General features: G+C 46.8%; 6 protein-coding genes and 1 long non-coding RNA gene across 12 annotated transcripts; 4 read left to right on the top strand and 3 right to left on the bottom strand.

Moving 5' to 3' along the window:
• The first annotated feature begins 7,650 nt into the window (after positions 1–7,650).
• ube2z (ubiquitin-conjugating enzyme E2Z) lies at positions 7,651–29,231 on the top strand. The gene is made up of 6 exons (XM_072487516.1): positions 7,651–7,749; positions 10,057–10,244; positions 10,802–10,913; positions 13,777–13,889; positions 16,520–16,610; positions 20,618–29,231. Exons 1-6 carry the CDS (start codon positions 7,684–7,686, stop codon positions 20,786–20,788), a joined length of 741 nt encoding a protein of 246 aa, XP_072343617.1. The 5' UTR covers positions 7,651–7,683; the 3' UTR covers positions 20,789–29,231.
• A 2,578-nt stretch (positions 29,232–31,809) lies between these two features.
• Positions 31,810–52,841, bottom strand: snf8 (SNF8 subunit of ESCRT-II). The gene is made up of 8 exons (XM_072487515.1): positions 52,584–52,841; positions 40,170–40,220; positions 39,884–40,022; positions 38,986–39,090; positions 37,920–37,992; positions 36,754–36,895; positions 33,379–33,453; positions 31,810–31,972 (listed from the first exon to the last, which is right to left on the bottom strand). Exons 1-8 carry the CDS (start codon positions 52,635–52,637, stop codon positions 31,835–31,837), a joined length of 777 nt encoding a protein of 258 aa, XP_072343616.1. The 5' UTR covers positions 52,638–52,841; the 3' UTR covers positions 31,810–31,834.
• An 82,225-nt stretch (positions 52,842–135,066) lies between these two features.
• LOC140398627 (transformer-2 protein homolog alpha-like) lies at positions 135,067–164,327 on the top strand. Of its 5 annotated transcripts, none has more exons than XM_072487511.1 (9): positions 135,067–135,294; positions 145,261–145,478; positions 145,813–145,958; positions 150,698–150,860; positions 151,925–152,113; positions 159,164–159,279; positions 159,383–159,451; positions 161,841–161,902; positions 162,003–164,327. In XM_072487511.1, exons 2-9 carry the CDS (start codon positions 145,461–145,463, stop codon positions 162,011–162,013), a joined length of 774 nt encoding a protein of 257 aa, XP_072343612.1. In that variant the 5' UTR covers positions 135,067–135,294; positions 145,261–145,460; the 3' UTR covers positions 162,014–164,327. The 5 variants fall into 5 exon arrangements, with proteins under 5 accessions (XP_072343612.1, XP_072343611.1, XP_072343614.1 ...); XM_072487510.1 differs by having other exon boundaries at positions 145,261–145,493; XM_072487513.1 differs by lacking the exon at positions 145,261–145,478 and having other exon boundaries at positions 159,419–159,451.
• A 19,393-nt stretch (positions 164,328–183,720) lies between these two features.
• igf2bp1 (insulin-like growth factor 2 mRNA binding protein 1) lies at positions 183,721–407,686 on the top strand. Its single transcript, XM_072487508.1, has 15 exons — positions 183,721–184,232; positions 185,364–185,424; positions 347,987–348,035; positions 353,387–353,438; positions 358,736–358,799; positions 363,671–363,937; positions 366,661–366,795; positions 372,452–372,574; positions 374,379–374,514; positions 381,127–381,249; positions 382,086–382,205; positions 384,501–384,575; positions 385,613–385,744; positions 391,357–391,470; positions 399,994–407,686. Exons 1-15 carry the CDS (start codon positions 184,058–184,060, stop codon positions 400,087–400,089), a joined length of 1,722 nt encoding a protein of 573 aa, XP_072343609.1. The 5' UTR covers positions 183,721–184,057; the 3' UTR covers positions 400,090–407,686.
• A 4,033-nt stretch (positions 407,687–411,719) lies between these two features.
• On the bottom strand, positions 411,720–428,589 carry LOC140398625 (uncharacterized). Of its 2 annotated transcripts, none has more exons than XM_072487506.1 (10): positions 428,513–428,589; positions 424,751–424,841; positions 423,451–423,571; positions 420,966–421,129; positions 419,924–419,971; positions 419,264–419,412; positions 417,956–418,151; positions 415,404–415,531; positions 413,169–413,343; positions 411,720–411,900 (listed from the first exon to the last, which is right to left on the bottom strand). In XM_072487506.1, the coding sequence occupies exons 1-10, from the start codon at positions 428,530–428,532 to the stop codon at positions 411,829–411,831; spliced, it is 1,164 nt and encodes a 387-aa protein (XP_072343607.1). In that variant the 5' UTR covers positions 428,533–428,589; the 3' UTR covers positions 411,720–411,828. The 2 variants fall into 2 exon arrangements, with proteins under 2 accessions (XP_072343607.1, XP_072343608.1); XM_072487507.1 differs by lacking the exon at positions 428,513–428,589 and adding an exon at positions 426,701–428,319.
• Positions 428,590–433,017: 4,428 nt separating this feature from the next.
• On the bottom strand, positions 433,018–497,020 carry kpnb1 (karyopherin (importin) beta 1). Its single transcript, XM_072487505.1, has 22 exons — positions 496,699–497,020; positions 496,554–496,612; positions 486,241–486,423; positions 483,351–483,551; positions 477,116–477,268; positions 475,412–475,471; positions 475,231–475,320; positions 473,837–473,947; positions 472,963–473,064; positions 470,714–470,938; positions 459,051–459,242; positions 451,753–451,883; positions 451,222–451,369; positions 447,308–447,379; positions 446,735–446,879; positions 441,873–441,955; positions 439,980–440,087; positions 439,573–439,716; positions 438,657–438,762; positions 438,456–438,570; positions 437,997–438,158; positions 433,018–434,965 (listed from the first exon to the last, which is right to left on the bottom strand). Coding segments are annotated over exons 1-22 (2,646 nt in total). The 5' UTR covers positions 496,754–497,020; the 3' UTR covers positions 433,018–434,964.
• Positions 497,021–497,393: 373 nt separating this feature from the next.
• On the top strand, positions 497,394–502,430 carry LOC140398623 (uncharacterized). Its single transcript, XR_011937519.1, has 2 exons — positions 497,394–497,926; positions 501,645–502,430. It is a non-coding gene; the product is annotated as an uncharacterized lncRNA (long non-coding RNA).
• The last annotated feature ends 22,597 nt before the right edge of the window (positions 502,431–525,027 follow it).

Raw genomic sequence — 525,027 nt, 5'->3', positions numbered from 1 at the left:
GGGTGAGAAGGGGGGGTGAGAGGGGGGGGTGAGAGTGGGGAGGAGGGGGAGAGAGGGGAGGGGGGGGTGAGAGAGGGGAGGGGGGGGTGAGAGAGGGGGGGGGGTGAGAGAGGGGGGGGGTGAGAGAGAGGGTAGAGGGGGGGTGAGAGAGGGGGGGGTGAGAGAGAGGGTAGAGGGGGGGGTGAGAGAGAGGGGAGAGTGGAGAGAGGGGAGGGGGGGTGAGAGAGGGGAGAGGGGGGGGTGAGAGAGAGGGGGGGGTGAGAGAGAGGGGGGGGGAGAGGGGAGGGGGGGGGTGAGAGAGGGGAGGGGTGAGAGAGGGGGGGTGAGAGAGAGGGGGAGGGGGGGTGAGAGAGGGGAGAGTGAGAGAGGGGGGGTGAGAGGGGGGGGTGGGAGAGGGGGTGGGAGGGGGTGGAGAGGGGTGGGTGAGAGGGGGGGGTGGGGGGGTGGGAGAGGGGTGGGAGGGGGGGTGAGAGGGGGGGGGGTGAGAGAGGGGAGAGGGGGGGTGAGAGAGGGGAGAGGGGGGGTGAGAGGGGAGAGGAGGGGGTGAGAGAGGGGAGAGGGGTGAGAGAGGGGAGGGGTGAGAGAGGGGAGGGGTGAGAGAGGGGAGGGGTGAGAGAGGGGAAGGGGGGTGAGAGAGGGGGGGGGTGAGAGAGAGGGTAGAGGGGGTGGTGAGAGAGAGGGGAGAGTGAGAGAGGGGAGGGGGGTGAGAGAGGGGAGAGGGGGGGTGAGAGAGGGGAGAGGGGGGGTGAGAGAGGGGGGGTGGGAGAGGGTGGGTGGGAGGAGGGGGGTGAGAGAGGGTGGGGGGGGTGGGAGAGGGGGGGGTGGGGGTGGGGGGGTGGGAGGTGGGGTGAGGGGAGGGGGGTGAGAGAGGGGAGAGGGGTGAGAGGGGGGGTGAGAGAGGGGGGGTGAGAGAGGGGAGAGGGGGGGTGAGAGAGGGGGGTGAGAGAGGGGGGGGGTGAGAGGGGGGTGGAGGAGAGGGGGGGTGAGAGAGGGGAGAGGGGGGTGTGGGGGGGAGGGGGGGTGTGGGGGGGAGGGGGGTGTGGGGGGAGGGGGGGTGTTGGGGTGGGGGGAGGGGGGTGTTGGGGAGGGGGAGGGGGGTGTTGGGGAGGGGGAGGGGGGTGTTGGGGAGGGGGAGGGGGGTGTTGGGGAGGGGAGGGGGGTGTTGGGGAGGGGGAGGGGGGTGTTGGGGAGGGGGAGGGGGGTGTTGGGGAGGGGGAGGGGGGTGTTGGGGAGGGGGAGGGGGTGTTGGGGGAGGGGGAGGGGGGGTGTTGGGGAGGGGGAGGGGGGTGTTGGGGAGGGGGAGGGGGGTGTTGGGGAGGGGGAGGGGGGTGTTGGGGAGGGGGGGAGGGGGGGGTGTTGGGGGGGCGGGAAGAAGGTAAAAGTGGAGAGCACAAAGAGGTATTGACCATTTAACTCTGAGGCAGGTATCTCGTCCCTGAGTTTCACAGTTGCTCCGGTGTAGTCTCAACAAATCCCTGTGCATGAAGCCTTTTTTATTCCAATTATAAAGGTTAATTGAGGATGGGGGTAGGCGGGCGAGAGCGATGATTGTGGAGGAAGGTAAATGGATAAGGGGTGGATAACGTGGCAGAGCCCTGAGGTGGCGGCATGGGATGGTCAGTCGTCCATTCGGCTCCGCCAATAACCACATTTGCACCCCTTTCAAATCCAACTCCCCCCATTAACATTACTCTTTCATTTTCTGCTCCCCACCCATTTCAAAAATATCCAGTTAACATTTTTTGAATTCTCTCAGCCCAGTAACTATGTAACCACTTGCCGCCTCCCATTCCCATTTTGGGGGTAATGGGTTGCCCGCATCTCTGACCTTTGCTTCCTTATTCGTTGACGGTGAGAGGCTTCTGTTTTCAGGTATTGCTTCCCTGTGGGTTTGGGATCTTTTCCATTCCTTCACTGTCTATTTCCCGTTTGTGTCGCGTGCTGACCAAGATAATGTCAACAATTCAAGGGTGTGCAGATATTCCACTTAATTTTAAGCATCATTTATGTTCTCTGCTTTTAAATGTCTTGAATGGTCAACTTTTTGCAAGCAAGCATCAAACTTTCTGGAATAAGAGCATGTGGAGGCTGGGTAGCTGCTTCCATCTCAAAACCAGTATCAACATGAGAGCCTCAAGAAGTCTGCATTTTTCTAGCACCTTTCATTCCCTCCGAACATCCGTAAGCACCTTACAGCCAAACTACTTCTGAAGTTCAGCCGCCTTAACATCAGAAACACAGTAGCCGATTGCTTTATCTTCGTAATCAAATGCCCTTTAAATAATAGAATGTGAACAAAAGTTCTGTTTTAGAATTTGTTCACGGTTGACTTTTAACTGTCAATGGTGCTGTTCTGATGCTGGTGATCAGATCTGCTGTGTTCATAAGTTCATAAGGTATGGGAGCAGAATTAGGCCATTCGGCCCATCGAGTCTGCTCTGCCATTCGATCATGGCTGATCTCATCCTGGCCTTAACTCCACCGTCCTGCCCATTCTCCATAACCCATCAACCCATTACCAGTTAAAAATCTGTCAATTCCTCCTTCAATTTGCTCACTGTCCCAGCATCCACCACACTCTGGGGTAGCAAATTCCACAGATTCACAACCCTTTGGGAGAAGAAGTTTCTCCTCAAATCTGTTTAGGATTTGCCACCTCTTGTTCTAAGACTGTGACCCCCTAATTCTAGAATGTCCCACTTTATCCATACTTTTTATCATCTTTGTGTACCTCAATTTGATCTGTCATTCTTCTAAACTTGAGAGTATAGCCTAAAGTGTTCAATCTCTCTTAATTCGACAAACCCCTCATCTCTGGAACCAATCTACAACCTCCTCTGAACTGCCTCCAGTGCCACTACATCTCTCCTCAAATAAGGGGACCAAAACTGTGCACAATACTCCAGGGGCAGTCTCACCAATGCTTTGTATAGTTTGTTGGACAAAGAATTCTGTTCTACCAGCCACTGGAGAAGAGCACCCATGTTGATAGCACAATGAAGTTCTGACTGAAGAATACTATTTGAATTAAGGAAATAAGTTCAAAGAGCATCAATTTAAATGTGTAAAGGATGTTCAAAACGTATTGGGAATAACCATTTCTGTTCTGCAAAAGGAGTTTACAACCTTAGTGTAGTAAAATGTCCCAAGACCATTCACAGGAGCACTATCAAATCAGTCTTGACAACAAACCACCAAGGGCAGGTGACCAAACGCTTGGTCAAAGAAGTAGATTTTAAGGAGCACCTTATAGGAGGCAGAGAGGGACAGAAAATATTTGCTGGGAATTCCATAGCTTCAATCTTTTATAGCTGTCCAGCTGCATAGCTGAATGGGCAGCAAATGGTGGAGTGAAGCAAATCCCCCAGAAGTTAAGGCACGCAGAAATCTTTCATGCATCTAAATCTGGAGGAGGTTACTGAGATAGGGAAGAGATTTGAATACCAGAATGAGAATTTTCAAATAGAGGCACGACGATGATTGGACATTCTGTGGGATTGCTGTTGTTAGTCCCAAAATTACACAGAGTTTACACAAGTAACAAACAAATCACAAACCATAAGGAAATGCAGTTTTTGGTTAGGTGTCGAATAAAGCATCCTCTGTGGTTCATGGGATAGCTGAAGCAACTTGCTGAGCTCTGACATTAGTAGACAGTCTGACAGTGAATACTGTCCATATGTTCTATCCGGCACAGCGCTTGGGTCATTGTTTGTGCTGACTCTGCACGTTCCCTCCCTGTCTGTGTGGGTCTCCTCCGGGTGCTCCGGTTTCCTCCCACAAAGTCCCGAAAGACGTGCCTGTTAGGTGAATTGGACATTCTGAATTCTCCCTTTGTGTACCCGAACAGGCGCTGTAGTGTGGAGACTAGGGGCTTTTCACAGTAGCTTCATTGCAGTGTTAATGTAAGCCTACTTGTGACACTAATAAAGATTATTATTATCCAACCAGTCCCCAGGACAGGTTAAATGTTGGACTTTTGTATTTGATTTGATTTTTTGTCACGTGTACTGAGGTACAATGAAATGTATTCTGCATACAGTCCAGATAGATGAAATGAAATGAAAATCGCTTATTGTCACAAGTAGGCTTCAAATGAAGTTACTGGGAAAAGCCCCTAGTCGCCACATTCCGGCGCCTGTTCGGGGAGGCTGTTACGGGAATTGAACTGTGCTGCTGGCCTGCCTGGGTCTGCTTTCAAAGCCAGCGATTTAGCCCTGTGCTAAACAGCCCCTTTTGTTCCATACGTGAAAAAACACAGGACATGCATGAATACACAATGTAAATGCATAGACACAGGCATCGGGTGAAGCATGCAGAGTGTAGTACTACTCAGTAGAGAAGATATAGATATCTATACATATGTCAAGAATAAACGAATGACTAGGGTAAGAGTAGGGCCAGTCAAGGACAGTAGTAGGAAGTTGTGCGTGGAGTCCAAGGAGATCGGAGAGGTGCTAAATGAATATTTTTCGTCAGTAGTCACACAGGAAAAAGACAATGTTGTCGAGGAGAATACTGAGATTAGCTACTAGACTAGAAGGGCTTGAGGTTCATAAGGAGGAGTTGTTAGCAATTCTGGAAAGTGTGAAAATAGACAAGTCTCAGGACGGCAGTGTGCCGTGCGGAAGTGTCTGGATCTCAGCTATCTACAATATATAAATAGTGACTTAGATGAGAGGACCCAGTGTGATAAATATAGGGAAACAAACAAATGTATCCAAGTTTGTTGATTTTTTTTTTAAAAAGCTGACATTTATATAGCACCTTTGACAACCCCAAGACGTCCTAAAAGTGCTTTACAGCCAAGTAAGTCGTTTTTGAAGTGTGCTCACTGCTATAATAGCAGCCAACCTATAAACACAGCAAACTCACCAACAGCAATGTGGCAATGACCAGATAATCTGATTTCATGTATTCTGGACAACTGATGTTGTCCAGAATACTGGATATAACTCCCCATCTCTACTTCAGAATAATGCCAATCCACCTACTCTGCATATTCTTTGGGTTGTGGGTGTGAGACCCATGCAGACATGGGAGAATGTGCAAACTCAACACAGAGTGACCCGGGGCCGGGTCCTCGGCACCGTGAGGCAGCAGTGCTAACCACTGTGCCACCGCGCTGCCCTGGGGTGAGAGGCAGCACTGCTAAGCACCGCGTCACCCATTCCTGGACATGCAAACCCCAGGTTTGGTGTTAGACTGCCATTGTTGTGCCTTGTGAGCTGCAATGAATGAATAGGTTACTTGTCTCACAGCCAACCTGATTCATAGATTATCATAGAATTTACAGTGCAGAAGGAGGCCATTTGGCCCATCGAGTCTGCACCGGCTCTTGCACCACTGATAAATGCTTTATGATGAAGTAAGCTAAGTCACTTAAATCAGGAATTACTTTCTCAGTAGAAGAAGCACATAATTTATAGCTCCATGAGGCTCAATGGTTTTCATTTCTTTGAGAAATGGAATGTATCATGGAATCTTATTCTATCAACGGGCGGCATGGTGGCACAGCGGTTAGCACTGCTGCAACACGGTGCTGAGGACCCGGGTTCGATCCCGGCCCCAGATCACTGTGTGGCGTTTGCACATTCTCCCCTTGTCTGCGTAGGTTTCACCCCCACAACACAGATGTGCAGGGGAGGTGGATTGGCCATGCCAAAATTGCCCCTTAATTGGAAAAAAAAATTGGGTCCTGTAAATTTATTTTTTTTAAAAATGGATTTTATTCTATCATGCTGACAAAAGTCGCTGAATCCCAAGCAAGAAAAAATGGAATTTAACATGATCCTACCTTGAGAAGGTAGTCCTAAACTGCACTGCCAATCTCTGGTTTCCTCACCTTGAACAGCAACGACTGTGATGTTTGCTGAGTTATTAGTCTCTGAGTGATGAGTGAGAGAACCTCCAAAATAACGCAAACCATTGTTTAACTTCCCTTTGATTAGCTTGTGGCAAAAGCAGCACCATTTGGACTGGCGCCACCTGCAATGGTCCTCTGTCAAAGCAGCGACTTTCCCATTCCTGGTTGTAATCCTCGATGTAGGTGGCCTTTACATTGCAAATTCAAAACACAAAGCCTAGTTTTCATCTGCATCTACCTGTAGAGTTTCCTGCATTCAACGGTATACAGTTCCTCCTTTCACCCCAGCCCAATTCTACCTTTCAAGGTGTAGCTTTGTCTCTGGGCAGGGAGGTTAACTGGGATGGACATTCAGAATTTTCATTGTGTTGATTTAATTACAAGTGAAACAGTGATTATTGTCAAATGATGTGATGACACAGTTCCAGGACTGGCCCACTTTGTCAATAGTTTGGTGAATGGTTATGGATTGCCATGCCTTTTTAACCTGTAACTGCCAAGTGTGCATCTGCACGCTCGGGCTCACTTGAAGGGATTGCTAAACCTGACACGGCAAGACTGCGGAATTAACAACTTTATTAACACGCCTTTTTGAGGTGTAAACAGAGAAAGAAATATAAAGCCAAATGGATAATTGTGACAGCTCGGATCTTGGCTTGGCTTCAAGAGAATTGGGGGAGGAGAGCTCCAGAGAATGGTGCTCGGACTACTAAAAGCCTATGGAGGGAATAAAGGGTGCTGAAGGTAAATACGGTTGGAGGAGGTGGAGAGATTTGAAGATGGTGAGAATGGGGATTTTAAATTCATTGCATTGGTGATAGGAAACCACTTCTGGCCAACTCGGGCAGGCAGCCTTTTTTGAGCAGTAATTAGTGAGTCAGATGGGTGGCTTAATTTGACATGGTTTGGAGCTTAGAAATTTTGGAGGATTGGAAACTGGGAGAAGAATGTTGGGGAAATTAATTGCAGAACTGGGAGAAACATGGACACAGCTTTATCGACTGCAACACAGGAGCTGATGGTGTGAATGTGGAGTCGAACAATTCTGCTGAATGATAGCTGCAGAACGTATAAGACTGCGAGCTAATCAGTCTGAGAGCCCAACTAGGTGTCAGTTGCAAGGAAGAGTTCACAATGGCGCTGAAGACATTGCCATTAAATACTCATCTTTCAAGTGAATGTCAGCTCACCTTGTATTGTCAGGTTAAGTAATTCATCTCCTTTCTCGAACGGGCTACGGGAACAGAGCTGAGTGGGATTAATTGCATTATACAGAGCTGGCAAGCGCACAATAGGGCAAATATCTCTGGCTCGGTAAAATTTTGTTTGATAATGGTCCTTTGTTATTCTGTTAACGGTGCTATATAATACAGAAGAATGGTCGCAAGGATACCGCACAGGAGGTCTGCAGTGGCTGCAGAATCGGACGTCAGTGTCAATGGAGTTGAGGCCTTCATGAGACCGTAAATGGGGTCAGAAAATTGCTTAATATGATCCCCAACAAGTGGAAACTTTGGGCAATGTTTTTTTCCCCAAAGTGTTGGCTTGGCATAAAGCGGTGTGTAGCTGCACTCTTCATAAACACTTTGGGGGGGGACAAGTGCTGGATCATAGAATGCCTGCAGTACAGAAGGAGGCAATTAGGCCCATCGAGTCTGCACCGACCCTCCAAAAGAGCACCCCACTCCCGGCCTGGTCCCTGGTGCTAACCAGTGTGCCACCCTCCTTTGGATGTATTGTTCCAAGTTGTCATTTTTTTGCAGGTTAATGTTGAATGTGTTCTAATATTTTGCTTTATTTTGTGCTACAGGGATATCATGTCTATTTACAAAGAACCACCACCGGGGATGTTTGTTGTCCCAGACCCACAAGATATGACTAAGGTGAGATGGAGACGTGTTACCTGGCACACACACCAGTATTAAATGTAGCATCCCAATAGCTAGCACATTAAAGGATTAATAACTGCGGATGCTGGAAATCTGAATTCTCAACAGAAAATGCTGGAAGTCTCTGCCTGGCAGCAACTGTGAAGAGAAACAAAGTTGATGTTTCAGTTCTGCAATCTGATATCAGAAATTGAAATATGAACAAATGCTGAGTGTTTCAGGCAATTTCTGAACAATATTAAAGCATTGGAATCGTTACTCCAATATATATTTATTTTAAATCAGTTGGCAAAAACCAGAGACAAAATTACACCATTTTATGTAGCGAGTTGTTATGATCCCGAATGCCTTGCCTCAAAGGGCAGTGGAAACAAATTCAGTAAGAATCTTCCTGATGGGAATTTGATGAAGAGCTTTTTTTATTTTATTTTTAAAAAAATTTAGAGTACTCAATTCATTTTTTCCAATTAAGCGGCAATTTAGCGTGGCCAATTCACCTCCCCTGCACATCTTTGGGTTGTGGGGGTGAAACCCACGCAAACACGGGGAGAATGTGCAAACTCCACACGGACAGTGACCCAGAGTCGGGATCGAACCTGGGACCTCGGCGCCGTGAGGCCTCAGTGCTAACCCACTGTGCCACCGTGCTGCCCCTATTTGATGAGTTGAAAGTAAAGCATTTGCAAGACTTTGGGAAAGGGCAGGCAAATGGGACTACTTTTCAAAAAGCTGTCACAGGCATGATAGGCTGTATGGCCACCTCCTGTGCTGTTTCGTTCTGTAATTCCATATCTATTGATAAAATTTGAACTGCACAATGTTCTCTGGTGTTGCATGCACTGAATTGAGGCATAGTGTGGTCTTCAAATGAAGCAAAGTTAGTGGAGACGGACCATTGGCCTCGGGTGCAGACGTATTTCACTCCACATTTGAAAGTTACGGTTAGGGCGGCACGGTGGCGCAATGGTTAACACTGCTGCCTCATGGTGCCGAGGACCTGGTGGGGAGGGGGAAGGCGGGGGGGGGGAGGGTGCAGGCGGGGTGGGGAGGGAGGGGGAAGGCGGGGTGGGGAGGGAGGGGGAAGGCGGGGTGGGGAGGGAGGGGGAAGGCGGGGTGGGGAGGGAGGGGGAAGGCGGGGTGGGGAGGGAGGGGGAAGGCGGGGTGGGGAGGGAGGGGGAAGGCGGGGTGGGGAGGGAGGGGGAAGGCGGGTGGGGAGGGAGGGGGATGGCGGGTGTAGGGAGAGAGGGGGAAGGTGGGGTGGGGAGGGAGGGGGAAGGGCGGGGTGGGGAGGGAGGTGGAAGGAGGGTGGGGGATGGAGGGTGTAGGGAGAGAGGGAGAAGGTGGAGCGGGGAGGGAGGGGGAAGGCGGGGTGAGGAAGGAGGGGAACGCGGGGAGGGAGGGGGAAGGTGGGGTGGGGAGGGAGGGGGAAGGGCGGGGTAGGGAGGGAGGGGGATGGCGGGTGGGGAGGGAGGGAGGGGGAAGGCGGGTATGGGGATGGAGGGGGAAGGCGGGTGTGGGGAGGGAGGGGGTTGGGTGTAGGGAGAGATAGGGATGGTGGGGTGGGGAGGGAGGGGGAAGGCGGGTGTTGGGAGAGAGGGGGAAGGTGGGGAGGGAGGGGGAAGGCGGGTATGGGGAGGGAGGGGGTTGGCGGGTGTAGGGAGAGATAGGGATGGTGGGGTGGGGAGGGAGGGGAAAGGCAGGGTGGGGAGGGAGGGGAAAGGCAGGGTGGGGAGGGAGGGGGATGGCGGGTGGGGAGGGAGGGGGATGGCGGGTGGGAGAGAGGGGGGTGGCGGGTCTAGGGAGCGAGGGGGATGGCGGGTGTAGGGGGAAGGTGGGGCGGGGAGTGAGGGGGATGGCGGGTGTAGGGAGAGAGGGGCGGGGAGAGGGGGAAGGCGGGGCGGGGAGAGGGGGAAGGCGGGGCGGGGGGGACTGTGGTGCTGGGAGGGGGGCGGGGGGAGAGGGAGATGGAGATGGAGGGAGGGGAAGGTGGGGAGAGGGAGGGGGGGAGGTGAAGAGGAGGATGGAGGGAGGGGTGGGGAGGGTGGTGAAGGCGGGGCGGGGAGGGTGGTGAAGGCGGGGCGGGGAGCGAGGGCAAGGTGGGGTGGGGTGTGAAGGTGGGGAGGGAGGTGGGGAGGGAGGGAGGGGAAGGTGGGGAGGGAGGGGAAGGCGGGGAGGGAGGGCAAGGTGGGGTGGGGAGGGGGGGAAGGCGGGGTGGGGAGAGAGGGTGATGGGTGGGAGAGAAGAGGGGGGGAAGTGGGCAGTGGAGTTTTCTGATCAGAGCTGCTGTTTTTGCCATTACAGATTCACGCACTAATTACCGGACCCTTCGATACACCTTATGAAGGAGGCTTTTTTCTTTTTCTCTTTCGCTGCCCTCCGGACTATCCCATCCACCCACCAAGAGTCAAGCTCATGACAACTGGAAACAACACTGTGCGATTTAACCCAAACTTTTACCGGAATGGCAAAGTGTGCCTCAGCATACTCGGGTATGCATTTTTAAAATCACATCTCAGAGTGGATCATGCTTTAAAATAATGGGTTGTAGGTAAATGACAGGCTCGGCCTGTAACCTGGTTAAATCCAAAGACCAAAATCAGTTATGGGATTCATGTTTCCCCTGCTACCCCCACCTTCTTCCCCTTATTTTGTCTTGTATTAGCAAATAACGTCTTGGCATTTCTAAGAAATGTGTCAGAGTCATATGAAGAGACCCTGCTGTTGACGAAGCTGTACAATTTCACAAGCACAAAGCAACAATTGGGTCTTCACACCAGTGGAGGTAAACATTTGTGCACTTTAATGAGTACAATTTAGTCCTCTTCAGGAACATCATGATGTGTGTATACAGGCGATGAAGTCTAGGCTAAATCTGCCTGGAACATCCATTCAAACTTGTGCTGGTGATCATGTGAAAGAGAATAACTACTTTAAGTAGCCCTATGTTTTGCACATACAAAGGGAATTAGGGTGATTGTTCATGTTGCGATGGTTTTGAGTCATCTGCTGAAATTTCTGCTGTATTTTAAGACTTTTTTTTTTAAAGCACCTGGACAGGGCCCGCCTGGAGTCCGGCCCAAAGCATCTCTTCTGTACTCATATCCATTCAGTCCCTTATGACTGAGAACCCATATCACAATGAGCCAGGTTTTGAACAGGTAAGCTGGAGTACCTTTTAATATGGGTAAATTCCTGAGATTTGCTTTTACATTTGTAACTTCGCCTTCAAAATTATTTTTAAATCCTAGTTGGAGAAGGGAATCGAAGGATCTGTTGATGAGGTTAGATGAAGTAAGGCGGGAGGATGTTTCTGTGGAGCATAAATCCGTTGGGCTGAATGGCCTTTTCCTGTTCTGTATGGAACCCTGATATCTTCACCGATTCTTCGTGATTTGCAAAGAGCTGGGATACGTAAAATGTGCTGCGATCAGGGCTATATACCTGGCAAACGGTTAAAATGTCCTGTCAATCCAACCTTCAGTATTAATCTGCAGTTTTGAAAAGTCCGGTGCTTCCCCTTGTGTCTGAGTCCATCCAGTGTGATACTGAACCAATTAGGACACAACAGGCCCTGGTTCCAGTCAGAACCTGTGCCAAATGCTTTCCCCTGACTCCCCCTTCAAGGAGTGTGCATGACCTTTGTGTGGCCAGGATTGAACTTGCTATGATGGTCATATCGTCTGTCAGCACTCACTGACCAGAAGATTGGTTGTGAGGCGGAGTGCAGAGAGGTTGCCATACCATTGGAACTCGACCCTTGGCATCAGCACCTTAACATCGGGGCAAATTATCAAGATATCAAAAAACAGGGGGCAGCACGTTGGCGCAGTGGCTAGCACTGCTGCCTCACGGCGCAGAGGTCCCAGGTTCGATCCCGGCTCTGGGTCACTGTCCGTGTGGAGTTTGCACATTCTCCCCGTGTTTGCGTGGGTTCCGCCCCCACAACCCAAAGATGTGCAGGTTAGGTGGATTGGCCACGCTAAATTGCCCCTGAATTGGAAAAAATGAATTGGGTACTTTAAATTTAAAAAAAAAGAAAAAAAAATATATCAAGAAACGGTTGACAGAATTGGATACTGCAAAGACTATGGACCCTGACAATATTCTGGCAGTAATACTGAAGAATTGTGCTCCAGAGCTTGCCGCACCCCTAGCCAAGCTGTTCCATACAGCTACAACACTGGCATCTACCCAGCAATGTGGAAAATTGCCCAGGTGTGTCCTGTACACACGAAACAGGAGAAATGCAACCCAGCATTACCACCCTATTGGTCTACTCTCCATCATCCGCAAAGTGATGGAAGGAGTCATCAACAGTGCTATCATGTGGCACTTACTCAGCATTAACCTGCTGACAGATGTTCAATTTGGGTTCTGCCAGGGTCAGTCAGCTCCTGACCTCATTACAGCCTTGGTTCAAACATGAACAAAACAGTTGAATGCCAGAAGTGAGGTAGCACAGTTGCTTCACAGCTCCAGGATCCCAGATTCGATTCCCAGCTTGGGTCACTGTGCGGAGTCTGCACGTTCTCCCTGTGTCTGCATGGGTTTCCTCCCACAGTACAAAGATGTGCTGGTTAGGTGGATTGGCCATTTTAAATTGCCCTCAGTGTCCAAAAAGGTTAGGTGGGGTTATTGGGTTACGGGGATAAAGGTGATAGGGTGGGGCTTAAGTGGAGTGCTCTTTCTAAGGGCCGGTACAGACTCGATGGGCCGAATGGCCTCCTGCACTGTAAAGTCTATGATTCCATGAGAGTAATTGCCCTTAACGTGAAGGCAGCATGTGACCGAGTGCGGCATCCAAGGAGCCCTAGCTGAACTGGAGTCAATGGGAATCTGGGGGAAAACTCCCCGCTGGTTGGAGTCATACCTGGCACCAAGGAAGATTGTTGTGGTGGTTTGAGGTCAATCATTTCAGCTCCAGGACATCACTACAGGAGTTCCTTGGGGTAATGTCCTAGGCCCAACCATCTTCAACTGTTTCATCAATGACCTCCTTTCCATCATAAGGTCAGAAGTGGGGATGTTTGCAGATGACTGCACAATGTTCAGCACCATTCGCAACAACTCAGATAGTGAAGCTTCATGTCCAAATGCACCAAGACCTGTATAATATCCAGGCTTGGGATGATAAGTGGCAAATACATTTGCACCGCACAAGTGCCAGGCAATGACCATCTCCTACAAGAGAGGATTTAACCACCGCCCCTTGACATTCAATGGCATTACCATCGTTGAATCCCCCACAATCAACATCCTGGAGGTTACCATTGATCAGAAACTGAACTGGACTAGCCATATTAATACTGTGGCTACCATGGCAGGACAAAGGCCAGGGGTCCTACGGCGAATAACTCACTCCCTGATCCCCCAAGGCCTGTTCACCATCTACAAGGCACAAGTCAGGAGTGTGATGGAATACTTGCCACTTGCCTGGATGAGTGCAGCTCCAACGACACTCAAGAAGCTCAACACCATCCAGGACAAAGCAGCCGCTTGATTGTTCCCCCTTCCACAAACATTCAAACCCTCCACCACTGACGAACAGAGGCAGCCGTGTGTACCATCTACAAGATGCACTGCAGCAACTCACGAAGGTTCCTGAGACAGCACCTTCCAAACCCATGACAACTACCATGGTCAAAGACGAGAGCAGTAGATACCTGGGAACCTCACCACCTGGAAGTTCCCCTCCAAGTCACTCACCACCTGACTTGGAAATATATCGGCCGCTCCTTCACTGCCGCTGGGGAAAAAGTCCTGTAACTCCCTCCCTAACAGCACTGTGGGTGTGTCTACTCCTCGGGGACTGCAATGGTTCAAGAAGGCAAGTCAAACCCCCCCCCCCCCCAACCTTCTGAAGGGCAACTAGGGATGGGCAATAAAGGCTGGCCCAACCAGTGATGCACACATCCTGTAAATTATTTTGTTTTAATTGGAGGGAAAGGGGATGCGCTGCGTGATACATACTTGCACGCCGTTTGTAAATTGCAAAATAAAACTTACTTATTTACTGTTTAGGAAAGGCATCCTGGAGACGGTAAAAACTACAATGAATGCATACGGCATGAATCTCTCAGAGTAGCTGTTTGTGACATGCTAGATGGCAAGTGTCTGTGTCCAGATGCTCTAAGGTAAATCACATATTGCTTAAGGGATGTAATTAGTAACTTTCCATCCACTGTTATATTGGATCTAGATTTGTCATGCATGTTCAACTCTGTGTAAAATGGGGCAGCACGGTGGCGCAGTGGTTAGCACTGCAGTCTCACGGCGCCGAGGTCCCAGGTCCGATCCCGGCTCTGGGTCACTGTCCGTGTGGAGTTTGCACATTCTCCCCGTGTTTGCGTGGGTTTCGCCCCCACGACCCAAAGGTGTGCAAGGTAGGTGGATTGGCCGCGCTAAATTGTCCCTTAATTGGGAAAAAATAATTGGGGGGGCAGTATGGTGGCGCAGTGGGTTGGTCCTGCTGCCTCACGGCGCCGAGGTCCCAGGTCCGATCCCGGCTCTGGGTCACTGTCCGTGTGGAGTTTGCACATTCTCCCCGTGTTTGCGTGGGTTTCGCCCACCAAGGTAGGTGGACTGGCCATGCTAAATTGCCTCTTAATTGGAAAAAAATGAATTGGGTACTCTAAAACATTTTTAAAAAAAGAAATAAATAATTGGGTACTCTAAATTTTTTTTAAAAACTGTGTAAAATGGAATTGGCCTGATAATCGATGTCCAAAATTGAGGCTTTTGATCAGACTCGGTAGGGAGAAGCCGTTTCCATTAGCAGAAGTCAGTAACAGAACACTGATTTAAGATAATTCGCATAAGCAAGAGGGGAATGCGAATTCTTTGTGCAACAAGTGGTTGTGATCTGGAATGCACTGCCTGAAAGGATTGTGGAAGCAGATTCAATGGTGTTTTTTCAAAGGGAGGTCCGGGGAGGGAGACTAATCGTTCAAAGAGGTAGCACTGGCACAATGGGCTGAATTGCCTTTTCTGTGCTGTATCATTCTATTATTTCAAATTACTAGCTCACTGTTGTGATATATTGACATTTTTCCACTGAAGCCTTTCAATTCTCTTATTACTTTCCAAAGAAATTGTTTACAGATTGTTATTTTGTGGGTGCAGGTGAAGGAGGGAGTACAGAATAATTGATTCAACACAGACACTTTTCCAGTGAATGTTGTGCAGATTGTCAGATGGACTTAAACCAGATACAGATGTAGCAGATATTCAGTTAATATGTGAAAATTATCAAAAAACAAAGCGATGCTTTGAAACTGATCTTTAACTAGCATTATAGTTTTTGATAGATAATAGAACAACTTGTAAAAAAAGGAGAACTTTGGCCTTGGCTTTCACTGCCACCAACTTCTCCCAGCTCTACATCACTCCACTCTTCCCGGGTGGCATGGTGGTTAGCATTGAGGAGCCGGGTTCGATCCCAGCCCCGGTCACTGTCTGGAGTTTGCACGTTCTCCCCGTGTCTGCATAGGTCTCGCCCCCTAAACCCAAAGATGTGCAGGGTAGGTGGATTGGCCATGCTAAACTTCCCCTTCATTGGAAAATTTAAAAAAAAATATTTTTAAAAAATCACTCCCCTCTTCCAACTTAAAATGAACTGCAAATTCTCCACCACCCCTTCCGATCAACCATTGAGCTTCCGCATTATGCAATCCCTTCCCTCCACCTTGCTACATAGGTTTCTTTGAAAGAATGACTTTTCAACAGTGTCTTGGTGACCTTCATGATCCTTCCCCCTCCTGTCGCTCAGTTCTGAAACCCAATTGTGAAGCACTTTGGTGGGTTAAAGGCATTTGATACATGTAATTAGATCTTTAGTTGTGTTTCCCACCCAGGCATCTGCCGAATCACATCTAAGTAAGCAAAGCCATATATCAAGAGTTCAGCCATCACAACTTTAGAGTTCCTACAATACAGAAGGAGGCCAATCGGCCCATAGAGTCTGCAGCGGCCCTCTGAAAGAGCACCCTGCCCAGGCCCAGTCCCCTGCTCCATGCCCCGTAACCCCACTGTATCTGGGATATTTGAGGTCCATGCTGAATAATGAAAGTTGATGGGTAACTCAGATTCTTGACTCTTACATGTGGAACAGCATTTGACATGGGAATGATGTCAAAAGTACTTTGAATTTTCTTAGATTTTGAGTTACTGGGCAGGAGGAAGCTGGTATTAGCCAGAGCAAAGAAGAAATGGAACATTCAAGCTTCTGGCTGCTAACTAGAAAAAGAAAGGGCAGCACGGTGGCACAGTGGGTTAGCCCTGCAGCCTCACGGCGCAGAGGTCCCAGGTTCGATCCCTGCTCTGGTCCACTGTTCTTGTGGAGTTTGAACATTCTCCCTGTGTTTGAGTGGGTTTCGCTCCCACAACCCAAAGGTGTGCAAGGTAGGTGGATTGGCCGCGCTAAATTGCCCCTTAATTGTAAAAAATGAATTGGGTACTCTAAATTTATTTTTTGTAAAATATAATATTGGAGATTTCAAGTCCATGATCAAAACTGTTAAAATTCTGCCTTGATTATTCAAAAGATTTGATACAAAGTCATTAGTCAATTACTGAAAATTTCTGTTAATAGTTTCTTTTTTTCATAGGGGTAGATTTGCAAATTAGCTAGAAGTCTGTAAATAAACAACCTGAAAGACACATTTTACTTCAGTAAAATATATTTTATTTCAATATGGATGCACCAACCTGAAATATTCATTAGTTAAACTACTGAATGATAATTATGTGATTTCCGTTCTCTCAGAAGTGTGATGGAGAAATCTTTCATGGAGTTCTATGATTTCTATGAACTGTCTTGTAAGGACCGGCTTCATCTGCAGGGACAGACCATGCAGGTACCATCATCATATTCTCCTTCTCCACTCGCTCTTGCTTACCACAAGTTGTCCCTAATCAGGTGTATCCCCTCTAACCCTTTCCAACTTAGCTCATTACCACTTCTGTCCTCTGCTGAATGATCCCTGACTTTGTAAATAGCTTTCATTCCACATACGCCATTCCTGCTGCCTTACATCAACCCTTAACTTTTATAACAGCCAAACTTTTACCATCCCTAATTCTTTTCCCCCTTCTAAGATTAATGGTTAATGGGTATATTTACTTAAGATTTACTCCTCAAAACAATGGGGTTATGTTAGATGTTCACATGTTTATTAAGCAAATAATAATAGTGGACAATTGAACTGGCACTTAATTTCAGCACTTAGACAAACCTTCCACCCATTCCGGTTCTGGACTCTCTCTACTTGCTTGGTCAGTCCTTCAAATTCTTGAATATGTTCTAACCCCCAGTTTTTTTTTTTTGTGTGATGAAACCACACGTTTCTGCAATACTTAATGCAATTTAGCATCTTGTCCCTTATTGGTAGCTTGGAGAGGAAATCCCGAACCAGCAGCATGCCCACAAAACCACTCTCTGCAAGTTCTGGCCTATTTACATTCTGGGTGCAGATTGACTTTAATAGTCACCTGAGGTGTACTCACCCTACTAAACTCCCCAGATGATTTTAATCTGGTTTTCTTTGCCTCGTATGAACAAGACAAGATAAAGAGAATGAGTTTTAACAAACTCTTTTTCCATAGTTCGGAACAATTCCCCTGCTTCTTTACACTAAACTTCTCATCCTTCGGCCTCTAAAGATGAAAATCGCTTATTGTCACAAGTAGGCTTCAAATGAAGTTACTCTGAAAAGCCTCTAGTCGCCATATTCTCGGCGCCTGTTCGGGGAGGCTGGTATGGGAATTGAAGCGTGCTGCTGGCCTGCCTTGGTCTGATTTAAAAGCCAGCTATTTAGCCCTGTGCTAAACTAGCCCCATATCTCATCTGATATTTCGGCCTTTCTAACAAAGGAGCCTTTTCTGCCTCTTCTGTGTTCTCCTGCTTTTGAAAAGGTTGATGTCATCTCTTCAACAGAAATTCTCAACTACTTATTGGAATGTCTTTGAATTTATAGTTCAAAACTGACCATTGCTTCTAGGTCAGAATTCATCAGTTCAGCAGTCACAGCATCTAAATTAACTCGTATTTCCTCAGATGGTAATATCACTACAGCGTACTCTGATCAATAGCAATATAACATTAGCAGACTTTAAGGCAACTGGCTTCACCGTTTCCTTACAAGATGTTGAAATGTATCATCACTCAGCTCTGTGCATGTCTCACATCGTTGCCTGTTCGTCAGTCTGAATTCTTGTCCTACTTATGGCACAAAACTCGCTACAAAACGACTTTACATTGCACTTATTGAGAATATTGGATGTCTCAAAGCACTTTAGTTAATCAAGTACATTTTGAAGTGTAGCCATTGTTGTAATGCAGTAAATGTGGCAACCAGTTTGTACACAAATCCACAAACCGCAATGTTATAATGACTAGATTACCTATTTTTGTGATGTTGTTAGAGGAATAAATATTTTCCAGTACACCGGGGAATAGATCCACTGCTCTCTTTTGAAATAGTGCTATGGGATCTTTTACATTCACCTGAACAGACAGGTGGGGCCTCGGTTTAACATCTCATCCAAAAGATGGCAGCTCAGTCAATGCAGTGTCGTCGGCCTTGATGTTTCTGCTCCAGCTCTGGAGTGCGACTTGAACTTGGAACTTTGTGACACAGATGCGAGTGCTGTCAACGTCAACGCTGCTTCCTTTTGTCAGGGAGACTGCAATGCATTATCCTCCTAGACTTCTCTGTGACTTTGGACATGATTAACTACTCCATCTTCAAACACCACCATCTTACCTAACCTAAGGTGTCTCTTGCAATCCAAATGACTGCTGCTTTTAGAGTACCCCAACGTTCCTTCTATTCCACATTTGCATGTTGTTCCTTTGCCATCTTATTCAAAAGCAGAGGGCCAGCTTCTGTCTGTCCACTGACAACACCAGATGCATTTCCCTGATACCGACATCTATTATTCTGCTGTCTGATTGCTTGTTCATCTTCAAATTTTGGATGAGGTGCTACCTTGATAGGGGCTCGTTTAGCACAGTGGGCGAAACAGCTGGCTTGTAATACAGAACAAGGCCAGCAGCGCGGGTTCAATTCCTGTACCGGCCTCCCCAAACAGGCGCCGGAATGTGGCGATTTGGGGCTTTTCACAGTAACTTCATTGAAGCCTACTTGTGACAATAAGCGATTATTATTATTATTACCTGCTGCTTAACATTAACAAGGTTAATGAAATTTGAGTAATGTATTTGAGTTCTGCTGGAAACTTTTCGCTATCTCCAATTCCATTCCTGTTTCTGATTGCTGATTGACTCTGAATCCAACATATTCTCCATGTCCTGTTTAACCTAAGCTTCAGATGCTCATATCTGATCCATTCTAAGACTACCATTTTCTTCCACAACTGGTAACACCACCCACCTCCATCCGTGCCCCTTCATTATCTTCAGTCTCAGATTTGCTAATGTTCACCTCACTGGCTCTGAAGAGCCTACAAATCATTTAAAATGCCAATGTCCACAGCTGTTCCTATGCCACAGCAAAAACATAAAATGCTGGAAATATCAGGAGGTTGGACATCACTTATGAGGGGCTGGTTTAGCTCACTGGGCTAAATCGTTGGCTTTTAAAGCAGACCAAGGCAGGCCAGCAGCACGGTTCAATTCCTGTACCAGCCTCCCGAACAGGCGCCTGAATGTGGCGACTAGGGGCTTTTCACAGTAACTTCATTGAAGCCTACTCGTGACAATAAGCGATTCATTATGGAGGCAGCCCCCTACAAAAAGAGATGACCTGAGTGATTCCAGCCTTTCCTCTTTTAGTTCTAGCAGTCCAGCAGACTTTTGCTTTCATCATCTGTCCACCATTTACAGGAGCGCGTTGGAATACTCGCCACTTGCCTGGATGAGTGCAGCTCCAACAACACAAGAAGCGTGACACCATCCAGGGCAAAGCCCACTTGATTGGCACCCCACCCATAAACATTCACCCCCTCCACCACCAATGCACAACAGCAACAGTGTACCATCTACAAAATGCACTGCAGCAACTCACCAAAGCCTCTTCGACAACATCTTCCAAGCCCAAGACCTCAACCATATAGAATAACAAGGGCAACAGACATATGGGAACACCACAAGACCCCCTCCCAAGCTACTCACCATCCTGACTTGGAACTATATCATTATTCCTTCACTATTGTTTGGTCAAAACCCTGGAACTATCTCCCTAACAGCAGCTTGGGTGTACCTACACCACATGGACTGGAGTAGATCAAGAAGGAAGTTTACTGCCACTGTCTCAAAGGACGATAAATGCTGACCTAACCAATGATGCCCATATTACATGAAAGAATTTGTAAAAAAACTTAAATCCTGCTTAGCAGCCACCTCTGTCCTATTTTTTGAAATTACATCCCTCCAAAACATTCAAATCCTTCCCTTCATTTGCAAATCCTTAAGGCCTTTTCTTCCCACCTGTCTAGCTTTCATCTCCTCTTGTCCTGTGTCCCAGCTCTCTCTCACTGTTCTGTCCATTCTGACTTGTATTCTATAAAATGTTAACAGCAGTGGTTAATTATGTATGTGTGTAATTATATAGTGATTATCATTTGAATAGCGCCTTTAAAATGCAGCAATAAAATGGAAACACTTGTGTTTATACAAATTAGATGCATAAAATTAAAGCTAAAGCTACTCATTCTGTTTTGGTAGAATAGAATTTTATCTGGTGATCACATTTGGGTGTGGTTTGAAATTGAGATCTACATTGTTAGAAGGGGAAAGAAAATCCAGGGATACTTTTTATTCAATGTATTAGATGGTGTAAGGAAAGTTAGTTTGAAAGAAATCGCTCTAAAATGCATGAGCATGTTGTTCTTCCTTTTACAGGATCCTTTTGGGGAGAGACGAGGTCATTTTGATTACCAGACCTTACTGAATCGCCTGCAGGCCATAAGACAGAGATTGAAAAAGAAAAATGAAGAGGAAGCAATAGAGCCAGACTCTGACAGCAGCTCTTCAGGAACCGAGCAAGACAGTCAAGGCACCTCCCACCCCTAGAATACGAACACTGGGACAGGCCATGTCTGTGATGGTGAGGATCCAAGGGAAGCTGGGCTGAAGCTCTTGCGTCCAGGAGCGAGACACCTCATGGTTTTGTACATAGACCAAAGATCTGGCATCTTTGTGGGCAGCCTGTTTTACTCAGCTTTTGCTTTGTAATGGTAGAAAGGAGAGAATTGGCTTGGGTAAGAGTCACATGATTATAATTTTTAAAACCATTTTAGCTCTCCAATCCACACACTCTTTTGCAGGGCATTGGTTTCACTGTAAAGTGTTGCTCTGTAATGCCCAGTATACCCCACAAGGTTTAGCCTTGTGACTCATCTACATCAGTATAACCACCTGTAGGAGACAGTGTGGACTTTTGAGTTTTTTTATACTGAGATACTCGTGAGAAGACCTCTGGAGACTATCTCTGGTGTAATGAGAATGTCCCAAGTATTCAAAGGTTGAGGAGTTGCAAGTTCAGTCATCTTGCACCAGCACCATGTTAGAGGGGAGCTCTGAGGCTGGTGTCTGTCAACTGTGTTTAAATGTTAACCTCAAAAACTACAGAATTAATTTACTCCACTTAAAGAAAACCTTTCTTGAGTATGTTGTCAGATCTGTTGCAAATGAATACATGCACCTGTTTTAAAAGGCCCTCTGATCTTGCTAACACAGACCAACACTCCTTTGTTAAATGCACAGCAAGTGATGCAACTTGAAAGAAAAACTGTTTACTAAAGGGTTGCTTTTTATAAGCGCCACATTAATGACATTTGATTGTAAAAGTTTAAATGTTCCCTAATAGACAAAAGGTCCTCTAATTTAACTCACTCAGATAAAACCTGCATTATTCATGTTTCTCATTAATGGAGAATTTCTGTAAAACTCACGAAGCACCCTGCAGTATCTATGGTACTGTATAGTTTTGTGTTTATGGTTAGTTCTCCTCGAGGATTACAAATTTTAAAAGAAAAAAATACTGTCTTATTATAACGTGTTTTATCGTGCTTCCCAACAATGCATAATGTTTAAAGGGCGATGTCTACTGTGGTATAGAACCGATCACCCACTTGGCATTTAGTGCAATTTGACATCTTTATTCCACACATTGGCAAATGTAGATGAATTTATCAGCGTGTTATAATCTCACGGGTTGTCTAATATTGGTTAACTGTACCAGGTAGCTGCAAATTATATGGGCCGGTAGCTTGTTCTGTGATCTGTTATTCATATTTGATAGTATGGGGAGAAGGGGCTATGGAGATTAAACTGGGAACCACGATAAAAATTCAACAAGAAATTTTGGTTACTGTTTTTTAAAAAATCTTGTCTCAAAGCCTTGCATGGCATGTCTTTAGGGTAGATGATCTCCTTTCACATCTCCCTAGGTCAGATTTGGAGGATGATTTGTGGTCAAACAAATGGTTCAGCAATATTTTTTTAAGTGACTTAAATCCTGAGGTGAATATGAATCTTTTTTCATAGTTTGGCCTACATGGTATATACCAATGAGATTTCACCACACCCCAACCCAACCAATGCCATTTTAGTTTTCCAGTGAGTTAGTTCCTAGTGTTACCCCCTCTCACTCAAATGCAGGTTCAAATAAAGTTCAAGAAATGGGACTGAAAATCTATCATTTTATTGCATCAGTAAAAGATCTCCATCAAATCCAGTCAGTGTTTTTCCATCCTGTTTGGCTCACTGTTGTCCATTCCAAATTTACTGGTTCGGTGAAATATGTAAACTTATATCTGCAAACACAGGAAAACTTTTAAAATAAGTTTCCAGTTTCTGTTGGGACAAATCCTGACATCACCATAAATAATTGTCTCCCCCAATTGAATAATTCTTAGAACTGTTCATAAAAATGTAATTCCTGTACTTCCTTCCTTTACAAAGCAGGGTGTTTTTTTTGTTAATTTGTCTCTCTTTCTTAACTTCTGTGCGTCTCCTATTTGTGATTCCTGGGAGAATCCTGATTTTGCTTTTGAGTGTCCAACTAAAAGGTGAAAGGCTCAACCATTCAGAGTTGCCCAACCTTTTTTGGCAAAATGTCAGCTGGTGGTGAAACAATTTGTTGGAATATCAGATGAGAAAGATGCTGGCCCCCTCAATTTGGGACATTATTGCTTTACTATGAAATCTGTCACAATATTTCCACTCATTCCCAATAAAGTTGTCCTTTGATTTTGCTTCTTTGCCCAAGATTTAGGGAAGGGAATAGCTATTTCTTTTTTTTAATGAATTTAGAGTACCAAATTATTTTTCTCCAACTAAGGGACAATGTAGTGTGGCCAATCCACCTACCCTGCACATCTTTGGGTTGTGGGGGTGAGACCCATGCAGACACGGGGAGAATGTGCAAACTCCACACTGAGAGTGACCCAGAGCCGGGACCAAACCCGGGTCCTCGCAGGCGTGAGACAGCAATGCTAACCACTGTACCACTGTGTCACCCTGGAAGGGAATAGCTTTTGCCACACCAGAACAGATACATTAATGAGTTTATTAAATTCATGTGAAAGTTCAGAAATTGATGAGGTCACCGACGACAATTAAATATGTGCCCACCCTCTTTTGTTAGTGATGTGAGTTCTTGTGTCCTCTCCATTGCAATGATAGTCTCCCAAACCTCATTCCAGTTCCTCTGATCTTGGTTCTGTGAGCTAATCGCTAGAAATGTAGGTTACCTGATGCCCCAGTACTATGATGCCGCACTTTATATTACTCCTGAGACACATCAACTATTGCTGTATTCCAAAGTCACAATGTTTATGCAGCAATTGATGCCGAGGTTTAACATGTGCAAAGGGACAAGCTCCAGGGAATTTTTTTGAAAAAAAAAATTTTTATTAAAGGTTTTCATAAAATATCAATAACAAAATGAGAAAGAAAAATAGAACCCACCAGGGTTAAGTACAAAACACAATCTAAAAAAGCAACCCCTCAAACCTCTTCTCTCTCCCCCCCCCCCCCCCCCCACCCCACCACCCCCATACATAAATAATAAATTAACATTAACACCCCGACTTAACAAAACAGGTGTATACACCCCCTCAGACCCTCCAGTGTAAATAACATAAACAAAAATACAGTAAACCCCCCCCCCCCCCATTGACCAATGTCTATCGTTCTGCCAGAAAGTCTAAGAACGGTTGCCACCGCCTAAAGAACCCTTGTACCGACCCTCTCAAGGCGAATTTCACCCTCTCCAATTTAATGAACCCTGCCATATCGCTGATCCAGGATTCCACGCTTGGGGGCCTCGCATCTTTCCACTGAAGGAGAATCCTTCGCCGGGCTACCAGGGACGCAAAGGCCAGAATTCCGGCCTCTTTCGCCTCCTGCACTTCCGGCTCCTCTGCCACCCCAAATATTGCGAGCCCCCAGCCCGGTTAGCTCCAGGGTACTTAAATAAGTATTCAACTGGACTACGATATGATAGGAGTCTCTTGGAGGCCAGAGTCTTCCCCATCAAACACTGTCATACAGCCACACTGCAGGTCAAGAGTTTGGGAAGCTTGTGTACCAAGTGGCTGCATCATGTCAAAAGAGGTACAGACGAGACGTGTTCATCCCATCACCTTATTTCTATTGATCCAATTTACAGTGAGTCCCGGCACCGTTCACTTCAGCTGATGCCATCCCTTCCATGTTACTGAACCTACACCTTCCATCTGAAATACTTATTTGAGCTTCAGGAAAAATATTTTTGTTTTCTTAACTGCTCAGAATATGTCCGGAGTAAAGCAGCTCCTAATTCAAACTGATAATGTAATGCCCTCTAATACCCTCTCAGTCAAGTAATCTTAAAAAAAAATGTTCAAATAATTCAGCCCATACCATTGACTAAGGAGGAATTTAAGATTAAGATTTCAAGTTATTTTATGTTTTAAATAACTATTACTCCTATTTCTGGAACCTTATTTTTGTCATTAACTAAAAAGATCTAACCCGTTGTACATAAGTTAGGGCAATGGGATTGTTACCCATCTCTAAATAATTTGCTGCTTAGTAATGCCAGATTCTATTAATGATGATTAACCCATTTGTTGCCATGTAGAAGTGATCCCATCGTTCACACACAAACCATGTGAAGACAGGAACGATTGTGCAATTCTGTACACTTAATTGTAAAGAGACAAGCCATAAATGTTTCCTTGTGTGCAAATAATCTAATCATCTGATTCACTGTCATGGAATCAAATAAACATTTAGTTTCAATATTTTGCATAATTAACCGCAAAGAAACCTCAAGTCATGGGGCAGAGTGGAGGTATGACTAAGTGTTCGGTGTTTAGCTCCTGGTCTGTGTGTTGATGTTATGAGCCATCTCTAGATATCTTGGGACCACACTGCAAAAGTGACCAATAGAGCTTCTTTAAAGTTAAATCTCAGCACAATATATTATTGGGAACAATTTGTGATAGTATTGCTGGGAGCTTATTGCAAAATTACACTTGCAAGTGTTTGCAACTTACAGTCCACTGCACAGTACTGAGAGGGTCCCTGGCCAGTGTGAATTGAACTGATCTCCATGCTGCAGTTGGTCTCAACACCCTGCCTGGGGCAGTGATTCTGATCCAGGATCAGTGTCCATTGACTCCTTCAGAGCATGTGTGATGTGAGCACATAGATTGGTTGCAGCCACAGTGTCCCAGACAAATGAAAGAAGATTTAACTGGGAATGGCACCTGGGAAATGTGCAAGAGCAAAGTGGAAATGTTCCCAGCAATATTTGATGTCCTACGGTTTTGGTTAAAATTTGCAATGACTTCTTATTCCTAAAGTATTGGCCAGAGTGCAATCACTGTAAATCTTTATGTTATTGTAGTGTACTAAACTATTGCTATTTGTTCTGTGAATGGAATGGTTAGGATACCATGGACTGGTTAGTGAGGGGCTGTTGAACTGTTTGGGAGTCAGTGGTTTTCTAAGATTTGTCATCTTTGATACTGATTGTGTGGACAGGTGGTGCAGGATGAGTGGGCCTTGGGGCATTGTGACTGTATGCACAGGAGCCAGCCCTGTTTCCAGTAGAAGAATATCGCCATACAGATTGGGCTTGTCGTTGGTCACAACCACAATTACCATTTTGGGTGGTAAAAAGAGAGGATGGTTAGCACTAAGATCACTCAGTCAAAATGGATGTGATGCGAGTCCTTTTAAGAGGTTACTCGAGGCAACATTACACTGATCTGCAACTCTTGACAGTCATCCCTAAACTTTTTTCTCAAAACAGTGCAAAGTATTTTTATGTTCTACGGGCCTCCAGAAACCCAGAAATGTAAACGTCTTTAGGTAATGAACAAAAAGAATCCTGGTTTGTCTAAAGTTTGGGGCAAGTGACTTGAAACTTGACATCAAGACTTAACATCACAATTATTTTTCACTTCAGCTGATATCTCTAATTAACCTAAAATGGTTTGATGAGCTGTCCTGTTCAGTTGAGTTGGTAAAAATGCCTGCCATTGTGAAACTAAGCCATATAGATCAGAGTTCCCCTAGGTCCAATTGGATTGTAGCAAGTTCGCTGATTCCAGTGCAACATTTGGGCTGCTATTGTTCTCCTCTGCATCCATGGGTGAAGTGTAGGAGAAATAATCCAACCACTCTTTGTTCCTGATCAGTATTCAGAAACCCTGCTAGAATAAGTGCACACTCGAGGGCAGGATGGTGGCGCAGTGGTTTGCACTGCTGCCTCACGGCGCTAAGGACCCGGGTTGGATTCCGGCCCCGGGTCACTGTCCATGTGGAGTTTGCACATTCTCCCCGTGTCTGTGTGGGCCTCACCCCCACAACCCAAAAAGATGTGCAGGGTAGGTAGATTGGCTACGCTAAATTGCCCCTTTTTGGGAAAAAATAATTGGGTACTCTAAATTAATAGAGCCTCAGCTACTTGACAAACATGCCTAGCAAGAATTTGGTGCTTTCAGGAAAGTTGGGAAATGGGGGAATAAGGTAAAGTTGGATAGGGGATTGTTTTGTGGAAATACCATGTCTGGTAAAGTATTTCTAAATTCCCTAAAATCGGAGATTATATCCGTTGTGCTTCTCGATTAATGTTAAATAGTACACTCCAATGGCAAAGACTCGTGTGAGGATTTGTGATAAATCTGATATACATTGAACAATGAATCACTTTCTGGTTGAGCGTTCTGATCCACACAGGTTAATGTTCCAAGACCAATTCCTCCATGATGAATTTCACCTCGTTTCCCAAGTGTTTGAGCTGGTGTCAGAACGCTTAGCCTCATGTGATATCTGTTAGGATGATGGCCAGAAATGCTGCAAAATGACTATCACAAAGAGACCTAAAGACTTGCATCATAACTTGTGTGTTTTATGATATATATAACATAGTTGCCATTCAGGCTCCTACCTCTACGCAGTAAAGATGGTCCAATAAAGGAAGGCAGGCATGTGATACCACTTTCAGTTCATAGTCTAGTTTATGCTGCACATATTCAAAAATTTGTTACAAAAAGCAGAATCTCTTTCACAGTTGGATCTCATTTGCAATGGAAATATTTCACTGAATCCAGAACAGTTCACCGATCAATGCAACTGCTCACTTAAAATCCAGAATTGGTGCTGGATTTTTTTCCCTATGTATTAAAGCAAGTGTTCTCTTGATTCAATCCTGTCACTTCAATGGAACAAATATATTTTAATATGATTGGTCACTTATAAGATTAATGTAGCATTTGACTCTGCCCATGGAATTCTGGTCATTTGCGGATTATTGCATTGCCATGAAAGGATGAGCTCCAATTTTCACTGATTTGTGATTAGTTTGAGGGTTGACCAATCATTTTTAGCAGTACTTTGTTGAACTGGAATATTATTGTACAATAACTATTGAACGGAGTAAGTAGGTCTGTTAACAAGTCGCATCCAGGGTACTGGTCAGTTGTATTTGTAACCAAAAGGCAAGAAGAGTATTGTCTGCTGCAGAAATGTAACATTTCCAAACAAGTTAATCAACATTGCATGAATTTGCTTAACCTTTGAAGCATGATCGCCAATCAAATGTGATGGAGTGGAAGAGAAAGTTTAAAAAATTCAACGGCAAAGCATTGGCCTATGGTATATTCATCAGGATAATGTTGAAACATACTGTTTGGAAGTTAATCAAGTGTTTATAGCATTCTGTGCCTCTTTCCAAAACAAGTGTTGAATTGCCGCAATTCAAGGAGCCACATCCTGTATTTCAGTCATCTCTGCTTTGCTTGTTCTGTTCATTTGAACTATGCATTTAATATAGATACTGGTGACAGACGTTTGTTTTATTTTTGAGTCTCACCTTAAACTGGCACACAACAGTTTCCAATTCCCACACCAGCCAAGACACCAAATAGTCAACACCTGTGATACCTACAAGGGGGAAGTTCCCAAGGCTGAAGAGACATCCAAAATAAAGCTGCTATGGAGCGACAAGGTATAGTCAACATCTTGTTTAAAAGGTTTAGTGAGCAGAGTTCCTGGGGAATTCCCCCCTTCTCTGCACCCCCACCACCAACACCCCTCCCCTCCACCCCAGGATAATTTTCATAGTCTTCCATTGGTATACTTTGATTTACCCCATTCTTTCCCTCTGATGTGGTCTTTCTGTTAAAACTCAGTTGCAGTGACTGAATATTGTCCAACATTTGTTATCTGGATAATCTCATGGCTAAATATGGGGTGATACTGGACCATCCAGAGCAGAATGTTCTTGATTCATTCCCTGGTTTAAGTGGAGCTGCTGGCAATTGGCCGTAGTACTCAGCTAGCCTTCCCATCACCGGTCATGCTCTAGTGCCACCTGTTGGCAAATTGCTTATCAGACAAAAAGAGGCAGTCTGGCACCAGTGACTCGCTCCGCCCTTGGCCAAACACACTGCCAACAGTTATTCCAAGAAGCTTAGGCAGCGAGCAATGACTATTTGCAGGAGATTCTGGGTAGGCCACTTGTGTTGGTGAAATTTATTGCCATAGTTTCTCATGTTGCCTTATAAAATAACCCACCTGGGCCAGATGGGCACTGGAGCATGTCTGGGTGTTTTGAGTACCAGATGTATTGCTGTGCTAGTTCTCATCTCCACTTGTCTCCTCTCCTGATAATGAACTCCCATACTTGATAATTCATTCACCAGCTTGTCATAGCATCCCTGAAGTGGCTACTGGATGTAATTTTCCTATTGGATTACTCACCGTAGGTTGCATACACATCTGTTATGAGCTCGTACTTCATGGAAGGTAAAGCACCAATGAATTACCAATGCCGTAATATTGGATAGACTGGGCTATGACACTGATTTAACAGATGCAACTGATTAAACACTGTCTAATTGGTTAACAACTAATATGCAAACTAGGAAAAAGCACTGATGTTTATATTGTTTCATATTGTATATAAGTGACAATTCAAATTTTTGGTGCAATAAAACTTGCTGATGACAGAAAATTTACTAAATTGCATGATTCTCACATTGCTTCACCAAGGAGTGGCCAGTGGGTTTGTTGTGATTTTTGCAGCACAGAAGGAAGCCATTTGGCCCATTACACCCGTGCCCGCTCTTTAAATGATGATCTTTATTAGTGTCACAAGTAGGCTTACATTAGCACTGCAGTGAAATTACTGTGAAAATCCCCATGTCGCCACATTCCGGCGCCTGTTCGGGTACACTGAGGGAGAATTCAGAATGTCCAATTCACTTAACAGCACGTCTTTCGGGACTTGTGGGAGGAAACCGGAGCACCCGGAGGAAACCCACGCAGACACGGGGTGAACATGCTGACTTTGCACAGACAGTGACCCAAGCTGGGAATCAAACCTGGGTCCCTGGCGTAGTGAAACAACTGTGCTACCATGCTGCCCAGAAGAGCTATCCCCCATTCCCATTTGCTCATAGCTCTGTAAACTTTTCATTTCAAGTATTTATCCAAATTTCCTTCTAAAAGTTACTATTGAATCTTTTTCTCTTGCCCTTTCAATGTAAATAAACTTCTCATCACCCCACCAATTATTTCACCATTATCTAAATCTGTATCCTCTGATTATTAAACCACCTGGCCAAGGAAAGTTCACCCCAATGTACTTTATCAAAACCCTTGTGCATTTCTATTACATCTCCACTGAACTCATCTCCTGGTTCAGAGATGATATTTGCTCTGATATCCCCTCAATTGGTATCTGCAAATGGCATTGAAGACTGGATGGCATATGTCACTCTTTTATAGATGCACCATAGAAAGCATCCCATCTGGCTGGGCAACTGCTCGGCCCAGGACCGCAAGAAACTTCAGAGAGTCGAGAACACTGTCCAGTCCATCACACGAACCTGCCTCCCATCCATTGACTCCATCTACACCTCCCACTGCCTGGGGAAAGCAGGCTGCATAATCAAAGGCCCCCTCCCACCCAGCTTACTCACTCTTCCAACTTCTTCCATCGGGCAGGAGATACAGAAGTCTGAGAACACGCTAACCGACTCAAAAACAGCTTCTTCCCCACAGTTACCAGACTCCTAAATGACCCTCTAATGGACTGACCTCATTAACACTACACCCTGTATGCTTCATCCGATGCCGGTGCTTATGTAGTTGCATTGTATACCTTGTGTTGCCCTATTATGTATTTTCTTTTATTCCCTTTTCTTCCCATGTACTTAATGATCTGTTGAGCTGCTCGCAGAAAAATACTTTTCACTGTACCTCGGTACACGTGACAATAACAAATCCAATCCACTCACGACTATTCACACGAGAGGAATGTCCTGTCTTCATTTGACACAAATACAGGTTCAGCATGAGTCAAGGACTGACACCTTGCAGAAAGAATTCGGACTGATTTTAATTTCTCCTCCCCCAGTAAAGCCCACAGAAATCGAGAGGGAACAAGACTATGGAGCAATTTGAAAGTTTAGGCAAGCAATTACTAGCTGCCTGTTTCCTCCCCTGACAGTAACATGGAAGCAAAGCTTAGTATCTAACAGCTGTTGGTTTCCAGTTTGCACAATGAACCACTACACTGGGTAGACTGTGATGACAGCGGAGTAACTGAGTCAAGTCAGGAACTGCCCTGGAGGCAGGAAGGAGATATTCAGCGGGTGACCGAACTCAGTCAGTTCAACTGCTTAGAATGACACTTTGAGTGATCAAAAGCCAGTTATGTGATTGCCAACTGCCTCAGGCCACAGGGCCATCTGATTAGCAGAGGGAAAGGAAAAACTTGATCCTCACTCACTATTGATCTGCATTTGGATTCAATCAGGACAAGAGCTGGCTTTCAGCAAGCTGCTGTTAATGAATCACAGGGAAATGTGTGCGCTGTGGGAAATGTGTGCGCTGTTGGAAACATTTTATTACTTTTTAAACACAGTGCAAAAAAAAAGAGATCTGCTTCATTACCCAGTTTGGTTTTCACAAAATTTAATTGAAGGATTGGAATTACAAAGCCCAGCTGCTGGTGACAGGGTTCTTTCACCTCAGGTGGTGACTCTCCATCCTCAGCCGGGGGGGGGGGCAAGAGGGAGAGAGTAGGAAGCATTTATTCCCAATGCTTTAGCCATTGAGTGTGGGGCAGACGCGACAAACGCAGCACATCTTTTCCTGCCCATTTTGTCTTGTACATTTGTCTTGCCAACAAAATTCTAAGTTTTAGGAGGTTCAGTTGACTTATCCAAATGTTCCTGTAGGTCAAACTGCACGCTCCTGATTCTACTTCAGCAATATCACCCTGCCTTCAGTACTCTGAAATATGCTTTTTAGTCACAACTGTGTCAAATTAAATCTCGCTCCTACTCTCTCAAAATCCAAACCCTGTCACCAGCACTTCAAAGTACAATCACAGTACAATCACCAACTCAAAGAGCCGAGATGGAGAAAGGTCCACCGTTTAACTGTGCGAGCATCGGATGCAGCAATACTGGAAGTTGACACCTACAATCAGACCCTTAATCCAAGAATTTGAAGATCCACAGTTTTACACTAATCTTTCATGTTTGTACCACAACTGTAAAGTTCAAGATTTTCTTTTACTCCTCAGTTTGAAGTTTTTCTTTTTCCTCACTGTAAGCTTTCATCAGCTTCCTCTGGAGTGACATCTTGGGAATACAGGTCAGAGAAGAGGGCAGGCAACCAGTACTGAGGCTCTTCCGGAGCTTGTTTGTCTACCCACGCCAAGCCTTCCTTCAACAAATGTTCCTGAAAGAGGTTAAAAGAGGTTAGGACCCCAGGGTTTTGCGTATAGTTTTCATCTAAGTTGTTGACTAGTTTATGGGAACTAGTTAATTTCCCATCCTCCCAAGCTGCAATTAAAACTTGAGAGCGGCGAGAATATGGAACTCAATACCAAACGGAGTGTTTGTGACTTGCCTGGGAAACTAGGTAAATATGAGGGAGAAAGGATATGTTGATAGGGTGAGATAAAGTAAGATGGGAGCATAAACTCTGATATAGAGCTGTTACTGAGATTTAAATATTATAACCCTAGGTAACTTACAAAGAGGGCAAAGTCATACAGAATCTAAAATGTTGAAGTGTCAAACACTAACATCAACATTTAACAAGGAACTAAAGAAACATGTACTAAAGCTTTTCTACAGATCCAAGTTTTCACAAAATATGACTGCTTTTTTTGATCTTCCTATTAAAAAGGAACTTTTTTATGACTTATTTACCGTACACGAGTCTAAGATGGGCACGATCACAAGGGAAGGTTTCACAACCTGTTCATGTTTTGATTTGTGGTATCCCAATTGACCCCAAGTAAGGTCTAGCAGTTTACCATTGCCAACAGGCGCCATGAGACATCCAGGGCGGGATTCTCTCAGCGCCGGGCCGGAGAATCGCCACGAATCGCGCCACGCCACCCTGACGCTGGGACGCGATTCCCCACAGAGTTGAGAATAGGCACCATTGGCGCCGGCATGGTCAGCGCAGCGCCGGTCGGGGGCCGCTCTATGCGGCCCACCTGCCGATTCTCAGCCCGGGATGGGCCGAGCGGCCGTAAAAAAAATCCCGAGTCCCGCTGGCGCCATTCTAACCTGCTCCTAGTCGGTGGGGCCTCAGCGTGGAAAGGTCCCGGGGCACGCTGGCCCCTTTAGCCCTACGCCATGTTGTGTCAGGGCCGGCGTGGAGAAGGGAGCTACTGCGCATGCGCGGACCCCGCGGCGCCCAGTTGACGCCGGGATCAACAACTGGTGCGACGTGGGTCGCTCCAGTGCCGTGCTGGCCCCCTGTAGGGGCCAGAATTGCTGATCCTTAGGGCATGTTGATGCCGTTGAGAAAGGCGACGGCGTCAACACTTAGCCTCAGGATCAGAGAATCCCGCCCCCAATGTTTAATACACGGGAATTTTCAAATTTATTGGCCGGCACTAGGAGTTTAGATGGGCGACTTATTTTCATTTAGCAACATCTCTTATTTGTGGAAAGGAGGTTTGCTTTTAAAAGCAGGTCCATGTTTGACTCAATCCAGTGATACCATTCCCCTCATTCTGTCAGAGTCATGGAAGGCGAAATGCAGTTAGCATCAGCAGACAGCCCAACCCTAACCGTAACAGGAAAGTATGAGAGGGAGAGAGAGAATACTGCAGCAAGTATACATACCAACACCTGGTTAGTGCGTTCAGTATCCCACTTCAGGCTGGATTTGATTTCGCTGACTGTCACATATCCATTCTTCTGTAAGACAAAGTGGATGACTTTGATTTCTCTCCCGTATCATAAAAAAAATGTTGTGAAACGAGACGAGGATAGTTTTATCCCCAGTTTCTCGTTCATGCCGTTTTTGTTTTGTTCCCTCTTTTCTAGTATAGTTTGATGGGCTCAGTAGGTAACACCTCCCCTGAGTCAGAGGGTCACGTGGTGGGATCTTCCCGTTCCTGCCAACGTAAAGAGATTTCAATGGCTCAGCAACTCTGCTGGGGGTAATTCCGGTCATTGCCCCTTGTGGGAGCTTGCTGGGTACAAATTGGCTGCCACATTACCCACATTACAATGTAGCTACAATCTAAAGGTACTTCATTGGATCTAAAAGCTACAAGAGGTCAGACGCTGGGGGCCGGTGGCAAGTAACTCATCTCTCGACTCCACAAAGCCTGTGCACCATCTATAAGACAGAAATGTGATGGAATATGGTCCACTTGCCTGGATAAGTGCAGCTCTAACAAGGTTCAAGAAGCTGGATACCATCCAGGACAAAGCAGCCCACTTCAACATGCACTCCCACCACTGATACACAATATGGAATTCCTCTCTAAAGCACTGTGGGTGTACTGACACCACATGGACTACAAGTGTGGATCCTTGTTGAAGACGACAGAGTGGGAGCTTCATTTGGGAGGGAATCATAAGGAAAATCCACAGTCTCTGCTTCAGTGACATCTATGTCCAACACAATTCACCTATTAGGTTACATGTACTGTATACTCATCGTGAATATTGGAGTATAAAATATATCATGTAAATTGTTATCTTTATGAATTTATATGCATCTATGAAGATATTAGTTGGGGGTGAAGAAAGAGTGTGATTTGATTAATTTACTGATGTTTGTACTGAAATCTTTAATAAATGTTTTATTCTTTTGTTAAAGTTCATCAGACTCCTGTGAATCTGTTCAGTATCTGCCCTGCACAGTTTCTAAAAAGAAAAGAAAAGTTGGGCAGCACGGTGGCGCAGTGGGTTAGCCCTGCAGCCTCACGGCGCCGAGGTCCCAGGTTCAATCCCAGCTCTGGCTCACTCTGTGTGTGGAGTTTGCACATTCTCCCCGTGTTTGCATGGGTTTCGCCCCCACAACCCAAAGATGTGCAGGATAGGTGGATTGGCCACGCTAAATTGCCCCTTAATTGGAAAAAATGAATTGGGTACTCTAAATTTATTTTTAAAAAAGAAAAGAAAAGTTAGGACCTATCAAGCTGGGTTCCACTCTGATATCTGGCTTGTCCAGTAGTATCAGCTGGGATCATAACATCTTCGCCGCTACCTTCTCAAGGACAATAAAATGCTGGCCTAACCAGCGACCTCCACATCCTGTGACAGAACTTTTAAAAAGTGCTTTGGAATGTCCCACAGTCATGAAAGGAACTGTATAAATCCAAATCATAGTATCATAGAATTTACAGTGCAGAAGGAGGCCATTCGGCCCATCGAGTCTGCACCGGCTCTTGGATAGAGCACCCTACCCAAGCTCACACTTCCATCCTATCCCAATAACCCAGTAACCCCACCCAACACTAAGGGCAATTTTGGACACTAAGGGCAATTTAGCATAGCCAATCCACCTAACCTGCACATCTTTGGACTGTGGGAAGAAACCGGAGCACCCGGAGAAAACCCACGCACACATGGGGAGAACGTGCAGACTCCGCACAGACAGTGACCCAAGCCGGGAATCGAACCTGGGACTCTGGAGCTGTGAAGCAATTGTGCTAACCACTATGCTACCGTGCTGCGGTAAAATCTTCCTTTACAATTCAGGCCTTGTGGAGAAACATACCTGCCCTTACACCTTTTAAAATGCTTTTTCTTGGCTTCATTATCCAAGCAAGAACAATGAGGGTGGGAACCTACGCACAAAATTGATCTGAAATGTGTGAACGATGAGAAGGCAAAGAAAAACAGAGTTGCATGGACAATTCTGTCACTTTATAGGCCACCTTGCAAAATCTGAACACAGGTAATTTCCCTCCCACACACATCGCCGACTTTAGTCACTCTACCATGGGTGCCCATACCTTCAACTGCTGAGGCTCTAAGCTGCAAAATTCAGCTCCCTCCACCTCTGACTCTTTTCCTCCTTCTCTGCCTTTCAGACACTCTAACTTCTGTTATTGTTCGAGACAAGACCCCAATTTATATTAACAAACCAGACGAGAAACCCCAACAATTTTTCAATTTGTAAACTGCGAGGAAAGGATACTTCGCTCCAGACGTAATTCCACTGACAAATAGGGATCTTTTATATTAAAACAAACTTTATTATTAACACAGGAATAACCACATTATCACAGGAAATAGCTTTTCAATTGACAATTAAACAATTCTTTAAATTAAATACAAACGCTTTACTAACTTACACCTTCTTCATCTCCAATTAAGCAAAGCCACAGGTCAAAAGCCACGGGCAAATAAAGTTACCAAACACGGATTCTTGCCATACTATGTAGAGATTTTCTTTCAGAAAAGTAGAGAGAGACTTTTCTCAGGGACAATCTGTAAATATTTCTGTCTTTGTCAAACTCTTGCTCAACCTGACAGCATTTGGCAAAACTACTGCTCAACTTTAAAACTCCTAAAAAAGTGGAGGCAGACAGGGTGGGGGGTATGGTAGGGAGGGCTGGCTACAGTTGTTGGTTACTCATTGAGTTAAGATAAGTTTATTATCTGTTGGTTATCTTTTTGATCTTGGTTGTATTTGATGTTTATTTATACATGCCTTAATAAAAATATTTTTTTTAAACTCCTAACACTGTCAAACCTATATCAAACAGCAAACTACAGGCAGCCCTGGCTCCTCCCATTAATTACATCATCTTTATCGCACTCAAGCACCATGACCTGATTACTTAAGTCTAAATACAATGTAACAAATTATCTACTCTCCAAGTACACAGTTGGAATGAATGATTCTCTCACTTTTATGACATCTTAATTGCAGCCTTAGCAGATACATCACCGGTCTATGTTAAACCAGGATTTTAAAAATATTACTGCAATATATTAAGGTATAATATATATATACCTTAACCAAGGTTTTTAAGAACATTACTGCAATAGATAAATCTATATAACACTTTCCTACATTCATCACACTTCATAGACCAAACTTTAGATCACCTATATGTGGCTCAATGTCAAATTTTGTCTGATAATTGCTCCTTTGAAGTGTCTTGGGACATTTTACTACACAAAAAAGAAGGTTCAGATTGCGATTGATCCCTTTGTCCAACAGCAGCCTCCTAAACAAATGAGGGCACTTACCTCAGCAATCTGCAGCACCACGGTGTGGTCCATGTTAAGTTCTGCAGGGACAGACTGCACCAGGTATCTGCCTCCTACTGGGATTATACTGAAGCCATTACCCAGGGATTTCAGTTTCTTTATGGCCCGAATGAGATCATCCCTGGATAGGGAAGGCAAGAGGGGAAGAAGTTGGGTGTCAAGTAACAAGAAATCAAAGGCCAAGGTCATTGGTCAAGAGGTAGGTGGGCATCAAAATTTATAAAATCAGTCATGGTGAACATCAGAACAGGAGGAGGCCATTCAGCTTGTGAGCCTGTTTGTTCTACCATACAATCAGATCATGGCTGATGTGTATCTTAACTCCATCAATCCCCTGGTTCCATCAACCCTCAATATTCTTCTCTAACAAAAATATATCAAACTCACTTTTTACATTTGAAATGAAATGAAAATCGCTTATTGTCACAAGTAGGCTTCAAATGAAGTTACTGTGAAAAGCCCCTAGTGTCCACATTCCGGCGCCTGTTCGGGGAGGCTGTTACGGGAATCAAACCGTGCTGCTGGCCTGCTTTCAAAGCCAGCAATTTAGCCCTGTGCTAAACAGCCCAATTTTCAATTGATCCTCAGCCTCAACATCTTTGTTGGGCGAGAGAGTTTCAGATTTCCACTACCCTTTGTATGATGATGTACTTCCTGGCATCACCCCTGAATGGCCCAGATCTTTATGTCCCCTTGATCTGCGTACCACCACCCACAAAAGGAAATACTTTTTCCAAGGGAACAGGAGGCGGCCATTTAGCCCTTCAAACCTGTTCCTCCATTCCATGAGATCATGGTTGATATCCAGCCCAAGTCTGTCTACTCACCTTTGTCCAATATCCCCAACTACTTTTGGTGGTTAACAAAAGTGGATCAATCTCAGATTTAAAATGATCAGTTGATCAAGAATCAATTGCTGTTTGTGGAGTTCCAAACCTCTATCATTCTCAGCATGGCACTCATTCAAAGGCCAACACAAGTACAATGGGCCGAATGGTCTCCACCTCTACATGCTCTGTTCTGATTCTATGAAATGCAATCTCGGCTGATTTTGGTTATTGAATGAAAACAGCTAGTCCCATGGTAATAAAGACATGAACATATTTAATCAATCCACTTAATTCAGGATTCCCTGTTGTACTCACTGACTGACGTCTTGGGCAAACTTGCCTCTACCTTTGAGCACACGCTGGTGCAGCTCGTCCAGTGTGATCAGACCTGGCAATGGTAAGGATTGAGTATGAGAAGCATTTCCCAGTCATTGTCGCACCAACTCCCGTTCACCCATCACCTGCATGTTGACCGAGCTCCACAAGCTTCAGTTTTAAAAGTCTCAACATTGCATTTAAATCCCACCATGGTCTCTCCCCTTCCCTGTCTCTGTAACATTCAACCCATCAGCCTGCAAAATCTACATCGTGCATATTCCCAATTTTCCTTTTTAAAATAAATTTAGAGTATACAGTTTTTTTTTTCCCAATTAAGGGCAATTTAGCATGGCCAATTCACCTACCCTGCACATCTGTGAGTGTGAGACCCAAGCAGACAGGGGGAGAATGTGCAAACTCCACACAGACAGTGACCCAGGGTCAGGGTCAAACCTGGGAGCTCGGCACCGTGAGGCAGCAGCGCTAACCACTGCGCCACCGTGCTGTCCGTATTCCCAATTCTCATTGCTCCGCCACTGGCAGCCACATCTTGATATGCCTGGGCCCCAACCTCTGGAATTCCCTCCCTAAACCTCTCCATATCTCTAGCTCTCTCCTTCTGCAAGTCGCTCCTTGAAATATAGCTCGTGGACCAAGTTTTCAGTCATCTGCCCCAATATCCACTTATGTGGCTTGGTGTCAGGTTTAGAAAAGCATCTTTGATACAATTGCAACACTAACAGCGCTATATAAATGCAAGTTGTAGTTGTAATCGGGGCTAAGGGGTGACTGCATCGTACAGAAGACTTCCATACACTTTAAACAAAACGTCTGCATTTTAGAATCCTGCAACCACTGACATTCAGAAAACAAAAGTGTAACCTGACTTAAAATACAATTAAATATCCACTCATGACCATATCCTCAAACAAATCATCTTGCCTGTTTCTGTAGTGTAGTGGTTATCAAGTCTGCTTTACACGCAGAAGGTTCTGTGTTTGAAACCATGCAGAAACATTATCAAACAAATCATCTCCCCGACAACTGGTAATGAGAGATTCACCTCCATTTCTGTGTTTCAGAGCCAGACACACTTCAATAATCTGCACTCCAAGTTCATAGTAAAAGTCTCCAACACCCAGCATCTCTGACCAGAATCCTTTGCCAGCTGTATATGGGAAATTAAAAAGTAAAACATTATGTTTAGATGATTTATTTTGTTATTACTGCAGGAAAACAGAATTCTAATCAACTTCTCCCACATTGCATCACCATGAAACACATCCAGGGCAGGTACAGCACAGGGTTAGATACAGAGTAAAGCTCCCTCTACACTGTCCCCATCAAACACTCCCAGGACAGGTACAGCACGGGGTTAGATACAGAGTAAAGCTCCCTCTACACTGTCCCCATCAAACACTCCCAGGACAGATACAGCACAGGGATAGATATGGAGTAAAGCTCCCTCTACACTGTCCCCTTCAAACACTCCCAGGGCAGGTACAGCACGAGGTTAGATACAGAGTAAAGCTCCCTCTACACTGTCCCCATCAAACACTCCCAGGACAGGTACAGCACGGGGTTAGATACAGAGTAAAGCTCCCTCTACACTGTCCCCATCAAACACTCCCAGGACAGGTACAGCACAGGGTTAGATACAGAGTAAAGCTCCCTCTACACTGTCCCCATCAAACACTCCCAGGACAGGTACAGCATGGGGCTAGATACAGTGTAAAGCTCCCTCTACACTGTCCCCATCAAACACTCCCAGGACAGGTACAGCACGAGGTTAGATACAGAGTAAAGCTCCCTCCACAATGTCCCATCAAACATCCCCAGAGCAGGTACAGCACGGGGTTAAATACAGAACAATGCTCCCTCTACACTGTCCCCATCACACACTCCCAGGACATGTACAGCACAGGGTTAGAAATTGGATAGATATGAATTAGCAAGATTACAGGCAAGGGGGTCCACTCCGATTGTAGCACACATGTCCTGAAACTGAACACGAAACTGTGAGCTTTTCCGAATCTCCTGCTTGTGCTTGCTGGCAAATTCCTCCAGATGTGTCTTGAACATTTCCAGCTGCTTTGACATCTGTGTACAATGAGAAAAATTCAGTCTGGTTTGGGTAACAAGGACCACTGGTCCCTCTGTATAAGAAGGTGCTGAAAGAAAAGTGCCAGCATCAGACAGTAAAAAGGGCAATGAATCGGTTTTGTGCTTACGAATACATCCACTCACCTGAGCCAGCTGATCCTCGGCCATCACTGTTCCTCGCTCTTTATATTTGGCCTAAGGCAAATCCAATTACAAAATGTTAGGCAACAAAATAACATTAAGAAAAAAAGTACGGATAGACATGCATTTCTGTAGCACCTTTCGTATCCTAAGGACGCCCCAAAGCTCTTCACAGCCAAAGAACAACTTTTGAAATGAAGCCACTGTTGTATTGTTTGAAACACAAAAACCATTCAGCAGGCATCGCTAAATTGTGAACAGATCAAAGACGCTGGCTAATTTACTCCCAGGTCACTGAAACCATCCCAACTACTACTGAACAAGAGATCGGCTAACAGTGCATGAAGATGGGGATGTCCCTGGTCTCTGTTGAGTCAAAAACATTTTCCTCAAGACAGGCAGGAACAGGAGTAAAGTAATTTAACCTCTCGATCCTGCTCCACCATTCAATAGGATCATGGTGGATGAAGAGTGGTCTCAGCTCCACTTTCCAGTCTGCCCTTCAGAACCCTCGGCTCCTTTAACATAAATCTGTCTAACCTGGACTTCCGGTGGCAGCTATGTGACGAGCACGCGCGGCGACTCTCATCAGGGTACTTTCATTTTGACCCTTTTTGCCCCGTCTGTGGGTGATGGGGGGAAATTTGATTATATTGATGAGATAAGGTCCCCATATAGAAGTAATGCCCAACAAATATAATTCAAGACAGAGGTTGGGCAAAGAATCAGCTTCGGACTCAGAAGCCTCGAGTCTCGTTGGTGGAGAGAATGGAGGAGGCTCCTGCTGTGACCTTGGCCTCTCCCTGAACGGCTGGCGAGATTCTTGGTGGACTAATTCAAGAAACATCGGCAGGTGGTCGCCGAGGACCTTGATAAGGCAATGGAAGGACATCCAGCCCCCATCTGTACGCCCTTGGAGAAGACGGACCGGCAGGCAAAGGAGCAAGGCGCAGTAATACAAAAGGTGGAGGTGGCACGCTCGGATCAGAGTGACCAGACTGTCTCCCTGGTGATGGAGAGGGCGTTTCTGGCTGAAGAGCACAAAGTGTTGAAGGCCAAGGTAGACGATCTGGAGCACTGTTCCAGACGGAAAAATGTAAGAATCGTTGGGCTGCCAGAGGGTCTTGAGAGATTAAATCCTACAGACTATACGTCCAAGATATTTGAGAAGATGGTGGGAGAGGAGGAATTGCCATCCCCTCCTGTGTTGGACCAGGCCCATCGGTCGCTGAGGCAGAAGCCCTGATCTGGGGAACCAGCACTGGAAATCGTCAGGTTTCACAGGTAACAAGGCAAGGAACAGGCCCCGAGGTGGGCAAAAGGCCATCCAGCCTATAGATGGGGAGGGCCATGCCGTCAGGATATATCAGATTGTGGGAGCAGAGCTGGCGAGAAGGCCTGCGGTGCTCAACAAGACCAAGGCCACGTTGTCCAAGAGTAATGTGCGATTTGGTGTGGTGTACCCAGCTCGTCTGCGAGTGACTTTTAAAGAGAGAGAATATCACTTTGATGTGCCAGAGGATGCAAATGAGTTTGTTAAGAAACATGGACTGGGGACAAACTAAATAATTGTTCGTTGTTAGGTACATTTGTATCTATATTTATTGCGGGATTTTTGTATTGTGGGTGATCCGTCCTAAAATCTGGTGCCCAGAACGGCTCACAGTGACTCCATTTGGGGTCTAACCAGGGTTTTGTATAACTACAGCATAACTTCTGAGTATTTATACTCCAATCCTCTAGACATAAAGGCTAGCATTCCATTCGCCTTTTTGATTATTTTATGCACTTGTTGGTGTCATTTTAAGGATCTATGCACCTGAGCCCCCAAGTCTCTTTGGACATCCTCTGCATCTAACCTCTTTCTATTTCGAAAGTTCCCTGTTCTATCCTATTTTGGTCCAAAATGGATAACCTCACACTTGCTTACATTAAATTCTATCTGCCACAATTTTGGCCATTCGCCTCGTCTGCCAATATTTCCTTGCAATTTCATGCTATCATCTAGGCTATGCCACCCAACTTTGTATCATTCACAAATTTGGATATATGATTTTCTATGTCATCATCCAAGTCATTAATGAATAGTGTCAATAATTGAGGCCCCAGCATAAATCCCTGTGGCATGCCACTAGTCACCTCCTGCCAATTAGAGTAATTACCCATTATCCCCACTCTCTGTTGCCTGCCACTCAACCAGTTTCCTAACCATGTCAATAATGTGCCCTTAAACTCTGTGGGCTTCCACCTTAGTTAACAGTCACTGTGAGAGACTTTATCAAATGCCTTTTGGAAGTCCATATAAATGACATCCATCGACAATCCCCTGTCCACTACCTTAGTCACCTCCTCAGAAATTCAATAAGATTAGTCAGGCATGACCATCCCTTCACAAATCCATGCTGGCTCTCCCTGATCGACCAAAGTTTTTCAAAGTGTTGAGTTACTCCATCCCCGATCATAGACTCCAGCAATTTCCCCATCATAGGCGGCACGGTAGCACAGTAGTTAGCACTGTTGCTTAACGGCTCCAGGGTTCAATTCCCTGCTTGGGTCACTGTCTGTACGGAGTCTGCATGTTCTCCCCGTGTCTGCGTGAGTTTCCTCCCACAAGTCCTGAAAGACATGCTTGTTAGGTGAATTGGACATTTTGAATTCTCCCTCAGTGTACCCAAAGAGATGCCAGAGTGTGGCGACTAGGGGCTTTTCACAGTAACCTCATTGCAGTGTTAATGTAAGCCGACTTGTGACACTAATAAAGATTATTATTATATTAAAGGCTCATCCTCCCCCTTCACCTCTTGATTTAAAAAGAATAAATTTAGAGTACCCAATTCATTTTTTCCAATTAAGGGGCAATTTAGCGTGGCCAATCCACCTAGCCTGCACATCTTTGGGTTGTGGGGGCGAAACCCACGCAAACACGGGGAGAATGTGTAAACTCCACACAGGCAGTGACCCAGAGCCAGGATTGAACCTGGGACCCGACGCCATGAGACAGCAGTGCTAACCCACTGCGCCACCGTGCTGCCCCTTCACCTCTTGATTTTCAAGAATCTCACTAAGTTTTCCAAGTCCTCTACCATGAGGACAGACACAAAATAACTGTTCATGGGGTGGCACGGTGGTTAGCACTGCTACCTCACAGCACTGAGGACCCGCGTTAGATCCCAGCCCACTGTCCGTGTGGAGTTTGCACATTCTCCCCGTGTTTGTGTGGGTCTCAACCCAAAGATGTGCAGGGTAGGTGATTGGCCACGCTAAATTGCCCTAATTGGGAAAAAAAGATGTGGTACTTAAAAAAAATATGTTTTCTTTTTTAAAGTAACTTTTTTTTTTTAATAGCTTTTTAAAAAAAAAATGTTTTATTAAAGTTTTACCACTGAGCGTTTTTACATAATAAAAATAGAAATACAGATAATAATAAAAAATAACAATCATATCCCAAAGCTTACAGTGAAACTACTTACACAACAGACATTTTTTAAATAAAACAGAACAAGGTGGGTTTTGTCTCCATGCCCAACTCACATTGTATCAACAGTACCCCCCCCAAGATGCTGCTGCTGCTGACGCTTACTGCTCCCCTAGAAAGTCAAGGAAAGGTTGCCACTGCCGGGAGAACCCCATCAAGGATCCTCTCAAGGCGAACTTTATTCGCTCCAGGCTGAGGAACCCCGTCATATCACTAACCCAGGTCTCCACGCTCGGGGATTTCGAGTCCATCCACATTAGCAAGATCCGTCTCCGGGCTGCCAGGGAGGCAAAGGCCAGTACCTCGGCCTCTTTCGCTTCCTGCACTCCCGGATCCTCCGACACCCCAAATATCGCTACTGTTGGACTCGCCTTCACCCGAGTGTCCAAAATCCTAGACATCACCCTCGCAAACCCCTGCCAGAATTCTTTAAGCGCCGGGCATGCCCAAAACATATGGGCATGGTTCACCGGACTCCCTTCACATCTCGGGCACCTGTCCTCCACCCCAAAAAACTTACTCATCCTTGCCGCCGTTATATGCGCCGATGCACCACCTTAAACTGAATTAAGCTGAGCCTGGCACATGGTGAGGAGGAGTTCACCCTGCCCAGGGCATCAGCCCACAAGCCCTCATCCAGCTCCTCCCCCGCCACCCCCCCCGCCACCCCCCTCCTCCCCCCCGCCACCCCCCGCTCCTCCCCCCGCCACCCCCCTCCTCCCCCCGCCACCCCCCGCTCCTCCCCCCCGCCACCCCCCGCTCCTCCCCCCCGCCACCCCCCGCTCCTCCCCCCCGCTCCTCCCCCCCTCCTCCCACCCTACCCCCCTCCTCCTCCCCCCCGCCACCCCCCCGCCTCCCCCTCCTCCCCCCCCGCCACCCCCCTCCTCCCCGCCTCCCCCCCCTCCCGCCACCCCCCTCCTCCCCCCGCAACCCCCACCTCCTCCCCCCTCCCCGCCACCCCCCCTCCTCCCCCCCACTGCCACCCCCCCTCCTCCCCCCGCCACCCCCCCCCCACCGCCACCCCCCCCCCACGCCACCCCCCTCCTCCCCCCCCGCCACCCCCCCTCCCCCCCCGCCACCGCCCCCCCCCCCCGCCACCCGCCCCCCCCCCCCCCCCCCGCCATTGAATATGCAGAAACAGTTTATCGTGGAGTCTGTCCAATCTCTCTTCAGTAGTCACATGGAATCGAAACATTAACTCCGCTTCAAGGCAGCACGGTGGCACAGTGGTTAGCACTGCTGCCTCACGGCACTGAGGACCCGGGTTCGATCCTGACCCTGGGTCCCTGTCTGTGTGGAGTTTGCACATTCTCCCCGGGTCTGCGTGGGTCTCACCTCCACAACCCAAAGATGTGCAGGGTAGGTCGATTGGCCCTGCTAAATTGCCCCTTAATTGGGACAAAAAAAATTGGGTACTCTAAATTTATTTTTTAAAACTCTGGTTCTCTCCACAAATACCGCCAGACCTGCTGGGTTTACCCAGCATTTTCTGTTTTTATTTCAGATTTGAACAGTATTACTTTCAATTTGATAGTATGCTTAACTTCCTTATTGAGCCACAGATGACGCCTTTCTTTCTTACTGGGATAAATCTTCATTGAGCGTTATTAAATATCTACCTTTTAACCTGGTTTCCCAGTTCACTTTCGCCACCATATTCTCATAGTTACATTTGCTCAGGTTTAAACCACTAGTCACAGATGCATCCTTCTCCATTTCAACTGGACACGAGCAAACAAGCCAGGCCAACATTGCCAATGTCGTACTGTGGGAGTGCTGTCTTTCAGATGATACATTAAACTGAAACCCTGCCTGTCCTCTCAGGCGGGCATAAAAGATCTCATGTCACTATACTGTTGAACAGAAGGGGAGCGTTATCCCGTGACAGGCAAATAATTATCTAACAGCCTACTCCTGTTCCTATTTGTTATGGTCATAGCCAACATCACAAAAACAGATTATTTGGTCCCGATTTGTGGAGCTTGCTCTGCACCAAATCGGCTGCCACGTTTCCTACATTACACAACAGTAGGCCGGTTTAGCTCACTTGGCTAGACAGCTGGTTCGTGATGCAGAGCAATGCCTGCAGTGCCGGTTCTATTCCTGTATCGGCTGAGGCGACTCATGGTGGTGGAGGCGACTCATGGTGGTGGTTAAATCACCACCAGTCAGCTCGCCCCCTCAAAGGGCCATCTGGGACTATGGCGACTTTACCTTACCCATTATAAAACAGTGACTACTCTTCAAAAATACATCATTGGCTGGAAAATGCTTTGAGGCAACCGGCTATCATGAAAGGCACTATAAAAACGCAAATACGGAGGAAAGTTCTAAATTTAAAGAATGGAAGTCAGAAGTTATATTTTACACCGGATTTGTTTTTCATAGCCGTACTGCAATGGAATGTGAACCTAGACTGTTTTCAAATCACTGGACGGGATTTGAACCTACCACCTTCTGACTTGGAGGTGAGAATGCTACCTATGGAGGCAGCTTGAGCAGCATTGAATTTATTTTATTTTCTACAGATGCACGTCCAATCAATCACAATTTATAGTACATACCCCTTTTCCCCTGTAGTATAAACTATAATCCCTTGAAATTTGGTCATTCTTGCATTTGTTCTGATGATTGCAAGGGGAAAAGCTTTGGCAATATGTCCCTCTTCAACAATATTCATGATAAAAACAGTATGTAATACTGTGCAATATACCCCAGTGTGCGCAATATACAATTCGGTACATTTCTGTCATTCGAATTGGAAGTCCCCTCATAAAAGACTACAATTTATACCATTCCTTTCACAACCTTAGAATGTCACAAGGGCACAACACTGGTGGGAAAGGGGCAACAGGTTGAAACTGGTGAGGAACAGATTGTAACTGGACATAAAGGGCAGTAGATTGTAACTGGGAGTAAAGGGAATAGATTGTAACTGGGAGTAAAGGGAATAGATTGTAACTGGGAGTAAAGGGAATAGATTCTAACTGGGAGTAAGGGGAATAGATTCTAACTGGGAGTAAAGGGAATAGATTCTAACTGGGAGTAAAGGGAATAGATTCTAACTGGGAGTAAGGGGAATAGATTCTAACTGGGAGTAAAGGGAATAGATTGTAACTGGGAGTAAGGGGAATAGATTGTAACTGGGAGTAAGGGGAATAGATTGTAACTGGGAGTAAAGGGAATAGATTCTAACTGGGAGTAAAGGGAATAGATTGTAACTGGGAGTAAGGGGAATAGATTCTAACTGGGAGTAAAGGGAATAGATTCTAACTGGGAGTAAAGGGAATAGATTGTAACTGGGAGTAAGGGGAATAGATTGTAACTGGGAGTAAAGGGAATAGATTCTAACTGGGAGTAAGGGGAATAGATTGTAACTGGGAGTAAAGGGAATAGATTGTAACTGGGAGTAAGGGGAATAGATTGTAACTGGGAGTAAAGGGAATAGATTCTAACTGGGAGTAAGGGGAATAGATTGTAACTGGGAGTAAAGGGAATAGATTGTAACTGGGAGTAAAGTGAATAGATTCTAACTGGGAGTAAGGGGAATAGATTGTAACTGGGAGTAAGGGGAATAGATTGTAACTGGGAGTAAAGGGAATAGATTCTAACTGGGAGTAAGGGGAATAGATTGTAACTGGGAGTAAGGGGAATAGATTCTAACTGGGAGTAAAGGGAATAGATTCTAACTGGGAGTAAGGGGAATAGATTCTAACTGGGAGTAAAGGGAATAGATTCCAACTGGGAGTAAAGGGAATAGATTGTAACTGGGAGTAAGGGGAATAGATTGTAACTGGGAGTAAAGGGAATAGATTCTAACTGGGAGTAAGGGGAATAGATTGTAACTGGGAGTAAAGGGAATAGATTGTAACTGGGAGTAAGGGGAATAGATTGTAACTGGGAGTAAAGGGAATAGATTCTAACTGGGAGTAAGGGGAATAGATTGTAACTGGGAGTAAAGGGAATAGATTGTAACTGGGAGTAAAGTGAATAGATTCTAACTGGGAGTAAGGGGAATAGATTGTAACTGGGAGTAAAGGGAATAGATTGTAACTGGGAGTAAAGTGAATAGATTCTAACTGGGAGTAAGGGGAATAGATTGTAACTGGGAGTAAGGGGAATAGATTGTAACTGGGAGTAAAGGGAATAGATTCTAACTGGGAGTAAGGGGAATAGATTGTAACTGGGAGTAAGGGGAATAGATTCTAACTGGGAGTAAAGGGAATAGATTCTAACTGGGAGTAAGGGGAATAGATTCTAACTGGGAGTAAAGGGAATAGATTCCAACTGGGAGTAAAGGGAATAGATTGTAACTGGGAGTAAGGGGAATAGATTGTAACTGGGAGTAAAGGGAATAGATTCTAACTGGGAGTAAGGGGAATAGATTGTAACTGGGAGTAAAGGGAATAGATTGTAACTGGGAGTAAGGGGAATAGATTGTAACTGGGAGTAAAGGGAATAGATTCTAACTGGGAGTAAGGGGAATAGATTGTAACTGGGAGTAAGGGGAATAGATTGTAACTGGGAGTAAAGGGAATAGATTCTAACTGGGAGTAAGGGGAATAGATTGTAACTGGGAGTAAGGGGAATAGATTCTAACTGGGAGTAAAGGGAATAGATTCTAACTGGGAGTAAGGGGAATAGATTCTAACTGGGAGTAAAGGGAATAGATTCCAACTGGGAGTAAAGGGAATAGATTGTAACTGGGAGTAAGGGGAATAGATTGTAACTGGGAGTAAAGGGAATAGATTCTAACTGGGAGTAAGGGGAATAGATTGTAACTGGGAGTAAAGGGAATAGATTGTAACTGGGAGTAAGGGGAATAGATTGTAACTGGGAGTAAAGGGAATAGATTCTAACTGGGAGTAAGGGGAATAGATTGTAACTGGGAGTAAAGGGAATAGATTGTAACTGGGAGTAAAGTGAATAGATTCTAACTGGGAGTAAGGGGAATAGATTGTAACTGGGAGTAAGGGGAATAGATTGTAACTGGGAGTAAAGGGAATAGATTCTAACTGGGAGTAAGGGGAATAGATTGTAACTGGGAGTAAGGGGAATAGATTCTAACTGGGAGTAAAGGGAATAGATTCTAACTGGGAGTAAGGGGAATAGATTCTAACTGGGAGTAAGGGGAATAGATTCTAACTGGGAGTAAGGGGAATAGATTGTAACTGGGAGTAAAGGGAATAGATTCTAACTGGGAGTAAAGGGAATAGATTGTAACTGGGAGTAAGGGGAATAGATTCTAACTGGGAGTAAAGGGAATAGATTCTAACTGGGAGTAAAGGGAATAGATTGTAACTGGGAGTAAGGGGAATAGATTGTAACTGGGAGTAAAGGGAATAGATTCTAACTGGGAGTAAGGGGAATAGATTGTAACTGGGAGTAAAGGGAATAGATTGTAACTGGGAGTAAGGGGAATAGATTGTAACTGGGAGTAAAGGGAATAGATTCTAACTGGGAGTAAGGGGAATAGATTGTAACTGGGAGTAAAGGGAATAGATTGTAACTGGGAGTAAAGTGAATAGATTCTAACTGGGAGTAAGGGGAATAGATTGTAACTGGGAGTAAGGGGAATAGATTGTAACTGGGAGTAAAGGGAATAGATTCTAACTGGGAGTAAGGGGAATAGATTGTAACTGGGAGTAAGGGGAATAGATTCTAACTGGGAGTAAAGGGAATAGATTCTAACTGGGAGTAAGGGGAATAGATTCTAACTGGGAGTAAAGGGAATAGATTCCAACTGGGAGTAAAGGGAATAGATTGTAACTGGGAGTAAGGGGAATAGATTGTAACTGGGAGTAAAGGGAATAGATTCTAACTGGGAGTAAGGGGAATAGATTGTAACTGGGAGTAAAGGGAATAGATTGTAACTGGGAGTAAGGGGAATAGATTGTAACTGGGAGTAAAGGGAATAGATTCTAACTGGGAGTAAGGGGAATAGATTGTAACTGGGAGTAAAGGGAATAGATTGTAACTGGGAGTAAAGTGAATAGATTCTAACTGGGAGTAAGGGGAATAGATTGTAACTGGGAGTAAAGGGAATAGATTGTAACTGGGAGTAAAGTGAATAGATTCTAACTGGGAGTAAGGGGAATAGATTGTAACTGGGAGTAAGGGGAATAGATTGTAACTGGGAGTAAAGGGAATAGATTCTAACTGGGAGTAAGGGGAATAGATTGTAACTGGGAGTAAGGGGAATAGATTCTAACTGGGAGTAAAGGGAATAGATTCTAACTGGGAGTAAGGGGAATAGATTCTAACTGGGAGTAAAGGGAATAGATTCCAACTGGGAGTAAAGGGAATAGATTGTAACTGGGAGTAAGGGGAATAGATTGTAACTGGGAGTAAAGGGAATAGATTCTAACTGGGAGTAAGGGGAATAGATTGTAACTGGGAGTAAAGGGAATAGATTGTAACTGGGAGTAAGGGGAATAGATTGTAACTGGGAGTAAAGGGAATAGATTCTAACTGGGAGTAAGGGGAATAGATTGTAACTGGGAGTAAGGGGAATAGATTGTAACTGGGAGTAAAGGGAATAGATTCTAACTGGGAGTAAGGGGAATAGATTGTAACTGGGAGTAAGGGGAATAGATTCTAACTGGGAGTAAAGGGAATAGATTCTAACTGGGAGTAAGGGGAATAGATTCTAACTGGGAGTAAAGGGAATAGATTCCAACTGGGAGTAAAGGGAATAGATTGTAACTGGGAGTAAGGGGAATAGATTGTAACTGGGAGTAAAGGGAATAGATTCTAACTGGGAGTAAGGGGAATAGATTGTAACTGGGAGTAAAGGGAATAGATTGTAACTGGGAGTAAGGGGAATAGATTGTAACTGGGAGTAAAGGGAATAGATTCTAACTGGGAGTAAGGGGAATAGATTGTAACTGGGAGTAAAGGGAATAGATTGTAACTGGGAGTAAAGTGAATAGATTCTAACTGGGAGTAAGGGGAATAGATTGTAACTGGGAGTAAGGGGAATAGATTGTAACTGGGAGTAAAGGGAATAGATTCTAACTGGGAGTAAGGGGAATAGATTGTAACTGGGAGTAAGGGGAATAGATTCTAACTGGGAGTAAAGGGAATAGATTCTAACTGGGAGTAAGGGGAATAGATTCTAACTGGGAGTAAGGGGAATAGATTCTAACTGGGAGTAAGGGGAATAGATTGTAACTGGGAGTAAAGGGAATAGATTCCAACTGGGAGTAAAGGGAATAGATTGTAACTGGGAGTAAGGGGAATAGATTGTAACTGGGAGTAAAGGGAATAGATTCTAACTGGGAGTAAGGGGAATAGATTGTAACTGGGAGTAAAGGGAATAGATTGTAACTGGGAGTAAGGGGAATAGATTGTAACTGGGAGTAAAGGGAATAGATTCTAACTGGGAGTAAGGGGAATAGATTGTAACTGGGAGTAAAGGGAATAGATTGTAACTGGGAGTAAAGTGAATAGATTCTAACTGGGAGTAAGGGGAATAGATTGTAACTGGGAGTAAGGGGAATAGATTGTAACTGGGAGTAAAGGGAATAGATTCTAACTGGGAGTAAGGGGAATAGATTGTAACTGGGAGTAAGGGGAATAGATTCTAACTGGGAGTAAAGGGAATAGATTCTAACTGGGAGTAAGGGGAATAGATTCTAACTGGGAGTAAGGGGAATAGATTCTAACTGGGAGTAAGGGGAATAGATTGTAACTGGGAGTAAGGGGAATAGATTCTAACTGGGAGTAAGGGGAATAGATTCTAACTGGGAGTAAGGGGAATAGATTCTAACTGGGAGTAAAGGGAATAGATTCTAACTGGGAGTAAGGGGAATAGATTCTAACTGGGAGTAAAGGGAATAGATTGTAACTGGGAGTAAAGGGAATAGATTCTAACTGGGAGTAAGGGGAATAGATTGTAACTGGGAGTAAGGGGAATAGATTCTAACTGGGAGTAAGGGGAATAGATTGTAACTGGGAGTAAAGGGAATAGATTGTAACTGGGAGTAAAGGGAATAGATTGTAACTGGGAGTAAGGGGAATAGATTGTAACTGGGAGTAAGGGGAATAGATTGTAACTGGGAGTAAGGGGAATAGATTCTAACTGGGAGTAAGGGGAATAGATTGTAACTGGGAGTAAGGGGAATAGATTGTAACTGGGAGTAAGGGGAATAGATTGTAACTGGGAGTAAGGGGAATAGATTCTAACTGGGAGTAAGGGGAATAGATTGTAACTGGGAGTAAGGGGAATAGATTGTAACTGGGAGTAAGGGGAATAGATTCTAACTGGGAGTAAGGGGAATAGATTGTAACTGGGAGTAAGGGGAATAGATTCTAACTGGGAGTAAGGGGAATAGATTGTAACTGGGAGTAAGGGGAATAGATTCTAACTGGGAGTAAGGGGAATAGATTCTAACTGGGAGTAAGGGGAATAGATTCTAACTGGGAGTAAAGGGAATAGATTCTAACTGGGAGTAAGGGGAATAGATTCTAACTGGGAGTAAAGGGAATAGATTGTAACTGGGAGTAAAGGGAATAGATTCTAACTGGGAGTAAGGGGAATAGATTGTAACTGGGAGTAAGGGGAATAGATTCTAACTGGGAGTAAGGGGAATAGATTGTAACTGGGAGTAAAGGGAATAGATTGTAACTGGGAGTAAAGGGAATAGATTGTAACTGGGAGTAAGGGGAATAGATTGTAACTGGGAGTAAGGGGAATAGATTGTAACTGGGAGTAAGGGGAATAGATTCTAACTGGGAGTAAGGGGAATAGATTGTAACTGGGAGTAAGGGGAATAGATTCTAACTGGGAGTAAGGGGAATAGATTGTAACTGGGAGTAAGGGGAATAGATTCTAACTGGGAGTAAGGGGAATAGATTGTAACTGGGAGTAAGGGGAATAGATTCTAACTGGGAGTAAGGGGAATACCCGGTGTGGAAAAGCAGGATAAATTGGAATTTACCTCTGCCAGTTTCCTCTTGGCAATGGCTCCGGCTCCAACTCCCCTTCGGTGCATCTTTGCAGAACTTCGGCTCTGGTTTGTTTTGTGCCGGAAGAATCAGGAAGCGGGTTGTCGGCCCTGCCCCGCTTCCCGGTCTCCGGCTCCGCCTTCTTCCCGGCCCCGCGCTGACTCCATCCGCCTGCGCCACGGAGGCGGCGGCCAGGCCCGCGGCCTAGGCCAGCGCCCTGCTCCTCGCTGTGACTTTGTAAAGACACTTTCCAAGCCCCTCACATCCCGCTTCTCTGGATCTTTGATCCGGTGTCTGAATCAGCGCCATTTCCGCTGTTTATGAAACTACATTTCCCATCCTGCTTCCAACCTTCTCTCATCCTCTCTCCACAACAACCCTCAGTGTGTTTATACATGGAAACTATTATTATAATAATCTGTATTGTCACAAGTAGGCTTACATTAACACTGCAATGAAGTTACAGTGAAAAGCCCCTAGTCACCACACTCCGGCACCTGTTCGGGTTCAGTGATGCTCCATTCCAACCTCCTCCAGCCTACTTCATCCAAGCCCATCAACACGGCACGGTGGTTAGCACTGCTGCCTCACAGCGGCACGGACCCAGGCGGCATGGCGGCACAGGGGTTAGCACTGCTGCCTCACAGCGCCAGGGACCCTGGTTCGATTCCGACATTGGATGACTGGAGTTTGCACGTTCCCTTTGTGTCTAAAGATGGCCAAGTTAGTTGAGGTTACGGGGCATGGGCCCCTTTCAGAGGGACGGTGCAGACAGGATGGGCCGAATTTGACCTCCTGAACTGTACGGATTCTATTCTATTTCTTTCCCCCACACGTGTTTATTTAGCCTCTGAATAGATGGATTAAAGGTGCTGCAGCAGTTGTGTGTTTTTGCTATTTGGACTTAGTCAAGGCTTAGGAGGGGAACTTGCTGTATTATTCTTTGTGTCTGAATAAAGCTCGTAGTCTTACAGTTGAAGTAGATGCTTTTTTTCTATGAGTTTGTTCTCTTCAGCGCTTAAGGCTGTGTTACATCTGAGCTGCCTGTCTGTGTCCTGCTCACCAGCTGCTATTCCTGTGGAGAGAGACTGACTTCCTGTTGTCTATGTATTTATACATTCCTTTGCTCCCTCCAGTGGTTACTTAGTTGAAGTGTATTTAGCTTAACTCCTTGTGTATATACAGTGATGCATATCACTACATTCCCCTTTTTTCTTGTTACATATTTTCTGTACTTTGTTTTAGAAAATTGTACAACACAGGTAGATAAATGATGATGTGTACAAGTTGTGATGATATTGATGATTATACAAAGCCAATTAATGTTTATGAGTCCAATCTTAATTTAAAAAATGTATGAGTCCAAACTTTATGAATTTGTTCGGTTGAGTTGCTTTCTTCTTCTGTTGTTGAAGTAGTGATGTTGATGTTGTCATTTCTTTGTGAACGTTGTCAGTGTTCTTGTGTTTGAGTAACCAAGAAGTCATCATGAGGTGTTCGAATGGTCGAATCACTTTGTTGTCTGATTTAGACTTTTTTTTTCTCTGCTTGTTGTAGCGATTCTGTGTTACACCTTTGTTGTCTGACCTGGACTTTTTTCTGTGCTTGCGGTATTAATTCTGTATGTCATCTTTGTTGTCTGACCTGGACTTTTTTCTGTGTTTGCGGTATTGATTCTGTGTGTCATCTTTGTTGTCTGACCTGGACTTTTTTCTGTGTTTGCGGTATTGATGCTGTATGTCAGCTGCCTTGAAAGCTGGTTTGCTTGTTTGTAGTGGAGCAAATATGAATTTGTGAGATTCGTTGTCATGCCATGGTATGTTTGTACCCTTGCCATTGTTTTGAGCTGTGCTATTACATAGTGCTTCATGTGCAGAGTTGTACTATGTCATACAAGTTGTTGTTTCATTGTTGTTGTTTTTGTAATTTCTGTCTTTGTTGGTTCCGTTGTTGTTCTTGTTGTTTTTGTCGTGCTTGTTGTTGTTGTTGCCTTTGTTATGCTTCTTGGTGTTGTTTTTGTTGTTGTTCTTGTAGTTTTTGTTGTCGGGCTTGTAGTTGTGTTGTTGTTCTTGTTGCGCTTCTTGTTGGTTTTGTTGTTGCTGTTGTTCCTGTTTCTGTTGTGCTTCTTGTGGTTTTTGTTCTTGTTGCGCTCAATGACTGTTCCGTGTGGATAATTTGAGTCATTCTCAAAGTTATTTGTGTCAGTGTCCTTTGTGGTATCTGATGTTTCATTGAGCGTTTCTTCTTGAGGATTGTGAGAATGACCTGATGGTGCATTGATCTTGGTGACATCACTCCTTTGTGGTTGATGTGATTCCTCTTTGATTCCTTGGTGCTCCTCTTCTGGAGTCATTTCTGGTTCACTTGAATCATCATTGATTTCTTGGTGCTCCTCTTTTGGAGTAATTTCAGGTTCATTTGAATCATCTTTAGTTTCTTGGTGCTCCTCTTCTGGAGTCAAAATCTTCAAGATTTCATTTTCTTGTGGGTAGTTAAGAGTAGATGAGGTTTTAATTGACGTGGTCTCACTGGACTCAAGTGTAATTTCTCTTTGATTGTTGAGTGCTTCTGTACAAATGAGCTGAGATCTGTCAGTCTCGCTGTGATCTTGCTCATCTTGTATGGGAATTGTGATTTCTTCATCACTTGTCTCACATACAATGGGTAGACATTCAGTGTCTTCTTGTTAGTTAAATGAGCTGGATAGACTTTCATAGTCTTCTTCTGGTGGCTCAAATAAGCTGGGTAGACTTTCATAGTCTTTTTGTTGTTCACGTGAGCTTGGTAGACTTTCATAGTCTGCTGCTGGTTGCTCAGATAAGGTTGATAGACCTTCATGGTCTTGTTCATGCATGGACTTCGCTATGGAGTCTTGAGTTGCTTCCATTGTGGAGTCTGTCAATGAGCTCTCTGTGGAGGCTTGTATCACTCTCTCTGTGGAGTCTTTCATCGCTCTCTGTGTGGAGTCGTGCAGTGGTCTCTCTGTGGAGTTGATCTGTGCTCTCTCAACAGAGTCGTTCAGTACTCGCTGTGTGGCATCGTTTTCTTCTTGGGTATTTTACAGGTTGCTGTCATCCAATGTATCGACGATCTGCCATTGCATCATGGTATTAGATTCATCTACCATGAGTAGAGTCGTGTTGAGCTTTTCAACAGTGGCACTGATGCTTTTATGCTCATCATATCCGAATAACTCAGCCATGTCTGAGGAGTATTCTTCGATAAACAAATCATCTTTTGTTTCGGATTTGTCATCGTGCTCTTCATGTTCAATGAACAAATCATCTTCTTTGGTTTTGGATTTGTCATTGTGCTCTTCACTTCAGGTGGTGCAAACTGCTTGTTCCAGGGTGCTGCAAAGGTTATTTTCAACTGCTGGTAGAAGTTCAGGCATTGGTCTGTCTTTTGAGGTGAAAAAATAGTGTTTTGTAGCTTTAAAACTCTTTTTTTCAATTTTCGGACATTTCCCCTTTAAGTGAGCATGGTCCGGGGCCTCTGACATCATGATGTTCGTGATGTAAAGTGTAGGAATGGATTGCGCATGCGCAAATCACTTTTCCTTTACTGTGCGCTTTTTTGTAAACTGCGCCGGTGCGGCTTGCGCATGCGCAGAACGAATAGCGCCCAAAACGTCTTTTTTCAATAGCGCATGCGCGGTTGCCGTTTCCTGCGCATGCGCAGACCCAGATTTGCGTCTTTTGTTCCCCAGGGAGTTTAAAATGTGCTCAGACGCCATTTTAACTTCTTCAGACCCATGGAAAAGAACTTTATTGCCGTTTTTTCTTTTTAAAAACTTAAAAGTTATTTTTTTCTTGCGATCTGCACTCGTCAATCGCGATTTCCAGTATTAAACCTTTCTGTTCTTATGATTGTTGAGTTTCGCATCACTCATCCCCTGTGCAATTTGGTCTTTGAGCATTGAATGTCTTAAAGCAACATTGTTACTGGTGTTGCAGTAATCTTCGAATTTTTTAAGTATTACTTCTAATTTAGTGTTGTCTTCACCTTTCAAGTAATTAAAGCAGTTATAGATTTCTCCAGCTTCATGTCCTGCTAGGAGAAGTGCTATTTTCATTTCTTCTGAGGCGACACTCAACTCATGAAATGAAATGAAATGAAAATCGCTTATTGTCACAAGTAGGCTTCAAATGAAGTTACTGTGAAAAGCCCCTAGTTGCCACATTCCGGCGCCTGTTCGGGGAGGCTGTTACGGGAATCGAACTGTGCTGCTGGCCTGCCTTGGTCTGCTTTCAAAGTGCGAACGTTTGTTTAAAGATTTTCCACCTATGACTTAAATTACCGGTTGTTTTCAGCTGCGGTGGAGTTCTAACGAGTTGCATCGACTCAGCAAAATCTCCCCACGAGTTTTCTTCTGTTTTCAATCGTGCTTTGTCTGCATCTTGTGTAACTTTACTAGTAAGCGTTCAGAAGTCACCCCTTCCTGGTATCATGTATTATTCCTTGTGTCTGAATAAAGCTTGTAGTCTTACAGTTGAAGTAGATGCTTTATTTCTATGAGTTTGTTCTCTCTCCAGCACTTAGACGATGTTACATCTGAGCTGCCTGTCTGTGTCCTGCTCACCAGCTGCCTTTCCTGTGAAGAGAGAGAGACTGACTTCCTGTTTGTCTATGTATTTATACATCTCTGGTGCTCCCTCTAGTGGTTACTTAGTTGGAGTGTATTTACCTTAACCCCTTGTGTATATACAGTGATGCATATGACTACACATGCAGGTGGTGGTGTTCCCATATGCCTGTGTCCTTTGAGGTGTAGAGCTTGCACGCCAGATGGGAGGTGCATTTCATCGAAAGAACTCACTGAATCTACAGTGCACCATTGGCAGAGGGGAGTGAATGTTTAGGATGGTGAATGGGTTACTTAGAGATTCATAAGAGACTTCCGGTGGCGGCATGTAATGAATAGTCGCACACACAGTGGCTCCCGCCAGGGCAGGACTCTGTTCGCCCAGTTAATGGGGGGTTGTTTGGGGTGAAACTTCATTCATTCAATGGGCTATGGTTCCCACGCAAAAGTAATGGTCAAAAAATACAAGACAAGGCAGCAGCGAAGCAAAGAATCGTTGTCGGACTTGTAAGCCCCTCGAAATTCATCTGTTAATAAAATAGCAGAGGCTCCTGCCGTGACTCTGGCAACTCCGTTAATGGCCAAGATGCTTGCAAGCTGCAGCAGGTTATTTCCAAGGACTTCTGCAAAGCAATGGAAGGGACCCTAGCCTCCATTCGTGCGGCCTTAGAGAAGACAGATCAGACGGTAAAGGTGCAAGGTGCAGTGATACAGGGTGGGGAGGTGGCTCTCATGGCAGAATGACCAGATTGCCTCCTTAGAAGCAGAGATGGCACTGCTGGCCAGTGTTAACAAAGCACAGAGGGCCAAATGGACAATCTGCAGAACCACTCCAGAAGACAACATTTGCGACTCGGGCTGCCAGAGGGTTTAAAGGGCCCAAATCCTACAGGCTAAGATATTTGAGAAGGTGGTGGGAGAGGGGGGATTGAAACCCCCTTCCGAGTTGGATCGGGCTCACCGGTCACTCAGGCAGAAGCCCCGTTTCGGTGAACCACCACGGGTGATCATCATAAGGTTCCACAGCTATCAGGAGAGGAATTTAGTCCTGAACTAGGCGAAGGATCATCGGGGCTATAAATGGGAGGGCCACACCATCAGGCTATATCAAAATGTGGGAGCAAAACCGACTTGAAGGCCCGCAGTGTTCAAGAAGGCCAAGGCTGTGCTGTACAGAAGAGGTGTTTGATTTGGGATGGTATACACCCCACGCCGAGGGACTTACGATGGGAAAGACTATTATTTTGTGGCATCGGAGGACGCAGACGAGTTTGTGAAGAAGCATGTGTGGGGGCGAGTAAATTTTATTATGTGTTTTCTGCGTTATGGGGAAGGGCATGTGATTCTAGGGATTTGCTGGGAGGGGGGGGGGGGTTCTGCGCAAGCTAGGAGTTTGTATTTTCTTGTTCATTTTTGGGATGGCTATTTTTTTCTCCCTTTGATTATTATTTTTTAAAATAAATTTAGAGTACCCAATTCATTTTTTCCAATTAAGGGGCAATTTAGTGTGGCCAATCCACCTAGCCGGCACATCTTTGGGTTGTGGGGGCGAAACCCACGCAAACACGGGAGAATGTGCAAACTCCACACTGACAGTGACCCAGAGCCAAGATCGAACCTGGGACCTCGCGCCGTGAGGCAGCAGTGCTAACCCACTGCGTCACCGTGCTGCTTTGATTATTAAAGTTTGACTGGGGATGGGGAGTGCTAGAGGTTGTTATGGGTGTTTTTTTTGTCCTTATTCTGAGTGGGAGCCGCCCTGCTAGCTGTAGCATTAGCTAACGGGAGCGGAGTGGTCGGGGTAACTGCAACTCATTATTTTAGGGTAGTTTTAAATAATGAGCTTCGGATTTTTGTTCTTGTTTTATTTGGGGTTTGGGGTTGAGGGTACAGGCTAGGGGCCTTTGTTTGCCTTTTGATCGTCTGTTCATTTGGATGTATTATTGTTGAGAGGTGGGGTGGTAGGGGGAGGGGGCAGGGTTAGTTTTCTGACAGTAACTACAACTTTTCTTTGTTCTGTTCTGATGGGGGGGGGGGGTTGCCAGCCTTCTGGGAATGAAAAAAATGAATTGGATTCTCCAAATTCATGGAAGAAAAAGGAGTGGTAGAAGCATTATTGGCATTTATGGAACAGATGGGAGTGGGGGCAGACCCATGGCAGTTTCTGCATCTGAGGAATAAGGAGCTGGATTCTCCGTTTGGGAGACTAAATCCCCACGCCGCCGTGAAAACGGTGGTGTTTTACCCCAGGAAAACTGGTGCAAATGGCCACTGATTTCCCCGTTTTGCTGGGGGCTGGCAGGGAGGTGCTCTCAACGGGCAAGGTGGTGAACCAATTGCGACGCTGGAGGGAGACATTTGATGAATATTGGGAGAAGGCCAGTCATCTGATAGCGCACCAGCTGAGACGGCATGCTGCCTCCCAGGAGATAGTACAGGGAGGGGACTCAGGTGACGGATTGGTTTCCATCCCAGCGAAGGTTAATGCTGCATTTGAAGTCTTTTATCGAAGCCTCTATAAATCAGGGCCCGCAGAGGAGAGATTGCCCATGATGCAGTTTTCGGATGGGTTGTCCTTCCCAGTTGGTGAAGCAGGGGAGAAGGGAGGAGTTCGAGGCAATTGATAGGGCCGGAGGAGGTCATGACATGTATCGGTTTAATGTGTGTTGGTAAAGCACCAGGTCCGGATGGGTTCTCTATAGAATTCTATAAGAAATTTGCGGGTCAATTGATTCCAATGTTGTTGGATCTGTTCAATAATTCTTTGCCTCGAGGGGTATTGTCGGTCACACTGGTGCAGGCATTGATTTACCTGATTTTGAAGAAGAATAATGATCTTACAGAGTGTGGGTCGGACCGGCCCATTTCATTGTTGAATGCCGATGCTAAACTTTTGCCAAAAGTGTTGACAATGTATTTGGAGCCCTGCCTTCCAGGGGTCATTTCGGAGGAACAGACTGGTTTTGTCAAGGGTTGGCAATTGTCAGCCAACATAGGTTGGTTATTGAACACTGTCCGGTCCCCCTCTCAATGCCTGAGCCAGAGGTGATTATGTCAATGGATGCTGAAAAAGCATTTGATCGGGTGGAATGGTGATTCTTGGAAGGTTTGGCTTTGGGCCAAAGTTTATATCGTGGATCCGTCTTATATACAGGATCCCCACTGCGTGTGCATACAAATGCCCAGAACTCAATTTACTTTGAGTTGAATAGGGGTACGAGGCAAGGTTATCCATTGTTTTTGCTTTTGTTTGTCTTGGCAACAATCAAAGATCCCTCCCACCCGGCTTACTCACTCTTCCAACTTCTTCCATCGGGCAGGAGATACAGAAGTCTGAGAACACGCACGAACAGACTCAAAAACAGCTTCTTCCCCACTGTCACCAGACTCCGAAATGACCCTCTTATGGACTGACCTCATTAACACTACACCCTGTATGCTTCATCCGATGCCAGTGCTTATGTAGTTACATTGTATATGTTGTGTTGCCCTATTATGTATTTTCTTTTATTCCCGTTTCTTCCCATGTATTTAATGATCTGTTGAGCTGCTCGCAGAAAAATATTTTTCACTGTACCTCGGTCCACGTGGCAATAAACAAATCCAATCCAATCCAATCCAATTGAGCCTCTGCCCATAGCGTTGAGGTTGTCCACTGAGTGGAGTGGGGTAGAAAGGGAAGGGAGAAGCATAGGGTGTCCCTTAATGCAGATGATCTGCTACTTTATATTACAGATTCGCTCTTCAACATGGAGGAGATAATGAAGGCGACTGAAGAGTTTGGGCTCCTTCTCAAAAAGTATAAATCGAATCTGGACAAAAGCGAATACTTTCCAGTGAATCCCCTGGGGAGGGAGTAGATCTGGGGATGTTGTTTTCTACCTGGCCAAGTCTAGCTTCCGTTATCTGGGAATCTGGGTGGCACATGATTGGGCCTCACTCCATAAACTAAACTTTGTTAGTCTGGTGAATGGGGTTAAGTATGACTTGAAGAAGGGATAACCTCCCTTCTGTCCTTGGTGGGCAGGGTTCAGACTGTTAAAATGGATGTCCTCCTGAGGTTTTTATTTATTTTCCAGTGTCTCCCTATTTTTCTTCCCAAATTGTTCTTTCTCAAGGTGAATCAAATGATATCTTCCTTTATTTGGATGGGCAAGACCCCACAGACTCGTAGGATGTTTCTGCAAAGAGAGAGGCAGTTGGGGAGCTTAGCACTACCAAATTTGTTATTTTATTGTTGGGCTGCGAATACTGCCCTTCTTCTGTGTCCCCCCCCCCCCAAATTAACTTTGAGCCCAGTGGTGGTGGCCACTGGATTTGGAGATAGTTCAGGCAACGTTTTAAGCTGGGTGCCATGTCGATGTTAACCCCGAGTTGCTGGAATCATCTCTTTGTGCTGGCAGGTCTGGACTTGTCATTCGGCGCATGGGGGTAGGAGGGGCTGGAGAGGTTTGGGGACATGTTTATCGAGGGGACGTTCGCCGGGAAGGAGGAGCGGTTGGATAAATTCCAACTCCCGAAGAGGAATGTATTCCGGTATCTGCAGGTCCGTGACTTTTTGCGCAAAGAGATTCCTTCATTCCCCTGATCCCTTGGACTGGGTTCTGTCTCTGGCTGAGTTGGGTGAGGGGAGGATTTTGGACATTTATGGCTAGATCCTATCGGTGGAGCAGGCTCCATTGAGGGAAGTGAAGAGAAAGTGGGAAGGGGAACTGGGCCCGGTTTCCGATGGGCGTGTGAAGTGAGGCTCATCACAGGGTCAGTTCCATCTCCTCATGTGCTAGGCTCAGCTTGATCTAGTTCAAGGTGGTGCCCAGGGCACATTTGTTTTTTTACCTCAGGGATGGAGGATATGTACGAGCATTGCCAGCGAATCACACACGTATGTTCTGGTCAGGCCCTAAATTTAAGCTTCTGCATCGTGTCAGGGATTCTGGATATTAAGCTGGAGCCTTGCCTGATGGTAGCCATTTTTAGGGGCTCGCCGGTGCTGCAGATGGGGGTGAAGGTGGATGTCCTCACCTTCACCTTGTTGATGGCCTGGAGATGAGTTCTGCTTGGGTGGAGGTCTCCTGCTCCGGCCAGTGCCTTGGCCTGGCTGAGTGATCTAATGGAATCTTTGTATCTAGAGAAGGTCAAATAAACCACGAGGGGTCTGGGAGAAGAGTTCTACTCAAGATGGCAGACATTCATTTCCTTTTTCAAAGAGTTAGTCACTCAGTTGTTAGATGGGGCTGTTGGTTTTTGTGAAGTTTTATTTATCTTTTTTGGGGGGGCTAGGGTCAGGAGGGGTGATTTAGCAATGATGGTGTTATTCTGAAGTTGTAGTTGGTGTATGTTATGGGTTTTTTTTCTAATTTACCTCGTTTTAATGAAAGAAATATTTTTAAAAATAAATTTAGAGTACCCGATTAATTTTTTTCCAATTAGGGGGCACTTTAGCGTGGCCGATCCACCTAGCCTACACATCTTTGGGTTGTGGAGGTGAAATCCACGCAGACACGGGGAGAATGTGCAAACTCCACACGGACAGTGACCCAGAGCCTGAATCGAACCTGGGACCTCGGCGCCGTGAGGCAGCAGTGCTAACCACACTGCACCACTGTGCTGCCCTGAAAGAAATATTCTTAATAAAAATATTTCTATAAAAGGACTCGAGTGAAGAAAAGTGAAAGAGGAGGAGTGATTTGCTGCGAGTAGATCTTTATTGTTTCACTATAATCACATTTACATTTTTCCAAATGATTACAGGTTTGCGAAGAAAAAGATTAACTTGTATCCTTGAAGCTATTCTTGTGATTGGTGAGTTTCAAACTGGTGATCACTCTGCTCCCTGGATCGGAAAAGAAACACACATGGGTAAGAGGAGGGACCAATAATATTGTCTATTCAACAAGTAATGCAGGGCTTCACATGGGAGTCAATGAGCAGAAGCCACTAATAAAGGCCTTTCGGATTATTAAAGGTTTTGGTCGAGTTGACATGTGAAGATACAAATTAGGAGCAGGTGTAGTCCATTCAGCCCTCGAGCCTGCGCTGCTGTTCAATAAGTTCATGGCTGATATGACACTTGTGGATAAGAGCAAAGCAAGGCCACCACTAAGATAGTCACCAGTAATTCAGATCAGATATTCAATAGAATCTTGTTTACCCAGAGAGTGGCGAGAATGTGGAACTCACAGCCACTGGAGTAGGTGCAGCTGGATCAGCAAATGAGGGAGAAGGGAATAGTTATGTTGACATCATTCCGGAAGGACGGATGGGAGGAGACTCAAGTGGAGCAGCACGTTGGCACAGTGGTTAAAGGGGCAGCACACTGGTTAGGGGCCAGCACAGTGGCACAGTGGTTAGGGGGCAACACGGTGGCACAGTGGTTAGGGGGCAGCACAGTGGCACAGTGGTTAGGGGGCAACACGGTGGCACAGTGGTTAGGGGGCAGCACACTGGTTAGGGGGCAGCACAGTGGCACAGTGGTTAGGGGGCAGCATGGTGGCACAGTGGTTGGGGACAGCATAGTGGCATAGTGGTGAGGGGGCGGCACGACGGCACAGTGGTTAGGGGGCAGCACACTGGTTAGGGGGCAGCACAGTGGCACAGTGGTTAGGGGGCAGCACACTGGTTAGGGGGCAGCACAGTGGCACAGTGGTTAGGGGCAGCATGGTGGCACATTGGTTAGGGGGCAGCACACTGGTTAGGGGGCAGCACAGTGGCACAATGGTTAGGGGGTGGCAATGTGGTTGGGGGTAGCACGGTGGCAGTGGTTAGGGATGGCACAGTGGTTAGGGGGCAGCACGGTGGTTAGGGGTTGGCACGGTGGTTAAGGTGGTTCGCACTGCTCCCGCACAGCGCCAGGAACCCATGTTCAATTCCGGCCTCGCGTGGTTGTGTGGAGTTTGCTCTTTCTCTCCGAATCTGTGTGGGTTTCCTCCAGGTGCTCCGGTTTCCTACCACAGGCCAAAGATATGCAGGTTCGGTGAATTGTCCAATTTAAAAAAAATAAATTTAGGGTGCCCAATTCTTTTTTTTCCAATTAAGGGGAATTTAGCCTGGCCAATCCACCTACCTGCACATCTTTGGGTTCGATATTCTAAATTGCCCCTTAATGTCCAGGTTAGGTGGGGTTACGGAGATTGGCTGGGAGAGTGGGCCTAGGTAAGCTGCTCTTTGAGAGGGTCAATGCAGACATTTTTTTATTTTTTTCAATTTAGAGTACCCAATTATTTTTATTTCCAATGAAGGGGCAATTTAGTGTGGCCAACCCACCTAACCTGCACATCTTTGGGTTGTGGGGGTGAAACCCACGCAGACGCAGGGAGAATGTGTAAACTCCACACGGACAGTGACCCAGAGCCGGGATCGAACCGGGATCCCGCTACAGTCCCAGTGCAAACCACTGCGCCACGTGCCGTGCCTGGGAAAGACTTGAATGAGGATCATCTGGTTGACCCTGTGGAGCTCCTCACAGCTGTTTTCAGAACAGTTGCAGCTCGGGTCTCTGAAATGGTTTCCTGGTTGCTCAGCTGGCCTGGATCAGAAGGTTGTGAGTTCAAGCCCCACAACAGATACTTGTGAACAACAACAAAGCTGACAACAAGCAAGTTCACAATTTATTTGTAGTTTTTTATTTTTCCAATTAAGGGGCAATTTAGCGTGGCCAATCCACCTACCCTGCACATCTTTGGGTTGTGGGGGTGAGACCCACGCAGACACGGGGAGAATGTGCAAACTTCAGGTGGACAGTGACCCGGGGCCGGGATCGATCCCTGGTCCTCAGCACCGTGAGGCAGCAGTGCTAACCACTGCGCCCCCGTGCCTCCCTCAGTTAACCCTTCATAACTCACCAGTTAGACTCCAGAAAGAGGCTGGAGTGCAATTCTGGGCGGATTCTGTGTCCCATCGCACCTGTTTTCTGGTGCAGCCCCCCCCCCCCCCCCCCCCCACCCCCCCCCCCCCCCCCCCCCCACACCAATGGGAAATCGGCAGCATGACTGCGCTGCCAGCGAAGCGGAGGATTCCGCCGTCGGAGACTCTAGCCCAATAAGAGAAATGTTAAGGCCTCAGAGAGGGTGCAAGGGAGATTTACTTGAATGATACTAGGGATAAGGGACTTCAGCCATATGGAGAATAGAGAAGGTTATGGGGTAATTTGATAGAGGCATTTAAAATCATGAAGGGTTTTAATGTAGAAAGAGAAACTGTTTCTGAGGCAGAAGGGCCAGTAACAAGAAGACACAGATTTAAGGTAATTGGCAATAGAGGACAGGATGACCTTTTTTTAAAACACATTGGGCGGGATTCTCCCTTCTGGGGACTAAGTCCCCACGCCCGCCGGAAAACGGGCAGAAATCACTCCGGACTTTTTCCCAGAAAGTCCGGGGTGATACTCTGTCTTCAAGGGGGCTAGCAGGGCACTGGCGTGTGTCCTGCAGCTCTGGCAGCCGGCGGCGCCCTGCAGTTACGCCTGCGCAGGTCGCCGGAGAATCGCGTGCCGGTGTGGGAGCCATTTTTGAGTAATTCTCCGCCCCCGCGCCGAGCGCGATTTCAGCGCGGAGGACCGGAGAATCCCACCCATTGAGTTGTTGCTGACCTGAAATGAACGACCCAAAATGGTGATGGAAACACATTCAATAATATATTTCAAAAGGGAATTGGATAAAAATACTTCAAAAACTGAAGGGCTGTGGGGGAAGGGGAATGGGACTAAATAGATAACTCTTTCAAAGAGCACATAGAGGCATAATCATACAATCATAGAATTTACAGTGCAGAAGGAGGCCATTCGGCCCATTGAGTTGCACCCTACAAGCCTACACCCTCACCCCATCCCCACAACCCCGCAACCCCACTTAAGCTTTTTAACACTCAGGGGCAATTTAGCATGGACAATCCACCTAACCTGCACATCTTTGAACTGTGGGAGGAAACCGGAGCACCCGGAGGAAACCCACGCAGACACGGGGAGAAAGTGCAGACTCCGCACAGTCAGTCACCCGAGGCCGGAATTGAACCCGGGACCCTGGAGCTGTGAGGCAGCCGTGCTACCCACTATGCCACCGTGGCCTCATTCTGTGCTTTTTTAAATACTTACACGGAATATGACTGTCACAGGCAAGGCCAACAAGTATTGCCCATCCTTAATTGCCCTTGAGAAGATGGTGGTGAGTTACCATCTTCAACTGCTGCAGCCCATGTGGTGTAGGTACACCCACTGTGTAATTTGGAAGGGAGTTCCAGGATTTCAGCCCAGTGACAGTGAAGAAATTACGATAGATGATTCTATGGCGCTCCCAGTGCAGTACTGAAGGAAACCTCAGACTGAGTTACTGCTTTGTGAAACACCCCTGTTCATTCCACAAGCAGGAACCCAACCTTCCTGTCGTTTGCCATTTCAATTCACCGCCTTGCTCACATTTCTGGTCTTGGGCCTGCTACGATGTTCCAGTGAAGCCTAATGCAAGCTGGAGTGATAGTGCCAGAGTCATAGAGATTTTATAGCATGAAAAGAGGACCTTCGGCCCATCGTGTCTGAGCCAGCCATCAAGCACCTCTCTACTCCAATCTCATTTTCCTCCACTCGGTCCGTATGACATTTCAAGTGCTCATCTAAATACTTCTGAAATGTTGAGAGTTCCTGCCTCTACCTTTCAGGCAGCGAGTTCCAGATTCCAACTATTCTCTGCATTAAAAAACGTTTTGTTACATCCTCTGGAAACCTCCTGCCCCTTACCTTATATCTATACCCCCTGGTTATTGATCCCCCTGCAAAGGGGAAAGGTCCCTTCCTATCCACCCTATCTATGCCCCTTATAATTTTATACACCTCAATCAGGTGTCTCCTCAGCCTTCTCTGCTCCAAGGAAAACACCCCTCCCTGGATCTACCAGCCTCCCCACCGAGGGCACCTTTCAGTGCTGGTCTACACAAACATGGACCAGACAGAACGTCACCTGGAATGTCTCCCAAGTCATCGGAGGCCCCTGGGTTGTCCGAGAGAGTGCAGGGTGGCTCCCAGGCCCTCCCCCTAGAACACGGGCACTTTGGCACTGCCACAGCCAAGATGCCTGGGTGCCTGGACCTAAGGGGGGACATGGACCATCGCAGGGTGTCCTCACTTGGGGGGGAGGGGGGGGTAATGCCCATGTATGGAGGGGGGGGGGGTGACATTGTCCATGGGAGGGGGATGAACCCACAAGCTCACTTAGAGATAGGGGTACCCTTTCACAATGGTGACCTGACTCTGAGTTCAGCTCGCCAGGGCAGGGTGGTACCCTGGCACTGCTCGTGCCACCCATGCACCTAGCTGTCAGGGGCACTGCCAGGGTGCAAGATTAGCACTGCCAATCCTCCTCCACGATAATCCTCAATACTGGGGCCCCGCAAGGCTGCGTACTTAGCCCCCTAGTATACTCCCTATACACACACAAATGTGTGACAAAATTCGGCTGCAGCACCATCTACAAGTTTTTAAAAATAAATTTAGAGTATCCAATTCTTCTTTATTCCCAATTAAGGGGCAATTTAGCGTGGCCAATTCACCTACCCTGCACATCTTTTAGGGTTGTGAGGGTGAGACCCACGCTGACACGGGGAGAATGTGCAAGCTCCACACTGAGTCAGAGTACAGGAGAGAGATAGAGAGTTTATTGGCATGGTGCAAAGACAACAATCCCTCCCTCAACGTCAGCAAAACGAAGGAGCTGGTCATCGACTTCAGGAAGCGAAGTTCTGTACATACCCCTGTCTGCATCAATGGTGCCGAGGTGGAGATAGTTGACAGCTTCAAATGCCTAGTGTGCACATCACCAACAATCTGTCCTGGTCCACCCATGTCGACGCTAAACCAAGAAAGCACAACAGCCCCTATACTTCCTCAGGAAATATGATATGTCCACATTGACTCCAGGATGGTATGTTGCCTCCCTGGTGCAAGGGTCAAGGATGCCTCGGAGCAGCTGCAGGACATTCTGGAGGGGGAGGGTGAACAGCCAGCTGTCGTGGTGCATATAGGCAAAAAGTGTGATGAGGTCCTACAAGCTGAATTTCGGGAGTTAGGAGTTAAACTAAAAAGTAGGACCTCAAAGTAGTAATCTCTGGATTGCTACCAGTACCACATGCTGTTCCGGGGTACAGATGCTATGGGAAAGATATAACAGGAGGTAAGAGAGGAGGGGGAGTTGCATTTTTGATTGCAGTACTGAAAGGGGATATATCCAAGGGTTTGCCCACTGAGTCTATATGGGTAGAACTGAAAATTAAGAAGGGAGAGATCACTTTGATAGGATTGTACTACAGGTCCCCAAATAGTCAGCGGGAAATTGAGGAGAAAAAAGGAAAGGAGATTACAGATAGTGCAAGAAATATAGGGTGGTAATAGTTGGGGACTTTAACTTTCCCAACATTGATTGGGACAGCCATAGCATTCAGGTTAGCACAGGGCTAAATCGCTGGCTTTGAAAGCAGACCAAGGCAGGCCAGCAGCACGGTTCGATTCCCGTAACAGCCTCCCCGAACAGGCGCCGGAATGTGGCGACTAGGGGCTTTTCACAGTAACTTCATTTGAAGCCTACTTGTGACAATAAGCGATTTTCATTTCATTTAGAGGCTTGGATGGAGAGAAATTTGTTGAGAGTATTCAAGAGGAATTTCTCATTCAGTATGTGGATGGCCCGACTACAGAAGGGGCAAAGCTTGGATTGGTGACAGAAGTGTTAGTGAGGGATCACTTTGGGACCAGTTTTTACAGATCCACCAAAGAAAGTATCCTATCTGACTGCATCACAGCCTGGTATGGCAACTGCTCAGCCCAAGACTGTAAGAAAGTACAGAGAGTCGTGAACACAGCCCAGTCCATCTCGTGAACCCGCCTCCCATCCATTGACTCTGCCTGCATCTCCCGCTGCCTTGGAAAAGTAGGCAGCGTAACCAAAGACCCCTCCCACCCGGGTTATTCTCTCTTCCATCAGGCAGGAGATACAAAAGTCGGAGAACACGCACTAACAGATTCAAGAACAGCTTCTTTCCCACTGTTTGGTTTCAGACACCTGAATGACCCCCTTATGGACTGAACTGATCTCTTCACATTTTCTCTACTGTTGTACTCTCTGTATGCTTTAATTTTTAATAATCTTTATTGTCACAAGTAGGCTTACATTAACACTGCAATGAAGATCTCCCCGTGTTTGCGTGGGTTTCACCCCCACAACCCAAAGATGAGCAGGGTAGGTGGATTGGCAACAATAAATTGCCCCTTAATTGGAAAAAATGAATTGGGTACTCTAAATTTTTTTTTTAAAACAAAAAAAACCACTGCAACGAAGTTCCTGTGAAAATCCCCTCGTCGCCACATTCCGGCGCCTGTTCAGTGACAGAGGGAGAATTCAGAACATCCAATTCACCTAACTGCACGTCTTTCGGAACTTGTGGGAGGAAACCGGAGCACTCTGAGGAAATCCACGCAGACACGAGGAGAACGTGCAGACTGCACAAACAGTGCCCCAAGCCAGGGATTGAACCTGGGACCCTGGCGCTGTGAAGCAACAGTGCTAACCACTGTGCTATGGCCTGATGTTTATGTATTTACATTGTGTATTTATCACATATCCGATCGTTTTTCACGCAGGGAACAATCTGCCTGGACTGTACGCAGAGCAATACTTTTCACTGTACCTCGGTACATGTGACAATAAATCTAAATCTAATCTAATCCAAGGTACAAAGCTGGCATTTTGTGCGCCATAATGATCAGGCCATGGGTGCCCTACGTGGGTGTTGGGGGGGGGTTATGGGTACGATGGGGCTTGGGGATCGCCTTGGGCTTTCCAGAGATCAAAACGCTATTTAAAAATGGCAGCCCGATCACTCGCTACACTGAGGCATTCCGACGAGCGGAATGTCTCAGTGCACAAAACAGGCCACACGTTCCCCACTGAGACCCCCTATCTAATGCAAGTGCCGTTTCATAGCGTTGTGCTTCTTGGTCCTGCGAGGGCCAGGAAACCCGCGGCTAAATGCGCTCGCTATGGGACTTTGTTCCCATTTAGTTAAATCACATCCTAGTGTGGGCTAAACCGGAGTGAAACTCCCCAGGGCCCAAAAAAGTGACAAAGTGTCGTTTGATAGCAGTGAGGAACTCACTGGCCAGAAATTCCCTGCAAAACCCGCCACAAGTTAAGTTAGAAATTTTCCTGTTAAATTCCGCCCCTGGTTCCCAACCAGTAAGTGACACATGACCCCTGGTGTTGAAATATAGTGGTGCACTTACTCAGAAATTCAGTCCCACTTTGCCTCCACTCAAGAATGTGGGGCTGGATTCTCCGATTTTGAGGCTATGTCCCCACGCCGGCATGGGAACGGTGGTGATATACGACAGAAGCAATGGTGTAAAACGGCCACCGAACCTCTGTTTGGCCGGGAGCTAGCATGCCGGCAGCGTGGAGTACCCTGCTCTAGCTGCTGATATGGCCCGGAGAATTGCCTGGTCCTTGGCCGCGCATGCACACGGCGGTGGCGTGCAGCGGCCGCACCGTGCTACATGGCGGTGGCAGCTCCCGGACCCGGCCCGCAAAATAGTCCCCCCCTTTAGCCGGCTCGTGCGCCCCGGACCACACCTCCACAGTGCCCCCAACCTCTGATAATGTCCCCCCCTACCCGCGGATCGGCTCTACCCTGATTGTGGCGGCGCTGGACTGAGTCCGCAGCCGCCACGCCGAGTTCCAGACGGATGAGACCACACATGACCGTCGCTGTCGGGAACACGGCCGGTTGGGGGCGGAGCATCGGAGGGCGGGCCTCAGGCAATGTCTTGAGGCCGTCGATACGCTGCTTTGGAGGGGGCGGAGCATCACGAAAGCGCCGCTGCCCCCAATCTGGTCGGGAACTGAGATTCTGCGGCCAATCGCCGAACGCGATTTTGCCGTCAGCGACCGGAGAATCCAGCCAGTGATGTTTTCCTTATTTTCTTCCTGCCTTGAAAAGATTTTCTATAATTTTGTTGTTTTTTAAAAAAATCCTAACTTTCTACAAAATTTCCAATTTCTGAATTTTAGATCATTCTCTTTTTAAAAAATTTAGAGTACTTAATTATTTTTTTCCAATTAAGAGGCAATTTAGCGTGGCCAATGGGGGAGAGGTTCACGTAGACATGGGGAGAATGTGCAAACTCCACACGGACAGTGACCCGGGGCCGGGATCAAACCCGGGTCCTCGGTGCCGTGAGACAACAGTGCTAACCACTGCGCCACAGTGCCACCCCAATTTTACATCGTTCTCATAGGCGAATCCTAACTCCACAATGCCTTTAAGATTGTCTATGCTTTCCATGGTTGCCAACAAGAGTTGGACTCATTTCTGGAGTTCATCACGTGAGCTCTAACTACCCTACCCTGGGAAAAAAACTTTCTTTCCCATCTCCAATATTTTTATAACTAATAAACAAGAGGGCTTAAAGAAAATGAATAAAACATGCATCTTTTATGATTTTTCTCTTAAGAGTTCTACTGTAAGTAGAGCCCAGGTGATTAACAATAAGAACTTAGACTTTTGCCTTTATATAATAAAACATCTTAAGACATTTCACAAGAACGTTATAACCAATATTATCCTCAATTCCTGAAGACTCCAGGAAATTTCTGAAGGATTAGAAACCTCTAGCATGACCATTGTTATCTAAATATGCTTTAGGTAACGTCCTGCAGAATACAAACAGGTCGACCTGTCCGTTCCTTGCTCTTGCATGTGTCAGCCTTGGCTCACTCTTACCTCAAGTCAGAAAGTTGTGTGAGTTCAAGTCCCACTCCAGTGACTGGAGTACATAATCCAGGTCAACACTGCCAATGCAGTACTGAGGACTGCTGCACTGTTAGAGGCATCGTCTTTTGGATCAAACGTTAAATCCAGACCTCACCTGCACTCTAAAGGAGATATAACATTTCCCACGACACTATCTGAAGAAGAACAGGACTATTCTCCTTGGTGTCTTGAACAATATATTTTTTATTTTTTTATGAATTTAGAGTACCCAATTAATTTTTTCCAATTAAGGGGCAATTTAGCGTGGCCAATCCACCTACCCTGCACAGCTTTGGGTTGTGGGGACGAAACCCATGTAAACACAGGGAGAATGTGCACGGGCAGGGACCCAGGGCCGGGATCGAACCTGGGACCTCGGTGCCATGAGGCAGCAGTGCTAACCACTGCGCCACCGTGCTGCCCCTTGAACAATATATTAAAGGTAAAGCTAAAATTGGTCTCGGTCCCAGTTGACCCTTTGAGGGGGAGAGCTGACTGGTGGGGATTTAACCTGAGGATCACCACACCTCAGACAAGGGGCAAGTTTGAGAAGGCAGGGCCTTTATGGATAACCTCAGTCGGTATAGAACATTACAGCGCAGTACATGCCCTTCGGGCCTCAATGTTGCACCGACCTGTGAAACCACTCTAAAGCCCATCTACACTATTCCCTTTTCGTCCATATGTCTATCCAATGACCATTTGAATAGGAATTGAACCCGTGCTGTTGGCCTTGCTCTGCATCGCAAACCAGCTGCCTAGCCACGTGAGCTAACTAACTCCTTTTATACAAATAGTCTGAATATTATAGCCCTGCTGTTTGTACGATATTGCGATGTGTGAATTGGCTGTCATTTTTCCCACCTTACAACAGTGATTATACTTAGTTCTTTGGTACATTTGAGATCTTGAAGGTGCTATAAAAATGCAGACCTTTCTTTCATAAAAAGAGAAAACAAGCTCATGTCAGAGTTATTAATTATTGCCAGACCATTGGGTTTATTCTTTGTTATTTGTCCACTTCCTTCATTTTAAACAATCCTGGAAACAATGGACCGGATTTCCCGACCACCGTGCCGCGTGTTTTCCAGCGGCAGAGCTGGCCCGCCAGCGGCATCTACCAGTACCACCATTGATGACAGCACCCCTGGACGCCGGGAAAGCTGTGTGCCGGCCTGGGACCGGGCTTTCCCGCTGGCATAAACAGCCGGTAAATCCCGTCCTATAACTCACCTTGTTTCAAGCTTTTAGGTGACCGTAGAACGAATGGGGAGGGTGCACTGAAAAGAAAACAAACCCAAGAACAGAAAGTTAAATACAAGCAGAATTAATAGATGATGGTTTTGGGCAGGTATCCTTATTATCTCAGCAATTGCTTTCTGCTAGACAATTAAGGTGTGAATAACCCCTACAGGGTCTTCATTGACCATAGGTCTCATCAGCAGCTTCCACACTGATCTTTTTTGGTTCCACCCCAACCCCATTTACTGTTAACACTCTTGGCCTCAACATCCCCTTGCATCCCAAATGGGAGCCACACATCACTGAAGCTGCTGAAGGAGCCGGGTCTCTCATTCTATGTTAAAAACTGTTCCCCCTTTTAAAGAATCTTAACACTCCAAATCAGCCAACATGAATATCAATTTTGTATCTGGGGACCTCTGAAAAGTAAACAAACGCAAGAATAGTAAGTTAAATACAGGTTTTGGGCAGGTATCCTTGTTATCTCCGCTGTAAAATCTCAGGCCGAATCCCAATGGCTCAAAGGGCAAGTGACTGACCTGAGGATTTCAACTACAGATGGGACAATCGTAGGGTCAATTTCTAGCTAACTAAGCTTAACTGAGGCCCCATTGAAGACACTATAACTACCTTCATTAGGCAGGTTAAGAGACAAGAATTTGGATATATTTCCTACTCCTAATTGTTACACAGTGACCCCTTGCTTGGAAAGTGCAACTTCATGAACACCTGTTAGGGACAGCATCATGGGTTGTTGTGATGTCACTGCCGATGGCATCCCTTTACCACAACATGTGTCGCTATTCTTTAGAAGAGAGAAGACTTGTCTGTTTTGTATCTTCACACACACACTTTTTGCTTTGAGGAGTAGTGAAGAATTGTCGGCAGGCTAATTCCCGTGTGTTTGAACCACATCAGGAACTCTTTGTGGCCAACAAGTCTGAGAGTTGGACATTAACCCAGAACTTCTGGTTCAGTGGCAGGGGCACTAACTACTGAGCTACTGGACTTCTGCAAGTGTAGACTCAGAGGAGACCTGAAGAGGTCTTTAAACTATTGATGTTTTGGATGGGGTAGATATGGAGAGAATGATTCTACTTGTGGGAGAATCCAAAAGCAGGGGCCAAGAATACAAGCTAGTTCATGCAGCCTCAGTTCAGCTAAGCTGACTAGGGATTGAACCTGGGATCCTCCTCTTCTGCATAGGTGTAGATGAAGGGAGGTGATGGAAGAGCTACCAAGATATAAGACTGATGTATTCAAGTGTTGGATTGATTTGGAGAATGAGAATCTTTGAGAGGAGAACAAGTTTTGGCACAGAGCAGCGTAATTACTAACCAATCCAACAGGGAAATTAAAACATTTGTTTTGCTCAAGGAATGGTTAGAAGGTGGAACTCGCTACCACAGGATGAGGCAAATAGCTTGACGTTTTTCAAAAGAAAACAGAATGAGCACATGGGAGAAAAGGGAATAGAAAGATATGTTGAAAGGTCGGTGGAATGGAAGTAACTTGTGTGGAGTATCAACAACAGAGCAGAACAGTTGGCTCAAATAGAATATAGAGTCGGATCCCGACACTGGGTAACTGTCCGTGTGGAGTTTGCAAATTCTTCCCGTGTCTACGTGGATTTCACCCCCACAACCCAAAATGTGCAGGTTAGGTGGATTGGTCACACTAAATTGCCCCTTAATTGGAAAAAAAATAATTGGGAACTCTAAATTTATAAAAGAAAACAAAAATAGAATATACAGGACAGAAACAGGCTTTGTAATTCTATACATCTTCTCGTTTTCATTTAGCCCTTTACCTGCCAATATATTACTTCATTTCAATGCTACCATCACAGGAAACAGTAACAATTCCATGTCTGAAGTGTTACCAAGTCCTTAATTGATCCTAAAGCCACTGTATTTTTGACTAACAAAGTTAGGAGGTGCAAAGTATCCCAGTTCTGCATGAGCCATCGGTGCAGCGAAGACAAGTAGAGATACACAAGGGCACTGCAAATGTTGGTGGAATATTTTATTATATTATATTGTTTGTCAATCCTGACCCTGGGTCACTGTCTGTGTGGAGTTTGCACATTCTCCCCGTGTCTATGTGGGTCTCACCCCCACAACCCAAAGGTGTGCAGGGTAGGTGGATTGGCCACGCTAAATTCCCCCTTAATTGGAAAAAAAAATCTTTTAAAAGTTTATGACTAAATTCTCAAGCTTTATATTGTCAAAGATGAAGGGACTCTTATTAAGTGTGAATATTTTAGTGAAGCTGCTTACCCATTCGCTGAAATCAACATATCGACAAATTTCTTGCGCAATAAAGCCATCGCAACTTCACTGAAGTCACTGGCTATCATACCCTCTGCGAATCGTTTTTCCATAGGCTCACCTTGAATTGAAGGGCTGCAGTTCAACAGGAAAACATGAACAATTTTATTTTGGTTATCCATAGGATTTTATTTTCTTCCCATTAATTTTCCCCTCTGCTAAAGTTGATGACACTTTTCTAGGATACAGTCATCTCTCTGTCAGTATTCATTATCCAAGTGGTCATTCCTCATATGTGGGCCTTAACACTGAGTATCTCCAGTCTATTTGGCTGTGGTGGCATCACAACCAAGCCCAAACTCTCTTTACTCAAAAAATACAAACTTCCAAAAGAAGCCATTGTGATCAGGAGTAGGAACCCTGGCTAAATTTTCACTCCCCTAATCGGTGTCACAATTGATCAATGGTGCAGTGTTAACAGATGCCAAATTTCAACAAAGTATTAATCCCTCCTAATGGTGTAAAGATCCCATGGCGCTATTTTGAGGGAGTCCTCCCTGTGTTCTGGTCAGTATTTATCCTTCAACCAATATCACTATAACAGGCTATCTGGTTATTTGTCTCATTGTGGTCTGTGGAACCTTGCTTTTTTTTTCTTATACATTGGATATGGCCATCCCTGGCTTGGCAGCATTTATTGTCCATTGCCCTTGAACTGAGTAGCTTACTAGGAAATTTCAGAAGGCTTCTAGGAGTCAACCACGTTGCTGTGGATCTGGAGTCACAAGTAGGCCAGATTGAGTAAAGACGACAGATTTATTTTTCCGAGGACATTAGAGAACCAGGTGGTTTCATGGTTACCTTTAGATTTTTAATTCCAGATTTGCAATGGTGGGATTCATACCCCGGGTCCCCAGAGCCGTACCCTGGGTCTCTGGAATACTAGTCTAGTGATATTACCACTACACCACTGCCTCCTCTGCGTGCAAATTGGCTGCTGTATTTCTGATATTACAACTGTAAATGCAGTAAGAAAGGGTTGTATTTATATAGTGCTTTTCTTGATCAGCCACCACCTCAAAGCACTGTACAGCTAATTCTATACATTTGTTTGAATTGTAGTCACTGTTTTAATGTCGGAAACACTTTGCAAAACATCACTGGCTACAAAGTGCTTTGAGGTGTTCTGAGTTCCTGAAAGAGGCTATATAAATGCAAGTTTTTTCTTTCTCTGAAAGCAATTGTAATGCACCCAAAGCATTGAACTGAGCTCAAACAGGGCGGCATGGTGGCACAGTGGTTAGCACTGCTGCCTCACAGCGATGAGGACCCGGGTTCGATCTCTAACTTTAAAACAAAACTGAGCTCAAACCAAGGATGGTACCAGAGCACTCTAAGCCTCAGCTACACATTAAGTAAACCAACCGGGCCTAAACATGTAAACTGCTTCTTTTTTTAAAAAAAATTTAGAGTATCCAAATATTTATTTCCAATTAAAGGGCAATATATGTGGCCAATCCACCTACCCTGCACGTTTTTGGGTTGTGGGGGCAAAACCCACGCAGACAGGGGGAGAATGTGTAAACTCCTCACGGACAGTGACCCAAGGCCGGGATCAAACCTGGGACCTCGGCGCCGTGAGGCAGCAGTGCTAACCACTGCATCACCATGCCGCCCCCTAAACTGCTTTTTATATGTATAAAATGTTGTCGCTCCATGGCAGCTCAGTGTTCTGCTTACGTGCTTTCATCTTCATTTGCCCATATTGATCCCATGACGTAGAACAGAAGTATAAGGAACTTTGGAGTGAGCATCTTCACCGCTTCCTGGGAAAAAACAAAAGCAAGAATTTCAACCCCCCGCAGTCACTCATTCTTACCTCTTGTCACCCTCCAATAAACTGTATAACTCTCCCACACCCACTTCATGCTCCTCAAATTAGTGCGAAAAGAGTCAAGGAATCTCCAACAACATTAAAAGGATTAAAATTGGTAAGCACTGTTGCTTCACAGCGCCAGGGACCCGGGTTCGAGTCCCGACTTGGTTCACTGTCTGTGCGGAGTCTGCACGTTCTCCCTATGTCATCGTGGGTTTCCTCCGGGTGCTCCGGTTTCCCCCCACAGTTCCCCAAAGACTGCTTATTAAAAAATATTAAATTAGGTGCATTGGACATTCTGAATTCTCCCTCTGTGTACCCGAACAGGCGCCAGAATGTGGCGACTAGGGGCTTTTCACAGTAACTTAATTGCAGTGTTAATGTAAGCCGACTTGTGACAATAAAGATTATTATTATTATCTGAAATTGTAAAATTACACTGAATTGTAAACATGTTGTGTTAATTTGGAGGAACTTCAATTAAACATCAATGATCTGTGTTTTACAACAAAAGGAAACCATGTTTATAGTCAATATCAGCTGTTTAGTTATGTCTTTCTCACTCCCAATTATATGCCTTCCCCGGAATTATTGTGGTTTATGTTACCACATGGTGGCAGTCATTTGGTGGTACCTTTTCTATGCGATATTACAGGCTACTCAAGCATGGGGGTCATACGCAATCAATCGCAATACTGTCAGTACACATGGGTCAGTTGAGAGCCATTAGTTGCAGGAACCCTCACTGACTTATTTTTGCCGACCTAACCCAAACAGTGAGACAAATTGTAATACCCTTCTCAAACCCCTAACTAACTTGGTACAGCCAACATATTAAATCTGACCACTCTTTAATATCGCATAATAAGGTGACTTCATATCAGTGCATTTTGGAACTCCTGTGATTCCGTCTATCTTGTAAGCTGTCCTCAAATTATCAAATAAAATTTTACAATTCCAATATTGGTGCATTTGTTGACACCTGATTGATCATGTCCACGAATGAAATGCTATAGTTAACATTCCAGTGAAAATTAATGAACAAAAGCCAAAAGGACCCAAACAAAATCTGATGCAATTGTTATTCTCCACTAGAGGACACTAGCACACCTATTTTAAATTGTGCTGTGCATAATTTTACACAAAAGTGCTGAAGGTGAAATGTTATTAAAAATATATTTATTTCTTGACACAAACACTGGATTCCTGAAATGTTGGACTAATACATTCAGAATCTTATATTTAATATCACCAATATGTATAAGACATATTAGGCGCGGTTTATCCAAAACATTTCTTTGTTTTTGTAAATTTAGAGTACTCAATTAATTTTTTCCAATTAAGGGCCAATTTATTGCGGCCAATCCACCTATCCTGCACATATTTGGGTTGTGGGGGCGAAACCCACACAAACACGGGGAGAATGTGCAAACTCCACACGGTCAGTGACCCAGAGCCGGGATCGAACCTGGGACCTCGGCGCCGTAAGTGCTAACCACTGCGCCGCTGTGCTGCCCTCAACCAAAACATTTCTAAGTGTCGTTTTGGCTGAGTTTAGCGGTGTATTTTCCACCAGCTTTATGAGTGAGATCCACCTATTCACCCACATTTAGAGCATGATCTAATGGCTGTGGCGCGCCCGACTCAGGACACAATGTGGCCGGTAAATCTTAAGAGAGGTCTTTTGTGAGATTTACCCAGCTTGTTACGCTTCGCAAGATTTAACGGGATCTCGCGAGACGTCGCAATCTGGATTATGTCCACAATGGGTGGGGCCCACATTAGCACATTCAAGTGAGCAGTTAAGCTCACTTAAATATGCCTATGCCAGATCTACCCAGCGCTGGAGTCCAAACGCCCTTGGCTTGGGGTCCATGGCTGGGCACCGTTTAGAAATGATCTCCACAAACGTGGACCAGGTGTACCAGCAATAGGGGGGAGGGGGTCTCTCCCAGGCAATTGGGGGCCTTGGTCGGGCTCTGCGCAGGGCATGCCGATGTCACTTGGGCATTGTGGTACTGACAGCCTGGCACCCTGACAGTGCCACCTGGGCACCCTGGCATTACCACCCTCACATTGCCCAGGTGGCATTTTGCCTATGCTGGGGATTGGATCTGCGGGTGCCCTGCCCTTATGAGGTGGGGTGCGGGGATCTCCAGGACCCCGTTGTTGGGCGGGATCCGGAGGCCATGGTGGGGAGTCCAGAGAATGGTGCCCGATCTCTTCCTGCACTGGTGTGTGGAGCTCATTAATGCAGGAAATGGGACTAAGTGCGGCCTCAGTGGGGCCTTCCTCACCGAGGCCCAGCAATATAGCAGAGTCCCATTCAGTAGCGGGGTCATTCTCGATGCTGCTAGCACCCAGCTAGGGAAACACCCAGCTAAATGCACCCGACATGGAACTCTGTTTCATTTCCGTTAAATCACACCCTTTGTCATTTTTTGTGTCTTGGGAAGTTTCTCCTTGGTCTAGCCCACACTTTGAAATGTTTTCATCACTGGGGAACTGAACCCCCCGGCCAGACCGGCTCCTAAGAGATCGGGCCGCCATTTTGAAAGGGTGCCATGATCTCCAAGTGAACTTGGCCCCCCAAACCACCCACCCATGGATAATGTCACGCTCCGTACACATGAACATTAACCTCCCCGCCTCCCATTTTCAGGCATCCCCACTACCCCTTTTGGACCCCCCTTTCAAGACCCCCTCTTTCATCTCCCCCAAACTTTATGAAGCCCCTTCATACCCGTCCTTCAACCCCACCCCCCACCCTTCACTCATGCATTTTAAATTTAAGTTGAAATTGAGCTACCTGCTCTCTTACAGCCAGCCATCAGGGGCACAAGGAATCACACAATAATACAGTGCAGAAGCGGCCCTTCAGCCCAGCGAGTCTGCACCAATGGATGAAAGATGCCTGACCTGCCCACCTAATCCCACTTGCCAGTACTTGGCCTTGAATGTGAAGACATGCCAAGTGCTCATCCAGGTACTTTTTAAAGGATGTGAGGCAGTCCGCCTCTACCACTCTCCCAGGCAGTGTGTTCCAGACCCTCACCACCCTCTGAATTTTCCTCAATTCCCCTCTAAACCTCTTGCCCCTCACCTTGAACTAGTGTCCCCCCGTAACTGACCTTCAACTAAGGGTAACAGCTGCTCCCTATCCACCCTGTCCATGCCCCTCATAATCTTGTTCACCTCGATCAGGTCGACCCTCAGTCTTCTCTGCTCCAGCAAAAACAACCCAAACCTATCCAACCTCTCTTCACAACATAAATGACCCACCCCAGGCAACAATGTGGTGAATCACCTCTGCAGCCCCTCCAATGCAATCATATCCTTCCTATAATGTGGTGGCCGGAATCGAACCAGGGGCCTCAGCACCGTGAGGCAGCAGTGCTAACCACTCTGCCACCGTGCTGCCTCATACAACTCCAACATAACCTCCCTGCTTTTGTAATCTATGCCTCAATTGATAAAGACAAGTGTCCCATATGCCTTTTTTACCACCCTATTAACCTGCCCTTCTGCCTTCAGACAGACCTATGGACAAACACGCCAAGGTCCCTTTGTTCCTCAGAACTTCCCAGGGTTTTTTTTTAATTTAGAGTACCCAATTCATAGAATTTCATAGGATTTACAGTGCAGAAGGAGGCTATTCGGCCCATCGAATCTGCACCGGCCCCTGGAAAGAGCAACCTACCCAATCCCACACCTCCACCCTATCCCCATAACCCAGTAACCCCAATTTTATTTTTCATTTGTTTTTTTTTTAAATTGAGTGTACCCGATTCACTTTTTCCAATTAAGGGGCAATTTAGCCTGGCCCATCCACCTAACCTGCACATCTTCATGTTGGAGCGAAAACCACGCAAACACTGGGAGAATGTGCAAACTCCACACGGACAGTGACCCAGAACCGGGATCGAACCTGGGACCTCAGCGCCGTGAGGCAACCGTGCTAACCACTGCACCACCGTGCTGCCCAGTAACCCCAATTTTGGACACTAAGGGCAATTTACCATGTCCAATCCACCTAACCAGCACATCTTTGGACTGTGGGAGGAAATCGGAGCACCCGGAGGAAACCCACGCACACATGCTAACACATGCTAACCACTGCTGCCTCATTTTAATTTTTCCAATTAAGCGGCAATTTAGCATGGCCAATCCACCTAACTGCACATCTTTGGGTTGTGGGGCGAAACCCACGCAAACATGGGGAGAATGTGCAAACTCCACACGGACAGTGACCCAGAGCCGGGATAGAAGCTGGGACCCTGACACTGTGAGGCAGCAGTGCTAACCACCGTGCCACCGTGCTGCCTCTAATAGACTTATTATTGACTAGCTTATGGCTACGGCCTCTATTTATGAGCTCCTTACCCGTGAAGCCATCTTCTCCATGACAGTCATGTCACACTCCTTCACAACATGAAAGATGCCCAGTAGGTCACCCCTCAGATGGAAGAAATATTATCTCGAGATACATATAGAGGCTGCAAAATGAAAATTCATCATTACCTTTGCCAATTCTTCACTTGTCTCCCACCAATGCTTTGGACTGAATCCTGCCCTTGTCACTGCTTTGCGAGACAGTCAGCTCCCTTTATATAGTCACGGTGCGCAACTGATCCTCCCTTACAAGGAAGTAATTCAAGTTCCTAAAAAACATTTACAGATAAGCAAATGTGTAATTTAAGCACATTAGTTTCAGCATTCACCTAATGAGCACAATGAACTCGTAAACTTGCTTCATGTATTAGCAATTAACATCCACATTTCTGCATTAAATGTGATAATTAATGGTCCACTCACTCTTGCGATATTTACAGCAGCTGCCTTTAATTGTTATCCAGGTATTAGCTGTGCTTCAAATTAATTTTCATGTGTTCCGTATCAAAAGAGTACATTATATGATCATAAAGTAATTTCAAGCCATTTGGGGCGAAGATAGGAAATAGAATCCATATAGGTAGGGATAAAAGATAATGGGCAGGGGGCGAGATTCTCCGACCCCCCGCCAGGTCGGAGAATCGCCGGGGGCTGGCGTGAATCCCGCCCCCGCCGGTTGCCGTAGTCTCCGGCACCGGATATTCGGCGGGAGCGGGAATCGCGCCGTGCCGGTTGGCGGGCCCCCCCCCCGCCGATTCTCCGGGCCGGATGGGCCGAAGTCCCACCGCTAAAATGCCTGTCCCGCCGGCGTAAATTAAACCACCTACCATACCGGCGGGACAAGGCGGCGCGGGCGGGCTCCGGGGTCCTGGGGGGGGCCCGGGGCGATCTGGCCCCGGGGGGGTGCCCCCACGGTGGCCTGGCCCGCGATCGGGGCCCACCGATCCGCGGGCGGGCCTGTGCCGTGGGGGCACTCTTTCCCTTCCGCCTCCGCCACGGTCTCCACCATGGCGGAGGCGGAAGAGACTCCCTCCACTGCGCATGAGTGGGAAGCTGTCAGCGGTCGCTGACGCTCCCGCGCATGCGCCGCCCAGAGATGTCATTTCCGCGCCAGCTGGCGGGGCAACAAAGGCCTTTTCCGCCAGCTGGCGGGGCGGAAATTCGTCCGGCGCCGACCTAGCCCCTCAAGGTTGGGGCTCGGCCCCCAAAGATGCGGAGCATTCCGCACCTTTGGGGCGGCGCGATGCCCGTCTGATTTGCGCATTTTGGGCGCCAGTCGGCGGACATCACGCCGTTTCCGGAGAATTTCACCCAGGATTCTCAGTTTCTGAGACTAAGTGCGGGATTCTCCATCCCGGCGCACCAGAAATCCATTGTGGGCAGCCCCACGCTGTCGGGAAATCCCCGGGCTGCCAGCGCAATGGAGAATCCCGACAGCAGAGAATCCAGCACTAAGTGTTGATGCCAGCCAGAATTTGTCGAGTTCCACTACATCAAAACTGGCACCGCACCTGGACCGATTCTGTTACTGTTGAGGGGCTAACACCAGGGCCACATTGAACACAATCGGTTCCAATGAGAATCGGTGGAGTATTCGCGGGTTTGGCGATTGACACTCAGGAAGCTGACAAGCTGCAGCCGCAGATACATTCTTGACTCCCCACACACACACCTTCCCAGCCAACAAGATGGCAGTAAGACGCAAAACGCGCGGCCCCATGCTTCACGGATGCTGAGCTGGAGACCCTCCTGGACGCGGTGGAGGAGAGGCAGAAGATCCTGTACCCCGGCCCGGGAAGGAGGCTGCCAGCCGCCACCATTCGCCGTGCCTGGGTGCAGGTGGCAGAGTCGGTCAGCGCCATCAGCAACACTGTCCGGACTGGCCAGCAGTGCCGGAATAAACTACACAACCTCCTCAGGGCATCCACGGTGAGTAGGCAACACTGTGCCCCTGGCACTAACCCGCGTCCCACACACCCGTAACCCTACCCCCCCACTCCACCCCCCACCCCAACCCAGAGGGCGGCGGAACCCCCAAACTGCACTACATGCCGGCACCCATACTGGTCGCTGTGGCAGGGTGCCCTGAGGTCACTCGGTACTCACCCTCAGGGCTGCATGCATCGGTCTGTCTAACACAGACGTTTTCTGTTGGCCCCCCCACCTTCCCCAGGAGGAGGCCGCCCATAACGCCCGGGAGTGGGAGAAGACGATGGGGAACCGCTGGACCTGCGGCCCCTGACAATGTCAGAGCAGAGGGTCCTGGACAGGGTCGGCGGCATGGAGGAAAGGGTGGGCCGAGAGTGAGAAAGTGAGACCTCCTTGAGTTGTGGTTCACAACACAACCCTCACCCCCACACCACCTCACACCCACACCACCTCACCCCCACACCACCTCACCCCCACACCACCATCACCCCACACCACCCTCACCCCCACACCACCTCACCCCACACCACCTCACCCCCACACCACCCTCACTCCCACACCACCGTCACCCCCACACTACCCTCACCCCCACACCACCCTCACTCCCACACCACCTCACCCCCACAGCACCTCACCCCACCACCTCACCCCCACACCACCTCACCCCCACACCACCCTCACTCCCACGCCACCTCATCCCCACACCACCCTCACTCCCACACCACCCTCACCCCCACACCACCTCACCCCCACACCCCCACACTACCCTCACCCTCACACCACCTCACCCCCACACCACCTCACCCCCACACCACCGTCACCCTCACACACTACCCTCACCCCCACACACTACCCTCACCCCCACACCACCCTCACTCCCACACCACCCTCACCCCCACACCACCTCACCCCCACACCACCATCACCCCCACACCACCCTCACCCCCACACCACCTCACCCCACACCACCTCACCCCCACACCACCCTCACTCCCACACCACCGTCACCCCCACACTACCCTCACCCCCACACCACCCTCACTCCCACACCACCTCACCCCCACAGCACCTCACCCCACCACCTCACCCCCACACCACTTCACCCCCACACCACCCTCACTCCCACGCCACCTCATCCCCACACCACCCTCACTCCCACACCACCTCACCCCCACACCACCGTCACCCCCACACCACCTCATCCCCACACCACCCTCACCCCCACACCACCTCACCCCCACACCCCCACACTACCCTCACCCTCACACCACCTCACCCCCACACCACCTCACCCCCACACCACCGTCACCCTCACACACAACCCTCACCCCCACACACTACCCTCACCCCCACACCACCCTCACTCCCACACCACCCTCACCCCCACACCACCGTCACCCCCACACTACCCTCACCCCCACACCACCCTCACTCCCACACCACCTCACCCCCACACCACCTCACCCTCACACCACCCTCACCCCCACACCACCCTCACCCCCACACCACCTCACCCCCACACCACCCTCACCCCCACACCACCCTCACCCCACACCACCCTCACTCCCACACCACAATCACCCCCACACTACTCTCACCCCCATACCACCCTCACCCTCACCCCCACACCACCCTCACCCCCACACCACCTCACCCCCACACTACCCTCACCACCCTCACCCCACACCACCCTCACCCCCACACCACCCTCACTCCCACACCACCTCACCCCCACACCACCTCACCCCCACACTACCCTCACCCCCACACCACCCTCACCCCCACACCACCCTCACCACCACACCCCTCACCCCCACACCACCCTCACCCCTCACCCCCACACCATCCTCACCCCACACCACCCGCACCACCACACCACCCTCACACCACCCTCATCCCCACACCCTCACCCGCACACCACCCTCACCCCCACACAACCCTAACCCCCACACCACCCTCATCCCCACACCCTCACCCCCACACCACCCTCACTCCCACACCACCCTCACCCCCACACCACCCTCACCGCACACACCACCCTCACCCCCACACCACCCTCACCGCACACAACCCTCACCGCACACACCACCCTCACCCCACACCACCTCACCACCACACCACCCTCACCCCACCACCCTCACCCCCACACCACCCTCACCCCCACACCACCCTCATCGCACACAACCCTGACCCCCACACCACCCTGACCCCCACACCACCCTCACCCCACACACCACCCTCATCCCCAACCTCACCGCATCCAACTCTCACCCCCACACAACCCTCACCCCCGCACAACCCTCACACCCACACCACCCTCACTGCACACCACCCTCACCCCACACACCACCCTAATCCCCACCCTCATCGCACACAACCCTCACCCCCGCACAACCCTCACACCCACACCAACATCACTGCACACACCACCCTCACTCCCCCACACCACCCTCACCCCCACAGAGTCAGTGATTCAGTGATTGTAATGCCATTGAATGTCAAGGAGAGATGGTTAGATTTTCTCTTTTTGGAGATGGTCATTGCGTGACACTTGTGTGGCGTGAATGTTACTTTCCACTTATCAGCCCAAGCCTGAATGTTGTCCAGGCCTTCCGCATATGGACATGGACAGCTTCAGTGTCTGAGGAGTTGCGAATGGTGCTGAACATTGTGCAGTCATCAGTGAACACCCCCACTTCTGACCTTAGGATGGCAGAATGGTCATTGATGAAGCAGCTGAAGGTGGTTGGGTCTAGGACACTACCCCGAGGAACTCTTGCAGTGATGTCCTGGGAGGGAGATGATTAACCTCCAACCACCACAGTCAAGTTCCTTTGTGCTAGATATGAGTCAAAGATTCTTTAAGGATCAATGCTGTAAACATTGCTACATTTTTAATGTTGTGTAATTCTGGGGTGAATGGAGCAATGTTAAAAATTTGGACATCTGAATAAAAAACAGTTTCTAAAATTGCAGGTGAAGTCCAATTCGCGGGAAAAGCTAATACTCTGGAATACTGCATCAAATTACAGGATGTTAATGACTTGCAGAATGAGAAAATAGTTAGCAAATGAAGCTCAAAACAAATGAATGCCAAGTAGTACATTTTGCCAGGAAGAAAAGAAAAAAATCAAAGAGAAAAGAGAAGAGAGGAGAGGTTAGGATAGGATCAGATATAACTTGGAAGGTCTGCGCCGAGGTGGAGCAGAGGAACGCTGGGACCTTGAAGCATAAATGCACCAAAAACTAAAGATTCTGTCACAGGTTCACTAGGCCACAATAAAAAAAATAGAACCAAGTACCAAGGCTTAACTTCTCGAGGGATAATATTGAAAAGTAGTGAAGTTATGCTAAACAAATATTGAACTTTGGTTAGACCTCACTTAAGTACAGCTCTACTTTCCATATTATAGAAAGGATATAGAGACACTGGAGAATATGGAGAGATTTACAAGGATGATCCAAGAAATATAAGGGAATACATGTCAGGAAAGAATGTACAGGTTGGGCCTTCAACTAAGAAGGCTGAGGGATAATCTAATGGGATATTTTGGTACCTCTTTAGACCTTTAAATAGACTTTTCAAATGATGAAAGGTTTTGATGGAGTGGAAACAGAGAAAGTTTCCTCTTTTGGGGAAAGGAATAAGATAGTCACCCAGAAGTCCAACAAAGAATTCAAAAGAAACTTCTTTACCCAACGCATAGTGAGCTTGTGGAACTCATTACCACAGGGAGTGGTTCAAGCGATTAGTATGGATACGTTTAAGGGAAAGCTAGATACGCAAATGAAGGAGAAGGGAATAGAATGTTACGCCGATCAGTTTGGATGAGGAAAAAAATGAAGAGGCTCGAGTGGAATATAAACACAGCATGGACTGACTGGGCTGAATGGCCTGTTTCTGTGCTGTATATTCTATTTAAAAGTGGAGATGTGTGCAGGAACCTTTCAGTTATTATCATCTATAGTTTAGTCTGGTGCTTCCTCAGGGTTTAGTCTGGGGCACAGCCAGGGTACATGCAGAATCTGAGGCTCTCTCTTCATATTGTGACCAAGCTCACTGGCTTATATTGGCTCCCTGTCCACTGATGGTTTAATGGAAAATTCTAACTCCCATGTTCAGTTCCTTTCATTGCCATGCCTCCCCCTATCTCCGTAACCTACTCCAGCCCTACGACCCTTATCTCTGTAATCCTCCAAGTCAGACCTCTTGCACAGTTATCACCATAGCATTAATCGCTATGTCTTCAACCCTTAGCTCTGGAGTCTCCACCCTAACCCTCTCAGCCTTTCTGTTTCTCTCTCCTCCATTAAGATACTTCTCAAAATGTACCTGCCTGAAGCCAAGCTTTGGGTCAACATGTCCCTTTTGGTTCCATCTCAATTTTGTAGCATTGTGCTCCTGTGAAATACTTTATTCTGTTATAGCCATTTGGTCTAATATCAGATCATTTAATCCAGATTGTGAATTGAACCTGGCATTTTCCTGTTGTATATTTTTAATTGTGACATGTAAAAGCATAAAACAAATTTAATAAATGTCAATTGCCTTTATATGACTTAAATGACATAATTAAACTATATTTACAACACCAGTTGCTTAGTAAGAACTAGCAGGAGCTTGTTCTTGGATGATGATTGTCCTACATTTCCTGTGACTGACCAAGTCATACTTCCCTCCGGGGCTGTTGCTTAATATCCCTTTCTGGGGACTTCCGGTTGCGGCGATGCGGAGCTACATCGCACATTCGGCGGCTCCCGCAAAAACGGACTTTTGGGCTCTTTTCAGGGCCCCCAACGGCACTTTTTCGACGTTTCCGGTGTGGGAAGGAGAGTACAACAGTTCCCCAACAGTATATGGCTTTTACCAGGAGCGGGGAGACTAAAAAGGTGCAGGTGGACCCGAAGAGGGTGCGAGGGAAGAAGAACAAAATGGCGGTGGGCGGAGACCAGGCAGCGTGGATGCAGTGGGCGGAGGAGCAACAGGAGGGTATCCAGCGCTGCTTCAGAGAGATTAAAGCGGACCTGCTTGAGCTGATGAAGGCTTCTATTGATAAGCTGCTGGAGACACAGATGGCCCAGGGGGTGGCGATCCGCGAGGCCCGACAAAAGATCTCTGACAATGAGGACGAGATCTTAGGCCTGGCGGTAAAGGTGGAGGCGCACGAGGCGCTCCACAAGAAATGGCAGGAGCGGTTCGAGGAGATGGAGAATCGATCGAGGCGGAAGAATCTGCGGATTCTGGGCCTCCCGGAGGGGCTGGAGGGGCCGGACGTGGGGGCCTATGTGGTCACCATGTTGAACTCGCTGATGAGAGCGGGGTCCTTCCAGGGGCCCCTGGAGCTGGAAGGGGCCCATAGAGTGCTGGCGAGGAGGCCCAAGGCTAACGAGCCTCCGCGGGCGGTGCTGGTGCGGTTCCATCGGTTCGCCGATCGGGAGTGTGTGCTCAGGTGGGCCAAGAAGGAGAGGAGCAGCAGGTGGGAGAACGCGGAGGTTCGGATATATCAGGACTGGAGTGCGGAGGTGGCGAAGAGGAGGGCCGGGTACAACCGGGCGAAGGCGGTGCTGCACAGGAAGGGGGTGAAGTTTGGCATGTTGCAGCCGGCGCAACTGCGGGTCACCTACAAAAACCGGCACCATTATTTTGAGTCTCCAGAGGAGGCGGGGCCTTTGTTCAGGCCGAGAAGTTGGACACAGATTGAGGGTCGGGATGGGCGTTTGGGGATTGCGGGCAATATGTTACGTTTTGAGGGGGGGGGGGGGGGGGGCCTTTGCTCTTGGTTTCTTTTTTCTTTGTGTTTTTCTCTTTCGGGTCGGTGAGGGTGGTTAGGGCGGGATGGGCACTGTTTTGGTTGGGTTGGTCGGGGGGGGACTCTTGGAGGGGGGTAAGCAAATGGAACAGGGGTGGATGGCCGGCAGTGTGATGGGGCCCCACGGGGAGGGGGTGGCCTGAGTCGGGGGTGAGGGGACTGGGCCTGTAAAAGGAGCTGCGCCAGAGGTGGCGGGGCCGGGTAGGTGGAAAGTGCGGGCTTTTTCCCGCGCTGGAGACTGGAGGGGGCGGGGCCGGGGTGGGGAAGCGAGGGTCGTTTCCCGCACTTAGGATGGAAGGGGGAGAGCCTGCGGATGGGGAACGGAAGAGGAGGGTGTGTCACACAATGGGAGGAGTCGAAGGAGAGGCGGGAGTGGCTGGGGTCAGCAGGAGTCAGCTGACTTGCGGAAGTGCAATCGGGGGAGTAAAACAGCTGGGATGGGACCGAGCCGGGGGGGGAATCGAGTTGCTGCTGCTATGGTCAAGGGGGAGTTGGAGCGAGTGGGGGGGGGTCTACCACCGTGGGGAACGGGCCGGGCGTGGGGTGCGGGCACGTGGCTGGCCGAGGAGGGGTTATGGCTGGTAGGCGGGGGAGGGGGGCGGGTAGCCCCCTGATCCGGCTGATAACCTGGAATGTAAGGGGACTGAATGGGTCGGTCAAGCGGGCCCGGGTGTTCGCGCACCTGAAGGGGCTGAAGGCGGATGTGGTTATGCTCCAAGAGACACACCAGGTAAGATTGAGGAAAGGGTGGGTTGGTCAGGTGTTTCATTCGGGGCTGGATGCCAAAAATCGAGGGGTGGTGTTCTTGGTGGGAAAGAAGGTGTCATTCGAGGCGTCGAGCATTGTGGCAGATAATGGCGGTTGGTAAATAATGGTAAGTGGTAAGTTGCAGGGAGGGAGGGTGGTACTGGTCAATGTGTATGCTCCGAACCGGGACGATGCGGGTTTTATGCGGCACATGTTGGGTCGGATCCCAGACTTGGAAGTGGGGGGCCTGATAATGGGGGGAGACTTTAACACGGTGTTGGATCTGGCACTGGATCGCTCCAGGTCTAGGACGGGTAGGAAGCCGGCGGCGGCTAGAGTGTTGAGGGGGTTTATGGACCAAATGGGAGGGGTGGACCCTTGGAGATTTGCCAGTCCGGGGGCCAGGGAATTTTAATTCTTCTCACATGTCCATAAGGCTTATTCCCGAATCAACTTTTTTGTTTTGAGCAGGGCGCTGATAGCGAGAGTAGAGTAATCGCCGATAGCCATTTCGGACCACGCCCCGCATTGGGTGGACTTAGAGCTGGGGGAGGAGAGGGACCAGCGCTCGTTGTGCCGCTTGGAGGTGGGGCTGTTGGCGGACGAGGAGGTGAGAGAGCGGGTCCGAGGAAGTATAGAAAGGTACCTGGGGGCCAACGATAACGGGGAGGTCCTTGTGGGGATGGTATGGGAGGCGCTGAAGGCGGTGGTTAGGGGAGAGCTGATCTCCATTAGGGCCCACAAGGAGAGGAGGGAGCGGGGGGAGAGGGAGAGGCTGGTGGGGGAGATGGTGAGGGTAGACAGGAGGTATACGGAGGTGCCCGAGGAAGGATTGTTGAGGAAGAGGCGCAGCCTCCAGGCCGAATTCGACCTGGTGACCACCAGGAAGGCGGAGGTGCAGTGGAGGAAGACCCAGGGGGCGATTTACGAGTATGGGGAAAATGCAAGTCGGATGCTGACGCATCAGCTTCGGAAGCGGGACGCAGCTAGGGGGATCGGGGAAGCTAAGGACAGGGGAGGGAGTGTGGTGCGGAGTGGGGTTGGCATCAATGGGGTCTTCAGGGACTTTTATGAGGAATTGTACCGGTCCGAGCCCCGACTGGAGGAGGGAGGGATGGGCCGCTTCCTGGACCAATTGAGGTTTCCGAAGGTGGAGGAGGGACTGGTGACGGGATTGAGGGCCCCGATCGGGCTGGAGGAGCTGACCAAAGGGATAGGGAGCATGCAGGCGGGGAAGGCGCCGGGGCCGGACGGTTTCCCAGACGAATTCTATAAAACATACATATACCTGTTGGGCCCGCTGTTAGTTAGGACCTTCAATGAAGCAAGGCTTTGCCCCCGACAATGTCCCGGGCACTGATCTCCTTGATCCTGAAGCGGAACAAGGAACCCCTGCAGTGTGGCTCTTACAGGCCGATTTCATTGCAAAACGTAGATGCCAAGGTGCTGACGAAGGTCTTAGCCACGAGGATTGGGTGCCGCAGATCATCCACGAAGACCAGACGGGGTTCGTGAAGTGGGGGCAGTTGAACGCGAATGTGCGGAGGCTTTTGAATGTTATCATGATGCCGGCGAGGGAGGGGGAGGCGGAGATAGTGGCTGAGAAAGCCTTCGATAGGGTAGAGTGGGGGTACCTGTGGGAGGTGCTGAAGAGGTTTGGGTTTGGGGAGGGGTTTGTCAGGTGGGTTAGGCTGTTGTATGAGGTCCCGATGGTAAGTGTGGCCACAAACAGGAGGTCCGAGTACTTTCGGTTGCACCGAGGGACGAGGCAGGGGTGTCCCCTGTCCCCCCTGCTCTTCGCACTGGCGATTGAACCCCTGGCTATGGAACTGAGGGAGTCGAGGAACTGGAGGGGGTTGGTGCGGGGCGGGGAGGAGCATAGGGTGTCGCTCTATGCGGATGACCTGCTGCTGTATGTGGCGGACCCGGTGGTGCGAATGCCAGAGGCAATGAAGATCCTTAGGGAATTCGGGGATTTTTCGGGGTACAAACTCAACATGGGGAAGAGTGAGCTGTTCGTGGTTCACCCAGGGGACCAGGAGAGGGGGATTGGCGAACTCCCACTAAAAAGGGCAGAGAGGAGCTTCAGATATTTGGGGGTCCAGGTGGCCAGGAGCTGGGGGACCCTGCATAGGCTTAATTTCACAAGGCTGGTGGAGCAAATGGAGGAGGAGTTCAAGCGGTGGGCCGCTGTCCCTGGCGGGTAGGGTGCAGTCAGTCAAAATGACGGTGCTCCCAAGGTTTTTGTTCCTGTTCCAGTGCCTCCCCGTGTTTATCCCGAAGGCCTTTTTTAGGCGGGTCAACAGGAGTATAATGGGGTTTGTGTGGGCGCGAGGGACTCCGAGGATGAGAAGGGTGTTCCTGGAGCGGAGTAGAGATAGGGGCGGGGGCTAGCGCTGCCCAACCTCTGTGGGTACTACTGGGCTGCCAATGCGACAATGGTGCGCAAGTGGGTGATGGAGGGGGCGGGGGCTGCATGGAAGAGGCTGGAGGCGGTGTCCTGTGTGGGTACGAGTCTGGGGCGCTGGCAACGGCGCCGCTGCCCTTCCCTCCAATGAGGTATACCACGAGCCCGGTGGTGGCGGCTGCCCTCAAAATCTGGGGGCAGTGGAGGCGGCATAGGGGGGAATCTGGGGCCTCGGTGTGGACCCCAATACGGGGGAACCACCGGTTCGTCCCAGGGAGAACAAATGGAGGGTTTTCGGTGTGGCACAGGGCAGGGATACGAAGGATGGGGGACCTGTTTGTGGACGGGAAGTTCGCAAGCCTGGGTGAGCTGGAGGAGAAGTATGGGCTCCTCCCGGGGAACACTTTCAGGTACTTACAGATAAGGGCGTTTGCCAGATGGCAGGTGGTGGAATTCCCGCGGCTGCTGCCACACACAGTACAGTAACTTACCAGGTGATGCAGGAGAAGGAGGCCTCGGTGGTGGAGGTGAAAGGTAAGTGGGAGGAGGAGTTGGGAGAGGAGATTGAGGAAGGGACGTGGGCAGATGCCCTAGGGAGGGTGAACTCTCCTCATCGTGCACTAGGGCACACATGACCGGGACAAGGATGAGCCGGTTCTTTGGGGGTGAGGACAGGTGTGTTAGGTGCTCAGGGAGCCCAGCAAATCACACCCATATGTTCTGGGCGTGCTCAGCGCTGGAGGAATTTTCGAAGGGCGTAGCGAGGACGGTGTCGAGGGTGGTAGGATCTAGGGTCAAACCGGGCTGGGGGCTTGCAATATTTGGTGTGGCAGAGGAGCCGGGAGTGCAGGGGGTGAAAGAGGCCAGAATTCTGGCCTTTGCGTCCCTGGTAGCCCGGCGAAGGATTCTTCTTCAGTGGAAGGATGCAACGCCCCCAAGCGTGGATCCTGGATCAGCGATATGGCGGGGTTTATTAAGTTGGAGAGGGTGAAATTCGCCTTGAGAGGTTCGGTACAAGGGTTGTTTAGGCAGTGGCAACCGTTCTTAGACTTCCTGGCAGAACGGTAGACATTGGTCAATGGCAGCAGCAACTCAAGGGGGGGGGGGTTACTTTATTTTTGGTTTTGTTATTTACACTGGAGGGTCTGAGGGGGTGAATATACCAGTTGTGTTAAGTCGGGGTGTTAATGTTAATTTATTATTTGTGTACAGCGGGGAGGGGGGTATGGAGGGTTGGTTATCTAGACTGTGTTTTGTACTTAATCCTGTTGGGTTCCTTTTTCATTTTGTTATTGATATTTTATGAAAACCTTAATAAAAATTATTTAAAAAAAAAGAAAATCCGTTTCTGACCCTGATCCCTTGACATGAAAGGTAAGACCTCAAATTAGCCCCCAAATGGGTTTCAATGCATTATCAATCATCATAGGACAGGAACTGGAGAATGTGGATTGGGAGCGGCTATTTGAAGATAAATCCACATCTGACATGTGGGAGGCTTTTAAAGGCCAGTTAATTGAAGTGCAAGACAGGCATGTCACCGCAAAAATGGAGGATAGAAATGGCAGGATTTGGGAACCTGGATGATAAGGGAAATTGTAAGCTTAGTCAGAAGGAAAAAGGAAGCAAACAATAGGTTTAGGCATCTAAAAACTAACAAAGCCCTTGAAGAGTACAGTGAAAGTAGGAAGGAACTTAAACGTGGAATTAGGAGGGCTAAAAGGGGGTCATGGAATGTCTTTAGCAAACATGGTGAAGAAGAATCCCAAGGCTTTTTATGCATAGGAGCAAGAGGGTAGCAAGAGAAAGTAGGCCCACTCAAGGCCAATGGAGGGAAGTTACGCGTGAAACCACAGGAAGTGGGTGAAATCCTTAATGTATACTTTGTATCGATATTCACCAGGGAGAAGGACATGACGGATGTTGAGGTCGGGGATAGGTGTGTGAACGATCTTGAGAATGTCAATATATCAAAGGAGGAAGTGTTGAGTATCCTAAATTGAATTAAGATAGACAATTCCCCGGGGCCGGATGGGATCTATCCCGGGTTATTGCGGAAGGCAAGGGAGAAAAAGCTGGGGCCTCACCATATATCTACACATACTCTTTGACCACATGCAAGGTTCCAGAGGACTGGACAATAGCCAGTGTTGTTCTCTTGTTTAAGAAAGGAAGCTGGCTGATGTGGCACAAACCCAGAAGGTGGTGGCACAGTCGCAACGTGATGTGGTGCAGTCCCAGATGGAGATGGCCTATTCCCTGTGCTCCATGGCCGCGAGCATGCAGACCCTGGTCGAAACCAGAACGGGCCTCCAGGACTGGCAGTGACAGGTGGCGGGGGAGCCTCAGGGAATAGCTCCCCTTGCACCCCCATCCCATGGAGTAGCTCGGGGGCCATCAGGCACCCGAAGGAGGAGGAGGTGACATGGCCCATGCCGGTGACACCCGCAGGGGAGGTGCCGGATCACCGCAGAACCTTGGACTCCCGCCCCTCCAGTCCCTGGTGCATCTGGTGGGCAGAACGGGGCAGCCCCGCGCCACCCAAGACACCCGAGCAGCAGCCGGGCCCATCCAGGCCTGGTCATCTCTGATGATGCCCGCCAATGGAGACCCAGGTGACAGGGCAAGAATCACAGCAGGCTGCCTCCACTCCTGCTGTACTGTCTGGGGACCCACCTCGGTGTAGGGTTAGGGCCCGTAAGGCCAGAACGTTAGACACTAGTTGAGTTGGCACGGGTGCAGGGCACAGTTTAGTTATAAGGGCTAGGGCACAGATTTGTTTCACATTAAATATCTGTTACCACTGTTACATCTTGTCTCAGTGCTCTGTTTGATGGGTGTGCAGGGTGGGCTGGCCCGGGGCGGGGGGGGGGGGATGGGTGGACATTGTGGGTGGCCTGGGCTCCACACCTCCCCCCCAACAGTCCACCATCGCCACCCCAGGATTTTGATGGGCCTGCTCGCATGCAGAGATCACCCAGGTGGACGGAGGAAAGTGCAACCATGTGCAGGAGTCAGACGTTGCTAAAGAATGTGGGGCACCAGAGCAGGCCACCACGATGCGGGCGACCCTCTCAGCATTTTGCTTGAGGGCCCCTCCTGAGTGGTCCAGGCGCCTGAACCGCATCTTCAGAAGGCTGACGCACTGCTCGATCACGCTCCTGGTCGCTGCATGGGCTTCGTTGTAGCGGGTCTCTGCGCAGTTTGTGCCCTCCGGATAGTCTACGACCACAGCAGATAGCCCCTGTCACCCAGGAACCAATCCTCCAGCCAGGGGGGGCGACTCAAACATGTCAGGAATCATCGAGTATGCCAGGATGAAGGCATTGTATACACTGCCCGTGTATCGGGAGCGGATGTGTAAGATGCACAGCTGACGGTCACAAATCAGCTGCACGTTCATCAAGTAGAACCCCTTTCAGTTTGTGTAGAGCGGTCTGTCATTTGCAGGTGCTCATGGGGCAACATGCATCCTGTTAATTATCCCATGGACCTCGGGCATCCCGGCAATGGTGGCGAACTCCACTGCCCGGGCATCCTGGCCGGCTCGGTCCACATCGGCGCCTGGTATGACCCGGTGACGTAAAATTTGACGGCAACCATCACCTTGACGGCCACCGGGAATGAGTGTCCTCCCCCATACCCCCGCGATGCCAGATGTGCCATCAGCTGGCAGATATGTTGCACTGTCTCTCTGCTCAGCTGGAGTCTTCGATGGCATACCCAGTCCAGCAGCTCCTCGAAAGACAGATGTGATGATATGCATAAAGCAAGTTTGTATGTTTGTACATGGTTATGCATGACCTTCAACCACAAGGTGGCAGTGCAAACCCACCACGTGACCCTGTGGCAGGGGAGCTGGGAGTAGGACGTGTTGGAGGATAGATGTATTTTGCAGTGGCTCTACAATAGTTAATTAGTGTTAGTAGTTTAATATTTTATTTATCCCAGTTATCTTATCATGCAGTTAGAACAAAGAACAAAGAAAATGACAGCACAGGAACAGGCCCACCAGCCCTCCCAGCCTGCGCCGATCCAGATCCTTTATCTAAACTTGTCACCTACTTTCCAAGGATCTACTTCCCTCTGTTCCCCGCCCGTTCATATATCTGTCTAGATGCATCTTTAATGATGCTATCATGCCCGCCTCTACCACCTCCGCTGGCAAAGCATTCCAGGCACCCACCACCCTCTGCGTAAAAAGCTTTCCACGCACATCTCCCTTAAACTTTCCCCCTCTCACCTTGAAATCGTGACCCCTTGTAATTGACACCCCAACTCTTGGAAAAAGCTTGTTGCTATCCACCCTGTCCATACCTCTCATAATTTTGTAGACCTCAATCAGGTCCCCCCTCAACCTCCATCTTTCCAACGAAAACAATCCTAATCTACTCAACCTTTCTTCATAGCTAGTACCCTCCATACCAGGCAACATCCTGGTGAACCTCCTCTGCACCCTCTCTAAAGCATCCACATCCTTCTGGTAATGTGGCGACCAGAACTGCACGCAGTATTCCAAATGTGGCCTAACCAAAGTAATATACAACTGTATAATGACTTGCCGACTCTTGTACTCAATACCCCGTCCGATGAAGGCAAGCATGCTGTATGCCTTCTTAACCACTCTATCGACCTGCGTTGCCACCTTCAGGGTACAATGGACCTGAACTCCCAGATCTCTCTGTCCATGAATTTTCCCCAGGACTCTTCCATTGACCGTATAGTGAGCTCTTGAATTAGATCTTCCAAAATGCATTACCTCACATTTGCCTGGATTGAACTCCATCTGCCATTTCTCTGCCCAACTCTCCAATCTATTTATATTTTGCCGCATTCTCTGACAGTCCTCCTCGCTATCTGCAACTCCACCAATCTGGGGCTGGTTTAGCAAGGGACTGGTTTAGCACACTGGGCTAAATCGCTGGCTTTGAAAGCAGACCAAGGCAGGCCAGCAGCACTGTTCAATTCCCGTACCAGCCTCCCCGAACAGGCACCGGAATGTGGCGACTAGGGGCTTGTCACAGTAACTTCATTTGAAGCCTACTTGTGACAATAAGCGATTTTCATTTCATTTCATTTTCATTTCATTTCATTAGTATCATCTGCAAATTTGCTAATCAAACCACCTATACCTTCGTCCAGATCATTTATGTATATCACAAACAACAGTGGTCCGAGCACGGATCCCTGTGGAACACCACTAGTCACCTTTCTCCATTTTGAGACACTCCCTTCCACCACTACTCTCTGTCTCCTGTTGCCCAGCCAGTTCTTTATCCATCTAGCTAGTACACCCTGAACCCCATACGACTTCACTTTTTCCATCAACCTGCCATGGGAAACTTTATCAAACGCCTTACTGAAGTCCATGTATATGACATCTACAGCCCTTCCATCATCAATTAACGTTGTCACTTCCTCAAATAATTCTATTAGGTTTGTAAGACATGACCTTCCCTGCACAAAACCATGCTGCCTATCACTGATAAGTCTATTTTCTTCCAAATGTGAATAGATCCTATCCCTCAGTATCTATAATTCCATGGATTATCCCTGCTACCCTTCTTAAACAAAGGGACAACATTAGCAATTCTCCAGTCCTTCGGGACCTCACCCGTGCTCAAGGATGCAGCAAAGATATCTGTTAAGGCCCCAGCTATTTCTTCCATCGCTTCCCTCAGTAACCTGAGATAGATCCCATCCGGACCTGGGGACTTGTCCACCTTAATGCCTTTTAGAATACCCAAAACTTCCCCCTTCCTTATGCCGACTTGACCCAGAGTATTTAAACATCCATCCTTAACCTCAACATTCGTCATGTCCCTCTCCTTGGTGAATACCGATGCAAAGTACTCATTAAGAATCTCCCCCATTTCCTCTGACTCCACGCATAAATTCCCTCTTTTGTCTTTGAGTGAGCCAATCCTTTCTCTAGTTACCCTCTTGCTCCTTATATATGAATAAAAGGCTTTGGGATTTTCCTTAACCCTGTTAGCCAAAGATATTTCATGACCCCTTTTAGCCCTCTTTATTGCGCGTTTGAGATTTGTCCTACTTTTCCGATATTCCTCCTTCATCAGATTGAAGTCGTCTAGATCTTATTTATGCTTCCTTTTTCAGCTTAGCAAGTCTCACAATTCCACCTGTCATCCATGGTTCCCTAATCTTGCCATTTCTATCCCTCATTTTCACAGGGATATGTCTGTCCTGCACTCTTAATCAACCTTTCCTTAAAAGTCTCCCACATTTCAAATGTGGATTTACCCTTAAAGAGCTGCTCCCAATCCACATTCCCTAGCTCCTGCTGAATTTTGTTATACTTGGCCTTTCCCCAATTTAGCACTCTTGCTTTAGGACCACTCTCGTCTTTGTCCATGAGTATTCTGAAACTTACGGAATTGTGATCGCTATTCCCAAAGTAATCACCGACTGAAACTTTAACCACCTGGCCGGGATCATTCCCCAATACCAGGTCCAGTATGGCTCCTTCCCGAGTTGGACTATTTACATACTGCTCTCAAAAAACTCTCCTGGATGCTCCTTACAAATTCTGCTCCATTTACACCTCCAACACTACATGAGTCCCAATCAATGTTGGGGAAGTTAAATCTCCCATCACGACCACCCTATTGCTCCTACATTTTTCTATAATCTGTCTACATATTTGTACCTCTACTTCACGCTCACTTTTGGGAGATCTGTAGTAAAGTCCCAACAATGTTACTGCACCCTTCCTATTTCTTAGCTCTACCCATATTGCCTCAGTGCTCAAATCCTCCATCATGCCCTCCTTAATCATAGCTGTGATATAATCTCTGACCAGTAATGCAACTCCTCCACCCCTTTTACCTCCCTCTCTAACCCTCCTGAAGCATCTATACCCTGGGATATTTAGTTGCCAGTCTTGCCCTTCCCTCAACCAAGTCTCGCACTTCTCGCATTGAAACAAATGCACCTCAGACCACCTGTCCCTTTGCGTTCATCATCTCTTCCCTGTCTACTCTTCCCCTTAGTCACATTGAGTTTATTATCTAGTACCTTACTGGCTTTAGTTGCTGCCTCTTTACTGACCTCTAACTTCCTAATCAGGGGCGGGAGTCTCCGACCCCACGCCGGGTCGGAGAATCGCCGGGGGCTGGCATGAATCCCGCTCCGCCGTGTCCCGAAGTCTCCATCACCAGAGATTCGGCGGGGGCGGGAATCGCGCCACGCCGGTCAGCGGGCCCACCCCCGGCGATTCTCCGGCGCACGATGGGCCGAAGTCCCGCTGCTGGAATGCCTGTCCCGCCAGCGTGGATTAAACCACCTTTTGAACGGCGGAACAAGGCGGCGCAGGCAGGCTCCGGGGTCCTGGGGGGGGGGCGCGGGGCGATCTGGCCCCGGGGGGTGCCCCCACGGTGGCCTGGCCCGCGATCGGGGCCCACTGATCCGCGGGCGGGCCTGTGCCGTGGGGCACTCTTTTTCTTCCGCCTTCGCCATGGTCTTCACTGTGGCAGAGGCGGAAGAGACCCCCTCCCCTGCACATGCGCGGGGATGATGTCAGCAGCCGCTGACGCTCCCGCGCATGCATCGCCCGGCGAAGACCTTTCGGCCCCGGCTGGTGTGGCGCCAAAGGCCTTTCCTGCCAGCCGGCAGAGCGCAAACCACTCCGGCGCGGGCCTCGCCCCTCAAGGTGAGGGCTTGGCTCCTAAAGGTGCGGAGACTTCCGCACCTTTGGGGCGGCCCGACGCCAGAGTGGTTCCCGCCACTCCTTTACTCTGGAACCCCCGCACCGCCGGGTAGGGGAGAATCCCGCCCTTGGTTCCCATCTCACTGCCACTTTAGTTTAAAACCTCCCCAACAGTGTTAGAAAAAGCACCCCCTAGGACATTGGTTCCAGTCCTGCCCAGGTGTAGACCATCCGATTTATAATGGTCCCACCGCCCCCAGAACCGGTTCCAATGTCCCAAAAATCTGAACCTGTCCCTCCTGCACCATCTCTCAAGCCACGTATTCATTCTGACTATTCTTGAATTTCTATTCTGACTGTCTCGTGGCACTGGTAGTAATCCTGAGATTACTACCTTTGAGGTCCTACTTTTTAACTTATCTCCTAACTCCCTAAATTCTGATTGTAGGACCTCATCCTGTTTTTTCCCTATATCGTTGGTGCCTATATGCACCACGACAACTGGCTGTTCACCCTCCCCCTTCCGTATGTCCTGCAGCCGATCTGAGACATCCCTGACCCGTGCACCTGGGAGGCAACATACCATTCGGGAGTCTAATTTTTGACCACAGAAACGCCTGTCTACTCCCCTTACGATTGAATCCCCTATGACTATAGCCCTGCCAGCCTTTTTCCCGCCCTTCTGTGCAGCAGCGCCAGCCACGGTGCCATGAGCCTGGCTACTACTGCCTTCCCCTGGTGAGTCATCTCCCCCAACAGTATCCAAAATGGTATAACTGTTTTGGAGGGAGATGACTGCAGGGGACACCTGCACTGACTTCCTGCTCTTTCTTTGCCTTTTGGTCACCCATTCCTTGACTCCCTCACCAACCCTAATCTGCAGTGTGACCAACTCACTGAACATGCTATCCACGACCTCCTCAGCATCGCGGATGCTCCAAAGTGAGTCCATCAGCAGCTCCAGAGTCGTCATGCGGTCTAACAGGAGCTGCAGCTGGACACACGTCCTGCACATGAAGGAGTCAGGGGCATCGGCCGGGTCCCTGAACTCCCACACTGAACACAAGGAGCATAACACGGGTCTGGGATCTCCTGCCATTTTTACACTTTACCTTAACTGATTACAAATATATCAAATAATGAATAAGTGAAAGGAATAAGGATTTTACTTACCAATCACAATACTTACCAACCCACGAAGAGTTAAATTTCTCCCAGCTACTTACCTTCCCGACAGACCCCTGGCCACTGCTCCCGCCGAAAATCTGAAGCTATAACTTGCGGATAAAAGAAAAAGAAAAGAGAGAGCTTACCTGATATTCACTCACCCCCTTAGGTTAGAGGAGGTGGAAGGTAGGGAGACACTACAAGTGTAGTGTCTTGGGTTTAGCAACCGCCCAACTTAAATAGAGGTAAAAATCAAACACTTAAGCACCTACCTGATTCCCAAGCTGCACTCCGGCTCCCTCTCTCTCTCCTGCTCCCGGAAATGAAGGCCGCTGGAACCTGGGGGCAAGTTTAAACACCTACCTGAATCCCAAGCTGCACTCGCTGTGCCATAATAAATTATTTAAACTAGATGTTCTGTAGTTCATCATTCACTTCGGCCAGTCTATAGAACATGACACCAGGCGGTGCCGGTACACACAGGGCTTCATGTGGCGCCTCCTTGGCACCTCCTCCTCGGCCTGTTGGGCGGCTGGCTCTCTAACCTGGGCTGCTGCCACCTGTTCCTCTGCGCCATGCTCCATTGCTGCATGCTCCACTGCTGCCTGAACTGTTGCTGCAGCTTCCTCTCCTGAAGCAGTGCACACTCGTACAGCCACAGGGCATCCCCCAGGGCTGCGGTGACTAGCAGGAGGGCCACTATTGCTGGTTGAATTCCAATATCAATTGTCTGCAGGGGGCAAAAGTCCGACAAGTTAGCAATATGCGTACCCCCGTGCCCAACCAGGTCCACCGGGCTACAGGGTGGCCCCGGTTGGCATTGCAGGCTCTGCCCCCGCATGTCCCTCCTCCCCCCCCATCCCGCACCCCTGGCCCCGTCAATGACCAGCACCACAAGAGCCTCTGGCCCTGGCACCCATCCCTAGTGCCAGGGGTACCGTTGGCTGGCACTGCAGCCCCCGTAGGGACTAATGAGCGTATTGCCCTGGGTGGGCCGCTGGTGGGTGGGTGTGGTGGAGAGGGGTGTGGCAGAGGGTGGGGTCCAGAGGTGGGGGATTGGGAGCACCCATTCAGCTGGTGTCACTCAAGGAGGCTCCGGAGAATACCTGCCTCCATAGAATGCTGCTGTTGAGGTGGAGAATCCTCAAATTAGCGATTTTGCATCGGAACCTATTCTACGCCCAATCGTGTTTCGCGATATCGGCATCGGCAAACGGAGAATCACGCCAGTTAGCCTCTCTCTAATGTGCAGATTCCTGAGGTACCTGTAGCTTTGGGATTCACCCCGTCTTGGAGACTTTGGACGAGCGCCGTTCAGCACTGGTCCCCACAAATGGGAACCAGACGGAACACCACTCATGGGATCAGAGGCCCCCAGCTGTATGCCCTTGGGGCAGGGTAGTGCCCTCGCACTGGTGTGCCACCTGGACACCCTGGCTGTGCCAACCTGGCACACTGGCAGTGCCACCTGTATATCAGCCTTGTGCCATTTTCTGCATGTGATGTGGCAGGGGGTGCCCTGTGTTGCGTGGCAGGGGGGGGGGGTGAGATACACACCACTATTTTACCACACTTAGGGCGCAATTTAATGAAAAATGAAAGAGTCCATGTTGGGCTGGATTGGAGTAGTCAATCCCGGCACTTGTAGCGTCTGGAACAACCCTGCTATCCAACGGCACTCTGTTTTATTTTCAGGCCCCAATGGGGAACACCCCATGAGGCTGCACCCGCTCACATTTCCTGCACAATGGAGCTCTGACGAGCCCCCAACGTGATCCCTGGAGCCTCCCCCCAATGTCCCAACTCACCTGTTGGAGGGTCCTCAAGCCCCCCAGTCCACATGTCATACCGGCAGAGCACCCCCGGGCCTGATCCCCGGCATGGGCAAAATTCCACATGGGCAGCTTGGCACTACCAGCCTGGCATCATGGCAGTGCCACTGTCAGCTTTTAGTTCTAATAATTTTCTGAGCACCCTTTCCCTGGTAATTGTAATTGTTTGAAGTTCCTCCCTCTTACTGTCTGTTTTTATATTTCTAGCTAGCTTTCGCTCATACTCTTATATTCTCCCTCCGTATTAATCTTTTAATCATTCTTTGTTGTTTTTTATACTCTGTCCAATATTCTGACCTGTCACTTACCTCTTACGGAATTATATGCGATTTCTTTCAATTTGATACTATCTTTAACTCTTTAGTTCGCAACAGATGGTGAGTCCAAACCTTGGAGTCTTCCTTTCTCACTGGAATGTATTTTACTGTGCATTCTGAAACATATCCTTAAATGTGCAGGATAGGTGGATTGGCCATGCTAAATTGCCCCCTTTAAAAAAAATGTATTTTGTTCCAAACGTATCTGAAAAGTTATACAACATATAAACATTTTGGGAAACACACTTCCCAACACACAAGGAATTAAGGGCTATGGAGAGAGAGCGGGTAAATGGAGTTGAAATCAGCCATGATTGAATGGTGGAGTGGACTCGATGGGCCGAATGACCTTACTTCCGCTCCTATGTCTTATGGTCTTAAGTATACAGTGTGTTAAATTTTTTCCCCTTTTTGGCCCTCCCCCTTTCCCCCTCACTCACCTGCGATGAACAACTTCTCAAACACGGTCACATATATCCCCCACCTCGCCTCGAAGCCCTCCGCTAAATCCCTTAACTGGTATTTGGTCTTTTCCTGCCGAAGAAAGTCAGATAATTCCCCCAGCCAGGCGGCTACCCCCGGTGGCGTTGCTGACTGCCACTCCAATAAAATTCATCGCCGAACAATCAGAGAGGTGAATCGTCTTCCCCTCCAACAGCTCCAGCTTCTCCGATATCCCAAATATCGTCACCTAAAGGTCCGGCTCCAGCTCCTCCCCCACTCCCCTTGCTAGCGCTGCGAACACTGCCGCCCAGAATCTCCAACTTCTCACAGCCCCAGAACATATGTACATGATTCGCTGATCCCCGCAGACACTCACACTCGGCTGCCATCACCTGAAAGAACCCACTCGCTCACGTCATATGTACCCTGGGTACAACCTTGAATTGTATCAGGTTCATCATGGCGCACGAGGAGGTCGCATTTACCCTTTGTAGCGCCACGCTCCACACTCCCCAGCTTATCTCCCCTCCCAGCTCTCTCTCCCACTTCTTAATCTTCACCACCCGTTCACCTCCCTGTTCTCCCAGCCGCCTGGATATGTCTCCGATCCTGCCCTCCCCTTCCACATCCGGAAGCAGCAGTTGCTTCAGCAGGGTGTACCTCGGCAACCTGGGGATCTCTTTCCAAACCTTCCACGTGAAGTCCCTTACCTGCAGGTACCTGAACTCACCTTCAGGACGCGCAACAACGCAGAATCGCCGAGCAGAAGCTTATAGCCAAGTTCCGCACACATGAGTGCGGCCTCAACCGGGACCTGGGATTCATGTCGCATTACATTCATCCCCCACCATCTGGCCTGCGAAATCCTACCAACTGTCCTGGCTTTACACAATTCACTCCTCTTTAACCTGGGGTTACCCCATCTCTGGATCTGTAAAGATTTAATCACCTGCTAATGCTCGCATTCCAAGCATTGTCTGGGTCTCTGAATTTGTCTATATATATGTTTCTGGAACATACCTCTTCATTCACCTGAGAAAGGAGCAGTGCTCCGAAAGCTAGTGACATCGAAACAAACCTGTTGGACTTTAACCTGGTGTTGTAAAACTTCTTACTGTGCTCACTTTCTCTCAGAAGCTTTACCCTCTCCTTCAATCCATTTATACTGGCAAACCCTTCTGCCAGATACAAATCTTTGTCAGTCACACCATGGCTACGCAAGACAACTTGTATATTGTCATTTCCTGATCACGGCAAGGGGTCTCTCCAGGTACATAGCAGCAATCTGCATCTTGATAAGGCACAAAGGAACCAATTTACGCATATCCAAACAGGCCTGCTGAGTTTATCCAGCATTTTCTATTTTGATTCCAGAGAAGCCATTGTCTAAGAGTGCTGTTGCAGACAGAGTGTCTTGGTGGATTAGTCTGGCCACCACCATAGCGACATGCCCTGACATGTCTGCGTGTGTTCCTGTTCAGTTACACTATCTTTATTTTTTTTAAAAACCAACTTGACCAACGATGAAATCTTCAGTCAGAATTCTTCTCCTTTAGGGCACAGGTGCAGTGGTTGACACTGCTGCCTCACGCGCTGAGGACCCGGGTTCAATCCCGGCCTCGGGTCACTGTCCGTGTGGAGTTTGCACATTCTTCTTTTTTTAAATATAAATTTAGAGTACCCAATTATTTTTTCTTCAATTAAGGGGCAATTTAGCGTGGCCAATCCACCTAACCTGCACATCTTTGGGTTGTGGGGGCGAAACCCACGCATTCATGGGGAGAATGTGCAAACTCCACACGGACAGTGACCCAGGGCCGGGATTCAAACCCGGGTCTCAGCGCCGCAGTCCCAGTGCTAACCACTGTGCCACATGCCGCCTAGAGTTTGCACATTCTCCCTGTGTTTACATGGGTTTCCCTCCCACAACTCAAAGATGTGCCGAATAGGTGGATTGGCCATGCTAAATTGACCCTTAATTGGAAAAAAATAATTGGATGCTCTAAATTTATAAAACAAAAGAACTCTTCTCATTTTGACCAAATGTTCTCCTCCATATTCTTACCACCCGGTGAGCTTGACATGCTGGTCCCACGTGTACCATAACTTGACTTCATTTGACTTACAAATGGAAATTCAAGAGATCATGAAAATGCCTTCCAACATAACAGAAATACAAGACATGTCAAAATACTTTACAATACTATCCTCAACTACCATTAGGAGGTTGAGGGGCGACCTGATCGAGGTCTACAAAATTATGAGGGGCATAGACAGAGTGGATAGTCAGAGACTTTTTCCCAGGGTAGAGGGGTCAATTACTAGGGGGCATAGGTTTAAGATGCGAGGGGCAAGATTTAGAGGAGATGTACGAGGTAAGTGTTTTTTACACAGAGGGTAGTGGGTGCCCAGAACTCGCTGCCGGAGGAGGTGGTGGAAGCAGGGACAATAGTGACGTTTAAGGGGCATCTTGACAAATACATGAATAGGATGGGAATAGAGGGATACGGACCGGAAGTCTAGAAGATTTTAGTTTAGACGGGCAGCATGGTCAGCACAGGCTTGGAGGGCCGAAGGGCCTGTTCCTGTGCTGTACTTTTCTTTGTTCTTTGTTTCTTTATTACATCCCTATTAATTCCACCCATTTAAATGGCTTCCTCTATAACGGTGAGTTTGCTCATTCACATTGCAGCCACCATATTCATCCATACAGCTGCAAGAACCTTAAACCTGTTGGATAATTGAAAAAGCTGAGGCTCCTCCACCTCTACTATCTGGATCCCCATACCTGCCTCACTCACCGTCATGCCCTCCTGTCCCTGCCCAGATCAGAAGTTCCTATCTGACAGAGTGTAACCGCCTCCTGCTACAAAGTGTCCAGGTAACTTTCCCCCTCCCTGTTCCATCGCAATATCTGCAGTTCAGCTTCCAGCTAAATGACTCTAAGTCACAACTCCTAAAGTTTCTGGCATGTTTGTTCAGGATCACCCTGATACATAAGAACATAAAAACTGGGAGCAGGAGTAGGTAATTCAGCCACTTGAGCCCGCTCCGCCATTCAATATAATCATAGCTGATCTCCTCTCGGCCTCAACTCCACTTTCCTGCCCATTCTCCATAATTCTTCAACCCATTACTAATTAACAATCTGTCCATCTCCTCAGATTTACTCAATGTCCAGCACCAACTGAACTCTGGGTGGTGAATTCCATAGATTCATGACCCTGTGAGAAAAGTAGGGCTGGATTCTCTGATTTTGAGGCTACGTCCGCAGGAAATTGATGTGTTGGGTGCTCTGGATCCGTGGAACACATACAGGCCACCAACACTTAAAATAGTACAACACTATTTTATTAAGTTAGAAACTGTTGAACATACTTTCACTGTGGGTTAACACGATGTTAGATTAAACTAAAGACCTATGCCTGTCCGAACCAGTCTATGCACTCAGCACATGGTGAAGATCTGTGCTGTACGCTGTAAGCTGTGTCCTTCTAGGAGGCTGCATCCCGAATGAGCGGGAACTCTGGTGCCCTCTGTCTATATAGTGAGTGTGCTCTAACTGGTGATTGGCTGCGGTGTTGTGTGTGTTGATTGGTCTTGCTGTGTGTCCATCAGTGTGTGTGTCTGCACCATGATATACTGGTGTATATTATGACATCCCCCCTTTTATAAAAAACTGTGTGTGGCAATAAATAATGTACGGTGAGAATGTTCCTAACTACGTGTGGGGTGCGAAGACATATTTACAGGACTACGTACATGAGAACTAAACTATTTACATGGGAAGGTGCCTGGTGCAGAGAAGAAGTATGCAACAAGAGTAACAAAATCAGCACTATATACAAACCAGGGAAACGATCAAACAAAGCAACGAAACAATTCAGAGAGTCCATAAATTTGAATAGTTCATAAATTTAGTCTCGACAAATTCTGGTTGACCTCCTCAAGGGTGGGTCGAGAGCCGCCAGTTCAGGAGCGGGCTGGACTGCGTCAAAGTCAGGGCGAAGCAGAGTGACAGGGAGCTCTGCATAGTGCGTGGCAGGGTCAGCAGGAGGGCGAGGCTACACTGGAGGATCATGTGGCGAGCGTGGAACGAGACGAAGGGCGCGTCGATTGCGGCGCAGAATAGAGCCATCCAGTAGACGAACCAGGAACGAGCGGGGGGCCACCTGCCGAAGGACAACAGCGGTTGCAGACCAGCCACCATCCGGAAGATGGACGCCGACATTGTCATCTGGAGCCAGAGCAGGGAGATGAGCTGCACGGGAGTCATGAGCCGCCTTGTGCTGTGCACGAGGCAGCTGCATCCGGCGAAGGACCAGAACGTGGTCGAGGTCTGGGACATGGATGGACGGCACTATCGTCCTCAGGGTGCGACTCATGAGTAATTGGGCTGGTGACAGGCCAGTGGACAGTGGGGCGGAATGATAGGCCAGCAAGGCAAGGTAGAAATCAGACCCAGCATCGGCAGCCTTGCATAGGAGCCGTTTGACGATATGTACTCCCTTCTCTGCTTTGCCGTTGGATTGGGGGTACAGGGGACTGGACGTCACATGGGCAAAATTGTACCGCCTGGCAAAGTTGGATCATTCTTGGCTTGCGAAGCAGGGGCCATTGTCTGACATAACCGTGAGCGGGATGCTGTGTCGAGCAAAGGTTTCTTTACATGCACGAATGACTGCAGACGAGGTGAGGTCGTGCAACCGTATCACCTCCGGGTAATTCAAAAAGTAGTCCACGATCAGGACATAGTCTCTACCCAACGGGTGGAACAGGTCGATGCACACCTTGGTCCATGGTGACATGACCAACTCATGGGGCTGCAGGGTCTCACGTGGTTGGGCTGGCTGGAAGCGCTGACAAGTGGGGTAGTTGAGCGCTGTGTTGAATATGTCCTCATTAATGCCGGGCCAGTACACTGCCTCTCGGGCCCGTCGGTGGCACTTTTCCACGCCAAGGTGGCCCTCGTGTAGTTGTTCCAGGACAAGCTGGCGCATGCTATGCGGGATGACAATGCAGTCCAGTTTTAGAAGAACCCCTTCTACTACCGCCAGATCATCTCTGACATTATAGAATTGAGGGCATTGGCCCTTGAGCCACCCGTCCGTTAGGTGGCGCATGACATGCTGTAGCAAGGGGTCAGCCGCCATCTAGCGGCGAATTTGGACGAGGCGTTCATCCGAGGCAGGTAGATTGGAGGCCGCGAATGCCACATGGGCGTCAACCTGGCAGACAAATCCCGCTGGGTCACATGGAGTGTTGACTGCCCTGGAGAGAGCGTCAGCAATGATGAGGTCCTTGCTTGGGGTGTATACCAGCTGGAAGTCGTATCGCCGGAGCTTGAGAAGAATACGCTGGAGGCGAGACGTCATGTCGTTCAAGTCTTTCTGTATTATATTGACCAGCGGGCAATGGTCGGTCTCAACGGTGAATTGAGGAAGTCCGTAGACATAATCGTGAAACTTAACAACACAGGTCAGAAGGCCCAGGCACTCCTTTTCTATCTGCGCGTAGCGCTGATCCGTGTGGGTCATCGCACGTGATGCATATGCAACGGGGGCCCATGATGAGGCCTCATCACGTTGAAGGAGCAGCATGGTCGGGATTTGGCAGGATATTGCCGCTCTAAGTAGGCGGAGCCACAGTTGCCACACATTGTAGCGTCAGTACGTTCGCTGCGCCACTGCGCATGCGCGGTGCGGTCGTACGTGGTGCATGCCTGCGCAGTACGTTCATCAACGTCGCTGTCCCCTCGTTCGGTGCGCACATGCGCGGGTGTCCGCGAAAAGCGCACAAAATGTCCGCCCTCATCCAGGCTGAGGCCCTGGAGTTGCTCGATTGCTTGGACCCGTTCTGCCTCGTGGGGACCTTGCCGTGCTGTTTCAGCCGCTTGGATATGGGAATACCGACTCGTGGCATGTTCATGTAGCACGCAGGTCTCGATGGCAATCGCTAGGGTGAGCTGCTTTACCTTGAGGAGCTGCTGGCGTAGGGGGTCCGACTGAATACCGAAAACGATCTGGTTGCGTATCATGGAGTCGGAGGTGGGCCCGTAATTACAGGACTGCGCAAGGATGCGGAGGTGGGTGAGAAAGGACTGGAAAGGTTCATCCTTACCTTGTAAACTTTGTTGGAATACATAGCGCTCAAAACATTCGTTCACCTCGATGTCGCAGTGACTGTGAAACTTAAGGAGGACCGTCTTGAATTTTGATTTATTTTCACCATCAGCAAAGGTGAGAGAATTGAAAATGTGGATGGCATGTTCCCCGGCCGTGGATAGGAAGAGAGCGATCTTCCTGGTGTCTGAGGCAGCTTCCCGGTCTGTGGCTTCAAGGTAGAGCTGGAAGCGTTGTTTGAATATCTTCCAGTTGGCCCCTAGGTTACCGGTGATGCGGAGCGGCGGCGGCGGGCGGACGCTGTCCATTTTGCAGGGTGGCTGTATGCTGGTGGAAGGCAGATCACTTGCAGGTAGGTCTAAGAAGTTCTAACATCCCTCAACTCCTGGTACCATGATGTGTTGGGTGCTCGGGATCCGTGGAACACATACAGGCTACCAACACTTAAAATAGTACAACACTATTTTATTAAGTTAGAAACTGTTGAACATACTTTAACTGTGGGTTAACATAATGTTAGATTAAACTAAAGACCTATGCCTGTCATAACCAGTCTATGCACTCAGCACATGGTGAAGAACTGTGCTGTACACTGTAAGCTCTGTCCTTCTGAGAGGCTGCATCCCGAATGAGCGGGAACTCTGATACCCTCTGGTGCCCTCTGTCTATATAGTGAGTGTGCTCTAACTGGTGATTGGCTGCGGTGTTGTGTGTGTTGATTGGTCTTGCTGTGTGTTCATCAGTGTGTGTATCTGCACCATGATATACTGGTGTATATTATGACAGAAATGTCTGGTTTTACGACGGAAAATCGGCTGCGCCCCCGCACCGATGCTCCGACTGATGAGGGACTGGCAGCCGCGCCACGTAAAATGCATGACCTTCCAGATATAAACGCCTGGAGAATTGCCGGGGCCGTGGGTGCGCAAGAGTTAAATCAACGCTCTTTTATTATATACAGCAATTAATACTTAGACAATAATCCTAACTTCTAGACTAATACCTACAACTAACAGGCCAATACTTAACTTTGGAAATGGCCCACCAGGTCAGGGAAACAAATGGTCTTTCGAATTGGTCCTGAGCCTGCGGGATTCAAAGGCTGATACAGGTCGATGGTTGGGAATGTCTATCTGGTAGCGATCGCTGGAGTCAAACTTACAGTTTTCTTTGTCGAAGATTCTTGCGAAGGTTGCGAGCAGGAAGAGAAGGGTCGAGTTGAACTTGGCCCCTATTCTTATAGTCCCCAGGAGCTTCCCGCCTCTCGGGGCGGACCTTGACCCTGGTTCCAAGTGATTGGACTTGGTCCCAATCACTTGGTTCGATATGCTCCAATAATGGGACGATTCCTTGATCGGGGGGTGGTCGTTTACCTTTCTTTGTCTCAGCCCCTGCTGGCGCCGAAAGGTCTGGATCGGCTGTGTGTTGCTAATCTGTAGCAATTGTTCCCGGGGATGGCTGCTTAATATGCAGAGGGCTGGGTTGTTGTGATGTTGATGGCTGCAGGTATCGGTCTGGGCCGATTTCCCCAGAGGCGAATACACTGTTTTACCTGCAGCTGTCCGTTTGAGTCCTGTTGGCTGATTTTCCCATCAGCCTCTTCCGTTCGCCATTTTAGATCGGGGTTTGACCATTCTAATCGGGAATCAGCCATTTTACGTGGCTACAGTGGTCACCATGCTGAATTCGCTGATGGGAGCTGGGGCCTTTCAGGGGCCCTTGGAGCTGGAGGGGGCCCACCAAGTGCTGGCGAGGAGGCCCAAGCCCAGCGAGCTGCCGCGGGCGGTGCTGATGCGGTTCCACCGGTTTCCTGATTGAGAGTGTGTGTTAAGGTGGGCCAAGAAGGAGCGGAGCAGCAGGTGGGAGAACACTGGAATGGCCAAGGGGGAGCTGGAGTTGGTAGAGGAGGTCGGGGCGGGGGTCTGCTGCTGTGGGAACGGGTCGTGCGGGGGGCACGGGCACGTGGCTGGCCTAGGAAGGGCTATGGCTAGTCGGCGGGGGAGAGGGGTGAGTAGCCCCTTGATCCGGCTGATAACCTGGAATGTAAGGGAACTGAATGGGCCGGTCAAGCGGGCCCGGGTGTTCGCGCACCTGAAGTGGCTGAAGGCGGATGTGGCCATGCTTCAGGAGATGCACCTGAGAGTGGCGAATCAGGTAAGGTTGAGAAAAGGGTCGGTAGGGCAGGTGTATCATTTGGGTTTTGATGCAAATAATCGGGGGGTGGTGATCTTGGTGGGGAAAAGAGTGTCGTTCGAGGTGTCGAGCATTGTGGCAGACAATGGCGGTAGGTATGTGATGGTAAGTGGCAAGCTGCAGGGGGAGCGGGTGGTGTTGGTCAATGTATATGCCCCGAATTGGGACGATGCGGGTTTCATGCGGCTTTTGCTGGGCCGGATTCCGGACCTGGAGACAGGAGGCCTGATAATAAAGAACAAAGAAAATTACAGTACAGGAACAGGCCCTTCGGCCCTCCCAGCCTGCGCCGATCCAGATCCTTTATCTTAACCTATCACCTATTTTCCAAGGATCTACTTACCTCTGTTCCCCGCCCATTCATATATCTGTCTAGATGCATCTTAAATGATGCTATTGTGCCCGCCTCTACCACCTCCGCTGGCAAAGCGTTCCAGGCACCCACCACCCTCTGCGTAAAAAACTTTCCACGTACATCTCCCTTAAACTTTCCCCCTCTCACCTTGAAATCGTGACCCCTTGTAATTGACACCCCCACTCTTGGAAAAAGCTTGTTGCTATCCACCCTGTCCATACCTCTCATAATTCTGTAGACCTCAATCAGGTCCCCCTCAACCTCCGTCTTTCCAACGAAAACAATCCTAATCTACTCAGCCTTTCTTCATAGCTAGCACCCTCCATACCAGGCAACATCCTGGTGAACCTCCTCTGCACCCTCTCTAAAGCATCCACAGCCTTCTGGTAATGTGGCGACCAGAACTGCACGCAGTATTCCAAATGTGGCCTAACCAAAGTCCTATACAACTGTAACATGACCTGCCAACTCTTGTACTCAATACCCTGTCCGATGAAGGCAAGCATGCTGTATGCCTTCTTGACCACTCTATCGACCTGCGTTGCCACCTTCAGGATACAATGGACCTGAACGCCCAGATCTCTCTGTACATCAATTTTCCCCAGGACTCTTCCATTGACCGTATAGTCAGCTCTTGAATTAGATCTTCCAAAATGCATTACCTCACATTTGCCTGGATTGAACTCCATCTGCCATTTCTCTGCCCAACTCTCCAATCTATTTATATTTTGCCGCATTCTCTGACAGTCCTCCTCGCTATCTGCAACTCCACCAATCTTAGTATCATCTGCAAATTTGCTAATCAAACCACCTATACCTTCGTCCAGAGCATTTATGTATATCACAAACAACAGTGGTCCGAGCACGGATCCCTGTGGAACACCACTAGTCACCTTTCTCCATTTTGAGACACTCCCTTCCACCACTACTCTCTGTCTCCTGTTGCCCAGCCAGTTCTTTATCCATCTAGCTAGTACACCCTGAACCCCATACGACTTCACTTTTTCCATCAACCTGCCACGGGAAACTTTATCAAACGCCTTACTGAAGTCCATGTATATGACATCTACAGCTCTTCCATCATCAATTAATGTTGTCACTTCCTCAAAGAATTCTATTAGGTTTGTAAGACATGACCTTCCCTGCACAAAACCATGCTGCCTATCACTGATAAGTCTATTTTCTTCCAAATGTGAATAGATCCTATCCCTCAGTATCTTCTCCAACAGTTTGCCTACCACTGACGTCAAGCCCGCAGGTCTATAATTCCCTGGATAATCCCTGCTACCCTTCTTAAACAGAGGGACAACATTGGCAATTCTCCAGTCCTCTGGGACCTCACCTGTGCTCAAGGATGCTGCAAAGATATCTGTTAAGGCCCCAGCTATTTCTTCCCTCACTTCCCTCAGTAACCTGGGATAGATCCCATCCGGACCTGGGGACTTGTCCATCTTAATGCTTTTTAGAATACCCAAAACTTCCCCCTTCCTTTTGCCGACTTGACCTAGAGTATTTAAACATCCATCCGTAGCCTCAACATCCGTCATGTCCCTCTCCTTGGGGAATACCGATGCAAAGTACTCATTAAGAATCTCACTCATTTCCTCTGACTCCACGCATAAATTCCCTCTCTTGTCTTTGAGTGGGCCAATCCTTTCTCTAGTTACCCTCTTGCTCCTTATATACGAATAAAAGGCTTTGGGATTTTCCTTAACCCTGTTAACCAAAGATATTTCATGACCCCTTTTAGCCCTCTTTATTGCGCGTTTGAGATTTGTCCTACTTTCCCGATATTCCTCCAAAGCTTCATCAGATTTAAGTTGTCTAGATCTTATTTATGCTTCCTTTTTCAACTTAGCTAGTCTCACAATTCCACCCGTCATCCATGCTTCCCTAATCTTGCCATTTCTATCCCTCATTTTCACAGGGACATGTCTGTCCTGCACTCTAATCAACCTTTCCTTAAAAGACTCCCACATTTCAAATGTGGATTTACCCTTAAAGAGCTGCTCCCAATCCACATTCCCTAGCTCCTGCCGAATTTTGTTATACTTGGCCTTTCCCCAGTTTAGCACTCTTTCTTTAGGACCACTCTCGTCTTTGTCCAGGAGTATTCTAAAACTTACGGAATTGTGATTGCTATTCCCAAAGTAATCACCGACTGAAACTTTAACCACCTGGCCGGGATCATTCCCCAATACCAGGTCCAGTATGGCCCCTTCCCGAGTTGGACTATTTACATACTGCTCTCAAAAAACTCTCCTGAATGCTCCTTACAAATTCTGCTCCATCTATGCCTCCAACACTACATGAGTCCCATTCAATGTTGGGGAAGTTAAAATCTCCCATCACAACCACCCTATTGCTCCTACATTTTTCTATAATCTGTCTACATATTTGTATCTCTACTTCACGCTCGCTTTTGGGAGGCCTGTAGTAAAGTCCCAACAATGTTAGTGCACCCTTCCTATTTCTTAGCTCTACCCATATTGCCTCAGTGCTCAAATCCTCTATCGTGCCCTCCTTAATCATAGCTGTGATATCATCTCTGACCAGTAATGCAACATCTCCACCCCTTTTACCTCCCTCTCTATCCCTCCTGAAGCATCTATACCCTGGGATATTTAGTTGCCAGTCTTGCCCTTCCCTCAACCAAGTCTCCGTAATACCAATAACATCATATTCCCAGGTACTAATCCAAGCCCTAAGTTCATCTGCCTTACCTGCTACACTTCTCGCATTGAAACATATGCACCTTAGACCACCTGTCCCTTTACGTTCTTCATCTCTTCCCTGTCTACTCTTCCCCTTAGTCACATTGAGTTTATTATCTAGTACCTTACTGGCTTTAGTTGCTGCCTCTTTACTGACCTCTAACTTCCTAATCTGGTTCCCATCCCCCTGCCACATTAGTTTAAAACCTCCCCAACAGTGTTAGCAAAAGCACCCCCAAGGTCATTGGTTCCAGTCCTGCCCAGGTGTAGACTATCCGATTTGTAATGGTCCCACCGCCCCCAGAACCGGTTCCAATGTCCCAAAAATCTGAACCCCTCCCTCCTGCACCATCTCTCAAGCCACATATTCATTCTGACTATTCTTGAATTTCTACTCTGACTGTCTCGTGGCACTGGTAGCAATCCTGAGATTACTACCTTTGAGGTCCTACTTTTTAACTTATCTCCTAACTCCCTAAATTCTGATTGTAGGATCTCATCCTGTTTTTTCCCTATATCGTTGGTGCCTATATGCACCACGACAACTGGCTGTTCACCCTCCCCCTTCCGTATGTCCTGCAGCCGATCTGAGACATCCCTGACCCGTGCACCCGGGAGGCAACATACCATTCGGGAGTCTCGTTTTCGACCACAGAAACGCCTGTCTACTCCCCTTACGATTGAATCCCCTATGACTATAGCCCTGCCAGTCTTTTTCCCGCCCTTCTGTGCAGCAGAGCCAGCCACGGTGCCTGGCTACTACTGCCTTCCCCTGGTGAGTCATCTCCCCCAACAGTATCCAAAACGGTATACCTGTTTTGGAGGGAGATGACCGCCGGGGACACCTGCACTGCCTTCCTGCTCTTTCTCTGCCTTTTGGTCACCCATGTCTCCCTCACAAATCCTAATCTGCGGTGTGACCAACTCACTGAATGTGCTATCCACGACCTCCTCAGCATCGCGGATGCTCCAAAGTGAGTCCATCCGCAGCTCCAGAGCCATCATGCGGTCTAACAGGAGCTGCAGCTGGACACACTTCCCGCACATGAAGGAGTCAGGGGCATCGGCCGCGTCCCTGAACTCCCACATTGAACACGGGAGTGCGATCTCCTGCCATTTTTACACTTTACCGTAACTGATTACAAATATAATATCAAATAATGAATAAGTGAAAGGAATAAGGATTTTACTTATCAATCACAATACTTACCAACCCACGAAGAGTTAAATTTCTCCCAGCTACTTACCTTCCCGACAGACCCCTGGCCATTGCTCCTGCCGAAAATCTGAATGCCGCTTCTCCTGCAAGGTAAGTTTTTAAAGGGTAAACTTACCTTCCCGACAGACCCCTGGCCACTGCACCCGCTGAAAATCTGAAGCTATAACTTGCGGATAAAAGAAAAAGAAGAAGAAAAGAGAGAGCTTACCTGATATTCACTCACCCAATTTAGGTTAGAGGAGGTGTAAGGGTGGGAGACACTACAAGTGTAATGTCTCGGGTTTAGCAACCGCCCAACTTAAATAGAGGTAAAAATCAAACATTTAAGCACCTACCTGATTCCCAAGCTGCACTCCGGCTCCCTCTCTCTCTCCCGCTCCCGGAAATGAAGGCCGCAGGAACCAGGGGGCAAGTTTAAACACCTACCTGAATCCCAAGCTGCACTCGCTGCGCTCCGGCTCGTTCTCTCTCTCCTGCTCCTGGAAATGAAGGGCGCTGGAACCTGGGGGCGAGTTTAAACACCTACCTGAATCCCAAGCTGCACTCGCTGCGCACCGGCTCTCTCTCCTGCTCCCGAAAATGAATGCCGCTGGAACCTGGGGGCAAGTTTAAACACCTACCTGAATCTCAAGCTGCACTCGCTGCGCTCCGGCTCTCTCTCTCTCTCCCGCTCCCAGAAATAAAGGCCACTGGAACCTGGGGGCAAGTTTAAACACCTACTTGAATCCCAAGCTGCACTCGCTGTGCTCCGGCTCTCTCTCTCTCCCGCTCCCGGAAATGAAGGCCGCTGGAACCTGGGGGCAAGTTTAAACACTTATCTGAATCCCAAGCTGCACTCGCTGTGCTCCGGCTCTCTCTCTCCTGCTCCCGAAAATGAAGGCCGCTGGAACCCGGGAGCGAGTTTAAACACCTACCTGAATCCCAAGCTGCACTCCGGCTCCCTCTCTCTCTCCTGCTCCCGGAAATGAAGGCCGCTGGAACCAGGGGGCAAGTTTAAACACCTACCTGAATCCCAAGCTGCACTCGCTGCGCTCCGGCTCGCTCTCTCTCTCCCGCTCCTGGAAATGAAGGCCGCTGGAACCTGGGGGCGAGTTTAAACACCTACCTGAATCCCAAGCTGCACTCACTGCGCTCCGGCTCTCTCTCTCTCTCACGCTCCCAGAAATGAAGGCCACTGGAACCTGGGGGCAAGTTTAAACACCTACCTGAATCCCAAGCTGCACTCGCTGCGCTCCGGCTCTCTCTCTCTCTCCCGCTCCCGGAAATGAAGGCCGCTGGAACCTGGGGGCAAGTTTAAACACTTATCTGAATCCCAAGCTGCACTCGCTGTGCTCCGGCTCTCTCTCTCTCTCTCTCCCGCTCCCGGAAATGAAGGCCGCTGGAACCTGGGGGCAAGTTTAAACACTTATCTGAATCCCAAGCTGCACTCGCTGTGCTCCGGCTCTCTCTCTCCTGCTCCCGAAAATGAAGGCCGCTGGAACCTGGGGGCAAGTTTAAACACCTACCTGAATCCCAAGCTGCACTCGCTGCGCTCCGGCTCTCTCTCCCGCTCCCGCTCCCGGAAATGAAGGCCGCTGGAACCTGGGGGCAAGTTTAAACACTTATCTGAATCCCAAGCTGCACTCGCTGTGCTCCGGCTCTCTCTCTCCCGCTCCCGGAAATGAAGCCCGCTGGAACCTGGGGGCAAGTTTAAACACTTATCTGAATCCCAAGCTGCACTCGCTGTGCTCCGGCTCTCTCTCTCCTGCTCCCGAAAATGAAGGCCGCTGGAACCTGGGGGCAAGTTTAAACACCTACCTGAATCCCAAGCTGCACTCGCTGCGCTCCGGCTCTCTCTCCCGCTCCCGTAAATGAAGGCCGCTGGAACCCGGGGGCGAGTTTAAACACCTACCTGAATCCCAAGCTGCACTCCGGCTCCCTCTCTCTCTCCCGCTCCCGGAAATGAAGGCCGCTGGAACCTGGGGGCGAGTTTAAACACCTACCTGAATCCCAAGCTGCACTCCGGCTCCCTCTCTCTCTCTCCTGCTCCCGGAAATGAAGGCCGCTGGAACCAGGGGGCAAGTTTAAACACCTACCTGAATCCCAAGCTGCACTCGCTGCGCTCCGGCTCCCTCTCTATCTCCCGCTCCCGGAAATGAAGGCCGCTGGAACCTAGGGGCAAGTTTAAACACTTTTGTAAGGGCCACGAAGAATCCAGCACGAGTTTTAAGGATACAAAATAATAACGTTTATTTACTATAACAATATATACATAACAGTAGCAGTAACTTCCCTTGCTACCTTCTCCTTCCTGCTGGTTCCTGAACTGGCCAGCTTATTTATACTAGGAGTTTCTCCGCCCCCCTCATTGGGGAAGTTCATACTCCCATAGGATTGTGGGATAATCATTAGTCCCCAGCCAATCGTAAGTAGGCAGGTTATAACATCCCTCCCCCCCAAAGTCCAAGGAATCCACCGAAGACCCTGACGAAGGAAGGCGTCGAACTCGTTTGGCCGCAGGCCGGACGCCATTTGCACGCGGCGCTGGATCAGGCGGCGTATAACGAGACGGAGACCGGCACTTCCGTGATGAACGGCGCGGTTGTACATCCACGGCCTGTGGACCCGAGGATTCACCCTCTGATTCATCCTGTGTCTCCATCTCGGAGTCAGAGTCTGCTGCCTCCGTCATGTCAGCGTCTCTATCTCCATTCGGTCCCGTAACGACCTGCGCAGGCTTCGAGTGAGGCACCAGTGGAAGATTTTGAGGACTACCTTCCCTTGTCTCTAGTCTTTGCGGCTGTTGAACTGAGTTCCGGGGGCGGGGAATCTTTTCAGGGGATGATCTTCTGGACCGGACGTGGTCTCCATGTTTTCGCTGGAGACGACCCTGGGCTTGCACTTGGTAAGATATAGGGCCCGTTTGACGAAAGATTACACCAGGAACCCATTGGGCACCACCAGCAAAATCCCGCACGAATACTGGGTCACAGGGCGCAAACTGCCGAATCGGACGATGCCGAGACAATCCCTGTCCCTGCCGTTCTTGTGTGCGGCGTACTTTTGCGCCAATGTCCGGGAAGACCATACTAAGGCGGGTGCGAAGTCTTTGGCCCATTAGGAGTTCTGCGGGAGCTACCCCAATCACTGCATGGGGGGTGGTCCTGTACGTAAACAAAAAGCGAGCCAGTCTCGTGTCCATTGATCCGGAAGACTGCTTCTTTAGGCCTCTTTTGAATGTTTGCACTGCACGCTCTGCCAACCCATTTGAAGCCGGGTGGTAAGGGGCAGTGCGGATATGGCGGATGCCGTTCATCTTTGTAAACCTAGCAAACTCCTCACTCATGAATGGAGTGCCATTATCCGTGACCAGCACCTCGGGGAGGCCATGCGTACTAAATGATAAACGCATCTTTTCACTTGTTGCGCAGGACGTTGTCCCCTGCATCTTATGCACCTCCAGCCATTTGGACTGGGCATCAATTAGTAGAAGGAACATGGATCCCTGAAAAGGGCCTGCGAAATCTGCATGTAAGCGTGCCCAAGGCCGCCCTGGCCATTCCCAGTGATGTAGGGGCGCGGCCGGCGGAAGCTTCTGATGCTCCTGGCAAATGGAGCAGTTTTGGGCCACCTTCTCAATGTCGGTGTCAAGGCCTGGCCACCAGACATAACTCCGGGCCAACATTTTCATCTTGGTCACGCCCGGATGCCCATTGTGCAAGTCTGATAATATCAGCTCCTGGCCTTTTTCCGGGACAATCACACGCGTCCCCCACAAGAGGATGCCGTCTTCCACGCTGAACTCTGACAGCTTGGAGGAAAATGCCCGCAACTCGCCTGGGAGCTGTCTATGCTGCCCACCATACAGGACTATGTGCCGAACCTTTGACAAGACTGGCTCCGTCTGGGTCCACTCACGGATCTGTGATGCTGTGACAAGCAAGGTGTCCATAAAATTTAGGGTTGCAACCACCTCACCGGTCGTGGGGGTCGACATGGGGCCGGTCAATAAAGGCAATCGGCTCAGTGCATCGGCATTTGCTATCTGCGTACCTGGTTTGTGCTCCAGAGAATACTCATATGCAGCAAGCAACAAAGCCCAGCGCTGGATCCGTGCAGAAGCAATGGGCGGTATTGGCTTATCCTCTCTGAAGAGTCCCAGCAGGGGCTTATGATCAGTCACGATAGTGAAATGGCGGCCGTACACATACTGGTGGAAGCGTTTCACCGCGAAAACCACTGCCAGGCCCTCCTTCTCGATCTGCGCGTACTTTTTCTCCGCTGCAGTCAATGTGCGGGAAGCGAAAGCTATCGGTCGCTCGGCCCCGTTCTCCATCTTGTGGGACAGGACAGCCCCAATACCATACGGGGATGCATCACATGTGACGAGCAAAGGCTTTCCCGGATCATAGTGGGTTAGTAACCCAGACGACGACAATTGTTGCTTTACCCGCCGGAAAGCGGTTTCTTGCGGCTGACCCCAAACCCAGGTGTGATTTTTCTTTAGCAGCAGGTGCAAGGGGGCCAGCGTAGTTGCCAGATTGGGGAGGAACTTCCCGTAATAGTTTACGAGACCGAGAAAAGAACGAAGATGCGAAGTGTCAGTCGGGGTGGGGGCATGTTGAATTGCACGCACCTTCTCTGCGACGGGGTGCAGACCCTCGCGGTCCACCTGATAACCTAGGTAGACTACTTCTTTTGCCTGAAATACGCACTTTGTGCGACGTAAACGGACTCCAGCCTCCGAAAGGCGTCTAAGGACAGCCTCCAGATTTTCCAAATGCTCTTGCTCCGACGTCCCTGTAATCAACACGTCATCTAGGTAGACAGCCACACTTGGTAAACCTCTCAAAATGCCCTCCATAACACGTTGAAAAATTGCGCAGGCAGAGGATACTCCAAAGGGCAACCGTGTATATTCATACAGGCCCCGGTGTGTGTTAATTGTTACATATGGTCGGGAGGCAGGGTCCAGCTCCAACTGCAGGTAGGCGTGACTCATATCTAATTTTGTGAATGAGAGTCCACCTGCAAGTTTCGCGTAGAGATCCTCTATGCGAGGCATTGGGTATCGGTCGAGTCGGGAAACTGTATTCACTGTAAGTTTATAGTCGCCACACAAGCGAACTGTGGCATCTGGCTTCATTACTGGTACAATTGGTGCTGCCCAGTCAGCAAAACGGACGGGCCTGATAATACCCAAACTCTCCAAACGAGTGAGCTCCCCTTCTACCTTCTCGAGCAAAGCGTAAGGCACTGGGCGCGCCCGGAAATAGCGCGGCGTGGCTCCTGGTTCAACTTGGATACGGGCTACGGCCCCTTTTATTTTCCCCAAACCAGGCTGGAATACCTCTGGGTATCGTCCTAGCACCTCAGTCAACCCTCCAGAAACTGTTTGGAGGATGTGCTGCCATTGCAACCACAAATGGCGCAACCAGTCCCGACCCAACAGGCTGGGCCCATGGCCACGCACTACGATAAGTGGGAAACGCCCCTCCTGGCGTCCATAGACAACAGGGGTCATTGTAGTTCCTGCAATGTCCAGTGGTTCCCCTGTGTAGGTGGCCAACCTGGCCTGTGAGTCAGTTAATGTAAGGGTCTGTATACCCTGCTTGATGCGGTCGAATGTCCTCTGGGCGATCACGGAGACCGCTGCGCCAGTATCCAACTCCATCTCCAACGGGTGGCTATTGACCCGTACTGTCACCTTAATGGGGGCCACGCGGGGAGCTGCCACACAATGCAGCTGCAGGCAGTCGTCCTCCGTCTCCACGTCCTCAGGAGTGGTCGCCGCAGGTTCATCCACATGGAAGGTACGGCCTCTGGGCTGGTCCCAGTTACGGCCCCTGGGCTGGTCCCAGTTCCGGTCGGAACGACGGCGCCTCTGGCGTCCCCAGGACCGCCGTCCGCAACGGGGTCGGCGCCTACAAGTCTGACACGGACATGGCTCCTCATCCATTGGCTCTGGAGAAGGCTCCCTTCGGGGAGGAATGTCCGATGGCCACTGGCGTCGGTCCGGTCGTTGCCTTGCCCAAGGTACCGCAGGAGTGCGGGGGGACGTTTTTGGGCGGAAAGGGTTGCGCCCCAAGGCATGCACTTCCATTCCCTGTAGCTCCTGTACTCCTCGCTCTGCGCTCTCTCGGGACAAGACTATTTGTATTGCCTGTTGAAAAGTCAATGTTGGCTCCGCTAACAACTTTCTCTGGGTTGCTGCATTGTTAATACCGCAAACCAAACGGTCGCGTAACATTTCTGACAGGGTCTCACCATAGTCACAGTATTCCGCAATCCCGCGTAGCCTGGATAAAAAATCGGCAAGGGATTCTCCAGGGGTCCTCTCAGCGGTATTAAACCGGTAACGCTGGACTATCGTGGACGGGGTTGGGTTAAAGTGTTGCCCCACTATATTCACAAGTTCGTCAAACGTTTTGGTGTCCGGCGCAGCTGGGTACGTAAGGCTCCTAATCACCCCAAACGTATGCGGCCCGCAGGCGGTGAGCCTGGCGCTCGTTTTCAGTGATATTGTTTGCCCGGAAATAGTAACGCATCCGTTGTGTGTACTGGTTCCAGCTTTCCAGCGCAGCATCAAAAACATCCAAACGTCCGTACAGAGGCATGGTATAATAGAAAACAACTTGCAACCTGTATCCAACAAAAATCCAGGGAGCTGGCTTCAGCAGTGTAGACAGCGATTCACTTTTACCTTCGTCGCCAGTTTTGTAAGGGCCACGAAGAATCCAGCACGAGTTTTAAGGATACAAAATAATAACGTTTATTTACTATAACAATATATACATAACAGTAGCAGTAACTTCCCTTGCTACAAAGAACAAAGAAATGTACAGCACAGGAACAGGCCCTTCGGCCCTCCAAGCCCGTGCCGACCATGCTGCCCGACTAAACTACAATCTTCTACACTTCCTGGGACCGTATCCCTCTATTCCCATCCTATTCATGTATTTGTCAAGATGCCCCTTAAATGTCACTATCGTCCCTGCTTCCACCACCTCCTCCGGTAGTGAGTTCCAGGCACCCACTACCCTCTGCGTAAAAAACCTGCCACGTACATCCACTCTAAACCTTGCCCCTCTCACCTTAAACCTATGCCCCCTAGTAATTGACCCCTCTACCCTGGGGAAAAGCCTCTGACTATCCACTCTGTCTATGCCCCTCATAATTTTGTATACCTCTATCAGGTCTCCCCTCAACCTCCTTCGTTCCAGTGAGAACAAACCGAGTTTATTCAACCGCTCCTCATAGCTAATGCCCTCCATACCAGGCAACATTCTGGTAAATCTCTTCTGCACCCTCTCTAAAGCCTCCACATCCTTCTGGTAGTGGTCTCGACTCCCTCAACGCCATGGCCAGGGGTTCAATCGCCAGTGCAAAGAGCAGGGGGGACAGGGGACACTCCTGCCTCGTCCCCCGGTGTAGCCGGAAATACTCTGACCTCCTTCAGTTCGTGGCCACACTCGCCACCGGGGCCTCGTACAGCAGCCTCACCCACCTGACGAACCCCTCCCCGAACCCAAACCTTTTCAACACCTCCCACAGGTACCCCCACTCCCCACTCCACCCTATCAAAGGCCTTCTCCTCATCCATCGCCACCACTATCTCCGCCTCCCCTTCCATCGTCGGCATCATTATAACATTCAAGAGCCTCCGTACATTGGTATTCAACTGCCTCCCTTTCACAAACCCCGTCTGATCCTCGTGTATGACCTGCGGCACACAGTCCTCTATCCTCATGGCCAATGGATGCGGAGAAGGCCTTTGATAGGGTGGAGTGGGGAGTGGGGGTACCTGTAGGAGGTGTTGAAAAGGTTTGGGTTCGGGGAGGGGTTCATCAGGTGGGTGAGGCTGCTGTACGAGGCCCCGGTGGCGAGTGTGGCCATGAACAGAAGGAGGTCAGAGTATTTCCGGCTACACCGGGGGACGAGGCAGGAGTGTCCCCTGTCCCCCCTGCTATTTGCACTGGCGATTGAACCCCTGGCCATGGCGTTGAGGGAGTCAAGGAACTGGAGGGGGCTGGTGCGGGGTGGGGAGGAGCATCGGGTGTCGCTCTATGCGGATGATTTGCTGCTATATGTGGCGGACCCGGTGGGGGGAATGCTGGGGGTGATGAGGATCCTTAGGGAGCTTGGAGATTTCTCCGGGTACAAGCTTAATATGGGGAAGAGCAAGTCGTTCGTAGTGCACCCGGGGGACCAGGAGAGGGGGATTAGTGAGCTCCCGCTAAAAAGGGCGGAGAGGGGTTTCAGGTACCTGGGGGTCCAGGTGGCTAGGAGCTAGGGGGCCCTACATAAGCTTAACTTCACGAGGCTCGTGGAGCAGATGGAGGAGGAGTTTAAGAGGTGGGACGTGCTGCCACTCTCCCATGGCGGGTAGAGTGCAGTCAGTTAAAATGACGGTGCTCCCGAGGTTTTTGTTCCTGTTCCAAGGCCTCCCCATCCTGATCCCAAGGGCCTTCTTCAGGCGGGTTAACAGGAGCATTATGGGATTTGTGTGGGCGCAGAAGACCCCGAGGGTGAGAAGGGTGTTCCTGGAGCGGTGCAGGGATGGGGAGTGGGGGGGGTTGGCGCTGCCTAACCTCTGTGGGTATTATTGGGCCGCCAACGTGGCAATGGTGCGTAAGTGGGTGATGGAGGGGGATGAGGCGGCATGGAAGAGGCTGGAGATGGCGTCCTGTGTGGGCACGAGCCTGGAGGCGCTGGTGACGGCGCTGCTGCCGCTTCCTCCAATGAGGTACACCACGAGCCCGGTGGTGGCGGCTACCCTCAAAATTTGGGGGCAATGGAGACGTCACGGGGGGAGGTGGGGGCATCGGTGTGGTCCCCGATTCGGGGGAACCACCGGTTTGTCCCGGGGAGGATGGACGGAGGGGTTCTGAGCTGGCACAGGGTAGGTATTAGAAGGATGGGAGACCTGTTTGTGGACGGGAAGTTTGCGAGCCTGGGTGCGCTGGAGGATAAGTTTGGGCTCCCCCCGGCGAACACCTTCAGATATATGCAGGTAAGGCCGTTTGTTCGGCGGCAGGTGGTGGAGTTCCCACTACTGCCGCCACGCGGGGTCCAGGACAGGGTCCTGTCAGAGAGGTGGGTTGGAGAGGGAAGGATCTCGACAACGTATCAGGTGATGCAGGAGGAGGACTCGGCCTCGGTGGAGGAGCTAAAGGGTAAGTGGGAGGAGGAGTTGGGTGAGGAGATTGATGAGGGGATGTGGTGGATGCCCTGGGGAGGGTGAACTCTTCCTCCTCTTGCACGAGGCTCAGCCTCATACAATTTAAGGTGTTGCATAGGGCTCCCAAGACCGGGGCAGGGATAAGTCGGTTCTTTGGGTGCGGGGACAGGTATGTTAGGTGCTCAGGGAGCCCAGCAAATCACACCCACATATTCTGGGCCTGCCCAGCGCTGGAGGACTTTTGGAAGGGTGTAGCGAGGACGGTGTCGCGGGTGGTAGGTTCCAGGGTCAAGCCGGGCTGGGGGCTCGCAATATTTGGGGTGGCAGAGGAGCCGGGAGTGCAGGAGGCGAAAGAGGCTGGTATTCTGGCCTTTGCGTCCCTGGTAGCCCGGCGAAGGATTCTTCTTCAGTGGAAGCATGCTAGGCCCCCAAGCGTGGAATCCTGGATCAGCGATATGGCGGGGTTTATTAAATTGGAGAGGGTGAAATTTGCCTTAAGGGGATCGGTACAAGGGTTCTTTAGGCGGTGGCAACCGTTCCTAGACTTCCTGGCAGAACGTTAGAAGATGGTCAGCAGCGGCAGCAACCTGGGGTGGGGGTTGGTTCGTTTTTCTTGAGTGGACTTGTATTTTTGCCTTTGTGTTGATGAAGGTTGTTAATTTATTATTTATGTATATGGGGGGGGGGTTGTTCTTTTCTTTCTGTATTTTGTTGTTGATATTTTGTGAAAATTTGAATAACATTTTTTTTTTTTTAAAAAGCTCCTCCTGGTGCTTGGATGTGGCGACCCTGGCGACCTACTGCTCCCCGGACCTGGAATACCTGACCGTGAAGTGCCGCCTACATTATCTTCCACGTGAGTTCACTTGAGCCATTATCACAGCGGTCTACATCCCACCCCAGGCAGAAGTGAGGAAGGCCCTGGACGAACTGTACAAAGTTATAAACAACTGCGAAACAGAACATCCGGAGGTCTTGTTCATCGTGGCCGGAGACTTCAACAAGCCCAACCTCAAGAGTGTACTGCCAAAATTCCACCAGCACATCTCTGTCCCACCAGGGGCGACAACACTCTTGACCACTGCTACTCAAAAATCAAGGACGCCTACCGTTCCATCCCCCAACCGCACTTTGGGAAATCAGACCATAAGACGGTGCTCCTTCTCCCGGCACACAAGCAGAAACACAAACGGGAGAATCCAGCTAAGAAGGTTGTGAGGTGCTGGTCTGAGGAGACAGAAGAGCTCTTACGTGACTGCTTAGAGACAGTGGACTGGTCCATATTTAAGAACTCAGCGACCAACTTAAATGAGTATGCCACCACCGTCACAGACTTCATCAGCAAATGTGTGGACGACTGCATGCCAAAGAAAGCAGTACGTACATTCCCCAACTGAAAACCATGGCTCAATCAGGAGATTGACTCCCTACTGAAGGACAGTTCTGAGGCGTTCAAGGCAGACGACCCTAACCTATACAAGAAATCCAGGTACGACCTCCGCAAAGCCATCCGAGGTGCTAAGAGTGAATATCAAACCAAGCTAGAGTCACAGAGAGACTCTCGGCGATTGTGGCAAGCACTAAACAACATAACGGGCTACAAAGCGAAACTGAGCAGTATCTCCGGCAGCAGCGCACCCCTCCCAATGCACTCAATGCATTCTATGCTCAGTTTGAGCATGTAACCAACAATCCGCTGTTGAGTGCCCCAGTAGTCCGTAACTCACCCATACCCACCATCACAGCTTCTGAAATCAGATCGGCCTTCCTGAAAGTGAACCCTCGGAAGGCGACGGGCCCGGACGGGATTCCTGGTCATGCACTCAGAGCCTGCGCGGATCAACTGGCAGATGTATTCGCGGACATCTTGATGCACCATCAATGACCACTAAAGCGAGGTTGTAGTCCAACTGAAGGCTTTAATAAGCTAGATGTTTCCCCCAGCAGCTCAGGTACAGAATGAAGGCTGCTGGGGCGGCACGGGCTCTTATACCCCGCCTTGCAGGGCGGAGCTACCATACAGCTTGACCAGCAGGAAACATACAATATCTTCCAATGGTGTTCCAGCATTACCAGGTACCGTAATACCTCTACACAGACTACCACACATCATTAACCTGTCCTTACTCCACTCCGAGGTCCCCACCTGCTTCAAGAAGACCACCATTATACCGGTGCCAAAGAAGAACCAGGCAACGTGCCTCAATGACTACCGTCCGGTGGCCCTGACTTCAGTCGTAATGACGTGCTTCGAGAGGTTGATGATGAAGCGCATCACCTCCATACTCCCAGAACACCTTGATCCACTGCAATTCGCATACCGTTGCAACCGGTCCACAGCAGACGCCATTTCCCTGGCCCTACACTCATCCCTAGAGCATCTCGAAAACAAGGACCCCTACATCAGACTCCTATTTACTGACTATAGCTCCGCCTTCAACACCATAATCCCAGTCAAGCTCACATCAAAGCTCCAAAACCTAGGACTTGGCTCCCCACTCTGCAACTGGATCCTCGATTTTCTGACCAACAGACCACAATCAGTAAGAATGAACAACACCTCCTCCACAATAGTCCTCAATACCAGGGCCCCGCAAGGCTGCGTACTTAGCCCCCTACTCTACTCCCTATGCACACACGGCTGCATAGCAAAATTTGGTTCCAACTCCATCTACAAGTTTGCTGACGATACGACCTTAGTGGGCCGGATCTCGGATAACGACGAGTCAGAATACAGGAGGGAGATAGAGAACCTAGTGGAGTGGTGCAGCGACAACAATCTCTCCCTCAATGCCAGCAAAACTAAAGAGCTGGTCATTGACTTCAGGAAGCAAAGTACTGTACACCCCTGTCAGCATCACCAGGGCCGAGGTGGAGACGGTCAGCAGTTTCAAATTCCTTGGGGTGCACATCTCCAAAAATCTGTCCTGGTCCACCCATGTCGACGCTACCACCAAGAAAGCACAACAGTGCCTATACTTCCTCAGGAAACTAAGGAAATTCGGCATGTCCACATTAATCCTTACCAACTTTTACAGATGCACCATAGACAGCATCCTATCGGGCTGCATCACAGCCTGGTATGGCAACTGCTCGGCCCAGGACCGCAAGAAACTTCAGAGAGTCCTGAACACCGCCCAGTCCATCACACGAACCTGCCTCCCATCCATTGACTCCATTTACACCTCCCACTGCCTGGGGAAAGCGGGCAGCATAATCAAAGACCCCTACCACCCGGCTTACACACTCTTCCAACTTCTTCCATCGGGAAGGAGATACAGAAGTCTGAGAACACGCACAAACAGACTCAAAAACAGCTTCTTCCCCATTGTTACCAGACTCCTAAATGACCCTCTTATGGACTGACCTCATTAACACTACACCCTGTATGCTTCATCCGATGCCGGTGCTTATGTAGTTACATTGTATACCTTGTGTTGCCCTATTATGTATTTTCTTTTATTTCCTTTTCTTCCCATGTACTTAATGATCTGTTGAGCTGTTCGCAGAAAAATACTTTTCACTGTACCTCGGTACACGTGACAATAAACAAATCCAATCCAATAACAGTAACTAGAAATATGCAGCAAATACAACAGGTTACCTATCAGCTAATTCGTAACCCCTCCCCGCCACTTAAACTCACCCCACCCTCTACACACGCACACAAGACAGATAAACACAGAGGGTACAAAATAAAAAGATAAGAGTCTTTGTTTCAGATAGTTGTTTCTAACACACCTTTCTTCAATTCAGACTTTCAGTTCGAGATTTCTGTTTTCAGTCTGTAATGATTTTTATTGTAGATACTCTCAGGCCTCTGCAGTTTCAGTAATACAGCAGCTAAACAATTTTTCTGGAGAAAACACACGGGAGAGAGGGAGCAGGTCCTTTCCTCTGAGTGTCCAGGAGTCCATCATACTTCCCAGACCCTCTGAAAATCATCCCACTCAGGCAGGTCCCAATCACCACCTGTTACCGGGCAGAATACAGTCTTTTGGCCAATTCATTGGCCACCAACCAACAATTGAAGTGAGTCCCACTGATGCCTTGGGTGCCGGAAAGTCTGAGTTCTGCTGTTCAAAGCTAACACAGTGTTCTCTATTGTAATGCTTGGAGTCCTTTCTTCCCCTGCTCGATTTAAAGGTATTAAGCATCCATGGGTCAAAATGATAACAGCCAAAGTAAAGAAAGGGGAAATAAGGAAATCAACAGGAAGGGCCCTTGCACTGTATACTAGTTTCCTGTGATTCATTCACGAGGACACCCAAATCCTTCTGCGCCAAAGCTATCTGACATTTCTCACCATTTAGATAATAAGTTGCTTTTCTATTTTTCTGACCAAAATGGAGAGCCTCACACCTATCGAAGTTAAACTCTGTCTTCCAAAATTTAGCCCACTCACTTAACCTATCCATAGCCATATGTACATTTCTTATTTACTTATTGTAACTCACAATCCCACATTTAGCATCATCTGCAAATTTGGTTATAGTATCTACTATCCCTGCAACCCGGTCACCAAACTAGATTGTAAACAGTTGGGGCCCAAGAACCAAAACATGTGGCACCTCACTTGCTTGTTACATCTTGCCAACCAGAAAAAGGCCCATTTATTCAAACTCTCTGCTTTCTGTTGGTTAGCAGTTGTTGCTGCCCTCTGCTAGCATCAACTGATGACACAGATAAATTGGTACCCCCTGCCAGTTTAATTTACTTTTAAATACAACTTTATTTAACTCACTTCAGGCTTCAGTTATGTGCGCACAAAAACAGTTATATAAGTTTCAAGACTCACAACGTGAACCAAAATATACTTCTCGGGAGAGAGAACTGGGCCAAACTCACTCTGGAGTGTGTGCGCTGTGAGCTGTCAAACTCAGGGTCTTGTCTTCTGAATGTTGATCCCAGGGTTATCACCGATGAAATCTTGGAAGCTATAATAATAATCTTTTTTATAGTCACACGTAGGCTTATATTAACACTTCAATGAGGTTACTGTGAAAAGCCCCTAGTCGCCACATTCCGGCACCTGTTCGGGTACACAGAGGGAGAATTCAGAATGTCCAATTCACTTAACAGGCACGTCTTTTGGGACTTGTGGGAAGAAACCGAAACACCTGGAGGAAACCCATGCAGACACAGGGAGAAAGTGCAGACCCCGCATACACAGTGACCCAAGGCAGGAATCGAATCCGGGTCCCTGGCACTGTGACGCCACAGTGCTAACCACTGTGCTACTGTGCTGCCCTAAAAACTGCTGCGTTTTATAAGGTTTTAGTTCTTAGTTTATATTTCATTCATATAAACAATCCTGTGGCACACAGGCCTCATTCATCCTTGAGCGATCCTTGCCCCAAAACAAAGTATTATCAGCAGAATGTCCAGCTGCAAGCCATCATTCTGCTTGTTCCCATGATATTCATTCTGCTGAGAGCTGCAGTTTCTCACACTACGATCATACCATCATACCTCATGGCACAATGTTAACCATCTTTCCCATCATTTCCCCTTTGATCCATTGAATTAAGTGAAGAGGATCATAAAAAACCTTAACCAGTTCTTCCCATCAGGCAGACATTCAAGTCCAAGCTACATTACAACTAATCATAACTACCTAAAGTAATTACATTAATGTATACAGATATATATAATATTTATATATATAAAACAGTGGTTCGCATTGTTGTTTCACAGCGCCAGGGTTCGATTCCCGGCTTGGGTCTGTGCGGAGTCTGCACGTTCTCCCCGTGTCTTTTTTAAAATAAATTTAGAGTACCCAATTTTTATTTTGCTCCAATAAAGGGGCAGTTTAGTGCCCAGATCAAGGGATTATACAATAGACAGACTAAAATATTGTTAGGCCAAGAAGTAGGGAATGCTGGGAAAAGGAGTTGGAGAAAGAGGGGTGTGGTAAATGATGCAGCAACCCTGCACAGTACAGGAATAACTTGTTTTTAAACAAATTTCCCGTAACAGTGGTGGCGCAGTGGGATAGCCCTGCTGCCTCACAGCGCAGAGGTCCCAGGTTCGATCCCGGCTCTGGGTCACTGTCCGTGTGGAGTTTGCATATTCTCCCCGTGTTTGCGTGGGTTCCGCCCCCACAACCCAAAGATGTGCAGTGTAGGTGGATTGGCCATGCTAAATTGCCCCTGAATTGGAAAAAATGAATTGGGTACTTTAAATTCAAAAAAAAGAAGAAAAAAAAAATATCAAGAAACGGTTGACGGAATTGGATACTGCAAAGACTATGGGCCCTGACAATATTCTGGCAGTAATACTGAAGAATTGTGCTCCAGAGCTTGCCGCACCCCTAGCCAAGCTGTTCCATACAGCTACAACACTGGCATCTACCCAGCAATGTGGAAAATTGCCCAGGTGTGTCCTGTACATACGAAACAGGAGAAATGCAACCCAGCATTACCACCCTATTGGTCTACTCTCCATCATCCGCAAAGTGATGGAAGGAGTCATCAACAGTGCTATAATGTGGCACTTACTCAGCATTAACCTGCTGACAGATGTTCAATTTGGGTTCTGCCAGGGTCACTCAGCTCCTGACCTCATTACAGCCTTGGTTCAATCATGAACAAAAGAGTTGAATGCCAGAAGTGAGGTGAGAGCCCGGTAGCACAGTGGTTAGCACAGTTGGTTCACAGCTCCAGGATCCCAGGTTCGATTCCCAGCTTGGGTCACTGTCTGTGCATAGTCTGCACGTTCTCCCCGTGTCTGCATGGGTTTCCTCCCACAGTCCAAAGATATGCTGGTTAGGTGGATTGGCCATTTTAAATTGCCCTCGGTGTCCAAAAAGGTTAGGTGGGGTTACTGGGATAAAGGTAATAGGGTGGGGCTTAAGTGGGGTGCTCTTTCCAAGGGCCGGTAGACTCGATGGGCCGAACGGCCTCCTGCACTGTAAAGTCTACGATATGAAACGTAGAATCCTGCCCCTTATCCCTTAATTTCCTTAGTACCCAAAAATCTAGCAACATATATCTTGAATACTCAATGACTGAGCATCCACAATCTTGTGGGTTAAGAGTTCCAAAGAGTCGCAACTTTTTGACTGAAGAAATATTTCCTCATCTCAATCCTAAATGCCCAACCTCTTACTCTGAAAATGTGACCTTGGATCTAGAATATGTAGCCAAAGGAAACATTTTGTCAGCATTTGCCCTATCATGTCCCTTAAGAACTTTATTTTTCCAATGAGATCACCACCCATTTTTCCACACGCCAAGGAATATAGCTGTAGTCTACTCATTCCAAATCCAATCAATTTGGTCCATCAAGAGGCCCCCCCTTCTTCATCTCACCTGAATATGGAGTATAATTTGGGAAAATGTGATGTTTTCCACTTTGGCTGGCAGAATCACAGTATCATATTGCAGAAGAGGCCCTTCAGCCCATCGAATCTGTACCAACATGTGAAAAGCCACATGACCTATCTACCTAATCCCATTTGCCAGCACTTGGTCCGAAGCCTTGAATGTTATGATGCACCAAGTGCTCATCCTGGTACTTTTTAAAGGATGTGAGGCAACCGGCTCTCCCACCCTCCCAGGTAGTGCATTCCAGACCGTCACCACTCTCTGCGTGAAAAGCTTTTTCTTACACCCCCTCTAAATCTCCTGCCTCACATTGAACTTGTGAAATAGGGGGGGTCTCTGATTATGGGGGAATCTCTGATATTTGGGCTTTCTGATATGAGGGTCTCTGACATGAGGGTCTGATGGGGGCTTCTGATGGAGGTCTGGTAGGGGGTTGGTAGAGGGGGTTAGGGCACCTTCATGCATGCGTGCTATGAGGGGGGGGGGGTGACCCAGCAATTCCCGTGGTGGTGAGGGGTAGGGGGAGAGGCAAAATATGAGCCATAATACAATTTAAATGGAAAGAGCCTGCAGATTGCTGCAGTGCCAAGGGATTGTAGGTGCCCTCAGACATGAATAAAAAAATGTTAGCTGGCAGGAACGGCAAGTAATTAGGAGGACAAATGGAATGTTGGTCTTTATTGCAACAAGTGTGGAGTAGAAAAGTAGGGAAACGTTGCTACATAGGGGCTAGTTTAGCACAGGGCTAAATAGCTGGCTTTTAAAGCAGACAAAGGCAGGCCAGCAGCACGGTTCAATTCCCGTACCAGCCTCCCCGAACAGGGGCCGGAATGTGGCGAGTAGGGGCTTTTCACAGTAACTTCATTTTGAAGCCTACTTGTGACAATAAGTGATTTTCATTTCATTTTTTACTACTGTGTAGGAAATTGGTGAGATCACACCTACAGTATTGTGTACAGTTTTGGTCTCATTACTTACAGAGGGATATATTGGCAGATCAGAGAAGGTTCACTAGATTGATAGGGCTGCACAGTGGTTAGTACAGTTGCTTCACAGCTCCAGGGTCGCAGGTTCGATTCCCGGCTTGGGTCACTGTCTGTGCGGAGTCTGCACGTTCTCCCCGTGTCTGCGTGGGTTTCCTCCAGGTGCTCCGGTTTCCTCCTGCAGTCCAAAGATGTGCGGGTTAGGTGGATTGGCCACCATAAATTGCCTTTAGTGTCCAAAAAGGTTAGGTGGGGTTACTGGGATAAATTGGAAGTCTGGGCTTAAATGGGGTGCTCTTTCCAAGGGCCTGTGCAGACTCGATGGGCTGAATGGCCTCCTTCTGCACTGTAGATTGTATGATTACTGAGATGAAGGGGTTGCCTTATCAGGAACAGCTGAGCATTTAGATGAGATTTGATTTTTTGAAAAGATTCTGAGGACACTTGACAGGACATGCTGGGTAGGAGGCTGGGAAGTGGAATTAGGGCGCGACCACATTGGCCAAGATTTCACCGAATGGCAGAGCAGGCTTGAGCCAAATGGCCTACCTACTGTTGCTGTTTGTCAATTCCTTATCCAAAGTCACTCCATTTGGGAGGTCACCCCGAGAAGAATAATTTTCTTCCCCCCCCCCCCTTCTGTGTTTATGTAGCATTTCCCCAATAACGCACACTGAGACATCCCATTATTATTCCAGTTGCCTTCCTCGGCCTCCAATCCCACTTCAAACCAACTGCTCAGTGACACTGGAACATTCTGGCATCTCTCCGGCTCTCCCTAACGTGACTGTCCGCTAGGCCCCGCCTCCCTTGCCCAAAGGGGGCGGGGAAGCTGTCAGATGCTTGAACGCCTATTGGCCAGCGGGCACGTCCATCAGTGTCAGTGGCGCGGTCACATCCGCTAGCAGGGTTGGCGGAGGCGCGGTATAAATATGAGCCCGGTTGTCAGGGCGCCATTTTGTCAGCTGTCGGTTATTGGTTGCGTTGGGGCTGGCGCTGAAAGTTTGTCTTTAATCCGGTCGGGCTGTTTAAACAAGATTTTTTTTAAAAAAACATTGTTTTTCTTTCTTTGGTGGCTGCGTGTTTTGTGTGTGTGCTTCCTTTGTTTGCTTTTGTTGACATGAGTGACACTGAAGACTTGACTGATGAGGAAAGGGTGAGTAGAAATGGTGCAATGGGGAGTCTGTGGGGCCTCGAAGGGGTTGACATCCCGGGGTTTATACATCCTCAAATGTGTAAATTATTCCTATTCGACCCCCAGCAGCACCCTGATGAGCAGTAGATTTATTGTCATTTTATTGCCTCAGTTGCAATGACCGAGACGGCATCTGTACATGGAAAGTTCCTACCTGTTCCCTTCATTTTGTAAAACAAAAATTAACTTCTATTTTCTAAATATCAAGCATAAACTCCGCTCTCCCGCCCTTGCCCCCGTTCCAATGTTCTGCATCGAGCCTCCGATGAAAGCAGGTTTGTTTATTATGGCCAGCCATTGTCTGAGATGTTTTTCCGGAATCCGACCTTTGCTCGATTCGTTGGGCAGAAGTTTTTTTTTTTCAAACCCATTCTTGGGCATGAAACGGGAGTTTTGAATTGCAAACCGCTGCTTTGCAAGTCAGTGGAATGCAGCGTTAGCAGGTCAAAGCAGGATTCGTATCAAATCTATACTGTACAGCCAAGGTGAAAAAGTAAAAGTCGCCAGAGTCCCCGAGGAGCATCGACTGCGCTCTTTTTTTGAGAGAACTGACTGGTGCTGATTTAACCTGAGGGTCACCACACCTCAGGCGAGGGGCAGGGTTTGAGAGGACAGTGCCTTCATGGATAACCTCAGCATTGCTTCACAGCGCCAAGGACCCAGGTTCGATTCCAGGCTGTGTGGAGTCTGCACGTTCTCCCGGTGTCTGCATGGGTTTCCTCCCACAAGTCCCGAAAGACATGCTTGTTAGGTGAATTGGACATTCTGAATTCTCTCTGTGTAGCCGAACAGACACCGTAGTGTGGCTACTAGGGGATTTTCACAGTAACCATTGCATTTTTAATGTAAGCCTAGTTGTGGCACTAATAAAGATTATTATTATTATTGAACTCGTGCTGGGTTTTGGCATCGGTCTGCATCATAATCAACTAAGCAGCCACCTGACTCCCATTTTTACATTGTATAGTAGATGCAAATATGAATGTTTGTACAGGACAGATCAACTCAAAATTGCAATTGTTTTCATGTAGTGTCCCTTTTAGGAGCAAAATATATGTTGCGCAAAGTTGATAATAAACAAGTAGACTTGTTTATATCAGGGCAACAAAAATTGCATCAAATTTAGATACTTCCCTCTTTTTTTTTGGGGGGGGGGGGAGGGCTGAGCTTAATGACTGACATTATTGCCTTCCTGGTGGCTAGCTAAACTGGCACTGGTCCAGACCAGAAGGTCCAGACTTTGATTACAGGTTGACATTGAGTTAGGTTATCTCAGTTTGGCATTGTATTGCCAAAATTGGCTTCTGTATTTAAGCAGGATCATGCTTGGTTGGACGGACCTCTAGATAAAGTAGGTTTTGACACAGCCAGTGGGTGAGATACTGGAGGATTGTTGGTGTTTGGGGACATTTGTGTCTCTAAAAAGAGAAAATACAGTCGGATCTGGAAGCTGCAAGCTCTGCATGTAGCTGACATTTTCACAATGCACATTTTATCATGTATAGTAGTGTTGTTTACTGCTTCCTTTAATTACGTTATATTTCAATTGTATGTCTATGCTGTAGAGCGAATTGAACCTCCAGTTCATAGAAAAGCGAAATCCTTGTTTAATTGTTTGCAAGGTCAACCTGAAAAGTATGTTGTATTTTTGAGATCTATTGTAACAAAAGTCAGTTAACTTTTGTATATTTTTTGGTTTGACTCTGAATTGTTTTGGAAAATGATTTGGAAAATGTACGGAGTATGATATTGAGATGGAACCAAATCATCAGCCATTTGTCCAGTTTATTGAAAGTTGTTAGCATCATTCTCTCTCCCCCAATTAGACCTGACATAGTGGGTGCGATAAAGTAGCCAGAGGGGACACTCATATGATTTATTTTCATAGTGAGATGTCAGTAATGAGCTGTGTCTGGAATTGTGTAGTTAACCATGTGTCCTAACATTTGTAACATAAGTAGTTGGAGCTTTGCCCTGCTCTTTAAAAGTATATTATATTTGGAACTTTTAATATGTATGGTCACAGTATTAATTCATAAAAATAATATAGTTTCTTCGTGTTGCACATACAACCATGTTTGGAACAGTTACTGATAGATTTTTCATTTGACACCCATGTTCGCTGCTTTAAGAAATTAAGGCAAATCTGCTTGGTGTGATACTGAACTATACAGACCTGAAATGTCCTAAGCTCAGTTCTGCTGAGTTAGATGATCTTAGCTGGGTAGCAGTGGGGTAACTATAATTTGTCTGATAGCTTTTTGGGTTGAGGAAAAAGGCAACTCCTGCTCCTGACTGTCACCCAGTGATTGCTGCTGGAAATTGCATGCATCCACTGAATGTGAGACTTCCTTGTTAGAGAAAGCCACTTCACAGTGACATTTAAGGTAATCTCCGAGTTGTGTTTTTAAATTTATTCTTTCATTGGATGTGGACGTCTCAGGCCAGCATTTGTTGCCCATTCCTAATTGTTCTTTTGAAGAAGTAAATCTTTCAAAACAATTCAGGATCAAACCAGAAAGTATACTCTCCTTGAATGTTGTGTCTATTACTTCTACATGCAGTAGAATAATTATATCTTTAAAAATGCTTGGAGAGAAACTACCATTTGGGATCCCTAACTAGGAGCTAATTGTAGCATTAAATGTGAAGTGCTAGCACAGCACAGATGAGCCTGTTGTTCTCTTGGCCTTTATTGCTTGGGTTCTAACTGACTCAATTTGGTGAAAAACTGGAAAAGTTGTAGTTAAAACATTTACAATCAAACCATAAATTAGCAAAGGAAACGAGAGAAACTTTATGATTGTGAAACAAATTTGAAAAATTAGTTCAATCATATACCTTTACATAATGTTCTTGTGCTTGAAGACATTCTGTAGGGCAAGATCTACTGTTATTCTTCGTTGGCATGAGTTAGCACTTTCAAGAATTAAGTTTAGTTCCTACTTTCTTGTCTGTTCCTACTTTCTTTCTTGTGACATTGAGCTATTAAGGAACATCACATCTGATTCCTAGCCTGGGTTCTGATGAAAATTTATTGATGTGAAATGTTAACTACTTCCCTATCTGCTGATGCTGCCAAAGCATTTCCTGTTTCCATTCCTATCTTCTCTTGTATGGCACCCATACATTTGCACTTTACAGAAATGTTCAGTTGGTAGCAATTGAGTGAAAGGCCTAGTTAGTTTATCTCTTTTCTAGCCTTTGGGCACTGAAGTTAATTAGAGCAGCAACAGTAAGCTTTGTGCCTGGACCTTTCATGGTCTGTTTGGCTTGGTACCACCCAGCCAGTGTTTCCAACCACTGAGTCATGAAGGGTACTGTTGTATCAAAAATCCATTTAAAGTTGTTATAACTTTATTGCTTTTTAAGCATGCTGCATGCACGTATGTGGTACAGTAAGTGTGGTTTGTACCATCTAGGATCTTTAGTGTTTAGTACACAAACTGGCAGCAAGGTATCTGTTGATTTTTTATGAAGGAGCTATTGCAACCTAAGTGCACAGAAGTAGATATGTTTGGGCAGCACGGTGGCGCAGTGGGTAGCACTGCTGTCTCACGGCGCCAAGGTCTCAGGTTTGATCCCAGCTCTGGGTCACTGTCCGTGTGGAGTATGCACATTCTCCCTGTGTTTGTGTGGGTTCTGCCCCCACAACCCAAAGATGTACAGGGTAGGTGGATTGGTCAGGCTAAATTGCCCCTTAATTAGAAAAAAATGAATTGGGTACTCTAAATTTAAAAGAAAAAAAAAATTAGCTCTTTGCATGTGAGTAAACCTAAATCCTAGATTACCTGTTACCTTTGTTCTTAGGTGGTAGATCGGAGTAGAAGATGCTGTCGAAGGAACCTTTGTGAATTGCTGCAGTGCATCTTGTAGATGGTGTACATTGCAGCTATGGTATTACAGTAATGGATAGAGTAAATTGTTTAAGGTAGTGGATAGAGTGCTCATCAAAATTACCTTTTTTATCGAGAAATTAAATTTTTACATCCATCATAGAATCCATTCCATGGAGGAAAGCTTTGCCCATCTTGAGACACTGGTCTTTTTGAAAACTGATAAAACACATCCCAGCTCTGTGGTTTGAGTAATGTGATACTTAGTCAAATTTTGTCATTTAAATCAACTGACATTAAGCGACACTTTATTTTAAGATTGCATTTCCTGGAGTACATTTTTACTTGATAATTGAAATTCTAGAATCTGAGATTACCTTTAATGTCATAACAGCTGGATACATCTGCTGAATCATTTTGATTATATTTCAAGAAAGTATTTAGCTTGACATGTATATTTTAGGCTTTTCCTTGAATTTGATTTAAAATGTAATTACCACAATTACTCAAATTAACAAGATGCACATATTGTGCACACTACTTAAAGGTAATGGTCACATTCAAAAATTCCAGCATAAACAAAGGAAAATGGTTAATGTGAAAGTTTTGCCTCAGCTTTACAAAGCCCTGAGTACACTATCTGGACTACACACACCATGCCTTAGGATATATTGGCTTGGAAGGAGTACTGTGCAGATTCACCAGGATGTTACCAGGGCTCCGACGGTTAAATTATGAGGGGAGATTACATAAATTGGACTTGTATTCTTTGAAATATAGACGGTTACAGGGTCATAGGGGTAGATAACGAGAAACATTTACTGTTTTGTGGTTGGGGAGGGGAGAAAGAGAGAGGAGAGAGTCTAAGGTAAGTGAATATAACCTTAAAATCAAAGCCAGACTATTGGAGAGAACTTGATATATACGTCAAGCAAAAAGTGGCAGAAGTGTGGAATGTTTTCTCACAAAACAACAGTAGATGTAAATCAGAGATGGATACATTTTTGCTAGTCAAGGCTGTTAAGGAATATAGAGTCAAAGCACTTAAGATACATTCTTAAATAGCCGAACAGACCTGATGGAATGAATGGTCTGCTTCAGTCACATCTGTCATAGTTTTTGATGTCTTGAATATTGGGATGGAAAGGAAAGATCTGGGACTGAGGTAGAAATGGAAATTGGTGGTGAAAAATGTAAATTCCTACTGAAGTGCAGATCCTTTTGTGAAATTATAAAAAATTAAACCAGCTGAAATATATCATTATCATGTCAGATAATCCGATTGGTATAGTTTCATATCCATGAATGTCTTCTATGTATATTAACTCTCTCGCATTGTTTTAGGTTTTACTTCTGGACTGTACTATTGAAAGAATGTAAAAAATTATGTTCCGAAGATAACCTAGCCTATCAATAGCATCATTACCAATCTTCAGAAGCCCACATTGGTATTCAGATTTTCTAATGTGTGAGAATGCTGGGATTGATACATTGACGAAAATATTCATCAGGACCACTAGACAAATCCTTAACCTTTACCCTAATTTCTTGTCAAGGGGCAGTCTGGAATTTGCCATTCAGTTGATGCTTGGGAGTTAACCTACCAAATTTTGCCTTAAAGGAACCAGTTCATATTATTTGAATTTATACAACTAAAATCTCCCACCAAGAGCCTCGCTAGCAACTGAAATCAGAGTAAACTCATGAACTAACAATTGGTTATTCAACTTAAAATAATAGTTTGTACTTAAACATTGCGTATGTAAATATGTAGTAGGTAGGTTTAATTGAAATAAGTAAGAGGTTGCATAGACTGTTTGATTATATCACAGTAAAGCAAAATTATCTGTTTTATGATTATAAAGTTGAGATCAGTGCCCAAGATTGATAGAAATTGGAGGAATACATTTAGGATTAGGCTTATTGATTAGCTGGCAAGGTAATACCATTAAATAGCCTGTCTAGTGAATAGATTAAAGTCGTTATGTTGTGGTTAGCAATGTTTGCTGAAATCCGTGTGGAGTTTGCACGTTCTCCCCGTGTCTACGTGGGTCTCACCCCCACAACCCAAAGATGTGTAGGGTAGGTGGATTGGCCACGCTAAATTGCCCCTTAATTGGAAAGAAATGAATTGGGTACTTTAAATTAAAAAAGCAATGTTTTCTGAAATGATAGTATCTCATTGAGCTAATGTGGTTGGACATGGCCTCCCTTTCCTCTGGGAAGATAGTGTTAGCCTTTTTGACATATCAAGTCATGAACTCTGACGGCAGCACGATGGCGCAGTGAGTTAGCCCTGAGCCTCACGGTGCCGATGTCCCAATGTTTTCTGAAATCCGTGTGGAGTTTGCATGTTCTCCCCGTGTTGCGTGGGTTTCGCCCCCACAACCCAAAGATGTGCAGGCTAGGTGGATTGGCCACACTAAATTGCCCCTAAATTGGAAAAAATGAATTGAGTACTCTAAATTAAAAAAAAAAGTGCTGAACTCTGTGGAGCTACTATTTGTTCATTGTGGATATTCTGCTCCTGGAGAAATTCATCAGTGGACTAGTCGGTTTAAATCTCCCCTTGATTTTGAAAACCCTGATATCTTTAGTGAAACATTGAGATGTGCTTGTATCTGGCTGACATAACCTAAAACCACACCTTTAGTAATCTCTGTTAATGTTGGTGATGCAGTTTCTGATTTCACAGATATCATACTATGTACACCTTCCACAATGAACACTATCTTCCATATCCTTAACTTTTTCTGAAGGGATTTCCATTTTATTGATCAATCTGAGTGTTTTTGTTCAACCTTTCTGATGTCAATCATATGACAGCCTTTTTGGCCTCCAAACATCACCTAGATGCACCAGATTGCTTATTTGCTCCCTAACGTCTCGGGTCTTTCCTCTTAATGGGATCGAATAAACGTTCAGAAAAGGCGCATTTATGCCCTCTGAGTGACTGTTGGCTTGCTAGCTTTTTTTTCTATCTGGTAAGGATGTTTCATTAGTATTCACCAGCTTTTCTAGCATTGCGATATCAACTCAATTTTGAGGACTCATTAAGGCGATTCTCCTGTGATCAATTGAGAGCTGCTGTTGTATTCCTAGTAAGAAGTCTTGCTACACCAGGTTGAAGTCCAACAGGTTTGTTTAGAATCACTAGCTTTCGGAGCACTGCTCCTTCCTCGGGTGAATGAAGAGGTGGGTTCCAGAAACATATGTATGTATATATATATATATATATATATATATATATAGTCAAAGATGCAAGATGATACTTTGAATGCGAGTCTTTGCAGGTGATTAAGTCTTTACAGGTCCAGACGGACCAACTAGAGAGAGGCATAATCACAGGTTAAAGAGGTTTGAATTGTCCCAAGCCAGAACAATTGGTAGGATTGGCAAGCCCAGGCCAGATGGTGGGGGGTGAATGTAATGCAACATGAATCCAAGGTCCCGGTTGAGGCCATACTCATGTGTGCAGAACTTGGCTATAAGTTTCCGCTCGGCGATTCTGCGTTGCTGTGCGTCCTGAAGGCCGCCTTGGAGAACACTTACCCGAAGATCAGAGGCTGAATGCACTCGACTGCTGAAGTACGAACGGGATATTGCGCTCACTCATCGATTGACAGTTCCAACGCGCCACAGCAAAAAACCGCACCGACCTCCTCAGAAGACAAACACGGGACACAACCGACAGAATACCCTTCGTCATCCAGTTCTTCCCCGGAGCGGAGAAACTACGACATCTCGCAGCCTTCAACACGCGTCATCGATGATGACGAACATCTTGCCACGGTCATCCCCACACCCCCACTACTTGCCTTCAAACCTCAAACAAACCATTGTTTGCAGCAAACTACCCAGCCTTCAGAACAGCGACCACGACACCACACAACCCTGCCATGGCAATCTCTGCAAGATGTGCCAGATCATCGACATGGGTACCACCATTACACGTGAGAACACCACCCACCAGATTGCGGTACATACTCGTGTGACTCGACCAACGTTGTCTACCTCATACGCTGCAAGAAAGAATGTCCCGAAGTGTGGTACATTGGCGACACCATGCAGATGCTGCGACAACGGATGGACGGACATCGCGTGACAATCGGCAGGCAGGAATTTTCCCTTCCAGTCAGGGAACATTTCAGCAGTCGAGGGCATTCGGCCTCTGATCTTCGGGTAAACGTTCTCCAAGGCGGCCTTCAGGAAGCAAGACAACGCAGAATCACCGAGCAGAAACTTATAGCCAAGTTCCGCACACCTGAGTACAGACTCAACCGGGACCGTGGATTCATGTTGCCTTCATACCCCCCCATCATCTGGCCTGAGCTTGTGAAATCCTACCAATTGTCCTTGCTTGAGACAATTCACACCTCTTTAACCTGTGATTATCCCTCTCTCCAGTTGCTCCTTCTGAACCTGTAAAGACTTAATTACCTGCAAAGACTCTCTCATTCAAAGTATCGTCTTGCATCTTTGACTTTGTCTAAGTATATATATGTTTCTGGAACCCACCTCTTCATTCACCTGAGGAAGGAGCAGTGCTCCGAAAGCTAGTGATTCAAAACAAACCTGTTGGACTTTAACCTGGTGTTGTAAGACTTCTTAACTGTGCTCACCCCAGTCCAACGCTGGCATCTCCACATCGTTGTATTCCTAGACGTCTGAGCAATTGCTGTAGGAATACTAAGAATTATGTTGTTGTAATAAAAACATGAACATCCCAGAAGAGTCATTGAGACCTGCAATTCTGATGTTGTAGTAAATGAGTGCTGATCGCTATTTAGTCCCTTGCCCCTTGTTCTCCTCTTCTCCCCAATCCCCCCAATTTGCTTACATAATGGGAGGTAAAAGCTGATTCATTTCATTGTATTTTGTTCTTTGTGATTTTCTTTTTATGTTCATTAGGATCAGGGCAGTCATGATGGTACAGAGAAATTATACACTTTTCTCATTGTAGTCACTTAGAGCTTTTACTTTACAAGGCTTACCGAGGGCAGCACGGTAGCCTTGTGGATAGCACAATTGCTTCACAGCTCCAGGGTCCCAGGTTCGATTCCGGCTTGGGTCACTGTGCGGAGTCTGCACATCCTCCCCGTGTGTGCGTGGGTTTCCTCCGGGTGCTCCGGTTTCATCCCACAGTCCAAAGATGTGCAGGTTAGGTGGATTGGCCATGATAAATTGCCCTTAGTGTCCAAAATTGCCCTTAGTGTTGGGTGGGGTTACTGGGTTATGGGGATAGGGTGGAGGTGTTGACCTTGGGTAGGGTGCTCTTTCCAAGAGCCGGTGCAGACTCGATAGGCCGAATGGCCTCCTTCTGCACTGTAAATTCTATGATAAGTTGTATTTTGCTTTGCACTGACACTGAAATTGTAATATACACAGGAGTCACGGTCAAATTTGACTCAAGTCAAACAGCGCTACAGTTGTCGTGTAGATGGGCAGCACGGTAGCATTGTGGATAGCACAATTGCTTCACAGCTCCATGCCGGTGCAGACTCAAAGTGCCGAATGGCCTCCTTCTGCACTGTAAATTCAATGATAATCTATGATTAATCGAGGACAAAGGTTCGGCACAACATCGTGGGCCGAAGGGCCTGTTCTATGCTGTATTTTCTATGTAATGTGATCTTGGCCTCAGTAGGAATTATTTGGGACTGTTGAAACTAATTTTATGAAGAGCCCTGAAAGCAAGGGAGAGGGGAGGAGCCTGTTAACACATCAGCAGAATGCCGAATTTAATCCTATGCCAAGTGGAAGGACAGAGTGATTGCCATCATCTCTTTCCTCCACTAATACATTGGGTTATGTGGAAATAAAACTGGTGATCAATAGGGTTTCTTGAATTTTTACTTGAAGCACTATGTAAACTGCAATTTAACTTTGCTTGATTTTGTCAACTTTGACTCAATTTTTAAAAAAATTAAAAGGAATTCCAAAAGTTGCTTTGCATATCCCTGGCCCAATAGATAGTTCCAAAAACCAAAATCCCCAAATAGGTAGAGAAACTATCATGGGAAATTAAGATTTACAAGTTTTAATCTGAACCCATATACCTCATCATGCTGAATATTCTTTTTCCATTAAGGTTAATGTACATGAAGAAGGTGGAATAAAGGAAGATAATCAAGATAATGACTATACACACAAGTATTGCAGATCAGTCAAATAAATTTGAAGCTGAAGTGAGAGCGAAGAATGGTCAGATAGAAGAGCATGCATGGTGTAAGGCATTAAGTGGTTTGGAAGGTGAAGAATACTCGGTGTGAGAAAACTGAAAAATGAAGAATGAAGAAAAGAAAAAAAGTAAAAGCAAATGAAGTAAATTTAAAAGAAGGTGTCTGGAGAAAGGATACCTAGGCCAAGTAATGTATATAGTCTATTTGTGTCTGTATGCTGCAGTTGTAGTATAAATTGCATGCTAAAATTTATAATCCGATCAATTTATAGAAAAAAGAATTGGAACAAATATTATTTTAGGGAAAATTTAACATTCTAGTTAGGTTAATTGGGGTTTGCTTTATTAGGGAGGTTGTTGAGGAGAAATTAAGTGCTCAGTTTAGAATAAGATGTTTGTCTGATTTGGCTATATTTGGAATTTTACCTGTTCTTCTGTTAATGAAATGTCCTGATGCTCTAGAACGGGAGATCAAGATCACGGAGTGAGAGTACAGCTGAACCAGCCAAGTCCAGAAGTCAATCTGAATCTCGTTCTGTGTCAAGAACATCAAATCTGTCACGATCTCGGACATCATTCTCTAGATCTAGATCAAAGTCTAGGTCACGGTGAGTTAAAATACTATAGAAGAACTTGGATATTCAGCTTGGATAATGAGTACTTCTCCCTGAAAATTATCTTGCTGTGAAGTTTACAATCTTCTCGGAACTCGCATGTCATTTAATTCTGTCTTCCAAAAATCCAGATATAATGTTGAACCTATTTTTTTTATTACTAACCACATAATATATTTGGATTTCCAACAGGCTTTTGGCATGGTACAGCTTCATAGGCTTGTGACTAAGTTCAGAACATGTGGTTAGAGTACAAGTGGCAGAATAAATAACAAGCTGACAACAAAACATAAAACCGAGTAGAAGTTAAAGTAGTTGCTGAGATTGGCAAACAGTCAACAGTGCTGTTACAAGGATTAGTGCTGGGGCAACTGTTCACCATTTATATAAACTATTTAGACTCTGGAATTGAAGTACAATTTCAAAATTTGTGGGTGACAAAATAGAGTGTAATTAATGCAGAGAACTATGATGAAATACAGGAAGACATTCAATTATCAAATGAAGTTCAATATAATTAAGTACTACCCAACGTTTTTTTCCTCGTAAAAAGATATCTCTGCCACAAAATAATTTTTGTGTTTGTAGATGGTTAGGGAAGGAAGTTGGAGGAGTAGGCCACGTGGCCTCTTGAGCCTGCTCTGCTGATCTTCTATCCCAACTTTAGCCCACACGTTTCCTGTATTCCTCGATTTCCTTAGTGTAGAAAAATGTTGATCTCCAATTGAATTAAGCATCCTTTGTAGAGAATTTCAAAAACTCTCAACTGGGTGAAAATATTTCTCATCTACATCCGAAATGGCTGAACTCTTATTGTGAGATTGTACCTCTAGTTCTAGACTCACCCAGGGGAACCATCCTGCCAGCATCTACCCTATCAAGCCCTTTAAGAATTTTGTATATTTCAATCAGATTCATCTACCTAAAGCTAAAGCTGGAGTTCAAACTTGGGTTAAAGTTGCCACTTCTAGTGCCACAGATTTCCTCTGCGCATATCTATTTTTCATTAAAGGGGGTTGTTTATTTTGAATCTTGAAAGTAATCATTCACGTTCATTTATTCTTGATTTCACATTCATGGGAGATTTTAAATGCTTACAAATTTATGAACATATGATTTAGGAGCAAGGGGAGGCCACTTGGCTCCTTGAGCCTGCGCTGCCATTCAATAAAATTATGGCTGACATGATTGTAACCTCCACTCCACATTCCCACCAACCCCCCCCCCCCCCCCAATAATCTTTCACCCACTGTTTATCAAGAATCTTCCCAGCTCTGCCTTAAAATTATTCAGAGACTCTGCTTCCACTGTCTTTTGAGGAAGAGTTCCAAAGACGTTCAACTCTGAGAGAAGAAAATAATTCTCATCTGCCTTGAATGGATGACCCCTTATTTTTAACCCTTATTTCTAGATTCTCCCAAGAGGAATCACAAGAGGAAACATTCTTTCAACATCCACCCTGTAAACTCCTTCTGAACTCCAGCGGATATAAGCCTAGCCTGCCCCATCTTTTCTCGCACGCTAACTCCCATTCCAGATATTACGTTATATTACAATATTATAGATATTGGTGCTAAGGGTAAAGTAGTAGCATGGATAGAGAATTGGTTAATTAATAGAAAGCAAAGAGTGGGGATTAATGGGTGTTTCTCTGGTTGGCAATCAGGAGCTAGTGGTGTCTCTCCGGGATCAGTGTTGGGCCCACAATTGTTCACAATTTACTTAGATGATTTGGAGTTGGGGACCAAGTGCAATGTGTCCAAGTTTGCCAACGACACTAAGATGAGTGGTAAAGCAAAAAGTGCAGAGGATACTGGAAGTCTGCAGAGAGATTTAGATAGTTTAAGTGAATGGGCTAGGGTCTGGCAGATGGAATACAATGTTGACAAATGTGAGGTTATCCATTTTGGTAGGAATAACAGCAAAAGGGATTATTATTGAAATGCTATAATATTAATACATGCTGCTGTGCAGAGGGACCTGGGTGTCCTAGTGCATGAGTCGCAAAAAATTGGTTTACAGATGCAACAGGTGATTAAGAAGGCGAATGGAGTTTTGTCCTTCATTGCTAGAGGGATGGAGTTTAAGTCTAGTGAGGTTATGCTGCAACTGTATACTGTGTTAGTGAGGCCACACCTGGAGTATTGTGTCCAGTTTTGGTCTCCTTAACTGAGAAAGGACGTACTGGCGCTGGAGGGTGTGCAGAGGAGATTCACTAGGTTAATCCCAGAGTTGAGGGGGTTGGATTACGAGGAGAGGTTGAGTAGACTGGGACTACTCGTTGGAATTTAGAAGGATGCGGGGAGATCTTATAGAAACATATAAAATTATGACGGGAATAGATAGGATAGATGCGGGGAGGTTGTTTCCACTGGCGGGTGAAAGCAGAACTAGGGGGCATAGCCTCAAAATAAGGGGAAGTAGATTTAGGACTGAGTTTAGGAGGAACTTCTTCACCCAAAGGGTTGTGAATCTATGGAATTCCCTGCCCAGTGAAGCAGTTGAGGCTCCTTCATAAAATGTTTTCAAGATAAAGATAGATAGTTAGTTTTTTGAAGAATAAAGGGTTATGGTGTTCGGGCGGGAAAGTGGAGCTGAGTCCACAAAAGATCAGTCATGATATCATTGAATGGTAGAGCAGGCTCGAAGGGCCTGATGGCCTGCTCCTAGTTCTTATGCTCTTTTTAGTCTCATAAACCTTTTCTGAACTGCTTCCAACTTATTTACAACCTCCCTTAAATAAGGTGACGAATACTGTACACAGTACTCCAGATGTGGTCACCCTAATGCCCTGTATAACTGATACTTGCCTCCCCCTCGCAATAATAACATTCTATTAGCTTTCTTAATTGCTTGTTGTACCTCCATACTAACCTTTTGCGATTCATGCACAAGGACACCCAGCTCCCTCTGCATCTCAGCTCTGCAATCGCTCACCGTTTATATTCTTCCTGCCAAAATGGACAATTTCACATTTTCCTACTCGCTTGTCTTATCTATTTCCCTTTATAACCTCGTGTGCTCTTCACAACTGACTTTCCTACCCATCTACGTGTAATCAGCAAATTTTGCAACCATGCATTTGGTCTTTATCCAAGTCATATAAATTGCAAAAGGTTGAGGCCGCAGCACTGATCCCTTTGGCACACCACTCGTTGTATCACACCAACCAGAAAATGATCCATTTAAGTCTAATCTCTTTCCTGTCAGCTAGGCATTCTTCCATACATGTGAATATGTTACCCCCCTACACCATGAGCTTTTATTTTCCTTTATACCTTTAATTTGACACCGTATCAAGAGCATCAGGAAATTTAAGTACAGTACACCCACCTGTTTCCCTTCATCCACAGCACATGCTGCTACTTCAAATAACTCAACATATTGCTAAACATTACCCATTCACAAAACCATACTTCAGACATCAATTAGTTTTTTTCCCCCACACCACTTGTTTGTAGGCATTGATTCCATATTGGTTTGAGTGTGCAAAGGTGCCTGTATCCTTCCAATATCCTCTTCAAATAACCAATGTTTATGTGCGAACCTTGGATCAGAGTCCCATAGAAGAATATGCTATGCCTGATGTTGTCGTCCAGTGACAGACACAATTCTGGGTGTTCAGGAGTAGGAGCCTGATTTTCTGCTCCTTAAGCAGAGACCGGGAACACAATTGTGGCAGTCCTACCACAGATCCATCTCAGGTCAGCCAACTTAGTGCAGAGAATCAAAACTGGAACTTTGCTGGCATATCTGACTCAGTTGCTCAGTTAGAGGAAATCTGTTCTTGATCAGTTTAAACAAAAACCTAACCTGGTCAGATACTGTAGATAGTTCCTCTCCAGCCTTTCATTTAGTAACTTTAAAAAAAAATTTAGAGTACCCAATTTATTTTTTCCAATTACAGGGCAATTAAGCATGGCCAATCCACCTACCCTGCACATCTTTGGGTTGTGGGGGCGAAACCCACACTAACACGGGGGGAAATGTGAAAAGTCCACACAGTGACCCAGAGCCAGGATTGAACCTGGGACTTCAATGCCATGAGGCAGCAGTGCTAACCACTGTGCCACCGTACTGCCCTTTTCATTTAGTAACTTGTTCAACAAAAGCAGCTTCCACTTCTAACTAGTTTTTAAAATTGTATAAAATTTCCACGCCAACATCTCTTCAACCTTTAATATGACTGTATGCCAAAGAATGTGCTTGAATCATCATGCCTAACTCCACACCACTGCTTCACAGCACTGTCACTTGGTCAGGACAGAAGCAGACCCAACCAGCCCATGCCAGAATTGCGTTTGAACCTCCACGTCTTTTGTCATCTGTCAACATAACCCTCTGTTCCCTTCTAGCTTCCCCTTGAGTGCATCTGTACTATTTGTCTCAACTGTTCTTTGTTAGCAAGTTCCACATTCTCTTTAAACCTACCATATTCCTTGCTCAATGCTACGTTATTTGCAGCTTTATGCAATAAGCTTTGGGGGAAAATTTCATCCTTCTTGCTCTGATTTTGCTGTTTAACAAGAGTTATTAATAATCATAATCACTGGCTGCCTAAAATGTTTAATTTGTGCCCTCCTCTTTGCATTTATTGAAAGCAGTTTACTGTTAATTATGTGTAGTCACTGTAGTAATGTAGGAAAATGATGTACTTATTGGTCTTTTTGAAACAATTGGCTCCCACTGTCCAGAATATTTATAATCACCTTTACTTTGGTTCTGTTTAACAGATCAGGCTCTCGGCGGCGCTCTGAGTACTATTCACGATCCAGATCTCACACTCGGTCATACAGACGAAGACACCGGAGCCGATCTTACTCGCCTGTGTATAGGCGTCGGAGAAGCAACAGCCGCTCTCCTGTATCGCGAAGACGGCGTCATATTGGAAACCGGGTCAGTGTACATTGTCACCCATTGTTTTTTACAATTCATCTATCTAAAGTTTAAATTGCAAGAAAGTTTGTTCTTTAGGAATTCACCTTTTCACTAATAAACATGGATCTTTCATCCAATACTTCTGCATCAGTTCCTCTCAGCAACACTAATCTGTAAAGGCACATTTTTGGGTTGTAGGGGCGAAACTCACGCAAACACTGGGAGAATGTGCAAACTCCACATGGACAGTGACCCAGAACCGGGATCGAACCTGGGACCTCAGTGCCGTGAGGCCGCAGTGCTAACCCACTGCACCACTGTGCTGCCTTGCAACAAAATATATTAAAGTAGGTCAGCCATTAAACATCTCACTCCAACTGTGATCCTGACTATCTCTTCCTAAAGCAGGATTACTGGATCTAATTTTAGTACCCTTATCTTAAGGTAGCAGATGAACATCAGTGATTGCTGGTAGCAAATGCAATTCTATCAGGAATGGAAAACATGGCAGAAAACTGAGGTAGAGGGAATTTCCTGCATTTCCTCCAGTGCAACCTCTGATTGTACCAATAAGCTGACTGACATTCAACAGGGTTTAATCAGATGCATTCCCATGCTGGTTTTGATTAGTTTTATTAATGAAAAATTAATAATTTTCTTATTGTAATTTAAAGTAAGTTGCAAAATGAGCTTCCTGAAAGAAAGCATAATTGGAAGGGCACTTTGGAATAACGGAAAACATCAACTTCTGTCCAAGTGCAAAGTATTTTAATCTATTAATTTTATTACAAGCCAGCACTACTGACTTTAGTTTGGCTCAGGCATCATATTGGTATCCAACGCCAACCTGGATACCGACCTGCAGGATTGCAGATGTAACCAAGGGTAGTGAGGCTATTGCTCACAAGAGTGGCTTGTAGCTGAAAATTAACTTTCATATCTGCAATCCAGATTTACAGTTCTACAATAGCTACGCATGGAGGGAGGGGAGCATTGTATATTTTCATGTTAATGTCCATATTGTTCCCATTCTAAAATGAAATTTGAAGGCTGTTATTCAACTATGTTTTGGTTTCCTCTAGAGCAACCCAAATCCTAATAATTGTCTCGGAGTGTTTGGACTGAGCTTGTACACCACTGAACCGGAGCTACGCGAAATATTTTCACGATACGGACCACTTGCTGGAATCAATGTTGTCCACGATCAACGGACAGGAAGATCAAGAGGATTTGCTTTCGTCTACTTTGAAAATGTTGAAGACTCTAAAGAAGTATGTTTAAACAGCAGTCTGAATACCCATTGGGAGCTGGCTAAGTGTTCTTCTGTTACCACAGTTCATGTTCAGAAGTAACTAAAAGCCTTGCTTTGTTGCTGTTAATCCATCTGAGTTGCAAAGGTTGTAATTTCTGCCTAAGTGAAGCTACATCAAAAGGTTTAAATGTTGCTTTTTCCTAGCTTTTGCTATGAATAGGGTGGTTAAGTTTCTAGTACACTATTTGATAACCTTGCAAAAATCATAAATATAAAATCTTGCTACAATTTATTCACAGCCTTGAGGTAAACCAACTTGTATACTTAATTGCTAGTAAAAATGTCCATTTCCTGTTCTACTGTTCTACTTTAAGATTCTGGTTTTGCAAACAAAAAACTTAGAGTAGGATAGCCTCGAGTAGCTAGCCCTCCAGTACTTGCTGTGTAGGAGATTCCTTGGCAGCAAAACGGTTTGAGAACTGTTTACAGTATTATCCCACTTTATTTTTCATTCTTTCCTCAAGACACTGATTGTTGCTTGAGGTACAGTCCCACAGTCAACTACGGTTCTTGGCTATTTTGCCCAAGTAACGTTTCTTTTCACATGTTAAACCAAGAAAGACTAGGTTACAGAGTGCGTCACAGTCAAACCTTATTCCATATCCCTAATGGAACTCTACTGGCTTGCCATCAGTATTTGAAAACTGGGACTCGAAGCAATGCTCCCTGTGTGTGTGCTCCGTTAGCACTGTGAAATCCCTGTCATATTCGTGCACAGCTGCATATACACAAATCTTAAAGGGAAAACAATCTATTTGTTGCACTGAGCAGTACGTTCAGATTGCTGTGTGACTGCGCACCCATAAGCTTACAGATGTTGACTGTAAGGCTAACTTTTGTGGCTCTGCCTGTCTGATAGAATGATGTGCAGATGCCGGCTTTGGACTGGGGTGAGCACATTAAGAAGCCTTACAACACCAGGTTAAAGTCCCAACAGGTTTGTTTCGAATCACTAGCTTTCGGAGCACTGCTCCTTCCTCAGGGGACTGAAGAGGTAAGTTCCAGATACATATAGTCAAAGTCAAAAATGCAAGACGATCCTTTGAATGCGAGTCTTTGCAGATGATTAAGTATACATGTTCAGACGGAGCCCCTGGAGAGAGGGAATAATCACAGGTTAAAGAGGAGTGAATTGTCTCAAGCCAGGGCAGATGTAGGATTTCACAAGCCCAGGCCAGATGGTGGGGAGTGAATGTAATGCGACATGAATCCAAGGTCTCGGTTGAGGCGGTACTCATGTGTGCGGAACTTGGCTATAAGTTTCTGCTTGGCGATTCTGCGTCGTTGCGCGTCCTGAAGGCCGCCTTGTAGGACGCTTACCCAAAGATCAGAGGCTGAATGCCCTTGACTGCTGAAGTGTTCCCCGAAAGTGTTCTCATTCACCTGAGGAAGGAGCAGTGCTCCAAAAGCTAGTGATTCGAAACCAACCTGTTGGACTTTAACCTGGTGTTGTAAGACTTCTTACTGTGCTCACCCCAGTCCAACGCCGGCATCTCCACATCATGGCTACCATTGACACCGCATCTGCCGGCTCAAAGTGGAGAGGGTCTGCAAGAAGATTGCACATATAGACATTGACATTAAGTTTCTACAAAGCTGCAAGAAAGCAGACAAGATCCCAAAAGGGCTACAGATCACAAACCCACTTGAGTCGACCTACCACGCAGACTGCACAGACAGACTCTGCCGTCGCACTTCTCTCACACTCCTCAACCACCTCGTACACCAGCTCTACAGCAGACGCCGCAATCTGAAAACCAAGATAGAATCCATATTCTCAACTTGGGCTCAGGACGCAGCAGACCAGCTGCGGAACACCGTCAAACAGATGAGACAAAAATACTAGGCCACCTATATGCACACCAAGAACAGGATGCTTGAGAAGCTCGGCATCACCACCAGCAGCAACCATGCCTCCCCCGGTACCACTGTAGAAAACAATACAGGGAAATCTATTGTCAACTTGTCGGATTACACTCTTCATTCAACCAGACTAAATCGAAGTCCTCTGCAGAGGGCTCAATTTCTGCACCACCACCAAAATGGACCCCATCAATCTTATGGCAGACACCGAGGAATTCATCAGGCGAATGAGGCTCCGGGAGTTCTTCCACAGACCCCAAGAGGCCGACAGTGAATCTGATGAGACAACCAATGAAACGAAGCAGCGGACCGAGAGATCTGCGGTGCGGCAACCTAAGAGGAAAGAGTTGAATTGGACCCCTCCAGAAGGCCGCAGCCCTAGACTCGACATGTATGCTCAAGCATACTATGCTACAGATCCAGAGTAATCACAATCCTGCAGATTTAATCACCTGCTAATGCTCGCATTCCTAGCATTGTTTGGCATCTTTGAATTTGTCTATATATGTGTTTCTGGAACAGACCTCTTCATTCACCTGAGGAAGGAGCAGCGCTCCGAAAGCTAGTGACATCGAAACAAACCTGTTGGACTTTAACCTGGTGTTGTAAGACTTTGTGCTGTAAAAAAACAGTGCCATAGTCTGCAGCTCTTGTCAATTCTTCTTTAATTTTGCCAGGGTGCACCTGAAACAGAAAAATCATATCATAAAATGATGGCAATCTAGTTGTTCAGTGGCTAAATAAGGTTAGCACTGTGGCCTCACAGCGTCGAGGTCCCAGGTTCGACCCCGGCTCTGGTTCACTGTCCGTGTGGAGTTTGCACATTCTCCCCGTGTTTGCGTGGGTCTCGCCCCCACAACCCAAAAATGTGCAGGCTGGGTGGATTGGCTATGCTAAATTGCCCCTTAATTGGAAAAATTAATTGGGTACTCTAAATTTTTTTATTTAAAAATTTAAAATAGTGGTTATGTTACTGGAATGGTATTCCGAGGCATTGACTACTTCCAGAGAATTAGAGCTTGAATCCCACCGGAATAGTTCAAAACCTTTAATTTCGTTAATATTTGGAAATAAATTGCCAGTATCAATAAAAGTGACCATGAATCTATGAATTACTGTACATGTCCATTTCGGTCTAGATTATATGTGACTTCACGGTGCTGAGGATCCAGGTTCAATCCTGACGCCGGATCACTGTCCGTGTAGAGTTTGCACATTCTCCCCGTGTTTGCGTGGGTTTCACCCCCACAACCCAACGATGTGCAGGGTAGGTGGATTGGCCAAGCTAAATTGCCCTTTGGCCAAGCTAAATTGCTCCTTAATTGTAAAAAAATTAATTGGGTGCTCTAATTTTTTTTTAAAAAAGGAACTGAACTGGACTGCAAGAGCAGGTCTGAGGCTAGGAATCCTGTGGTGAGTAACTCACCGTCTCACTCTCCAAAGCCTGTCCACCATCTTATGTACAAGACACCTGTCAGGATTGTGATTGAATATTCTCTCCAATCATTTGGATGAGTGCAGCTCCAGCAGGACCGATGAACAGTGCCAGGAGTGTGTACCATCTACAAATTGCACTGTAGGAACTTACCGAGGCTCCTAAGGCAGCACCTGCCAAAGCCATGACTGCTACCACCTAGAAAGATAGGGGTAGCAAATACCTGGGAACACCACCACCTGGTGATTTCCCTCCAAGTTACTCACCATCCTGCCATGGAAATATATCGCTGTTCCTTCATTGTCACAGGCTCAAAATCCTGGAACTCCATTCCTAGCAACACTGTTGATGTACCTGCACCACTGGGATTGCAGTGGTTCAAGAAGGCAGTTCATTCTCAAGGGCAACTAGGGATGGGCAATAAATGCTGCCCTAGCCAACAATGTCCACATCCCATAAAGCATCCTAAGAAGTTTTAAAAACAAATTCCGTCTAGGTCATGGGTCAAATGGAATCTTGTTGGCATATATAACTCTGCCTTGTGTGATTCAATTAATCCGTTCCGTGAACTTCTGGTTAACACTAGGTGAGCACTTGCAACGTCATAGCATACAAGGCTACAGACAAGTCCTGGAAAATGGGAATAGAATAGACAAGTGCTTGATAGCCAGGGCAGGCACGATGAGCTGAAGGGCCCCTCTTTGTGCTGTGGTTATGTCTGTTGACACAGTCAGTCCCTCGTAGGATGGTGGCACTGGCTAACACTGCTGCCTAAGCTCCAGGGACCTGTGTTCGACTCTAGCCGTGGGTGACGGTCTGTGTGGAGTTTGCACCTTCTCCACGTGTGCGTGGGTTTCATCCAGGTCCTCCGGTTTCCTACCACAGTCCAAAGATGTGCAGGCTAGGTGGGGTTATGGGGTTACAGGGATAGGGTGGGGTGAGGACCTAGATTGGGTCCTCTTTCGGAACGCCGGTGCAAACCCGATGGGCTGAATGGCCTCCTTCTGCACTGTAGGGATTCTATGGATTCTCACACTAAGTCATTGAGATATTCGTTATAAAAACAGCTCACTTAAAAGAATGCTAACTTTGCAGCACCACACTAGTTAAAATAGGCATTGTTTTAATCTTGGGTTTAGTACGACAAATTGTGTTAAAATGCAGGTACAATTAAAACAACTTGGTGACATAGCAAGTTGCGTAGGATAAGCAAGCATGATATGTGCCCAATCTTATTGAAACACTTGAATATGGATTTTTAAAAAAAATACGAGTCCCAATTCTTTTTTTTTTCCAATTAGGTGGCAATTTTGCCAAATTTACTGACCCTGCACATGTTTGGGTTGTGTGGGTGAGACCCCCACAGACTGGGGAGAGTGTGCAAACGGCAGTCGGATAGTGACCCGGGATCGAACCAGTGTCCTTGATGCCGTGAGGCAGCAGTGCTAACCACTGCGCCTCAGTGTCTCCCTCTGAACACTGATTAATAAAAGCAAAATATTGCGGATGCTGGAAACCTGAAATAAAAACAGGAACTGTTGGGAATACTCATCCGGTCTGGCAGCATCTTTGGAAGAGAAACAAGTTCATATGACGTTTCAAGTCCCTATAACTTCAGAGCTGGAGAGGTAGAAATGTGATGGATTTTAGGAAGAGAAGTGGTACTGAATAAGCACAAAACCTCTTGGATTGGGGGGGGGGAGGAGGTGGAGGTTTCTCAGTTTGTTGCAAAGTGGAGCTTCCTAGGGGGGCAGATTAGGACAGTGGTTAGCACTGCTGCCTCACGGCGCTGAGGACCCGGGTTCAATCCTGGCCCTGGAGTCACTGTCCTTTTGGAGTTTGCACATTCTCCCTGTGTCTTTGGGTCTCACCTCCAGGCTAGGTAAATTGGCCACACTAAATTGCCCCTTAATTGGAGCAATTAAAAAAGGTGGAGCTTCCTGATTGGATATCATGGCTGAATATTTTTTTAATGCCGACGTTTATCTCTTAACCATTCAACATTGCAGGAGAGCCCTGGGCTGGGAGGACATGGCTCGCCCTCTAGAGAGGATAAACAGCAACACTCTAGCTGAGCCTCACAGTGAAGTAAGATATCTGCACATGTTGAGTGCCAATAATTAGGGTTTACTACACTGCTTGCTTTCCCCTCGTGCCCTCGTATTTTAACCTTCACATTAGGACAGCAGTTAGTTCCAGGTCTCCTTCCAAAAATACATTTTTTTTAAATATAGATTACAGTTGGAGTTGACTGACTAGGTGGGGGAAAAGCGTCAAAATGGTAACCTTTAACTGTTGCAATATTTTGCTGTATGCTATCTGATTTGCTGACATGAGCAGCTTGTATTTTATCTGTGGGGGAGAAAGATGTGCAGAAACCAAGTCACGGATGAGGAGCGAAGCTGAAGTGGAACCAAGAAACAAGTAACAGGCCCTGTTGTGTTTTGTTAGAGAGAAATAATCTCACAGGCTAATTTTGCTCTTTTCATGAGGATTTGAACAGGACCCAGAGTTAATAAATTTATGTATTTGGTCAGCCTACTTTGTTATAATTGTCCCCCATCAGGTGTTTTAGGATTTTAGTAGATTTAAGTATTTTTAAAATGTCATAACCTTCATGGAAAATTAGGTAGTGAACAGCTAATGTCAGAAGATGGAAAGGCTTAGTTGTTCACTCAGTTGTAAGAAAAGAAGAAGCGGTTCTGTGGTTTATTTTTGTAGTGTCTGCAGTTTGTGAACATTTGTGTTGTAGTTGGCAACATTTTCAGCATTTCCGTATTTTTATAAAATTAGTGTAGACAGACTGCTAAACTGTTTCAATTGACTTGTGGAATTCCAGGCTTCCATATTTAATCAGGAGAAGTAGATCTCTAGATTATTAGATGTTTTCTTACTAATGTGTGCTCAACATAAATTGTTTCATCCATATTAATACATCCTTCCAATGCAATAGATAAATTGCGAAATCCCTGTCTGCCGTATTATAGTTTATTTAATCTAATTTTAAATCACGCCAGTGTATGTTTTTGGGGTAGGAGGTAGACGACTGTGATGACCTTCTAACAAGATACACTAGGTGGTATTTGAAACTGCAGTCTCTTGAGAATCGATTTCTAAAGGAGAAACTTTTTTTTAAAAATGTTCTAAATGGCCTTATTTTTAAATTTCCAATTTTGTGCAACCTTGTAATTCAACAAATGTTATGCTTTTCAACTGCACTAAAAGTAAAACTCGGAGGTTGTGTACTTTTGGGGAGAGAAATAATATAAAGAACCCTGCAGCTCATAGTTTTGACAGCATGCGATGACAGAATGTTAACCTAACTTTTCTCTCTACCTGAGTGTTTCCAAAACCTTGTTTATTGTTAATGATTGTTAATTGGTATTGAGTAATTAGCTGCAGGATCAATTCCAGCCACAGTGGTACCCTTTATCTCAGCTGCAGCTGACTGATGATGAGAGAGTTTGTTCAGAAAATGCAGTAGTTAAATTTGAATTATTGGAATAAATTTTGAGTGAGTTATCTGAATGTAGAGACTCCACACACTAATAAATATTAAATCAAAACCTGGTAAATTTGCAAAATAACCAACCAGCCTAAGTGGGATTTACAAGTTTTTAAAAAAGTTAATCGGCAAGCTCAAAACCTTTGTTGCAAATCAAGACGTGGTGAAAAACAGCATCAAAATAATGCTTAATTTATTTTCCACAGGCAAAGGAACGTGCTAATGGGATGGAACTTGATGGCCGACGCATTAGGGTAGATTATTCCATTACGAAACGACCCCACACTCCAACTCCAGGAATCTACATGGGCAGACCAACAACGTGAGCTCGCTCTTTTTTCATTTAAAGCCTATTTTTTGCACAGTACTTCCTTTTGTAGTAGTTACTGAATTGTGCACATGTCCCCATTTGTTGACATTTACAGAAGTGTTGGTTCTTCTCCTTACAATGACTCTTACAGTGATCGATATGATGACCGGGATGACAGCTCCAGGTAATATTTAATTCAAATGAGATACAGCCTATTCATGAACATTATTTCCACTAGTTTGTACATTGCAGCACTAGCCTTCCATTAATCTGACTCTGGCTGTGACCCTTACATTACTCCACGCTTGTATTCCCTTCCTAAGTGTGTTTGCCTTGCTGATTTTCTTGCCACCTTCAAAACCATTCCGAAATCTGTTTCCTTATTAACACCTTTGGTAACCTCCCTCAACCCTTCTCCTAATTCTATCCCTGAGCCCGACTACCCCTCCACTTTAGTAGAGCTCCATGTTGAAGGTGCTTTATATATGCCTGTTGTTCCAAATAAATTTTTATTTGAAGGAACTAAGATAATTAATTGGATCATTAGATTTGGTAGGACTTCATCAACTGTTGTCTATCCTTTGTCAATGTCTAAACTTAAATTCCAGTGCTATCTTGGCCAGTTTGCTATTCAGTAACTCTCATCTTATATCAAACTCTGCTGCCCTGCATTGTTAGTCATGTCCTTGCTCTCTTCACCATTTTTCTTCAAAACACCAATTAACCTTAAACTATTTTACCAAGTGTTAGGTTATTTATCCTATTACCACCTTCTGTGGCTTGAACAATTTTGGTTAATGTTCCTATAAAGTACTTGTATCACATTATGGGTGTAAGTTGGTGCAGACTTTTTTTAAAAATAAAAAAATTTAGAGTACCCAATTATTTTTTCCAATTAAGGGGCAATTTAGTGTGGCCAATCCACCTACCCTGCACAGCTTTGGGTTGTGGGGTGAAACCCATGCAGACACGGGGAGAACGTGCAAACTCCACACAGACAAGGCAGTGACCCGGGGCCGCGATCAAACCCGAATTCTCAGTACTGTAGGCAGTGGTGCTAACCACTGTGCCGCCATGCCACTAAGTTGTTGCAGACCTACATTATTTTATTTTTAAAAAAATCTAGAGTACCCAATTCATTTTTCCAATTAAGGGACAATTTAGCGTGGCCAATCCACCTAGCCTGCACATCTTTAGGTTGTGGGGGCAAAACCCACGCAGACTCGAGGAGAATGTGCAAACTCCACACAGACAGTGACCCAGAGCTGGGATTGAACCAGGGACCTTGGTGCCATGAGGCAGCAGTGCTAACCACTGCACCACCATGCTGCCCCTGCATTATTTCTTGATCTACAATTAAAAATTTTCATCCTTATGTTTATAGAACGTCATGGCCATGTATTTTAAAAATAAATTTAGAGTACCCAATTATTTTTTTTTTCCCAAGTAAGAGACAATTTAGCATGGCCAATCCACCAACCTTGCACATCTTTGGGTTGTGGGGGTGAGACCCTTGCAAGCATGGGGAGAATGTGCAAACTCCACACAGACCGTGACACGGAGCCAGGCTAAGCCATGATTATATACTTTCATGACCTAAGCCATCTTTTCCAAGGGCTCACAGTTCTGGAACACTCAATTTCTCCAGCTTTGGCCGTTTATGCTCCCTTACTTTGTCCCACTATTAGCAGCTATGCCTTCAGCCATCGGTCACCACAGTCCGGCATTCCCTTCCTAACCCTGTCTGCAATATACACTTCCCTTTTCCTTTAAGACTTAACTTGTGGCAGAACGGTGGCACAGTGGGTTCGCCTTATTGCCTCATGGCGCCGAGATCCCAGGTTCGAATCCTGGCTCTGGGTCACTGTCCGTGTGGAGTTTGCACATTCTCCCCGTGTTTGCGTGGGTTTCGCCCCCACAACCCAAAGATGTGCAGGCTAGGTGGATTGGCCATGCTAAATTGCCCCCTAATTGGAAAAAGTGAATTGGGTACTCTAAATTTATAAAAAGAAAAAAAAAGACTTAACTTGTTGTTTAATCAGCATTCTTAAATCAATTTCTTGTTTACCCTTTCTCATTTCCCTTTGGTTCAGTCATGCCTTGAGCATTATGTTGAAATTAATCATAATGACACATTCTATCAAAAGTGTATAATACAATATGATAGCGTATGGGTTAATTTTCACTTCATAACAGTTAGGTGAAGCACTGGCTACATGTCAGAGCTACTCCGTTCAACCTTCATACTGGCTTTCAATATTAAATATTGGAAATTAAATGCATTTTCACCTTCAATCAAACCTGGGCTGCGAGTATTCTTTGTAAATGCTGAATTAAGGAAAAATTATGAAACAGTAACATTATACATTAAAGTTCATTTTAGTACAATTTCTATTGTAACAATACAGTAACTAGTGAATATCGTTAAATTTCTAACAAATGGATGTGGGCAGTTCCTTTTCAGCTTTGTTCTCGTTTTTGTGTTTGATGCAGTGAGGTTGAGTGTTGATGGTAATCAAAATCCTCGCTGTATTCTGGATTTCTTTTAACTGAATTGTTTGTGTTCTTCCTAGAAAACATTCACCGTCACCCTATCACAGAAGATACAGATCTCGGTCTCGTTCTTACACCCCGCGTAAGTGTTGAAGCCTGTAATTTCCCTCCTGACTTGCAAAACCTTTTTTCAAATCGCCACATTTTGTTTAAAATGATGTGTTGTTATTTTCTCTCTGCAGGTCGATACTGATGAAACCAAGTAATTCCTACCAGTTTAAAATGGATGTTTAAAATGGATGGGAACTTTTTCAAACCTACAGGGATTTTTTAATAAACTAAAATGAGAATTCTTGGGCATTGTAGTGCTTTTTTAAAAAAGTTTTTTTATTTTAAGCAAAGCCCTATAATCACAAGTAGTCTCTCATTTTAAGAAATTGTAGTTTTCTGGTGCCTCACTAAGTCATATCCCTTTTATGATGAGAGCGAATCTTTTTAATGGGAGATCTACAATCCAGTATTGTGTTACATTAAATCTCAATTATTGCAGTCAAATGATTTCTGGAACATACGTACTCATTACTTTGAAATATTAAGCAAGGTGTCTTGACTTTTTGTGCAAAATGTTTGATTATGCATACTTTATAAAGAAAGATTCAGTTGTAAAGCTGCTTTGTGGAAAGTGATGACATGCAATAAATGTCTCAGACACGGAATGTATGACCTGTTTCCTTATGCTGAATAGGCAGCTGCAGCTTGTTGAAAGTACCGGTACAGCACTTTAAGAACCTATAATGTGACCTTTGTACATATGCCATTCACTGTTTAAGTTTGTAGAAGGTGCATAGAGTGGGGAGGAGGAGGAGCCTGTTTTTATTTGGCTGAAATATTTTATGCAAATTTTAAAATGCTAATCCAGAAATTTGGGCTCCAGCTCTCCAATCCCCCCCACCATAACTCAATATTGGTTTACTGAGAGTAGCTGAGTGCCTCAACTCGGCAAACACCTGGAGTCGATTTGTTAATCTATATTGGGTTAATAGACTACTACAGGGTGAAAGTGTAAACATCCCTCTAACACCAGGAGAAGGTTGGTGGGGTAGCAGTGTGAGAAATTGCCACGTTTTCCTCCACTGTGGGTGTGTGTGTGGGGTGTGTATGATTTTAAATGTAGCAAGCAATTTTTTGAGGCAAATAGTTATATGTTTGTATTCTGTCCCTAAGATTTGAGGCTGTAACTTGGCTTGCTTGAAAACCCATTTAAAATACTGTAAAGGTTCTATAGGCCAATTGGGATGATCCAAAACTAGAGGTCTTGCTAATAAATCTAAAGAAGGAATTCAGAAGAAACTTAGTGTGGATAGAATGTGGAATTGGCCACCATAGAAAGTAGATAAGGTTATTAACACAATATATTTAAGGGGAAGCTCGATATATATCTGATGGAGAAAGGGCTATAGGGGAGTATGCTTGTAGCTGTGTGAAATAGGGTGGAAAAAGTCATGTGAAGCACAAGTGAATGCATAAATAGATCAAATAGACTTTCTATTTTGTAAATTGTGTTTTTTTAAGTGTAATTTGCCACTAGCATATGTTGATATAATATAGGAATTTGCATTGAGAAACTTGGGTTTGGCATTGCAACGTCCAATATTTATCATGTTCAACACCTAACTATCCGCATCACTGAGTGTGTCTGAACTTATTATTTTTCAAATTTTACATTCTGATGAACAGACCAAGCTCAAGAAAAATTACTACAATCATAATCTAATGTCCTTCCCCCAGTTAACTGTGGAGCCTTTTTTAAAAGATGAAAAATTTCACCTTTTCCAAGTCAAGATGGTGAGTGACTTGCAAGGGGACTTCCAGATGGTGGTGTTCCCATGTGTCTTCTTCCCTTGTCCTTCTGGTGGTTGTGGGTTTGGAAGATGCTTCCTGAGGAGCCTTGGTGAGTTCCTGCAGTGCATCTTGTGGATGGTACACACTGCTGCCACTGGTGTGCCTGTGGTGGAGTGAGTGAATGTTTGCGGATGGATGCTTTGTCCTCGATGGTGTGGAGCTTTGAGTGTTGGTGGAGCTCCACTAATCCAGGACAGCGGCGAGTACTCCATGACACTCCTTACCTTGTAGATTGTAGGCAGGCTTTGGGGAGTCTAGAGGCGAATTACTCACCGCAAGATTCCTAGCCTCGGACCTGCTCTTGTAGCCACAGTATTTATATGGCTAGTGCAGTTGGGTTTCTGGTCAATGGTAACCCCCAGGATGTTGATAGTGGGTGATTCAGCCATGCTAATGCCATTGAATGTATAACAATTCACCTGAATCAAGTACCCCTGAAAATGATGGTGCTGGAGTGTCAGGCCCATACCCAGCCATTGCTGGCAATGGAGAACCCGCGGGGTCTAGGCCATGATGACTGCGGAGGCTGCTGATGTGAGCACGGAAGTGCAGGGAGTGAGCCTGGGTAGTATCAAATATTTAAACTTGGCAAAGAGTTTTGATCTTCCATGATGTGAGCTGATGTGTTGTGACGAAAAATCAATAAAGCATTGATATGGCTAAAATGTTTGACTGTTTCAATCAAATAGAAAGTCACATGACATTTTTTACAGGGAGATGGTGGTATAGTAGTGATGTTATTGGACTAGTAATCCAAAGGTCGAGGCTAATGTTCTGGGGAGAGGGCTTCAAATCCCACCACAGCAGCTGGTTATGATATGGTGACCATGAAGCAATCATAGATTGTCTTAAATACCCATCTCGTTCAATTATATCCTTTAGGGAAGAAAATCTGTTGTCCCAACCTGGTCTGACCTACATGTGACTGCAAATCCTAGTAAACCACTCAGTTCAAGGGCAATTAGATGGGAAAAAATACTGCCCTTGCCAGCAACATCCATCCCATAACCAAATAAAAAATGTATCAACCAGCAGTAGAAAATTGATTCGGTAGACAAAATCAGCTAAGTTGTGGTTTGGGGGATGTGAGGTTGGAATCCTACAAATGATTGTAATCCGGAGACTCGAGGAAGCACAGAGTCTTGAAATGGAGAGAGGCTGCAAGAATAATGTGGAAATGTCTGGAGTTAATGCCTCTGGTTTTAACATTGTGAAATTCCAGACATTGTGGTGAAAACCATATTCATGCAGTTTTTAACTGATGTTTCATGTATCACGTTTTAAAACTTTAGATGAAAATTTTTGATTGGAATGTAACCAACTGACTGATCTAATCCGTTTAAGCAGTGAACTATTAATATATTTAAAAGACTATATCAATTTTTCACCTCCACTATCCATGGTGTACAAACCCATTCTAATTCATTTGTGAGGAAACTCTTGATTCACTTGTAACTTTTCTATGTTTGGACCATTTCTGTTTCTCCTTGTGAAGCTTACAATGTTAAATTACTAATTGGCAGCTTTCATGACCTCTGGAAGTCCCAAAGCACCACACAATTAACAAGTACTTTTCAAATAAGTCTTGGTTACAATATAAGAAACGTGGCAGGCAATTTGCATACTTAAGTCCCCAAAACGACAATGAGTTAAATAACCAATTCTGTTTCCAGAAAATAAATTGAGATATAAATTGTAACCAAGAAACTGGAAGAATGCTAACCTAAAAGGTCAGACAGGGCTGCATTTTGATATCTCATACACTTGAGGGTGCCGCTGACAGTGTTAACACTTTTCAGTACTGCACTGTCAGCCAAAATGATACGCTGATGTTTCTGGATTGAGGTTTTAAGAGTGCTAACAGTCGGACTTCTGTTGGTGACCATGGAGTGAAAGGTCACACATTTAGCAGCTCTCACCTTTAGTTTTTTTTAAATGGTTTTTAAGCCAGATTTTTCAGGAAATTTCTCAACACGAGTTGATCGAAGCGACAGGAAAAGGAGGTGACCCTCAATTTATGGAATTGTGTTCAAATAAGAGTCGAAAAAGAAGAATCCAAAAGGTGAGTGAAAGCAAGGCTCGGAGGCCATCGAGCACAATGGTAATGAGACAAAGCGTGCCTATGCCAGCTCACTGGTCGATGGAGCAATGGGTCGAGTACCTGGACGAAAAGTTCACCTGGCATTGTAAGGAGTGTGCAGAAGACATGACCCAAGCGATAGCCTCGATTAAGGAGGCGGTTGACCGGGTGGAGGAGAAAATGACGACCCAGGGACAGGAGATTCAAAAGTTGCAGCAGCAAGCAACTGAACGAGAGGAGGAGTCCACTGCAATGGCTTTGGAAATTAGCATACTACAGGACAGCCAGAAACGACTGCTGGATAAGGTAGAAGGCTTGGAGAACCGGTCTCGCAGGCAAAGTATCCGAATCGCCGGCTGCCAGAGGGAAAGGAGGGATCGGATGCGGGTACGTATGTGGGAAGATGTTGCAGGAGATGGTCGGGGCCGATATGTTTGACAAGCCGCTGGAGGTGGACCGGGCACATAGGGTGCTCGTACGTAAGCCTCGGGGTCGTGAGCCCCCGAGGGCCATGGTGGTGAGGCTATATTGATTTCTCGACGAGCGTATCATGAAGTGGACCAGGCAGACGAAACGGTACATGTGGGAAGAATCAGAGATCCGGGTGTACCAAGATTGGGGACCAGAACTCGCAGAGGAGAGCAGAGCAAGTTTCAACAAAGTTTAGGCGGCCCTGTTTACGAAAGACATTAAATTTGGACTGCTATACCCGGCTTGTCTTTGGGTAACCTATGAGAACCGGGAGCTGTACTTCACCTCTCTGGAAGAGGTGGCTACTTTTATGAAGGACTATAATCTGGCTTAAGAACTTGTAAATTCAAACTGGTGGACTGAGTTTGGGGGAAGGGATAAGGGGAGGGTGGGGGTGGGGGTGGGGGGGGGAGAGAAAAATAATTCTGTGTTTTGCTTTGTCTTGTTTAAAATTTCAGTCTTTCTAATTCTGAGTTAAGTCGCGATGTTTGGGAAGAAAAGTTTTTTTTTTTTTTCTTTCTTGTGTAATTTGATTTTGATTTATTGCTTTATGTACTGGATTACAAAGGAAAAACCTTTTAAATTACGACGGGGGGCAATCAGAGAGGCAAAGGCCAAGACATCGGCCTTCCTCCTCTCCATGAGCTCCGGCTTCTCTGAAACCCCAAATATCGCCACCAAAGGGTCCGGGTCCACCTCCTCCTCCACTATCCTGGCTACGACCGCGAACACTCCCGCCCAGAATCATCCCAATTTTTCACAACCCCAAAACATGTGCGCATGATTCACTGGCCCTGCCCACACTTCTCACACTCATCTGCTACCCCCTGAAAGAACCCACCATTCTCGCTCGAGACATATGCACCCTGTGCACCACCTTAAACTGTATCAGGCTCATCCTTGCACAAGAGGAGGTCCAGTTTACCCTTCACAGTGTCTCACTCCATACTCCCAATTGATCTCCATTCCCAACTCCGCTTCCCATTTCTCCTTGATCTTCACCAGCCGCTCGCTTCCCTGCTCCCCCACCCACTTACATATATCCCCAATTCTTCCCTTCCACATCCGGAAGCAGCAGTCGCTCCAGCAGGGTGTATCCCGGCAATCTAGGGAACCCCTTCCAGACTTTTCGTGCAAAGTCCCTAACCTGTGGATATCTGAACTCACTACCCGTCAGCAGCTCTACCCTCTCCCTTAGCTCCTCCAGACTGGCGAACGCTTCCTCCAAATACAAATACCTCCCTAACCAGCCCCACTTCCCTCCACCTCCTGTATACAGTATCCACCCCCCCCCCCCCCCCCCCCCCCGGGCTCAAACCCATGATTCTCGCACTGCGGCGTTAGCACCGGCATCCCATCCACCCTAAAATGCCTCCTCAGCTGATTCCATATCTTCACTGTGGACTGCACCACTGGGCTCCCCGAATACCTACTCTGAGCCATACCTATGCCGTCACCATAGCCCTCAAACTAGACCCCTTACAAGATTCCTCCTCAATCCTAACCCGCTATAGCCCTTCCCACCACCGCCGCCCAATAATAATGAAGCCAGTTTGGCAACGCCATCCCCCACCCCCCTGCTGCCTCTGCCTCTGTAGCAGGGTCCTCCCCACCCTCGCCACCTTCCCCGCCCATACAAAGTCCGAGATGATTGTGTCCACTTTCCGAATAAAGGCCTATGGTATAAAGATCAGGAGAGCCTGAAAGCTAAACGAGAACCTCGGCAGAATATTCATTTTCACCACTTGGACCCTCCCCGCCAACATTATGTGCAGTGTATCCCACCTCTTAAGATCCTCCCTGGCCTCCTCCACTAGCTTTAAGTTCCATTTATGGAGCCCCGTCCATTCCCTCGCTACCTGAATCCCCAAGTACCTAAACCGATCCCTCGCTACCATAAATGGCATCCCTCCTAAATTAGCCCGCTGTGCCAGCTCATTCACCGGGAAAACCTTGCTTTTCCCTACATTCAGCTTGTATCCCGAGAACCCTCCAAACCTCCCAAACAGGCCCATAATCCTTCCCAAAGTCTCAAACGGATCCGAAACATACAGCAAGAGGTCATCAGCATAGAACAATACCTGATGCTCCCTCTGTCCCCTCATTATCCCCTGCCATTCTGCTGATGCCCCGAGAGCCATCGCCAATGGCTCTATAGCCAGCACAAATAGCAGTGGCGACAGCGGGCACCCCTGCCTCGTACCCCTGTGTAAGTCAAAGCTTTGTGAGCTCTTATCATTTGTCCTCACCCTCGCTCTTGGCGCCACATACAGCAACCGCACCCATGCCACAAATCTCGACCCAAACCCAAACCTTCCCAAAACTTCGAACAAAAGTACTGCCACTCCACCCAATCAAATGCTTTCTCCGTGTCCATGGACACCACCACCTCCGGTACCAGAGCTCTTGACGGATTCATCACCACATTCAACAGCCGTCTTATATTACTCACGAGCTGCCTGCCCTTCACGAAGCCTGTTTGATCTTCTGCAACCACCCCCGGGAAACAATCCTCCCCGCCAAAAACTTAGCCAATACTTTCACATGCATGTTCAATAATGATATGGGTCTATACGACCCACATTTCACCGGATCCTTCCCTTTTTTTTTGATTAGTGTGATTACTGCCTGATGGTCTCCGGCAACTCCCCCTTCTCCAGTGCTTAATTAAACGCCCCTAACAGATGTGGTGCAGGTCCGCCACAAATTCCTTATAAAATTCTGCCGGGTACCCAACCGGCCCAGGGGCCTTTCCCGACTTCATACCCCTGATACTATCCAGCACCTCCCTCAGCCCCAGGGGCTCCTCCAACGCCTGCCTCTTTGCTTCCTCCACCTGGGGAAATTCCAGCTCGTCCAGAAACCACCCCATGTCCCCCTCCTCTCCTCCTGGGTCTGCCTCAAAGTCCCTGGTAATACTCTCTAAATGCCTCATTTATCTTCCCTGGCTCTGACACCACATCCCCAGTCTGGATCTTCAATATTTACCTGGACGCAGCCTGCCTCCGCTTTCTGTAAGAAAGATGGTTGATTCTTGCATGCATAATTTTGCTTAAGCTGCTTGAAGCTTCTATTGTGTTTGATTCTGTTTGAAGGTGATGGGACTGATAAGAATCGATTAAAGGGGGAGGAGTTGGCCCTGTTGCCTGCGCTCTGGGGGTTGGTGTTACTGTGTTGAATGCTTGTGCTATGTTTAGGGGGGATAGAATCTGGCAGATGGCAGGTCTTTTGACGGTAGAGGGTGAGAGCTGATGGGCTAGCTGGATAGTTGGTTCATGGGAGCAAAGTGGGGGGGGGGGGGAAGAGCTGAGGAAAGATGAAGTGGGGGGTACTGCTGACGGGTAAGGGACAGCTAGGAGACGAGATGGAGATCAGATGGCGGTTGCCGCTAAAGGACGGATCAAGTGAGGTGTGGAACACTGGCTAGGAGCTGGCCTAGGAAAGGCCTTGGCTGATCGACAAGTGGGGGGGGGGGGGGGGGCAAGGGCCCCCCCTGACCACACTGGTTAAGTGGAATGTTTGTGAACTGAACGGGCCGGTTAAGAGCACCCGTGTGTTCGCACACCTGAGACAGTAAAAAGCAGATGTGGCCATGTTACAGGAGACGCACCTGAAGCTGGGAGACCAAATTAGATTAATGAAGAGATGGGTCGGGCAAGTGTTTCATTCAGGACTGGACTTTAAAATAAGGGGGGATGGCTATCCTGATTAACAAAAGGACGACATTTGAGGTGGGGACGATAGAGGCAGACCCAGGAGGCAGATTTGTTATGGTTAGCGGGAAGCTAGAGGAAATGGTCGTGGTGCTGATGAATATATATGCCCCAAACTAGGATGATGTCGCGTTTATCAGGAAGGTGCTGGGAAAGATCCCAGACTTGCACCGATTGATCATGAGTGGTGACTTTAATACGGTCCTGGACCCGAGATTGGATCGGTCGAGTGCTAAGTCGGGGAAACTATCAGCAATGGCAAAGGAACTGCGGGGGTTCATGGAGCGCATGGGAGGGGTAGATCCGTGGAGATTTGAGAGACCAAGGAGCAAGGAATATTCATTCTACTCCCAAGTACATATGGCGTACTCCAGGATAGATTTCTTCATGTAGATAAAACAGTTAGCAGGGGTTGAGGACACTGAGTACTCAGCAATTGTGGTTTCAGATCACGCACCACACTGGATAGACCTACGGGCAGGCACGGGAATGCCCCAACGCCCACAGTGGAGACTAGATACAGGGCTGTTCGCAGATGAGATCGGCGAGTGAGAGAAGCCATTTGGGGGTACATAAAGATCAATGTCACAGGAGAGATTGCGGCTGGAGTGGTCTGGGAGGCACTGAAAGCGTTTATTAGCGGGGAATGTATTTTGATTTGAGCCCACAGGGATAAAACTGAGCTGTCGGAGCTGGACAGATTGGTTGGAGAAATCTTACAGGTGGACACGAGATATTCGGAGTCTCCAAATGAGGAGCTCCTGAAGGAGCGTCAGAGACTTCAAATGGAGTTTGGGCTCCTTTCCACAGGTAAGGCGGAGGGTCAGCTGAGGAGGGTAAAAGGGGCAATTTATGAGCATAGGGAGAAAGCTAGCAGGATGCTGGCGCATCAGTTGAAACGGGAGGCAGCGAGAGAAATAGGGAAAATAAAGGATATGAGAGGGAAGATGGTGACGGACCCGGGGGCGGTGAATGAAGTGTTCTGGGAATTTTATAGCCAGCTATACGAGTCTGAACCCCCGGTTGGGGAGGAGGGCATGAATCGATTCCCGGAGAGGCTAGAGTTCCCGAAAGTAAATGAGCTGGTGGAGGTCCTGGGGGGCCCGATTGTACTTGGGGAGGTGATAGATGGACTGGGGGCGATGCAATCGCATAAAGCCCCGGGACCTGACGGATTCCCAGTGGAATTTTATAAGATGTTCTCTGGGTTACTGGGGCTGCTCCTGGTTAAGGTTTTTAAACGAGTCCAAGGAGCTGGGAGTACTTCCCCCCAACGTTATCACAGGCATCAATTTCTCTCATCCTGAAGCAAGACAAGGATCCGGAGAGCTGTGGATCGTACAGGCCAATTTCCATCTTGAATGTAGGTGCCAAATTATTGACAAAGATCCTGGCCACTCGAATAGAGGATAGTGTCCCGGAGATAATTGGGGAGGATTTGTAAAGGGCAGGCATCTGATATCCAACATTAGACGGCTTCTTAATGTAATTATGATGCCAGCGGAGGGGTGCGAGGCTGAGGTGGTAGTCGCCATGGACGCGGAGAAGACTTTCGACCGGGTGGAGTGGAAATATCAATGGGATATTTTAGGCAGGTTTGGGTTTGGGAGGGATTTGTGGAGTGGGTCCGGTTATTGTACCGGGTCCCGGTGGCAAACGTAGGAACTAACCGAGTTCGGTCAGAATACTTTATGTTGGTGGACGAGGCCGGGATGCCCTCTCTCCCCATTATTGTTTGCCCTGGCCATAGAACACTTAGCAATGTCCCGGAGGGCAGCGAATGCCTGGCGGGGTATAGTGAGGGGGGGGGGGGTGAAGTGGAACACCGGGTCTCTATGCGGACGATTTACTGCTTTATGTCACGGACCCGGTGGGGGTATTAGGAGAATTTGGGTGATTTTCAGGCTATAAGTTAAATATGAGAAAGAGCGAAATGTTCATGATCCAGGCATGGGGTCAGGAAAGGAGACTGAAGGAGCTACCTTTTAAAGTGGTTGGGAGGAGTTTTAGGTATCTGGGAATTCAAGTGGGCCAAGGATTGGGGGCAGCTTCACAAGTTACAATTGGGTAAAGCAGTGGATCAAATGAGAAGGGATTTCCGTAGATGGGACATGCTCCCACTGACGCTGGTGGGGAGGGTTCAGACGGTGAAGATGACGGTCCTTGCGAGACTGCTTTTCTTTTTTCAATGTCTCCCGATTTTTGTCCCAGTCTTTTTTCAGAAGTAGGAATACGGTGACATCAAGGTTTATATGGGCGTGTAAAACCCCGAGAGTAAGGAGGGCACTCCTGGAACGGATCTGCGGAGGAGGGGACTTGGCTCTCCCGAGCTTTATTAATTATTACTGGGCTGCCAACATATCGATGGTCAGGAAGTGGGTTGTGGGGGAGGTGTCGGTTTGGGAGTGAATGGAGGCAGCATCCTGCAAAGGTACAAGTTTGGAGGCTTTACTGATGGCGCCGGCTGGGTACTCGGGTGTGGGGGCAATGGAGGCAGCATATGAGATTGGAGGGGGCATCCGTGTGGTCACTGATCTGTGACAATCACCGGTTTGCCCCGGGGGGGGGGGGGGGAGCTCGATGGGGGCTTTAAGGTATGGCAGCGGGCAGGGATTGAGAAGTTTGGGGATCTATTCATCCAGGAGGGCTTTCTGACCTTGGAGACATTAGAGGAGGAGTTTGATTTGCCTGGTGGGAACGGGTTTTGGTACCTTTGTTCTGAGGCAGGTCCCAAGCTTTCCTCGCCTCCAAGACTACAGGATAAAATGCTGTCAAAAACGGGTTTGAGGTAGAAGGTTTCGGAGATATACAGGGAATTGTTAAGAGTGGGAAGGGGCCCCTATCAAAGAGGTGAAGAGGAGCTAGGAGGGGAGCTGGAAACTGAACTGTGGGGAAAAAGCCTTGAAAAGGGTAAATGCATCCTCATCTTGTGCTAGACCTAGCTTGATTCAGTTCAAGATAGTCCATTTCGCCCACATAACGGTAGCCCGGATGAGTAGGTTCTTCGATGAGGTGGAGGACCGATGTGGACGGTGTGGGGGCAGCCCAGCTAACCATGTTCATATCTTTTGGGCATGTCTGAAACTGAGGGAATTCTGGCAGAGGTTTACAGATGTTATGTCAGAAGTGTTTGGGGTGTTGGAGAATCTGGGGGCAAAGGGGATTGGGGGGGAGGAGGGAGGGAGGCCGATATCCTGGCCGCCTCCTCCCTGGTGGCCCGGGGAAGGATCTTGCTGAGGTGGAGGGACTTGGAGCCCCCGAAGTCAGGAGTGGGGTCAGCGATATGGTAGGGTTTCTCAGTCTGGAGAAAATCAAGTTTGCTCTGAGAGGATCAATACAGGGATTCGCCCGGAGTTGGCAGCCATTCATCGATTTCTTGAACAAAAATTGAACGTCAGCAGACTGGGAAATGGGGGGGGGGGGGGGAGGGAAACAGGAGGTATGTTAAATAAGGACAGGGAACTTACTATACGGGTAATTGGGGACAGGGTGGGGGATGTGGTTTATTGTTTGTTCTTTTAGGGGGTATTTTGTGCGTCAACCCGCGCGGTTTTAGAAATGTCAACATGTTAAATTGTGAAAATTACAAATGTTTCAATAAAATATTTTCTAAAACAAAAAGTGCGAACAGTCACTGCTTAAAAGGCACGAGTAAACACATTGTAAAATACACTAAATAAAAATGAATTGTCTTGCATAATATAGTTCTGATTTATCCAGTTTTAACCAACTTCATTGCACATCAATAGATTCTGTATATCAATGTTTAACTTAAAGTTTTTAAAATAAATTTAGAGTACCCAATTCATTTTTTCCAATTAAAGGGCAATTTAGCGTGGCCAATCCACTTATCCTGCACATCTTTGGGTTGTGGGGGCAAAACCCACGCAAACACGGGGAGAATGTGCAAACTCCACACGGACAGTGACCCAGAGCCGGGATCGAACCTGGGACCTCGGTGCCGTGAGGCAACAGAGCTAACCCACTGCGCCACCGTGCTACCCCATGATCAGCAAAGTTTAACGGAAAGTGACATATGTTCGACGTGGATTGCAAACACTCAAATTCTTAACATTTAGCCCTTTGGAGCCCTTTTGGGGATGTGGTGAGTAAACCACTGTTGTAGCTCTAAACCATCTGGACCAGAAAGTACCAGATAAAAGCAAATTACTGCGGATGCTGGAATCTGAAACGAAAGAAAAAATGCTGGAAAATCTCAGCAGATCTGGCAGCATCTGTAGGGAGAGAAAAGAGCTAATGTTTTGAGTCCATTGACTCTTTGTCAAAGCTGGACAAAGAGTCATTGGACTCAACGTTAGTCTTTTCTCTCCCTACAGATGCTGCCAGATCTGCTCAGATTTTCCAGCATTTTTTCTTTCATTCCAGAAAGTACCAGGCTTGACTCCTGTTTTTCTTTAATCTGTCAGGGCCGCAGTTATGATACTACAGTTGGATCTATGTACTCCTTCACTCCTGCGGCATCCTCTTTCATGATCACAAACCAATGAATTTTAGCTGGAAAGTACATATTTAGTGATGTCTTCCCGGATTATACAAATGGTGAGAAGTTTAAGAGTAACTTATTTGAACCAGTGAAGGAGGTTGAGGCCAATACTAATCAGATAAACATTTGAAGGGAGGAAGATGCAGGACAGTGGGCAGTTAGATAAGTTTTGGATTGTTTTATCCACATTTGCAATAAATCAGATGCCTGAGCTTCTTCTAGCTCTCTATAAGCCCACAAGAAAAATGATTAGCTGTGACCCAGTAGAAGGGTACTCCTCCTATGCAAGGGAATGTTCGGCAAATTAGTGCTTGGGAAGAGGGAACTAGAAAATGGTAGATGGAGGAAACTGTCTTGGAAATCAAGTTTTTAATTATTCCTGCAGTGGAAATAATTGTGACCTATAACTAATGGTAAACATGTATTTATTGTTCTTTCTTCCCCCCCCCCCCCCCCCCCCCCCAGTAGCCACCTTATTTCTTCCTAGATGTGATTTAACAATCCACCTCTCCTTTAGTATTTCACCTACATTCTACATGCACCATGGCTGAGTCTAAGCATACTTCACCATTACAATGCTCTAGAACTGAGCTTGTCCCAACTCTTGTCAATACACAACTGTGCAACAGCTTAACAGTAAAGGCAATAATGATTGAATGTGGAGATTCCTGCATCACCATTTACACTTTCATTGTCTCGCACAGTGGTTAGCACTGCTGCCTCACAATTCCCGGGACCAGGGTTCAGTTCCGGCTTTGGGTGACTGGAGTTTGTATGTTCTCCGTCTGCATGGGTTTCCTCCGTGCGCTCCAGTTAGGTGGATTGGCATGCCTTCATGTCCAGGTTAGGTTATGGACATGGGGTGGAGGGTGGTGCAGCGGTTAGCACTGCTGCCTACGGCGTTGAGGACCTGGGTTTGATCCTGGGTCACACTCCATGTGGAGTTAATACATTCTCCCTGTGTCTGTGTGGGTTTCACCCCCGCAACCCAAAGATGTGCAGTTTAGGTGGATTGGCCACACTAAATTGCCCCTTAATTGGAAAAAAATAATTGGGTACTCTAAATTTTTTTTTTTAAGGGATAGGGTGGGATTGATGGGAGAATGGAATCCACAACAAAAGATTAGAAGGGCAGCAAGGTGGCGCCAAGGTCCCAGGTTCAATCCCAGCTTTGGGACACTGTCCGTGTGGTGTTTGCACATTCTCCCCGTTTTTGCATGTGTTTTGCCCCCACAACCCAAAGATGTGTAGCCTAGCTGAATTGGCCCCGCTAAATTGCCTCTTAATTGGGAAAAAATGAATTGGGTATTTTTTTTTTTAAAAGATTAGGAACTTGAGTATGAGGACACCAACTGGGCAAATTATCCTTTGTCCATCTAGGATTTGTAACTCATGGATCAGAACCATTCTCCCAGCCCTCAATGATTTGGGAGCAGTATTGTGATCTTTCTAACTAATTACAATGAGAGGACGAGAGACAACATTACTGGAGGTAACCAGGAATGGTTGAGCTGCTGTACATTGCAGTGGTGTATGGTGGTAGGTAAAGGATCCTATATAAGGCAAGGGTGGGCATGTGTTTTCTTTTTTTGAATTGGACCCAAGTAAATGGTCTTTAAGTGATCGGACAGTTACAATTTTGTTTCTTTCAAAATATGTTGTAAAAGGTACTTGGTGCAGCATGGTAGCACAGTGGTTGGTACTGTTGCTTCAGTGGCAGGGACCTGGGTTTGATTCCTAGCTTGCATCACCCTCTGCGGAACAGGTGCCGGAATGTGGTGACTAGTGGATTTTCACAGTAACTTCATTGCAGTGTTAATGTAAGCCTACTTGTGACACTAATAAATATTATTACTTGGGGTACAGCGTTTACTCAACAGATTCCTGATGGTCATCCTCTATTAGCCACACCTGCCAGCTTCTGGCCTTAATGTTGAAATATGAACAGGTTTAGGGTGTGGATTAAGATGGGCTGGGTATTTCGCGTAAGAACCCTGAAGTGGATGTCCCAACCAGTTAGTTCCATATTAAATATAATGAAGTATGCATTTCAATCCAGGGCTCCTCTTGTTTAATATCTCCAGTGGAGGAAGAGATCCTCAGTATCTGTTCCATTCTCTACAACTAAAGATGGAGCAATTATCTCCCTCAGTCATCTTACGGTGATGGCACTGGCACTAGTAGTGACCGCTGTTGCTTCGTCAGGGTTTCATTTGAAAATCTTCCCAATCTCGATCATCAATAACGCCTTAGCCATTTCACCTCTTATCAGCCGAACCTACACGAGTACTAACTACCCTTTCATGGATTTGTCGGACCATTCCTTACTCATTGTTCTTGTAACGCGGCCTCCATACCCTTTTGGGAAACGCGCGTGGAGCCTGCAGGGAGGATTTCTGGCGGTGTTGCCTGGCATCGTATCAATTGATGTCTCCTAGAAGAACGCTATGGAAAGTCAACGTGATCAGTGCTGTAGTGTAACCGGGCGCCACGCTACATGGCAAGATGCAGCATCTTATGTAAAATAAAGCCGGCCAATTGCATTTGCAAAGGTATTGCTGGTGCCAGGGGACGCACAAATACAATCATTAAATTATTTAATTTGAAATGGGGGCTACATTCCATTATGCTAAAGTTCAAAGAAGATTATTGGGCAATGCAGGAGGCAATGCAAAGAACTATAAAAACTTATTGCACCATTTGACCCAACTAGCCTATGCTGGTGTTTATGAAGCCTACCCTAATTTATCTCGCACCATCTGGTTCCATTCCTTTCTCTCGGATATTAATTTATCATTTATGAAATCAGAAGCTATTTGTTCAATTAATTATTCCGGAAACATCAGCGTTTTGTCAGTGGTAACTTTTATGTTTACCTTCAGCTTTGGGACCCGCGAGTGGGGCAACATCCTGGGGTTACCACTGACCAAAATTTGAACTGCTCCAGCCATATACATGCTCTCATGCTGTGGCTACAAATGCAGGTTGGAATCTAGGAATCTTACAGCAATAACACCCCCTCACTCCCCAAAGGCTGTCCATCTAACGGGCACACGTCAGGAGTGATGAAATAGTGAACGAGTGCTGCTCCACATCATCCAGGTTAAAGCAGATGTTCGATTGGTATCCTATCGATAAACATTCACTTCTGCCATCACTAGCACACAGTGGCAGCTGTCTGTACATCTACAGGATGCACTGCAGGAACTTACCAAGGCTCCTTAGGCAGCACCTTCCAAACCCAAGACCACTACCATCCAAGAGGACCAGGGCAGCACGTACCTGGGAGCCCCACTGCCTACAAGTTCCCTTCTAAATCTCACACTATCCTGACTTGGAAATATATGGGCTGTTCTTTCCCTGTCCCTGGTTCAAAATCCTGGAACTCCCTACCTGCACTGTGGATGTACCTACACCACACAGACTGCAGCGGTTCAAGAAGCCAGTTCACTATCTTCTCCAGGGCAATTAATTAGGGGTGAGCAAGAAATGTTGGCCCAGCCAAGGTCCTTGGAAAATAGAAGACAGGTTTAGATAAAGGAAGGATCTGGATCGGCGCAGGCTGGGAGAGCCGAAGGGCCTGTTCCTGTGCTGTAATTTTCTTTGTTCTTTGTTCAGCCAGTGACGCTCACTGAATGAATTTTTAAAAATCCTGGGGTCAGAGCAGCTCGTTGGCGGGGAGTGGGAATTTGAAAGGAATTCTCGAGGATGTGGGCCATCACACAATATTCCATCATCGGCTAGAAATACAACATCAGTTAGAAGTTGAACAGTTTATGTGGATGTAAGAATTACAATATTTATTGGACAAAGCAAAACTGCAAAACAACGAAACTCTCCTAAACAAAGCATGAGGAAGTAATTCAGCCCCTCTAACCTCTTGATTCAATTGGCTGAAAAATATCTCAACTCTACCTAAATAGCCATAGAACACCGGATATAGCCCTAGGCGTGGTTTGCTCAGTATTCCTCATATTACGAAGCCCTGTCCACGCCCCAAGGCTAAGTATTATCTGGTTTACTCAGTATTCCTCTGATTTGGGAGAACCCAGACATCAGCCCTGATTTGTTACGCCATTCATTTCCGAGTTAGTGGAGCAAGACAGCGGCCTGGGTTCGGATACCTATACAGCCGCTCTCTGTGATTATCAATTGAGCATTTGACCGGATTTAACTCCCAAAAGTAGTACAATCGGTTCCTCAGTAACCGTGTGCGCTGATGAATGTAAACTCCACGTGAACAGAAGTAAACACCTATTGCTGGCACCTGAGAATTGGTATCCAAAGAAGTGGGTCGACTTCTTACATAGTTGGAGGGTGGGAAGAGTTGTGTGTTGGTCTAGCAAGATGCATTTATTGCTATAATTAAGACTTGGGTTTGTACGATTTCTATCACCGTTTACCCTTTTTGCACCCCAAAACTGATTTCTGCATAAAATATCATGTTTTTGAAGCGAAATTTAACCTGTCAGGTCTCACCCGTTTTGGTTTGATATGTATTAAAAATAAATATTGCTCCATATGTTTGACTGAGCGGAGTTTTTACAAGATCATAAACCTTACACCTAAAATTTGCCCGAGCCAAGAGCTCTGTGTTATCCAGTAAAAGTGTATAGTCTACTTTCGAAATAGGAATAGGAATCCGGCTTAAAAATTGGTCGTCAACGCAAATCGCGGCATTGCGCCGAGTCTGGCATCGCCTTTAAGGTGATATAGACAAACAGAACCGTGTGTCTATGAGGCAGGGGGATGATAAAGCCATCAAGTATATAATAGGAAGACAATGATTGACATTCACATTATACATTTCGCAGGTAAGACAAGACAAAGGGGTTGAGAGTCAATTAAATACTTTTAAAAGGTGTAATCACTGCTGTAAAATCCAACACAATTGCGCACAAGTTCCCACAAAAAGACTTTTAATGGTGAGATTTGGACGAGCACTTGGGAGACTCAGCTCTCAGCTTTAAAAATGAACGTGGGAAGTTTCAAATCCCCCCAATTTGCTGAAGTTTCTCGGCAACCTGTTTTGTTTGTTACTTTGTGAAATTTTGAATTCGAAACTATCTTCACCACGTTAAACTCAATTTCCCATTCCCATCGCAATTGGATCTTCCAACCCTGGACTGTTTATCGAGTCTTCAGAATTCCTGGTGCGGGTTTCTTTGTTCGAAGGTGATTGATTAAAATATCGCCGATCATTTATCTGAAAGGCAAAGATTTTTGGAAAATGCAGATTCAAGGTCTCCGAGAGAAACCTTTAATTACCCCCCCCCCCCCAAAAAAAAATAAAATCTGGGTTAGAATTACTCTGGTGAGTTTATGAGGCGACCATAACCGAATGATCAAAGCAAATTCTTCGACCTAGTCACATTACCTGCCTACAATATTCCTTATACCTGTCCATCCGAACCAATAGCTTAGAATTCCAATTCAAAGCAGCTAAAATATATGTCTTCTGCCCAATTCATTAACTATATCCGTTCAGCTTGTTTAAGAAAACTCCCAAAAGTAATTTCTTCAAAGTCCGTTTTGTTTGCTTCAATTTAATATACATTTCGGAATACGTGTAAAGGAGTAGATCCGCCCATCGACATTAATACAAGTTAGACCCACCTTGTGCCTTCAAGTATCAATCGCGAGTAATTGCGACGTGGCTTTTGTAGACATTGACCCAGGGACATCAGTCCACATTCTCCAGCCTCCAAAGTCCTGTTCATGTAACTATGTCAAATTGTGTTTGCGGGTCAAGATTTGAAGCGGATCTAAGATGTGGTAGAAACTCTTGCCTGATGCCCTCCCCCCGCATCGCCCCGGTCCTGCTGTTCAATCCCAACATTCAGTTTGATTTTTCAACTTTCCACAACCTCTAGGATGGGTCGCTTCAATTGAGACATTTCCCCAAACCGATTCCACTAAAGATCTTTGCACAGTAAGCGGTCTTACAACACCAGGTTAATGTCCAACAGGTTGGGTTGGAATCACGAGCTTTCGGAGCGTAGCTCCTTCATCTGTTCATAAGAACAGAGTGAAAAATACTGGTCTCTGAACTTTCCAAGTCGACTCCCCTCCACTCCATTCTATCTTCCTCCGTTACAATGGTGTGTGGGGGTGGGTACGTTTCTAACTCAAATTATTACTTTCACTATAGCACATAGCATGCACTCCAAGCACAGAGCTCCTTCCTAACGGAACACTAAGCGGTTCCCCAATGGGTCAACCAATCGGGGACACATTGCACTCGTAAATCAATTGCTGATTTAAGATTACTATGCAAATATATGGCCATACTTAGGGAAGGAAGGTCAGGGAAGTTTGACAGTTCGCATTCTACACAAGGTACAAGGTACACGCCCCCCCCCCCCCGCCCCCCCCGCCGCGGACCCAGGGAATGTGCGGCGCCACTTGCTCCCTGAAGACTAACTTACAACGGCCCAGTACACGTTGCAAATAATGACCGGAGAGGTGGGTGGGGGTTCTTCCCATCAGACACATCTCTCCCGTTACAAATCCAAGAAATTAAGAACTAACTTGCATTCTTATAGCGCCTTTCACGGCCTCGGGACGTCCCGAAACGGTTCATGGCCAGGTTTCCACACATACCAATGGGGGTTCCACACATACCAATTGACGAGGCTATTCTGTTTTAGAGATTTACATTAATATATAATACCGGTCCGGAAAACCGCCCATCTAACCTCATTCCTGGTGTCATTCCTCAATAACTTTTTTGATGAAAAATTAGGCTAAATAATAAAAACACAGAAACATGCTGCATACACTCCGCAGGTCAAGCCACATACTTGAGCATATTCGGGTCAGAGCGCGATATCTAATGGAATCAAAGTTTATTGGGACCCCGCAGTAATGATGGGGCTGGGGTGAAAATCAACCATGATCTTCGAGGGGCCAATGGTCTACTCTACTTCCAGTCCTTTTATTCTTACAGTCGATGGACTTTTCTTCGTCTGAATAGAAAATGTGACGTTTTATTACCGATCCTCTGGATTATGTTAAACACGATGTAAAATGAGTGATCGGTGACATGACAGATAGCTCAGAGCTGAACTGGCGTCGCCCTGTGTATGAAGCACATAGTGGGATCTACTCCTGGGATCTAACAGAGAGCCGATCCTTGACTTGTTGCAGTGTTTGAATCGCACATTCTGTCGATCCATTCTGTTGATTTATGGAATATTCTCCTTTTTGCAATCTTCTGAGATTTGGTCCTTGGGCAGAAATTCACCGGTTGAATCGCTTGTGAATGGAAAAGACCATCTGAAATGATGCTAGTGGCCTGGTGCAGGTACCTCCTCCCTGTTCTCGTCCAACAGCCAGCTGTCAAAAGGACTGGGGCGGCCACATGGGACAGGAGGCGACCGTTCAGCCCATCCAGAGCGTTCCTGCTCCCTCCATACCTTTCTCAGCAAAAGTCTACCAAGAGGCCAATATTACGGCCATTCAGTGTCAGATCACATCTCCCAATGTCCAGGGACATGAACTGCTAAAAAGAAACCTCAAACTGCTGTTTCAAAGGAAAAGTTGGAAAAGTTATACAACTCAAAGCGCGTGTAAATATCAATTATTCCTTGCTAAAATGCACAATTGTGCAATTAACTTCAGAGGACATTAATGAATAAGTTGTGGTCCTTCAAGTGAAACAGGCTAATCTCAATATCCGATGTGGACAATTTTGCACCCAGTTACAATCACACACAGGCTGTTGAAGACCCTCTTCCGGGATTTGGCACGGGAACATTTGACATATTTATGTTTGAGAAGTTTCTAAAGGATCTTTAAACGAACTTTCCTTAATTTTACTTCGGAGACGTGAATTCCAAACTCCACTCGGAACTGCCAGTCAACTCGGTGCGAGTTTCAATATTAATATTCATACTGCCCAACTCGCGGGGGAGGGGGGGGGGAGAAATAAATGGTATTAATTTTTTTAAGAGGATATTCGCTCTCGATAACATCAGTCAACACCAAAAGCAATCCAAATGTATCATTTCTTCAGCGGAATATGCAAATTTATTGATACTTTGAATGAGACATTTCAAAATATTTTAAAGCGATTCCATCACACGATGCTCACCGGAGGTATTTTTAGAAATTGCTCAGCACCGCCACTGTTATACTGCTGCTAACACCGAACTCTGACCTCTAGTGTCTTTTCCAGGTGCATTGAACCAGTTGTGTGGGATTCATACCTTCCATAACTCGCCCACATCTGCGTTGAGCTTATCTGGAGAAATGGATTCCACTGGGGTGGAATCAGGTGGACTATTACACCCGCCGACCAACTTACAAAGAAACGGACAGCATCACCGTTTCAAAATCAGTGTCTCCTGGAAGAGGTTGGAATTATCCCGTTCATTTCATGGGCATGTTGTTTCTGTGAACCACTCCCTCAGCTCGCAATCAGGACCAGAATGATCTTAAACCTTCTGTCTTCTCATGGGGAAAATATACGACCAGGCGCCCCCAGAACATTCACCTCATCACTGCCCTGCCCTGTCCATTTCACTCCCTTCCAAATGAAGTTTCAGATTGAAACGACACTTTAACCTGGGTGGCACTTCGAGCGAACATTGGTTTATAATAACAATCTTTCGTTTTAAAATGTAAATTTCCTGTCAAAGAACAATCGGGCAATTATTCGATGGGAATTATTTTATTTAACTTTTATAACCGATCGCTCCACTTACTGTGATAAAATATTGAGTTAAAGGGGGGGGGGGAAATGGGGATTGAAGCGAGGGAGAAAAACCGGGTTTAAACAATTGGTGCAGACAAAAGTCTCGCAACTCTTTCCCGCAAAGCACAAAATGTTGGGAGTGTTTACAAAAACGACCCCTCCCCACACCACCACTTTAAATCAGCCCCTTTCCCTTAACTGCTGTGAAAGTGGCAACAAGAAATTTGGCGCCGGATCGCCATTGCTCATTCAGAGAAAAAAAAAAATCACCACCCACGAGATTTTCATTCAAAAAAAAAAATTACCCTCCCGAGTAAACATTGTGCCGTATCCGGCCTTGTTGCGGCCCTGTTAACACACACACACTGGATTAGTGCGCTTCTGGAAGGAAGGTGGTGGCCAGGGGCTTTGGGGGGGGGGGGAGCAGCCTGGGTAATGTTTGTAGTAAACAAAAGGGATTTGTGTGTGTGTGTGTAAAGGGGGGGGGGGCAGAAACTGACGCGATCTTACACGTGAGGGGCTGGCCGTGTGTAACCACGTGGACCTCTCCCAGGCAAATATTTCAGTCATTTTTTAAGGTCGATTTTATTTGGAGGCGGTGCCACCAGCAACGTCCTGTGACATTTTCAGTCTGACTCAACGGGGTTTGGGGGGGAGAAGACAGACTTTCACAGCCCGCCATACCGTTTCATAACTCCCTGTTTCCGCCTAACACTTTTTCTTTGGCCTTTTGTTTTTTTTATTCCTCCCTTTGCAACAACTCGAGGTCCGTCTTAATTATTGTCACCGCTGGGTCTCCCCCCCCCCCACCCCCCGCCCCACCCCCACCCCCCTTCCTCGGAACGATCATTATTTTTAAGGTGCTGTGTTTCAATTTTTCTCCCTCCCTTCTTTAAAAAAAAGAAACCCTTAAAAAAAGAGAAATCACAATGAACAAGCTTTACATCGGAAACCTGAGTGAAAACGTGACTGTGCCAGAGTTAGAAACTATCTTCAATGACTGGAAGATTCCTTTTTCTGGGCAATTTCTACTAAAAACGGGTTATGCCTTTGTAGACTGTCCAGATGAAAACTGGGCAATGAAAGCCATCGATACCTTATCCGGTAAGCGATTTCAACCAATCTCCGAAATGCAGCAAGAGTTGAACCCTTCTGCAGAATGCCGATCACTCGATATTCTGTGTTCCTCACCACTTACTACAAATGGCCTACCTTCCACTCCTGCACTCTCGGAGTGGGGCTCTGGAGAGTTACAATGGCCCCTTTTTAATTTCTGACGAGCTCGATAATGATGCGAGCTCGCTAAAGCGTGAGATTCTGATGATATAGATTATAGATATTGTAGATGGATATTTAATATAAAGGTTAAGGTTGGGGGGAGACGCGCCAATTCCTCCTTTACGTGAGAGGGGGTTTGTATATTTCTGGTAATCAGCAGGTTCTCTTAGTCAATTACACTCAACACGCGGCGTTTGACCAAAAAATAAGAGACAAATCAGTTTTGCATTCCTCACTTTTGCCACGGGATCGCGGCTTAAGAAACACTTGGGTCCTTAGATAACATCCCTGGATCTGCCCCCTCTCCCTCCCTCCCTCTGGAGCAGGGTGTCTCTTGGACGGAATGGGTCCATGCTCGCTAGTCCTTCCCCTCCACTGATAGTAGGCCGTCATTTGCAAGCTCCGTAATAATACCACGTTTGCAGTTTTAATCCTGTATCTCGCCCCCTGACCCCAGGCGAGCGGTGTCGATAGTCCGGCTAACATTTTCTCCCGTTGCTCCAAAACGACTGGTCTAAATGAATGCCTATCGCGCCCCCACCCTCTCCGAAATGATTCCATAAATTGAACACAGCCTATGATGGGGGCATACACTGAGCGAGGTCCGCCATGCTGATTGTGAAAATACTACAGGACTGGGAAGCATGCGAAAACAAACATTCTAACCATAAAAAAATAACTTTCACATATGGTATATTGTATATGTTTACATATGCGCCCGATATGCAATGCAGCAGCTCCACTATAAAGTTGTTCAGTAACTTACTAAGGAAATTAATCCTCAAATTATGTGTATAAAAACAGATTTTAACACTTCCTCCACAAAACACACACTTCAATACAAAATGACAGAATCCACCCTGCTAATAACGGAGGGTTTATTTTAACCAGTGTGTGTTTGAGTAGAGCTGAAGAAGATTAAACAGTAAATTAAATGCAAATATAAATTGTTTTCAGGCCAAGTGGAGCTCCATGGGAAACACATCGAAGTAGAACACTCAGTTCCCAAAAGGCAGAGGTATTATCCATCCCAATACTTGTTTTGCTTTTAATTTTTGTCTGGAGATATCTGGAGAGTTGTGCACAATGATTTGGTGATTTGTTTCTGGTTACTGGTTGGAAGTGTCGTTTGTTTTAAAAACAAGATGACTTACAAAGTTCTGAAGCTTCTCTGTGATGTTATTTAAAAAAAAAACTCCAGTTGTGTTTAGCTGGAAAATGAAATATGCCTGAAATTATTTGTTTCCTCGATATGTGTGACGTTGTTGCAATGTTCAATTGAGATAAAATAATGCAGCAATGGAGGGAATGATCGGTGGCAGGAACTGCTGTGTGTGTGTGAAGCAGATTTAAAGCAGCGGCTGGGAAAGTAGGATTACTATTGAGGAGCTAGTGACTTTAAAGAGCTCTTTCCGGATTCCTGCTCTTGATTTTGCAACGGTCGCGATTTGCGAATGGGGAGAGGGCGGATAGTTAATGCTTCACCATTTCCCCCCCTCCTTCCCTGTCTAAAGCGCTCAAATAGATCACGTTTCAAACGTTGCTTTGGGTTCAAACCTCATTTGACTCCAAAGCCAATTGCGGGAGCGATTCAACCGATTAAATGTTACTGAGAGAGGAGTTGGAGAAACTCCCCAAATGCAGTCAGCCTTCCAAGTTTCATATCCACCGTTCCCGTGGCCGCTTTAAATAGACAAGGGACGCGATGCATTGAAATAAGGATCCTTCTTTGCATCAGTCATACTGGGCGATTACGTTGGCATTTCGTATCCCGACATTCCTCTGTGTGCAATCGGTTAACGAATTGTGCTCGGTCTGATTGTTTCAAGCATGGCCTTTTCAAAACGCGATATCGTCTTTCATTAACGAAGTTTGATTGAGTTCAGTCAGGGACAAAGTTGAAACCTTTACCCAGAACCTAATGTGATACCATGAACGCATGTGAGGTGCTTTTGGATGGGTTGCTGATATACCTGTTTAAAAGTGTTTGTCTGATCCTGCTTTGAACGATTTAGTGTTTAGTGTATGTGTATATTTTTTTCATTGAAGTGTTGCCTAATCTGGTAAACTGGTTGGTGCCAATGGAAAAATGTTCTGGTTTAAAGAATGCCAGAAAACAAGTTAAGCCCTGCTTTAACGACAAGAACTTTGTATCAGTTATGTGATTATCTACATGAAATGATAGAGTGGAGGGGACAAGCTTAGTTAAGCTAAAACTATTGTTCTCCATGTTTAGGTTAGCATTTTAACCAGGTATACGTGTGCTTTGTAACCAACGTTAACTGGTATTGTTAGTATAATCTAGGGATATTTATAAACCAAACCATGCCCCACTTTATTTTTAAAAGGTTTAAAATTAAAATGAAGTTTAAGTCAGCCAATTTGAAAAGTAGTTTTAAAATCAGCAAAAGAAATTTAAAACCACTTGGCCTGTTTTATAGTTAACCAAAGCATGATCATAACTTTTAAAATCTAATTAATAAAGTTTTTGTTCTGTCTCTGAATTATTCTGGTTTGGGAGGAATGATGAATAAACACTAGGTAAACTGTGCAAATGGCAGACACAATTTATTGTTTTTTGCTGCCCAATTTTGGTGCAGCAGTTTTAAGATCCAGCTATTTGGTTTTTAGTGAACACCATTCATTCCTCCCAGCTTTATCTAAACTATTCCAGTGTGTTTTAAGATACACAATGGAAATAGTTTGCTTTCAAAATCTTAACATCCCTGTTTTTTTGTAACACTTGCAACTTTTTTTTTCTTAAAAGAGGACTTGCTAAATTTCTATTGAAAGAATCCATGGAATTCTGAAGCTCTAAAAGACAATGTATGATGGGGTTTGTTGGTGCTTTCGTCTTTTTTAAATTGGGGAAATGGTTATAAAATAGATCGATCTGGAAACCCAAGTAAAAGCTAGAATGAAATGATATTGCTCAATAAAGTGTGTGTATATGTGTATAAATGGTTGGTCCAATGATGCTGTTTATTGAAATGAGAAATTATCAAAATCCTGAAGGCAGATCAGAGGTAATTTTATAAGATATTTAATAAAATTACCTTTGTATGTTTGCTTTCAGTCATTACCAAAACTGACAACATCTTGTCTTTCATGAGAATCTTTTTAAAATAACTGCAAACCTATTGGTTCAAGCCTATTTTCTATTGTTATAAATGGTTTAATATAATCAATTAAGTGTTTCAAAGTCAAAGTGTGTTTTATTATTTGTAGAAGAATACATTTTTACATAGATCAAACAAATCATTTTTAAAGATCATCCATTACTTTTTAGGCTGGAAATTCTAGGAAATTTGTACTGAGTGAATTATTAGCCTGTGATTTGACCATAAAAATATATTAGTGCTGCATTGAATCTAGAGCTATTTTGTTCAGGAAATAAGATGACTGTTGGTTTAAAATTATAATATCTTGTAATGTAAGACAAATAAACTCCTGATAATGGACATAAAAAGTTAAGTAATGTTCAGCACCCTCTCAAACTGAACTTATATTCTGAATATATAAATGTGTTCTATTCAATTTTGCTAATCATATATAACTATATAAAAAATAAATATAAACATAACACATGCAACTGTGTTTACTTAGTGGAAAGAAATGTAATGTTGTTCAGATTAAATTGCAGCAAATTTGTGTAATCAGGAACATTGACTTCCAAAAAGGGAAAAAATATCAGTTAACATGCTGAATAAAGAACTGAACACCCCACCTTCCCCATTCCCCCACACACCAGAAAATGTCAGAAACACACAGGATTTCTATCTACATCTGAAAAGGCAAGAGACTGGTTATGTTGAGAATGCTTTAAACATTAATCTGTTGATACCCCTTTCAGGTTCTGGCAGCTTGGCTGTGTCTTTCTTTAACTTACCTTTCTTATTTGCAAAAATGGTAGTCTTTTATTTCGTTAAGTGGAATGAAAATAATGACTTTAGAGAAATCAATGACTTTTAAAAAAATGAACCAGCTATTGGCATTCAGGAAAAAAAGTTTAATTTTGAAATGAACTTTCAGAAGAGTTAGTCCCCATTGGTAATATTTTTAAATATTTCACAGAAAAAAAACCTTTTATGATTATAATATCATTTGACAAAATCCAGCATAATTTATCCTAATGTCAGACTTGGAAAAACCATTCACTGACATTATGTACAAGTAGAATGGGCAGAAACATCTTATTAAATAATGTTTAGTTGATATAGTTTGTAGATCTTGAAATACTTGTCATGGCTGGAATGCCTGAAGCAAATTATTATGGAGGAATTTTTGTTCTAGTTTTGAAATTCGGCATTGAAAGAAACAAGGAAATATTCAAAGAAAATATACTTTAAAATTAAATTGTTGAATGCATTTGCTCAAAGAAAGAGAGATTGGTGTGTATATTTCACAATGGAGATGGTTGATGTCTTCATTTATGTAGCTTAAGTATTTTGAATTGTATGTAAAATTACCCGATTAACGTTAATGGATAAAGAATATTTTTGAAAAATCCAGGATGTTTGGACAGTTGCAATGCTGCAATTAGCAAGAAAAGAAACAAAGATAAAGATTTCTTAGATTTTCTGAAATAGTTTGAAATGAGCTCAGTGATTTTATCCCAAATAGCTGAGACAAACAGATCAGTAACTAGTTCCACTTCTGATTTACGCTGAATTGGCTGATCTCGGCTATTCTAGCAGAGAGGGCGCGGCGAATTGGCCTTGACATCCCCATGTTACTGAGAGGAAAGGTGACAAAGATTCATATTCTTCTTTATTCATTCATGGGATGTGGGTTGCCTCCAACTTAGTGGCATTTTTATAAACGTCAACCACATTGCTGTGGGTCTGGAGACACATGTGGGCCAGACCAGATATGGACGGCAGATTTCCTTCCCTAAAGGACATCAGTGAACTAGATGGGTTTTTACGACAATCGACAGTGGTTTCATGGTCACCATTAGACTTTTTAAATTCCAGATTTTTATTGAATTCAAATTTCACCTCTGCCATGGCAGTATTCGAAACTGGTTCCCAGTGCATTACCCTGCATTTCTGAATTACTGGTCCAGCGACAATACCACTTGCCACCGCCCCCTTAACCCGTAACTCCTGGAAGGATTCAACTGGGTTGAATCAGGATTTAGATGTGATGTCTTCCTTGGGTGATTACACTGCCAACATTTACAGGTTCGACTTACATATGAGTTAAATGGTTACTTGGATGAGGGTCCTAACACCATCAAGTATCCACAGAATTCTACCCGATCAAGGAAGGGAGAACATTGGCAACAAAATTCTCCCCTGAAAAATAACAAAAGAGCCTTCCTTTTAAAAAAAAATGTTTATTTCATTATTTTGTAACAAGTTGTAGTTTGTATGTGACTAATATTGTTTCTGCAAAGTTTAGAAAATATCTATCATTCTTCTCCTTAGTTATGTGCAAATGTGCATTCTTTGGTGCTGGGATGTTTTGTAGATTAATTACACACAAAGAACACAGTGGTAGGGGTTGTTTGTGGCTAAGAAGCTCTTGCCAAGATGTAGTAGTTTGCTGACTTTATGAATGGAGAGGATCCCCCATTGGTGTTCTAAACTGTGTGATTCAAACTTGTTTTTCTTTTGTTTAACGAGGGTGAGGGAATGACATTACTGAACTTATAGGATAGGCTACCATCCATCTTAAAAAAAAAAGACTAAAGTTAGATCCAGTATTTTAAAAAAATCTTTCTGCTAAGTTGCCACACAAAATGGTGGCCGAAGCCTTTTCTCATTTCTGTGTAGGTCATTACTGAGCAAAGCATGACCTTTGACCCACACTGGAAGCTCATACCCTATACTGCTAAATGGATTCCAGAGCTGTGTTCCTGAAATACCCCCCTCCCTTTCACTTAAAACCTGCAGAAAATTAATAATGTTATACATGTCTTAAAGATTGAAACAGGGGGAAAAAGAAGCTGTTTGAATCTGAAAAGGCCTTTGAAGTTTTCTTTTTTCCATGTGCACACTTGTGTGTGTCTTTCCTTGCCCCACCCCCAACCTCATTGTAATTTGCAGTTTCCCTCCCCTGTGCACCCCCTCACCCTGAGGCCTTTTAAGTTCAATAAGTAGAGCATTCCTAATCTATATGCTCATCACACAAGAAAAGGTCAAGAGGTGGTGTCAGGACTGTCATAAAGTCTAATTGAGCCTAGTGGATCAATCCGGTGGGGGTGGGGCTGGGGGGGGGGGATTGAAAGGAAGAAATTTGATTTGGTTAAAATTCCTAGCCACATGGTTATTGTACACGTTTTTATGAATAAAAATAAAACTACTAGAAGTGGATATGCTCACTGCTCAAACCTTTAACTATTGTTAAGGGAGGTGGGGGTTGTGCACAGAAGGACATTTTGTGCAGCCAGTTGTATGTTCGCCTTCTTTAGTGGGGGTAGGGTTAAGCAGAGGAAGCAAGAGAGATTTAATATCAACTTTGAAGGTGCATTACTAATTGGGAGGTCTAGTCAGGATCCTGGTTGTGAGACCACATAGCTAGCACAAATATTTAGTTATTCCGGTTCAGCCTCTTGAATGCTTTGAGATGATTTCTTAGTTTTCAATGCATTTCCACTCAAATTTCTTCAAATTAATAGTTTAGTAGACCAGTCACAGCAATTGAGAGTCATGTCTGCTCCAAATTGTACAAGTCTTCTGTAATAATTTGGAAATAATTACAGGAAAGAAAAAAGAGGAAAATAACTTGTACAGATTGATGTGATGTGAGCTGCAAGGATTGCCCCGGCAGCCCAAATGCAGAAGGTCCATATAGAGGTTTATTGGTTGGCTGGGCAGTTTTTCCTTGACTTTGCTGTTGCGGGCATTTCAGACACCTGCCTGAGTTTGTTCATCATCGGAAATGGTTTTAGTTCAGAGAAATGTTTTCAGTTAGCCAACAATCACTTGAAGATATCCAGGCAGTAGAAAAATTAGTGAGGTGGGGGGCAGAAAGACAGTGGGAGGTGGCAGGGTAGTGGTGGTGGTGGTAGGTTGGGGGGGGGGGTGCAGATGTAGAAATTACCCTGAACTTTATATGGTGTTAATTTGAAATTTGGAGTCCAGAACATTTGTCATTCTCTAAATACAACATAATGCTTCAATTGATGCGATGGGTAAGAATTTGTTAGATGGTCGCTGGTTTAAAGTGATTGAATAATTCACTTCTATTTTATTATATGGGATTCAGGAAATTCTTACCAGTGTTTTGGGGATCAGGTTCCACAAGTGATTCAATTTTTTTTACATGAAAGATGTAAGCTAGTTGTATTTTTATTTAATTAAAAAGCTTTACAACTATCTGGAACAACAACTCGTATTGCACCTTTTATTTAGTTTATTGGTACTAATTTACTACATCAATTAATATATTTTGCGATTCATTACTGCAAATTGCTCTCATACCAATCTGCATCAGTGACCAGCCTGTACCTGCCATTACCTCACACGAGTGTTCTTCAACAAAAAATGCTCTCTCTAGACAAAACCCATAATTGAAGATATAGAATTTATCATTGCACTGCTGGGAGTTTGTCACCATTCTATGAGATAGTGTGAAAACACCCTCTTGTCCATTACTGTATTGTACCAAAATGCTTGTGATCATTGAATCATAAACAAACCCAGAATAAGATTGAAAAAATAATTTATTTAAACAGTGCTCCTCATGACCCCTGGACACTGTATTTTACAAAGTGTTTTACAGCCAATGAAGTACTAAGTGTAGCCACTCTTGCAATGTAGGACTCTAAGATTTTATTAATTAAAGCTGTGAAACAAGTTGAAAACCCCTTTAAGGAAATTGATCACTCTGAAGATGTTTACATTTTAAGTAGCTGACATTTTGTGTAAAAGGATCAAACATTTCCAACCATTAAATATTTTACAAACAAAACCCAAGATTCCCATGTGAAAAATTAAGAAAATGTTTTGGGAAGGAGTGGGGAAAGGTTTCGATATAACTGAAGTACAAAGAGAATGAAACTGATCAACAATTTTCTCTCTTTTTAAACAACAAAGGAGTATCTATTAGGTCAGGCTTTCGAAACTTGACACCACAATGAATTCCGTTTATAGTATAGAATATGTAGGATACTCCTGATAATGTGCTTTCGGGAAAACTATAATACAACACCGTGCACTGATATAGGAGCTGTAAGTATCAGGTGTACATTGCTTTCTTTGCTGTTGCTACCCCACCTAAACTGTACTCAACACCCAAACCATATGAACAAAATTGATTTTAAAAATAGCTATATGTTATTTGTATAGTCACTTCCTAGATTCTGATTTGAATCTCACCCATGTTGTATTGGATGAAATCGTTCACTCTCTTGTTTAAAGGGATGGCACTTAAATTTGGAGATTCATAATGCGGGTTTTCATTGGGGAGGATATGTACAAAACCATAAGCTGCCATTAAACAAGAGCACTCATAAGGAGGGTTGATTGTGGACATTGGTTTTCTGAAGCCGGGGGGAGGGCTCTTTAGTGTTGCTGGGAGAAAGGAAGTTTTGCTTTTCTTTTGCTAAAGATAGGTAGATTGAGGCCATGAAGCAAGACTTGGATGATGAAATAGCATGATTCTATTTTCTCATTTCTATCCAATCCATGTCGTAATACCTTCTCAGAGACAGATTTGTGCTAAGAGTCAGTGAAAAGAGAGGAAAATGCCCCTTTTCTAGGAATAAAACACTAATCGTGATGGTAACAAAGCAATACATTGTGTGATGATAAAGTAGGAGTGATTTTTAAGAAAATACTTAATTTGAGGAATTAAAATGATGACATTCATCAGAAGAGCAAAACTGGAACAATTTTATCTGTAAAACCTGAGATTAATTGCAATCTAACCTAAAATCAATTAATTTTGTAATAAAGACAACATAGCTATATACATAGAGGTGCTTTATTTAGCTACATTACAATACAAATATGTTTCATTTTTGAAATATGCTAGGTTCTTGGTTTAGTGGTATGTTATTCCCTGCAGTATTACTGTGTATTTGATTTAACAGTGCTGTGTTGTTAGTTATGTTATAGCATCAATGTGTTATATCTATGTCATATAGTTTGAAAGTATCTAAAATGCAACTATTTTGTATCTAACAATGTTGTAATCTTGTAACTAATCATGGTGCTATATCATATCCAGGAATGCTTCTATTTAGTTTCTAAAAGTATTGCAATCTTGTTTTATAAAGATCTTGTTGTTTGTACAATACAGTGCTGCAGTACTAAAATGTTGTATCTTTTAAGTGTTAACATTTTCTTTCTAACCATGTTACAATATTGTACCCTACAAAATGGCAAAATTGTACCTTAAGAATGTTACTGTTAGTGATTTTTATCGAACAATACTATATTTTAGCTAACAATGTTACTATATTGTATCTAAGAACATTATTATTTTATGTTCTAACTAAGAATATTATTGCATTTTATCTCTGTGAAACAACTTGCAAGGTTTTAATACATTACAGAAATATAAATGTAAGTTGTTGCTTTTGTTTATCTAACGATGTTGCTTTATTATATAACAATGTTTCCACATTTTATCCAACAATTCTGCAGTATTGTATCTAAATGTTACAATTTTGCATTATTCAGTGTTGCAATTTTGTACCCATCACTGTTGCTATCTTGTATTGACCACTGTTGCCATCTTGTATCGAACACTGTTGCCAAATTGTATCTACCAGAGCTTTAATCTGATTTGTAATATTTCTGTAATTTTAGATGCAGTGGTTTTACAATTTTATATAAAAAATGTGATAATTGTGTATTTATTGGTTGCTGATTTGATAGTATTGTCTATATTAAATATTGAAATTTTGGAGCAACAATCATCTTGTGTCTAGGGAAATTTAGTCAACAATGTTACATTTTATCTAAATGTTGCCATATTATATCTAACAATGTTGGCACACTTTATCAAATAATTTTGCTGTACTGTATCTAAACTCAATTTTGTTGTATTTGCTTTTGGGAAGTTTGTATGTACCACTATTGCTAGACTGTATCTAGCAGTTTTGATACAGTGTACATAGGAGTGTTGTTAATTTTTTGTATGTGTCAGAGCTGTAATTTTTCTTCCTAATAGTTTTGTAATTTTGTATACAACTGTATTACAATTTTGTATCCAGAATGTGATTGTTTTGTATTTATTTGCTGTATTGCTTTGATTAGATTTGCTATATTGAATATTACAATTTGTATCTAACAATATATTTTGTCTAACAGTGCTAACACACTTTAGTTGACAATGTTACTATATTTTACATAACAATGTTACTGTATTTTATCCAAATTATACAATTTAATAATAGTAGGTTTTGCAAATTTTTTATATACCACTGCTGTAATATTGTATCTAGTGTTGTTGATTTATCACATTTAATGATGTTGCTATATTGTACCTAACAATGCTGCTGTATCATCGAGCAGTGTTGCTATATTTAATCTAATAATGGTGCTATAATCTATTCAGAAAGTTTGTATATCTTATCTAACAGTGTTATTGCATTGCATCCAACCATGTTGCAATATTGCACCAAGAAGAGCTGCTTTTTCAATTTTTGCAAATATCACCTCAATACAAACAAAAGAGGAGGAAAGGAAGCCATTGGTATCAATGTACAACAGGGACAGCGTAAAACAGTAGCCATCGCAAGAATGAGAACAAATAATATCAGATGAATCTGGGACAAAATCCCAACATATTCCCTTCATGGATATAGAACCCGTGTGCACCAGAATAGGACACAGGCAACATCACAGACCTGCATCAATAGGGGTGATCTACGCAAATAGGAACAGAGACCCATGGCAAGTACGTTTAGCTGGGTGTTTCTCGGCGCTCAGAGCGCCAAGAGACACCCCATTATTGAACTCCCATTTGGATAGATATGGGACCTCAGTGGGTTATACCACAACAAGGCTGCAATAAGTCCCGCTTTATTCACTGCTCGCTGGAACAACAAGAGGGCAAGCAGCAGGAGGCCTCCAATCTCCTGGGAGACCCCCACGAGTGCCGTTCTCTCTGGTCCCCGTTTGTGGAGGTCGGGCGGGCAACTCCAGCGTGCAGGAGTGGCGTGAACCACTCCGGCGTCGGGCCGCGCCAAAGGTGCAGAATCCTCCGCGCCTTCAGGTGCTGGGCCGGAGCCGGAGTGGTTTGAGCCACGCCGACCGGCGTGGAAGGGGCTTGGCGCCGGGCCTCCGCGGGCCAGTGCGAGTTGGCGCATGCGCGGGAGCACCAGCGTGTGCTGGCGTCATCCCAGCGCATACGCAGGGTGGGTGTTCATCTCTGCGCCGGCCATCGCGGACCAGTACACCAGCCGGCGCGGAGCAATAGAGTGCCCCCATGGCACAGTCCCGCCCGCGGATCGTTGGGCTCTGATCGCAGGCCAGGCCACCATGGGAGCACCCCCCGTGCCCCCCCGAGGACCCCAGAGGCCGCCCATGGAGGTAGGTCCCGCAGGTAAGTACCTATCGTAACATACACTGGCGAGACCCGCCGAAATCCGGGCAGCCACTCGGCCCATCGCGGGCCGGAGAATCGCCGGGGGGAGGGGGGCTGCTGCCAGCAGCCGCTGACCAGTGCGGCGCGATTCCTGCCCCTGCCAAATCCCTGGCGCCGGAGAATTCTGCAGCTGGCGGGGGCGGGATTTACCCCCCCCCCCCCCCACCCCGCGCGATTCTCCGACCCGGCGGGGGGTCGCTAAATCCCGCCCCAGCACTCGCCCAGGGTCTCCAAGATGAGGGGATTAGACCCCATCGCCTTACGTAGATTGTGGGAGTGTTATTCGAGTGAGACTAGCTGTCTAATATGCAGATTTGTCAAAAAGTGATCCACCCACAATCGGCAAGATTCACATCGCAACAACTTGCCAGATCTAACTGTGAGGCGTGGCAAGCTGGGTAGATCCTGGAAGAGGGATGTCCTAGCATCTACTGGTTGCATTGCACTTCACTGCCTGTCGGGCATAACACGGCTGGTAGATCGCGTCCAATACCCAGGAAATCCCAGAGCTAACGAGGAAATTGACTAACACTCACAGCACAAATTAAACTCTTCTCCAGGGTGAGGTCAGAACAGTTAGCTAGAGTATATCTACATGGAGAGGACCCAGCACCACCAAGCATCAATTCCAGCCAAACAAATCCCAGTCTCGAACAGGATAACACACTGCCTGGGCCTGAATAAAGGAATGGGTGCGAAACAACAAATTAGCTCTCACTGGGGGGACCTTCCTCACACATAGTGAGGACAGAACTAATCCTACCAACCCAAACCCTCCACCCCATCCTCCTGCTCCAGGTCTGCTCACCCTTCTCCCAATTCCGACCCCCCCCCCCCCCCACCCCCACACCCCGAAACATTAGATAAAGACACTTTGCACAAATCATGAATTCAACCTTCAGTTTTAGATGATATAAATGTATTAAATCAGGATAACCAGTGGTACAGGATATCAAACCCAAATTATTCACTTCCCTGCACGTAAATAAATGACAACATCAACAGTCAACAACATGATTATCAGGGAGTGAAGTCCAGGATAACAACTCCGATGCGAGCAGCTATCAGGATAAAGAATTCTTCACTGGCGCATGAAGAAAACACAAATCGAGGAAAAAGCAGGTTCAAAGATGGTGAACACTGTTCAGGATTGTCCAAAGGTTAGAACAATCGAGGCAGGAAATCTCATTGGTTAGAACATGCTGTCTCACTCGAACTCAGGCGGCCAACAACCCAGACTCCAGCAGGGGGGGATTACCCAGTGGGCTCAACCATCCCCAATCCCCTTCAACTCATATCAGGAACAGGAAAACATAGCACCAGGGGTTGGCGGCCAACCCAACCACAGGCCTCGGACACCGGATTAAATGTGCTGCCTTCGATCAGCCAAGGACAAAATCTCTGTTAGAAAAACCTCCTCACCTGCTCCTGTATATTTCAGATCCGGTGGAGGGGATGGGGGAGGTCATGCAGATCCTAAAAGGTTTCAGGGATTTCTCGGGGTATAAGTTGAATGTCGGGAAAAGCGAGCTTTTTGTGATCCATGCGAGGGGCCAGGAAAATAGACTGGGAGAGCTCCCGCTCAAGATGGTGGAGAGGAGCTTTCGCTACTTGGGCATACGGGTGGCTAAGAGTTGGGATGCCCTGCACAAGCTCAACCTAACGTGGCTGGTGGATCAGATGGAGGAGGACTTTAGGAGGTGGGACATGCTACCGCTTTCCCTGGCGGGCAGGGTGCAGTCCGGGAAGATGATGGTCCTCTCCAGGTTTTTGTTCGTCTTCCAGGGCTGTCCCATCCTCATCCCCAAGTCCTTCTTCAAGTGGATGAACAGGATTATCATGGGATTTGTGTGGGTAAACAAGACCCTGCGAGTTAAAAGACTGTTCTTAGAGCCCAGTCAGGGGGGGCGGCTGGCACTTCCGAACTTCTGCAGCTATTATTGGGCTGGAGGCGGCGTCTTGCAGTGATACTAGCTTGGGGGCACTGATAACGGCACCGCTGCCGCTCCCGCCAGCACGGTACACCATGAGCCCGGTGGTGATGGCGGCACTGAGGATCTGGGGTCAGTGGAGAAGGCACAGGGGGGAGGTAGGGGCCTCAGTCTGGAGTCCGATACAAAACAATCACAGGTTCGTCCCGGGTAGAATGGACGGAGGGCTTCTAAGCTGGCACAGAGCGGGTATCAAAAGGATGGGGGACTTGTTTATAGATGGGGCTTTTGCTAGCCTGAGGGTGCTGGCGGAGAAATTCAGGTTGCCACCAGGGAATACCTTTAGGTACCTGCAAGTCCGTGCTTTTTTGAAGAAGCAGGTGGTGGAATTTCCGCTGCTACCTGCCCGCAGGATACAGGACAGGGTGGTCTCGGACATGTGGGTAGGAGACAGAAAGGTATCAGACTTATACCAGGAGCTGCAGGAGGCGGGGGAGGCCTTGGCGGAGAAGCTGGGTGAGGAGCTGGATGAGGGCCTGTGGGCGGATGCCCTGGGCAGGGTCAATTCCTCCTCATTTTGTGCCAGACTTAGCTTGATTCAGTTTAAGGTGGTCCACCGGGCGCACATGACAGCGGCAAGAATGAGCAAGTTCTTTGGGCAGAGGACAGGTGTGTGAGGTGTTCAGGGAGCCCAGCAAATCATGTCCATATGTTTTGGGCATGCCCGGCACTTAAAAAATTCTGGCGAGGCTTTGCAAAGGCTCTGTCCAAGGTCTTGGACACTCGGGTAAAGCCGAGTCTGGGGATAGCGATATCTGGGGTGTCAGAAGATCCGGGAGTGCAGGAGCCGAAAGAGGCCGGAGTCTGGCCTTTGCCTCCTTGGTAGCCCGGAGTCGGCTCTTGTTAATGTGGAGGGATGCGAAACCCCCAAGCGTGGAGACTTGGATCAGTGACATGGCTGGGTTTCTAGGTTTGGAGAGGATAAAGTTTGCCTTGAGAGGGTCCTTGCTGGGGTTCTCCAGGCGGTGGCAACCGTTCCTTGACTTTCTCGCGGAATGTTAAGTGAGGAGGTCAGCAACAAACCGGGGGGGAGGGGGAGGTGGGGGGTGGGGGGGGGGGGGGGGGGCGGGAAGGTGGGGAACTGTGTGGGTTGTGGATAGATTTTTCTTGTAAATGGTAGTCACCTTGTTTTGTAAAGTTGTTAATTCTTTTTTTTTTGTTTTTTGTTGCCTTTTAGTAGTGGTTTTGTAAATATTCTGTAAAATGTTGAATAAAAACAAGTTTTAAAAAACCCAAAAGAAAACCTCCTCGACGCGTCCACAAAAACGCCGCGTAATTGGTCTTTGACGACATTCATCACAAAGGCAAGAGAGACATTCAGATGGATCAGGATCAGGGCTAGCAGACATCATCCGCCGGATCCCTGCACCGTAAGGATGGGAAACCTCCCAAAAGTAACTCACTAAAGAGAAGGCCCCACCCCAACTTGTTCCAACCACCATGAATCAACGAGGATTTCAGCATTTTGTCTTGACTCAATTGTACTGCAAATAGTGAACAAATTTCGGGACATACTGATGCCAGGAAAAGTCTTAAAAGAAATGTGCGAACAGATTAAAAGAAAAACAGGTGAAAAGGTGAGGAGAGCTGGAGCTTGCGGAAATGCAGCCGCTCTCGCACTCGCATCATGTGACCTCCAGAGGCATAATGGGCCATAATTTATTGTGGTTGGGATCCAAACTGACTGCTGTTAGTTTGACTTGTCTTTACAAATTTGGTTGAGAATTTCTTGCATGGCAGTTGCTGAAATTGTGACATTTGTTATAACAACAGCACAATGAGAAAAACAAGGGCACCAGAGACCTGAGTGAACCAAGTTCGAGCTGTGGCAGATCCCATTTGGAAATTTTGGGCGGGATTTACCGGCTGTTGAAGCTTGCGGGAAATTCCGGTCCCACGCCGGCGTATGGGTTTCCCGGAGTCGAGCGGTGCTGTCATCCCATTGACAACGTTGGGACCAGTAGATCCCGCTGTCGGGCCGTCTCCGCCACTGAAAAACACACTGAGGGGTAGTGGGTAAATCCTGTCCTATGAATGGAATCTTACTATACTTGTTCAAGTACCAGGCTCAGACGGTACACTGGCCTGTTGCTCTCCAGCTGCACACACCAATTTTCTCTCCAGATCTTTAGCCTCTTTAAAGAAAAAAAATGAGTGGGCATGGAAGAATCACAAGCATACCCTCCCCCCCCCCCCCCCCCCCACTCCCCTTAGTAGCTGTTCCCTGCTCCCTCCATGCCTGCAGATTTACCTCCGCACTGTCCGCTCTCCCCCTTCCCACCACACATAAATGGAAACAACCACTACTTATGCTGCGTAATGGGGATAGGGTGGAAGCGTGGGCTTGGGTAGGGTGCTCTTTCCGAGGACCGGTGTAGACTCGATGGGCTGAATGGCCTCCTTCTACACTGTAATTTCTGTGATTCCTCTGCAGAATGGGGTTCCCATGTGGGCACATCCCTGGCACTGCCCCCTGGCAATGCCAACCTTTGCCAGGACTTCCTGCACATGTCCCTCTTCCCCCGGGGACTTTATGTACCTTTGCACCCGCGGAGGGATCCCTCAACTGAATTACATTTAAAAAAGTTGTTGAAAACCTCGTTGACGTGAGTGAGGGGGAGGCCCATTAATTATATTGAAATTTATTATAATTGATTTAAATGAGTGGGCAGCATGGTGGCACAGTGGTTAGCACAGCTGCCTCACGGCGCCAAGGTCTCAGGTTCGATCCCGGCTCTGGGTCACTGTCCGTGTGGAGTTTGCACATTCTCCCCGTGTTTGCGTGGGTTTCGCCCCCACAACCCAAAGATGTGCAGGGTAGGTGGATTGGCCACACTAAATTGCCCCTTAATTGGAAAAAATGAATTGGGTACTCTAAATTTTTTTAAAGAAATGATTTAAATGTGTTTCCTACCCAGTGAGGGGTGAGGAATGAATGGAAACGCAATATTTCTGGCGAGAAACATGTTTCCCCATTCTCTCCGGATTTTCTGCCCACATCACCATTCTCTCTGATGGTAATCGTGGGCTGAAAATTGCACCCACGTTATCTCTTATCTAATCAAATTGAAGGATTATGAAATTAACAGGACATGGATTGGAAAGGAATTGTAAATGAATAATGAAGAAAGAATAATGTCCACCCATTATTAAAATTTAGGAATATGACTCCCAACTTGTGATAGTTAATTTTCAGTGCTACAGAGGTTGACTGACAAGAGTGAGCACGTAGCACATCTTTAAAAGGTACTGGAATTGAAAAGGACAAGACTACTTCCTGTGGCATATCTACCATACAAATACAATACCATAGCGCAGGACAATGCATGTCAGTGGTGAAGCAGGTTTTTGTGAGGAAAGTGGCTTACAACTTGGAACTGGACCGTTAGTCAGCCACCTTTAACGGTGTGTCTACCCTTTGCTTGAATTATTGTAACATTTGAACTTAAAATAATAGCATGAGAGCACGTTCTGTCCCTTTTGTATCCAATTATATTTTTATGTTGTATCTCCCTCCTATTACCTCTCTATGTGCTGCCCCTCAGCAACATCATCCAAAGACTCAGCAATAGTTTTCACAAGTGTTGACAATACCCAACTATACCTCACCACCACCTCTCTCAACTCCGCCACTGTTGCTAAATCATCAGCCTGTTTATACGACATCAAGTACTAGATGGGCAGAAAAGTTCTCCAATTAGATATTGGGAAGAGTGAAGCCCATTGTTTTGGCCCCTGCTCCGAACTCTGTTTCCAAGCTATCATCTACATTTCTCTCCCTGGTAATAGCCTCAGATTAAGCCAGTCTGTTTGTAACTTTGGTATGACACTTGGTCCTGATATGAGCTTCCAATTTCACATCCTTGCCATCATCTAAGACTACCTATTTCCACCCCCATAACATTGCCCAAAATGTCCTGTCACACCTCAGGTGCTGCAGAAACCTTTGTTCATCCCTTCATTGCCTCAAGGCTTGACTATTCCAATGCATTCCTGGCTGATGGCTCAGATTTAACCCTCCATTAACTTGAAGTCGCCCAAAACTCTGGTCCCCACGTCTTAACTTGCAGCAAGTCCTGTTCGCCTATCATCCTTCTACTCATTGACCCATATGGGTGGCACGATAGCACAGTGCTTAGCACTGTTGCTTCACAATGCCAGGGTCCCAGGTTTGATTCCCGGCTTGGCTCATTGTCTGTGCGGAGTCTGCACGTTCTCCCCGTGTCTGCGTGGGCTTCCTCCGGGTGCTCCAGTTTCCTCCCACAAGTCCCGAAAGACGTGCTGTTAGGTAATTTGGACATTCTGAATTCTCCCTCAGTGTACCCGAACAGGTGCCCGAGTGTGGCAACTAGGAACTTTTCACAGTAACTTCATTGCAGTGTTAATGTAAGCTGACTGGTGACAATAAAGATTATTATTATTACGAGCACCTGGTCAAGGAATATCTTGATTTTAAAATTCTTGTTTTCAAATCTCTCCATACCTTTGTTCCCATCCCTTTCTCTGTAATTTCCTCCAATCCCACATCTCTCCGAGGTATCTATCCTCCACTATTTCTGTCCTCCAGTGCATCCCCAATTTTAATTGCTCCCCCATTGATGGATGTTCCTTTCCTCCAGCTCTGGAATGCCCTCTCTACACCTGTCTACTTTTCTTTTCTTTTTTTAATACACTCCTTAAAAACCGCTTCCTTAACCAAGCTTTTGGTCAACTGTAGTTTAGTGTCATACTTTGTTTTATAAGGCTCCTATGAAGTCCCTTGAGATGTTCCATTAACTTAAAACTGATATGGGCGGCACGGCGGCACAGTGGTTAGCACTGCTGCCTCACCGTGCTGAGGACCCAAGTTCGATCCCGGCCCGAAGTCACTGTCATAGAATCATAGAATTTACAGTGCAGGAAGAGGCCATTCGGCCCATCGAGTCTGCAATGACCCTTGGAACGAGCACCCTACTTAAGCCAACACCTCCACCATATCCCCATAACCCAGCAACTCTATCTAATCTTTTGGACACTAAGGGGTAATTTAGCATGGCCAATCCACCTAATCTGCGCATCTTCGTGTTTGTCCGTGTGGAGTTTGCACATTCTCCCCACGTCTAAGTGAGTCTCACCCCCACAACCCAAAACGATGTGCCGGGTAGGTGAATTGGCCACCCTAAATTGCACCTTAATTGGAAAAAAAAATTAGATACTCTAAAGTTTAAAAAAAACTTTAAAAGTGATATATAAATATATATCTTTTTAATTTAGAGTACCCAATTATTTTTTTCCAATTAAGGGGTAATTTAGCGTGGCCAAACAACCTAGCCTACACATCTTTTTGGGTTGTGGGGGTGAGACCTACTTAGATGTGGGGAGAATGTACATTATTACATATGGGTTGAAATAGAAGAGTAAAGAATGTCCTCCTAAAATGATGGCATTTTCTGGTAACATAATTGATAAATTTGGGTTTTTCTATTTCTCAGTGTGCCTTTTAATGATAAATTTTATGCATCAGAATATGAAGTGAAATCTCTTAATGATAGTGACTTCCAATATAAGCACAGGTGTCACATCAAGAAGATGATTTTAGGGCCATTTCCATGGTTTAGCTATATTGTATCCAGCAAGAGAAACAGAAATTAATTTAAAATATACACAGAAAAATCCAAAGGTGTGCCGGTTAGGTGGGTTGGCCATGCTAAATTGCCCCTTAGTGTCCAATAAAGGTTGGGTGTGGTTACTGGGTTACAGGGATAGCGTGGAGGTGTGTGCTTAAGTAGGGTGCTCTTTCCAAGGGCCGGTGCAGACTCAATGGGTTGAATGGCCTGCTTCGGCACTGTAAACTCTATGAAAAAAATACACAGCAGGTTAGTCAGCAACTATTTTGGTTAGGAATGCTCTCAGTGCTGACTCTGACTTGCTGCATATTCCCAACATTTTGTTTTTGTTTTAAGTTTTCATCTTTCAGAATGATTTATTTGTATTAGATATAGGTTGCTGTGTATTCAGCAGTCTAGATATATATTGTCAATACAAATTTGGGCTTTACCTTGCATTGTATCGTTTCTGATTTATCTAGTAGCATTAGTCTTTCTAATGGTTTTGTTATATTGAAACTTTGCTATTTTGTAACATAATGTTTGCTAAATTAAATCCAACAGTGCTGTTATGAGTTATCCAGAAACCTGTCCATTTTCTCTCCATCCATAGTGCTAAATTGTATCAAGCATTTTTTTAACAGTATTCCTATATTGTATGTAGCAATGTTGAAGCTAGCAGAACTGATGGGCTGTTTTTAACAGTTGATATCTAAAAGTGTTTCTATATTGTATCTAACCATTGTTATGTTGTATCTGTTAGTGTTTGTATATTATATGTCCCAATATTATACTGAGATTGCTCTGGTGTATTTAATGGTGTTATATTGTATCTAGCAACAGTGAGTTAAGAATCATGATGTGGGGGCTTGGCCATAGTAAGCATATAACATGAATTTGGGCATGGTGTTTGAAATTTTGGGTAGGATTCTCTGTTTCCCCAGCTGCGTGTTTCTTGGTGGCGCACTGCTCACTGGCGGCAGATTCTCTACTCGCGCTGCTTGTCAATGGGATTTCCCATTGAAGTCACCCTGCGCTGCCGGGAATCCAGCGGGGTGCGCTGCTAGCAGGAAAAGAAAATGCCAGCGGCCGGAGAATTCCGGCCTTAATGTTCATTAGCCAAATCTTTAAATTATTCTTAACAGTGTTTTATTGCATCCGGTAGAGTTATACAATGGGCTGGATGCTTCCAACCCATCCGCTACAAGATCGCCATGGGCGGGATGCGGACCATGTAAAGGTCCATTGACTTTGGATGGGAATTTCCGGTTGCTAGGCGGACGAGGCCAAAGAATCCTGTCCACAATCTAGTATTGGTGCTATGTTGCATCTAATAATCATATATTGTCAGTGGCAATAAAAAGCAGTGTTTCTATATTGTATCTAGCAGTGCAATTATATATGTAACAGAGTTAAATTGTTACAAGCAGTATTGATAGATTAAGTCAAATATCATGAATTAAGAACCATGATGTAGGTATTTGCCAATATCATAAAATTAGGGCAGCACGGTGGCGCAGTGGGTTAGCACTGCAGCCTCACGGCGCCGAGGTCCCAGGTTCGATCCCGGCTCTGGGTCACTGTCCATGTGGAGTTTGCACATTCTCCCCGTGTTTGCGTGGGTTTTGCCCCCACAACCCAAAGATGTGCAGGTTAGGTGTATTGGCCACGCTAAATTGCCCCTTAATTGGAAAAAATGAATTGGTTACTCTAAATTTAAAAAGAAAAGGAAAAAAATCATAAAATTGGGCACAGAGTTCAGAATTTTCTGTTCATTAAGTATAAAATTGTTCTTTTATCTAGCATTCTTCCGTTGCACCTCGTTGAGTTGTATTATACCTAGTATCGTTGCGATATTTTGTCTCACAATTTTGGGATGTTGTACATGACACTGTTATGTTGTAGTTTAGGAAACATTTCATGAATTAAGAATCATCATGTGGGGATTTGGCTATATCCTGAAATTGGGCATTGAATTTATGATTTTATATTGATCCATTTCAAGTTTTATTGCAACAGTTCTGTTATTATGTTTAACAATGTTGCTCTGTTGTATATGTCAGTGCTACTGTATTGTATCTGAAGGTGTTGCCTTATTTCAGTGTTGCTATGTTCTATCTACCAGGGTTGTTATATCTAGGACTGTTGTGGCATTGCATTGAAGAGTGTGGTTATTTTCCATCTGTGCTGCTGTATTGTATCTATGTTGCTTTATTTAAGTGTTCCTAAAATGAATGTAGTACAGTTATCTTGTATCTAGACGGATTGGTACATCATGGCAAATATTATTAAGGCTCTTGCGGACCTAAATTGGCTCCCAGTTAACAATTCCTCCATTTTAAAATCTTCATCCTTGCTTTGGAATCCTGGTCTTATCTCTTCCTATCTCTACTACCTTCCAGACCCAATACTCTCTCGGATATCTGTGCTCCTTTATTCCTGGCCCCTTGAGCAACCAATTTTAATTCCTGAAACATTTTCAGCTGCCTAGCCCCAAGCTTTGGAATTCCCACCCTGAAGTTCTCCACCTCTCTACCTCGTTTCTCCCCTTAAGATGTTTCTCAAAACCAACGTCTTTGATCAAGCTGCCAGTCAGCTGCCCAAAGAACCCCACATGTAGCTTGGAGTCAAATGTCTCTTGACAATGCTGCTGTGAAGCATATTGGATGTTTTATTCTGTTAAAGGCATTATATAAATACAAATTGTTGTTGATGTGGGAGATCAACCGCTGTAAGCATACACCAGAAATTTGGGCATGGGGTTCAGGATTTTACGTTCATTGATTTCAAGTTAAAAATGATTTTACCTAGCAATGTTTTATTGCATTATTTACTGCAATAGTATTGTAACTAATCCTGATGGTATAATATATATCATTGACACCATATTGTAGTTTTCCTACATCATATCCAGCATTGTTGCCATCTTATATCTAGTAGTTAAAATGTACCTTTTATTGTAAAGAATTTACAGCATAGAAATAGGTCATTCAGCCCAAAGGTTCACAACAGTATTTATGCTTCACAAGAATCTCCTCATAGTTGCCTTAATCTGGTCAATACAGACTGGGGCTATTTTCTCAAGAGAAGACTTAGGAATTACCTGACAGAGGTTTTCAGATTATGGATTTAATAGGATGCATATAGCAGATGATTCTACTTGCAGGTGAGACCAGATTAGAAGTCTGTGAGCGTGAATCATACAAATATATTGACTGAGTTGGATGAAGATGACTAGGAGGATGACTGTGGATCATAAAAACTGTTGTGACTAGTTCAGTTCTGCTATGATTCTAGTCTTTCTTGTCCTGCTACCCAATTCCACTATATCCTTTTTAAAATAGAGACCAGGGGCGAGATTCTCCGACCCCCCGCTGGGTCGGAGAATCGCCGGGGGCTGGCGTGAATCCCGCCCCTGCTGGTTGCCGAATTCTCCGGCACTGGATATTCGGCGGGGGCGGGAATCGCGAGCCCCCCCCCGCGATTCTCCGGCCCGGATGGGCCGAAGTCCCGCCGCTAAAATGCCTGTCCCGCCGGCGTAGATTAAACCACCTACCTTACCGGCGGGACAAGGCGACGCGAGCAGGCTCCGGGGTTCTGGGGGGGGCGCGGGGCGACCTGGCCCCGGGGGGGTGCCCCCACGGTGGCCTGGCCCGCGATCGGGGCCCACCGATCCGCGGGCGGGCCTGTGCTGTGGGGGCACTCTTTCCCTTCCGCCTTCGCCACGGTCTCCACCATGGTGGAGGCGGAAGAGACTCCCTCCACTGCGCATGCGTGGGAATGCCGTCAGCGCCCGCTATCGCTCCCACGCATGCGCCGCCCAGAGATGTCATTTCCGCGCCAGCTGGCGGGGCACCAAAGGCCTTTTCTGCCAACTGGCGGGGCGGAAATTCGTCCGGCGCGGGCCTAGTCCCTTCAGGTTGGGGCTCGGCCCCCAAAGATGCGGAGCATTCTGCACCTTTGGGGCGGCGTGATGCCCGACTGATTTGTGCCATTTTGGGCGCCAGTCGGCGAACATCGCGCCGATACCGGAGAATTTCGCACCTGAGCTGTTCACAGTAGTTAAAATGAGCTCTAACTGAAGTTGTATACAGGGCCGAAATTCTCCGAAAACGGCGCGATGTCCGCCGACTGGCGCCCAAAACGGCGCAAATCAGACGGGCATCGCGCCGCCCCAAAGGTGCAGAATGCTCCGCATCTTTGGGGGCCGAGCCCCAACATTGAGGGGCTAGGTCGGCACCGGACGGATTTCCGCCCCGCCAGCTGGCGGAAAAGGCCTTTGGTGCCCCGCCAGCTGGCGCGGAAATGACATCTCCGGGCGGCGCATGCGCGGGAGCGTCAGCGGCCGCTGACAGCATTCCCGCGCATGTGCAGTGGAGGGAGTCTCTTCCGCCTCCGCCATGGTGGAGACCGTGGCGGAGGACGAAGGGAAAGAGTGCCCCCACGGCACAGGCCCGCCCGCAGATCGGTGGGCCCCGATCGCGGGCCAGGCCACCGTGGGGCACCCCCGGGGCCAGATCGCCCCTGCCCCCCCCCCCAGGACCCCGGAGCCCGCCCGCGCCACCTTGTCCCGCCGGTAAGGTAGGTGGTTTAATTTACGCCGGCGGGACAGGCATTTTAGCGGCGGGACTTCAGCCCATCCGGGCCGGAGAATCGAGCGGGGGGGCCCGCCAATATCTGGTGCCGGAGACTTCGGCAACCGGCGGGGGCGGGATTCATGGCAGCCCATGGCGATTCTCCAACCCGGTGGGGGGTCGGAAAATGTCGCCCCAGATTAAATACCTCCCAGTTTTTAATTCTATCTCATTAGAATTGGTTACTTTTAGTGAATTGTGCATCTGGACCCCAAAGTTCCTCTACCCCATTTAGACACTTATTTTCCAAGAAGTATGTTCAATCAAAATAAAAGCAAATTACTGCGGATGCTGGAATCTGAAACCAATAGAGAAAATGCTGGAAAATCTCAGCAGGTCTGGCAGCATCTGTAGGGAGAGAAAAGAGCGAACGTTTCGAGTCCAGGTGACCCTTTGTCAAAGCTCAGCTTTGTTCAATCAAATCTGCCTCACACACGTTAAAGTTGATTTGCCAATTACACCTCAATTTCTCTATTTGTTAATGCCTGTCACTGACTTCCTCTGCACTAATGGGCAGCATGGTGGTTAGCATAGTTGCTTCACAACTCCAGGATCCCAGGTTCGATTCCCGACTTGGGTCACTGTCTGTGCGGAGTCTGCATGTTCTCCACGTTGTTGCTAACTTTGTCTTAGTTTAATTGCTCTGTTTTATCACCTTTGCTCTTGAGTCACCAGGTATCTTTATGATACCGCCACGTGCTTCAAGTCCGAGTAATGATCAATAATCCAACACACCGCTTAGTAAGATTTAAATCAAAGCACATTTATTCTACACAGTCTATTTACATAGAATTTACAGTGCAGAAGGAGGCCATTCGGCCCATCGAGTCTGCACCGGCTCTTGGAAAGAGCACCCCACCCAAGGTCAACACCTCCACCCTATCCCCACAACCCAGTAACGCCGGCCAACACCAAGGACAATTTTGGACACTAAGGACAATTTATCATGGCCAATCCACCTAACCTGCACATCTTTGGACTGTGGGAGGAAACCGGAGCACCCAGAGGAAACCCACGCACACACGGAGAGGATGTGCAGACTCCGCACAGACAGTGACCCAAGCCGGAATCGAACCTGGGACCCTGGAGCTGTGAAGCAATTGTGCTATCCACAATGCTACCGTGCTGCCCCGTAATCACAGTAATCACTACTCATGCATAAATTCTATGTCTAAGCTACTTCTTACAACTACTTCTTACAACTAACAGGCCTATACTTAACTTGGAACTGGCCCACCAGGTCAGGGAAACGAATGGCCTTTCGTTCGGGTTCTGAGCCTGCGGGATTCGAAGTTGGCACAGATTGATAGCTAGGAGCGCCTATCTCGTAGCGAGCGTTGAAGTAAGACTTACAATTTTGAGCGGCTGTTGAAGAATGAAGAAAGCTGCAAGCGGTTGAAGAGAGGTGGAAGAGAGCTGAAGAGAGCGCCTTGAACTTGGGGCTCAATTCTTATAGTCCCCAGGGGCTTCCCGCCTTTCGGGGCGGACCCTGTACGTGGTCCCAAGTGATTGGACTTTGTCCCAATCACTTGGTTCGATTTTCTCCAATGCTGGAGCGGTTCCCTGATCGATGGGCGGTCTTGAGGTGGTCGTTCACCTCCTTTGTGTAGGCTTCTGCTGGCGCCGAAGAGTCTGGTTTGGCTTTATGTGTCTAAATGTTGCTTATTGTTCCCGGGGATTGCTCATTAGTATGCAGATGGCTGGTGTTTTGTTATGCTGATGCTTGCTGGTATTGATCTTGTCTGGCCTTTCCAGAGGTAAATACACAGTCAACCTGCAGCTGTTCGTTTTTGTCCTGTTGGCTGACTTTCCCATCAGCCTTTGCTGTTCGCCATTTTAAATCGGGAGTTAGCCATTTTAAGTGGCTACAACGTGTCTGCGTGGGTTTTCTCCGGATGCTCCGGTTTCCTTCCTTCCACAGTCCAAATATGTACAGGTTAGCTGGATTGGCCATGATAAATTGCCCTTAGTGTCCAAAAAGGTTAGGTGGAGTTACGGGGATAGGGTGGAAGTGTGGGCTTAAGTAGGGTGCTCTTTCCAAGGGCTGGTGCAGATTTGATGGGCCGAATGGCCTCGTTCGGCACTGTAAATTCAATGATTAATTTGATGTTATCTGTATCTCTGATTCTGGATTGCAGATTGTTTTTTTAAATAAATTTCGAGTACCCAATTTATTTTTTCCAATTAAGGGGCAATTTAGCGTGGCCAATCCACCTACCCTGCACATCTTTGGGTTGTTGGGATGAAACCCGTGCAAACACGGGGAGAATGTACAAACTCCACAAGGACAGTGACCCGGGGCCGGGACCGAACCTGGGACCTCGGCGCTGTAAGGCAGCGGTGCTAACCACTGCGCCACCGTGCTTCCCGTATTGCAGATTGTTTATGGGTGAATGACAGCACTGATCTTTACAGCACACAATTTCTGATTATTGGTCAATCTAAGAAATTACCTTTAATCTCTAATCTCGGTTTTCCATTTTCTAGCTAGTTCACTATCTACTGTGCTGCTTGTCCCCTGACTCCATGTGCCAAATAAAAGCTCATAGGAAATCCAAATATAATAAGGTCCACTGTATTATCCTTGCCTAGCCTTCATGTTCTTTTTCAAATAATTTAGTAAGATTGACCAAGCAAAACTCCTTCTGAAATTCAAGCTATTACATTTTCAGTTTCTAGATATTTGTTTAATAGATTTGGATTTATTGTCACATATACTGAGGTACAGTGAAAAGTATTGACCCGTGTGCAGTCCAGGCAGATCGTTCCATATATGAAAAACATAGGACATACGATAAACACACAATGTAAATGCACAGACAGACATCAGGTGAAGCAAACGGAGTGTAGTGCTACAACAGTAGAGAAGATGGATTAGAGATCAGTTCAGTCTATAAGAGGGCCATTCAGGAGTCTGGTAACAGCAGGGAAGAAGCTGTTTTTGAATCTGTTAGTGCGTGTTCTCTATAGGTAAGGATTTCATTCTCTTACCTACCACTGATAAGTAAATTTGTCAATAGTTATATAGTGGTATAACGATAATAATAATAGCAGTTCCCTGGATTTGTTGTTCATTTTTTAAATATTTAAGAATCACATTAACTGCCCAGGGGTCCTCGATTACTATTCATTTTTCAAATGTATTTTTGTGCATGCATAATATTAGGTGGAATTTCCCCCCAAAATTGCAAAGTGTCAGGTTCAATCAGAAAACTGGTATATTGGGCAGGTTTCCCGACGTAATCTTTCACACGTCCATTTTCTTTCAAGGGGGGCATGTTTTTTGTCATCATTGGGCGGGGCTGTGCTTCATCATGCTGGCAAATCCAATCTCACAGAGATTGGTTCAAGGGTGCCCAAATTCAAAGCGAAATTAAAGACTCCCTCTCTGCACCCACCTCCCTCTGATTAGTGGCATATCACCCCCCCCCCCCCCCCCCCCCCTCCATTGATGGCATCGCGACCCTCCCAATAAGTTGCCCTTCAGGCCCCTGCCCTATTCCAGCCCCGACCCCCTTCAGGCTCTGCTCCAGCATCCTGCCAGTGCCAGTGCCAGGGACAGTGCCATGTCATGGCCTTACCAGGTTCATGACCACCCAGGGGCTACAATGGCCTCTCAGACCCTCAGCATGGCTATCATGTCTGGTCTCCATTTGTGGAGATCAGGAGTGATTTCCCCCTGGCCCACGTCACGCCAATGGGTGGGAACATATCACGTTCCCAGAAGACGAGATATCAAATTGACTCTGCATGTTAAAATCTATTTAAATGCATGGGTGACCCATCGGGAGGGCCCAGTGAGGCTGTGAATCAGATTACGTCTGCTGGGAGGGCCCGAGAACATTGCAAACTGTATGGTGCCTGCCACAAGTCCCGTTTCAGTGGCTTCCTGGTATTTTCCCGATGTAGTGGGATTTGCACTGGGTGCAACGTGGCCGGAAAATCCCTACTGTATGTTTAATATACATGGATGCAATCCAGAGGTGTTATCCTCTGAGTGTTATGAATTCATTAACTATCTCCTCTTTGATAATAATGTATTTATACGTCTTATTTTGTTACATATGTGTTGTAGAATGCTTGACTATTTCTTTTTATATTACTTGATAATTTAACATTAGTTTCTCTCTTCCTTACTAATATTTTTGTTGACTTATTTCATAATCTTACATATTTATTCCCTTTTGTCATTTTTTTTTGTCTTTGCAATCCTTTTATTTCGTTTGAATTTCTTTGCCCTCCCTCATTACTCATTAGTTTGTTCCTGCTTTTTGGTTCATATATTTCTCCCTGATTCTATTTTACATTTTCTCCACTGCTGTTCTCTCTCTTCCTTTGGCAGTATGTTTTTCCGGTTAATTTTCGCTGGTTACATTCTTGTCTGGCTGGTCTTTGTCTTATTTCTATCCTTATAAATTGTTGTCTTGAACCTCATTAACGGTTACTGAATTGCCTTCATGTTCCCCATTTCTCTTTTCTGTTCTGGTTCATTTCAGGCACTTTTTGCAATGATTTAGCTTCCTGTATCCTCTTTGCTACCGCTTATTGATTTATTTGGAGGTAGTAGTTAAAATTTCCTCTTGCTATTCTGTGATCTTAATTAATCCCATTTATTTGCTTACATATTCTTTCCTCCGTTATCTCACCACCATTAGGTGGTTTATAGCATCCTCCTGTGATGATTGATCACTTGTCTTTTATTTCAATCCATATGGATTCTACTTACCTCAGTTAGTTATGCCTTTTTCCCCCTGCTGTCATTATGTTACCTCCAACCAATACAGCTACCCACCCCAGATCTTTCTAATTTTTTATATTCTGCAATATTTAATTGCCAGTCTTGTTCTTTATGTAACCATGTTTTAGTTATTTTCACTAAGCCAACTATTGCCTCCAGTATCCTGATTTATTGGATATTGTGTATGTTGCTGAACAAATAATTTAATTCATTTTGTATTTGCTTTTACTGGGCTTTTAACAGAGCTTTTATACTTCTAGTTTATTTATACACTGACCATTTACACTGTCCTTGTCCCTGACCTTATTCTGACCGTTGCTCTCAGCGGTATCTAGTAGTGTACCCTAAATCAGCGTTTTTCATACTTTCTTTTCCTGGGACTCACCTTTCTGAACAAGCTGACCTTTGTGACACACGCCAGATTCGCTTAACCTTTAATGAGAAAGGGGAGCCTGCTTGGTCCTCATGATCTCACTCCACTCCGGTTCACAGGAGGAGAGGGTAATGCACAGATCAGGTGCAGCCTTTAGCCAGTTCCTTTGTGCCGTCTTCTTCTTGTGAGGACAGAAAATCTGACCTCACACATGTAGGTCATCGTGAAGAGCAATAGCAACAAAATGCTTGTTTTACTCCGCACCGGATACTCCTGGGAGATGCTACTCCAGTGTTGCTAACTTTTGGTTGGCTCTTAAATGTTGCCCGTTGTATCTTTACTTAATTTGCTCTGTTTCTATAACCTTTGCTCCAGAGTCGCCAGGTATCTTTATGATACCACCACGAGGTTCAAGTTCAAGTACTGATCAATAACTCGACACACCAATTAGTAAGATTCAAATCAAAACACATTTACTATACACAGTCAATCACTACTCATGCATAAAACTCTACTTACTAGGCTATCTCTATCACTAAAAGGACTATACTTAGCTTCGGAATTGGCCCACCAGGTCAGGGGAACAAATGGCCTTTCGTTCAGGTCCTGAGTCTGCAGGATTCAAAAGCTGGTATGGACTTGTAGCTAGGAGCGCCTATCTCGTAGCGTGTGTTGACTGGAGACTTTCTTGGTTGGTGCGGCAGCTGGGCAGTTCACTCTCCGGGGTTGATTCGTATTGTTGAGTGACCCTGCCAAGAAGACCGATTTGAACTTGGGGGCTCTACTTTATAGTCCCCAGGGGCTTCCCTCCCTTCGGGGTGGACCCCGTACCTGGTTCCAAGTGATTGGACTGCGTTCCGATCACTTGGATCGATTTCTCCAATACTGGAGTCGTTCCCTGATCGCTGGGCGGTCCCTGAGTGTCCATTGGCCTTCCTTTGTCTTGGCCCCTGCTGGCGCCGAGGAGTCTGGCTTGGCCTTATTCACCTGAAGTGTATCAATTGTGCCTGGGAATCGCTCATTACTATGCAGATGGCTGCTGGTTTCAGTGCTGTCTGGTTTTTGCAAGTTCCAATACACAGGATTTCTGCACTTGCTCGTTTTTGCCTGTGTTGGCTGAATTTCCCTTTACTCTTTGTGGATCTCCATTTTAAGTCGGGAAGTGGCCAACCCAGGTGGCTACACCAGAATGCTGACAGCCTCATGGACTTTTGACGTGTTTTTAATGAGGTATCACAAGTCAGGTACAGCAGCGTCATCTTTTAATTTGGAGTCAGCTGTAAGTTAATAACTGGTGTGGTACGGTGGTGCAGTGGTTAGCACTGCTGTCTCACGGTGCTGAAGACCCAGGTTCAATCCTGGCCTTGGGTCAATGTCCATGTAGAATTTGCACATTCTCCCCATGTCTATGTGAGTCTCACCGCCACAACCCAAAAGTGTGCAGGGAGGTGGATTGGCCACGCTAAATTGATGCTTAGTTGGGGGAAAAAAATGAATTGGGTACTCTAAATTTAAAACATTTTAAAAAAGTTAGTAACTGACTCTGGGTCTAAACCAAGAAAGAAAATTTTCACCACCACTTCTCTTTCAAAACCTGAAACTTCTCTCATTTGCCAGTAATTCGCTGCATATAACACACATGGACTTTGCATCCTTATTTGCATTAGCACAATTGACAAAGCTCTACCGTAAGAAATCATCTTGAGGCAGCAGGGTGGTGCAGTGGTTAGCACTGCAGTCTCACGGCGCCGTGGTCCCAGGTTCGATCCTGGCTCTGGGTCACTGTCCGTGTGGAGTTTGCACATTCTCCCCGTGTTTGCGTGGGTTTCACCCCCACCACCCAAAGATGTGCAGGGTAGGTGGATTGGCTACACTAAATTGCCCCTTAATTAGAAAAAATGAATTGGGCACTCTAAATTTATTTTAAAAAAGAAATCATCTTCATACTGCTTTTTTCCCGAGTTAAGTTTCATCTTTGTAGGCTGTGAACCACTGGCCCTGGAGCACTGTACCAAGGTAACATTAGCACTGCTCCATCCTGTCCTGGACTCTCCTGTGCAGCTCTCTCCAGCAATTTCTGTTGTGAGATCCTTTCCAGTGGGTTCTCTGCCTATTTGTTTCTCTGGTCATCTCTTATTTGTAAGAAAATAATTCATCTTCACAGTCCTCTTGCCTTGCTAGCCAGCAGCTAGAAAATGGAAGCAGCTCTCCTCCATGATTTGGTGTCAAAAGCACGAATATAGAGGGTGCTTTACGTCAACTGTATGTGTCGGCGCATGATCTACTCACTGCTGCCAATTCTGTGCGGAAGACTGCACACAACCTCCTTTCTTTTCATTTAAAAGGTGGCAGCGGCTGCCATTCTCAATTTGGAAACTGGTAGCGGCCATTGGGCGCATCTACCATGATTGGGACTACAACGGGAATGGCATGACCAGTTGCTCCACCACCTTTCCGACACCCCAGGACCCGCACTTTAAAATATCCTGCCCTAAGTATTGTATTATTGCAGTGTTGTGTTGTATTTCCTATTTTGTATATTGGGTGCTTGCTGCATTGAATTCAGCAATATTGTTATACTTTATCCAAAAATGTATCAACATTCTATCTAACCATGGAATTTTTTTAGTATTAGGCAGTGTCGATTTACAAACTCAGCCAGTGTTCATATATAGTTGTTTGCCATTAGTTGGATGTTTTAATGCTGTTTTATTCCAGTATTTAGAGTATTGCTCTGTTGTTTCTAACAATGTTTCCATATTTATCTAACACTGGTGTTTGATTATATCTAAAGATGATACTATACTGTATCTAATAGCATTGCTACATCGTATCTAACATTGTTGCCGTATCATATCTAACAGTGCTTTATACATTACTGTTATTATAGCTGTTGTAATGGTGTTATGGTGTATCCAGCAGAATTTATATTTGGTAAAATTTCATAAATAAACAACTTTGATGTGTGGATCTAAGTATAATAAGTACATGTGAGGAATTAACAATAGAATTTAGGAGTTTATTTTCAATCAAGTCAAGTTTAAGATTCTTCTTTTACCGAGTAGTGTTTAATTGCATCTAGTAGTGTTGTGGTATGTCCGATAATGTTATTATATTTTATCTAACAATGGTGCTAAATTGTCATTACATCTTTCCCCTCCTTTAATATGTCCCTTAAAATTTGCCTCTTTGACAAAGCTTCTGGGCACTGTAATATCTGCTATGTGTCTCTGTCCAACTTGGCTTGATAATGTTTTATGAAGTGCCTTGTGATGTTTACAGTGATGCTACATAAATGTATGTAGCTATTTTATTTTATCTGGGAGTGTTAAATAGCATCTAATTGTGTTGCTGTATTGTATCTAACAGTGTTCTATATTGCATCAACAATCTTACGATACTGTATTTAATGGTGTTGCTAAAACGTAACTAATACTCTACTGCACCTTGGTGGAGTTCCCATATTCTACCTAACATTGCTGCCACATTGTATCTAGGAGTAGGAACTTATCTGTTTGGCCATTCCAATGAGATCTACAACCTAATTCCATATCCTGCCATTGTCATACATTCCTTAATACTTTTGGCTAACAAAGCTATATCAATTTTGAATTTAGGATGAAAAATTTACTTAGCATCAGTTGCCATTTGTGGTGAGCAAGTTCCAAACTTTGTGTGCAGAAATACTTTCTAACTATTTCGCAAACATATTAAATTAGGGCAGGGTCGAAACTAATGCCAGTCTGAGAAAACTATCTATTTAAACTTGCAAGAACCGACGCTGGGTTTGAAGACTTGGAGAAAAAAGATGTGATCACGTTGAAAGACCTGAGTTTCTTGCAGGTTATTTTGCAACCTTTGAAGAATTGAGGGAGAAATATAAACTCCAAAAGAGGGAGGCCTTTAGATATACACAGATACGGGTTTTCGTAAAGGAGATCTTCCCTGTGTTCCCAATGTTACCCCTTTCTTTGATGGAGGAGGTGTTGATGGTTTTGGGGATAGAAAGGAGAGTTACCTCTGTTAGTTATAGAAAGATTTGGCAGCACGGTGGCACAGTGGGTTAGCCCTGCTGCCTCATGGTGCCGAGGTCCCAGGTTCGATCCCAGCTCTGGGTTACTGTCCGTGTGGAGTTTGCACACAGACCCCGTGTCTGCGTGGGTTTCACCCCCACAACCCAAAAATGTGCAGGGCAGGTTGTTTGGCCACGCTAAATTGCCCCTGAATTGGAAAAAAATAATTGGGTACTCTAAATTTAAAAAAAAAGTTATAGAAAAATTATGGAAGCAAGATCAGAATCTCTGGTAGGGTTAAGGCCAAATGGGAAGAGGAATTAGGGAAGACACTGGAAGAAGGGCTTTGGTAGAATGTTTTACGCAGGATAAATGCAATGATCTCATGCACTAATACAATTGAAGGTTGAGAATGAGTCGCATGTTTGAAGTGGATGAGGACATTTGTGACAGATGAGGGAGAGGGTTGGCTAATCATGTACACATGTTTTGGTCGTGCCTGAAACTCAGGAAATTCTGGAAAACCTTGTTTAGCACTATGTCGGCAGTGTTACAGTTGGACCTAAAACCCAGACCATATTCGAGGTGTCGGATTGTTGGAGCTCCAGACAGGAGCCTTAGCCTTTGCCTCGCTGGTGGCGAGGAAGGGGACCCTATTGGGTTGGAGGTCAGTTTCTCCACCCTGTGCCTCAATGGCTGGGAGATTTAATGGAGTTTCTAAGCCTAGAGAAAGTTAAATTTAGTTTGAGGGAATGAGGAGGAGGTTTCATATCTCACATTAAGGAATTAATCTCTGTCAGCAGCTAAAATGGGAGGGGGTAATTAGTTAATTAATTGAGGAAGGGATTGTTAAATGTGTAATGTTATTTATTTAAAAGAAACATTTGAAAAAGCTAATAAAAGTATTTATATGAAAAAAGAAATACTTCCTAACTTTCACTCTTTAAGTCTGGCACCAATTTTTAGGCTATGCCCACATGTCCTAGACACCCAATCAACAGAAATAGTTCCTTTCTAACTAAGCTATCTGTTCCCCTTAAATACCTTGAAAACTTTGAAAACAAGTTTCCTCTTAGCCGTTTTTAATGCCCGGTCCCAGGGACAACGGAGGCTGAAAAGGCTGTAAGAAGGCACAGGAGGAGAAATGTCCAAGTTTGGGAGAAAAACGGCCATGAAAAAGGGGGTTAATGAAAGTCCGACGGTGAGTGCAAAAGTCAGCGCAGGAACTGTAAGGAAAGCGAAGGCTGGAGCACCAGGGGAGGCCGCATCGTTCACAGCAGAAGAAATGACCAAAGTGATGGTTGTGGAACTTGAAAAACAGTTCACAAAGCACATGGAAGCGATGAAGAAGGAGATGGGGGCGGTATTGGAAGTGCTGGTGGAGGAGGCGATTGCCCCGGTGAGGGGGGCGCGGTATCAAGCGCGGCGGCGGAGGTGCGGGAGCAAGGTGAGGCACTGAAGGAAGTGGAAGAGGCATTATCACAGCACAGTGATCAACTCACCTCGATGGGAAAGGAGTTGCGGAGGGTGATAGAGACCAATAAGCATCTGTGAGCCAAAATGGAAGACCTGGAAAACAGATCCAGGCGACACAATCTGAGGATTGTGGGTCTGCCCGAAGGGGTGGAAGGCCCGAGGCCGACGGAGTATTTTGCCGCGATGTTGGCAAAGCTATTGGGGGAGGGGGACAATCCCTCCCGATATGAACTGGATTGGGTTAATCGGTTGTAGAGGCCTATACCAAAGGCGAGTGAGCTGCCAAGAGTAGTAACTCTGTGTTTCCGTAGGTATAGCATGATGGAGAAAGTACTGTGCTGGGCAAAGAAGAAGTGGGAGGTGCTTTTTTGCCCAGCACAGTACTTGCCCAGCCCACTGGAGCTGGTATACGCATATACCAGGACTTTACGGTGGAGCTGGCGAGGAGGTGGGTTGCTTTCAGCCCGGTGAAGAAGGCGCTGTACATCAGCAAGGTGCAGTGCGGCATAGTATACCCAGCTAAGTTGAGGGTGACCTACAATTCCAAGGACTTTTATTTTGGGGCGGCGGAGGAGTTTGCGAAGGCAGCAGGACTGTGGCAGAATTGAGAAATGGTTGTGTACCAATGTAGCCTCATGTAACCTTAATTTTTCACTGCGTGTTGGTGTATGTGCTAAATGAGCCAACTTTGTATATATCTGGACAAAGGAAGAGTTGGGATTTTCATTTGCAATGATGGTTCTTTGGGGCTTGGGTGTGTACGTGGGGTTTGTGTGCTAAAGGGGATTTCTTGGTTTTCTTGGGACCGGGCAAGGGGGAAAGAGACCCGGGCAGGGGCCTCCACGCTGGTCGGTTTAAGCCGGCCAGTGAACGGGAGAGAGGTGGGGGAGGGGCTGCGGCAATCGGAGTCTGGCAGAACAGGTTTCGGTGAGTCTAGCCAGGGTGTAAAGTTGGGGGAAGGAACCGAGGGTGGGGGGAGGAGTTAACAAGAGGAAGTGGAGAGGAGGAGTCTGGGAGGGGTGTGGGGGGGGGGGGGTGTCTACAATTCATGGGTGTCATTCACGGTACTCTTTCGGGGATTGGATGGCGTTGAATATTAGGGGGGGGGGGAGGTTGGGGGTGGACTGTATATGTCAATGGTGACCATAGGCGATTCCTGATTCCTTCTTCTTTTTCCCTTTTTTTTTCCAGCTTGGGAGGGTTTGTTTTATTTGATGCTTATATTGTCAGGTGGGCTGTTGTTTGGGTTGGTGGGAGGATGGGATCGTTGTTGTTGATAAGGGGATTGACATTGTATTCGTTACCGTTTACTCTTTGTTGGTGGGGAGTAAATTCTGAAGAAAATGTGAAAATGGAGAATAAAAATATTTTTTTAAAAAAAGTTTCCTCTTAGCCTTCAAAATTCCAGGGAATATGACCTTAAGTTTGTGTAATCTCGCCACATAATTTAACCCTTGGACTCCAACTATCATTCTGGTAAATCTACAATCCCTTCTCTATTGAGTTTATCCTTCCTGAGGTGTGGAGCCCAGAACTGCTGACAGTACTCCAGGTGTGGTGTAATCGGAGCTTTGGACAATTGAAGTATGACTTCTATCCTTTGCATTCTAGATCTCTAGATAGAAAGACCAGCAATCCATTAACCTTTTTTTGCAGTTGTTTGTGAATTTTAATGATCTGTACAACTGGACCCCAAGTTTCTTTGCACCTCCAACCGTACACCATTTATAAATAGATCGTTGTACACTTCTTAGACTCAAAGTGGACAACCTCGAATTTGCCTATACTGAAATCCCTTGCCACAGTTTTGTGCTTAATTTTGATTAAGGCTAACAGCCTCTTATGAGGTTTTTTTTTTACAAATGCCTTCTGAAAGTCTTTATAAAGAATATCCATAGACATTCCCTTGTCCACTTCATACTTCAGTCACTTCTTCACAAAAATTCAATCAGGTGAGCAGCTGTTTACAAATCGACACTAGGACCGAACATCAGCTGAAACATTTCAAGGTGTTCGGTCACACTATCCTTAATTATAGATGCAGTGATTCCCTGACAACGGGGGCGACGCTCTCCGACCCCCCGCCGGGTCGGAGAATCGCCAGGGGCTGGCGTGAATCCCGCCCCTGCCGGTTGCCAAAGTCTCCGGCACCGGATATTCGGCGGGGGCGGGAATCGCGCCACGCCGGATGGCGGGCCCCCCCGCTCGATTCTCTGGCCCGGATGGGCCGAAGTCCCGCCGCTAAAATGCCTGTCCCACCGGCGTAAATTAAATCACCTACCTTACCGGCGGGACAAGGCGGCGCGGGCGGGCTCCGGGGTCCTGGGGGGGGCACGGGGCGATCTGGCCCTGGGGGGTGCCCCCACGGTGGCCTGGCCCGCGATCGGGGCCCACCGATCCGCGGGCGGGCCTGTGCCGTGGGGGCACTCTTTCCCTTCCGCCTCCACCACGGTCTCCACCATGGCGGAGGCGGAAGAGACTCCCTCCACTGCGCATGCGTGGGAAACTGTCAGCGGCCGCTGACGATCCCGCGCATGCGCCGCCCGGAGATGTCATTTCCGCGCCATCTGGCGGGGCACCAAAGGCCTTTTCCGCCACCTGGCAGGGCGGAAATTCCTCCGGCGTCAGCCTAGCCCCTCAATGTTGGGGCTCGGCCCCCAAAGATGCGGAGCATTCCGCAGCTTTGGGGCGGCGCGATGCCCGTCTGATTGGCGCCGTTTTGGATGCCAGTCGGCGGACATTGCGCCGTTTCCGGAGAATTTCGCCCCAGATGTTTGGCTAACTGGCATATAATTGCTCGATTTCCCTTGCTCACCTTTTTTAAATAGCAGAGTGGCATGTGCAATTTGAATTCAGAAGAACAGTTGCCGAATCAAGGTGGAAGATCACTAACTTCCTTTAAACCCACAGATGGAAACTATCTGATCCTGGGGGTTTGTCATGCTTTAGTGATTGTGTTCTTCATTACTGTGACTTTGCTTATGTTAATTTGGGCAAGTCCCTGAATGTGATTCAAAATAGGCTTCCTCGGGATGTTCGGCATGTCCTCTGTTGCAAAGTAATTATTCAGCACGTTCCTTATTACATTGGCAACATCATCATTATCAGGTTTTTTTTAATTTAGAGGAGCCAATTATTTTTCTTTCCCAATTAAGGGGCAATTTAGCGCGGCCAATGCACCTACCCTACACATCTTTGGGTTGTGGGGGTGAAACCCACACAAACACGGGGAGAATGTGCAAACTCCACACGGAAAGTGACCCAGGGCCGGGATCGAACCCGGGTCCTCAGCGCCGTAGGTAGCAGTGCTAACCACTGCAACACGTCCCGCCCCAGTGAATTACTTTTTGAAGTCACTATTGCAAAGTAGAAAATGCAGCAGACAATTTGCACAATGCAAGCTCTCACAAAAGCAATGTGATAATCACCATATATTCTGTTTTTGTAATAATTAAGAGATAACCATGGATCATATCACCAGGGAGAATTCCCCTGCTCTTCAAAATACTACCTCAACATCTTCTTTTAAATCCACCAGAGATGGCAGACAGCTTCTGTTTAATGCTTTACCAAAAGTTGGAACCACCAACAGCGCAGCTATCCTTTAATACTGCGGGTGGAATACTCCGATCGTTCACACCAGCCAGTGGGATTCTCCGCCCGTTCACACCAGCGGGATTCTCCGTCCGTTCCCGGCAGCGGGATTCTCCGCCCGTTCACACCAGCGGGATTCTCCACCCGTTCACACCAGCGGGATTCTTCGTCCGTTCACACCAGCAGGATTCTCCGTCCGTTCACACCAGCGGGATTCTCCGTCCGTTCACACCAGCGGGATTCTCCGTCCGTTCACACCAGCGGGATTCTCAGTCCGTTCACACCAGTGGGATTCTTCGTCCGTTCACACCAGCGGGATTCTTCGTCCGTTTACACCAGCAGGATTCTCCGTCCGTTCACACCAGCGGGATTCTCCGTCCGTTCACACCAGCGGGATTCTCCGTCCGTTCACACCAGCGGGATTCTCAGTCCGTTCACACCAGCGGGATTCTTCGTCCGTTCACACCAGCGGGATTCTTCGTCCGTTCACACCAGCGGGATTCTTAGTCCGTTCACTCCAGTGGGATTTTCCGTCCGTTCACACCAGCGGGATTCTCAGTCCGTTCACTCCAGCGGGATTCTCCGTCCGTTCACACCAGCGGGATTCTCAGTCCGTTCACTCCAGTGGGATTCTCCGTCCGTTCACACCAGCGGGATTCTCAGTCCGTTCACTCCAGTGGGATTTTCCGTCCGTTCACACCAGCGGGATTCTCCGTCCATTCACACCAGCGGGATTCTCCGTCCGTTCACACCAGCGGGATTCTCCGTCCGGTCACACCGGCGGGATTCTCCGTCCGTTCACTCCAGCGGGATTCTCCGTCCGTTCACACCAGCGGGATTCTCCGTCCGTTCACACCAGTGGGATTCTCCGTCCGTTCACACCAGCGGGATTCTTCGTCCGTTCCTGGCAGTGGGATTCTCCGTCCGTTCACACCAGCGGGATTCTCCGCCCGTTCACACCAGCGGGATTCTCCGTCCGTTCACTCCAGCGGGATTCTCCGTCCGTTCACACCAGCGGGATTCTCCGTCCGTTCACTCCAGCGGGATTCTCCGTCCGTTCACACCAGCGGGATTCTACATACGTTCACTCCAGCGGGATTATCCGTCCGTTCACACCGGCGGGATTCTCCGTCCGTTCACACCAGCGGGATTCTCCGTCCGTTCACACCAGCGGGATTCTACATACGTTCACTCCAGCGGGATTATCCGTCCGTTCACACCGGCGGGATTCTCCGTCCGTTCACACCAGCGGGATTCTCCGCCCGTTCACTCCAGTGGGATTCTCCGTCCGTTCACACCAGCGGGATTCTCCGTCCATTCCTGGCAGTGGGATTCTCCGTCCGTTCACACCAGCGGGATTCTCCGCCCGTTCACACCAGCGGGATTCTCCGTCCGTTCACTCCAGCGGGATTCTCCGTCCGTTCACACCAGCGGGATTCTCCGTCCGTTCACACCAGTGGGATTCTCCGTCCGTTCACACCAGTGGGATTCTCCGTCCGTTCACACCGGCGGGATTCTCCGTCCGTTCACACCAGCGGGATTCTACATACGTTCACTCCAGCGGGATTATCCGTCCGTTCACACCGGCGGGATTCTCCGTCCGTTCACACCAGCGGGATTCTCCGCCCGTTCACTCCAGTGGGATTCTCCGTCCGCTCACACCAGCGGGATTCTCTGTCCGTTCACTCCAGCGGGATTCTCCGTCCGTTCACACCAGCGGGACTCTCCGTCCGTTCACTCCAGCGGGTTTCTCCGTCCGTTCACACCAGCGGGATTCTCCGTCCGTTCACACCAGTGGGATTCTCTGTCCGTTCCCGGCAGCGGGATTCTCCGTCCGTTCACACCAGCGGGATTCTCCGTCCGTTCACACCAGCGGGATTCTACATACGTTCACTCCAGCGGGATTCTCCGTCCGTTCACACCGGCGGGATTCTCCGTCCGTTCACACCAGCGGGATTCTCCGTCCGTTCACACCAGCGGGATTCTCTGTCCGTTCACTCCAGCGGGATTCTCCGTCCGTTCCCGGCAGCGGGATTCTCTGTCCATTCACACCAGCGGGTTTCTCCGTCCGTTCACTCCAGCGGGATTCTCCGTCCGGTCACACCAACGGGATTCTCCGTCCGTTCACACCAGCGGGATTCTCCGTCCGTTCCCGGCAGCGGGATTCTCTGTCCGTTCACACCAGCGGGTTTCTCCGTCCGTTCACTCCAGCGGGATTCTCCGTCCGGTCACACCAACGGGATTCTCCGTCCGTTCACACCAGCGGGATTCTCCGTCCACTCACACCAGCGGGATTCTCCGTCCGTTCACTCCAGCGGGATTCTCCGTCCGTTCACACCAGTGGGATTCTCCGTCCGTTCACACCAGCGGGATTCTTCGTCCGTTCCTGGCAGTGGGATTCTCCGTCCGTTCACACCAGCGGGATTCTCCGCCCGTTCACACCAGCGGGATTCTCCGTCCGTTCACTCCAGCGGGATTCTCCGTCCGTTCACACCAGCGGGATTCTCCGTCCGTTCACTCCAGCGGGATTCTCCGTCCGTTCACACCAGCGGGATTCTACATACGTTCACTCCAGCGGGATTATCCGTCCGTTCACACCGGCGGGATTCTCCGTCCGTTCACACCAGCGGGATTCTCCGTCCGTTCACACCAGCGGGATTCTACATACGTTCACTCCAGCGGGATTATCCGTCCGTTCACACCGGCGGGATTCTCCGTCCGTTCACACCAGCGGGATTCTCCGCCCGTTCACTCCAGTGGGATTCTCCGTCCGTTCACACCAGCGGGATTCTCAGTCCATTCCTGGCAGTGGGATTCTCCGTCCGTTCACACCAGCGGGATTCTCCGCCCGTTCACACCAGCGGGATTCTCCGTCCGTTCACTCCAGCGGGATTCTCCGTCCGTTCACACCAGCGGGATTCTCCGTCCGTTCACACCAGTGGGATTCTCCGTCCGTTCACACCAGTGGGATTCTCCGTCCGTTCACACCGGCGGGATTCTCCGTCCGTTCACACCAGCGGGATTCTACATACGTTCACTCCAGCGGGATTCTCCGTCCGTTCACACCGGCGGGATTCTCCGTCCGTTCACACCAGCGGGATTCTCCGCCCGTTCACTCCAGTGGGATTCTCCGTCCGCTCACACCAGCGGGATTCTCTGTCCGTTCACTCCAGCGGGATTCTCCGTCCGTTCACACCAGCGGGACTCTCCGTCCGTTCACTCCAGCGGGTTTCTCCGTCCGTTCACACCAGCGGGATTCTCCGTCCGTTCACACCAGTGGGATTCTCTGTCCGTTCCCGGCAGCGGGATTCTCCGTCCGTTCACACCAGCGGGATTCTCCGTCCGTTCACACCAGCGGGATTCTACATACGTTCACTCCAGCGGGATTCTCCGTCCGTTCACACCGGCGGGATTCTCCGTCCGTTCACACCAGCGGGATTCTCCGTCCGTTCACACCAGCGGGATTCTCTGTCCGTTCACTCCAGCGGGATTCTCCGTCCGTTCCCGGCAGCGGGATTCTCTGTCCATTCACACCAGCGGGTTTCTCCGTCCGTTCACTCCAGCGGGATTCTCCGTCCGGTCACACCAACGGGATTCTCCGTCCGTTCACACCAGCGGGATTCTCCGTCCGTTCCCGGCAGCGGGATTCTCTGTCCGTTCACACCAGCGGGTTTCTCCGTCCGTTCACTCCAGCGGGATTCTCCGTCCGGTCACACCAACGGGATTCTCCGTCCGTTCACACCAGCGGGATTCTCCGTCCGCTCACACCAGCGGGATTCTCCGTCCGTTCACTCCAGCGGGATTCTCCGTCCGTTCACACCAGCGGGATTCTACATATGTTCACTCCAGCGGGATTCTCCGTCCGTTCACACCGGCGGGATTCTCCGTCCGTTCACACCAGCGGGATTCTCCGTCCGTTCACACCAGCGGGATTCTCCGTCCGTTCCCGGCAGCGGGATTCTCTGTCCGTTCACACCAGCGGGTTTCTCCGTCCGTTCACACCAGCGGGATTCTCCGTCCGTTCACACCAGTTGGATTCTCCGTCCGTTCACACCAGCGGGATTCTCCGTCCGGTCACACCAACGGGATTCTCCGTCCGTTCACACCAGCGGGATTCTCCGTCCGCTCACACCAGCGGGATTCTCTGTCCGTTCACTCCAGCGGGATTCTCCGTCCGTTCACACCAGCGGGACTCTCCGTCCGTTCACACCAGCGGGATTCTACGCCCGTTCACTCCAGTGGGATTCTCCGTCCGCTCACACCAGCGGGATTCTCTGTCCGTTCACTCCAGCGGGATTCTCCGTCCGTTCACACCAGCGGGACTCTCCGTCCGTTCACTCCAGCGGGTTTCTCCGTCCGTTCACACCAGCGGGATTCTCCGTCCGTTCACACCAGTGGGATTCTCTGTCCGTTCCCGGCAGCGGGATTCTCCGTCCGTTCACACCAGCGGGATTCTCCGTCCGTTCACACCAGTGGGATTCTCTGTCCGTTCCCGGCAGCGGGATTCTCCGTCCGTTCACACCAGCGGGATTCTCCGTCCGTTCACTCCAGTGGGATTCTCTGTCCGTTCACACCAGCGGGTTTCTCCGTCCGTTCACTCCAGTGGGATTCTCCGTCCGCTCACACCAGCGGGATTCTCTGTCCGTTCACTCCAGCGGGATTCTCCGTCCGGTCACTCCAGCGGGATTCTCCGTCCGTTCACTCCAGTGGGATTCTCTGTCCGTTCACACCAGCGGGTTTCTCCGTCCGTTCACTCCAGTGGGATTCTCCGTCCGCTCACACCAGCGGGATTCTCTGTCCGTTCACTCCAGCGGGATTCTCCGTCCGTTCACACCAGCGGGATTCTCCGTCCGTTCACACCAGCGGGATTCCCCGTCCGTTCATACCAGCGGGATTCTCCGTCCGTTCACACCAGCGGGATTCTCCGTCCGTTCACACCAGCGGGATTCCCCGTCCGTTCATACCAGCGGGATTCTCCGTCCGTTCACACCAGCGGGATTCTCCGTCCGTTCACACCAGCGGGATTCTTCGTCCGTTCCCGGCAGCGGGATTCTCCGTCCGTTCACACCAGCGGGATTCTCCGTCCGTTCACACCAGCGGGATTCTCCGTCCGTTCACACCAGCGGGATTCTCGGCCCGTTCACACCAGCGGGATTCTCCGTCCGTTCACACCAGCGGGATTCTCCGTCCGTTCACACCAGCGGGATTCTCCGTCCGTTCACTCCAGCGGGATTCTCCGTCCGTTCACTCCAGCGGGATTCTCCGTCCGTTCACACCAGCGGGATTCTCCGTCCGTTCACACCAGCGGGATTCTCCGTCCGTTCACACCAGCGGGATTCTCCGCCCGTTCACACCAGCGGGATTCTCCGTCCGTTCACTCCAGCGGGATTCTCCGTCCGTTCACACCAGCGGCATTCTCTGTCCGTTCCCGGCAGCGGGATTCTCCGTCCGTTCACACCAACGGGATTCTCCGTCCGTTCACACCAGCGGGATTCTCCGTCCGTTCACACCAGTGGGATTCTCTGTCCGTTCACACCAGCGGGATTCTCCGTCCGTTCACTCCAGCGGGATTCTCCATCCGTTCACTCCAGCGGGATTCTCCGACCGTTCACACCAGCGGGATTCTCCGTCCGTTCACTCCAGTGGGATTCTCTGTCCGTTCACACCAGCGGGATTCTCCGTCCGTTCACTCCAGCGGGATTCTCCGTCCGTTCCCGGCAGCGGGATCCTCCTTCCGCTCACACCAGCGCGGATTCTCGGCCCGTTCACACCAGCGGGATTCTCGGCCCGTTCACACCAGCGGGATTCTCCGTCCGTTCACACCAGCGGGATTCTCCATCCGTTCACTCCAGCGGGATTCTCCGTCCGGTCACACCAACGGGATTCTCCGTCCGTTCACACCTGCGGGATTCTCCGTCCGTTCACACCAGCGGGATTCTCCGTCCGTTCACTCCAGCGGGATTCTCCGTCCGTTCACACCAGCGGGATTCTCCGTCCGTTCACACCAGCGGGATTCTCCGTCCGTTCACACCAGCGGGATTCTCCGTCCGTTCACTCCAGCGGGATTCTCCGTCCGTTCACACCAGCGGGATTCTCCGTCCGTTCACTCCAGCGGGATTCTCCGTCCTTTCACACCAGCGGGATTCTCCGTCCGTTCACTCCAGTGGGATTCTCTGTCCGTTCACACCAGCGGGATTCTCCGTCCGTTCACACCAGCGGGATTCTCCGTCCGTTCACTCCAGCGGGATTCTCCGTCCGTTCCCGGCAGTGGGATTCTCCGTCCGCTCACACCAGCGCGGATTCTCGGCCCGTTCACACCAGCGGGATTCTCGGCCCGTTCACACCAGCGAGATTCTCCGTCCGTTCACTCCAGCGGGATTCTCCGTCCGGTCACACCAACGGGATTCTCCGTCCGTTCACACCTGCGGGATTCTCCGTCCGTTCACACCAGCGGGATTCTCCGTCCGTTCACACCAGCGGGATTCTCCGTCCGTTCACTCCAGCGGGATTCTCCGTCCGTTCACACCAGTGGGATTCTTCGTCCGTTCCCGGCAGCGGGATTCTCCGTCCGTTCACACCAGCGGGATTCTCCGTCCGTTCACACCAGCGGGATTCTCCGTCGTTCACACCAGCGGGATTCTCCGTCCGTTCACACCAGCGGGATTCTCCGCCCGTTCACACCAGCGGGATTCTCTGTCCGTTCCCGGCAGCGGGATTCTCCGTCCGTTCACTCCAGCGGGATTCTCCGTCCGTTCACACCAGCGGGATTCTCCGTCCGTTCACTCCAGCGGGATTCTCCGACCGTTCACACCAGCGGGATTCTCCGTCCGTTCACTCCAGTGGGATTCTCTGTCCGTTCACACCAGCGGGATTCTCCGTCCGTTCACACCAGCGGGTTTCTCCGTCCGTTCCCGGCAGCGGGATTCTCCGTCCTCTCACACCAGCGGGATTCTCCATCCGTTCACTCCAGCGGGATTCTCCGTCCGTTCCCGGCAGCGGGATTCTCCGTCCGCTCACACCAGCGCGGATTCTCGGCCCGTTCACACCAGCGGGATTCTCGGCCCGTTCACACCAGCGGGATTCTCCGTCCGTTCACTCCAGCGGGATTCTCCGTCCGGTCACACCAACGGGATTCTCCGTCCGTTCACACCTGCGGGATTCTCCGTCCGTTCACACCAGCGGGATTCTCCGTCCGTTCACTCCAGCGGGATTCTCCGTCCGTTCACACCAGCGGGATTCTCCGTCCGTTCACACCAGCGGGATTCTCCGTCCGTTCACACCAGCGGGATTCTCCGTCCGTTCACTCCAGCGGGATTCTCCGTCCGTTCACACCAGCGGGATTCTCCGTCCGTTCACTCCAGCGGGATTCTCCGTCCTTTCACACCAGCGGGATTCTCCGTCCGTTCACTCCAGCGGGATTCTCCGTCCGTTCACACCAGCGGGATTCTCCGTCCGTTCACACCAGCGGGATTCTCCGTCCGTTCACTCCAGCGGGATTCTCTGTCTGTTCACACCATTGGGATTCTCTGCCCGTTCACTCCAGCGGGATTCTCCGTCCGTTCACACCAACGGGATTCTCCGTCCGTTCACACCTGCGGGATTCTCCGTCCGTTCACACCAGCGGGATTCTCCGTCCGTTCACACCAGCGGGATTCTCCGTCCGTTCACTCCAGCGGGATTCTCCGTCCGTTCACACCAGCGGGATTCTCCGTCCATTCACACCAGCGGGATTCTCCGTCCGTTCACTCCAGCGGGATTCTCCGTCCGTTCACACCAGCGGGATTCTCCGTCCGTTCACTCCAGCGGGATTCTCCGTCCGTTCACACCAGCGGGATTCTCCGTCCGTTCACACCAGCGGGATTCTCCGTCCGTTCACACCAGCGGGATTCTCCGTCCGTTCACTCCAGCGGGATTCTCCGTCCCTTCACTCCAGCGGGATTCTCCGTCCGTTCACACCAGCGGGATTCTCCGTCCGTTCACACCAGCGGGATTCTCTGTCCGTTCACTCCAGCGGGATTCTCCGTCCGTTCCCGGCAGCGGGATTCTCCGTCCGTTCACACCAGCGGGATTCTCCGTCCGTTCCTGGCAGTGGGATTCTCTGTCCGTTCACACCAGCGGGATTCTCCGTCCGTTCACACCAGCGGGATTCTCCGTCTGTTCACACCAGCGGGATTCTCTGTCCGTTCACACCAGCGGGATTCTCCGTCCGTTCACACCAGCGGGATTCTCCGTCCGTTCACACCAGCGGGATTTTCCGTCCGTTCACTCCAGCGGGATTCTCTGTCCGTTCCCGGCAGCGGGATTCTCCGTCCGTTCACACCAGCGGGATTCTCTGTCCGTTCACACCAGCGGGATTCTCCGTCCGTTCACACCAGCGGGATTCTCCGTCCGTTCACACCAGCGGGATTCTCCGTCCGTTCACTCCAGCGGGATTCTCTGTCCGTTCCCGGCAGCGGGATTCTCTGTCCGTTCACACCAGCGGGATTCTCCGTCCGTTCACACCAGCGGGATTCTCTGTCCGTTCACACCAGCGGGATTCTCCGTCCATTCCCGGCAGCGAGATTCTCCATCCATTCCCGGCAGCGGGATTCTCCGTCCGTTGACTCCAGCGGGATTGTTAATCCATTCACTCCGACGGGATTCTCCAGTCAAGCTACACTGAGTGGTTGATTTAGCCGAGGACCGAATTCTCTCCTTGCTTGCAGTGGTAGTGGGGTGGACTCGCAATGCAGAACCCCGACCTACAGTTCAGTCATCGAATCCCTACAGTGCACCAGGAGGCCATTCAGCCCATCAAGTCTTCACCGACCCTCCAACGACCCTCTACTCAAGCCGTCTCCCCCGCCCTATCTCCATAACTCCTTAATCCCTCCTGACCGTGGGATACCGGGGGACAATTTTAGCATGGCCAATCCACCGAACCTGGACTGTGGGGGGGAAACCGGAGCACCGGGAGGAAACTCAGGAGAACATGCAAACTCCACACAGACTGTCTCGCAAGGCTGGAATTGAACCCGGGTCCCTGGCGCTGTGAGGCAGCAGTGCTAATCACTGTGCAGCCTCTAATCTTTGTTGTCCAGCTTTGAAGCGGGACTGAGTGCAAAACCTTGTGATTTAGAGACAGAGCTGTCCCTACATTTTTTTGATAAAAATGTATGTGCTGTTAACTAAATTTGGCTTATTATTGATTATTAAATCTAATATGGCTTACTATCTAGTTGGCTAGAGGACCGGATGCAGTAAAAAAAAACTACTCCAGACACACATTTCTAATTTGTGCTAGTTTGCTTATTCCAACAATTAAAGTTTAAATCTCCTAGCAAAAACACTCCTACTACTTGCTTAACATGGACAATCGTCCTCTTCATGACTGTTATCAGGATGCCTGGACACAACTTCCTCCACAGACTTAAATCCATTTCTATTTCTTTAAACCCATAACGTTTCCACTCCTTTCTTACTTCTCTCTTTCTCATATATTCTCTGTTACCATCAATTTCCTGCTCTGCCATTTCCCTATAGTGCTTTTAACCTGGTATGTTTTGCTCCAGCCTTGACCACATTGCAGCCATGTCTCAGTATTGGTTAACATGCTATATCCTCCAAGTTGAATTTTCATCCACAATTCATTCAATGTGTTCTTTATGCCCTGTGTGATAATGGAAGGATGTTTGGGACACAGACCCTAAACTTTGCTTCTGGTTTAATGCCCTTTAAACACATCTTCATCAGTCTAATTTATTTAACTGCACCAATTTGCACATGGCTCAGATAATACACCCAGAGTTTAAACCATTGAGATCCTGTTCATTAATTTAGCTCCAAACAGGACCTCTTGCTTACTCTCCCTATGTTGTTATCTCTACATGAATCACACCGAGATCCTTCCCCCTAACCATTCAATATCCTTTCAAGCTGTTCTGAGATGTCCCTTATCCGGGCAGCATGAGGGCAACAGGCCATGGAGATTTCTTGATTATGCTACCCCCCAATTACTGGGTATTGTTTGATAGAATCATCCAATGTTACTGTTCTGTATCTAATGGTGCCGCTATATTGTATCAAAGTGGATGTGGGAAGGATAATTTCTCTTGTGGGTGAGTCCACAACGGGGGGGGGGCTCTGGTTTAAAATTAGGGGTTACCCTTTTAGGACATAGAAGCGGAGAACTCTCTACCTCAGAAGGTGGTGGGGGCGGGGACATTGAATATTTTAAAGTTGGAGGTAGATAGATTCTTCTGAGCCAAGGTTACCGAGGGTAGATGGGAATGTGGAATTCGAAATACAAACAGATTAGTTGTGATCTTATTGAATAGTGGAGCAAGCCAGAGGGGCTGAATGGTCTACTCTGCTCCAGTGTGTCCATTTGTATCAATAACAATGCTGCTATATTGCTACATGTAAATAACAATGCTGCTATATTGTACCTGGAGTGTTGTTACTTTGAGTTTTATCAGTGTTCTTGTGTTTTATAGAGTCTGTGTTCCTGTATTGGATGCATTGGATGTTGTGTAGATGTTTTGTATTCAGCACTTGGGTATCAAAGCTTGGTGGAATACAAACACAGGTTGCATTGTTTGGAGTTAGCTGGTCATGATTTTTGGATCATTAAAATGAATTATGGGCACAAGTTCACAGTGGGCATTCAGCAGCGTGTGCAGCCACAGGGCATCCTTCCCGGCTGCAGCAATGGTGTTCCGTGCCTGTCCACCCCGATTCCGCAGCCCACCTCCTGGCCACCCCCCCCCCCCCACTACTCCCCCTGGCCCTGGCAGAAGACCCCTGGCCAGCGGCAGAACTCTCAGCAAACTATGGGATGTTGGACACTTTCCGTCCCCCCCTCTCCCTCCCTCACCAGCCATGACGCTGGTTTCATGATTTTTAAAAACTCAAGTGAACCGCGTCGTCGGGAACTCGGCCCATCGGAGGCAGAGAATCGCGGAGGCCCCCGCAGAATATCAGGTCAGACCCGCGTATGACATGCAAATTGTGTTTACTGGATGTGTGTTCCGGACAGCATTGATGCCGCTGTCGAGGTGAAGGAGAATTGCAATTTGGCGTCAAATTGGTGCCTGCCGCGGTTTTGGCGTCGGAACCTCTTGCCCACCCAATCGCGTTTCCCGATTTCTGCGCCAGCCAACGGAGATTCAGGCGAGAAACCAAAGTCTCATCTGTCATCAATAGTGGATATAAAAAGATCACATGACACTATTAGAGGAGCAGTTCTGCTTCTTGGAGTCCTGGTTAAAATGTATCGTCAACCAATATATCTGAAATTCTCTGGCAATTATCAGATTTGGGACTACTTGTACATAAATTGGATGCAACATTTCCTACATTACCACAGTGAATATGGTCAGTTGACAGTTGTAAAGGACTTTTGAATGTCTGGAGGTTGTGAAAGGCACTATATAAATGCAATTTAGAAAAGTAATTAGTAATGAATTACTAATGAAGCCATTATTGCAATAATACAAAGAAAAAGAGCCATTAATGACAACATTTAGGATAGGGGAATAAACTGTTGATTGCATCGTGTGCAGGCAATATGTAGTAAATATCAGCAGTTCAACCAGGTGGCTCTGTGTACTTTCTGAAATGCTTTAAATTTTGTCTCTTGAAGTCTCAAAGGTTTGGCCTACGACATGTAAGTCGCTCCATGGACCATTATTTTCCATTTAACACCATGCCCCCTCATAGTGCCTCCCAGAAACCTATACATTTTCAAAACACACGTGTCATCCAGGAACTCATTAAAATGGCTAACTGGAATGCTCTTCAAAAAAACTCATGCAGATATGATGGGCCGAATGACGACCTGGATGATACTATTCTAGAAAATTCTGGTAATGACCAGTTGGCAAAGCAACATCTGTGGAATGATCTTTCATCAAAATGCGAAGACTTGAGAGATTAAGAGTGAGCAAGGAAGGATATTCTTTTATTCATACCAGCATTGGGCCAACATTTATTGCCTATCCTAATTGCCCTTGAGAAGGTGGTGATGAGCTGCCATCTTTAACCATTGCAAAGCTGAGTACTCAGCCATAGCGGTTTCGGATCATGCCCCACATTGGGTGGACCTGGAATTAGGAGAGGAAAGGGAGCAGAGAACACTCTGGCGATTAGATGTGGGACTGATGGCGGATGAGGGAGTGTGTGCAAGAGTGCGGGGGCGTATTGAGAGATATCTGGAGGTCAATGACGACGGCGAGGTCCCTGTGGGAGTGGTATGGGAAGCACTAAAAGCGGTGGTCAGAGGAGAGCTGATCTCCATTGGGGCCCACAAAAGGAAAACAGAGGCCAAGGAAAGGGAAAGATTACTGGGGGAGATTTTAAGGGTGGATAGGGAATTTGCAGAGACCCCGGAGGAGGAATTGTACAGGGAGAGGAGACGACTCCAGACGGAATTTGACCTTCTGACCACCAGAAATGCGGAGGTACTGTGGAGGAAGGCACAGGGGAGGAGGTATGAATATGGGGAAAAGGCGAGTCGCCTGTTGGCTCATCAATTGCGAAAGAGGGCAGCAGCGAGGGAGATAGGAGGAATTAGAGACGAAAGGGGAGACACGGTGCGAAGGGCAGGAAAGATAAATGAGGTGTTCAAGACCTTCTATGAGGAACTGTATAGGTCTCAACCCCCAGAGGGAGAGGAGGGGATGCGGCAGTTCCTGGACCAATTGAGGTTCCCGAAAGTGGAGGAGCGGGGGGTGGTAGGCCTGGGGGCACCGATTGGGGTGGACGAGGTTATTAAGGGACTGGGAAGCATGCAAGCAGGGAAGGCCCCAGGACCAGACGGGTTGCCGGTGGAGTATTACAGAAAATATGTGGACTTGTTGGCCCCGTTGATGGTGAGGACGTTCAATGAGGCCAGGAAAGGGGGGACTCTACCCCCGACGATGTCGGAGGCGACGATATCGTTAATTTTGAAGAGGGATAAAGATCCGTTGCAGTGCGGGTCCTATAGACCCATTTCATTGTTGAACGTGGACGCCAAATTGTTGGCAAAGGTACTGGCATCGAGGATAGAGGACTGTGTCCCGGGGGTGGTGCACGAAGACCAGACAGGGTTCGTAAAAGGGAGGCAATTGAATGTTAACGTGCGACGACTATTAGGGGTGATAATGATGCCCCCAGTGGAGGGGGAGGCAGAGATAGTGGCGGCAATGGACGCAGAGAAGGCATTTGATAGGGTGGAGTGGGAGTATTTATGGGAAGTGTTAAGGAGGTTTGGGTTTGGGAACGGGTTTATTAGCTGGGTTAGACTTCTTTATGGGGCTCCAACGGCAAGCGTAGTTACAGGTCGACATAGATCGGAGTATTTCCGACTATATAGGGGAACAAGACAGGGATGCCCGCTGTCTCCATTGTTGTTCGCGTTGGCAATTGAACCTCTGGCCATGGCGTTGAGAGACTCCAGGAAATGGAGAGGGGTGATTAGAGGGGGAGAAGAACACCGAGTCTCGTTATATGCGGATGACCTATTGTTATACGTGTCGGACCCAGCGGGGGGAATGATAGAGGTTATGCGAATTTTGAGGGGGTTCGGGGATTTCTCGGGGTATAGGCTAAACATGGGGAAGAGTGAATTATTTGTGATACATCCAGGGGACCAGAGTAGAGAGATAGAAGGCTTGCCTCTAAGGAAAGTGGAAAGAAACTTCCGATACTTGGGGATTCAGATCGCTAGGAGCTGGGGAACCTTGCACAGACTTAATCTGACACGGTTGGTAGAACAAATGGAGGAGGACTTCAAGAGGTGGGACATGCAGCCTCTATCGCTGGCGGGCAGGGTGCAAGCAATTAAGATGATGGTCCTCCCGAGGTTCTTATTTGTATTTCAATGTCTCCCTATACTAATCACTAAGACCTTTTTTAATAAAATAGACAGGAGCATCACGAGCTTCGTGTGGGCAGGGAAAGTTCCGAGAGTAAGGAGGGGGTTCCTTCAGCGTAGTAGGGACAGAGGAGGATTGGCACTACCGAACTTGGGCGATTACTATTGGGCCGCCAATGTGGCAATGATACGTAAATGGATGATGGAGGGTGAGGGAGCGGCATGGGAAAGACTGGAGAGAAAGTCCTGTAAAGGGACGAGTTTAGAGGCGCTGGTGACGGCGCCGCTACCGATCTCACCTAAAAAGTTTACCACGAACCCGGTGGTGGCGGCAACATTGAATATCTGGGGACAGTGGAGGCGACAGAGAGGGGTGCGGGGAGCCCTGGTGGGGTCCCCAATCAAGAACAACCATAGGTTCGCCCCAGGAAGAATGGATGGAGGATTTCAGAGCTGGTTCCAGTTGGGAATTAGGAGGGTGGGATATTTATTTATAGATGGGACTTTTGCGAGCTTGGGAGCATTGGAGGAAAAGTATAAGTTGCCCCGGGGAAATTTCTTGAGATATATGCAGGTGAGGGCATTTACTAGACAACAGGTGAGGGAATTTCCGTTGCTCCCGACACAGGGGATACAGGACAGGGTGCTTTCAGGGGTGTGGGTCGGAGAGGGCAAGGTGTCAGAGATTTACCGAGAGATGAGGGAAGAGGGGGAGGAGTCGGTGGGCGAACTAAAAGGAAAGTGGGAAGAAGAACTAGGGGAGGAGATAGAGGAGGGTATGTGGGCTGATGCCCTAAGCAGGGTAAATTCCTCTTCCTCATGCGCCAGGCTTAGCCTGATTCAATTTAAGGTGCTACAGAGAGCACACATAACGGGAGCAAGATTGAGCAGGTTCTTTGGAGTGGAGGACAAATGTGGGAGGTGTGGCGGGAGCCCGGCAAACCACGCACATATGTTTTGGGCATGCCCGGCACTGGAAGGGTATTGGAAGGGAGTGACGGGAGTGATTTCGCGGGTGGTGAAGGCCCGGGTCAAACCAGGCTGGGGGTTAGCTCTATTTGGAGTTGCGGAAGAGCCGGGAGTGCATGAGGCGAAAGAGGCCGACGTTGTGGCCTTTGCGTCCCTAGTAGCCCGGCGCAGGATCCTACTCATGTGGAAGGAGGCGAAACCCCCCCGGACTGGAGGCCTGGGTAAATGATGTGGCGGGGTTCATTAAACTGGAGCAGATAAAGTTTGCCCTGAGAGGATCGGCTCAAGGGTTCACCAGGCGGTGGCAGCCATTTCTCGACTACCTAGGGGAACGTTAGAGGGAAGACAGATGACCAGCAGCAGCAACCCGGGGGGGGGGGGGGGGGGTTTAGTTTAGGTCAAAGATAAAGGGGTTTTGTTACTTGTGTATTGTTTAAAATTTCTGTATTGTTATTGTTGCGTTTGCTTTGTAAGAGGGGAAAAATTGTTGTTTGGGAAAAAATTTTCAATAAAACATTTATAAAAAAAAAAAATCTTTAACCATTGCAGTCCATCTGATGTAGGTACAGCCTCAGTGCTGTTAGGGAGGGAGTTCCAGGATTTTGACCCAGTGACTGTGAAGGGACAACGTTGTAGTTTCAAGTCAGGGTGGTGAGTGGCTTGGAGGGGAACTTGCAGGTGATGCTGTTCCCAGGGATCTGCAGGCCTTGTCCTTCTAGATGGCAGAGGTTGGGTGGTGCTGTAGAAAGAACCTTGATGAGTTGTTGCAGTGCATCTCGTCAATGGTACACACGGCTGTCACTGTTGGGAGTGAATGTTTATAAAGTGGTGGATGGGATACCACGGTAGCACGGTAGCATTGTGGATAACACAATTGCTTCACAGCTCCAGGGTCCCAGGTTCGATTCCCGGCTTGGGTCACTGTCTGTGCGGAGTCTGCACATCCTCCCCGTGTGTGCGTGGGTTTCCTCCGGGTGCTCCGGTTTCCTCCCACAGTCCAAAGATGTGCGGGTTAGGTGGATTGGCCATGATAAATTGCCCTCAGTAACCACAATTGCCCTTAATGTTGGGTGGGGTCACTGAGTTATGGGGATAGGGTGGAGGTGTTGACCTTGGGTAGGGTGCTCTTTCCAAGAGCCGGTGCAGACTCGATGGGCCGAATGGCCTCCTTCAGCACTGTAAATTCTGTGATAATCTGTGAATCGAGCTTCTTGGGTGTTGATGGAGCTGCACTCACCCAGGCAAGCGGTGAATATTCTATCACACTCCAGATTTGTGTGGACGGTGGACAGATCGGGAGGTGTTTTCCTCTCCACAGGAGTGCCAGCCTTTGACCTGTTCTTGTAGGCACGGTATTTAGATAGCCAGTCCAATTCCGTTCCTGACCAATGGTAACCCCCAGGATGTTGATAGTGGGGGATTCACTGCTGGCAATGCCGCTGAATGTCAAGAGGATATGGGTAAATTCTCTTTTGTTGGAGATGGGCATTGTTTGGTACTCGTGTGGCATGAATGTTGATTTAGGAGTTACTTTAGGAATTGATTACCAGTATAAACCATATAAACCAGTATAAATCATGGATCAATGGCTTTGCACTCTTGCTTCTAAGTCATAAGACAACATCCTTTGGATGAGAAATGAAATGAAGTCCCACTTGCTTGTTCAGGTGGATATAAAAGATCCCACAATACTATTTGACAGGGAGGCAATGCTTCATGGTGTTCTGACCAGTATTCATCTCTGCACTAACCAATCTTTTTCATTTCTTTTTAATTTTAAAGATTTGTCCTTTACAAATGAGCAGGAAAGGGTGTCATTTCTTAAGCTGACTTTCTTCATTCAGTGCAAATAAATGGAGTAGTTTTGTGTCCTATCAGTTAAAATCTAAGAACAACTAACTGAATGATGGATGTTCAATGAGTGATCGGAGTACAATTTCACAGGTTATGTTGCATGATTATTGAGAATGCACATTTGCACTCCATCAGCACGGACTCTCTGACAGTGCAGCGCTCCCTCAGTGCTGACCCTCTGACAGTGCGGCACTCCCTCAGCACTGACTTTCTGACAATGCAGCACTCCCTCAGTACTGACCCTCTGACAGTGCGGCACTCCCTCAGTGCTGACCCTCTGACAGTGCAGCTCTCCCTCAGTACTGACCCTCTGACAGTGCAGCACTCCCTCAGTACTGGCCCTCTGACAGTGCAGCCCTCCCTCAGCACTGACCCTCTGACAGTGTGGCACTCCCTCAGTGCTGACCCTCTGACAGTGCAGCACTCCCTCAGTACTGACCCTCTGTCAGTGCGGCACTCTCTCAGTACTGACCCTCTGACAATGCAGCACCCCCTCAGTACTGACCCTCTGACAGTGCAGCGCTCCCTCAGTGCTGACCCTCTGACAGTGCAGCACTCCCTCAGTACTGGCCCTCTAACAGTGCGGCACTCCCTCAGTACTGACCCTCTGACAGTGCAGCACTCCCTCAGTACTGGCCCTCTGACAGTGCGGCACTCCCTCAGTACTGACCCTCTGACAGTGCAGCACTCCTTCGGTATGCATTGAAGTTTCATTCTTAATTTTTATTGATAGGATTTGACCCAGCTTTCTGACTCCGAGGAAGAGTTCTGCCAATAGATTAAAAATACCATTTACATAGATATATACTGAGATTGCAGCTATTTATATCTATTATATTTTTATATATGAACTTTTCAAAAACCTTATTTCATGATTTTTAAGCTGTTAAAACATAATTTACAATTATTTAAATAAAATAATAATTTAGAGTATCCAATTATTTTTTTCCAATTAAGGGGCGAGTTAGCGTGGCCAATTCACCAACCCCAAACATCTTTGAGTTGTGAGGGTGAAACCCACGTAGCCACGGGGAGAATGTGCAAACTCCACACGCACAGTGACCTGGGGCCGAGATCGAACCTGGGTCGTCGGCACCATGAGACTGCAGTGCTTTTACAATGATTTCTGAGGAGCTGATAGAGTAAAATTAATTAAACCTGATTTTAAGTGTTATTTTCTTTGCCCTTCTAATTTCTCCTCTCTTCCCAAGCTCTCTCTGGTTTCTAGGCACACTCAGTCTCAACCCTAGTCGTCATTCTTCATGTAATAATATAATCAATAATAATAATCTTTATTGTCACAAGTAGGCGTACATTAACACTGCAATGAAGTTACTGTGAAAAGCCCTTAGTCCAGTGCCTGTTCGGATAAACTGAGGGAGAATTCAGAATGTCCAAAATACCTAACAGCACGTGTTTCGGGATCAGTGGGAGGAAACCGGAGCACCCGGAGGAAGCCCATGCAGACACGAGGAGAGGGTGCAGACTCCACACAGTGTGTGAGTGAGATTGCACACTTGACAGGGTATTTGATAATGCTGAATACCTCAGCCGAACATCGTTGTGTCCTCTCCATGATATTACCACGCCTTTCCCGTGAGAATTGAGGCGATGGTGGGAACTGGCTGATTACTAACCTTCACTTTGGAGACAGGGGGCAAAATTCTCCCGAAACGGCGCGATGTCTGCCGACTGGCGCCCAAAACGGCGCCAATCAGACGGGCATCGCGCCGCCCCAAAGGTGCGGAATGCTCTGCATCTTTGGGGGCCGAGTCCCAACATTGAGGGGCTAGGCCGACGCCGGAGGAATTTCCGCCCCGCCAGCTGCCGGAAACGGCCTTTGTTGCCCCGCCAGCTGGCGCGGAAATGACATCCCCGGGCGGCGCATGCGCGGGAGCGTCAGCGGCCGCTCACAGTTTCCCACGCATGCGCAGTGGAGGGAGTCTCTTCCGCCTCCGCCATGGTGGAGACCGTGGCAGAGACGGAAGGGAACGAGTGCCCCCACGGCACAGGCCCGCCCGTGGATCGGTGGGCCCCGATCGTGGGCCAGGCCACCGTGGGGGCACCCCCCGGGGCCAGATCCTCCCCCCCCCCCAGGACCCTGGAGCCCGCCCACGCCGCCTTGTCCCGCCGTTCAAAAGGTGGTTTAATCCACGCCGGCGGGACAGGCAATTTATCGGCGGGACTTCGGCCCATTCGGGCCGGAGAATCGAGCGGGGGGGCCCGCGAACCGGCGCGGCCCGATTCCCGCCCCCGCCGAATATCTGGTACCGGAGGCTTCGGCAACCGGCGGGGGCGGGATTCACGGCAGCCCCCGGCGATTCTCCAACCCGGCGGGGGGCCAGAGAATGACGCCCAGTATTACCAATCTGAGAATGCCTGTCACAGCCCTGACGCTGTTCAGGCCATTCACCACAGACTGTTGGATCGAATTTATGACCATCATAGAACATAGAACACCGAACATACAGTGCAGAAGGAGGCCATTCGGCCCATCGAGTGCACCGACCCACTTAAGCCCTCACTTCCACCCTATCCCCGTAACCTAATAGCCCCTCCTAACCTCTTTTGGTCACTAAGGGAAATTTATCATAGCCAATCCACCTAACCTGCACATCTTTGGACTGTGGGAGGAAACCAGAGCACCCGGAGGAAACCCACACAGACACGGGGAGAACGTGCAGACTCTGCACAGACAGTGACCCAGCGGGGAATCGAACCTGGGACCCTGGCGCTGTGAAGCCACAGTGCTAATAACTTGTGCTACCGTGCTGATCATGGTCAATGCTATACCGTAGCTCACACTGAATCGACATTTGCCCATCATCCCCCATGTGCTCTCTGACCTATTCTGGCATTTGGTTCAGCAACCTCTCAAATTTAAAGTCTGGGACTGGATTCTCCGAAAACTTTTGATTTGATTTGATTTATTATTGTCACGTGTATTAGTATACAGTGAAAAGTATTATTTCTGGCATGCTGTACAAACAATGCATACCGTACATAGGGAAGGAAGGAGAGACTGCAGAATATAATGTTACAGTTATAGCAAGGTGTAGAGAAAAGATCAACTTAATACGAGATAGGTCCATTCAAAATTCTGATGACAGCAGGGAAGAAGCTGTTCTTGAGATGACCTCAAACTTTACTATCTTTTTCCTGACGGAAGAAGGTATGTCCGGGGTGCGTGGGGTTCTTAATTATGCTGCCTGCCTTTCCGAGGCAGTGGGAATTATAGATAGAGTCAATGGATGGGAGGCTGGTTTGCGTGATGGACTGGGCTACATTCACGACCTTTTGTAGTTTCCTGCGGTCTTGGGCAGAGCAGGCTCCATACCAAGCTGTGATACAACCAGAAAGAATGCTTTCTATGGTGCATCTGTAGAAGTTGGTGAGGGTCGTAGCTGACATGCCAAATTTCCTTCGTCTTCTGAGAAAGTAGAATCTTTGGTGGGCTTCCTTAACTATAGTGTCGGCATGGGGGGACCAGGACAGGTTGTTGGTGATTTGTACACCTAAAAACTTGAAGCTCTCGACCCTTTCTACTTTGTTCCCATTGGTGTAGGCAGGGGCATGTTCTTCACTACGCTTCCTGAAGTCGATGATAATCTCCTTCGTTTTATTGACACGTCGCATCAGTTCACCAGATTCTCTATCTCATTCCTGTACTCTGTCTCATCATTGTTTGAAATCCGACCCACTACGGTGGTGTCATCAGCAAATTTGAAAATCGAGTTGGAGGGGAATTTGGCCACACAGTCATAGGTGTACAAGGAGTATAGTAGGGGGCTGAGGACACAGCCTTGTGGGGCACCAGTGTTGAGGATGATCGTGGAGGAGATGTTGTTGCCTATCCTTACTGATTGTGGCCTGTCGGTTAGAAAGTTCAGGATCCAGTCGCAGAGGGAGGAGCCAAGGCCAAGGCCACGGAGTTTGGAGATGAGTTTCAGAGGAATGATGGTGTTGAAGGCTGAGCTGTAGTCGGTAAATAGGAGTTTGACATAGGTGTCTTTGTTATCTAGGTGTTCCAGGGTAGAGTGCAGGGCCATGGAGATGGTGTCTGCTGTGGACCTGTTGCAGCGGTAGTGGATCAAGGCAATCCGGGAGGCTGGAATTGATTCGTGCCATGACTAACCTTTCGAAGCACTTCATAATGATTGATGTCAGAGCCACTGGACGATAATCATTAAGGCACGCTGCTTGACCTTTTTATGGTATAGATGGGACAAAATGTGACTATGTCCCCACGCCGGCGTAAAAACGGTGGAGTTTTACTCCAGAGATTCCTGTAAAAACGTTGAGCTAATTCTCAGCCCTGCAGGGATCCGGAGTAAATCTCGTAGCTTTAGCTGCGGATACGGGCCCCTGCACTTCCGGTTTGGAGTCCGCGCATGCACACGGCGGCCTCCAGCGCCGCGCCGAGCTCCATGGCAGACTCGGAACACGGAGCCAGACGGAAAAATGAGCCCCCCCCCCCCCGGATCGGCCGTGCGTTCGAACATCTAACCGCACGGATCGAATCCCCAGCCGCCGAGAAGGCCCCCACCCCCGGTGTCCGATCCCCCCACCCCCGACCAGGGCGGCCGCGGACTGAGTTCGCAGTCGCCACGCCAGCATCCCAAACAGCAATAGGTGGTTAGTTCCACGCCGTCGGGAACCTGGCTGGTCGGGAGCGGAGGATTCCTGGGCTAGCCTCTGTCAACGGGCCCCCAGCCGCGCGGCGTATTCTGTGGTCACGCTGATTTTCGTGGCCTGGAGAATCGCCGAACTGGCACCGGGCCCGATTACGGCGTGAACGTGGATTCCCCACCCCCGCACTGACCACTATTTCGGCGTGGGGCTGCATAGAATCCAGCCCCGTGTGTTCAAATTCTCATTGCTCTATGCTCCCCCCTATGCTCCCCCAATCTCCGCAACCTCCTTCCACCCCACAGCCCTCCAAACTCTCCGCACTCCTCCAACACAGCCCTCCAAACTCTCCGCACTCCTCCAACACACACCTCCAAAATCTCCGCACTCCTCCAACACACACCTCCAAACTCTCCGCACTCCTCCAACACACACCTCCAAAATCTCCGCACTCCTCCAACACACACCTCCAAACTCTCCGCACTCCTCCAACACACACCTCCAAACTCTCCGCACTCCTCCAACACACACCTCCAAACTCTCCGCACTCCTCCAACACACACCTCCAAACTCTCCGCACTCCTCCAACACAGCCCTCCAAACTCTCCGCACTCCTCCAACACAGCCCTCCAAACTCTCCGCACTCCTCCAACACAGCCCTCCAAACTCTCCGCACTCCTCCAACACAGCCCTCCAAACTCTCCGCACTCCTCCAACACAACCCTCCAAAATCTCCGCATCCCTCCAACACAGCCCTCCAAACTCTCCACACTCCTCCAACACAGCCCTCCAAACTCTCCACACTCCTCCAACACAGCCCTCCAAACACTCCACACTCCTCCAACACAACCCTCCAAAATCTCCGCACTCCTCCAACACAGCCCTCCAAACTCTCCGCACTCCTCCAACACAGCCCTCCAAACTCTCCGCACTCCTCCAACACAGCCCTCCAAACTCTCCGCACTCCTCCAACACAGCCCTCCAAACTCTCCGCACTCCTCCAACACAGCCCTCCAAAATCTCCGCACTCCTCCAACACAACCCTCCAAAATCTCCGCATTCCTCCAACACAACCCTCCAAAATCTCCGCATTCCTCCAACACACACCTCCAAACTCTCCGCACTCCTCCAACACAACCCTCCAAAATCTCCGCATTCCTCCAACACAACCCTCCAAAATCTCCGCATCCCTCCAACACACACCTCCAAAATCTCCGCACTCCTCCAACACAGCCCTCCAAACTCTCCGCACTCCTCCAACACAACCCTCCAAAATCTCCGCATCCCTCCAACACACACCTCCAAAATCTCCGCACTCCTCCAACACAACCCTCCAAAATCTCCGCATTCCTCCAACACAACCCTCCAAAATCTCCGCATTCCTCCAACACACACCTCCAAACTCTCCGCACTCCTCCAACACAACTCTCCAAAATCTCCGCACTCCTCCAACACAACCCTCCAAAATCTCCGCACTCTTCCAACACAACCCTCCAAAATCTCCGCATTCCTCCAACACACACCTCCAAACTCTCCGCACTCCTCCAACACAACTCTCCAAAATCTCCGCACTCCTCCAACACAACTCTCCAAAATCTCCGCACTCTTCCAACACAACCCTCCAAAATCTCCGCATTGCTCCAACACAGCCCTCCCAAATCTCCTCACTCCTCCAACACACACCTCCAAACTCTCCGCACTCCTCCAACACACACCTCCAAACTCTCCGCACTCCTCCAACGCACACCTCCAAAATCTCCGCATCCCTCCAACACACACCTCCAAAGTCTCCGCACTCCTCCAACACAGCCCTCCAAACTCTCCGCATTCCTCCAACACAGCCCTCCCAAATCTCCTCACTCCTCCAACACACACCTCCAAACTCTCCGCACTCCTCCAACACACACCTCCAAACTCTCCGCACTCCTCCAAAACACACCTCCAAAGTCTCCGCACTCCTCCTACTCAGGCCTCCAAACTCTCCGCACTCCTCCAACACAGCCCTCCAAAGTCTCCGCACTCCTCCAATACAGCCCCCCAAACTCTCCGCATTCCTCCAACACAGCCCTCCAAAATCTCCGCATTCCTCCAACACACACCTCCAAAGTCTCCGCACTCCTCCAACACAGCCCCCCAAACTCTCCGCATTCCTCCAACACAGCCCTCCAAACTCTCCGCACTCCTCCAACACACACCTCCAAACTCTCCGCACTCCTCCAACACAGCTCTCCAAACTCTCCACACTCCTCCAACACAGCCCCCCAAACTCTCCGCATTCCTCCAACACAGCCCTCCAAAATCTCCGCATTCCTCCAACACACACCTCCAAACTCTCCGCACTCCTCCAACACAAGCCTCCAAAATCTCCGCACTCCTCCAACACAGCCCTCCAAACTCTCCGCACTCCTCCAACACACACCTCCAAACTCTCCGCACTCCTCCAACACACACCTCCAAACTCTCCGCACTCCTCCAACACAGCCCTCCAAACTCTCCGCACTCCTCCAACACACACCTCCAAACTCTCCGCACTCCTCCAACACAGCCCTCCAAACTCTCCGCACTCCTCCAACACAGCCCTCCAAACTCTCCGCACTCCTCCAACACACACCTCCAAACTCTCCGCACTCCTCCAACACACACCTCCAAACTCTCCGCACACCTCCAACACAGGCCTCCAAACTCTCCGCACTCCTCCAACACAGCCCTCCAAACTCTCCGCACTCCACCAACACAGCCCTCCAAAATCTCCGCACTCCTCCAACACACACCTCCAAAATCTCCGCACTCCTCCAACACACACCTCCAAACTCTCCGCACTCCTCCAACACAGCCCTCCAAACTCTCCGCACTCCTCCAACACACACCTCCAAACTCTCCGCACTCCTCCAACACAGCCCTCCAAACTCTCCGCACTCCTCCAACACAGCCCTCCAAAATCTCCGCACTCCTCCAACACACACCTCCAAACTCTCCGCACTCCTCCAACACAGCTCTCCAAACTCTCCACACTCCTCCAACACAGCCCCCCAAACTCTCCGCATTCCTCCAACACAGCCCTCCAAAATCTCCGCATTCCTCCAACACACACCTCCAAACTCTCCGCACTCCTCCAACACAAGCCTCCAAAATCTCCGCACTCCTCCAACACAGCCCTCCAAACTCTCCGCACTCCTCCAACACACACCTCCAAACTCTCCGCACTCCTCCAACACACACCTCCAAACTCTCCGCACTCCTCCAACACAGCCCTCCAAACTCTCCGCACTCCTCCAACACAGCCCTCCAAACTCTCCGCACTCCTCCAACACAGCCCTCCAAACTCTCCGCACTCCTCCAACACACACCTCCAAACTCTCCGCACTCTTCCAACACACACCTCCAACTCTCCGCACTCCTCCAACACAGCCCTCCAAACTCTCCGCACTCCTCCAACACACACCTCCAAACTCTCCGCACTCCTCCAACACACACCTCCAAACTCTCCGCACTCCTCCAACACACACCTCCAAACTCTCCGCACTCCTCCAACACACACCTCCAAACTCTCCGCACTCCTCCAACACACACCTCCAAACTCTCCGCACTCCTCCAACACAGCCCTCCAAACTCTCCGCACTCCACCAACACAGCCCTCCAAAATCTCCGCACTCCTCCAACACACACCTCCAAAATCTCCGCACTCCTCCAACACACACCTCCAAACTCTCCGCACTCCTCCAACACAGCCCTCCAAACTCTCCGCACTCCTCCAACACACACCTCCAAACTCTCCGCACTCCTCCAACACAGCCCTCCAAACTCTCCGCACTCCTCCAACACAGCCCTCCAAAATCTCCGCACTCCACCAACACAGGCCTCCAAACTCTCCGCACTCCTCCAACACAGCACTCCAAAATCTCCGCACTCCTCCAACACACACCTCCAAACTCTCCGCACTCATCCAACACACACCTCCAAACTCTCCGCACTCCTCCAACACAGGCCTCCAAACTCTCCGCACTCCTCCAACACACACCTCCAAACTCTCCGCACTCCTCCAACACACACCTCCAAACTCTCCGCACTCCTCCAACACAGGCCTCCAAACTCTCCGCACTACTCCAACACAGCCCTCCAAACTCTCCGCACTCCACCAACACACACCTCCAAAATCTCCGCACTCCTCCAACACAGCCCTCCAAAATCTCCGCACTCCTCCAACACACACCTCCAAAATCTCCGCACTCCTCCAACACAGCCCTCCAAAATCTCCGCACTCCTCCAACACAGCCCTCCAAAATCTCCGCACTCCTCCAACACACACCTCCAAAATCTCCTCACTCCTCCAACACACACCTCCAAACTCTCTGCACTCGTCCAACACACACCTCCAAAATCTCCTCACTGCTCCAACACAGCCCTCCAAAATCTCCTCACTCCTCCAACACAGCCCTCCAAACTCTCCGCACTCCTCCAACACACACCTCAAATCTCCGCACTCCTCCAACACACACCTCCAAAGTCTCCACACTCCTCCAACACAGCCCTCCAAACTCTCCGCACTCCTCCAACACAGCCCTCCAAACTCTCCGCACTCCTCCAACACACCTCCAAAATCTCCGAACTCCTCCAACACACACCTCCAAACTCTCCGCACTCCTCCAACACAGGCCACCAAACTCTCCGCACTCCTCCAACACACACCTCCAAACTCTCCGCACTCCTCCAACACAGCCCTCCAAACTCTCCGCATTCCACCAACACACACCTCCAAAGTCTCCGCACTCCTCCAACACAGCCCTCCAAACTCTCCGCATTCCTCCAACACAGCCCTCCAAAATCTCCTCACTCCTCCAACACACACCTCCAAACTCTCCGCACTCCTCCAACACACACCTCCAAAATCTCCGCATTCCTCCAACACACACCTCCAAACTCTCCGCACTCCTCCAACACAAGCCTCCAAAATCTCCGCACTCCTCCAACACAAGCCTCCAAAGTCTCCGCAGTCCTCCAACACAGCCCTCCAAAATCTCCGCACTCCTCCAACACAGCCCTCCAAACTCTCCGCACTCCTCCAACACACACCTCCAAACTCTCCGCACTCCTCCAACACAGCCCTCCAAAATCTCCGCACTCCTCCAACACACACCTCCAAACTCTCCGCACTCCTCCAACACAGCTCTCCAAACTCTCCACACTCCTCCAACACAGCCCCCCAAACTCTCCGCATTCCTCCAACACAGCCCTCCAAAATCTCCGCATTCCTCCAACACACACCTCCAAACTCTCCGCACTCCTCCAACACAAGCCTCCAAAATCTTCGCACTCCTCCAACACAGCCCTCCAAACTCTCCGCACTCCTCCAACACAGCCCTCCAAACTCTCCGCACTCCTCCAACACACACCTCCAAACTCTCCGCACTCCTCCAACACACACCTCCAAACTCTCCGCACTCCTCCAACACAGCCCTCCAAACTCTCCGCACTCCTCCAACACACACCTCCAAACTCTCCGCACTCCTCCAACACACACCTCCAAACTCTCCGCACTCCTCCAACACAGCCCTCCAAACTCTCCGCACTCCTCCAACACAGCCCTCCAAACTCTCCGCACTCCTCCAACACACACCTCCAAACTCTCCGCACTCCTCCAACACACACCTCCAAACTCTCCGCACACCTCCAACACAGGCCTCCAAACTCTCCGCACTCCTCCAACACAGCCCTCCAAACTCTCCGCACTCCACCAACACAGCCCTCCAAAATCTCCGCACTCCTCCAACACACACCTCCAAAATCTCCGCACTCCTCCAACACACACCTCCAAACTCTCCGCACTCCTCCAACACAGCCCTCCAAACTCTCCGCACTCCTCCAACACACACCTCCAAACTCTCCGCACTCCTCCAACACAGCCCTCCAAACTCTCCGCACTCCTCCAACACAGCCCTCCAAAATCTCCGCACTCCTCCAACACACACCTCCAAACTCTCCGCACTCCTCCAACACAGCTCTCCAAACTCTCCACACTCCTCCAACACAGCCCCCCAAACTCTCCGCATTCCTCCAACACAGCCCTCCAAAATCTCCGCATTCCTCCAACACACACCTCCAAACTCTCCGCACTCCTCCAACACAAGCCTCCAAAATCTCCGCACTCCTCCAACACAGCCCTCCAAACTCTCCGCACTCCTCCAACACACACCTCCAAACTCTCCGCACTCCTCCAACACACACCTCCAAACTCTCCGCACTCCTCCAACACAGCCCTCCAAACTCTCCGCACTCCTCCAACACAGCCCTCCAAACTCTCCGCACTCCTCCAACACAGCCCTCCAAACTCTCCGCACTCCTCCAACACACACCTCCAAACTCTCCGCACTCTTCCAACACACACCTCCAACTCTCCGCACTCCTCCAACACAGCCCTCCAAACTCTCCGCACTCCTCCAACACACACCTCCAAACTCTCCGCACTCCTCCAACACACACCTCCAAACTCTCCGCACTCCTCCAACACACACCTCCAAACTCTCCGCACTCCTCCAACACACACCTCCAAACTCTCCGCACTCCTCCAACACACACCTCCAAACTCTCCGCACTCCTCCAACACAGCCCTCCAAACTCTCCGCACTCCACCAACACAGCCCTCCAAAATCTCCGCACTCCTCCAACACACACCTCCAAAATCTCCGCACTCCTCCAACACACACCTCCAAACTCTCCGCACTCCTCCAACACAGCCCTCCAAACTCTCCGCACTCCTCCAACACACACCTCCAAACTCTCCGCACTCCTCCAACACAGCCCTCCAAACTCTCCGCACTCCTCCAACACAGCCCTCCAAAATCTCCGCACTCCACCAACACAGGCCTCCAAACTCTCCGCACTCCTCCAACACAGCACTCCAAAATCTCCGCACTCCTCCAACACACACCTCCAAACTCTCCGCACTCATCCAACACACACCTCCAAACTCTCCGCACTCCTCCAACACAGGCCTCCAAACTCTCCGCACTCCTCCAACACACACCTCCAAACTCTCCGCACTCCTCCAACACACACCTCCAAACTCTCCGCACTCCTCCAACACAGGCCTCCAAACTCTCCGCACTACTCCAACACAGCCCTCCAAACTCTCCGCACTCCACCAACACACACCTCCAAAATCTCCGCACTCCTCCAACACAGCCCTCCAAAATCTCCGCACTCCTCCAACACACACCTCCAAAATCTCCGCACTCCTCCAACACAGCCCTCCAAAATCTCCGCACTCCTCCAACACAGCCCTCCAAAATCTCCGCACTCCTCCAACACACACCTCCAAAATCTCCTCACTCCTCCAACACACACCTCCAAACTCTCTGCACTCGTCCAACACACACCTCCAAAATCTCCTCACTGCTCCAACACAGCCCTCCAAAATCTCCTCACTCCTCCAACACAGCCCTCCAAACTCTCCGCACTCCTCCAACACACACCTCAAATCTCCGCACTCCTCCAACACACACCTCCAAAGTCTCCACACTCCTCCAACACAGCCCTCCAAACTCTCCGCACTCCTCCAACACAGCCCTCCAAACTCTCCGCACTCCTCCAACACACCTCCAAAATCTCCGAACTCCTCCAACACACACCTCCAAACTCTCCGCACTCCTCCAACACAGGCCACCAAACTCTCCGCACTCCTCCAACACACACCTCCAAACTCTCCGCACTCCTCCAACACAGCCCTCCAAACTCTCCGCATTCCACCAACACACACCTCCAAAGTCTCCGCACTCCTCCAACACAGCCCTCCAAACTCTCCGCATTCCTCCAACACAGCCCTCCAAAATCTCCTCACTCCTCCAACACACACCTCCAAACTCTCCGCACTCCTCCAACACACACCTCCAAAATCTCCGCATTCCTCCAACACACACCTCCAAACTCTCCGCACTCCTCCAACACAAGCCTCCAAAATCTCCGCACTCCTCCAACACAAGCCTCCAAAGTCTCCGCAGTCCTCCAACACAGCCCTCCAAAATCTCCGCACTCCTCCAACACAGCCCTCCAAACTCTCCGCACTCCTCCAACACACACCTCCAAACTCTCCGCACTCCTCCAACACAGCCCTCCAAAATCTCCGCACTCCTCCAACACACACCTCCAAACTCTCCGCACTCCTCCAACACAGCTCTCCAAACTCTCCACACTCCTCCAACACAGCCCCCCAAACTCTCCGCATTCCTCCAACACAGCCCTCCAAAATCTCCGCATTCCTCCAACACACACCTCCAAACTCTCCGCACTCCTCCAACACAAGCCTCCAAAATCTCCGCACTCCTCCAACACAGCCCTCCAAACTCTCCGCACTCCTCCAACACAGCCCTCCAAACTCTCCGCACTCCTCCAACACACACCTCCAAACTCTCCGCACTCCTCCAACACACACCTCCAAACTCTCCGCACTCCTCCAACACAGCCCTCCAAACTCTCCGCACTCCTCCAACACACACCTCCAAACTCTCCGCACTCCTCCAACACAGCCCTCCAAACTCTCCGCACTCCTCCAACACAGCCCTCCAAACTCTCCGCACTCCTCCAACACACACCTCCAAACTCTCCGCACTCTTCCAACACACACCTCCAAACTCTCCGCACTCCTCCAACACAGCCCTCCAAACTCTGCGCACACCTCCAACACACACCTCCAAACTCTCCGCACTCCTCCAACACACACCTCCAAACTCTCCGCACTCCTCCAACACACACATCCAAACTTTCCGCACTCCTCCAACACACACCTCCAAACTCTCCGCACTCCTCCAACACACACCTCCAAACTCTCCGCACTCCTCCAACACAAACCTCCAAACTCTCCGCACTCCTCCAACACGCACCTCCAAACTCTCCGCACCCCTCCAACACAGGCCTCCAAACTCTCCGCACTCCTCCAACACACACCTCCAAACTCTCCGCACTCCTCCAACACACACCTCCAAACTCTCCGCACTCCTCCAACACAGCCCTCCAAACTCTCCGCACTCCACCAACACACACCTCCAAAATCTCCGCACTCCTCCAACACAGCCCTCCAAAATCTCCGCACTCCTCCAACACACACCTCCAAACTCTCCGCACTCCTCCAACACAGCCCTCTAAACTCTCCGCACTCCTCCAACACACACCTCCAAACTCTCCGCACTCCTCCAACACAGCCCTCCAAACTCTCCGCACTCCTCCAACACAGCACTCCAAAATCTCCGCACTCCTCCAACACACACCTCCAAACTCTCCGCACTCGTCGAACACACACCTCCAAACTCTCCGCACTCCTCCAACACAGGCCTCCAAACTCTCCGCACTCCTCCAACACACACCTCCAAACTCTCCGCACTCCTCCAACACACACCTCCAAACTCTCCGCACTCCTCCAACACACACCTCCAAACTCTCGGCACTCCTCCAACACAGGCCTCCAAACTCTCCGCACTCCTCCAACACAGCCCTCCAAACTCTCCGCACTCCACCAACACACACCTCCAAAATCTCCGCACTCCTCCAACCCAGCCCTCCAAAATCTCCGCACTCCTCCAACACACACCTCCACAATCTCCTCACTCCTCCAACACAGCCCTCCAAACTCTCCGCACTCCTCCAACACAGCCCTCCAAACTCTCCGCACTCCTCCAACACAGCACTCCAAAATCTCCGCACTCCTCCAACACACACCTCCAAACTCTCCGCACTCGTCGAACACACACCTCCAAACTCTCCGCACTCCTCCAACACAGGCCTCCAAACTCTCCGCACTCCTCCAACACACACCTCCAAACTCTCCGCACTCCTCCAACACACACCTCCAAACTCTCCGCACTCCTCCAACACACACCTCCAAACTCTCGGCACTCCTCCAACACAGGCCTCCAAACTCTCCGCACTCCTCCAACACAGCCCTCCAAACTCTCCGCACTCCACCAACACACACCTCCAAAATCTCCGCACTCCTCCAACCCAGCCCTCCAAAATCTCCGCACTCCTCCAACACACACCTCCACAATCTCCTCACTCCTCCAACACAGCCCTCCAAACTCTCCGCACTCCTCCAACACACACCTCCAAAATCTCCGCACTCCTCCAACACACACCTCCAAAATCTCCGCACTCCTCCAACACAGCCCTCCAAAATCTCCGCACTCCTCCAACACAGCCCTCCAAAATCTCCGCACTCCTCCAACACACACCTCCAAAATCTCCGCACTCCTCCAACACAGGCCTCCAAACTCTCCGCACTCCTCCAACACAGCCCTCCAACCTCTCCGCACTCCTCCAACACAGCCCTCCAAACTCTCCGCACTCCTCCAACACACACCTCCAAAATCTCCGCACTCCTCCAACACACACCTCCAAACTCTCCGCACTCCTCCAACACAGGCCACCAAACTCTCCGCATTCCTCCAACACAGCCCCCCAAACTCTCCGCACTCCTCCAACACAGCCCTCCAAACTCTCCGCACTCCTCCAACACACACCTCCAAACTATCCGCACTCCTCCAACACACACCTCCAAACTCTCCGCACTCCTCCAACACACACCTCCAAACTCTCCGCACTCCTCCAACACACACCTCCAAACTCTCTGCACTCCACAACACACACCTCCAAAATCTCCTCACTCCTCCAACACACACCTCCAAACTCTCCGCACTCCTCCAACACAGGCCTCCAAACTCTCCGCACTCCTCCAACACAGCCCTCCAAAGTCTCCGCACTCCTCCAACACACACCTCCAAACTCTCCGCACTCCTCCAACACAGGCCTCCAAAATCTCCGCACTCCTCCAACACAGCCCTCCAAACTCTCCGCACTGCTCCAACACACACCTCCAAAATCTCCTCACACCTCCAACACAAGCCTCTTCTGCTTCCCCCTTCTTTTGCTCCACCACTGGTGGCTGTGTTTTCAGCTGCCTGTGCCTTAAAGCTCTGAAATTCCTCCAATAACCTCTCTGTTTCTGTTTCGTTTAAGTCGCTCCTTAAAACCAGTGGACGTGATTTAACCAAAAGTCTCTGAGTGTCATTTTCGGCGACTTTGGTGGGGTGTTTCCCACAGGCTTTTTGGGTGAAATCCAGACTGGTATTCACCCACACTTAAGTAAATTTTTGGGGGCGTGGGGCGGTTCTCCCCGGTCTAGCCCACACTTAGAAATATTTTCAGCAATGGGGATCTCAACTCGCTGAAGAAACCGGCTCCTCAGAGATCGGGTTGCCATTTTGAAAGGGTACCCTAATCTTTAAGTGGACTTGAAGGTCCCCCACACCCCCCCATCCACAGACAACATTATCCCCGCTCCCCCACACACACCCCACAATGAGGTCGTTGAGGGTTCACCCCACTTTCAGGCCTCCCAACCCCGCCCCAACCTTTGATGAGGCCCCTTCTACCTGCCCTTCAACCCCCATTCTTCATGGCCCCCCTCAGGCCCCGACCCTTGGCAGTGCCACCATAGCATGCAGACACCGCGGCACTGCCACTTTGAGTTGGCAGTGCCAAGATGCCTGGGTACCAGAGGGAGAGCCAGGGTACCATCTGGCCCTGTCCCCGACCCCCCCCCCCCCCCCCCCCCCCCCCAAGGGGCTTTCAATGGCCTGGGAGAACCCCTCCAGGTGCCATTATGCCTTGTTCCGCTTTTGTCTGGACCAGTACTAAACCGCACCTGATTGAGGCCTAGCTGGGGAGGCCGTTAGTTTCCGGGCGCTGGGCGAATCCGTGCATGCATATTTAATTAAATATAATGATTGGAGGGGTGGCTCGTGGCGCAGTGGTTAGCACTGGGACTACGACGCTGAGGACCCGGGTTCAAATCCCGGCCCTGGGTCACTGTCCGTGTGGAGTTTACACATTCTCCCCGTGTCTGCGTGGGTTTCACCCACACAACCCAAAGTTGTGCAGGGTAGGTGGATTGGCCGCGCTAAATTGCCCCTTAATTGGAAAAAGAAAATAATTGGGTACTCTAAATGTAAAAAAAAATATCCAGTTCCAGATCGCGACATCTCAAGAGGTCCGGTTGAATCTCTCGAGACGCCTCGCCATGTCACCGAGTCAGGCGTGACGAGGCCGGTAAATCGCGCCCAACATCTTTGACCAGGCTTTTAGTCACCTGCCCTCATCACGTTTGGTGTCAATTTACTGCCTGATTGCACTTCTATGAAGTATCTTGGATTGTTTTCCAAATTCAGAGATGCAATATGTTGTGAAAGGTGTGTCCCAGTTAATAATAATAATCTTTATTAGTGTCACAAGTCGGCTTACATTGACACTGCAATGAAGTTACAGTGAAAAGCCCCTAGTCGCCACATTCCGGCACCTGTTCGGGTACATTGAGAGAATTCAGAATGTTCAATTCGTCATTTGGGACTTGTGGGAGGAAACTGGAGCACCCGGAGGAAATCCACGCAGGCACATGGAGAACATGCAGACTCCGCACAGACAGTGGCCCAAGACCAGAATCGTACCCGGGTCCCTGGCGCTGTGAAGCAACAGTGCTAACTGAGTTGGGGCCGGTTGGGGAGCTGTTAAGGAAAGAGAGTTAATTGACATAAAAAGGAGAAAATAGTACAAAACAAATTGCATAAGAATCCAACATTGGATGTATGGCGCCTTTAACAAATAGAATATTGCTCATGATGGGATGATGCCAGCTCGGATATTGCAGAGAAATTCAAATGGGCTCCACAATGTGGAATTCCAGTGTAGCGAATCACTTCCCATTCACTCTGTTCACAGAATTCCAGGGGCCTACAAACCACTTCAATGTGTCATCCTGAACCAAGTTATTTTTCCATATGTGAGCCACAATATTAATGTTTGCAAGGAGTTGGAACAGTGCAGGAAGTTGTACGCTTAAACCCAGTGTTCTCACACAGTTGTAACTGTGGCTGACTTGGGTGTCAATGGAGAGGAATCCTGTTCAGTTTACTCTCCGGCTTCAACCCTGAACAATTCTAAATGTTCTATTACGATTAGATTGGAATTAGCAAACTCCATGCCGGACCTGATCTATCTGGCTTTGTAATGACTATGCAGAGGATAGGAGCCCTTATTCCAGAATCCGTCCGGATCACAGGACCCATAGTTCACATGATGTGCTACAAATTAGATTGGGACATATGTCAATCTCCAATGACTTCCAATTGAGGATAACGTGGAGTATAAATGTTGTTGGAATTTGACAGATTTGTTTGTATTAGATTTGATTTAATTCTCAGTAACTGTAAAGTACTGGGAACCGTGGAATTAATTCAATGGTAAGTCTCTGAGCATCTAGAAGGGAGGGTTCAGCGATGATACCTCTTGAATAGCTAGCATGTATAATCGCTGACCCCCCCCCCCCCCCACCCTTCACATCTCCAGACGCACAGTGACGTAACGAGGACTTCTGTCAACTGTGGAATTTTTCTTCTTTTTAAAAATAAATTTAGAGTACCCAATTATTTTTTTTCCCAATTAAGGGGCAATTTATCGTGGCCAATCCACCTACCCTGCACATCTTTGGGTTGTGGGGGTGAGGCCCACGCAGACAGGGGGAGAATGTGCAAACTCCACACGGACAGTGACCCGGGGCCGGGATCGAACCTGGGACCTCAGCGCCGGAGGCAGCAGTGCTAACCACTGTGCCACCGTGCCACTCCATCGCCTGTGGAATTGTGTGCAGAATGCGTCAGTGCCTTCAGAACAAAGAACAGGAAGGTGGGAATTGCTGCAAAGCCAATCTTGGAATTAATTCTGATCACGATCCAACCACTGCACTGTGCCCGGCACGGACCTGGGGATGCTGGGTGAATAGTAGGAAAGGCAAAAATCATGATTCGTGCCGGGCAGGAACCAGTTTAGCAATTCACCCGGCCTCCTCCGATGGCAAGTTCCAGATCTCGCCCCAAAATGGCGAGCATATCATTAACTCGCATTTGCATTCATTTCAATCTCATTAGCGGGATTGAAGTTGAATGCAGCGACCTCCTGGAAATTACCCAATTCGCCAGCGAGAAATCACATGGGCGTTGTTTACGACTCCTTTTTAAAAAAAGTAACGCGGGGGGGGGGGGGGGGAAGAGAACCCCTCAGGGGGATTGGGCTTGGTCGGGGCTGGCCCCTGGGCCGGGGTGGGGGGTGATGGGCTTTGCATCTGTGAGGACGTGAAGCCATTTTAAAATATCGTGGAGACCCATAACGGGGGAAATCTGCAACCTGTCTGTCCAACCAAACGCTTCCTGGACAGAGCCTTACTGTGCTTTCAATGCTGAAAGTGAATTTCACTCCCATTGACTGTGAGCAGCCTCTAGCTTCACAGCTGAAGGTTATTGCTAATGAGGAAATAGCCTTGTTAGTTGTGAGAGCACTTCACACTCAACTCTCAAGTACCTACTCTAGGGTACGCACGCCATGCCTCAGAGGATGATTAGTGCACAGCATCTCAAGGAAACTTGAAGCCTGCGCTGAACTCTCGGTGCGTCAGCATCATAGAGACAGCTGCCAACAACCAATCACAAAAGAGCTTGCTTTCAGCACTGGGGATCCTCTCGTGAGCAAACAATAAGTGCGTCGATCAGGGGAGGGCACCAGAACACAGCCTCCCTAATGTAACTGGAGTGTACCTGATATCCTCTCCTGAATGTCACGGCTGTGCCCTATCATCTGCATCAGCTCTGGGAGAACCTTGTCCAGAGGCTCAGCTTCTAGCTAGGACCCAGCTGAGTCCTGGGACCCAGCAGGCCTCCGACTGCTGACTCCCTTGGACGTTCCTCCCTCCACCTGTGTGGTGCTCACTGGATTGTGCCCCAGAAGCCTCTCCACTAATGTCACTCACTGAGGGGTGTGTGTCTCTGTGGTGGTGGAGGGTGGGGGTGACAGCAGTGACACCTTGCCGATGTCTCCTCAGATCTTTCCTCCGAGATGGTCTCTGGGTGGTGGTGGTGGTGGTGTGGGGGGGGGGGGGGCGACGACGACTCCGGATGGCCCGGCCTCATCAGATGGAGATCCTGCAAGACAATGGACATGTGGTCAGTGAGAGAGAAGGATAATTTTGTCTGCCATGAACACTTGGGACAGGTCATCCGGGTGAAGGGACAGTGGATCCTCACCTCCCTGGCACAGGCCAACCGTGCTGTCAGGGACTGCTCTCTCCTCGGAAAACCCCGCAATCTCCAGGGCCCATTCCTCATAGGGGGTGAGGACTCGGATCTCTGTTATTCAGCCGCCCTCCCTCCTTGACCCTTTCCTGTTTATTATGGATTATCTTCTCCCGTGGGGACAAAGAGAGGGCATTGTGAGCTGCATGCTTGAAGGGCCTATTACAGGTGGCACTTGTGGGCACCACACCTGGACATGAAGGCGTTGTGCTGGTGCGTGCCAAGTAACAAGAATGAAGATCGGTGTGGGGAGGCTGCGAGGTGTCAGCCAGTGGGGGATTTGAGGGGTGGCAGGCAGCACTGATGCCAGGTAAGAGGTGGTACCCTACCCCTGCAGCTCGGTGAAGATCATTGGTCTTCTTCCAGCATTGGGATGCCCTCCTGGTCAAGCTGCCCACACTGACAGCCACTGCCACTGACTCCCAGGCGGCATTGCTGACCCTGCTGTCTGGCCTCTCACCCCCTCAGGGGAACAGGATGTCCCATCTCACTTCCACGGCATCAGGAAGTCTGGCCAGGTCAGCATTACCAAAACTAGGAGCAGGACTTTGTGCTTCCATGCCTGTGTGTTGACTGGGAGTGAGTGGTGAGGGAGCGTTTCAAAGCAGCTCCCTCGTGTTAGCGGCGAGATGCTGAGGCGTGAGTCTAGCGAATACAGACCGCAATCCCGCCAACACCCCACCAAACGCACCCAAAATGACACTTCAACATGCCCTCTGTGTTTTCATTCAGAAAAAGTTTTAATGTGCATTTGAAGTGGGTTGTGTTTATATTCTATTATTGTTACGTTTCTTTAATAGATTGTGTTTGTGTTGTATCCGTTTTAGATTGGTGTGAGGATAATCAAGTGCTGTGATGCATCATTTTTAATAAAGTAGCAAGCACAACAAGGTGCATTTCTATTGTACATTTTAATGTAAAACAAAACCTAGAAGATAAATAGTAAAATCAATCATTTTATCTTTCGAGGATGAATTAAACTTGAAACAGGACTCATTGAATTTTAAATATTCCTGAGGGGAGTATGGTCTGAATTGCTCCAATCGAAATTGAAGAAAATAACTCTTCACAAACTAAGGACAACAGCAACAACAAATTGTATTACATTAAGGGTGCTATATACATATAATGTCCCAAATTCTTACAGTTAACAAAGTACTTTGTAAACAGAATCCCTGTTGTAATGTAGGGGAATTGTCGCTCCCAATTATTGCAAGGCAAGGACAAAAGTACAGCAATGAGATAAATGTCCAGACAATCTGTCCTAGTGTCACCAGTTGAGGGATAAATACTCTTCGGGACACTTGGAAAAACCCGGCTGTTTCTTATTTGAAATCCTGTTGGGAATCTCTGATGCCTATCTAAAAGGACTGCTGGAGCCTCAGTTTAACAAACTTGACAGTGCATCATCCCCTCAGTACTACACTAGAGTGATAGCTTTGATTATAGGTTGATTTTAGACTTGGGTCTGTGGAGAATCCAGGATTTTCTGAGTAGGAGGTGAACGCTGCCCATTGAGCCACTGTTGATCCCCGGAAACAAGCTGGTCCTTTGTGATTCGGTATTGGAATTAGGTGGGGCCTGCAATTAGTTCTGAGTTCTGCAGCGACAGCTCTTTAACATCTCATTTGTGGCTCCCAACCTTTTTTAGCTGGATTGCACTTACATGAAAAAAGCCTAAGTTATGAAAAGTAAGAGCCGTATTTCTGTTGTTGGGACAAAAGGCTAAAATATCAAAAAAACTCTAAATAAACCTGTTGAAGTGGTGTTAGGGTGTTAGGGTTAGGGTTATAGGGTTATATACCATGGGAATAGGTAAAAAGGAGACAATTTTCTGGCCATGTTGCGCCACCGCAAATCCAGGCATATAACAATAATTTTTTTCTTTTTAAAAATAAATTTAGAGTACCCGATTCACTTTTTCCAATTAAGGGGCAATTTAGCGTGGCCAATCCACCTACCCTGCACATCTTTGGGTTGTGGGGGCGAAACCCACGCAAACGCAGGGAGAATGTGCAAACTCCACACGGACAGTGACCCAGAGCCGGGATCGAACTTGGGAGCTCGGCGCCGTGGGGTTGCAGGGCTAACCACTGTGCCACCGTGCTGCCCTAGCATATAACAATAATAATCACTTATTGTCAAAAGTAGGCTTCAATGGAGTTACTGTGAAAAGTCCCTAGTTGCGACATTCCGGCGCCTGTTCGGAGAGGCTGGAACGGGAATTGAACCGCGCTCCTGGTCTTGTTCTGCATTACAAGCCAGCTGTCTTAGCCCACTGTGCTAAAGGAATTGTGGGAGAGCGCCAAATCGGGATTTGTGCCGATCACAGTTTCCGATTCTTCTGGCCCGCTTGATGCCTGAAAAGCGGGGACCAGGCACCATGGACTCCGAGGGGGAGCAAGGAGGTGAGTACAATTCTCCACTTACCTCCAGCGAGCACAAGGGCACAGTAGCTGCTGGCCAGATGTTGTGGGGGTCCTTCAAGGGAGCTGGGAGTTGGGGGGCTCAGGCTGGGCTGAAGGGGGCCGGGTCAAGTGTCTCCCCCAGGATGGGGTTTGCTTTGGGTCTGTGTAGCCTTGAAGCCTGCTTTCCTTCATGTTTAACATCCCATAACAGGGCAAAGCCCAGCTGCTGCCTGTCTGTCCTCAAATTCTCTCACAGGACGGAGCCATTCTGCAGCCTGTCTGTCCCCAAATCCTCTCACAGGACGGAGCCCTTCTGCAGCCTGTCTGTCCTCAAATTCTCTCACAGGATGGAGCCATTCTGCAGCCTGCCAGTCCCCAAATCCTCTCACAGGACGGAGCCATTCTGCTCCCTGTCTGTCCCCAAATCCTCTCACAGGACGGAGCCATTCTGCTGCCTGTCAGTCCCCAAATCCTCTCACAGGACGGAGCCATTCTGCAGCCTGCTTGTCCTCAAATCCTCTCACAGGACGGAGCCATTCTGCTGCCTGTCTGTCCCCAAATCCTCTCACAGGACGGAGCCATTCTGCAGCCTGCTTGTCCTCAAATCCTCTCACAGGACGGAGCCATTCTGCTGCCTGTCTGTCCCCAAATCCTCTCACAGGACGGAGCCATTCTGCTGCCTGTCTGTCCCCAAATCCTCTCACAGGACGGAGCCATTCTGCAGCCTGCTTGTCCTCAAATCCTCTCACAGGACGGAGCCATTCTGCAGCCTGTCTGTCCCCAAATCCTCTCACAGGACGGAGCCATTCTGCTGCATGTCTGTCCTCAAATCCTCTCACAGGACGGAGCCATTCTGCAGCCTGCTTGTCCTCAAATCCTCTCACAGGACGGAGCCATTCTGCAGCCTGTCTGTCATCAAATCCTCTCACAGGACGGAGCCATTCTGCTGCATGTCTGTCCTCAAATCCTCTCACAGGACGGAGCCATTCTGCAGCCTGCTTGTCCTCAAATCCTCTCACAGGACGGAGCCCTTCTGCAGCCTGTCTGTCCTCAAATCCTCTCACAGGACGGAGCCCTTCTGCAGCCTGTCTGTCCTCAAATCCTCTCACAGGACGGAGCCCTTCTGCAGCCTGTCTGTCCCCAAATCCTCTCACAGGACGGAGCCATTCTGCAGCCTGTCTGTCCTCAAATCCTCTCACAGGACGGAGCCCTTCTGCAGCCTGTCTGTCCTCAAATCCTCTCACAGGACGGAGCCCTTCTGCAGCCTGTCTGTCCCCAAATCCTCTCACAGGACGGAGCCATTCTGCAGCCTGTCTGTCATCAAATCCTCTCACAGGACGGAGCCATTCTGCTGCATGTTGGTCCCCAAATCCTCTCACAGGACGGAGCCATTCTGCAGCCTGCTTGTCCTCAAATCCTCTCACAGGACGGAGCCATTCTGCAGCCTGTCTGTCATCAAATCCTCTCACAGGACGGAGCCATTCTGCTGCATGTCTGTCCTCAAATCCTCTCACAGGACGGAGCCCTTCTGCAGCCTGCTTGTCCTCAAATCCTCTCACAGGACGGAGCCCTTCTGCAGCCTGTCTGTCCTCAAATCCTCTCACAGGACGGAGCCCTTCTGCAGCCTGTCTGTCCTCAAATCCTCTCACAGGACGGAGCCCTTCTGCAGCCTGTCTGTCCCCAAATCCTCTCACAGGACGGAGCCATTCTGCAGCCTGTCTGTCATCAAATCCTCTCACAGGACGGAGCCATTCTGCTGCATGTTGGTCCCCAAATCCTCTCACAGGACGGAGCCATTCTGCAGCCTGCTTGTCCTCAAATCCTCTCACAGGACGGAGCCATTCTGCAGCCTGTCTGTCATCAAATCCTCTCACAGGACGGAGCCATTCTGCTGCATGTCTGTCCTCAAATCCTCTCACAGGACGGAGCCCTTCTGCAGCCTGTCTGTCCTCAAATCCTCTCACAGGACGGAGCCCTTCTGCAGCCTGTCTGTCCCCAAATCCTCTCACAGGACGGAGCCATTCTGCAGCCTGTCTGTCATCAAATCCTCTCACAGGACGGAGCCATTCTGCTGCATGTTGGTCCCCAAATCCTCTCACAGGACGGAGCCAATCTGCAGCCTGTCTGTCCTCAAATCCTCTCACAGGACAGAGCCATTCTGCAGCCTGTCTGTCCCCAAATCCTCTCACAGGACGGAGCCATTCTGCAGCCTGTCTGTCCTCAAATCCTCTCACAGGACGGAGCCATTCTGCTCCCTGTCTGTCCCCAAATCCTCTCACAGGACGGAGCCAATCTGCAGCCTGTCTGTCCTCAAATCCTCTCACAGGATGGAGCCATTCTGCAGCCTGCTTGTCCTCAAATCCTCTCACAGGACGGAGCCATTCTGCTGCCTGTCTGTCCCCAAATCCTCTCACAGGACGGAGCCATTCTGCTGCCTGTCTGTCCCCAAATCCTCTCACAGGACGGAGCCATTCTGCAGCCTGCTTGTCCTCAAATCCTCTCACAGGACGGAGCCATTCTGCAGCCTGTCTGTCCCCAAATCCTCTCACAGGACGGAGCCATTCTGCTGCATGTCTGTCCTCAAATCCTCTCACAGGACGGAGCCATTCTGCAGCCTGCTTGTCCTCAAATCCTCTCACAGGACGGAGCCATTCTGCAGCCTGTCTGTCATCAAATCCTCTCACAGGACGGAGCCATTCTGCTGCATGTTGGTCCCCAAATCCTCTCACAGGACAGAGCCCTTCTGCTGCCTGTCAGTCCCCAAATCCTCTCACAGGATGGAGCCATTCTGCAGCCTGTCAGTACCCAAATCCTCTTACAGGGCAGAGCCATTCTGCAGCCTGTCTGTCCTCAAATCCTCTCACAGGACGGAGCCATTCTGCTGCATGTTGGTCCCCAAATCCTCTCACAGGACAGAGCCCTTCTGCTGCCTGTCAGTCCCCAAATCCTCTCACAGGATGGAGCCATTCTGCAGCCTGTCAGTACCCAAATCCTCTTACAGGGCAGAGCCATTCTGCAGCCTGTCTGTCCTCAAATCCTCTCACAGGACGGAGCCATTCTGCTGCATGTTGGTCCCCAAATCCTCTCACAGGACAGAGCCCTTCTGCAGCCTCTCTGTCCTCAAATCCTCTCACAGGACGGAGCCATTCTGCAGCCTGTCTGTCCTCAAATCCTCTCACAGGACGGAGCCATTCTGCAGCCTGTCTGTCCTCAAATCCTCTCACAGGACAGAGCCATTCTGCAGCTCGTTTCTTTAAAAAAAATAATTTTGAGTGCCCAATTATTTTTTTTCCCCAATTCAGGGGCAATTTAGCGTGGCCAATCCACCTATCCTGCACATCTTTGGGTTGTGGGGTGAAACCCACGCAGACACGGGGAGAATGTGCAAACTCCACACAGACAGTGACCCAGAGCCGGGATTCAAACCTGGGTCCTCAGCGCTGTAAGGCAGCAGTGCTAACTACTGCGCCACCATGCCGCCCCCTGCAGCTTGTTTCTTGAGAAGCATTTCACTCCCGTTGAGGTTTCAATAGGCTCTGTAGTTTCAATCTTGTATGCCTTTTCTCATTCCTTGGTACTCGCTTGTTTACCATTGAATTTCACACCCCATTGACTTTTACAAACCTTTTATTTCAAAAGTGAGATTAGCTTTGCTTATTCTATAGCACATTGCAATCCATTCACTCTGAAGTGCCTCCTCCTTTGAGCAGGTGTTCTGACTGACTGTATTTTTTCTATAGTGGAAATTTTTTCTATAGTGGATTTCTTTCTACTCTGAATAGCTTCCTAGTAATTGCAGGTGTTCTGTCCAACAGCAATTATTTTAGACCAGATCCTTTTCAATCTCTGATGTTTGAACAGAATGCCTGCACTGAAATCGCTGAGCAGAAACGTACAGCCAAGTTCCACACACATGAGTACGGCCTCAACCGGGACCTTGGATTCATGTCGCATTACATTCATCCCCACCATCTGGCCTGGGCTTGTGAAATCCTACCAACTGCTCTGGCTTGTGACAATTCACACCTCTTTAACCTGGGGTTACCCCTATCTCTGGGTCTGTAAAGACTTAATTACCTGCAAATGCTCGCATTCAAAGTATCGTCTTGCATATTTGACTTTGTCTATATATATGTTTCTGGAACATACCTCTACATTCACCCGAGGAAGGAGCAGTGCTCCGAAAGCTAGTGATTTGAAACAATCCTGTTAGACTTTAACCTGGTGTGGTAAGACTTCTTACTGTGCTCACCCCAGTTCAATGCCGGCATCTCCACATTAAAGTAAGAAGGCAGGGCGGCACCGCGGCGCAGTGGTTAGCACTGCTGCTTCACGGCGCTGAGGACCCGGGTTCGAATCCGGCCCCGGGTCACTGTCCGTGTGGAGTTTGCACATTCTCCCCATGTCTGCGTGGGTCTCACCCCCACAACCCAAAGATGCGCAGGGTAGGTGGATTGGCTACACTATATTGCCCCTTAATTGGAAAAAACATGATTGGGTACTCTAAATTTATTTTTAAAAAGTAAGAAGGTTACAAAATGGCCCTTGATCTAGCGTGAACCTATCTGGAAGTAACAATATAACTGTAGCAAGTTTGGAAAGTGTGCCTGAAACCAAATTGAAGGAAGAGGCAGATAAATTGGAAGTGGTGTGACAAACTAAGAAGGCTGAGATAACTGAAAGTCTGGCAGAACATTTAAATTTACGAGAGGGACTAGCCAGACCCAAATGTTTGAGAAATTAGGAAATTGAATTAGCGAAGCTTCAATTACAAGGAGACATAGAAATGAAGAGATAGAGGAAAGAGAAAGGGAGAGAGCGTTCCAACAGGAACGAGAGGAGAGCGAGTTTAAAAGGAAAGTGTAGCAACCTGCAAGGGAAGAAGCAGAAAAAGAGAGAGAGAGACTTCCAACTTTACACGTTAGCCGCATCAGAAAGGTTAGATGAGATGGTGGAGGAAGGTGATTCTAGACAGGAAACTAGTGGGGAGATGTTCAGACAAGCTCTCCCAAAATTTGATGAGATGTCGTGACCTTTTGTTTTGTGCTTTTGTGAAAGTAGCTAAACAGGTTAAATGATCGCTCGACATTTGGACCCTGAACTTACAGGCTAACCTTGCGGGTAGGGCTCGTCAGAGGAAAGGTCTGGGGACTATGAGACCGTGAAGAAAGTTATATTAGGTGCAAAGATCTGGTAATGGAGGCATACAGACAGAAACTTTGAGCTATAAGAAAACAGTCTGGACAAACTTGCCTTGAATTTCAACGGGTTAAACAAAGTCGTTTTGATAGGTGGGTGTGATCATTGAAAATAGAAAAAACATATGCTGCCTGTAGCGGGGTAATTCTTTTCTTTAAAATAAATTTAGAGTACCCAATTCACTTTTTCCCATTAAGGGGCAATTTAGCGTGACCAATCCACCTACCCTGCACATCTTTGGGTTGTGGGGGCGAAACCCACGCAAACACGGGAAGATTGTGCAAACTCCACACGGACAGTGACCCAGAGCCGGGATCGAACCTGGGACCTCGGCGCCGTGAGGCAGCAGTGCTAACCCACTGCACCACCGTGCTGCCGATGGCGAGGTAATTCTGCTGGAGGAATTTAAAGATTTGTTGCCTACTATAATTAGGACTCATGTTGAGGAACAGAAAGTTGGAACTGCCAGACGAGCCGGTGAGCTTGTGGACGACTACGAGCTGAGTCAGAAACCAAAGCCTTTCTTAAGATCCACTTTTAAATCAGAGAAAGCTGGAAATTGTGAATGTGGGCGAGAGAACAGGGCCAGCAAGAGAGTGAGGGGCTGGAAACTCCAAGGAGGCTTCCCCGAGTCTCTTGGAGGGGTGAGAGATATGAAAAAGGTTGGATGTTTTCAGTCCAACAAACTGGGTCACACCAAATCATACGCTGGGGATAATTCGGACAGCCGCTTGTGGTTACAACCCTTAACAAAGGAAATTGGAAATCAGAGGCTGGAGGACAGGAGATGCAAGTAGGATTTGTGCACAGAGTAAAGGGGCAGACCCTAGGGATGAAAATATGTGCACAACAGGGGCAGAGTAACCAGCAGGTGGCGGACCTGTTTAAGTATTTTGTTTGTGCACTGGGAGAATATTTCCATGTGGACAAGACAAAATGGGAAAAGATCTGAGGACCCGGGTTCAAATCCCGGCCCTGGGTCACTGTCCATGTGGAGTTTGCACATTCTCCCCATGTCTGCGTGGGTTTCACCCCCACAACCCAAAGATGTGCAGGTTAGGTGGATTGGCCACACTAAATTGCCCCTTAATTGGGAAAAAAATAATTGGGTACTCTAAATTTATAAAACAAGCAAAAAAAAGGGAAAAGATAATCAAATTCTACTAGATACAGGCATGAGTTGATCCCTAATGTTGCGGGATAAAAATATTTGTTGTCCAGAAGGGATATTTTTTTTTAAAAGGTCTTGGTCAGCAGCATTCTCGGTGAAAGTAAATAAATGCCTTTAGTAAAACTAAGCTTACAAAGTAGCTTGAAGACCGGGGTAGTATTGGTAGGTGTGGTAGAAACCTTGCCCTTTGCAGGCATTCAATTTGTTCTAGGGAATGATATCCCAGGATGCCAAATGGTTATGATGTCTAAAGAGAAATCCTGGAAAGTCTCAGCAGGTCTGGCAGCATCTGGAAGGACAGAAAAGAGCTAACGTTTCGAGTCTAGGTGATCCTTTTGTCAAAGCTCAAATTTATATGGTAATGATGCCTACTGTAGTCAAACAGCCGATAGAGACTCCTGCCACAGAGAAATCACAAACAGACCCCACATGATTATTTATGGACCCCAGGTCACTGTCCATGTGGACACCCGTGTCTGCGTGTATCTCACCCCCACAACGATGTGCAGGGTAGGTGGATTGGTCAGGCTAAATTGGCCCTTAATTGGAAAAAATAATTGGGTACTCTAAATTGATAAAATAAAAAAAGGATTATTTCTGGATTACATGGTGATGCAATCAGAGGCTCATAAACAAAGACAAGAGAGGGAGGAGTTGCAAGTCCAGGTGAGGTTAGTGAGATCAGTTATCTGATACCATCTTTAGCAAGTCGAATGAGACAGACACAGAACGAGACGCATGTGTTCAGTTCAAAGAAGTTGTTCTATTGCAGCAGTGACTCAAAAGTGAAACAGTCCAGCAGGGAATGAAAGCAATGATTGATGGGTAGGCCCAGACCCAGAGTTTTACACGAGAGAGAGAGAGAGAGAGAGAGAGTGTTCATGTTGTTAACTGCGTCGGGTGAACCCCTGAAGGCTAGATTCAATGGGCTGTATTACATTGAAAAGAAATTGAGCGAGGAAATCTATCTGGTACACACTCCAGATGGACGCAAATCACAGAGTGTGTCATGTGAACATGTTAAAAGATCTTGGGCTCAAGGACATGAGAACAAGCAGGAGGCCTTGTTAGTAATGAAGCAGGGGGGAAGACGAGGGGTCAAAGTTTGACAGTTACTTCCTGTAATTCATTTGGACAATGAGGAAGTACTGGAAAATTTACACCAGTGGTTAAGTCATCTCTCAGATAAGAGTCGGAGTGTACTTACTGCAGACCTGTAAATGTATTTGCGGGAATAAACAAGGTGAAGGGTTAACAACGCATCATGTAGATGTGGGGGACACTGTCCCATCAAACAACACCCATAAAAGTTAAGTCCAGCGAAGTTATTGCAGGTACAGAAGGAAATTGAGTATATGCTCTAGAATGACTATTGAATTGAGTTCTAGTGATTGGAGCTCCCCTATTGTCATGGTGCCCAAACATGATGGAACCCAGAGACTGTGCATGGGCTATAGGCGGGTGAATGCCATTGTTAAGATGTTTCCTATTCCACGTTTGGAAGATTGCATCGAAAATGTTGGACAGTCGAAATTCATCACCAAAAGAGACTGTTGGCAAATATCTTCAACTGAGGGCAAAGGCCACTTTTGTGATGCCCCAAGGACTTTATCAATTCAAAGTTATGCCATTCAGGATGAAGAACACCCCCACAACCTTTCAGAGGTTCACCAACAGAGTGATTCGAGGATTGAGTCACTGCGCCGTATACATTGATGACTTAGTGGTGGTGTTCAGCCAGAGGCAGGAGGGGCACCTGCACCGCCTACAGCAACTGTTTGACCGCTTCGAAGAAGCCGATCTCGTGATGAACCTAGCGAAAAGCGAATTTGCTAAGGTCCAGGTTTCTGAGACACACAGTGGGATATGGAGAATAACACCATGAGTCACCAAACTACAGGCCACTTGGGACTACCCAGAATCCACCATTAAAAAATACATTTGAAGATTTCTTGACATGAACGGGTTCTACCGTAAGTTGATGCCAAACTTTAGCAGTGCGGTAGCACCATTCACAGAGCTCCTAAAGGAGAACAAGCACTTTAACTGGACAGAGGGCTGCCAAACAGCATTCAACCATTTAAAAACCTTGTTGACTACAAAACCAGAGTTACAACACCCAATTACGACAAACAGTTTAAACTGGCGGTGGATGCTAGCGACATGGGGTCAAAGCGGTGTTGTTGCAAGAAGACGAACTTGGCCTTGAGAAGTCTGGTGAGATATTTCTCTAGGAAATTAAATTGGCGCCAGCAGAAACAATTGACCATTAAGAAAGAGACGTTAAGCCTGGTACGGGCATTATAACATTTTGAGGTTTATGTTGCCAGAAACCCAGCAGAGACAATCACAATGTACTGATCACAACCCTTTGAAATTTCTTTCAGATCAGAGCATCTGTTATTCCGATGGAGTTTGCTGTTGCAACCATTTAACGTAAAAATCTTTCATGTGGCTGGGAAAGAGAACGTCATTGTGGCTTTATCCCGAGTATAAAAAAAGATTTGGGACCAGTGGGAAATTTTCTGGAGTATCTTCGCTGTTTTTTTTGTAAAATTTAGAATACCCAATTCATTTTTTTCCAATTAAGGGGCAATTTAGCGTGGCCAATCCACCTACCCTGCACATCTTTGGATTGTGGGGATGAAACCCACGCAAACATGGGGAGAGTGTGCAAACTCCACATAGACAGTGACCCAGAGCCGGGATCGAACCTGGGATATCGGCGCCGTGAGGCAGCTGGGCTAACCACTGCGCCACCGTGCCGCCTTACAGAATTATATTAAAGAAAAATGGCAACAAATGTGATCATTCAAAGTTAGGTCTAATTGAATTTGGAGTCTTTTTAACAGAAAATCAATACATGTATTTCATTTGTTACATAAGCAAATGATTCATTTGACCAAAAACGCCTGACAATTTCTCAAGATGATTGATTTAGAAATGCATTTTAAAATTTATTTTGCAGTCCCAAATAGTTTCTATTTTTAGCCAATTAACTCTTCAGGTAGACAGGGTTGTCAACATCTGCTTTATCTCCTGTTACTGACCATTCTAGCATTGATTTGATGGACTGAGTGGCCCCCTTTTGTGGTGTAAGATTCTATGACCCTGTGGGAAAATAACATATATTTGTCCGGCAATCAGAAAGCACTGAATTGGGATGGCTTATGGGCAGACGTGTTGAGCAGAGTCAACGCGACCGCTACATGCGCAAGGCTCAGCTTGATCCAATTCTAGGTGATCCACCGGGCCCATATGACAGTGGCTCGGATGAGTAGATTCTTTGTGGTAGAGGACAGGTGTGTAAAATGTGCAGGTGGACCAGCGAACCATGTCCACATGTTCTGGGCGTGTCCAAAACTTAGGGGATATTGGCAGGGGTTTGCGGACGTCATGTCCTGAGTATTGAAAACAAGGGGGGCAATGAGTCCAGAGGTAGCGATTTTTGGAGTTTCGGAAGATCCGGGAGTCCAGGAGGCAGATGTTCTGGCCTTTGCCTCCCTGGTAGCCCGGAGATTGATACTATTAGCTTGGAGGGACGCAAAGCCCCCGAAGTCGGAGACCTGGCTAACTGACATGGCGAGCTTTCTCTGTTTGGAGAAACTCAAGTTCGCCTTGAGAGGGTCACTGTTAGGATTCGCCCGGAGGTGGCAACCATTCATCGACTTCTTCGCGGAAAATTAATCGTCAGCAGTGTGGGCGGGGGAGGTTAGGGGGGGGTCTAGGGTAGCGTAGAATAGGGGGTTAAATAAGCGGGTCTTGGAGAGATGTTAGTCGGTGTTTGCAGTACATTTATTGTGCTTTGTACATTGTTTTTATACTGTTACTGTTTGTAATGCCAAAAATACCTCATTAAAATTGTTTGTTTAAAAAAAAGCACTGAACTGGGATTCTCAACTACGAGTCTATTGATTAAAGATGGGGCTGGATTCTCCGTTTCGGGCACCGTGCCCCCACGCCGTCGTGAAAACTGTGGTCGTTTACTCCAGAAAAACTGGCGTCAAAAGGCCACAGATTCACAGCCTTGCAGGAGGCTAGCAGGCAGCTGTCGTGGAGCTCGCAGCTCCAGCTGCAGATATGGCCCCCCGCACTTCCAGGTCAGAGGCTGCGCATGCGCACGGCAGCGGCTGTGCCATGCTCCATGGCGCACTCACACCGTGGACCTGGACCGATCAGGCCCGCTAATGATATGTGGATGGCGTTTACAGTATGTGTGGAGTAGAATGTATTGACGTCACAGACGAGGCACTCCCGGAGCATGGCATTGTGGTGGGCACCTAGAATGTATTGACGTCACAGACGAGGCACTCCCGGAGCATGGCATTGTGGTGGGCACCAGTGGCCACGATTTTGGCCTAATTGCCGACTATGCCCAATCGCCTTTCCCAATTCCACGTCGGCTGACGGAGAATCACACCCATGGCTTTTGAGGAGGGCAGACAGCCAAATACACAGAGGGGGAACAACGGTTACTAGATCGAATAGCGCCCCCGATCATACGCTCGCCCGACCCAGACCGCCCGCAAGAAAAACCCTGGGCCCGAATGAGGCCCCCCTGCCCTCCAATCGGCCCTCTCCCGACTGTAGCCCCCATGAGTGGTCCACGCCGTCGGGAATTCAGCCGGTCGGGACGGAGATTAGCGGGTGGGCCTCGGGCAATGGCCTCAGGTGGAGGATAATTGGCGGCGTGCTTTTCGGGGGGCAGAGAATCGCTGACCCGGGCCCGATTTCATGCAGGAAACTGGATTCTCCGCCACGTGACAGGATGCGATTTCGGCATCGGAGTGCGGAGGATCCAGCCCAGGGTTTCTGCAGGTGCTCTTACCTAAACTGCTTATGTTTAATTGGACCAACAGCGTGATTACTGCAGTTTGTAACCCCTGGAGGGATCTCTCATTCATCAAGTGAGTCATTAGAATCTTAGAATTTGCAGTGCAGAAGGAGGCCATTCGGCCCATCGAGTCTGCACTTACCCGTTGAAAGATCACTCTGCCCATCCGCTCACCCTATTCCCATAACCCAACCATCATATCCCTGGACACTAAGGGGCAATTTAGCATTGCCAATAAGAAAATAAGAACTGGGAGCAGGAGTAGGCCACCTGGTCCTTCGAGCCTGCTCCGCAATTCAATGAGATCATGGCTGATCTTTTGTGGACTCAGCTCCACTTTCCCACCCGAACACCATAACCCTTTATTCCTTTATCCACCTAACCTGCACATCTTTGGACTGTGGGAGGAAACCAGAGCACCCGGAGGAAATCCACACAGACACGGGGAGAACGTACAGACTCTGCAGTCACCCAAGGCCTCACTCAATTGAACCCGGGTCCCTGGCACTATGAGGCAGCAGTGCTAATCACTGTGCCACCATGCCACCCTATGAAACTTGCCCCAGTATCTGCAGTAAGATATAGCATAGTCTGCCTATAATACATGGGGAAGGGGAGGAGAGTAATATCTCAAGCCTCCTGGTTATGCCTCCTGAGAGCAATTGATGCAGGAGAAACCTTTTTGCATAGAGAATATGGAGCATGCTACCACGAGGATTAGTGGAGGAGAATAGCAAAGATGTGTTTCAAGGAAGCTAGATAAATACACGAGGGAGCAAGGAGCAGAAGGATATATCAATAGAGTGAAATTAAGTGGATTGGTGGTGCGGAGGCGATTCACATAGAGCATAAACATTGGCATGGAACAGATGGGCCGAATGGCCTGTTTCTTTCTTCAAACTCAGTGATGGGAAAGCGATTTGAAGAAGAATCCATCCCAGAGGCTCTTTCAGTTGGGCGCAAACCAGATTTTCCAAAAGAACCTTTGATGCCCGAAATGAGTGAATAAATCCGAGGTCATTTTGGTGATGCTTTTGGGAGTCTCTCTGACACAGCACCATCCCAAACACTGGCAAGCACCCTCCATAGGCAGGTGGCGAATCTGAGACCTATAAACAATAGGCATCAAAAAACACCGGAGACAGAGTAACATTAATGTGACAGCAAAGCTCCTCAGCCTAACCACCTGAATCTTCACAGACTTAATTGTTTGTAAGGCATTCACTAAGTCAGCAGGTTTTGTTAAACGAGAACAGTTAATAAGTAGATTGCTGGTTTGTTTGGCAACTTGCAAAATCTTATCTTTTCTCTCAAGCCCCTTGATTATATACCAGCAATCTGATGACGTGTCGGCTGGTCGGCTGTGGGGTGCAAGGACAGTGGTGTCAGTGGGGGAGAGGGGAGGCTAACGGCAGGGGTGTCTGGGGGTTGGGAGGGGATGATTGGTGTGTGTTGAATGAAAGCCTTGCTTTCATATCACTGTAACTAGTGATTTGAAACAAACCTGTTGGACTTTAACCTGGTGTTGTAAGACTTCTTACTGTGGTCACCCCAGTCCAACACCGGCATCTCCACATCACTGTAACTTCTGACATCGATGGGCGTGGCTTCTTTGTAGAAGAGCACTTTGTAGACACTATGTCTGACTCACACGTGGTTACTCACACCCCTGACATCATTGGAGTGTGCCAATCCGCGCGCGGTGCCGGTATTCACATGTTCACATGGGGGTATCGTGTGTTCTGCCATGCACTCCTCTGTACCAGTCCTTTGTCTCTCACTCCCTGCACCTCAGAGAGCTGTCCTGTCTGCTGCTGGCCCTCTCCCTCCATCACTCTGAATCCTCACCAACCCTCTCCCCGAGCCCTTGCCGCTGATGCTCCAGCCTCTAGTTGTTGCAAGGTACGGTCCATCAGCCTCCACCTTACTGTCCCTGGGACTCTGCACCTTTCTCTCTCTTAATTCCCTCTGTTGCAAACGAGAAAGGAGCTGCGCAGTAAAGATTTATTCCTCACCAGTACACTGGACTTAACATTGCCTAAATAAGGGATGCATCCATTAGTTTAAATGCTGAGACTTCTGAAATTCTGGGATCCAAAACTTCGGCACAGCTTGTACATTGCTGCAATAAAATACTAATGCACATTTCTGAAAGAAAGGACTTGTTTTTCCTTGACCTGCATCATCTTTGATGTCAGCAGCTGCCTACTGCATAACTGGTTTTGACATCACAGAGACACTGCCACTGTATGTGCAGGAAGTGCACCCTATGAATCATAGAATTTACAGTACAGAAGGAGGCCATTCGACCTATCGAGTCTGCACCAGCCCTTGGAAAGAGCACCCTACACAAGCCCACAGCTCCACCCTATCCCCGTAACCCAGTAATCCCACCCAACCTTTTTGGGCACTAAGGTCAATTTATCATGGCCAATCCACCTAGCCGGCACATCTTTGGACTGTGGGAGGAATCTGGAGCAAACCCACGCAGACACGGGGAGAACGTGCAGACTCCGCACAGACAGTGACCCAGCGGGGAATCGAACCTGGGACCCTGGCACTGTGAAGCAACTGTGCTAACCACTGTGCTACCGTGCGGCCCACATAGAATTCTGTCGTCACAGAACTCAGCCCATTTATATCGCGTTTCTCATGACCACCGGATGTCTCCAAGCACTTTGCAGCCAATGGAATTAAGTGGTGGCTCTGTTGCAATTAAGGAAACACGACAGCCAATTTGCACACAGCAAGATCCCGCAGGCAGCAAAGTGGCAATGACCTGATCATCTGTATTTATGATATTGTTTGAACGATAAATATTGATCAGGACGCTGGGGAGAACTTTCCTTCTCTATATCAGCACAACGGCATGGGATCTTTTTATTTACATTCACCTAAACAGACTGACAATGCCTCGGTTTTAACATCTTGTTCGAGAGACATGGCCTCTGCCATTGCAGCACTCTCACAGTGCACGCAGCGCTAACCTTGATTTCTGCGCTCAAGTCCTGGAATGGAACTTGAAGCTAAAACTTTACAACTAAGAAGCAAATGTGCTACCAACTGAGCCCCAGCAGATTAGGGCAGTGTAGAAAGATAAGGAATTAGTGAGGGAGGATTCCAGGGTGTGGTGTGTGGCTTCCTTTGCTGGAGGGAGCTGTGTGTGTATCTGGGTGTATTTGGGAAGGAGATTGCATTCCATCTGGTGACAATGAATTAAGAATATAAAGTGTACTATCTGTAGCAAACTAAGAGCTGGGAAGAGAAACACATTTCAGAAATAATCATTGTAATACTTACACCTCCAAACAGCAGCCACAGTGGCCCCTACATCTGTTGAAATCCGAGATGTATCTTGCAAGACAGATGGTGGGAATTGACACTGAACCAAGCTCAGCAGAATCTATTCCTCCTCCCCCCTCGCCTCTAACCTTCTCCACCTGGCATTCAACTGCAGAAACCGGTGTCACATTCTGCTAAAAACTCAACTGACTTTTCCCATCATGTTGCCCCTTGTTGGTTTTTGAACCCCCAATTGTTATGGAAATGAAGTGGCAAACGGTTCAGTTGTGAGATTAGTTTAATGAGATAAGGCCAGACAAGCAGTTTTCAGGTAAATATAGCAATAAATTAAGGCAGTGATTTACAGTCTAATGCGTATTATTCTGGGCAAGGAGCACAGAATGATGTTTCTTCTTGCACCTTTTCGTCTTCAAACGTCTCTCATTTTTTGGGTCCTTATCTTCTGGTTTCTAGATTTTTCAGTTGTGTGAACATAATCTGGAGCATCCCTTTTATCCCGGCATGTATCCAATTAAAAAAAAAAATCTTTATTATTGTCACAACTAGGCTTACATTAACACTGCAATGAAGTTACCCAAGCCGAGAATCGAATCTGGGAGCCTGGCGCTGTGAAGCAACAGTGCTAACCACTGTGCTACCATGCCACCCATATTGGTATCAAACAAACACCCAAAACGATCCTCCATGATCATCCTCAACACCGGTGCCCAACAAGGCTGTGTCCTCAGCCCCCTACTATACTCTTTATACACCTATGACTGTGTGGCCAAATTCCCCTCCCCCTCGATTTTCAAATTTGCTGATGACACCACGGTAGTGAGTCGGAGTCAAACAATGACGAGACAGAGTGCAGGAATGGGATAGAGAATCTGGTGAACTGGTGCGACGACAATAATCTCTCCCTCACATTTTCTGCAGTCTCTCCTTCCTTCCCTATGTACGGTGTGCGTTGTTTGTACAGCATGCAAGAAACAATACTTTTCACTGTTTCCTAATACATGTGACAATAAATCAAATCAAATCAAATCAAAAAAAGTATTCTGGCATTATCACAGTGACTGCATTTTAAAAATATTTTAATGTATTTATTTGGCTGGAAAAGGTTTAGGCTTCCTTTTTTAACTCTATGCCCAATATTCTCGGATTAGAATTACAGCCATGCCCGCTGGTGGCCATATTTGGGGTGTCAAATTCTCCTGCAGTTCACTCGGGTTAGGAAGCCTGGAGGTGGATACTGCTCAGTTGGAGGTTTCCCGCTCTGCCTAGTGCCTCTGGGTGGTTCGGGGACTTAATGTCCTTTTTGCATTTGGAGAAAATTAACTTTACCATCAGGGGTTCTGTTGAGAGATCCTACCTGAGATGGCAACCGCTTGCGTCCTTTTTCAAAGATTTAGACACCGTCAGCTGTCAGGGATTTAGGGTATAGAGTTTAAGGTATTTGCTTTGTCCTATATTCGCAATAATTTGTGTTCTGTTCTGTACCTTTCTGCATCGTTTATTGCTTCCATTGTGGTGTTATTTGTGAAAAATTGAAAAATCTAATAAAAATATATATTTATTAAAAAAACAACTTACCTTTCTAGCACCTTTTACATCGTCAATGAGTTGCAAAGTTATTTACAACCAATGAAGAATTTTTCAAAGTGCAGTTATCATTGTAACGTCTGAAACACAGTAAGTTTCAACAGACAGTGATGTGATGTGATACATGGCCATTAGTCTGAATTTGTGATGTTAATTGAGGGAAAAATATTGTCCAGGACATGGGAACAACATTCCTGTTCTTCAAATAGTGCTTTTAGTGAGTTTCGGTGAGAAACCTTGTCCTAACGAGATAGACGATTCATTATTTTCACCCAACTCAGCAGAGTTTGTTTTTATTATCATAGATTATCATAGAATTTACAGTGCAGAAGGAGGCCATTCGGCCCATCGAGTCTGCACCGGCTCTTGGAAAGAGCACCCTACCCAAGGTCAACACCTCCACCCTATCCCAGTAACCCCATCCAACACTAAGGGCAATTTTGGTCACTAAGGGCAATTTAGCATGGCCAATCCACCTAACCTGCACATCTTTGGACTGTGGGAGGAAACCGGAGCACCCGGAGGAAACCCACGCACACACGGGGAGGATGTGCAGACTCCGCACAGACAGTGACCCAAGCCGGAATCGAACCTGGGACCCTGGAGCTGTGAAGAAATTGTGCTATCCACAATGCCACCGTGCTGCCCTATATATTGGAGGAAGATTTATTCAGGATGTTTATTTTTTTGGAATGCTACTTCCTGTTTTTGGAATAATAGCTTAAAAGATCAGTGACTCAATCTGTCCAAGTCCAACTGTTGTGGGATAGTTGTCACCTGTGGAACACCAGCTCCAGTGTATCCAGCACCTATCCCTGTGTAACATTTTGGAGCTTGCATATTTTCCCACTTCCCACTTGTCCCAGAAATATTTTATTTAAATTTGAATCACACGGTGGGTGCTGAGCTGACTTTGATAAAGGGGCTAAATATTGTCTTGGTGGCGTTTGCTGTTTAAATGCAGCATCAGAGAGATGAAGATTAGTGTTAGGTGGGCAGAAGTCAAATCAAATTGAATGTGCTGTGTTTTGTAGTCATTTGTTACCCTGGTTACTGGCACAATTGGAGCTTGGAGTGGGCCCAGCGCCTGCCTAAATCCAACTTCCGATTATGGCTATGAGCCTGTCAAACTCCTGTACTCAGCTCAGACCCAGTACAGCCTTCCCCTCCCTCTCGCAGAATCTCCAGTAAGATCTGACTCCGAGGCAGCAAAATGCCAACGGTTTCTGGATCGTGGATAGTGTGCAACTCTGACCTCCAGAACTGTGTCTGTTCCCATTTATATAGCCATATTTTAAATAAAGCAGCAGAGTTTAATCATACACTGTACACACACACACACAGTATCACAGCTGGAGTACTGTGTGCAGTCTGGTCACCACACGAAAGGAAGGAAGTGATTGCACTAGGAGGGTGCAGAGGAGATTCACCAGGATGTTGCCTGGGCTGGAGCGTTTCAGCTATGAGAAGCTGGACAAACTCGGGTTGTTTTCCTTGGAGCAGAGAAGACTGAGGGGGGACCTGATTGAGGTGTATAAAACTATGAGGGACTTTATTCTGGCGGCCTTGTGGAGTTTGCACTTTCTCTCCGTGTCTTCGTGGGTTTCCTCTGGGTGCGGGACACCGGGGGGGGGGGGGGGGGTTTCCTCTGGGTGCGGGACAGGGGGATAGAGCCCAGGTAGAGTGCTCTTTTGGAGGGTGGGTGCAAACTTGGGCTGAATGGCCTCCATCTACACTGTAGGGATTCTATGAATAAACATGGTAGACAGGAAGAATCTTTCCCCCTTGGTGGAGGGGTTAACCAGGGGGCATAGATTTAAGGTAAGGGGCAGGAGATTTCGAGGTGATTTGAGGAAAAGCATTTTCACCCAGAGGGTGGTGGGTATCTGGAACTCGCTGCCTGAAAAACATTTAAGAAGCATTTAGATCAGCTGATAAATGGGATTAGAATCGGTGAGAATATGCCAAATAATGTGGATGTTGGAAAAACTCAGCAGGTCTGGCAACATCTATCAGGAGAGACACAATTAAAATACACTGGTGTTTGATGACCAGCACAAGCAAGATAGGCTGAAGGGCCTCTTCCTGTGAAACTCTGACTCAATGACTTAATCTGCCATGCGCACCCATGTCATTTGCGCCCCTCTACCACGTGTGTCCCTGTTGTCAATATCCCTCTTTTAATTAATGGCCAGGATGATGAAAAGATTTCAAAAGGAAATTGGATGGACATTTGAATGAAATAAACTTGCAGAGGATAGAATAGAGGAACGGCACTGGCTGTATTGCTCAACAAAGTGCCTACATGGACTTGATGGGATGAAAGATCGCCCCTGTGCCATGATGATTCTTAAAATGACCGTAACATTTTCTCACTGCTGTCACTATTAATACCAGCCAATCAATAGCAGTTTAAAAAACATTCTTACCTGGGATGTTTAGGAATGGTGATGTTTTCTCAGTCAGATTGGTGGTTTTCCAATGTATCTGCAGAAGGTTGTGAAGGCCAAATCACTTGAGTGTCTTTAAGACAGAGATAGCTAGGTTCCTGATTAATTAGAGGATCAGGGGTTACGGGGAGAAGACGGGAGAATGGGGATGAGAAACATATCAGCCATGATTGAATGGCAGAGCAGACGCGATGGGCCGAATGGCCTAATTCTGCTCCTACATCTTATGGTGTCCGCTGCCCTTGTCCTTCCAGGTGGTAGAGGTCAAGGGTTTGGAAGGTGCTGACAAAGGAGATGTACTGAGTTTCTGCGATGCAGACGGTGCAGACTGCTGTCACTGGATGTTGGTGGTGGAGGGAGTATGTTTAAGATGCTGGATGGATCAGTGGGCTGCTTTGGCCTTATCCTTACTAATACCAGTTTACATCCCCTAATGCTGGCTCTATATCTGCCGATGCTAACCCATACCTGTCAATATTGCCCTATATCCACCAATCCTTCGCACTGATGTTTTACAGCATTCACGCATGCAAAGAGAGAATTTAACCTTGTTACAGTTCACACTGACACAGGAGGAAAATGTCAGTTACTATTGCACGCACACGGGCGGCACAATGGCGCAGTGGTTAGCACTGCTGCCTCACGGGGCCGAGGTCCCAGGTTCGATCCCGGCTCTGGGTCACAGTCCGTCTGGAGTTTGCACATTCTCCCCGCGTCTGCGTGGGTTTCGCCCCCACAGCCCAAAGATGTGCAGGGTAGGCGGACTGGACATGCTAAATTGCCCTTTAATTGGAAAAAAATGAATTGGGTACTCTAAATTTTTTTTTTTAAACTATTGCACGCACATTTCTGGAATTCCAGTGACTGAAGCTTTACTTGAGGAACCTGGAGGACTTGGGCCAAACAAATGAAGCTGCTGTTAGCTTCTGGACATTACCTGGACCCATCGATTCAATGATTGCCTTATCCTTGCTCTAACGATGGTATTTTCCTTAACATTGATGACATTGAAGCCATGGGTAATCCTAATTTTGAAAAAATAGCAGAGCTGGAGTAACGTAGATTGAAGACTGCGAGAGTCTGTTGTAGTCGGGACAGAATCCAACAGGCACACTATTCACCGGGGTATAATAGATGGTTGTCAGTCAGCACAATATAATCTCACTGAGTATTCATGAGCCGTAGGAGTGAATCCTGAGCTCTTTATTGTCTTGGTCCCAAGATACGGACATATTCAGTGCAATCACCCCCCACACATCCAGTGTCTTTTTCTTTACACCCTTCTCCTGATCAAATGCCTGCATTAGATGGAGGAGGGAGCAGGCAGAGAAAACTACAGAAGGAGATTGACAATAGTTGCAAGTGGGAAGAATTTGGCAGATGAAATCCAATCCAGATAATGTGTGAAGCATTGTCAGCAAAACGGGGAGTAGCCTCAAATGGACTATTTGAGATGGTAGAGGAAGAGGCTGAAAGAGATCTGGGAACTGATATCAGACCCAACTTTAAATGTTGGATAAAAGCAAATTACTGCGGATGCTGGAATCTGAAACGAAAGAGAAAATGCTGGAAAATCTCAGCAGGTCTGGCAGCATTTGACAAAGAGTCACCTGGACTCGAAACGTTCGCTCTTTTCTCTCCCTACAGATGCTGCCAGACCTGCTGAGATTTTCCAGTATTTTCTCTTTCGTTCCAACTTTAAATGTCTTGGGATGATTTGTTAATTGAAGAGATGCTATATAAATGTACATTGTTGTTGTTGACACTGCAGTTTTTACTTATCTCCAGACTCAACAATGGTTGGCCCCCCCACCATCTTGCACTCTGTGTAAACTAACAATGGTTGGCCCCCCCACCATCTTGCACTCTGTGTAAACTTCAGCTCATCAAACAATTCTGTGCCCAACTCAACTTTCACAAAGTCCCGATTACCCACCCTTCCCCTGCTCCCTGAGCTAGATCGGCTTCCCACCGGGATATTTTTAATTTCTCACCCATGTGTTTCGATCCCTCTGTACCTTCGCCCCATCCTATCTATGTAACAGCTCTACAACTCTCTGCACCCCTCCAATTCTGGCTTTTTGTAGACCCTCTGAATGTTTCACACCCACTTGGTAGTCGTGCTTTCAGATGTTAAGCACTGGAATCCCTTCCCTAAACCTCACCATTCTGCACTCCTTCAAGATACTAAGCTCCTTACAAATAGCTTCCTCGAACCAAGTTTTTAGTCACCTATCCCAATGTCTCCTTAGCTGCAGTGTCAATTATTCTTTGTTGATTACAATCGTTTGAAGCACCTTTGGATGTTTCATCCAGTTAAAAGTATCCATAGAACCGCTACAGTCCAGAAGGAGGCTGTTCAGCCCATCGAGTCTGCACCGACCCTCTGAAAGAGCATTCTACATAGGCCCTATCCCGTAACACTGCATTAATCATGAGCAATCCACCTAACCTACATATCTTTGGGCTGTGTGAGGAAACCGGAGCACCCAGAGGAAACCCACGCAGACACGGGGAGAACGTACAAACTCCACAGTTACCAGGCCCTGGTAACCATCGTCTAATTGGGTATTGAATCTAATTGCTTTTCAGTGGTGTAGGAAGGCAGTGGTGCAGGATTCTCCGTCCCGCCTCGTCCGTTTTCTGCTGCGGTGCGCCCCCGCTGGCAGCGGGCTCTTCCATCCCGCCAGCCGCCCAATGGGGTTTCCCATTGTGGGCACCCCCACGCCGTCGGGAAATCTATAGCGTGAGTGCGCTGCCTGCGAAGAGGAGGATCCAGCCGACGGAGAATCCAGCCCAATATGTCACAGCGATGGCCGTACTCGCTGACCATTAGCTGCAGTCTGAGGGCAGGTCATGTGACCAAACCTCCACACATGTTTTTAGTCACGGTTGGCAACCCTACTAACCAATGGACACAATATTTCAGCACCTCTACCGTCAGTGGCCACAGAGGAGTCCAAACAAGAGATGCAAAGAAAGTAGTTTTATTGCAAAGTAAACTATAGGGACGATTCATGCTTGGCTCCCATCTGGGCCAGTTATGCTAGAGGCCATTTATTCCGCTTATTGTCCCCGCCCCTTGGCGAGGAAGCTTGTATTGATCAAGGCTCACGGGGATGCTGTAAGTCTTGTGCGGGTAATAACACCCCCCCCCCCCCCCCAACAAAGTCCAAAGACCCATCGGAGGAAAGTGGAGCAGGAGGGCGTCTGCTCTTTTTTATCGGTGGTTTCGCCTCTTGCGCCTGTGGGGTTGGATCAGGAGGCGTGTATCTGGACAGTGAACATTGTTTCCTTGCTGATCACCGGGAGGGGGGGCAGGGGGGCGGGGGGGGGGGGGCACACTGGCAGCAGCTCTCTGGTTGGCCCACCATCAGTATCTTCCATTGCCTAGGTCTCCATATTGCAGTATGAGTCCTCGATCTCTTGCATCTCGTACTGATTGGTGCCGTGGCTGTCTGACTGGAAACTGGGACCTTCGGAGAAGCTTCGCATTTAGCTCGAACCTGGTATGAACTTGGCCCTGTCTGTCGAAATACCATTCCTGGGATCCACGTGGCGCCGTCCCCGAGGTTCCCAATGTAAAATGCGTCACCTGGTCCGCATTCGCCTGTCTGGGCAATGTCCCTGCTGTTCCCGACTGCGCAATATCTGGGAGTCTTTGGCCCACTAAAGTCTCTGCTGGCAATACAGTAACAAAAGAAAAATTTGGCCAGTCGCGTGTGGGGAGATCCCGAAGTCTGCTTCTTCAAGCCTCTTTTAAACGTTTGCAGCGCTCTTTCAGCAGCCCATTTGAAACTAGGCTGTGTGCCACATCTCTTTTGTCTTCATGACAATTAAGGTACAATTTAGCGATCGCCTCTTATTCTTCTAAACTCCAGAGAGTATAGACCCAATTTATTCAGCCTCTTATCATAGTACAACCCCTTCATCCCAGGAACCAATCTGGTGAACCTTTGGTTTTCCACCTCTAATGCAAGTATATCACTTCTTTTTTAAAATAAAGTTCGAGTACCCAATTCTTTTTTTTTCAATTAAGGGGCAATTTAGCGTGGCCAATTCACCTACTCTTCACATCTTTTTGGGTTGTGGGGGTGAGACCCACGCAGACACGGGGAGAATGTGCAAACTCCACATAGACAGTGACCCGGGACCGGGATCAAACCTGGGACCTCAGTGCCGTGAGGCAGCAGTGCTAACCACTGCGCCACCATGTTGCCCAAGTATATCCCTTCTTAAATGTGGCGATGAAAACTGCACAGAATATTCCAGATCTAGAGCTGGATTCTCCATTTTTGGATCTATGTCCCCATGCCGGCGTGAAAACCGTGGTCTTTTACGCCAGGCACACCGGTGTTGAAAGCTCACAGATTAACCGTCTTGCAAGGGGCTAGCAAGCAGCTGTCATGGCTCTCGCAGCTCTAGCTGCCGATATGGCCCTCCGCACTTCTGGGTCAGACACCGCGCATGCGCACAGCGGCGGCCTCCAGCGGCCGCACCGTACTCCATGGTGGACTCAACCCGCAAACCTGGTCCGCCGAAACAGTGCCCCGCATCGGACGCTCACCCGCCCCGGATCGCCAGCACACAAAACCCTCAGTCCTGAATGAGGCTCCCCAGCCCTCCGATCGGCCCTCCCCCGACTGTTGTGGGAGTGGGGGACGGAGAACAGCGGCGCGGGCCTCAGGCAATGGCCGGAGGCGGTGGATACTTGGCGCGGCGTACTCCACGAGTGCACCGATTCTCGGGGGGCGGAGAATAGCAAAACCGGCGCCGGTCCCGATTTTGTGCGCGTAAATGGATTGTCCGCCCCGTCACCGAACGTGATTTCGGCGTCGGGTGCAGTGAATCCAGCCCCTGGTCTCACCAAAACGGTGTATAATTGTAGGAAGACGTCTTCTCCAATGCCTTTGTAATAAAGGCCAACATGCCATTTGCCTTCCTAATTGCTTGCAGCTTTTTGCATTCCTTGTACAAGCAGTCCATAATCTCTTTGAACGTCAACACTTACAAGTTTCACATTAAACAAAAATTCTGTTTTTATATTCTTACAACCAAAGTGAATGAGTTTACATTTCCCTACATTATATACTTCATCTGCCATCTTGTTGCCCACTCACCTAACCTGTCTATCTCTCTTTGTAGCCTCTCTGTGTCCTCCCCACAGCTTACCTTTCCACCCAGTTTGTTCGCAAACTTTGATACATCATTTTGTCTCTTCTAAGTCCTCAGATTGTAAACAGCTCTGATGCATTTGACATTCAACTATTCACAGCCTGTCAACTTGAAAAAGTCCTGGTTATGCCCACTCTGTGTTTCCTGTCCGTTAATCAATCCTCTGTCTATGCTAATATATTACCCCCAACTCCATGAGCCAATTAAACTTTTGTGTGGCACCTTATCGAATGTCTTTTGGAAATAAGAGTGCCGAAAAAGTGCTTCCTGATTTCACCCTCAAGTGTCCTAATTTTAATATGATTCCCCCTTGCACTGGGCTCCTCTACCAGAGGAAACAATACCCGTTTATCCACCCGATCAAATCCCTTTTGACATTGTGAACACCTCCATTAGATTGTGCCCCAGATTGTCACAGGAAACTTACTGTGTGTTGATTGCTTGTGTTGCTCATGTTCAACACAGCAGCAACTGCACTTTAGCTCATCTGTTTGGATGTGAAGCGCTTTGAAGGACCTGAGAATATATTAAAGAATGTTTGGTGAATCAGTAGCCAGAGATCGTACGTTTAGAATCATTCCCAAAGGAATGAAAGGAAGAGCTGAGGAGAATTTTTTTAAACTGACAGTTCTGGGGACATGATGGAACGCCAGGAATGGTGGTGGATGCAGAATCGTAATGGTTTGTAAAAGGGAAGTGAATAAATACTTTCAGACACTTTGGAAATGCACAGTTGCTGCAGACATAGCAAAACTGATTTACTTTGTTGAAGTGATCCTGAGTGTTAAGTTTATGACAGCTGTTTAGAAGTAAATTGTATAATTAGTACAGAGACAGCTCATACCTGGTTAAATTGCTGGAATAATTAATTATTTATACCATCCCAATTTAAGACTATATATTCTTGACATCAGTGGTTATTTTTCCTCACTGATTTACTTACAAATCACCTTGGGCTTGTGTGCAAATTCTTGAGTTTTATGAAGCAATTGAAATGTAGGGCGCAATTCAACAAAATCCTTTAAATATCTGGGCGGGATTCTGTGATCCTGAGGCTAAGTGTTAATGCCGTCGGAAACGCCGTCACGTTTCTCGACAGCGTCAACACGGCCTCAGGATCAGCAATTCTGGCCCCTACAGGGGGCCAGCACGGCTCTGGAGCGACCCACGCCGCTCCAGCTGCTGATCCCGGCGTGAATTGGGCGCCGTGGGATCCGCTCGTGCGCAGTGGCACCGGCGCCAACGCGCTGGTCCCGATGCCACAGGACTACAGGGGCCGGCGCAGAAGAAAGGAGGTCCCCAGCCAGAGAGGCCAGCCCGCCGATTGATGGGCCCCGATCGCGGGCCAGGCCCCAACCCTTCCACGCCGAGTTCCCCCCCGGCAGAGAGCAGGTGTGGACGGCGCTGGCGGAACTCCAGTTTTTTACGACGGCCGCTCGACCCATCCCGGGCCGAGAATCGGCGGGGGGCCGCGTAGAGTGGTCCCCGACCGGTGCCACGCCAACCACGCCGGCGCCAATGGCTCTGCGGAGAATCTCCTGCTGGCATTGGGAGGCATGGCGCGATTCGCGCCAGTCATGGGGATTCCCCAGCCCGGCCCAGGGCTGAGAGAACCCCGCCCCTGGTTTCAGGCACGTTCAGCGGGGTGTTTCTTGGCACCTACAGAAGGACCCCGCTATTCAATGGCACTTTGCCATTTCTTTTGGCCTTGGCGAGGAACTTCCCTCTGAAGCTGCACTTTAGCCATTTCCCGCACTTTAGCCACTACCAATGCAGGAAGGCTGCCTTTAAAAATGGTGCCCCTGGGCAGCGTGATGGCGCAGTGGTTAACACTGCTGCCTCGCGACACTGAGGTCCCAGGTTCGATCCCGGCTCTGGGTCACTGTCCGTGTGGAGTTTGCACATCCTCCCCGTGTTTGTGTGGGTTTTGCCCCCACAACCCAAAGATGTGCGGGGTAGGTGGATTGGCCACGCTAAATTGCCCCTTAATTGGAAAAAATGAATTGGACACCAAATTTATTTTAAAAAATAAAGAAATAATAATGGCACCTCGATCTTTCGACTTCCTTCAGTGAACCCACCGTGGCCTACGGACCCCCCCCCCCCCCCCACACCTCCCCAACGTACCTCTTCTGAGGTGGTTGAGCTCCCGTTCACCCGGTGCACCCGGCCTGACTCTTGGCACGGACAACCTGGCACTTGGACACCTTTGCACTGCCAGCCTGGCACTGTGACAGTGCCCTTGCCAGCCACCCCAGGGTGGCACTGCCAGGGTGCCCAGGTGGCAGTGCCAGAGTGCAAGACTGGCAGTAACAAGGTGCCTGGGTGCCAGCAGGAGTGCCAGGGTACCACCTTGCCCTGTCTCTGACTCCTGGTGGTTGTCTAATGGCCTGGGAGATCTCCCCCTCCCCCAGGTGCCATTACAACTGGTCCATGTCTGTGTGGACCAGTACTAAACGGTGCTCTGGCAAGGTATCCCAGGCGCGGTATCCCAGGCACGGTATCCCATTCGGTACTGGGTGCTGGGAGAACCCTGCAAATGCATATTTAAATGGTCGAGATCCAGATCGTGACGCCTTACGTCTTGCGAGACGTCTCGAGGGTTGCGAATCGCTTGAGAGGTCTCATGCGAGATTCAATGGCCTCGTCGCGACACCAAGTCAGACGTGACACAGGCGTTGGATTGCACCCGTAGTCACTGTTGCAATGTAGGAAAAACAGCAGCCAATTCCTGCATCACAAGCTCCCACAAACAGCAATGTGATGTTGATGGAGGAATAACTATTGGCCATGAAACCAGGAAGAAGTCTCCCTTTCCCTCTATGAAATAGTGCCGTGGGATTTTTTAATGTCTACCAAAGAGAGGAGATAGGGCCTCATGTGAATGTGTGATGCGAAAGGCAGCAATCCCGACAGTGCTACATTTCCTCACTACTGTACTGGAGAGTGAGTACAAACTCAGGAGTGGGACTTGACCCAACAGCCTTCTGTCTCAGAGGTGACAGTGCAACCCACTGAGCAATGCCTGACACCCACTCAAACATTAATCTAGCCAAAGTGCAGTTCACATCCCATTCATGGCTTGCAAGAATTTATTTTGGCAGTGAATAAAAATGAGGATTTACTGCTTCTTACAGCCACTGAGGTGTTAATGTTTCCTGTTCTCTGACCTGCAAACTTTGAACTTTTTGCCACTTGTGGTTGGGACTGAAGTAAAACTGATCCCAACCCATTTAATAACAGCAGCCTTCCTACATTATGTCTGGGGAAATGTATTTACTTTTTGCTTAATCAATGATTAATTGGTGGCACTCTGAAGGCACCCTGTGGATAAAATGTACTGAACTTTGTCAGAATGTTTAAAAGTCATTTCACAGTAGCAGCATTTTTTGTTAGGTCTGGAATACCGTGACGGCTCATTGAGTCTGTGTTGCTGAGCAGTGCAGACCAGGTTCTGGGGGCTACCTGGGCAGTCCGTGCTCAGCTGTAACATTCTCATCTCTGAGTTTGCAGGTTGCGGGGTCAAGTCCCATTCCAGAAATTTGGACACAAAATCCAGACTGACGCCCCAGTGCAGGACCGAGGGAGTGCTGCACTGTAGCAGATGATTTCCTTCAGATGGGCATTAAACCAAGGCCTCATCTGCTCTGTCAAGTACCCAATTCATTTTTTCCAATTAAGGGGCAATTTAGCGTGGCCAATCCACCTACCCTGCACATCTTTGGGTTGTGGGGGTGAAACCCATGCGAACACAGGGAGAATGTGCAAACTCCACACGGACAGCGACCCAGAGCCGGGATCAAACCTGGGACCTCGGCGCTGTGAGGCAGCCTTGCTAACCACTGTGCCACCGTGCTGCCCTTAGCTTTGTTCATTCCTATCCTCCCTTCCTGCCTCCCTTCCGTTGCTTCCTGCCTCCCTTCCGTTGGATTCTACAGCAGTGACTACATTTCATTGGCTGAAAAACACTTTGGGATGCCTGGTGGTCACGAAAGATGCTTTCTCAACACACGTTTTCCTTTTCATTTCTACATTTTCTCAAAGCCCAGCAGCACCTCGATTTTAGGATTGTTGTTTTCAAATCCCCAGACTCTCTGCTCACTATCTTTGTGATTTCCAACAGCCCTACAACCCTCTGACGTCTCTGCGCTCCTCCAATTCTGGCCTCGTGTGCATGCCCAATTTGTATTGCTCCACCATTGGTGGTTGGGTGCCTCATCTTTTAAGCTCAGGAACGCCCTCCCTAAATCCGCCCTCCCTAAATTCCTCCCTCCCTCCACCCCTCTACCCAGAATTCCTCTTTTTAGATGCTCCTTCGAACCCACATCTTTGAGCTTTCGGACATCTGGGGCAGGATTCTCCGCCGGCGGGATGCTCCGTTTTGCCGGCAGCCCGGGGTTTCCCGACAGCGTGGGGCTGCCCCACAATGGGAAACCCCATTGACCGTCTGGCCTAATGGAGCATCCCGCCGGCGGGGTGAAGCAGAACGCGGCGGGACGGAGCATCCCGTCGCTGGTCTCAAAATCTCCCATGTATCGTGCCAAATGTTATTTGCTAATGCTCCTGCAAAGCATCTTCAGATGTGTTACTACATTAAAAGCGCTATATAAATGGAAGGTGTTGTTCTTGATTCATGATCTGGTGGATTGTTTGCATTTTCCTTTTGTGGAATGGAGTTAGACACAAGCTATGTTTCAATGTGTGTTTTTTTGTGAAGCTGAAGGGAGTCTGAGCTGGGTTAGCTTCTCTCGACAGCTCCATGCTGACTTATGGATCAGTCAGGCAAATGATAATTATAGGCTGCAATGAGAAATTGTTTTAGAGATCCAAACAGTGGGCAATTTCTTTACCATATCTGCTCATTCAGCAGGACACTTGGGGTTGGGAACCTTCTAAAATGTATGAAGGAGGCTGTGAGAGAAGTTGTTTAAAAATCAGAGCTTCTACATAAAGTGGGAGCCAATACGTTCCTGATGAACAGGACAGTGAGCATGGCTGGACGAGAAAAAAGGAGCAGGAGGAGTAGGCCATTCAGCCCCTCAAGGCTGTTCCATGATTCATGGCCAGGGCCTTTGTTGCGTAATACCCTCGCCTAGCAAAAAATCCATCAATCTCAATCGTGAACATTTCAATTGACACATGGCCTCACAGATTATTTCTGGGGAAGGGAGTTTGCAAGTATTCTTTATTTTTGTAACAGTTTGCAAACAGAAATCAAACAGGCAAAAGGACACTGGATGTTGATTTTGTGCGTTGCCCATCACCGCGATTTTCTTACTGCTGGATTGGTTTCTACCCGTCACATTAGTGACTGAAAACATTTGCTCGGGAAACACAGCTGAATTTCTAGACCAAGATCTCCAACTCTACACCACAGGAAATAGCCCCGCTCCTCACTCAGCAATTGTAAATTAAGACAGAGAAAATGTTACTGATTGTGGTACCTAAGGATCCCCAAGCAGTGTCTTAAAACTACCTCTGGCCAATCTCTTAGTTATCTGCCCAAGTATCTCCCTTCTGTGGCTTGCTGCTAAATTCTGTTTGATAATTGCTCCTATAAAATGCCTTGGGATATTTTATCATTTGTTTTAAAATAAATTTAAAGTACCCAATTATTTTTTTCAAATTAAGGGGCAATTTAGCGTGGCCAATCCACCTACCCTGCACATCTTTGGGTTGTGGGGGCGAAACCCACGCAGACACGGAGAGAATGTGCAAACTCCACATGGACAGTGATTCGGGGCCGGGATCGAACCTGGGACCTTGGTGCTGTCAGGCAGCTGTGCTACTGTGCCGCCCACGGGATATGTTATCATGTTGAAGGTGCTATATAGATATGTTGGGTAAACAACTGCTATTGAATTCTACAAAGTAAGATCCTGAAGATTTGGAATATTGAAATAAAAACAGAAAATGCTGGAAATGTCCAGAAGGTCTGGCAGCATCTGTGGAGAGAGTAAGAGTCAGGAATGACCTTTCAATTAAGTGCAAACCAGTTCCGATAACTTCAGTTACGTTGAAACAAGTTACCCCAGTTAGATGGCAAAGTCAATCTTTCTTCAGACATAAATAATCGGCTCAGTGCACATTCATTCTTTTTTCCAATTAAGGAGCAATTTAGTGTGGCCACTCCACCTACCCTGCACATCTTTGGGTTGTGGGGGTGAAACCCACACAAACACGGGGAGAATGTGCAAACTCCACACGGACAGTGACCCAGAGTCGGGATCGAACCTGGGACCTCGGCGCCGTGAGACAACCGTCCTAACCACTTGCGCCACCGTGCTGCCCTGGTGCACACTCATTCTGCCCAACCCCCAGCCTCCGGTTATTTGATGGGGTCAGCTCCGGCTATTGATTCATCTCCTCCAACCGTCTAAAATCTCGGCATTGCACGTTCTGAGGCTCCGTTTCAGGAGTTATCTGATAGTGTTCCTGTGAAGTATGCTGAGGTGTTTTACTGTGTTTTTTTTTTCCTCTTATAAATTTAGAGTGCCCAATTATTTTTTTTCCAATTAAGGGGCAATTTAGCGTGGCCAATCCACCTAATGCACATCTTTGGGTTGTGGGGGGAAACCCACGCAGACACGGGGAGAATGTGCAAACTCCACACGGACAGTGACCCAGGGCCGGGATTCGAACCCAGGTCCTCAGTGCCGTAGTCCCAGTGCTAACCACTGCGCCACGTGCCGCCCCCGTTTTTTACTATGTTAAATGTGCTATATAAATGCAAGTTAAAGGCCAAACTAGTTGCCCATTGGGTGGTTTGTCCCTCTGACCAGACCCCCTCGTCTGTCCAGACGGACTGAGTGCTTGGGGAGAGGCCATAGAGGTGATTTGAAAACCAGGGTGGCAATTTTAAAATTGAGATACCAATGTAGATCAGCGAGCACAGGGCTGAATGGGAATTCTGCAAGTTAGTACATCAGCGGGAACGGTTTCAATGACATCAAGTTTATGGATGGCAGAATGTGGCTGGAATGAGTTGAAATAGTCAACTCCAGGGGGTTTGACAACACACCAATTGAGGAGAGGGGAAATCAGTCAGTCTTATTGACAGGGCAAGCACGTGGTCAGAAGCTCATTCCATAACAGCAAATATGATGACAAGATTGCAAACTCAAGAGTAAAGAAGTCTTGATATAATTGTGTCGGGCTTTAGTGAGACCACACCTGGATTATTATGTGCAGTTTTGATATGTTTTATCTGTACATTATGAATGTACAAGGGTTTAGAGAGTCTGGAAGATTGAGAAGTGATGTCATCCACATGCATAAAGTTCCCGGGGCTAAGGAGTCTAGAACGTGGGCTCACAGTCTCAGAGTGTAGCATCATCCATTTAGGACATTGATGAGGAGAAATGTCCTTACTCCGCATGTTCCTTGGAACTCTCTACAGCAGAGAGCAGTGGATACTCAGTTTGTGAGTACATTCAAGACTGAGGTTGATAGCGATTTGGGCATTAAGGGAATTGGGGGGAGAGGGAGGGGGGTGTATAGGAATAGGGAGGGGAAGTGAAGCAGAAATTGCTTGTGATCGTATTGGATGGTGGAGTAGACTGGATGAGCCGATCCTTGCAGCCATTCCTTATGTCCTTATTTTATACATTAATTTACCACAATCTGAGTCTCACTATGATGTGTAATTTTATTTTACGGTAAAGACAAAGGTTTTCACTATTTTCAGTATTAAAGACCATTTTATTGGTTTTGTTTATTTCATTTTTTATTGGGAAAAAAATGAAAATCGCTTATTGTCACAAGTAGGCTTCAAATGAAGTTACTGGTAAAAGCCCCTAGTCACCACATTCCGGCGCCTGTTCGGGGAGGCTGGTACGGGAATTGATCTGTGCTTCTGGCCTGCCTTGGTCTGTTTTGAAAGCCAGCTCTTTAGCCCTGTGCTGAACCAGCCCCAATATTGGCTCACCAGTTTTGATTTGTTATTTTATTGAATCCTTCTCAGTTTCTCATTGGATGATGCAGTCCCTTTCCTTCATTGATTGGTTTGGCATTCAACTGTTCTGCTGTGATTTGTTCCTTTCTTTCATTTTACGAGTGATCTAATCATAAGGAAATATGGCATGTATTTGCATCTATGTAGGCCATTGCACCCAAGGTGTGATGGGTAAAATGTGCCAGCCTGAAGAGTCATAATTATATTATCAACATAAATAGATTGAATGTAACCTACAGTCATCTGCATAACATATTGGACAGCCCGACAGTGTGTCCAAGTCGAGGGAGGGTCTTAATTAAAACACGCAATGTGAACTTGAATCATTAATCTAGAATGTTCAGCTACACTGCACAGAAACACAGCCGTTTAGATGCACGCGTGAGGCACATGCAGGAGACAAATGGAAATGCTAAAAACAGAATAATTAATTTAACACACTTTAGTAGTCAATTGCCTGTGTATAATAATGGTAATTTTCACTTAAGTGCTGTGGAGCTTCGCGCTGCTGCTCTGCAAGCCACACACAATCAAGGCAGCTGCGTGGGATGGGCTTTGAGAGGGTGGTTTGTGTGGACTCGCTATTAATATAGGAGCCACAAAGAAAATTGCCTGTTTCATCAAATGCTGCAGTGTTACAATAAGGGCTGTGGATATCAAAGAGTTACAGTGAGGGGTGTGGGGTGTATCAGAGTGTTACAGTGAGGGGTGTGGGGTGTATCAGAGTGTTATAGTGAGGGGTACAGCAGAGTGTTACAGTGAGGGGTGTGGGGTATAGCAGAGTGTTACAGTGAGGGGTGTGGGGTATATCAGAGTGTTACAGTGAGGGGTGTGGGGTATATCAGTGTTACAGTGAGGGGTGTGGGGTATATCAGAGTGTTACAGTGAGGGGTGTGGGGTATATCAGTGTTACAGTGAGGGATGTAGGTTTTATCAGAGTGTTACAGTGTGGGGTATATCAGAGTGTTTCAGTGAGGGATGTTGGGTATATTAGAGTGTTACAGTGAAGGGTGTGGGGTATATCAGAGTGTTACAATGAGGGGTGTAGGTTTTATCAGAGTGTTACAGTGAGGGGTATATCAGAGTGTTTCAGTGAGGGATGTTGGGTATATTAGAGTGTTACAGTGAAGGGTGTGGGGTATATCAGAGTGTTACAATGAGGGGTGTAGGTTTTATCAGAGTGTTACAGTGAGGGGTATATCAGAGTGTTTCAGTGAGGGGTGTGGAGTATATCAGAGTGATACAGTGAGGGGTGTGGGATATATCAGTGTTACTGTGAGGGTGTGGGTTATATGAGAATGTTACAGTGAGAGATGTGGGATATATCAGAGTGTTCCAGTGAGGGGTGTAGGTTTTATCAGAGTATTACAGTGTGGGGTATATCAGAGTGTTTCAGTGAGGGGTGTGGAGTATATCAGAGTGATACAGTGAGGGGTGTGGGATATATCAGAGTGTTACAGTGAGGGGTGTGGGATATATCAGAGTGTTACAGTGAGGGGTGTGGAGTATATCAGAGTGTTACAGTGAGCGGTGTGGGATATATCAGAGTGTTACAGTGAGGGGTGTGGGGTATATCAGGGTTTACAGTGAGGGGTTGCGGGATATATCTGAGTGTTACAGTAAGGGGTGTGGTGTATATCAGAGTGTTACAGTGAGGGGTGTGGTGTATATCAGAGTATTACAGTGAGAGGTGTGGGGTATACCAGAGTGTTACAGTGAGAGGTGTGGGGTATACCAGAGTGTCACAGTGAGGGGTATGGGGTATATCAGAGTGTCACAGTGAGGGAAGTGGGGTATATCAGAGTGTTACAGTGAGGGGTGTGGTGTATATCAGAGTATTACAGTGAGAGGTGTGGGGTATACCAGTGTTACAGTGAGAGGTGTGGGGTATATCAGGGTTTACAGTGAGGGGTTGCGGGATATATCTGAGTGTTACAGTAAGGGGTGTGGTGTATATCAGAGTGTTACAGTGAGGGGTGTGGGGTATTTCAGAGTGTTACAGTGAGAGGTGTGGGGTATACCAGAGTGTCACAGTGAGGGGTATGGGGTATATCAGAGTGTCACAGTGAGGGAAGTGGGGTATATCAGAGTGTTACAGTGTACCAAATTATTTTTTTTTCCAATTAAGGGGCAATTTAGCGTGACCAATCCATCTAACCTGCATATCTTTGGGTTGTGGGGGTGAAACCCACGCAGACACGGGGAGAATGTGCAAACTCCACACGGACAGTGACCCAGGGCCGGGATCGAACCCTGGTCCTCAGCGCCGCAGTCCCAGTGCAAACCACTGCACCACATGCTGCCCCTAGAGTGTCACAGTGAGGGGTGTGGGGTATATCAGAATGTTTCAGTTAGGGGTGTGGGATATATCAGTCATAGCGATGCCATTCACAAAATCTATGGTCAAATTGTTGTTAAACGCTAAGACTGTGGACTGGCTGAGATTTTACAGCATTATCTGTTTTTGTGCCCGGTCAATGGTAACACTGGCTGATTGAACTGTAAAGCCAGTTCCTATTTTATAATTCCCATGCAGGTTGTGGAACAGAGTTTAAGGGGATTTACTTCAACTTTGAGTCCAGCAGAGTGGTGTGAGTCACTGAATCGCACCATGCTCCTGAGTCATCTTGTGTTTACAGATGTTCTTGGGAAATGCTGGCTGGGTAGAATATTGTAATCATTGAATCATAGAATTTACAGTGCAGAAGGAGGCCATTCGGCCCATTGAGTCTGCATCGGCCCTTACAAAGAGCACCCTACTGAAGTCCAAGTATCTACCCTATCCCCGTAACCCAGTAACCCCCACTTAACATTTTTTGGACACTAAGGGCAATTTAGCATGGCCAATCCACCTAACCCGCACATGTTTGGGCTGTGGGAGGAAACCGGAGCACCCGGAGGAAACCCACGCAGACACGGGGAGGATGTGCAGACTCCGCACAGACAGTGACCCAGCCGGGAATCGAACCTGGGACCATGGAGCTGTGAAGCAACTGTGTTAACCACTGTGCTGCCGTGCTGCCCAAACAAGGCCAAACAAAGGTAGGATACTAACCAAAGTGAGAGGGTAACAGCACACAACGTTCAGGGGTGCAGCTTCTTTACTCTCTGCTTCTCAATATTTCCCGACCCCACCCTCACTTTTCAATTTTGAGTGGCCCACAGTATTGAGTGCCAATCAAAAGACTCTTATTTCCATATCTCCTCCAAACAACACGACAATCCCTAAAGCACTGAGGAATGTCAGCCGCGATTTCCGTGCTCCTATCTCTGGAGTTGGACTTGAACCCACAATCTCCTGTTTTAGGGTTGTGGATGCCACCTCAACATAGCCCAGCCCATCTGTGAATGACAATTTAAAAAAAGTAAAAGGGAAAGCAAGAATGATGGTGCTAGTTCAGTGGGTTCTGCAACAACTCCATGTAAAGAATTCCAATGGGCCAAATCACTTCCTATCCACCCCCACTTGTGTGGAATTCCAATAGCTTAAATCACTTCCCATCGAACAACTTTTTCAGAATTCCAACATCATCTCTCACCGGATATATGGAGTTTTTGCAGCATCGCAGATGTGATGTTAAACTGAGGTCGGATCTGCGCTCCCAGGTGAGGATCACTCTTAAACTATCGGGAATAAGAGCAGGGTTTGTCCCTCGACTATTGTCACTGATGTGGAGATGCCGGCGTTGGACTGGGGTGTCCACAGACCTCACCTGAGGAAGGAGCAGCGCTCCGAAAGCTAGTGACATCGAAACAAACCTGTTGGACTTTAACCTGGTGTTGTAAGACTTCGTACTATTGTCACTGAAGCAGATGATCTGTTCAAATATTACATTCATTTTTGGTTGGAGCTTGCTGCGCCGAAATGGGCTGCCACATTTCACTACTTTAAAAAAATGTTATTGCTTGTAAGCAACTCTGAGATGGTCTGAGGCCATGAGAGGTCCTGGGTAAATGCAAGTTTATTCATTTAATGGGGAGCCACTTAACCTTCAAATTCCATTTTTCATTATCTGCAGCTATGAGCTTTTTCCGAGTATGGGGATCACCCTCCATAATTTACTGTTTATCTAAGACCACTAGAAGCCTCAGACTCAGGCTTCGCCTGAAGGACGCACACCCTCCCGACCTTTAACGACCTACAGCTCTCCAAGTTCTCTCTACTCCTCCAATTGTAGCCTCTTGCACATCCCTGCTTTTCATTGCTCCACCATTGGTGGCCTTGCCTTCATCTTACCCTAAGTTCTGGAACTTCCTCCCTAAACGTCTCCACCTTTTCCCACCGCCCTCCTGTAAGGCACTTCCAAACCTCTTTTTGCACAAGCTTTTCAGCCATCAGCGCGAACGTATTTCTTTATGATTCGATATCAAATTTTGTTTGATAACTCCCTCATGAAGCATCTGGGGATGTTTTTACTAAGTTAGAGGTTCAACATAAATGTAAGTTGTCTTTTTGCTGGTAGCTTCAGCACCTAGAATTCGCGCCTTTTTATTGTAATTGAGCAACATCTGCTGTGAGGCAGGCTTTGTCCCTGCTGCTGAACTGCAGGGTCTCAGCAGTACAAAAAAAGGGGCCTCGAGATCATTGTGTACGCCTGGCACACAGTGAATAGGGTTCGAAAGAGAGACACACAGGCTCTGCCGAAACGTCAGTCGACAACTCGCCTCCCCTTCCCCCAACCCATCCGCCTCGCCCAACCCCCGCACCCCACACCCTGATAGCTCGGTTGATGGTGAACAATACCACAGTTGCTGGCATGTCAGACTGGTTAACACACAGACTACAATCAGGTTATGCAAATCGGCCCAGCCATTATTATTGTGAATCCACAAGAAGGAGGCCACAAATCCCACAGGCTGTTCAGCAGTGAAATTGGGAAGCAGTTTTGCCACACAAAGGCGAGCGGGAATCTTGCACTCCCCCCACTGTTTTCCCCCCAAACCCCCAAATTGCCACCATCAAAAAAAGCTGTGGATTGTGTCAGTTCAAGACTGAGAGCGAGAGATTTCTGTGGAGAATGACTCTGAAGAGATTTGGAGCAAAGGTCGTCAAATGAATGTGAGATGCTGATCAGCGATGAACTGACTTGAATTGTATTGAAGGGCTGAATGGCCTCCTATCATACATAGGTTTGATCGGATGGTGTATGTTGTGTATGTGTGTATGTTGTGTGTTTGTGTATGTTGTGTTTGTGTGTATGTTTTGTGTGTATGTTGTGTTTGTGTGAATGTGTATGTTGTGTTTGTGTGTGTATGTGTATGTTTTGTGTGTGTGTTTTGTGTGTGTGTTTGTTGTGTATGTGTATGAGTGTGTATGTTGTGTTTGTGTGTGTGTATGTTGTGTGTGTTTGTGTATGTTGTATGCATGTATGTGTATGGTGTATGTTGTGTGTGTGTATGTTGTATGTGTGTGTGTGTTGTGTTTGTGTGTGTGTATGTTGTGTTTGTGTGTATGTTGTGTGTGTGTATGTGTGTGTGTTGTGTTTGTGTGTGTGTATGTTGTGTTTGTGTATGTTTTGTGTGTGTGCATGTGTGTGTGTATGTTTTTTGTGTGTGTATGGTGTGTGTGTGTATATTGGGTGTGTTTATGCAAGTTGTATTTGTGTGTGTATGTTGTTTGTGAGTGTATGTTGTGTGTGTATGTTTTGTGTGTGTGCATGTTGTGCGTGTAGAAGTGAGTGGGCATATATTATTTATTTTCTGGTACCTGACCTGCAGAATTAAAAATGCCGTGACATTGTACGGCCTTTAACTGGGTAAAGGCAGAGGATCAGATCCAGACTGTGAAACACATGCTGGGTTGTCTCGTGCATTAACCCTTTAATGGAAACTCATTTCCCCCGAACACACTGGACACGTATACAAACGGACTGAATTTGGAGATTAAAATCCAGCACTGATGTTCAGAAATTTTGGGTTGATTTTCTTTCACAACTTCACAACTTCCAGACTGCAGAGTTTGTGCATAATGGCTCCCAAACCTGGCAGCTCAATCTGAGGGCTCATTGTGGGAGGACACAGCAAACAAGATAACTTTGGGGATTCTATGGTGAGCTTTTGTGGGGAAGATGGGACCAGACAGTCTGCAGGACTGTAATTTTCATTCTACTGAATCTCCCCCCCTGCTCTCAAAATTCTCCACCCCCCTCCCTAAAGGCGCAGCCTCAACAACATTTATGCAGCACCTTTAATGTAATAGAACGGTCCCAAGACAGAGGCATAGACAGACACATACATTGAGCCAGCAAAGGAGACATTAGGATAGATTGGTCAGAGATTTTAAGGAGCATCTGAAAGGGGTGGGGGGGGGGGGGGGTGAGAGAGGCAGGTAAATTCAGGGAGCTCCGAGTCCAGGCAGCTGGAAACTTGGCCGCCGCGGATGGTGGGGTGTTGAAAATCCGGGGATTCACAAGAGGCCAGAACTGGGGGAGGGGGGAAGGGAGGTGGTTACAGGCATCTCAAAAGATGTAGGGTTGGAATAAGTTAGAGAGATAGTGAGAGTGTGAGACTGGAGGAGGTTACAGAGATCCCAAAGAGTCGAGGACATCATGGAGGTGGGGAGGTTAAATGAGGTAGGGGCTGTATGAGGTTAAAGGGATAGCTTCTAACCCTACCCAGGCCCATCCATTGCATGTCCCTGTGGCAGGGTGGGGGAGGAGGAGAGGAGGGGGTGGGGGGGGGGGAGGAGGGAGTGGTAGGGAAGCCCATCAGTGCAGTGAGGGATATGCATCAGTCAGTCTGTGATTGGGGAGGGAGAAAAAGAGAGAGAGAGAGGGGCACAGCATGTTGGGTGCGAGGAGATCCCTGTATGCCAGTCTAATAGTCATTAGGATGTGTGATGAGATATCTTAATGTGTCTAAATGGCTGGGGTGAGGTGCAGTTAAACCTGCCTATATTTACCCTCCTGAAAACCCACAACTTTGACCCATTCTAATATCTCCTTATGTGATTCGCGGTCAGAATTTGGCTGATAACAATCCTGTTATCAACACTGGGACATTTTCCTCTGTTAAATACATTATATAAATGGAATTTGAAGATGGAGAATTGGCACAATTTTGCTCAGAAAGCTATTGGTTGTGCAGTGCTTTGCGGCATTCTGAGGCCGTGAAAGGTGCTATATAAATGCAAGTTCTTTCTCAAGGATGCAACGTTGTAACTATCAGGAAAGATTGAACAGCCTGGGACACATTTTTCTCATAAGGAGAAGGCTAAGGGATGACCTGGAAATAATGAAAAGGTTTGATTAGGTAAACATAGGGAAATGTTTTCACTTTTGTTGGAGTCCAGAACTAGGGTCATAAATCTAGATAGTTATTAATAAATCCAATCGGCAATTAGGAAGAAACTTTCCCCAGAGAGTGGTGGGAATGTGGAACTCGCTCTCACAGGGAGGTGGGATGGATACATTGAAGGTGGAACTGGATAAAGACTTGAGGGAGAAAGGAATAGAAGGATTTACTGAGAGAGGATTAGATGCATTACTGTGGGAGGAGGCTCATGTGGAGCATTCAAACCAGCACGGAACAGCTGGGCGTGTGCTGGGCATTTTCTTTTTTTAAATTTAGAGTTCCCAATGCTTTTTTTCCCCCAATAAAGGGGCAATTTAGCGTGGCCAGTCCACCTGTCCTGCACATCTTTTGTGTTGTGGGGGTGAGACCCAGGCAGACACGGGGAGAATGTGCAAACTCCACACGGACAGTGACCAGGGCTGGGATCGAACCCGGGTCCTCATCACTGCGCTACCGTGCCGCCCCTCGTGCTGGACATTCTTGGCCTTTTTTTGAGCAACTGTATGCTATTTGAATGTGTTCTAACTTTGCACTGAACTCTCCACTTGAGATGACAAAATCTTGTCTGATAAACGCTCCTGTGGGCCATTTCACTCTGTGAAGTTGCTGTATAAATTCAAACTCTGCTCTGTCGGCAGTCACTCTGAAATCTGTAAGACAGAGACACAATGGCTTTGACAAAAGGGTCCAGCTAAGGTAGCCTGACAAAGATGTTAGTCCCAGAATTCCGAACGGTTGCGGTATTTCTTCAGGCGAACAGTATTGTTGGAGACAACCGACAGAAGGCAATTCTCCTGACTGCCTGCGGAGCCGCAACTTTCAGCGTAATCAAAAACCTCACCTACCCGGCAGCCTCCGACTCTGAAACTTTTGGTGAACTCATGGAACATGTCGCAAATCAATACGACCATAAACCATCAGCGATCTTACAGAGATACCGGTTCAACATGACCGGGCGAATCCTGGAGGAATTGGTCACGGAATTCCTGACGAGCGGTCGCAAGCTGGCTGAGCATTGTGACTGACTATGGCCCATCCCTCACTGAGATGTTGTGAGATCGCCTAATATGTGGCATTAATAACATGGCGACCCAACAAAAACTGTTGGCAAAACATGCCTTTGATCTAAAAAGGACCGTTGCTCTCCCGGGAAAACTCGGAAAAGGGGATCCAGGAGTTCTAGGCTTTCATGGACAATGAAGTACTGCCGTCCCTATTTGGATGAGTGACAACTCCTAAGAGTATGGCCCAGAGGACCCAGCCGCCACTTGAGCAATGTTGTGGTCAGACCCATTGGCCAAGAGCCACCACAGCCCGATGAGACATCTCCCTGAGGACAAGGTAGAGGACTCGGAATAGCGCTGTACCTGTGGTTGTAGGAACCGCAGGGGTTTGGTTTACGAGAATTAACGGCGAACGCATCGACCGGGTCGGGTTTTGCAAGCACCCAGGGCTCCATGTATGGCTCAGCTCCATGAAGACGATTGCATGCAACTAAATTACATTACAGCACCGAAAGAAGCCCCAATTAAGATAGCCCTCCAAGTAAATGGTCAGCTGGTGGACATGGCGGTCGATGCGTGTGGTACTGTGCCGGTCAACGCACAATATATAACATATGTTCTGGAAACTCTGGTTAGGGATCCAGCACCTGGTTCTAAAGGACATTAAGGTCCGGCTGGTGACATAGACCAGGGAGCCAGTGACAATTATTGGGACTACAGTGACCCGGTTACTCATGGACAATAGTCAGTCTGACTACCACTGACAGTGGTGCAAGGTCACGGACCCAAACTTCAGGGCCGCGACTGGTACAGAGACTTCACCTGGATTGGCAACAGATCTTTCCAATGGGTACAGGTAGATTGTATGAAGTCCTGGGAAAATACTTGGAAGTCTTCCAGGAAGGCCTGAGGAAGTTAAAGGGGGCAGCGGCTAAAATTTATGCTGACCCGGATGTCCATCCCAAATATTTTAGGGCCTGAGCAGTCCCGTTTGCCCAATTTCAAAGATGGACCACGAGCTGAGCAGTCTGGCGCACTTGGGGTTTTACACCCGGTCCAATTCGCTGAGGGGTCCCAGTACTGAAGCCGAACAAGTCCGCCTGCACATGTGGCGACTATCAATTGACAATCAACAAGGCCGCCCTCAGGGTAGCACGGTGGCGCAAGTGGTTAGCACATTTGCCTCACGGCGCCGAGGTCGCAGGTTCGATCCCGGTTCTGGGTCACTGTCCGTGTGGAGTTTGCACATTCTCCCCGTGTTTGCGTGGGTTTCACCCCCACAACCCAAAGATGTGCAGGGTAGGTGGATTGGCCATGCTAAATTGCCCCTTAATTGGAAAAAATGAATTGGGTACTCTAAATTTATTTTAAAAAACAAGGTCTCCCACTAGGACGGTACCCCCATACCACATGTGGAATACCTATAAGCAACGTTGGCTGGGGGTCATTTTTTCAGGAAGTTGGATATGAGTCACGCGTACCTCCAGCTGGACGTAGACACGGCATGGCAAAGAGAAAACATATGGAGATTGTACGAATACACCTGGCTCCCATTTGGGAATGTCGTCCGCGTGTGCAATTTTCCAGGGGGTAATGGAAGGCATTCTCCCCAGGGTGGCTGTCTACCTGGACAATGTACTCATTACAGGAGTCACCGAGAAGGAACACCTGGACAATCTAGAAGAAGTCTTTCATCGATTCTCAGAGGTAGGTGCCTACCTGAAGAGAGGCAAGCGTGTCTTTCAGGCAAAAGAAGTGATATACCGGGTTGACAAAGATGGGTTGCACCTGATGGAGAAGAAAGTCTGAAACATCAAGTGAGCCCTCCACCCGAGGTCATGACAGAGCAAAGGTCATCGGGAGAGCTTGTCAATTATTACGGAATTTATTTATGGCTGCCATTCTGGCGCCCCTGCCCACACTGGGTGGAAGGTGCCGAAAGAAGAAGCATTTGCCAGAGTAAAGTGCCAGCTACTATCCTCCAGGTACTGATGCACTGTGACCATTCAAAACCACTTCTCCTCACGTGTGACACATCCCCATTTAGCAATGGGGCAGTGTGGGATGATGGGACTGAACGGCCGATTCCTTACACATCAAGAACGGAGCGCTGCTGCACACAAATTGAAAAGGAAGGACTGATCTTATCATCAAGGAATGTTATCAATACGTCTATGGACATCATTTTTCATTAATCACGGACCAGGACCGTACTCGGCCTTTTTAAAGAGGATAAAATGATACCAGCAATAGTGTCGGCCAGGATCCAGTGAGCTGTTAGCAGCACACAAGTATACTTTTGAGAACCGTCCAGGCGTACAGATTGGTCACGTGGATTCGCTCTGCCGACTCCCCGTACAGGGTGCCTGTATACCCCCGTCCCTGCCAGTAGCAGACAAAGTTGTGTTGGCACTAAATTTCATGGACACGTTATCTATCACAGCTTCACAAATCTCTTATTGAACCCAAAAGGACCCCACGTTGGCAACACTGCACCACATCGTCCTTCATGGGGGAAAATTCTAAAAGAGCTTCGAGCCTTCGCAACAAAACAGCAGGAAGTCAGCCTAGAGGACAGCATCCTATTGTGGGGCGCTCATGTGGTCATCCTGAGGGGAAGCCGGAAAACCATCCTGCAGGACTTGCGCAGTAGACACCCGGGGGTTTCCAAAATGAAAATGCCCGTCAGGAGCTACATGTGGCGGCCAGACCTCAATGGCAGCATTGAGCGGATGGTACCGTGGTGTGCGACTGGCCAAGAGCATCAGAGTCTCACTCCATCAGCCTCACTCCACCCAGGGGAGAGGCCCAGATACCCGTGGGTGCGTTTGCAGGCTGACTTTCTCGGGCCCTTCCTGGGGTCAATGTTCCTGCTACTGATTGACGTCCACTCAAAGTGGATGGATATACACCAGATACATTCCACCATTTTGCGAGTCCCATAAAGAAGCTATTCAAATCTTTCAGCACCCACAGTATTCCAGAGGTGCTGCTCACTGATAATGGTGCCCCTTTCACAAGTGAGAAATGTCAGGTGTTTATGCAAACTAATGGGGTGAAGCACATTCAAACTGCTCCATATCACCCTTCATCGAACGTTCTGGCTGAGTGGGCAGTGCAAACCTTGAAGAGGGGCATGACAAAGAAACCTCAGAGTCACTTGAAATAAAACTGGCCCCTTTTTAATTTAATTATCGGACCACACCGCATGTTTCGGCCAGGGTAGTGACCGGGAGTAACTGCTGGGCCGACCTTGACGTTTCCCAACCTTGATGGGAAGGTGGAAAACAAGCAAGACCTCCAGAGGAGGTATCATGTCCACTGGAAGAAGGACAGAGGGTTCAGATCAGAGATCACAGTCTACGCCCGGAATGTTGGGGTGAATACCGAGGAATATAGTGGAGAAAATGGGGCTGATCTCCGATACGGTCAAGACCAGAGAATGGACCGTACAAGAGCACATGGACCACCTTAAAGGTGGGGAGCTCCCACCAGAGGTAGCCCACCAGATGAATAGGTCTGCCTACTATCTGTTAGCCAAGGAGCACAACCGTTGACTGGGTCCAGGTCAGCAGGAAATGGAAGACTCGTGTCCGATATGTATACGGAGTCCTGAGGGCTTTCGGAGGACAGTATGGTCAGAGACGGACCTCCGACAGGAACCCTCCAACATTCAGGGCATACACGACGCTCCCCAACACATTACAACCCCCACCCCCCAACCCAGCCTCATAGCTGTCAGCTGTCAGAAGCATAACTATGGGCAAAGCAGCAAAGGAGACCCACTCTGCACCCAGCGACAGAGGGACCGTCTGCATTCGCGGGGAGGGGGTTGAAGGTCTGTAATAACCCTCACAGATCCATGGGGACGACCCAATTGATCTCCCCACGGGGCTTTTGGAATATGGGCTCCCCATCACCTAACGGGCGGAGGCCCATCACCTGGGGCTCATAGAATCACTTCTTAAAAGCCGGCCTGGACTGCGATTGGCAGTCCCGGTTGGGACCTTTGTGCTGTTTGCTGCGTTGCGACCTTTCCTTTTGGCTAAAATAAATTGTCATTTGGATTGACCTTCTCCGATCTCCTGAGCTTTTATACAAAGCTAATACCAAGGAGTTAAATCGATTTATTTTTCCATGCTGACAATTGGCTAATCTTTTCTCTGCTTGGTAACAACAGTTAATTTAAACACCAATCGAGGAATCCTGACTTTTTTTCAGCTAATTATCCCCAAAACATCTATCAGTTTTCATACAATTAGTAACTAATAATTAACCCAGTCTGTGGTACAGTGCATTAGACGGGCGATAGAGGTCAGTCCAAATCCTTTTCTTCAACATTTCTTAAATTTGGAATTTAAAAAGGGAGTAGGTTTTCTTCCTGAATTTAGTTGCTGACAAATCTCTAATATTTAATGTCCATTAGCAACCCTCCCCTTCCTTCCTCCTCCTCTCTTCCCCCCACCCACCCCCACCCCACCAGTAACAACAACAAAAGTCCTGCTGGCTCCTGATGCAGTTACACGGTGGGCTCGCTGATCTACGTTAGCTACTGGTCCATCAACACATTGAAGATTTCAAAACTCACCTTACTGTTCCAATCCCTCCGTGCTACACCCCTCTTTATCTCTGTAACCTTCGCCAACCCACAAGCCTCTGAGATCTGACCCACAAGTTGGTTGGTGGAATGGGCAGATAGGGGGCACGAGGTTCAATGCAGAGAAGTGTGAGGTGATGTATTTTGTTGAGAAGAACATGCAGAGATAATATGAAGTAAGGGGTACAATTCTTAAGGGAACAAAAGGGATCTGAATGTATATGTGCATGGGCCATTAAAAGTGGCAGGGCAGATATAGAGAGCCTTTAATAAAGCATAGAGTATTCTGGGCTTTATTAATAAGGGCAGAGAGTACAGGAGCGAGGAAGTTAAGCTGAATTTACATAAGACACTAGTCAAACCTCAGCTGGAATATTGTGTAATGTTTTTGTAGGAAGGATGTGAATGTATTGGTGAGAGTGCAGTAAAGGTTTACAGGAATGGTTCCAAGAATGAGAAACTTCAGTTATGAGGATAGATTGGAGAGATTGGGATTATTCTTCTTGGAGCGAAGAAGGCTAAGCGGAGATTCGATAGACTTGTCCAAAATCATTTTTTTAAAATTTAAATTTAAAGTGCCCAATTCATTTTTTTTTCCAATTAAGGGGCAATTTAGCGCGGCCAATTCGCCTACCCTGCACATCTTTGGGTTGTGGGGGCGAGACCCACGCAGACACGGGGAGAATGTGCAAACTCCACACGGACAGTGACCCAGAGCCGGGATCGAACCTGGGACCTCGGCGTCATGAGGCAGTGAGGAGCACAGATTTAGGATAATTTACTAAAGAGTCCAAGGAGAATAAGAATTATTTTTATACAGTACATTGTTGCGATTGCAAAAGGGTGGTGAATGCAGATTCAATAGAAACTGGATATACACTACAAGGTGAAAACATTTAAGGTTATGGGGAAAGAGTAAGGGAACAGGACGAATTTAAACTTATGATGACACTTTGCACCCATCTTCCTTTCTGTGATGCAGCCTCTTTGTCACATTGCTCTGAAATATAAGGATGTCGAGTTCTGACTTTGGATTTAATCGGGAAATTGTGTCTGAAAATGCACTGGCCAGATTAGACGTTCAAGATTTCATTTACACTCATTTGTGTAATCACAAAAATAAAAGCACAATTGGTCAGGATGTAATAACACAATTCTTTATTTTCTTTCCATAACACGTATTCTGTGATTATATCTAAGACCGGGACTCTGGTGGGGTTTTATTAATACTGATGAAACTGGGTTTAAATCCTAAAATAAGCCTTTGTAATAGATTTGGCTAACCCCCTGCCTAAATTCACTGTGTGTGTGCCTGGTCTGTGTACTGTACATTTATCAGTTTCCTGTTCTGTGTTAGCATGCACTTTGCATGTTTTTAAAATTCTTTCACGGGGGAGCAGCACGGTAGCACAGTGGTTAGCACTGCTGCCTCACGCCGCCAAGGTCCCAGGTTCGATCCCGGCTCTGGGTCACTGTCCGTGTGTGGACTTTGCACATTCTCCCCGTGTCTGCGTGGGTTTCGCCCCCCACATCCCAAAGATGTGCAGGCTAGGTGGATTGAACACGCTAAATTGCCCCTTAATTGGAAAAAATTAATTGGGTGCTCTAAATTTATTTAAATAAAATATTCGTAAGGGAGTTTCGGGATTTTGATCCAGCAACAATGAAGGAACATGTGTCACTCTACTTTTCCATGTTTTTAAAAAAAAAGAATTTTTATTAGGATTTTCACAAAATATCAACAACAGAATGAAAAAGAAACTCAATAGAATTAAATTCAGAACAAAGTAAAACAGCCCCCGTGCCCCCCTCCCCCCATACATAAATAATAAATTAACACCCCGAGTTAACACAAAGCAAACATAGCAAATATATACACCCCCTCGGATCCCCCAGGGTACATAAACAAAAATAAAATAGAACCCCCCCACCCCCCCCGGGGTTGCTGCCGCTGCTGACCATTGTCTATCGTTCTGCCAGGAAGTCCAAGAGCGGTTGCCACCGCCTAAAGAACCCTTGCACCAATCCCCTTAAGGCGAATTTCACCCTTTCCAATTTAATAAACCCCACCATATCGTTGATCCAGGATTCCACGCTTGGGGGCCGCGCATCCTTCCACTGAAGAAGAATCCTTCGCCGGGCTACCAGGGACGCAAAGTCCAAAATACCGGCCTCTTTCGCCTCCTACACTTCCAGCTCCCCTGCAATGCCAAACATTGCGAGCCCCCAGCCCGGTTTGACCCTGGATCCTACCACCCCCGACACCATCCTCGCCACGCCCTTCCAAAATTCCTCCAGCGCTGGGCATGCCCAGAACATATGGGTGTGATTTGCTGGGCTCCCTGAGCACCTAACACACCTGTCCTCACCCCCAAAGAACCTGCTCATCCTTGTCCCGGTCATGTGTGCCCTGTGCAGCACCTTAAACTGTATGAGGCTGAGCCTCGCGCACAAAGCGGAAGAGTTCACCCTCCCTCGGGCATCTGCCCACGTCCCCTCTTCGATCTCCTCTCCCAACTCCTCCTCCCACTTACCTTTCAACTCCACCACCGAGGCCTCCTCCTGCATCACCTGGTAAGTTTCCGAGATCTTCCCCACTCCAACCCACCCCCCCGAGAGCACCCTGTCCTGTACTGTGTGTGGCAGCACCCGCGGGAATTCCACCACCTGCCGTCTGGCAAACGCCCTTACCTGTAAGTACCTGAAGGTGTTCCCCGGGGCGAGCCCGTACTTCTCCTCCAGCTCACCCAGGCTCGCGAATTTCCGGTCCACAAACAGGTCTCCCAACTTTCGTATCCCTGCCCTGTGCCACCCTGAAAACCCTCCATCTGTTCTCCCTGGGACAAACCGGTGGTTACCCCATATTGGGGTCCACACCGAGGCCCCAACTTCCCCCCTGTGCCGCCTCCACTGCCCCCAGATTTTGAGGGTAGACGCCACCACCGGGCTCGTGGTATACCTCATTGGAGGGAGCGGCAGCGGCGACGTTGCCAGTGCCTCCAGACTCATACCCTCACAAGACGCCGTCTCCAGTCTCTTCCATGCAGCCCCCGCCCCCTCCATCACCCACCTGCGCACCATCGGCGCATTGGCGGCCCAGTAGTACCCGCAGAGGTTGGGCAGCACCAGCCACCCCCCATCCCTACTCTGCTCCAGGAACACCCTTCTCACCCTCGGAGTCCCTCGCGCCCACACAAACCCCGTTATGCTCCTGTTGACCCGCCTAAAGAAGGCCTTCGGGATAAACATGGGGAGGCACTGGAACAGGAACAAAAACCTTGGGAGCACCGTCGACTGCACCCTACCCGCCAGGGACAACGGCAACACGTCCCACCTCTTGAACTCCTCCTCCATTTGCTCCACCAGCCTCATGAAATTAAGTCTATGCAGGGTCCCCCAGCTCCTGGCCACCTGGACCCCCAAGTACCTGAAGCTCCTCTCCGCCCTTTTTAGTGGGAGCTCGCCAATCCCCCTCTCCTGGTCCCCTGGGTGAACCACGAACAACTCGCTCTTCCTCATGTTGAGCTTGTACCCTGAGAAATCCCCAAACTCCCTGAGGATCCTCATTACCTCCGGCATTCCCCCCAGTAAGTCATCCGCATAGAGCGACACCTTATTCTCGTCCCCACCCCGCAACAGCCCCCTCCAGTTCCTCGACTCCCTCAGTGCCATAGCCAGGGGTTCAATCGCCAGTGCAAAGAGCAGGGGTGACAGGGGACACCGCTGCCTCGTCCCTCGATGCAACCAAAAGTACTCAGACCTCCTCTTGTTCGTGGCCACACTCGCCATCGGGACCTCGTACAACAGCCTAACCCACCTGACAAACCCCTCCCCAAACCCGAACCTCTTCAGCACCTCCCACAAGTACCCCCATTCTACCCTATCGAAGGCCTTCTCAGCGTCCATTGCCACCACTATCTCCGCCTCCCCCTCCCTCGCCGGCATCATCATAACGTTCAGTAGCCTCCGCACATTCGCGTTCAAACTGCCCCCCCCCCCCCCTTCACGAATCCCGTCTGGTCTTCGTAGATCACCTGCGGCCCACAATCCTCAATTCTCGTGGCTAAGACCTTCGCCAGAACCTTGGCATCTACATTTAACAACAAAATCAGCCTGTAAGACCCACACTGCAGAGGATCCTTGTCCCGTTTCAGGATCAAGGAGATCAGTGCCTGGGACATCGTCGGGGGCAAAGCCCCCCACTCCTTTGCCTCATTGAAGGTCCTAACTAGCAACGGGTCCAACAGGTCCACATATTTCTTGTAGAATTCGACCAGGAAACCGTCCGGCCCCGGTGCCTTCCCCGCCTGCATGCTCCCTATCCCTTTGGCCAGCTCCTCCAGCCCAATCGGGGCCCCCAATCCCGCTACCTGTCCCTCCTCCACCTTCGGAAACCTCACTTGGTCCAGAAAGCGGCCCATCCCTCCCTCCTCCCGTGGGGGCTCGGACCGATACAATTCCTCATAAAAGTCCCTGAAGACCCCATTGATGTCAACCCCACTCCGCACCACACTCCCTCCCCTATCGTTAACTCCCCTGATCTTCCTAGCTGCGTCCCGCTTCCGAAGCTGATGCGCCAGCATCCGACTTGCATTTTCCCCATACTCATAAATCGCCCCCTGGGCCTTCCTCCACTGCACCTCCACCTTCCTGGTGGTCAACAGGTTGAATTCGGCCTGGAGGCTGCGCCTCTTCCTCAACAGTCCCTCCTCCGGCACCTCCGCATACCTCCTGTCTACCCTCACCATCTCCCCCACCAGCCTCTCCCTCTCCCTCTGCTCTCTCCTCTCCTTGTGGGCCCTAATGGAGATCAGTTCTCCCCTAACCACCGCCATCAGCGCCTCCCAGACCATCCCCATTCGGACCTCCCTGTTATTGTTGGCCTCCAGGTACCTCTCTATGCTTCCTCGGACCCGCTCACTCACCTCCTCGTCCGCCAACAGCCCCACCGCCAAGCGCCACAACGGGCGCTGGTCCCTCTCCTCCCCCAGCTCTATGTCTACCCAATGCGGGGCATGATCCGAAATGGCTATCGCCGAGTACTCGGTATCCTCTACTCTCGCAATCAGCGCCCTGCTCATAATAAAAAAGTCGATTCGAGAATAAGCCTTATGAACATGCGAGAAGAATGAAAATTCCCTAGCCCCCGGCCTTGCAAATCTCCAAGGGTCCACCCCTCCCATCTGGTCCATAAACCCCCTCAGCACCTTAGCCGCCGCCGGTTCCTACCCGTCCTAAACCAGGAGCGATCCAGTGCCGTATCCAAGACCGTGTTAAAGTCTCCCCCCATTGTCAGCCCCCCCACTTCCAAGTCCAGGATCCGACCCAACATGCGCCGCATAAAATCCTCATCGTCCCAGTTCGGGGTGTACACGTTGACCAGCACCACCCTCTCCCCTTGCAGCTTACCACTTACCATTACGTCCCTGCCGCCATTGTCTGTCACAATGCTCGACGCCTCGAACGACACCCTCTTTCCCACCAAGATCGCCACCCCCCCCCCCGATCTTTGTCATCCAACCCCGAGTGAAACACCTGACCTGCCCACCGCTTCCTCAGTCTTACCTGGTCTGCCACCTTCAGGTGTGTCTCCTGGAGCATGACCACATCCGCCTTCAGCCCCTTCAGGTGCGCGAACACCCGGGCCCGCTTGACCGGCCGGTTCAGTCCCCTTACATTCCAGGTTATCAGCCGGATCGGGGGGCTACCCGTCCCCCTCCCCCACCGACTACCCATAACCCCCCTTGGCCAGCCACGCGCCCGCACCCCACACCCGGCCCGTTCCCCACAGCGGCAGACCCCCGTCCCAACCCCCTCTACTTGCTCCAGCTCTCCCTTGACCATAGCCGCAGCAACCCAGTTTCCCCCACCCCCCTCCCCCCCAGCTAGGATCCCTCCTAGCTGGTTTACTCCCCCCATTGCACTCCCGCAAGTCAGATGACGCCTGCTGACCCTGGCTACTCCCGCCTCTCCTTTGACTCCTCCCATTGTGGGACATATCCTCCTCCTCCATTACCCATCCACAGGCTCTCCGCCTACCCCTTCCATCCCAAGTGCGGGAAACAACCCTCGCTTCCCTGCCCCAGCCCCGCCACCTCTGTCGCCGCTCCTTTTACAGGCCCAGTCCCCTCACCCCCGACTCGGGCCTCCCCCTCCCCCGCGGGGCCCCATCCCCCCTACTCCATTTACTTACCCCCCTCCAAGAGCCCACCCGACAGACCCAACCAAAACAGTGCCCAACGCACCCTAACCACCCTCATCGAACCAAACAGAAATAAGAGCAAAGAACCTCCCCTCAAAGTGTAACACCCCAACAGCAATCCCTGACCATCCCCACGCCCGACCCCCCCATCCCGATCCTCAGTTTGTGTCCAGTTTCTCGGCCTGAACAAAGGCCCACGCCTCCTCCGGAGACTCAAAATAATGGTGCCGGTCCTTGTAGGTAACACACAGTCGCGCCGGCTGCAACATGCCAAACTTCACCCCCTTCCTGTGCAGCACCGCCTTCGCTCGATTGTACCCGGCCCTCCTCTTCGCCACCTCCGCACTCCAGTCCTGATATATCCGAACCTCCGCGTTCTCCCACCTGCTGCTCCTCTCCTTCTTGGCCCACCTGAGCACACACTCCCGATCGACGAACCGATGGAACCTCACCAGCACCGCCCGCGGAGGCTCGTTAGCCTTGGGCCTCCTCGCCAGCACTCTATGGGCCCCTTCCAGCTCCAGGGGCCCCTGGAAGGACCCCGCTCCCATCAGCGAGTTTAGCATGGTGACCACATAGGCCCCCACGTCCGGCCCCTCCAGCCCCTCCGGGAGGCCCAGAATCCGCAAATTCTTCCGCCTCGACCGATTCTCCATCTCCTCGAACCGTTCCTGCCATTTCTTGTGGAGCGCCTCGTGCGCCTCCACCTTTACCGCCAGGCCTAAGATCTCGTCCTCATTGTCGGAGATCCTTTGTCGGACCTCGCGGATCGCCACCCCCTGGGCCGTCTGGGTCTCCAGCAGCTTATCAATAGAAGCCTTCATCGGCTCCAGCAGGTCCGCTTTAATCTCCCTGAAGCAGCGCTGGATAACCTCCTGCTGCTCCTGCGCCCATCGCATCCACGCTGCCTGGTCCCCGCCCGCCGCCATTTTGCTCTTCTTCCCTCGCACCTTCTTTGGGTTCACCACCACTTTTTTAGTCACCCCGCTCCTGGTCCAAGCCATTCACTGTCGGGGAACTGTTGTACTCTCCTTCCCACACCGGGAAACGTCGAAAAAGTGCCGTTGGGGGTCCTGGAAAGAGCCCAAAAGTCTGTTTTTAGTGGGAGCTTCCGAATGTGCGACTTAGCTCCGCATAGCCGCAACCGGAAGTCTCTACTTTTCCATGTTGACTGCACATGTGTCAGTCCTGTTTTGTATTGGCATGTATTGCACATGTGTCAACCTCCTGTTGACATGTGCTGCCTCTGTGTTCTTTCACCTCACTTTTTGCCACAGTTAGCCTTGCCTTGGAGGCCATTGGAAAGTGGAAGTTAAACTTTATCTATCATTGGGATATCCTGTACAAAGAACTTTAATAATAAATAAACTCCTGCTTAGCATTAGATCCCTTGGAAGTGTTGTTTGCAAGATGTTTTTTCTCTTTATGAGTTTCCTGTCCACTCTCCTGAAACTGTTGAGTGGTACAAGGGTTCTGTTCGTAGTCTCGTAGTGCCTCACCCGTAGTCATTATTTGTGATTACTTGAATACACTGCAGCCTTCCACATCAAGCAACGTGCTGCTGGATGTGGGGCATGGGGTGGGGTGGAGTTGCTCCAGGGCCTGAGCTCAATAACCTAGGCTGACCCCCCAATGCCATGCTGCGGGAGAACTGAATTATTGGAGGTTTTAATCTTTTGGATGCATCTTGAGTGGATGTAAAAGATTCCATGGCACCTTTTCAAAGGAAAGGAGTCTTGGCCAATATTTATTCCTCAATCAGCAGCTGAAAACCAGATTATCTGGCCTTTGTTACATTAGTTTGTGGGAGCTTGCTGTGCATTAATTGACTGTCACATTTCCAACATTACAACAGTGATTAAACTTCAAAAGAACGTCTTTCGTGTAAATGTGGGTTATTCAGTCGTCATGAAATTTATCTGTAAGGTGATCTGCCCTAAGGGCATTTCTCCACACATTGCGGTCTTGGGATTTTCTCTCATAGCCGTCCAATTTTCCAGTTGGGTAATTCTTCATTCTCTTTCTCCCTCTTGGCGTCCATCCCTCCAATCTTCCTTCAATCGTCTGCTTTGGAAAGTTTTCACACCTTTGAAAATGGCCTATCCATCCTCTCTTCACAAATGATCTTTTCTCCTCCACCACCCTGAGACCCTCTTCACTGTTCCTGTGTTCTCTCCAACTGACCCACTCCATCCTTCTCCAGAACCACATTTCACAATAAGTCTGGTCTTTGGATGTCCATTTTTCTCAAGATCCACATTTCAGCCTTGTACAATAAGATGGTCAAAATCGCCGTCTTGTCTTGTGATGTCTCCTTATTTCAATACTGGCCGCTTCTTTATCTTTGAAGAATGCATTCTTGTCTCTGGCCATTCTGTTTCTGATTTCTTTATGGCAGTAGCCATTTGACCATTTATCTTAACCCCTACTTTCTCACCATTATTTCTTCCCATCGTCATGACCTTTTTACATTACTTTTCAGTCTGTCAGCTTTCACAGTTCATTCATTAAAGCAATCCAGTCGTCACTAAAGTCTCCTCACTTCCATCCCCAATTGGCCTTCTACTTTAGCACCTTTCCGTACTTCATCTCGTCTTTAATCATAGCTTCTACATAGATGTTAAAAGACAATGATGACAGCCGTTGTCTCACCCCAATTACACCACATTCCATTTCACCAGGTACTGACTGCCCAGATTGTAGCAGTCTGTTCCATAGACAGAGCTACCATCACTCGATAATCTCTCCAAACAACTCTGAATTGCCTCCAGCATTTCCAACAGCTTTTGCCACTTTTCCCAGTTTCAAAATCGACTAAGCAGGTATATATCTTTGCTGCTTTTACATGCTTATTTGGCTTAATACTCTCACCGCTGCGATAGGCTCCCTGGTTGCACAATCCTTCCTTAAAAGGTCATAAAAGCATCATGTAAATGCAAGTCTTTGTTTCCTTCATCACCGTTGAACAGCAGCATCTCTGGGGAAGCAGCGAAGAGGAGATGCAATGACATCATCACAGCTTATTCTTATTCTGAAAATTGTAGATTGCTGTGGAAACGCACATCACCGACAGATAACGGTTTCTGTTTAATAGCATGTCTTGCCCCGGGTGTGATTTCACACCCGCATTATTTTATGAACGATATGCGTCGGGAAGAACGGGTCGCCCTGCTGGTGACTGATATTAGAATGAGGCTGTTATAATTGGTCATGTTGGGGCTGTTCCGCTTTTTGTGGACCAAATATACCTGGACAATTTTCCACTTTGTCAAGGAGCAACCTGTGTTGTAGCCACACTGGAGTGGTTTTGGCCAGAGACATGCTTTGGAGCAATGATCTTCAGCACTACAGCTGGGATATTATTGGTTTCTATTGCCTTCGCTGTATATAGTGCCGTAAACATATCAAAGCCATAATTATAAGGTGGTCATCGATCTACAAAAGGATTTAGAAGAAATGTGTTTACCCAGAGAGTTGTGAAAACGTACTACCACTTGGTAGAGGTGGTAGTTGTGAGAGGGGGAGAGTAATCGGATGTTGGATAAACAAGGGATGTTGGATAAATACACGAGGGAGAAATGAATAGAAGGATATGTTGATGGGGTGAGATGAAGATGGGGGAGGGGAGGAGAGTGCCACTGACCCAAAGCTGACATCCTTTAAGGGACTGTTGTGCCTGTTGATGAATTCCCACAGCAGCTTCCTGCATGTACCGGTGTCTAAGAGCATTCATTTCCTGAACAATCTGCTCTCTCTGAGTGTGTTGCATGCAGGCTGCTGAGAAAGAAGGCCGAGGAAATAAAGATGTGCTCTGAGACTCCAGTGGTGGCAGGAAACTGCAGAGCAAAGTTCTTTCAGGCTCCCTTTTCGCCCAAAATGGGCTTACTTCCTGTGTGACCTTTGACCCCGTGCCTGTGTTGCACAGTAGCCACATTGCTTCCTCGTATCTACCGGGGGGTTTTCATTAAGTATTACTGTCTAAATACCCTCCCCCCACTCTGTCGCCACATGCACAATAAAACCCACACACACTCTTATTCACAAGGCCACATTTCATCAAGGCCTCCCTTCATTAGGGGGAATAAAAAGGGTAATACATAACAATGCCAGGCACAAACTGCAGTTTAAAAAGAAGAAAGAACTTACATTGATATAGCACCTTTCACATCATCTGAAAGTCCCAAAGTGCTTTAGAACCAATGAATAATGTTTGAAGGATCATCACCGTTATATACAGGAAACAGCAGCCAATATTCGCACAACAAGCTCCCATAAATACCAATTTGATAATGACTAGATCATCTATTTAATATTCTCGGTTGAAAGATACTGGCTAGTGTGGTGAAGTACCTTGCTCTTCTTTGAAATAATGCAATTAAATCCTTTATGTGCACTTGAGATCTGATCTGAAAGTCAGTGCAGCACTCCCCCCATACTGCACTGCAGTGCCAGGCCGGATTTTATGCTTGTATTCCTGGTCTTAATTTAAACCCATAGCCTTCTAACAAAGACATTAAAAATGTTATCCAATTTCCTTATTCTCTTAGTAACTCTATGACCGCTCGTTTAGCTAGTAATCTCATACTGGGTGGTAACCCCATTACCACCTACAATCACATTCCTCCCCCTACCGTGGTTGGGTTACAGTCCACTTGTACCAACAGCTTTCGCACACCGTACCCACGCTGGGAAAGATCAATGTACGAGTTGACTCTGGCAGCAATGCCCAAGCTTGTTTCCCCCCACTTTTTCCAATTAAGGGGCAATTTAGCGTGGCCGATCCACCTAGCCTGCACAAACACGGGGAGAATGTGCAAACTCCACACGGACTGTGACATAATCACAGTCTTAAAAGCGGAGACAAAATAACAGTGCCGGGCGGTATGAAGTGCCATAATGCCACTCTTGCTTAGACACTGCTGGGACACACCCACAGCTACAGCGAAGGAGTGTAGGTCCAACGCAAATCCAGCAGGAACTGTGCGTTCCTGGGTCTCCAAGGCAGCTGTCACTCTTCCTATGGAGATGTGAATGTGCTTACATGCCGGAGCCATTACATCAGGCAGATGTAATGTTCAGTCTGTTGACGGCCCCTGACAACCCTCTCTGATGTTCCTTTGCCTGTCTTCCTATCTCCAACATTTCACTCAGGGCCGGTTCCAGAGACCCATCATCAGACTCGGCTCTGAAAGTTCTGGTCTCCAGCGGTCCTCCCGACTGTCAGAGATCTCAGCTGTCACTGCCTCCGCCTGCTGTGGACCCGTGACTGCCAGGTGATCTCCAGATTGTTAAACTGGACTGACTCTAGAACAAGGTCGCACCGATCTATGTGCATCTGTGCTGGTGCAGGGTGTAGGTGAACGCAGTGACGGATCTTCATCAAGTGGGATGTCTGGTTCCTCATCTGAGGTTTCTGGGGGCTGGATGATCTCTGCCTTTTCTCACTGGTGACTAGATTAGAGAAAATCATTGACCGCATGTGGTCATTGTATATCGGATGGACCATCACTGGCTTGTTGGGGGAGGTCAATCTCGCCTTGCATAGAGGAATGATCCCTGTCCTCACCAGTGAGCTCTGCCACTTACCCCTTGTACTGGAAGTGTGTCCTCATCTCTGCGATCCTTCCTCTGGTCTATGATCGTTGAGCGTATCCTGGATAAAGTGAGATGGCTTGTCTGTCTGTAAGACGGATGAAAGTGCAGTTCAGATGCAGCCATGCCTGTTGTGTGAGCTGAGACCTCCCCAATAACTGATGAAGATGCTGTTTGTGCAGGATCTTACCGAGGTGGTGAGCTGAAAGTGATTAGGAGACATTTAGTGCTGTTGCTAACTTTGCCTTAGTTTAATTGCTCTGTTTTATCACCTTTGCTCTTGAGTCGCCAGGTATCTTTATGATACCGCCACGTGGTTCAAGTCCGAGTAATGATCAATAATCCAATACACCGCTTAGTAAGATTTAAATCAAAGCAAATTTATTATACACCGTAATCACTACTCATGCATACATTCTACGCCTAAGCTACTTCTTACAACTAACAGGCCTATACTTAACTTGGAACTGGCCCACCAGGTCAGGGAAACGAATGGCCTTTTGTTCGGGTTCTGAGCCTGCGGGATTCGAAGTTGGTACAGATTGGTAGCTAGGAGTGCACAATATGGATTTGGTCCCTCCTCATCAGCATCTGGGTCTTCCTGGGGCCCCGCTGGTTCTTGTTCCTCAGGGTGATGGTCCTCCCTGAGCAGCGGTAAACGGCGACGGACCCGCCTTCTCCTCAGTCTTACAGCAGTCAAGAAGGCAGCATTGCCGGCAGTCTGCATTCTCCACTCCCCCTTGTTTCTGCGAAGGGATACTGTGGAGCAATAAATGGTGGTTCCTGTGGCATGGTCTCCCTTCATATACAAGGCAGGTATGTAGTTTCTAGCCTTTCACTTACCCTCAGCCTACACATCGCATACCAAGGCTGTCCCTTGCAGGTTGACATTGTCCTTGGATTTGGATTCCTGATTTCGAAGGGTACTTGATATTTAGGAAGGATAGGCAGAAAGGAAAAGGAGGTGGGGTGGCATTGTTCGTTAAGAATGAAATCAGTGCAGTAGTGACAGAAGCCAGTGGCTCAGAAAATCTAGATGTAGATTCAGTCTGGGTGGAGCTAAGAAGCAACAAGGGGTGCAAAACATTAGTGAGTGTTGTCTAAAGGCCTCCAAACAGTGTTAGTAGGTTGGGGATGGCATTACAGAGGAAATTGGAGATGCATGTAACAAGGGTGCTACTGGCGGGTGGCATGGTGGCACAGTGGTTAGCACTACTGCCTCACGGCTCTGAGAACCCAGGTTCAATCCCTGGGTTACTGTCCGTGTGGAGTTTGCACATTGCCTGCAAACCCCACAACCCAAAGATGTGCAAGGCAGGTGGATTGGCCATGCTAAATTGCCCCTTAATTGAAAAAAAAACTACGAAGGTATGAGGTGGTAGTTGGCTAAGATAGATTGGGGAACTTCATTGAAAGGCTTGATGGTGGATAGGCAATGGCTAATATTTAAGGAACTAATGTATGCATTGCAACAGTTTTATACATTCCTTTCTGGTGAAAAAACACAACATGGCTTTTTCCAAGCCTACAACTAAACCTCGGTATTCTTTTTCGATTTGACAGCACCTCTGCTCTGTTGTCATCATGGATCGTGACTGGTTTCCAATCGTTATGCCTGAGTTGCAGAAGAACTGCCCCTAGACCATCTTTTGACGCATCTGTTGACACTTTAATCTGCTTAGATAGGTCAAAAAATGTGAGAACTGACGTGGTGGTTAGTGAAGTCTTCAGCTTCTTCCACGCTTGCTCATGTTGCTCAGTCCAAGTGAAATCCAATTGTCTTGTGCAGGAGATCACGTGGATGTGTTGTTTTTGCTGACAGTTGGGTTGGATTTCCCTGTAAAATTGATCACACCCATCACTCTTAAGATGGCTTTGTTGTCGTGTGGTTTTGGCATGTTGAGAATTGCTTGGATTTTGTCCTTGTCGGGTTCAATGCCATGCGATGAGAGCTCGTCACCGAGGAATGTGACCTCAGTTACTCCAAATTGGCATTTTTGCTCGTTGAGCTTCAGCCCGTTTCGCCTGACGCTCGTTAGAACTTTAAGCAACCTCATATTGTGCTCTTCTATGGTTGAGCCCCAAACGATGATATCATCCACGTACACAGTACTCCTTCCATGCCTTCGATTATGTGCTCCATGGAATGGTGAAATATTTCTGATGCCGAAATTTACATATGAAAATTGGCATATTAAAATTGTACTTTGTTCCTCTAGCTTTAGCTGCCAGAAACCTTGAGATGTGTCAAGTATTTTAAGGATTGTGAACCAGCCATCTCAGACGTGATTTTGTCCGCTTTGGTATTTGATAATGTTCTCTTGTGATCTTCTCATTAAAATATTTGGGATTCATACAGATGCGAATATTGCCATTCTTTTTCTTTACTCATACCATGGAATTTACCCAATCGGTAGGTTCTTCTATCTTTCTGATTACTTTGAATTTTGTCACTCTGACTAGCTCCTTTTTGAGGCAATCCCGAAGAGGTGCAGGTACTCTTCTTGTGCCTGTATCACAGGTTTTCACAGCCTCATTGAGTTGTATCTTCTGGGTGAATGGTAGTGCACCAAAACCTGTGAACACACCACTGAAATTGTCGACAATTTTCTCAAAATCGTTGGGAGTACTGCTCCAATCCTGTGTGGATGCTGTATGCCAACTGCACTAGACCTAATTCTTCACAAGACTGATCACCTAATAATGAATCCAAGCCCTCGGAAACAATACAGAATGGGACAGAATAAACTGTGTTCTCCACCACCACACTCGGTTCACAAGCACCGTAACATATAATGCTTGAACCATTATAATCTCTCAGAGCTATTTTGTGATTTCGGCTGTAATTTTAGATTTTTTATATCAGTCATGCTGATTAAATTGGTTTTGGTACCTGTGTCTATTGGACCACTGTACCGTTCACTTCAAGTGGTAGCAGCAATTTGTTCTCATCAACCGCATTTATTTTAAATAGAGCATCAGTTTGCATTTTCTTAAGTGCTGGAGAATTTTTTGATATCTCCAAAAAATGATTTTTCTCTGTTATTACTCCAACAAACAATGATGTTTCATCACTGGAGACTGTGTCTTCCACTGTGCTGACTGATTTGCATCTGGAGAAAACTTGTCAAACGCTGGACACTGCCTTCATTTGTGCCTTTGACCACATCTTTTACACAGAAATGCTTTCTCTTGATCTTTAACCTGTTTGCTGGTGTGCGAGGAGCTGCAGGAACTTTCCCGCCTTTTTTCGGAAGTTTCCCGACTTATTGAAAAGAGGGCGGCAACTGGAGTGTTTTCCTTCAAGAAGACGCCGCCATTACTGAGAAACATTTTAGAATGCTGTGCTGCGAGCTCATGAGCCTGACTCTTTACTCTTTGTTCCAAAGACAGCTCTGATTTCCTCAGCAACCGTCCCCTCAGCTTATTTCCATTCACACCAACAATCTGGTCTTGTATCATGGAAGATTCCACCGCAGAAAAATTACAAGTTTTAGCTTTTAACTTTAAATCAGTGATGAAATGATCTATGGACCCTTCTGCCTTCTGTAAACATGATTTAAACACATGGCGTTCATTGATTTCATTCTTTCTGGGGGTGCAATGTTCATCAAATCTTTGAATTACTTTGTTAAAATGTTTACTATCTTCATCGTTTGCAAATTTAAACGTATTAAACACAGCAATTGGTTCGGGCCCTGCCGCTGTTAGGAGCATCGCTTCCGTACCCAAATCTGACTAATCTCCTAAATTTACTGCAGTAAGAAACAGATTAAATTGCTGTTTAAACACACACCAGTTGCTGGCCACATTACCATGAAATCTGAGACGTATTGATGGCTTCAATGACTCCACATTGTTAATTCTTGCAGTCTGCAAAATCTTGAAATCTCTGTGGACCTCTTGGCAGGCTGATAGTTTTTTCTCAGTGTTTAATACCATCCAAACCTGGTACCATGTTATGTTCTTGTCGGATGGCCTGATTTATATTACAAGAACACTTGTAGCTAAAGCTTTAAACAATTTATTAGGATTAACTGTGGGTCAATTATGTACAAAACAACAGATGAATAACAGTATGATCATGCACAAGCAACCTCTTTCTCCAGCTCTCCAGTCAGTCTGAAGTCACTTGACTCTAACATTCAGTTATATACTAATGCGACTACTAGTGGTGAGTCAGTGAATTACAACACAACCATGATATCACTACACACCCCAGGACTTTTCAGCTACTGACATACATCCAGCCGTCTCCCCTGAATGTTGCTGCCCGCTCTGTCCCACAGTACCCAGACTCAAACCCACAGGACCAAATTCCTGAGGTGACTGACCAAGCCCTACCCACCATACTGTGCACGACCATCACTAGCCAGAGAGGCCTTCGCCCGCCCAAGACTGGGACCAAAACATACGTGCATTGCAGAGCTCTCTTAATGTGTCCCATACTGCCCTAGTCTCCTCAATCTGCCCGTACAGTGTGGCCTCAGCCCCAGGACAGTCCCTTCCTAAACCTTTCTCAGTCTCCACTTCTCTTTAAGCTGCTACTTGAAACCCTTTGATCAAACTTTTGGTAACTGGTCTGAATATCAGGTGTCCGATGATGCTTCTGGGATGTAAAGGTGGGAAATTGGAATTGGTTTACAGATCTGCTTGATCTCATTGAATGATCTCCTCCTCCTGTTCCTGTGCTTTGTTACAGTCTGGTAAAGTAAGCTCCCATAAAGCCAGACAGCAGTTCTCTGCATTCACTGTCAAGGGTCATTATATTAAGCAGCAAAGGCTGGCTGGCTGGTGCTGAAAGAGGGAGTTTTTGGAAGATTTAAGTGTCTTGACTTTTTACTGGGATGCTCCTCTGGTTCTATGAGCCTCATGCAACCAGCTGCCGCCCAGAAGAATTTTTCTCACTTGTTTTACATTTAGAATATCCCAGCAAGCATACTTCAGACAAAAGTATAATTTAACGGGTGCTCTGCCTGGAAGGCAAGGAATTTAAGACATATCTGCGTTTATTCCTGATGGTTGATTGCAGCCCGATCACAGGGTAGAGCAGTGGGGTGAGTGGGGGGGAGGGGGGAAGAGTGGGGTGGCGGAGGAATGTGGGGTGTGGAATGAGGGGGAGGGGTGTGGTGGCAGGGGGGGAAGGGCGTACTGCCAGGACAAGCAGCCTGAGCTCCCTAAACAATAGGAACATTCCTCAGGGCACATTAAAGTGCTGCACCATTGAGGGCCTGTGAATGAACCTTAGTGTGTCGACCACTTGTATTTGTAAAGAATCGATTCATTCAGATTTACAACAAACAAGCGCATCTTTGCCAGGTTGAAAGATTTGTGCTTCTTCTAGCTCACGTTGCCCAGGTGGAAGAGAATTTGCAGTCTTTCCCACGTCTATAAACATGCCTCCGAGACAGGAGTAAACTGCTCCAGCCAACTCCACTATTCAATCCCTCGACTTCCATTTACCTGCTTTCAAATCCATATGGCCTGGTAACTTGACCTAACACAAGTCCATTAATCTTTTCTGGAAAGTTTATCAGCCCTGTGACATCCACAGACTTTTGTGGCACCAAGTTCCAGATTTTTACTATACTTTTTATGAAAAAGTGTTTCCTGATTTCACTCTTTATTTTAATAAATTTAGAGTACCAAATTCATATTTTCCAATTTAGGGGCAATTTAGCTTATTCAATCAGCCTAACGTGCAAATCTATGGGTTGTGGGGGTGAAACCCACGCAAACACGGGGAGAATGTGCAAACTCCACATGGACAGTGACCCAGAGCCGGGATCGAACCTGGGACCTCGGCGCCGTGAGACTGCAGTGCTAACCACTGCGCCCCATGCTGCCCCCTGATTTCACTCCTGAACGATGAAAGGCCATTGATCTGAAACATTGGGCGTGGTCTAAGTGAAAAAAAGAAGAGTCCATACTGGGCAGAATTAGTAGGAAATGGACCCCCCCCCCCCCCCCCCCCCCCCCCGCAGTCCACTCCCAGTGTAATTTCCTATACCGCCGATCTCCAGCGAGTGGAGTTCCTCACTGCATGCATGAAGAGCTTGGCAACCTCTTGACATCCCCCCCCCCTCCCCCCCCCCGCCGCCGACGCAACCCCTAACTCACCTATAGGGGGGTCATCGAGCACCCCTGCACCCCACCTCACAAGGGCAGGGCACTCCCTGGCCTGTTTCCGGTGCGGGGAAAATGTGCCTAGCACTGTGGCACTGCCAGCCTGGCACCCTAGCAGTGCCAATGCACCCAGGTGTCACCAGCAATGCCAGGATGCCACTCTGCCCAGAGGCCAAGCACCCAGGGGCCTCCGTTCCGCCTGGTCCCTATTTGTGGGGAGCAGTATTGAACAGCGCGCGGTTGGGTCGCCTCAGCGAGGCCCATTAGATGCCGGTTGGCTGTTAGATACGGCACGAGCACGGCTAAGTGGGTTTTTTAACTCGCTTACATGTGCAAGACTGGGCCATGATCGCAAGATCTGGTTAGATCACGTGAGGCGTAATGGTCATCGGGAATCCTGGAGGAGGCCTCTCCCAAAATCTCCCGGCTGCGTCAAGCCCCGATTCCAGCTGGTAGATATCTCTCCATAGATGCTGCCAGACCAGTTGAATATTTTTGGTATTTTCTGTTTCAGATTTGCAGCACTGGCAGTATACTTTTAGCTTTGCCTGCAGTATTTTGCTTTTGGATCACAACAGATTATCCAGTCATTACTGCATTGCTATTAGTGAGACCTAACTGACTGCTGCATTTTCAGTGTTACAACTTCACAAATCCTTCAATAGTTGTAAAACACATTGGAATGCCCCAAGCTCCTGAAATGTGCTGTATAAATGTAAGTTATTTCTTACGGTATTCTGGTAACCTCGTAACATAGCCCACCCCCACCCCAATCAGTGTGGGCGGACACACTCGGCACACTCTCATGCCTTGGCCAATGGGAATTGCAACCAATGTGCCCCATCAGATTGACCATCACATTAAACATTTTACGGGGCTCCACTCACTAACAAGAGGTTAATCTGGGACGTTGTCATAAAACAATGAATTGATTTGAATTTGTGAGACTTGAGTTTTGGGTCTTTGCTGAGGTGCGCACACGTTCATTGTTATACCGTCCCAGTGCTTGATACAGCTCAATGGGGGAGGGGGATGGATAATGCCACTCATGATATGCAAGATTCTGGAATGTGAAGATGGCCCTCCAGGTGTCTTTCTGGAAACACAGTTGGGCGGGGTGTTAATTCTCATCCTGCTGTATTGTCCAATACTGACTAGTGTGGCGATATAACGAGACAGCTTTAGCCATGTGCAATAATTTTACTAGAAACTCTTACACACAATATAAGTAAACACACCTCAAATGTATATTCCCTTAACAAACATCAATCACCTCAATGCCAAAGGAAGTTAACTACTCTCAATGATAAAAAAAACACTCATATTTTATTTTCCCTCTCACCATTTTACCAACAAATGCTGAAAAAGATTGAAGTTCATATATATGAGCATTAAGATCACAAGTCCAACAACCTTGTATTACTCATTTACTAATTTTATCTGCCCATTCACTTGCATTGGCTTAACCAACAAGAACATGCAAACACAAGAAATAGGAACAGAGGTGGTCCTTCAAGCTCACTGCCATTCACTGGGATCATAGCGGATCTTCTATTCCAGTGCCAGTTTCCTGCACTATCCTCGTATATCCCCTTGATATTTTTAATATGCGGAAATCTATCGATCTGAGTTTTGAACATACTCAATAACTGAGCCTCCACAGCCTTAGGGGCAGCGAATTCCAAAGATTCATCACCAGTTTCAGTCTGGAATGGCCTGCCCCTTATTTGAATGCATAAAATCCCCACATTGCAGAAGGAGGCTATTTGGCCCTCGAGTCAGCACTGACCCCCGAAAGAGCACTCTACCTAGGCCCACTCCGCCACGCTATCCCTGTAACCCCACACATTGATCATGGCCAATCCACCCAACCAGCATCTTTGGACTGTGGGAGGAAACCGGAGCACCCGGAGGAATTTCGCACACAGACACTCACTGACAGTGAGGCAGCACTGTGAACGACTCTGTCATCGTGCCTGAGATGATGCTTCTTGGTTCTAGAAGCCTACAAAGAGCTGGGAAATGTGATGAGGCTGGATAGCTCTGTCGTGGCCACACTGACATGATGGGCTGAATGGCCTTATGTGCGATACATTTCTATAATCCGTGTCCTTGTAGCAATCAGTAACCAGTTAATGCGAATTCCAATCTCTATCTGAGATCATAGAATTTACAGTGCAGAAGGAGGTCATTCAGCCCATCGAGTCTGCACCGGCCCTTGGAAAGAGCACCCTACTTAAGGCCACACCTCCACCCTATCCCTGTAACCCCAACTAACCCTTTTGGACACTAACGGCAATTTATCATGGCCAATCCAATTAACCTGCGCATCTTTTGACTGTGGGAGGAAACCGGAGCACCCGGAGGAAACCCACGCTGACACGGGGAGAATGTGCAGACTCCGCACCGACAGTGACCCAAGCCGGAATCGAACCTGGGACCCTGGAGCTGTGAAGCAACTGTGCTAACCACTGTGCTACCGTGCTGCTCTTAATCCTGGCTGAGACTGAAGTGTGATAACAAAAGCCAAATCCTTTGTCCACTCTTATTTCTCAACTGCTTGCTGCCCCTTGGCACCATCGGTTCTGATGTCTACATCGTGACTTGATGTTCAGTTTTGTTTGGTAATTCCCTATGAAGTGATTTGGGATGTTTTATGTTGAAGGTGCTATGTAACTAAGGTGCTGTTGACTTATATTTGTGTATCTTCTAGCTGTCTCAACGTACTTTACAGTGAACAACAAACTTTTTGAAACGCAGTCACTGTTGTCATGTAGAAAACACATGGGCAGCACGGTAGCCTTGTGGATAGCACAATTGCTTCACAGCTCCAGGGTCCCAGGTTCGATTCCGGCTTGGGTCACTGTCTGTGCGGAGTCTGCACATCCTCCCCGTGTGTGCGTGGGTTTCCTCCGGGTGCTCCGGTTTCCTCCCACAGTCCAAAGATGTGCAGGTTAGGTGGATTGGCCATGATAAATTGCCCTTAGTGTCCAAAATTGCCCTTCGTGTTAGGTGGGGTTGGGTGGGGTTTCTGGGTTATGGGGATAGGGTGGAGGTGTTGACCTTGGGTAGGGTGCTCTTTCCAAGAGCTGGTGCAGACTCGATGGGCCGAATGGCCTCCTTCTGCACTGTAAATTCTATGTCTAAAACGCGGCAGCCAATTTGTGCACAGCAAGCTCCCATAAGCAGCAATGCGATCATGGCTGTAATTTTAGCAATGTTGGTTGAGGGATAAATACTGGTCAGGACATAACGGAGAACTCCCTTGCTGTCCTATGAATATTGCCACGAGATTATTTACATCCACATGAGAGGGACGGTGGCGCTTTGGTTTGGATTTCCACCCGAAAGACAACACCGTTGACGATGTAGCGCTCCCTCACTACTGCACTGCAATTGTCAGCCTGGATTTTCTGCTTAAATCTCTGCAGTGGGATTGAAGGACAAAAATAGGTGAGAGTGGTTCCCAGTGAGTCATGGCTGACATCACAATGGCTTTACTGGAATAAAGCACAGCTAATTGATGTGAAAACCTGTTACAACAAATTTAGATTGAGTGCTGGAGACGGGGAAGAAAGCTGTCATAATAGAATCATGCAGCACAAGAAGAGCCCAATCAGTCCATCGTGACATTGCTGTCCTTTACCCGATTATTAGTCCCACACTCTTGCTCTTTCCACCAAGCCCAAATGTTGCCCATGCCGAGTTTTTACCCAATTAAATTTAGGTTGTTGGTGCATTTTTAAACAGTTTTCCACTGAATCAATATTCCAGGAAAGGGGCTGGTTGTCCTCCATGTTGTGTGTCCAATGTAGGGGCCTTTTGCTTCCACAGAGGAGAGGACAGAATGGCCAGGATGTGTCACGTGAATATCTATATGCTCTGAGACCCTCCCTTACTAAAGACATTCCTCGCATTCCTGATTTCTTAATTGTTGCTTCTGGCAGGGCTGAATGCTTTCGTTGGGCTAGAGTGACAGGCCGGGAAACAAAGACTGAGGCATTCACAGCTGGCTTGATTCATTGGGCTGGAGGAGATTAAAGGAAAGCTCATATATATGCAAATCTGACGTTCACAAACTCCTGACACAAGCAATCTTTAAGTGTTTATACATTGTTAGGTTTGATTTTGGGGAGAACCATGTCTGTTAGCCAGCTTCCCGTACAGTTCAACCTTCCTATCGTGGTAAAGATGTCAGTTGTCCCTCAGTAGGTAGAACTGTTGCCTGGGATTTGGAAGGTTGAAAGTTCAGGTCGTGTGCCAAAAGCCTTAAACATAAAACCAAGATAACAGCAAAACACTATCCGGCAGTGGTCCACACATATCTCCTCGCGCCCGGGCAGGAAAAGGAGATGGTGCATTCTGATGGATGGTTCCCGACGCATTTTTTCAAAGCCATTTGACGGGAACTTTCAAGCAAAGCCCAAAACATTGTTTAGCTGGTGAGAAGGATCTTCCCTGTCGGATTCCTCCTGCACTCACCTAACCTCAGTGCCACTGCCCATTGTCCTTGAGTGGCTGTGGTGTTGGAGAGACCATCACCCACCTCTTTCTGGAAAGACCCTTTGCAAAGAAAGTCTGGAAAGAGATGCAGTGGTTTTCATTGAGGTTCGTCTCAAGCAGCTCCGTGACGCAGGCCTCTGAGGTCTACAGGCTGTTCCCAGGAACACACACGAGGCACACATCAACTGTTGCTAGAGGACTATCAGCTCGCTGAAGCACGCTCTAGTTTACCCAAAATTTGTTAATCCTTTGCGGCAAAGAGCTGTCCATGACTGTGTTGCAGGCTGACAGATCCCAAGGTTCATACTACATGCTGAAGGATGCACAAAAACTTGGGGCCAGTACCACAAAGGCTCAACGGAGAAAGGTCCTCTTGCCATTGTACACCGAGAGACTGGAAACCATGTAAAACCTCTTGGGCTGTATATACCAGACAATGATTGACATGAAATGTAAAGTGTATTGTAAATAGAACCTATAACTGTGGGTGTAGTGAGGCACCTTACAGTGCCATATACTGTATTGAAAGAATTTGAACTGGCTTACGCTTTGTGCAATGTCAAATTTGAACAGTTATGTAATTTACCATTATAAAATGTTATGAAAAAAGTACATTATTTGAGGCTACCACTCCCAGCCCAGTACTGAGGGAGTGCTGCACTGTCACATGTGCTGCTTTTCAGATGAGGCATTAAATGGAAATGCTTACCTGACCTCTAGGGTAGATATAAAGATTCCATGAAGGGCTGGCACAGGTATACTGGGTGAATGGCCTCCTCTGCTGTAGGGAAAAAGTATGGGAGTACTTCTAAATGTCCCAAACAATATTTATTTCTCAAACTAAACCATTACAACTGTTACCTCATTGCTGTTTATGGGACCTCATGGTATGCAAATGAGCTGCCATGACTTCCTACACCACAACAAAAACTGCACTTTGTTGGCTATGAAACACTTTGGGATATCCCGAGGTCATGGAAGGTGCTACATGAATGCGTTTTTTAAAAATAGGACCCGATTATTTTAGGGTGGCTTCCCTTCAATGCCTACAGGAACCTGCAACACCAATGTAAATGCCCGCCCAGTTCCCAGACCCATTGACATCACCAAGGGAACTAATGTAATTTTCTTGCCCCGGACGCCGATCCCTTTCTCCTGCCTTAATCTCCATTTGCATCCTATTAACGGGCCAGGCGCCACATTTTTTTAAAAATAAATATTTTATTGAACATTTTTGGTCAACCAACACAGTACATTGTGCATCCTTTACACAATATTATAACAACACAAATAACAATGACCTATTTTATAAACAAAAAAAAAAAAGAATAAATAATAAATAACAAAAATGAAAACTAACCCTAATTGGCAACTGCCTTATCACAAGTAACACTCTCCAAAGATACAATTTAACAGTCCAATATATAATTATCTGTAGCAACGACCTATACATATTATACAGTATATATTAACAACCCTGAGAGTCCTTCTGGTTCTCCCCCCCCCCCCCCCCCCCCCGATCCTGGGCTGCTGCTGCCGCCTTTTTTTTTTCCATTCCATCTATCTTTCTGCGAGGTATTCGACGAACGGTTGCCACCGCCTGGTGAACCCTTGAGCCGACCCCCTTAGAACGAACTTAATCCGCTCTAGCTTTATAAACCCCGCCATGTCATTTATCCAGGTCTCCACCCCCGGAGGCTTGGCTTCTTTCCACATTAACAATATCCTGCGCTGGGCTACTAGGGACGCAAAGGCCAAAACATCGGCCTCTCTCGCCTCCTGCACTCCCGGCTGTTGTGCAACCCCAAATATAGCCAACCCCCAGCTTGGTTCGACCCGGACCCCCGCTACTTTTGAAAGCACCTTTGTCACCCCCATCCAAAACCCCTGTAGTGCCGGGCATGACCAAAACATATGGGTATGATTCACTGGGCTTCTCGAGCACCTCGCACACCTATCCTCCACCCCAAAAAATTTACTGAGCCGTGCTCCAGTCATATGTGCCCTGTGTAATACCTTAAACTGAATCAGGCTTAGCCTGGCACACGAGGACGACGAGTTTACCCTGCTTAGGGCATCTGCCCACAGCCCCTCCTCGATCTCCTCCCCCAGCTCTTCTTCCCATTTCCCTTTTAGTTCATCTACCATAGTCTCCCCTTCGTCCCTCATTTCCCTATATAGATCTGACACCTTACCATCCCCCACCCATGTCTTTGAGATCACTCTGTCCTGCACCTCTTGTGTCGGGAGCTGCGGGAATTCCCTCACCTGTTGCCTCGCAAAAGCCCTCAGTTGCATATACCTGAATGCATTCCCTTGGGGCAACCCATATTTCTCGGTCAGCGCTCCCAGACTCGCGAACTTCCCATCCACAAACAGATCTTTCAGTTGCGTTATTCCTGCTCTTTGCCACATTCCATATCCCCCATCCATTCCCCCCGGGGCAAACCTATGGTTGTTTCTTATCGGGGCCCCCCCCAAGGCTCCAGTCTTTCCCCTATGCCGTCTCCACTGTCCCCAAATCTTCAGTGTAGCCACCACCACCGGGCTTGTGGTGTAGTTCCTCGGTGAGAACGGCAATGGGGCTGTCACCATAGCCTGTAGGCTAGTCCCCCTACAGGACGCCCTCTCTAATCTCTTCCACGCCGCTCCCTCCTCTTCTCCCATCGACTTACTCACCATTGAAATATTAGCGGCCCAATAATACTCACTTAGGCTCGGTGGTGCCAGCCCCCCCCTATCCCTGCTACGCTGTAAGAATCCCTTCCTCACTCTCGGGGTCTTCCCGGCCCACACAAAACCCATGATGCTCTTTTCAATCCTTTTAAAAAAAGCCTTCGTGATCACCACCGGGAGGCACTGAAACACAAAGAGGAATCTCGGGAGGACCACCATCTTAACCGCCTGCACCCTCCCTGCCAGTGACAGGGATACCATATCCCATCTCTTGAAATCCTCCTCCATTTGTTCCACCAACCGCGTTAAATTTAACCTATGCAATGTGCCCCAATTCTTGGCTATCTGGATCCCCAGGTAACGAAAGTCCCTTGTTACCTTCCTCAACGGTAGGTCCTCTATTTCTCTACTCTGCTCCCCTGGATGCACCACAAACAACTCACTTTTCCCCATGTTCAATTTATACCCTGAAAAATCCCCAAACTCCCCAAGTATCCGCATTATTTCTGGCATCCCCTCCGCCGGGTCTGCCACATATAGTAGCAAATCGTCCGCATATAAAGATACCCGGTGTTCTTCTCCTCCTCTAAGTACTCCCCTCCACTTCTTGGAACCCCTCAACGCTATCGCCAGGGGTTCAATCGCCAGTGCAAACAATAATGGGGACAGAGGGCATCCCTGCCTTGTCCCTCTATGGAGCCGAAAATATGCAGATCCCCGTCCATTCGTGACCACGCTTGCCATCGGGGCCCTATACAACAGCTGCACCCATCTAACATACCCCTCCCCAAAACCAAATCTCCTCAACACCTCCCACAAATAATCCCACTCCACTCTATCAAATGCTTTCTCGGCATCCATCGCCACTACTATCTCCGTTTCCCCCTCTGGTGGGGCCACCATCATTACCCCTAACAGCCTCCGTATATTCGTGTTCAGCTGTCTCCCCTTCACAAACCCAGTTTGGTCCTCGTGGACCACCCCCGGGACACATTCCTCTATTCTCATTGCCATTACCTTGGCCAGGATCTTGGCATCTACATTTAGGAGGGAAATAGGTCTATAGGACCCGCATTGTAGCGGGTCCTTTTCCTTCTTTAAGAGAAGCGATATCGTTGCTTCAGACATAGTCGGGGGCAGTTGTCCCCTTTCCTTTGCCTCATTAAAGGTCCTCGTCAATACCGGGGCGAGCAAGTCCATATATTTTCTATAGAATTCGTCTGGGAATCCATCCGGTCCCGGGGCCTTTCCCGCCTGCATGCTCCTAATTCTTTTCACCACTTCTTCTACCTCGATCTGTGCTCCCAGTCCCACCCTTTCCTGCTCTTCCACCTTGGGAAATTCCAGCCGATCCAAGAAGCCCATCATTCTCTCCCTCCCATCCGGGGGTTGAGCTTCATATAATTTTTTATAAAATGTCTTGAACACTCCATTCGCTCTCTCCGCTCCCCGCTCCATCTCTCCTTCCTCATCCCTCACTCCCCCTATTTCCCTCGCTGCTCCCCTTTTCCTCAATTGGTGTGCCAGCAACCTGCTCGCCTTCTCCCCATATTCGTACTGTACACCCTGTGCCTTCCTCCATTGTGCCTCTGCAGTGCCCGTAGTCAGCAAGTCAAATTCTACATGTAGCCTTTGCCTTTCCCTGTACAGTCCCTCCTCCGGTCCTTCCGCATATTGTCTGTCCACCCTCAAAAGTTCTTGCAGCAACCGCTCCCGTTCCTTACTCTCCTGCTTCCCTTTATGTGCCCTTATTGATATCAGCTCCCCTCTAACCACCGCCTTCAACGCCTCCCAGACCACTCCCACCTGGACCTCCCCATTATCATTGAGTTCCAAGTACTTTTCAATGCACCCCCTCACCCTTAGACACACCCCCTCATCTGCCATTAGTCCCATGTCCATTCTCCAGGGTGGGCGCCCTCCTGTTTCCTCCCCTATCTCCAAGTCTACCCAGTGTGGAGCGTGATCCTAAATGGCTATAGCCGTATACTCCGTTCCCCTCACCTTCGGGATCAACGCCCTTCCCAGCACAAAAAAGTCTATTCGCGAGTAGACTTTATGGACATAGGAGAAAAACGAGAACTCCTTACTCCTAGGTCTGCTAAATCTCCACGGGTCTACACCTCCCATCTGCTCCATAAAAACTTTAAGTACCTTGGCTGCTGCCGGCCTCCTTCCAGTCCTGGACTTCGACCTATCCAGCCCTGGTTCCAACACCGTATTAAAATCTCCCCCCATTATCAGCTTTCCCATCTCTAGGTCCGGAATGCGTCCTAGCATCCGCCTCATAAAATTGGCATCATCCCAGTTCGGGGCATATACGTTTACCAAAACCACCGTCTCCCCCTGTAGTTTGCCACTCACCATCACGTATCTGCCCCCGTTATCCGCCACTATAGTCTTTGCCTCGAACATTACCCACTTCCCCACTAATATAGCCACCCCCCTGTTTTTCGCATCTAGCCCCGAATGGAACACCTGCCCCACCCATCCTTTGCGTAGCCTAACCTGGTCTATCAGTTTCAGGTGCGTTTCCTGTAACATAACCACATCTGCCTTAAGTTTCTTAAGGTGTGCGAGTTCCCGTGCCCTCTTTATCGGCCCGTTCAGCCCTCTCACGTTCCACGTGATCAGCCGGGTTGGGGGGCTTCCTACCCCCCCCCCCGCTTGTCGATTAGCCATCCCCTTTTTCCAGCTCCTCACCCGGTTCCCACGCAGCTGTATCTCCCCCAGGCGGTGCCCCCCCCGCCCATCCCCTCCCATACCAGCTCCCCCCTCTCCCCAGCAGCAGCAACCCAGTAATTCCCCCCTCCCACCCCCCCCCGCTAGATCCCCCGCTAGCGTAATTACTCCCCCCATGTTGCTCCCAGAAGTCAGCAAACTCTGGCCGACCTCGGCTTCCCCCCGTGACCTCGGCTCGCACCGTGCGACGCCCCCTCCTTCCTGCTTCTCTATTCCCGCCATGATTATCATAGCGCGGGAACCAAGCCCGCGCTTCTCCCTTGGCCCCGCCCCCAATGGCCAACGCCCCATCTCCTCCACCACCCCTCCTCCCCCCATCACCACCTGTGGAAGAGAGAAAAGTTACCACATCGCAGGATTAGTACATAAAACTCCTCTTTCCCCCCCACATTCGCCCCACCACTTTGTTCAAATGTTCTTTTTAATAACCCGCTCATTCCAGTTTTTCTTCCACAATAAAAGTCCACGCTGCATCCGCCGTCTCAAAGTAGTGGTGCCTCCCTCGATATGTGACCCACAGTCTTGCCGGTTGCAGCATTCCAAATTTTATCTTCTTTTTATGAAGCACCGCCTTGGCCCGATTAAAGCTCGCCCTCCTTCTCGCCACCTCCGCACTCCAGTCTTGATAAACGCGGATCACCGCGTTCTCCCATTTACTGCTCCGAGTTTTCTTCGCCCATCTAAGGACCATTTCTCTATCCTTAAAATGGAGGAATCTCACCACTATGGCTCTGGGAATTTCTCCTGCTCTCGGTCCTCGCGCCATCACTCGGTATGCTCCCTCCACCTCCAACGGACCCGCCGGGGCCTCCGCTCCCATTAACGAGTGCAGCATTGTGCTCACATATGCCCCGACGTCCGCTCCCTCCGCACCTTCAGGAAGACCAAGAATCCTCAGGTTGTTCCTCCTTGCGTTGTTCTCCAGTGCCTCCAACCTTTCCACACATCGTTTCTGATGTGCCTCATGCGTCTCCGTCTTCACCACCAGGCCCTGTATGTCGTCCTCATTCTCGGCAGCCTTTGCCTTCACGACCCGAAGCTCCCGCTCCTGGGTATTTTGTTCCTCCTTTAGCCCTTCGATCGCCTGTAGTATCGGGGCCAACAGCTCTTTCTTCATTTCCTTTTTGAGCTCTTCCACACAGCATTTCAAGAACTCTTGTTGTTCAGGGCCCCATGTTAAACTGCCACCTTCCGACGCCATCTTGGTTTTTGCTTGCCTTCCTTGCCGCTGTTCTAAAGGATCCACTGCAATCCGGCCACTTTCTCCTCCTTTTTTCATCTGTATCCAGGGGGGATTCCCTTCTGGTTTACCGCACAGTGTTTTTAGCCGTCAAAATTGCCGTTGGGGCTCCTATCAAGAGCCCAAAAGTCCGTTTCACCGGGAGCTGCCGAAACGTGCGACTCAGCTGGTCATCGCCGCACCCGGAAGTCCAGGCACCACATTTTTGGGGCCCACGTGATTCTCTGGGCCGGGAATCACGTGGGTGAGAATCACTACTGATGCTGACAAACATGGCCCTGATGGGGTGGACCTTGCGGTGGGCCAAGGAGGCCATTCTGAGAGCCCCCCTCCCCCACACACAATGCAAGAGCTGCCAACCCCACCAGACCCCCCCACCAGAGAGCCTCTAAATAAAGAGACCCCCGAGACCACTTAAATAAAGAGAACTCCCCAGAGACCCCTGAGTAAGGAGCCCCCCCCCCCACCCCTCCAGAAATGACTCCTGTGAGGAAGCTCCCAGATGAGAAATCCTTGCCCGAAAGTTAGAGTGCTATCCAGACAGACAGTGAAAATAATTACTGCTTTAACACTCACCTGGGCAATACACCTGCTGGCTCAGACACAGGAAGCAGCACCTGTTAATTACTGGAAAGAGAAAACTAGTCAGCTGTATTTAAGCCCCCTCAGATCTTTGATCTGCAAGCCAGTCATTAATTGTCCTTTGATATTGATATTACTGGGCTGTGATTGACAGCTTCCGGACACACCCAGCTGTCAGCATTGTTCCATTCACCTTAGAATAAAATCATTGGGGCAGCACGGTGGCACAGTGGTTAGCATTGCTGCCTCACGGCGCCGAGGTCGCAGGTTCAATCCCGGCTCTGGGTCACATGTGGAGTTTGCTCATTCTCCCCGCGTTTGCGTGGGTTTCACCCCCACAATACAAAGATTTGCAGGGTAGGTGGATTGGCCACGCTAAATTGCCCCTTAATTGGAAAAAATGAATTGGGTACTCTAAATTTATTTTTAAAAATAGAAAAGAAAAAAAAAGATTTAAAAAAAAAAGAATAGAAGCATAGAATCCCTACAGTGCAGAAGGAGGTAATATGACCCATCGATTCTGGACTGACCCTCCGAAAGAGCACCTCACCAATCCCCCGCCCTACCCCCGTAACCCCACCTAGGGGTAATTTGGCACGGCCAAATCACCCAACCTGCACATCTTTGGACCGTGGGAGGAAACCGGAGCATCCGGAGGAAACCCACGCACACACGGGGAGAATGTGCAAACCCCACACAGTCACCCAAGGTTGGAATCAAACCCGGGTCTCTGGCGCTGTGAGGTAACAGTGCTAACCACTAATACACATCATACATTGTCCCTTCATCAGGATTGCAAGCTATCTGCCTGAACAGAATAAAAACAAATTACTGCGGATGCCGGAATCTGAAAGAAAAACGAAAATGCTCGAATGTCTTAGCAGGTCTGACAGCGTCAGTGAAGTGAGACGGGAGCTAACATGTCAAGTCCGAGTGACTGTTTGTCAAACCTTTGACAAAGAGTCATCCAGACTCGAAACATGTTTTGGTCTAAACATGAAGTAAGGTGTGAGTAAACATAGGACTTGTATTTAGAAGCACCTTGCTTGACTTCGCACTTTTGCCGAGCACTTAATGGCAATGAAGTACTTTTAGAAGTATAATCGCTGTGGTAAAATAGGAAACACAGCAGCCGAATTGTGCACAGAAAGATCCCACAAACAATAATTCAAGACCATCTGTTTTTAGGTATTGGTTGAGGGATAAATGTTGGCCAGGATCCTGGGGAGAGCTCCCGTGCTCTTCTTTGAAATGGATTTGTGTTAACACCCTGCAGGGTCGAATTTAGCAGGTGGAGCCTGCACTGGTGACTCAGTGATCTGGTATTATTAAGTCATACAGATCACAGAGGTCTTGGGTTCGTTGCTCAGTCAGTGCTGATGAGCTGACTGAGTTTTCATATCGCCTTCACTGCCTCCTTTGACAGGATTGGGGACGAACTGTGTTAGTAAGAGTTTAAAAAATGATCAATAAATAAAACAATGTGACTCACAGCCTCCTCCACTTAGTTAAACACTTGGCAGAAAGCCCATAGTAAATGGAGGAGCTCAAGATTAGAACAACATCTATACACGCAAGGCTGCAACAAGCAGATATTTCCTTGCATAAGTCTATAGATCTGAGGTTTGGATTTGACTATCTGTGTAAGTTCCTATAATTTGGAATAGAAAGACTGTGCTGGAGGAGGTGAGGTATTATCCCTGGCTCAGCTGTAGCTGTTGTGTACTGTGTTATGACCGTGGTAATGATGTACACAGAACATCTAGTTCTTTAACGAGCAAGATGATTTATTAACAAACACGTGGAAAGATAACTAACAAACTTGCCCCCAGGTTCCAGCGGCCTTCATTTTCGGGAGAGAGAGAGGGAGCCTCTATTTAAGTTGGGCGGTTGCTAAACCCGAGACACTACACTTGTAGTGTCTCCCACCCTTCCACCTCCTCTAACCTAGAGGGGTGAGTGAATATCAGGTAAGCTCTCTCCTTTCTTTTTCTTTACCCGCAAGTTATAGCTTCAGATTTTTGGCGGGAGCAATGGCCAGGGGCCTGTCGGGAAGGTAAGTTTACCCTTTAAAAACTAACCTTGCAGGAGAAGCGGCCTTCAGAATTTCGGCGGGAGCAGTGGCCAGGGGTCTGTCGGGAAGGTAAGTAGCTGGGAGAAATTTAACTCTTCGTGGATTGGTAAGTATTGTGATGACCAAGTAAAATCCTTATTCCTTTCACTTATTCATTATTTGATAATATATTTGTAATCAGTTAAGGTAAAGTGGCAGGAGATCCCAGACACGTGTTATGCTCCTCGTGCTCGATGTGGGAGTTCAGGGACGCGGCCGATGCCCCTGACTCCTTCATGTGCGGGAAGTGTATCCAGCTGCAGCTCCTGTTAGACTGCATGATGGCTCTGGAGCTGCGGATGGACTCACTTTGGAGCACCCGCGATGCTGAGGAGGTCGTGGATACCACGTTCAGAGAGTTGGTCACACCGCAGATTAGGGTTGGTGAGGGAGACAGGGAATGGGTGACCAAAAGGCAGAGAAAGAGCAGGAAGGCAATGCAGGTGTCCCCTGCGGTCATCTCCCTCCAAAACAAGTATACCGTTTTGGATAATGTTGGGTGAGATGACTCACGAGGGGAAGGCAGTAGTAGCCAGGCTCATGGCTCCGTGGCTGGCTCTGCTGCACAGAAAGGCGGGAAAAAGACTGGCAGGGCTATTGTCATAGAGGATTCAATTGTAAGGGGAGTAGACAGTGTTAGCAAAAGCACCTAGAAGGTGCACCTAGAACCCTAGGACATTGGCTCCAGTCCTGCCCAGGTGTAGACCATCCGATTTGTAATGGTCCCACCGCCCCCAGAACCGGTTCCAATGTCCCAAACATCTGAACCCCTCCCTCCTGCACCACCTCTCAAGCCACATACAAGTAGACAGGCGTTTCTGTGGTTGAAATGAGACTCCCGAATGGTATGTTGCCTCCCTGGTGCACGGGTCAGGGATTTCTCAGATCGGCTGCAGGACATACTGAAGGGGGAGGGTGAACAGCCAGTTGTCGTGGTGCATATAGGCACCAACAATATAGGTAAAAAAACGGGATGAGGTTCTACAATCAGAATTTAGGGAGTTAGGAGATAAGTTAAAAAGTAGGACCTCAAAGGTAGTAATCTCAGGATTGCTACCAGTGCCACGAGACAGTCAGAATAGAAATTCAAGAATAGTCAGAATGAATATGTGGCTTGAGAGGTGGTGCAGGAGGGAGGGGTTCAGATGTTTGGGACATTGGAACCGGTTCTGGGGGCGGTGGGACCATTACAAATCGGATGGTCTACACCTGGGCAGGACTGGAGCCAATGTCCTAGGGTTCTAGGTGCACCTTCTAGGTGCTTTTGCTAACACTGTTGGGGAGGTTTTAAACTAATGTGGCAGGGGGATGGGAACCAGATTAGGAAGTTAGAGGTCAGTAAAGAGGCAGCAACTAAAGCCAGTAAGGTACTAGATAATAAACTTAATGTGACTAAGGGGAAGAGTAGACAGGGAAGAGATGATGAACGCAGAGGGACAGGTGGTCTGAGGTGCATTTGTTTCAATGCGAGAAGTGTAGCAGGTAAGGCAGATGAAGGCTTGGATTAGTACCTGGGAATATGATGTTATTGGTATTACGGAGACTTGGTTGAGGGAAGGGCAAGACTGGCAACTAAATATCCCAGGGTATAGATGCTTCAGGAGGGATAGAGAGGGAGGTAAAAGGGGTGGAGGAGTTGCATTACTGGTCAGAGATGATATCACAGCTATGATTAAGGAGGGCACGATAGAGGATTTGAGCACTGAGGCAATATGGGTAGAGCTAAGAAATAGGAAGGGTGCAGTAACATTGTTGGGATTTTACTACAGATCTCCCAAAAGCGAGCGTGAAGTAGAGGTAAAAATATGTAGACAGATTATAGAAAAATGTAGGAGCAATAGGGTGGTCGTGATGGGAGATTTAACTTCCCCAACATTGATTGGGACTCATGTAGTGTTGGAGGCGTAAATGGAGCAGAATTTGTAAGGAGCATCCAGGAGAGTTTTTTTAGAGCAGTATGTAAATAGTCCAACTCGGGAAGGGGCCATACTGGACCTGGTATTGGGGAATGATCCCGGCCAGGTAGTTAAAGTTTCAGTCGGTGATTACTTTGGTAATAGTGATCACAATTCCGTAAGTTTTAGAATACTCATGGACAAAGACAAGAGTGGTCCTAAAGAAAGAGTGCTAAATTGGGGAAAGCCCAAGTATAACAAAATTCGGCATGAGCTAGGGAATGTGGATTGGGAGCAGCTCTTTAAGGGTACATCCACATTTGAAATGTGGGAGTCTTTTAAGGAAAGGTTGATTAGAGTGCAGGACAGACATGTCCCTGTGAAAATGAGGGATAGAAATGGCAAGATTAGGGAACCATGGATGACGGGTGAGATTGTGAGACTAGCTAAAATGAAAAAGGAAGCATACATAAAATCTAGACGACTTAAATCTGATGAAGCTTTGGAGGAATATCGGGAAAGTAGGACAAATCTCAAACGCGCAATAAAGAGGGCTAAAAGGGGTCATGAAATATCTTTGGCTAACAGGGTTAAGGAAAATCCCAAAGCCTTTTATTCGTATATAAGGAGCAAGAGGGTAACTAGAGAAAGGATTGGCCCACTCAAAGACAAAAGAGGGAATTTATGCGTGGAGTCAGAGGAAATGGGTGAGATTCTTAATGAGTACTTTGCATCGGTATTCACCAAGGAGAGGGACATGATGGATTTTGAGGCTAAGGATGGATGTTTAAATACTCTAGGTCAAGTCGGCATAAGGAAGGGGGAGGTTTTGGGTATTCCAAAAGGCATTAAGGTGCATCCAGGTCCGGATGGGATCTATCCCAGGTTACTGAGAGAAGCGAGGGAAGAAATAGCTGGGGCCTTAACAGATATCTTTGCAGCATCCTTGAGCACGGGTGAAGTCCCGGAGGACTGGAGAATTGCTAATGTTGTCCCTTTGTTTAAGAAGGGTAGCAGGGATAATCCAGGGAATTATGGACCTGTGAGCTTGACGTCAGTGGTAGGCAAACTGTTGGAGAAGATACTGAGGGATAGGATCAATTCACATTTGGAAGAAAATAGACTTATCAGTGATAGGCAGCATGGATTTGTGCAGGGAAGGTCATGTCTTACAAACCTAATAGAATTCTTTGAGGAAGTGACAATGTTAATTGATGAGGGAAGGGCTGTAGATGTCATATACATGGACTTCAGTAAGGCGTTTGATAAAGTTTCCCATGGCAGGTTGATGGAAAAAGTGAAGTCGTATGGGGTTCAGGGTGTACTAGCTAGATGGATAAAGAACTGGCTGGGCAACAGGAGACAGAGAGTAGTGGTGGAAGGGAGTGTCTCAAAATGGAGAAAGGTGACTAGTGGTGTTCCACAGGGATCCGTGCTCGGACCATTGTTGTTTGTGATATACACAAATGATCTGGACGAAGGTGGTTTGATTAGCAAATTTGCAGATGATACTAAGATTGGTGGAGTTGCAGATAGCAAGGAAGACTGTCAGAGAATACAGCAAAATATAAATAGATTGGAGAGTTGGACAGAGAAATGGCAGATGGCGTTCAATCCAGGCAAATGCGAGGTGATGCATTTTGGAAGATCTAATTCAAGAGCGGACTATACGGTCAATGGAAGAGTCCCGGGGAAAATTGATGTACAGAGAGATCTGGGAGTTCAGGTCCATTGTACCCTGAAGGTGGCAACGCAGGTCGATAGAGTGGTCAAGAAGGCATATAGCATGCTTGCCTTCATCGGACGGGGTATTGAGTACAAGAGTCGGCAGGTCATGTTACAGTTGTATAGGATTTTGGTTAGGCCACATTTGGAATACTGCGTGCAGTTCTGGTCGCCACATTACCAGAAGGATGTGGATGCTTTAGAGAGGGTGCAGAGGAGGTTCACCAGGATGTTGCCTGGTATGGAGGGTGCTAGCTATGAAGAAAGGTTGAGTAGATTGGGATTGTTTTCGTTGGAAAGATGGAGGTTGAGGGGGGGGCCTGATTGAGGTCTACAAAAGTATGAGAGGTATGGACAGGGTGGATAGCAACAAGCTTTTTCCAAGAGTGGGGGTGTCAATTACAAGGGGTCACGATTTCAAGGTGAGAGGGGGAAAGTTTAAGGGAGATGTGCGTGGAAAGTTTTTTACGCAGAGGGTCGTGGGTGCCTGGAACGCTTTGCCAGCGGAGGCGGTAGAGGCGGGCACAATAGCATCATTTAAGATGCATCTAGACAGATATATGAATGGGTGGGGAACAGAGGGAAGTAGATCCTTGGAAAATAGGTGACAGGTTTAGATAAAGGATCTGGATCGGCGCAGGCTGGGAGGGCCGAAGGGCCTGTTCCTGTGCTGTAATTTTCTTTGTTCTTTGTTCTAAACTATAATACAGACGATGGCTACTAAATTAATTCAGTAGATTCTCCTGTAACTACTCTTAAGTGTGACTATCCTCTTATACGTCTTACTACCAACTGGTGGGTGTCTGAAGTCACATGAGTTTAGAAGGATGCGGGGGGATCTTATTGAAACATATAAAATTATGAAGGGAATAGATAGGATAGATGCGGGCAAGTTGTTTCCACTGGTCGGGGAAAGCAGAACTCGGGGGCATAGCCTCAAAATAAGGGGAAGTAGATTTAAGACCCAGTTTAGGAGGAACTTCTTCACCCAAAGGGTTGTGAATCTCTGGAATTCCTTGCCCAGTGAAGCAGTTGAGGCTCCTTCTTTAAACGTTTTTAAGAAAAAGATAGATAGCTTTCTAAAGAATAAGGGGATTCGGGGATATGGTGTACGGGCCGGAGAGTGGAGCTGAGTCCACAAAGATCAGCCATGATCTCATTAAATGGCGGAGCAGGCTCGAGGGGCCAGATGGCCTACTCCTGTTCCTAGTTCTTATGTTCTTATGATAGATCTCTATCGCCACCAGCTGGTTGGAGGTTGCATCGCTAACTGTATACAGAACTGTACACAGGCATATCACTCTTGCCCCTGATTCAGAAGATTGTAAGTTCAAGTCCCACTCTTGGGATAAGCTTAAAATCTAGGCTGATGACGTAACGCAGTACTGGGGGAGAGCTGCGCTGTTGGAGATGCCGTCTTTCAGATGCTACAGTAAACTGAGGCCTCTCCAGGTGGAAACAAAAGATCCTTTGATTCTATCTTGGAGAAAACAGGCAGTTTTTCCGGACGTCCTGATTAATACTTATCCACCAATCAACAATTAAACATTATCTGGTCATCATCACATTGTTAATTGTGGTGGTTTGCTGGTCAGAAATTGCCTGCTTAACACAGCAGTGACTACACTTCAGAAAGTATTACATTGGCTGCAGGTTGTGACGGGCATGACTCAAATACAAGTTATTCCTTTATGTAAAGTATACATTCCTAGCTTCTGGAATAACTTGGTATATTCTTACTAGGTTAAGTTTAAAAAAAGACGTAACAGAAAAATACATTGCAGAAAAGGCCCTTTGGCCGATCAATTGTATTTATTTAGCACCTACTTGAATCTCAAGTTATCCAAACGCACTTTACAGTCATGTGAGGTTGAAGAATAATCATTGTTGTAACATAGGAAGTGAGGTTAGGAGATGAAGAGTTAAACTAAACTGTTAGTGTGACCACGGGTTTATTTTGCCTATTGCTATCAATATGCTGCAGTGAGGGAGGCATGTTGGCGTCTCGTGAGCCCCATGCAGCTCTTTTGTGGCTGAAGTGTGGGTTTTTTGAATACTTTCTTTGGCAGCCCTGCCCACACATTCTCCCAACATGGGAAGTGCAGAGCAAGAAAGAACGGGATCAGCCGCGAGCAAGCAGCCTGCCTTCCTCCCATTCTGAACCGTCTAAAGCTCGTCTGCTTTGAACTCAGGATGTTTCTGACAATCGGAAACTTCATCTTTCTGAATTTTGTTTTAACCAAATTTTCTTGACGTTTAACTCGCCCACCCCCTTCCCCCTTACCACCTCGAAACTTGAGCTACCATTTAATATTTTTCCAAATGAATTTACCACGTTAATTTCCATACGTTTATCTCAAATGTTGGAGATTTTCTTCCTGAAATCAGCAAAACTACACAAACCCTTTTGCAAAACAGTGTTTGAAGTTGGCTCTTGGACTAGAGGAATTAACAAACACCGTTTCCCATACAACCTGTTTCCTCAAGGTTTGAATCTGATAGAGGTCTTTAACATCATGAGAGTCTGATAAGATAACCATGGTGAATATATTTTCACTTGTGGGGGAAAAAAAACTAGAGGTCATAAATATAAGATAGGCACAAATAAATCAAATAAGGGTACCAAGAGAATTTGTTTTACCCAGAGTGTGCTTAGAATGTGGAATGCATTAGTACATGGAGTAGTTAAGGTGTATAGTGTAGACACATTGATAAGTTTATAAGGAAGAAAGGAGTGGAAGGCTATGCTTGTAGAATTGGTGAAAGAGGGATAGAATATGGCCCAACAGAGCTAAAAGATCAGCATAAAGCAGCTGCGCCTAATGTCCTGTGCTGTTGACTTGATGTAGTATCCGATGCACAGTTACTCAACATCAATGCTTAGTTCGAGTTTGACATTGGATTCTGCTACACAAGGCACTTCATTGAGGTGTGGGACACTATCTTTACTGGGGAGTGCGAATCAACCAAAATGTGAGATGGTAAAGGTCTTTGCTGGGGTCAAGAGTAAAGGTGAGGAACGGGTTGAGCAAATCGATTGCTGGGAGTTCATTGGTGAATAGACGGCCAAAGGATCAGCTCCAAAGTCAGCGAGTTGAAATATTGAGAATTATTAGGGACGGGGAGTTGTTCCCCAGTCTATGGTAAAATTGTTATGATCCCTTTTGATATTATAACTGGATGGGAAGATCTCAGGATGGAACCTTGGCTGAAAAGACCGTGAGCGGGATTCTCCAGTCCGCCTGCCGTGTTGTCTGGTGTGGCCCGTTCCCGCAGGCGGCCAATAGGTTACCCATTGTGGCCACGCCATGCCATTGGGAAACCTACGGGCGCACTGCTGCGGACCAGATAATCCTGCCAACGGAGAATTCAGCTGCGTAACTTGTACCTTTTGTTTGTAAAACATGGACAATGACACAGGACAACAAATTTGTTTTAACATAAACATGAAAAGTTGGGTTATGATACAATATCTCTTTTTTCCCCTATATTTAGAGTACCTAATTAGTTTTTTTTCTAATTAAGGGAAATTCAGCGTGGCCAATCCACCTGCCCTGCACATCTTTAGGTTGTGGGGGTGAAACCCTCGCAGACACGGGGAGAACGTATAAACTCCACACAGACAGTGACCGGGAGCCGGGATTCGAACCCGGGTCCTCAGTGTCCCAGTCCCAATGCTAACCACTGCGCCACATGCTGCCACCGATACAATAGTTCTTTACTCCCCCCTAAGTTTAACAATTACACACAGATTTTAAGATCAACACTGATTACAAAGTACACCTTAAACTACAATGGTCTCATGAAAACACAAAGTACCTTTTAAGCACACAGGATAACTGTGGTAAGACACATTCCTCTCTGAACAGAAGCAAATGTCTGTGAATTTCAACTCAATATCCCCCCAGATGGTTCTTATGCTGTGAGCTTCCTTGGGTGTGATTTAAAAAGAGTCCGTTCTGGGCAGCATTAGCGGGGTCCCAAACACCAGGAACGCCCCTGCTATCTAGTGGAACTCTGCTTCACTTCCGGGCGCCGGTGGGGAACCGCCACCAAGGCTGCACTTTAGCGTCAAAATGGCGCCCCGATCTCTGCCCCCCCCCCCCCCCCCCCCCCCCCCCCCCCCCAATGCAATCCCCAAACACCTCAACTAATGTTGGAGGATCCTCGAGCTCCACCCCACATACCTGCAGGGCATCCCCAGGCCAGATCCCTGGCACGGGCAAATGCCAGCCTGGCACCCTGTTGGTGCCAAGGTGCCTGGGTGGCACCAGCAGTGTCCGGGTGCCAGTGGCCGTCCACCCAGGGGCCTCCAATTACCTAGAGACTCCCCAAGTGCCGTTCCACCTGATCTCCAACTGAAATCAAATTAGCTAAGCTAAAACTTAAAAACGTCTCTACCGTACAAGGTCCCAGTTACTAAGCAAGCACTGGTGGTTTATTTACTCTTCGTGCTGTAGCCCTCTCTTTTTTTAAATAAATTTAGAGTGTCCAATTATTTTTTTTCCAATTAAGGGGCAATTTAGCGTGGCCAATCCACCTACCCTGCACATCTTTGGGTTGTGGGGGCAAAACCCACACAAACATGGGGAGAATGTGCAACTCCACACGGACAGTGACCCAGAGCCGGGATCCAACCTGGGACCTCGGCGCCATGAGGCAGCAGTGCTAACCACTGCGCCACCGTGCTGCCCTCTCTAAGCACAATAGAATCACAGTTGGAATTTAATCAACCCCCACACATAGAAACACCTTGGTCCAGCATGAACCTAACTATAGGTTTACCCTTCCAGCACAGAAACATTAAATGAAACCCACTTGAAAGAAAACCACGGGTGTCATTCTCCGACCCCCCGCTGGGTTGGAGAATCGCCGGGGGCTGCCGTGAATCCCGCCCCTGCCGGTTGCCGAAGTCTCCGGTACCGGATATTCGGCGGGGGCGGGAATCGGGCCGCGCCGGTTGGCGGGCCCCCCCGCTCGATTCTCTGGCCCGGATGGGCCGAAGTCCCGCTGATAAATTGCCTGTCCCGCCGGCGTAAATTAAAGCACCTATTTACCGGTGGGCGGGCTCCGGGGTCCTGGGGGGGGGGGGGGCGCGGGGCGATCTGACTCCAGGGGGTGCCCCTACGGTGGCCTGGCCCGCGATCGGGGCCCACCGATCCGCGGGCTGGCCTGTGCCGTGGGGGCACTCTTTCCCTTCCGCCTCCGCCACGGTCTCCACCATGGCGGAGGCGGAAGAGATTCTCCCCACTGCGCATGCGCGGGAAACTGTCAGCGGCCACTGACGCTCCCGCGCATGCGCCGCCCCGAGATGTCATTTCCGCGCCAGCTGGCGGGGCAACAAAGGCCGTTTCCGCCAGCTGGCGGGGCGGAAATTCCTCCGGCATCGGCCTAGCCCCTCAATGTTGGGGCTCGGCCCCCAAAGAACCGGAGCATTCCGCACCTTTGGGGTGGCGCGATGCCCGTCTGATTGGCGCCGTTTTGGGCGCCAGTCGGCGGACATCGCGCCGTTTCGGGAGAATTTTGCCCCACATTCCTAATGTTTACTAATACAAATACAAATCTTTAAAAACTACTTTTGTTTTCCTGACATTCCCAAATGTTTCAGTATTCAATTAACAATGAACATACTAGTATCCTGCATAGTTTGCCATGCAATATCGATATTGTGGACCAGTGAACAGGTGAAGTAATAATAATCTTTATTGTCACAAGTAGGCTTACATTAACACTGCAATGAAGTTACAGTGAAAATCCCCCAGTTGCCACACTCCGGCGCCGGTTCGGGTTCATTGAGGGAGAATTCAGAATGTCCAATTCACCTAACAATCACGTCCTTCGGGATGTATGGGAGGAAACCGGAGCACCCGGAGGAAACCCACGCAGACATGGGGAACATGTCTGGGCAGCACGGTAGCATTGTGGATAGCACAATTGCTTCACAGCTCCAGGGTCCCATGTTCGATTCCGGCTTGGGTCACTGTCTGTGCAGAGTCTGCACATTCTCCCCGTGTGTGCGTGGGTTTCCTCCGGGTGCTCCGGTTTCCTCCCACAGTCCAAAGATGTGCAGGTTAGGTGGATTGGCCGTGATAAATTACCCTTAGTGTCCAAAATTGCCCTTAGTGTTGGGTGGGGTTACTGGGTTATGGGGATAGGGTGGAGGTGTTGACCGTGGGTAGGGTGCTCTTTTCAAGAGCCGATGCAGACTCGATGGGCCGAATGGCCTCCTTCTGCACTGTAAATTCTATGATAATCGATGAAACGTGTAGACTCCGCACAGACAGTGGCCCAAGCCGGGAATCGAACCCGGGTCCCTGGTGCTGTGAAGCTACAGTGCTAACCACTGTGCTCGATGCTCTATAGATATGTTAGATAAACAACTGCCGTTGAATTCTACAAAGGCAAAATCCTGGTGATTCTGGAAAATTGGAATAAAAACAGAAAATGCTGGAAATGCCCAGAAGGTCTGGCAGCATCTGTAGAGCGAGGAACAGAGTTATGAATGACCTTCAAGCTGGGAATCAAACCAGGGTCCCTGGCGCGGTGAAGCAACCGTGCTAATCACTGTGCTACTCATCACACAAGACAATTTGGCTCAATCAAAACATTTGCTCAATATTTTATCATTTTAAAAGTCACTTCCCCATTATTGAGGCAATTTTGTCTCTGTTAAGGTGGACCCAGGATGCGAATTTCACAAAATGGCAAAAATAAAAGAAGCTTATCAGAACACACCTGATTGTGCCAATGATTTTTTTGAAACAAGCAGCCAACCTTGTTTATTAACCAATCCATTTTGTTTCTTTAACAGAAGTCGCAAGATCCAGATCCGGAACATTCCACCACATATGCAATGGGAGGTATGAAACAAAATATTTATTCCAATTTTCATTTCATTTGCAATTTTTTCTTTAAACCGCTTCTTCCCTTTGCTTTTCTACATTTCCATTCCTTCAAATCTAACTCCATCAAACACTCCCAGGACTGTCCCTCTGAACTGTCCCCATCAAACATTCCCAGGGCAGGTACAGCACAAGGTTAGATACAGAGTAAAGCTCCCTCTACACTGTCCCCATCAAACACTCCCAGGACAGGTACAACACGGGGTTAGATACAGAGTAAAGCTCCCTCTACACTGTCCCCATCAAACACTCCCAGGACAGGTACAGCACGGGGTTAGATACTGAGTAAAGCTCCCTCTACACTGTCCCCATCAAACACTCCCAGGACAGGTACAGCACAGGGTTCGATACAGAGTAAAGCTCCCTCTACACTGTCCCCATCAAACACTCCCAGGACAGGTACAGCACGGGGTTAGATACAGAGTAAATCTTCCTCCACACTGTCCCCATCAAACACTCCAGGACAGGTACAGCACAGAGTTAGATACAGAGTAAAGCTCCCTCTACACTTTTGGGCAGCACGGCAGCATAGTGGTTAGCACTGTGGCTTCACACACCAGGGTCCCAGGTTCGATTCTCTGCTGGGTCACTGTCTGTGCGGATTCTGCACGTTCTCCCCGTGTCTGCGTGGGTTTCCTCCGGGTGCTCCGGTTTCCTCCCACAGTGCAAAAATGTGCGGGTTAGGTGGATTGATCATGCTAAATTGCCCTCAGTGTCCAAAAAAGATTGGAAGGGGTTTTGGGTTTGGGGGATAGGTTGGAAGTGAGGGCTTAAGTGGGTCGGTGCACACTCAATGGGCTGAATGGCCTCCTTCTGCACAGTATATTCTATGTTCTACACTGTCCCTATCAAACCCTTTGAGGACAGGTACAGCACGGGGTTAGATACTGAGTGAACCTCCCTCTCCACTGTCCCCATCAAACACTCCCAGGACAGGTACAGCACAGGGTTAGATACAGAGTAAAGCTCCCTCTACACTGTCCCCATCAAACACTCCCAGGACAGGTGAAGCACGGGGTTAGATACAGAGTAAAGCTCCCTCTACACTGTCCCCATCAAACACTCCCAGGACAGGTACAGCACGGGGCTAGATACAGAGTAAAGCTCCGTCTACACTGTCCCCATCAAACACTCCCAGGATGGGTACAGCATGGGGTTAGATACAGAATAAAGCTCCCTCGGCACTGTTCCCACCAAACACTCCCAGGGCAGTTACAGCACGGGGTTAGATAGAGAGTAAAGCTCCCTCTGCACTGTCCCTATCAAACACTCCCAGGACAGGTACAGCACGGAGTGAGGTACAGAGTAAAGCTCCCTCTGCACTGTCCCCATCAAACACTCCCAGGACAGGTACAGCACGAGGTTAGATACAGAGTAAAGCTCCCTCTGCACTGTCCCCATCAAACACTCCCAGGACAGGTACAGCACGGGGTTAGATACAGAGTAATGTTCCCTCTACACTGTCCCCTTGAAAAATTCCCAGGGCATGTTCAGTACAGGTTAGAATTGCTCGTGGATTGAGTCCAGGCAGTGCACCCTTACCACTACTCTGGCTAAGTTAAGTTAACTCTGATTGGTGACAGAGCCTGCACTGTGAGCCACCAGGGTCAGCCGGGTCATTTTATGTTCCCAACCACGAAGCAAGGAGAGAATGAAGGGCTCGCGCACTCAAAGGCGAATGTGTTCATGGACTGAATTATAATAGTGAAATTATTTATGGAAAGGAATTAATGTAATTGTAATTAGTGTGATGAAGGAGCAATTGAAACCAGTACTATTGGCAATGCTGAGGGATCTGTTTTGATTGGCTAAGACTTCCTTTTATTACTGGATCTACTTTCATTTGAGAGCTGAAAGAACGACACTTGGTTTTGCGAAACAAAGCTCCTTTATCCCAGCCACACGCAATCAGCATCATCAGTCTTTCAGTGAGATTCTTTTATATCACCTGGCTGTTTTCTACTGAGAAGATCATTGGGGCAGGATTTGGATTTTGTCATTCCTTTTTCATGGGAATTAAATGGATGCAACAAGGCCCGATATTTGGGGGAACGAGGATGATATTTCAGACATCCCTGGCGGCCACTGTAAATATTTAAATGAGGGTGTGCCCACCTTGGCTTCACTTGGATTCAGCCCAGCAGTGAACTAAAAACTCTTTTGAGGACTTTTAGCATACTTTGCTTTTGAAGTGACAGAAAATTGGTTTGTGCAGGTGGGAGAACTGCCTGTGGATATGCCAGAGGCAATGGTATTGTTTAGATATGTCTGGGACCTAATTCTAGGCCTACCTAAGGTCTTAGTTCAGGTGCACATTATTCTGGCAGTTTTTGTCCCTGGAATTAGGCCTCTCTGTGATCAGTTTAATGTTGCTCCCCTTCCTCTTCTCTATTCTTCTAAAACATTGATCTCTCGACAGCAACTTGTATTTATATAGCACCTTTTATGTAATTAAATGACCCAGGGTACTTCACGGGTGCTTCATGGGAGCGTTATCAAACAAAATTTGGCACTGAGCCACATAGGGAGACATGAGCACAGGTGGCCAAAAGAGGTTGTCTTTAAGGAGGACCTCAAAGGTGGACTGAGAAGGGGAGGGGAGGAGAGGTTTCTGGAGGGCACTCAGGAGCTTAGGTCCTTGGCAGTCGAAGGTACAGCACCAATGACACCTGGAGATGTCATTTACTGTAATCTTGGGGGGGGGGGTTGACGAGCTCGAGCAAGCTTCAGGTTGACGGGAGACCATGGTGGGATTTAACCCTCGTAATTTCTAGTTTGGATTGCTGAAGCCATTGAATATTACAACATTCTGGCAATAGTACCAAAGTTTTGTACTCCAGAACTAGCCATAGACCAAGTCAAGTTGTTTCCGTAAATCTATAACACTGGCATTTACCTGGCAATATGGAAAATTGCCCAGGTACATCTTGTCCACAAAAGGCATGACTAATCCAAACCGGTCATATCCAGTCCCGTCAGTCTTCTCTCATTCATCAGCAAAGTGACGGAATGTGTCTTCAATAGTGGTACCAGGCAGTACATGCTGAGCAACAATCTGCTCACTTAATACTCAATTTGGGTTCTGCAAGGGCCACTCAGCTCCTGACCTCATCACAGCCTTGGTTCAAACATGAACAAAAGAGTTGAAATCACGAAGTGAGGTCATGGTGACTGCCCTTGACATCAAGGCAGCATTTGATCGAGTGTGGCATCAGGACACCTGAGCAAAACTGGAGTCAGTGGAAATCGGGGGGGAAACTCTCCACTGGTTGGAGTTATACTTGGCACAAACAAAGATGATTATGTTTGTTCAAGGTCGATTGTCTGTCACTGCGGGAGTTCCTCAGGGTAGTGTCTGAGGCCCAACCATCTTCAGCTGCTTCATCAATGATATTCCCTCCATCATAAGGTCAGAAGTGGGGATGTTTGCAGATGACTGCACAATGTTCAGCACCATTCGCAACAACTCAGATAGTGAAGCTTCATGTCCAAATGCACCAAGACCTGGATAATATCCAGGCTTGGGATGATAAGTGGCAAATACATTTGCACCGCACAAGTGCCAGGCAATGACCATCTCCTACAAGAGAGGATTTAACCACCGGCCCTTGACATTCAATGGCATTACCATCACTGAATCCCCCACTCTCGACATCCTGGGAGTTACCATTGACCAGAAACTGAACTAGACCCCGCCATATAAATACTGTGGTTAGAAGAGCAGCTCGTTCACCATCTGCAAGGCACAAGTCAGGAGAGTGGTGGAATACTCTCCACGGGGTGAGTGCAGCTCCTAAAGCTCGACAGCATCCAAGACGAAGCGGCCCACTTTGGCAGCCCTTCCACAAATATTCAAACCCTCCACCACCGACGCACAGTAGAGCCGTGTGTACCATCTGCAAGATGCACTGCAGGAACTCACTGAGGTTCCTTAGGGGGCTGGTTTAGCTCAGTGGGCTAGACAGCTAGTTTGTGATGCCGAACAAGGCCAGCAGCGCGGGTTCAATTCCCGTACCGGCTGAGAATTCTGAATTCTCCCTCCGTGTACCCGAACAGGCGCCGGAATGTGGCGACTAGGGGCTTTTCACAGTAACTTGATTACAGTGTTAATGTAAGCCTACTTACGACAATAAAAAGATTATAATTATTATTCGGCAGCACCTATTCGCAGCTGACTAGCTGTCTGTTGCAGAATTTTCTATTTTGATTTCAGCTTTCCAGTATTTGCACTCTTCCAATTGTTGGGAGAGAGGATTTAACAACATAAACCCCAGGAGTCAGCTCACGATACCTGAATCCTGAAATGCTGGGAACAGAGCTGATAGGGTTGTCTGAGAGTTATACTGTTGAAGAGAATATGCTGTAAGCCTGAGCGTAGCCATAAAGTGTATTTTATACCCGGACTGTGTGTTGATGCAGTGCCTGACCCTCTCTCCCATCTCAAATTGGAGAGGCAAGTTGTCCATTTGTGCCTCTGAATGGCCTGCTCTTGATCTCACACTCAATGATAGATTCACAAAAATGGGGCAGGCATATCCACAGTCAAGATCGTCCTGTCACCCATCAGGCACCACGCTGTCATTCTTAATGTGCCGCCCAGCCTCTCACACCTACACACAGTGCAAATCGGTGGCACAGTGGTTAGCACTGCTGCCTACGGTGCTGAGGACCCGGGTTCGATCCCGGCCCCGGGTCATTCTCCCCGTGTCTGCGTGGGTCTCACCCCACAACCCAAAAAGATGTGCAGGGTAGGTGTATTAGCCACGCTAAATTACCCCTTAATTGGAAATAAAGAATTGGGTACTCTAAATGTTTTTTTTAAAATGTACTCACACAGACACACATTTTCCCATACGAACTGCCCCACAATGATACTCCAACAAACAAAAACACACAGAAACATAAATACTGGGAGGCTCTGTCAACTGGAGTGATGTTGGGCTCCTGACACCTTCCACACGCACATGCACAAGCAGACATATACACATATGCAGATGCACACAACAGCATGCACAGACACATGCTATCCACACCCACGCAAAGCCAGACACATGAACACAGCCAGGTTCTATCACCTGTAATAAAATGGGGCCCCCATCACCTGTTGCTTTGAAAGTAATGACGATACAGGGCCTTGGAGGGAGAAAGGGGGCTAAATTCATTTTGGATTGCTTTAGCTATGAGCACAGACATGATTGACCAAATGCACTTCCTACTGCTTGGAAATCCTGATGATTCTAACAAGGTCTGTGTGCCTTTCCCTTGCCTTCACACTACTCTTGCTAACTGTCTGTGTGTCTGCTGAATAGGTACTGGATGGATTGCTCGCCCAACATGGAGCTGTGGAGAATTGTGAGCAAGGTGCGTGATCGTTTCATTCAACCTTAGACAACTGGCTGGTCTTTCCCATTTGCCCCGTTCCAGCCTCGCTGGTCCCCGGCTCAGAGTGTGGATTCATGGTGAACGGTGTATCGGATAATCAGATCACCGGAGATGCGAACCCATTTGAGTCCCTTTCTGTCTTGGTATGATATCCCGGCTCAGATGCACCGCCGTGATTTCATCCAGTTGGAATTTCAGTTGGGTTTGCTCCCCCGAGAGTGTGGCTGAGTTAAACAGGTGAAATCTTCAAATAAAGGTGAAATACTGCGGATGCTGGAAATCTGATTCTCCTTTACTTTCGCTGCAATAAACTCCCAGCAGGTTTGTCAAACCTTTCATAAATCCATGTCGACTGTGCCTAGTTATATGATTAATTGCTAAGTGTCCAGTTATCAGGAACGTCATAATGGATTCTAACATTTTCTTTGTTACTGACGTCAAACACGGGCTGCACGGTGGCACAGTGGTTAGCATTGCTGCCTACGGCGCTGAGGACCCGGGTTCGATCCCGGCTCTGGGTCACTGTCCGTGTGGAGTTTGCACATTCTCCCCATGTCTGCGTGGGCCTCACCCCCACAACCCAAAGATGTGCAGGTTAAGTCGATTGGCCGTACTAAAATTGCCCCTTAATTGGAAAAAAATGAATTGGGTACTCTAAATTTAAAAGCTAAAAGGTCTGTGGTGCGCTGTTTTTTTCCTCTAATACGTTAGCGTTAGCACTATGCCAACACCTCCCCAGGTCCAACAATGCCACCATATGTGAGTATAGAGATGGATGGGTGTGATTTCTTTTCCCAATTGACTAGGCAAGAACGCAATGTAATTGGGTGGAATGTCAGTTTAGACCCCCCCCCCCCCCCCCCCCCCCCACACCCCAATATTAATTCATTGTCGACTTCCAATGGGGAGTAAATGGTGGGTGGGCAGGAGAAAGCAGGGTTGACCCAATCCCATAAATTTTCTGACAGGTGCATCTCCCCCTTTGGTGAGTTTTCTGGCTGTTCAACCGTGGGAGTATCCCAGTTAACAATGATCCAGTCTCTAAGTACTTGCTTACATTCAGGGGCAGTAGTTAGGAGCAGGGAAAGTTTCTGATATTTTGACAGTCTTTAATCTCCAGGAACGACATCCCATTGTAGCTGGTAGAATCCAGTTTCTGCTCAAGTAGGTCATGCCTCACAAACCTTATTGAGTTCTTTGAGAAGGTGACCAAACAGGTGGATGAGGGTAAAGCAGTTGATGTGGTTTATATGGATTTCAGTAAAGCGTTTGATAAGGTTCCCCACGGTAGGCTACTGCAGAAAATACTGAGGCATGGGATTCAGGGAGATTTAGCAGTTTGGATCAGAAATTGGCTAGCTGAAAGAAGACACAGGGTGGTGGTTGATGGGAAATGTTCAGACTGGAGTCCAGTTACTAGTGGTGTACCACAAGGATCTGTTTTGGGGCCACTGCTGTTTGTCATTTTTATAAATGACCTGGAGGAGAGCGTAGAAGGATGGGTGAGTAAATTTGCAGATGACACTAAAGTCGGTGGAGTTGTGGACAGTGCAGAAGGATGTTACAAGTTACAGAGGGACATAGATAAGCTGCAGCGCTGGGCTGAGAGGTGGCAAATGGAGTTTAATGCAGAAAAGTGTGAGGTGATTCATTTTGGAAGGAATAACAGGAAGACAGAGTACTGGGCTAATGGTAAGATTCTTGGCAGTGCGGATGAGCAGAGAGATCTCGGTGTCCATGTACATAGATCCCTGAAAAATGCCACCCAGGTTGAGAGGGTTGTTAAGAAGGGGTACGGTGTGTTAGCTTTTATTGGTCGAGGGATTGAGTTTCGGAGCCATGAGGTCATTGCAGCTGTACAAAACTCTGGTGCGGCCGCATTTGGAGTATTGTGTGCAATTCTGGTTGCCGCATTGTAGGAAGAATGTGGAAGCATTGGAAAGGGTGCAGAGGAGATTTACCAGAATGTTGCCTGGTATGGAGGGAAGATCTTATGAGGAAAGGCTGAGGGACTTGAGGCTGTTTTCGTTAGAGAGAAGAAGGTTAAGAGGTGACTTAATTGAGGCATACAAGATGATCAGAGGATTGGATAGGGTGGACAGTGAGAGCCTTTTCCCTCGGATGGTGATGTCTAGCATGAGGGGACATAGCTTTAAATTGAGGGGAGATAGATATTAGACAGATGTCAGAGGTAGGTTCTTTACTCAGAGAGTAGTAAGGGTGTGGAATGCCCTGCCTGCAACAGTAGTGCACTCGCCAACACTAAGGGCATTCAAATGGTCATTGGATAGACATATGGACAATAAGGGAATAGTGTAGATGGGCTTTAGAGTGGTTTCACAGGTCGGCGCAACATCGAGGGCCGAAGGGCCTGTACTGCGCTGTAATGTTCTATGTCTATGTACCGATGGGATGTAACACCAGCACCGTTTAGTTGGCGATTCTGTCGTATTAATCACAGCCAGGGTGGAAAGGCAGAGGACAAAGCAATGGGTTGAGTTCAGCTGCCAAGAATGATACTTGACTGTAATGCAGGAATGAGTATCAAAGCCAAGTAAGCGATGTGATGGCTTTAAACCAAACTGACTATAGCCCATTGAAGCTCGAGCCAGATGCAAACCACAAACCACTGAACCCAGCAGCACTACAGCTGGGATTAGCTCCACTCCAGAAGATCAGATATTGAGTTGAATGAAGAGAGGGATAAATCCCACCTTTGATAAAGAAATCTAAACAGATTTGAATCAATTCACAGCACAAACATGCGGGTTTTCAGGGCGAGGGGAGGAAATGGTCACATTTTAATATTCGGTGCCAAAATGGTTAGTGATAAGGGATCATAAAAGAAAACAAAAGGAAGACCTGCATTTAAATAGCGCCTTTCACATCCAATGAAGCACTTTTCTGAAGAGTATTCACTGTTGTCCTGAGAATGTGATGGGTTGGCATCTGGAAGCAAGTTCTTGGCGGGAAGGCCCATGTTTGATCTTCCACCCCACTGACAATTGAGGCCCTTAAATGGCCAATTAACGACCACTCAAGGGCCTCCACCCACCTCCACTGCAATTTTCCCAACTCCAGGGTGGTCTGTTGACACATGGCCACCAGATAAAACTGCGGGCTGGAAGGGGAGGAGGGGTCTCTCGAACAGCACTAATCTATGCATGATTGAGGGCGTGGACATGAGGGGGGGGGGGGGCACAGACAGCCACCATCGTATCCTTGGTTCCCCCCTCTCCCGATGACCCCTCCCCATCCCTTAAGACCTCCTCACCAACAACAGCTACCCTTCTACCCTTTACCATGGTGACTCCGTGATCCTAGGACTGGGGGGGCGGGGGGGGGGGCACCACAGACGGGGGGGGGGGGGGGGGGGGGTCTGTGACACTGTCAAGTGCAAGATCCGCCAGCCTTTGATTGACTGGAAGCTCTTGATGGACGGGAAGTCGCTGTCCTCTTAACTGCCCGACGGGCAGAAGATATGGTAAGCCTTCTCCCTCAGATTCAGCGCAGTTGACTGGCTGCTTTTCAGGCAGCGAGTGAGACAGCCACCGAGAATGGATGATTCCACTCATTGAGCGGGGGATAAATGAGGTCCCTCGTCATTATGGTGGCCTGTTTTACATTTGCCGGGGAGAGCAGGCAAGAGCCCAGGTTCATCTGGAAATTGGCCTTGCTGCCGGGGCAGCACAGTACCAGGAGAGGCAGCCTAAACTTTATGTTCAGGCCTCCGCCACAATGACTCAGAGCCGACAATTGACACATCCGCGAGCGCCGTCTAGATTAGATGTCAGGGGGATTCACTTTACACATGATGTCAGCACTTGAAGCAAATTGCCAGATTGAGTGGTGAGTGAAGATTCACAGTGAAACTTCGAAAGGAACTGTACTTATTCCTTAGTTTGATATCACTGCCTACAGTAGGTAGGTGGGACTTGGGATTTTCCCTCACAATTTCTCTGATTTCCAAGAAACTGTTTTTACTCATCTGAGGAGTACTGGGGAGGAATTCCCCAGATTTCAGTCCACTGAACTTGATCCAGGGTCTATTTCTGAATCTATTTCTCACCTCTCCCAAGCCACTTTCTGACTACGTGGCTCAGGGAAACATTGAAAGTTGAGACACTTTTTGTGCAACAACAACTTGGGCTGGAGTCTCCATTATTGAGACTATGTCCCCACGCCGGCGTCGAAACGGTGGAGTTTTCCTCCGGAAAATCCAGGAAAAAAGCGAAATGAATTCCTAGCCCTGCAGGGGGCGAGCAGGGACCCGGCGTGAATCTCGCAGCTTTTGCTGCAGATATGGGCCCCCGCAATTCTGGGTCTGAGGCCGCCCATGCGCACGGTGGCGGCCTCCAGCGGCTGCGCCGTGCTCCATGGCGGACTCGGACCGCAGAGGTAGACCCACAAAGGAGACCCCCCCCCCCCCAATTGATCGGCCGCGCGCCCGACCCTCGAACCTCGCCAGCCGCCTGTAAGGCCACCCCGGCCTCCGATCGTCCTGCCCCCGCCCAGGGCGGCCATGGACTGCATCCGCAGCCGTCGCGCGAGCACCCCGACCGGCAATAGCAGGTTAATTCCACGCCGTCGGGAACTCGGCCGGTCGGGGGCAGTGAATGTCGGAGGGGGCCTCTGGCAATGACCCCTGACGGCGCGGCGTACTCCCCGGTGACGCAGATTTTCAGTGCCCGGAAAATCGCCGAACTGGCGCCGGGCCCAATTACAGCGTCAAACTGGATTCTCCTCCCCGCGCCGGCCACCATTTCAGCGCGAGGGTATGGAGAATCCAGCACAAGTGCCCTTAATGTAATAAAACATTCCAAGGAACATTGTAATTGAAAAGTAGACACCAAGCCACATAAAGCAAGTGACTGAGGGAGGAAGGAGGGTCCTATATGAGGGAGTGAATTAGCCAGTGAGGAAGGTGTGAGTACCTGACAGAGGGAGGGAATGAGTGAGTGGGAGTGATCTGATGAGCTGATCCTAGCTCTTGTAAATGCGAATTTATGAATTTATACTGGTCTGTGTCTTTCAGCCGAATATTTTGCCTTAAGTCTCCTGTAGCTGAATCTTATGCTTTTTATATACGGTTTAAGAAGAATCTTTGAATATAAAGTCGACAAACTCGCCGCTGGTGCGAGTGCAGCGCCTGATTTCAAAATGTTCACTTGTATAAGCCCCTTTGGCTGTGTCTTGTCAGGGGAGGTTAGTGCCCCGCGAGAAATTTATCTAGAGCTGGAAGCGTGTGATTGACATTTACATTTCTCTACCTCTAGTTAATACAGAAACTGAGTCAGCAGTGGTGAATGTCACATATGGAACCAAGGACCAAGCCAGACAGTAAGTACCCTAGAATGACTCGACACAGAAAGAGGCCATTTTTCCCATCATGCCCTATGCTGGCCTTTTTGAAAGAGCTGTCTAATTAATCCCACTCCTCTTTCCCCAGGACACTGCAATATTTTCCATTTCAAGTATATATCCAATTTCCTAAGGCAGCAGGGCGGTGCAGCGGTTAGCACATGGGGCAGCACGGTGGTGCAGTGGTTGGCACTGCAGTCTCACGGCGCCGAGATCCCAGGTTCGATCCGGCTCTGGGTCACTGTCCGTGTGGAGTTTGCACATTCTCGTGTTTGCGTGGGTTTCACCCCCACAACCCAAAGACGTGCAAGGTAGGTGGATTGGCCACACTAAATTGCCCCTTAATTGGAAAACATTAATTGGGTACTCTAAATTTTAAAAAAACCCACATGTACGCACGATGCAGGACAGTGGCGCAGTGGTTAACACGTACACACAGTGCAGAACGGTGGGGCAGTGTTTAGCACTGCTGCCTCACGGCGCCGAGGTCCCAGGGTTTGATCCTGGCCCCGGGTCACTGTCTGTGTGGAGTTTGCACACTCTCCCGTGTCTGTGTGGGTCTCACCCCCACAATCCAAAGATCTGCAGGGTAGGTGGATTGGCCACGCGAAATTGCCCCTTAATTAGAAAAAAATAATTGGATACTATAAATTTATTTTTAAAAAGTATTTGGAAAGTTACCACTGAATCTGCTTCCACCGACCTTTTTGGCAGTGAATTCCTGAGCAGAATAACTCGGTGCATTTAAAATAAATCTTCTTGTATCTCCTCATGGCCCCATCCCACCCGGTCCTTTTGCCGATTAGGCTTAATTTAAATGTAATTAATATTTAAATTGCTGTAAATCCTTTGCTTACCAACCTTTCAGCCACTGGAAACACATTCTCCTTATTTCCCCTTTTGATGATTTTGCACGCCACTATTAAATCCCCCCTAAACCTTCTCCACTCTAAATAGAGCACCCCAGCTTCCGGAGTCTCTGTACATAACTAGAATCGCTCAACCCTGGTGTAATTCTGGTGAACTCCCTCTGCACCCTGTTCCACGGTTTTGACAGCCTTGAAACAACACCTTGGGATGGGATTGAGAGCGTTCTATAAATGCACCTCATAATTGTCCAGTTTAGCAAATCTCTAATCTGTGGAATCCAAAACCAGCTGGACGGTGAACCCACCGTAGCCTGATTCTCCGCTGGAGTTAGCTGCCACTTTGTTTCAAGGTGATCCTTCAAACAGATGGGTGTCATGGCGGCACAGATCGTGAAGAGTATCTTAGTTTGATGCGATAGGGTTGCCAATTCTGGTTGGACACATTCCTGGAGGTGTTGTCACTTGACCACCTGTCTCTGACCATCCCACCCCCATTGGCTGCTGGCCACGCACATCCTAGCGTTGCCCTGCCTCCCTACTGCCGACTGGAAGTCAAACAGGTACGTAATCACCCAATTGGGTTGTCAGTGAAACGGTCTTTTTCTCTTCATCTTCCAACCCCCATGTCTAATAATTTTACATCCAATAAACGACGTGTTTAAAAAAAAAGAACAATTTTCAAATGCCCCAATGAGTTTTCTGCTCCCAACAATGTTGAAGAAATAACTCTTTGATTTCTGGACACTCCAAGGTAATCCTGGAGGGTTGGCAACCACGAGCCAGGATGTGACGTTAACTTAGGCAAACAATTGCCCGGCAGTCACTAATCTAGAAACTGTGGGGAGAGTAACAATCAGTTGATTTAACAAACTAATAACAGCTCTGGTGGTTATTAGCATGTTAAAAAAGCTAGACTATAATTTTGGCAGTGGATAGTAGGAGTTGCGAATTAACACAAATTGTTGGAATACAGTCACCTCTGTTGTCCCCTGCCTGGATCCTATCGGGTGGAGACAATTGATTACCCCTTGGAGATATTTGAGTTTATTCCCATAGAACACAGCCAAATACAAAACATTCCGCAATAGGCTAGAAACTTCCACAATACACCGAAAACAGAAACCAATGAATCAACAAGAAACCAAAACCACCAGCTTTCAAGTCAGCACATGCCCCCCCCCCCCCCCCCCCCCCGTAGCCCCACATTGGTGGAAAGGCGCCCAAATGAGCAGCACAGTCCACCGGAAAAGGACACCCCGTTGCAGGGCATGGTGGAAGAGAGAGAGAACATGGTTACCCCTTGGAAGTATTACAGGTCCAAGCAACTAATTAGAAGAACTGAAACTAATTAAGGGATAAATTAAGAGTGGGCCACTCCTACAAAGAACAAACGGATCACAGCCCAAAAAGAACAAAAAGGGACGGAAACTCAAAATGTGAAAACTGGGGTCGATAAACCAGTCCAACCCCTGCGGTGCCCATCGAGCTTGGAAGGCCTCAAGTGTTCCCGTGGACACCGCATGCTGGGATTTCCGGCCACAAATAAAACCGCGGAAGAGGGGCAGACAGTCCGGTCGGACGTCCCCCTCTGTCACCCGCTGCCTGGACATGTTTAAGGCAAGTTTGGTTACCCCTTGGATCTTGAGGAATATGAGCTCCCCTGATAAGTATCGGGGCAATCGTTAACCTTACAGCTGTAGAAAATAGAGCCGGCCGGTATGGTAGTGGCTCGAGAGAGAGAGCCTGTGGTGAACTATAGGTGCTGTCTGAATATTGTTGTAAATAAAAGTTAATTTCTGTTTGGCAAAACAAACTCATGCTGGGCACTTCATGGCCCTCACCAAAACTCTTATCAATAGTTTCACCAAAATCGGAGCTCCCCTCAATCTCCCTGTGAATTTCCAGAAATTGTTATATTTACGTTGTTACATAGAATTGATACAAAGTTAGGGCTGGTACTGAATGGCTTGAGGAAGCTTTTAATGTCAATTCAATATTCATGCAATACCACTCAACCTTTCTGGCCTAGTAAGGGAATAACTGAACAGTGGAGTTTCATTTTTGCAGGTAGTAATTGTTTCTAAAGTTTTTTGTTGCTCTTTCTTTCTGCTCTTTGCCCCCTCGATTTCTAATCCAATCTTTCTTTCCCTCTCTGTACCTAATTTGACTTTAATTCGCCCTTTATCCTTTCCTCTCTCTTTCTTTCTCTATATTTAAATCTCATTATTTAAGGAACTAGACCATTGGTCCCTTCATTCACTGAGCTTGTAGAAGCATCTGTGTGGTGTGGTTCTCTGCTCTGTCTCTCAACAATTTGCAACATATTTCTTTTCAAGCTGAAAGATGAGGAAACCGATCTAATAAACCGGACTTGCAATGCAATGCCTCACGTCAGTAAAATCAAAGCATTGATTTCTGAAATTTGTGGACCTAATGATTTGTGCTTCTAAGCAAAGCAAGCTGATGGAGTGGGTCTCCACGGACTGCCCCACCTGGTGGTGGTTGGAGGCCAATGAAATGAAAATCGCTTATTGTCACAAGTAGGCTTCAAATGAAGATTTGAGGCCCCCTGTACGAGATTGGTACAAATCTTCCAGTACGCATATCGTCAGAGACTGATTGTCCGACTGAGATATCCGATGGAACACGGTGGAAGTCCTGACGCACTGAAATCCGTGGGAATTGCCCAGAAGGTTTCATCTTACGGTGGACGGTTCCTCTGCTTTCTGGGACTCCCCTGCGAATATCACTCGATTCTCGAGACTTTGGGCAGTTCTGATGTACTTACCCTGAATATTTATTCATGAATTGTTAGACAGATTAAAACCTTGTCTTAACATCTGGGTAACTGTACAGCAGATTCCTCAAGCACTCACGCTGAACCCCCCCCAACCACAACCACCACCCCCTGACTATCCCCTGATCTGACCACTTGTCGACCCCCAACCACCTGACCATCCTCCTGACATTCCTAAATCCCCCAACCCGACCTGACTACCCACTTACCCCTTATCACCTTACCCACCTCACCCATACTCATTCACCCTTTCACTATCGTTCAAACTCATCATATGGCAGCTTGGGTGTGGATTCCTGAACTGAGGGAATTCTTCAGAATGTCAGGCCCTTTTAACAAGGTAAGTGAAGAGTTTTCTGAATGATTAGCATTGGGACCCGATGTTTCCAACACTGATCAGAAGATTTGGGTCATAAGAGAATTCCTATCAGTAATGCCTCTGCCACTTCCCCCAGACCCAATGGGATGACCTTTGAACAAACACTAGCGTCGTCTTGAAGCCAACTCCACAAACATTCCGGCAAAATCAACTTTGATGGACTGGACACTGTGTCTGGATTCCTAAAACTATTTCCCCTGCCAGCTCCAGTTCTCTCGACTCTCACCGTTCCAGGGAGCGCAAAGAAAACGTGCCAAAGACACTCCGAAGCTCTCCCATCAGGCGGGTCAGTTATATGTAGACCAATGGCAGAAACTCACAACCCTGAGTCGACACCATCCTCAAATCGAGGGACTACCGCCGGAAGCTCTTTTCTCTGGGAAAGCGATGGCTAAGTGCGTAACCGAATATAGGTCTTAAAATTATGAAGGGATTTGACAGGGTGGCAAAGGAAATATTTCCACTTGCAGGAAGCTCAGCCGTAAAGATATGAGACAGTCACTGATGAATATAATGGCGAATATGCGAGAAGCCAGGCAGCGCTAGAATGTGGACAGCACTACCAAGTGGACTAGTCATGGAGAATAACATCAATATGTTTAAGAGTAAACTAATAAACACATGAGGGAGAAAGGAATAGAACGATTTACCGAAGGGGCAAACAAAACAAGGTGAGAGGAGACCCATGTGGAGCATAAACACTAGCACAGAGGGTTGGGCCAAATGTTTCTGTGCCATTAATTCTTTGTAACTCTGAACAAAGATAAAAATGGGCCGTTTTGTTCTTCCATCTCTTTCCCCTCAGAGCAATAACCAAACTGAATGGCTACCAGATGGAGAACTACAGCCTGACAGTCACCTACATCCCCGATGAGCAGGCAGTGCAACAAAGCCAGGAGATGGGCCGTAGAGGGTTCAGCGGGAGAGGCCCTCCACAGCAAGGCCCAGCAGCAACAACAAAACAACAGTTCGACATTCCTCTGCGGATCCTGGTCCCAACCCAGTTTGTGGGAGCCATTATTGGAAAAGAAGGAGCCACCATTCGGAATATCACTAAACAAACACAATCCAAGTAAGATTCTCCTGCTATACTTTACGCTAACCAGACTGCTCCATAACACTTTATCATGCAAATCATCACAATCCAATCCTTTATTCTGAACTCTTGCCACTGCCTGCGGGGTGCTGACGCCCAGTTAATAAACTAATCCCACATCCTAGCCCAAGACTAATCTTGGTCTCGGACAGGAGGAGTGCACTCAGCCCCTTTAGCCTGCTCCACTAATTGATGATTTGATGGTTGATCTATATGTTAACTCCTGCCGACAATGTAATGTGATTAATGTTTGTCCAGCATGGTCATCTTGGGGTGATGGTGTTGTGGAACAAAATGGGAACTGTCCCCAAACATCATGGATCCTTAATAACTCAATGTGTAACTGTTCCACTCCCTGCATTTCAATGCATACCTAGGTTTAGTCCCTGTGCTGAGTTAAGTGATTGTAGCTAAGGTAGAGTTACGGTGGTGTTTTTATTCCTTGGATACAGAGAAGCATTCGCCATGATTTAGCTGCTAACCAATTGATTCCTATTGGAAAGTTTCTTGCCCAGAAATTGGGGAGTACCTTATTTAAAAATATATACTTTTATTAGAGTTTTGACATTTCATTGCAAACTTTACATAACAAGACAGGACCAATACACATACAAGCAAACTATCCCTTGCAGTTTTCTTCTCCTCTATCTGTCCCGTGTTTACCTTGGGTGCTTTCGTCTTTCTTCCCCCTTCCTTATTTTGTGACTTGTCCTGGGTCCCCCCCTTCCAACTTTATTGATTGCTGATTACGAACAGGTCTTGGAACAAGTTGAAGAACAGCTTCTATGTCTTGGGGAAACCCTCCTCCGATCCTCGCATGGCGTACTTTATTTTCTCCAGCCTGAGAAATTCCGCCAGGTCGGACAGCCAGTCTGCGGCCTTGTGTGGTGGTGCGATCGCCAGCCGAGCAGGAGACTCCAGCGGGTGATCAGGGAGGCAAATGCTCAGGTGTCAGCCCCCCGCCCCGTGAAGAACTCTGGCTGCTCTGATACCCCGAAGACCACCACATGGCTCCACCCTCACTCCCACAACCCTGGACATGGCCTCAAAGAAGGAAGTCCAGTACCGACAAGTCTAGGGCAGGACCAGAGCTCGTGGGTATAATTGTCCGGGTCTCCCTGGCACTGTTCATGCTTGTCCTCCTCGAGGAAGAACCCATCATTCGTGTCGGAATATCTTATTTATCTCACTTATAAATAACTTTTATCCTTCGTAGTTGGGAGGTGTTTCCTGGGACTGGATTTCCCAGAGTGCAGTCCACAATGTTGTTATTGAGTACCAATCTCGTACAGGGGGCCTCAAAAGGGCAGGCCCCCATAATGTGTAAAAAAGGGTATAAAGTCTGCTTAAGCAGTCGGTAAAATTCACTTGTGTTTTTCCCTAAAATGGCATTTGGTGTATATCAGACCAGGAATGTACAGGTGACTCCTGCCTGCCATTTTGGCACCTTGGACCATGAAGCACCTTAATAGGCCATGTAGCACCTGGGAATGGGTGCTACATGGCCAAATTCTAAACCAGTTTGTCAAAACAGCAGCCAAGGACAGGGATTAAGTGGTACTTATTGGCGGTAAGACTATTGCAAGTCCCTATGATCACACAAAGATGGTTATTGGTGTCCACAGAATTGGACCCGAGGTCAGGTTGGTGATCACAGGTCTGTTGTAACTTCAGCTGGTTCAACATTACGGAGTCCTCTTAATTAATATTAAATTGTTGTAAGAAAACTGCCTTGTATAGGTTGTACAAATCAAGTCACCATAGTCCCAGATGACCAGAGGCTGCTTTCCCCTTTGAGGGGGTGAGCTGACTGGTGGTGATTTAACCTGAGGGTCTCCACACCTCAGGCGAGGGGCACGGTTGAGAAGAATAACCTGTTGTGTAATGTCTGCCCCTCTAGCTCTGCATCAGTGTTCTCAAGTTACAGTTTGAGGTTTGTGGTGACTAATGAACTGAGGAGTGCTGGAGTGGGGAGTAGTGAGGGTGCTTATTGCTCATTTTCAGACACTTAACTGAAAAAAGAAACAGATTGTGACCACACAGGTCTTACTCAACAGAAATTCTACAAAGGGTTATCGAGCAAAGGCAATGCAAAGTGTACGGATCAACTATGAATTAATTACCACTCGAGAGGCTAAGTGGCCTACTCCTGCTACTATGATTCTCTTACCAACCAATCAGATACTGGAGGCAAGTGTATTCATGTCCCAAGAGCAATGAAATGAAATGAAATAGTCTGTCTAACCTGATAAAACAATGTTTTTGGTCAGAACTGGTACGAGCATGTAAGGAGTGATAGCTTGAGAGAGCAGCAGAGAACATAAGATCGAAAAGTCAGTCACCCAGAAATATGGGAATAACCTGTTGATCTCACTTTTATAAGATTCAAGTGTAGTGAGGAGCAGGGATGGAGAGAAGCGAGTTCAGAATGAGGGGACAGGAGTTGGAGGGAAATAGAAGGAAGTAGGAGAATAGCGGATGAAGACTGAGACAGAAAGAAAGTGCAGAGAGAGTAGAGAAAAGAGGGCAGAATGTGAGAGGGGGGAACAAAAGAATAGGAAATGAGACCGGGATGAGCAATGAAGGGTGTAAAGAGGATTCCAGGAAGAGAGTGGGAGAGAGAAAACAAGGGTCAGAGGGAACGTGGGGTGAGGAGAGAAAGGATGTTGATGGTACACGGTTTCTCTGTGTCTCTGCAGGATTGACGTTCATCGAAAGGAGAATGCAGGTGCAGCAGAGAAGCCAATCAGCATTCACTCAACGGCCGAGGGCTGTTCAGCCGCGTGTAAGATGATTCTGGAGATTATGCACCAGGAGGCACAGGCGACCAAAACGTACGTAACTTAGCAAGTGGCACAGCGACCGTCTGGTTAAAAGAAGGATCCCCTAACACTCTATATAGCCCACACCCCTCACTGTAACACACTGATGTACCCCACACACCCCTCACTGTAACACTGACATACCCCACACTCCTCACTCTGACACTCTGATATACCCACACCCCTCACTGTAACACTCTGATATACCCCATACCCCTCACTGTAACACTCTCTGATATACCCCACACCCCTCACTGTAACACTCTGATATACCCCACAACCCTCACTGTAACACTCTGATGTACCCCACACACCCCTCACTGTAACACTGACATACCCCACACTCCTCACTCTGACACTCTGATATACCCACACCCCTCACTGTAACACTCTGATATACCCACACCCCTCACTGTAACACTCTGATATACCCACACCCCTCACTGTAACACTCTGATATACCCCACACTCCTCACTGTAACACTCTGATATACCCCACACTCCTCACTGTAACACTGATATCTCCCACACCCCTCACTGTAACACTCTGATATACCCCACACTCCTCACTGTAACACTCTGATACACTCCACACCCCTCACTGTAACACTGATATCTCCCACACCCCTCACTGTAACACTCTGATATACCCCACACCCCTCACTGTAACACTCTGATACACTCCACACCCCTCACTGTAACACTCTGATATACCCACACCCCTCACTGTAACACTCTGATATACCCCACACTCCTCACTGTAACACTCTGATGTACCCCACACACCCCTCACTGTAACACTGACATACCCCACACTCCTCACTCTGACACTCTGATATACCCACACCCCTCACTGTAACACTCTGATATACCCACACCCCTCACTGTAACACTCTGATATACCCACACCCCTCACTGTAACACTCTGATATACCCCACACTCCTCACTGTAACACTCTGATATACCCCACACTCCTCACTGTAACACTGATATCTCCCACACCCCTCACTGTAACACTCTGATATACCCCACACTCCTCACTGTAACACTCTGATACACTCCACACCCCTCACTGTAACACTGATATCTCCCACACCCCTCACTGTAACACTCTGATATACCCCACACCCCTCACTGTAACACTCTGATACACTCCACACCCCTCACTGTAACACTCTGATATACCCACACCCCTCACTGTAACACTCTGATATACCCCACACTCCTCACTGTAACACTCTGACATACCCCACACTCCTCACTGTAACACTGATATCTCCCACACCCCTCACTGTAACACTCTGATATACTCCACACCCCTCACTGTAACACTCTGATATACCCCACACCCCTCACTGTAACACTCTGATATACCCCACACCCCTCACTGTAACACTGATATACCCCACATCCCTCACTGTAACACTCTATATACCCCACACCCCTCACTGTAACACACTGATATACCCCACACCCCTCACTGTAACACTCTGATATGCCCCACACCCCTCACTGTAACACTGATATACCCCACACCCCTCACTGTAACACTCTGATATACCCCACACCCCTCACTGTAACACTGATATCTCCCACACCCCTCACTGTAACACTTTGATATACCCCACACCCCTCACTGTAACACTCTGATATACCCCACACCCCTCACTGTAACACTCTATATAGCCCACACCCCTCACTGTAACACTCTGATATACCCCACATCCCTCACTGTAACACTCTGATATACCCCACACCCCTCACTGTAACACTCTGATATACCACACACCCCTCACTGTAACACTCTGAAATACCCCACACCCATCACTGTAACACTCTGATATACCCCACACTCCTCACTGTAACACTCTGATATACCCCACACTCCTCACTGTAACACTGATATCTCCCACACCCCTCACTGTAACACTCTGATATACCCCATACCCCTCACTGTAACACTCTCTGATATACCCCACACCCCTCACTGTAACACTCTGATATACCCCACACCCCTCACTGTAACACTCTGATAGACACCACACCCCTCACTGTAACACTCTATATAGCCCACACCCCTCACTGTAACACTCCATATAGCCCACACCCCTCACTGTAACACTGATATCTCCCACACCCCTCACTGTAACACTCTGATATACCCCACACCCCTCACTGTAACACTCTGAAATACCCCACACCCATCACTGTAACACTCTGAAATACCCCACACCCCTCACTGTAACACTGATATATCCCACACCCCTCACTGTAACACTCTGATATACCCCACACCCATCACTGTAACACTCTGAAATACCCCACACCCCTCACTGTAACACTCTGATATACCCCACACCCCTCACTGTAACACTCTGATATATCCCACACCCCTCACTGTAACACTCTATACAGCCCACACCCCTCACTGTAACACTCTGATATACCCCACAACCCTCACTGTAACACTCTGATATGCCCCACACCCCTCACTGTAACACTCTATATAGCCCACACCCCTCACTGTAACACTGATATACCCCACACCCCTCACTGCAACACTCTGATATACCCCACACCCCTCACTGTAACACTCTGAAATACCCCACACCCATCACTGTAACACTCTGAAATACCCCACACCCCTCACTGTAACACTGATATATCCCACACCCCTCACTGTAACACTCTGATATACCCCACACCCATCACTGTAACACTCTGAAATACCCCACACCCCTCACTGTAACACTCTGATATACCCCACACCCCTCACTGTAACACTCTGATATATCCCACACCCCTCACTGTAACACTCTATATAGCCCACACCCCTCACTGTAACACTCTGAAATACCCCACACCCCTCACTGTAACACTCTGATATACCCCACACCCCTCACTGTAACACTCTGATATATCCCACACCCCTTACTGTAACACTCTATATAGCCCACACCCCTCACTGTAACACTCTGATATATCCCACACCCCTCACTGTAACACTCTGATATATCCCACACCCCTCACTGTAACACTCTGATATACCCCACACCCCTCACTGTAACACTCTGATATATCCCACACCCCTCACTGTAACACTCTATATAGCCCACACCCCTCACTGTAACACTCTGATATACACACACCCTCACTGTAACACTCTGATATACCCCACACCCCTCACTGTAACACTCTGATATATCCCACACCCCTCACTGTAACACTGATATATCCCACACTCCTCACTGTGACACTCTGGTATACTCCACACACCCTTTGTAACACACTGATGTACCCCACACACCCCTCACTGTAACACTGACATACCCCACACTCCTCACTGTGACATCTCTGATATACCCCACACCCCTCACTGTAACACTCTGATATACCCAACACCCCTCACTGTAACACTCTGATATACCCCACACCCCTCACTGTAACACTGATATATCCCACACCCCTCACTGTGACACTCTGATATACCCACACCCCTCACTGTAACACACTGATATATCCCACACCCCTCACTGTGACACTCTGATATACCCCACACCCCTCACTGTAACACTCTGATATACCCCACACCCCTCACTGTAACACTCTCTGATATACCCCACACCCCTCACTGTAACACTCTGATATACCCCACACCCCTCACTGTAACACTCTGATATACCCCACACCCCTCACTGTAACACTGATATACCCCACATCCCTCACTGTAACACTCTATATACCCCACACCCCTCACTGTAACACACTGATATACCCCACACCCCTCACTGTAACACTCTGATATGCCCCACACCCCTCACTGTAACACTGATATACCCCACACCCCTCACTGTAACACTCTGATATACCCCACACCCCTCACTGTAACACTGATATCTCCCACACCCCTCACTGTAACACTTTGATATACCCCACACCCCTCACTGTAACACTCTGATATACCCCACACCCCTCACTGTAACACTCTATATAGCCCACACCCCTCACTGTAACACTCTGATATACCCCACATCCCTCACTGTAACACTCTGATATACCCCACACCCCTCACTGTAACACTCTGATATACCACACACCCCTCACTGTAACACTCTGAAATACCCCACACCCATCACTGTAACACTCTGATATACCCCACACTCCTCACTGTAACACTCTGATATACCCCACACTCCTCACTGTAACACTGATATCTCCCACACCCCTCACTGTAACACTCTGATATACCCCATACCCCTCACTGTAACACTCTCTGATATACCCCACACCCCTCACTGTAACACTCTGATATACCCCACACCCCTCACTGTAACACTCTGATATACACCACACCCCTCACTGTAACACTCTATATAGCCCACACCCCTCACTGTAACACTCTATATAGCCCACACCCCTCACTGTAACACTGATACCTCCCACACCCCTCACTGTAACACTCTGATATACCCCACAACCCTCACTGTAACACTCTGATATACACACACCCTCACTGTAACACTCTGATATACCCCACACCCTTCACTGTAACACTCTGATATGCCCCACACCCCTCACTGTAACACTCTGATATACCCTACACCCCTCACTGTAACACTCTGATATACCCCACACCCCTCACTGTAACACTCTGATATACACACACCCTCACTGTAACACTCTGATATACCCCACACCCTTCGCTGTAACACTCTGATATACCCCACACCCCTCACTATAACACTCTGATATACCCCACACCCCTCACTGTAACACTCTGATATACCCCACACCCCTCACTGTAACACCCTGATATACTCCACCCCTCACTGTAACACTGATATGCCCCACACCCCTCACTGTAACACTCTGATATACCCCACACCCCTCACTGTAACACTCTGATATACCCCACACCCCTCACTGTGACACTCTGATATACCCCACACCCCTCACTGTAACACTGATATATCCCACACCCCTCACTGTAACACTCTGATATACCCCACACCCCTCACTGTAACACTCCGATATACCCCACACACCTCACTGTAACACTCTGATATGCCCCACACCCCTCACTGTAACACTCTGATATATCCCACACCCCTCACTGTAACACTCTGATATACCACTCACCCTTCGCTGCAACACTCTGATATACCCCACATGACCACTGTAACACTCTGATATACCCCACACCCCTCACTGTAACACTGATATACCCCACACCCCTCACTGTAACACTCTGATATACCCCACACCCCTCACTGTAACACTGATATACCCCACACCCCTCACTGTAACACTCTGATAGACACCACAGCCCTCACTGTAACACTCTGATATACCCACACCTCTCACTGTAACACTGATATTCCCCACACCCTTCGCTGTTACACCTGTATTTTTAAAATAGATTTAGTGGATCCAATTTGTTTTTTCCAGTTAAGGAGCAATTTAGTGTGGCCAATCCACCTGTCCTGCACATCTTTTTTTATTGTAGGGGTGAGACCCACGCAGACACGGGGAGAATGTGCAAACTCCACACGGACAGTGACCCGGGGCTGGGATCGAACCTGGGTCTGTCCGTGCTGTAGCACTCGTTATCTGCATTTCCTTCCTGAATTTTTCTTCTTTAGTTTAACCAAAACATCATCTCCACAGAGCCGAGGAAGTTCCATTGAAGGTTTTGGCGCACAATAACTTTGTCGGCAGGTTGATTGGGAAGGAAGGCCGGAATCTGAAGAAGGTTGAACAGGAGACAGAAACAAAAATCACAATCTCTCCGTAAGTCCAGACCACTGATCCCCTCTTCGACCCTCTCGCAGAGACATATTAGGTCAGCAGAAGATTAAGCTGTTGCCACCCATGAATGGGAAATGAAGAACTGCTTCTGCAAATTATCCTCTTTTCCCCTCCTTTCCTCTGAAGACTTCCTCATCCTAAGTTGTCCATAGTTAGGCATCAGCCTTGGTTTCAGTGTGTGCCATTGTGAGCCCCAAGACACAAGGTGGGGGGCGTTAGTCATGCTCCGGAGATCTCAGTGTAAAATCCAGTAGGTTGCTCTTCCCTTTCAGATGAGTTCTGAATCCTGGGCCCCTTCTCTCTCAGGGGTCATAAAAGATCCCTCATGATGAAGAGTAGGGAAGTTCTCCCTGGTGACCTGGGCAATATTTATCCTTCATCCAACATCACTAAAAACAGAGGGCGGGATTCTCTCACCCCGGGGCCGGGCCGGAGAAGCGCCCGGGCCGGTGCAAATCGTGCCACGCCGCCCCGACGCCGATTCTCCGGAGAGCGGGAATCGGCACCATTGGCGCCGGTGTGGCGCCAGTCGGGGGCCGCCCTATGGGGCCCCCCCCCCGGCGATTCTCAGCCCGGGGTGGGCCGAGCGGCCATGCAAAAGTGCCGAGTCCCACCGGCGCCGTTCACATCTGCTGTGTTTGAATTCAAATCCTGGTTCCCAGAGCATTACTCTGGGTCTCTGGATAACTGGTCCAGTGACAATACCACTCTGCCATCGCCTCCCTTCAATTGCCGCAATCACTCCCTGTGCCACTTTTTGCCAGCGTAGCAGAGTGGATGTTGAATATTATCTGCTGAATTCTGCCCTTCCCTTTCCCATAACATCCAGTGCCAGACAATAGCAATTGCCAGCAGAGGCTTCCTGGTTGATTTTACCACACTTTCCGTCTCAGGGATACTGAGGCCAATTGGCTGAGGCCAGTTTACTCTGTACATACAACAGGTTCCCAGATCTTTCTCAATTTGTACACGGTTGAACCACAGTGCACACATAGCGCACTGAGCTGCTGCAGCCCTTCCTTCCTATAGGTGCACTACCGAGCTTGTCCGACAAGTTTCCCGTTAGCCTTGTGTCCACAGTTGGCAACAGCGCCACCAATAGGCCCGTGCCATTAATGCAACAGCAATTAGAAGAAATCCAAAGTACTAATATATCCTGTAAGCAAGAAAATGTAAATTCGCTCTTAGGTGAAGCACTTTGGGATCTCCCAAAAACCTTGATGTGGTTAGAAAAATGCAAGTTCCTTCTACTTGTATGGCCTGAGAAACACATTGATGAACCTCTGCTGAGGGATTTAGTCATGTGGAGAGACTGGAGGAGCTGGAATTGTTATCTTTAGAACAGGGAGGTTATGGAGAATTTGATAACGGCGTTGAAAATCATGAAAGATTTTGATAGAGTAAAGTGAGAGAAACTCTGGAGGCAGAACGAGGGGACATAAATTTATGATGACTGTCAAAATAACCGATGGAGGGGATTCCAGCGGAAATAATGAGATTTTGTTTACAGAGCGGGTTGCTGTATCTGGGCTACACGGGCTGAAAGGCTGATGGAAGCTAATTCAATAATAACTTTCCAAAAAGGAATTGAAAAAGTATTTGAAGAGGAAGGGCAGGGGAGTGGGATTAATTGGATATTCGAAACCAGCATAGACACGATGAGTTGAATTGCCTTATTTTGTGCTTACCAGAGATATACACAAAGTGAAAGTTTTTCTTTGAACAAGATTTTCAAAGAAATATTGTATCTTTAAGAGTTGTAAGAATTTGCACCTTGCTGTGACAGCTTGCAGGACCTGACACTCTATAACCCTGAAAGGACCATCACAGTGAAAGGTTCCATCGAAGCTTGCTGCAAAGCTGAGGAAGATATCATGAAGAAAGTGAGAGAAGCTTACGAGAATGACATTGCTGCTATGAATGTAAGTTTACATCCTAAAAAGTCATGTTTTCTCTTTTATTGGCACATACTTCCTATTTTGCTTTTCACTTTATTGCATTTGTAGACTCTAGTTTCATCTTTTTCTCTGTCTCTGCTTTCTCTCGCCTAGTCTCTTTCTCTCCGTTGCTTTCCACAGCTTTTTTCCTCTCAGTTTCACCCTCTCTTATCTTCAGTCTTTGTTTCTCTCCCCCCCTGACAGTGTTTATTTCTCTCGCTATTCTATCTCTCTCTGTTACTCTCTCCATTCTCCCTTCTCTTCTATCTACCGTGTGTTCTCTCTCTTCCCCTCTGTCACAGCTCTGTTTCCTGTTTTCCCCTCTGTTCTCTATTTTTTTTTCTCACTTTTTCTTCCTCTCTACCCTTCTTTATTGCTTTTCCCCTCTCTTTATTAAACAAGGCCATTGGTTGAAAAATGGCCACAAAAAAAATGAAACTTTTGTAATTGAGCTTGCTAAATCCCAAGTGAAACTGCACAGAACCCACAGCCTCAGGAAATCCAAAACACACAACGGCAGCTTTGAGAATTTACCTCAGTTTCCAGATCAATTCTCACCTTTAGTTAAGGTGGAGTTTTAGATTGGATCAGTTGACAGACAGCCTGATGCTGCCCCATTATTGTACTCACATCCCAGTGAAATCTTCACAATGTTTAACCGTGACCGATACCTATTTTTTTTTTTTGGAAATAATTTATTGAAAATTTTTGGTCAACCATCACAGTACATTGTGTATCCTTTACACAATAATATAACAGTATAAATAACAATGACCTATTTTGTAAACAAAGAATAAATAATATATAACAAAAACGAAAACTAAAACTAAATGGCAACTGCCTTGTCTCAGATAAACACTCTCCAAAAATATGATTTAACAGTCCAATATACAATTATTTATAGCAACGACCTATACATATTATACATATATATTAACAACCCTGAGAGTCCTTCTGGCTCCCCCCCCGGGCTGCTGCTGCTGCCTTCTTCTTTTCCATTCCCTCTATCTTTCTGTGAGGTATTCGACGAACGGTTGCCACCGCCTGGTGAACCCTTGAGCCGATCCCCTTAGGACGAACTTAATCCGTTCCAGCTTTATAAACCCTGCCATGTCATTTATCCAGGTCTCCGCCCCCGGGGGCGTGGCTTCCTTCCACATCAACAGTACCCTGCGCCGGGCTACTAAGGACGCAAAGGCCAAAACATTGGCCTCTCTCGCCTCCTGCACTCCCGGCTCTTGTGCAACCCCAAATATAGCCAACCCCCAGCTTGGTTCGACCTGGACCCCCACTACTTTCGAAAGCACCTTTGTCACCCCCACCCAGAACCCCTGTAGTGCCGGACATGACCAGAACATGTGGGTATGATTCGCTGGGCTTCTCGAGCATCTCGCACACCTATCCTCGACCCAAAAAAATTTACTGAGCCGTGCTCCAGTCATATGCGCCCTGTGTAACACCTTAAATTGAATCAGGCTTAGCCTGGCACACGAGGACGATGAGTTTACCCTACTTAGGGCATCCGCCCACAGCCCCTCCTCAATCTCCTCCCCCAGCTCTTCTTCCCATTTCCCTTTCAGCTCAACTACCATAATCTCCCCCTCGTCCCTCATTTCCCTATATATATCTGACACCTTACCGTCCCCCACCCATGTCTTTGAGATCACTCTGTCCTGCACCTCATGCGTCGGGAGCTGCGGGAATTCCCTCACCTGTTGTCTCGCAAAAGCCCTCAGTTGCATATACCGGAATGCATTCCCTTGGGGCAACCCATATTTCTCGGTCAGCGCTCCCAGACTTGCGAACTTCCCATCCACAAACAGATCTTTCAGTTGCGTTACTCCTGCTCTTTGCCATATTCCAAATCCCCCATCCATTCTCCCCGGGGCAAACCTATGGTTATTTCTTATCGGGGACCCCACCAAGGCTCCCGTCTTTCCCCTATGCCGTCTCCACTGTCCCCAAATTTTCAAAGTCGCCACCACCACCGGGCTTGTGGTGTATTTCTTCGGTGAGAACGGCAATGGGGCCGTCACCATAGCTTGTAGGCTAGTCCCCCTACAGGACGCCCTCTCCAATCTCTTCACGCCGCTCCCTCCTCTTCTCCCATCCACTTACTCACCATTGAGATATTGGCGGCCCAGTAGTACTCACTTAGGCTCGGTAGTGCCAGCCCCCCCCTATCCCTACTACGCTGTAAGAATCCCTTCCTCACTCTCGGGGTCTTCCCGGCCCACACAAAACTCATGCTACTCTTTTCGATCCTTTTGAAAAAAGCCTTCGTGATCACCACCGGGAGGCACTGAAACACAAAGAGGAATCTCGGGAGGACTACCATTTTAACCGCCTGCACCCTCCCTGCCAGTGACAGGGATACCATGTCCCATCTCTTGAAGTCCTCCTCCATTTGTTCCACCAATCGTGTTAAATTTAACCTATGCAATGTACCCCAATTCTTGGCTATCTGGATCCCCAAGTAACGAAAGTCCCTTGTTACCTTCCTCAGCGGAAAGTCCTCTATTTCTCTGCTCTGCTCCCCTGGATGCACCACAAACAACTCACTTTTCCCCATGTTCAGTTTATATCCTGAGAATTCTCCAAACTCCCGAAGTGTCCGCATTATCTCTGGCATCCCCTCCGCCGGGTCCGCTACATATAACAACAAATCATCCGCATACAGAGATACCCGGTGTTCTTCTCCTCCTCTAAGTACTCCCCTCCACTTCTTGGAACCCCTCAATGCTAATGCCAGGGGCTCAATCGCCAGTGCAAACAATAATGGGGACAGAGGGCATCCCTGCCTTGTCCCTCTATGGAGCCGAAAGTATGCAGCTCCCCGTCCATTCGTGACCACACTCGCCACTGGGGCCCTATACAACAGCTGCACCCATCCAACATACTCATCTCCAAAACCAAATCTCCTCAGCACCTCCCACAGATAATCCCACTCCACTCTATCAAATGCTTTCTCGGCATCCATCGCCACCACTATCTCCGCTTCCCCCTCTGGTGGGGGCATCATCATTACCCCTTGCAGCCTCCGTATATTCGTATTCAGCTGTCTCCCCTTCACAAACCCAGTTTGGTCCTCATGGACCACCCTCGGGACACAATCCTCTATCCTCATTGCCATTACCTTGGCCAGAATCTTAGCGTCTACATTTAGGAGGGAAATAGGTCTATAGGACCCGCATTGCAGCGGGTCCTTTTCCTTCTTTAGGAGAAGCGATATCGTTGCCTCAGACATAGTCGGGGGCAGCTGTCCCCTATCCTTTGCCTCATTAAAGGTCCTCATCAGTAGCGGGGCGAGCAAGTCCACATATTTCCTGTAAAATTCAACTGGGAATCCATCCGGTCCCGGAGCCTTCCCCGCCTGCATGCTCCTAATTCCTTTCACTACTTCCTCTATTTAAATCTGTGCTCCCAGTCCCACCCTTTCCTGCTCCTCCACCTTGGGAAATTCCAGCCGGTCCAGAAAGCCCATCATCCTCTCCCTCCCATCCGGGGGTTGAGCTTCGTATAATTTTTTATAAAATGCCTTGAACACTCCATTCACTCTCTCCGCTCCCCGCTCCATCTCTCCTTCCTCATCCCTCACTCCCCCTATTTCCCTCGCTGCTCCCCTTTTCCTCAATTGGTGGGCCAGCAACCTGCTCGCCTTCTCCCCATATTCGTACTGTACACCCTGTGCCTTCCTCCACTGTGCCTCTGCAGTACCCGTTGTCAGCAAGTCAAATTCTACGTGTAGCCTTTGCCTTTCCCTGTACAGTCCCTCCTCCGGTGCCTCCGCATATTGCCTGTCCACCCTCAGAAGTTCTTGCAGCAACGGCTCCCGTTCCCTACTCTCCTGCTTTCCTTTATGTGCCCTTATTGATATCAGCTCCCCTCTAACCACTGCCTTCAGCGCTTCCCAGACCACTCCCACCTGGACCTCCCCATTATCATTGAGTTCCAAGTACTTTTCAATGCACCCCCTCACCCTTAGACACACCCCCTCATCTGCCATTAGTCCCATGTCCATTCTCCAGGGTGGGCGCCCTTCTGTTTCCTCCCCTATCTCCAAGTCCACCCAATGTGGAGCGTGATCCGAAATGGCTATAGCCGTATACTCCGTTCCCCTCACCTTCGGGATCCCCCCCCTCCCAAAACAAAAAAGTCTATTCGCGAATAGACTTTGTGGCCATAGGAGAAAAACGAAAACTCCTTACTCCTAGGTCTGCTAAATCTCCACGGGTCTACTCCTCCCATCTGCTCCATAAAATCTTTAAGCACCTTGGCTGCTGCCGGCCTCCTTCCAGTCCTGGACCTCGACCTGTCCAGCCCTGGTTCCAACACCGTATTGAAATCCCCCCCCATTACCAACTTTCCCACCTCTAGGTCCGGGATGCGTCCTAGCATACGCCTCATAAAATTGGCATCATCCCAGTTCAGGGCATATACGTTTACCAAAACCACCGTCTCCCCCTGTAGTTTGCCACTCACAATCACGTATCTGCCCCCGTTATCCGCCACTATAATCTTTGCCTCAAACATTACCCGCTTCCCCACTAATATAGCCACCCCCCTGTTTTTCGCATCTAGCCCCGAATGGAACACCTGCCCCACCCAACCTTTGCGTAGTCTCACCTGGTCTATCAGTTTCAAGTGCGTTTCCTGTAACATAACCACATCTGCCTTAAGTTTCTTAAGGTGTGCGAGTACCCGTGCCCTCTTTATCGGCCCGTTCAGCCCTCTCACGTTCCACGTGATCAGCCGGGTTGGGGGGGCTTTTTACCCCCCCCCACCTTTTTCCAGCTCCTCACCCGGTTCCCACGCAGCTGTGTCCCCCCCAGGCGGTGCCCCCCCGCCCTTCTCACCCCATACCAGCTCCCCCCTCTCCCCAGCAGCAGCAGCCCAATAATTCCCCCCTCCCACCACTCCCGCTAGATCCCCCACTAGCGTGGTTACACCCCCCATGTTGCTCCCAGAAGTCAGCAAACTCTGGCCGACCTCGGCTTCCCCCCGTGACCTCGGCTCGCACCGTGCGACGCCCCCTCTTTCCTGCTTCCCTATTCCCGCCATGATTATCATAGCGCGGAACCGAGCCCGCGCTTCCCCCTTGGCCCCGTCCCCAATGGCCAACGCCCCATCTCCTCCACCTCCCCTCCTCCCCCCATCACCTCCTGTGGGAGAGAGAAAAGTTACCACATCGCAGGATTAATAACATAAAACTCCTCTTTCCCCTCTTTTTACCCCCCTCTTCGCCCCCCATACTCGCCCCACCACTTTGTTTCAAACGTTCTTTTTTAATAACCCGCTCATTCCAATTTTTCTTCCACGATAAAAGTCCACGCCTCATCCGCCGTCTCAAAGTAGTGGTGCCTCCCTTGATATGTGACCCACAGTCTTGCCGGTTGCAGCATTCTGAATTTTATCTTCTTTTTGTGAAGCACCGCCTTGGCCCGATTAAAGCTCGCCCTCCTTCTCGCCACCTCCGCACTCCAGTCTTGATAAACGCGGATCACCGCGTTCTCCCATTTACTGCTCCGAGTTTTCTTTGCCCATCTAAGGACCATTTCTCTATCCTTAAAACGGAGGAATCTCACCACTATGGCTCTGGGAATTTCTCCTGCTCTCGGTCCTCGCACCATCACTCGGTATGCTCCCTCCACCTCCAACGGACCCGCCGGGGCCTCCGCTCCCATTAACGAGTGCAGCATCGTGCTCACATATGCCCCGACGTCCGCTCCCTCCGCACCTTCAGGAAGACCAAGAATCCTCAGGTTGTTCCTCCTTGCGTTGTTCTCCAGCGCCTCCAGCCTTTCCACACATCGTTTATGGTGTGCCTCATGCATCTCCGTCTTCACCACCAGGCCCTGTATGTCGTCCTCATTCTCGGCTGCCTTTGCCTTCACGGCCCGAAGCTCCCGCTCCTGGGTCTTTTGCTCCTCCTTTAGCCCTTCGATCGCCTGTAATATCGGGGCCAACAGCTCCTTCTTTATCTCCTTTTTAAGTTCTTCCACGCAGCGTTTCAAAAACTCGTGTTGTTCAGGGCCCCATATTAAACTGCCACCTTCCGACGCCATCTTGGTTTTTGCTTGCCTTCCTTGCCGCTGCTCTAAAGGATCCACCGCAATCCGGCCACCTTCCTCTCCTTTTTTCATCCGTATCCAGGGGGGATTCCCTTCTGGTTCACCGCACAGTACTTTTAGCCGTTAAAATTGCCGTTGGGGCTCTTATTAAGAGCCCAAAAGTCTGCTCCACCGGGAGCTGCCGAAACGTGCGACTCAGCTGGTCATCGCCGCACCCGGAAGTCGACTGATACCTATTTTAATTAAATAACATTCATTGATGTCGCAGCACAGCAGGTCTGCAGTTCAGGAGCAGTCGGAAATTCTCCCAGTAGCAATGCTGCCTTGGTCAAAATCATCAGTTCTCCACGCGTAAATCTATCCACCCTGATGTAACACTCCTGTATCTCTCTCTCTCTCTATATATATATATATATATATATATATATGTGCCTGCCCAAATGTAACACTCCTGTTGCTCTATTCATGTACTGATCGAGGTTTAACAGTCCTGTGTGCTAATTCATTTAAACTGTTCTTTTTCCAGCTGCAGGCAAATTTGATTCCTGGCCTGAACCTGAATGCTCTGGGCTTGTTTCCACCTTCCTCGTCCACCGTTCCCCCTCACCCTGTAGGGGTGGCACCAGCAACACCTTACGGTCCCTACATGGTGAGTCAGTCAATGGGTTTTTTCCACATTTGCCCATTTTGGGGCAAGGTTCGCAGTGAGACCTTCCATCAGAACGAAATCAGGTGGGTTACAAACCCACAGCGAAGAACTTTCAAAAGAGATTTGGGTCTCTAATTTAAAAGAAAATACTTGCAGTGCCTTGGTGGATGGGCGGGGTGGGGGGGGTTTAACAGGTGGAACTTGTAAAGAGCCAGCACAGGCACTGTGAACTGAATGGCCTCCTCTTGTGCTCAATCATTCTATTTTAAGCTGTAGTCATTTTTAAGATGGGAGCGTGTCAACATAGGCAATATTGTAAAAGTAACAACCTTCCCAATGTTAGTTTCTTTTAACTGAATGGAAATTAACATCTGGGGAAGTCTTTAATGTGCGACTGTGCCAAAATCACTGAAAGTCAAAATGAACCCCCTGTCATTGCCTGTGTTGGATTGTGGAGCTGTAGATGAGAGACTACATTCTCAGCCTGGTTGCGGTTTTCTCCTTAAGATTTAGCATGCAAGGGCGGCATGTGGCGCAGTGGTTAGCACTGGGACTACGGCGCTGAGGACCCGGGTTCGAATCCCGGCTCTGGGTCACTGTCTGCGTGGAGGTTGCACATTCTCATTGTGTCTGCGTGGGTTTCACCCCCGCAACCCAAAGATGTGCCGGGTAGGTGGATTGGCCACGCTAAATTGCCCCTTAATTGGAAAAAGAATAATTGGTCACTCTTAATTTAATATTTTAAAAAAAAATTTAGCATGTGGGGAATCTGTTTAAGGACATGAATGACGGCGCCGAGCATTGGCCGCGGATGACGATGAGTTTGATTTCTGCAGCAAACCTCAGACCCTGAGACAGTCCACGTCTTCATCCCCGCTCAAGCCGTGGGAGCCATTATCGGCAAAAAAGGGCAGCACATCAAGCAGCTGTCGCGATGTGCGGAAGCTTCAATCAAGGTGAGAACGTTTGTTTTCCTTAATTTGCTTTCTAAGGTGGTGGTGAGTGTTCTTGTCTCAAAGCCTTTGTTTTGATATATGACACAGTGTCCTGTTTGGCCACAGACGAGGGCACCAGGTGTCAGTTAGATCATGTGAAACTGGAGTTACATGTGGGAGAAATTTACTGTCGCCAACTCTCCAGGAATTATTTCTGGCCATTGTTGGGAGCAACAAGCACTGAAACATTCATTTAAATTTCTCTCACCGCTTTATTTATTAATTATAAAACTAATAAAGAAAAGGGAAAGACTGGGCCAGGTGCCTGCAGATTATGGGCGAAATTCTCCCCCAACGGCGCGATGTCCACCGACTGGCGCCAAACACGGCACCAATCAGACGGGCATCGCGCCGGCCCAAAGGTGCGGAATGCTCCGCATCTTTGGCGGCCTAGCCCCGACATTGAGGGGCTAGGCCGACGCCGGAGGGATTTCCGCCCCGCCAGCTGGCGGAAATGGCGTTTGTTGCCCCGCCAGCTGGCGCGGAAATGCGGCGCATGCGCGGGAGCGTCAGCGGCCGCTGTCAGTTTCCCCCGCATGCGCAGTGGGGAGCGTCTCTTCCGCCTCCACCATGGTGGAGGCCGTGGCGGAGGCGGAAGGAAAAGAGTGCCCCCACGGCACAGGCCCGCCCGCGGATCGGTGGGTCCCGATCGCGGGCCAGGCCACCGTGGGGGCACCCCCCGGTGTCAGATCGCCCCCCCCCCCCCCAGGACCCTGGAGCCCGCCCACGCCGCCTGGTCCCGCCGGTAAATACCAGGTTTGATTTACGCCGGCGGGACAGGCAATTTCTGGGCCGGACTTCGGCCCATCCGGGCCGGAGAATCCAGCGGGGGGTCCTGCCAACCGGCACGGCCCGATTCCCGCCCCCGCCCAATCTCCGGGAGCGGAGACTTTGGCGGGGGCGGGGGCGGGATTCACGGCGGCCTACGGCCATTCTCCGGCCCGGCGGGGGGTCGTAGAATGACGCCCCATGTATTCAAACCTCCAGGAATATATCCAGCCAGAGTTGGTAACTGAATCCAGGTTGCTGTCCTTCAGGGGTGTTAGTGAACCTGAGTTCTTGGCAATGCTCACTCTCGGTATGAGGTCAGCCTGCTCGTCCCCTCTGATTTTAAACAATTGCGGCTTCGGGACCCCCATTTGATCACAATGCTGAGGCCCTAAGACCCACAGCAAAACCCTGTCTGTTGTTTCCAGTGGAGATAGCATGTTCTGGAGTCCTCCTGATGCCTGCTGCGTACATGAGCTCACCAGTGCAATCCTGACAGGTTCCTAGTTAAACCTGAACCAAGATCAGTCAGGAACAAACGTTAGCCCTGCTTTTCCACCACCTCACCCCTGCTCTTCCCTGGGATTTCTGTTCCGAAAGATGCCAAGGAACTGACCTGGAGGAAACTCATGCTGGATAAATGATGGCCAAACTCATGCATGGATAAATGATGGCCAAACAGCTGTGTAAACAGCTGTATATTTGTCCATACTCACTGTAATGGCTGATGAGAAGAATGACCCCTTTAGTGACAAGGTTGCTGGCTCTCTTCTGTACTCCAGCGCAGTAGTCTGTGCCAACAAGAAAGGAGGAATATTGTGTTACAATGTGTTGGAGCTGTTTCGCATGGGCATATAGCTTGGATTGAATGAGGAACCCTTTAAAGATGAAGCATTTAGCCAAGCCATAGTTAATCACTTGAATATTCCAATGATCTCCTGGCGGCCTCCATCCCGTCATAAACTTGCATTCACCGAAAGCTCTGCTGTCCATATCCTAACTTACTCCAAGTCCCATTCACCATCACCCGTTGTGCTCGGTGATTTATGTTGGCATCACCTTGATTTTAAAAATGTCACCCTTGTTTGCAAGCCCCTCCATGGCACCTCCCAATCTCTGTAACCTCCTCTAGCCCCACAACATGTCGACATCTTTGTGCTTCTTGCAGCTCCCCGATTTTAATCGCCCACCACAGGCAGCTGCGTTTTCACCTTTCTAGGCCCAAGTTCTGTAATTGTCTCCATCAACCTCTCCACCCGTCTCCCTTCCTTCGCGATCATCCTTAAAAGTTACATCTTTGACCAGATCTTTGGTCATTGGTTCTAATGCACAATTGGTGTCAAATTCTGGCTGATAGCAATCCTGTGAAATGTCTTGCAATATTTTTACTATATTAAAGGTGCTCTATCTAAGTACAAGTTGGTATTATTGCCACAGAATCCCCTGAGCATCAAGCTAGGTGTAATATCTGAATATCTTTCCTCGCAGATCGCTCCAGCAGAAAGTCCGGACACCAAACAACGCATGGTAATCATTACAGGACTACCCGAGGCCCAGTTTAAGGTAAAAAAGGCAACTTAGCAATAGAAGATCAGTCTTCCAGAAATATGAGCTTAATTTGTGAGAACTGTTAATATCCTATCACTGCTAAAAACGTGCTCAATATCATTCCACCATCTTACACCGCATTTGGTGTCTGTACTTGAGACTAGTCCCATCCTGACCTGTCAGCAAAGGTTAGGAGATAGGGCGGCACGGTGGCGTAGTGGTTAGCACTGCTGCCTCACGGCGCTGAGGACCCGGGTTCGAGCCCAGCCCCCAGGTCACTGTCCGTGTGGAGTTTGCACATTCTCCCTGTATCTGTGTGGGTTGAAAGCAATGATTTGGGGTTTAGGATAAACATACTCCCTTTTCACATGTTACCCCCCTTCCAATCCAACCCCATCTGCTGGGAATCTCTCTCTCTCTCTCTCCCTCTCTCTTTACCTCCCTTTCTCCTTTTCCTTCTCTTCTCTCCTTGTCGCTTTCTCTTCTTCCCTCCCCTCTCTTTTCTCTCTCTCCTCCTCTTCTCTTGACTTTTTTCCATCACCGTAGTCCCTTTTTCCATCCCACTTCATCTCTGCTTCTCAGCTCTCTCTCTCCCATACTCTTTCTTTTTCCCTCTCTCTTTCTCCCTCTCTTTTCCCCTCCTCCTCTCTCCTCCATCTCTCTGCACCCCCGCCCCATCTGTTGTTGTGACAATTCCACATGAAATGATGTTGCACCTGGACAACAATATGTGCTTAAATTGGAATTAATTGTCAGGCTCACCCAGGCAGCTCCTGTGCCCGGGGGGGGGGGGGGGGGGGGGGGGGGGGGCTCTGTACCACCAGGGGAGAGGGAGGGAGAGCCTCTGTACCACTGGTTGTTATCGGGAGACTCCAGGATGTGAATCTCAGTTGAGGATGGAATTGAATTCTGCTTGCTGACTCTCAACTTACACATGGAGCACAGCCACATTTGCGAGTTTCTGGAATATTCCACTGACTTCAGTCAGCAACAGGGGTGCTGGGGAGAAGAAAGCATCATTTGAATGACTTTTTTTCTCTTTTCCACCGTAGGTCCAGGGCCGGATCCACGGGAAACTGAAAGAGGAAAATTTCTTTGGACCCAAGGAAGAAGTCAAACTTGAGACACACATTAAGGTCGCTGCCTCAGCAGCGGGCAGAGTGATAGGCAAAGGAGGGAAAACTGTAAGTGCCGGAAATTAATGGTCCGTAGGTTTTGGAGTTTTGGTTATTGACTGGGGGAATAATGTTGAAGTTGAGGAACCTCAGCCTCCTGTGCAACATGACCCTTAGAATGGGTCGTTCATTGTCAGCTCACAAGAGGAAATTAGGGCATGAGTAGACAATTCAGCCTTTTGAACCTGCTCCACCATTCAGTAAAGTTGTGGATGAACTTCTGTCACAGGTCCACCTTCCTTCATTGATTATTGATTCCCTTAGCATCTAAAAATCTACCAATCTCTGTCCTGAACAATCTCAATGACTTGAGCAAGCACAGTTCTCCGGGGAAGAGAACTCCAAATATTTAGAACCCTCTATGTGGAGAAACGTCATTTTATCTCCGTTCTAAGTGGCTGATCCCGTATTCTAAGACTGAACAGGGAAGAGAAACATCCTCTCAGGATTTACCATGCCATGCTTCTTAAGAATTTACTATGTTTCAATGAGATCACCTCTCATTCTTCAAGTGTAGACCCATATAGAACACAGGTACAATGGGCAGGAACTTAATTAACTCTTCCAGCTAAGTGCTGTAATAAAATCGTTCACAACAAACTTGGAGCCATCCAAAGAGAAAAGAAGATGAATATTAGGCAGGAAGATGGAGACAAATGTAGATCCCTGACAGTCTGAAACAGGAGAATTTAGAATATAGAACAAGGAAATAGCAGAGCATTTAAACAATAGCTTTAGTTCTGTCTTCACGGAGGAAGACACAAATAACTTCCCAGAATTAGTAAGGAACTAAAGGAGGAGGAGGAATTGAAAGAAATTAGTATTGCTAGAAAAATAGTGCTGGAGAAATTCATGGGACCGAAACCCGATAAACGCCCTGGGTCCATTAGATTCTAAAATGGGTTGCCTTGGAGATAATGGATGTATTGAACATAGAACTTGGAACATAGAACATTACAGCGCAGTACAGGCCCTTCGGCCCTCGATGTTGCGCCGACCTGTGAAACTACTCTAAAGCCCATTTATACTATTCCCTTATCGTCCATATGTCTATCCAATGACCATTTGAATACCCTTATTGTTGGCGAGTCTACTACTGTTGCAGGCAGGGCATTCCACACCCTTACTACTCTCTGAGTAAAGAACCTACCTCTGACGTCTGTCTTATATCTATCTCCCCTCAATTTAAAGCTACGTCCCCTCGTGCTAGACATCACCATCCGAGGAAAAAGGCTCTCACTGTCCACCCTATCCAATCCTCTGATCATCTTGTATGCCTCAATTAAGTCACCTCTTAACCTTCTTCTCTCTAACGAAAACAGCCTCAAGTCCCTCAGCCTTTCCTCATAAGATCTTCCCTCCATACCAGGCAACATTCTGGTAAATCTCCTCTGCACCCTTTCCAATGCTTCCACATCCTTCCTATAATGCGGTGACCAGAACTGCATGCAATACTCCAAATGCGTCCGCACCAGAGTTTTGTACAGCTGCAACATGACCTTATGGCTCCGAAACTCAATCCCTCTACCAATAAAAGCTAACACACCGTACGCCTTCTTAACAACCCTCTCAACCTGAGTGGCAACTTTCAGGGATCTATGTACATGGACACCGAGATCTCTCTGCTCATCCACACTGCCAAGAATCTTACCATTAGCCCAGTACTCTGTCTTCCTGTTATTCCTTCCAAAATGAATTACCTCACACTTTTCTGCATTAAACTCCATTTGCCACCTCTCAGCCCAGCGCTGCAGCTTATCTATGTCCCTCTGTAACTTGTAACATCCTTCTGCACTGTCCACAACTCCACCGACTTTAGTGTCATCTGCAAATTTACTCACCCATCCTTCTACGCCCTCCTCCAGGTCATTTATAAAAATGACAAACAGCAGTGGCCCCAAAACAGATCCTTGTGGTACACCACTAGTAACTGGACTCCAGTCTGAACACGGCCATCTTCCAAAATTCTGTAGATTCCGGAACTGTCCAGGCAGATTGGGAGGGTGGCAAATATAACCCCACTATTTATAAAAAGAGGGAGTAAACAGGGAATTACAGACCGGCTAGCCTAACATCAGTAGGAGGGAAAATGCTTGAGTCTCTTATAAAGGATGTGATAACAGGACACACAACATCAACATTAGACAAAGTCAACATGGATTTACAAAAGGGAAATCATGTTTGACAAACCTACTGTAGATTTTTGAGGATGTAACGAGCAGAATAGATATAGGTGAACCAGTGGATGTGGTATATTCGGATTTTCAGAAAGCTTTTGATAAAGTCCCACGTTAGAAGTTAGTGTGCAAAATTAAAGTGCATGGGATTGGGAGTGATATATTGGCATGGATTGAGAATTGGTTAGCAGACAGGAAACCGAGTAGGAATAAATGGATCTTTTACAAAGTGGCAGGCAGTGACTAATGAGATACAGCAGGGATCAGTTCTTGGGGCCCAGTTATTTAATATGTTTTCAATGATTTTGATGAGGAACCAAAAGTAGTAATTACAAGTTTTCTGATGACACATAACCTGGTGGGAATGTGAATGGTGAGGAGGATGTTAAAGGGCTTGATTTAGACATGTTGTGAGTGGGCAAATACGTGTCAGATACAGTATAATGTGGATAAATGTGAAGTTATCCACTTCGGATGGAGAAACAGAATGGCAGATTATTTATTTGAATGGTGATAGACTGCGAAACATTGGATGTACAAAGGTGTCATTGTACAGCAAGCATGCAGGTATCTAGGAAAGGATGTACTTGCCATAGAGGGAGTGCAGCGAAGGTTCACCAGTCTGATTTCTGGGATGGCAGGATTGCCATATGTGGATAGATTGGGTCAACCAGGCCTCTATTCACTGGAGTTTAAAATTCTGACGGGGCTGGACAGACTGGATGCAGGGGTATTGATTCCTCTGGCTGGGGGGTTCTAGAACAAGGAGTCACAGTCTCAGAATACGGGGCAGGCCATTTAAACTGAGAGGAGAAGAAATTTCTTCACTCAGAAGCTGGTGAACATGTGGAATTCTCAAGTACAGAAGGCTATGGAGGCCAAGTTACTGAATATATTTAAGAAGGAAATAGATAGATTTCTGGACTCTAAAGTGGTTGAGGGGCATGGGGAGAACGTGGGAGCATAGCATTGAGATAGAGGATCAGGCATGATCATGTTGAATGGCAGAGCAAGCTCGGAGGGTCGAATGGCCTTCTCCTGCTCCTGCGGGCAGCACGGTAGCATTGTGGATAGCACAATTGCTTCACAGCTCCAGGGTCCCAGGTTCGATTCCGGCTTGGGTCACTGTCTGTGCGGAGCCGGCACATCCTCCCCGTGTGTGCGTGGGTTTCCTCCGGGTGCTCCGGTTTCCTCCCACAGTCCAAAGATGTGCAGATTAGGTGGATTGGCCATGATAAATTGCCCTTAGTGTCCAAAATTGCCCTTAGTGTTGGGTGGGGTTACTGGGTTATGGGGATAGGGTGGAGGTGTTGACCTTGGGTGGGGTGCTCTTTCCAAGAGCCGGTGCAGACTCGATGGGCCGAATGGACTCCTTCTGCACTGTAAATTCTATAAACCTGGTGTAAGACTTCTTACTTTGCTCACCCCAGTCCAACGTCGGCATCTCTACATCATTTCTAATGAAAATAATCCTAATCTACTCAACCTCTCTTCATAGCTAGCGCCCTCCATACCAGGCAACATCCTGGTGAACCTCCTCTGCACCTTCGCCAAAGCATCCACATCCTTTTGGTAATGTGGCGACCAGAACTGTACGCAGTATTCCAAATGTGGCCGAACCAAAGTCTTATACAACTGTAACATGACCTGCCAACTCTTGTATTCAATACCCCTTTCGATGAAGGAAAGCATGCCGTATGCGTTCTTGACCACTCTTATCGACCTGCGCAGCCACCTTCATGCTGCTGTGCAGAGGGACCTGGGTGTCCTAGTGCATGAGTCGCAAAAAGTTGGTTTACAGGTGCAGCAGGTGATTACGAAGACAAATGGAGTTTTGTCCTTCATTGCTAGAGGGATGGAGTTTAAGACTAGGGAGGTTATGCTGCAACTTTATACGGTGTTAGTGAGGCCACACCTGGAGTATTGTGTTCAATTTTGGTCTCCTTACCTGAGAAAGGTGTACTGGCACTGGAGGGTGTGCAGAGGAGATTCACTAGGTTAATCCCAGAGTTGAGGGAGTTGAATTACAAAGCGAGGTTGAGTAGACTGGGACTGTACTCGTTGGAATTTAGAAGGATGCGGGGGGGGGGGGGGGGGATCTTATAGAAACATATAAAATTATGAAGGGAATAGATAGGATAGATGCGGGCAGGTTGTTTTCACTGGCGGGTGAAAGCAGAACTAGGGGGCATACCCTCAAAATAAGGAGAAGTAGATTTAGGACTGAGAATCTATGGAATTCCCTGCCCAGTGAAGCAGTTGAGGCTCCTTCGTAAAATGTTTTCAAGGTAAAGATAGATAGCTTTTTGAAGAATAAAGGATTATGGTGTTCGGGCCGGAAAGTGGAGCTGAGTCCACAAAAGATCAGCCATGATCTCATTGAATGACGGAGCAAGCTCGAAGGGCCAGGTTGCCGACTCCTGCTCCTAGTTCTTATGTTATGAGAGCAGAAAGAGGCTGAGTCATTGACTTTATTCAAGGCTGAGTTAGATACAGACACAGCATGGCGGCGCAGTGGTTAGCACTGCTGCCTCACGCCGCCGAGGACCCGAGTTCGATCCCGGCCCCGGGTCACTGTCCGTGTGGAGTCTGCACATTCTCCCCGTGTCTACGTGGATCTCATCCCCACAACCCAAAAGATGTGCAGGGTACGTGGATTGGCCACGCTAAATTGCCCCTCAATTGGAAAACAAAATGAATTGGGTACTTTAAAATTATATTAAAAACAAGGTCCAGACACAGGAAAATGGAGCTGAGACTACAACCAGATCAGCCATGATCCTATTGAATGGGGCTTGAAGGGCCGAACGGCCTAGTCCTGTTGCTATCTTCTTGAGGTTGAAGTCAAAACACGTTATTCGGTATTATAGAGAAGGATTTACTCTTCATTCTGCTGTCCATGTTTTAATTGGCACCAAGTTTCTCACCCCTGTGCCCTCTGAACCACATTGACTCCAGTTAAGCAACACCTTGGTTTTAAAATTCTCACCCGTTTTCAACTCTTTTTGTGGCCTTGCCCCTATCTCTTTCATCTCCTCCTGCCCTATAACCTTCCAAGATAGGTGGGCTCCTCTAATTCTTGTCTCTTGAGTATGTCCGATTTTGATTGTGTCGACGTGTCCCCCCCGCCCCCCCTCCGAAGCCGTTATCTCTCCACCTTTTTCTTTCTTTAATAACCAAGCTTTCACTCATCTTACCTAATATCTCCGTCTCTGGCTCAGTGTCAAAATTTGCAATCAAACACTCCTGTGAAGTGCCGTGGAATGTTTTATTACTTTAAAGGTACTATGTGAATATGGGATGTTGTTAATCAATCCTGTACCTGCCCTGGGAGTTCTTGGTATTTATTATGTATGTTTATGTCTGTGCAATAATACTCTGATTGTTGAGAATTCAGCTTTGTACTATTGTTTCTAACTCTATCTCTGTGATTTCTTGCTGTAGGTGAATGAGTTGCAGAATCTGTCCAGTGCAGAGGTAGTGGTGCCTCGCGACCAGGTCCCAGATGAGAATGACCAAGTTGTGGTCAAGATCATTGGTCACTTTTACGCAAGCCAGGTGGGCACACATTCAGCTGCCTCTAGTCAGCCAGTGGATCATAGAATAGTTAGAGCACAGGAGGCCATTCAACTCATTGTGTCCATGCTGCTATCTCAAAGAGCAACTCACCTAGTCCCACGCTCCTGTCTTTTCCTCCAATGGTGTGCAAATGTCTTTGTTTAACATAATTATCCAGTTCTCTTTTGAAGCTTTCAATTGAATCTGCCTTTGTCACATTCTCAGGTAGAGCAGTCCAGATCCCAGTCACGTCTGCATAAAAAGGCTTTACCTCATGTCACCATTGCTCCTTTAGCCAATCACCTAAAATCGGTCTCCACTGGTTTTCCACCCTCAGCCAATGGGAACAGTTTCTCCCCAATAACTCTGTCCACATCCTTCACTATTTTGAAAACCTCAATCAAATCTCTTAATCTTCTCCTCTGAGGAGAACAGGGGAGGCAGTGGCGTAGTGGTATTGTCACTGGACTAGTAAACCAGAGACCCAGGGTAATGCTCTGGGGACGTAGGTTCAAATCCTGCCACAGCAGATGGTGAAATTTGAATTCAATAAAAATCTGGAATTAAAAATGAATGAAATGAAAATCGCTTATTGAAATGATTCAAATGAAGTCACTGTGAAAAGCCCCTAGTCGCCACATTCCGGCGCCTGTTCGGGGAGGCTGTTACGGGAATCGAACCGTGCTGCTGGCCTGCCTGGGTCTGCTTTCAAAGCCAGCGATTTTCATTTCAACGATGACCATGAAACCGATTGTCGTAAAAACCAGATCTGATCCTTTAGGGAAGGAAATCTGTCGTCCTTACCCGGTCTGACTCTAGATCCACAGCAATGGACATATATTTTATTCAAAATTTTTCAGCCAAACAGAACAATACAAAGGTTTTCCTTTTTACAACAATAAAACAACATAAATAACAGTGGCCGTTTTAACAAATAAATAAATAACATATAAACTAAATGGCAACTGCCATAACAAAAATAATAACTCTCCAGAGATAAAATCAAACAATCCAATATACATAACCAAGTACAAATATCTATACAAAAACACCCCTGAGGACCCACCCGAGCCCTCCCCCCCCCCCCCCCCCCCCCCCCCACTCCCCCTGGGTTGCTGCTGCTACCTTCCCATTTCCTTTATCGTTCTGCGAGGTAGTCAATGAACGGTTGCCACCGCCTGGTGAACCCTTGAGCCGAACCCCTTAGTGCGAACTTTATCCGTTCTAGTTTTATAAACCCTGCCATGTCATTTATCCAGGTCTCCACGCCCGGGGGTTTGGCTTCCTTCCACATAAGCAATATCCTTCGCCGGGCTACTAGGGACGCAAAGGCCAAGACACCAGCCTCTTTCGCCTCCTGCACTCCCGGCTCTTCTGCAACCCCGAATATAGCCAACCCCCAGCCTGGCTCGACCCGGACCCCCACCACCTTCAAAAGCACCTTTGCCATCCCCACCCAGAACCCCTGCAATGCCGGGCATGACCAAAACATGTGGGTGTGGTTTGCTGGGCTTCTCGAGCATCTCCCACACCTATCCTCCACTCCGAAAAATTTACTGAGCCTTGCTCCGGTCATATGCGCCCTGTGCAAAACCTTGAATTGTATCAGGCTTAGCCTGGCGCACGAGGACAACGAGTTTACCCTACGTAGGGCATCAACCCACAGCCCCTCCTCAATCTCTTCCCCAGCTCTTCTTCCCATTTCCCCTTCAGCTCATCCACCATGATCCCCCCGTCCCTCATTTCCCTGTATATATCCGACACCCTACCATCCCCCACCCATGTTCCTGAGATCACTCTATCTTGAATCTCCTGCGTCGGGAGTTGCGGGAATTCCCTCACCTGTTGCCTCGCAAATGCCCTCAGTTGCATGTACCGAAATGCATTCCCCTGGGGCAACCCGTATTTTTCCGTCAGCGCTCCCAGACTCGCAAACGTCCCGTCTACGAACAGATCTCTCAGTTGCACAACCCCAGCTCTCTGCCATGCTCCAAATCCCCCATCTATTCGCCCCGGGACAAACCTATGATTATTTCTTATCGAGGACCGCACCGAGGCTCCCGTCCTTCCCCTATGTCGTCTCCACTGCCCCCAAATTTTTAGCGTTGCCACCACCACTGGACTTGTGGTGTATTTCTTCGGGGAGAACGGCAACGGCGCCGTCACCATTGCTTGTAGGCTGGTCCCCTTGCAGGACGCCATCTCCAATCTCTTCCACGCCGCTCCCTCCCCTTCTCCCATCCACTTACACACCATTGAGATATTGGCGGCCCAGTAGTATTCACTTAGGCTCGGTAGTGCCAACCCCCCCCCCTATCCCTGCTACGCTGCAAGAACCCCCTCCTCACTCTCGGGGTCTTCCCGGCCCACACAAAACTCATGACACTTTTCTCAATTTTCTTGAAAAAAGCCTTCGTGACCATCACTGGAAGGCACTGAAACACAAAAAGGAATCTCGGGAGGACTACCATTTTGACCGCCTGCACCCTGCCCACCAGTGACAGGGATACCATGTCCCATCTCTTAAAATCCTCCTCCATCTGTTCCACCAATCTTGTTAAATTAAGCCTATGTAAGATTCCCCAACTCCTGACTATCTGAATCCCTAAGTACCGGAAATCTCTTGTTACCTTCCTCAGCGGTAAATCATCTATTCCCCTGCTCTGCTCCCCCGGATGCACCACAAACAACTCACTCTTCCCCATATTCAATTTGTACCCCGAAAATTCCCCAAACTCCCTGAGTGTCTGCATTATCTCAGGCATCCCCTCCACTGGGTCCGCAACATACAGCAATAAATCATCTGCATACAAAGATACCCGGTGTTCTTCTCCTCCCCTGAGTACTCCCCTCCACTTCCTGGAGCCCCTCAGTGCTATAGCCAGGGGCTCAATCGCCAATGCAAACAGTAACGGAGACAGGAGACACCCCTGCCTCGTCCCTCTATGAAGACGGAAGTAGTCAGACCTCTGCCTGTTCGTGACCACACTCGCCACCGGGGCCCTGTACAGCAGCTGTACCCATCCAATAAACCCTTCTCCCAAACCAAATCTCCTCAGCACCTCCCACAGATAATCCCACTCCACTCTGTTGAATGCTTTCTCGGCGTCCATCGCCACCACTATCTCCGCCTCCCCCTCTGGTGGGGGCATCATCATTACCCCTAGCAACCTCCGTATGTTCGTGTTCAGCTGTCTCCCCTTAACGAACCCAGTTTGATCCTCGTGGACCACCCCCGGGACACAGTCCTCTATCCTCGTCGCCATCACCTTGGCCAGGAGCTTAGCATCTACATTTAGAAGGGAAATAGGCCTGTAGGACCCACACTGCAGCGGGTCTTTTTCCTTCTTCAAAAGGAGCGATATCGTCGCCTACGACATAGTCGGGGGCAACTGCCCCCTTTCCCTGGCCTCATTAAAGGTTCTCGTCAAAAGCGGGGCCAGTAGGTCCATATATTTCCGATAAAATTCCATCGGGAATCCGTCCGGTCCCGGGGCCTTCCCCGCCTGCATGCTCCCAATCCCTTTTACCACCTCCTCCATCTCAATCTGTGCTCCCAGTCCCACCCTCTCCTGCTCCTCCACTTTCGGGAATTCCAGCTGATCCAGGAAACACCTCATTCCCTCCTTCCCTTCTGGGGGCTGAGCCTTATATAACCTCTCATAGAATGCCTTGAACACCCCGTTCACTCTCTCCGCTCCCCGTTCCATCTCTCCCTCCTCATCTCTCACCCCACCTATCTCCCTCGCTGCTCCCCTCTTCCTCAGTTGGTGGGCCAGTAGCCGACTCGCCTTCTCTGCATACTCATACTGTACACCCTGTGCCCTCCTCCACTGTGCCTCTGCCTTACCCGTGGTCAGCAGGTCAAATTCCACATGTAACCTTTGTCTTTCCCTGTACAGTCCCTCCTCCGGTGCCTCTGCATATTGCCTGTCCACCCTCAAAAGTTCTTTCAACAGTCGCTCCCTTTCTTTACCCTCTTGCTTCCCTTTATGTGCCCTTATGGATATCAGTTCCCCTCTGACCACCGCCTTCAACGCCTCCCAGACCACTCCCACCTGAACCTCTCCATTGTCATTAAGCTCCAAGTACCTTTCAATACACCCCCTCACCCTTAAACATACCCCCTCATCCGCCAATAAGCCCATATCCATTCTCCAGAGTGGGTGCTGTTCTTTTTCCTCTCCTACCTCCAAGTCTACCCAATGTGGAGCGTGGTCCGAAATGGCTATGGCCGTATATTCCGTCCCTGTCACCTTCGGAATCAGTGCCCTTCCCAAGACAAAAAAGTCTATCCGTGAGTATACTTTGTGAACATGAGAGAAAAATGAGAACTCCTTACTCCTAGGCCTACTAAATCTGCAGGGGTCTACCCCTCCCATCTGCTCCATGAAGTCCTTGAGCACCTTGGCCGCTGCCGGCCTCCTCCCGGTCCTGGACCTCGACTGGTCCAGCCCTGGATCAAGCACCGTATTGAAGTCTCCCCCCATTACCAACTTTCCCGCCTCCAGGTCCAGGATACGTCCCAACATACGCCTCATAAAATTTGCATCATCCCAGTTCGGGGCGTATACGTTCACCAGAACCACCGCCTCCCCTTGCAATCTGCCACTCACCATCACATATCTACCCCCACTATCCGCCACTATGGTCTTTGCCTCAAACAGTCCCCGTTTCCCCACCAAAATAGCCACCCCCCCCTATTCTTCGCATCTAAACCCGAATGAAACACCTGCCCCACCCATCCTTTACGTAGTCTAACCTGGTCTGTCAGTTTCAGATGCGTCTCCTGCAACATAACCACATCTGCCTTTAATTTCTTTAGGTGTGCGAGTACCCGTGCCCTTTTAATCGGCCCGTTCAGCCCTCTCATGTTCCATGTGATCAGTCGAGTTGGGGGGCTCTTTACCCCCCCCCCCCCCCCCTTGTCGACTAGCCATCCCCTTTTTAAACCCAGCTCCTCACCCGGTTCCCAAGTACCCGTATATCCCCCCGACGGTGCCCTCCCGCCTCGACCACCCCATCCCATAACAGCTCCCCCTTCTCCTTAGCAGCAGCAACCCAGTTAACCCCCCCCCTCTGCTAGATCCCCCTCTAGCGTAGTTGCACCCCCCATGTTGCTCCCAGAAGTCAGCGAACTCTGGCCGACCTCGGCTTCCCCCCTTGTCCTCGGCTCCCACTGTGCGAGGCCCCCTCCTTCCTGCGTCCCTGTTCCCGCCATAATTACCATAACGCGGGAACAAAGCCCGCGTTTCCCACTCGGCCCCGCCCCTAATGGCCGGCACCCACAGTTCCTCATACTCTCTTCTCTCCCCCCCCCCCCCAACATGCGGAAGAGAGAAAAGTTACAGGATCACAAAATTAACAAATTGAAAAATCACCCCCCCCCCCCCTCCCCTTCCCCTTCCTCGCCCCACATAATCACCCCCACCACTTTGTCCCAAAAGCTCTTTCTCTCGCCAGACTATTCCAGCTTCTCGTCCACAATGAATGTCCACGCCTCTTCTGCCGTCTCAAAGTAGTGGTGCTTCCCTTGGTGTGTGACCCACAATCTCGCCGTTGCAACATTCCAAACCTTCTTTTTGTGAAGCACCGCCTTAGCCCGATTGAAACTTGCCCTCCTTCTCACCACCTCCGCACTCCAATCCTGGTATTCGCGGATCACCGCGTTCTCCCACCTACAGCTCCGAGTTTTCTTCGCCCACCTGAGAACCGTCTCTCTGTCATTGTAGCGGAGAAACCTCACCACTATAGCTCGAGGTATTTCTGCAGCCTTTGGTCTTCGCGCCAGAACTCGATAAGCTTCCTCCACCTCCAAAGGGCCCGTCGGGGCCTCCGATCCCATTAGCGAGTGAAGCATCGTGCTCACATATGTCCCGACGTCCCCCCCTTCTGCGCCTTCGGGAAGACCCAGGATTCTTAAATTCTTCCTCCTTATTCCTCCTGATGAATTATTCTCCATCGCTTCCAACCTCTCCACACACCTTTTATGTTGTGCCTCGTGCGTTTCTGCCTTCACCACCAGGCCCTGTATTTCATCTTCGTTTTCAGCAGTCTTTGCCTTCACGACCCGAAGCTCCAGCTCTTGGGTCCTCGGCTCCTCCTTTAGTCCTTCATTCGCCTGTAATATCGGGGCCAACAGCTCCTTCTTCAGCTCTTCCACACAGCGCCACAGGAACTCTTGTTGCTCCGGGCCCCATAACAAACGGCCACCTTCCGACGCCATCTTGCTTTGAGCTTCCCTTCCTTGCCGCTGCTCCAGAGGATCCTCCGCAATCCGGCCGCTATCCTCTCCCTTTTCTATGCGTGTCCGGGGGGGATTCCCTTCTGGTTTACCGCACAGTGTTTTTGCCGTTTAAATTGCCGTTGGGGCTCCTATTAAGAGCCCAAAAGTCCGTTCCAACGGGAGCTGCCGAAACGTGGGACTCAGCTGGTCATCGCCGCACCCGGAAGTCCAATGTGGGTGACTCTTAACTGTCCCTTCAAGGGCAATTAGTGATGGGCAATAAATGCTGGCACAGCCTGCGATGCCCACATCCCATGAACAAATCCAAAACAAACTTCTCTCATCCATGCACAGAACTGAAGTTTCTTGTCCCTGGGACTATTCTTGTGAATCTTTTCTGAACTCGCTCTGAAGTCTTCACATCCTTCCTAAAGTATGGTGCCCAGAACTGGACACAATAAGGTTACGGCTGAACCAGGATTTTATAAAGGTTCACCATAACTTCCTTTTGGCAGGATATTGCTTCTTTGGACTTACCCCCCTTGCTCATCTACTATGTCATGACACGGAGCACAATCAGGCAGCACATGGACTGTAAGGGATCATACTGATTTTAAATGAGCAGAGGTTTGGTTGGGTTGCACTGTCCTCCCCACTCGATTTTCCTTTCTGTGCTGTGCTCAGTTTACACAATCTACACCCAGACAATAAGATGAGAAAGTAATAAGTCAGTAAAATAACATTTGAAAATACTAGAAACATGGGATTCCGAGAAATCTTTCAGGGAGTTTTATCCCAGTCCCATTCTCAGAGCTGGAAAACAATTCTGATTTAGACCCATGTTCATTTCCTGGTCAGTGCAAAACCTTTAAATTCATTGGGGAGGTATTGATCATTGAGTAATACAAAAATCTTCAATAATAAATTTAGACATGATTTTCATTTCACTAGGAAGTAATTTCTATCCAAAAAACCCTAATATGCTTCATTATTGAAAGTAAAAGAGCATTTTGGGCTTTGAGCAACTTACAATGATTTTATCTTATTGTACAGAAGGAGGCCATCAGGCTTGAAGGCTCTTTGAAAGAACTGTTCGGTTTATTTCCCAGCTTGTTGAGCTGGAACGCAAATCCAAAAGCACATACTGGAAACCTGAAGTAATAACAAAAAAGGCTGGAAATATTCAGCAGGTCAGGCAGTGTCTATGGAGAGAAAAGCAGAGTTAATGTTTGAGGTCTGTGACCTCTCATTGGGCTGGAGCATAGTTGTTCTAGGATCCTGAAGCTTCTGGGTGGTGTGAAATGCAGCAGAATTAATGTGCAGGACAAGTTTAATTCCAACTTTAATCAATGTCAGTGATTCAAAGTAAGGAGATAAAGGGTTGCACTATTTCCCTTCAAGAGGACCTACTGGGTGGTCCGTCGCTTCCTTGGAGGCCAACTGCACAGATCTGTACAACTGCTGATTTGAAACAAGGATTTCAGCTGAATGCAATGGGAGTTTTGGGGGAGGGGGTGGAGGACCCTTGATGGGGAAATAAAGAGAAGATAGAGTCCCCACAGTCTGTGGCAGCTTGCTTATAAATATTGGCCAGTACAACGCGGCAGCATTAATAAAATAAAAACTTTCTTGTTGTAAATATTAAAATAAAATTGCCACATTTTGCAAGACATCTTTTGTTGTCCGTTCTTAGCCTACTCTGGATGTGCCAATATAAGAAGGTTGATCAGTATTTTCTACAATTGCAGCATGTGTCTGCGGTTGATACAATGACTTCACTTCAGTTAAACACCGTTTTATTTTGGCTCCAATATATCTTTAAAAAAGTAAAAGAGATATCACTTGCTTTAATCCATCTCCTCAAAAAAACAATTCAAATTGAATCCAAATTATGATCCCACAAAACAGCCAAATGAGGTTCAAGATGACGAGCAGGATTAGTGAAAAGGCCTATTTGTGTAGTGAGTAAACTGCAGTTTCTGCCTTAAATAAGGCAACACTTTGAAATTGACATTAATGTAAATAAATAATGATGCCTGTTTTTTGGCCAATGTAACTGACTGCCTGGTTTAAATATCTCCGATTTAAATGGTAGGGCCTGTATTTGTATCTAAATTTCAGCACTCAATATTACGAGTTAATTTATTAACTGGGATATTAGATGTAAAACTCTGCACTTAACAGGAGCGCATTGTTCTTTAACACTCTTCCTGGCACTGAAACCCTGACAAATGAAGACATTGTGTTTGCTAATTTGTGTGTGAAGTATGGAACTGATATGTCCCTTTGCCTCACAGCTAGCACAGAGAAAGATCAGGGAAATATTGGCTCAAGTGAAACATCAGCAGCAGCAGAAGGTACAAAGCAACCAGTCGCAACCTCGGAGGAAATGAAACTACCAAAATGCCCCAGATACGTCCCAACATGGAAACAGATGCCAGGCCAAAGAATGGCTGAGTTCAGATCAACATTTTGTTCACCTTTAAAACTGTGGAAGGCTAAGTAAACATTGTGGATAGAAATTACATTATCAGGCACAATTTGGTGTAATTTAAGACTTTTTCTACTTGAACTGTGTAAAAGAAAAATTTGGATAGCAGAACCTCAGTTCTTTGTGGGGACCAGACCAAACGTGCTTGCTAGACATCATCTGAGAGATTGGAGAAGCTATCACTCACATGGGTCCCACTTAGACTATGCTGCCAATTCTGTTATAGGATGATTCCTACCAATTCTGACTCATTTCTAATAGCAATATCATTGCCTGTTATTAATAGTAGAATTACTACATTAGCGACTTCTGCTATTAACAACCTTTTGAGACGGAATCTCCAATTTGGTCCCTCCAATATCTACTGGATTCCACTTTCCTGCCTTCCTAAAAGCCATTGTCCTCTCACTCTTCTTCCCTGGCTAAAGGGAGAGTATAAAACTGGCCAGGTTAGGGACAATGTGACAAGGTGAATATGGTTGGGCTTAAAGACCATGGAAAATGACAACATTGTATCCTATTACTCCTCAAGAACATTCAAAAGACAGGACTCATTATGGGATGTGGGAAGCCAGGAAAGAAAAACATAATATCCAGTGACGATCTCACAACCATAAGAGGACTTGTGATGACCGTCAGATCTATCTGTTTGGATAGTTAGAGACTTCTAGATTTCAGGTTTGTCACTGAATGCAAGTCAGTGTTCTTTACTGTAGTAAGTAATTGAAAAAAAATCTAATGAATTTCCACATTGTTTAAGTCCAAATAACCCCAAAGCATTTGTTAATTTTCTGCTAAAAGAATGGTTTGAAATACAAAGTGATAGGTAATATAACATTCATTAAAAAAGTAAATAGAAAGCCAAATGACTTAGTGTAGGATGATATAGCCTTTTTAATGTCACATAACGCTATGTTGTGATCAATAAATCTATATGAAAGACCTATAAGTAAAAATGTAGTCTAATGGGTTTATGGACTTTTGGAGCAGATTAGAAATATTCTCACAGTAGATATAAAGTTTCCATTAAGGTCAAATCTTTATTATGGATTACGTAATACATGGGGTAAGGAACAGCCAAATGAAAAATAAGTAGTAGTGGTATTGAAACGTGTACGTGATATACAGAACTGTGTGCAGTGCTTTTTCATAGGGGCAATCAGCTGTTAGGAAGCAATCAGAAGGATTCCTAGCATTGCACTTTTGTATTTTAGTTTTATCTAGATATGAGGCAGCTATACGTCTGGAAGTAAGATTGGTGTGTGTGCTTGAGTCCAGGAATGCTAGGTGGGTTAATGGGGGTTGAATTAATAGTTTGAGAGCATCAAATCAGTAGCGTATAGTGTTAGCTACATCCCGTCAATGGAGAATTGAGGCCCTGTTATAATTCAGTTGGACTCCGTTGAGCATAACTCTGGAGTCTTGTTTTTCAAGAAAACCTAATAAAGTCTCGAGTCATTTTATCGCCATCTTACATGTTTGACCTTAATGGAACCTTCCGAAAAATGTTGGGAAATGGTTTAAGATGTAATGTTTGTGAATGCTTCCTGCGGGTAATTATTGTTCAACAATCTCTGAAAGGGGTTTTGGAACTGGGTACAATACATTCTTGCTCCTTCTCCTCTTCTACCATCCCACCGATAGGATGCTATAAACCAGTTGAACTTTGCTGATTGGCTGAGTACATTGGGGGAATGGGCAGAAGCATAGGAATATTGGCCAGAATTCTCCGGTCGTTGCAACTCGCCCTTCCCGCGGGCAGTGCACCCTGGGCAGCAGGTTTCCCGGTGGCGTGAGGTAGCTACAATGGGAAATCCCACTGACAAGCGGCGGGAGTTTAGAATTCCGCCATCAGTGAACAGCACGCCACCGAGAAACCTGCGACTGGCGGACCGGAGAATCCAGCATTGGAATGGGACACAGAATAATCAACCTTCTGGCGGACCGGAGAATCCAGCATTGGAATGGGACACAGAATAATCAACCTTCATTTGAGCTATTGATTTGTCTACTTTTATTATTTTATACTAAGCCTTCCACAGTGTTAAAACTCCAGAAAATTGTGTAATCTTGCCAAATATTAAATGAACTGTGATGACTGATAAGATAATGCCAACCGTGAGTGGTGTTAACTTAACATTTATTTTGCTTCCTTGAACTGAGAACTTATGAGCAAATTCCTTCCGAGTGGCCAAGATTTCAGTGTGGTGTTTTCCATATAACAATCGTGCCACCTTCTTGTGCCAGAGAGAGTTATAGTTGGAACCTTGCGTGGTGGACACAAATCTGTATTGATTTTATCTCTTGTTTTTTTTCCAACCCTGGTATTCGTAGTAAAGCAAAGACAGTGGAAAGAAAATAAGAGTCCCACATGTGGGGAACATGGTATTCACTGAAAGAGATTAAAATAAGTGAATAGTTGAAAGAGAGAGAAAAATGCAGCTTTGATATCTGGTCCGGTCCCTTTACCAGGAAAGATTTGTGTTTTTTTAAAAATTAATTGAGTTATGAAAAATAAAACTGAGAGAGAGAAAACATAACACTGCTAAGGAACACCGAAGGAAGTATATTCAGCAGTGATGGCCCAGGGCCACACTGTGCGCTTTTACTAGACTACCTCAGGCGTTTAGTACCTCAAAATTTGTTCCTTTTTTGCTTGCTGGTATTTTATATACTTATAAAGCTGATAGTCTTGAATATTTTATTTTTTTAATAAAAGAAAGTAAAATTTGCTGAGTTACATACAACAGCCGGGAAATGTGTGGTGTGGGCTGTTAGTTTTGCCCCTGCTTCTAGTCGGTGGAAGTGTTTAAATATTTAAAAAAATTAAAAAATTACAGCAACTGCCTCAGATGTGAGGTACAGACGTGCCACATTGGGAACAATTTGCATTTTTACATATTTAAAAGCAGTTGTCATGATGCAGTTAAATGCCACATTTTCTATTTTTAGACATTTAAAATCACATCTAATAATTTTTAAGTTAGTGCTGTGTAAAAGGTTTGGATTTTCTATAATAACCCAGGTTCATTAGACTGTCACTATTATTATGTTAGCTTCTTTTAATATATTTCATTAATATACCTATAATACGTTAAAGGCCTTATTTCTGCATGCAAACCTTATCATTAATACTTCCTATGTCCACGTTTATAATGGGAGAAAGCCATGTGAATTGTGCCACGCTAAAAATACTCCCTCCTGCATGTGAACAACATGTCTGATTTAAAAATAGGACTGATTCACCTCTGCGTGTCCTGGACTAGTAATCTGCCAACCTCTACTTCAACGAACGCCCCCCCCCCCCCCCCCCCCCCCCCCAACTTTACTCTTTATCCCTATGCTTATCCCACTTTATAATAGTGCATGGCTGTGACTCCCTGTGCATGCAACCTGTATCTCAACATGACAGAATATCAGAGAGGGATTCATGCAGACTTTTGTTAGCTTTGACTTCCTGTTCCCCACTCTTTCATTACTCTTCTAAACATATTTATTTCAAACACAAGGTTTCAAAATTTGTTCACTATTTAAAGCTCCACAGATTATACTTTGAGATTCTGGTGAGGAGGTTAATGTTAAAAACAAAAATAATTTTGTACTACTTGTAGGAAATTATTTTTTGCTTTCTAATTTTCCAGTCGTTTGTCGACAACTGTGAAAACCCAAAATAAAGGAATTTGACTGAAAGGCATCAATAAAACTTTCCACTGAACCTCTCCCAACAAACAGGAGAATTTCATACCAACTGGGCAAAGGGCAATTTAAGGCAACAGATGGTGATAGAGAATAAAAGAGACATGACCAGTTAGAATCTACAGCTAGAAATATTAGCAGGCTGCACAACTGTAATATCCCGAGATGCAGCCTTTGATGAGGGAGAACTGTTAAATAGGGAAATGATCCTCAGTCAAAGTCAAGTAGGGATGGACAATAAATGCTGGCCTAGTCAGCAATGCCGCAATCCTATAAGCAAATAGTAAACAAACTGCTGAGACATACCCATTGGGAAGATAACTGAATTCTATAAAGCCTCCTTCCATTGATTTTAGTAGCATGGATTGAATTCCCTACTCCATCCCAAATGCAGATCCTAAAATCTCTCCTTATGTCCGCAACCCAGCTCCCTCTGCCTACAGAAAAAGACACGGAAACAATGTCCCTATATACACACACACACAAGCACACAACTGTGTATATACACACATGCAATCTGCAATGCCTTCAAAATAAAATGCTTTAAATTTTATTTCTTTGCATGATTAGTCTGGGGAAAATCCAAGTTTTTTGCATATGCCACCTGCTTTTAATAAATACTTCACATGGGAACAATTCTGAAAGTGGCTACATTTGTGCAAAGCCTGTTCAACCATTGCTGTATTTTTTTCAGGTTAAGGCATTGGCCTCTATACCTCCCTTACTTTTATTTGCTTAATCGTGAAACAGCCTATTCAGACTTCGGCCTATTTTTTGTTTTATTTTGATCCTACAGCAAGCATCATCTCACCGACACCTGTTTGAGCCTTTTTTCTATCTTGAAGCTACAGTGTTGGCAATCTACACTTGCAGTAGATTGCTAATTACTATTGACAGTCCTGCCATAGACACAATCTGCCTGGATACTTGGATCCGATTGCTTCCTCCCTCGGTGCTCCATGTTATCCGATTTGCTCTATAGGTTAGAACATTTTACCTTGGGGATATTTATGTTTGAAGCTTCATAATATTAGGGAGCTTTGATGGAATTAATGATCTTAAGGGTCATCAAAGTGCCAGTTAAAAATATTCTAGTAGTAGGTCAATTTGCTTTAGGGGCAGGTGCACGTTACGAAGCTCTAATCCTTAAATACAGACCAAAAATTCTAGAAATACAAGGCATCCAAAAAGTAAAAATACAGTTTAATGTTTTGCAGTACAACATAGAAGTAGATGGGATTTCTTAAAGGACAAGGACTTGTGAAATTAGGGACCTTGCCTAATTTCCCTGTCCAATTCTGATGAAGGATCTCTTATCAAAGTTAGTAATCTATCGGTTGCGTTTCAGAAAATTTCCATTTCGCACTTTGTACTCTTTCTTATTGTGCTTCAAGCATCTGAGACAGACAAATGACCAAATGAAGGAACTAGATTCATCTTTATGTTTTGGAGTGGGATTATTTTGGAATTAGTTGCCTGCTGTAAAGTTTGGTGCCAAAGAATAGCCTCATGCATTGATTAGAGCTTAGAACCTTATTGGTTAATATGAGGTTGGCTGTTGGGATTGGTGCATGTACAGCTTAAAGTGCAAGTCCACAAGAGAGTCTAAGATTCCAAATTGGGTTTGACTTTACATTTCAGATTTCATACTGTGCTGGAGCCAAATGAGCAATAATTGCAGCCCAAACTTGCTGTATGGCTTCACAGTGTGAAACGGAACCATTCAGACACCTAAACTGGCTGTGACCTGCTTGGCTTAAAACTTGACCCATTGTCCACATCCAATCTGCGGTCTCAATGGATTCAAGTGTTGGGCGGACCAGAGCCTCTGAGTCATCATTCATTTATTTAATGATTGCAAAGTCCCTAAGCCAAGCAATTCCGTCCGGTCCTGCTGTGTTGAATGCAGAGAGACCCCACTGAGTCTGTGGATTGGCCATCCTTGTATGATGTGGTGCACAGTTTGCTCTCTCCACATAGGCACATAGGGGGCTGGCACTAATGCCCCATCTGTGGAGGTTGGCCAAGCGGGCTGTAGCCGGTCCTGAATCTGTTGACGTTGTCTAGTTCAGAAGGCATCACTTTTGGTTACTGGCTAAGCTTTTCTTTCTGTCTACCTGTGCAAAAATTGCAACAGTCTTAACCAACTGCTCCACTCAAATACATTTTTCCATAACACAACTTCTCTCCATTTTCTAACTCTTAGAATCACTAGACTGCTAGCCTCACTTTGTTTAGCACCAGAAGAACCAATGGTGAGTTTGTGGATCAGTAAGATACTAATGAAAATGGGGGAGGGGAAGATACACATTGATTCAAATAAAGGGATCATTCTGGTATAGATATTCACTTGAATATTTCAAACAGGAAGACAACTAGATCCATTAGACAAGCAACAGTTTCTATGGCAGGACAGTATTTAAGATTTTATACTTCAATTTGAACTTAAAGAAAAGGAAGCGTTTACACGGAGCATTTAAAAAAAGAAGTCACTATCAGGCTGTATGGAGGGTAGTTGGAAGTCGATTATTCAACCTATGGCCTGGCCTTTGGGTGGACGCCAGAGTTTAACTCATAATTGTAAAGATTCATAATTATCCAAAAAGATTGGGCCATTGTAAAACAAGAATATATATAACATATCAACAAAGAATTACTAGCTTGGTTTTGTTTAAAAGGCAATGTCCAAATCATGTGGTTAATGTGAGTTAAATCATGAGTTGATCCACAATCCGGAGATCCACGTTCTGGTGTTTAGAATTTTTTGCCGTGACGTGTTAATGGTTGATGCCTCCTCTAAGAGATTGAAACATGGAGCATTATATGTCAAAGGTTTACCTTAAGCCCTCGTCTTCTAATAATTTTTGAGGGACTATCATCCAAGTTGCCTACCCCATTTGCTCCTAAGCCCCCCAAAATCTTATGATTCTGTTACTCATATGACAAGGTTGAAGCAGGCTGATGTGCGGAGAGATTAACAAGTTCCTGAGAGAATTATTAGACACATTTGTTGAATATCTGATTGCCTCCAGTTATGAGACTCCTTGGTAACTAAATTATCTTCTGCCAATTCACCCTCCTCCAATTTTCCCACCTTCCCTCTTCAATGATGACTCATGTTAGGATATAATTCTCCAGGTTCCAGTGGTCACAAGCCCCTTGCTTAACTGACCAATGCAGTTGAACTTTGAAAACTATTTGAATGTGAAAAATATAATGTCCAAACCTAATGCTTCACCTTGCTTGATTTCTGCTCTATGCACGCCAGCAAATATAGGGATAGATCACAGGCTTTATTTTCACGGGCTATCAGAGGGGTTGGAGACTAAAGGATTTACTCACCCATACCTGCCCCTGGCAAATCCAGCACATAGCCTTACTAATCAGTATGACTCATACTGACTCTGGCAAATTTATTCCCGGAACCTTTTTAAATGAGCCTTCAGTACAATGAAGCCACTTCTACTGAAGTGAATCTTAGAACACACCAGCCCCCACTGTGAAAGCAAAATAATAAATATTCCACCTCTCCCTTCCCAAAGATGATTGGACATTGCCTTTTTCTCTATAATTCTATTTTTGAACCATGCTGAGGTGCTTGGAATAAATTCATGTATATCCAAGACAGTAACTACCTCAAAAAGGTTTTCTATGTGAAAAAAAAATTGCTGAATTATGAGTTGCCCTCTCGATACCTCTGCTCTGATGCAAAATTCCTTAACATTGCTAACCTTGGATTGGTGTGTATTGTGCAAGCAGGTGTACTTCACCAACACCTGCACTGCATTCAAATCAGGGGAGGGAGGGGGGTGGGTGGGAGGGAAACGGGGAAGGGATGAGATCTGTATAACCATTTAATTTTTTTTCATCTACCTCTTAGCAATTAGGACGAAAAAAATGGTAGTGGCATCTCTACGTTCTGTAGTTTAGGCTAAAATCCTTTGTTTTCCTCCCAAAGATTTTTACTATAGGAATTGTTGAGTGAATTGGTGTTTTATTCATTTCATTTTTCTTTTTCCTTACTTATGCTTGTTCTTGACTAGATACAAATTGAAAAAAAAAAAATCAGGAAACAGACTGTACAGTTATTTTTCCCCAAACGGTCTCACTGGGGAAAATCTTTACTTGCAAACTTTCCTCTTTAGAATTCCCAGTGGTTACAGCCCAGTCCCAAAAACTCGCATTTACATAGCGCCTTTAATGTAGTAAAAATGTCCCAAGGTGCTTCACATTGCTGAGGAGTCATTGAAATGGGAAGACAAATTAATCGTGTGACTATCAGAGGATATCACTTGAGTAGTCGAGTAAGTTTATCCCACTCTTGATGATGATCTTAAAACCAGGCTCCATGCGGAGTGAGGTTATAATTGCCACCTTGGTGCAGTGTTGAGCTTCCTATAGAATCCCAACAGTGTAGAAGGTGGCCATTCGGCCCACCAAGCCTGCACCAGCCCTCCGAAAGAGCACGCTACTTGCATGGTACCTGCACTGTTTTGTGTCAAACATTTTAAAAACAATCTAATGGGGAGTATTTTGCAGTTTTGTGTTGCTTGCAGACCTTAATTGGGTACAAGTTGCTTATGGTTAGTCATCACTTAGTGCCAGCACTTTGTAAATTAATGAAGGTGTCACAAACATACCTGCTTCTCTTGTAACAGACAAATTTCCTGTAGAATTTCCGTGTCAAACCCTTCTCCAGAGAATCTAACCCAGCACAGGGTCTCATCCCTACTATTCTTTCCCAAGCTAAATGTTACAGTCTACTCCAGCAGCTACCTGATGAGATTTTTTCCCCTTAAATAAAACCACTGATGGCTTTGCCAAGGAGTATAATGCTTTAAATTGTGCCATTGGCATTATCATACAGTGGTTCCATTCAGGGTTCTCTCACAGCTATGGAGTCAGTGTTTCCCCCTATGTGTTCGAGAAGCCAAAAAAAGGTAATTGGCCTTGTGCATTAGATACAGAGGGTCATTTTAAAAGGGGAATATAATCAGTGTTCACCTTAAAGTTGTGCACAAATGCCTGAATTTTTTGGGACTGGGATTTTTAAAAAAAAAATTATTTGCTTCTACTTCACAACCTCCAGATCAAGGAGGGTCGAGAGTGCATATTCTGCAAGATCGCGCAGTTACCTGACTTTGTTAGGCTCATGTTTGATAATTGGTAAACGTACATTGTGCCAGTACGTGGGTAGTTTGTTCACAGGCAATGCACCCACGCCAGCCCTGTGTGCATCAGCAAGGAGCTGTCTAATCTTCAGCTTTTCCCGAATCCTGAATTAAGTGAGACATTTTCTATTTTATTAATTGGTGGATAACCACAACATTGCAGGATGAAAATAGTCCCATTAATATCTTCTGGAAGAAACTGACCATTTTTCATTTAAAAGTGCATTGGATAAAAATTACCACTTCTAATGTTAAAGATGGAAAATATGATCTATCCCTCCACATGTATAATAAGCCATCTAGAAACAGAACGCTCCTTTGCATTTAGAGATGTTTTTACACTGCAGGTCAGGGTTGTAAAATGAAGCAGGGACAGAAATGACTTGCACCTCAATGTAACATGAAGTTCTGCTGCAAAATGTATTGAACTTATGTAGCGGGGAAATGGGGGTGGGATTCTGAAAGCATTGCCCCCATCTCTGGGTTTTGGCTAGCCATGTACAAATTTTATGCATCAGTTTTAACATTGGGATTTCCCAGCCCTGCTGAATGTATTGCGTACAGTGTTGGGAATGTACTCTCTTGCCATATCTCTCACTGAGAGCCTTCCTGACTCTGAATGCTTGCAGGCAGTCACCTCTTGTATGCCTCCAGTGTGACTAACTTGCTTTCCAAATATTGACCTGGGATTGTAATTTTGTTTTGGAAACTTATTTTCCAATGTAAACATTGGAACTAATTTGATTGAAAATCCTCACGTTTCTTTGCTAACGTAGGTCTCAAGTGACGCAAGCTCATCAATTTGGTTATGACATTTATTAAAAAACATAGGAATACATGTTATTTTGTACCTCGAAAGACGAGGAGAAAGTCAGACTTTAAATTTCATTCACAGCTTTTGATTTCCAGAGTTTGCCCCTCATACCTTGTAACATGGTGATCGTTTAAACTTTGATTAAATTATCACCTTTAGAAATGTAGCCGGGGGGACGACAACACACAAAATCTTCCATTTGGGACAGGAGCACAGACAACATGTTACAAGATGAGTAACAGAACAAAGCCCATAGCACAGGGCTAAATTGCTGGCTTTGAAAGCAGACCAAGGCAGGCCAGCAGCACGGTTCAATTCCCGTAACAGCCTCCCCAAACAGGTGCCGGAATGTGGCGACGAGGGGCTTTTCACAGTAACTTCATTTGAAGCCTACTTGTGACAATAAGCGATTTTCATAGTTCAGTTTTTGTAACTACTTCAATCCAATGGTTACTTAATTTCAAACTGGGAAAAAAATTACATTTAGCAGGATCTTCACCACATTCCAAATTAGCCCCAGCACAGAGTGGGATAGTTTATAAATCATGCAATTAAGAAATCAGGAATCTGGGCTAAAGAATTGAAGAACTGGAACAATGGGAATGCAATAATGTGGTACGGAGAAGAGTTAGCGAGGAGAGAAATTAAATGAGGAGTTGTGGGGAGAAATAAACTGAAATTTAAAATTCCATGCCAATCATGTACTGCCTTTCAAAATGACATTTATTACTTCCATTTCTTGAAATGTTGTTTTGATCGTTTTTCAGTGACTGCCATTTAAAGCTTGTGTTTTGCCATGCAATGTGCTGAAGTTTGTGCGTAGAATCCTGTTACTTTTGAGACCATTTAAAACAAAACTTTTCCTCTTCCCTTCTGTTCAAAGCTTCTTTATTATCGAGGCCAGTCAATGTGTTAAGTTTGCTAGAGACTGAAAGGAGCTGTCATTTCAGCAACTTGGCTCAATTTTCATCCAACTAATTCCTTTTTTGTCACCAAACAGCTATACTCAAATGTTTCATTACAAAATAAATTTATTTCCTGTACTGGTATATGTGGTGTATGCTTCATTTTTTGCATTTCAAAAATATATTTTGGGTCCTTTGCTTCTGGACTGTGTTCAGTTTCCCTTTAAAGGGAGCAAACTCCACAAGTCTCCACTTTACGATGTCAAACAGCCTGTTTGCAATCTGGCTGGAAACTCCTGACTATCCCATGTTCATTACCCTTTGAGTAAAATAATCAGTGACGTAAATGTGCTCCTCAGCCCTAAACCTCGGTCATTTCACCCTGCTCTGTGTTCACTTTATCAACCAAACAAAGTCCTACATTGTTAGAATAATCAAACTGACTTGGAATTATATCAGATTGTCCTTTGTCACTAGATCCAGGTGTGCCACACCACATGGACTGCAGCGGTTTGAGGGCAATCGATCACCACTTTCTCAAGGGCAATTAGAGATGGGCAATGAAACCCACATCCCTTATAGAATCATAGAATTTACAGTGCAGAAGGAGGCTATTTGGCCCATCAAGTCTGCACCAGCCCATGGAAAGAGCACCCTACTTGAGCCACAGTATCCCCGTAACCCAGTAAAACCCCACCTAACCTTTTTTAGACACCCAAGGGCAATTTATCATGGCCAATCCACGGAACAGCGCATCTTTGGACTGTGGGAGGAAACCAGAGCACCCGGCGGAAACCCACACAGACACGGGGAGAACGTGCAGACTCTGCACAGACGGTGACTCAAGCCGGGAATCGAACCTGGGACCCTGGAGCTGTGAAGCAACAGTGCTAAGCACTGTGCTACCCCTCAACGAATAAAAAATAGCTTGGTTACAACAATTAACTACAGACCATAACAAACAAATATTTATTAGAGAGAGAGCAAGCGATCATTTTCTACCATTCATGGAGTCCAGATAAACATTTAAATACAATTTAGAGCCGAAAGGGCCGTTATCCTTTCCAACACTCCAACATATTAAGATAGTCCAACCAGTCAGATAGCGAGGGCTTGGCCTGTGGAGGCTGAGGAGGAAACAAACAAAGTAAACTTAGTAATCGCTTCAGGGGAAACAAATAATTTTACAGAAGTTGTAGACAGAAAATGTTTCCGCATGTGAAGAGAGTCTTCTTGCCTCTTGTGCATCTGATCCTATGAATGAAAGTGGCCCCTTCCTAAGTAGGTGTTCTCAGAGTCAATAAAGACACGCTACTGATGGAAGGAGCACCTAGAATCAATTCCATCCTGTACCCCAATACACATAATTGCTCAGGGCAGGAAGGGAATATAGGAGGCATATTGCATGTATTATTATTTTCCTTCCTTATGCAGGAACCACTGCCAATCTTAGCTGTCCCAATCCCCTCACTGTTCAGAATGAGTCAACACATCATACAGTAAATGCTGAACCAAACTGGAGATATTCCTGATCTGTTTTGACTCATTACCATGTCTGCCAGGGTCTTAACCACGATCAACATTAGGCAGCCTTCCTTTGTCAATTTAGTCAGCTTCCCAGATTCTCTGCAAGATCACACCTCGACTACAAGCGTCTCTAAAACTTGGCTCCGGTGAAGAATATATGAAAATTCTGACCCCTGGCATAACCTTAAACACCACCTCTCCCATATCATCAGAACATGCTCAGTCAGAGAGAGAGAGAGAGATAGGCTGGAGGGGACCTGGGCGTTCATGGGCCAAATATACAGAATGAACCATTGGGTTCACAAAATACCGGAGTTGGAGGAAAGCCACTCAGGCCCTTTATTCATCCTTTAAAAGCCACCACATCAGGATCAGGAGAGAACAAGCTAACAAGAAAACACTTGGAGCTAAGATTTAGCCTGTGGAAATTATGTAATCCAGAACTTGTATTCGCGAAACAATGCTTTTTCACATGTCCCACCGTACAAAATTGATAGAAGGAAAACAGCAGCTGGTCCATCAAGCCTGACCCACACCGTGGTAAATGAAACACTTTCCCCTCCAACTCCACTCCCTCTTTCATACCCACGTAATCCACCCCCTCCCTCCCCTCCGCCCTCCTCCTCCCCTCCTCCCCCCCTCCTCCTCTCTCTTCCCCCCCTCCTCTCTCTTTCTCCCCCCCACCACCACCACCACCACCACCACCAAAGAGACAAAAAACAAACACTTAACGCAACATGTCAGAATTCTACTGCAAGGAAGGGCAGTGTTTCTGACAAAGATTTAGATGTCAGGTTCCTCAGCAAAGTGACTGCAGCAGGAGGGAGGGAGAATACTGGCTCAGCAAGCAAACAATTGACAGCCTCACCTTAATTACTGTATCGATGAGTTTATTATTTTCTTGAATGGAGCTGAACTTGACCTCACCATTTCTCGGGTAACCAGGCTCGATGTACAAGGTGCAAACAACATTTGAGGAACTGCCTGCAATCAACTGCAGGAATTTCAGTTGCCGTTCCTCCTCCAGCCAATCAATGGCATACCTAAAAATAAGTCAACAAACCATCACAAATCCGCAATTACAACAGAAATACTCCACAAGCTCTCGAGTTCTATTCCGATGGATTAATAGCTAAAGCCACGGAGTAAATATGATGCTGGATAAGAGGCCTCAGTTCAAACCCCAGTCTGTCCTGAATTAGAATCATGCTGCACAGAAAGAGCCCACCCAAACTATCGTGCCTGAGCGGTTTCTGTGAAGGAGCTATCCAATGAAAACCACCCCTCCCATCCAGTCTTTCCCCATAGTCCTACAGGTCCCAAGAGAGTTGAAAGATGTACTATAAATTCACTTGGGAAAGGGTTAATGGGAATCATCTGGGGAGAGAAATAGAGTTTACCTTTCAGGCCGTGACCTTCCATCAGAACTGTTGACCACGGAGTATTTACAGCATTTTCTGTTTTTATTCCATTTTTATTTATTCTTTGCTGGAATGTGGGCATGCTGATAAGTTCAGCATTTTTAAAAGATTTTTTAAATTTAGAATACCCAATTATTTTTCTCCAATTAAGGGGCAATTTAGCGCGGCCAATCCACCCACCCTGCACATCTTTGGGTTGTGGGGGTGAAACCCACACAGACATGGGGAGAATGTGCAAACTCCACACGGACAGTGACCCGGGGCCAGGATTCGAACCCGGGTCCTCAGCGCCGCAGTCCCAGTGCTAACCACTGCGCCACATGCCGCCCCTAAGTTCAGCATTTGTGGCTCGTTGAACTGAGTGCCTTGCTGGGCCATTACCAGGGTGTTTAAGAGTGGGTCTGGAGTCAGTGTCAGCCAGACCAGGTGAGGAAGGCCAATCTCCATCCTTAAAGACACGAGTGAACCAGATGTGTTTTTATGACAGGTGATAACGGTCGAGCTTTCAATTCCAGATTTTATTCATTCAATTTAAACTCCATCAGCTTCCGTGGTGGGATTTGCACCCATGTCCCCCGAGCCGTAGCCTGGAGCCTGTGGATTACAAGTCCAGATGTTACCACTGCACCACCATCTCCCCTGCAGCATTACAGCAGCACCACCACCCAGCGTCGGGCTCACGATAGTTGGTTTTACAGTGATTGGGGTCTGCTGTTCATTGCCGAAATTTAATTGTGAGAACATAGGAACAGAATTAGGCCAATCAGCCCCTCAGGTCTGATCTACCATTAAAGAGATCGCTGCTGGCCAGCTTCTTAACTGCACCCACCCGTCTTGTCCAGCAAAAATCTATCAATCTCAGATTTAAATTGGAAAGCAGACAAATGCTTAATGTTGGGCAATGGAAGGATAGGTGAAACTCCCCCAGGAAGGCATCACTTACTTAGGCGGGAACAATGGTCACTTGGTTTAGCGCAGGGGTTGGCTTAGCACAGTGGCTAAACAAATGCAGAACAAGGCCAGCAGCACAGGTTCAATACCCGTACCGGCCTCCCCGAAAAGGCGCCGGAATGTGGCGACTAGGGGCTTTTCATAGTAGCTTCATTGACGCCTGCTTGTGACAATAAGCGATTATTATATTATTATTTGAGGATCATCAGCATCACTGGAACATGACCCCAGCAGTTGTTCATGTCTTGAAAAAGGAAAATGAACACATCCATCTACCAGTGGCAGTCGGTGTGGTTTCCAATGGGGCACATACGGCCCGACTGAACACAAACTTCCTTTGACTGTTAAAGAAGTTCTCAATAGGGGACCAGAATTCAGCAACCCATTCAAGTAAAGTTCACATGAAAGGACAAAAAAAACAAGCTCTAGGCAGCAAGGCCTCCTTCCTAAATATGGGAAGATTAATAAGGAATTGACTGAGAAAGAGAGAGGGGAACAGAAGATATCAGTCAGGGGTCGATGCTGAACTAGAGAATTGTGCTGATTTGCATCCTGAAAAGGTTGTTGGACGGGGATTCAACATTAACGGTTAAAAGGGAATTGAATAAATACTTGGAAAGGAGAAATTTGCACAGCTATGGACGAACCCGCAGAGGGAGTGGGATTTTAGTTCCTTCAAAGAATAAATCAACTCATTACATGTCGGGTTTTGTAACGGACTGTGAACTCACCTGTTCTGCAGGTGCTGGATTTCACCCCAAAGTTCAGCTTGACTCAAGTAACGTTTCCAGATTTCAGCTGTAATGTTTGGTAGGTCAACAGACTCCATTTCGGACAAATCAAGAAAGCTACAATTGCTCTGGGAGAAAAAAATAAATGGACAATGCTGGGTATGGTGATTTAAAAAAATCAGTTGTGCGAGTGCAAGAGAATGTTAGAGGTTGAAGAGAGAGCGAGTAACCGACCGACCCACCCAACGAGTGTGTGAGTGTGTGTGTGGCAGAGACATTTTCAGAAAATATCCTTGCATCAACACAGCCTGTCCCACAGAAACAATGCTTCAGACAGTGCATAAACTGCCCCACCGAAATCCAGCTGATCTCCCAGGAGAGGGGGGAAAAGTTCTGGAAGTTCCTATGTGACCCCTTAGGCAAAAGTAGTTGAGAAGATGCTTTGGCTCTGAGAGACGTTATATGGTATCGACTCTAAACAGAAAAACGTTTCCTTTGACGAGTGGGTTTTTAAAAATCAGAATCAGATTTAAAATCATTGAATGGAAAAACTTCTCGTCTAGATTTTCTGCTAAAAAAGTTGTCAGGATCTGGAATATTCTATTTGAAAAAGTAATCGAATCTGATTCTCGATATAAATAATTTTAAAAGGGAGTTGGATGAGGAATTTATAATAATCTTTATTAGTGTCAGAAGCAGGCTTACATTAACACAGCAATGAAGTTACTGTGAATTTACAAGGTTGCGGACAAAAAGCAGGTGGCGAGAGACTAAACGTGACTGCCCTTTCAAAGAGGCAGCAGAGGCAAAATAGGCAAACTGACCTCCTTCTGTGCTGTAAGTTTCTACTTACTGTCCTGGCACAGGAGGAGAGATTAGTCATTTGTGGCAACTGCTTTGGAGAGTCTAGAAGGGATAGTGCGGGAAGGAAATGGCTGGTGGGTGGGTGGGCGCACATTCTCAGTCCTGGCCCCACAGGTGATGACGACATCAGAATTGAGCGCTGAAAAGAATCAGTGGAACAGAGATGTAGACCGAGATCATTCCCTGCAACCCAGTGTTTGTTCTTGTCCAACTGTCATCGATATGGACTTCAGTAAGGCCTTTGACAAGGTCCCTCATGGTAGGTAGACTAGTACAAAAGGTAAAGTCACACGGGATCAGGGGTGAGCTGGCAAGGTGGACACAGAACTGGCTAGGTCATAGAAGGCAGAGAGTAGCAATGGAAGGTTGCTTTTCTAATTGGGGGGCTGTGACCAGTGGTGTTCCGCAGGGATCAGTGCTGGGACCTTTGCTGTTTGTAGTATATATAAATGATTTGGAGGAAAATGTAACTGGTCTGATTAGTAAGTTTGCAGACGACACAAAGGTTGGTGGAATTGCGGATAGCGATGAGGACTGTCAGCAGGATTTAGATTGTTTGGAGATTTGGGCGGAGAGATGGCAGATGTAGTTTAATCCGGACAAATGTGAGGTAATGCATTTTGGAAGGTCTAATGCAGGTAGGGAATATACAGTGAACGGTAGAACCCTCAAGAGTATTGAAAGTCAGAGAGATCTAGGAGTACAGGTCCACAGGTCACTGAAAGGGGCAACACAGGTGGGGAAGGTAGTCAAGAAGGCATACGGCATGTTTGCCTTCATTGGCCGGGGCATTGAGTATAAGAATTGGCAATCATGTTGCAGCTGTATAGAACCTTAGTTAGGCCACACTTGGGAGTATAGTGTTCAATTCTGGTCACCACACTACCAGAAGGATGTGGAGGCTTTAGAGAGGGTGCAGAAGAGATTTACCAGTATGTTGCCTGGTATGGAGGGCATTAGCTGTGAGAAGCGGTTGAATAAACTCGGTTTGTTCTCACTGGAACGACGGAGGTTGAGGGGCGACCTGATAGAGGTCTACAAAATTATGAGGGGCATAGACAGAGTGGATAGTCAGAGGCTTTTCCACAGGGTAGAGGGGTCAATTACTAGGGGGCATAGGTTTAAGGTGAGAGGGTCAAGGTTTAGAGTAGATGTACGAGGCAAGTTTTTTTTACACAGAGGGTAGTGGGTGCCTGGAACTCGCTACCGGAGGAGGTGGTGGAAGCAGGGACGATAGTGACATTTAAGGGGCATCTTGACAAATACATGAATAGGATGGGAATAGACGGATACGGACCCAGGAAGTGTAGAAGATTGTAATTTAGTCGGGCAGCATGGTCGGCACGGGCTTGGAGGGCCGAAGGGCCTGTTCCTGTGCTATACATTTCTTTGTTCTTTGTTTGTTCTAGTGGTTAGGGTGTGGAATGGATTGCCTGCTGTGATAGTGGAGTCGGACACTTTAGGAACTTTCAAGCGGTTATTGGATAGGCACATGGAGCACACCAGAATGACAGGGAGTGGGATAGCTTGATCTTGGTTTCGGACAATGCTCGGCACAACATCGAGGGCCAAAGGGCCTGCTCTGTGCTGTACTGTTCTATGTTCTATGCTACACAGGTGGCACATGGAAAGATAGTTTAACGAGACAGGGAGGAGAAAAATGCCAAAGCAATTAATAATCTTCTCACCTCAAGCTTAACTCTCCCATCCATGGTCCAAATTATAGTCAGCACCAGAGGAGAGAGCAGGGTCAGTGGGATCAGAGCTCGAGGATCAAACTGCAGAGTCATTTGATTTTCAGACAGCGCAAGGATCGTTACGCCTGACTGGCTTTTCACCGTCTCATGGAGCTGTGACAGTGTGTGAAAATCACATGGACGCATGCTTTAAAATTCAAAAATGCAGAGCAGGATTAGTGGAGTGAATTACAGCTTGGTGAAAGCAACACGGAGGACAAATAGAATGAAGCCAACAATCTCAATTGGATCTAGCAGGTTACAAACTAGTGGAAGTGTGGATATCCTTTGCAACCTCATATAGGTGTACTATTAATCCCCCCTCATTGAATTAACGTTTATTCACTAATGGTACTGTTATGGCAGAAACACAGCTTCAAACGGTGGTTTCATCAATCCTGATCAGAATGCGTAATGTCCCCGTCAGTCACCCCCAGAGACGCCACTGCAGTAAGTGACTGAGGTACATTGTACGGATAGAATTTATGCAACTATCCTCTACTCACTACATTTTGTTGGAGAAGTAACCCTGCTTCTAATTGGCAGACACTTGTAGCTATCCTGCTTGCTGTAGTTCAGATAGAATGTGGTTAAACAGACTTGTTGTTTGCTGCAAATCGGGCTCTCTTCTGTAAATCGTGCTGGAAATCCTGCCCCAAGTCCAACTTAACATGTGATACAGTGACAGTAATATTAATTTTGCAGAAATATATCAGGGTCAGAAACAACCTCACTGTTGGGATTGATTCTCCATAAACCCACCAATACTTATCGAGTGAGATACATCTCCCACAAGACTCGTATTTGCACCAGAAACAATTATTCCAGGATCGATCAACAAAAGAAAAAGAATTGCATTTATATTTTTTACACGACTACCAGACACCTCAAAGCACTATACAGCCAATGAAGCGCTTTTGAATTGTAGTCATGTTTTAATGTAGGAAATAGAGCAGCCAATATGTACACAGCAAGATCCCACAAACAGCAATGTGATAATGATCAGATTCTGATTTTTCTTTTGTGAAGTTGCTCGAAGGACACCAGAGATAACCAACTCCCCCCGCCCTCCTGCTCTTTGTCAGAAATAGTGCCATGGGAACTTCAACTTCCACCTGAACAAGCAGGCCTTGGTTTAACATGTCATCCAAAAGACGGTACCTCTGATAATGCAGCATTCCCTCAGTACGGCACTGGAGTGGCAGCCTTGATTTTTGTAATCAAGCCCTGGAGTGAAAAAAACTATCTTGTGGTCCTCACCAGTTACTGTAGCCACCTTCCTTCGTCAAGAACCGGATTGTTTGCTCGGCTTGTTGTATTAAAGTGTAACACTTGCTTATGTATAAAGAACATTCCTCAATGGCCTGTTCAATTTGCCTCTTCTCTTTTGCCAAAGTGAGTTTCCGTTCCTGGACAGAGAAACAAAAGGTGCAACCAGACTTAAAGAGCATGGCAGCAAAGTAACCTATTCCCGCTAGAAGATCGTAGGCTTGAGTCCCTATGGCTCCTCGACTTGTTTTTTAAAACTTGAATCAACTCTCAGCTAAACTGCGAAGGCGGAGACAGAAACTAGAAGCAAATGCCTAATGGTTACGGTTAACAGACTAACAATCCAAAGTTTGGGAGTACAAATCCCACCGCAAATTAAATTTGGCCATTTATGAGCTGACACCAGGTAACCACAGAATCTCAGAAAAGTTACAACACAAGAGGGCGCCGTTTGGCCCACTGTGGCTGCACTGGTTGTCCAAAGGAGCAATTCAGAGTGCCACACCCCAGCCTTCTCCCCACAGCCTTACACATTCTTTCTTTTCAGGTAATATAAGCAAAAGAGCTGCCAGGCTGTCATGACTACCCAAATATATTTTTCAGGGAATTCTATAAAATCTATCCTTGCTGACAAGATTTCCATAAACGTACCTCCTTAAATTGCGACTTCTGTTGAAGAGCCACTTCCAACTGTAGTTTCTGTTTCATGGAAGATGATGAAAATGAATTAGCAATCTCAGCCAACCTGCTCAAATGATACAATGGACAGGAGAAGACATGTAGCGATTTTCTCCACACGAGACTGTGCTGGTGGGAGTGATTTCAAACGTGCCGCGTTAGGAACTACAAAGTTTTGGGCAGGAAAATCACACCTACATTCACTGATCAACATTCTCACCCTCCCTGGCCTCACCACATCGCAACTCTGTAACCCCCTCCAGCCCCATACCTCTCTCAGATCTCTGCGCTCCTCCAATTCTGGCCTCCTGCACAACATTGTTCCATCAATGGGAGCTGGGTTTCAGTTGCCTTAAACTCTGGAACTAACTCGCAAAACCTCTTTCCCTCTCTCCTTTAAGACAGACCTTAACACCCATCTCTTTGACCAAGACCAAAGTCGCCTGCCTGAATATCTCCTTGTGGGGCTCAGTGACAAGTTATGTTTGATAATGTTCCTGTGAAGCACGTTGGAACAGTTTTACGAAACACAAGTTGTTATAGGTGCGAAAATGGTTTAGGACAAACATTATAATTACTTCATGACCTCAGGATGTTCCAAAATGTTTTACAGCCAATGAAGTTGTTTTAAAGTGCAGTTGCTGTTGCAATTTAGGAAATGGAGCTGCCAATTTGTGCACAGCCAAATCCCACAAACAGAAACACGATAGCGACTTGAATGGTTTTAAAAAATAGGATTGAGGGATTAATTATCGGCCAGGATACCCGGGTGAATTCCCCTTCCTTTTTGACAGGGCAACATTATGTCCAGTTAAGAGGGCAAACAGGGCCTCAGTTTAACGTCTTGTTTGAAAGAAGGCACCTCTGACAGTGCAGTACTCCCTTAGTACAGTACAGCACTGGGAGCACCAGCCTGGGGTTTGTGCTCAAGTCTCTGGCATGGCTTTCTGACTCACACTTAGACACAGTCCACACTAAAAACAAATCGGCTCCTGCACAATCAAGGTCCGATTACCTTTGCTTCATATAACTGAATAGCATCTCTCAAAGTTTGCTGCTTTGTCTCCAGGGCTTGGAATTTCAACAGGATTGCAGAGACGTTTTGCAGCTCCTCATCTTGCACTCGACATTCTGCTTTCAGCCTCTTCCACTTTTGCCTTGTTTCGTTCAGTTTCTTCTCTGTTTAACAAAAAAATAAACTTGCAAATATAAATATTTCAGCTTCCACTCTCTCACTGCCCCAATTACCATGCCCACCGAATCTAACAAAATCCTTTCACGTGTGAAAGAGTTAGCTAACCTATGCAGCATCCACATAACCTCATCCAACAACACCTTGCATTTAATATAGTGAAACCACAAAGGGCACTTCAGAGGAGCTTAATCAAGGAAAATTTGCTACAAAACCACAGAGTGATATCAGGTCAGGTGACTAAAAGCGTGATCAAAGTAGTACATTTCAAACAGCATCTTAAAAAGGAGGGGGGAGAAGTTTAAGGACGGAATTCCAGAGCTTAAGAGCCCAGGTACCTGACGATATAGCCAACAATGATGGGGGTGAAGGAAACTGGGGAGAAGCAAGAGGTGGAAATTGGAAGGCTGCTGAAATCTGAGGGTTTTACAGCTGCAAGAGTTTACAGAGATGCAGACATGTGGACGAGGCCGTGGGAGGAATTTGAACACAGGAGTAAGAATTTTAAGATTGCCAAGTTTCAGTCCCATCACCTGAAACATTTACTTTCACATTGACCACCTCAGTTTCCATCTTTGCAGCCACTGCCATGTATTCGTCTCTGTAGACTATTTTTCCAATGCTCTCCGAACCGCTTTCCATAGATGGACAGCATGAGCTCCGATCTCCACTACCTGCTCCTATTCCCCTGTTTCACCGACCCCAAGAATGTGGGATATCAAAACTTGTTTGCGCCTACAAATCCTTCTTGGTCTTCGCCCACCCTGCCTGCAGCAGTGCTGGGCTATGGCTTCCAACTTTGGGCTCCTCTGCATTCATTCCCCCACCTCTGCTCCAAATCGGAACGTGAAGTTCTCAGCTGGAACATGGAATTCTCTTCCTGGATTTGAGTTCTTCCACCTGAATGAGCTACTTTAATACCTACTTTTTTTTGTTGACCATGTCTTTATTTAATTCCCTATATTTTGCTTGGTGTCCATTCTGCTTTGAACTGCCCTATTTTGCTACATTAGAAAGCTTTGCAAAATGCCTTTTGTCAGAAATAACACATTCGAAAAACAAATTTTATACTGGGGGAAAGAAATCAGAGCAGAAACTTAAACTATTTCCACCACTCTCCCACCCCCTCCCCCAGAAAAAAATCCAAATCTTTCACAAAGTTTCACTTTGTCAACAATCACATTTAATAAGCAAACTACAAGAGGGCTGACACACAGCATGTTATTTGTTTCAATAAAGTGCTGGAATATCAGCTTGTGTATGAACTACCTGCGTGGTGTGCTTCCAATTCTCATTGTTTGCTGGCAGTGTGGGAGTTGAAGGGAATGACAGTGAGTAGAACATACAGAGGGAGCAAGGGAAAAAGAATTTGAAACTGATAGAAGAGCAATCCAAAAACGCCTGTGAACCAATTGGCCGGGCATAGCCGCCGTCAACCTATTCAACATCACTTCACATCAACAACAATTAAATTGATACAGCACCTTTATCATAAACATCCTTACTTTGGAGGAGGTGGATAAATAACAGTCACAGAAGCATTATTAGACAAAATCAGACTTCGAACAACTGGAGGCATTAGGTCTGATAACCAAAGGCTTGGTGAAAGAGTTAGGTTTTAAGGATGTCAAAAAGGTTTAGGGAGGGAATTCCAGAATGAGAGGCCAGGGCAGTAGGAGGCAACGCCACTAATGGAGAAGCAATGAAAACTGGTGGATGTGCAATTGGCCAGAATTGGAGGGGCGCAGATATCTGAGGGTTGTAAGGCTGGAGAACGTTAAGGAGCTAGGTTGGGTCAAGGCTATGGAGTGATTCGAATACAAGGATGAGAGTTTTATTCAAGTTAGTGAAAGGCTGTGTTTTATTGGCCATGTGTCTGTACCAATATCACACCTAGCTGATACCATTTTTCTCTCCAAACAATGAGCTTTCACCAGGGCAGCACGGTGGCACAGTGGGTTAGCACTGTTGCCTCAGGGCACCGAGGTCCCAGGTTTGATCTTGGCTCTGGGTCACTGTCCGTGTGGAGTTTACACATTCTCCCCGTGTCTGCGTGGGTTTCGCCCCCACAACCCAAAAGACGTGTAGGGTAGGTGGATTGGCCATGCTAAATTGCCCCTTGATTGGAAAAAATGAATTTGATACTCTAAATATATATTTTTTAAACTTTCAGATGAAGCAGATCCCAGAAACCTCTGTCAGAACCACCTTTCAGCCCCAGAAGGTGACACCACAGGCAGTTTTAACTGGATAGCTTCCTTCATCCCTCCAATCCCATTCTCTGGTTCTGACTGATTGGCCAACTCACGAATATCCTGCTGCTGGAGATTGTCTTTGATTTCCCGGACATCATTGTTTTTCACCATGTCCAGGAATAAAGCACAGGTCTTCAGTTGTCGAAACATCATCTTTTGGTTCCTCCGGAAACCCTAAAAGAATAAGAATGATATCTGTCCAATAAATCTAGGTAGTGTAACTTAGCACAGACACTCCATTAGATAAAGTGGATTTGCATCTGATTACTCCAGCATACATATTTCAAAAAAATCTCAAAAGTTTTCAAATACAATGAATTACTTTGTAGTAGGTGGATAAATATCATAGTAATTTTCCCCATGGCAAGACGTCAAAAACTGCAATGAGATGATGAATCAATTCATTCAATTTTCTGTTGCTGCTGGCTAGGGGAGAATATCGTCTTAAGACTTTGAATAAACTCATAGCTCTTCTTCAAATAGTGTCATGGGGTCTTGATCCTCAACCATGCTTGGTTATCTCTAGTCTCTGATGATTTCAACATTCCGAACCAGTCTCTCATGTTTGACCCTCCAGAAACCCAAGGTAACAGAAACTTCTGCTGTCCATGTGCTAACTTTCAGTAAGTACTGTTTACCTATCACTCACTGTGCTCTCTCTTCTACATTGGCTCTCAGTTAAAAAATTTTAATTCTCACTTGTTTTCAAACCCTTCCATGGCTTCACTCCTCCTTTTGTCTGCAATCTCCTCCAACCCTACAAACCTAGGGCAGCACGGTAGCACAGTGGTTAGCACAGTTGCTTCACAGCTCCAGGTTCGATTCCCGGCTTGGGTTACTGTCTGTGCGGAGTCTGCACTTTCTCCCCGTGCCTGCGTGGGTTTCCTCCGGGTGCTCCGGTTTCCTCCCACAGTCCAAAGATGTGCAGGTTAGGTGGATAGGCCATGCTAAATTGCCGTTAGGTTAGGTAGGGTTACTGGTTTATGGGGATAGAGTGGAGGTCTGGGCTGAAGTGGGGTTCTCTTTCCAAGAGCCGGTGCAGACTCGATGGGCCGAATGGCCTCCTTCTGCACTGTAAATTCTATGAAACCTCTGGAATACCTGCACTCCTCCAACTCTGCTTGACCATCCCGGATTATAATTGCTCTATCATCGGTGGCTGTACCTTCAGTTCTCTAGCCCCTCACTCCATAAACCTCTGCCTCTCCTACACCTTAAAACCTAGCTCATTGTCATCTTTCCTATTATCTTCTTTTGCAGCTTGTCTTATATCCTACTTTTGTCCTCACCCTTACCCATGGACTTTGGATTTTCAGAAATTAAATAAAATTGCAATTAACTTGGACGACTCACAATTGCATGCTGAACAACAGCAGGTCCTTCCTCCAATATATTGTCATCCTCTTCATGGATTCTTTTTGCAGCCTCTGCTTCCTTCAGCAGTCTGCAATTTAAGAAAACGTAAGCAACATTTTCCCACAACAACTGGCCAAAGACTATACAACTTCACTAACATGTACGAATGTACGCTGCATAATTAGGCAGTCAGAAGGGAAGGTTCAGGTGGCTGCTTTGTGGAGCAGTTCCGTTCAGTCTGCAAGCACGAGCTTCTGGTCACTTCACATTTCGTTCAGCATCTTGTTCTTGTTCGAACATTTCTGTCCTCAGCCTGCTGCACTGTTCCAATGAAGCCAACGGCAAGTTTGAGGAACAGCACCTCACCTTCCATTTAGGTACCTAACAGCCTTCTGGACTCTTGAGTTCAACAACATCAGAACATGAACTCTGTCCTCCATTTTGCACCTTCTTTCCCCCCGGTGCCAGTCTGTATCCGGTGCTCCCATTTTTGTTTCAGGCAGCACTGACTTTTTTTCGACTTTGGCCCAATTCTTCACTCCGGCCATTACCCATTCTCTTTATCCTTCGCCCCATGACACTTTTGCCATTTCATCTCCACTGCCCTCAAACCTTCCCCTTCGCTCTGCCTGACCCTCCCCCTTTGCAATAGCATAAAACCCTTCACATTTTCCCCTCTCTTCAGTTCTGGCAAAAAATCATACGGACTCAAAACGTTAACTCTGTTTCTCTCTCCACAGATACTGTCAGACCTGCTGAGTTTTTCAGCACTTTCTGTTTTTATTCCTTTACAAGACATACCAGGAGAAATGGCAACTGATTTGTTACCAGACAATTGCTACTCCCAAACCAGCTGCTCGGATGCACACAATGGTTAGTCATGATTTCCTTGGGATATAGCTCTGTTAGTCTGTACTTCCCACCCCCAGCAATGCAACACTAATTTTAGTTAGCTTCTAAAAGCTAAAAGTGTCTCAGAAACTTTGATAGTTTTCCTGAATAACTTGTCAACTTTTTGTCTGATGAATGCTCCCATAAAGTGCCGTGGGACATTTTACTATCGTAAAGCATTTTAAAGACCATGGCTCAGTTGTAGCACTCATGCCCGACTCAAAAGGTTGCAGCTTCAAGCTCTACTTCAGAGACTGAAGCACAAATCTACACTGATACTAATGATGGAGCGTCGCACCGATGGAGACATCATCTTTCAGATGAGACAGGGGTCTGCCTAACAGGGGTCATGCCCTCCCTAGCAGATGGATATAAAAGGCAGAGCAGGGTCGGCCTGGTCAATACTTTCCTCTCACCCATTAGCACTAAATACAGATTATTTGGTCATTTTCCTATTGTTTGTGGAGCTTTTTAGGCATATTGGCTGTTTAGCTATGTAGGAAATAGTTCAAAAAGTTCTTAATTGGCTATTAAGTATTCTGAAAAGCATTTCTTAAAATATTATTCATTCATAGGTGTGAGCATTGCTGCTAGGGTAAGTATTTATTGTACATCTCGAAATGCCTTTGAGAAGGTGGTGGATGAGCCATCTCTTTGAACTGTTGCAGCCTGTGGTGAATATACACCATAGTACTGCTAGGGAGGGAGTTCCAAGATTTTGGTCCAGTGATGATAAAGGAACAATGATATATTTCAAGTCAGGACAGTGTGCCTTGGAAGGGAGGTGGTTCCCATGCATCTGCTGCCCTTGTCCTTCTAGTTGTTGGGAGGTCACAGGTTTGGAAGGGGCTGTTGAAAGAGCCTTGGTGAGTTGCTACAGTGCATTTTGCAGATAGTCCGCAATGGAGAGAGTGAATGGTTAAAGTGATGGATGGGATGCCGGTATAAGCACATCTTTCTTTATGTTGTTGCACTGAGTGTCTACCCAACAGCACATAACAGTTAAGCTCAACACTCTGCCCGATTTCACATCTACAGAAGTGCAAACCTGCTGACATTTTCATCACAGCCTCAGATAACTCAGTCCAGATCCGGAAGAAGGTGGGCACTTGCTGCTCTGTATGGAAAGGGGATGAACTCTGCCAACATGCGCTCCCAACACTAATATTACATTCAGCTTGTTAATCCAAGTCACCAGCAAAATGATAAATTTGTTTTTGGGGCTATTAAAAGTGTTTATAAAAAAAAAGACTATTGTGATTTCAATTCACAAGACAAAATCAGAAGGCAGAATGAAGCTTGGAAAGTAAGGGGTGAACAATCATGGAATCAACCTACTCTAATCTGAAACAATATGGTTTCCTTGAAATATAAGAAATTAGCCAATTTCCAAAGTGCAGGCTCCTGGTATCAAGGAATCACATAATTGTTACAGCACATTGTGTGCCTGTGCTGCCTCTCCAAATCAGCAATCCACCGAATATCACTTCCCTGCCATATCCTAGTAACCCTGCACATTCTTCCTTCTCAGATAAGAATCCATTCCCCCCTAAAAGCCTGGCTTTAACCTGCCTCCACCACACTCTCAGGCAGTGCAGTCCAGATCTTAATCATATGCTGCGTGAAAACATTTTCCCTCGTGCCTCCATTGCTTCTTTTGCCAATTACCTCAAATCTGTGCCTTCTCATTCTTAACCTTTCCACCGAAGGGGACAGTTTTCTCCCCATCTGCTCTGTTCAGACCCATGAATTTGAATACCTCTATCAAACCTCCTCCCACCTTCTCTGACCTGACTACATAATTGAAGATCATACCTGAAACCACTCATAAATTGTTTTCTGCCTTATGTCTTAGTGTCTAAAGTGTGCCACCTAAAACTGGACACAATATGCAATTGAGGCCTAGCCAGTGCTTTCTACAAGTTCAACTCATAGTCCTTGTTCGTGTACTCTTGCCCCTATTAATAAGACCTCTATTAACTGCATGCTTTATTAATCAAGCTTTCAACCTGACCTGCCACAGCAGAAACAACAATTGTTATTTTCATGGAATGGGAAAGTATGAACTGGGAGGGCCATCACTTGTTGCCCCAATTGCCCTTGAACGGAGTGGCTTGTTGGGCCATTCCCACAGGCAGTTCAGAGTAAATCACATCGCTGTGGGTCTGGAATCACATGCAGGTCAGACAAGGAAGAGGTGGCAATTTCCCCTTCTAATGTGGCAGTGGTTAGCACTGCTGTCTTACAGCAGCAGGGACCTGGGTTCAATTCTGGCTTCGGGTGACTGCGTGGAGTCTGCACATTCTCCCCGTGTCTGCGTGGGTTTCCACCGGGTGCTCCGATTCCCTCCCACATTTCAAAGATGTGCAGGTTAGGTAGTGTTACAGGGGTAGGGCAGGGGAGTGGGGCACTCTTTCGGAGGGTCGATTCAGACTCGATGGGCCAAATGGCCTCCTTCTGCACTGTGGGGCATCTATGAATTCTAAAGGTCATTAGCGATGCGGTTTTTAAAAAAAAAAGTGACAATTGAGTTTCACCACTACTGAGACTAGATTTCAATTGCAGAATGAATCATTAATTTTCTATTCTGCCATTTGCTCGGAGCATTAGCTTTGGTCTCTGGAGTGTCCACAGCACCACCTCCCTCCCTGCCGGGTTTACAGACTATGTCCGCGGACAGGGATCCTCCAGCAGCCTGGCTCCAGCCACAAGGCTCAGCTTGTTACAATGTGTCAGGAAGCAATGTATCCGATCCCGGCCCGGATACATTCAGCAGCTGGAGCGGGGCCGCCCCGCGCTCCCTCCCCGGGCCGGACTCCTCCCCGGGGCCGCCCCGCTCCCCCGGCCGCCGGGCCGCCCCGCACTCACCCCCGGGCTCCCGCCGCCATCCCAACCGCTCAGATGGTTCAAATTGTAACGCTGCAGTAACACCGCCTGCTATTGGCTGACACCGAGCGACAATCGTCATGTTAAAGGAGAGGGCGGGCCGAGCTCTTAAAGGCGCCGCGATCTCCTGCCAAAGGTCGGCCAAGGAAAAGTTAACAGGAAATAGTCGACATTTTATACACCTCCATTCCCCAACACACTTCGATTGGATTGTTTATTGTCACGAGTACCGAGGTTCAGTGAAAAGTATTGTTCTGCGTACATTCTGCACATGAAAAAAATACATAATAGGGCAAACATAAAATACACAATGTAAATAAATAGACACAGGCATCAGGTGAAGCATAAGGAGTGTAGTGCTACTCAGTAGAGAAGATTGTGTGAATGGATCAGTTCAGTCCAGAAGAGGGTCATTTAGGAGTTATGGTAACAGCGGGGAAGAAGCTGTTTTTGAGTCTTTGCATGTTCTTAGACTTTTGTATCTCCTGCCGGATGAGTGAGTAAGCCGGGTGGGAGGGGTCTTTGATTATGCTGCCCGCTTTCCCCAGGCAGCTGGAGGTGTAAATGGATGAGAAGCAGGTTTGCATGATGGACTGGGCTATGTTCACAACTCTATGTAGTTTCTTACAGTCTTGGGCCGAGCAGTTGCCATACCAGGCTGTGATGCAGCTAGGTAGGATGTTTCTAAAAGTTAGTAAGCTATGCTGAATTTCCTTAGCTTCAAGAAAGTTGAGGTGCTGTTGTGCTTTCTTGGTCATACGGTCGACATGGGTGGACCAGGGCAGATTGTTTGTGATGTGCACACCTAGGAACCTGAAGCTGTCAAACCATCTCCACCTCGGCCCAGTTGATGCAGACAGTGGCGTGTACGATACTTTGCATCCTGAAGTCAATGACCAGCTCTTTAGTTTTGCTGGTATAGAGGGAGAGATTATTTCATTTACACTACTCTGAAACTGTGGCCGTGGGTATGAATGAGTCAGGGGCTGCTGGGGCAGTTGACAGCGGTTTGATGGTTTCCTGCTCTTTATTACTGACGTCAAACATGGGCAGCACGGTGGTTAGCATTGCGGCCTACGGCACCGAGGACCCAGTTCGAATCCCGGCCCTGGGTCACTGTACGCGTGGAGTTTGCACATTCTCCCCTGTGGAGACCAAGGAACAATGTGCACCATGATAGAAATGAGATCTGGATCTTTGGTTTGGGCTGTTTCAGTGCCGCATCACAAGCAGAAAAGCTGATTGGGAATAGATTTGGGGAATAGGGATAGATTTGGGATTTAACAACACATTCAAGGATTTGACAAGATAACAGTGGGTGGATATGTTACAGACAGTAGGGTTGATATTTGCTTTTGAAGAGGGGAGTGATGATTATATTGCTCTCAAATTATTAAAACCTGCAATCGTAGTACCGTTTCCTAAATTCTTTACTTCAGATCTTCAATTCGTATATCACCACTTCTAGTACCACGTTACGTTCTAATGAATTGCAATGATTGAGAGTCAGTGCACCAAAGAACGTCTAGTTCATGACTAGTTAAGGTGTATTAAATTACAATAAAGTGGGTAGAAAACAATATTAATACTAACAAACTGTAAACTGTTAACAACTAGAATACAAGAGCCAATACAAAAAACTATCCATGACTCCTCACTCACTGAGGCGGCAGAGCCACATAACGTATTAACATACAGAATTGCTTATGCATATTACACTCTCCATCCAAGATTAAACAAAACTTCAGTTGGTAGCAGTTTCTGAACCAGAAACATTGTAGTTTGTAATAACACTTCCAGACTGGAACACAGAACAAAAGCAGAGCTGTCAATGATGCTGACCCTTGGATGTATAAAACAAGACCTGTTTGATTGAATATTTTGACCAACGTTCCTTTCGTAAACAGCACATACCATTGATCATCCAAATTTCTGCTCCCCATATCCTATGATGCAGTAAGTCCCACTTATCCATCATTGCTGTTCTACGTTGGTTGTTCCGAGGTTTCCAATATAATTAACATTTTAATACATCATGGTCTCAGCCTTCTACAATCCCTTTCAGCCATAAAACTTGTCCCAAATCTGGAGAAGCGAATTCCAGTGTAAAGACATTCTGGGAAAACTTTTTTTGAATCGGTGAGACAATTGTAGGCAATACATACACATACATAAAGTAATGTGTGTCTGTTGCAGTAATGTTATTAAAACAATTTGTTAAGGCATCCTATATGTCTGCTAAAGCGGAGTAAAGGATTAACAGCAAGGCAGGCTATGTCATTCATGGGAGGGGCTGGAACTGGTTTTGAGTTTCGTTTTCAGCAGCCCTGCTGTTTTGTTTTTACTTTCATTTAGTTATGCTCTGGGTTTGGAGGGAAGGAGGAGTGTTTCTCAGACGGACTTCTGAAAGCTTCTCTCCCAAGTACTTTGTGAATAAATGTGAGCCAGTGTTAACTGTATCAATAAGTGCATTTGACCAGTGTCTGGATTTTGCTTAATTGAAAGTTTAGAAGTAGATGGGAAAATAAGTTCAAATACTTTTTTATTTTAAGAACTGTTTAACTATCAATTGAAAAGCTGTTTTCTATGATGCTAATGTGTTTAATCCTGTGTTAAGAAGAAAGTTTGTTTTAATATAAAAGACACCTGGTCAGTGGAATTAGTCCTGGAGTGAAGAATCCTTTCCTCATGGTTTTAACATTTTAAGAAGTGTTTGGGGTTCTTATCTGGCTACCTAACCAGTGGTGGGATCTGGCCCAGGATGTTAACAATGGGTGATTTGTACCAACACCAGCACAGACTAGGTGGACCGAATGGCCCGTTTCTCTGCTGTATACTGGATGTAAAATTCTGCATACCTTACATTGGACCCTTGCTCATCGTACCCCTCAATTGTCTTCCATTTCACAATTCCACCCTCTCTTCCCAGGATTATATTATTTGCTTTTAGTCACCCATCCCTTCATTTCCTTTTGCTCAGACTCCATTCTGTCTTGATTGTCAAACCCACATGAACACTACATTTTGTTGCTTTGACAGTCATCCAGACTCAAAACGATAGCTCCCTTTTTCTCTGCACAGATACTGTCAGACCTGCTGAGATTGTCCAGTATTTTCTGTTTTTGTTTCAAAGTCCAGCATCCATAGTAATTTGTTTTTAGCTACATTTTGTTGGGTCTTTAAGAGCACAAATGACATAATTAATCAACAGAAATGAACACGTAATTCAGTTGTTGTAAACACTTCGGGCTACCCAGAGAAGTGATCCAAGACACTACAAAAAATTAAAGTTTTCTTTAAAAAACAGGCAGTGTATTGCATGGATACCCCACAATGGGACCAGGACATGATTATTCCACAATGCAAGAGGGGTTGGTCTTTGCCATTGCCCAACAGTACTAGCAAAAGCCTTGAAGGAAGTTATCCACCTGGCCTTTCACCCCAGAATGTTACACTTCAGTTTCATTTCTCCAGACACTGATATACATGCCCCACCCATCCAGTCATCACCATCCAGCAGTTGCCACCACATCATGTTTTCCTCATAGGCATCCGTTTTAAGTGGGAACAAAATAACAAGTCAGCTTACATTGTGACAACCAGCTGTCCTAATGTTCGACATCCAAGTACAATGTCATTCATCTCCAAAGTAGGAGTTTCAGCTAAGATGTGGACTTGTCTCTCTCACCTCTTCACATCAGTTATGAATCACTACATCTATTTTTGGAATGCCCTCAAAGAGGTCAAACATAATTGCAGACTCATGGGAGACACCAGGCTTGTGACCAACCAAAATGGAGAAGACACCAAGATTTCATCAGGAACATGCAGAGACAAAATTGAGGCATTGGAAGCACACAAACTTCCAAATAATCCATCAATCTAACCCTTCAAGCACCACTTTCCCGACCTGTGGCAGCCATAGATCTCACATTGGACTTAGCACCCATCAATCTGGAGTAGAAGCAAATCCTGCTAGATTCCAAAGGATCATTTAAGGCGACACTAGTAGACCAATATCTGGGCAATTGTTGGCAGCATCAGCAGTATGTGTAGAGGGCTATCGGATTCAGGTTATGAAGATTTACAACTGCAGTCTCAGACTCCAATTACTTAACAGCAATATACTTGAACAAATTAGTGCCCCAGAGATGAAAGCGTTAATTTGAAGGTCCATTCATCTGGGTTGGTGCACTTTTGTTTGCTAACTGGTCACACGTTATATAAATGAAATTCACCAACACTCGACTAATTAGGCTTATTAGATGAGCATCTCATGAGTTATATCCTGCTTTTCCTGTGGATTGCTCAGTAAAGTCTAATCCTGAATCCATGAAGGTTGCAATATAATCCAACAAATATCCATCTCATTTATCTGATACTCAAAATATAAAAAAGTCTCGTTCACTCTTCCAGATAGCAGCAAACAATAGTGACCAAGGAAAGCCGTTTTAAATAAGACTAAAAAAGACACAAACACCACTTACTATTTCTCAGTGTACTTTATTATCCTGTTTTCTACAGCTGAAAGCCCACAGGACAGCAACAGGTAGCACTGAGGAATGATCAGAATTCCCCATCAGTACGATCTCCAAAGTACAAAATAAAGGCATGAAAAGGCCCAGACCTTTCCCAGTATGCAATTATTAACTGGATAAAACACCCTTTTGCCAGTGTAAATACATGGTGCCTCTACTCAGCCTGCAGTGAAGTGGCATGAACTACACCAAACTGTATTCACCTTCTGACACTAAGGCACATATCCAATACCCTGTATACAGTTGTTACATTATTGTGTGGAAGTATAGTTATTTCAGCAATCACATAATGTAAGACTAAGTACAAGTTGTGCTGGGGAATGTTTTGACACTTCTTAAATTCAGACTTTGTTGGAAAAATATGCCACTTTTGTTTTACAAGTGTCTCCGGTTTAGTTTACTTTTGATACCAAGAGCAGCGAGACATCAATACCACAATTTTTCTTTATTTTCCTAATCAAATAAAAGCAAAGAACCAAGCAGTTTGAATGGCATCCTATATGCCTACTTTCAATATGAAATTTGATTTTTTTTCCTCCAAACTCTTTAGAAATCCAAAGCATGACCTGAATACAATTAATAAATCTTTGGCACTCTACGTTGTTTCAGCTGCTACAGTACAAATTGTGGAGGGGAAAGGGGTTCCAAAGTGCTATCCGGCAGATTAGGGCATGATGCATTTCCATTTTGATTTCTTGAACCTTTTCAAATCCCTCTGCATCATTTACACTTTTCACAGTTTTATTTCTCTTTACAGGGGAAGAAAGGCTTCTTTTTTTCTTTTAAAGAGATAGTATCCTTCATGATGTGAAGAAAAAGCGACAAGCCCTCAGCCAATTATGACCAAATGGCCATCGAGTCAAAAATACCTGGTAGGCAAAGAAGGTGGTGTGACAATGGTGGCAAGATGCAACAGTGGGGATATAGTTGCCACCCGCGACCATGTAGCACTATTTAAGGTCATTCTTGAACATTTATGTCACTGGCCACCACATTTGCTTGACCACGATCCCTTGTTAGCCTACATGCGCTGCATTTAGAGGTATGGAAAAAACACCTAAACACACCATTTATCTATCTATCCCAGCGCTCTTGTAAAACACAACGCATCGTTATTTTTCAAAGCAAATGGCAGTAACACTGCTAAAAATAGGCCACCTTTCGTTAAAGGTCTATACAAAATTTGTTGCATTTTAGAGAAACTATATGGATATTTTCAAAAATAGTTGGAATAGGTTAAATGGCATGTTGCTTGATCTGATTCAATGGTTTAAAATACAGCCAATGCAAGCTATTTAAAAAAGGGATACCATCTCCTTAAACTAGGCTGAAGACTAACTAAAGCTTCGCACAAGGAAGCTCTGAACATTCATCAGTGTTTCCCAATAAGAGCAACTCTCATTCAATTCTTTTGTGCTGCTTCAGTAGATTCAACTCTTTAATGCAAATGCTAACCATTTAAGTAAATTGTAATGTATCTGAAGTAGAGAAAGTGTATGCCTTCTCACTCACACACACTCATCCCTGACCAAGAACCTCAACCTCATTATTCATGCACGAATTTCCACGTAGTACGATTACATCAGCCAGGCTGAGGATCCAATTTTCCTCCCAGCAGCAATGTTCATAATCCTTTTGAATTTATTTTCTTAAAACGCTCCCGCTGTTTGACAGAAGGGGATTTCTTCTCGTTCTTGTTGCAGGTTACGTTGGCCTCTTTTGTTTCGGCGTTCAGTCCAGGATACTGCTGGATCAGGTGGTGTGATGCAAACCTCACTCACTCATTCTCACATTCTCAAACATTCAACATCCTTGCACACTCCTCACTTCTGTTCCAAAGATTTGAGAATTCCAGTGGGGTCTCAGGTGTCTTACTTATCCCAATGCTGTCAGAAATCTGCAACAAAAGACATGGGTTGAAAATTCTCCAGTACAACTGTCAAAACCAGGATGCTGTAGTTCAACAGTGCTATCTAGTTCAAATCAAGTCCTACTTAAAACAAACCTGCATTAAAAAACAACACAAGGCAGCTGTTCAATAATCAAATGTCATTGTAGTGTCTACTGTACACCAAGCCAGACAGTTGCTGGCAAGACTTTGGAACATAGGAATTAGGAGCAGAGGTCGGCAATTCAGCCCTTCGTGCCTGCTCCACCATTCAATTAGATCATGGCTGATCTCTTTCTGGTCTCAAATCCACCTCCCTGTTCCCCATATCCCTTTAACCCATTTAAAAAAAAAAAAAAAAAAATCAGAAATATATCTATCTCCTTCTTGGGTTCACCATCCCCTGCATGAGGTAGTTCCTCCTCAATCTATTTCAAATCTATTGCCACTCAATCTTTTTTCTGTGACCTCTCGTTCCAGATTACCAAAGGGGGAACATTTGGTCTACATTTACTTTATCAATCACTTTTAGTATCTTGTATACCTCGATCAGATCCCCTCTCATTCTTTTAAGTTCCAGCGAGTACAAGGCCAAACTGTTTAATCTCTCCTCATATGTCAACCCTTTCATCCCCAAAATCAATCTGGTGAACCTCCTTTGAAATGTCTCCAATAAGGGCAGCACAGGGGTGCCCTCGCAGCGCCGAGGACCCGGGTTCGATCCCGGCCCCGGGTCACTGTCCGTGTGGAGATTGCACATTTTCCCAGTGTATGCATGGTCTCACCCCCAAAGCAGAAAAAGATGTGCAGGGAGGTGAATTGACCATGCTAAATTGCCCCTTAATTGGAAAATAATAATTGGGTACTCTACATTTAAAAAAACCAAAATGCCTCCAATGCCACATCAGTCCTCAAATAAGGAGACCAAAACTGGACAATACTCCAGATGCGGTCTCACCAACACCCTATATGACTGCAACAACACTTCTCTACTTTATACTCTAGTCCTTTTGAAACAAATGCTAACATTCTATTTGCATTACCTGCATACCAACTTTGAGATTCACGAACAAAGACACCCAAGATCCTTCTGCCCAGATGCATTTAGAATCTTCTTCCCATCCAGATAATAATTTGCCTTTCTAGGTTTTCAGCCCAAATGGATAATCTCACACTTATCCACATTTAACTCCATCTGCCAAATGTTGGCTCGTTCCCCTAGCCCATCTATATCAGTCTGTAAACTCTAATTTCTCTTTCCCATCTATTTTAGTATCATCTAGAAATTTTGCTCAGTTACTCTCTGTCCCTGCTTACAGATCATTTTATACAGATTATAAATAGTTGAGGTCCGAGGGCTGAACCCTGTAGCACCCCGCTAGTTACAGTTCGCCAGCCAGAGAAGGACCCATTTAACCCAACCCTCTGCTTTTGGTCAGTCAGCCAATCCTCAATCCAATCTAGTATTCTACCCCAGTGCCCCGTGATCTCATCTTCTGGATCAGTCTTTTCTGCGGTACCTTGTCAAAACACCTTCTGGAAGTCTAGATATACCATATCCAAAGGGTTCACATTATCCAGCTTGCTGGTTACGTCCTCAAAGAACTCAAGCAAGTTTGTTAAGCACGACTTACCCGTCATAAAATTATGCTCAGCTCTAACCAACATTCTGTTCAATCCCTGATACGGATGTATGATCCTCTGAGCTTGTCCCACGCCACTGCAATCGATCCTACTTCCAGGCAACCTATTCTTCTTTATTTGTTTGAACTTATTTCAAACCCATATAACTTCAAGTCAGCATTACTGTTAAAGTTGTGGAAACTATCAACTCTTTAATCACTGATTAAGTCTTAGTATAATCCATCACTAGGATAGTTTATCTGTGCAAGCGTTTCAGTTGTAACTGTGTGGCATGTTTTACAGCCTTCAATGTGCTCCTAAAAATGCTCAAGTGAATCAATTCTCATTGTCCTGAACATCTTCAAATTTCCAACAGCATGTTTCGCAAGTGATTGCAGCATTGTATGTCTTTCCTCAGAATTGCTCCCTTTTATCCAAATCCAATGTCATTAATCCTTTCTACTGATTCCAACCAACTTCCTTCATGTCATCAGAAACATCCTACCTTGCAGCCCAATAGTGGAATGATATTTTGATGTCCTCCAATGAGTCAATGAAAAGATTTATTTCCATTCAAATTGTTAATTTCCACAAGTTTTGTCAACTAATGTGTTGCAGAATTCCACCGTTTGTCCTTCACTTAACATTCTTGGCTTCATCACCTGACCTCATGAAATATCTGTACCACTTCCACTGACAAATTACTCCCCAGGAGCTTTGCTTTCCCCCTTCTCAATAATCCAAACTCTTGAAATTTGCCCAAAAGACCACTACCCAATCCAGGATGCATGGTAAAATAGTTGACCTGATAGTTCGTTCTTTGCCTCACTTTGCCATTACAATCTCGGATTACTTTATTGATAATACAACCTGCGCTCCTCTGAACTTTGTTCTTGTTTAGAATTTGTGCGCCACCTTACTTTTCAATACAATGGAGATTCAAGGAACAAAAACAGTCTCAGTATGTAGTTTCCTGCTCTAACACATTCTTTCCCAAATTAGTCATATTAGTGTAACTTAATTTAGGCTTTTCTGATCCCAAGTTCTAAAAGGATTTCACTGGTTTATCATATTTTTCCATTGTTCTCCACCATGGTGGCATTATTCATTGCAGCACGCCCTAATATTTTAATTTTAAACTGCAATTAATAAAATTATTAGAAGCTCAATAATTAAAATTTCCCAAGTTTGAACTTAAATTAAAAATAATAAAAACTTTAAATTAAAGGAAAATGTATTTCAATAGCAGGTTTAACCATAAAAAACAATGTGCAGGGTAGGTGGATCTGCCACGCTAAATAGGTCATTCATCAGGAAAAAAAATTGGGTTCTCTAAATTTATTTTAAAACCCCTTCATAAAAAACAGGAACAGAACATCTGAAATTAAACAACCACACCAGACAAAAGGTGTCTTACCAAGCTTGATTTTTCAGTTTTCGAAGCTCTTTAGTTGCCCATGTAGCCAAAGTTTTAGTTTTGTTCGTTTTTGATCGTCTTCCTTCAGTCAATAATTCATGAATCATAGGCCTGGCTTCAACTAATTTCAGTACATCCTTCCCAAACGCTGTACACAAATCTCTGGGGAAAAATCCGCAAAATGTTAAATAGCAAAAAGGATTTTTACCAAAATGAAACTATTCCCCGTCTCCAAATATGAACTTTTGAATCTCTTTAGAAAACCACAAGTTGATGTATGAATCATCAATAACAGACTACAACGAAAAAGGATTTGCACAATCGAAATAAACAGCTTCAGAAAGTGTTTATGAATAGGTCAGGCAGTTATTTCCCTGGTAAGCATGTTGAGTTTCAACAGCAACTATAGAAGTTGTACCTCTCATTAATAGCTGTAACTAGATATGTCAGTTTCCTTACCCTATCAGTCCAGCAGCACAGGCTACTACCCCATCTGTATGATCTTCGTCTCGTGCAATGTGATCAATAAAGGAGAGAATGAACTCTACTCTTGGTTGCACCAACATCACATCAGCTGCAGAAGGAAATTTGAAAATGTTTAAAAACAACTTTTTAATTAAATAGATTACATACATACGAATAGTGTATAATTGAACTTACGATGTACGTTCTCTTGGTCACCCTTCAAACCCTGAATGATGCCAGTATATGCCTCCAGACAACCTTCTCGGAGTTCGTTCAGGTAATCCACCATATCATAATCTGTCTAAAAAGGATACAGAATCTTAGCAAGCTGATCAGAATGTAAACCTACACCAAGGGGTAGCAGTTTAGGTACATGCTGAATTTTTTTTTTTTGCACAGGATCTTAATAAAGCATTGAACAAAAAAAAAAATGCAAGAAACCATGCAAGTTTTTAAAAATTAAAAAACCTTGTTGATGACAAACTGAACAGAATTTATTTATATTTGAATGGCTGAGTAGTCCATTTGATAAGACCATGGCTGATCTGGTCATGGACTTTACTTAACTGTACCCATAGGTCATTTATTGCCAAGGGAGTCAATCTTTTTTTATATAAGTTGAGTACCCAATTATTATTATTTTTAAATTAAGGGGCAATTTAGCCTGACCAATCCACCTACCCCAATTATCTTTGGTTTGTCGGGGTGAGACCCATGCAGACACAAGGAAAATGTGCAAACTCCACACAGACAGTGACACGGGGCCGGGATCGAACCAGGGTCCTTGGCACCGTGACGCAGCTGTGCTAACCGCTGCGCTGCTCAAGGGAGTCAATCTAACTCAGCCTTAAAACTATTCAATGACCCTGCCTCCACCGCTCTCGGGGGAAGAGAATTTCAGAGGCTAACGAACCTAAAGAAAATGTTTCTCCCAATCTCCGCCCAGGGTTATATGTACACTAAAATACAATTATATTAAAATAAAGTTCTAAATTAGTTTAACAAAATGTTACCAAGTTAATGGTTGGAAGAAATTCACTTTTGTTTGTTACACCGAAAGACAAGGGTCAAAATGTGAAGCAGAGGGGCTTAACGCTTATGCTGTACTTACTTTGTCTACTTGAGCTTGTGAAGCCTGCTGAAGGGTATCCAGGACAATATCTAGATACTTCTTAAACTCTCCTGCAATAGCAAGGGCAATATCCCCAAACACAGATAGAATCTGTGGCTTAACAGACCGATGGACATTTTCATTCTGGAAAGAGACACATTTTGTCTAAGTTGCAAATGGAAATAATTAAAACATTCTAACACTTTTTATAATACCCAGAATTTAGAAAATGCACTACATTAGTGTACATCAGGAAAAACTTCAATCTATAAAGCAAATTGTCTCTGGATTAATACTTTTTCAGAAATTTAAACTTTACAATCAAGTTGAAATGCTGTAAATGCAGACAGGAAGCTCTCTAGGTTTTAAATCACAAAATTAAGCTTGGTGTCAAGAGACAAACTCACCCCCAGATTCTCCAGCAAGAGTTGCATCATTTCGTCACAGAAAGGTAGCATATTAGATTGCAGTGCTCTGCACAGGTCACCAACTAGGCCTACTGCCGCAAGACAAACCTTCAAAAAAGATTTAGAACAGGTCATTGGCAGACAAGATTTTAATCCATAACAAGAGTCTCAGTAAATATCTTTTACAGTGCACAACTGAAGCTAATCTTCACTGGGCTACAGATGGTTGTACTGATCTGTGATAGTGCAAGCAAGGAATTTCACCCCTGCCAATTTCCTCTATAAAATATTAGCACCAATACCAAAATTCCAAATCAGTCAGGTGGCATCAATCTATTCTCCATTCAGAACATCTGCACAGTCCCCATGCATTTCACCCCTACAGAATTAATGTGTGGTTGAAATGCATGCTCATTACATAACACCAGCTCATAAAATTACACAAGCATAGTTTCACCCAGACAATAGTTAAGTGAGCAGCAATTACTGGGGAATTGACTGGGTTTGTGTCCAGGAAGAGAGATGCAGGTTTTCCACATGCTGATCTTTTAGAGGAATCTGAAGCCTATGTTGCCACAACTTAATTGATACATTATTGAAAATGTTCTTGGAAGTACTGCAGGTTGCTAGGGTCTCTGGTTAGTTACACTAAGTTAGCCATAACCATAAGAACCTAACAGCATATGAATCAAATAATCAATATGCATTTATATAATGCCTTTAACGTAGTAAAAACAATTTTTGATGGGCCAGGTTGAGCTTCAAAATAAGCAATTGAATGGCAGAGAGTGTTGTACAGCACAGAAATGACCCTTCGACCCATCGAGCCTGCATCAACATAATTACCCCATATCTTACATTAATCCCGCTTACCAGCACTTGTCCCATATCCTTGAATGTGATGGCGTTTCAAGTGCTCATCCAACTGCTTGTAAGGTTTCCAGCCTCCACAACTTCCCAAGCAGTGTATTCCAGATTCTCACCACCCTCGAGCGAAAATATATTTTCTCAAATCCCTTCAGAATCTCCTGCCTCTCACCCAAAATCTATGCCCCCTTTTGATTGACCCCCTCAACCAAGGGGAACAGCAGCATCCTATTTATCCAAACCCCTCAATCTTATACACCTCAATCATAATCGCCCACCTCAGTCTTCTCTGCCCTAAAGAAAACTATCCAAGCCTATTCAGTCTCTCACTATAGCTCAAATGCTCCATTCCAGGCAATATCCTGGTGAATTCCTCTGTACCTGCTCCAATGCAATTACCTCCTTCCGATAGTGGTGACCAGAATTGCACAGTACTCCAGTTGTGGCCTAAACAATGTTATGTACAGCACAAACATAACCTCCCAGCTCTTATATATTCTATGCCATGACTGATAAAAGGCAGCATTTAATAAGTATTTAGATCAGCACTTGAAATGCACTGCTTACAAGGCTGTGATGGAAAATGGGATTAGGATAGGCAGAGACACGTTGGGCCAAAGGGCCTCTTTCTGTTCTGTAAAATCTATATGACTCAGCGCAGTTATTGTAATGTTGGAAATATAGATATAGCTCTTGGGGCGAAGAGGATCAAAGGATATGGGAGTGGGAGGTGGGATTAGGCTACTGAGTGGGATGGTCAGCCATGATTATAATGAATGGTGGATCAGGCTCAAACGGCCGAATGGCCTCCGCCTGCTCCTATTTTCTTTGTTTCTAAACTGCATCTCAAAACTAATTCACATCCTGTGAGGCATTGCAAAGATGCAAAATATGCAAGTTTATTTAACAAGTAAAATTAAGTAAAGACAACTAGAGTGATTTCTCTTGGGGTGGGCTCAAGGGTTGTTGAGTAAAGGGAGATACACAAAGTAGAGGGAACAAGCATACACGACAGGCGATTTTTACCTGATATTCTGCATAATTCTTCAGTCCAATCCCTAGATACGGTTTGAAGGCATCCATGTACTTCAAAAACTCTGCGCCTAGTACTGCAGGAAAATAAATAGACTTAGTTTGAACGTGGGGCAAAGGGGAGCAAAATAGTTGCAGACAAAAAAATTAATCTGCAAATTTATTGCTGTAATAGACTAATTTGCCAAATTTTTACATTAAGTACTTTCACTTTAGAGAATTAACAGTTCAATTTGTAATAGGTCATTCTGAAAAAGATCTGAAAATTAACATCGCAATTAATTTTTTCAGTTAAAAAAGGTCTGTTTCATCTGGCTAATCTAGAAATATTGTTATTCGCCTCCTTTTACACATTTACAACAACAAATACAATGGCAACCCCCTAGCTGACAATCCCCTCATCCCACCCACCCTCAAACAGCTCCCAACATTTTGAATACAAATCACCAATAAAAGAATCATCAATAACCACACATTCCAACCTCCCCCCCACAATGTTCTATGTCATCCAATTGGACTACCACCCGACTCAAGAGTATTTCCCTGGGGCCATCGGGAGCGGCGCGGTTGCCTCTAACCCATTGGGAGTCTCTCTCCCCCCCCCCCCCCCCCCCCCTCAGCATTCACCGCCCAGTAATAATACACCCAACCCCCCTGACTGCCATCCTCTCTGCAACTACCTTCCTAACCCTGGCCACCCACCACTCCTCCCAAATAAACAAAGTAATCATCTTTTCTACTTCCTTAAAACATGCCATTGATTAAAAAGATCAGCAGGCACTGAAAAATGAACCAAAACCGCTACAATACATTCCCCTTAACTGCCTGCAACCAACCTGCCAGCGACAGAGGAAGACTTGCCTAATCCGCTTTCACCCTCCCAACCAAACTAGTGATGTTATATCTACGGAGCTCCCCCCAATTATGTGCCACCTGCACCCCCAGGTATCTAAAGTGGGTTACTGCCCTACGAAACGGCAGCTCCCCCACCCGGGACGACACAAAATATTCATTTTTGTCCAAATTTAGTTTATACCCGCGAAAGACCCAAACACTCGAAGCAGCTCCAATATACCACTCATCGACACACTTGGTTCCGACACATACAAAAGCAAGTCGTCTGTGTACAAAGATATCCTATGCTCCACCCCACCTCCCAAGATAGAGAATCTGGTGAACTGGTGCGACGACAATAATCTCCCTCAATGTCAACATAACGAAGGAGATGGTCATCGACTTCAGGAAGCGTAGTGGAGAACATGCCCCTGTCTACATCAATGGGAACAAAGTAGAAAGGGTGGAGAGCTTCAAGTTTAGGTGTTATGGGCCAGGTTTTAGAGAACCCCAAAGCGTATCATGGAGTTACCCACAACTTTTAATAGATTGTGGTATGGGGAGCACACGGCCCACTCTACAGGTGTGATACAGTAGAAATGGAAAGTATTTTTTTAAAGCAAAACAATGTTTATTCTATGAACTAAAGTTAACCTTTTTAAAAACATAGTGAACATCTTGGCAACCATCAATTCAAATACAACCCCCAAAGAATACAACAAGAAGTAATGATTAAGCTGTCCTTTTAATCCATAAGACTTTAAAAACCTTCAAAACAGAAAGACACAAGGCTTAACTTCACTACTGAGAACATTTATAATTCTGAATTCACCTAATGATCAAGAGATAGTCTTTTGATGGCAGAGAGAACAGCAGTACAGCTGCTTGGTCTGGCTTCAGCTCCAACACTGAAAATGAAACTAAAACACACCCCACAGCCTGCTCAAAAACGAAAGTAAAAAGCTGACAGACAGCCCAGCTCCACCCACACCCTGATATCACAGCAGTAGTAAACACTCATTTCTTGAAGGTACTCTCACTACAGATATTTATATACACACCCATTTCTTAAAGGTACTCTCACATGACACTGTCCAGATCACCAACAACCTGTCCTGGTCCCCCCATGCCGACACTATGGTTAAGAAAGCCCACCAACGTCTACTTTCTCAGAAAACTAAGGAAATTTGGCATGTCATCTACGACTCACCAATTTCTACAGATGCACCACAGAAAGCATTCTTTCTGGTTGTATCACAGCTTGGAATGGATCCTGCTCTGCACAAGACTGCAGGAAACTACAAAAGGTCGTGAATGTAGCCCAGTCCATCACACAAACCAGCCTCCCATCCACCGACTCGTCTACAATTCCCGCTGCCTCGGAAAGGCAGCCGGCATAATTAAGGACCCCACGCACCCCGGACATACTCTCTTCCACCTTCTTCCATCAGGAAAAAGATACCAAAGTTTGAGGTCACGTACCAAAGCTGCCTCCCTCAAGAACAGCTTCTTCTCGGCTGCCATCAGACTTTTGAATGGACCTATCTCGTATTAAGTTGATTTTTTCTCTACACTTTGCTATAACTGTAACATTATATTCTGCAGCCTCTCCTTCCTTCCCTGTGTACGGTATGCATTGTTTGTACAGCATGCAAGAAACAATACTTTACACTGTATACTAATACATGTGACAATAATAAATCAAAAAGCACTATCCCCTTCCACAACCCCGAACTCAACACGATGGCCAAAGACTCGATCGCAAGCGCAAACAACAGGGTGGGAAGAGGGGGGGGGGCAGAGGACACCCCCTGCCTAGTACGTCGATGTAGAGCAAAATATTCAGAATTCATATTATTTGTGCGGACATTTGTCCATGGCTCCCTGTAAAGTAATTTTATCCAATCCAAAAATCGCGGCCAATCCCAAACCGCTCCAAAACCACCATCAAATACCTCCACTCTTACCTGGTCAAACGCCTTCTCGGTGCCCAGTGCCACTACTACCTCTGTCTCCCTCCTCTCCGCCGGTGCCATAACTACATTCTGAACCCTCCTAATGTTTGAAAAAAGCTGCCTCCCTCTTACAAGGCACTCCTCCAGCCTACCCGTTAACACCTTCGCCAGCATCTTTGCATCGACATTCAAGAGTGATATGGGCCTATACGACCCCCACACGGTTGGATCCTTATCCTTCTTGAGCAACTAGGAAATCAATGCCTGCCTCAAAGTCTGTGGCAACACCCCCTTCCCTATCGCCTCCTCAAACATCCCCACCATCATCGGCGCCAGTTTATCCCTAAATTTCTTATAGTACTCCACCGTAAAGCCATCCGGCCCTGCTACGTGACTGCATCCTCCCAATCGCATCCTTTATCTCCTGCTTCCCTATCACCCCCTCCAATGTAGTCCTATCCTGCTGCTCCAACCATGGATATTCCAAACCATCCAGGAATTCCCACATTCCCTGATCCTCCAATACAACCTCTCTGAACTCCTCAAAAACCCTATTAATGCCATCCGGGGCTATCTGGCTAATTTATATCCATGAAAAGACAAGTGTTGAATAATACTCAATTTTCAATACATACATAATTTAAGAATCATAATATGGACCTATTTACAATTCCTAGGATATAAAATTAATTCAGCATTTTTCAATTTAGTGAAAATGATCCAATTCTCAAAGTTTTAGCACAAAGGCTCTATTTCTGCAACTATAATACCAAAACTGGTCTATTTCAAACACCATGAAACAAAATAAAATTGAATTGAGCCTACTGTACTAGTAAACAGTTTGAATTTGCAAGTTGGCTGAACAAAATAAATAATTTGGCTGGTTAGCAATTTGGGAACTCAAATTTTCCTCTCCACAGGAACAATTGCATTCAAGTTCCTGGTAGTTTTAGCACCAATTCCTGGGTTGGTGCAAAAAACAGATGGAATGGTAGAACTAGAGTACAACTGGTCTTTCTCATTCCAAAATCAACCCAAGCAATCTAAATAAGCACTAAATCTGGTTGTAAATAATTCAATGGAAAAAAGGCATTGCTGTCACCAAAAGAACAAAGGAGATAAAAACATTATCTTAGTAAAAGTAATCATTTCTCTACCCCAGAGTGCAGTGGATGCGGGGACAGTGAGTACATTTGAGGAGTTAAGACAGATTTCTAATTGGTAACAGATTGAAGGGCTATGGAGAACATGCAGGACGGTGGAGTTGAGGCCAGGATGGGATCAGCCATGATCACATTGAAGGTGTATAGGCTTGGGAGGCTAAATTGCCTACTCCTGCTCCTAGGGCAGCATGGTAGCATTGTGGATAGCACAATTGGTTCACAGCTCCAGGGTCCCAGGTTCGATTCCGGCTTGGGTCACTGGCTGTGCGAAGTCTGCACGTCCTCCCCGTGTGTGCGTGGGTTTCCTCCGGTTTCCTCCCACAGTCCAAAGATGTGCAGGTTAGGTGGATTGGCCGTGATAAATTGCCCTTAGTGTTGAGTGGGGTTGCTGGGTTGTGGGGATAGGATAGAGGTGTTGACCTTGGATAGGGTGCTCTTTCCAGGAGCCGGTGCAGACTCGATGAGCCGAATGGCCTCCTTCTGCACTGTAAATTCTATGAAAAATTCATTTTCCCAGTGCGTTGGACATTGCAATCCCCATGCCTGCAGTCACTGAAATACTTGGTATCCATCATTGTTGTAAAGGCCACCAGCGGACAACCACCACAAGGGCGAATGTTCCTCTGAGGACTCGAGTCACGGAGGACCCTATTGAACACCCACATTGTGGCGAGCCACCTGTTTTTCTCCAGGTTGATATTATCCTGCAAGGCCGGTCTTGGTGTGTGATGTGCCGGCAAAGGGAACGTTAAGGGCTGGAGAATGCACAGCTGCCTAGGTAACAGATAAGGAATATATCACCCATGATAGAATGGCGGAGCAGACTCAATGAGCCGAATGGCCTAATTCTGCTCCTATATCTTATGAACTCTTCCATTTCACTCCTCTAAATGATGAGACATACCTTCAACTAGAGTGCTGACAGCCATGAGGGCATCTTCCTGCACACCACCAGAGCCCGCAGTGCTCTGGAACATTCTTAGCAGTGATGCCATCACCACATCCGAAATCTGCAGTGCATCCTGGTGCTGGACCTTCCGCAGTACATTCTAAGGACCAAACAAAAAAAAAAGTTAATTTAAAGTAGTAAATATATTAATTAATTTTTAAAACAAAAATAGATCCTTCAGATTCATTCATAATCACCATCATCTTTCTGTGTGGTGCATGAACTTGTCATCACCAGACAATCTGTTAGAAGCAAAGAAAGAAATGCAGTACACAAACTCAAGCTAATTCAAAATAATTGCCTCGTAATTCGCCCAAATACCGGTAACATTGTAGCGAGAAATTCTAGTTTTTAAACGTGCATTTCAACTGCTTTGAGGGCCACCTTCAGAGGCCAAGATGGTATTTTGATGAAAAACACGCTACCTGATAACAGTCAATCGAGAACCTCAAAAAGTCAAATAAAATAAAAAATATCAAACCCAAATAATATCACCAGGACATATATGGGAGCAAAAAATCTAGTTACCTGTAAGGTAGCACACAGCAGAGACTGAAGATCATTGTATTGAATTCTGTCCGAAGTACTTTGAATATGAGACTATATGGAATAAAACATAAAAATTAGTCTGAAATTTTAAACTTTTTAAAATATCTGTTAGCATACACTAAGGTCCATGGACCTTAGTGTATCACAATGTTCAGGTGCATCATGACTGCAAAGGCCAGATGGTCTTTCAACTTGACCACAGAAAGGTCGTCAAAACCAGTGTTGAAAGTTAATCTTCTTTAATACATAAAAGTAATAAAGTTCAAAATACTGCATGGACTCAAAAATGGGAGCAAGCTAAACATCAAAATAACAAAACTGAATTAGATTGACAGTTAAATATCAATTTACACAGGTAACAACTAATGACGTCAGAGCACTTACTGATGACATCAGCAATGGATTAAAATATGACGCACAATAATAAAACTGTGTAACACTTCTTTCTTTCTCTCTCTCTCTCTCTCTCTCTTCCCCCCCCCCCCCCCCCCTCTGAAATTTTAATTCCCATTAAAGGCAGAAATAGAATGAAACTTATGCCTTAATTATAACACAAGTCTTTCAGGAGCATTGAGACTACGCTGATTTTTGCAGCACCACCTGTCAACTCTGGTGATGCTGGACTTGGTTCAACTGACTTGTGGGTGCAGGAGTAGATTGAGTATCTGTGCCCTCTCCTTAAGTAAAGTCCACTGAAGTCCTGGAACAACAGGAACCACTTCTTGTTGAATTTCCACAGCCGCATTTCCTTCTATTGGGTTATCTGAAACATTTGCTGTCTCCAAGTTATGGTGTAGATAAATATGATCTTGTTGCCTGCGAACAACCCTCCATTGTTCAATTTCATTACCAAAGATAGCTCCAGCTAGCCAGTCCTGATTACTGCCGAAATTCATGATATAAACACAATCATTCGGGTTAAAGTGTCTCGCCTTAGCATGATAATCATATCTCTCTTGCTTTTCTAGTCTCCTTCCAACTTATGCTTTCACATCCTTCAATCCTTTCTTCAATGTCTGAGCAACTCACTCTGGCAAACCAATTGAAAAGGCACAGTACACACATGGCGTATTCCATTCCTTTTCATAAACTCATGGATCAACTCGCTCGTAAATGTTGTATTATCAGAAACGGGAAAATCCGGTGACCCACGAGTTACAAAGACTTGGCATAACTTCGCTATAGTGCTGGAGATGTAACGTTGCTCATAATGTACATGAACTAACCACTTAAAATGTGCATCCACGATGGCTAAAAGCGTATGACCCATGAAGGCCCTGCAAAATCCACATGAATTCTCGAAGAACGATTAGGCCACTCCTAAGGATGTAACGGTGCTAGTGGTGCATTTTCTGGTTAGATTGACATGCAGAATAGGACCTGGTCCATATTAGGCCACCAAACATCCGACACGCCTAGATTCTTCATTTGGGAGCCTCATGAATTTTATCCATTACTTGCAAACGATCAGGGGTGGAAGAACCAACCACTTTCGACCTCCAGTATGCAACCATCCTGCTCACACCATCTTCTTTGAAAGATGGCCATACTTGCATCAGAAATCTTTAGCTTGTGAAAGAATAGGATCTCTTTGTCCACTGCTTAATTTATTTAGCACTCACTGGGGATTGGGCAAGTGTCTCGAGTAATAGTCTTCGGAGGACAGTACCTGGGTTTGTAAATCTGATAAAGGGAGATGACTTTGGGCGGCATGTGGCACACACTATTCTGCACTGATGCGTTGACAATGCAAGCATCCAGCACTGAACTCTTGTTGAGGCCATAGGAGGAATAAATTTTAATTCACTGAAAAGGCTCATCAACCGCTTGTGGTTGGTCATATGGTGAACGCCAACCACAGGATGCACTGATGGAATCTTTTTACCGCAAAAACAATAGCTGAACTTTTGTCCAACTGTGAATACTCCCTTTCAGCATTTGACAGTGTGGTTGTTGCAAAACTAATCTCTTTTTCTGACCTGTCCTCCATTACCTGAGAAAGTAACCCCCCAGCCCTCCCCCACCATAGGGAGAGGCTTCGCCTGACACAATAAGTTCAGCAGATTGATTTTAGCAGCACTTTCACATCTTTGAAAACGTTCCTCTGTGCAGATTCCCACTTCCATTTTGTTTCTTTGTGCAGAAGTAGGTAGAGGAGCCAACACTGTAGATGAGTCTGGCAAAAACTTTCCATACTTTAATCAAACCTACAAACGATCTGACCTCGGCCACGTTCCTGGGATGCGGAGCTTCAACCTTTCCCACCACAGGGGATAAGCCGTGTGAACCAGGTTGGTGAAGTGCTCCTCCTCAGTCTTATCAGAAATTCAAATGTTATTCAAGTAGACTGCAATGCAAAGAATGCCTTGTAACATGGTGTACATCGTCCTTTGGAAGATCACCAGACTGGTTTTACCTACCAGCACATCTTTCAGGACTAGTGGGAGGAAACCCACGCATACATGGGGAGAATGTGCAGACTCCGCACAGACAGTGACCCAGCCGGGAATCGAACCTGGGACCCTGGCGTTGTGAAGCCACAGTGTTAACCACTGTGCTACCGCACTGCCCCTGCATTAGGGACCGATGGGGCATTGTGTGCGTCAAGCCGGATGCCATTGGTAGGGTGTTAAATGGGAACTTCACATCGGTCTTGGAGGAGGAGGATGTAGATGCAGAATTCAGACAGAGGGACAGTGAGGTTCTTGAACAGTTTGACATGAGGAATGAGGTGGTACTGGAGATTTTGGCAGACTTAAAAGTCTGCTCCCTTTACTTAGTGCCCCCAGGTCCAGATGAGTTGTACCCCAGGCTGCTATGGGAGATGAGGGAGGAAATTAGAGGGGCTGTGACGCAAATTTTTAATTCCTCTCTGGCCACAGGGGAGGCACCAGAGGACAGCTAACGTGGTTCAACTTTTCAAGAACAGTGGTAGATAGAAACCAGGGAATTACAGACCAGTTGAATCTCTCATCAGTAATAGGGAAACTATTGGAGAAAATTCTGAATTGCGGAATCAATCTCTGCATGGAGGCGCAAGGTTTGATCAAGGACAGTCAGCATGGCTTTGTCAGAGGGATGTCAAGCCTAACAAAATCATTGGTTTTTTTCAGAAGGTGACCAGGTGTGTAGATAAGGGTAGGGCAGTTTATATAGATTTCAACAAAGCCTTTGACAAAGTCCCACATGGGAGATTGATCATGGGGTGTTTGTCCACAGATCCCTAAAGGCAGGACAGGTGAATGGGGTGATTTAAGGCAAACGGGGCACTTGCCTTTATTAGTCGCTCTCTGCATTGGTTACAAGAGTAGGGAGGTTATGTTGTACCTGTATAGGACTTTAGTTAGGCCACAGCTGGATTACATAGTTCTATTTTGACTATATGAAGGATGTGATTGCTCTAGAGGGTCCATGAATAAAAATTGCTGCTGGTCTGGAGTCCCTTAAAGAGACAGTAGTGAACCAGATATAGGGGTTTACGGCAATCACTTTATATTCCAGATGTTTTGAAAAAGAGACCCATGGAGGGTGGGGCAGTCCCGTGGAGAGATACCCTGGGAGGTTTGGTCTGGCTCTCTGCAACAGCTAACCCAATAAATATTGGGTTAACTTTTTCTGGGTAAGGTATTGGTGTAACCCAGTAGAAACCTTGCATTTAAGTTTCATTTTTGGATAGTTCCCAGTGCAGGGCAATTTTGCACATCTGGGCAAATGCTGTGCCAACTTTACCTGCCAGTTACCTGGGGTTCCCCCAGCAACTCTTTGGAGCACTTCTCCCAATCAAACACTGGGGGTTTGGAAATTACAGCCAAATATTTTTGAACCAGTATGCCCATTTAAAATAAAATGACTAAAATTTTAAGTTTGTTAAACTACATGTATAATCCACCTACCTCCATTTGTAATACTTGCTGTAGCCTTTCCATGATAACCAGAGTTGTTTTCTGTACTGCTGGGTAGCAGTCTTTGGCACTGTTCTTGACTATCTCCATCAGTGCCTCATATGCAGCACTCCTCAAGTTATTCTGGTGCCCATCAGGCCTAAAGGGAACCATTTTACTTAGTAATCAAATTTACATTACCTGAATTTTTAGACACAGCATTAATACATTACAGCATTCACATCCAAAACATCTGCCAGAATAACCTAGTTGAACCTCCAACAATGCAGATCGTTACTTCAGTGTCAAACCAAGCCACTGCCAAGTACCACGTTTAAGCAGCTAAATTTAATTAAGAATGAGATGCAAACATTGATGGCAAATGATCCAATGCATTTTATGCTGCAGTAAAAAAAAAAGTCTAAATGTGCACGATCAAAATCAGCCACAAGCAGCAATGTAAAAATTTAAACTTAACAGCAGACTGCCTACATCAGCAAGAATGAACATACATGAAGGAAGGGCACAAAGTATTTCTCCTACCGGTCAGTAGTTTCTAATAGTTTCTGAACTATCAATTCAAATGATGACGACAGACAATATGTTGCAGGTTCTTCCTGATCATCTGCCACATCTGCCGCTTCATAAGCAGCTTCTGCTAAACTGGAGAATGCCTGTGAAAATGGCAAGACTACATTTTAAAGATGAATTAAGACTGAAGATCTAATGGCAGCAATTGTCAGGTTTTGGTTAATTTGCTAACAGAATGAAGAATTATAGGCACAGAGAGATACTAATGTTCCAGTTCAGTCAATGTTTCTCACCGGGCCATGAAATCCCACCTTCACACTACCGTCCCACCTCTTGCCAAGTACTGGCCCATACTTGGACAATTCATGGGCATTAGCTGTTCTCGGATACCTTGCTCAAGTGACGATGCCCTATTGATAACCTTGGACTGAGTTCAGGCACCCCTTTGTGATCACAGAACAGAATCAGATCTTGGCATCAACCATTCACATCTCAAGTTATTTTTCCCAGAAGAAACCTGGACTACAAACAACGAAAATACAACTCAATGGATGTTTCAGGTCTCGGAACATTGTGGAACCCAGGACCCTCTTGACATTTATGAATTAGTTTCACACTACGTATTGCATCACTTGTCTGTCAGCAGACATCCTTATAATATCAGGGTTAGATTGATCTTTCTGGCAGGAAATGAGGTTACAAAGATAGTTTCTTTTAAACCAAACATACATGCAAGAATCAAGCCATATTTCTCCTTCTCAAAAGTCTAAGAGCTATGAATCATAAAAAGTCAGATATCTTGTGAATTGTTTTAATAATCTTCAATAGTTTTAAAAAATATATATATTTTATTCAAATTTTTTTCTCCCGGCCAAACAAAACAGTACAAATTTTTTCCCCTTTTACAACAACAAAACAATATAAATAATAGTGACCGTTTTTAACGAATAAATAAATAATATATAAACTAAATGGCAGCTGCCATAAACAAAATATTAACTCTCCCAAATAATAAAGTCAAACAAGCCAATATACATTTCCAAGTAAAAATATCCATACAAAAACACCCCCGAGGACCCACCCGAGCCCCCCCCCCCTTTCCACCACCTTCGAAAGTACATTTGCCACCCCCACCCAGAACCCATGCAGTGCCGAGCATGACCAAAACATGTGGGTGTGGTTTGCTGGGCTTCTCGTGCATCTCCCGCACCTATCCTCTACTGAGCCTTGCTCCGGTCATATGTGCCCTGTGAAAGACCTTGAATTGTATCAGGCTAAGCCTCGCACATGAGGACGAAGAGTTTACCCTGCGTAGGGCATCTGCCCACAGCCCCTCTTCGATCTCTTCCCCCAGCTCTTCTTCCCATTTTCCCTTCAGCTCATCCACCATGATCTCCCCCTCGTCTCTCATTTCCCTGTATATATCTGACACCCTACCATCCCCCACCCATGTCCCCGAAATCACTATCCTGAATCTCCTGCGTCGGGAGCTGCGGAAATTCCCTCACCCATTGCCTCACAAAAGCCCTCAATTGCATATACCGAAATGCATTCCCCTGGGGCAACCCGTATTTTTCCGTCAGCGCTCCCAGACTCGCAAACGTCCCGTCTAGGAACAGATCCCTTAGTTACACAATCCCTGCTCTCTGCCATGTTCTAAATCCCCCATCTATTCTCCCCGGGACAAACCTATGATTATTCCTTATCGAGGACCGCACCGAGGCACCCGTCATTCCCTTATGCCGTCTCCATTGCCCCCAAATTTTCAGCGTTGCCACCACCACTGGACTTGTGGTGTATTTCTTCGGGGTGAACGGCAACGGCGCCAATGCTTGTAGGCTGGTTCCTTTACAGGACGCCATTGCCAGTCACTTCCACACCGCTCCCTCCCCTTCTCCCATTCACTTACACACCATTGAGATATTGGCGGCCCAGTAATAATCATTTAAGCTCGGCAGTGCTAGCCCCCCCCCCCCCCTATCCATGCTACGCTGCAAAAAAAAAAAAAAAAAAAAAAAAAACTCCCACTCTCGGGGTCTTCCCAGCCCACACAAAGCTCATAGCACTCTTCTCAATTTTTTTGAAAAAAGCCCTTGTAACCATCACCGGGAGGCACTGGAACACAAAAAGAAATCTCGGGAGGACTACCATTTTGACCGTCTGCACCCTGCCCACCAGTGACAGGGACACCATGTCCCATCTCTTAAAATCCTTCTCCATCTGTTCCACCAATCGTGTTAAATTAAGCCTATGTAGGGTTCCCCAGTTCCTGGCTATCTGGATCCCTAAGTACCGGAAATCTCGTTACCCTCCTCAGCGGTAAATCATCTATTCCCCTGCTCTGCTCTGCTCCCCCGGATGCACCACAAACAACTCACTCTTCCCCATATTCAATTTGTACCCCGAAAATTCCTCAAACTCCCTGAGTTGCCACATTATCTCCGGCATCCACTCCACTGGGTCCGCAACATACAGCAATAGATCATCTGCATACAATGATACCCGGTGTTCTTCTCCTCCCGTGAGTACTCCCCGCCACTTCCTAGAGCCCCTCAGTGCTATGGCCAGCAGCTCAATTGCCAATGCAAACAGTAACGGAGACAGGGGACACCTCTGTCTTGTCCCTCTATAAATACGGAAGTAGTCGGACCTCTGCCTGTTCGTGATCACACTTGCCACCGGGGCCCTATATAGCAGCTGTACCCATCCAATAAACCCCTCTCCAAATCCAAATCTCTTCAACACTTCCCATAGGTAGTCCCACTCCACTCTGTCAAATGCTTTCTCAGCGTCCATCGCCACCACTAGCTCCGCCTCCCCCTTCGGCGGGGGCATCATCATCACCCCTAGCACGCTCCATATATTCATGTTCAGCTGTCTCCCCTTAACAAACCCAGTTTGATCCTCGTGGACCACCCCCGGGACACAATCCTCTATCCTTGTCGCCATCACCTTGGCCAGGAGCTTAGCATCCACGTTCAGGCGGGAAATAGGCCTGTAAGTCCCGCACTGCAGCGGATCTTTTTCCTTCTTTAAGAGTAACGATATCGTCGCCTCCGACATAGTCGGGGCAACTTCCCCCTTTCCCTGGCCTCATTAAAGGTTCTCATCAAAAGCGGGGCCAGTAGGTCCATGTATTTCCTATAAAATTCCACCGGGAACCCATCCGGTCCTGGGGCCTTCCCCGCCTGCATGCTCCCAATCCCCTTTACCACCTCCTCCACCTCAATCCGTGCTCCCAGTCCCGCCCTCTCCTGCTCCTCCACCTTCGGGAATTCCAGCCGATCTAGGAAATGCATTATTCCCTCCTTCCCTTCCGGGGGCTGAGCCTTATACAGCCTCTTGTAGAATGCCTTAAAACACCCCGTTCACCCTCTCCGCTCCCCGTTCCATCTCACCTTCCTCATCCCTCACCCCACCCATCTCCCTCGCCGCTCCCCTCTTCCTCAGTTGTTGGGCCAGTAACCGGCTCGCCTTCTCTCCATACTCATACTGTACTCCCTGTGCCCTCCTCCACTGTGCTTCTGCCTTGCCCGTGGTCAGCAGGTCAAACTCCATATGTAGCCTTTGTCTTTCCCTGTACAGTCCCTCCTCCGGAGTCTCTGCATATTGCCCGTCTACCCTCAGATGTTCTCTCAACAGTCGCTCCCTTTCTTCCCTTTATGGGCCCTTATGGATATCAGTTCCCCTCTGACCACCGCCTTCAGCGCCTCCCAGACCACTCCCACCTGGACCTCTCCGTTATCATTAAGCTCCAGGTACCTTTTGATACACCCCCTCACCCTTAGACTTACCCCCTCATCCGCCAACAACCCCATATCCAATCTCCAGAGTGGGTGCTGCTCCTTTTCCTCTCCTACATCCAAATCTACCCAAAGTGGAGCGTGGTCCGAAATGGCTATGGCCATGTACTCCGTCCCAGTCACCTTCGGAATCATGTGCCCTTCCCAGGACAAAAAAGTCTACCCGTGAATACACCTTGTGAACATGGGAGAAAAATGAAAACTCCTTACTCCTAGGCCTAATAAATCTCCAGGGGTCTACTCCTCCCATCAGCTCCATGAAGTCCTTAAGCACCTTGGCCGCTGCCGGCCTCCTCCCGGTCTTAGACCTAGACTGGTCCAGCCCTGGATCAAGCACCGTATTGAAGTCTCTCCCCATTACCAGCTTTCCCACCTCCAGGTCCGGGATACGCCCCAGCATATGCTTCATGAAGTTTACATCATCCCAGTACGGGGCGTATACGTTCACCAGAACCACCGCCTCCCCTTGCAATCTGCCACTCACCATCACATATCTACCCCCACTGTCCGCCACTATGGTCTTTGCCTCAAACAGTACCCTTTTCCCCACTAAAATAGCCACCCCCCTATTCTTCGCATCTAAGCCCGAATGGAACACCTGCCCCACCCATCCTTTACGTAGTCTAACCTGATCTGCCAGTTTCAGGTGCGTCTCCTGCAACATGACCACATCTGCCTTTAAGTTCTTTAGGTGTGCGAGTACCCGTGCCCTTTTAATCGGCCCATTCAGCCCTCTCACGTTCCACGTGATCAACCGGGTTGGGGGCCTCTTTACCCCTACCCCCCCCCCCCCCCCCAAATGTCAACTAGCCATCCCCTTTTCTAACCCAGCTCCTCACCCGGTTCCCACGTACCAGTATATCCTACCAACGGTGCTCTCCTGTCCCGACCACCCCGCCCCATAACAGCTCCCCCTTCCCCTTAGCAGCAGCAACCCAGTTACACCCCCCCCCCCCCCCAGATCCCTTTCTAGCGTAGTTGCACCCCCCATGTTGCTCCCAGAAGTCAGCAAACTCTGGCTGACCTCAGCTTCCCCCGTTTGTCCTCGGCCCCTCATTGTGCGAGGCCCCCTCCTTCCTGCATCCCCGTTCCCGCCACAATTACCATAGCGCGGGAGCAAAGCCCGCGTTTCCCACTCGGCCCCGCCCCTGATGGCGCAGTTCCCTTCTCCTTCCCCTTTCCTTCCCACTGGCGCCCACAGTTCCCCATACTCCACCCAACGAGGGGAACAGAGAAGTTACAAAATTGAAAAAATTCTCGCCCCCCCCCTTCCCCTTCCTCGTCCCACATAAATCACCCCACCACTTTATTACAGAAGCTTTTTCTCTCGCCAGACTATTCCAGCTTCTCGTCCACAATGAATGTCCACGCCTCCTCTGCCGTCTCAAAGTAGTGGTGCTTCCCTTGGTGTGTGACCCACAGTCTCGCCGGCTGCAACATTCCAAATTTAACCTTTTTGTGGAGCACCGCCTTGGCCCGGTTGAAACTTGCCCTCCTTCTCGCCACCTCCGCACTCCAATCCTGGTACACGCGGATCACCGCATTCTCCCATCTGCAGCTCCGAGTTTTCTTCGCCCATCTTAGAACCATCTCTCCGTCATTGTAGCGGTGAAACCTCACCACTATGGCTCGAGGTATTTCTCCTGCCTTAGGTCTTCGCGCCAGAACTCGATAAGCTCCCTCCACCTCCAAAGGGCCCGTCGGGGTCTCCGATCCCATTAGCGAGTGAAGCATCGTGCTCACATATGCCCCGACGTCCGCCCCCTCTGTGCCTTCGGGAAGACCCAAGACTCTTAAATTCTTCCTCCTCGAGTTATTCTCCAGGGCTTCCAACCTCTCCACACACCTTTTGTGCTGTGCCTCGTGCGTCTCTGTCCTTACCACCAGGCCCTGTATTTCATCCTCATTCTCCGCAGCCTTTGCCTTCACGACTCGAAGCTCCAACTCCTGGGTCCTCTGCACCCCCTTTAGCCCTTCAATCGCCTGTAGCATCGGGGCCAACACCTCCTTCTTCAGCTCTTCCACACAGCGCCGCAGGAACTCTTGTTGCTCCGGGCCCCATACCAAACAGCCACCTTCCAACGACATCTTGCTGTGAGCTTCCCTTCCTTGCCGCTGCTCCAGTGGATCCACTGCAATCCGGCCGCTATCCTCTCCTTTATCCATATTTATCCGTGGGGATTCCCTCCTATTTCACCGCACAATGATTTTGGCCGTTAAAAATTGCCGTTGGGGCTCCTAATAAGAGCCCAAAAGTCCGTTTCAACGGGAGGTGCCGAAACGTGCGACTTAGCTGGTCATCGCCGCACCCGGAAGCTCAATAATCTTCAATAGTTAGCGTTTAAATTTACAGCTAAAGCTGACAGCTACACAACTCCCAGCTGAAAGTGCTCCACATTAGTAAAATAACTTGGATTAAACCTTTACATAAAACGTACACTTAGTATCACTTCCTACCGAATGCCCAAATCTGTGTAAATATTGAAATACTATATTGTTATACCATTAACTTATTTATGAACTCAAAATGGACATAATTATCTGAAGTAAAAGGGAGCTTGACATTCACATTTTGTACATTTGTTAAATCAAAGTACTGTACACACCCCTGTCAGCATCAACGGGGCCGAGGTGGAGATGGTTAGCAGTTTCAAAGTCCTAGGGGTGCACATCTCCAAAAATCTGTCCTGGTCCACCCACGTCGACGCTACCACCAAGAAAGCACAACAGCGCCTATACTTCCTCAGGAAACTAAGGAAATTCGGCATGTCCACATTGACTCTTACCAACTTTTACAGATGCACCATAGAAAGCATCCTATCAGGCTGCATCACAGCCTGGTATGGCAACTGCTCGGCCCAGGACCGCAAGAAACTTCAGAGAATGGTGAACACCGCCCAGTCCAACACACGAACCTGCCTCCCATCCACTGACTCCATCTACACCTCCCGCTGCCTGGGGAAAGCGGACAGTATAATCAAAGATCCCTCCCACCCGGCTTACTCACTCTTCCAACTTCTTCCATCGGGCAGGAGATACAGAAGTCTGAGAACACGCACAAACAGACTCAAAAACAGCTTCTTCCCCACTGTCACAACACTCCTAAATGACCCTCTTATGGACTGACTTCATTAACACTACACCCCATATGCTTCATCCGATGCCAGTGCTTATGTAGTTACATTGTACATGTTGTGTTGCCCTATTATGTATTTTCTTTTATTCCCTTTTCTTTCCATGTACTTAATGATCTGTTGAGCTGCTCACAGAAAAATACTATTCACTGTACCTCGGTACACGTGACAATAAACAAATCTAATCGAATCTAATCACCCTGTATAATCAACAAAGGCACCAAGTAAATGGCTCAAGGTCATTACCAAATCATTCAAGACTCTGCTAATATCTTGCAAACTCATCACTCGCTTGAGGTTTCCAATCTTAGCAATATTGATTAGGATCAAACAGAGGTTAAATAAATAATTTCCATCTCTCTCAATAACTTACCCAACAAACATTAGAAGCCACTCGAGGTTCAGCTCCCAGACCTTCAATCAGACATTGCAGTAGAGGAGTCAAGTACATATCATTGATGGCAGCCTCAGGAAGCAACTCACAAATTCGTCCCACTGTCCAGGCTGTAGTATCCCGAACCACAACACTCGGATCTTTCATTAGCTCGATCAGTGTGGGCATCGCCTACAATTAGAAATTTATTTACAAACAGTGACAACTATCAAGGGCATTTAGACTGGCTAACAGCCATAAATGTTAACACAACATTAACCTTAGAAGAAATTACTGAAGTCTTAAAGTAATTTATGTTGTGAACATGTGTGACTATTTTGTCATTTTTGGAGATATGCTTGCAAGTGTATGAAGAACAGACAAAACCATTTTAGCACCACACTGGAAAGTCACTTTAGTCTCAAAAATGACTCTGCCCAATCAAACAATTCTCTGGGCAATTTACAAGGCAGGTCCTCACATAAACATCAGCAATCCATGTTACACGGAAAGCTCCACATTATTCACCTTTTAAGCCAGGGTTTTCAAACTCGGGGTTGCAACCCGCTGAGATTAATTCTCCCTGCAACAGTAGACATAGTTTGTATGGTCTCAGATGAGAAGTTAGCTGGAAAGCTGAAATGCACCCCACATAGTAATAATATAGTGGCTCGCCGAATTAGAAATAGTGCTGAGAATTTAGAAGCCCAGCTTATTTCTCGTTTAAAGTCATCACAGGAGTTCTCAAAACAACTGGAAGAAAGTACAGATGTTTCAGATTGTGCAATCTTGCTAGTCTGTTTGGCACAATGAATTTGAAGATTTGCTGTGCTGCCTGACATTACCAACCAACACGACTGGCGCAGAGATTTATGAAGCATTGAATAGTTACATGGTTGGAAAGTGCGAGCTCAACTGGGTTCATTGCAGAGGAATCACCAAGTGATGAGATAGCGAACATGACTAGGAAAAACAGCAGAGTTATATTCTGGGGCTGGTTTAGCACAAACTGGGCTAAATCGCTGGCTTTTAAAGCAGACCAAGGCAGGCCAGCAGCACGGTTCAATTCCCGTACCAGCCTCCCCGAACAGGTGCCGGAATGTGGCGACTAGAGGCTTTTCACAGTAACTTCATTTGAAGCCTACGTGTGACAATAAGCGATTTTCATTCATTTCATTTTCATTAAGGATCAAGGAGGCAGCCGGTCAGGACATTGTTTGGAATCATTGTTTAGTTCACCGTGAGCCATTGGCACCGAATCCATCCATCCGATCTGGAAGTGGTATTGAAAGGAATTCGTGAAACGCAGCTCATTCAATACCAGGCTTTTGAGGTTCTGTGTTCCGATATGTGGGCCAAGCACACACATGGGCAGCACGGTAGCATTGTGGATAGCACAATTGCTTCACAGATCCAGGGTCCCAGGTTCGATTCCGGCTTGGGTCACTGTCTGTGCGGAGTCTGCACATACTCCCTATGTGTGCGTGGGTTTTCTCCAGGTGCTCCGGTTTCCTCCCACAGTCCAAAGATGTGCAGGTTAGGTGGATTGGCCATGATAAATTGCCCTTACTGTCCAAAAGTGCCCTTAGTGTTGGGTGGGGTTACTGGGTTATGGGGATCGGGTGGAGGTGTTGACCTTGGGTAGGGTGCTCTTTCCAAAAAAGCTGGTGCAGACTCGATGGGCCGAATGGCTCCTTCTAAACAGGGGGAGGCAGTGGCGTAGTGATATTGTCACTGGACTAGTAAACCAGAGACCCAGGGTAATGCTCTGGGGACGTAGGTTCAAATCCTGCCACAGCAGATGGTGAAATTTGAATTCAATAAAAATCTGGAATTAAAAATGAATGAAATGAAAATCGCTTATTGTCACAAGTAGGCTTCAAATGAAGTCACTGTGAAAAGCCCCTAGTCGCCACATTCTCAGTTCTGGTCACCGCATTATAGGAAGGACGTGGAGGCTTTGGAGCGGGTGCAGAGGAGATTTACCAGGATGTTGCCTGGTATGGAGGGAAAATCTTATGAGGAAAGGCTGATGGACTTGAGGTTGTTTTCGTTGGAGAGAAGAAGGTTAAGAGGAGACTTAATAGAGGCATACAAAATGATTAGGGGGTTGGATAGGGTGGACAGTGAGCCTTCTCCCGCGGATGGAAATGGCTGGCACGAGGGGACATAACTTTAAACTGAGGGGTAATAGATATAGGACAGAGGTCAGAGGTAGGTTCTTTACGCAAAGAGTAGTGAGGCCATGGAATGCCCTACCTGCTACAGTAGTGAACTCGCCAACATTGAGGGCATTTAAAAGTTTATTGGATAAACATATGGATGATAATGGTATAGTGTAGGTTAGATGGCTTTTGTTTCGGTGCAACATCGTGGGCCGAAGGACCTGTACTGCGCTGTATTGTTCTATGTTCTATTTGTTGTTACACACAGAAATGCGTTGGCGGTCAAGGGGTCGGGTGCTTGTCAGAGTTCACAAACTGAGGTATCAAATCCACTCTTTTCTCCTTGAGAAATTGCTCAGGCTGATTTGTTTGCTGATGAAACTTGGATGCTAACTATGTCATACCTACGACATAGGTAGGAAAGGGGACAAGGATGTCAGGCAGGCTTTCAGGGAGCTAGGATGGAAGCTCAGAACTAGAACAAACAGAGTTGTTATCTCTGGGTTGTTGCCCGTGCCACGTGATAGTGAGATGAGGAATAGGGAGAGAGAGCATTTAAACACGTGGCTACAGGGATGGTGCAGGCGGGAGGGTTTCAGATTTTTGGATAACTGGGGCTCTTTCTGGGGAAGGTGGGACCTCTACAGACAGGATGGTCTACATCTGAACCTGAGGGGCACAAATATCCTGGGGGGGGAGATTTGTTAGTGCTCTTTGGGGGGGTTTAAACTAATGCAGCAGGGGCATGGGAACCTGGATTGTAGTTTTAGGGCAAGGGAGAATGAGAGTATAGAGGTCAGGAGCACAGATTTGACGTCGCAGGAGGGGGCCAGCGTTCAGGTAGGTGGTTTGAAGTGTGTCTACTTCAATGCCAGGAGTATACGAAACAAGGTAGGGGAACTGGCAGCGTGGGTTGGTACCTGGGACTTCGATGTTGTGGCCATTTCGGAGACATGGATAGAGCAGGGACAGGAATGGATGTTGCAGGTTCCGGGGTTTAGGTGTTTTAGTAAGCTCAGAGAAGGAGGCAAAAGAGGGGGAGGTGTGGCGCTGCTAGTCAAGAGCAGTATTACGGTGGCGGAGAGGATGCTAGATGGGGACTCTTCTTCCGAGGTAGTATTGGCTGAAGTTAGAAACAGGAAAGGAGAGGTCACCCTGTTGGGAGTTTTTTATAGGCCTCCTAATAGTTCTAGGGATGTAGAGGAAAGGATGGCGAAGATGATTCTGGATATGAGCGAAAGTAACAGGGTAGTTATTATGGGAGACTTTAACTTTCCAAATATTGACTGGAAAAGATATAGTTCGAGTACAATAGATGGGTCGTTTTTTGTACAGTGTGTGCAGGAGGGTTTCCTGAAACAATATGTTGACAGGCCAACAAGAGGCGAGGCCACGTTGGATTTGGTTTTGGGTAATGAACCAGGCCAGGTGTTGGATTTGGAGGTAGGAGAGCACTTTGGGGACAGTGACCACAATTCGGTGACGTTTACGTTAATGATGGAAAGGGATAAGTATACACCGCAGGGCAAGAGTTATAGCTGGGGGAAGGGCAATTATGATGCCATTAGACGTGACTTGGGGGGGATAAGGTGGAGAAGTAGGCTGCAAGTGTTGGGCACACTGGATAAGTGGGGCTTGTTCAAGGATCAGCTACTGCGTGTTCTTGATAAGTATGTACCGGTCAGACAGGGAGGAAGGCGTCGAGCGAGGGAACCGTGGTTTACCAGGGAAGTGGAATCTCTTGTTAAGAGGAAGAAGGAGGCCTATGTGAAGATGAAGTGTGAAGTTTCGGTTGGGGCGATGGATAGTTACAAGGTAGCGAGGAAGGATCTAAAGAGAGAGCTAAGACGAGCAAGGAGGGGACATGAGAAGTATTTGGCAGGAAGGATCAAGGAAAACCCAAAAGCTTTCTATAGGTATGTCAGGAATAAGCGAATGACTAGGGAAAGAGTTGGACCAGTCAAGGACAGGGATGGGAAATTGTGTGTGGAGTCTGAAGAGATAGGCGAGATACTAAATGAATATTTTTCGTCAGTATTCACTCAGGAAAAAGATAATGTTGTGGAGGAGAATGCTGAGTCCCAGGCTAATAGAATAGATGGCATTGAGGTACGTAGGGAAGAGGTGTTGGCAATTCTGGACAGGCTGAAAATAGATAAGTCCCCGGGACCTGATGGGATTTATCCTAGGATTCTATGGGAGGCCAGGGAAGAGATTGCTGGACCTTTGGCTTTGATTTTTATGTCATCATTGGCTACAGGAATAGTGCCAGAGGACTGGAGGACAGCAAATGTGGTCCCTTTGTTCAAAAAGGGGAGCAGAGACAACCCCGGCAACTATAGACCGGTGAGCCTCACGTCTGTAGTGGGTAAAGTCTTGGAGGGGATTATAAGGGACAAGATTTATAATCATCTAGATAGGAATGATATGATCAGGGATAGTCAGCATGGCTTTGTGAAGGGTAGGTCATGCCTCACAAACCTTATTGAGTTCTTTGAGAAGGTGACTGAACAGGTAGACGAGGGTAGAGCAGTTGATGTGGTGTATATGGATTTCAGCAAAGCGTTTGATAAGGTTCCCCACGGTAGGCTATTGCAAAAAATACGGAGGCTGGGGATTGAGGGTGATTTAGAGATGTGGATCAGAAATTGGCTAGCTGAAAGAAGACAGAGGGTGGTGGTTGATGGGAAATGTTCAGAATGGAGTACAGTCACAAGTGGAGTACCACAAGGATCTGTTCTGGGGCCGTTGCTGTTTGTCATTTTTATCAATGACCTAGAGGAAGGCACAGAAGGGTGGGTGAGTAAATTTGCAGATGATACTAAAGTCGGTGGTGTTGTCGATAGTGTGGAAGGATGTAGCAGGTTACAGAGGGATATAGATAAGCTGCAGAGCTGGGCTGAGAGGTGGCAAATGGAGTTTAATGTAGAGAAGTGTGAGGTGATTCACTTTGGAAGGAATAACAGGAATGCGGAATATTTGGCTAATGGTAAAGTTCTTGAAAGTGTGGCTGAGCAGAGGGATCTAGGTGTCCATGTACATAGATCCCTGAAAGTTGCCACCCAGGTTGATAGGGCTGTGAAGAAGGCCTATGGAGTGTTGGCCTTTATTGGTAGAGGGATTGAGTTCCGGAGTCGAGAGGTCATGTTGCAGCTGTACAGAACTCTGGTCCGGCCGCATTTGGAGTATTGCGTACAGTTCTGGTCACCGCATTATAGGAAGGACGTGGAGGCTTTGGAGCGGGTGCAGAGGAGATTTACCAGGATGTTGCCTGGTATGGAGGGAAAATCTTATGAGGAAAGGCTGACGGACTTGAGGTTGTTTTCGTTGGAGAGAAGAAGGCTAAGAGGAGACTTAATAGAGGCATACAAAATGATCAGGGGGTTGGATAGGGTGGACAGTGAGAGCCTTCTCCCGCGGATGGATATGGCTGGCACGAGGGGACATAACTTTAAACTGAGGGGTAATAGATATAGGACAGAGGTCAGAGGTAGGTTCTTTACGCAAAGAGTAGTGAGGCCGTGGAATGCCCTACCTGCTACAGTAGTGAACTCGCCAACATTGAGGGCATTTAAAAGTTTATTGGATAAACATATGGATGATAATGGCATAGTGTAGGTTAGATGGCTTTTGTTTCGGTGCAACATCGTGGGCCGAAGGGCCTGTACTGCGCTGTATTGTTCTATGTTCTATGTCTTATCTTGCAGACATCTTCTAATTCTAAATGAACTGAACTTCAAATTGCAAGGGAAGGATGATGATTGCTTGCGGCATAGTGAAGAAGTAGATGCTTTCCAAGTCATTGAAAGTTTAGCAAGTGTGAGTAAACAAAGCCAAACTACTATACATTCCCCAACTGCTACGAAAAGGTTTTAGCATGGGAACAGTCAACAGATTGACAAGACTTATTCAGTCGCATCTGGGTGTGATCAACAGTTTTGTCTCTATTTTCCAGAGAAGTTTCAGATTTTGAAGGTGGGTGAAAAGGTTTGAGACACAAGAGTCAATTATTAACTTACAGCTGGCTCCAAATGAAGAGACTAAACTTCTCTGCCTCACCTGTGGCAGCACATTAAAACACGCCACAAGTCACTGAAACTGTCAGCATTCTGGAGTAGCCTCTCCAGTGTGGAGTAAAACAAGCATTTTATTGCTATTGCCTTTCACAATGACCTATATGTGTGAGGTTGGATTGTCCGTCCTCACAAAGATGAAGACAGGACAAAGGAACTGGCTGAGTTCTGCACCGGATATGCATATTGCCCTCTCCTCCTGTGAACATAGAACAGTACAGAACAGGCCTTTCGGCCCTCGATATTGTTCCGAGCTTGGTCCAAAACCAAGCGATCCCACTCCCTATCATTCTGGTGTGCTCCATGTGCCTATCCAATAACCGCTTGAAAGTTCCTAAAGTGTCCGACTTCACTACCACAGCAGGCAGTCCATTCCACACTCTAACACTGTTTTCGTTAGAGAAAAGGTTAAGAGGTGACTTAATTGAGGCATACAAGATGATCAGAGGATTGGATAGGGTGGACAGTGAGAGCCTTTTTCCTCGGATGGTGATGTCTAGCACGAGGGGACATAGCTTTAAATTGAGGGGAGATAGATATAAGACAGATGTCAGAGGTAGGTTCTTTACTCAGAGAGTAGTGAGGGCGTGGAATGCCCTGCCTGCAACAGTAGTGGACTCGCCAACACTAAGGGCATTCAAATGGGCATTGGATAGACATGTGGATGATAAGGGAATAGTGTAGATGGGCTTTAGAGGGGTTTCACAGGTCAGCGCAACATTGAGGGCCGAAGGGCCTGTACTGCGCTGTAATGTTCTAACCACTCTGAGTAAAGAACCTACCTCGGACATCCCTCCTATATCTCTTACCCCGAACCTTATAGTTATGCCCCCTTTTAACAGCTACATCCACCCGAGGAAATACTATCTATCCCTTCATCACCTTATAAACCTCTATTAAGTCGCCTCTCATCCTCCTTCGCTCCAATGAGAAAAGCCCTAGTTCCCTCAACCTTTCCTCATAAGACCGATTATGCAAACAGGCAGCATCCTGGCACCCTTTCCAATGCTTCCACATCCTTCCTATAGTGAGGTGACCAGACTGCACACACTACTCCAAATGTGGTCTCACCAGGGTCCTGTACAGTTGCAGCCTAACCCCACGGCTCTTAAACTCAAGCCCCCTGTCAATAAACGCTAACACACTACAGGCCTTCTTCACGGCTCTATCCACTTGAGTGGCAATCTTCAGAGATCTGTGGACATGAACCCCAAGATCTCTCTGATCCTCCACATTCCTCAGAACCCTGCCGTTGACCCTGTAATCCGCATTCAAATTTGTCCTACCAAAATGAATCACCTCGCACTTATCAGGGTTAAACTCCATCTGCCATTTATTGGTCCAGCTCTGCATCCTATCAATGTCTCTTTGCAGCCTACCACAGCCCTCCACTTCATCCACTACTCCATCAATCTTGGTGTCATCAGCAAATTTACTGACCCATCCCTCAGCCTCTCCTCCAAGTCATTTATAAAAATCACAAATAGCAGAGGACCCAGCACTGATCCCTGTGGTACACCGCTGGTAACTGGTCTCCAGTCTGAAAAAATTCCATCCACCACCACCCTCTGTCTTCTATGTGATAGCCAGTTACTTATCCAATTGGCCAAATTTCCCTCTATCCCACACCTCCTTACTTACATGAGCCGACCATGGGGAACCTTATCAAACGCCTTACTGAAATCCATGTATACAACATCAACTGCTCTACCTTAATCTATACTTAGTTACCTCCTCAAAGAATTCAATCAAATTTGTGAGGCAAGACTTACCCTTCACGAATCCGTGTTGACTATCCTGGATTAAGCTGCATCTTTCCAAATGGTCATTAATCCTATCCCTCGGGACCCTTTCCATTAATTTACCGACCACCGAAGTAAGACTAACCGGCCTATAATTACCAGAGTCATTCCTTGTCCCTTTCTTGAACAGAGGAACAACATTCACCACTCTCCAGTCCTCTGGCACTATCCCCGCGGACAGTGAGAACCCAAAGATCAAAGCCAAAGGCTCTGCAATCTCATCCCTTGCCTCCAAAAGAATCCTAGGATATATCCCAACAGGCCCAGGGGACTTGTCGACCCTCAGGTTTTTCAAAATTGCTAATGCATCTTCCCTCAGCACATCTACCCTCCTCCAGCCTACCCGCCTGTATCACACTCATCCTCAAAAACATAGCCCCTCTCCTTGGTGAACACTGAAGAAAAGCATTCATTCAACACCTCTCCCATCTCTTCTGACTCCATGCACAAGTTCCCACTACTGTCCTTGACCGGCCTTAACCTCACTCTGGTCATTCTTTTACTTCTCACATAAGAGTAAAAAGTCTTGGGGTTTTCCTTGATCCGACCCGTCAAGGACTTCTCATGCAACCTCCTAGCTCCCCTAAGCCCTTTTTTTAGTTAATTCCTTGCTACCTTGTAAACCTCAAGCGACCGAACTGAAGCTTGTTTTCTCATTCTTACATACGCTTCCTTTTTCCTCTTGACAAGACATTCAACCTCTTTTGTGAACCATGGTTCCCTCACACGGCCATTTCCTCCCTGCCTAACAGGGACATACCTATCAAGGACACGCAGTATTTGTTTCTTGAACAAGCTCCACTTTTCATTTGTGCCTTCCCCTGACAGTTTCTGTTCCCATCTTATGCTCCCTAATTCTTGCCTAATCGCATCATAATTGGCCCTAACCCTCTCCATTACAATAGTGAAAGACACCGAATTGTGGTCACTATCTCAAAAGTGCTGTCCCACAAACAAATCTAACACTTTGCCCGGTTCATTACCCAGTACCAAATCCAATGTGGCCCTACCTCTTGTCAGCCTATCCACATATTGTGTCCGGAAATTCCTCCTGCACACACTGTACAAAAAATGCCCCATCCAAACTGTTCGACCTATAGAGGTTCCAATCAATATTTGGAAAGTTAAAGTCACCCATGACAACTTCTCTGAGACCTCCACACCTATCCATAATCTGCTTTGCAATTTCTTCCTCCACATCTCTAGTACTATTTGGGGGTCTATAGAAAACTCCTAACAACGTGACCACTCCTTTCCTATTTCTAACTTCAGACCATATTACCTCAGTAGGCAGATCCCCCACAAACTGCCTTTCTGCAGCCAGTAAACTATACTCGATTAACAATGCTACTCCTCCACCTCTTTTACCACCTTCCCTAATCTTCCTGAAACATCTATACCACGGAACTTCCAATAACCATTCCTGTCCCTGTTCTAACCATGTCTCCGTAATGGCCACAACATCATAGTCCCAAGTACCAATCCCGCTCCAAGTTCACCTACCTTATTCCGGATGCTCCTTGCATTAAAGTAGACACACTTCAACCCACCTTCCTGCCTGCCGGTACACTCCTGCGACCTTGATACCCTCCTCGGTACCTCACTGCTCTCAACACTGGCTTCTGGACTACAGCTCGTACAGCTCGTTTTCCCACCCCCGGGACAAATTAGTTTAAACCCCCGGAAGAGCCACAGCAAATCTTCCTCCCAGGATATTGGTGCCCCCCTGGTTCAGGTGCAAACAGTCCTGTTTGTACAGGTCCCACCTTCCCCAGAACGTGCTCCAATTATCCACGCAACTGAAACCCTCCCTCCTACACCATCCCTGCAGCCACGTGTTTATCTGCACTCTCTTCCTGTTCTTCAACTCGCTAGCACGTGACACCGACAACAAACCAGAGATGACAACATGGTTTGTTCTGGCTCTCAGCTTCCACCCTAGCTCCCTAAATTCCGGTTTTAAATCCCTGTCCCTACTCTTACCTATGTCGTTGGTGCCAATGTGTACCACGACTTGTGACTGTTCCCCCTCCCCCTTAAGGATTATGAAAACACGGTCCGAGACGTCACGGACCCTGGCACCCGGGAGGCAACATACCATCTGTGAGTCTCTTTCGTTGCCACAGAACCGTCTATCTGTCCCTCTATCGAGTCCCCAATAACTATTGTTCTCCTGCTCTCCCCCTTCCCTTCTGAGCCACAGGGCCGGACTCTGTGCTGGAGATCCGGTCACTGTGGCTTACCCCTGGTAAGGCCCCCCCCACCAGTATCCAAAGCGTTATACTTGTTAGCAAGGGGAATGACCACAGGGTTTGTACTAACTGTTTCCTCCCAGCCCCTTTCACCGTCACCCATCTATCTTCATTCTTCAGAGTAACTACATCCCTGAAGCTACTATCTATGACGACCTCTGCCTCCCGAATAATCCGAAGTTCATCCAGCTCGAGCTCCAGTTCCCTAACACAGTTTACGAGGGGCTGGAGATGGGTGCACTTCCCACAGGTGAAATCAGCAGGGACACTGACGGCGTCCCTCACCTCAAACATTCTGCAGGAGGAACATTGCACTGCTTTCCCTGCCACCCGCCCCTAGATAACTTGTGGTAAAAACAAGAAAAAGAAAGAAAGAGCTTACCTGATATTCACTCACCCTCTTAGGTCAGAGGAGGTAGAGGGTTGGGGGATACTACAAGTGTAGTGTCTCGGGTTTAGCAACCGCCCCACTTAAATACAGGTAAAAATAAAACACTTAACTAGCAGCCACTGCGCCCCACGCGAAGTCAGTTGTCCTCACTCCGATAGGATTCAGTTGGAAACCCCCAACTGTAAGTTTTTTAAAATTCACTCACCGTCCCAGCAAGTACTCAGCAGCCACAGCGCCCCGCACTATAACAGCAATCAATGTGAACCTGGTGTGTTGCGAAGGTCAGTCAGGGTGGGTTGGGAAGGTCAGCTGGTTGGTAAAAGTGGGTTCCGGGGGACAAGGCAGCTTCCCAGACATAATAATAAACTTTATTGTCACAAGTAGGCTTACATTGCAATGAAGTCACTGTGAGAAGCCCCTAGTCGCCACATTTCCGCACCGGTTCTGGCACAGAGGGAGAATTCAGAATTACCCAACAGCATGTCTTTTGGGACTAGTGGGAGGAAACCCATGCAGACATGGAGAACGTGCAGACTCCACACAGTGACCCAGTGGGAACCTAACCTGGCACTGTGAAGCCACAGTGCTAATCACTGTGCTACTGTGCTGCCCTCGTGTAGTAATTCGGCATTATAAAATAACATCCTACCACTTTTAAGATGCTCATGCTACAACAAAATACCTACAGTAGTTATATGATTAAACGCAACTAAATTTACTTAATCACAGCCTAATCCGTTAAAACTTTCAAAACATTACACCTATACATAAACATTCTAATCCAAACAACTTTGATTGACTGACTGAGCATAATTTAGAACAATTTGAGTTTTGCATTGTCTACCCTCAAATATAAAGCATAAATTTATTATCTATAAACCACAACTATCTGATGATTTTGAGATGACATAGTTGGGACACATGGTCTTGCAATTTCAGCAGTAACACGGAACATTTAAAATCGCAGTAAGACATTTTACCTGTATCACCAGTGGTTTCAGTTGATTGGGTTCAGGTCCTTCCAGAATAGAGCCAAATGCCATCACTGCTGCATCTCTGTACCTCCAGTCCGGATTTTTGATATGCTCCTTGATAAATGGAAGTATGTGTGGAACTATGTCATCCTCACAGCAAGTTGCCAGCAGCATGAGACAAACACCAGCAGCTTTGCATGGATTCCAGTCATCATCGTCATCGTTTTCATCCTAATAGTGAAAGGATGAATGATTTGAAATAAAAACACTGCATTCCAGCAAAATTGTCAAGAACAAACTGACCATATACAAGTCAGCATTTATTTTGCTCAATGGGCATTAATGGGCAGAGAAAAATGCAAAAAATACTCCTAGCTCAATTATGGGGCTAACCTCCCTATTAAGTTTACACCAATCTGAAAATAGGAAATTAAGGTGCTCAAAATAGAAACCACTATAGCTACACATGCCTCAGGTCTTAAAATCTCTCAATTTATCCTGTTCTGCATTCAAGCATGTCAGGAAAAAGACAGTTATCTGTCAAAAGTTGCACTCTTTCAAAGGGATGTGGGATGGTACTGCTGAGGTACAAGAACGTGAAAATATGCTGATCAGAGATAATGAAGTAATTGCTTTTTCATGTACGGTAATCATAGTTGTATAACTAAATCTATGAACAATTATTCGGAGTTCTAAAGCAGTAAACAAATAGAACCGTACAAAATATAAAGGACTACAATGAAAATTTTATTTATTTCACCTAACATTGTAAACTCCGAATTAAGTAATGCAAACCGTCTTTCCCCAGGATAGATCCATGCCTTAGCCTGTTTAATGATTTTTGTTTAGTGATTTACTTAAAATTCTAGTTGCTTTTACTTTACAAAAATGATTATTCCTGTGGTTTTTTTCGAGTAACATGCATGCAGAAAGAAAATGTCATATAAATGGCAAGTCCTAGATGGCTCTGACTCGTTAATTTTGCTGCCGATCCCAAGAAAATGTGCAGGTGTACGCTGAGTGCCATCTGCCTGCATCGATCGCTTCACCCAACGTGGACGGGTGTTGGAATTTGCAATAACCGAACGATCAGGTATCCTGCACAAGACCTTGGACTAAAGACATTGCAGTTGACGTGGCAGAGAATTTTTTTTTTAGTAAATTGTGCGGTTTTGAAAAACACATGACTAGTGTCTGATTTGTTACAGACCTAAAATGGCTCAATTTAGCAGAAAGAACAATGTCAACCAAGATGTTCATGGACTATTTGAATTCATTTGATTGGTTCAGCTTTGGTCTTTTATCTAGATTTTGCTTCAAAGATGCTGAATAGTTCCTCATTTTGAGCAATTCTCCCTCACCCTAGATTCACAAAAACTCAACCAGAATTGTAATCTTCTATTCTTTTATGAATGAGGTTTATGCCCATCTGCTCAGGTACACATATCCACACACATGTATGGATGCAGATATTTCCAGAGGGTGTCTTCACAAGTTAATGGAACTCTCGAGGACAGTTGTGAAACAAATTTATTGTCTGCTGCTCAGATTTTAAGTGTTCAGGTCAGGAGCACCCAACAAATGACTGACCTCATTTAATAAAAAGATTGTTTAACCGTAACAAACATACTAAAAAGTAAATTGCATCAAGTTAAGCTTTGCGGTACAGGACTAATCAACAAAAAACTAGGCATGTTCTCCAGGGACTCACTCGAGACACTGCACATATCCCACCTACCATGAACACAGTACAAAAGGGTGAGGAGTATATATAAAAGTCACGTACTTAGAACCTGCTCACTGTACACACATATAGATACAAACATTTTATCAGAAATAAAATAAAGCATCTTCAAAGGAAGTAAACTTGCTAACGTTAAAAAAAACTTTTAGCTGGACTCAAAAACAGCCTCATTGGTGGGTTCATTGATATTAATGTGCAGCCATTCCAGCTCTTAGCCTGAAAAGGGACACATTGGCTGCACTTCGGAAGCAGAATAAGGTGCTGTGTTATGCAGCATACAATAATCCATTAGCACTCTTTGGGGATCACACATTGACCACGGCCAATCCACCTAACCTGCAAGTCTTCGGACTGTGGGAGGCAACCCGCAGACACAGGGAGAAGGTGCAAACTCCACACAGGCAGTCAATCCAAGGCCGGAATCGAACCCTGCTCAATGAGGCAACATTTTCTGTTTAACATAAATTCTAAAGGCACAAAACAGGAATCAAAGGTGCTGAAATTGTCTTACCTGTTTAGTCAGCGTCTGGGTAAGAATGGGCACCAAGTACTGCAGCGCTCCCTTGGCATAGAATTTACTCGTGTGCTCAGGAGGTCTTCCCTGTTCTGCTGCCTGTATAAAGATCAAATGACAAACTCAATTAAAAAAAAAAAGAAAAATGTAACTGGAACTCTCTCTCAATACTGAAACTAAACTAGTTTCAAATGCTCTCCAAAAGCTTGGCAAATGAAGTCTCAATTTTGTTTCAATATATCCATCAACTGAACAGTTTCAGTGTGGTGCATGTTTCATCATAGACTAGCTGCCAGCTTTGTGTCATATACGGAGCACCATCTGCAAATCATGGTTCTCACTGAATTTAGTGATAATTAGATATCTGAACCCACAACTAAATATTTTTTTTTTTTTTTTTTATAAACTTAAAAAGCAAAACAATCTGACAAAACAATTCAGCACTCCAGGCAGCATCTGTAGAGAGAAACAGAGTGAATGTTTCAGTGACCTTTCATCAGACGGATGTCAGTTCTGATGAAAGGTCACTCAATCTGACGCAGCAACTGTTTCTCTCGCCAGATGCTGCATGACCTGCTGAGATCTCAGCACTTCAGAATTCCAGCATCTGTTAGTTTTTGTCAAAACAAATATTTTGAAAAATAGCTTACTTTTGTGAGGTTGTGTGTTTTAATGTGCTTTCTAAAGAAGTTCTAGTATTGTGATCATGCCAAGCCTGCGTGCAAAGAGTTAATCTAGGCCTAGCACACAGGGAAGATCTTCCCCCATAAAGAGGAAAACACAAAGCAAAAACAGACTGCCAATTAAAAACAATATATTCAGTAATTTACCTATAATTTTAAGATATTGTAAAACAGTATAAAGATCAAACCTCTGAAGCTTCAATAGCAAGATCCATTTCCTCATCACAAACATTGGACCAGAATTCAATTCCTTGTAGGGCCACCTCATCGATATCACTCTTCATAGCTTCAATCGTAATCTAAAGGGTTTTCCAAAATATAAAGAGCTTGTAGTTAAGCATTCACACACATTAAACACAACTATGTTCTCATGGATTGATTGCTGGCAACGCTAATAACACACAATGCTCAGAGCAGGTCTGAGCTAAAGTATCATGGAGGTAAATTATCAAAGTTTGTTAATCCATTGCAGAAAGTCACTGATATATGATTATGATAGCGGACATTTAATCTATAAACACCAAGGTTAGTGGTTTGTGAACCCACATCAAATTTACAATTTTAATTTGCAGAATAGATGTTCAATACTTTGGTCCACCTACCTGGATGCAGTAATCTCAAAAGAAATCTTATATTTTTATGACTTATGGTTTTGGTTAAAATTATGTAGCTCCAATACCTGCATTACATCACAAGATTTAACCTGCAGCCTGACGACTAAATCTGGCTCAAATTAGATTAATCCGACAGAATGGCATAAATTAAATGTTGTCAGTTTTTTTGGTAAGATACCCAACATCTTATTTGTAAAGTCCAGCTACATGGCAATATGAATCAACTTGCAGGTGACATAGTGCATCACCTCATCAGAATTGTAACTGGCAGAACAATCAAATAACTTTAAATTAATTTTCTGGGTAACATTGAGAAATTAATTCACACTACATTATTCTTCAACATTTCTAGAACAGTGTGAAATACTGCAGCATGGCATCCTTAGTTTGCTAAAGAAATCACTTATTTAGATGCTGCCTTCCAAATCCTTTGAATATGCCAAAGCATCTCACAGCCAATTTTGAAGTGTAGGTTCTGTTGTAATGTAGCTGCAGCACTTCATTTTCACACATCAAGATCTCACAAATAGCAATGAGATGATGAGAAACTATGCTCATGTTGGCCTGGTCACTACACCCCACTTCCTCCAGTAGTGCCTTAAAATATATATAGAGTAGGTAAAGAAAGCCTCAGTTCAACATCTTATCCAAAAGACAGTGCTTCCAACAATGCAGCTTTTTCAGTTTATGTTGTCTGCTCTGGTCTCTGCTTGTTTCTACAATCTTCTGACTAAATGTGATACCAAAGGGCTGAAAGTTGGACTTGAACTGCATAGAATTAGAGAAAATGACTACTCAGGTCAAGGTTTTCTGACAATTTATACAGATTCTAATCTGTATGTGTACACATACTGGCAATCAGTTTGGTAGTTTGTGCATGTGGTACGAGGATGAGGTTCATATTTTGCTGCGAAACCTTATTCCCCCAGAATAGGGCAGTAAATTAGATCAAAACAAATTATACTTACAGCAAAAAGAGCAGGGCCCATGTATGTCTCCATATATTGGTAATAAAGGGACATAATCTTCACCAAGTTTTGCAAGGCAGCAACTCGTACCTATTAGATTAAAACAATTGTTCAGTACAAAATCATTCATAAAATGAAATCGGAGTTTAGAATTTAGGGAATTTAATGTAATGTCACTTACCCTCGTATCAGGACATTGGGTTGCTTCACAGACTACTTGCATAATAAAGTGTCTTTCAGACTGTGAATAAATAAAAACAAACAAATGCAAAGATGCATCAAATCTTAAACCTCATCAGTCATTATAGTAGCTCAATGCATAGGAATACTTGTGCATGCAATCAGATAGAGATATTCTGTTTTTTTGCGTTCCAAGGGGAAAACAGCATTCTACTTAATTTCCGCAAAATCAAGCAAGAGTACTATTTTGCACCTGTAGATTTCAAACTCAAGATTGTGCGGAATCCAGTTACTTTGTAACCATCATAGATTGAAACTACTCTATGATCACTTGCAAAGAAATTCAACAAAATAGGGCTTACTTCTAGACTAAAATGACATAGATATCAAACAACATATAGGGCCTTAAGACATAGGAGCAGAGGTATACCATTTGGCCCATCGGGCACTGGAGAAAGTATGTGAAAAGTTAAAAGCTAGCTTATTTAGCTTCCTCAAGTCTCTTTCTAATTTTATGTACCTTCTTTTCCTGGTTTTGGGGAATGCCTGTTTTATAAGTTCATACGATATAGGAGCAGAATTAGGCTATTCGGCCGATTGAGTCTGCTCCACCATTCTATCATGGCTGATATGTTCCTCATCTGCTACCTACAAGGTTACAGATCAAGAGCTGGATTGCAAAATCAGCCAGAGCATCTCCTCCCTAGAATACATGACCTAGGAGCGGGAGTAGGCAATTCAGCCTCCCGAGCCTAAACACCTTCAATGTGATCATGACTGATCCCATCCTGGCCTCAACTCCACTATCCTGCCCGTTCTCCATAACCCTTCAACCCATTACCAATTAAAAATCTGTTTTACTGTCCCTGCATCCACCGCACTCTGGGGTAGTGAATTCCACAGATTCATAACCCTTTGGGAGAAGTAGTTCTTTTCTCAAATCTGTTTTAAATTTGCTACCTCTTATTCTGATATTATGACCTCTCATTTTAGAATGCCCCACAAGAGGAAGCATCAGCTCCATGTCTACTTTATCCATACCTTTTAGCATCTTTTATACCTCAATTAGATCTCCCCTCATTCTTCCAAACTCTGGAGATTACAGTTCAATCTCTCATCATACGACAAACCCCTCATCTCTGGAATCAATCGAGTGAACCCTCCTCTGAACGGCCTCCAATGCCACTACATCTTTCCTCAAATAAGGAGACCTAAACTGTGCACAATACTCCAGGTGCAGTCTTACCAATGCCTTGTATAGTTTCTCTCACAGTAGTTTTTGGTTGTGAACATTATAAAATAGTCACAAGAGTTGAGGTTTTAAGAAATAAAACAAATCAATACATCATTTCAGTCAGCAGAACATTTTTATTTAAAACATGGTCAAGTCTCAGATTCATTTCATTGCTTCATCAGGTGGAATGCAGCGTGGTGCATGATTTCTCATCACAGACATCAGACCAGGTAACTACACACCAAGGTTAGTGACAAGTGACTAACTTGTGCAAACAAAACGACGTCCCTATATTCCCAGATATAAATTCTGAGCTTTTACTGGATTGGCTTGACTTGATGTCTTTTACCAGTTTGTATCCAGGTGGAGACACATCTCATCCTTACATTCTCATACAAGTATCGAATACAGTTACAAGGTTGCTAATAAAACACAGCTTAAATAAAAATACATTAAAACACTGCTTCTTACCTCTTTGTCAAAGTTAGCTTTGGTGAATTCCAAGGAGTTGAGCAGTGCATTGGTTGCAGCTAACTTCACATTGTTACTGGGCTCCTCCTTTCGCATCCCTTGAATAATTGCAGTCAGGATTTCATTTGATTTATCCTGTAGTTGCTCAGGATCCTGAAAAAGCAAAAATGTTGCTCAATTTTTAATTTTTCCCTGCCAAGTCCCACGGGCCGACTTGCTAGAATTAATTGGTTATTTGAACGTATTCCATCACTTTACTGAGTTAACACAAAATAAGCTGGTCAGTTTAAAACTGCACATTTCATTAAAAACCAAGTCAACTCACCAAAATTAATGTAATTTAGTGCGATTTTAAAATACAATACAGTAACTATATTCAGTTTTCATTCCCACATTGCAGAAGTATACACAAAGGTGCTACTTCAAAGCATTTGTTAATTTTCTCAGTTTCTGATAATTTTGGCTGCGTTTTTGTAAATTAACAGCGAGTCCATGATCGTCTGCCATTTTAGGCTGCAACTTTGCATCACATGAAGGTGCAAATGAGGACTCAAAATGCTATGCTTCCATTGAATTTGCTTTTATCTTGGTGTTTAATTCACTGCCACTTCTCTTCCCTGAATGCCTACCCTGAAGTACCGTTCTTCTCTCAGACAGGATTTCCATTTGTCTACTTTGCCCTGACCACCTTCTTCGGTTCTCATTTCCCTCTTGGTGTTCGAGTGTTTATCAAACCTCGCTTTCTTTGCCATAATTTCTTCCTCAGTGACCGTCTTTGGCTCCAACTTACCCCACATAGATTCCAACTACAAGTTCCACCCCTCATGTGTTGAATCTATCCAGGATTACAGGTATCTCCAGAGTATACATTCCTCAACCTGCTGTTCGCGCTGCATCCTGAGATTCATGCACTTCCATATGCACACACTTGATGAGATCTCTCTCCAGCAGTGCTGACTCACCCTATGTCAAAGCTGTCCTTGTCCCCAGTTGCATTTTATTCTCAGTCTCATCTGACACCTTAACAAGAAACTTTTTCTCTTCCTTTCAGGTGTTAAAAGAACGCAAGCTTGAACAACTCATCGATACCAACAGCCATCCAGGACCCTCCACTGCTTCCCATCTGTCGGATCATATAGTTTTTAACCCCAGCCCTTGTCGTATATTCACCATACTCTCAGACCTTCCCCTCTGAGACTAAATGTGCTATATGGAGCAAAGGACTCCACTTCATACCCTCACCCCAATGAATGTGCTGAGCTCTTCTTCCACCACCTTCGTCTCCGTGCTCACTTCTTTGGACAGGGGTCCTTCAGTTCGACAGATCCTTTTACACACTTCCAGTATTCTTCCTCCACCTGGACCTGTCCCTCCAGCAGCTTACCTGCTCTTGATCTTTTCATTCAGAACTGTCAGCGTGACATCGACCGTCACAATTTCTCTGTTCCCCTCCCACTCTGTTACCTTCTGAACGTGCTGTACTCCGCTCCGAGGTCCAACCCTGATTTTGTCATCAAACTTGCCAAAGGCGAGGCTGTTGTTTGGCTGGCGTACTGACCTCTACCATGCCGAGGCTGAACACCAACAAGACACTTCCTACCTGCCCCAGGAGCATGACTCCACCATAAGCATCCAGCCATTGTTTCCAGGACTGTCACTGACCTCATCTCCTCTGGAGATCTTCTCTCCATAGCTTCCAACCTCAATCTCCCAACCCCAGACTGCCCACTTCTACCTCGTCCCCAAAATCCACAAATAGGGCTGTTCCGATAGATCCATGTCAGCCTGTTCCTGCCCCCCAAACTGATTTCTTCCTGCCTTGACTCCATACTCTCTCCTTTTGTCCAGCCCCTTCCCACCTACATTCATGATTTCTCTGATGCCCTCCATGATATCAATAACTTCCAGTTTCCCGGCCCTAACCCCCCCCCCCGTGTAATGTAGAAGGTTTTAGGTTAGACGGGCAGCATGGTCGGCGCAGGTTTGGAGGGCATGTTCCAGTGCTGTACTTTTCTTTGTTCTTTACCATGGATGTCCAATCACTCTATACCTCCATTCCCCACCAGTATTGCTGGTGCTGCACTCATCCAGGCAAGAGGATAGAATTCCAATACACTCCTGACTTGTGCCTTGTAGATTGTGGAAAGGCTTTGGGGAGTCAGGAGGGGAATTACACACCACTGATCTGCTCTTGTAGCAACTCCAGCTGAGTCGCTGGTTAATGATAACCCCCAAATGCTGATAGTGGAGGAATTCAGTGATGGTAATGCTACTGAATGTCAAGGGGTGATGGTTATTGCCTAGCACTTGCGTGGTGCAAATGTTACTTGCCACTTGTAAGCCCAAGCCTGGATATTGTCCAGGTCTTGTTGATTTGGATATAGACTGCTTCAGTATCTGAGGAATTGCAAATTTGCAGTTCATCAGTAAACATTTCTACTTCTGACCTTATTATGGAAGGAAGGTAATTGATGAAGCAGCTGAAGATGGTTAGGCCCAGGTCAGTCCCCAGACGGACTATGGAGCTGAGATGACTGGCTTCCAACAACCACCTCCCTTCGTGCTAGGTATAACACTAATCAGCTTGGAGCACTCCCCCACCCCCATTGCTGGGTAGACACCAGCTTTGTAGCTGTATCAGAGCCACCTGGCTAAGGATGCAGCAATGTTATGGTTTTATATAGTCAGGCCTATAGCCATTGCAGTAACCAATGTCTTCAACTGTTTCTTGCCATCATGCGGAGGGGAGCCAATGAGCTGAAGACCAACATGTGCGATGCTGGGGGACCTTCAGGGGAGGCCAGGATAGATCATCCACTTCTGATTAAAGGTGGCTGCAAATGCTTCAGCCTTACCTTTTGCACTGATGTGCTCGGCTGCCCCATCATTGAGGATGTATCATTTGTGTTTGTAGAGCCACCTCCTCCAGAAAGTTTTTAATTGTCTCCATCATTCACAGCTGGATGTGACAGGACTACAGAGCCTAGATCTGATCTCAGTTGATCCAAGAAAGGTTGTAGGAATAAGCCAGGGAACTCCAGGCCATTGAGTCTCACATCAGTGGTAGGGAAACTACTGGAGAAAATTCTGAAGGAGATAATCTATCTCCACTTGGAGTCAAGGTTTGATCAGGAATAGTCAGCATGGCTTTGTCAGAACGATGTCATGCCTAACAAAATTGATTGAATTTTTTGAGCACGTGGCCAAGTGTGTCGATGAGGGTAGTGCAGTTGATGTAGTGTACATGGATTTCAGCAAAACATTTGACAAGGTCCCACGTGGGAGACCTATAAAGGCGGCAAATGCATATGGGATACAGGGGAACTTGACAAGATGGATTAAAAGCCAGCTGAGCTGTAGGAGACAGAGATTGGTGACAGATGGCTGATTTAGGAAATCAGAAGCACAAAGGGACTGGAGTCCTTGCTCAAGATTCTCTTACGGTTAACGTGCAGGTTCAATCGGCAGTTAGGAAGGCAAATGCAATGTTAACAGTCATGTCAAGAGGGCTAGAATACAAGAGTAAGGATGTCCTTCTGAGGCTGTATACGGCTCTGGTCAGACCCCATTTGGAATATTGAGAGCAGTTTTGGGCCCCATATCAAAGGAAGGATGTGCTGGCCTTGGAAAGGGTCCAGAGGAGGTTCATAAGAATGATCCCTGGAATGAAGAGCTTGTTATATTGTCGGTTGAGGACTCTGGGTCTGTACTCGTAGGTGTCTAGAAGAATGATGGGGGATCTTATTGAAATTTACAGGATACTGCGAGGCCTGGATGTGGAGAGGATGATTCCACTTGTAGGAAAAACTAGAACCAGAGGACACAATCTCAGACTAAAGGGACGATCCTTCAAAACAAAGATGAGGAAGAATTTCTTCAGCCAGAGGGTGGTGAATCTGTGGAACTTGCTGCAGAAGGCTATGGAGGCCAAATCATTGAGTGTCTTTAAGACAGAGATTGAGAAGTTCTTGATTAATAAGAGGATCAGGGGTTATGAGGAGAAGGCAAGAAAATGGAGATGAGAAAAATATCAGCCATGATTGAATGGCAGAGCAGACTTGATGGACCGAGTGGCCTAATTCTGCTCTATGTCTTATGGTCTTAAGTAACTGGAAGCCAGCGTCCAGTGGCGTACCACAAGGATCTGTGCTGCGGCCTCTATTATTTGTCATCAAATGACGTGGATGACTACGTGGTGAGTAGGATCATTAAGTTTGCAGGTGACACAAAGATAGGCCGGGTAGTTAACAGTGGGCCCGAGTGTCTTGAGCTAGATATAGACGGGATGGTCAAATGGGCAGAAAAGTGGCAGCTGGAATTTAATCCTAAAAGTGTGAGGTGTTACACTTTAGCAATTTAACAAGGAATGGCACCCCACTGGGAAGTCCTGAGGAACAAAGAGACCGTGGCATGCTTGTCAACAGATCTCCGAAGGCAGAAGGGCAGGTTAATAGGGCGATGTAAAAAGCATATGGTACAGTTGCCCTTATCAATCGTGGCATAAATTACAAAAGGAAGTCACGTTGGAGTTATATAGAACATTGGGGAGGCCACAGCTGGAGTACTGTGCGCAGTTCTGGTCGCCACATCATAGGAAGGATGTGATTGCACTGGAGCAGGTGCAGAGGAGATTCACCAGGAAGTTGCATGGGATGGAACATTTAAGTTATGAAGAGAGGTTGGATAGGCTTGGGCTGTTTTCGCTGGAGTAGAGAAGACCGAGGTGCCACCTGATTGAGGTGTACAATATTATGCGGGGCATGGACAGGGTGGATAGGGCACAGCTGTTCCCGTTAGTTGAAGGGGTGGTTACAAGAGGACACAAGTTCAAGGTGAGGGGCGGGAGGCTCAGGGGGATTTAAGGAAAAACCTTTTCACTCAAGAGGGTGGCAGCGGAAAGGAATGCACTGCCTGGGAGGGTGGTAGAGGCGGGTTGCCTCACACCCTTTAAAAAGTACCTGGATGAGTAATTGGACGACTTAACATTCGAGACTATAGGGCAAAGTGCTGGCAAAAAAGCTTTGGATTGGAATCAGGTGCCTTTCATGCGGCAGTGCAGACTTGAGGGACTGAAGGGCATTTTCTGCACTGTATTTTTCTGTGATTCTGATCTGTATGCTTCTGCAGATTGATATATTTTAAATATGCTTGGTAATGATCCTGGTATACCCTCCTGCACTCTTCATTGAACCAGGGTTGAGGGTTGATCCCGACTTGCTGGCAAATGTTACAGCGGGCGATATGCTGGGCCATGAAGTTACAGATTGTGGTTTATGATAAGAAGTTGGAATGAAATGAAAAGTAAAGAACTGGCTAAAAACTGTAGCTGCAAGGAGGACTTGAGATGCAGATTAGCCTGGTGGCAGGGTGAAATGAATACTTTGTTAAGCAAACTGGAGACCAGCAGTATGGGGGTCTAAACCTCAGCCACATCCAATTGCAAAGCAGAGCTCTGAGAATCAAGCTGTCGTGCAGAAGAAAGCAGAAGTCTGTTTGAGAACCTATAAATTATACTATAAGCGACAAGGGTTCCCAAAAGAAAGCCAGAGATCCTGTGTGGCAATGATTTGATTGACTTAGCTCACTGGTAAAACCTATGGGATGATGTTTTGGAGAAGGTATACAGTTCTGCTGATGACCAAGTGCTTCATGGTTGCCCAGTCTTGAGTTGCAAGACCAGTTCAAAGTCTGCCCATTTAGCATGGTGGCAGTGCCACACAACTCAATGGGAGGTACCCTCAATGTGGAGATGGGACTTTGTCTCCACAAGGATAATGTGGTGGTCACTCCTACCGATGTGGTCATGGACAGATGCACCTGCAGCAGACAGGTTGGGAAGGATCAAGTAAAATATGTCCCCCCCCGCCCCCACGATTGTTTTTTCACCAGTTGGTGCAGACCCATTCTAACAGCTATGCCCTTTAGGGCTTGACCAGTTTGGTCTGTGGTGGCAGTTTTTAAAATATTGTAAATGCTTTTAAATGGAACTACTAAAGTGGAGAGCATCGGTTCGTCAGTGTGGTCTCAAATACACATCAATGCCAATGGGCAGGGAATGAAGACTCAAGTATAATCCATTGGGCATGCAGTTTTCTTTCAGATCAACATGTACAACACGAAATGGAAATTCATGCTCAATGGTGTTGCGAAACATGGTAATTGATAGTACATGACAAAATAAACCTTAACTGCAATAGTACTTTATTTTCAGAGGATATTTTAAGAAAATACTCACAATATCCTGGCATATATAACCAATAGCTTCCAAAGTAGCCTCTTTCATATGTTCAGTGCTATTGGGGTTTGTAACATTTGCAACCAAGTGAGGAATGAGTTCTGGCCATTGAACAACAGGGATCTCTGCACACGCAATTCCTGCAACACACTGAGATGCAGAGCTGGGCCTGTAGGTCTCTGTGCCCAGAGTTTGCAAGACCTGTGGGAATAGTTTAAAAAGTTCAAAATAAGGTTTAGTTATTCAAAAATAAGTAATTTTGCAACAACCCCATCACAGAAATGAATAATCTAAAAGATAGAGAATAAGACTGGGGGCATAACTTTAATTGGATTAAAGAGAATCATTAATTAGTTAAGTTTGGAACTAGATAGTTATGGTAGAGTTTTTTTTTAAACGGGTAAGATGCAGAAAGGTAAAATAGAAAAATACTTAGACCAGTAAAGGAGACTAAAATTAAAGGCTGAAGACACTCTTGCACGAATACAGTGATGCATTTTCCTAAATGGATTGATTTCCTAGCGCCCACAAAACCACCCAAAAGAAACATAATGCTGCGTAGGTTACATCTTGCATTCAGCAATAGCACATAACATTATCTTGGAAGTTAGAATATGAAAACTGCATACATTGATATAAGCCTTTTGAGCATCTGTGCTACTAGCATAGTTTTACACAGTTCAGTATTCCTACAGCATGGAGCCATAAACAAACTAAAATAGCAAAAACTAAAATTTAAAAATCGCAACACAGGTGTCAAAAAGAAACTGGAATCAGAGCAAGTCAGTATCAATGAGAACTGAAATTTAGTTGTGATCCTATTTTTAAAAATATTAAGCCCTGGATTCCAGATTCCCTACAGTGCAGAAGGAGGCCATTCGGCCAATCGAGTCTGCAACGACTCTCTAAAAGAGCACCCTACTCGCGCACCCACCCCACCTATCCCCATACATCTTTGGACTCTGAGGAGCAATTTAGCATGCCCAATCCACCTAACCTGCACGCACATCTTTGGACTGTGGGAGGAAACTGGAGCATCCAGATGCAACCCAGGCAGACACGGGGAGAACGTACAAACTCCAGAGTCATCCAAAGCCGGAATTGCACCATGAGGCAGCAATGGTAACTACTGTGCCTCCCTTGGTTTTTTTTCAGTGCACGAAACACAGAAGGAAACACGGTGCATTAGGTTGCAAACACATACATCTTCTCCAATTGTTTGGTATTCATTCATTCTATTGGAATATTTTGATTGTTACTAATGAGCCAATGCATGTGTAAAATAAAACTAAAACTTAAGATGGCATTAAACAGACATGCTCTGAAGTACAAATGAACAGATTTGTATGATGGACTTTCCCTTGCTGCAATCTGTTTGAAAAGTACTTATATGGAAATCTCACTAGAAGAATTTATTTATCTTACATTATCAGTATGTTAACACTGCCAACTCCATGATATATTGCATGAATACTCATGAACTGTATTAATAAAAATCTCTGCAGTAACATGGAAACTTGGGATTTAAAGTTAAATAACCAAAAAGGGAGTTTAAAAAAATTGCAAGATAATTGCAAAAAGAATATACAAGCTGGACTACATGGTGTCTAGATAATTAATACTTTAATTATATCTTCCTTTGAAAGCGTTTTTTGCTTCAAAACACCTTGGACAGGATTCTCCGTTAGCCAATGCTGAAATCGGGGAATGCGATTTGGCGGAGAATAGCTTCCGATGCCAAAAATGCGGCAGGCGCCATTTGACGTTAAATCGTGATTTTCCGTTATCACGAAAACGGCGTCAATGCGTTTCACTCCACATACAGTAGGCACCGTTTGCATATCATTAGCAGGCCCGACCCGGTATTCATGGTTCACTTCTGCTTTTAAAATCAGGAAACCAGCATGGCGGCTGCTGAGGGAGAGAGAGGCCATGGTGTGCTGACAGTTGTGCCGCTGGCCGGAGGGGGAGATTCTGCCAGGGCTGGGGGTTGACCAGGACGTTGGTTGTGGGGTCAGGGTGGACGGACGAGCAGCATTGCCGCAGCCGGCAAGGCAGCCACGCACACCGCTAACAGCCGACTTTGAACCTGGTGCCACGGGTCGCATAGGTGTCCCCCTCTGACCGCAGCCGACCCATCAGCTGTATGGGCAAGCTCCAGCACAACCAGTGGCATCTTTTTGGCTGGGATGAGTCTGTGTGCGGAGTGTAATGTGTATGTGCGGCTGCAGCTAGTCATCTACCAATCAACAGTCCACTTGCCAACCAATCAGCACTTTTTTCATGCAGTACAAACTTGCTCCTCCCCGACATTGGTGTTCTTGTGATTGCCAAGTGCAAGATGAAAAGCTTCGACAAAGTCTTTTTACAGCAATACACCAAATGACTATTTGTAATCCTTTATAAATGAACTTCAGTTTGACTTGTTAAACTTCTAATTACCAGATTATTAAAAAATTAGTGCACAGAACATTTTTTCCCCAGTTGAATTGCCAGATCAAATGAATTACAGATCAGTCCGCTAGGGCCTGAAGACTGGCCAAACATATTTTGCAAATAAAGATTTAAAAACTAAACTAAATTTCTGAATAAACAAATCAACAATAAAAGCAGTTCTTGAACAATGAGTCAAGCATGCAAAACTGCACACTGTATGGGCAAAGAGGTTAACTATTTCACCATCTGCTGAAAAACTGCAGATCTTACCAATATGACTTACTCCATGTTAAAAACAAGAAGTCTAAAATGTGAAAGGCTGTGTTCCCTTTCCGCTACCAGTTAGATTGTTATTTTGGCAAGTCTAAAGTTGATTGAAAGCCATAAAACCTCCTCACTCTCCAAGAAATAAACACATTTCAATATTAAAATTATAAAAGCCTCCACAACTTACAAAGGTTTTGATTTCTCTACGGGCATTGGTGTCAATGGCCAGCCACCTTTGCTGATATTGTGTCTTGACATCAAGATCCTTGGACGTCAGGGAATTCTTGATTTGTAGACCAGCTGCAATTCGAGCAACTTGACTGTTTCCTGGATTTGCTAGCACTTTTGAGAGTTCCACTAAGAAGGTAGGCTATATTGAATGAGAGAAAGTGGAAAAAAGTAATTTTTATTATTTATCATTGATCATGTATTTTTAGTTTAAAAATTCATCCAGGGCTCTTGCTCATGCTTTTCAGACATTCTGTACTGTATAACTGCTAAAATGAAAAACTGGTTAAACCGGATTTAAACTTAAACACAAGGATTTTCAATATTTTTGCAACAAGTAAAAGTGATCTACCAGCTCCTGCAAGACTCACGAAAAACCTTTAAAACCCTTGGTGGTTCGGGCAATCAGAGTGCCAGAAAGCAGTAACAGATCCATATGAAAGCCTCCATTTGACAAAACTCAGAAGAATGGAGCAGAAACTGTATCCACTTTTCATTCAGAGTCATGCCCGAGTGTTCTCTGGCACCTTGCCATAGGTGGACATTGATAGCAGGCTGTGAATTCACACACGAAGCATGAAGGGGATAAGTTACAGTAGAAGAAAAATATAGGAATAATCAGTTTTAAGAATTCACAGGCAATTAAAAAAAAACACCTTCTGTACTACATTGGAGTGTCATCTTAAAATTAAGTGCTCAAGTTCTAGTGCTGCTGGAATCCACAATCTTCTGACCCAGGCGCAAGGGCACTGACAACTGATTAAACATTACAGTAGTGTCAGTGAAGTACAGCAGCAATCATCAAAAAGGAACTCGTCCCATCCAGAGTTATATCCAAGCATCAATCGTTTGAAAGTACAACAGGTAGTGGCAAAGAAACACAAATAAAAAACTGGGAAGTTACCGAAAAGAGTTACCAAGGAAGGACATTACAGTAAACAAGTTCTGACATAATGCATTTAATGTGGTTAAACATCCCAAGGAACTTCACAGGAATGCGAAAGTTTTGGCAGTCGCATAAGGGGACATTAGGGCAAATGAATATACAGTACAGGAGACCATTCGGCCCATTAAGTCTGCACCGACCCGTAATCCCACCGAACCCGCACATTCCTGGACACTAAGGCGCAATTTATCATGGCCAATCACCTAACCTGCACATCTTTGAACTGAGGGGAAACTGGAACACCCGGAGAAAACCCACGCAGACACAGGGAAAGCGTGCAGACTTTGCACAGACAGTGACCCAAGACCGGAATTGAACCCGGGGCTCCGGCGCTGTGAGGCAGCAGTGCTAAGCATTGTGCCGCCCCAGACAAAGACATGTAGGTTTTAAGGAGCAATGTAAAGGAGAAAACATCGGAGTGGGCCCTGGGGCTGGATTAGATCAGAAGTTTGGTGGTGGTGGGCAAGGCCATGGAGCTATCTGGAAGAAGGTAATATCAAAATTGCTCAAGTGGGTCAGGATGGCCAAACAGAACTTGTTAGCAGTTAAGTCATAGGCAGCAGAGTTTGGATAACCTCATATCTATACAGTGTAGAACGTGGGAGACCAGTCTGGAGAAAACGCGAGTCTAGAGATAACAAAGGCATGGCTGAAGGTTAACAGAAAAGCCATGAGGCAGGGAGAGAGAGTCAGCCAATTCTACTGTTAGTGATAGGAAATCAGATGTTTTGTTTACAGTCAAGTATGTCAGCCTCAGACGGTTGCCAGGTGGAGGGATCGAGTTAGTGGCTTGGGATTAGAGTTTGTATTTGCTCGACAATAGAAACAGGCTCAAGATAATCAATGCATTTGAAAAGCAAAGCAATTAACAGGCATGGAAACAGGAAGAAGAGTTGCATTTCTCCGAGCATCACTGCTCAAGCACAAGACAGGACTGCATGTGTTGAGGCCAAAGGGAGAGGCAAGACCATGGAGGAATGTTCTAAACTGCCACCAACTGGAGAATCTACTAGGAGTCAGTGAACAATCAGCAGGAATGAGAATAACAGCTGGTTTCAATTTTGCCAAATACTATCCAGCTGACCTTGCTCAAATCACTATGGACTAGTGACCTTTCTGGTTTGTACAGATCAATTCCAGCGAGTGACTGTCTGTGTGGAGCTTGTACATGCTCTAGTTTCCTCCCAGTCTAAAGATGTGCAAGTTAGGTGGGACGGCCATGCTAAACTGCCTTTAAGTGTCCAAACGTGCAGGTTAACCAGGGTTATGGAGCTGGGGCAGGAGAGTGGAGTCAGGTAGGGTGCTCTTTCAGAGGCTCGATGGGCCCACTGGCTTCCGTCTGCATTGTAGGGATTCGATTCTACGGATCCCTGGACCAAATAATACACTGATCAGATCTACTTCGTTGTTGACCTCTTCCTAGCATTTTCAGTTTACGCATGTTAAGCATGTCAAGTTTAGAAACTGCCGCAACGCATTTATTTTAAATCACCAGGAAACTACTATTCCCTTAAACACTTGCAGACACCAATGGGCCGTCAATGCGTTGAGAGAAGTTAACTACTTTAATAGAATGGCGTGAACTACTTATAGGTCAGTTCAATGCCAGATCAAAATATCCTGCATTCTGTAAATTAGCCTTATAAACCATATCATCCCGACTCTTCTAACCTTCCTCCATGGGATCAACCAGAGACACATATAGCTGTAAACCATATATTTTAAAAAGCAGCTATTCTCACCATCCCTAGGTAACAGGTCTCCCGAGGAAGAGCTGAGTAGGCAAGGCAGACAATGTTTACAATTAAATACCCTTTCCGTGGAAAGTCGCAGGTACCATTCAGGACTGCTATATACGTCATAGTGACTGTGAAACATCTCTACAAATTCAAATAAAAATTAAAAAATTGTGCTTTGATAATCTTTTGAACTTAGAAATATTCAAATAATTGAAATACACTACACTATAAGTGCAAAGAACAAAGAAAAGTATGCTGCCCGTCTGAACTAAAATCTTCTACACTTCCGGGGTCTGTATCCCTCTATTCCCATCCTATTCATGTATTTGTCAAGATGCTCCTTAAATGTCACTATCGTCCCTGCTTCCACCACCTCCTCCGGCAGCGAGTTCCAGGCACCCACTACCCTTAGTGTAAAAAAAACTATAACCAGTTGCAAAGGCACAGAGTCTAACAAATTTGATAGAATTATTCGAGGTGGTGTCTAGATGAGGGCAGTGCAGTTGATGTAATCTCCATGGCCTTCAGTACGGCTTTCGACAAGGTCCCGCATGGGAAACTTTGAGCCAGAAATCAGAAGCAAATAAGTCATGCTTTGGCCATATATTCAATTGCAACTGGTTCTAATCAAGAGCTGCCAATCATTACAACTATTAATGAAAACCTGTGGTGGCCAAGTAGCACTTCCGAGGATTCACATTCAGCTCGCCACACATTCCAACATTAGTAAGCTGTCCATGACAGAGGAGATCAAAAAAGCAAAAAACTTTATTACCAAATTGCAAGAGAATGGGAATGAGAAAAATATCAGCCGATGCTGGGAATCTGAAAATAAACCAGAACACAGAGAGAAGAAACAGAGCCAATGTTTCAGGTTGTGACCTTTCATCAGATCAGGACATCATGTCAGGTCACCATTAGTTCCTGACTGGGGAATCGTGTAGTGTGGGAGATCTAGACCAAAGGGAGTTCTTTTTAATTAAACAAAAAAATCTGTATTGACACAAGTAGGCTTACATTAACACGACAATGGAGTTATTGTGAAAAGCCCCTAGTTGCCACACTCTGGCGCCTATTCGGGTACAGAGGGAGAATTCAGAATGTCCAATTCACCTAACAGCAAGTCGAGGAAACCTGAGCACCCAGAGGAAACCCACAGACAGACACAGGGAGAACGTGTCGACTCCGCACAGACAGTGACCCAAGCCGGGAATCGAACCTGGGACCCTGGCGCTGTGCTAACCATTGTGCTACCCACAGTCTCTGTTTCCAAGTACTGGAGAATGACTAGATAAAGCCAGCTACAAAAATCCAGTTGTATTAAAATTTCACAATGATCGCTTTCTTCCCTGGTGGCTGCTCCCCACCCCATTGCAGTAAACTCAAATGTCAGATACACATTGCTGGATAACATGTTAGATAATGTAAATTTATTGAAATCTGCTTCAGTATTAAAGGACACCGAGGCCAATCCACCCAACCTGCACATCGTTGGACCCAACGAAGCCCATGCAGGCTCGGGGGAAAATGTTGAGTTTTGGAGAAATTCGGGTGAAATTAAGTCTCCATAAGTTTATATTTGAAGAAAGCTCGAGGTGAAGCTGGAGATATTTTCATCTAGCCACCAGTCTTTTAGTTGGAATTTTAGTCATACCTGAACCTATTGTTCAGTCTATCTCTGTAGATAGAAGCAAGAGCCTTTGCCATAACTGGAATATTTTTGCTTAGTCACACTATTAGGTCAGTCAAGCACCCTGGTCAGAATAGAGATCTCATTTAGTACAGTATCTATTTTGTTAGATTACTAATCGAACATGTAAATCTTTAGCACCTTTAATATATCCACCTGAAAAATGCTCGATTTTTAAAAAAATTAATTTACGGGATGTGGGCACCGTTGGTTAGGCCAGCATTTATTGCCCATCCTTAGATGCTCTTCAGAAGGTGGTGGTGAGCTGGCTTCTTGAACACTGCTGTCCTTGCAGTGTAGGTATACCCACTGTGCTGTTAGGGAGGGAGCTCCAGGGTGTTGCCCCAGCGACAGTGAAGGAACGGCGATATATTTCCAAGCCAGGATGGTGAGTGACCTGGAGGGGAACAGTTCCTGATCAATGGTAACCTCCAGGATGTTGATTGTGGGGGATTCAGCGAAGGTAATGCCATTGAATGTCATGGGGCAGTGGTTAGATCCTCTCCAGTAGCAAATGGTCATTGCCTGGCACTTGTGTGGCGCGAATATAACTCGTCACTTGCAACTTGCCCAAAAACCTGTGGAAGCACAGGATCACTGACAATACAGCATACCGAAGGGGTGCACTGGTAAGTACTTATGCACCAAAGAATACAGTAAAGGTTAGCACCCATACATTCTAACGCAGTTAATTTGTAGTTTCTGTCATGCAGAAATGGGGAAGCAAGATGATCTGTAGTAGCTGCTTCAGGAGTAGCATTTACTCAAGTTTGCAGGTACTGCCTTCTTGATGGGTGATTTTCTAGGCCAAGGTACCACCCACCAGACCTTTAAGATGGCAATTTTGAATCCAAGGCTATGTTAAGTCAACTGACAGCAGAGGTGGAGGAGGAGAAATCAGCCATAGCCCCTGCTGCCAATGGCTGGAAATGAATTCAGGGAAGGGCCTCTGTGCATGATCCAGACTCATATTTGACAAAGTACGGAAAAGCTACGCACAGAACCAAAATAAAGTAAGTAAAGTCATCAGAGTCCCAGATGACTTTCCTTGAGGGGAAGAACTGACTGGAGGCGATTTAATCCGATGATCACCACACCTCAGGCGAGAAGACGGGGCCTTCATGAAGAACCATAATAGCCTTCCAACGACCAACACAGATAAATACATTTGTAGCACATAACAAAAAGTAGAGAAGTTTAAAAATAGCTACCCTGGTGGTTGGTTGCTGGGACTGTGCAAATACTCTTGCATTTTATAAAGATTGAATATCCCCATCTTCAATATTTTCTCCTCCACTCCAGAATCAACGTCCTCTCGAGAGTCCTACATGCACAATCTTTTCCAAATGATCATTTTAGTGTGCGTCGAAACACTAAGTTGCTTAACCAATTATGGTAGTTAAAACAAAATCTGTCATCCTAATGTCCTTGCATTTCCTTTTTTAAAAAAACAATATTTTTATTCTCCTTTTTCTCCCAAATTTACACCCAACAATAAACATGCACTTGCATTTCCATAAGTATTATTGCTAGATGGTTGAATTCCTGACTAATTTCGACAATCCCAACCCCAGCAGCCTCTTCGTAACTTTCCATTCATCTTTTCCTTTCTCATCACTTGTGCTCTTCGTGAATTGTTTGTAAAAAATGACAAGCATTGATTTGCCCCCAAGATTCTTCAGGATTGTGAAAGTGACATTTTGTTTAACAACGCACTAACAGCCCGACTGTCTTACCTACCTCCTCACAATAATCTGGAATATATCAGGAGAAAATCACATTAACATTATCAGCTCCAACCGGAGAAGTTTCTTGGGATCTGATTCACTCCTAGTTCACCAGCATTATACACTCTCGACCCCTCAACGGTCATAACTTTGACTGAGTGATTGTCTGGAGAGACGGTTGGCTTCCCCAGAGTAGAGTTGGGTAAATATTGGACGTGTGCCAGTCTCCACGAAACATACAAGGCTACATTTTTTTAAAAAATCCAATTTTCCCATGACTTGCTGCAGTACCGTTGCTCAGATGGTTGCAACTCCCATGTGGTATCAAAACCGAGCAGGACCCTGGCATCAGCATAGCTAAATTTCCAGTAGAACCACGGAATATCAGTCAAGAGTGAGAACCCTGGCCACGGGCACGGCTTCTACCACCTTAGCCGAGGTTAGAATAGAATCGCTACAGTGCAGGAGGCCATTTGGCCCATCAAGCCTGCACCGATCCTCTGAAAGAGTACCCTGCCTAGGCTCAATTCCCCCGCCCTATTCCGTAACCCCACCGAACCTTTGGACACTAAGGGGCAATTTAGCATGGCCAATCCACATAACCTGCACATCTTTGGACTGTGGGAGGAAACCAGAGCACCCGGAGGAAGCCCACGCAGACTTAAGTACGCTGATATGTCAGGATACAACCCTGGTCTCTGCTGCTGTGAGTCAGCAGTGCTAGCCACTGTGTCACCCATAATAATTTAATTCAATAGTCCTTCCTTGGTGAAAGGACGGAGCTACATGCTACTAACAAATGCAATAGGAATTGTTACACCTCCCCACACAGCCGATGAACCAAGCAACTATATAATAAATCCTGATTGAGAGGGGGACTGAAAGACCCAAAACAAATGATGAAAAAACTCAAATATTTTTCAATTCCAGCATCATTGTCCAGCAACCTTTTAATATTTCCCTATTAAAATATTTGTACTCAACATACAATTACAATAAATCTAGACATATAGGATATTTTATCAGACACGCCCGATTCCTCTTGGCTGGGAGTGAGTTTTATGATGAATGAAGTTGGAGGCAGATGACTAATCTGCATGTATCCACAGAAACAAACAGTCCCAGCTTGGCATTAGCCAGCAATCCAAGTTGTGAAGAATGGCTGGTGTGGGAAATAGGAAATTTTACTTAATGGAATGGAGTTATCTTCCAGAGTTGAATGTTGGGATATTGCTCAAGACACAAGAGGGAGCTTTGCCCTGCAAATGCTATATCTGATCTGCTACTAACCGTTTTTTTATTAATTCATGGGATGTGGGCATTGCTGGCCCACATGTTTATTCCCCATCCCGGAGGGTATTAAGAGTCAACCACATCGCTGTGTTTCTGGAGCCACATGTAGGCCAGACCAGGTGAGGGTGACAGATTTTCTTCCCTAAAGCATGACTCTGGGAGTCTCTGGATTACTAGTCCAGCATCAATACCACCATGCCACTGCCTCCCCCATGACCAGACTTGACAGTATTCTGCTCCCTCAATCTGATAAAATCCATTCTTTCCCCTTTCCCAACAATGAAAAATTAAAACTAACTCAGGTTACCCACCTCCTTCCTCCACCACCATATGCCCACCATCCTTTCCTCTTCTAGCAGCTATTCTCTGCAGGAATTTAATTTTACGCACCATTTTCCACCTTGCATGACCTCAAATGTTCATTTAAAAACCTGTACTCACCTTCTTTCTCCTTCCTCCCAAAGTCCAAATTTTTTTCATCAACCAAGAAAATAATGAATTGACCACCCCAGACGCTGTAGCATGTTGCAACCGACCAAGTCGCAAGATGTATTTTTATACAGAAAACACATTACAGATTCTGCCAGCAGATAACTGCCCCAAATCAGCACCTAGCAGGAAACATTGAGCATAGTGGGAGCACTGCTCAGGTGAAGGAGCAGTGCTCCGAAAGCTAGTGTTTGAAACAAACCTGTTGGACTTTAGCCTCGCGTTGTAAGACTTCTTACTGTGCTCACCCCAGTCCAACGCCGGCATCTCCACACATTTGTTAACATGTACATGCATCCAAGTGTTTAGGAAAACATAACTGATTAAAATATTATTACTGGTCTTTTAAAATCAGATAGCTTTCTCAGCAAAGTTTCTGGATACATTTAACGATACTCAATTACCCAAGTACTTATTAGCAAACTGTCAAAATACCACACATTGCAAGAAGCCAGAAAGAATATTACCTACAAAATGTGACGCATCAGATAAAGTAACCTCATGAAAAATATAAGTCTTCAACGCAATACACAAAGATACTAAATGTATTTATGAAGAGAAGGTTCAGATTTTAATTGATATTATTTCTAACATTAGAATGCATTTCAAATGTAACTTGACCACACAGCAATAACTCAACTTGCACATTATTCAAGTACCTGTGCAATTTAAAATATAAATCCAGAATTGAGTATCTGAAATGTACTACTCTCATTAATTACCAATAAAATAGAACCTTAGACCCCAGAAGCTGTCCCAGAAATAAAAGTGCGCAACAACCTAAAAAAACAGATCCATTGACCCTGTTACGATAAAGAAATGATGTGGAGATGCCAGCGTTGGACTGGGGTGAGCACAGTAAGAAGTTTTACAACACCAGGTTAAAGTCCAACAGGTTTGTTTCGATGTCACTAGCTTTCGGAGTGCTGCTCCTTCCTCAGGTGAATGAAGAGGTATGCTCCAGAAACATATATAGACAAATTCAAAGACGCCAGACAATGCTTGAAATGTGAGCATTAGCAGGTGATTGAATCTTTACAGATCCAGAGATGGGGTAACCCCAGGTTAAAGAGGTGTGAATTGTACCAAGCCAGGACAGTTGGTAGGATTTCGCAGGCCAGATGGTGGGGGATGAATGTAATGTGACATGAATCCCAGGTCCTGGTTGAGGCCGCACGATAAAGAAAATGATGCATTGAGAGTTTAAAATCTTTACAGACCCTCACTCCATTAAATGCAAAAAATGTGGATGTATTTGTACATGTGCAGCAACACACTGTAGATAAGGGGGGGGGGGTGTTAATTAAAGTATATGGAGAGGCCTGGGAAGGACCGATGGCTGTTTTTCAAGTAGAGATAGATTTGAAGCAATTGACAAAAGAATTAGACGAAAGTCGAGGAAGAAACTATCACCATAAGGGTGGGGGTCTAGAAACCTGTTGCCTTAGTCAGAAACCCCCACCTAAAAAGGTGCATCATTAAAATTGCCATAACATGCAGGCTTTAAACCAAGAACAAATTTATAGCGAGTGACTTTTTTTTTTATCCATCACAAGCTTGATGGGCCAAATGGTCTACTTCTGAGCCACAATTTTATGTATTAAGTAGGCTATAAAGTTGATCAAGTTTCACAAATACTAATGAGGAAATGGAAGCCACCCTCAGAAAAAAATATAATTTTAATACCTTTGCACATGTATATTGCGTGTATATATATCACAGACATAAACATATTGTGCATGAATAGATACATTAATGATACCAGTCTTAAACGTGATACCAACCCCCAGATTGTACTAATCAAGATGGTAATTTTGAGTGAAATGATATATAGTTTAAAGATGCAGGGGCGCGAGGCTGTGTTTTAATGTTGCTCCATCCCCAGACACTGCAGGCAGCGGGAAGGGAGGCTGCTGTCCCTCTCCTCTCTCACACGCACACAGGCCAAAGCCGGCAACATGCGCGCAGGCCTCGGCTCCCAGCTTCCCTTCCCGTCAACCGAACTTGCGCAGAGCGGAAACCCAGCCCCTTAGGCGGGCGCCCATTGGCTGCCACCGCCGGGCCCTCCGACCAGCCCCGGACCCCCATTGGCTGCGGCGGCCTGTCGATCAGCGCAGCACATCCGGCCAGCAGGTTGGGTTGCAGTTTTTCACTCTCTCGCTGCCGCCAACCCTCCCCCCCCCCCCACCCCCAAACCCGAGGGAAAAAGATGGGGGACGGGGGAATCAATGAAGGCCTTGGCTTCCCTCCCTGTTACACAACTACTATCACCAGAAGATGCTATCTCCCCCCCCCGCCTTTCAACATTTAAGAAAAAAACAGGGGAGAAGTCAGATGACCGGCTGCCCATCCATTCAAAAATAAATTAAAACGGAATCCAATACTGACCAAATTCTCAACAGCCGCCTGTTCCAGAAACTTCTGCGCTGCCTCCAGCTCATTGCGATCTGAAGGAGGAAACACCACATTACAGTTTAAAATAACAAGGGAGGCGAAGGAAAAGAAACACAATTTATCCCACTCGGCCGCTTACCTGGAGAGACGGTTTTCTCTAAAATTGTGATAAGCTCCATGTTAACGAATCTCATGTGGGAAACAACGCGGCTTTTTCTCAGGCAGAAACGGCCATAAATGGTTCTGGGTCACTCGATTCTGCTTCCTAATGGGTGAACTGGGCGGCTTTCTGTCGGTTTAAATGCGTTTTATTTTCGGGGTGTTGTTCTTTTTTTTTTCCCTTTCCCCCCCCACCACCACCCTCTCCTCCCCTTTTCTCTCTCTCTCTCTGCCGCTCGCTTCTCCACACAGCCGGAGCTTCCCTCACGCCTTCGCCCGGCTCCGCAGCTGCGCAAAAAGCCGAGTCCCGCCGGCGGCGGAGCGATATACCGGCCGCGCGCGCGCGCCGCTCCCCTCCCCCCCACGCCCCGACCGCTCTAACGCGCCGGCCCATTGGTCCGCAGCATCTCGTACGTCACGCGCTGAGCAGCCGCCGACGCCCGACGCGTACTCTGATTGGTTCGTCCGCTCCCGCCCCCCCCTTCGCCCACATGCTCCCAACGCGGCCGCCCATTGGCGGGCGGATCGCGCCAGCCGATGCCCGCGCGCATCACGTGCTCCCAACCGTCGTCGGGCTCATCTATCGCGGACCCTGATTGGTCCGTCGCGCCAAGTAACGCCGTTCCCGATTGGTGAGGGTGGCGCCAGCCACTGCGCGTGCGCGTTAACCGCCATCACCAGCGGCTGGTCCTGACTAATGCGATGGAGACTGGCTGCGGTTGTGGGAGAAGGGAGGCACCGGGAGTCGGGATTACACCCTGTCCGACTCCAGCATCCGCCGTGATTTAATCTGATCCCCGATTGGTCAATCGCTCCGGTCCCACTGGTATCTAAGGCGGTCGATGATTTGCGGACGGCGCCAGCCAATCAGCGAAGCCGTCGCATCTCCGCACAGGCCGTCCGTGGTTGTAACGTGAGGTCTGATTGGCCGAGAGGCTGCGGACCTCCGCTCCCCACCGGGTTCCGCGCTGGGACATGGCATCCCGTCTGGTCCTCTGCATTTACCGCGAGCCGCGGGGGAATGTCTCCCGCTTCCCTCCGAATGGCCCCACAGGGGGTTTGGCGCCAGAGTTTTCCCTCCGCGAATCAGATCATGTGTCTCATTCACTCGTTGCTGAGAAATGTACGGTGGGTGAGGTTAAAACCTCTGGGGAACTACTTTCCGGCGGGCGGAGATGCTGCTGCTGATGGGGAGTGCTGCGGTGCCGGTTTGTATTTCCCGCCGTTTCCAGGTCCTCGGCCCCGGGGGGGGGGGGAGAGAGAGAGAGAGAGAGATCCAGCCTTAACCCCGGGCAACTCTGCAGAGCATTGCAATGTTATTGCTCCATGAGTCGTGACTCGTTTCCCAGTCCTATATTGGTGACTGCAGAATTTTTTACTCCAGAGGGTTTTTGATGCTCCACCCTTGAATACAATGAAGGCTGGGAAAGACAGATTTTTCGTGCCTCATTTCAATCAATGTGGGGAGTGGGCAGGAAAGTGGAGTTGAACCACAAGATGGGCAGCATGGTTGCTTCACTGCTCCAGGGTCCCAGGTTCGATTCCTGGCTTGGGTCACTGTCTGTGCGCAGTCTGCACATTCTTCCTGTGTCTGTGGTTTTCCTCCGGGTGCTCTGGTTTCCTCCGACTGTCCAAAGATGTGCGGGTTAGGTGGCTTGGCCATGCTAAATTGCCCTTGGTGTCCAAAAAGGTTAGGTGGGGTTACGGGGGGAGGTGTGGGACGCTCTTTACAAGGGCCGGTGCAGACTCGATGGGCCAAATGGCCTCCTTCTGCACTGTAAATTCTATGTTCTATAAACTGTGATTGTATTGAATGGCAGATGGACTGGGCGGTGTTCACGACTGAGGCTTCTTGCGGTCCTGGGCTGAGCAATTGCCATACCAGGCTGTGATGCAGCCAAAAAGGATGCTTTCTATGGTGCATCTGTAAAAGTTGGTGAGGGTTACTGTGGACATGCCAAGTTTCCTGAGGAAGTATAGGTGCTGTTATGCTTTCTTGGTGGTAGCGTCAACATGGATGGACCAAGACAGATTTTTGGAGATGTGCTACCCTAGGAATTTGGAACTGCTAACCATCTCCACCTCCCGTTGATGCTGACAGGGGTGTGTACAGTACTTTGCTTCCTGAAGTCAATGACCAGCTCTTTAGTTGTGCTGGCATTGAGGGAGAGATTGTTGTCAATCTCCCTCCTGTATTCTGACTTGTCGTTATTCATGATCCGGCCCACTACGGCCGTATCGTCAGCAAACCTGTAGATGGAGTTGGAACCAAATTTTGCCACGCAGTTGTGTGTGTACAGGGAGTAGAGTAGGGGGCTAAGTACGCAGCCGAGGGTTCACTTTCAGGAAGGCCGACTGCTGGCTACTCGTCAGCCAGAACAGACATAATAAACAATGGCAAACACCTGTATTGTAAATTTCTATGATTCTAAAGTCCCCTTGCCCAATTATGTCTGTTAGTTATTGATACAGCCATCTGTCATTCTTTGTACGGTCAGTAAAAGCAGATTCAATTGTAATTTTAAACAAAAAAACAGGAATTAGATAATGCAGGGCTATGTTAAGTAGGTTTAATTGCATAAATCTGTCAAAAGAGCAGACCCTGGCATATTTGAAGGCCTTGTGGTAGCAGCACTACCACTGGATCAGAATCTCAAGAGTTTGAGCCCAACACCAGGACTTGGCCATGGAAGGAATGTTCATAATGCTGTTCAACAGGCTGATGATCAGTTCGGGAATCCTTCCACGACTTCCCCCACTATCCCTCAAAAAAACAGGCATAATGAGCTGAATGGCTTCCTGTGTTGTATCATTTTATGTATCTAGTTGTTGACACAAGGTGCTCTTGTTGATATGTTTCTATGTATATATGTTGCTCGCCTCCTTAGGAGAACTTTGAAAGTCAATGTGATATTTGAATCACAAGAAAGCAAGACAAAACTTCCCCTTCCCCTGAAAGAATGAGTGAAGCAGTTGGGTTTTTAAAAATTCAGGTGATTTCATGGACATTTTCTTCTGTCCATGCAGTTACCAGGTTAGGTTCCGTGTCACAGGGTGGTGCAGTGGTTAGCACTGCTGCCACATGGTGTTGGGGACCCAGGCTTGATCCTGTCCTAGGGTCACTGTCCGTATGGAGTTTGCTCATTCTCCCCATGTTTGCGTGGGTCTCACCCCCACAACCCAAAAGATGAGCAGGCTATGCGGAAAGGCCATGCTTAATTGGGAAAAAAATATTTGGGTACTCTGAATTTATTTTTTAAAAAGGTTCAGTGTCACGGTATGCCATGGATAGACTGCGGTAATTGATGAGATCTGAGTCCTACACCAGAATAATTATGCTGTAAATGTGTTGAAGAGGTCAATGAGATCCCATTTTATAATCTTTTTTTAAATACTAAAATTAATGTAATATAATTTTTCCAGAGTGAGATCAGGAAATTATTACCTTTATTGATGCTTACTGTCAAAATTCCTGATATAAACACAATCATTCGGGTTAAAACGTCTTTCCTTAGCATGATGATCATGTCTCCCCTGCTTTTCTTGTCTCCATCCTACTTTTGCTTTGACATCTGGATGTAGCAGATCCAGGTGAGACTGACGTCTTCTAACCATCAATAATACAGCTGGTGAGACTCCCATAGTTTGTGGTTTGATAAAATATTGAAATAAGAACCTCGAGAGCTTGGTCCGTAAAGTATCAGCTGCCATCCTCTTCAATCCTCTCTTCAATGTCTGAACAGCTCACTCTGCCAAACCATTTGAAGCTGGATGAGATGGCACAATACATACATGGCGTATTCCATTCCTTTTCATAAACTCGCTCATAAATGTACCATTATCAGAAACAAGAGAATCCGGTAACCCACTAGATGCAAAGTCTTGGCTTATCTTCCCCATGGTACTTGGAGCTATAATGTTGCTCATGATGTACACTTCTAACCATTTAGAACAGGGTTTTTCAAAGTGCGGGTCACGACTAGTGGGTGTAGGGAGGGAGGGCCATGGAGCAATCGGTCGCAGCATTTGCGATCGCTGGAGAAGTGCCCAACAGCCATGCCGGCTTTTAAATTGAGAATGCCGGCTGCGACCGGCTTTTAAATAGAACGATGCAGTCTTCCGGCTAGAAGCGGCGGCAGAGAGCAGGTCGCGCACCCGACATGAACACTGACGTCACGTGCCCAATACATCTGATGAAATCACAAAGGAGGCCCTGCACTCTACCCTGGAACACCTAGATAACAAAGACACCTATGTCAGACTCCTATTTATCGACTACAGCTCAGCCTTCAACACCATCATTCCTACGAAACTCATCTCCAAATTCCATGGCCTTGGCTTCGGCTCCTCCCTCTGCGACTGGATCCTGAACTTTCTAACCCACAGGCCACAATCAGTAAGGCTAGGCACCAACATCTCCACGATCATCCTCAACACCGGTGCCCACAAGGCTGTGTCCTCAGCCCCCGACTATACTCCTTGTACACCCATGACTGGCCAAATTCCCCTCCAACTCAATTTTCAAATTTGCTGATGACACCACAGTAGTGGGTCGGATTTCAAACAATGACTAGACAGAGTACAGGAATGAGATAGAGAATCTGGTGAACTGGTGCAACGACAATAATCTCTCCCTCAATGTCAACAAAACGAAGGAGATTGTCATTGACTTCAGGAAGCATAGTGGAGAGCATGCCCCTGTTGACATCAATGAGAACGAAGTAGAAAGGGTGGAGAGCTTCAAGTTTTTAGGTGTCCAGATCACCAACAACCTGTCCCGGTCCCCCCATGCCGACACTAGAGTTAAGAAAGCCCACCAACGACTCTATTTTCTCAGAAGACTAAGGAAATTTGGCATGTCACCTACGACTCTCACCAACTTCTACAGATGCACCATAGAAAGCATTCTTTCTGGTTGTATCACAGCTTGGTATGGATCCTGCTCTGCCCAAGACCGCAAAAGGCCATGAATGTAGTTCAGTCCATCACGCAAACCAGCCTCCCATCCATCGACTCGTCTACAATTTCCGCTGCCTCGGAAAGGCAGCCAGCATAATTAAGGACCCCACGCACCCCGGACATACTCTCTTCCACCTTCTTCCGTCAGGAAAAAGATACCAAAGCTTGAGGTCAAGTACCAACCGACTCAAGAACAGCTTCTTCCTGACTGCCGTCACACTTTTGAATGGACCTACCTTGTATTAAATTGATCTTTTCTCTACACCTTGCTATAACTGTAACATATTCTGCAGTCTCTCCTTCCTTCCCTATGTATGGTATGCATTATTTGTACAGCATGCAAGAAACAATACTTTTCACTGTATATTAATATATGTGACAAATCAAAAAAATCCATTTTCTACCTGTGAGCAAGCAAGGCAACAGGACTTGTCATGTGAGAGTACCCTTTAAGAAATGGGTGTAAAAGTGAGCTGCACTGCTGTGATCTCTGCCATCCAAAGACTATCTATGGATCATTTGGTGAATTCAGAAGAATTATAAATGTTTTCAGTCTTGAATGTAAACCCTAATGTGCTCCTGTTTGAAGGTTAGTTAAGCCTTTTGGATGTTAAAAGGACAGCATACAGATTACGTAGTGTTGTATTCTTTGGGGGGGGGGCTGTATTTGATTTACTGGTTGCTAAGATATTCATTTTGTTTTAAAAAGGTTAACTTGAGTTCATAGAATAAACATTGTTTTGTTTTAAAAAACACTGGTCCATTTCTGCTGTACCACACCTGTAGAGTGAGCCGTGTGCTCCCCATACCACAATCTATTAAAAGTTGTGGGTCAGGTGAACTCCATGATACACTTTGGGATTCTCTAAACCCTGGCCCATAACACAGTGAAGAGCTGAAAAGAAAAAACTGAAATCGGGAACTGGCTAAGATCAAGCGTCAGATGAAGCCCAAGATGAGGTGCAATGCCTTTTCTTGTCAGCTTGGATGTTGAATGTCTCCCTTGTGGAGACCATGAATTGGGTTCAATTTGAATTGTTTTTTGGAGCAATCAATGACATTGTTTTAAGGGTTTGCCCTGTCCACTCTGTGCATTGGCTTTGTAACATTAAGGACGGGATAAAAAAATGAAAGATGATTTCTTGAGGTACCACTTTGTTAATTATGCCAATGCAAATCAGGATGCAAAGCTCATACGCAGGGATGTACTGGCAAATGAAAGTTTAAAAACCTCAAAGGCATTTGAAGACTAAGCATGGTGAATTTGAGGACAAACCTCTTGATATTTTTCAAAAAGGATGCAGCGAGAACTGAAATCATCACTTGAAGTGGAGGGCTGTGACCAGTGGTGTTCCGCAGGGATCAGTGCTGGGACCTTTGCTGTTCGTAGTATATATAAATGATTTGGAGGAAAATGTAACTGGTCTGATTAATAAGTTTGCGGAGGACACAAAGATTGGTGGAATTGCGGATAGCAATGAGGACTGTCGGATACAGCAAGATTTAGATCGTTTCGTGACTTGGGCGGCGAGATGGCAGATGGAGTTTAATCCGGACAAATGTGAGGTAATGCATTCTGGAAGATCTAATGCAGGTAGGGAATATACAGTGAATGGTAGAACCCTCAAGAGTATTGACAGTCCGAGAGATCTTGGTGCACAGGTCACTGAAAGGGTAACACAGGTGGAGAAGGTAGTCAAGAAGGCATATGGCATGCTTGCCTTCATTGGCCGGGGCATTGAGTATAAAAATTGGCAAGTCATGTATAGAACCTTAGTTAGGCCACACTTGGGAGTATAGTGTTCAATTCTGGTCGCCACACTACCAGTAGGATGTGGAGGGTTTAGAGAGGGTGTAGAAGAGATTTACCAGTATGTTGCCTGGTATGGAGGGCATTAGCTATGAGGAGAGGTTGAATAAACTTGGTTTGTTCTCACTGGAACAAAAGAGATTGAGGGGTGACCTGATAGAGGTCTACAAAATTATGAGGGGCATAGACAGAGTGGATAGTCAAATACTTTTTCCCAGGGTAGAGGGGTCAATTACTAGGGGGCATAGGTTTACGGTGCGAGGGGCAAGGTGTAGAGGAGATGTATGAGGTACGTTTTTTTACACCGATGGTAGTGGGTGCCTGGAACTCGCTGCCGGAGGAGGTGGTGGAAGCAGGGACGTTAGTGACGTTTAAGGGGCACCTTGATAAATACATGAATGGGATGGGAACAGAGGGATGCGGACCCCGGAAGTGCAGAAGATTTTAGTTTAGACGGGCAGCATGGTCGGCGCAGGCTTGGAGGGCCGAAGGGCCTGATCCTGTGCTGTGCTTTTCTTTGTTCCTTGTCCTTAGCAGAAATGCAACATTGAATGACAAAGCAAAAGAGATCGTTTGGACCAAGCAGACTTGCCTGTCACATTAAAGGTAAGTGAAAATGGTGAGTCGTGAAGGTCGGCTGGTGTGGGTCCCGGGGGAAAAGTTTGAAAAACACTGATTTAGAATGTGCATCACGTTGGTGCAGTGGTTAGCATTGCTGCATCACTGCACTAGACTCAGGTTCGATCCCAGCCCCGGGTCACCGTCCATGTTTGCACATTCTCCCCGTATCTGCGTGGGTCTCACCCTCACACCCCAAAGATGTGCAGTGTGAGTGGATTGGCCACGCCAAAATTGCCGCTTAATGGAAAATTAAAAAAAAATAGAATGCATTCACGATGGCTGAAAAAACGTGACCCATTACAGGACTTGCAAAATCCACATGAATTCTCAACCCAGGGCGATCAGGCCACTGCTAAGGATCTAATGGTGCTAGTGGCGCCATCTTCTGGTTAGATTGACATGCAGAATAGGAATTCACTTTGTTCTCCAAATCCTGATCCATATTAGGCCAACAAACATACAACCTGGCTAGCCTCTTCATTCGAGAGGCACCTGAATGAGCCTCATGAATTTCATCCATTACTTGCAAGTGACCGGGGATGGAACAACCAACCACTTGACCTCCACGGTATGCAACCATCCTGCTCACAAGGATTCAACCCACCACCTTTTATAATGGATGGCCATCCTTGCATCAGAACTGTTTTTAAAAACAATTATGGGATGTGGGTGCCAGCATTTATTGCCTATCCCTAGTTGCCCTTCAGAAAGTGGTGGAGAGCTCCTTGAGTCACTGGGTCGTGGGTTTGGAAGGTGCTGCCGAAGGAGACGTGGCGAGTTCCTACAGTGCATCTTGTAGATGGTACACACTACTGCTACTGTTCATTGGTGGAGGGATTGAATGTGGCAGGGGGAGCAATCAAGCTGGCTGTTTTGTGCTAGATGGTGTTGAGTTTCTTGAGTGTTGGAACTGCGCTCAACCAGGCAAATATTCCATTGCAATCCTGACTTGTGCCTTGTAGATGGTGGACAGGCTTTTGGGGTCCAGGAGGTGAGTTACTCGTAGGATTCCTAGCCTTTGACCTGCTCTGGTAGTCACAATATTAATATGGCTAGTCCAGTTCAGTTTCAGATCAATGGTAAACCCCCCCCCCCCCCCCACAGGATATTGATTGTGGGGGATTTAGCGATGGGAATGCCATTGAATGTTTTTGAAATCTTTAACTAGTGACAGAATAGGACCTGCTTAATTTGTTTAGCACTGGAGACTGGAAAATCTCTAGAAAATCATGTAGGGAGGACACAATTACTGGGTTGCCAAATCCAGTAAAGGGAGAGGACTTAATGTGTCTGCATTAGCATTGTCCTGCCCTGCCCTGTACGCAATGCTGCATTGATACACTGACAATTGAAGCACATACATTTTGACTTGCTGAAAAGGCTCATGAGTAGCCTGTGGTCAGTACATATGTTGAACAAACGACCATAGACGTACAGATATTCCTTTTACTGCTGTTACACAAGGGAGATATTAGGAAATTGGGTCCAGAAATGAGATTGAACGTGTAGTGGCAATTTAGGGGTTAAACCAACTGAGGGAAAACACTGCTAGCACTGAGTCAAAGGGATACAGCCACACCTGGCCGAGTTGCATTGTCCCAGTCAGACTTAAATTCGTTGGTGGGAAAGCACAGGATGCCCCCAGATCCATTGTTCTTCGGGACACCCCTGTCTGACCAGCTATTAGCCCATTACAGAGTCTGGTGGCCTGTTTTGAACAGGTACAGAGGAGAAGTCTTTGGAAAATGAGAGAGGTCATGAAAGTTGCCGCCAAGGCAGGTTTTGAAAAAGGGGTTAGAACAAATTTCCCTAATGCAAGAAAATTTGCTTCGTCAATGCAAATATTGTTTTTGTCTACATGTGTAAGTGGCATGAGAGCTGCATTTTATGTTAAAGTACTGTTTAATGGGAAGTAATGTGTTACGGTTACAAAACTACATGTAATCTGTTATTGTTAGGGTTGAAGTTTAAATATTGTTTTCTTTTTTAATAAAGTTTGTTTATAAAATAACCACGCCCTATTTCTTTCTTATCATTCCTGGAACAAATCGATCTTTCCGCACCATCTTAAAACTTTAAAAAATTGCGGCTCTGGTCCTGTCTCTTAGCCACTGTTGAGATCTGACCAGGCATCCATAACGACTGCAAAGTCGAGAGCTAGACTTTCTTTATCCAACTGTGAATACCCCTTTTTAGCCTCTGTGAGTGTTCTAGATGCAAAACCAATGAGGTTTTTCGACCTGTCCATGAACTTTAAAAAAAATGAATTTAGAGTGCCCAATTTTTTTTTTTCCAATTAAGGGACAATTTAGTATGGCCAATCCACCTAGCCTGCTCATCTTTTGGGTTGTGGGGTGAAACCCACGCAAACACGGGAGAATGTGCAAACACCACACGGACAGTGACCCGGAGCCGGGATCGGACCTCGACGGCGTGAGGCAGCCGTACTAACCAGTGCACCACTGTGCTGCCCGCACCCGTCCATAAACTTACAATGATTCGCACAGTGTGAGCCTCTAACACCTGAAACAATCCACTGTCTTCAGCATTTTACTTTCAGTTTCTTTCTTTACTTGACGCAGTGCATATGCCTACGTGTTGCCATTGACCTTATGAATATCTTTTGCATTTTGGGCAGCCATTTCCATGCCCTGAGAAATTTCAAGAGTCTTCTTAAAAGTAAGTGTGGTTTCTCACAGCAAACATTGCCCAATGCTGTCCTCGTTAAGACCATAAACTAGTCTGTCCCAAAGCACATTTTCGAAAACTCACGTTGTTCGGGGAGCTGGCGCAATTCAGCAATAAAGTTGGCTACAGACTGTCCCGTCTTCTGAAAATGACTATAGAATTTGAAACATTTTACAATTACTGAAGGCTTGGGATTGTGGCGATTCTGAATAAGTAATTAATTCTGTAAATGTAATGTCCCCCCGTTTCTGTGGTGTAGCAAAATTTCTCGCTCACTTTTATTGCTTACTGTCCAGACAGATCAATTCATACAGGAAAAAAAAACATAGGGCAAATATAAATACACAATGTAAATACATAGACAAAGGCATTGGATGAAGCATACAGGAGGGCAGTACGACTCAGTAGAGATCTGTGAAGAGATCAGATCAGTCCATAAGACAGTCATTCAGGCTAATCCACCTAACCGGTACATCTTTGGACCGTGGGAGGAAACGAGCATCTGGGGGAAACCCATGGAGAAACGGGGAGAATGTGCGAACATAGGACCAGGAGTAGGCCATTCAGCCCCTCAAGCCTGCCCTGCCACTTGATGAGTTCAGGCCTGATCTGTGACCGAAATCCATTAACCTGCAGTTGGCCCATATCCCTTAATATCTTTGCTTAACAAAAATCTATCCAACTCAGGTGTAACATTAACAACTCTTCCAGCGTCAACTGCTGTTTGTGGGAGAGAGTTCCAAATCTCCACCCTTTGAGTGAAGAAGTGCTTCCTAACATCCCTTGGGCGGGGTTCCCAACGGGACGGAGAATCAGACGTCGGGGAAAATCTGGATTGGTGCCCATGATGCTCTGAACCCCTGGTGCCGCCGGGATTGAGGTTCACGATTGCACGCCAGCAGGCAGTTGTAAATGAATGCTAATGGGTCCCCTGGGCCTGGAATCACGGCGCAGATCACCTCTGTTATATACCAGCGTCGCCTTGACATGGTGGACTTTGCAGTGGGCCAAGGGGGTAACCCTTCAGGGAAATTGTCCCCAAAGTCCATCCGAGGACCACCCTATTCCACAATGCACTACCTGCCACCCCTCCTCCACCAGGCCCATGGGGGTTCGGATCTCCCTTTTTCTATTTTTATTCCATTATCAGAGTTACAAAGCCAGAGCTCAGAGTGTGGACAGGGGCAAACTCTTAATCCAGCTCCTTGCCTGCTCCAAAAATCAATTCAAATAGAATCCAATTCATGGTTCCCACAAGAGAGAGACATACCAGATCCATGCATTACACCTGACCTCGCGTTCATCTTGGCCAAAAGGCCAAGACGCGTTGGGGGGGGGGGGGGGGGGGGGGTCACCCTATTATGGGATCCCTGGGAGGTCTCCCTATTAAGGGGGTCCCTGGAGGTTGTCGGTTGGATCACCCCCGTACTTGAGGGAAGGGGTTGGGGCTGCTTTGAGATGTGGGGGTGGAGGGTCGGCCAGCAGCATGATGTTGCTATCAGGCCGCCTGGTCGAAATTGCGTCCGATAGCGGGATTCCCTCAAGCATCCCTCGCAGTCCTCTTCATGCATAAATTTGCATGGCAAGGGAATCAGAATTGCCTCTTAATTTGCTCTCCCAAGCGGAATGTAAATTGCTTGCAATTCTCCTCCAGCGGGAGAACATAGGATGTGATTCTCTAGGTGCTGTCGCGAGCGGGAATTGTCGCGAGTTTCCCAGGGCTCAGCCCTGCGAATCTGGCATCGCTATTCAAAATTAATTGGTCCACTTAACAAGGCCTCAAGTACTTCTCGCTGCAAATAATGCCTCGCCAGCTGATTCGCCAGGACAGCGCTCGCCAGCTCCCCCCCCCCCCCCCCCCCCCGCCAGATTCGGGGACGCTGACCTGGTGGAGTCCAAGAGGGATGTCCTGTTCCCCCAGGGGTTCTGGAGGGTTAGCCACAAGGCAGTCAGTGCTGCCTGGAATGAGGTGGCGGAAGCAGTCAGCTCGGCGAGTGTGACCAGGAGGACTCGCCTCCAGTGCAGAAAGAACTTACCACGACCTACACCGGGCAGCACCGAGTGAGCAGAAACCAACGCCACCCACACCCGGCCCCACCCCCCCAAAGGGAGCACCCATCCCCCCAACTCTCCAAGTGACACCCAGCCCACCCTCCCCCTTCCCCCCCCAACCCTGCGTTCACACTCCCACCACTGAACCGTGCGTGTTGCTCATGATGCCTTCTCTGTGTCTCTTCAGGAAAACTCTCCCACATTCGGCAGGAGCGGTCCCAGGCTGGCAGTGGGGTGCCAGACTTGAGAATCCTCACCTCCTTTGAGGAGTGGGCCCTGGAGGTGACTGTGGTGGCCGAGCACATGTCCATTCTCCCGCAGGTCCTCCAGCCGACGGTGCCAGCCCAACTCGGTGCCAACCACAATCTATTAAAAGTTGTGGGTCAGGTGAACTCCATGATACACTTTGGGGTTCTCTAAACCTCGGCCCATAACACTTCACACTAAATTTTGTCTGCAACCTGTCTGTCCATTCCACCAGCCTCTGGCCCCTTCTATCACTATTCTCTTCATAGTTTACAATATTTCCAAGTTTTGTGCCATCTTCAAATTTTGAAATGGTGCCACGCATACCAAGCATAGGTGATTAATATATAATTACCACCATACTAAATAGAATAGATTTTATACAGATCTAGCAACTCAATACTGGGCAAGTGATGTGCTGTGGACCATCAGCAGCGACAGAATTGTAGTCAACCATAATCTGTAACTGTGTGGTCTGGCATATTCCCCACTCTACCAATACCACCAAGCCAGTGGTCAACCCTGGTTTAATGAATAGTGCATGGGCATGCAGGAGCAGCATCAGACATACCTAAATATGAGGTGTCAACCTGGTGAAGCTACAACACAGCAATACTTGCACACAAACAGCATAAGCAGCAAGTGATTGAGCTAAGTGATTCTACAACCAACAGGCCAGAACCAAGCTCTGCAGTCCTGCCACATCCAGTTACAAATGGTGGTGAACAATTAAAAACTCACTGGAGGAGGGGGTTCCACAAATATCCCCATCCATAATAATCGGGAAGCCCAGCGCAGCAGTGCAAAAGACCAGGCTGAAGCATTTGCAACAATCTTCAGCCAGAATTGCCGTGTGGATGATCCAACTGAGCTTCCTCTGGAGGGCCCCAGCATAACAGATGCCAGTCTTCAGCTAATTCAATTCACTCTATGTCATCTCAAGAAATGGCTGAAGACACTGGATACTGGCAATGGCTATGGGCCCTGACAATATTCTGCCAATACTACTGAAGACTTGTGCTCCAGAACTTGCTGCGCTCCTAGCCAAGCTGTTCTAGTACAGCTACAACACTGGCATCTACCCAGAAATGTGGACAATTGCTCACTACGTCTTGTACACAGAAAGCAGGACAAACCCAACCTGGCCAGTTACCGCTCTATCAGTCCACTCTTGATCATCAGTAAAGTGATGAAACAGTGCTATTAAGCAATAACCTGCTCACTGACGCGCAGTTTGGGTTTCGCCAAGGTCACTGAGCTCTTGACCTCTTTACAGTCTTGGTTCAAACATACACAAAAGAGCTGAACTCCAGAGGTGAGAGAGTGATTGCCCTTGACATCAATGCTGCATTAGATAGTGTGACATCAAGGAGCCCTAGCAAAGCTGGAGTCAATGGGAATCAGGGGGGCCTCTCTCCACTGGTTGGAGCCATACCTAGGACAAAGAAGATGGTTGTGGAGGTCATCTCAGCTCCAGGATATTACTGCAGGAGTTCCTCAGGGTAGTGTCCAAGGCCCAACCTAAAGCAGCTGCTTCATTACACAACTTCCTTAAATCATAAGGTCAGAAATGAGGATGACTGCACAATGTTCAGCACTATTTGCGACTTCTCATACTGAAACAGTCCATGTCTAAATGCAGCAAGACCTGGACAATATGCAGGCTTTGGCTGACAAGTGGAAAGTAACATTCATGCTACAGAAGTGCCAGGCAACAACCATCTCCAACAAGTGAGAATCTAAACATCATCCCTTGACATTCAATGGCACGGTCATCACTGAATCCCTACAGTCAACCTGCTGGGGGTTACTGTTGACCAGAAATTGAATGGGTCTATCCACAAATTGTGCTTACAAAAGGAGTTAAACAAATACTTTGCGTCAGTCTTCATGGTGGAAGACACTCGTAACATTCCAAAAATATGAAATAATCAAGGGTCTTTGGGGGGGGGGGGGTTGTGGAGGAAGAAATAAATAAAATAACTATCACTAGTGAAAAAGAACTAAGGAAATTAATGGGGCATGAAGGCTGATGACCTCCCCTGGACCTGATGGGTTGCATCCCATGATATTAAAGCAAGTAGCTACAGAGGTAGTGGATGCACTGATAGTAATCTTCCAAGAATCCTTAAATTCTGGAAAAGTCCCAAAGGATTGGAAAACTCCTTAATCAAAAAGGGAGGGAGACCTGAAACAAGTAACTATAGGCCAATTAGCTTAACATCTGTCATTGTGAAAATGTTAGAGTACATTATAAAATATGTTTGGAATGCATAATATAATCGAGCGGAGTGAGCGTGGCTTCATGAGGGGAAATCATGCATGACAAATTTCTTAGCTTTATGAAATGAAATTTATTTGTGGTGGTAACGAGCAGGATAAATAATGGGGAACCACTTGGATTTTCAACAAGCGTTCACAAAACACCGCACAAAAGGCTACTTAGTAAGCCAAGGGCTTTGGGGTAGTATATTAGCATGGTTAGAGGATTGGCTAACTGATAGGAGACAGAGAGTTGGGATAAGAGGAGCATTTTCAGGGTGGCAACCTGTAACTAGGGATCGGTGCTGGGGCCACAATTACTTACAATATATATTAATGACTTGGATGAGGGAAGTAAAAGTACTATCGCCAAGTTTGCCGATGACACAAGTGGTGAGGATGACACAAAACGTCCACAGAGGGATAGAGACGGGTTAGGTGAGTCGGCAAAAATTTGGCAGATTGAATATACTGTAGCAAAATGTGAAGTTATGCATTTTGGGAAGAAGAATAAAGGAGCTGAATATTATTTAAATGGAGGAAGACGACAGAAAGCTGCAGCACAGAGGGATTTGCACCTCCTCGTGCATAAATCACAAAAAGCTGGCATGCAAGTTCAGCAGGTAATTGGAAGGCAAATGGAATATTGGCCTTTATTTCAAAGGGAATGGAGTATAAAAACAGGGAAGTCCTGCTAAAACTATACTAGGCACGAGTTAGACCACACCTGGAATACTGTGAACAGTTTTGGTCCCTTATCTAAGGAAAGATACCCAGGAAATGGAGGCCATCCAGAGAAGGTTCGCTCGGTTGATCCCAGGTATGGAGGGATTTTTTTTACGAGGAGAGGTCAAGTAGGGTCTGTACTCATTGGAGTTTAGAAGAATGAGAGGCGATCTTATTGAGACATGTAGGATTCTCAGGGGGCTTGACAGGGTTGATGCTGAGATGATGTTTCCTCTTGTGGGAGAGTCTAGGACCAGAGGGAATAATCTGAATATGGGGTCATCCATTTAAGCCCGAGATGAGGAGAAATTTCTCTCCGAGGGTAGTGAATCTGTGGAATTCTTTACCGCAGAGAACTGTAGAGGCTGGGTTAAGTATGCTCAAGGTTGAGATAGATTTTTAATCAGTGAGGGAATCAAGGGTTATGAGGATAAGGTGGGAAAGTAGAGTTGAGGATTATATCAGATCAGTCATGATCTCATCGAATGGCGGAGCAGACTCGATGGGCCAAATGGCCTACTTCTCCTACATCTTATGGTTTAAGAGTAGTTCACAGGGCAGGAACCCTGCAGAGAGCATCTCACCTCCTGGCTCCCGAAGCATGTCCAAAATCTACAAAGCACAAGTCAGGAGTGTGATGGAATACTCTCCACTTGCCTCAATGAATGCAGTTTCAATAGCACTCAAGAAGCTTGACACCATCCAGGACAAAGCAGCCTGCACTGCAGGAACTCACCAAGACTCCTTAGACAGCACCGTGCAAACCCATGACCACTACCATCTAGAAGGACAGGGGTGGCAGATACCTGGCAACACCATCACCTGGAATTTCCCTTCTAAACCACTCACCATCCTAACTTGGAAATACATCACCATTCCTTCACTGGTGTTGGGTCAAAATCCTGGGACTCCCTCCCTAATACCATTGTGGGTGTACCTACACATGGACTGCAGTGGTTCAAGAAGGCAGCTCATCACCACCTTCAAGGGCAATTAGGGATGGACAATTCCTCGCCAGTGAGGCCCATATCCTTTGAAAAAAAATCTTCCCTCTGTTCTCAAATATAGCCAAATGGCCTCCTTCTGAGCAGTAGAGATTTGACCTCATCCAGTCCTGTTAACGTATCAACTTTTATCAGCTTGCTCTTTATCAATATCCAACACTCAATATTGGGCAAGCAATCTGATAATACAGGCAATGGTGGGATCAGGAAAAGTGTTAGAGAGGTCGATAGGTGAATCATCAGCATATATGTGGTAACTGGCCCCATGCCTTTGGCATTGTTACTACAGCATAACATATTGATCTGGCAAAGGAATGGATGGATCCTTTAATAACAGGAGCATAGGAACAGGATTGTGCCATTTTGCTCCTCGAGCCCAACCAATCAGTGGCCAACATTTTCAGATATTATCTACAATAAGCAGAAAATGCTTACATTCAGTCTCAAAGCAAATAGCTCATTGAGAAAACCTGATCCTTCAATTCCTATCTATAGCTCAGGGACTTCAAGCTGCTTAACTTCTTTGCCAAACTTAATCCTTATATATTGTTAGAAAGGTATGTTGTTATATAAAATATTAATTTATGTCATCGACTGGACATCTATTACCTTGTAATGTCATAGGTTGGCGCTGAGGACCCAGGTTCGATCCCGGCCCCGGGTCACTGTCTGTGTGGAGTTTTCACATTTTCCTCATGTCTGCCTGGGTCTCATCCCCACAACCCAAAGATATGCATGTTAGGTGGACTGGCCACGCTAAATTGCCCATTAATTGGGGGGAAAAAAAAATTAGGTACTCTAAATTTATTTTAAAAAAATAATGTCATATGTTGTACATATAGAACTTTTTGGAAAGAACATTTTTATTAAGCAAAGTACACTGGCCTATAACCACTATCATGTTGCATTTGTGAAGGACACAGGCTGCTTTATGGAGACACAGTCTACGGCATTCGCAGAGATGGTGGCTAAGATAAAGGAAAAGGGTAAACAGTCCCAGTCCCAGATGACCATAGGCTGCTTTCCCCTTTGAAGGGGGAGAGCTGACTGGCGCTGATTTAACCTGAGGATCACCACACCTCAGGCGAGGGGCAAGGTTCAGAAGGCGGGGCCTTAATGAATAACCTCAGCCGGTTTGGGAATTGAACCCCCACTGCTGGCTTTGCTCTGCATCTGTGGTAAACACCACTGGTCACACACTATGTGTATTATGGTACTGCCACTGTACTACAGTTAATACAGTAAACCTCAGCCTGCTGGCTCCTCCCAGCAGGCGCTGTATAAAAGTGTATGCTCTCCTGCACTGTTTCCATTCCGATTCCAGCTGCAGGAGGCTTAACATCTAGTGCAATAAAGCCTCAATAGTTTCACCATTTTGTCTCGTGGTCATTGATGGTACATCAGCACCACAAACCAGCTGTCTAGCCAACTGACCACGAGAGCTCATTGATGTAACTAAGAGTTCTTAAAGGAGGATTTTGAATCAACACCACTGTCTCCAAGAGAAAAGAGAATCAATCAGCCACAGCTGCAGAGAATTTGGCTTTTTATTTAGTGAATGCAAATCCCCAGAGCCAAGCGACAGCTTCCTCCTTTGCTGAGTTTAAGGTGATTAGTCTGCCATTGTTTATGTCTTTCCACAAGTGCATAATGGGTTTGCACTGAGACTCCAGCAATGGATATACATTGCACAGGGGTCCTGGCCTGTCTTGAAACTATTTAGCAAAGAACACTCTCGCTGTGGTAATTCAAAGCCTGCCATTTGACAGATGGAGTTTTGTCACAAGGAACTTGTTATTGACTTCCTGTGTTTCCCATTCCTCCATCCAAAGGATGTCTGCTGGTAGATATTGCGACATTTTTCCACATTGGGCGCTGAGATGGAGAGCGGACAGGAGGTGGATTGAACAGGTCATCATGGAGTGGTAAGTGAGGTGCAGCATGGATGGTTCAAACCAACATGTGGGTTTTTGTCAGTCGGCAGATGTGTAGCAGAATGATGTTTGCAAGGACAGGAAGCCAGGCTAGGGGTGTTGAGTGGAAAGTTCCAATTATGATGCACATTGTTGCACTCAACTGAATGTCAACAAGATATGTATGTGATGACATTTACACAGGTGCACAGATCTCTGCTGTGGAAATGATGGGGTAAGTGCTGAGTATAATGTTATGGCAGCAGCACCTCACGTAGACCCAGCAAGTTTGGTTAGTTGGCCGTTATTGGTTTTGAGCTCTGCTGCTATTTGCTTTGTTCCTGGAAGCACAAAGTCCTATCTAGAATCACTCACATATTTGTTAGGTTAGGATCATGCTTTAGTCTCTGGCTATCCAGGTAGATAGGCAATTCGTTTTAGGCATTGTGGAGGTGGAATACACTGGATATGGTTTAAGGGGGATATAACACGAGAAACCATATGCAGCACTAGTCCATCAACTTTGTAATGTCTTTGTTAAGGATCTGGTCCAAAGGCAGAAGGATAGAGATTGGTGACACGACAGATGCCATCAACGTGCACAGAGTTGCACATGGTGGTTGGCAAGGTCATTTGTATATTAGTTGTACAGGGTTGGGGCTAAGCACTGAGCCCTGTGGTAGTCTGTTGACATGTCTTCTCCATTCACTTCTCTTGCACAGGTGAACTCTGAATCTTCTGTTGCAAAAGAATGTTTTAACAACTATTCAGACCCAGGCTGGAACCATTCTGGACAGTTTTAAGAGCATGCCGGTGTGCCACACTCTCAGGAAGCAGTGAGGTCCAGTAGCACTGTGTTTATCTTCAGGTTTTTTTTGGAAGCCATTTTCGATGTAGGTAGTGAATGTGGTCACATGTGCTGCACGCATCATGAAAACCAGCTTGGTTGATATTCAGGGTGGTCTCTATTTCTGGAGATATGGGTTGCAAGATAAGATGCTTGAAGACCTTAAAGCGCAAAGAAAGTGGCGAAATCAGTCGATAGCTGGCTGCCAATGTGAGATTTTGTCCAGGGTTTGTAATGACAATGATTTTAGCCGTATGCCACACTTTCGGGAGCAAGTTTGAGTTGGCGATTCTTGTGTAGGACAGTCAGCCAGGCACTGGCATGGGGACCAAGTTTTTTTCAGGAATTCTGTTGCAATGTTGTCATATATCTCGCTGCTTTGCCACATTTCAGGTCATTTAATGCTTTCTCCAGTTCTGTGATCAGGAGTCATGTTCTGCATGTTGCTGGTGTTTTATTTTATTTTCCATGTGTCTTTGCAACATGGAGCAGGTGAATGCCAACTTGGTTTGGGGTGAATAATGAGCGACTTAATGTTGGTGGTTTTTGGGCTGCTGTAAGGCGGCGAATCAGGCCCAACTACAATGAGCAAAATTGGAGCCCTGCCGTCATTTTCTCCCATCTGACGCAAGATGCAGTGTTGAGAGATTCAATGAGGTGGTGAGCTGTATCAGGGTCACCGAGATTATTTATATTCCTTAAGGACTGATGCACTCTCTGCATCAAGGCATGGGTCATAGATGGGTCAGTAAGCCATGAGAAAGCGATTATATGAGGGGAATAAAAATAGGGATGACATGGGGATGCAATGGTCAGCACTGCTGCCTCACAGTGCCGGGGTCCCAGGTTCGATTCCCGACTTGGGTCACTGCCTGTGCAGAGTCTGCACGTTCTCCCTGTATCTGCGTGGGTTTCCTCAAGGTGCTTCGCTTTTCTCCCATAGTCCAAAGATGTGCAGGTTAGGTAGGTTGGCTATGCTAAATTGCCCTTAGTGTCAAAAAAAGTTAGGTGGGGTTACTGGGTTACGCTGATGGGGTGGAGGTGTGGGCTTAAGTAGGATGCTCTTTCAAACGCCCGGTGCAGACTTGATGGGCCGAATGGGCCCACTGTAAATTCTATGAAAAGGGTCCTCTGTTTTCTTGCACAGTCCAAAGATACGCAGATTAGGTGGATCAGTCATGCTAAATGGCCCCTTAATGTCCAAAGATGTGTAGGTTAGCTGGAGTTATAGGGATAGGGCAGAGTAGTGGACCTAGATAGTGCTCTTTCAGAAGGTCAGTGCAGACTCGATGGGCCAAATTGCCTCCTTCTGCAATGTTGAGATTCTATGGATGGATTCTATTATTTTTCCAGAGGTATATTATGAATAGGAATAGGTATAATGATGTGGTCCAAGGTCTCGTTTTATTTTGACCAATCTTAACACCTGATGACTGGAAGGCAAAGACCAATGTGAATGAATAGTGGCCTGCATTAGTTCTGGATGTCACCCAGGACTTGGCACTGTGCTCAGTTGTATGGGAAAATAGAAAATAAAAGTTAAAGGAGAAGGCAGGCGTGCAAGTTAATGATGAGGGTTTTAAACTAGTTAATGGGGCCAAGGGCTCAAGAGAGATCAGTAAAGGTTCCAGAACAAGTAATTGAACAGAGTATGGAAAGCAGCAGGAATCTAACTTCAGGCACAGCAGATAAGGGGACAACTATGAGAAGGGGAGCGGTCAACGCAGGACTGAGGATGTTGTACCTAAATGCGCACATTATACGAAACAAGGTAACTGAGCTTGTAGTACATATTGAAATTTACTGGTACGATGTTATGGGCATCACAGAGACGTGGCTGCAAGGGGATCAGGGCTGGGATCTAAATAGCCAAGGATATGTGGCCTATCGCAAGGACAGGCAGATGGGCAGAGGGAGCGGGGTTGCATTGTTAGTAAGAAATGAACTTAAATTGATGACAAGTGATATAGTGTAGGATACCGTACAATTGATGGGTAAAGTTGAGGAATCACAAAGGAAAAAAGACCCTGCCGGGACTTATGTACAGGCCCCTAGCAGTAGTCAGGATGTGGGACAGAAAATAAATCATGAGATAGAAAAGGCATATAAGAAAGGCAATATTACAATAATCATGGGTGAACTGGGAAAATCAGTTTGTTTACAGATCCCAAGAAAAGGAATTTGTAGAATGTTTAAGAGAATTCTTTGGAGCAGCTTGTGGTAGAGCCCATGAGGAAACAGGCAATTCTGGATTTGGTGAAGTGTAATGCGGCAGACTTGATTAGGGAATTTAAGGGGAAGGAATCTGAAGGGGGCAGTGACCACAATATGATGGAATTTACCCTGCAGTTTAAGAGGGAGAAGCTGGAATCAGGTGTAACAGTATTACAATTGAATAAAGTTAAGTACAATGGCATGAAGGAGGAGCTGGCCAGAGTTGATAGGAAGACGGTGGAGCCTCGCAGGGAAGACGGTGGAACAGCAATGGCAGGAGGTTTGGGGGGTTATTCGGGGGACACAACAGAAATTCTTCCCAAGGAAGAGGAAACATGCTAAGGGAAGAAAAAGACAACCATGGCTAACAAGGGAGGTCATGGACAGCATAAAAGAAAAAACATACAATGTGGCGAAGATTATACAGAAGCCTTTAAAAGCAAGCAGAGGACAAATAAAACAGCAATAATGGAGAAGATGAAATATGAGTGTAAGCTAGCTAGTAATATAAAAGAAGATTTCAAGAGTATTTTTCGGAATATAAAAGGTAAGAGAGGTAAGAATGGACATTGGGGAAGGGGAGGGAAGAATTAGGGATATATATAAGTGGCTGGGGGAGCAGGGAGGCGAGCGGGTGGTGAAGATCAAGGAGAAATGGGAAGCGGAGTTGGGAATGGAGATCAATTGGGGAGTATGGAGTGAGGCACTGCGAAGGGTAAACGGGATTTCCTCTTGTGCAATGATGAGCCTGATACAGTTTAAGATGGTGCACAGGGTGCAAATGACTCAGGCGAGAATGAGTGGGTTCTTTCAGGGGGTAGCAGATGAGTGTGAGAGGTGTGGGCGGGGGCCAGCGAATCATGCGCACATGGTTTGGGGTTGTGAAAAATTGGGAAGATTCTGGGCGGGAGTGTTCGCGGTCTTAGCCAGGATAGTGGAGGAGGGAGTGGACCTGGACCCTTTGGTGGCGATATTTGGGGTTTCAGATAAGCCGGAGCTCAGGGAAAGGAGGAAGGCCAATGTCTTGGCCTTCGCCTCTCTGATTGCACGGGCGACAAATTTTGCTGGCGTGGCGGTCGGCATCGCCACTGGGGGTAGCAACATGGTTGGGTGACCTGTATGACTTCCTGCGGTTAGAGAAGATAAAAGTATGAGTTAAGGGGCTCAGCAGGGGAGTTTGAGAAAAGGTGGGGGATGTTTGTGACTGTGTTTGAGGAGCTGTTCGTCGCAGGGGGGTGGGGGGCGAAAAAGGAGAAAAATCTGTACAAACTGAATAGTTGATTGTTGGGAAGAATGTTTCCCGGGGTGTTGATTTGCTGTAACCTACTTTGATACAAGTTTGAATAAAATGAGTTAAAAAAAAAAAAAAGAATGGACACTGGACCACTGGAAAATGAGGCTGGAGAAGTCGTAAGGAGTCTGGGAACAAAGAAATGTCCGAGGAACTGAATAGGTGCTTTGCATCAGTCTTCATGGTGGAAGACACCAATGGCATACCAAAACTTCGATAAGAGTCTGGGGCAGAGGGAAATGTAGTGGCCATCACGAAGGAGAAGGTATTGGGGAAGCTGAAAGGTCTGAAGGTGGATAAATCACCCGGACCAGATAGACTGTACCCAGGTTCTGCAGGAGATAGCTGAGATTGTGAAGGCATTGGTGGTGATGATTCAGGAATCAGTGGAATCAGGGAGGGTTATAGACTATTGTGAAATGGCTAATGTAACACCTCTGTTTTAAGAAGGGAGGGAGGCAGTCAACAGGAAATTATAGGTTGGTTAAGCTTGCCTTCGTTCGTTGGAAAGATTTGAGAGTCCATTATTAAGGATGAGATTGCGGAGTACTTGGAAATACATGGTAAAATAGGGCTGAATCAGCACGGTTTCATCAAGGAGAGGTCATGCCTGACAAATCTATTAGAATTCTTTGAGGATAAATTTGAAAGTTAGACAAAGGAGAGCCAGTGGACATTATCTATTTGGGGCAAGTTACTGGCAGGGATGGAGGGTTGGCTGACTGGCAGAAGGCAGAGAATGGGGATGAAGAGGTCTTTTTCAGCATGGTAGCAGATAGTCTGGTGGAGTTTGCACATTCTCCCAGTGTCTGCGTGGGTCTCACCCCCAGAACCCAAAAAGATGTGCAGGGTGGGTCAATTGGCCACGCAAAATTGCGCCATGATTGGAATAAAAAGAATTAGGTACTCCAAATTAATTTTTTAAAAAGATGGCAGCCAATGACTAGTGGTATTCCGCAGGGGTCAGTATTGGGACTACAACTATTCACAATATACATTAACGATCTGGAAGGAGGAACTGAGAGATTGTTGCTATGTTTGCAGATGATATAAAAAAATGTAGAGGGACAGGTAGTGTTGAGGAAGCGAGGAGGCTGTAGAAGGACTTGAACAGGCTCGGAGAGTTGGCAAAGAAGTGGCAGATGGAATATAATGTGGAAAAGTGTGAGGTTGTGCGCATTGGTAGGAAGAATAGAGTCATAGACTATTTTCTCAATGAAGAAAAGCGTTAGAAATCAGAAGCACAAAGGGACTTAGGGGTCCTAGTTCAGGATTCTCTGGGTTAACATGCAGATTCAGTTAGCAGTTAGGAAGGCAAGTCAAATGCGCTAGCATACAAGAGCAGAAATGTACTACTGAGGCTGTATAAGGCCCTGGTCAGACTCCATTTCGAATATTGAGAACAGTTTTGGGCCCTGTATCTAAGGATGTGCTGACCTTGGAGAGGGTTCACAAGAATAATCACTGACGAGCATTTGAGGACTCTGGGTCTGTACTCGATGGAGTTTAGAAAGATGAGGGGGATCTCATAGAAACTTACAGAATACTGAGGGGCTAGATAGAGTAGATGTGGAGAAAATGTTTCCACTAGTAGGAGAGACTAGAACCTGATGGTACAGCCTCAGACTGAAGGGACGATCCTTTAAAACAGAGGAGGAATTTCTTCAGCCAGAGAGTGGTGAATCTGTGGAACTCATTGCCGCAGAAGGCTGTGGAGGCCAAGTCAGAGTGTCTTTAAGACAGAGATAGATAAGTTCTTAATCAACAAGGGGATCTGGGGTTACAGGGAGAAGGCAGGAGAATAGGGATGAGAAAAATGTCAGCCATGATTGAAATGGTAGAGGGCAGCACGGTAGCCTTGTGGATAGCACAATTGCTTCACAGCTCCAGGGTCCCAGGTTCGATTCCGGTTTGGGTCACTGTCTGTGCGGAGTCTGCACGTCCTCCCCGTGTGTGCGTGGGTTTCCTCCGGGTGCTCCGGTTTCCTCCCACAGTCCAAAGATGTGCAGGTTAGGTGGATTGGCCATGATAAATTGCCCTTAGTGTCCAAAATTGCCCTTAGTGTTGGGTGGGGTTACTGGGTTATGGGGATAGGGTGGAGGTGTTGATTTTGGGTAGGGTGCTCTTTCCAAGAGCCGGTGCAGACTCGATGGGCCGAATGGCCTCCTTCAGCACTGTAAATTCTATGATTCTATGATACTTGATGGGCCAACTGGCCTAATTCTGCTCCTATATCTTATGGTCAGCAAGATAAAGAGGTGTAGGGTGGGTGTCCCAGAGTTTGGGTCTAGGCAACTGAAGTCACCAGTCACCAGTTTGGAGCAATGCTCAAGAGACCAGAATTAAAGGAGTGCAGACATTCAGAGGATTATGGGGCTGGAAAAGATACATTTTGTGGTAAGGCTTTGGAGGGATTTGAAAACGAGGATGAGAATTTTAAAACTGAATATGTTGCTTGACCAGGAACCAATGTAAATCAGCGAACACAGGGGTGATGGAGAACAGGACTTGACATGGGCTGCAGTGCCTTGGAGGACTTCCAAGATTATGGTGGGTTGCATCTGGGAGACCAGCCATGAGTGAACTGGAATTGTTGAGTCTAGAAATAATGAAGGCATGAATGAGGATTTCAGCAAAGTGAATTTCAGAATGTGAAAATAAGTGAAAATAGGCCGTCTGATGGCATAATTTATTTCTATATTAAGATGAAAATATTGTCTTCAACAGCATCTCCAACATTCTATCAATTACTTCAATTTGATGTTGCCGGTTACTAAGGGAAATATGTTCTCCATATCCATTCGATCAGCTTTATGCACCAACTAAAGCTCATGTTTTAATTCCATTATATAATGTGGGTGCCATTTCCCATCTCGAATTGTCCATTTGGGGCAGCACGGTGGCATAGTGGTTAGCACTGCTGCCTCACAGCTCCAGGATCCCAGGTTCAATTCCGGCCTCGGGTGAGTGTGGAGTTCGCACTTTCTCCTAGTGTCTGTGTGGGTTTCCTCCCGCAGTCCAAAGTTGTGCAGGTTCGGTGGATTGGCCATGCTAATTTGCCCCTTAGTATTCAAAAGGGTAGGTCGGGTTACAGGGATAGGCTGGATGCCTAATGATTGAGGGAAGGCCATTGGTGAAGTAGCTGAAAATCATTTGGTCTAGGACACTGCCCTGAGGAATTCCTGCAGCAATGAGATGATTGGCCTCCAAAAAACTTCTTTTGTGCTAAGTAGGACTTTAGACAGTGGAGAGTCCCCCCCACCCCCACCTGATTCCCATCGACTTCAATTTTAAAAGGACTCCTTGGTGTCACACTCAGTCAAATGCTGTCATGTCAGGGCAGTCATCCTCACCTCTTGTCTCAAATTCACCTTTTTGTCCATGTTTGGGTCCAAGCTGCAATGAGGTCTGGAGCAGAGTGGTCCTGCAGAATTCAGAGTATTGCGGAGGAGGTTCTCAATGGATAAGTGTCAGTTGTTGCATTGTTGACAGCACCTGATGGGGCAGTAATTGGCTGGATTGGATTGTCATAAGGATATACACAGGCAATTGTTTTCATTGTCAGACAGATACTAGTGATGTAGCTGTATTGGAAAAGTTTGGCTAGTTCATCTCCCCCAGCTTCTTCTCTGTATTCCAAAGAAAAATAACCTCAGTTTATCCAATCTTTCCTTTGAGGTAAAATTCTCCAGTCCTGGCAATATCCTTGTAAATCTCCTCTGTACATGATCACATCTTCCTGTAATGCAGTAATCAGAACTGTATGCATTGTTTTTTATAAATTATAAATTTAAGAGTACCCAATTAATTTTTTTCCAGTTAAGGCACAATTTTAGCATGGCTAATTCATCTACCGTGCACATCTTGGGTTGTGGGGGTAAAACCCACAGACACAGGGAGAATGTGCAAACTCCACATGGACAATGACCCAGAGCCAGGATCGAACCTGGGACAGGATCGAACCTGGGACCTCGGTGCCATGAGGCAGCAGTGCTAACCACTATGCCACCGTGCTGCCTAACTGTATGTATTGTTAGCATTGCCAACTATGATCAGTTAAAATATGACTGGAAGCAAATGTAAATATGGCTATGGGATTACAGCAGGCCTGGGCTCAACTGTGATGGCTCCCATTATAAAATAACCTGTCTCCACTTGGTAAGATTCCTATTTGAAGGCTAGTCACTGATAAATGCTCTAAGGGTGGCTGGTGCTTTTTAACAGCTTCCATGCCAGGAGTCAACTCTCTCAAGAGAGGAAGTAAATTGGCATTTAAAAAAAGATAATCCATCAACTACCCACAATCAACATATGGACATTTTGCAACGAGCAGATCACACTGTATGCGAGGTGAAAACCATAATTCCTTCAGGAACCTATTGAGGAAATGTCGAACCAGTGCTTAGAACCAGAGGCTGGGAATTCTATAAAGTTAAAGCTAAGATCATGTTCCAAAAACAGTGTTTTCTCTTCACAAGAACAAATGCACCACAAATTGTCAAAAATTGAGAAAAAAATCAAATGGATTAATACTAATTTATTACAACTATACAATTAAATGTACACATTCATTCACTGCAATTAAATACAACATCTTGAACAACTTTTGCTCATCTGGTGCTTAACTTTATGGTGTGCCAGTGTTTAATTGGTACAGATGCACCTGGCTGCCATTTTGTGAATTGTTGCAGACATTTTGTGTAGTATGTCACATGCTTAACCCCAAGAATGACAGCAGACAGTGTGACTAGCACTTTGTAATGACAATTTTGATGCAGATTTTTTTTGAAAGCTCAACTTTCAAATTTCCCTGAAAAATTATGTAAGTGTAAATCAGCAAGCTTAAGTAGAGAGGAGTGAATTTGCATAAGGGTCACTGGTTGATCTCAAGAGTGCAACAATTGTTAAGAAGGGCCCCCAGGGTAGGGAGGGGATAATTGGCCGGAGTTTGTTTTCCTAATAAGTATTTGTGTTGCAAGAGTGCAACAGAGGCAGTTTGCTCAAGTCAGGACAATAAGTCTCCATTAAGTAACCACAGTGCAGTATACTGGATGGTTACTGTTAGAGGAACTTTACTGGTGCTGGTTACCTAAAATGCATAAACCTCTGTGTAGGTGGAAAACCAGTGGAGATTTGTTTCATATAATTCAATAAAATAACAAAAATAATCACATCCTAAACTAGTAGACTTTAGGTGCGTTACAACAACGAAAGCCCTTGAAAAGTACTTAATTGAATGTACTTTGGCACTTTATGAAATATTTTTTTCTGGATTGGTAGCTTTGAAATTTAAGCAAAGCAGGAGTAGAAACAGGGCACAAAACACAGCATGCAAGGAGGTGAAAAAGCAAGTGGGAAATTCTAGTTGGAACTCTGGAGGAACATTCAGAACAATTATTTTAGTGTAAAATAAAAAGCTAATGAAGATCAGGTGAGAGGAATGGTCACCAGATGGATTGCCGGAGGAGCAGCAGCTTTTGGGTTTGAATCCAGGTTTTAGGAGTGAAAGGACACTGTTGACTCACATTAGCCAGTTCCCTTATTCTCATTTCTATCCTGTGGAATATCACACTACCAACTGTACTGAATGCTTCAACTCCTAAGTCTGTGCCAGCTATTTGAAAACGCCATTCAACTAATCTCACTTTCTCATTGTCTGGCAAATATATATCCAAA

The sequence above is a fragment of the Scyliorhinus torazame genome, chromosome 21, assembly GCF_047496885.1.
Source record: "Scyliorhinus torazame isolate Kashiwa2021f chromosome 21, sScyTor2.1, whole genome shotgun sequence".
Classification (NCBI taxonomy): Eukaryota; Metazoa; Chordata; class Chondrichthyes; order Carcharhiniformes; family Scyliorhinidae; genus Scyliorhinus; species Scyliorhinus torazame.
This window is presented reverse-complemented; position numbering and strand designations above follow the sequence as displayed.

Bases quoted from the DNA above. Each gene is read 5' to 3' on its own strand.
- igf2bp1 (XM_072487508.1), top strand. From the start codon at position 184,058: ATGAACAAGCTTTACATCGGAAACCTGAGTGAAAACGTGACTGTGCCA. The intron at 374,515-381,126 runs GTAAGTTTACAT...TTCTTTTTCCAG, and splicing joins ATGACATTGCTGCTATGAAT to CTGCAGGCAAATTTGATTCC. The intron at 385,745-391,356 runs GTAAGTGCCGGA...TTCTTGCTGTAG, and splicing joins TAGGCAAAGGAGGGAAAACT to GTGAATGAGTTGCAGAATCT.
- LOC140398627 (XM_072487509.1), top strand. From the start codon at position 135,259: ATGAGTGACACTGAAGACTTGACTGATGAGGAAAGG. The intron at 150,861-151,924 runs GTCAGTGTACAT...GGTTTCCTCTAG, and splicing joins GGCGTCATATTGGAAACCGG to AGCAACCCAAATCCTAATAA. The intron at 152,114-159,163 runs GTATGTTTAAAC...TATTTTCCACAG, and splicing joins ATGTTGAAGACTCTAAAGAA to GCAAAGGAACGTGCTAATGG.
- kpnb1 (XM_072487505.1), bottom strand. From the start codon at position 496,753: ATGAGATTCGTTAACATGGAGCTTATCACAATTTTAGAGAAAACCGTC. The intron at 451,370-451,752 runs GTAGGAGAAATA...GGTTCCCTTTAG, and splicing joins CTATTAGAAACTACTGACCG to GCCTGATGGGCACCAGAATA. The intron at 438,763-439,572 runs GTAAGTACAGCA...TATCCTTTTTAG, and splicing joins CACAAGCTCAAGTAGACAAA to ACAGATTATGATATGGTGGA.
- LOC140398625 (XM_072487506.1), bottom strand. From the start codon at position 428,532: ATGGCGGCGGGAGCCCGGGG. The intron at 424,842-428,512 runs GTGAGTGCGGGG...CTTAAATTGCAG, and splicing joins ATGGCGGCGGGAGCCCGGGG to ACTGCTGAAGGAAGCAGAGG. The intron at 423,572-424,750 runs GTGAGTCGTCCA...TTATTCTTTTAG, and splicing joins CTGTTGTTCAGCATGCAATT to GGTTTCCGGAGGAACCAAAA.
- ube2z (XM_072487516.1), top strand. From the start codon at position 7,684: ATGTCTATTTACAAAGAACCACCACCGGGGATGTTTGTTGTCCCAGAC. The intron at 10,245-10,801 runs GTATGCATTTTT...TTTTTTTTAAAG, and splicing joins GTGTGCCTCAGCATACTCGG to CACCTGGACAGGGCCCGCCT. The intron at 13,890-16,519 runs GTAAATCACATA...CCGTTCTCTCAG, and splicing joins CTGTGTCCAGATGCTCTAAG to AAGTGTGATGGAGAAATCTT.
- snf8 (XM_072487515.1), bottom strand. From the start codon at position 52,637: ATGCACCGAAGGGGAGTTGGAGCCGGAGCCATTGCCAAGAGGAAACTG. The intron at 39,091-39,883 runs GTAATCTTGCTA...TCCCATATACAG, and splicing joins CGGAGTGGACCCCCTTGCCT to CTGGCAAAGGATTCTGGTCA. The intron at 36,896-37,919 runs GTGAGTACAACA...TTCCCTATCCAG, and splicing joins TTTGCCCAAGACGTCAGTCA to GGATGATCTCATTCGGGCCA.